The sequence below is a fragment of the Thermobia domestica genome, chromosome 6, assembly GCF_964235325.1.
Source record: "Thermobia domestica chromosome 6, izTheDome1.hap1.1, whole genome shotgun sequence".
NCBI classification, from domain to species: Eukaryota; Metazoa; Arthropoda; class Insecta; order Zygentoma; family Lepismatidae; genus Thermobia; species Thermobia domestica.
The window spans coordinates 36,148,679-36,698,096 of NC_137459.1; the positions used below are offsets into that span (position 1 = coordinate 36,148,679).

Consider the following 549,418-nt stretch of genomic DNA (forward strand, 5'->3'; position numbering starts at 1 on the left):
ATCTGCATGATGGCCCAAAAATAGGTGCACCATCCCGTACTGATCTGCTCACTGCATTTCATATCATTTCTTATTGTTATCAAACAGGTAGACTTAGTTTCTTTATTACTTGTTCTTAATGTCTTTTTACTTATACCTTAAGCCCGGAATAGCCGAAGCAAATAAACCCATAAGCTAGAATGTTATACTTGATCAATGCAGGAGTGTATACCTACTTTTGGACCACCCTGTATTTTTCTCATCATGTTTGTCAATGCATGAACTTACACGATGACTTGGGAATGGTAGGTGACTTCACTGCTTGGAAACGATTCGAAGACGGAATTACGTTGTTTTATATATATATATATAAAGAATTCATTAATTAATCACAATTGAGTTTTGAAATATCCAATATTTCCTTTCATTGTTCTCTGAAAGTCATCTGAAGAGTAATAAACTAAAAATACAATCACGTACAAAAGTTTATAATTAAGTTTAATAGCGTCCGTTTTCGTCCTTCATTTAATTTCTCTAAAAATAAACAAATAAAATTACGAGGATCATACGCAGAACCGGATTTAGGTTTGAAGAGACCTTAAGTTATTCAAGGTAATGGGACCCGTTATATCTCCCAACTGTCCTTTGTCAACGATAAATTGTCTGCACTGCAGTCCGCAGCTGCATGCTGCATCTTACCATGCAACCAGTTCATACAGGAAATGAGCAAACTAATGATGTTTTAGAAAGCAGGCAACAAGGAGGTGGCCAATCACATCGTAGGAGCCTACGCAACACAAAACACTGTTGTTCTATGTAGATTTTATTCTGTATTTGTGTTTTAACGTATATTTTGGAAATGTATATCGAGTTCCTTTCTTTAAATTTTTCGGGGCCCCCAAGAGAGTGAGCCCCTAAGCTATAGCTTGTTTAACTTATATGCAAATCCAGCATTGATCATACGCCAGAGCTGTAGAAACAGTTGATCGTGGTCGACTAGTCGGTTGCCGCTGAATATTGCATAGGTCGCGAAACTTTTTAGAGGAAAGTGGTGTTATCTAAAAAAGAAATCCTACACGCCAATTGTTAATTTTTGACGAGTTTCAATTGAGTTTTTTCTTTTTCAAATTTCGAATAAAAAGACAACAACGTCCCATTTCCACGAAGACTGCGAACACTATTACTTCTATATTATGTCAACAGATAAATACGTGTGTTTTTTGTGCAACACTTGTTGGTTGGACTGGACTGCACTTTAGCGTCTCTTTCAGCACCGAAGGTGGACATAGAGTTGAACATGAGATCCGAACCACATAAGCTCTCACCGGGGATCGAACGTGGGTCTCTCACACCCGAAGGCTCATACGCTAACTATATAGCCACGAGGGAGCTCGGCAACTCTTGTGTTGATCTGATAAAGAAAAGCATTAGTCAACTTTGTAAAAGAAATATAACTCGAACTTACTTCCCGAAAAGGAATTAACGAAAATGAAGGCACAGTGCCAATGGCAGCTTCACATTGGTATATCGTCAAAGATGTTCGTAGTGGGAGGTTTTGTTCTTGTTCACCTCAACCATAGGTTGGTGGGCAATATGGAAATTTTAAAACTTTTCTCTTCCTTGGAAGAGCTGTTTTATACTTGGGTAAGGTCTCTTCTTCGTAACTGCAATTAGATGTTCTATCCTTGGTCTTTCTCTTTCTGGTTTTCCTTCTGCCTCTCCCTCTATCAACACGGTGATCCAATCGGAATGCCGAATAAGACGGCCAAGCATGCTGTTTCTTCTTTTTCCTATTATCTTCATGATCTGTCGTCCTTCATTAGCTTTCTTTAGTACATCTTCATTCCTTTTCCTTTCGGTTCACGATATCCGCAGCATTCTGCACCAACACATTTCAAATGCTTTCAGTTTTTCTCAATGTTGACGCCTCTGATCTGTAAAGCGCCACGATCCATACCAGTGTCTTAATATTTTAAATCATCTACGAACGTCCAACGACACATTTCTTGATGTTAGCAGTTCTCTTTTTCTATTGAATGCTTGTTTAGCCTGCGTTATTCTTGAACTTAGGTCTTTTTCACTTTCTTCCGTCTGAGGATATTAGACGTCCTAAATAGGGGAACATCTTAACGTCTTCGATTTTCTCTTCCTCTAGCGATACGTTTGCTCCTTCCTGTCCTGCTTTTGTGCAGTTTATCACTTTGGTTTTCTTCTTATTTATCTTCATTTTGCATGTTTTCCTCAGTTGGTCTCCAGTTTGAAAGTGTTTCCTGCAAGTCCTTTTCATTCTCCGCTATCAGTGTTATGCCATCAGCAAGACTTATTGTACTGAAAACCTGACCATTTCCTTTTACGCCTGTCTCGTTTTTCTCAAAGAATTCTTTCATAGCCTCTTCTATATAGACTTTGAACAGGAGAGGTGAAGTCCATATCCTTGCCTCACTCCTTTACTTATTCTTGCTTCCTTTTGATCTCTTCCTATAACAGCCTTCTGGTTCCTATAAAGTTGGTACATTATTCTTCTGTCTCTGTAATCCACCTTAAGATTCTTCAGCGCTCTGAACATGATATTCCAATCTACGTTGTCAAAAGCTATTTCTATATCTACAAATGCTATCAACAATTGGTTTATTTATTCTGATGTGCTGTTCCTTGATCAACCGTAGACTCAGTATTGCTTCCCTTGTTCCCATCTTCCTCCTGAATCCAAACTGCACGGATGGCTTTCAATAGATGTGATTATCATAATGTTGTTTACAGCAATGAGATATCTCAAACCGTACTGCAGATATGGTAAATAGTGATAAAGTTTGCAACATCGCTTAGAATTACGTAACTTCGAGAACTAGTTATAATTGCACCCACTTAACTCTACTACTGTAAAGGGGGCCATACACGTACACACTTGCATGACCAACATGCATGAAAGATTTGTTTCATCATACATGTTGGAAGAATTTTTTGCCCACACACGTACCAACATGCTGTCCGACTTACTAGTAGTTAGAGAAATGTGGAGGACCAGGAAGAGTCGAATGGCAAGACAATATGATTCTATCAACAAGTGGTAACCATCGAAGTCTGTTAATTCTACATGTCAGTACACAGGAATAAGTGTGAAAACGTAGTTGGAATAATGATTTTTTTTTCTCTCTCTCTCTCTCTCGCTTATAGGTTGCTTCTGTGTTTCTTCCTGATCCGACAAAAATGAAAGTTCATCGCAGTACCACAGGGGTGTAGCCACGGGCAACCCATCAGGGCTAGTCCCCAAAAAAATGATTCAGTAAATGACCAGCTTTTAAAACATCGCAAGACTACCTCGCTTCAGACATTTAAAACTAACTAAGTTTACAATAATTAATAATTTACGGTAAATTTTTTACCTATCGAATGTGCTCTCTTACCTCTTCCGTGTAAGGAATAACCAAATGTACAACCTTGCTACCACGTATGCTACAACCGATTGATCTAGTGCTCCTGTGCGGATCATGTCCAAATTGAATTGAAAAGGTTTCGATAATGGAACTATATTATTATACACCATTATAATGGAAACCACCATTATAATGGAGATATTTTGTGTGTGTGATTCTTCTTTAGATTTGTGTCAATATAAACTACATAAACAAATGGACTTCGATTTTTTTTAACAGCAAATTACACAATCTACTGTGATTTATATTTGTCAGTTTGAAGACAAACATTTTAACAAGGTACTATAAATACTGCTACAAAACAATGGCACTAAACTAATTTGTAAGTACATTATATTTTTATATGCTGTCAAGTGTTTAAAAAAAAAACATTTTTTATCAGGTGGAAAATATGGTGAAAAATTTTTTTATTCAGTTTTTCAGTTTGGATTTCATTTGCTTTTTTTCCACTTGGTGTGAAACAGGAAGTGAGATATAGCTGTTAATAAAATAATTATGGTGTTTTTAGTCACGAATAATAAATAAATATTTTTTGTCAGGAAATCTTAAAGAAATTGAGTGATTTTTTTGTTTTTTAATTTTTTTATTAATAATCACCAGATACAGCTCAGAGATAGTCTTTTTTGATTTTACTTTCCACAAACATGGTAGTTTTTGTATACCTGAATAAATTCACGCACAAAATCCCTTGTTATATAACGCAGATCATCCATCTTCAACGACCTTGTCAACGCAGACCATTCATCTTCAACGACCTTGGCATGCGACGGAGGCGAGAGTCACGTGATTTCTTCAGCTGTCGTGATTGGCGGACCAAAATATAAAACCACCACCTTGCATGAACGAGCCCGTACACGATAAACATGCATGCAGAACGGCAAAAACATCAAGCATGTTTTCAGAAGATTTTGAAAACTTTCAACATGAATGAGCGAGGCCATTACACGATCAACTTGCCTGTGGTTTTATCATTTTTCATGCAAGTCGGGCTGTTTCTTCAGGCATGTGTTTACGTGTATGGGCCGCATAATGTTATAGAAGCAAAGTAAACAAAAAATTTATTAAAAAAAAGTTCTCACAAATACGCCATCTTAAGCAATATAGCAATTTATACCATTTGTTCATATGTCCAGAATGGTTTGAGATATCAAGTTGTTGTAAATTGTATTGTGATCTTTATGTGTATTGAAAATCATCTACATAATTGTATATGATGTTTATATAAGCACTTTTTTTTGTAAGTCTTTTGAAGAAGGTCGAATGGTCAAGTCCTTGTATCTTTATTTCCAGTTGTTCGAAATACGTCATATGATGACCATAGTATTCGATATTAAGGTATTTTGAATGTGCTTTGCCCTGTCTGTCTTACTTGCATTATTACTGTTGTAAAACCTTTTTTTTTTTTTTAAGTCGATTTTTGATGTTTGTGATACTATAGCTTCTTTAGTTCAGAACACTGTATGACAAGTGTGCTATTGTAAGTTTTCGTTTGATATGTAGATTTGAAATATATATTAACCTGACGTAGTGATATTTAAAAAATATAACTTTATGATCGGTTTCCACAAGGCCCGTATGTATATATTGTGCGCCCCTGTGCTCTAAATAGTTTGCCGCCCCCACACAAACTTATGTCTCAAACAAGGAAACAAGGCGTGATTTTGCAAACATACAAGCTTTTGCTGAATAGCAGTTTAGGTATGGCAAGTTACAAAAGTTACAACGTGATTTTAAATGGATTGTTTACATTATTCACCAAGACTGGTTTAATAGCATCTACATTAATAATACAATAAGCTTCTGTCTGTCTGTCTGTCTGTAGCGCTTTTCAACTCGAGAACTATAATAGATAGAAACATGTAATTTTAATATCTTTTAAAGCTCTCAGAGAAATGATTCAAATAACCCGAGTTAAGATGATTCAAATAACCGGAGGTGCAAAGTCCCCATAAGAATAACATGGAGACTTTTTAAAAATAAGCAAAAACGACCAATATTAGAGTTGAATTCATAATTTTTGGGATCGTTGAGATGAATAGTGACATTTTTAATCCAATTCAACTTCAAGGTCTTACTCCACTCCCCAGGGAGGGGGCGAGATTTTAAAAGTAATCGAAAACGAGAGATATTGGTGTTGAATTCATAGTTTTTGAGGTCTCTGAGTTTAACGGTATCAGGTTTCATGATGATCATCATCACCCCTTGGGGTCGGAGAGGGTGAGGATGACTTTTTAAGAATAATCAGATAAGCTAGCTAATTAGTAGCTACTGTAATTAGAGCGAACTAAACACATTAACATATTTTCTCGCGTTTGCGCGGGACTCTGCGGGTTGCTAGTTTTAAATATTACTTTAATGTAAATTAAAAAAAAATCAAAAATTTGCCGCCGTATGCTCGAGCACAGAATAACACTTACCTAAATACGGGCCTGCTTACAACATTCACAACATATTTCAAACTTCTTTAGAAACACAAAATACAGACTCATAATCTAGTCTCTGGACGCTTGCTATAACACGAAATAATAAGATGTATCAATATATTACGCAAACTACTAGTAATTATACAGGGCAAGTCAAAATGATGGACCCAATTTCAGACATTCATTCTGCGAAATCTAATAAACATATGTTATTGTGAGACATGCACTTTGAAAGGTTAACTTATAAAATGTTTAGTTTCCAAGCAGTGTTTCCAATTTCTACCCTAACAGAAAACAGGTTCCTCAGTAGAAGCGGGATTGAGAAACAGGAGCCTATTACAAGCGGGGTTCTGAAACAGGGGCTCCATTAAAGCGAGGCTAGAAAACGACTGCTCCATTACATGCAGGGCTGGGAAACAAGACCCCATTATAAGCGGAGCTGGAAAACAGACCCTCCATTACAAGTGGGGTTCTGAAACAGGGGCTCCTTTACAAGTGGAGATAGGAAACAGGGACCCCATTTCAAGCAGGCTAGGAAACGGGGCTCCCATTAAAGTGAGTCTGGGTAACAGGGGCCCTATTACAAGAGGGATTGGGAAACAGGGCCCTATTACAAGCGAGATCCCATTACTTGCTTCATAAGAGCCTAGTACATAACGATACAAAATACCGTTGTTGTATGTGCGTTTTATCTTATTTGCTTTCTCTTCTTATTTGTAAATTATATCACAGCCAGTTTTTGTCTTTTATTTTTTTTTTTGGGGGGGGGGGTCAAGAGAGTGGAGCTCTAAACTATAGCTTGTTTAGCTTATACGTAAATCCGGCACTGATTCTGTACATTATTAGAACAGCAGTTTATTTGTTCCTTTTTAAGAATGATGAATGAATTCAAACAAGATAAGATTATATTTTCAGCTGTGTTCTATACTAATCTATAACAATAACAAAATCTACATGCTAGTACTAAATTAATAAAAAAATAATAGACTATAATAATATCAATAATACCTAGTTTAGATTGTGGATCCATGTATGCTTGGAGCAGATCATTGTCGACAAATCTTTCTCACAGTACCTAAGAACAGTAACTAAGATGCAAATGCAAATATAAGGATCATTTATAGAAAGGTGAAAGAACAGTTACTAAGATACGTCGTAGACAAACCTGAAATATGTAAACAAATTCTTGTTTGTGATTGGCCAAAACTGGAAAATGTAAAGAAGTCTTTATCTCTAATTAGTTGAACGCCTGTCCACAACATTTAAAGGGAACTTCTAGAAATATATATATATATATATATATATATATATATATATATTATTTGTTTATTTTATATAAGTTCATTTTCCTTACAATTTTCCAATAACTATTTTCTTACAATTTTAATCCTATAGTTAGATATGATACAGAAAATCATTGACTGGGACATGTTTCCGTCCCCCTCTCTAACGACGCCCCTGCATATATATAATAGCGATAACTGAAAATGCTACTGTATTTCATCGATTACTTTGTATTTTTTCCCTAAAACAACTTGCATTTTGGTGACTGTTTTATTAGTCGAAACGCTTATGGTAATAATGGCAACGTTGCACAACATTTGTTGTACAGTCCGCAGCAAAAAACCTGCAACATGAGCATGTAAGTTTATTGAGAAACGACAAAGTCTTTTGCTCCAAAATAAGTGTGCAGGGGAGGACGCCGATGTTTCTTCTGGCGCGATTCGTGCCACTTAGACGTTATGTTGATTCCCTGCGCTATTAGGCGTAGTTTCAAAATAAACTTACATGCTCATGTTGCAGGTTTTTTGCTGCGGACTGTACAATTTCCAATTTTGTTGCCTGCTCATTAAGGCTTTATTGGTGTCAACAGATAAGGGAGTGAAAGTTTGCGCAATTTCAGAGTACCCCTGACCGAGCCGTACTTTCTCTTTAATGATAGAACGTACAAGCGTCCATCCTGCTAGTCGTACTATGATTTTTTTTTTTTTTTCACTACAACTAAAGTTCATGCTATTTCCACCAGGAGAACTTTCTGTCCTGCTGAAGTACACGAAATACTCTAATTTATAGATAAATATGGTAAGACTTTTAGGACGTTACGTCCTGCCGGAAGGACGTTGTACGTTCTATCATTAAAACATTTCTTTTTCGAGAACAAAGAAACTCCCTAAAATGTAAAACGGTACCTTGCTAAATAAACGTTCGGTCTGTTGTTCCACAGAAAAAAAAGTCAACTATGGAGCAAGACAGTAAAAATAACCCTATAGTTACCAATGACGCCTATTACTACATAACTTAGAGCAATCGAACAAGCGTGGTTTTCAGTTCAAAGTATCATAAAACTGCAACGAAATTAACCAGATGCACTTGCAAATTTGAAACCTTACACAGCACAAAGACATGAAATGCATCAACACTATTGGCTGAGAGGCCATCGCAAGGTCTTAGACCTCTAAAAATATCAAATAGGATAAGTAAGTCGTAGCGATGATCCCACGGGACAAAATAGGGAAGAACAATAGTTCCTTCATTTGAGGTAGCACACAACTGGGGAATTAATGAAGTAGTCCTTGACTTGTAAAGTAAAATTGTACTGTTAAAGCGAATGCTTAACTTGGTAAACAAAATTATATTGGGAAAATAAAATCCCAATTATTATAATTACTTGCCAAAATTCTGGACATTAAATATTGATTCCAGCAATTTGTGTTGAAAAATAAACAAGTTAGTATCATTTCACAATGTGAAACTAAGATTTCCAAACTATGCGAATTCAATACTCAAACCTGAAGTAGTGCATCTATAAGCACTGGTTGCAATAGGGTAATAATATCGAAGATAAAACCTATTCCTCGGACGCTGAATCCATATCGAAAAGCTAGTACCCGCTATTCCTTACTGTTTTGTTCTATGGCGATAAACGTTGAAACCGACAGTACAAGGTAATAGGTTCATTCCATCGTCACGGGCAGGACATTTGCACTACATTGTTGATGCTTCAAATTTGTATGTTTCTAAATGCACAAGGTAAATTCTGCTAATGTATGATATATATGAGCAGTACAGACTTAGGAGTATATGTTTTCAGTATTCTGTTTAGAGTTGAAAATATTAAATCCGAAACGACTGTCACGGACGGGGACAAAAAAAGAGAAGTGACTTTCGACACACCAAGTGAATGCTACAAAACTCTGTGAATTCTTAACTCAAAATGTTTCTATTTAAACGAAAAAAATGCATAAATGATAAAATTTTCTAACAAACTTCTCATAATAGAAATTTGCCAAATATTTGTATTAATTAAAAAAAAAAAACTAAACTTTACTGTGTCACGGGCAGGACACATGATTGTCACGGGCAGGACACCGTGTAAATCAACACACAAAATCTCAAAAAGAATGATTTTTATTTACTTTACTTGAGGCTCGCTTTTATCACGCAAAAGTAATAATATGTAGTACACTTATTTCTCACCACCTACTCTTTAGGAAATGCTTTTGCTTGCCCATTTACACCCATCTGGTAGGGAAATTCGTACAATACACTGTGTCTAGCAGTATATAAAATAGGTGCTGGTATCCAGTGCCTTGCCGTGGAAAATCAGCGCCCGGGGCGAAAGTATACGACGGAGGTCCCGTAAATATGTGTGAGGTCGACAGACCAGCCGAAAACGTCACCATGGTTGGCGCGAAGCGTGAGAAAATTCTCAAAAAACACCCTAGTTTTCCTTGAAGTTGAGCACTTTTTAATATTTTTTCTTCCATTTTATATATATACTAGCCTTTGGTTAGCTGGGGCTCCGCTCCCACACCCCCGAGTCTGCTCGGCCTACGGCCTCGCATATCTTGTCTATCGGCCTTTGCCTCAACACGCATATCTTATCTATCGGCCTTTCGTGAATTTGCTCTTCATATGTCCTGAATCTGCCCATCATGCCTACACACTGTCTTTGCTCGGCCTATGGCATCGCACCTCTTGAACCCACAATTCTATCGTTTCTTTTCCTAGTTCAACTATCTAAAAGATAAGATTTTGTATAACAAGAAAACACCCATTTAAATAGCATGAAAATTTCTTCATCCTCCTTTATACCCCTAAAAAATTAAAAATATTCACTTTTGGCAATTTTTCTGTCGGTTAATCCCGGAAGGCTACAATCATGTCAAATTTCATCTTTCTAATCATGCTGGAAGTGCGTAAACATTTTTGAGTATAGAAGACGTCCCATATAAATAACATTGGAAAGATTTTTCAGTTCCCCATAAAACCAATGTACGGTTGGAATTTTTTTATTTCCGATGATTCACTTAGGTAATGCTAACGAAAACGTACAAGCATTCAAAATTTCAAATTTTTATTCCAATTCTAAGTACCTAAAACATGAGATTATTGGTCCAAGAAAAGACCCATTTAAATAACATGAGGAAATTCTTCATCCCCTCTTTAGAACCGCTAAAAATTAAAAATATTCACTTTTGGCAATTTTCCTGTGGGTTTGTCCCGAAAAGCTACAATCATGCAAAATTTAATCATTGTAGCCCTACAGGAAGTGCTCAATAATTTGGGGTTGTAAAAGGTGTTCCATATAAATAACATGGGAAAGATTTTTCAGTTCCCCATAAAACAACGCTACGTTTGGAAATTTTTATTTCTGATGATTCATTTACGTAACGCTAACGAAAACGTACAAGAATACCGAATTTCAAATTTTTATTCCAATTCTAAGTACCTAAAACATGAGATTAATGGTCCAAAGAAAGGCCCATTTAAATAACTTGGGAAAATTCTTCATCCTCTTTTTAGACACCATAGACGTTAAAAATATTCACTTTTGGCAATTTTCCTGTGGGTTAGATCCGGGAAGCTACAATTATGCCAAATTTAATCATTGTAGCCCTAGAGGAAGTGCTCAATAATTTATGTCAGCTCATGTAGTTTTATATATAGTTACGATATATATTTTCTTTTTTCCTCCCGAATTTTGTACCCCCTTACTTTGATGCCTGGGGCCGTCGTCCCGCTCACACCCTTCTCACCACGACACGGCACTGCTGGTATCACAGGGATTATTTGATCGAAATGCACGTAAGACACATCTTTTTCAACAGTCCTGAAAATTTTACCGCAATCTCTGACGGTCTTCATACAAATTACCATGATTTCTTTGTCCCCTTCCACTGAGTTTTGTGCGATAGTTACATGCTTATAAGTTCTCTTTTTTATCCACTTGAGAAAAATTCCACCAACAAAAATGTTCCTCGTGTTATATCTTCAACAGCAGGCCTAACACTAGCCTTGTTATTATCCAAACCTAAGTCGTCGCTCAGGATAGCTTCATAGATCTCGGAATAATTATTTTCAGAATCTAAATAAACGTCTGTTAGGAATTTAAAGATTTTACACGGATGAAGCTCCAATTTAAAAGTTCGACGAAGGTAAATTTTCGCTGTCAAATCGCAAAAAAATTTCGATTGGAGACATTCAATTGACAGATCATTTCAGTAGTTTGGGACATGGATCTATCCTGTTATCAGTGATTACTTCCGGTGAATTATCAGTGTATTTCCGGTGTTGGTATACACTATGTTATAGGGAATACATCCCCCATGTTTTTGATAACAGTGTTTTCCGGATGTTGATAAGTAATAAGAATGATACTTTTTGTAAAAAGAAAGCAAAGTTAGAAGACCATCCAGATTATCCGGACTTATCATTTAATGAAACGCTGTTAGAAAGATATGAAAATAATGTAAAAGTTTAACCTTGCTTATTATCAGATAGTGAAGAAACTGATAATTTACCCGATGACGAAGTGTACGAGTTTTCGGAGGATCAGTTGGATTCTGAGGCGGAATCACACGAAACCCTAGTATCAAATGTGGATACGCCGGCACCATCACCTACTCCAACGGAATTAGCTTGGAACTGTGAATGTTGTGATAACTATGTGAATGTAAACTGTATTAGGGATTGTATTGCGAAATGGATTCTCAATGGTTATGTGATATGTTATACATGTTATTGGAATGATACATTTCAGTGGGCTCATGAATGTTTTTAATGTGACGATAATATCTTAGGTATACGCGCATGGTATATGTTGGTTAGGGTGGAGCGAAAAATTTTTTTTTCGAAATGCGAATTTGGATAGGGGGCAAAAGTTGCATCATATCATAATACTTTACCATAGAAAATTTCAGCTCTCTGAAATAATTTTTAGCCGGGGCGCAAGGGGCCTTAAGTTTGCGATTTTGTAAATCAATTTCCATTTACTATGTAACTATTTGGCAGATCTTCGCTGGAAGCAGACTGTAAGTTTTAGTGTAGATAGGGTGCAAAAGATGCATCCTGTATGAGTAGATAACAACAATAACTTTTAATTCACTAAAATTATTTTTAGCCGGGGCGCAATGGCCCTGAAATTTGGGAATAATTAGACGAAAAGTGATCAACTATAAGCAATTTGCTAGTTTGCCATAAAGAAGTTTTTTGCTATTTAGTAACAGTCTTTTTCTGGTATAATGAACTTGTTGGCAGTACTAAGTCACTAGTATAATAGTTTGATAGTTTGATGAGTGAAGATAAGAGGGTACAGAACGAAATCAGGGCGCGCGCTCGTGCAGGTGCTAAAGTCTTGTGCAAGTGTTTGGCAGCTTGACGATTGTTATTAGTGTGTTGTAACTGTGCTCGGGGCACGTGTCTGGTTAGCGGCCGTGTTGCTACGTTAGTGATTTGATTAGTTTTGCGTTTTTGTAGTTACTGATGGCCTTATTATCTACCACTGTATTACAGCCTAACATCTGGTGTTTTTGTTTTGTGCTATAAAGAAAAAAGATGGCAAAATCAACCAGGTAGAATATATCAAGAGCACAAGAGATGTTTCGTAGTGCCAAAGGCAAAGGTCGCGACTGGAGAACGCTTCCAACTTACGAAGACGTTATGGCATGTTATTTATTTCTGAAGAAGGCGGAAGTAAAGGACCAGCAGAGAATTTGGTTTCCACGAAGGTAGCAGAGAAGGTGGAAGACATTTGGTAACGTGTTTCAATTCCTGTTGTCTCGCTACGCTGTGTATCAATAGTGATCAACAGTTACCACAAAAAACTGAAAATATTTTTAAAATTGCCAGTAAGAGGGAGCATGAAAGAAGAAATAAATTACAAGAATTGAAGAAGCAGGGCAATAAACCATTTGATATAGCAGCTTGCAAGAGTTTAGATTTCACGGCGTGTCGTTGCACAGGACACTCAAAATGCCTGAGTCGGAGAGAGTATTTTTATCAAACCAAAGGATAAGTAGAAAAACGGTAATCGGTGGCATTGATGTTTCTTGGACAAAGAAAAGAGAAGAAAGGAAAGCCAAAAAGCAACTAGCGGTCAAACTTTCAACCAAAACAGTACCAGTTACATTATTGAATCTTTAGACTCCTCGTCATCTTTGGAAACAAAAAACGAAGGCAATAAAGAACACGCTAAAGCTGGAGGAGATCCTGATTTTAGTTGGAAGTATCCTTTAAAGACAAGAAAGCAATCACAGATTAGATGCATAGAAATGAGAAAATTCCTCCCAACATTACCAAAAGTGAAGGAGAAAATCGGTTTGACTGGAAGAAAAATTGCAGCTATTGCTACTGAAGTTTTCGAAGATTTTAATATTGTAAGGCCAGAGCAGCTGCAAAACATAATTGATAGAAGTAAAACACAAAGAGAGATTGCGAAAAATCGTAGAAGTGTAAGAACTGAAGTAACTGTTAACAAAGAGAAACCTTGTACCATCTATTTTGATGGAAAGAAAGACCAAACACTTGCAATGTCCGGCTCCGGAAGTCATAGAGATATGAAGAGGAAAGATCATTATTGTGTCCTTGAAGAACCGGGTAATAAATTTCTCAGCCATGCTTCTTTGACCGTTTTAGCATTAGCAAAGAATACTGCTAGTTCCATCTGCCGGGAATTACAAAAAATAATGTGGACCTATGAGATATGGTAACTATCGGCTGCGATGGTAGTAATACTAATGTTGGGTCAAAAGGATGATGATTAGAGTGCTCGAAAACCATTTAGAGAGACCCTTGCAGTGATGTATACGTTTATTGCACATCATTGAACTATTACTTCATCATTTAGCCTACTGAAAGAAATCGATGATGTGACTACAGGTACTTTGTCTGGTCCTATTGGTAGATCATTGGTGAATTGTGAGGCGAATCCAGTGTGCAGCTTCGGAAAGATTTCTTCAGAACTCCCTACATACCTAAACGTGCGCCATCTCAGTTATGATCAAATATATTTGTATGAAATATGTCAATCTGTCATAAGAGGAGGCTGTGATAAAAACCAAGCAGATAAGAAACCTAGGAAACTTACGTATACTCGCTGGTTAACAATGGCTTGCAGATTTTCGCGTCTATATATATCAACGCCAAATTCTTCAGAGGAGCTCTAAACTTTCGTAAAGTTCGTAGTAAAAGTATATGCACCAGTGTGGTTCAGCAGAAAACAAACCTCTTGCCAAATACGGAGCTAAACATTTGTTATTGATCATAAGACTTTCGAGATGTTTGCAAGAACCATACAAGACTTTTGTCAATAAAGTAATTTCCAGAAATGCATTCTATGCGAATTCTGAAAATATTCTTATTGCCATGGTTGGTGACTAGCCTCAGATCAGCTACGCGAATCCTTGCAACCGATAAAATCCTCCAATCCAGAAAACAATGTAAACGTGCCAGTGTTAAACTTCGAGGCTATCTTCCTTCCAAGTGCCAGTGTTAAACTTCGAGGCTAGTAATTACACAGAAATGATAAACTAAAATGGGTGGAACAATAGAACCGCCAATACTGACTTATATCACAGATGACAAATTGCGAAAATTGGTTCTTGAGAAAGTACAAATATTGATATCCCTGAGTTTCCATGTTATACGCAAGCAGTGAAAAGATTAGTGAAAATACTTAGTGAAGGTTCTTCGTCAGTATGTGAGCCAGGAGAGATTTCTTTATTCGTTCCAAATTTGACAAGAAAATACATGACTATTTTCAGATAAAGTCGCAGTATTTTGCTTGAATGGATTTTATAAAACATTCAATCTAATACTGGTGGGTAAGTGGGATGGAACTCGACGGTAGCCACCTCCATGTGGTAAGTTCTGGGTTGATAACATAGAATATGAACTTCGATAGCTTTAGAAATCTACCTGGACACGACAAGAAATCATAATTACCTTCAAATTACAGTCTCCTTCAAGCGAAGAGCTGCCTAATAATTATACAATGAACAATAAACGTGCATTTATTTACAAAACCTATCAAACTTAAGGCCCATTGCACTCATGCTAAAGAATATTTTAGAGAATTGAAATTTCCGGTGGTAAAGTACTACAATATGATGCAACTTTTGCCCTATATCCGAATTCGAATTTAAAAAACTAAAAATTTAGGCTCTTTTCACTCATTTATAAAACTTATCAAACTTAAGGCCCATTGCGCCCCGGCTAAAAATTATTTTAAAGAATTGAAATTTTACATGGTAAAGTACTACGATATGATGCAACTTTTGCCCCCTATCCAAAATCGAATTTCTAAAAAAAATTTTTTTGGCCTCTTTTCACTCCACCCTAATGTTGGTGAGTCCTCGTGTACAGTACGAATTGTTTTATATTTACGGATTAACTCATGCTATTAATGTAATGTGGGTTGCATAACCTCTTTTGTGTAACATCGGGTTGCATAACTTCCACCTTTGGTTTGTATTGTAGACATATATTGAAACTCTATGCATGTAAGTGCTTTACCTTGTCTCCAACGTAATGCTGGGTTTCATAAGTTCTTGTTATGGTTGTAATATTGGCTGCGTAACTTCCACCTTAGGATTTGTATTGTAGTCTTTCATATAGTGACTCTTTACGTATGTAAGTGTTTTAACCGTGTCTTTAACGTAATCTTGGCTTGCATAACGTCTTCTTTTGGTAGAATGTTGGTTGCATAGCTTCTACCTTATGAGTTGTACTGTAGATATATATTGTAATTCTTTTTGTAAGGGTTGTAACCTTCCATTGACTGGATAGTTAGGGTTGCATAACCTTAACTTTGTTTGTAATGTATTGTTATATATTATGATTATTTACCTATGTAACTGATTTAAGCATGCTTTGTTTGTATTGTTGAGATATATATTGCGACTTTACAAATTTAAGTGTTTGTTAGACATATTCTAGTTGTATTTTAAGCACATACGATATCAATTTTTTAATTGAAGTTTTAACTTAATTCTAATTCCTAAATAATTTATTTGTACGTCCGTGTACAACATATTATGACGTCATTGATTTCAACAGGGTTTGCAGCACATGTTGATTTATCGTAGGGTGTCACATAAATAACCTTATAGGAACCACATGTATTCCTTTTTATCTTATATAGAATACCATACTTATTTATAAGATACTAATATTTTGTATAAAGGCTTGAGCGTCACATAAAGTATTATTAAAACATGTAAAAGTGTATGTATGATCGATAAATACTTGATGTGACGTAGTATATGTATTCTTCCTTTATCTTATACAGAATACACATACTTATTGATATGATACTAATAATTGTTTGTATATAGGTAGAGGAATAAAACATGTAATTGAAATTTGTGGTAATTGTTTATTGACATTAATTCTTGTTCTTCAGTGATATACATGGCACGGTATGTTATTGATTAGAGATATTATTTACATATATTTAGGTGATTGACATATTTATAAGTAATCAATATAATTAATTATATATTTACAGTATTGTTTAAATAAGACATTCATAATATTTACATACTTACATTATTTATAACATTTAAAATAACAATATACAATATACAATAATAATATTTACAATATACTATTTATATATTTACATTATATATACATAGGAGAAGTGACAATTGACAGGCGTCGTGAAAATATTTATGAAATTTTCCACTGTAACGTATCCGAGAATATCATGACTATGTCAGTATGTTAGGACACATTTAACATAAGATATATACAAATATTTACAACGCACACTCATACCAGTAATGCCAATTATTCGACATGGATAATACTTTGATAGCCGTACGGTAATGTCCTAAAGTCAGCCGAACTGTGAGGATCAAGTCGTCGTCTTTTATTTTCTACCTTTTGGTGTGTCTTAGTTTCAGGCCTGGACATAATGACAAACCCCTGCTTTCGAACAATCCTCCTTGGATTTTTTAACTGTTTCTTGTCAAGTGATCAAAGTAAGAAATGATCAAAATTAATTTTTTGGCGCGTACGATGAATTAAAGTTATTCCTCTAATTTTAAATACATAATTTACTTTCCCCGTCCCAACCTCTTTTAAACAGTACGCGTAATTCTTCGGCCCTAATCCTATAAATGCATGAATTTCCCATCCTTCGGGAACTTCATTAGTTAGTTCACCCAGGTAGGAACCAAAGGAAAGCGAAGGTTTCTCATTACGCGGCTGTACAAACATAATACTATCAGTGCCACAGTACAGCACACGGTCAGTCCCTACTGTTGTCAATAATTCATAAAGTTTAGACGTGAGCACGAGGTGATGAACGCGGCAAAGACAACATTTGGGAACATCCATGGTTTGTTTCTGTTCTCAATGTTTTTATACGTTACAACGAGATGCCGCTCTCCAATAGGTAGTAGAGTTTGCACCTCGTATTGCGGTGCACATAGATAAGTCAAAAAATTTTCAGGAGTATCAACAATCACCGATTGCGATAAATCCGTTCGCTGCCCCCATTTTCCATACAATGAATTGAGGAATATTTTAGAAATGTACCTCAGTACCGCGTTCAATTCATTGTTTTCTTTCGTTAACTGTATGCCTTCATGCTCATAATAATCTGCAATATATTTCTTTTTGTCTTCTTTTCTTTTGCAACAAGCAGGAATTCCCGAAGATTCCTGCTTCATTTGAAGAAAGGAATTCACATAGTCTTTAAACAGAGCATCTGAATTTCCATCTTCAGGGTTCATGAGTTTGAATTCCCAGATCTCAATTATTTGCAGAATTTTGTATCCGAGCTGTAAAGCTACATGGAGTTCAGGGGTACAGTACGTAACCGTTAAGGACGCTCGGAATCGCTATGTACGCAATTGTCAATACTTTGTTCCATACACGTACGGCCTAATCCAAACAAAAGCCGACCATTGTATGTATATGGTAACACCGGAAAATATAAGTCTTTTGGGTGCAAGACGGTGCATTTTACTAACCCATTAATACATTCCACTTCTGGAAATTCCGGCCCCTTGTATATTTTTGGCTTACCTACAGGCATTGGTTTCCGTGCCATTACCCAAGGGTATAACAATGTTACGTCATAATATGCCACGGCCTCCTCGCTAATACATTCGTGCAAAGCATTAAAACATTCGGTACGACCGCCATGAAAACTATCCTTGGGTATTAGGTGGTCAACAAGATCCTTACATTGAGTTTGAATAAACTCCTGCAAGATCTTATCAGTCTCCACCCAATGATCCCATTCGCATTCCCACATTTGAACGACGTTAAGATTTATTTTTTTCAGGAATGCTGTTTCGTGCGGCTTCTTTCATATCGGTCTTGTAAGGATGTACCTTGCTTAGAGGTGAAATCCAAGGATACATGTTGCAGTGTAGGATAACAAATCAAACAGCCATGGAAAAAACACCCATGAAATTCGGAAAACTGTATTCGTTTGAGGTTCAAACCCATCGATCTTATACCTCCCAAATCGTTTCTCCAAGCCATTCCCGGAATGCTGGATTCCATTACCCCTGGTACGTTCTAAGTATCGTAACCAGTACATTGCCTTCAGGCTTTGCCGGTCACGTTGGTCGAACCCATAGGGTAAAATAATGGGAATAATTTCTTTAGGCAAATATAATGTACGATAGGTCAGTATGGCCAAACTAGCAATAGTAGGCGCGATGATAAAACATTGTATGCCATTCGTTTTTTCCTCAATTAAGCTTGAAAATTTAATTACAGCCTCTGCTAAAATGTTGATACCATTTCAACAATACGCCACCATCTCCTTTGTACTGCTCACAATTTGCAGCACTTTCTTGGTGCCAGGCGATTAGTTGTTGTCTTTCTTCCGTGCTTCGCCAGTCAGGGTCAAAATATTCAAGAGCGGGAACCGGACCTACATAATTTTGATTTTCCAAAGTGTTAAATAAATACGGAAAATCTCCCTTCTTCAAATTTCCTGATAGGCTTAATGTTTTAGTGAGTTTGGTCATTTAACGCCCATATAGAAATACGTGTCACGGAAGTAAATCTTCTGTCCCAAGCGTATTTCAACAATTTTTTGCCCTTGCATTGTTACTTCTGGTGTATGATGATGGGTCATTATCAAAGTTTTAGCAGAGAACTGCATATCATAATTACTCCCATTATGGGAAAGTACAATGATTTTTATAAATATTGGTCGACTTGACATGATTAACAAATCCATCAATAACGTGGAAATCAAACAAACGGAACCCATATTTATTTCCGCATACAAAGCAGGGATCATCCAGCTTTGTGTCTTACACCTGTAGCAGGCATAAATACAATTTACGAAATTCAGGTAATGTTCTTGTTCTCCCTGTTCAGTTTAGGAAGTGATATCGTTTCTACATCAAAGATGATGTACAAAACAGTCTCTACATGCTGCAAAGTAGAAGCCTGAACAAAACGAATGTGGTCATCGTTCACATACGTGTAACACGTTTTACAATAATATTAACTACATTCGTGTTCAGACTTACGGCCTCGCATGTCAACCATATCACCACACTGGACAGAGATTCTCTTTCTTTCGCGTTAAGTCTTCTCACGAGCAATCACCGTTTTATGATTGGCAAAACAATCTTATGAAGAAAACAGTCTGCGACAATCATCACACTCAAGTTTTATATCATCATCAGAAACATCGTGATACTTTCCGCACATCACGCATCTGAAATTACGCTTATAGTTTTCCGTATGATAATATCCTTCCAAACAATACTGACACTCACCATGTTTGTTCAACAGAGTTGTAATGTTAGTAATGTCCTTCAGTGTACAAAATCAAAATCTTCTTTGATGCATGTATTGCCGGATAAATTACAGTATAGTTACGAGTGAAACATTTTTTCTTGTAGATGACAATTTGGTAATAGGGCGTTATCTTATTTTGGAACTTTTTCGTATCATCAATAATACATACATCAGGGATTTCTACGTCAACTTTAGCACTGATACACAAATCCTTTGCTTGTTTCAACAATCGTTTTGAATTATTTTTCAATTCGTACATTTGAGTCCGCCGGCCATCAGCTTTAGCCTTCCCAAGCACAATGCTCTGGGGAAGACAATACACATCCTCTTCCATTGGGATAGTACACTGTTCCAGGTGTGTTACAAAACTGCTATATTTTGCTGAACCCATGGTTCGCCCCTACCTTTATGTGAATCAAAAATATAAATTTTGAAAGTTACTTTGTCCCCAAATAGATAATTTTCGTTACTTTTTAAAACATTTTCAATATTTTGAAACAGAACGTCAGGGCTCAATTGCGACCTTTGACGCCACGATGTGTATATTGGCTTCTTGATCGTGGAAGCAGAACTTTCTACTGTCATGCAAACATACATGTGACTGTCGACGTCGTTTAACGTATGCTCATTTACAAATTCAAATAATAAATGAATGTATTTTTCAGGTCATGAATTCCGTTGGTGCGCATACGTTCAATGGTAACTTCTTTTCCTGTTAGTCCAAAATGAGTATAATGTTTGGTTGTACTATTGACAATGCAAAAATATTCATTTGTTCCAGCACCATACATTGCAAGTTCTGGTGATGAACTATTGCTACACTCCGAAAGAATACCGAGGAACTCATTGGACTCATCTGTAGTTAAACCGATAATTTTCCCTGCAGATACAAGTTCCATAAACATTTCACGGGCTAAATTCCTCATATTATCTTGACAAAAGAAGCCTACATGTTATCAATCAATAATATCTTTTGCAGACTTACATTTCGTCAAAACTACATGAGGATCACAGCCAAAATTCATGAACAACGCTAGTAATAGCTTGGAATAAGCTTCATTGCTTACCTTCGCACCAGTAGCATGACATTGAGTAAGCACTTCCCACGTAAATAAAACATCGTTTGGATTTTCATATCCGCGCGCTCCTTGTGCTGCCAGCATGGTACAGTCCGCGACGTGTGTATTTCACTTAGTGATACAATGGAGGGCCATAATGTGATTTGTACAGTCCGCGGCATAAAATTTGTTACAAAGTCCAAATGAATAACAAACTCTTGCCCAGTTTTCTTATGCATTCCCGCAATACATGTATCAATCGATTAGTTGCTTCTAGTATTTATTCCAACTCCTCCCCGTCCTCCACCTCTCCTTGTCTAAAGCTGTGTGTGTGACGTAGTACACTCTTTCCATTCAGCTGAAAAAGAAACAGGAATCAAGTTTACAACGTTATAGCTTTAAAAACGTTATAGCTCTTTTCCATTCGTTTTTTCTGAAATATCTTTAAGAGCCTAAATTAAAGGAAAGTCACACAATCTTCCCAGAGCTTCATAAATATCTTTAGTTTTATTCTTTTCTTTCTTTAAAGAGTGCAAGCTAGTAAGATGCTCCCAAAGAAATCTATGGAAATTGCCAAGAGCTCTAAAATATCTACGGACAGAAACGAGTTTTATTCAATGATTCATTTAATTTCTTTTCAGTAAGTGCAAGCAAATGTTTCAGGGGCGTCATTTGGGCAGGACAGAAGGGTTTAATTCCCCCTCTCTTGAGCTTCATAAATACGTATTTTTTGATCAAATGTATAGTAATACACTAATAAAAAGTGATAATCTTATGTCGCAGGAGAATCTCTTCCCCCCCCTCCGAATAAAGTCTAAAAGACAATGGTTTTAACAACAAACCTATAGAGTTACGATAGCACATTGCTAAAGAGCTTACATTTGGTTTCAAGAGTCGAAGGTTTGATCTCAAGCCATATGACTTCCTGGGTGACATTGAGAGAGAGAGAGAGAGAGAGAGAGAGAGAGAGAGGGATTCAAGTATGGAGACAGAGAGGGATGATTTGTATACAAAGATTTAGAATTGGGGAAAAATGATCGGACAGCATTCGTATTATGACGAAAATTGTGATTTTGTGAAAGATAAGAAGGGAAGTTTTCGAACTGCGAGGATCACATTAGGCAGTTGTCGAATTAATGTGGAGAACTCTTTTTAGAGCATCAGATGATTACGAAAGGAGAGAAAGATCTTCAGAACTGAGGAATTAAGATTTTTAAAAATCTGGTTACGGCGACGGGTTTCGAACCACGAACCTTGTAGTCATCGAACCATGACTTTATCCATTCTGCCACTGAGGACTCTATTACTGGTTCACATACGTTTCCCTTAGCTGCGTTGAAAGCTACCTGAAGGGGATATTGCAAAAGTTGACTCGGTAGGTGCGCCGTTCAGATAGGACGTAAACCTCTTGTAACTTAGTTACAATGTGCAAAATGAACTTCCTCTTCTTCAGGACACTTTTTAAAGCTTTAAAATTGGTTACTATTGTTTTAATTAAGTTACATTTGATAGAACCATCTGATAAAGTAGTGCCAAGCCCTGTGCGTCATTGTCTGTTAGGTGAATGGTTAATGTAAGTTACTTTTATGTGGATGGTCCGAGCTTCCAATCAAGACCATTCTTATTGATTATTTTCTTTGAGCTACGCTCATACTGTATATTCCACAAGTTCAAGTTTGAAGTAATGTAGTCACAGCTAGTTTAATTCGAAATAATTTTCCAATATTATATTTGTTACTAAATTTACATGGTACTCCTCACTTGTTTGTAGCCCTGCATAAATGCAAAATTGTTTTAAAAGTATATTTTACTTTCAAGTATTATTGATTTTTTTAAATTGTCCTTCAAATTTATTTTATAATTATTTTCTATTTCTTAATTATAACATATTTTCTATTTATATTGTATTCCATGTTACAGGTTTATTATTTACATTTTATGTCTTACCTTTGAAGAGGGGCTTTTGACAATTCAGAGCAGCAGGGACATACACAGGATGCAGGCCTTGGCAATCATGAGCTTTTGGCCCCACAATATCACTACTTTTTTGTATATATATCTAATTGTATAGATGGTGATAGCAGAAGCGGATCCAGGGGAGGGTGTTTGGGGTGATCGCGTCCCCCAGACTAGGGAACTTTTTATAATTTTTCTTTTAAAAATAAAACATATCCTAAGTATTTTTCATCTTTGTATTATAAACGTAAATTAAAACCTAAAGTAGATAGGCCTTACTTTCTTAAGAAAGTTAATTCTGCAGAAGAGCTACTTCTCCTTTTCTAAATTTGTTTTTTTCTTTTCTTTTCTTTCTTTCTTTTTAATTTTTTTTGCAATCCGCTCTTACTTTGATTTGACTTCGAACGACTGCCCCTCCCAAACAATCATCCTGGATCCGCCCCTGGATGATAGACATTTTAGTAAAATATGCCCTCAATCGCTGAAATAAATTCCTGTCAAGCTTTCGATCGCTGAAATAAATTTCTGTCTACGGCCCTGCAAAACAGTGACGATTTTAGGGAGTGATCAGTTAGTAATGCCTCCCTGGAGCAACGACACTTCCCCAGAAGTCATATCTCCGATAATTCAGAATGTGATTTGTGCATTATCACTTTTCACTCTCAGTGTCTTGAAACGCACCAAAAAGGGACTGTTCTGAAGTATTTACTGGTTTTCCCTATGACCCCATTTCAATATGGCCAACCTTGGACATATACAAATCTGAAATATCACCTTTTATGTCAGTGATCCCGAAAACTATCCATTCGACACAAATATAGGATATTTTCGATTCTTTATTCCTGTCACCCTCCCATTGTCAACTCGAAGCCAACCAAGGCTTACTTTGGACTTACGCAGCATCCACAGTGTCACTTTTCATCTTTGCATATGAATTCGACACTAATTTCATTCGTATTTGACTACTTTTACATGTCACCTTCACCTCTTGGTAGGGATTTTTTCAGTATCTCGCCCCCACAACTATGGAGAAATTTCAACCAACTAAGTATAATTATAAATTATCATCTGAATCACTACAGTACGGGTGATCTTTTTCGCAGAGGAATTCGTTAACTACTGTTTCAATATCAATGTATTGGCGTTTTTTGCTCTGCATGCTGAAGATTGCCAAAGGGCAAAACTTCATCTGCACTATTGTGCAATGAATATAGGTTTTATTGGTTTAATTTACTGAATACTCGCTTAGTTGTTGCTCTCGTCACAGGAAAAGTGGTATATAGTTATAAAAGAAAAACGGAATGAAATATTTAAGTTTTACGTCCCACGATTATGCCGACTATGCTAATGGAGAGAATAATGGTGAGAAATAAATGAAATTGTTTAATAAAAAAGTGGGAGGAAACGGGAGAAACCCGAGGACACTCATGCATACGGTGTTTGTCCATAATAAAGTTCATTCGGCGTGAGCTGGGATCGAACCAAGGACCCCATGCACCATAGGTAAAGTTATAAAAGAATAGGCGTCTAAACAAATACGGAACACTACTATCAATGAGAGTTATATAAGATTAGATTTTTAGTTATTTCATTCTAAGTTAAAATTTCAATCAATCTTGTTCTTCATTACTGTTCGAAAACTTAAGGTTGTTGGTGCAAGGACGTGATAAATCTTTTCAGTGGACTTCGCAGTCCCCTCCACAGCTTCTTTTTCATGTAAGGCTAAAGTAGTCTCATTTTAGACATCGAGGAAAAATAGTGGAATTACGAATTTTCAATGGGCCCCGTTTTACTCTAGGCTCCCTTAACGCACTGCCGTTAGTTACGTCACTGTTCAGGATGAATGATGCAGCTTCTGCTTTTAGGAATACTTTCTAAGGCAGTACGAGTTTTTTTTTAACTGCTGTGTGAATTAAGTTGTATTTGCTAGAGGTGTCGGTTAAAGGAAACTAAAGATCCTACACTCAAACACAATAATCTCTTTCGAAACTCTAATGGAAAACGAAACAAATCGTCCTAAACATGTTACGCTTTTGGAGAAAAAGAGCAAAGCAGTAGTTGCACATACGCTTAATGGTGTTTCTTGGATACAAATTTACAACTTACAAAAGTCATGTTCACGTCATGGTTAATAGATGAAGGGTTAGTAAAAGGAATTCTTACGCTGGTGGTCGTGGGTTCGAATCTCTGCTCTTCTTGTTACTTTTTTCTCTTAGCTACACTTATATTCTGCATTCCAAACCTCGAAGTTTGGTTTGGATTATTTATGAAAGCAGGTAGAGAATTAATTGTAGTCGAAATTAGTTTGAAATATGAGTTTATGATTACATATTTTGTCTTTAACTTATTACGTATCAATTTTTATATCAAATTTTCCAGTCTTTATTTAATTCATCTTCCGGTGTAATACAATGAACATTTGCAGAGCGACGTCAGTCGGACGAAAGTACTATATTCCATTGTTACTCTAATATACCTAGGTATTTGTTCATATATTTATAAATTGTTTACTAAGTAAAAACTTATGGCGGTCCACATTATTTGTCATATAATAGACCGTACGAAGGCGGACATAGCACAAGGCGTATTGCAAATATCCCTGGTGATAAAAAGTAGGGGTCTTCTTCACTAGATTCGAACCACTGTTACAGGTGGTTTTGGTTTACATAGCAAGCATAATACCACTCGGCCACCAAGTCTCGCACGTTAGCCTCTTTATTAATCCAGAACATACTGAGACACTTACATTCACTGGTGTCGCGTAATGTATTTCATAACATTTTGTTAATAAGTGGGTCGAATTAGGTAGTCCTCGAGAGGGCTGATGGTGTTGTGGGCGAGCATTTATTAATAGTGTGTATAGTCCCCTTGGGACTCGATTACAGCTGCCATACGCCGTGGCATTAAATCCACCAGGCGAAAGATATAGCGTTGGGTGCAACAAATTGACCACGCATCTTCAACATGCTCCCACAGATCATTAGATGTTCCTGGAGGATTGTTCGACCAGGTTTCCCGCAATATTCTTGCAACAGAGGCCCACATATTTTCAATTGGGTTCAGATCTGCTCTATGAGGAACCCAGACAACTATTTCGACATCAGGTTGCCTCTGTAACCATGTCTGAACCACATTTGAATTATGTATCGAGCTATTGTCCTGTTGCAAATATAATATGCCGTCACCTACATGAGCTTTTATTTCCGGAAGCGTTTCATCCAGATGTTCCACATACTTGTGGGCGTTTAGGCGACCAGGAATCCTGTAGATTCCTCCGAAATTTGCAGCCTTGCATATCCATGCCCAACAGTGGACAGTTACATGTCCCATTCGACCAGAACGAGAAACGTATTCAGAGGCATACCTTTTTCCCGGGGGGCGGTAAACACGCTTCAGCCCAAAGTGTGCACTGGAAAATATTTTTTCGTCTGTGAAAACGACCTCGTCCTACACACGTGCAATATTTAACTGTGCAAACGCCAGACGGTCAACCATGTGGTCTTCTGTCAGTCGCTCCTTAACAGCTGCCCTGTATGATCTCAAACCAAAGGATTTGAGTCTACGACGGACAGTCGTAACATCGCCTGGGAAATTGGTTTCCTCTCGTAACTGTCGGGCGGACATGAAAGGGTGCTCACGGCATTGGGCAATTAAACTCTGGTCTTCTTCGGCAGAGGAAACTCTTTGTCGCCACTTCCTCTTTTACGTCTTACATATCCTGTTTCCTCATATCTCCTCCACCACCTCCGTGCTGTAGCACGGTTAACGCCATATCTCACGCCTGCCTCGCTATAGTTCATGCCCGCATGCTCAATTAAAGCAATCACGCTGCTTTTAACAGAAGCTTCGTAGTGAGCCATTTTCACACCAGAAGCAAAATGATAGCTTTGCTTAGGTGTTTGAACGGAACGTGCTTCATGTGACATCACGTAACAAGGCGGAATTTCCTCTCGTTGCAGTAGACGATATCGTACGCCTTCTGCTGGGTGTTTCGTGACGGAGAATTGCTTTTAAGCAGTTCATGGCGACCGCTTTGAAATCAAATGTAAAGTATGAGAATTAAATTTGTCATATCTGTAGTTTGGTGTGGAGACAAAATTGGAAACCAAAGGTTTAAGAACAAATCAGATTATTAATATAAAACAAATCAAAGATTATTAACTTGTATTATCATACAAGAAATTCGAGAATTTTGAAACAAAGAAAAATAACTTAGAAATTTGCAACTGAAGACAAAGAAAAACTAACATAAACACACTAAAGGGTATGAGTAGGGGGATTAATGGGGACGTCAGCAATGAGGCTATATGTCCCCGTCTCGATTAACGCGAGGGATGGATTTTACCATTTCACTTTGACGGAATAACGTAGAGGATGGAGACTAGGGGGAGATACATAACAGCTATAAATATAAAAATAAAAGTGACAATGTTCGGTGGTGAATAACTCTTGAACTACCCGATCGTTCTCAATCACATTTTGAACATAGATGAAATTCGAACCTGAGAAGCTTTTTGTTATTTCATTTTGATATTAGAACTTGCGGAAGAGGGGAGGGTAAATATATGAAAATGAATAAAACTTAATAACTCTTGAACAATCCGACTGATCCCAATCAATCAAACATTCAATATAGATAAGGTTCGGACCTGGGATGTTTTCATTTTTTGCCTTGACGGCACAATGTAGGGGAGGGGAAGGGGGGACTGTGTAAAAAAATAAAAATAAAAATGCTGTCTTGGTGACTTCATCACGCTTAAACCATCGATCTGATCTTAATCAAATTATCAATATAGATGAGGTTCGGGCCTGGGGTGGTTTTTATCATATCCCTTTGATGGTAGAACGTAGGCTAAGGAGAAGGGGAGGGGAAATATCTATTAAAATGAATAAAACTTAACTACTCTTGAACCACCTGACCGATCTCGATCTAATTTTCAACATAGACGACGTTCGGGCCTAGAAACTTGTGTTTTAATATTTTCACTTTGACGGTAGAACATAGGAGAGGATAAGAGAAGGGGAGATTAATATATAAAAATAAATAGAACAACTCTTGAACCATCCAACAGATTTCGATCGAATTTTCAACGTACATGACATTCGGGCCTGGGATAATTTTTGTCATACCGTGCCCCCAACATGGAGAGGGGAGAGGGGAGAGGGATACATAAAATCATCGAAAATGACCAATATCAAAGAGTGCTTTAGTAATAGTAAAACCATAACATATTACTATTTTTCTTTAATTTAGCTCAGCGAAATCGGGGTGCGACTTAGATTCGAGGACGTCTTAAGTTCGAGTAGTTATCGAGAAATAATTAAAGATATTAACGTGTTATTGAATTACTTTGCTAATAATAATAATAATAATAATAATAATAATAATAATTATTATTATTATTATTATTATTATTATTATTATTATTATTATTATTGAAGATTTGATCATTCAAATATTGAAAGATCAAAATGTTCAAATACCTTAAGACAATTAAACGTGTGTCATCGCCGACTAATGATCACCAAAACTTCTAAATTTAAACAAAATATTCACACATGGTTCCAACTTGAGAACCTCCAGATTATTAGCTAGCGCCTTGACCACAGATCCACGCTCTATATGCGCTAAATGGTATGTTTTAGTATGTTTAAATTAGATTTCCTTGCCTCCAGTTACAAAATTCTAAGTTAATATTTTTCGTTCTTTCAAAATTTCTTTCGATTTTTTTTAATCATATAAGTCAATAATCTTTTGCATTGTTTATATTAATAACGTGGTTGTTCTTAAACCTTTAGTTCGCTATTTGGTTTCTTCTCCACACCAAACTACAGATATGATACGTTTAATTCTCATACTTGTCATTTGGTTTCAAAGCAGTCACCATTATCTGGTAAAGCAATTTTGTTCGCCACGATTCATGAGTTTTGTAACAAAACACGTCAAGAAATGAGTTAAATGAAGGCTGCAAGAGTTTATATCAAAGTTGAGTATTGTGAGCTAGTGACAAGCATGTAATAACGTCTCGTATTTGAAAATAATGTTAGCTACTTTTAATTCACTAACTGGTATTAGATTTAATTCAAGCTTAAAGAATTGGAATGAACAAACTCAGTGTAGCTTAAAGAAACAAAACGTAAGAAGAACGGACGAGATTCGAACCCTGGACCACCAGTACAAAAATCCTTTTCACTAACCCCTCATCTATCAAGCCATCAACTTCTATAAGTTTTAAATTTGCAAGCAAATGATACCATTATACGTTTGTGCAATCAATGTTTTGCTGTTTTCCTCTTCAAGAACGTAATATGTTTACGACGATTCGTTTCGTTTTCCATTAAGCTTCTAGAAAGATGATTTGTATTTGAGTATAGGATCTTTTGTTTCCTTTAACCGACAGTTCTAGCAACTACAACTCAATTGAAACAGCTGAAAAAAACTAGTACTGTCTTAGGAAGTATTCCTAAAAGGGAGAAACTCCATCGTGCACCCTGAACAGTGACGGGAGTGCGTTGAGCGAGGCCAACAGCAAAATGGGGTCCATTGAAGATTCGTAACTCCACTTTGAAGGGTTTTAATTAATTTCACACTTTTTCCTCAATGTCTAAATTGTAACTACTTAGCCTTAGATGAAAAGGAAGTTGTGAAGGAGCTATAGACTGTGAAGTCTACCGAAAAGATTTATCACGTCCTTGCAGCAACTATTTGCAGCAACTATTTCCAGCAAAAGCGAATAAGTACATCAGACCTAAGTTTTTAGAAACGCTAAAAAAACTTCCCGAGGCGTATTTGTATTTGTTTCAACAAGTGTATAACTGATTAATTGTAGCAAAAGAACTGACAAACTCTAAGACAAGAAGAAGAATCTTGTATTGTAGCACTGCAATTGGTGAGAAAAGCTTAAATGTGGAAAAAATATTTTTATGTACTTATTCCCCTTTTCTACTCAGTGGTTCAATTATGAGCCTATATTTTTGAGGTGTTAAAAATAATAATAAGAAGAAGAAAACTTATTAACTGGTAGGTTACGCTGGACTCTTAATTGTGTATATGGAATAATGGAACGTGGGGTTATACAGAGGATTTTGGATTTCTGTTGGCGATCAATTAATCTTTACCCTAGTAGGGAATACTGGTTGGCCCGGATTTCGAACAGTAATGAATATCAAGATTGATGGAAATTTCAACTTACAATGAAATAAATAAAAATCTAATCTTATACAACTCTCATTGATAGTAGTGTTCCGTATTTGTTTAGACGCCTATTCTTTTATAACTTTACCTATGGTGCATGGAGTTGTTGGTTAGATCCCAGCTCGCGCTGAATGAACTTTATTATGGACAAACACCGTGTGCATGAGTTTTCTCGGGTTTCTCCAGCTTCCTCCCACTTTCTTCATTAAACGATTTCATTCGTTTCTCACCATCACTGTCTCCATTAGCGTAGTCGACATAACGTGGGACGTAAAACTTAAATATTTCGTTTCGTTTTTCTTTTATAACTGTATCTCACTTTTCCTGTGACAAGAGCATCATCTAAGCGAGTATTCAGTGAATCAAACCACTATATTCATAGCACAATAGTACAGAATGAAGTTTAGCTCTTTGGCAATCTCCAGCATGCAGAGCAAAAAAAAAAAAAGCCAATACATTGATATTGAAACAGTAGTTAACGAATTTCTCTGCGAAAAAGATCACCCGTACTGTTGTATTTCAGATGATAATTTTTAATTATACTTAGTTGGTTGAAATTTCTCCATAGTTGTGGGAGCGAAATACTGAAAAAATCCCTACCAAGAGGTGAAGGTGACATGCAAAAGTAGTCAAATACGAACGAAATTAGTGTCGAATTCATGTGCAAAGATGAAAAGTGACACTGTGGATGCTGCGTAAGTCCAAAGTAAGCCTTGGTTGGCTTCGAGTTGACAATGGGAGGGTGACAGGAATAAAGAATCGAAAATATCCTATATTTGTGTCGAATGGATAGTTTTCGGGATCACTGACATAAAAGGTGATATTTCAGATTTGTATATGTCCAAGGTTGGCCATATTGAAATGGGGTCATAGGGAGAACCAGTAAATACTTCAGAACAATCCCTTTTTGGTGCGTTTCAAGACACTGAGAGTGAAAAGTGATAATGCACAAATCACATTCTGAATTATCGGAGATATGACTTCTGGGGAAGTGTCGTTGCTCCAGGGAGGCATTACTAACTGATCACTCCCTAAAATCGTCACTGTTTTGCAGGGCCGTAGACAGAAATTTATTTCAGCGATCGAAAGCTTGACAGGAATTTATTTCAGCGATTGAGGGCATATTTTACTAAAATGTCTATCATCCAGGGGCGGATCCAGGATGATTGTTTGGGAGGGGCAGTCGTTCGAAGTCAAATCAAAGTAAGAGCGGATTGCAAAAAAAATTAAAAAGAAAGAAAGAAAAGAAAAGAAAAAAACAAATTTAGAAAAGGAGAAGTAGCTCTTCTGCAGAATTAACTTTCTTAAGAAAGTAAGGCCTATCTACTTTAGGTTTTAATTTACGTTTATAATACAAAAATGAAAAATACTTAGGATATGTTTTATTTTTAAAATAAAAAGTATAAAAAGTTCCCTATTCTGGGGAATGTGATCGCCCGAACGCACTCCCCTGAATCCGCCCCTGCTATCATCATCTCTAAAATTAGATATAATTTACAAAAAAATTAGTGATTTCGTGGGGGCAAAAGCTCTTGATTGCAAAGGCCTGCATACTGTGTATGTCCCTGCTGCTCTGAATTGTCAAAAGCTCCTCTTCAAAGCTAAGACATAAAATATAAATAATAAACGTGTAACATAGAATACAATATAAGTAGAAAATATGTTATATTTAAGATATAGAAAATAATTATAAAATAAAGTTGAAGGACAATTAAAAATACAATAGAACTTGAAAGTAAAATATACTTTTAAAACAATTTTGCATTTATGCAGGGCTACAAAGAGTGAGGAGTGCCATGTAAATTTAGTAACAAAGATAATATTGGAAAATTATTTCGAATTAAACTAGCTGTGACTACATTACTTCAAACTTGAACTTGTGGAATATACAGTATGAGCGTAGCTCAGATAAAATAAACAATAAGAATGGTCTTGATTGGAAGCTCGGACCATCCACGTAGGAGTAACTTACATTAACCATTCACCTAACAGACAATGACGCACAGGGCTTGGCACTACTTTATCAGATGGTTCTATCAAATGTAACTTAATTAAAACAATAGTAACAAATTTTAAAGCTTTAAAAAGTGCCCTGAAGAAGAGGAAGTTCATTTTGCACATTGTAACTACGTTACAAGAGGTTTACGTCCTATCTGAACGGCGCATCCACCGAGTCAACTTTTGCAATATCCCCTTAAGGTAGCTTTCAACGCAGCTAAGGGAAACGTATGTGAACCAGTAATAGAATTCCCCGTAGCAGAATGGATAAAGTCATGGTTCGATAACCACAAGGTCCGTGGTTCGAAACCCGTCGCCGAAATCAGATTTTTAAAAATCTTAATTCCTCAGTTCTGAAGATCTTTCTCTCCTTTCGTAATCATCTGATGCTCTAAAAAGAGTTCTCCACATTAATTCGACAACTGCCTAATGTGATCCTCGCAGTTCGAAAACTTCCCTTCTTATCTTTCACAAAATCAGAATTTTCGTCATAATATGAATGCTGTCCGATCATTTTTCCCCAATTCTAAATCTGTGTATACAAATCATCCCTCTCTGTCTCCATACTTGAATCTCTCTCTCTCTCTCTCTCAATGTCACCCAGGAAGTCATATGGCTTGAGATCAAACCTTCGACTCTTGAAACCAAATGTAGGCTCTTTAGCAATGTGCTATCGTAGCTCTATAGGTTTGTTGTTAAAACCATTGTCTTTTAGACTTTATTCGGGGGGGGGGAGGAAGAGATTCTCCGGCGACATAAGATTTTCACTTTTTATTAGTGTATTACTATACATTTGATCAAAAAATACGTATTTGTGAAGCTCAAGAGAGGGGGAATTAAACCCTCCTGTCCTGCCCAAATGACGCCCCTGAAACATTTGCTTGCACTTACTGAAAAGAAATTAAATGAATCATTGAATAAAACTCGTTTCTGTCCGTAGATATTTTAGAGCTCTTGGCAATTTCCATAGATTTCTTTGGGAGCATCTTACTAGCTTGCACTCTTTAAAGAAAGAAAAGAATGAAACTAAAGATATTTATGAAGCTCTGGGAAGATTGTGTGACTTTCCTTTTATTTAGGCTCTTAAAAATATTTCAGAACAAACGAATGGAAAAAACTGTTTTAAAGCTATAACGTTGTAAACTTGATTCCTGTTTCTTTTTCAGCTGAATGGAAAGAGTGTACTACGTCACACACACTGCTTTAGACAAGGAGAGGTGGAGGACGGGGAGGAGTTGGAATAAATACTAGAAGCAACTAATCGATTGATACATGTATTGTGGGAATGCATAAGAAAACTGGGCAAGAGTTTGTTATTCATTTGGACTTAGAATTTTTGTAACAAATTTTATGCCGAGGATTGTACAAATCACATTACGGCCCTACATTGTATCACTAAGTAAAATACACACATTTAGTTTTTAATTACTGTTTGTTAGAACACTATAATTACTTCTTATTTATCAAAGATACACTTAAAAGTTTCTGAAATTACAATGTCACCAAAGTTTTAGCTAAAACAGTTCTTGAAAATGATAATGTCTCGTAACTTTTACAATCTACTGACGATGCTTTTGAAAGTTTACTGGCAACTCCAATAATACTTTCCGATAACTATAATGATAAAATTCCCGTAACGTTTGCAGTTTACCGTAGATATTCTTCCAAGTTTTTCGGTAAATCCTTTACTACTTTCCGATAATTGTAATTTACAATCTGGCGTAATAAAATTCTCTTCAAGCTAATTGCTCCACGCTACGTACAACCAGGAAACGTCTTCACTTTTCACTGATTCTTCAATACTGACTAGCCGCCTAACTTTACCTCTCTTATATACATGCAGAATACCCCAAATTCCAAGAATTCTACCCAATTGCAAGAATTCCACACGAAGATTAACAAAGTTTGCCGAAGATAAACTTATTGAAAATGGTAAAAGTCAGGCAAGCAAACTATTTCATATATTCCACTACGTGTTTCCCGAAAGTTGCAAAACCTCGTAACTTTTTCAGTACCGACGATCCACTTGAAAGTTTACCGGCAAATCCTGCAGTACTTTCCGATAACTGTAAATGTCAATGTCCCGTAATTTTTATCTAGCTCTTGTACTTTTCAATTACAACACGTAGTGTACAATCAGGAACGTCTTCACTGCTGTAGCTCTTCTAAAATGAGGCCACGTCGATTTCCCTTTCCTTATATAGACGCAAAATGTAATCTCGTACCCAGACGCATTGAGTTTGTAATCTCGCATCTAGACGCACTTCCTTTGTAATCTCGCACCCAGATACATTTAGTTTGTAATCTTGTACCCAGATACATTTAATTTGTAACCTCGTACAGAGATACATTTAGTTTTTTAAGCTCGTATGCACATACATTGAAATGTATGTGATTTTTTTTTAAAATTAGTATTAATAATATTACGGAATGTGTTAATTATATTACATTATAAAAACACAAACTAATTTCATGATCATTACGTAACTTATACAATATCTTGCATCACTGAAAGAATCATAACTTCTATTTTGATGAATCGCTTGTATAGTATACTCATTAGAACAGCTACGCTGTGATCTTGTAAATAATGAACTTCTTTCAGAAGTGCTGTTTATTTATTGCATCGTTTCTTTTATTCTATCGTAATTATTTACTCGTTGAACAATCTAAGATTGTGATCCTACTAAAAAGGTTGGTTGTTAAAAATAGTTTAGATCTGCTAAATTATTTCTTTACATGGAACTTAATATTTCAAATGAAAATCTATAAAATTAAAAAAATGCAAAAAGTACAATTTAAATTACAAGCTAAGAAACAATAATGTAAAACTGAAAATGAAATTGCAGAAAGAAAAATTTTAAACCTACTTTTGCAAACTAAAATACAAAAAAATGTAAAAGTACAAGATAAAACAAAAAAATGTAAAACTGTAAATGAAAATGCAGAAAGAAAAATTTAAAACATAGTGTTGCAGCCCAAAGACAGCAAGTAAAATTTAAAAGTTCGGCTATCAAAGTATTATCCATGTCGAATAATTGGCATTACTGGTATGAGTGTGCGTTGTAAATATTTGTATGTATCTTATGGTTAATGCGTCCTAACATACTGACATAGTCATGATATTCTCGGATACGTTACAGTGGAAAATTTCATAAATATTTTCACGATGCCTGTCAATTGTCACTTCTTTGCATATATAATGTAAATATGTAAATAGTATATTGTAAATATTGTAAATAATGAAAGTATGTAAATAGTATATTATTTTAAATATTGTAAATAATGTAAGTATGTAAATATTATGAATGTCTTATTTAAACAATACTGTAAATATACAATTAATTATATTGATTACTTATAAATATGTCAATCACCTAAATATATGTAAATAATATCTCTAATCAATAACATACCGTGCAATGTATATCACTGAAGAACAACAATTAATGTCAATAAACAATTACCACAAATTTCAATTACATGTTTTATTCCTCTACCTATATACAAACAATTATTGGTATCATATCAATAAGTATGTGTATTCTGTATAAGATAAAGGAAGAATACATATACTACGTCACATCAAGTATTTATTGATCATACATACACTTTTACATGTTTTAATAATACTTTATGTAACGCTCAAGCCTTTATACAAAATATTAGTATCTTATAAATAAGTATGGTATTCTATATAAGATAAAAAGGAATACATGTGGTTCCTATAAGGTTATTTATGTGACACCCTACGATAAATCAACATGTGCTGCAAACCCTGTTGAAATCAATGACGTCATAATATGTTGTACACGGACGTACAAATAAATTATTTAGGAATTAGAATTAAGTTAAAACTTCAATTAAAAAATTGATATCGTATGTGCTTAAAATACAACTAGAATATGTCTAACAAACACTTAAATTTGTAAAGTCGCAATATATATCTCAACAATACAAACAAAGCATGCTTAAATCAGTTACATAGGTAAATAATCATAATATATAACAATACATTACAAACAAAGTTAAGGTTATGCAACCCTAACTATCCAGTCAATGGAAGGTTACAACCCTTACAAAAAGAATTACAATATATATCTACAGTACAACTCATAAGGTAGAAGCTATGCAACCAACATTCTACCAAAAGAAGACGTTATGCAAGCCAAGATTACGTTAAAGACACGGTTAAAACACTTACATACGTAAAGAGTCACTATATGAAAGACTACAATATAAATCCTAAGGTGGAAGTTACGCAGCCAATATTACAACCATAACAAGAACTTATGAAACCCAGCATTACGTTGGAGACAAGGTAAAGCACTTACATGCATAGAGTTTCAATATATGTCTACAATACAAACCAAAGGTGGAAGTTATGCAACCCGATGTTACACAAAAGAGGTTATGCAACCCACATTACATTCAAGGTAAGGTTAAAAACAATTACATGCATACAGAACATAATCTGTATACAGCATGGTACATATATTCCTGTCCACATGGAAAAAGAACATGCATACATACGTCCATTGAGAAACAGTACTCATATACATACGTAATTTGTGATTCAACTGCGTTTCGTAACGATTATACCCAAACTTCGATGAAAAGATTATATTCTATGTTAAAATCTCATATTATCCAGTGAAAAGACCATATAAATGCATAAAATAATTTTCTTAGAGTTGTGTCCGTTTCCTCCCACAATATCCAATATATGTGTGTACAATATACTAGTCTATACTGTACATATCATAATTTACCTCTAAAATAAACGTTAAACACGAAAAAATCATTCTTTGTAACCCTTTCATTACCAATTAATCAATATTCATGAATAATTAATTCATTAATATAATTAAACTAATGTATGCAAAAATATGTTAAAGAAATCTTGTTGGAAGCCTACCTGCAAAAGAAAGAAAGAAGACTCCGCTCAGGTAAAGAGTTTATTGCACCCCTAATAAACCTAAGGGCAGGTAAAGAGTTTATTGCACCCTGCAATAAAAATAAACTCAGGTAAAGAAGGGTTGATCTTTCCTAATCTCAGGTGGCAGGGTAATAAAACAAGCTGGTTGACAGGGGACAGGCCAATTGAAAAGGGTTCTTTAAGCCGTAAAGGACCTCCTTCAAGCAATGGGAATTAAATTATCATTCGTTTCTCCTTCTTGCCTACTCCCTCCTCTATCCTTTTATTATTCGTTCCTACAAGTTTCTGGGCAGAATAAAAAGTTGTAAATCTATTCTTCTACTCTGTTTTTTTTTCTGCTGGAGTCTTTCTATACAAGTTAACAAGCTCCGCCTCCTGCCTCGAAGTTCAAACAAGTTAGGATAGAAATAATTACCTCTTACCATGGTATATTTCCCTATCTCCTAAGAACCAGAAAGTGCTTATAATTCATGCAAATTTAAACACACATTAATACAAATTAACATAATTGATTAGATTTTCTTCCTCTATTCTATCAATATGTTCTCTAGACATAATATGAATATTTTATCTACCTTTCAATAAAAATATCAATAACCAATACTACCACACAACAAGTACGCTTTGTTCTTCCAACTAGCTGTTAAGAGCCAATCCCCCACTCACTCCATGTAATTGCATTGCCTACAATTATTTAAATATTTTATCTTTCCGCCGTATTATCAGAAATTCCACCTACTTTGTTGAATATAATCAAAACGTTCAACCCTTGCGTACGTGCACCCAGTCACGTAATCATTCCAACCTTTTTCCTGCCATGAATAGAAAAATTAACATGCAGCCGCGCTCCCTAAACAAATTTCTCCTCTGTACATGCATCCAGTCACGTAGTCATTCCAACCATTTTTCAGTCAACAAAGGATGAAGCAAACCAACATGTCAATGACCAGAATTTGTTGCATATACAAATATCTGCGTTAATATTCCAACCGTTGTTCGTACACCTGCACATGTGTACTCAAGGACAAACAATATTCCTCTTAACAATTGACCTATTGTCAAATATACCCTAATTTGCATACGCGATCCTCGAATTACCACTGCTCCGTGAACAAAGGAATTCCTTGCATTCTTTCATGCATTGTGTCTCTTTCCCCCCCATTTTCAGTTTCTTCAAGTTTATTCACCTATTCTTTTCTGCTTTGGAAAAGGACAAAGAAAGGGAAGGAACAAGTTTCTTTAGAGGCTTAGGAAGGATGATAAGTTAACTTTGTATTCTCAACCAATTGTATGTTTCCATCAAGTGTTACCAACTTAGATATCAAAGTATATTATTAAAAATGATTTACAATAGTTTTTATTGGATGGTAACACTGCAAATTAGTATAAAATGGCAAAATGTGAGAAAAATATCTAAAACAGTATAAAACCATCATAAAATCATCACAAATTGTATAAAATCACCATAAATTGTACTATTAAATAGGATAAAATTTGTGAAAATTTAATAAAACAGATCATTTTTATCATAGGGGGTTAGCAACACTTTTCTGAACGTTTACGTTCTATGCTACTCTCTGGATGGCTCTTTTCAGTTTGTTTAAAGTTAACAGTAAACTTCAAAATTGATTGTTGTACCACATTCCATGAATTTGACAAGATTCCCTTATCACACCATCCTTTCTCGCTGACAAAGCTTTACGAGGTTTCCTAGGTTTACTTGAAAAACCGATTTCAAGCTATTGACTGTTATTTGGTCAAATGATCTCATGTTCTACGTATCTCTTGTCGCCGTTCACTATTCCGATCAAAAGTTCGTATTTCACCATACGGATGCATTCGAGTCGAGTCGAGTCGAGATTTAAGCCTGTCTCGACTCGTCTCGAGAAAATGTTGTCTCGACTCGTGTCTCGACTCGAAAATATGTTGCTGTCTCGACTCGTGTCTCGACTCGACAGTCTCTGTCTCGACTCGACTTGAATTCGAGTCGAGACGTCTCGAAATTCGAGTCGAGACAAAATATACGAGTTAAAATATACACACATATCAGCCAGACCATTATGACTACCTACCTAATTGTTAGTATGTCCACCTTTTGGCAGGAATAACAACGGCAACGCGTCTTGGCATGGTCGCAATGTTCCTCTGTGGGTCGCTGGAGAGAGTTGGCACCACATATGCACACACAGGTCATCTAATTCCCGTAAATTCCGGGGAGGGGGTGATGCGCCCTCACGTCACGTTCAATTACATCCCAAATGTGATTGATTGGGTTCAGATCCGGAGTGTTTGGGGGCCAGCACATCACTTCGAACTCGCTCCTGTGTTCCTCGAACCACTCCATCACAATCCTGGCCTTGTGACATGGTGCATTATCTTGTCGAAAAATGCCACTACCGATGGGAAACATGGCCGTCATGAAGGGGTGTACGTAGTCTGCAAGCAGCGTGCGACGCCTCGGCCGTCATGGTGCCTTGCTCGAGCTCTACTAGATACATGGATGCTCACCTGAATGTTCCCCAGATAATAATTAAGCCCCAGCCAGTTTGTCTCCGTCCCGCAGTACAGATGTCAAGGAGCTGTTCCCTTTGAACACTATGGATTCGCACCCTCACATCGTCATGATGAAGATGATATCAGGATTCATCAGACAATGCAACGCTCTGGCATTGTGCCTAGGTCTAGTGGCGATGGTCACGTGTTCATTTCAGTTATAGTTGCCGATTTCGTGGTGTTAGCATTCGCCATCGTTAGGAGTGTTCGATGCACTGTGTGTGCAGACTAGTGTTGTGAAGGCCTGTGAAAAAAAACGGATTTTTTTTAAAAGTTTTTCTTACGGTTTTCCCGAGCTGGGGAAAAAACGGAAAATTTGGGTATTATCAGAATCATCATTTTTGTTAATCACAGAATCATTTTAGTTAATATGTTAAATCAAACATATATTTCATAGAGATATCTTCATTGTTCTATGTAAAATTCCGGAAATTTTGAAACCATTAGAAAAAATCATTGGTTCGGAAATATTGGCAAAAACAGGAAAATATAGTTTAAAAACTATTTGTTGGCCTGATGCTAGTAATCTTACTTGCTGTAACATGTCTGAAGCATATACAGTGGGAAGTCGAAAATCCGAATTAATTGGGACCACAGGTATTCGGATTTTCAAATTGTTCGGATTTTCGAAAATGACCAAGAAAATGCCATTTAGGCTTACATGTACTGTACAGTATGTTCTATCGATACAGTGGTTATTCAGTACATACAGTAATTACAATACCGTACGTAAGGCTACTTACGTTTAATGTTTCTGAAGAACTTGCTTGTACTTTAAATAACACTGTTCTTCTAAGTCACACTTAAAACTTATAGACCTAAGAAAAAATAAAAATAAAAATACCTGACAAACAATTACATATAAAGCAACTTTTGTAAAAACACTGACTTCACATAACGTCGATGGACATGCTATTGTTTGTTTAACGCTAGCGTTAAGAGAAAATGTCAAAAGCTTCTAGGGACCGCGTTCGGATTTTTGCCGTTAGGATTATCGACGTCCTACTGTATATGCAATGTATTTCGTTAACGGAAAAATACATAAAGCAACAGGTTTTAATTCTACTTTACACACATATACCGCACAAGTGAGTAAATTTGAGCAGCGAGAAATATATTAAGTGAAACTTCCGTTAGTATTATTACAGACTAGCAGAATATCCGTTCTTCGCAAGAGGAGAATACGTTTCATTTTGAACACAAAGGGCACCAGAACTGTCACCAATGAACTTGTGGAGCCCCAAAACTATGAATTTGACATTAATATCGATAATTTTCAATTACGTTTACATGTCACCATCCTCCTTAGAGTACTAATGCTCAAAAAAATTAGGGGTTCAGCTGAAATATCACACAAGAACTTAAGATAGTGTATGAATAAGCTTGTGTTTGACTCATATATATCATACAAGAAGGAATGCTTTAAGATACACTAGAAAAATGGGGCACATACTGGTGTTGGGGCACGGAAAACCTTGTTCACATTGTTCATGACACAAGACGGTTATGTGTGCACCTCTCGAACTGCTCACAAACAGGCAAGGCAACAACACTGATTGTTCCTTAATATGTCATATGATCACTTCGAATAGCTAACAGAGCCTCGCACCTGCGTGGCATGGATTCAATCAGATTATCGATGAGTTCTTGGGGGATATTGTGCCACTCATCCAGAAGAGCGACTTCCAGCTCTGGAATGGTTGTTGGATTTACTGGCCTAGCGGCAATTCGTCTGCCAAGCATATCCCAGACATGCTCAAATGGAATGAGATCCGGAGAGCATGCTGGCCACTTCATCCGAACGATACCCTCAGCTTCCAGCATCTCATCCCCTAACCGAGCTCTGTGAGGACGTGTATTTTCATCCATGAAAAGGAACGAATCACCAATGGCACCAGCATAAGGAATAACAAGAGTTTTCATGATCTCATCCCTATATCTGAGAGCCGTCAAAGAGCCATTTCGGATGATGTGGAGCTCAGTACGCCCACCAATGCTGATTCCTGCCCACACCATCAGTCCACCACCATGATACTGAAATCTTTCTCGCACAAAAATGGGATTGTGTCGTGTTCCACACTCTCTCCAGATGAAAACACGTCGATTATCAGGCTCTACACTGAATCGAGACTCGTCAGAGAACAAAACATTGCCCCATTCATTGCGTCCCCGCCCACGATGTTCCTCCGCCTACGCTCTTCGATCAACACGGTGTCGTGCAGTTAATGGGATACACACCATAGGCCTACGTGCGTAGAGACCACCTTCTTGAAGGCGATTGCAGACCGTTTGAGTGGATGTTGTGCGTCCTGTTATTGTTCGGAAGGCTTGCGGGAGCAGAGTTGTATTCTGACGCCGGTTTCGACGGGTTGTTAACAAGAGACAACGATCGTCTCTGGCTTTGGTTGCTAGTGGAAGGCCCTGTCCTTGTCTTCTTCGAACACTTCCAGTTGTTTGAAATCGATTCCACAATCGGGAAATCACACTTTGTGCCACTCCTATGGCATGTGCCACCTCCCGCCGTGACTGACCAGCTTCCAAGCTGCCGACAGCTCGCCATGCCAGCGATTCTGGCAAATCACGTTGTTGCGCAATTTCACTACGTAGATTTGTGACGCACTAAACACAATGAAAACAAAGGTTTCCTGGAGCTGGAATGTGTTGGCAGCGCCACACTACAAAATGATATCTGGTAGCGCCACGTCACTGATCACGTGCACAGATGTTCCAAACGGTTCGTTTGCACGTTGGGCCTTCATGATTTTAATCTGAACTGGACAAGATACAGTGTTCTCACATTATTCGTAAGAAGTTTTACATGTGTTTTCATCTGATTCCCTAATTTTTTGATCAGTATATATATAAATACTAAATAGCTAAATATACCCATTTTTCGTATAGAAGTCAAGGCCTGTGGAAGCATTACCCTCATTTCCGCGACTGCGAAAACTATGGATCTGAAACTAAATCGATCATTTTGGATTACTTTTAGATGTCTCGGTATCCTCCGCTCCCCCCTCCCGCTGACTCCCGGCTCCCATACTGCATTTGCTGAATTTGCAAGTAATCACTAATGAAATTGTCACCATTGTTCTCAGCAACCGCGAAAACTATAGATTTGACACTAATATCGGTCATTTTGGATTACTTTTACTTATCTCGGTATCTGCCCCCACCCCCGCTGACTCCCGACCCACATACATTGTAGCTAAATTTGCAAATCATCGCTAATGGAAGTGTCACTATTGATCTCAACGACCGCGAAAACTATGGATTTGACACTAATATCGGTCATTGTGGATTACTTTTATATGTCTCGATATCTGAATTCCCCTCCCCCCGGTGACCCCCGGCCCGGTGCAGCATAGCATGAATTTGGAAGTTAATGCTATCGGAGTTTCACCATTGATTTCAGCGACCGCGAAAACTATGAATTCAACACTAATATCGGTTATTTTCTACTACTTTTACATGTCCCGGTAAACGACCCCTGAGACTCCCCTGGTTCGAATTTTGACAAAATCGTTTAACTCTGGTCTGGAGCCTGGACCAAGGTATTCGTGACTAAAATTTGGTAACTCTCTGTCAATTTGTCTGGTTCCCAAGCCGGTTCCGGTAAACGCCCCTCTGAGAGTCCCCTGGTTCGAAATTTGAAAACAACTTTTCGTCTTGATCTGGGTCCCCAGGCCGCGCACAGACAGTTAAACGCAGAAACAAACTCTTTTGTTTTATTTATATTAGACAGCTAAATATACCCATTCTTCGCATGGGGGCAGTATTTGGAAGACAAAGCCTGTTGAAGTATTACCATTCATTTCTGCGACCGCAAAAACTATGAATCTGACACCAATATCGATCATTTTGGATTACTTTTACATGTCTCGGAATCCAACCAGGGGTCTCAGGGGGGCGTTTATAGGGACATGTAAAACTGGTAGGAACTGGCCGATATTACTGTAGAATTCATAGTTTTCGCGGTCGCTGAAATAAATGGTGAAACTCTGATCGCATTTCAAATCCGACTGTACGCTCACGTCTTGTAGAGCTTTGCTCCTGAAAACGACACTAAACTATAATCTAATTTAATATTACTAAATATTAAGAAATAATGACTTACCAAGGTAACGTCAAATTGGCAGTTATCAAATCCATTTTATACTTTCACTTAATACAGTGGATATTAATGTAACAATTACAAGATACACGCGCATATAGATACTCAGCACATAAACACGTACATATACACAAATATGAACACTTCAAATTTATTTACATGTGGCGGATTGCGCTGCATCAAGCACTGTTATCTTCGTCATCATCTTCTCATGTATCTGCATTATTTGATTCATCCACAGATTTGTTATTTGTACGCATCATTCATTTTTGTATTTTCGGGTGGGTTCAGGGTTCTTTCTTCATTTAAAGAGTCTGTTCTCTGTATTGGAAAGAGAATCAGGGGAGAAAGGGGGAATTTATACTTTATGAATGGATAACATTTTAAGAAATATATACAAAACATGCCGCTTCCGACGCAGCACTGAAGCAATTCTTTTAGTGGTGTACTCTGACAATCATACCCCCTCCCCTCTCAAGTTGTAAAGTGAGAAGGGACAGAAACATCCCAGACACTCAGGGATCAGTTGACAATAATAAAACTATGGCTAAGTAAACATCTTTTGCAGAGTCACGTTTTGCTTATTTTTGAACATTTCTGTGAATTCAACAATACAACAGCGGAAATACTAACTGGTTTTATTACTCCAACCATCGCTTCAACTAACGGATAATTCCCAACGGTCAGTGAGCCATCTAAATTTTCGTTCTTTTTCTGTTCTCCAGAGGAAAGAATGAGAGTTTGCTAAGATGCTAAAGTCAAGATGCTAGATGCTAAATGGGAGTGAATTATGCTAGATCTAGCACCAAGATGCTAGATATGGCCTCACTGGTGGGCTTCGATATCTACAGAAGTTTCTGCCAAAGCATACAAAAAAAAAATACAATAGCACAATAGTTTCGATAACATCTGTGTGGTCCTTCGGTAGACTACACATCCGGTAAGAAGCTCAATCCAAAGAGTAGTTTGGACTGCACTCCTAGCCGGCTAACAAAAGACTCGTAGCCGGCTTGTATAGATAATTGAATTCAAATGTTCAAGTATCCATTTACTGAATGCTCATATCGTGTATGCATGCATTTGCATGCATTATTTAATAAGTAAATAAAGTACACACACAATTAATTATGTCAGTGATAAACGGTGTTTATTTTTTAAAAAAAAAAACCTCTCCAAACAATGAAGATTAATCTTAGACTGGTGAAATGGTTATCCTTGGTTTTCATTATCATTTGGCCATATAACAAACGCCTGACAGATATACAACCCCTATATACAACTATGTGATGTTGGAATATATAACTCGTAGAGTATGATGCTTTACTTTTTTCAAAAATGTCAGTACTTCTAGTGAAATGAAATCTTGAATTTTACGTCCCACGGTTATGCCGGTTAGGCTAAAGGTGACGGTGATGATGAGAAATGAATGAAATGGTGGAATGAAGAAAGTGGGAGAAAACGGGAGAAACCCGAGAAAACCCACGCACACGGTGTTTGTCCACCACAAAGTTCACTTGGCGGGAGCAGGGTTTGAACGGCCGCGGTGGCTTAGTGGTAGAGCGTTCACCTCTGGTGCTTGGGGTCCCGGGTTCAATCCCAGCCCCCGCCAAGTGAACCTTGTGGTGGACAAACACCGTGTGCGTGGGTTTCCTCGGGGTTCTCCCGTTTCCTCCCACTTTCTTCATTCCACCGTTTCACTCATCTCTTTATCACCGTCTCCTTTAGCCTAAGCGGCATAACCGTGGGACGTAAAACTCAAAGATTTCATTTTTTCTGCGAAACTCCTGCGCATAGAACTTTGAAATTCTGTGGAAATGTTCTCCTTGTACCATTTTCATTTTTTTTCTGATCAAAATTTCAACTGTGTATGGGGTCCCGGGTTCAAACCCTGCTCCCGCCAAGTGAACTTTGTGGTGGACAAACACCGTGTGCGTGGGTTTTCTCGGGGTTCTCCCGTTTCCTCCCACTTTCTTCATTCCACCATTTCATTCATTTCTCATAATCACCGTCTCCTTTAGCCTAACCGGCATAACCGTGGGACGTAAAACTCACAGATTTCATTTTCATTTTCATTTCAAAATTTCAACTGGCTATCTAGAAAGAATCATAAAGATACAATCATCATCATGATATTAAATATGAGCAAAAATATGAAACATATTCTCTTCACTTTCCTACTGTACTTTCACCCAGTGGCGTAACTACGTCCCCCCCGCGAGAGAATAACCAGGGCCACCGCCTTAATAACATTTTTGTGGGATGATAGATAACTATTAAATAACCATAGTTCCATGCTTCAGTGAATAATGAGTTAAATGTATGCAACTACTAGGCTTAAATATTCAAATAGAAAACACTTTGCCATAAGCTTCACAATGAAAGATGGACTTTTCTTTTTGCAGTCAGTCGTCATGAAGAGTAGCGGAAATTAATTGAATGGTTTCCTTCTTGCTTTACTGTCAGCAAAATTCCTTTCTAATTCCCGTACATCCATTTTTTCAGCTTCGTGTGCATTTATTGAGAGCAGTGCTAGATTACTTAAGCTATTTTGACCCATTGTTCTTCTCACATAATTTTATATTAATTTCAATTTTGAAAACAACCTCTCTGCAGAAATAACAGAGACAGGGAGCGTCAAAACCAACAAATACGCGGCAATAAGTTCTGAAAAGCTAGATGCCAATGACTTATATTTCACAATTAAAAGCCTTGTAGGTCAAATAGAATTCAAAACACTTATTTCAGGTTTCAGCAGTTTCACGAAGCAAATTACTTCCATCGAAAACGAAGAATCAATATCACAACTGTAAGTTGTTTGAAATATTCGTGCCCTTCTTAGAATTTCATCATCAGTGAGATGAATTATATTGGCAGAAAACAAAACGGAAAATTTGAATACTGTACCACGCAAAGATGTAAAACGACAATGGAACTGTGAATTTACTATACCAGATAGTTTAATATAGATGTTAATTCTAAAGTTTGATTCAATATTTCCCGCCGAAGAAAAATGTAAAAGCCTATAAAATTGACTGAACCGAATTTCACCTACCGGTACTTCACTTACAAGTCAAGCCTCCCAAAGATAGCTGGAAAAAGGGGAGGGTGGAGGAACATTGCCGACTAATACAAAACTGAAAAGCATGTTGATTTAACCTATTAGTTGGCTAGGGTGAAGGGCTCCCTCGGATGTTCCGCCTCCTTCCCCCCGGGGGGTTTGGCGCCATAACAGTTACGCTACTGCTTTCACAGAAAAGTATTAGGCGAAGTCAGCAGGGGCCATATATATTTTCTATTCCCGGGCCTCCAGATGAGTTAATCCGGTCCTGCTTCTATGCATATTATAGCAAATATAAACGCAGATTTTGGGTTGAGTCGAAACAAACCGTTACGGAATGAGCGATTTGGCTTCTTTTCCGTCTTATGCAGAATTGTTTTCTTCAAAACAATGCCAAGGGGTGGGTCCGGGGGGTCCGGACCCCCCTTCGAGACCACAAATAAAAAAAAATAAGGAAGGACGAAACAAAAAGAAACAAGAAATAGGAAGAATCAGCGTTAAAAATAAAGATAAAAAATAAAGCTAAAATAAAAATAAATTTTTATCATCGCTTCTCTGCACTTACTGCTCCTTTAACTTGTCATTTGAAACAGACAGTAATTGACGGAATAATAAAAACAAAAAAGTTGTGTGGAAAGCAAGTCCTGTTAACATTTGATTCAACAGAGAAAGGAACGCAGATATAAAATATTTTACAAAACATTATTGGATACGTACTTTTTTTTAATAGTTGAGGTCATAATGAAAGGAAAATTGTCATATTTGGATGAACAGAAGAAGGAACGTAGATATTGTAATTTTTTAAAAACATATTTTTATAAATATTCTTTTATTCGAGATTTCTTCATAGTTTGTTACTAAAATACTTACTAACATGCATGGGCGCCGATCCTGGGGGTGGGCCCCCTTGTTGTATTTATAAATATACAATATATTGGCATATTTGAATGCAGTTTGTCTTAAAATCCTCATATATGCCTTCTGCATCTGAATGGACCCCCGAAATTTACATAGAAATCGGCGCCCTTGCTAATATGTCCTAATTTTAAAGTCTTAACAAACCAATATGTGTTGCTAGTAAAATAGTTTAAATTGATCAAGCCCCTGGTGTGATAACCACAATATTTCATATCAAACTCCCCTTCCCCCCATCACGAAATCCTGACTAAACGAACCAATATATGTTACCAGTAAAATAGTTTAGAATAATCGAACTCTGGTGTGATAACCACAGTATTTCATGTCTCGGACCCCCCCCCCCTATTACGAAATCCTGGCTACGTGCCTGTTTGAAGTATTATTAGAGTCGTACTAAAGTCCTGACTACTGCAGGTAACTTGTTTTAGTAGAACTCTTTAGTATGATACTAATTATGCTTTTGAACGGCTCTGCATATTGCCTTCGTTTTTTTAAGGATCGACTATTTCTAAACTTTTTTTTTATTTTTACACAGACGTAAGTGTAATATGGGACCTTCTTCTGTATTAGTCTAGAAGAGATTTGTGAACTGCAACGCAGCGAAAAAATCCAACGGGTTGTGCAATTATCGCAAACTAAAACAAGAATTTGACTCCTACCGCTATGGAATTAGTCCATGGGTCTACAGATTGATTAATCAAATCAAATAAAATCGAGTCTATTTTAGGTCGTTTGGTTTGCGGTCTGTATATCGTTTGACTGTGGCGAAACGTGTTGCTGTGAGTAAACTGTGTATTCAGTGTTGTCAGATGGTGGGAAATTTCCCGCAAAACGGGAAATTCTTAGCGTTGGCGGGAATGCGGGGAATTCTGGTTGAAAATGGGAAATTCTGCCAACTTATATTCCTTTCCATGTCGTCTCTTTTTGACTCCTTGTCTTCATCTCTTTGTACATGGAATAATACAAGGGTTAGAAGCGTTTTTGAAGGTCAAAAGAACCAGAACAGCAAAGGAGGTTTACAAACCGAACCATCTGGAACTGTTTGTTAATCGCGCCAGTATGCATTTTCTGCGAGAGAAAAGAAGGGAGGGAAGGTTTATGGCCTTGGCTTACTATACTTTTGATGGTCAATCATTCACGAAATTTTAGGGTGAAGTGAGGAGCAGAATGCAATATTTGGAAGTAGCATACAAACAAAAGCACACAAATATGCGTATTTATCTCTATACCAAATAAATATGTAGATAGAAAATAGGATTGTCCTATAATATATTTCTCCTCCCCAGGAAAAGATCCTAATGCTGATTGATTGTTCATAGTTATTTGATTTTAATTTAAAGTAATTAATACAATGATTAATTAATCATTAATGATTAATTAATTAATGAATGAGCGATATTCCCTCTTGACGGGAAATTTTGCAACCGATCGGGGAAATTCTGGGCTTTAAACGGGAAGTCTGTTATTCTGAATCTGACAACACTGTGTGTATTCTGTGCTGCTGAAACCCGCTTGGTATGAATTATGTATATCTTGCCTTAAAGGAAGCAGAACTACATACAATTAATCTTGTAATTACTGGATGATAAACTCAATTTAAATGTTCGTAAGGAATTTTGGATTTCAATTTGGAATTTCTATTAATTGACATGTATTTTAAAGATTGTTTACGAAGTAAATGTGAACGGGAAATTTGTTGAGAATAGCACAGAATATAGGTTATAAATATGGTCCTTAAGATTTGTAAACTTTAATGGTAAAATATATTAGTTTATAAAGATTTATATCGAGGAAGATAGTGCCTCGATCTAAAGCAATATGCGTAATCTAAACCTTTACATACCTTGCAATCTTTCAGAAGTATTTATGTGCTATACACTAAGGTTACCAATTGACCGGTATTTTTCGGCCAAGGTAGGAAACAACGTTACTATTCTGAATAAGGCTTGTGTAGTCTTGTTATCGGCTCGCAAGTACTCACAAGTACCCAGTAGGTATATAGTTGAAGGTGCCAGTCTTTCGTTCGAAAAAGATTTACAATTTCTCTAATTTCTGTTAATATTAGGTTAAATTGGGCCCCCTTCATCTAAACATTAATCCTTATATGTAACATTTTGTCCGACTTAATTATAAATTTCAACATTCAAAATGCAATTATTTTTCATTTGTTTCGAAGTACTGGTAAAGTTTAGACACACCATATTTTGCAAGATTTACAGGTAAATTCGATTCTCTGCATGGAAAAGCGTCTATTTATAAAGAACGCATTTCTGCAGGCGGGAGGACTAAATAGCAAGTAATATAGCTGTATTTAATGCTTAGAAGTGTAAAAGAGTTCGCTCGAGCAGACTGTTCTACCAAATAGAAAATTTGTAGGTAAAATACGATGTGAACCATTTTTGTGAACGAATGAGAGTGTGGATATACGTAATTACTGTCAGTGTAAAGCGTATAGGAATTAATTTTTAGTAACAGTGAAAGTATTGTATGTGTAAGTATGCTCTTACACTATCCTCGTTTATCACGTATACCCCTGTCGTTGAAACGCCTGCTCCTTACAGACGCACTTCCTCGGTACCACTCGGGCCCCCCTTGCTGCTCTCCTGCTCTGACTCGGTTAGATGGCTTTCGTGGTTTTTAGTGGCCACCTAGCATATATTGGTTTGTGTTTTATGCACTGTAGATTTTATGCCATGCGCCCACACTGTATTTATGCTAAACCATCCTGAAGTCGATCTGTAAGTAATAATGGAGCTCCTTATTTGGTGCATGCTGTGCTGTGCTATCCTAACCTGGAAATGTAAGAAATGTGTCAAAATTTAGTAGAACCGTCTGCTCGAGTAATGCCGTGTAAAATCATTACAATGCTCTACGACGATTAAATTAAGTGAAGGAATATAAAAGATGACTGTGTTTGGTACCATTTTCCGCCGGTGAAGGATTTCTGCACAATACACGAATCTTGTATTTTATGTTTAAAAGTGTGGTGTTGCTAGCTTGAAGCTAGTACAAGTGTTGTAGGAACTTGTATCACTACGAAAACCACATGTTTTCACTACCCTCGCATACATGGATACCCAGCATTGGCTGCTCCCTTTGGATGCGCCACTACGCACCGCACGGGCTCGTCAGCTTCACCCTGCACTTACTCCGTTAGATATCATTTGTGCTTTTTAATAACCATCTAGCACAGTTTGGTTTGTTTTTGTATTGTAGTTTTTTATAACATATGTCTGGATGTTGTATTTATACGTGAATCGTGGAAGAATTGTAATTTTTCAACTGTTGTTACTAGTTGCCCCATTGAACTTTATCTATGCTAAGACAGATTGCTCAGCGCAAATCTTTTGGAGGGCGAGAAGATGATTAGTGGAAGAATTATTACATTTCAACAATTACTTCAAGTGGTGGGCCTAAACTTAACTAGTAAGGGTTTTCAGAATTTTTTAAGGGGTGCGAGGACCACATTCTGGTTAGTGGGAGTATAGTTTCTGATATCCTTTGCTACATACTCATGCTTATTAGGTAATTTATAATACCTTCTCTTTTGATGTTTCACACTGTGTATATAGAGGTCCGAACTGTGGATACAATTTGTGACGAAACACAGCTAATTTTACTTTTCAGCACTGGTAATGCACACACGTCGAATAACTGTATTCTTATATGTTGTAACAATTACTGAAATTAGAATCCGCTGATGATGCAGATTCTAACAGTCTGTGCTTGGAAGACAATCCAGTGCTAAGTACACTAGTAGTTGTGATACAGTCCAATATAATCTGAATGAGAACTGATCTTTAAAGTAAAAATGCGTAAGTGGCCAGTAAGTGAAGTATGTGGCGTAGCACTAGCACCCTTAAGTGATATCCCAGGTTCGTTTCCCTTACGGTCCTACAGAAAGTACGTAAGAAAAAGTAATTTCGATAATTTATAATAATAATTAGTTTTTTGTATCACGAGTGATGTAGAATATAATTTGTGTTTCTGGGTCCCCTATAAAATAAAAGTATGCAAATTTTAAATTATGTCTCATGCAATCTTTTTCTGCTGGGCCCTGAGTATTGAGCAAGTCTATGTTACGACCAAGTTTACACCAACAGAAGGGGTTGGTATCCTTACAAACATACGAAAAATGGCTCTACTTTCAACCATGAGAACAATCAGTGATATTAGAAAATGATGTAACAAATAAATCTTATTATGCGCATACCCACGACCAGTAACGCGCCTACTATGTATAAATACACTGGTCACGTTATTTTTCCAGTAGTCTGGCCCTGACGCGGAATACATGCAATACTAACTTGTAAAGCCATCTAGGACAGGTTGATGCGCGTTTTTGGCTTGTAGAAAGTTCCAGTGGATGACAAAAACCCCCGATGCTAATCTTAAACCTTATGTTGCAGGTTGCACATTTTGCATATGGCTGTTAATTTTTATGTCGTGATTATGCCAGTGTTTTACTTACTTTTTATTTACTTAGATTTTGGTTAAAATTATATTGATTACAACGTAAAATTCCAAAAGATGCGTGTTATTCATTTGAAATAAAGAATTCACCCAATAAAGTTCAAATCTTACAAGGGTATTGTTAAGAGAGAGCAACTTGAATGATTATTAGGGCTTTGCTATACCAAATAAATTTTCATGTTTTGTATCCTATACTAATTTGGACATGCTTCCTTAAGCTCTCGATTGGGCCAAATGACTGAATTAGCAAAACGTAGTCTATTAACAGTGTCCCAAGTACTCTAAATCATTGTCATGGGTTACAAAGTACCGTATTAATTATTTATAATCCAGGACTTAGATTAATTGGGTTTGTCAGTAGTTGTTATACTAGGAGTTACTTCGATATATGGTATCCATGTGGCGGGATGTTCTAAAATAATGTCAGTTAAATTTGGTTCCGGCAATTAAATTTATCGACGTAGAAAAAGGTGAGCTAAGTAATGAATCGTTGGCTGTAGCATGAGATAAACCATTTAAATCTGTTAATATAGGCCTGAGTCAGGATTATACGATGTGTGACGCATGCGCACACACACACAGCAGAAAGAAAGTACTGCAGGTACAACTTCTTATACCACATTACTGCTTGACGTGGTCGTCCTCTTCGAAGTGTCCTCCCACCGTTCACACGCTTTTATATTCTCTGTTGCCACTCTTGGTAACAATACTGGAAGTCCTTTTCTGTAAATTTGTGTAGGAGGTACTCAGCGGGGGAAGGGGGCGGAGAGAAGGGGTAAATCCAAAAAGCTCATCTCCAAAAATATACTTCAAAACTTGGATTGAAATAATAACCTTAATATGGTTATAATTACTATCTTCAATCATGGTTTTCAACACACGCCTAGTTTCGGAATTTGCTTTAAATACGTATTGATCAAGAGATCATCACCACAACCGAATACCATTGAAAAATAAAAATTTTGGGAATCATATATAACGAATTTTGCGTTCAAATTCGCTGTAACGGTGTTTAACTGTAATCTGGAACGAATAACAATTCGATTACATTCCCTTTGTTTATGTAGTACATACTCGCGTATTACTGCATACGAAATGTCTTTCTCCATGTGTTAATTTAAAATTGACTTGTATCTTCTCAACATTAATGGTAATCAGTTCGAGAAACTTCCGAACTATTCTTGCGTATCTGGTGGAGCATGTAACGCATGGTATGATAATCGTATGTTAGAAAGACCCTTTAATCATAAAATGTAAGATAGTGAATTGGCTACTGGAAACGAGATTTTTTTTTTTTTTTTTTTTTTTTTAAGTGAGGTCAAACCAGGGACCCCATGCGCCAGAGGTTGGCGCTCTTTCACTGAGCCACCGCGACTCCACAAGCGAATTCCATAGTTCCATGTGTAGAATACAGCGTGAATGCTTAAATGGTATATTATGTAGGAATACGGCTTTAAATATAGTACAGAATTTACTAAAATTCAGTCTTACCCAATAAAGCCCATTGGACATTTGTTAATAAAGTTTTTCGCAATCGTGGTAGGAGGAATGGCGTTTTCGACTTGATTGGTTACCTGAGTTTATTCGTTACTTTCTTTCTATGCGAATTTAAAGATTAGATATTAATACTATTTCCTTCTTTTCTTACTTTTTCTTAAGGCTATGGATAGAAGAGTAAAGAAGCTTCCAATCCGAAGGGAAACAAATTTCGATGTTGACGATCACTTGAAGCTTTTAAAACCTTCACCCGAGCTGTTGGACTTTTTTCGGCAGAAACTAGCTTCATTAGAAACTATATATGACGAACTGGAAGAGAAGATAAACCAGTAAGTTACGCGTAACTGTTCTTCCTAATAGTGAAATAAATAATGCCTGTACATATGCATCCCATCAGTTGTTATTTGTGTAGATTTTCCTTCAGTATGAAGTGTCATCTTGTTTCTAATGTTCTGTCTTACGAAACTCCTATACTGATATTGCACTGAATACTAAGTTTTTTATCAAAACATTTAAAATAGCATGCGAATGGCACATTGTAACATGGCTTTTCAGTATTCTTTATTCTCTCTGCTTTAGAGTCTGATGACGAGTTGCCAATGACCTAAAAGCTCTGTTCCTATTTAGTGCTTTCAGAATCTTCTATATATATAAAAGAGAACGCACAAAATCCTTTGTCCGCTCATCACGCTAATACGGCTGAACCGATTTCTTTCATTTTTGGGGGGTTGTTAGGATTTGGACCCTAGATGGTTTTTATCATATCACTTTAATTTTCAATTACCAGTGTCTTGAGATAATTGACCAATCAGGTGTCAATACGTACAAAAAATCCTTTGTCCGCTCATCACGCTAATACGGCTGAACCGATTTCTTTCATTTTTGGGGGGTTGTTAGGATGTGGACCCTAGATGTTTTTTATCATATCACTTTAATTTTCAATTACCAGTGTCTTGAGATAATTGACCATTCAGGTGTCCATACGTACAAATCCTTTGTTATTAGTTCATCATAGGTATAAAAATAAACGTATTTATATGCAACCCGCATGACCCTGTGACTCGGCGGGTTAACATAACTGACAGGCGCTATAAATCACTTGAAAGCGAAAAAGTAAAAATTATCTAAGTAACAAAGTTTATTGCGTTCCGGGATGACCGCAGCGAAGCGGGGCGGGTTGGGGTGACCGCAGCGAAGCGGGGCGGGTTAACATAAATGACAGGCGATATAATGTTAACATTAGTGCAATCTTCTATGGTTTTTATCATATCACTTGAAAGCGAAAAAGTAAAAATTATCTAAGTAACAAAGTTTATTGCGTTCCGGGGTGACCGCAGCGAAGCGGGGTGAACGCTGCTAGTTTTCTATATACGAAAAAGATGAAATCTTTAAGTTTTCCGTCCCATGGTTATGCCGGCTAGACTAAAGGAGACGGTGATGAGGAGAAATGAATGAAATGGTAACATGAAGAAAGTGGGAGGAAACGGGAGAACCCCGAGAAAACCCACGAGCACGGTGCCTGTCCACCACAAAGCTCACTTGGCGCAAGCTGGGATCAAACCCAGGACCCAGGTGAACGCTCTAACATTGAGCCACTGCGCCTCCGATTTTCTATATGTATGTTCTTTAGTATAATTTATGCTTTGATTCATATAATAGGAAGTGGGTAGCGTAGTCGCTAACGCTCTCGCCTTCGGTGCGACCGGTCCCGGGTTCGATTCCCGGTGGGGGCACTCGGTCGAAAAAGTGAAAACGCTTTTTCAGGCCAGCCACCCTGAATGAGGTTTTCCTGGGTTTTCCTCATTCACACCAAGCAAATGCCGGGGTGGTACCTAACTTATGGGTCCCAGGCCGCTTCCTTCGTTCCCCAATCCTTTCTTCCTTCCCTTTCCCTGGATTGTGTGCTGGCCGAGGCATGGCATCCCTCAAAAACGTGAAGGGCTAAACAACATGAAGGTTATGAAGAAGGGAACCTGCTAGTAATGGAGACTGAACCACAATTTCGGCTTGAGTCGGGTGTAGTTGGCGGGTACACAGACCATATGCGAGATGTACTCTCATAGCCGTTCCCCACCAATCCAAGAGAGCTGAATTTATGGACCACGCCATCTAAGATGTATTTATGGTTTTAAATGTTTCTTTTTTAAGTTTTACGTCCCACAATTATGCCCTTTAATTAAAGGACAGCGTAAGGTATGTACTATGTTCATCTTGTGTCGATACCCATTAGACTTTATTAAAACAATATGGACTTTTGTTATCGCTTTATAATCAATTTCGAGAAGACTTTTATATCATTATGATTTATTTGATTGCCTTGTTGTTCTTTATTTATTCAGCCCTTTTGCTTGCAGGTGTAGAACAATATGTGAACAGACCTACAAGTTGACCCAAGAGCTGTCTGCTAGGAATGAAGAAGTTCAGTGTTTACAACAAACTGTTAGTGATCTCCAGGTGTATCTTTTTAAAGAGAGAGAACAGGTCCTTCGATTAAAAGCTGAAAATGATAGATTGCAGGTAGGGGCAAAAGTTATTAATATTAGGCTTTAGAGATTAATTTGTATATACCTACTGAGATATTAACTTACATTTCCAGTTTGCAGAGTCAGAAATATGGCTGAGCGTTTGATTGGATGATGTGCTGTCACTATTTGGTTTATTGGAAATGGAATAATGGTATTTTAATGACAAATATTGAAAGTGAAAAAATGAAATGACATCTTTCAATGTAACGTTCCACGAAAATGGCTTTTAGGTTAAGGGAGACGATGATTAAGGCAAGTCAATGATGATGGAAGAACCGGTGGGATGATAATGTTGGAGGAAACTGGAGCATCTCTAGAAACTCTAGAGACACGATATTTTCCGCTACAAACTTACTTGCCCGGGGATCTAACCACGGACCTCACACATTGCACAGCAGAGGTAAGCGCTGTACCACTGAGGCACCGTGCACCCACTCACCCCACAAAGTATTGAAAGTAAGAACAAAAGCGTTGTAATTTAGCCGAAAGGCAATTAAAGTTAAAAGAAAAATAAGATTGCTTTTGCTTTTATTGCTTTAAAATTCGAGCAAAACACCATCAATCTGTGTTTCGAGCACATAGCTGTACTCGTGATCAGGACAAAGGCAAAAGAAATTTTTTTTTTTTTTAAATAAAAGCACATATTAGGAACTGTGATACGAACGTGTGATGGCAACAAGTTATTGGAAATTCCATTATATTATTAACCTTCTTTTTACCAAGTGGGGTGCAAACACACCCCAGTGCTTATTATTCTGTTGCTACTGACGTAAAAATATTTCTACAAAGATGAGATGCAACGACTTTAATTATTTATATGTATGAAATATTTTTATGGGTAAGGCAATTGTACTACATGAATGTCTTCTCATTCTATACAAATTATTAGAGTGGGGTGCAAGTACACCTCACTTGGTAAATGATGTTACTTTTTAAATATGCATTATTTTCCTCAACGACCACTAGATGGTAGCTCATTTTAGCTTTCTTTTCATGGTTAATTGTCTCTATTGTACAATTATCATGCACAAATATGGAAATGTAGTGAAAAGTTACCTTTCTTCTCTGTCTTATGCTCTATTTAGAAGGCAAATTAGTTGTAAGTATTACACGAACGTTACTTCTCTCGAATGTTAGTGATAACTTTTTAGTATTTTTGGATCCATTGTGGGAGCAAGAAAGAAGGATTAGAAGCAAGAACGAAACCACGAAAGAAATATTTTCCTGTTGAATTGAACCAAGGAAGATGTGCAAAGTGTCCTCGCTCCACGGACAGAAATTTCGAACAAAATGTGACGTTTGTGGCAGTTTTATTGGCAAAGATCACTCAACAAAGAAGATTGTGTGCGAAGAATGTTAGTGTTTGCAATGATAGGAATAATCTTCTGTATTTGAGTGTATAATAGCCGAGTAATTTTGTCACAATATTGGAATCTTGTTTATCTGCTTATTTGCAGAGGAATATTAACATGTATTTTGCACAAAATTCAAGCTATACTGTATTTATGAGAAAATATACGAAATATATTACATTATTTTATATGTCGAAACACTAACTATGCAATAAAAGTTCCATTTCAACATTTATATATTTTAATACTTAAATATTTAATTACAAATAGCGATTTATGTGTGGGGTGCATTTGCACCCCACTCGGTAAATAAGGTGAAACATTTAAGTTGGTAAAAAGAAGGTTAACCGACTTCAAGAAAAGAGGAACTTCTCAATTCGACTCGTTTATGTGTATTGTTAACCTGGGTTGTTACTTTCTTAAAATTTACTTTGAAATAGAGCATTTTGAGTAGATTTAGATTGGTAGCATTAGCTTAAAGTACATCTTACATTACTTTTTTGCTAATGTTAAATGAACGCACCTAAAATGTGCTATGAGGTACTTTTGGGGATTTTTACCTCTATTTTGGATGTTCACTACGGAATTTATTGTTATTAGTATTATTATTGGTAAATGAAGTACAATGTGATGGTTTTCCGAATTGGATACTGAAAAAGAGCCCTAAACTTCAAATCAACGAACTTACTAATAACTTCCCCACAGAGAGTCAAATTAGGATCATGCTCATAAAGCGTGGACTCCAAATTGCTACAGACATGCATTTTCATGTCGATTTCGTTAAGAATATTGGTCACTGGCATTAGGAATGTGTGAAACGTATCAATAAAATACCCACTGATGCACAAGATTCGGATCATTACCCTATACATTTAACAATTATATATATATATATATATATATATATATATATATATATATATATATATATATATATATATATATATATATATATATATATATATATATCCCTACTGCAGCAAAGGGAAAGGTGGTTATAGTAGTTTTCTTACAACTAATTTTGTTGAAAAATAATTAAAGCTATCCTTTTCTCCCTTCACACTTCTGCTTGATTAGCACTTTGTGTAATGTTCTCAAGCAGAAAATGTCTTTAAATATGAAAAAGAAAAAAAAAAACCTTGTGCCTTAAAACAATCTTCACTTCTTGGCCTTCTGTTTGTCGGCGCTTGAAGCTTGTGTGTGGTTCGTGTGCTGGGCAAGGGCGGGAATGGACGACTGCACAGGGAGGTGTTGTCAATAGTAGATATACTTGAGCCAGAGGGAACATTATACATTCCGCCGGTGTACCTGGTCCCTCCAGAATGTCCACATACCGATTGGCATTCAGGAATCCTCTTATGTGGAGTAATAGTTCGAACGATGCCAAATTGTGAAGACACTCCCGACATAATAGTTCCACCACCACCTTGACATGTGGAATCTATGATTTCATGGTGCTGTCGCCAGATTCGAATTTTCTTGACGGCGCGATGTAACCTATATCAGACCTCATCACTTTAGGTTATCCGTTTCTATTGTTCTATGCTCCATTTTTTGTGTCTTCAAACCTATGCAAGGCGTTCAGTCCGATGGCGGCATGTGAAGAGGTGTACTCAGGTTGGTCTTAGTCTGCGGCTCCTGAAGCCAAGACGATACAGGGAACATCGAACTGTCCGTCTACTAATATTTCGGATGAAACCTCCATTCAGCTGGAATGTGATTTACGACAGGGTCTGACCCCTATTGATTCGTACGGTACGACTCAACTAACGCAGTCCACGTTGATTGAGAGTGCACTTTGACCGGTTCCTGGATGTCTTCTCTGCATTTGCATAATCTCGACACAACTGTAGTACGCGAGAACCCCAGTTGATTCGCAATCTCTAAAATGTAGTACTCTATTTGTCCAGCGCTAACAATCTGCCATCGGTAGAATATGTCTTAGCCCCGTTCTTTTAACATTCTGCTTGTCACAGCTACCGCGTCTTGCAGCCACAGATCCTGCCTATTTGTATCCCCAATGCAAGTATTAGGGGCAACGTTTATGGGGACTTGACAATGCGAGAACTTCAGTCAGATGTGCTTAATTCAGTGGCACATCAGTGTATAATATATAATAAAATCGCTGTAAATGCGTTTGTGAAACGTGCTGAATCGTTGTAATTGTAATAAATATTTTCTTTGCAGCTGAAGGCTTTTGAAGATAGGAAGAAAATAGACTTTCTTTTGATGCTGAACGGAACAAATGAGGAGGAGTTAACGTATTACTTAAAAGTTCCTCGGAAGATTGTCACCCCGAAGTTGCCTCCTGGGGTAAAACGTAGAAGTAAAGTGACACATCCATCAACCAGTAAAGCAGGTAAGTGCTTTGTTACATTACTGTGTTTCTTTTGAACTAAAGGGCTGCCTGTCGTTTCTAAAAGGCAGGCGAATGATACTCCGCCTGCCATTGTGTCTTTTTCTTTCGTGATTTTTTTCTTTCCTATTCTGCAACACTAAATGACGAGCCGTTCATAGAGTATAAGCTAAATCTGGCATTGTTATATAAAATTGTTCAATGCGAAAGGGCCTATCCAGTTGCAATGATGTGAACAGACTTTGGAGGAGATGGCTGAAATTCAGCTCAAATGTAGAAGAGACTATGTTGATTCTATATTCGAAAAGCAAATTGTTCTAAAATGTATGAAACATAGTAAAAAATCACGAAACATGAACGTTGAAGTCAATGGAAAAGCAATAAAAAAATGAAGTCGCCCACATATCTCAAAAACTATAAGAAGAAGATAGGTAATTGAAAGCTTATTGCAAAGACATAATGAAGAGCGTATGAAAGATGTATAGCACGTAAGATAAATATGGGTAGAACATTGTCAAAAGTCAAGTTGTTTGAGTGAACTCAATAATAATGATAAAGTATATGCATCTTTTGCGAATTACCCAGGGCACCCCACGCGGATGCTACATGTTTGAAATATGTCACATCTGGATTTGGAATCTCCAGACTCGATTTAGCATGCAACGTGAGTTTTGACCTGATTACGTGACACAGTCTGGTCCTTATGGCAAACCGGATAGGCCTTTTAGTCCAATGCGGATCTTGATCCTATCTTCCACTTGGCAAGGTACTAATAATATTTATTATTAAGGAATAATATAAAAGAGAACGCACAAATCCTTTGTTAGCTCATCACGCTAATACGGCTGAACCAATTTCTTTCATTTTTGGGGGGTTATTAGGATTTGGACCCTAGATGGTTTTTATCATATCACTTTAATTTTTAATTACCAGTGTCTTGAGATAATTGACCATTCAAGTGTGCATAACGTACAAATCCTTTGTTAGTTCATCATAGGTATAAAAATAAACGTATTTATATGCAACCCGCATGACCGTGTCACTCGGCGGGTTAACATAAATGACAGGCGCTATAATGTTAACATTTACTGCAATTTGAAAGCGAAAAAGTAAAAATTATCTAAGTAACAAAGTTTATTGCGTTCCGGGGTGACCGCAGCGAAGCGGGGCGGGTTAACATAAATGATAGGCGATATAATGTTAACATTTACTGCAATCTTCTATGGTTTTTATCATATCACTTGAAAGCGAAAAAGTAAAAATTATCTAAGTAACAAAGTTTATTGCGTTCCGGGGTGACCGCAGCGAAGCGGGGTGAACGCTGCTAGTTAAGGAATAAAAATAATTGATAATTACTTTGGCAGATAAGTGAATTAGATTTAGGATGTAATAATGGATCCATGAAAACATTAAAAACACTAACAGTGACACATGGCCGGTCCTTTTCATTTTTCTATACATATAAAAATGAAATGTAAAAATGTTTGACGGCTGTCTCCTAGATCGCTGGACTTATTTTGATATATTTTTTTGAATAGTGGATCATGTTATATTTAGGATGTTTTCACATTAGTTTTCCTGAAGGGTTTATTCTAAAGGGGGTAGAGTTGGTTCAAAAATGTTTATGAAAAACACACTATGTTACGAGTCCGTTAAGTTAGAAAGGTGAAGCTCGGTATATAACCCCCTCATTAAACATAAGGAGACACGTTTCAAAAGCCCGTTTTAAAGGGAGAGAGGGGTATTTTCTATATATATATATATATATATATATATATATATATATAAAATAATGACTGTAACTGTGTTCATGACTACTACCTCCTAGGCGCTACATTGTACAACGAGATACTTTGTATCGGTTGATAATTACTTGTATCTTGGGCAGAAAGTGCTTCTACACAAGCACTATACCTGATATAATGTTAACTAAAAATAACAAAAGAAGAATGTTTTAATATATGTAAGAAATATACATTATTATTGTATAGTTGGTTGCTATGTAGTTGTTTATAGATACTCAATGGACATGTTTGTGATTGCAAGTCAGTTTGTGTGAATATACGTTAAAAGAGAATCAACGAATAAATGATCTAATACTTATCATGGACTTGTAATTTCAGTAGAAAAGGTGATAATACTAGTGAATATAATTACGGAAGATATTTTAAGGTGTAAACAATTATTGCCACTAAAGATTTACTTATATTATTAGCCGAACCAGGGTTGACGACTACCTTTGGTGAGTCGTTGTAAAATTTTTGGTTTACCTCACCCGGGATTCTTGTAAATTCATATCCCGAAGTCTAAAGTAAGGGTGAATTTACCTCTGTAAGAAGGTTCATGAATACGAACTCAACTATTCTCAGAAGTGGCAGAGTAATCACAAGAAAAATTATGATCGGTGAGATAGTAGAGAATGAAACTGTTGACAGTGTTAACAACGAGCAAAATATAGCTCCCATTACACCCGAAATGTTGACATTAGAAGACAAAATTTTAATGGCATTACAGCGACAGGAACAAAGCCGAAAAGACGATTTAGAAGCCATGAAGCAAAATTTGGCTCAGATGTCCAACGAATTAAAACAAACGGTCCAGCAAAAATCCGAAGAATTAAGTAGACGATTGGAGCACATAGATCAAAAGTCAGAAGAATTGAGTAGAAGATTAGAGCATATAGATCAAAAGTCAGAAGAATTGAGTAGAGGATTAGAGCAAATAGATCAAAAATCAGAAGAGACGAAACAATCTGTTATCCAGGCGGTGAGAGACATCACATTACAGTTTGATGAAAAGCTAAAAAGATTATCTGAAGATTGCCAGGATAATTACAACCATGTAATCCAAGAAGTCAATTGTGTAAAAAAGGATTTGGAAGTAATAGAATCTTCTGTTCGTCAGCAAAAGATTCAGGTCACAGATAATTCTAACCAAATACGTGTAAATACTCAATTGATATCTACCTTACAAGAGGAAATTAGGACGTTACAGACTAAGGACAACGCATATCACAACAACATGGTTAATGATCGTTTGGAGTTCCCTTGTTCACGAGAGATGACCTCGCATTCACCCGCAGCAGATCAACGTGGACCTTACGTTATCTCTTCTTCAAGTAATCCATCCGATGAGGACATTATTTTGGAAAGAATTCATCCAAGGAATACAGATGGGCGGAAAAGAGATGGTGGAACCACGCATAACGCAGTAGGTAGAAATTGTCACTCAACACGAACACGAAATGGTGAAAGGAATATAAAGTTAAGTGTAAAGATGAGCGAAATACGTGCTATGAGTAAGTTTAGTGGTAAATGTAATGAAAATGCTACTTCTTTCCTAGAAAAATTTCAGGATGAGTGCAGTATAATGTGTATAGATAAATCGCAATATATGAAACTAATCCCTCATTTATTACTCCCACCATGTTCTTTATGGTTTAAAGCAGTACGGGATCACGTCAATACATATGAGGAATTCAAAGCAGCACTGATTGCAAATTACGAAAACGACTTTTTACTTGCAAACAGAGATGCCACGATTAGAAACCAACCTTTTAATCCTCGCTTGCACAAATCTGTTGTTGATTTTGTTGTAAATACGTATAACGAATTAAAAGTCGTAAATCCACTGCAATCGGAATCTAGAGTGATTGCATCTATTCGAAATCTACTACCGTTTAAATTACAACAAATCCTGTTTTCTACGCAATGCATGAGTTTTAATCACCTATTAATGCTTGTCCAATGTTATGAAACTCATTACCATGCACAGAATCATCAAGCGGGATTAGGCAAAATTAAAAACAATTCAGATCACCTTGTACCTGTTCGGAATCTAAATATCCGTAATGTGAACGATACGGAACATAACCTAAGTCGAGTAAATTTAAACAATCAGAACGAGCAAAATAGACAAAGATATGATGGGAATCCACCTAACCTAACCAATCGTGACAATAATTGTCAGATCACTTAATCGAAGTAGACTCAAAAACAGTCGAAATACATGGCGAAATTCCAGAAATACAGTAAACTACATGGATAGACGTAATCGTAATTCAAGAGATGGCACTTCGTATCAAAATCAAAACAATGACGCAATTCATGTACAAAATAATGCGGAACATAATCACGATTGTGCAATACAATGTACTTTATTAGAATCATATGCAAGTACGAATTTAAACTGACTACAGTTGATGTAGTAAGGATTAAACCCATATCAGTTATAGATTCTTATGAACATTTTATCTTCAAATTTATGTGTTAATGTCAATAATGAAAACAACCCTTATGACTTTGAAGTACAACACATTAAAGGAGTAGGTAATGGACCCGTAGATACTTTATTACGTCTGTTTCAATAAATGATAATTTTTAAATGATTTTAATTCTTTCTTGTTAATGTGAAGAATTATAATTCGCTTCATAATTGATTAAAAGCAAAGGTTATTTATATTATATTGATTTGTGTTGAAACTTAATTGTCAAAGATTATGTTAAGTATAAGGTTCATTCTATTAAGCTAATTATCCGACGACTGTCTACATGCGCCACCTTATATGTTACTCGAATAAGATTCTCTGTATTCTGACGCCTCATTGATACGATGTATACATTAAAAATATCATCTAACGTAGTTGTTATATAATGCGCCCTAGAAAGATCAAACATTGTTAACATCACCGTTTTTAATAATGATTGAAACTGTTGATCATTGTAATGTGTTTTAAAATGTAATTATCTCTTACATTTTTTTGATTTCGCACCCTTCGTTGATTATATTAGTAAGCGACGACGTTTTTATAATAAAAGATAAATATTAAAGGAATAAAAGACTTATTATAAATGTATTTATATGAAGGAAACTTAATGAAGTTATATACGAGGGTCGATCAAAATGTAAAGTACATAATTAATATAATATCATTATTATAAACGGACCAGTGGTTCTTAAATATAAAAATCAAGCTACCTTGTAACTTTTATATTCAGTCCCATCATCGGGCGACATTTTATACAACGAGATACTTTGTATCGGTTGATAATTACTTGTATCTTGGGCAGAAAGTGCTTCTACACAAGCACTATACCTGATATAATGTTAACTAAAAATAACAAAAGAAGAATGTTTTAATATATGTAAGAAATATACATTATTATTGTATAGTTGGTTGCTATGTAGTTGTTTATAGATACTCAATGGACATGTTTTTGATTGCAAGTCAGTTTGTGTGAATATACGTTAAAAGAGAATCAACGAATAAATGATCTAATACTTATCATGGACTTGTAATTTCAGTAGAAAAGGTGATAATACTAGTGAATATAATTACGGAAGATATTTTAAGGTGTAAACAATTATTGCCACTAAAGATTTACTTATATTATTAGCCGAACCAGGGTTGACGACTATCTTTGGTGAGTCTTTGTAATTGATTCTTGGTACATGAGTGAGCCATGACTTAGGTTTGTACCATGTTATCGTCACGGGGGCAGGAAGGAGGCGACATGTAAAAATAATCGAAAACTACGGATATTAATGGCCAATCCATAATTTTAGAGGTTGCAAAAATGAATAGGAACACTCCTGATACCCTTTAAGCTCAATTTCCATAAACCTATTCTTGCCGTGCGAAAACCGGGCATTTCAGTTAAGATATATATATATATTTAAACTTTTGGTTTCTTCTTTTTTTCCACAGCTCAATGACAATCCGTTCGTGATTTGAAATTCAGTGGTATCAATTTTTATTTTAATTTTCCTATGCCCACGCAAGGATTCCATTGTTCTAGCTGTGCATAAGTATATACATGATTCTTTTTATAATTTGGAATATGTATGACTTGCAAGCTGCTTCTATAATGTTAAACAATCTTGGGCTATATTTAATTATTTAGTAGCTTTTTTGAGGTAATACTTGTTATCTTATAAATAATGAAACTTAAAGATAAGTGCGTTAACATGTTAATAATTATACCAAATTCTATTTTAAACTCTGAATCAAAAGAAGAACCTTCGGAGAACTTCGAGTCTACAGTGCTGCAGCTGCAGATTGAAGCGTTAAGTGCACAGTTAGAAGAGCAGTCTCGATTATATTGTGAACAGTCGTTAGCGTTATTACGAGACAGAGAACTAATATTGAAAGAAAAAGATGTTGAACAAAGAAAGCTGACGGAACAGATAAAAGATTTTTCAGAAAGGTAAGTGTTAGATGCCGAGAACGATGTTGCAGCACAGTAGTGGCTTGGTTTGACACATAACTTTTTAAACTTTTACATTTATTCGTAATATCGAAAAATCTATTTAATTTTGTAATATAAATATTTTTGGGTCTTCAAAGCAGGAACCAGAAATAATTATATACGAGGGACGTTCAAGTTATACCGGGACTTCCAATTTTATGGATTATAAAGAAGGATGCTAGCATGGCGTTACTATACGCAGTAGTAAGTGGAAAGTGTATCATAGAACACATAGGCGACACACGTGTCACAGGTCAGTCTAGAGACCCGGTAATTAAGGTGACAGAAGGTGGAATATCGTGTTGGTGCGTGGATGGAACAGGATGTAGTGATTAAGTTAACTTGTGAACTAAGGCATAAAATCCGCAAATATTTATTGAAATCTTCAAGCACAGTATAGTGGTGGTACACTCACTCGCAGTACGATATTTGAATTAAGTAAATGTTTCATAGATGACCGTACCAGTGACGACCCCAGCCATGCTGTTTCCACCCCACACCTGTCAGTCCTGTGAGCATTCGACGCGTGGAACAAGTGAGCCTGGATAATCGATGCATAACCTGTCGTCAGATTGTACGAGAGACTAATTTTTCTGTGGAAACTGTGAACACAATTGTTCACGCACGTTTATATTTTCATAAAAGTTAGCACACTCTGGGTACGAACACAGCTTTCCGCTTTTTGATCAAGACAGAAAAGTTGAAGGAGCGTTTGGATAGGGAAGGCACTGCTTTTCGGGGTCGCATCATTACATAGCCGATCAAGTGAAGTGGATTTTCCTGGGACTCTTTAGAGATTACTGACAGATCTTATCTTACCAAAGCTTTCTAGGCATTAGTTAAACAATGGGATAGCTTGGGGCTCCGCGTTTACTCGGTTTACGGCCTCACACCTCTTACACCAAGAATTCTACCAAATTTCAAGTATCTAAAAGAGATTGTATCCCAAGAAAACGCCCATTAAAATAACATGGGGATTTCTTCATCTCCCTTTAGACCCCTTAAAAACTAAAAGTATTCACTTTTGGCAGTTTTCCTCTGGGTTAGTCCCAGGAGGCTGCAATCATGTCAAATTTAATCATTGTAGCCCTACAGGAAGTGCTTAAACATTTTGGGGTATAGAGGTCCCACATAAATAACATGAGAAAGATTTTTAAGTTCCGATAAACCACTCTAAAATTTGAAATTTTTATTTTTAGTAATTTATTTAGGTAACGCTAACAAAAACTTACAAGCATACCGAATTCCAAGTATTTATCCCAATTCCAACTATTTAAAACATGAGATTACAAGTCCAAAAAGGCCCATTTAAGTAACATAAGGAATTTCTTAATTCATCCCCCTTTTACGTCCCCTAAAAATTAAAGATGTTCACTTTTGGCAATTTTCCTGTCGGTTAGTCCTGAAAAGTTAGTCATGCCAAATTTCAAATTTCCACGTTAACCGGAAGTACCTGTTATTTTATGTCAGTTAGATCTCGGTTTGACTTGAACGCCCATCGTATTTTGATATATTGACTTAAAGGTCTATGTGAACAGAATTGTTATCCGAATAAAGTTAACCCTTCAGAGTTTCCAAACTTGTAGTCTAGGCACTATTTGTAGACTCCTTATTATTTTTGTGTGCACATGGTCCTTGCTTTGATTGTCAGTAGCTTTCTAAATAACATTTGAGAAAGAATCATACGAATAATAAAATGAAATCTTCTGTGATGAGCGGAATATATTGCTGAAATGGAAAGTACACGAGAGATTCAAAATTATAGTCGGGAAGAGACTTGAACAAAGCAAGAAATGAGAGGATAATGTAAAAACAGGTTGCACGTAATTTTCACAGAAATATACACTACCCCCGAAAAGTTTCCGGACAAACACGAAATAAAGAAATTTTCAAAATGTAACAAAAGAAAACCTTACAATTTGGTTACAAATGAAAGGTGAAACATTTTAGAATCCGTCGGGAGAAAAGGTTTTGGCCTATTGTGGCCAAAAATAAACTTAAATATCGCGCCGTTGTGATCGTGCATTACGTACGCGTGCGATACAAAACGGCCATTACATTGCAAATTGAAGGTCGAACACACAATAAATGCCTCATAGGTGTCTCTTAAGCTGCTCTGTCTACTTCTCTCCCAGACCTCACTGTTGGGAGTTGTCTATTGCACGCTAGTTGTTTGTGTGTTGAAGTGAGGTGTAAAGTGTTCCCTATTAGTCAGCATAATGCGCCGTACGAAAAGGGAATTCGGCATTGAAACGAGAGCAAAAATTGTTACTTTACGTGAAGAAGGCTATACAATACAGGAAATAGCCGCAAAAGTGAAAATACCCCATACTACAGTACATGATACCTTAAAACGATTTGCTGAAACAGGATAAAATCGCTCACGAGCAAGATCTGGACGACCTAGAGCTACTACTGCAAGGGAGGACAAGTACATTATAGTGACAAGCAAACGCAACAGGTTAAAACAGTGCCCCAAATACAATCTGAAGTGAACGAAACTCGCGAAAAGCCGATCAGCTATGAAACTGTCCGGACGCGGTTAGTTACTACGCGACTAAACGGTCGTGTAGCAACTAGGAAACCGCTCTTGCGCCCTAAAAACAAAAATAAGAGATTGTTGTAGGCAAGAAAATTTGCAAGCTGGGGGCCAGAGCAATGAAACAAGTGCTTATTTACTGACGAATCAAAGTTTGAGCTCTTCAGTCATAGACGCAGGGTTTTCGTGCGTCGCTCCAAGGGCGAAAGACTGCTTCCGTCGGGTATTTTGCCAACGGTAAATCACGGGGGTGGTTCTGTGATGGTGTGGGGTTGCTTTGGTAAGAATCAAGTGGGGGATTTAGTGCAAATACAGGGTGCAATGCAGAAAGAACAGTACCATCAGATTTTGATCAGACACGCAGTGCCATCTGGGAAGAGGTTCGTTGGTCATGGTTTCATCATGCAGCAAGACAATGACCCAAAACACACATCCCGACTTTGTAGAGGGTATTTGTCAGCAAAAGAGCAACAGGGAGATCTCAAGAATATGATGTGGCCCCCACAATCATCGGATTGTAATCCAATTGAGTTACTGTGGGATGAGCTTGATAGGGCAGTTCGAAAGATGCGCCCCTCTAGCGAGAAACATTTATTTGAGTGTCTTCGCAAAGCGTGGATAGGAATCAAGCCCGAAACTCTACAGAAACTAATACGGCGAATGCCCAAAGTCTGTAAAGCTGTTATCACAGCACGTGGAGGCTACTTTGATGAATCAAAGATTTAAATTTTTGACAAAACAATGGTCCATTTCTGTTAAATTTCTCTCAAATATATATTGTAGGTTCCAGATAAAAATAAATTCCAGTGATATGTCTTTGTTTTTTCTCGAATACACATAAAGTATACGTAAACCTACTTTGTACGGAAACTTTTCGGGGGTAGTGTATATATTTAAATAAGTTAAACTTTTGATGTTGTTTTTATTTTTATTTGAACTTAGTTTCATTCTCATCAGTTATAATAAATTAAGGCATTGTATAATCATTCTGGTGTAATTTTAATTATTGCATTGCTATAATTTTATTTTTCCATATATGTTTCAAAGTTAAGTTTAATTCAAATGTATAAACTAAACCATTTTCTTATTTTTTTTTTTTTTTCTTCACGTGTTTATTGTAATAATGTTTTGCAAATTTCACTGAATTTAAGATCATCTTCATTCAAGGTGTTGTCACGTAGTTTTATGTTTGTTGCTTTTCTACAAGTAGTAAAGTATCTGAGTCCCTGTTGAGTACCATCCTGTTGAAACCTCATATGTTCATTTTCAACAAAATAGTTTGTTCCAAGGAAGGGGTACACGAAGCTTCTGCTTAACGCTTGCTATTTCTATAATACGTTTTCACATTCAAAACGCGTTGTTCTTTCGTGTAGTGCTCCATATCTACTAATGGCATTACTCGAGCAGATGATTCTACCAAAAAATTGGAAAGATTTCTTACATTTTCACGTTAGATTAGACCTTTCAGGTTGGTTCTACCATTCAAAATGCATTTCCATATGCTGTGCACTGACAGAAATTACTTCTATTTACACTCTCATTCCTTCACTAGAAATGTTTCACATCGTATTTTACCTATATATATATATATTAATATATATATTATTTAGTAGAACCGTCTGCTCGAGTGAACCCCTACTAACCTGCAATACTTATCGTATCGTGGAATCAACAGTGTTGCTAGCCCAACAAGAAGGAGTGCTGCGCAAATTAAAACCTACTTTTCCATTTGATTTGAGTATGACTTCCAGATACGGTCATTATCAATATTTATAATTACTATGTTTATAATTACTATCAATATTTATAATATTTATAAAAACTATGTTATATATGTTTAAAAACTATATTGTATATGTATATACGTATATCAGCTGACGAAAATAAGTTTGTGTTCTTTTCATCATGTGAATTTGTATACCCAATGACTCCGCGTAGGAGACAGCACAGAGCGTGGAGGAACGTGATGTGAAAGGGCACACTGTATTGAATTTGTTGACTGTATTAGCAGCACGGATAATGGGTCTGCACTACTCTAATCTAATAATGTGAATGCCTAATAATCTACTATTCGGGTGCAATGGCGGCTATATCAGCTGGAAACATATGCAAGACATTTGGGCAGAATGCAGAAAGTGTAGAAGTATCTCAAAAGTTATTTAGAAAGTTTTCATCGAATTAAGAATCTTCGAAAGATGAACCTCGTGTAGGACGACCACTAATCACAACGATAGTGAATTGCAAGCAGCGATTATAAATGTATCGAAGCAAAACTTACCAGAAACGTGCAAGGTTTCAGGTAAACAATGAAACTGTCCACTTGCATTCACATTGAAACGGTAGTGTGGAAGCTGTACAAATGCTCCATGAACTGACCAGACAACAAACTTTAATGCCTCAGCATATGTGCCTTGCTACTATTCCATCACAACACCCTTTTTTGCGTAATTTTAATGTGCGGAGAACTGAATGTTGTGCTTAAATTCCAAGCGGTCGTATCAATGGTTCATGCAGGGGAATCAACACCACGCATATCCAAGTCTTAATACACTCGAAAAAGTTATCTTTTTGGCAGACAGGCATTGCAGTTCTCCACTATGAGCTGCTACCCAGTGGTCAAATGGTCAACGCGAATAAACTGTGTCCAGCTCTAGCGGTTTCCGGATATACTTCTGCAAAAGCAGCCTGCACTGGTTAACAGAAGAGACATACACTGTCTTCAGGAGAATGCTTACCCTTATGCAGATGACCCTGAATAATCTTGGCTGGGAACTTTTCCCCTCCGTATTCTCTAGGCATCTGAACGATTGACTATCGCCTTTTCTGTTCCTGAATAACCATATGAGAAACAAACAATTGTATGGAAAAGGCATTAAGCTCTTGGCTCTCGTTGGTAGAAGGTTGTAGACTACGCAAGCAGTTACTTCCTATGAATAATTCCATTATAGTCAACGAGGTGAGCGTGTTTTATTTCTCTCGTTCAAATACATATGAATTTCCTTATTTAACGTATAAGTTCCGTTCGCATCATTTAACCTAATGATTTTAGATTGATTTACTTTACAATGCTTAATACGATTTCCCTCTTTTCCCTCTTCCATTGTTGCATAGGGTGAAAGATCTGCAGCAGTTGTCGTGTGATGCGTTATCTGATTTAGTCAAAGTAAAGGGAAACTTTAACAAAAAGGAGGAAGAATGGGCACTTGAGAAGCAAAAGCTACAACAAGAAGTAAATTCCTACAAGAAGAAAATGGACCGCTTTCGTTCTCAAGGAATTACAGATGGTGACGTTTCTGGAAGGCCTTTAAGCAAAGTAGTTCTTCAACATTCGAAAGATCTTGTAAATTCATTGAAAGTAAGTACAGTTTCGTAATGTGTTTCCTAAGTCGTTGGTATGTGGCGTCTGAAAAAGACTATAGGACGAGTTTGTTCGGATAGAGTGAGGTTTTCGGAAACTAGATTAAATATGCAGAACTAGATGGAAACTTAGCCGTAAAATTGAAATTTGAACGTAAGAATGTATTTGTAGAAATGTTAAGATATTTTCTTTCTACTTGAGAGTTGCCGGGTCATTAATGTAATCCAACCAAGTGAGAGATCTAAAAGTTTGTGTGCTTACGTGATTTTTAAGAACACATATGTGTATTTCAAATGGAGACACTCTTAAGCTAAGGAAATGAAAATGAAATAAAATCTTTGAGTTTTACGCCCCACGATTATGCCGGCCAGACTAAAGGAGACTGTGATTATGAGAAATAAATGAAGAAAGGGAGAAGAAACGGGAGAACCCCGAGAAAACTCACGCACACGGTGTTTGTGTATTAAGAAATGTAAGGTTAGTTCAGCCTATGATCGTACTTGCATTAATTGTTTGGCGAGTATGCCGTTATAACTGAATTTTTATATATTATTTTCCGCTAGATGGCGCCTTCGACAACTGGCCTATCTTACAAGTGGTGCTAGATTGAGAAATTCTACATGATCCATAAAACTGAAAATTTGAAGGGAAAAGAAAACAATCTGATCCCCAAAATTGACTGCCTTGCACTAAATTCAATATAATCTCTTTTATATTGAAATCCGTAATGTAGATATATTTGATATATCGGAGAGTACATGGAAATTTTGTGCAAATGAAAATATAATTAAGGGCAGTTAAATTTTATTATTTTCTTCCTATATGTTAAAGAGAACTTCCATTGCTGGCTTTTAAAAAACAAGTACAGAAATTACTTATTAATAATTGTATATATAGTGTTGAAGAATTTTTTTTGAACTCAACATCGATAATTAAAATATTTTTGTCTGTTATACTGTGATCTTCGTTTATATTATAGTATGTTCTATATGTAATCCTGAAATTTTCAACTTCTAACTATTTATTTATGATGATTGCAATACTTCTGATGTTCTTAGATGTTTCTGGAATAAAATGTTTTATTATTATTCTTTTTTTATGCTTTCGCCTGTCGAACTTTATTAACAAACGAATAAACACTAATCAAATTGCATTATAATATAGATAATCCAATAATTAGTAACAACTGTATCCTTAGTTTATACTATTTAAAATATATAACATGTATATTATGTAATATTCCAAACAGGTGTAACATTACATGTCTGTAGCCACATATACATAATAAGCATATGGCACATCCCGATATTATTAATATATCCATTTCAGAGTCTCTTGTTTGGAAAACTAGTTGTATTAATGTAATACCTCAGATTGCATCCCCCAAATTATCATCATGTAATGCATAATAACTTAGTCTGGTCCTCTGGTCTCACACATTTTGCATCATACATGCAGTACACTAGTTAGTATCTGTACACACACACTTTAACAAAAATATAATTATCAAATAATATACATTATTGTGATAAGCTTTGCAACAGCACTTTCAAACTTTCGCCGAGATTACAGAAAAAAGACCTCCTCCGGTTTCTTACCAGAGGGTAGCGTTCCCAAAACTGAAGCAACGTTCCCTCTTTGTACTGCCATACTGATGCGTTTTAGTAGAAAAGAGGTTGCTCTAGCGTCTCCTGACGATAAATAAATGCGATGACCGACTTCTTTTATAAAGTTAAGGCCTTCGGGACCCCATGAACCACCTGATTCGATAGCTGTAGCGACAAAACAATATTTGTCGAGTAAATTGCTGTACTTCTTGCGTTTTTCTGTCTCCCGGCGAGCAGCCACTTTGCCAGCTTGTGCTGAGGAAGAATGTAGATTTGAAGGGGCGAAGGTGTCGGAACAAGTAAAATCCCATAGAAGTGCTTTTCCTTTCTTCCACGGTATTAGGGTCATACCATCTGGCCTCTTGCCGTCTGCACGACTGCATCCCAACGGTTCGCATATAGAAGGAACGCCTGCTGAAATTAGTGTCCTCATGATAATGTCGTTGACGCTGGAGTGGCCCGCGTGAATTTCTGCCCGCACTATTGTCTCAGCATTAAGGGCATATAATGGATCTTGTTAAGATACTAAAATTTAAAGTTGTAACGTACGCATATTGTATAAACAACTGTATAACTAACCTCTAACTCGTTTTTAGTTTAACGTTCCACGTTATGCTTGGAGGCTAAGGGAGATGCGATGGTGATAATGAATGAAATAGTGGAATAAAGAAACTAGAAAGGAACGGAGAACAGGGTGTCTAGCAGTCGGGAAAATCGGGAAAGTCGGGAATTTGTCTTAAATTAAAAAAATGGTCGGGAATTCGGGGATTTGTCTGGAATTTGCGAAAAAAGTCGGGAAAAATGGAATTAAATTCCACATGTTGGAAATGATGCTGACGCTTGTCGGAGCAACTCCGATAAACCTCGCGTTCCTAAATGCATCGCGATGTAATACTTTTACATTTTATTTTTTTTTTATGTGTTCCTAAATACACCGCGATCCATCTCAACCGTTTTTCTATTTTCTACGTAGAAGCGGTCATGTGGTACGCGTTGCATCTCGTACACCGTGAATTTTCTGCGATTTATGTGAGGCGCGCGGTTTGTCTCCTGCTGTGGTGCTGGGGGAAGAAGAGTGGTGAGTGAGTGGTTGACAACAGTGTTTGCTGACAGCAGAAAGGTTTTTGCACAGACAAAGGATATACAGACCGCAAACTTCCAATATGTGCAATGGAAATCAGTTTTTATCGTCTGCACAGCGAAAGAGCCAATCAGCGCTCGGGTGGGTGGAACGATGTGTCGTCCCGGGTGAGATGGCGCTGCCATCGGTCTGTGAACGTGACGTCATGGGTTGTCATAGTAACCAGGGGACTGTTTTCGTCTGCTTTGAATCACAAGTGTTAGACGCAGTGCAGAATGATTAGCTAGCTTGTGTTCAGCTTTTCTTGTACTGCCTCTGGATTTGACATTCCTTTCCAGCTTTATATATATATATATATATATATATATATATATATATATATATATATATATATATATATATATATATATATATATATATATATATATATGTGTGTGTGTGTGTGTGTATATAAATCAGATTTTTCTTTTTTCCCTTTTTTTCGAGTTCACTGAAAATGCCCAAGTTCTGCAAAATACGTCAACATAAAAAGCTGTTCCCCAAATGCAAGTAAAGGAGCCAAAGAGTAATAGTTTTAAATAAAAATATAGAAATTCCTCCTGTGGCTGCGAGTGTGTGCACAGACAAAGGATATCCTTTGTCTGTGCTCGCAGCCACTCTTCCACCACGTGCTAGTATCCTAACCCGCGCCCAGTGAGACAAAGCCTCGAAGGTGGCGTGAGATCGACTGATTAGTTCCGTCGTCGTTGGTGCAGCGGCGCTACTGTTCCCGAAATTTCCAGTTTGCCGCGGAGTTTGCGGTCTGTATATCCTTTGTCTGTGGGTTTTTGCGTTTCAAGAGTAAAGGTTTTTGCGTGTTGGATTGTTTTTCACGTATAGGTAAGTTTACCTGGGCAATGATTTTGTAAATAATTCAACACTTTAAAGGCTAGTTGTTTTAATGTCACGGCAAACCACTTGCCATTTCTTTCTTTGCCATGAATTACAGGCATGTCAATTTTGAGTATTCAACATTCCTGCCGTCATAAATAAGTTTATTTTACCAACTATTACAATAACAACAACAACAAAAGACCTAAGCAAAGTTTTACCTAAAGACAGTAATATGTTTGAAATATTCTGCTCAAAATAAATCATTGGTTATAGTATACGACAGTGCCTCATCATTTAGCGAGGACTCACGAAGTGCAGTCTTTTAAGGATTATTCATTGAGGATATAGGAACTTGAAAATGAGGTAACAAGGCGACTTCCATTTAATTACTGAGTAATATAAAATAAAATGTACGTCGGTTTGCGTTGCGTTTCGTTGTGTTTTATGGTATGCGAAGAATAATAATGTGCCCTTGTACGTAGTGTATGAGTATATGTGGGGGATTTGAAACATATATCGCATGTCACGTGCACGTGGATGCTTCTTACTACTTCTAAATGTAATAAAATCATTTTTATACGTAGTGCAACAGTAGGAAGTATCCACGCGCACAGATCATGAGGTACTGTTGTATACTATTACCAATCATTTTTTAAAATTTAAAAACAAGTTATTAGAATGTAGTAACTTGAACTAATACACAAGGTGGGCAAGATTTTACTTTGTGCAGAACAGTAAGTGTAACGTTAAGAATTCTAGTATATTTTAAACCTGACTTAATTAACGTTAACCCTGGAATACACAGGGGGGTGCTGGAGCACCCCAGACGTTATACTCATCGCCATTGTGGCTTTGTTCTCAGGCACATTGGTTGGTGCTTCCGTGTATTCTCATTTTGAAGCATGACATTCACGGTGGTGGGTCTGAAGCAAATTGTCTCGTTTCAGAAGAGAATATATTCAAGAGGTGGGGTTCTCCAGCACCCCACCTGTGTATTTACGTATGTGAAATTCAAATTTTGACGAAATTTGTTTCAGATACTTTGCGTGCATATTTGTTTAATTGCATGATGTCGAAAGTGTGTGCAGGTTCAAGCAAGTTTATAGACTTTGTACTCAACACATTAGAAGAAGATTATGATTCTGTAGGTAATTTCAGAGAGTCCGATGACAATATTGAAGTGTAATCGGAAGTCGATGATGAAATTAGTGGAAGTGACGCGAGTGACACTAAGGGTAACATCGAAAATGATCCAGCTATAAGGGGAGCCTCTATATTAGTAAGAACCGGTCATATTTCTAAGCCCTGAACCAAGCACAATTCTGTGCCCGTAATATCTCAAAAATATTATAATTCTTGTTAGGTACTTTATTTAATGTCTGTCTGAAGAAAAAGTCACTCATCTTTCCTGTGCTTGTACATGTAGAAACACTCAAAGCCATCTTACCTTTTTTCTTTTTTTTATGTTGGAGAGTGTAGGCCAACCACGTGGAAATTTGGACAAAAAAAAAAAAAAAAACTAGCAAGATTTGGTTGAAACGTTTGGTAAACAGTTTGAAGTAAGTTTAATTTACGTTACGTTAGGTTAGGTTAGCATTTATTTACGTAATCGTCAATTAGGCCACGAACTAGCTCAGCACCGAACATACTCGTGTAGTTTTGCCATGATTTATTTTTTGTGTTTTCAGAGTCTGACGCACATCATGCCGTCAACGAATTTTCAAGAAAGGTGGAAATATGAATTTCCCTGGGTAAAAGAAGGGAAGACGAAGTTAACTGCAGAATGTGTGTGGTGTCATACCACATTTTCGTTTGGCACCATGGGACGTACAGCTCTTACCAGTCATTCAAAGAGCAAGAAGCATCAAAACCTTGCAGCGACTCGACAGAAGACTTACGCAATGACATATCATTTCCCAACAAAACCTAAAGAAATTTCAGATGTTCCTGCGTCTTCATTAAATGTAGATCAACCTGGCACCAGCACTGGTCCTGTTCCATGCTCATCCAGCGAAACATGCTCTCCCACTCGTAGGTCTACTTCGACCCTGGACAAATATAAACTAAAAGATAGAGTCACACAGGCGGAGATTTTGTGGTGTATAAACGAGGTGATGAATCACAACTCTTTACGCAGTGCTGAAAGTAGTGTTCTTCTTTTCACTAGGATGTTTCCAGACAGTGCAATTGCTAGCGAGATGAAATTGCACAAGGATAAAGTGTCATATAGCATCGTGTACGGATTGTGTCCATACTTTCAACGTGAACTTAAATCCATATTACAAGAGTGCGAATATTATGTCATTGGATTTGATGAAAGTTTAAATAGTGTTGCGCAAAGAACCCAAATGGATGTAAGTGTACGCTTCTGGGACGATAACACGAACAGAGTCAGAACACGGTATTTGAATTCTGTGTTTATGGATCATAGTACAGCTACAGACCTACTACAAGGTTTGCAGAATGTATTGCAATCGCTTGATCCATTTAAGCTTTTGCAAGTTTCAATGGATGGGCCAAATGTAAATTGGGCGCTTTTACGACTAATGAAAGAGGAACGTTGTGCCTCCCTTGGTACAGACGCTCCACAGCTCCTTGAACTTGGCTCGTGTGGTCTTCACGTTGTTCACGGTGGTTTTAAGACTGGTATACAAAAAACTGGATGGGATTTGATTTCTTTTCTTAGAGCCTTGTATAACTTGTACGAAATGGTACCAGCAAGGCGTGCCCAGCATTCTGAAATAACAGGTTCGTCATTGTTTCCACTTCCATTTTGCCATATTCGTTGGGTAGAAAATGCGAAGGTAGCCAAGCGAAGCCAAGAAATATTACCGCATGTGAGAAAGTATGTTGAAACGGTTAAGGGAACAGACAAAGAACCCAACTGTAACAGTTTCAGAATAGTAGCTAGAAATTTGAACGACAAGTTGCTCTATGCAAAATTAGCGTTTTTTCAATCTCTTGCTGAGGACTGTGAGCCTTTCCTGACTGAATATCAGTCAGACACTCCTATGACTCCATTTTTACATGGTAGCCTTACTCAGTTATTGAAAGTATTGATGTCTCGCTTCGTTAAAAAAGAAATAATGGACAAGAAGAGTATCAATGCTATTGATGTTATGGAGAAAAGTGAAAACTTATATATTAATTTAATTCGTATCAAAGAAATTGACCTTGGGTATGCAACTAGGTCAGCACTGAGGAGATGTACAGAAGTTAGTGAAAAGGAAATGTTGAGTTTCCGAAAGCAAGTACGTGAATGTTATCAACATTTAGTGTCCAAGCTGCAGGAGAGGTCCCCGCTAAAATATTCCCTTACAAAAGCGCTGACGTTTCTTAATCCCTTAACCGTTGGTCATTCACAGGAAGAAGCTGTTAAACAAATGAGAGCAACGTTCGAAATTTTAGTGCAGAGTAATATTGTCTCAGCATCTGATGCAGAAAAGGCAGACAGAGAATACAATGCTCTAGTAGATCAGACACATGTGCGGAAGAAAATGGAGTCGTACAAAAGAAATGAACACAGACTTGATGACTTCTGGGTGAGTGTGTTACCACCAAATGATGTATATCTGTGCAAAATAGTAAAGATATGCCTAATTCTTTCCCACGGTAATGCAGCATTAGAAAGGGGTTTTTCGGTAAACAGGGAAATATTAGTTGAAAATTTGTCAGAGGATTCTTTAGTGGCGCAGCGTGTAGTGTATGATGCTGTCAATGAGGCTGGTGGCATACAAGCCCTTCCTATCCCAAAGCAGATGATTCTATCAATGAGAAACGCATACGCGAGATTCAAGGAAGCCGAAGAACACCGCAGAAAAGTGATGTCGGAAAAAGATCGCAGGGCCGCTGAAAAAAGAAGAACAGAACAGAGACGAAAGGAACTTGAAGCAAAGAAACAGAAAATCGTAAATCAGTTGTCGGAACAGGTTGCTACCATAGAGGAGGAGATCAAAAAATTGCATGATTAGATTGTTTCATTGTATATATGAAGAAGGAGACATTCTATGATCAGGTAAGAACTTGTACACTTTTTCATTACATTCAACCTTTCCTAATTTTACGAAAACATTTTTTTTTTTTTTTTTTTTTAGAATGAGTCGGGAAAAATTTGGAAATGGTCGGGAAAAGTCTGGAAAAAGTCGGGAAATTGCTCAGAGAAATTTGCTAGACACCATGGGAGAACCTCGCAAAAACCCATTCATGTGGTCCTTATTTATCACACAGTTCAACTTGGCGCGATCTGGGATCGAACAGGGACTCCACACATCAAACAGATGTAAGTGCTCTTCCACTAGGTCACCACGAGTTCCTGTAGCTCTTTATGTCAGTGGCAAGTTTTGTAATAGATCCAAAATCATTATTTGTTTTCAGTTGATGTTTTCCTTTATGACCTTCATAGCTTCCTTGTGGCTATATAGTTAGCGTACTCGTCTTCGGTGCAGGAGACCTGGGTTCGATTCCTGATGAAAGTTTATATGATTCGGATGCCATGTTCAGTTGTAAGTCGATGTCTCGTGTAGACTCAATGCTGAATGGGACACTAAAATCCAGTCCCACCACCACCTTTATGACTTCTCCAGGGTTTCTACTGGTCAGGGAAGTCAGGGAAAATGGTGTAGGTCAGGAAAGTTTAGGGAAAAGACTGAAAATCAGGGAAAGTCAGGGAAATTTTATAAAATATATGTTTTCTAATATTAGTTGTATACCAATTTCATCTTAGCCAACTATTATAGTGGACGTTGCTCAGACTTTTATGGGTGGTAAGTGGAATGTACGTATGAGTAATTGATTACTATTTGTCTATAGAATAAATGTTCTCATACATAAACATTCACCGTTATTTATCCTTATTTATATATCAACGTCATCCGACACCTGTCATGAAATTCAGAGAATTTTCTGTCAAAAGTCAGAGAAATAGATTTCTCCAAACCAGTAGGAACCCTATTCTCATGCCAAGTTATCTATAAAACCAGTGAAATTTGTTGTTGTCTCATTTGACCATACAATAACTTGTATATGAAGCTCGAACAACTTGGCAGTTTGCGGATGTAAAAGTTTTACCCTCAACTTACTCGATATTATTTACTAGCATATATTATCCGCTTTGCTAGGTTGAAATGAAAATTAAAGTGCACAACTCCGTATCTCATGTGTAGTACCCGTGAAATATACTGTTTTTCGTTTTTAATGGCATTGATTTAAACAGCATCGGAAAGACCCCGAAAACCATAAATTCGACACTAATATAGGTCATTTTCGATCATTTTATCATCTTCCACTTTCACAAGTGGTGGGGCTGAATTTGGTTTTAAACAGGATCGGAAGTGTCACCGGACATCTCAGCGACCCTGAAAACTATGGATTCGACACTAATATGGGTTATTTTTGATCAGTTTTATGTATTTCCCTTTCCCCCTCCCCCAATATGCGGGGTTGAATTTGGATTTAAACAGCATCAGAAATGTCACTGTTTATCTCTGCGACCCCAAGAACTATAGATTCAACAGTAATATCGGTCATTTTCGACCATATATATATATTTCCCCTTCCCCCATGTTGCGGGCCATGGCATCAGAAGTGGCACCGTTCATCTCAGCGACACCAAAATATGTGAATTCAGCACTAATATCAGTCATTTTTAAATTTCTCTCCCCTCCCCCTCCGTGCTGCGGCACACGACATCAGAAATGTCACTGTTAATCTCAGCTACTCCTAAAACTATGGATTCGACACTAATATTAGTCATTTTCGATTATTTTTAAATGTTTATCCCCCCTCCCCAACTCTCAGGCTGAACTTGGATTGAAACAGCATCAGAGGTGTTACTGTTTCTCTCATCGACCCCGAAAACTATAGATTCAACACTAATATCGGTCATTTTTGATCATTTTTAAATTTCTCCCCCCTCCCCCTCTTCTACCTTGCATCGTCGAACTGAAAGCCTAAAGTAATCCCTGCTACTAAACTCATGTATGTTGAAAATTTGATTGAGATCGGTCGGGTGGTTCGAGTGATAAGTCACAAAAGCAGTCATTTTTATTTTATTTTATTTATTTTTTTTTTACATATATCTCTCCCCTCCCCTTCCCCTAGGTTGGCTCGTCAAAGTGAACGATTAAAAACACCCAAGGCCCGACCCTCATATATGTTGAAAATTTGATCGAGATTGGTTGGGTGATTCAAAAGTTATTAGATTCTGTTAGTATTTATTTACACGTCTCCCTCTCCCCTAGGATCTACCGTTAAAGTGAAATTACAAAAATGTTTCCGATCCGAACTTCATGTATCTTGAAAATTTGATTGAGATCGGTCGGATAGTTCAAGAGTTATTAAGTTACAAAAATAGTCACTTTCAGTCTTATATAAATTGATTTTTATATATCTCCCCCTCCTTCTCCTACCCTACGTTGCTCCGTCAAATTTAAATCATAAAAACGATCCCAGGCCTCAAACTCGTCTATGTTGAAAATTTGATCAAGATCGGTCGAGTTGTTCAGGAGTTACTAAATTTTATTTATTTTTTATATCCCCTCTCCTTAGTTCTATCATCAAAGTGAATAGCCTAAAACCAGCCCAGCCTCGAACCTCATCCATGTTACAAATTTGTTCGAGATCGGTCTGGCGGTTCAGGAGATTGAGTCACAAACATAGTGATTTTCAGTTTTATATATATAGATTGGTTGTTTCTCAAAATTTTTTAAAATTCAACTTTAAAAAATGTAATTGATTTTTTACACCATTTATCAAATACTTGAAATAATAGTTTGAGCTCTCGCAAAGTTTCTTGTTGAGTTATGAGTAGTGAGATTTTATGTTTTGCTCAGCAATTAATGAATGTCGTAGTTCAACGATATTTTGTATCTGAGAACCATATTGAAGAAATTCAATTTTGTAATATTTCAACATTAGTGTGGTATTTTGCGCAATGCTCTGAAAAAATTTAATAGTATAACTTTTCCAATTTTTAAAATATTGTTTATTTGGATGAGTTGATCAACTAGGTACCATATTCAGTGCAATGTTAGAAATTGACAAATAAGGATCTGAGTTCTTGAATTTCTGTGTTCACTCAAGAATGACGAAAAGAGGAGAAGCTCTTGAAGTAGTATCACATCGTTAAATACTTAGGCATAGCAAGGTTACTCATAACATTACATTAAGCATAGTGTGGTAGACGCTTTATTACATTTTGAGGATTCATTTTGTTCAAATTCCACGTTAAGCTGTAGGCTCAACTCTCATATATAAACCTTTGGGTTGAAAGGGGACAATAATCTCCAAAACGACCAAGAAATCTTAAGTATAGTACCTGTTGCACGGCATATAGTGACATCTACTGAAGAAATAGTGTGTCAGTTTCAATTGTGTAGCGGCATCAATTCATCGGAGGTGATCATTTGAATCAGTCGCCATGCTTTAAGCTTCCACACTGCATATTCCACAAATCTGTTTTTGCCAAGGCTATAGTGAAAGACTGTGACTTCGAGGAGATTCAGCATCGACCCTAAGCCCAATGAAAGATTGTGGCTTGGAGAAGATTCAGCACCTATCCTAAGCCCAGTGAAAACTGTGGCTTGGAGGAGATTCAGCACCTACCCTAAACCCAGTGAAAGATTGTGACTTGGAGGAGATTCAGCGCCTACTCTACACGTCAGCTTTAGCACTGCAGTTTTGGCAATAACATCCTTGTGGACTGTAGCATTGTCGTGCAGTATACGAGCTCAACGCACAGCCACTGATTCAATTCATTGTCTCCAACGAATTGACGCAGCTAGACAGTTGACACTGATACATTATTTCTTTCATAGATGACGTTATATGACATGAACCGCTTATTATCAGTGCCATGATATTTCAGTGTGAGGCCGAAAACTTTAGGAAATGCCCCCGTATGTAACAAACTTTCAGATACAGCCAAGGAGGCCAATTTACACAAGAATAGTTAACAATCAACATAATTATCTTCAACAAAGATGGGAAAGGAAGTCAGCCAAGGGCTTAACGTGCTATCCTGGTGGTCGTCTATGGGACTTAAAAGTCCTGGAAAACCTCCAGTCAGCATGGCCGAACACTGAACTCGAATCCGGAACCCTCTTGATTTTGAAGCAAGAACGCTAACGAATAGCCCATGTCTGCTTAGTAAGAGCTTGCGTAACATTTCTTAAACATGTGTTTTCTGTCTTCCCTGTTCTCGTATTGTTAGATGTGTATTAAACCTGTGAACTTGAGAACAACCTTTATTTTGTGCTGTAGTAATTAAAATACGATATATTAAATCAAACCTGAATATTTTATTTTTCCGCAAAACATATCGTATATCCAAATCATTTATTGCATTAAATCTACTTCTAGTCCAGTGAAAACCTTCAGACATGTTCATTGTTGAGACGTAAACTTTGTAAATAGAACTCTCACTTTTTTTAAAAAAAAATTATTTTTATGTCCGGCTAGTGTTAGGCAATTTCTAACTCTAACTCTAAGGAATAAGCGAAGGTAATGATGTAACATAGTTGAAAACAATTGCAAAGATGCCTGGTTTTAGTTGATTCTATTGTAGTGTAAGTGCTAAACACCAGAAACTCCCTTCTCTAATATTCTAATCTTAAAGTATATTTTTCAATTTTTCTCTCTATTTGTCTTCCAGAAGGAGCTCCAAGAGAGAGAGGACTTATTAACAGCTTATCAAGAACAGAGTCATATTTTAGAGAAAGAGCTTCTAAGAGTAACGGAACAGAGTGAATCGCAGAAGAAATCATTTAAGGTAATAAAGTTTTTTTTAATCCTGCTGAGATTTGTCATCCAGAAATACTTCTTCCTGATTTTCTTATTCACACTGGGCTGTTAGCTTCATATCTTATTATTATTATTGTTTACTTGATAACTTCAAGCTAGTACTTAACCCTTTTAGGATTTATGTTAACTTTTACCGTGGCGTAATGGTGTCTTTGACTGCTTATTTTGGTCCAATAACAGGTATTTAAGCCGGGATTTTTTATTGATCAAGTCAAGCATGGACCAAAGAATACCCCAGATGCGTATTAGAACCAGATAGTCAACTTGGCGTCGCCAAGTGTTGCAGAGGGGCGTGACATAGTTTTTTTTCTTCGGCAAATTTCAAAAATTTTTCACGCCCTTCGTTTTCAAAATATCAGATTAAAATTTTGCATACGGATTGTGTGCACCTTTCAGTATTTCTCTTGTATTCCTAGTGAACCCGGACCCGGGTCCGAGGGGCGCAACTATTCCGAGGGGGTGATTTTTTCAGAAAAAAGTATATATATATATATTCGAATTTCACAGTTCAGGTGTATGATACGGACATGTGCGTGGTACCATTGGAAAGGGTGCGCTATGCTGAAGAAAATGGCGTTTGAACCATGACTCTAGGCCAAATAGTAATGTCGCAATAATTTTTTTAGAATATTGATATATATAAATGGGTCACCTTCAAACATTCAAAAGTTCTTTCCGCCCTTTGTTTTCAAGATACAAGATTGAAACTTTGCACACGCGTTGTGTACATAACTACATATTCAAAAAAAATTCAGATCCCTACGTGAACCTAGTCCTGGGTCAGAAGGGCGAAATTTTTTTTTTTTTTTTTTTTTTTTTTTTCAAAATAACTCCTGGTTTTCCCCGATTTTCCCGTTTCTGGTGTGTAATATGGACGAACAAGTAGTACCGTTGGAGTTTTGATCTTGTCGTCTTTACCTGACGACAGTACTAACCATTCACAATTTCTACATGCCTAAAAAGTCAGGGAAATTTAGCACAGTGAGGCCAGTGAGCATTGGTAAATTCTCGCCAGACTCGTCAAGCACTTATTCACAAAGAGAGGATGGCTGGACTAATTTCTTTCTAAGTTTGGCAAAAATGTACCTCCTTTTTCTGTCCTTTTTTCGTTCCTATATAAACAATGTACAATTGAACAAGCAATGAGTGTTTTGCATTTTTTGGGTATCATCAGTTTTCATTCATGATGTTTGGTTTAGTTTACTTAATGTTACACTTTCTTCCAGGGTCGCGGTTGCTCAGTGGCAGAGGGCTCACGTCTGGTGCGTGAATCCCTGGTTCGAACCCAGCTCGCACCAAATGGGCTTTGTGGTAGACAAACACCGCACGTGTGGATTTTCTGAGGGTTCTCCTTCTTTCTTCATTATTCCATTATTTTGTTTATCATTGTCAGCGTCTTCCTTAGATTCCAAACTTAAAAATGTTGGACGTTAAACTAAAAAAAGAAAAAGAAAATGGAAAAAAAAAAAACTTGTTTTTTTCAACTATTACCTCACTCGTACAAATTAAACTTAATTTATTTGACCAACGATTTTAACGAGTAAGTAAAATTTTGAAGTATAAGTGTCCGTCTATGAAAAAAAGGAACTGTAGTACGGTTACACAAAGAATAAAATACTAGGTTCTTTCAAAGTTCCGCTGAAAATCACATCTGAAAATACGAGGGTGGATTGGAAAGTTCGTGCCCTGACTTACAATATTAGAAAATATTTGGATGAATTGTGTTTTATGTTTTCACGTAATCTCCCTCGAACGAAATTCATTTACACCACCTCTCCGGGAATGCTTCTATACCACTTTTAAAACATGACTCCTCGAGCTCTGCAAAATATTCAAGTACAGCACTTTTCACCTCTGCATCCGAAGAAAATCGCTCACCCTCGAAAAAACTTTTTCAGATTTCCAAAGAAGTGAAAGTCTGAAGGGCGGGGGGAAGGGGAAGATCAGGCGAATAGGCCGGATGCGATAACAGTTCGAACCTACAGGAATTAATTTCTGCTGTGGATGCAAGGGACGTGTGAATGCGCGCATTTTCCTGGTAAAACAACACATTTCCTCGTAATATTCCTGGCCTTTTAATTCTGATTTCCTCACGCAAACGTCACAGAAAAATGCAGTAGTATTCGGAATTGACAGTCTTTCCCTTTTCCAAGAAATCAATCAGTATAATGCCCCTAGCATCCAAAAAAGTTGATGCCATAACATCGTTTGTTGACAAAACTTGTTTGACTTTCTTTGGGACAGGAGATCCAAGTTGCTTCCATTGCTTCTATTGTTGTTTTGATTCCGGTGTATGATGGTGTACCAATGTCTCGTCCATATTCACAAATTTTCCAATCAACTCCTCCGGATCACTTTCAAATAGTTCAAAATAATCACGGGAAAGCATGAACCGATTGCATTTGTGATAATTCGTTTACGATAATGTTTTGTACTCTCTCATATGAAATACCCAGTGTCAGCTATCTCTTGGATTTTGATTCTGCGGTCATTCAAAATCAGGTCACAAATTTTATTGACATTTTCTGTAGTGATCGATGTTGAAGGCCTGCCAGTGCGGGAGTCATCTTCAATGTTGTTTCTATCACGCTTAAATTCAGCTACCCACTTTTTTTACCATGGAATACGAGGGCGCGGAGTCTCCCAATGTCTCTACCATGTCCATATGAATTTCCTGTGGTGTTAAGTCCTTTCTTATGCAAGTACTCAAAGACAACTCAATGATCTATTTTTCCCATGTCACAAATTTCAGTCACTTCCGCCGACTTAGCGCCTTACGAACTCGCTCACTTGAAACAGTAGAGAAATGAAATTTTACACGGTGATTACCAACGGATATAGCTATGCAGCTAATGTATACAAATATAAAATAATTTCTTCCTTCCTACTCAGAACACGAAGTTTCCAATCCACCCTCGTATTAAGAAAATATGTTTTTAGTACACGTAGATCATGCTGGAACCTTTTTTTTAAAAAAGAGAAACTATTATTTAATATCATGCTAAGAGACAGCATGACGATTTTTCTTTCGTGTAATATGGTGTATTGTTTTAAATCGTACAATAAGTCCAGTGTGTGTAGTTCCTTCTGTTTTTATGTATAATATATGTTAATGTATAAAATAAGTCATTGAATCCATCAAAGCTTCTCAAAATTCATTCGGAAGAATGCTTTTATAAATCGGGAACAGTTTATGACACTAACTTGTGCACTTAAATAAAGTTTTAACTATTACAGGACAAAACACAGAAGTTGACCAACCAGATCCATTATCTACGAGGGAAGTACAATGAGTTAGATACCCGAAGGAAACGTGAAGCCGAAGGTTTCCGAAATGATATCAAAATGCTGCGAGAGCAGCTGCGCGATGTGGAGTTGCGATATTTAAAAGTGACTTGCAGTTTACAACAGAGTCGCGCACAGAACAAAGAAAAGGCATACGCCACTGCTCGTACAACCTTAAACAAAGCTCGGATGTTGGAAAAGGAGCTGAAAGAGATCAAAAGTCAAGCTGAAGAGTTAGACAAAGAGTTACAACAGGCACAAAAACAGTCAGGTACTTCTTTATTCTAAGAGACAGTTACTTTGTGTTTGTTGCTGCTGTTCTTTTTACTTTTCACGTCCGTAAGTTCAGTGGAGTTGCTCGCTTCCAAAAAGTCTCTTGTGGGCTATAGAAAGCCTTCAGGAAATCATTTTTTTTTTCTTATGTTAAGTTCTACGCCTGACAATAAGCAAAATAAGTTTTCTAAACTTTAAATACCTGAACTAATTAAACAGGATAACTTAGCTGTAATTAGGTATTAACAAATCATAAGCAATGAATAAAACACATTCCAAGAAAGTTGACAAGAGACGTTTCGGAATTGAGTGACTCAGTTGTGAATATAATGTTTTATTTTGAACGAAACTGCAGGACTGTATTGTCCAGTAAGACTGATTTCTAAAAACTTTTTTTTTTTTTTTTTTTGTTTGTTTGTTTATTTAGTACAAGTACTTGTGTTCATTCCATATAAACGAAGGTTACTGTTGTCATTTAGTTATTCGTTGCAGTACAAGTTCATACAGAATATTTGTGATAATCCTGATTAAAGGAAAAAAAAAAGCCTGAAGTTGTGAGACTCCTAAATTATGCTATGTTCGCTGTATATATTAAACAATGTTAATAAAAATAATGTGATTCTCTGTTAATTTATGTGTATTCATTCAGCGATAAAGAATCCCACACTTCCTACATACACCCTTTCAACTTAATTACATTAGCTGTCAGGGCACGCGTCTGATAGAACTTCAGCGGGCCGTGGTGGCTCAGTTGTAGAGCGTTTACTTGTGGAATATGGGATTCCTGGTTCGATTCGAACTTGCGTCAAGTTGACTTTGTGCTGGACGAACACCGTGTGCGTGGGGTTTTCTCGGGGTTTTCCCGTTTCATCCCACTTTATTCATTCCAAAAGTTCATTCATTTCTCATCACCACCATCTCCTTTAGCTCAGCCGGCACAATCGTGGGACGTAAAACTGAAAGATTTCATTTCATTTCTGATAGAAACTTCATGATGTAGGCTTCTCCCGTAGCTCATGGCTAGGTTTAATTGATTTTTGTGTTCCTGTATTTTCAGGTCCAAATTGTCTGAGAGTAAAATGCCTTGTATAAAAATGCAAGAAAAGATTCCAATCCAAATTTAATGGTAGCTTCTGTCTTCTTAATGACACCTCTGTGTTGCCTATGGTAATAAAGCAAAATCAATCGATTAGCTTGTGTAGATGGCGTATATACATTTCAGAAAGATGTACTAAATGCTTTCGATTTTCATAGATCTTTTCATAATTACAATATTACTATTAATAATTAACCGGTACTAGTGTTACGTGTACACCACGTGAAGGAGTTTGGTTTGTAATGCGTGATAATTTCTTAATATTAAAACCGGAAATGATAGTAAATGTCTATCATTTTCGGCTTCAGTAGAGAGATTAGAGTGGAGATGGAATATACCCTTGAGACTCTTAGTTGATTACAGAAATCCTCATCTCTTTGTCTATTACCATTTTTACTCAATGGCGACCTAAATAGACTTAAAACCGGAAATGGCTGTTTTTCTGGTACTTCCGGTTTTGATACAAAGTTTAGAGTGGAGATTGAATATATTCTTAGAATGCTTAAGTGATTGCAGAAAACTGCTTCTTTCTATCTGTCACCGTTTTTACTGTGACAATCAACGTTAAAACCGGAAGTGGTTGACTTTTGCTACTTCCGGTTTTAGTAGAATTAAGGATAGAGATGAAAAGTATTCTTGTGACGCTTAGTCAATTACAGCAAACCGATTCTCGCTATCTAATTGCTGTTTTGGTTCATAGTGATCAATATAGAAACCGAAAATGATTCATTTCTGCCATTTCCGGTATATCACCTCCATCAACAAACTCATTTTCTAACTTTTTCACTGGTAGAGCGTTCATTTCTGGTGCGTGGGGTCCCTGGTTCGATCCCAGTTCGCGCCAAGTGAGCTTTGTGGTGGGCAAACAGTGTGTGCGTGGGTTTCCTCGGGATTCTCCCACTTCCTTCATTCCACCATTTCATCCATTACTCATCATCTCCTCGATCTCAGCCCCCACCAAGTGAACTTTGTGGTGGACAAACACCGTGTGCGTGGGTTTTCTCGGGGTTCTCCCGTTTCCTCCCACTTTCTTCATTCCACTCATTTCTCATTATCACCGCCTCCTTTAGCCTAACCGGCATAACCGTGGGACGTTAAACTTAAAGATTTCATTTCATTTTCTCATCATCTCCGTCTCCTTTAGCCTAATCGGCATAACCGTGGGACGTAAAACTCAAAGATTTCATTTTTTCCCTTTCCTAATTTTTTACCCTCTACGTCATTACTAAATTTGATGGGGGTCCATCAAGTAGTTATTGAGATCTTTTTTTCTCCTGGACGAATGAACACAGACAGGGTAAATATACAAAGGAGTCTTGGTGAACCAAACTCCTTTCTAAAAATACACTTTTTCCCCAGTGTTCCTGATGTTTGCTGGTTTATGATTGACGCCTATGATTTTTAAACTTTAAACAAAAGTTAATTTGGTTACATTTTTGTATGCAAAACATTCGGACACCTCAGTGAATTTTTCGGTAGCAAACTTATCGAAAAATCGAGAATTTACAGAAAGTAATGATCTAATTTTGTATTAGAAAGAATCGCAATATGGTCAGTGGTACACAAAGGAAATTCTGGTTCCACCGAAAAAAAAAAAAATCTGACGATTTCCTTGTGTCATCGTGAAAGAACATGAAGGACCAACCAGAATATGACGTGACTTATATTACATACATTACACAGTGGTAGAGCGCTCACCTCTGATGCGTTGGGTCCCTGGTTCGATCCCATGTACGTTTGTGATGGACATAATCATGTCCGTGGGTTTCCTCGGAGTTCTGCCGTTTTCTCCCACATTCTCCATTCCGCCATTTCATTCATTATTATTATCACGTTTTAGCCTATAGGGCATTACGCGGGATTGAACTGTTCTTAAGTACAAACTGCGCATTCTTTTGTATGAGAGTTTGATGGGATCACAAAGCTTTGTCTTTGGCGTAGGAGACCCGGGTTCGATTCCCGGCCGGAGCTCGGTTTCCACGTTAATCAATAAGTCCCGTCTCCAGTGTTACCAGATTGGGCTACAAGTAGCGGATTGGGCAACTTCTTAAGTGTCCTCGCTACCAAAATTTCAAATTGGGCGACACGCTACTTTTTGGGCTACTTTTAATTATCTGCAGGCTACAACTCTTCAGAATACGCTACTTTTTTATATATGAAATCGCGAATTAAAAGTTTTATGTAATACAATAAAAGTTTCGTTTATTGGATATTCTATTCGCAATGAACAACAGTTTACTAAAACTAACATATTCCATACTAGTTCAATTCTTGTTTTAGTACTTGTTAATCACCAGATCTGACAACTAGACTTTTGTTAATTTTGCGCTGTTGCAATATCACTGTGTTGCTGTCTCAGTTAATGTCTGGGCCTAGTAGTTATGAGTTGTGTATAGAAAACGCGCCCAGATGATAGCCAGTCGGGAGACTTTGAATTTTGCACAAAGAAGCCGTCATAAAGTTTGTGGTTTCTTTGGAAGAAGAAAAAACTAAACGTTGCCATACGTAATGCCTTCCTTTCCCTCTCTCCCTCTCTTTCCCTTCCATCCATGTGTCTTGGGGTGAGGTTGTGTCAAAGAAAAAAGATCATTGACAAAGAATTGGCAACAGTTTGGGTTCAGATTATTGTCTGTCAGTTAGTTTTCAAGGGAGAGGAAAACCAAACAGGACAGTATGAAAAGAAACTTCACACGGGGGCGGCATCCCTTTGTGAGCAAGTGGCTGTCTATAGACTGAGGATACTATAAATATGAACATGGCAAATATAATTGGTTTTTTGTATTATCCATATTAGCATAATGCGGAAGTGCAGTTAAAATAAAACTTCAAAAACGCATGTCTCCCAAATAAAAAGAATTCAGCAATTGAACTAAAGAAGTGAGGAGTAATAGTAAATAAACATACTGTAAACGTTGTAAAGCGTATTTTTAGAGCTCACAAAGTTGACTTTAGGGTCAATCCATACGAAGTGGTCCAGAGCAGGTTGCTCGACCATCTCCGAAAATTATAAAAATTGGAGTGTGATGAACCTTGTATATGAGATGGTCAAGAACATTATTCACGTTGTCGTATGTACAGGTGTTCCCGAATGGCGGCCATCTTTGTTGTTGTAGAGTATCATTTTTTGCATTTGGAAGCGTGTACGAAAACTACTGTTGCTCAGGACATACGAATCAAACAAACGCCAAACAAAAACGAATGTTTACAGGATAGACTGAGGTACACTGAAAATATAAGTATATATATATATATATATATATATATATATATATATATATATATATATATATATATATATATATATATATATATATATATATATATATATATATATATATATATATATATATATATATATATATTCTTGCTTCTAAATAAATATGCAGCGTTGCAAACCTATAAATGAAATCACCAGAAAAAGTACAGAAAATTACACTTTTAAAGGGGTTGTATGTTGGAGTGGCATAAAGTGGGGGTTCATAAGTTTTGTGCTGAATACTATTGCATGTAAAGAGTCTGACAAATATCCACAGCTATGATACTACTGGCACCGTAGATTTATGGGGGTTCGAAAGTTGAAGTTTGTGATTTTGATGCCGTTTTGGGGGCGTAATATCTCAGGAGGGCAAAGTGCTAAAAATTACTGCTTAGGCCATAAAGTAATTGTATATGAATAAACTATTGCAAAAAAAGAAAAAAAAGTCAGGACTGATATTACATAGAGAATAAAGTAAGGACATGATAAAAACCCGAAGAAAGCACGTGCGTCATGATGGTCGTAGCCCGGAAAAATTTAAATGGTTGGATATGTTTTATGCTAGTTCTTAAAAACTACGCACGGTTCAGCAGTTAGGCCCGCTTTCGTTGGCGTTCAGTTCTGCAAAAGCTTGCGAGTGGCGTTTGTTGCGTCTTTCTGGCTCCATGATCATTGCCACGTCTATATGGAAGAGGGATTTGCCTCCCCCTTAGTGTTGCCATGCCACCATCAACAATCCGAAACTGAGGTCGCCGCCTGACCATTGCCAACCCAGACGTCTGACATCTGACTTTTTTTATGTTTGGGCTACAAATGATTCAAATCCGCAACTTTTTAATCTTCAGATCTGGCAACACTGCGCGTCTCATCATAGCCTCGCTGCTGAAGGGAACGTTAAACTCAAAATCAACTCAACTCTCAAAGCCTTGGTATAAAACCAACTAAAGTTTCAGTCTTCACTTTAAGTCGCGTCTCATATACGTGAAAAGGAACATTACGTACCACTCATTCACAATCTTTATAACTTAAATTGATTTAATTCGCACATAGAGTGGTAGAAAAAGTTTCACAGATAAAACAGGTAATTCGATTAAACAAGGAAGATACTGGAGAACTAATTCTGGAAGCTCTTAATTCACTCAAAGAAAACACTGAAGAAATAGCATTGGTACTATACAAAAAATAATTTATTCCTTCCAATAGATTATAGTAACTACAGCATACAGTTTCTTGTACTTTAAAACTGTATTCAATGATCTTATTTCCACATGCACTCTCACAAATATTTGATGAATTGCTGCAACTCATTGTATAGGTAACATTATTTATTTATTTATTTATTTTAATACACGACTACTTCACTCATTTAAAGATTTCACAGAAGTATATGGATCAACTATTGGTTTCATACCAATACAGAACAGTTTCTGTAACAATATCTGTATAAAAAAAAATTGCTTATAAATAACAAACATTCATTAAAAATACATACAAAGTTATACAGTGTGACAGATAACATCATGATGTGCAAGTTGAGCAAGATTCAAGTTTTTTTTTATCAAAGTGTATATAAGTAGTCAAAGTATCAAAAATATCACATACCAAACACGGAAGTACGGATGATTTTTACTCGTATACAACAGTTAATTAGCGCTTAGACGATTATATATATTTACATATGTTTAATACGTGGTACACAGGTAGGATTCGGTTAGCTAAAAAAGGAGATCGTATGAAATATAAAAAGAATAGATAGCTTTCGTTTTGGTTTGGTTGAAAATTAAACCGTGGTTATTTTCTCGACTTTATTTTAATATTAGTACAATTATATGCCTGTTAACGGCCTTGTGTTAATACTTTTCGTTAGAAGGCGGGTGCAGTATCTTTGGACAGTTCTTTGATATGCTGTATTTTTAACCTTAGAGAAAACTGGTAACACTTTTTCAGCATGTGACAGGCCACAAATGTGCCATGCTGATTTCTTAAAGTACAGAACAAAATATTTAAAAAGGCATTCGAACTTTTTCACTTAGTATTACAATAAAAAACGAATATCATGAGGACATAAGTTCTTGTATCTAAGAGCGACACGAAATGAACAAATTATCATTATACACTTGTTTCAATTATGTCTCACAATCTAACATTTCATATTTGTTGTTTGACACACACACACAATTATTGTCATGGTGCTATAAACGATATTCCATTTTGTTTCTTCGTCGATATACCTAGAACTATTCTATTTCAACTGTGCCCCTTCTGGCGCTGCTGCCGATGTGTGTTTTCCCGTACCTCACTCGAAAGGGGAAGGACAAGTTGCTGCGGCCGAGATCTTTCAATTGTTGGATGCGGACAAGGTTGCCACATTGAATTACTTTCGGGCTTCGCTGTGCACTGTCTTATTAGCCATTCTAAGTAGCCTACAATCTTCCGATCTTCACTCGTCAAGACCAAACGACTGAATGACAAATTGGCAACATAGCCGAGGTCATTCACTCCTTCCCCAAAGCAAAAGGAAGGTTTCTTTCGTAAGAGGATTGCGGGGGTGGGTCCGCAGTATGTTTTACATATTTTCCGAGGGCACACTTGAAACAGAAATGCTCTAGTAGACATTAAATATACACTTCTCTTTCATTACTTAAATAATCACAATTTTCAGTACCTTTATTCGATAATTCGTGATGTATTTCAAATAAGTAAAGGAAATATGAAACATCATAAAAGATAAGACAATATAATCTTTAGGGAACAAAAGAGATTAATGAATTTCACACAAGCTTTCAATCTGTTATATCACATTTCTTCGTGGGAAGCCATGAACAAGAGCAAACACATTTTAAATTTTAAAAAAGCGAATTCTCATAACCATCAGTAAAAACCAGCAAAAAATAATAATATAGTTCATTCACGCGGATTTACATACTGATCTTCCCCTGAAACTATTTAATTTTTGTATTAAGTACATGTGTTTTCACACTATATGTATTGGTATGTAAAAATCACTGAAAAAAAGTTTACAATGGAGAATAAATATCCCTAAAACTGTACATAATAATTTATCTTATACTATGACTATATGCTTCTTTACATTATTAAAGAATATTATCTTTTATATATATTTTTAAAATTTTAGGAAGAATACTCTATTTGAACTTTACACACGTTTTATTATCTTTAGAAGTAACACAGAGCATATATATATATATTTTTTTTCGCGTAACGTAAGTCTTAGCTTGGAGGAACTATGAGTGTATGAAATGCTCTAAAAGCACAAGTATAGCATAAAAAAATGATACAAGTGCCACACAGTGTTTCATATCTACATTGCACTGTGAAAATTGTGAATGCTTAATTGGATAAGAAACAATTGTTTGTTTATATATGCATATAAGGGATATGAACATATGAAGGCTTTTGGTCATTACATGAGTATGCACTGAATTATCACCAACTTGTTGTTTTCACAAGAATCTTAAGTTCTGGAAACTATCAGCACTTCCTGGTTTATAACCAGAACAATTACATATAAGCCTTAGTTACGTGGACACAGTAATTCTTCAAGACTGTCTTTATTTATTTATTTTTTGTATAACATCACAGCTGAATATCAGTACAGGTAGTGCCCCGCACAAAATACTGTTTGGTTCAAAACTGAGGCCAACCGCCTCCAACCAGCTCAATGACTAGATAATAACAGAAAGATGATGGCCATTCCAGTTATCGTAGCGGCAGGAACTTTGCCTACACTACCGTTATTAATGGCATTTCCACGAGGAGGACCTGCAAAAAAGAATAAGAGAAATATCATTACTCTTGTCCCACACTGTACCACTATACGCTAAATGAATAACAGATTTAAAAAAAATACATATACACACACACATTATATATATATACATATACGAGGTGCAGTGAAAAAGTTCCCGGAATGCTGTAGTTTTTGTATTTGTGATGCAACCATAATAAATCTTGTGCAATACAGTCCTTAGGTTGCCTAATTCTGAATTTAACAAGTTTGAACACGTCTTACAGACAGTGCATGAGTAGTGTAGCTGATCGGAGGAGTGTGTAGTGACCAGTTGGTGCAATTTCACAGATCGAACAACACGCAAACATCAAATTCATGTGCAAATTGGGGAGTTTGATAACCTTAAAAACAGTTTGGACTATCGAATCTTTGGCTCTTCCCAAAGTTAAAAACGGGACATTTTCCGTTTCGCCAACATAGAAGAGATCAAAATTAATGCGACGACTGAACTTCGGAAGATACCAAAAGAGGGCTTTCTTCTATGTTTTCAACAATGGCAGGAGCGGTGGAGGAAATGTGTATGTTCCGAAAAGGCCTCCTTTAAAGGTGATTACGTAAATGTGTACTTATATTGTGGTAATAAAGAGCTACAACAGAATTCCACGAATGTTTTGACTATCCCTCGTGTTTGTAACAATACAGTAAACTTACGATTGTCCACGGAATTGGGTGGAACGGCAACCGCGAATAAGAAAATTCCACGGATAATCCGTAACACAGCCGAAAAAGAACACAAATCAACAGGAAAATGCTTCTGAACCATTTTTATTTACTGTATAGGGCGATCGTACATTTGGAATTATGACTGAATAAATAGTAGTTTCCTGTACTTACAAGAATGTTACTTTATTTTTTCACAAGAAAATCGGTTAACGTTTTTGATTTTTTGTTTTAAATTATATCTTTGTGATCGAAGCCATTTTAGCAAGATTTTGTCAAGAAAATAATAAATAAAAGGAAGTAAGACCACGAATAATGAGAGTTTACTGTATTTTATTAAAAAGGCCAAATGGAACAACCTTTTTTTTTATGAATTTTCTATTTAACAACCAACTTTCCTTTCTTGCCGTAGGTTCTCGAAAGGATTCCTAAATGGCTTCTTTCGTGAAACATTACAAGTTCTACAAATCATGAAAAATACAGACTGTTCTTAGGACTGGTGAACTCTTCGCTACCATGATATGCCCTTTTTCCTATGGAGTATTATAGATTGTTTTTATTTATTTATTTTATTTTAAAAAATGAGAGCAAAGAGAAGGGACAAATTATTCTTTCCTTATTTAAATTTAATTAAAAAAAAAAAATCGCAAGAAAGCCGTAAAGAAAGAACTTGGTGTTTGATTTTTTTATTTTTTAAGTTCTTGAAACACTTCCATCTTTGGTAACGATACATTATATTTGGCAAAAATCTAGTTGAATATCTTCGATATCGACATATGCAACCTTTAGTTATACAACCTTTCGTCAAACAAAATGTTAAAAAAACAACCAGGAAAACTAACATTGATATACAAATATTCAGATTATGTCTTGCCCCCACCACTTTTTACGTTCAATTGCCGCCATGTAAACCTGCCTACCCATTCCAAGAAATGTGACCTCTGTAAGTTAGCGAAAGGAAATTTTTAAAAATCATATGTGCAATGAACTAATATAATTTTTGTCTATGAGAAAACCCTCATTCACCCTGGTGAATAACTATACTAGTTAATTTTGCGTAGTCGCTATCAAAAGTGCGTACACCTTCCCTCACTCGTTTTCTTGCTAATGCTTCCGTAAGGATTTAACCGATGTGGGTGCTGTTTTCGGTAAGTTACAGAGAAATATCTTCTCTACGACAAAGTAAACTGTTCCCAATTTGCTAATTCTTTGCGATGTTATTAACAAGAACATGTAGAGAGAGCAGAGGGTGTGTATACAATTCTGCTGTCTACTGCACAGCACATCGTCAGTGGAAGATGCTATATGAAGTTTACCTGTAATTGGTTTCCAAGGTTTGGTAGGTTCGGGAGGCCTTTTGCTAGAGTACCAGGAGCTCGTGGGTCGAGAATGTGGTGGCGGAATGCTTGTGGAACGACTGCTGCTCGTCGATTGAAGGCCAAAGCATGAACCTGGAAATTACAATTAATTGATTAATTATACGAAATTAGTTAATTTATTTCAAAACATAACGCACTTAGTTTCAGGAAAGACTCGAAACATTTGATATGTTGCACTCCATTACTACTACACTCAAATACCATTCTAACAATCCATCATTGACGGATTTTCAATCATCTACAGATACAATTGTTTTGAGTCACATTTGTATCTCTCTGAATTGTCTCTATATCTGCATGCACAAGGAAGGAAATTATTATTGCAGGTGAGAAAGTCTTCATTTGAAACCTTTGATGGAAAATTTATCTGTTTTCAATGAATGTTTTTGGTACCCAACTTACACAGCGCGTAACCTCAGGGATACTTATTTGGGGTGAGACCAAGTTCTAGCCACGTTCAAAACACTTGCAGTCTTCATCTTCTATTATAGTACGTGGATTGGGTTTGAAGAAGAAGAAAGCTTTCCAGTTCTCTAACAGGATTACATATTTTAAATTATTTTGTCTTCAAACAATAACAAAGCATATCAAATAGTATAACGTGGCAGCAAAATAACATCCCAGTAAGCAAGCACGTCTACAGTAGGTCTAAATTTGCCCTGGATAGACTTAACAATAGAAATACTCTCTGTGAATGGATTTGCGAAAGTGTAAATTTCAAGTCATGCTTAGCAGGTGTGTGAATTTAAAGGAATTTTAAGCCTAGCTTTATATTCTGCATTATTTTCGTCGGAAACAAATTAGCAATCGAGCAACTAGTTAAGTCTACAGCCATGTAAAGGCAAACTTGCGCAAGCCTACAGACTTGGCCTTGAAGGTTTGAGTAAGGATATTAAAAGTCTAGAATGCTATTAGGGATTTTGTGAGTCTATTTTAAGACTATGACAATTTTTTTTTTTTAAAAGTGATTCTACGATATCCACATTGATAATGATATTCTGTATCCACATATCAATGAAACAGAAATGAAATGAATAGGATACCAATCATATTCAAAATTCAGTTTTCCGAATAAATGTTCTAAGTGGGAGGAAAGGGAAATCTAATCGTCCTGCATGTTTCCTCCAAACACTTCGAAAGTTATTCTAGTATTTAACTGGTGTAGTGACTGGTTCTATTTGTTTAAAGCTGAAAATATATTTACTCAAAACACTCACTTATTAAATAGTGGACTGATTTTACCAAATAATTACCAGAAGCTACCAGATTAAGGTTTGAAGGATAAATAAGGTTGACAATATCAAAACTCAACAAAATAGAGACCAAGTTTTGATTTCTCAAGTGCCAAAAATAAAATTCCGGGAAGAAATAAAAAGTAGTAAATAAAGAAGTGGACTATACTGCAAGAGAAAAATGGTTTTGCATTAATGTGTGATCGTCTGTAGAAAACTCATAGAAAATAGAAAGCAGCCTATTGTAAACCTTACCTATTTTCGTAAGCTTCATGCCAAGATCAAGAGGTTCTACACCTCGCTGGCAATGTTCTCCAGCTTCTTTGATATAGATTTCACTATTTGTTACAATGGACCCAACAAAGCATTCATAACCACCAACGTCACGTCTTTGGGTGTAAGTGTACATAACTCCATCTTCTTCCCACTGGCCAAGGCATCTGTACTGACGTTCTGAAATAATTCATATTAATATTAGTACGTAGAATTTTCAGCTGTGTTGCAAAAATTTTAGTGGAGAGAACATAAAGATAAATATTAGAAATAAACGTATATCACAAACTAGATTCCAATACTGGTACACTTAAATGATCTGAAAACTAGACACAACTTATTAGAGTTTCTCATTTTTATTGCTAAAATCTTCGGTGAAATATTCCTCAGTACTTAGAATTCATTACTCTTTTTTTTACACGATGCAAGTAAATATTAGGAAGACGAAAGCAATAATTACTGGTAAAAAGAGAATTGTGTCAGCTGTAGAAGTTGTGGGAAAGATAGAACAGGAAGCTAGTTTTAGTCACGTAAGGAGTAGCTAATAGTAACATCTGAAATGTGAACGCAAAATAAAAACTAAGATAAGGGTTTTTTTAAAGAAGGAAAGCTTGTTTTTGAATAGTTACAAAAACGCTCATTAAATCTTTGGTGTGGAACGTTGTACTGTACGAAAGAGCTATTTTTGAAAAAGAAATGAAAAATAAAATGCATAGAATGGGCAAGAATAGAGAAAATTGACTGGATGGAACGGATAACCAATGAGAAAGTATTGAGAATAATGGAAGAGGGCACTACAAGCGGTTATTGCTGCCACAAAAAATACGTAACAATCGAAAACAATCGGGATAAATAATACAGATAAAATTGGTGATTATTGGTGATGAATTTTCAAATCTATTCATTGCGTTTTCTTATGAGGTAAAACAAGAAATATACTAAACACAGATGCTAAGTAAAAAATGCAGGTTTCTGTAGAAACACGAGAATATTCTGTAGTCTTTATATATAAGAAGTACGACTTGTCCTTCTTGCTGGCCTGGCGCACGCCTTTGGTGTACGCAGTCCTGTGTTCGATCTCTGTTGAGAGTACATTGAACGCATTACGGTCATTCGGATTCTATCTTTAACCATAGATTCACGTCTCATATAATCTCGCTGCTAAACTTCAACAAACAAGCATACATTCTTACTTGAATAAAAATTCACGTGACTCCTCAGTTTGCTTCACGACACTGGGTGGACGCCGAAAATTGGGAAGTATCGGCCGGGAATCGAACCCGGGACCACGTAGACGTGAGTCCAACGCTCTAACCACTAGATTACTGTGTCCCTTTTTAATACAGGGTGGCTCAAAAGTAGGTATACAGTCCCGTACTGATCAACTCATTGCTTTTTTTATATTGTTATTCATCAGGTAGACTTAGTTTCTTTATTATTTGTTCTTAATATCCTCTTACTTATATCTTAAGCTCGGAACAGCCGAAGCAAATAAACCTATAAGCTAGAATGTTATACTTGATCAATGCAGGGGTGTATACCTACTTTTGGGCCACCCTGTATATAGTAGGAACTGGAATAGAAACGTCCATCTTCAGCCACTGCAACGACGCTACTGAGAGCACGAGCGAAGTTCCGCTGGCGCATACGCCATGCTAGGATGTTACTCTCTCATATGCGCGCAGTCGCTTCGCGCAACATGCGGTTTCCTAGCTATAGGATGTGTAGGAAAGTTACTTTCTGCATGCACCTCGTATATATACTTAAATTTTCATAGATATTCATATATATATATATATATATATATATATATATATATATATATATATATATATATATATATATATATATGTGTGTGTGTGTGTGTGTGTGTGTGTGTGTGTCAGCTCAAGCTCCATTTAATTTATTTAAGGATGGATGGTTGATTGGTTTCATGATTAACGCCTCTTTCCAGCACCGAGGCTGTATGAGATATGTAACTAAAGTTTAACGTGAAACTCGAACCACGTGGTAGTTCTCCCCACTGGTCTAGTGACCAGCACACGCACCTTCGGTGCACGGGGTCCCGGGTTCTTTTCCCGGTGAGAAAGCTCTGAATAATTTAAATGCATTGCACTGGTTCTGATTTCACCTTAAAACTAGGTCCACGTTTCATAAAACCTTGACGTTGAAAGGGGCGCTAAATTCCAATCAAACCACATAATCTCCCACCGGGAATCGAACTTGGATCTTCCGCGTCGAAGAAACTCATGATAACTACATAGTGATGAGTAATTTCATTCAGTGGTCGAAGTGAGACGGTATGCTGTGGTATGCCATACCGCCTCTGGTTTTTCAGTAATGAGGACATACCGTCTCTGGTTTTTCAGTGATCAAGACACTCATTTAAATCAGTGGTGCCCCCCCCCCCTCAACTCCATGACGCACCCCCCTCAATTGTCTATCCGTAGGTGTTCTTCCACGAAAAAAAATCTTTTCGATTAATTTTTACACCCCCTCAAACATATTTATATAGATTTTTAACCCTCCCAAATATTTCAATGACGCAGTTTGCGTCATAGCCCCCCCTTGTCGGCACCCCTGTTTAAATAGCCGGTATGTTGAGTCAAAATCATAATAAAACATACCACCTCTGCTCTTTTTCCAGTTCGAACACTGATTTCATTGATTTATGGAATCTTTGAATGAAATCTTACGTGAATTTTACAACATGCGGAGGATACAATATTATATAAGTAATTGTTATCAATAATAATACATTGTTTAACTCCACGATAAAGTTTATGTTTATAGGTCAGCAGCAAATATCTAGGATCAATATTAACAGACCAAAATCGTATCTACGAAGAGGTTAAGTGTCGACTGAAAGCAGGGAATTCGTGTTATTAGTCAGTTCAAAGTCTTTTGTCGTCGCAAATTCTGTCGAGGAATTGAAGCTTAAAATATATAAAACGATATTTATGCCTGTTGTTCTGTATAGTTGCGAAACATGGTCGCTTACTTTGAAGGAAGAACGTAGACTGAAAGTATTTGAGAACAATATCCTGAGACGAATATTCGGATCCAAGAGGAATGAGGGTGGGGAATGGCAGAAACTTCATAAAGAGGAACTGCATAATTTATACGGTTTACCAACCATTGTTAGGGTCAAGTCTAGGAGGCTCAGATGTCAATAACACTAATTTTTTGCTTTTAGTCAACATTTAGTTTCTTCGCGAATATGGTTTTCGTTTGTTAATATTGCTTCTAGATATTTGAAAGTACCCACTTTATCAAAAGTATTTGTTTGATATTTTAACGCATCCCTAATTTGCCGTATTACGATCCCGATGAACTTCCATGTATTTAGTTTTCTCTGCATTTACTTTTAAACCCATGTCCCTGCAAACCTTTAAAAGGATCTCTGTATTTCTTTCTATTGTTCTCCTATCATCCCTTATTAAATTTACATCATCAGTATACGCTATAACCTGGTGAATACCATTCAACTCTAGGCCCTGGTTGCTATCTTTGATTTTCCTTATAGCGTACTCCAGAACAAAGTTGAATAATAATGGCGACAACACATCTCCTTGTTTCAGGCCATTCTCAACGCGAAAGCTCGTTGACAAAAATTTTCCTACCCGAGCTTTACTCTGGGATTCATTTTAAACATCTTGATTAATCTAATTAGCTTTTTTCGGTAAGCAAGCATAAATAGGAGTTACTATGAACTATATTTGATATACTTTATTGCAATCAACTAGAAACGTTCACATTTACATTACATGAGTAAAGTGTTTTGTTGATGTTTAAAGCGGAAAAAATCGCTTCGATCTGCAACAGTGATTTAGCAAGACTTAAGAAGATTCCAGAAAACAACTCGTGTGGAACTTGAACTCTGAAATTCAGAACAAAAGTCCTTTTTTAAAATCATTTATTGTCACCACGTGTTAAGTAAAACAGATAAAAATGTTGTTCTTAGAAAGCTATTGAGAGACGACGCCATTGTGCAAAATTATACAGGTACAACTTCTGTTTTAAATAATCTGTTGTAACATTTTGAAGACTTCTGTAGAGAATATGGATGCGAAGAAGTACTTCAAGGCTGTTTATTTATTTGTATTGTCTTTTGGTGACGCATTGAATTAAATTGAGCTTCTACGAAAATCTAAACTTAAAATGAAAATGAAAATATTCCACGAAACGAGAAATCGTTCTGGTTTAACGACCCTACAAACAATGGGCAGACTTCAAGGGACTTGGTAGATTGGTGCATTTTTCCAACCCTCTTATAAGTAAAAATGGAAAAAGCACAACTAATGTTGCTGGTTGAAATAGCAACAGTTGAGCAGCAGCGCGTTGCAAATCGTAGCATCTTTCTTCCATTATTTTTTTAACCTTTTTAATGAAAAAAGCTGACTGCCAATTTCGTGGTTTTTCTGTCTTCTTTGTGAGGTTTGAAAGCATGTGGACAACCTAGCCGCAAGAGGATCTGCCTCGAAGGTTTGTTTTCATAACAAAAAAAAAAAAAAAAAAAAAAAGTAACCGAAAATTTCTATTTAAAAATGGGTGCAAATCATCGATAAGACAAAGTGAATACTGAATACTGCAATACTCTCCTTTGTATTCCAAGATTATAAGCAGCTAAATACCTTATGGCTTTAGTACTACAATATTACATTATCATTTGCATGATGACTAATGGTAAAAAATATAGTATTGCTACGAGCAAATTTACCTATTGAATCGATTAGAATGCCTAAGGTACTCACAACATATGTTCTACGTAGAATATGTTTTCATTCGCATAGAACTCACTTTAGATTCAATTTTGATCTAGCAAATCTGAAACCCAGATATTAAGACAAGTCGAGTTTCGAAGGAAACAGGAAGGCTGACTCGAGTCCAGAATTTTTCTACTTGTGTTACGTCAAACTTGGTTCACAGTACTTGAAGTTCTGACGTCTGTGAAGTTGTCCCGCTCACTTAACGAATTTTTGTTTTTCTTATCTACATCGTTATTTTATCGTTAGTTTACGTTAGTTTTGCTCAAATTATCGTTAGTTTTGAAAAAATAAAAGTTTTATTCAAAAAATAAATGGGCAGGCCAACTTCACGGTTCCCAACCCACAAACGAATTTCAAAATTTTTTCACATCACGTCGTTAGTTTATCGTTATTTTACGTTAGTTTTTCTAAAAGTATCGTTAGTTTCGCAAAAATAATGATTTTTTTCTAGAAATAAAGTTTCTCGCCAACTGTGATTGAATTCTCATAAAATTCCAACTCATTTCGTTAGTTTATCGTTAGTTTACGTTAGTTTTGCTAAAACTATCGTTAGTTTCTCAAAAATAATGATTTTTTTCTAGAAATAAAGTTTCTCGCCAACTGTGATTGAATTCTCATAAAATTCCAACTTATTTCGTTAGTTTATCGTTAGTTTACGTTAGTTTTGCTAAAACTATCGTTAGTTTCGCAAAAATAACGATTTTATTTGAGAAATAAAGGTTCCCGCCAAATGTAAAGTTAGCCCACTCCTAAAGAATCTTCATAAACTTCCACCTAATATTGTTAATATATTTTTAGTTTACGTTAGTTTCGCAATATGTTTACTTTAGTTTCGCCAACCTATCGTTAGTTTGGAAGTTTATGATAATTCTTTATGGGTGGGCTAACTTAACATTTGGCGGGAACCTTTATTTCTCGAATAAAATCGTTATTTTTGCAAAACAAACGTTAATATTAGCAAAACTAACGTAAACTAACGATAAACTAACGATGTAGATAAGAAAAAGAAAAATTCGTTAGGTGGGCGGGACAACTTCACAGACGTGAAGTTCTGAAGTAAAAGTTCTTTTTCCTAAAGTTATTATTGAATACGAGCCTGTATGAAGAACAGAGCAAAAATTCAAGGAATGGTAGAATCATCGTCATCATCATCACCATAGGTATTTTGTCATTATTGACAAGTTATTTGCCGCAACTGAGAAGCTTCCATGGTCCTCCGCTTCCGCTAGAAAATGAACTTTAAAGGTTCATATTATAGGACTGATCGTAGTCAGGTCATGATATCACTGAGGAACTGGTATGTGAACTATACGAATATCCATGTTTACGAACGCTCCAGTACTTGCTCACCAATTTTTAGAAAGGTGTGTGGAGAGTGATCAAGTACTCCCAAACAGTCTCTCTAAAAATGATTGTGCAAGTACCGGAGGTTCTGAAAGATGGATATTTGGATAGCTTACATACTAGTTCCTCAGTGATGTCTTGACTGGACTACGATAGGTCCTATAATGTGGAACTATGGACCTTTTAAAGTTCAGTTTTTCACGTTTACGGTACTCTGTAACTACGAAACTATGCACTTCTGACCACAGGTTCATATAAACGTTTTTTTTTTCTTATTTTGATGAGAGGAATCTATTCCCAAACTATTGAGACAAATTTTTGTAACACCCTGTATATTTTTTAATATTTTTCACTGAGTTTAACACTTTAAGCGCCATTTGTTCATATATATTTTATGCACAGCTGGTCCATTATTGGGAGACATGTGCATACATGTTATACACATAGAAAATAATTGTACCATATTGTTCAGAAGATGAGCGCACTATTCTGCTGGCCTCAGAATAAAACATCTGAGTTTGGGGCTTTCCGTCTTTTACCAGTCACGCAAGGTCGACGTTGTTGATGGGTTCCATAAAGTTCTGCCCCGGAATTCTTCCCCTTTTAGACATTTCTCCCTGACGCTTAGGGATGTGCACGACACGAGATGAGATAGAATTTTCCTGACAAAATTCCAGTCAAGACACAGCTCTTCCAATAGAGAAATATACATTTTTGAGTCGAGACATCACTTTTACAGCACATTTTCGAGACGAGACAGCCTCAAATCTTGACTCGTGCGCAGCGGTCGAAGTGAGACGGTATGCGGTAGTATACCATACCACCTCTGGGTTTTCAGTGGTGAAGGCATACCACCTCTGGTTTTTCAGTGATCAAGACCTACCGTCACTGGAAAGTAGATACCTTTAATAAATCCATTTTTATACATAGTAATTGACGAATAGCTTCGCATGTAAAAACACTATTTCTTATATAGAAATAATATCTAAGTTGACAACACAGACATTTTTGTTATCTTTTTACCAATCTTTTGTTTTTAAAATGATGTGCCTTCAAAGAAGTTCATCTAGTTCGCATTTTGATTGCCATATTGAATTGCTTCTTTCTTATGTATGTTTGTGTCTTCTTGCTTTAATGCATATAAATGCTGTGTTTTGAGCATGGGCGGATTGAAGGACTGTCTGCTGTAGGGAACGGACCTTCCGGGGGTTTGGAATACCCCAGAGTCGAGAGGGGGTTTTGGAGTTTTCTCACAGGAAATAGTTAATATCTTCTTTCTGGTTTTCAGCATTTTCATGTATAATTCTCTGTAATACAACATACGGAGTTTTTTATTTATTTTTTTGGAAAGTTGTTGGCGGGGGATCAAAGTCTCTTCATGTTCCTCCCCCCCTGTTCACTACAGAGAAGCTCTCCAATGGCTTTTAGTCATTATGTGAATAGAAATGCAATCTTTTAGGCAGCATACCCTCACTATATTTCAACATTTAGATAGCCGGTATGTCGAGTCAAAATCGTAATAAAACATACCGCCTCTGCTCTTTTTTTTTTTCCACTTTGGACACTGCTCGTGTGGATCGCTAAACATGTCAACCAGGGACGAGTCTTAAGAGTCTTCATCCCGGAGAAATTAAAATACCGCTAATTTTACATTAATTATGTGATATCTTCAAATAGATAAAAGATAATCGAAATGTGGAACAAGAGCGCCCTAGACAATATCATTTTACATGATAAACCGTTATCACGACTCACTTATCTGCTTTCGATTTCGAGCCATTTTGAAAATCGTCATTTATTTTCGCGTTTCTAGACAGCTGAAAACATAAAGCCACTAGGTGACTTGTGATAACGGTACCTCACGCAAAATAACATTGTCTAGAGCGCTCTTGTTTCGCATTTCAATTATCTTTTATCTATTTGAAGATATCACATAAATACTGTAAAATTAGCGGTATTTTAATTTCGCCGGGATGAAGACTCTTAACGTCAAAACGAAGAGATTAGCGTATGGAAGCTTCTGATGGCAAAGTATTTATGAAGATGAGTATATTACTCTACATAAAACTGTGGACACCATTCAGGGACAGAGATGATATGAAGTGTGATATTAAAAGTATTCATGAACACATCACTTGTGCATGACCTTGATTCAGTTACAGAAAAAAGCAAAGGAAAGAATGTTCGCGTCATGATGAGCCGCATCATAATTGTGACATTTTTAATGGTATGTAAAGGCAAGTTTTTTTTTTGCTTGTTTTTTTATAATAAAAAGAGAGACCCGAGGTCAAAGTAAACATTGCTGTAATGAATTCCTCTCCCTCCCGTTAATTTCCTCGACCAATAATCATTCGACAGGAAACTGTAACTGCAAATTGCGGAAACGGAAAGGGAGGATCAAACAAGAGTCCATGCAAAAACAGCAACACTATTCACACATGTTAAATAATGTCAAGGATTCTATCTGGTGTATATTGTTATACCGTACGCAACCGAACAGAAACTTCACATTTTAGGCACAACGCAATATTGAATGGCTGAATAATCGCTAAAGTGAAGGTAGCGTATCATCAAATGAAATTAGATATTCAAAAAGAAAAAAAATAAAGAAAAAAGAAAAGAAAAGCTTCAATCAACTAACCGAACTCATGATAAATTGTAATAATAAGTTACACTAAACGTTTGGTGCTCTATCTGCCTTTTTGTGAATCTACAAGGCCTGACTATGAAACTACACACAATTTTATTTACTCGCCGTCTTAATTCTACGAGAACTTTAGATAAGAATAGCTTTCGGCTATCTGGGGGCTCTCCCTATGGTCTCGTATCTCTTAAACCCACAATTCTACGGAATTTCAACGGCTTTTCCTACTTCACCTATCTAAAAGATAAAGATTTTTATCCCAATAAAAGGTCCATTTAAATAACATGGGAATTTCTTAATCTCCCCTTTAGACCCCTTAAAACCTAAAAATATTCATTTTTGGCAATTTTCCTGTGAGTTGCTTCCGGAAGGATACAATCATGTTGAATTTCATTATTGTAGCCCTACAGAAAGTTAGTAAACCTTTTGGGGTGTAGAAGATGTCCCTATAAATAACATGGGAAAGATTTTTCAGTTCCCCATAAAACCACTTTAAAGTTGTAAATTTCTTATTTTTGGTGATTTACTTAGGTAACGCTAACGAAAACGTACAAACATACCGAATTTCAAGTTTTTATTCCCATTCCAAGTACCTAAAATGTGAGATAATAAGTAAAAATAAAAAAAGGTCAATTTAAATAACATGGTGAATTTCTTCATCCTCCCTTTAGACTCTTTAAAAATTAAACATATTCACTTTTGGCAATTGTTCTGTCGGTTAGACCCGAAAAGCTACGATCATGCCAAATTTCAACTTTCCACGTCAACCGGAATTATCCCATTATTTTATGTCAATTCATGTAGTTTTATATATGGCTGGACTGAGAAAGATTTGGGCACATTCGATCTCCACATGCCAGTAAGCAACAACATCCCAGACCACTTTTATGTTCTCGTCGCTCATGATTAAGATTCTTTCTCTTATTTATTTCTTTTAACTGTATCTTTGTTGTCGAAAATATGTTTAATGACGAAATAATTTGACCTAGCATACTTAATGGGCTATGAGCAAATTCAACCCATACTCCCAGAAAAAAGAAGTTGTTTGGTAGGTTGTAACACAGATTTTTCAACATTAAAAGCCCTTGTAGTATGGCGAAGTATTTCTAGAGCTTGTAACAAATTGTATTTTGATCCAAGCAACAAAATATCATCGTAGTAAACCAAGAAACGGACCAAATGTCCAATGTGAAAATTAAATTCTTGAAACACCAAGCGTTGCATAATTAGTGGGCTTAATGCTCAGCCCATAGGCAACGTTGCGAAGCGAAAAAGTTTGTTGGCACATTTAACACCAAAGAATTGACGAGTATATAAATAAAGGCTAACGTGTTAAAATCCTTGACTTCAGTCAACTTTAAGCGTCCAATCGTCTGCTTAAACTCCAATCGGAAAACGGCCATTAGGAAGACCTATACGTAGATGGTAGGAGAATATTAGGATGGATCTCGCAGAAATAAGAATACAAAGTAGAAATTAAATCCAGTTGGCTAAGGATAGAAGTCAATGGAGAGCTTTTGTATACTCGGCATTGAACCTCCGGGTCCCATTAGGCCATTTAGTTAGTAGGTTAGAATGATTAATCACCAAACTAGGCTCAAATTAGCTCCTACGGTGGAGCCTAGGGCAGCGTGAAGCTTAGTGATGACATATTTAGCTCCCTAAAATAAATCAATATATTTTACTATAAATTTCCCTCGTGTGCATTTCCGTATTACAGATCATAACCGACAAAGTAACTCTATTGACTATGGAACCCGGAGGTTCAATACTCATTCATAAAAGCTTTGCATCAACTTCTATCTCCAGCCAATTGGATCCAGTATCTACTTTGTATTCCTATTTCTGCGAGATCCACCTTAATATTGTCCTCCCATCTGCGTCTAGGTCTTCCTAATGGTCGTTTTCCCATTGGTCTTCTGGTTAAAATTGTGAAAGCGTTCCTATTTTATTTCATTCTGGCTACAAGACCTGCCCACCTGAGCCTCCTAAATTTGATGACCCTAACAATGTTCGGTAAACGGTATAAATTATGTAGTTCCTCGTAATGAAGTTTCCGCCATTCCCCATTCCCGTTCCTCTTGGGTCCAAATATTTCTCTCAGAATCTTATTCTCAAATATTTTCAGTCTACATTCTTTCCTCAGTGTAAGCGACCACGTTTCGTAACCATACAGAATAAACAGATCATAATATGCTCTTTCATTTTGGAGTGATCTTGTTGTACAAACGCATGTGCAAGGATGCTTTATGTAGCCGTGACTAACTGCTGGATAAATGCTCGACAAAATTTGGTATTTGTAACTTAAAACACAAGAACTATATTTGAAGGGGCGGTGGATGGAGTGGCGTATCCAGAAATATAGCCTAAGGCGCCAGAGCGTGTTCGTTCGGCCCTGTACGAAAGCTCGGAATTTTGAACATCTATATCGGATTTGGAAACAGGACCATAAATTAAACTAAGCTTATAACTTAAACTATACAACTGTACTGGATGGTTATTGTTTAAAAAGAAACAAAGAAAGAAGCACAAAGATGGAAAGAACCTACGACTTCTCATTTGTATTATGTATTTTCTGGTGGAATCATGCTTGCTAATTAAGATTCTTTAGAAGCAAAATGTAGCTACTAATATCGAGGCAAAGAAGCACTGAAAATGTTATTTGACGGTTCAAGTTCGTTTCTGTGAATACAACAAATTGTTTTCACTTCTTGATGAAAAAAAACAAAAAAAAACGCGCTTTGATGCTGTTGAAGAAAATTACATTTAATAATCATTAACCATTAGGAAGGTGTCAGGTGTCACACATATTGCAAGAGACCAAACTACAGGAACTAAGCTCCATCGCGCTACACACTGTAATATAACGCTTCAGTTCCAACTCCCATGTGTGAGGGTGGGCAAAAATTTCCTGCAGCGGCCATCTGTCTCCTCTCAAAGTACTACGGAAGGGTTATCCTGGGGGGAGGGATTATTACAATGACAACAATAAACCTCAATAATCACATGTGCAAATCATTCTACGTCAGATGAATATATTCTGTCCTGCTCACTGGAAGATTTGTTGAAGTTACTAAGGCTGCAATATATATACGCAAATTTGTCTCGGAAGACGTCTAACCTGATTCATTATCACGTATCAGTATCAGTACCATAAAGATAAAGTCCTTTTTGTTGCATTGTTATACATGGCATTTACTTAAGAGTCTTCATCGCGGCGAAATTAAAATACCGCTAATTTTACAGTAATTATATGATATCTTCAAATAGATAAAAGATAATTGAAATATGTAACAAGAGCGCCCTAGACAATATTATTTTGCGTGAGGTACCGTTATCGCAAGTCACCTAGCGGCTTTCCGTTTTCAGCTGTTTAGAAACGCGAAAATAAATGCCGATTTTCAAAATGGCTCGAAATCGAAAGCAGATAAGTGCGTCATGATAACGGTTTCTCATGTAAAATAATATTGTCTAGAGCGCTCTTGTTCCACATTCCGATTATCTTTTATCTATTTGAAGATATCACATAATTACTGTAAAATTAGCGGTATTTTAATTTCGACGGGATGAAGACTCTTAAGAGATAATTATCGAAATAAAGTTACACGGATAAAATGGTACTTTATTTTCAAGTCTCTGTAATAAAGGTTCTTTTCTTTTAAGGCTTTTTTTTAAGGCATTGCATAGGAAGCACGGCTTGTAAATCAGATTCATACTATATTGAGTTCTGCAGCTGTTTAGCTTAGATGTGAATCAATTGTAACGGGAAATTCTTGGAGGATTATCATCTTTGTTGTTTAAGACCAGTAATTTAGGGACGAAGCTCAGTTTTACTTCACGTTAATAGCTTACGTTATGAAAACAAAAAAGAAAAGAAAAAAGAAAGAAAGTGAAAATACGGAAATGATATACAAGCTGAAATTTCAATTATAATGCTTTAAAATTTTACTTTTTACAATAGTGTTTATTAGGAAGTACAGACCTTCCGAAACTGAATGGAGAAAATCTTTTGTCTTATATTATTAGTATAGCCAATTTACGCGTGGGACAAATAAATTCTAATATTGCTGTTATGTAATAAGATGCGGAGAACAAGCTGGAGTAGTATGCTTATAATTTGGGCCACATCTTGATTCTCTACGTTTTCTCGTTCTTTTGTTGATGCAGTAAATATAAGTAAAGTAAAAGGTACAAGATTTGCGAACTCATTCGATTCCCACTAAACAAAGTATTAGATAGCCAAAAAATATTATCTTTGTTCTTTGGACAAAGAACTATTTCTGTTATTCAAATTCTATAGGAAACATCATGACTGCATGAAAAAAGTTTTCTAAGTTTGCAGAAACTCTGACGTGTTCGAGTACAGACCCGAATTTAATTAACAGAAGCGGTAATCATTGTTGTTTTATTTTTTAAAAAAACAAGAATTTTAGGAATGATCCAAGAAAATGGATCAAAAGATTACAATCGTTGCCAATAATTAGTTTTTGGATCAGAGGCTACACAATTTTTGACAATAGTGTAATACTATTTAGTATTATGTCGTTATACTAGTGCCATCTGTTATCATAATGGTTAAACTATTTAATAGAGAACTTAATTGTTTACTTCAATGTGCAATAAGCGTATTGTAATCTTGGTTTTCTGTGCTGCTTGAGAATCGAACAAGTTTTTGTATAGATTCATATTTTCACTGAAAACTTCATTCGCCTCTGTTCTGAGGACTCAGTCAATTTTAAAAGCATGTTCATCTTAAACAAAAAGAAAAAAATAATTCATTATATCTCACATATCGCTTCTTATGCCATGAAGGGATGTAAACGCCAGTCATCATAAATATTTGTTCTATTAATACTCATTTTTTTTTCCGCGCACACCTAGATTCCTTCCCATTCAAGCAGGTACTCTCAGATTTATGTATTCTTAATTATAGATAACTAGATCAAAAATAAATTATAAAATGTATTATTTTTTTAATTACATACACCAGTTTTAGTACGTATAAACAAGAAAGTTATGCTGTAAATAAATCGCAATATATGCATGGTTTTCAATATTATTCATGAATATACATACATATTATGCTTTTATTTTAAATTTTACGTGCTCACAAGGAAGTCATCGCGTATTCCAGGTTTATTAACGCTGTTTGAATCCACAAAAAACAATGCTTTTCGTTTCTGAAATATGTTCAATCTGAAAAACAAAAACTATAAAGAGGTGCCTCTTCGTCAGGCAATAGACCCGCAAATAGTCTTTCAGTTGAATTTTTCAAATATTGGCGCTTACGCCCCTTTATCAATTAAGGAACGATCACATTTCTAATTAATATAAATTAATACGTACAAATCATGCACAAACACACACACACATTTACATATACATATGTGTACTATATATGTAAGTGTAATCTACATATGCTTACAAGTGCTATGGACGTTACAATGTGATGATGTTTGTGAAAATAAAATAAAATAATAAAATTAGTGCCTCGTTTCAAAGTTGATAGTTGGAAGTTAAAGGATAAATTCATGTTCTCTTAAAATAAAATGGTTTCCCATTCTTTAGTGACAACTGATGGTGAAGACTGTTTGATTATGAGTATTTCTTTATATTTTACAATCATTACATTCACATTTATGTAACTTACGTTTTAATTGAGAATACGTTAAGAATAATGAAAGGAAATGAGTAGTCTGAAAGTTCAACATTAAACTCGACTTAACATTTTAAGCTCGACATAACAAAAACAGAATGAGCCCATCTACTATAGAGTAGTTCTCAACCGGTGTGTCAGGCAGCCCCATATGGTCCGTCGGGATATTTCAGAATTAAAAAGTCATAAACAACTTAATAATTAGTTAAAATAAATTCTGAAACAGACTGTACCAGTCAACGCATCCAGCGTCAGCCACAATACTTATTACTACATAAAGTCACTCATGGTCGCCCGATCCCCCCCCCCCCAATGCTCACGAAAATATATTAAATTTCAAAAGGTTTACTTAATAACAAATAAAAAAATATCAAACGTAATATAACAACCAGTGATTTGAGCCCCCCTAGAAAATTTTCTTCGGGCGTCCATGGAGTAGCTACTTTATAGAAACTTATAGTCTTGCGCTATTATAATTTATATTATTAATAAAAATCATACACACGTGTCGCAAAGTTGTGAGCGTTCAAATGATGTCTGCCGTCAGTCAAGAAAGGTTGGGAACCACTGCAGTTTTTGTCTCGAGGATGGTATTTGCATTGTGGCGTCCACTTAGTGTCGTGAGCACAATTAAGTGGTTACTTGAAAGAAAGAGGGGTTTTCTAGACTCCTTGTCTCAAAAACCAGCATTAGCGGCAAGGGAAGTTGAGGTGCTGGCCACACATCACGGGAAAAGCGGCTATCAAGTCCCGGCCCTCTAAAGGTTGTTACGTCACGAGTTTAGTTTTTTAGTTAATGAAATACTAAATTGAAATTCACTTGTAATTGTTAAGCTGAGGGCTCCCTTGCAAATAAAATAATTAGCGTTCTCGCCTTTAGTGGAAGGTTTGGGTTTGATTTTACGTACAAATACAAATACAAGCAGTTTAGGTTCCATGTTAAACTGTAGGTCATTTCTCATACAGCTTTGGTGCTGAAAAAGGATGTTTAAAAATTTCAAGGAACAAACTTACTTGTAGAATGTTATAAATGTGTATAAGTTTTCTCATGTTAAATAATTCCACATTAACTAATCCAGAATGGTTTTCAATTAGAGATAAGTAATATTGGGTCTCAAAGAAAGTAGGGCATAGCTTCTGCTGAGTATGATCAGTCGTTTAAGATGTTACGCGAAGAAAATTAACATATTGAATAAAAATTTCTCAGATAGTAATAAATTAATAAATCACTGCTTGGAAAAACAATACAAGACAGTGAAACTTTCGTGATATTATTACTTAATTCTCGAGCACACACCAGCATCAATTTTACGAATTCATAAACGGAATATCGAATTTCGTATTTTCAGGTGTCTAATTATTATTTTTTTTTCTTGTTTGCTTTTTTGTTCGTCTCAATTTATTGACGCGTTTCTTGTAATTCAAATTTAAACATTTTTGACACGGGTTGTGTACTCTCCCAGGAAACGCTCGGCTAATTATTCGGTTTGCTAATTAGAAAGTTACAATTTTGAAATGGGATAGAATGAAAATTACACGTCATAATTGAAATAATTTGTTTTTTTATTGTGAAATGCGTTCTCTTTTGCTTCGGTGGGTGGAACGGGTTCCTCTGAACTTATTGGAAACATATCCCCGGATGGGTTCAAGTCAAGAAATGGCTATATGAACTTAAACCCCCAGGAATGGTTGTGTGATTTCTCATCCTGGATTACTTTTTGTCGAGTCTATGAGAATAAGACAGGAATATGTTAACTGAAAGGTTACATTGAACAGACCAGTGAGAATTCACTGTGGAATACGTGGGCAAAAGTTGGATATTGAAAATCCATTCTACCCACTGGGACAAAGGAGAACATTTATCTTCAAAACATAACACCACTGACTGCTTTTAACAATTAAAAAAAGAGCATTATCTCTTGTAGTTTCATTGTATCTTATTTTACACTAGCTAAAATACCCATTCCTCGCAGGGTCAGAAAAATATCTATGTAAACAAACTGAACAACGAAAGGAATAAATATTGGTCATTTTCTACTATTTTTACATATCCTGGTAAACACCCCCTGAGCCCCCTGGTTCGATTTAAAAAAAAAACGTCTGGGTCCCAGTCGATGGGGGCTGTATTTGGAAGTCAACGTCTGTGGCAGTATCACCATTGATCTCAGCCACAGCGAAAACTATGGATTTGACACTAATATCTGTCATTTTGGACTATTTTTACATGTCTCGGTATCCCCCCGGTGACCCCGGCCCGCAGCGGAATGGGATGAATTCGGAAGTTAATACAATCGGAGTTTCACCATTGATCTCAGTGACCGCAAAATCTATGAATTTGACACTAACATTGGTCATTTTCTACTACTTTTTGCATGTCCCGGTAAACGCCCCCCTGAGTATCAATGTTAGTGTCATACGGTTGGTTCGAATTTAAGAAAACGCTTCATCTTGGTCTGGGGCCTGGACCAAGGTACCTATGACCGAAATTTGGTAACTCTCGGTCCACTCGTCTAGTCCCCAGGCTGCACACAGACACACAAACAAACTCTTTATTTTATTTAGATTAGATTTCTGACGGTACAATTTATTCTATGAGATGAGCAATGAACGAATTGAACTGAAAAAGATAATTTAGCGAATAGTTTTCAGAAATTCTATAGAACTTCAAAGGCGACTCAATATGGCGAATTGACTTATCTGTAAGATAAACGGGATAACTTGAAGTATTAACTTATAAAGAGGTCTAAACTTTACTAAATATATGCTGACAGTCACTGTCTTCAGTTACTTTTGCTCAGCAATACGGAAATGAATGTTCAAGGATGCTGTACGTAAGACAATCAAATAATGTGTTTAAAATACCTACGAAAGTTCACTTTCTGTTCTAATGCTACTTTAAAAGATTCAATACATATTTTAAATTTCGAAAGATGCAAATTGAGAAAATTCCACTCCGACGAATTTAAATTGCACATTATCATACAACCATAAACGAATCAAAATGAGAGAACACAGTGTTTAACCAGAACCATATCAACTTTGAACGAGGCACTTGACATAATGCATGCGTTTCTATAACACACATACATGCAATGCTGCTGACACAACACATTTTGATCATTGAAGCTGGATCTGCATTGAAATATGTATATATAATTTAATACTGCTGTGCCACAACTATGTGAAATGCTGAAAAGTGTATGACATAAATAAAGTGAAACATAGGTTTCATAAGTCGTGTTTTCGTAATTTGTGCTCTATAACTACAAATGTCACTTGCAATCATAAGCAGTGCTAGCTTCACACTTGCTGGGATATCCTGGAATAAATCAAGTAAACATAAATAACATAAATTTGAGGAAAGTACATTAAGTGATGGGGAAACTCGGCAAGCAATGTGCTGACGGTGATGACATGCGATGGCGAGGAGACTACCTTGTGTTTTCCAATAATAAGAGTTCCTCGAAGCTGCTGTCGGAAGTTGGGTATCCTGGCGGTTGTGTAAACGTTGATCATCGCCAAGACCAGGCCTTCTGGAATGTGTCTTTGTCTGTGTAGAAATGGTAGCTGGAGGTGGAACAGGTGGAGGTTGATGACCATAATATGGGCGACGATGGTTGTCCGGTCGTCGCTGCTCTGTCCATGATGGTTGATGTTGTGGAGAGTAGTATTGTGGAAGTGATGTGTTAGTTGATGGAGCTCTAGATATTGATGATCCGGATGCAGTAGGAGCGGAAATCTGTGAACCTGTTTGACCATGCGTTTTAGGGAATGCCCATGGGTCGTATGCCTCCTCTGAATATTCCCAAGGTTTAGTTGTTAAAACTACATTGGGACTATCAGTTGTGTTGCCTAATTCTTCGTCGGCAGAACTTGAGCGATCCACATGACGAGAATCTGCATCTGTATTATAATACTGTGGCCTAGTGTGTCGATTTGAAGAGTAATAAGGGCCATTGGCATAGCTCGGATGTCTGGGTTCTGAATTGTAACCAGAGCCTAAGTTTGAAGAACTGTTGGTGGAATACACAGGCACTGAATCCCGAGTTGAGTAATTTGAAGTTCCCCTGCCAGGATAATAACTACGTTGTCCAGGCGAAAAATGGGTATCTGTATTTGATGCAGGTCTATAACCTCTTACCTCCGGATTAGAGGCTTGGTCAAATTGACCACGATACCGAGGATTTGTCGCACTAGAATAAGTAGTATCAGTAGGCCCCGAACCTGAGTATCTTGGGGGCGGATATCTAGGATCTGATGAATGAGTATCCGGAAATCTAGCACTACCGGGTCTAGAATTCGGATAACGGCTTCTCTGGTTAGAAACGTAACGTGACTCAGTGTTCGAATAAGGATCATCAGGGTTAGAATATTGAGGACGTTGATATGAGCCTCTACTAATTTCTGGGCTGGATGGACTTCTAGGTTTAGAGTCAAAACGTGTGGCTGTAGAAGCAATACTATATGATGTGCCTGCATTTGTAGATCGAGGTGGATAAGCAGCAGGTCTAACATTTGGGGAAGTATCAGAACTAACAGCTTCTGCATCTAAAGTTTTATGTTCGGCAGATTCTACCAGTGAATCGATTGTTGTAACTGTACTCGCAGTTGTTGAGGTAGTGCTACTTGTTGTAGTCAAAGGTCTTAGATTTTTAATAGCATATATTCTAGAGTTGGCCTGGCGACGATTTCTGTCTCGTATGTGGACTCCCAGTTGCGTCCGTTGTTGTCTGTCAGTTCCTGAAATTTTAAATAGTGTTAATTTTGTTTTCTGTGATCCTGGTTTTGCTTCATCTCTCACATCACAATGTCGAACCTATAACAAGGCTATTTGATTAAATATCAATATTTAACTTATATATTAGAGTACAAGAAAAAATAACTAAAAATATGTAACAACGTAAAAATAAATCATGAAAAACTTGCTTATATAATACTAGCAGCGTTCACCCCGCTTCGCTGCGGTCACCCCGGAACGCAATAAACCTTGTTAATTAGATAACTTTTACTTTTTCGCTTTCAAGTGATATGATAAAAACCATAGTAGATTCCAGTAAATGTTAACATTATATCGCCTGTCATTTATGTTAACCCGCCGAGTCACATGGTCATGCGGGTTGCATATAAATACGTTTATTTTTACCTATGATGAACTAATAACAAAGGATTTGTACGTATGGACACTTGAATGGTCAATTATCTCAAGACACTGGTAATTAAAAATTAAAGTGATATGATAAAAACCATCTAGGGTCCAAATCCTAATAACCCCCCAAAAATGAAAGAAATTGGTTCAGCCGTATTAGCGTGATGAGTTCACAAAGGATTTGTGCGTTCTCTTTTATATATATAGATAATACAGTAAATAGCTTAACAACAAACATACAAATATTAACATCTTGAAAAGCTAATGCTTTATTTTAAAATAGTTAAAAAGTAAATCAAAGCATCCAGAGTGTGTTAATGAGCTAGAAAGAAATTATGCAATTAATATATAAAATGAAATGAAAACAACCATATACATGAGAAATTATTTGCACAGGACGTACAAAATACTAAAACATTGATTGATGCTGTTATAATAATAACAAACTATGTTAAAATGGAATCGCAAGTTCAGTTAATTATTTTTTTTTATGTCTAGCAGAGAACTAAGTGATCAGCAATTCTTTAATACCACCAACTTATTTGTGACCTAACTTATGTTAGAAGGCCTTGAAAACCTCCAGAACAGTAGTCACCAAACTTCTGAAGCTTCTGAGCTACCATACCATTTTTAAATCCTACTCTGAGCTAACAACCAAAACAATTACCATTTTTTTTAAATCTTACATTTGTTTATTGTCTATAAACTAATCAAACTATCCAAGTTAGCAAATGTCTAATATACACACGAGAAACCTAACATGCACAACCCTATGAGTATACAGTCAACTGTGAGATGAAGCTGACAAGCACGGGACACGGGAGAAACAAGCAGTTGCCATGAGCGTCTCCTGTCGTTAGCGTCACCTCAGTGGAGGAATCAAAGTTAGCTAACCGAAGTGTTAACGCGATCTACCGAAAATGTCTTCGTGAGCTACTACCCCATCAGGAAGTCGCGGTCGGAAAGAGGGATTGCCGCCGTCGACGGTGGCAGGCGGCCGGAGGCTTGCGGCACCCGTCCGCGGCGGTATGACGATCTACTTGTTCAAAGTTGCCGATCTTTTGCCGAGGCGGCAAGCGGTCGAAAATCGTAAAATAAAATGCCCTTTGCTGACTCTTTGCCGACCGTTTCCGACCATCAAAGTCAGCAAAACAGTCGGAAAAGCCTCTCTCCGACTCGTTGCGGACTCCTTATGCCGGCCTCTTTTCGACAGCGGCGCCGATGCATTTAATGCTCATTTCCGGCTGTTTGCCGACTGCTCGGCAAGGCAATTATTCGCCGCGGTCGAAAATCGCGCGGAAAGACGCCGGTGTCCGGCGCCGGCAATCCGACCGTGGCATCTGGTCGGCATGGACAAATTTTCCGACTGTAGGCGGCAGAATCTTGATGGGGTAGTAGCTTGCGATCGACGGTTTGGCGATCACCGCTATATTCCTGTTTACCAATATATATATTATTTTATTTTTTGAGCCACAGCTCTTGCCGAAAAATAAATGAACAAAGAAGCTGAAAATCAGTGTTGTTATATTGTAAGCATTTTAACATATTTCAATGATGCCGAGGACAATACACATGGTTCATTTGTCGTATAATCACATTTCGGTTTCCCTAAAATATGAACTGTCAGCACAATCAACTTCCATTCTCGATAGGAATCCTGACTCTATAAGGCAACAAAGTATAATCACAAAATATTAAGCCTGATAATATATTTTTTTTAAAAAAACTAAGGAAGTAACATTAATTGACATTTGTCTGGTTGATTTTCCTTAAAAATTAAAAAAAAAATGTTATATAAATGTGAGAGAAATGTTGAGGCAACAAAGCTGTTCATTTTCCTTACGAGTTAGTTTGAAACCATAAACTGAACTTAATGTTTTCAAGTTTGACGTTGCACACTTGTGCCCTCTGGTGAAAAGATACGGACGATAAATACAAGAGAATGCTGAAATACTGGAAAGAAACCGAAGAGCACGAAACAATCCACAGATTCTATGTTTTCCACCACAAACTTACATAACCTAGGATCGAACTAATGGCTTTTTCCGCCAAAGATAAGCGCTAAACGACTGAGCTCTCCTATTAACTACGTACTGTACAAACTGTGCAAATAAGTGTAATAAAGTAATTGACATTATAAAGTTTGAACTTGACGAGAGCTTATGCTTCAGACTGTAGGGAACAAGTTATATCTGATCTTGTGCAATGCGAATATTATGTCTAATATTATTTCAGTATTTTGTTGTTAGAAAGAAGTATTATACAGAAAACGTTTTTAGCATGATAGGTCCATTGAATATACGTCATAATAGTTTACTTAATTGAATATTACAAAGATTTTTTCAGTGAAAGTAACTTTAAAACATTTTTTTTCAAGTTAAAAAATGTAATTCCTTGTTGCGATTACTTATTCTGTTGTCATCTCACTTCTTATTTAGTGTGATTTCACGAGTTTATCTAACTTTCCGCGATTCAGCATATATATACATTTTAAATGTATAATATGGAGTGTGTTTCTAAAATGTTCATAATTACGATAATACTTTCCCATCCATCTCTGCAGCTCGCTGTTTCCTCTTCAGGTGATTTGAAAGCAGGATCTCCGCTTTAGCAATTTGGTCAGCGACGCATGTTATCCACACAGCTTCTCTATTCAGAGAAGTCAACTGTTCACCTAGCGTCAAGGGGGTAGGGGACTATTGATATTTAAGGACGCATCAAATTCGCCCTTTGATGCATTCGTGAGGAACTTTAAACGCTCACAACTTCTTTCCTTAAGAGAATTAATGCGTAATAATCACTGCACAAATGAACATACTATATAGAACTCAAAATTCAAGTTACGTTTTCATACACAAGAAACGTATCACGAATGCGTTACAGACATATTCAATCTTCATAATATTGCCAATTAAGTTTGCATCCCCGCCTTGCCAGTTGTGTGTCCAAAAGACTGTCTTTAAAAGAATAATTCCTATTCTTAAAATTGATAGGCTGTAGATGCTGATGCGTCTCAAGATGTCCATATTATATGATTATAGGTTTACGCTCTTGCAATATTACACTATTTTAATAATGAAAGAAATTAAACAACATCGAAAAATCTAATTAAGATTCTTACAAGCCTCTGCGACTGTTACTTGGAGGTTTAGTAACGTTATCATATTGAACACTCAGTTACTTTTCTTTTACGAATTATTATAATTTCCTTAATTAGCGCAAAATAGCAGCAATGTCAATATAACCTCAAACTATCTTCCTCTATAAATCATAAAAATTATCTTCCAACACTTCTATCTATCTTCTCCGCAGTCTTTCTGTCAGATGCAAAGACAATAGAAGCTTAATTATTTCATAATGATATCCGAACCTTTGTTGAGGTTCAATGCTAAGAGTCAATCGGACCTCATATTAAGAATTACGCACGCACCGTTGTCAATAAGTTTGCTGTTAATCACATCCTAAGTAGTATTACAGTAATATACTGGATCTACATATCAAGAAATGAATTTTGTTGCCACTATATATACACTGTAACTGCACATTTCTGCACTGCTCACGTGAATTCCGTACATTTTTACAAAATGTTCACTACTGAATATTCGATCAGTCTTACAATCCAATTCTTCTGTTCTTATCTATTATCACACGGAACTCTCAACCAAGCGGTTTGTTAAGCATACAGGTAATTGTTATGAAGATATTACTGTATTTACTGTTTCTGCAATTAAAGTTTAATTCTATCTCTAATTACCGTAGTATTGTAACTCTAAAAGCTGAACGGTGGTCGACATTACGACTACTTCATGAAATTACTACATTAGTTTGATGTTTAAGCAAATGAAAGTTAAAATATACTTTCTTTGACCTACGTATGCACCTACCTTCATATACTTCTGATGGAGCGTTGCAATTGAAAACGGTGTAGAACATGATTTCAGGGTGATTACAATCCGAATACAATTTGGCACATAAGTCAACGGCGTCTGGTATGTGGCCAGTGTATTCACCCGCGATGGGGCAAGGCGATTCTTGCACTATCTCTGTTCCTGGAAAAAGAGAAGAAAATAAATTTGATTCGATTGGATTGGATTTGACTGGATTTGATTTGATTTGATTTGATTTGATTTGATTTGATTGGATTAGATTGGATTGGATTGGAATTGATATAGCTTAACGTGCAAATTGACCCACATGAGCTCCCGCCAGAAATTAAACCCGGGTCTCCCACGCCAAAGGCACGTACATTAATCGCTTAGCCACAAGGGAGCTCGAGGAGAAAATAAAAATTTAGAAATAAAAAAATGAATAGAAAAAAATAACGGAAACTCATTCCAAGATCTAAAAAGCCTGCGGTCTAAGAGAGAAAGAAAAGTTTCTATGGATTAAAGAACCCGAAGAATCGCGGAGATAAGAGTAAGTTTTTTCTTGTTCCGAATGAATCCTAAGCTCCTCTGCATTTATTTCGTTAGTGTACACGCTTCCGGTGTGGGAAAATCCCTGTCAGTTTCTCGGTCGGAGCTACAGTAGTTCAAATTCCAACTTAAACTGTAGATCCATTTCTCATATAGCCTCGATGCTTAAAAGGGACGGTAAATTCTAATCCAACCAAAAGCAGCCATAACCATGAGTGTCCTAAATAATGTATTGATGAAAGGTTAACAGCATTTTCGTTATCTGTAAGGTCAAAAGAATGTATTACTTTGAGTATAGTTTTCTGTACTGTAAATACAACGTCATTCTAGATTCTTTCTGAAGTTTGAAACAGAACAGAAGCATGTCCATTAACTTTTACCATCGGAAGTATGCTAAAAAAAGTATCTTATTGTGAGAAATTGTTTTAAAATAGCCTGGGTTAAAGAAAACATTAGTAATAAAAACTGACATTTTTGGAATATTTCAAATAAAGGACCGACTTTCGTGTAAACCAGGTGTGAAGTCAACTTAGGTCAAGCCAGAGGTTATGTGAAGACATTACATAAATTTTCAGAAAAGACTTATGATTTTAAAAATTCGATAAAAGTGTGCCGAAATTTGGAAAAATTCACATTTCTACGATATTTTTTTGATCTTACTAACAATCTAAAATACTTTGTTTATAAACATTTAAACTTGTATTTAATAAAGAAAAAAATGTTGGTTGTTAGTGATTTTTCCTTGAACTGTGATCTATGTTTATTTGTAAATTATTTTCCAGAATTTCATTAACTTTAAAGGCAGTGCTCGGTCGGAAGATGTTAATGTATTTAAATAATATTCAAACATTATTTTCTGTGCTTCTAATACATAAGAATTTAAGCTATTACATGTGGAAAGAGGCTAATTTAAAAATGCTAAAAATTATCGTAAAAATGTGGATTTTTCCAAATTGCGTCAAAATTAGATGATACGTGTGACCGCAACATATAAACGGATTTTTTGTTGTCCTTTTTTAGTCTCCCTAATTCGCAACTTTTCTGCCATATCACTACAAGAAATTTAAAAAAAAAAAAAAAAAATCGGCTCATCCTACTACCCGGGCTTGCATTCAAAGCAACTATTCCCACCAGGAGTTGAACGCGAGACAGTGTGCACAGGCGTTATACAAATTAAACATTTGACCTCAAAGAGACATAACTAGTTCTTTTCGAAGTTTGGTGAAAACACAGAGATTTGCTAGCGATGGAAGTTGAATGTATTTGCTATTTCCGATAAACTCTTACTTTAATCTCGCTTTTCTCTTTATCATTATTAGGATCCCACAAGTGGGCCTTATAGGATTGTAAAAAAAAAAAAAAAAAAAAAAAAAAAAAAATGAAATGAAATGAAATGAAATCTTTGAGTTTTACGTCCCACGGTTATGCCGGTTAGGCTAAAGGAGACGGTGATGATGAGAGATGAGTGAAATGGTGGAATGAAGAAAGTGGGAGGAAACGGGAAAACCCCGAGAAAACCCACGAGCACGGTGTTTGTCCACCACAAAGTTCACTTGGCGGGGGCTGGGATCGAACCCGGAACCCCAAGCACCAGAGGTGAACGCTCTACCACTGAGCCTTATAGGATTGTAATGTTAGTATATCTGTCCGCTCGTTACTCCACGCAATAACTTGCAGAAAAGTGATTTTTTAAATTCTGTTTCTTGCAATAGATAGAGCAATTATCTCGACTTAGTTCGTTCTTTCGTTAAGTCAGTCTATTAACATATCCGTGGATGACAGTGGCGTTAACGGTGGCTATCCATATCATGTTTAAAATCTGTGACATTTCCTAGCTTCTATGCAACCTGCACAACAGCAAAGAAATTTTGGTTACCTATAATAAAGTATATGCAGCTTTTCTTACACCATATATTTCGACGAGTTCTTTAATGGAGTTAATCCGTTAACGTTTTACGGATAGCGATGAATGTATCGATGGCTATCCATATAGTTTTAAAAATATACAACATTCCTTAGCTTCTATGCAACCTGCACAACAGCAAAGAAATGCTGGTTGCCTATAATAAAGAATATACAGCTTTTCTTCAATTATCTCGGCTGAGTTCGTTAATGGAGGTAATCCATTAACGTCTTCACGAATAACGATGACTGTAACGGAGGCTCTCCATACCGTGTTTAAATCTACAACATTCCCTAGCTTGTAAGCAACCTGCACAGTAGTAAATATATGTTGGTTGCATATAATAAAAGGATATAGGGAATTGTGTGATTCTCTTTACTGTTTTCAGCAGAGATTATTTTTAATTGTTAAAAAAGGAAAACGATAATACTTCACTAAGAGCTGCGTTATAGCAAGGCATTCTTTTATTGTATTTCGTTGTTGTGTTGTTTGAACTTCAGCGTTCTGGCTCAGTGAAGACAGCTACTTGTTAAAACAATCTCACTTCACAAAGATACTGGATGTTGCATAATTTTAGCCTTTCATTGAGATAAAAAAAAAGTTAATAATAAAATTGCAGGAAATGGTTGTTGGTATTTTTGCTCATTATATGTTACTTTTTCACATGTTACGAGACGACGTCTGTTTCTTTTAGATGATCTGAAAGTCGAAAGTCATCTTCGCAGTGAAAGCAAACTCTATGTTCTCTACATAAGGAGCAAAAAGAAATATCCAGACTTATTTAACAGACGAAAAAACATAAGTTTTTTTTTCAGTTCGACTGCTGCCCAATTCAGTCCGTAATTTTAATAATGAGTTGTTTTAATACAACCATAGAAAATATATACCTAGGTATAAACAGAAAAAACATTTTCTTATTGTTGCAATGCTGCCAAAGTGAAGCAAGAATATCTGATGCGTAGAGATTATATTGATGCTCGCTCCGCCATCTAACTTTCCATAAGGCAAACCAGCTTGGCTTCCCATGAGATCCAAATGTGCATCACTTTCATCACCTGACGGTCACCATTCGTTTATAGCGTTCCTTTAAGGATAGTGTAAAGCCACAAAAACTTTGTTTCTGTGATAAGAGATGGCGTTGCTTTCGCCCTATGCTTCAATGTAGATTAATAGTACAAGAAGTGAGAAATATCTTCTTTGAATATTGAATTATGTTCTTCACTCTGTCTATTTGAAGGTAACGACTGTTTGCAACAATTGTTCCGTGCAGATTTTCAAAGTTTTGACTGTTGTTGAGTTCAACTAATTATTGCAGAGGAATTCAATGTCCCTTTATCATTTATTTCAGGACGAAATTCTGGCATTTACTACAGTGTGAAGTAGTTTAGGGATCCCAAAGTAAAAATTTCTCGCCATTTTGACCTTTCCATTGTTGTAAGCTTTTAACTGTTATGGAGGAATTCGATGGCTCTCCTATTATCGTTTGTTCTAGGTCTGAAATTCTGTCATTTAGTACATAATGAGGTAATCTATGAATCGCAAGGTGAAAATTTCACTACATTTTGCCTTTTTCATTGTTGTAGAGGAATTCAATACCTCTCCCTTTATCGTTTGTTCCCTGAGTCTGATATTTTGCCATATAGTACAAAACGTAACAGTATATAAATCCTTAAAATGTAACATATAGCTTCATTTAAGGTAGTTCGTTTTGGTGAGTTTGTTAAAATTTTAAAATAAATTACATGAAATGTTAAGACCTAGTAAAAACAACTCGACAATTTTTCATTTTCCAAAATAACGAATGAATGTATTAACTTTTAAAAATCATCTGAATAGGTGCTTGAATACTACAAAATAGTTCATCTAGGCCTATATACTAAACTGCTAGGTTTATATGTTTGTGATCATGAAAAGTTTGTGGACGTTTATATGTTTGTGTCATTTTTTTGACAATGTTATCTCGGAAACCACAAGCTCTAAACAGACGCCGTTTTCACTCATCGATTCCAAATTTTGTGTAGATTTTTCAGTTCTAATTGAATATTTTAAAAAGAATGGCCGTTATGTCTTTATTAGATTTTTAGAGGTACACTGGAAGTATTGATTTTTTTTAAAAAAACATAATATCCTACGAGTTATACATTACAACACCACAAATTTGTATACGGGGTTAGTATATCTCTCCGGCGTTTGTTTCATGGCCAAATGATAATGAAAAACGAAGGATAGCCATTTCCAATCTAAGGTGAATCTGTATTGTTTGGAGTGTTTTGCCCAGTGTACGCAATATATTACTGACATTATAATTAATTGTGTATGTAATGTATTTGCTTATTATATACTGCATGCAAGAAGAAAGAAAACACTGATCATACACGAATTAGAAATTCCAACCAACCTGAAATAGGCTGAAATCTTACAAACGGTGAGAAATATTGAAAAAAAATCGAAAAAATCTCCCTTTATGATACCCCTTGTAGAATTTTACCAAGATGTCCTTCACTTGCATCTATAAAGAGACATGTACAGATGTGAGGAATGACAAGGAGATTCATGCTCATATGTGACTGTGTAGAGGGCGCAAGTTCAGCTAGTACATAGAAAAACATTTTCGAGTAGCTAATCGATATGGTGTTCCGAAGTTTTCAAATGACTGATTCTTGATTAAAATTTATTTTCGAACTTTTTAAACCTCGTTGATAATTCTTTTATATAAATCTATATATATGTATATATGTATGTATATATACCGTATACATCAATGCGAATTCACTTGGTAACTAAAGAGTACGCTTTTGGAGCCAAGTTTGAAAATAAAATCATTTTTAGAAGCTGGATTCACCAAGGCATAACAATACCAATTCTCACCAGGACACTCAGCAATGCAAAGTGGAAATAATAATAACAAAAAAGAAATATTTACAAATTTGCCTTTTATCACTATTTGTATGTGACAGAACATGCATGATAATTGCATGCATCACACGAAGAAAACAATGATGACATATTTAAACGACAGTTACCTCTCTCCTATGCTACTCCATTATCACACAATACATTTAACACCTGTTGTTTGCTACTATGCGCATATTTTATGTTTCAAGGAATGAAGTATTCTTGGATTATTACCAACCTTTCACATGCAATTTCACATCCTAGCTGAGAAAAGACTGTGTTTTGTGAACTTTTCTTCTACACGCAGTAGGGCATTCTGGTAATCATCTAAGGCTTTTGAGTATGGACGAAGAGCGTGACACTCTTTCATGAATATGCAAACTTAAATCAACAAGAAGGAAAGAGTTGCTTCCAATTCCCATAGCATATTAATTTTTTTACTTTTTTAAGAAAAAAAAACTGTTTCCGTTTCCTTGTTTTGAAAACATTGCATGCACTTTGCAACAGAGAAAGTAGCACGCAAAATATATTTTTAACTTTAGTATATCATCTTCATCAATAGATTGTGCTGACCATAAAATGCAATTGAGAAAACTTCTTTAATTAAAAGAACTTCTCGGGTCGGCATCTTGTATCGTTTGCTTTTTGCAGCTGTATGCTATTTCTAATTGTACTCCATTGTCGTCATGCTTTACTCAATAACTAATTCTTGCACCGACATTTGCAGTAGTTGTTTTGTCATATTTCGACGCCTCCGGGCTTTCACTCTGAACACTACTTTGAATATTACAAACCATTGTTACTTAAGGCCGAGAGTTACCTAGTCACTTCCTCCCCAACATCCTGCATGTTAATCCAGCCATATTGGCCATAATGATGCCTCTATTGCATGCATTGTTGAGCGTGAGAAAGCACCTCTCCATGCAGGTGAAAGTACTACACATCACATTACATCTATTAAATGGAATACTTCTACGTTTTATACAAATGTAACAGATTTTAAAACTCTTGTCTATACTGGCTGTGAAATTATGTGTGTAATAATTATAGAATTTTTAACTTTCAAAAAAAAATTAGAAACATTGTCTGGTTGGTTGGAGTTTACACAGAGAAAGGAAAACTATGTGGCGTACGTAAAAACGTACGTTACATGTGTAAATCTTGTAGATTTTGGGCTTAATGTACAGCAAACATATAACTGAAAAAACATATTTTATACGTACTTTCCGTATAAGTGTTCCGAATAAAGGTACTTTCCGTAAGAACGAAAGTACTGTATGTAGGCGGTCAGGATCTCACATACAGATGAATGTATGTAACATATAGTTGACCTTTGTAACATACGTATATGTATTAATATATGGAAGACTGTTAGATGTCATACATCTGCAGCGGCATTATATAACATCTTAGCGGGAAAAGTATGTAGCATATGGATAACGTATGCTCCGAACTGATTTCCGTAATAAACATAAGGATTCTGCATATTTGTACAATATACCGCTGCCCGGATAATGAATTTTTCTCAGTGTAGTGTCTCTTTTTAGCACTGAGGCTATATGAGGCGTGGATTTAATATAAGGTAATTTGGGGTAGTTTCGAATGCTAAGCATATTTTCGTCTTCGGACAGCTTCAATTTATCTGTATCGAAATGATGGCACACGCTGCAGTACTATATACATTGATCCTCATAAACACTACTTTCGTATCTCAAACGTAATTGTAATCTGTTCAATTTTCCACAAAAGCTATAGGTACACAATGTCGGGTTTCCCCAACTTTTGGGGGAAATTCCGATACTTGCTAAGGGGAGTTCCCACACTTCTTTTAAATAGAAATAAAAAAAAGGTAAAAATGCAGCAATACAGGTATAGTCATAAGTGACATATGTAAGTAGGACAGTCATACATTAAAATGTGTCCTGGTTTATCCCACAAATTATTCTTTTTATGACACTCTTCCGAAGTCTTAGAAAATTACTCTACTGTCTTTTGTTGGGCCTCTGATCACTGTTAGTTAAATATATCCTTATAAAGAAACAATGAAACAGCAACAACCACCCGCCACACTCTACCTTATGGTGCATTATTTCTTCCTTTCTCTTTTACCAAATAAGTGAACGCTTAGCTACGTGCAGCCGTATTTTACGTAACACTACTTTATAGGCAGGTATTTAGACAATTCATCTGACTTAAACACGTCTATCCGATACGATAATAATCATAGAAACGATTGTCTGCTTTTATAACTTACAACACATTCGGACCCCTGTGAATCTACTAACTTCATTTGTCTGCCTCGAAAGTCAAGCGAGCTACTGGGCTGCAGGCTTAGAACTGTCGGAATTCCTGAAATGTCAGGACCACCTCAAACGACCTTACAGTTTAGGGTAGAATCAGAACCAAGTTCAAACTTCAAGGATGTCCTACCAGAAAGCGTACCAGGGAATCGTGCGCGCGCTCTTGCCACTAGGCAATCAGGAAGGGCAAATGGAAAACGTCTCTGGAGCAACCCTGAAATATGTCTGGCGAACGGAATTTCCAGCGTAGCTTTTCTCAGTGCGCTTCAACTAACGCAACAACTTCCGAAACTGAAAGAAGTGTGTCACATAGAATAAACAACCAAAATCTTGTTGACAATGAACATGAAAATATCCTAGTCTCATATATTGGGTCGATGCATAAGATCCTGCGGTTTTCTTTTGGGTTGGCAACAATGTGGCGTGAAGTTATTTTTTTTTATCCTTATTCCATTGTTTTACCGTAGTTTGCAGTTTGTTTGTTATGAAAAACAAGTTTTCTTGTTTGTGAACGTATTATTTATATATTTCAGACAAACTAACAAGTTGAGAAAAGTGATCATTTCCGTCAGCAGAAGCTGCGCGAACAATTTGTGCAGTGTACGGGAATAAAGCAATTGCTGAAAGAACAGCACAGAAAAGCTTCTCTCAACCAATGGCTAACAGATTTCTTCCAGCCAAAACCAAAATAGTTCTACAGGCGAGGCATTGGACTGCTACCTGAACGTTGGCAGAAGGTCATAGATAGTGGAGTTGAATACATCACTGAGTGATTGTGAGTGACAGTATAGTGTATGCAATGTATTGTTACACCCGTAGAATATGCTAATGTTATATCTATGTTGTATTTGTGTTTGAATTAACAGAACAGCAGAATAAAATAAAATATAAAATATAAGAACCGCACGAACTTATGCATCGACCCAATATCATGGCTAAGAAGGAATGTATCATGAGGGACGTGTTAAAGTGTATGGTGAAAGGAAAGAAATGGAGGGGGCGAAGAAGGCTACAACTGATAGACGGTATCAAAACAGAAAAATCGTGCGTGTCGACGAAAAGAGAAAGGGAATTGAACTGAAAAATCAAATTTCATATAAACCCCGCAAAGCTGCGCACCAGAGCTGAGAATAATTACATGCGTAAATAATAGATAATTGTACGAGTTAATGATTTACTATTGGAAGATTGGTTTTGAGAGAACAACATAGAGTATAGGAAATCAAAAGAGTTTATTTTCCTTAACATTGAATACTAGAAAAAAATAGTTATACATTAAAATTTACTACCCTTAATATTTATTGTGTTTTTGTGATTTGTTTTATAATAATAATAATAATAATAATAATAATAATAATAATAATAATAATAATAATAATAATAATAATAATAATAATAATAATAATAATAATAAACAAATTTACTTACTGCCTTGGGTCACCCATGTCTTATCCTGGAAGTTGCTGTCAGCACATAAATTACTGTTGAAAGTGGGGCTAGATTTTAAACCTGAAACAATAATAAAATTAGAAAATTATTAATAATCGCAAGTAAAAAATGAAGATTAAATTAGAATAAAATTGTATATCTTAAATTTAATACAATTGTAAAGATTCTGTCTTTTTTTAGTGTAGAGCTAAAAGACGGTACACGGGAGTTTGGATTTTCAGAATCACCTTTTGTTGTAAAAGTTTCCTCTTGTATACAATAGTAATAAATATTACACATAAAATATAAATTCATCTAAATAACTTGGTGATTTACTGGTGAATTAGTAGAAGTCCAATGATCATGCGTCTTAGTGAACGGCTCTTTGATGCGTTCACAATGCGTTTTTATGGCTGATGTGTACTCTTGGAATACGCTGACCATGTATTTAAATGTGGATGGCTAATCACAAACGCGAAAGCAATAAAAACGCGTAGAAAACGTTAGCTCGAGCGCATTTGGTGCGTTTCGGAACAATAGACCGCCTGCTGTTTAAAAGATTTCAAAAGGAAGGAAAAAAGGAAAGACGTGTTGCCAGGCAAGGGGAATGTAGCAAGAAATAGCTGCTTGGAAGATGGTTTGTGCAGAGTATTGGAACTCTGCTATTACACACCTGAACCTGGCAAAAAGACCCGGAAACCTTAACTGGTTCACAGTATGATTTACAACTCTGGTGAAAGTAAAATTACTGAATAGCCACCTTGGCCGCGTTCGCTACAAGGGGTAACGCAACAAAAACGCTTTCTCAAATAGCCTAACCCTTACGGCGGTAGGAACCAAGGCTTTTACGGCCAGAGTGCAGGTAGGTGTCTCTCAATGACCATGCGTCTTAGACTATGGCTATTCGACGATGTGTTTCCGATGCGTTACCCCCGCAGCGAAAGCGACCTGGGCGGCTACTTGGTAATTTTACTTTCACCAGAGTCATAAATCATACTGTGAGCTAGTTAGGGTTTCCAGGCCTTACAGCCACACCTTTATTCTCATTGGAATCACAAGAAATAACCCTATTGTGTTACATAGATTTCTCTGTGATTAGCTAATTTTTCGGGATTTGCTTGTATTTTTGTGAATTTCCTTTATTTATACACGCATATACTTTATAATAGCAGAGTTCTAATACTCTGCACAAAACATCTTCCAAGCAGCTGTTTCTTGCTAAAATTCCCTTGCCTGGCAACTTCTTTCCTTTTTTCCCCCTTCCTTTGGACATCTTTTACTAATTCCGAAACAGCAGGCAATCCCCGGCCAAGTAATTTTGTGCTGGACAACATCATGTCCGTGAGTTTTCTCGGGGTACATCCGCTTCTTCACACAATCTTATTCCAACAATTCTTCCATCATCATTCATTTGATTTAATCATCGTCTTTCTTAGCCTAAAGGGCATAATTTTGGGACGTTAAACTCAAAGATTTCATTTCATTTTACTATCATCTGTGGACATTTTCATATACAGTGACTTTTCCTATTATAGAATTGTAAATTAAGCATTTACTAATGGGATAAGAATGAAAAATAAACTGAACAGTTTTTGAGCAAATTGTCCGAAAAAAGACTCGTCCCCAAGAGTGATTTATTAATGAGAAATGCTTTAGAACATACTGTACTTTTCTTGATAAAAGATTTACTTACGACATACGAAAAAAATATACTTGAGTCGTTTTTGAGACAATCGTCCTGAAGAGAGACACCTCACGAATAAACTATCCCTTGTGATTTTTTTAATGAAAAATTATTTATAGTACGCTAGCGACATTTACCTATGCATTTAGGAAATATGGAGAAAATTGCCTGAGTCGTTTTTGAGAAAATCGTCCTGGTAAAACACCCCTTGTGAATTTTCAATGGAAATGGATGCAACATTCATTAATGAAATATGAATAAAGTTGCCTGAGATTTTTTTTTTTTTTTTTTTTTGCGAAAATCACCAATAAAGAAACTCATTTTAGAGTAAAATACTCATTCTATATTTTCAGAAAGAAACGAATTATATAATAATATAGAGTTATTAGTAAAATATTGGTTTGTTTAAAATTAACAAAACCGTTAGAGCCAGTTTTGAAAAAAAAACTTTTTTTTTAAATTTTATTTTCACTCATCAGTAAACTACCCTTATTTTCGAGGTTAGGAAAAAAATTCGAGAAACTCCATAGAGAATTGTATAAAATTCTTGGGTTTAAAATGTAGTCCCGATACGTTAAATAATATGGCATCTGGGCGAGTGTGTACATGATGAACGAACACCGTAAAATCACTTTATCGGTATGTTGGAGCTGTGAAGCGCGTAAGTCCGTTGAAATCTCGAATTAGATTTTTATATACTTTCTTCTCTCTTATCGCCATTCGCAGGGCCGGCTCTATCATATGTGAAAGCGTGCATTTACACGGGGCGCCAAAATCTGTCATAACTATATTATTTAAAATAAATATTTCTTGGAAACAGATTTCATGATAATGGTAGTTAAATTTACTAAGCTGATCTCCTATTTGAACAGAACATTCACAAATCTCTTTAGGTCGCATTAGTTTAAGGTCATATGGACAGAGCTACAGCAAATGGTCAAATAAATCCCAGCATGAATTGTTTGATTGTTTTCAAATACAAGAATTCAGTTCTCGAACAGTAGCAAACACCTGTTTCATTTAGTTTGTTATCACAGTTTTGATATGAAAACTAGTCTTGTCTTTGTCGTAAACAAGTTCCTTATCATTGAAGGTGGAATAACTTTTTTTATTCTTTAATAGATGCAGAAGGAAAATCAAGGAATAAAGATAAAAGTGCTCGTTGCATTTGAATTGCAAACTGCTATATTGAGATTGAATCTCGATATTGAATTCTATAAAAAGGATTACCATTTTTCCTCTGCAGGTGTGTTTGCTTTATCTTTTCCTAACATAATAGATTATTATTTAAAGAGACGAGATTATATTCGTAGTGTTTAGGCCTTTCTGAGTGCAAGTGCTGTCTCTCCCTCCCCTTCGTTGTTCATGATGGGGTAGCACACTTAAACTCATGGCTTTTAAGATTTGTTCTTTCTGGAGAAAGGGGGCTACAAATAATACCAATGCATGGGCTGGCGATTTGCCTAGGGCCGGCCCTGGTCAATCGAAAGTATAAAAGAAAAAAATGAAAATCAAATTTGAATTTTGATTTTCTACAACTATGCTTATTTTACTTCTATGAAAAGTCGATGTTGGCGGGATATAATGGCGTTCAAAAAATAGTATTGATAGAGAGAAGCGCTAAATAACATTTTTTTTTACACTGTAAGATATTTAACTTGAAGAGAGGGCACAGCTGTCGGCCCTTGCCCTAATCAATTATTTCTTCATAATTAAATTGCCGCTGTTAATCGAGACGGTTGTTACTTATGATTCCTCTACAATCTTCTGACAGAACATGTGGATGAACACAGTCTTGGAAACTTGAATTTAATATAAGAACCTTCTTCCCTCAAGACTTTGAGCTTTAAGTAGTTTTACTTTAAGCCAATAAAAAAAAGAAAGAGAGAGAGAGAGAGAAATGAACAAGTAATATCAACCTGGGGCTATCAGAAGCACCTGGTTGTTTCTACGAGCTAGAATATTGTTTTTTATGCCTCAAAGGGACGACGAAGTTAGCCGGCGGACGTAATGTCAGGATGGCGCCTATTCTTTTCTGTCCTGAGCACGAAGGTTTATGATGGGGTGTGGTCACACAGCATGAAGAGTCTACAATTTTTTAACTTTTTAACTGCGACTCTTTTATTATACATTTTTTTTAAAAAAAAAGGAACAAAATAAATTCATTGGCATGCGTGTCCTAACAAGTACACTTGATGTTAGAACTAGTGCAAAAACTATATTGTGAAGGCAGAACATCATTATGAAAGAATTAGAAACTGTTGCAAAGTAAGAAATAAGTTGGTGCTTCTGTTATTAAGGTGGAAAAATTCTTAAAGAGACTGGGTTTAACAGTTGGCGGACTTCCACTTCGATGGAGAATAATCACAATTGACGCTAATTGGTATTGACCAAGAATAACATCTAAGATGTTATTTGCTCTTTGTCGTTTCGTCAAGACTTCAAGTTCTATTATTATTATTATTATTATTATTATTATTATTATTATTATTATTATTATTATTATTATTATTATTATTATTATTATTATATTATTATTATTATTTTTAGCTTAGAAAGGGACTAGAAAGTAGTATTGTTATATCTAAGCTACTACGTATGGTAAATATTAAATAGCCAATTCTCTACCAGATATTAGATGTAAGCTAATCGTAATAGAGCTTTTTGGGTAAACCAGGGGCGGATCCAGAACAGACTTCCGGGGGGGGCGGTGGGTTGTAATACTGCTACTTAGAGCTTCAAACTCTGGAATGGGTTTTATTTATATTTTTTTTTAAAAAAAACTTCCCTCTTTTGGGGGGGACGATCGCCCCGATCGCCCCCCTGGATCCGCCACTGGGGTAAACATATAATTTAAAATATTCAGAATATCTCTAAGATATTATTACGTTAAGCATGTGAGAGAAGAACATAAATGCTTCCCGTGACATGTGTGTGTGTTGATTATTGGACATTAGTGAAAGCATTACAGCAATTGTTCTTACTAACAATATGTTCTCCATAGAATAGTTCATTGTTGACATTTTTTCACATTGTTTTGTTGTTTTGCAGAGATGACGTTGAGTAATAAGTTGCTATTCAACTACATAAAAGGCATGCAAATTACTTATTTTAAATAATTATATTCAACAAGAGTTCATTACTAAGGTACCGTTATTATCACAGTTTTCGTTCCTTCTTCAAGTAAGAAGGAGGACAAAAGAATGTGCAAAAGAACAATTGCTATGTTCATGAGACCATATTAATCTTTCTCATGCCATGCCATGACTAATAACTCAGTATTATATATTGACCTCAAGAGGTTTGTGAGTTATCTTCATACAAAATAACAAATATTTTCAAGAAAATAGGAAAGAATAAATAACTCTACAGTGCAATACTGTTAGAGCGTTGGACTCATGTCCGCGTGGTCCTGGGTTCGATCCCCGGCTGGTGCTTCCCAATTTTCGGCATCCACCCAGTGTCATGAGGCAAACTGGGGAGTCACCTGAAAACAAGACGTGACGGCCACTAGGTCTACAAAGCTCCTGACCACGTGCACACCGGTAGGCTTTACGTAGTTCAGCCGGTCATTAGCAGATGGCACTGGAGCAGGCTTAAGCTCACAAATGGGCCGTTGCGCTATTTTTTTAAGTATAATACCGTAAAGCTCAGAAGGGATCAAAGTGAATCTCGCGATTTTGGTAAGCAGAGTTATTACACACGTGATTCAAATTCAATACTTCAACATGCTGTAGATTCCATTGGTTGTTTAAGGTTTAACGCTCCTTTCAGCACCAAGGCTATATAAAGATGTGAAGTCAACGTATAATCCGAACCACATGAGCTTCCATCTTTGAATCGAGCCCAGGTCTTCCAATATCCTAGCCCTATAGACACGAACGAGCTTCAGATTGTATGTTTTATGCAAAGCCACTGTAAGTGAACATACAGTAAAATTAGGCATTCTAAGTCAATTAAACCCTCTACAATAAATATACCTATTCTTGTCAAGACAAGACCTAAGGTTGTTTCATCACCATACATTTTGGGGAGGATACAGAACTGAGTTCGTTGATGTAGGTGAGATTCAAACCGGAGTTTGTAGAAATCAACCATTTCCGGTTTTAAAATTGATCACTACAGAGCAAAAACGATGATAGATAGCAAGAAGTGTTTTTTTTTTTAATTAAGTAAGTGTTCCAAGAATATATTTACGTCTCCACTTTTATCTCTTTGCTAAAACCGAAAGCGGTAGAAACCTAATAACACTTACGATTTCAATATTAATTGAGAAACTAGCAGGCCACACAAACCAAACTCCTGTGTGTGGTATACACATGTCACTGCCACTCGTTTTATAACAGATGATGTGAATGGAAAGTGCTTGAAAGTAATACAACCCTCTTAATGTTGGGTCAACAAAACTCGTTGACGCGATATAGAATTCAGTGAAGTACTCGTGTTATCCCGTTGTGGCCGAGCAGCTAAAATAGGAGAAAGGCGTAGAGAAGTGATGGCAGTGTACGAGTATTGTATCTGCGAAACCATCCAAGTATGACTAGGACACACTTCTCCATCTGCTCCTTATGTCTGTTCGTCTGGTTCGCTAGGAATGAGAAAAGCACATTATATATTAAAGATCACGAGTAGTCTTTCTCACGAGACGAGCAATTTCTCGCCTCGACTCAATTATTTTCTAGGAAATGAGACGAGTAGTACCTTTCTACAGTCGAGACGAGACGAAGAATTAGACCAGATGAGAAATTGGTCGAATTGCGTAGACAACAACAGTAGTGACTGCGATGACTCGTGAAGTCTGGGCTCTACACAAATCAAATCATAGAACTGCTTTCCTTCACGTGTGATGCATCGGAAGAATTCGGAACGATTCGTGGATCTGCCTTCCGAACGTATATTTGAGGAAAAGTGGAACAACGTTGCTAAACTTAGAGCATATGGCAAACGAACTACGAAGGAAGCTCTTGAAGAACTATAATGCGTTTTATAACAACTATTTGAATTAAATGATACCAATAATAATAGCAAAAAGACAAAACAACGACGACAACAAAGAAAACAAAACGAAACTTATCCGCAATCTGACAACACTCTAACTTCAGAACATGTTCTGCGTATAGCGCGAGAGACGCTTCTGGCAAAACTCCATGGGAAGGGGTTGACAACCGGGACAGAACCTCGCGGTCTATTGGGTGGTAAAATTGGTAAATCTAGGTCAAGCTTCACGAATCGTTGCGATCACTTTAGTTCATAAGTTATAAATATCATAAAAATCTCTGTTTTAGTGTTATATAACGCGTAATATAAAACTATAAATTAATACAGTAATTGTTTGAACACAATGAAGTACATTTATCAAGGTTTAAAAATATTCAATTCATTACGGAAAAAAGTACTTCAATAGTAACTGTGGTTTGAATGTTGTTATCTTACTCCCTTCCGGGACCTCTCGTAACGCTGAAAGATTCTGACAACTTCTCGAAGAAATGGTGAAAAAACAGGGCATATATTTTGTACATACATTTACAAAACTAGGCGGAGCACCGTAGTTTAATGATTAGAGCGTTGAACTCATGCACACGTGGTCCTGGGTTCGATCCCCGGCCGGTGCTTCCCAATTTTCGGCGTCCACCCAGCGTCGGGAAGCAAACTGGGGAGCCACGCAAAAACAATACGTGACGTCCACTAGTCTAGAAAACACCTGACCACGTGCTCGCCGCTATGTGGACGTAGTTCAGCCGGTCGCTAATGAATGGCGCTAGAGCAGGCGTACAGGGGCGTAAATAAGAGCTCTGCAGACCTCGCATTGCAGGGGCCTTCAAGCCATCAGGAGACCTTCAAATCGTGAAGTGGGACGTAGACATGGGGCCACGCTCCACGCTGTCTGCGGGAGGGCCTTCAAGCCTTAAGTTACGCCACTGAAGGCTTAGGCTCACAAGTGGGCAGTTACGCCAAATGTTCATTTTTTTTTTAATTTACAAAACTAGACAATAAAAATTTTGAGACGACGAAAAAAAGCCTTTCGATAACCGAATCGAGAAAACCTTATTTCTCGACTCTTTTCGTGGTCAACACTAATCACGAGCGGTAAATAACTGATCTAAAGAAACGAAATAAAACCATTTTCGTTCCATCTTGTTTAAATTCCTAACAGTTTCACTGAGACGTAATATTAATACTTGGGCTAACATCCAACAATCACACACACACACACATATATATATATATATATATATATATATATATATATATATATATATATATATATATATATATATATATATATGTGTGTGTGTGTGTGTGTGTGTGTGTGTGTGTGTGTGTGAACCGGTTAATAAGGAAGAAATACTAATGTTATCTTTGACCAGTCAAATATAATTCTTTTGACTTTTGAGGGAAAAAATGAGTGACCGAGGTATCGATCAGCGAACTGCTACTTTGCATTTCCTTTCAACAGATTTCGATCATTGGGATTCTCTGCTCTGTTTGCAGTGATATATAATAAACAGCTTAATGTATGTAAAATAGTACTTTAAAAGTTCTGTACAAATTACAAACTGCTCACGTAATACTGCTGAAGGAGCCAGATGTTTGCATCACAAACGGAAACTCAGAGTACAAATGAATCGTAATATGTAATTAGATATACATGTCTTTCTGTAAGATTTGCTATTAGAAAATTATACGGTATTTTCATGCTTTATTATGCAAGACTCAGTCCAAAACCGAATACTGGAATGACAGGTATATACAATGGGCATATGAATTTCACACAAGTAGGTATCAAAATCTGAACTTTCATTTTCGAGTGATGTTCTAGTTAAAAGCAGGCCCAAATTGTTCGCACGTGTGTTGATCCGGGTTTGATTCCCGATGCTGTCATAACTTGTTCACCGATGACTCAGAATCGTGACCTATGGTCTTGGAATCTGATATGCTGACCACATATTGCCCAGTCAAACGTGTGCCATCATGTTTCTTTGGTTGGTTAAAGCATTAGGTTGTTTAGTTAATGAGGTTAATGACGATACTCAATTAAGGTGGAAATTGAATATTTAATTATTTAATTCATCCAGCAGACAAGGTTAAGCAGTTTTGCAAATACTGGCATAATTTTTGGATCAAAAGATCCAATATATTTCACTGAAAAATTTTGTTGTACGCCTTGTATCTGGAGAACTACATATAATGTAGCCAAACCCAAAGTATCAATTAACTCAGTATGATGTGCTTATTCCGTTAAAAAAAAAAAAAAAAAAAACGAAAACTCGATTTAGGGACCGTTCAAAAAGTTTGTGGCCCTTGATCCCAAAATTAATTATTGGCCAAAATCGCAATCTTTTGATGCATTTTTGATCATTCCTAAAATTATTGACCACGATCGCAATCTTGATCAATTTTTTGGACCATTCCCAAAATTCTTGCCATATATTCTCAGCGACTTAAGGCAGGGGTTCTCAACCTATTGTACGCGTACCACTTGTGGTACGCAAGACACTGTTGGTCGTATGCACGACTTATAGTAATATTAATTAATAATATGCTTTGGTGGTACGCCGGTGGAAAAGGTTGAGAAACCCTCGCTTAAGTTATCAAATTCTGGCGAACGGTATTACCTTCCGTATGTCTACGGGACAATTCCTACATAACCAGATGTTATATTTACGTAACACATATGGGCTCATGCCAGTGGGAACTCATATGGTTTCAATCCCATGTTAAGCTTAGTTCCATGTCCCAGAAAGCCTTAGTGTTGAAATACACGTTAATCTTTTAATGAAATCTTTGAGTTTTACCTCCTATGCTTATGCCGTGTGATCTAAAGGAAACGGTGATGATGATAAATTACTGAAATGGTAGAATGAAGAAAGTGGGAGGGAACGGGAGAACCCTGAGAAAATCCATGCACGAAGTATTTGTCTTTAAATCAATCAATATTTCCACATCCATAGCGGTCCCACCTGGATTCGATTCGTGGCGGGAGTTTGTGCAACTCGGAAGTCACATTAATACCGTAGCTTTACGCCTAAAATGGCGCCGAGCTGTAAAACAGGCAGATCAGGTTCGTCTCTTAAATACAAGAGATTTAAAGCACTTCTTGATTTTTATGCTATCAATATTTTTAAAGAAATTTTTCTGTTCGTGTTCTTCGCTTTCATGGTGGTAAGAACGTTGCGTTATTAACACAGTAACAGAGGAAAAAAGAACAAAAGATGGTTATTCCCCGAAACTACAAATATAATCTTTTAATTGAGATATTGAAAATTCTAGATAATACCTAGGTATCATATTTAGAGATAAGAAAGACATCATATTTTCTGGTAGACTCAATAGGCCTTCTATATACCTTAAGAACTGTAAAACGATTACCTTTTATAGCCTAAAGAATTATTATATCTCCCTATTGAGGTCATTATTTGCTGGATGATTAGCCTACCGGAGATTTTGTAGTTGGTCTTTGTGTTTCATTCCGAGGGAAGAAAAAGTGACCTTTCCCTGTACGTCTCGATTAGTTTGGGAGCCCTCCAGGAATGACCAGGTGTTTTTCATCTCATGACCACACATGCAATGTGACGGGGCACCGAAGGCAAGAATGCTGGAGGCAAATAGTCCCGTTTCACTGCCTAGAAACTGTAGCTGAAGAACATAATTGTTCCGTGTACAGAAGAAAAGAAAGGGGGGAGGAGAGAAAGGCTGCCAAACAGTGTGGTTTTTAAATACCTCAATTAACGCCTTTTTGATATGAAAGTGGACACGAATCACCAATCTCCATATAAGGAGACGAGGGTCGAGAGGAGAGGTGAATTCGAGACGAGACGAGATGAGAAACATGACAATGCTCGTCTTATTTTCGATACCAAAATCGAGACGAGACGAGAGATATCTCGGTTTCCGTGGAGGACATTAGCTCACCCAAGTTGTAGATCTCAAATAATATATTCTTATACTTGATTCATAATATAATAACTAGAAATTGATAAATCCATTGTATATAAAAACTCAATAAAGAACATTTATCAATGTTTAAAACTATGCAAGTCTTTCCACAATACACTCCAGTGATAAATATGATTTAAGTGCTGCTATATCACATTCTTCAAGAACCTCTCGTGGCACGGAAGGTTTATGGTCACTTCTACGTGAAAATTAGTAAAGGTGAAACTATTAATAGATGTACTTCTAAATTAACACATAGCTCTTCGACAGATCATGCCAGTATGGTAAATTAACTACATTTGTCAGCGTTATTTTTATATGATTTATATTATTTTATTTAATTTATATATAATATAATTTTTATATTTTATATATAATTTTTATATATAATATTTTATAATGTATAGGGGGGGAGACATCATTAGTGCCCCCCTATAAGTACTACAGTATCAATATCTGAGAATGATTTCTGGTCCACATATGAATTATTTAGTTTTGAACCACGCTTTACAATACCCACTACGTTAATATCATCACACTATTGTATTAATCTGGAAGCAATACTACGACCGTGGTTGTCTGCTACAATGTGTACCTTCCTTCCTTTTTTTTTTTTTTTTTTTTTTTTTTTTTGCGCGACTTACTGAAATTGAGTTATCATTTTGAACACCAAAACATGACTTGCTGCTTGAATCATCCGGGTTTAAACGATCTAGATGTTGCACTTCCATGGGCTTATTTCTTGAGCTTACTTCCTTTATATTACCACACTCATCTCTTAACTCACTGAATTTGCTGTTTGTTTCAATATTACATTCGTATTGTAGACCTGATATCTTATTATCCAGTAACTTGTACTTGTAACTTGATTTAGTATATAAGTTGCAGTCACTGTTGTGTCTTTCCGCGACTTGGACACTGGGATTGGTGATTTGCACTTGTACTTGCAGTGTGTATGGAGCCACAAGTGTTTTTCGGAAAAACTAGTATTTCTACTATACTGTGACTTCCAACTGGAAAAAGATATGCCTATCTTTGCACTATTATTAGGTTCACTAGTAGCATTTGGGACCTTCGCCGTATCCCTTATGATATCGCTGCAGGTTCTGTTTTGCTTTGTACTAGAAGATTCTTGACCAGATTGTTGAAATTGATCTTGGCGTTGTGGTTGCTGGGTATCTTCCTAAGAGTTCGACAACTTCACGTAATGAATGTAATTCTTCCCTCAGATGAAATCGATAGCTCACAAAGTTGATTGTCATTTTTTTTTACACCTATTACACGACGTACAAGATCAGTTTAAAATATTGGAATATTTGTCAACTGCACTGCACTTGCCGAAATGCAAGTATTTCATGCATCTTTCACACTTAATGCCGTTTTTCAATACTCTTTTACATTTACCACAGTTCGCATTAACTGCAAAATTATCTGAGATATGGAAACCGTACACACTGTCCAGCACACTACACACTATCTGCCATAAACGGAAACGAGATTATAAAGATATTTAGCATCCTTATTAGCTTGGTATTTATCAATTATATAATGGAGGATATACGGATGTGTACGGCGTAATTCCACTTAATACTTTTATAGTTCAGCATAAATTCACTTTAGATTAGGTACGTAATGGAGGGTATAAGAGTGAGTATACGCTAATTTTTTTCAAAATAGTAGAGCGTATAACTACTAAAAATTCTAGCAACCTAGTGGTATCTGTAAAAGCACCCAGGGTTTATTCATATAGAAGTGAAAAATATTTGTATTTTCTGAAAGAGAAAAACCGCGCATATCAATTTTCGTCCTGTTACATGAAGCTTAAAAGTTATGTCCTGCGGTTTACACAGTATCGAATTTTTAAAAAATCAGCGAAGACCTAGGAGATAAAAAAATACAAGCCTACTAAATTTCATTTCATTGCAAAGACACAGCGACCAGTCAGTCACTAGTATATTGAAAGGTTGTTCATAAATTTCATTTTTTTTCTTTTTGGGATGTTTTTGTGTTTTTCAAAACAATTGGTTCTGATTTGGAGTCTTCTGTTGATAATTTCTGGCTACCGGGAACACCTGTTTGGCAACCATCACCATCCGAAAGCGAAAGCAAAGGCAAAAGTGAAGAACAAAACTGGTTTTTTAAGTCAAAGAAGCTACCACCTGTTTCTTCTGAAAACCTAATGAATGCTGTTGAGGAAAATTGCTTCAATAGGCTACGGAATTGCTCAAATCAAACTACTGGATCAAGTTTATTTGTTACACCTCTTCAAAGTGGATTGGTAGAACGCACACGCCATCGTTCAAGGCTGATAGGTGTTAGTAATTTATCGGTGTGCCGAAGAAGCACATAGTGAAACTATAGTGGATTAATCTAACTAACTCATACACAAAAACACATCAATACATTCATAAAACAGCTTAGGGCCTTACAACTATCAACTGCTTAACAATCAAAAGAATCTAAATTCACATACAGTTGTTGATATTATTTCACCACAGAAATGACAATTAAATATAACGAGTGAGAATTCTTGACCATAGTTTTGGAAATTCATCCATCTCCTTTTAACTTCTGTGTGAACTTTCATACGGTCAATCAAGGTCATAAATATTCTGTCATTGGTGACAGTTTACGTCGAGAAACTGCTATGAATGACAGTACTTTGATAACCTCGACTTGACGCTTTAATACCGTTCATCAATTGTAGTTTCTCGATGTTCTGCTAACATACAATTTCTTTTCAATCAATGTTCTAACCAGTTTCTTTTCTTCTTTATTTACTATTTCCAATATTACTCTTTTTTCTCTTTTATTATACTTTCTACCTTGTCCCTCAGAATACAATTTCTTCTCAATCAATGTTTTAACAGTTTATTTTCCTATCTTCTATATGAACTCCAATATTGCGCCTTTCTTTCTTTTACAATACCTTCTACCTTGTCTCTCAGAAAACTATTCTTTTCAATGTCCTAACCAGTTTTGTTTCTTCTTTTTTATTATCTCTAGTACTGCTATTTTCTTTCTCCATCACTTTCCCTTTACCATATCTTTTACCTTGCCCTCAGAATACAATATCTTCTAAACCAATATTCTATCCAGTTTCCTTTCCTCATATCGTTCTTTTCTCCTTCCATCGCTTTTCTCCTACCATACGGCTCTTGAACTCTGTCTCTCAGTAAGACAGTCAGCAAGACAATTGATTGGTTTCACTTAGCACAATCAAGGCGTGAGCCTTAGTAAGTCATTTCATTGCATACTTTTTTTCGCGAACGTTTGTATCTATAAGTAACTTTCAGCCAGGGGTGTAATGCGGCGTATACCCACCTAATATTTTCGTAGTCAGGCGTGTACTCAGCTTAACTTACGAAAGAACTAGCGTATGCAGGGTTACTATTCCCCTTGTTTTCCTTCATTTTTAATTTTCACGCGCAAACAGCACCTTGTTTGTATCTCTTCTATCTTGTCATCTTCATACCTTCATTCTCACCGTCGTGATTAATCCGATTGAGTAGAAAAGCGGGAAACTAACCAAACTCATCCCCATCAAAACGCCGAACACGTATTTTGGACTTTTGACCGTTTCTGATTTTGAAAATGCTCAGTTTCTCCAGCACCCACACAAATAATCTTGTGAGTGCGCCACACCCACAAAATATTTAGTTTGATAGAAACAAAATAAAATAAATATTTCTCATTTGTCATCACCAAAAAATAATGTGCAATTAAAACATTGAGATGGAAGTTAAAATTTTTAAGCTCTAAAATGTAATTGTTTGTTTCAAATGTGTTTGTGCAAAGATAACCAAGCAACACATTCCCCCTTCCTTGCCTATCTCTGGCCTAGTCAAAGACAGTCCCCACAATAATAAAAGATGGAACTATATTCTATATAGAATCGTGCATAGCCCTTTATGACAATGTTCAAAAGTCTTTAACTAAAAGGAAAGCCAAGAATCAATCAAAAAAATACCGAAACTCCACTGAAAACATATACCACTCCCGCCATTGATATGCACCCACATAAATTTTGTGAAGTCGGCGCCGTTGGTTGTAACTCTTATTGAAACGTTTGAGTTGCCAGCGCAGCGAGCAAGTAAGTTTTCACCAAATGTAATTCTTTGGGTGCCAATACTTTTACGGGGCGCCGAGTCGTTTACTGTTTTCCAACACTTTTTTTTGTTTCTGCTTGCTTGTTTAGCGCCCCTTTGCTATCAGCACCCGAGGCAAGGGCCCCGCTCAGCCTTCCATAGTTAGGGCTCTGAAAACCATACACCTTTCAAGCAACATAATGTTCATTGGACAAATGATGAAACTGTATGGGATCATTCTTTATTTGTTGATATTTCTTGGAATTGGTTCTCGAATCATGTAGATACGCATAGAAAGATGAGTAAATTAGTTGAAACCTTTGCTGCCCTTGAAATATAAGAAGCGATTTAGACTATAATCTTTAATTCAGATTAATCGAAATTGCCTATAATTGTTATGACTAAACATTAAAGCAATAACTTACCAAGAGGCTCAGACTTCGGACCACGCCCTCTTCTTCTCAAAATAATGGTTCAAGAAATTTTTGTTATGGCATTCTCATGGACGTAAACTTTATAAATAAATTAAAATCATCTTGGCATGATCTTTTTTTTTTTTTTTTTTTTTTTTGTGTGTGTGTGTGTGTGTGTTACCACGACGAAATTACCACATCGCTTTCTTTTGTAACTTCAACTGGTTTCCTTGTGCCTCTTTAGCTCTCAAATTAAGCAGGTGTTTTTTGTCAGAAGTCAAGCTTGCAAAGACGTTGCTCGGCTTGTCATTTAGATGTTTAGCATCCTGCGTCCCCCTCCCCACCATTTCTTCAGATCGCAATTTTTAAGAAAGCTGAACAATGAAGAAGATTGCATTACGCAATTGTAGTCCATCTTTGCAAGTATAAAGCGAAAAAGATCTGGACTAGAAAAAGAAACGAACACATGCCAAAAAAAATATTAGTAAATGCCAAATTAAAAAAAAAAAAAAAATGAAAAATTGTACAAAGCTAGAACAAAGGGGTTTCAGACTTTTTTTTCTTACCTGTAATACGAAGCACTATTTGCTAGTGTTACACAGCAAAATAGTTTTATTCTTATGTATAATATGAAAGAAGAAAAACAAGACAATATGTATACATGATTAACCAAACCAGTTTTTCATCGCTCCCTCCCTCCCCAAAGCGCTCCAATAAAAGAACAAGTAATAGACGCGCGGATGAGTTAAAAATCTTCTGGTTAAAATTTGAGCCACTAAATGGATTGAATCGTATTAGGTTTTATTATATCTGTGGGTTCGGCTTCACAAAGGAATCTCATAAATTATCTATTATAGGACTTGTCTTATAACAAATCTAATAAAATTTAGCATTTAATGTGGATGTGGTAGAAACAATGCAAGTCTGGTCTCCCGTAAGACCAATAACGTTAAATTCCAAAATATACAACTGGCAGTACATTACATTTACGTACAGTATGTGCACTCTAAAATTCAAATACAATACGAATCTTTCCTTAAAATTAGATTGTAGTAGATTCATTTCATACAAAAATAAAAGTAATTTTGATATAAATTTTGCTATTCTTCGCCTAAAACTGTACTTTGGAGTATCTCCGCCTAAAAATGCACTTTGGAGTATCTCCGCCTAAAAATGCACTTTGGAGTATCTCCGCCAAGCATATTGTCTTTGCTAAATACTATCGAAGTTACAGTATATATTACGATTGCAAGTCAAAAATTATCCGCAATGTAGCCATAACTTTCCTTACATTGTTCATGCTGACTTCTGTCCTCGTTTATTTTATTGTTATGCTGTTGTGGTCATGATATGAAAGTTTAATCTTAATTCCTCCACTTGTCTTTCTTTTGTTGCAGGTAGACCATGGCCGCTCCATTAGAAATTTGCACCAAAGAGGAACAACCAGCGGTGATATGGTGTTTGTTGTCAGAAGGTGTATCAGGGGCCACAATCCGTCAAAGACTTTTCGGCAAAGGGGCCGGACGAACAACTTCGGCAACAAATGACGAGGGTAATCCAAGACAAGACCATTTTTGAATTTTTCAATTCATTAAAATTGAATAGATAACAACCCGAATCAACTTATCTAATCTAATATAAATAAAATAAAGGGTTTGTTTGTGTGTTTGTCTGTCTGTCTGTGTGCGGCCTGGGGACCAGACGAGTGGACCGAGAGTTACCAAATTTTGGTCAGGGGTACCTTGGCTCAAGCCCCAGATCAAGACGAAGCCCTTTTTTTAAAATTTCGAACCAGAGGGTTCTCAGGGGGGAGGGCGTTTACCAGAACTGGCTTGGGAACCAGACAAATTGACCGAGATTTACCAAATTTTAGTCACGAATATGTTGGTCCAGGTTCCAGACCAGAGTTAAATGTTTTTTGTCAAAATTCGAACCAAGGGGGTTTCAGGGGAGCGTTTACCGGGACATGTAAAAGTAGTAGAAAATGACCGATGTTAGTGTCGAATTCATAGTTTTCGTGGACGCTTAAATGAACGGTGAAACTCCGATCGCATTAACTTGCAAATTCACGCTATTCGGCTCCGGGCCAGGGGTCGCCGGGGGCAGGGTGGTGAGATACCGAGACATATAAAAGTAATCCCAAATGACCGATATTAGTGTCAAATCCATAGTATTCGCGGTCGCTGAAATCAATGGTGACACTTCCATTAGCGATGACTTGCAAATTTAGTTACAATTCTATGCGGGCTGGGAGTCGGGGGGGATGCGAGACATGTAAAAAATAGCCCAAAATGACCGATATTAGTATCAAATCCATAGTTTTCGCGATCTCTGAGATCAATACTCCCACAGGCGTTGAATTTCAAATACAACCCCCGTGCGATGCATGGGTATATTCAACTAGTTATCTATATATACTTTTTTATAGTTCTTAAGTATATAAAACCTGGCTTTTTAGCAGCACAGCATAACGGAAAATATAATATTATATAACAAGAGGTAATATTAAGAATGAATTAAAAGAGAAACTGCAATTATGTCAATTTATGAAGTTATCGTGAAATTAGTGATGTTTTTTTGTGTTAGTTTGTTTGGAGCTTAATGTTCTTTTTTCTGCTGTGAAGCTACGTGAGATCTATTTTACCCCGAGCGCGAGGACGAGAACACTTAGCACTTATTCACAGGAAATCAAAAAGGGAGGGTGCCTGACAATCATTACTTGTTACGTGAGATATGTGTCAATTTTAACGATAGTGAGATCTGATAAGTCTACACAGAGATCGCGGCAAAGAACACCAAAATCGAATTGTGCCGAACAACACCGTGGTAAACTGGACGCCATCGTTGAACGTGCACTTCAAAGGTATCAGGAGTGTCATTATTGATTTTAGCGACCCGGAAAATTCTGGATTAGACTATGTATATACTGTAAATTGTTTTCGATTATTTTTCCATGTGATCCCTTCACATCCATGCCGAAAATTTCCAATGTAATATCATAAGATCCTTAGGAGCCTTATGTTGATCATCCTTCCAAATGCCATTTGGCCGCGCGTAGCGCAGTCGTTACCTCTCCTCCTTGATGCCAGCGGTCCCGCGCTCGATTCTCGATGGGGACACTTGGTCGATAAAGTGGAAAAGCTTTTTCAAATCAGCCATACTGAGCGAAGTTTTCCTAGGTTTTCCTCTTTGCACCAGGCAAATGCCGGGATAGTGCCTTACATACAGGTCTCAGGCCTCTTCCTTCAATCCCTCCAATTCTTTGTTCCTTTCCTTTTCTCGGATTGTGTGATCACCGAGGGACGTCATCCCCTCATACGTGACGGGCTAACATATCCGTAAATGCCGCAAGCCCAGCAATCTAATTCCTAATCCTAATCTTAACCATTTTTATTGGTTCGGTAGTTATTACGTGATCGAGTAACACACAAACTCACATTCGCTTTAAAAAAAAATTAAAAACAAGAAACATTGTTTCAATAAATGTATAAATTATTAACGCAAGAATGCACGTGGAAGCATCAACACAAAAACCTGCTAAATACAAATACATTTCCTCACACAACGTAGCTAGCATACAGATGAATGATATCGTTAAAATGTATGCACTACTTGATATACACAGCGCGTATGCAATTTTTTGTTTCATATTCTGAGTTCGTAGAACCGACGGAACTCGGACATTCTCTGAAGCACGTGGGAAGTTTCGTTTACGTTTCATCATCAAGTATTGAAGTCGCTGAGGCTCGCAGAATACCAACAGCATGAGTCCCTGACACTGATCTTTCCATCAGCTATTGGTACAGAAAATGCGAACTTCATAGTTAATAAAGTTTGCATTTTCTTTTTCTTTTCTTTTTTTATTTTTCAACACACTAAAAGATAGCCTTGACAAATAGAAAAGATATTTTCTGTTACAATCTGAGTCATCTTATTTCAACACTAAGTGCAATCGGAAATTACTTCCGCGAAATAAGAACGATGACTTGGATTCGTGCTGCGAAAACATTCGCCGTGCCGTGACTCAAACTGTCCTTGTCTGGAAATAAGTTCTAAATATGAAAATGAAATGAAATCTTTCAATTTAACGTCCCACGTTTTTGTCCTTAAGAATCCCTATCACTTCGAAATTAAAATACCGCTAATTCTACAGTAATTATGCGATATCTTCAAGTAGATAAAAGATAATCAAAAAGTGGATCAAGACCTCCCTAGACGATGTTATTTTGCATGAGGTACCGTTATCACGAGTCACCCAGTAGCTTTCCGTTTGCAGTTATTTAGAAACGCGAAAATAAATGCCGATTTTCTAAATGTCTGGAAGTCGAAAGCAGATAAATGAGTCATGATAACGGTATCTCACGCAGAATAATATTGTCTAGTGAGATCTTGTTCCACTTTTCGATTATCTTTTATCTATTTGAAGATATCACATAATTACTGTAAAATTAGCGGTATTTTAAATTCGCAGTGATGAGGCCTCTTAAGGCTAAGAGAGATGGATTATTAAGGCAAGTGAATGATAATGGAAGAATTGGTGGAATGAAATTGTAGGAGGAAACCACAGACACGGTGTTATCCACGACAAACTTATTTAACCGGGAGTCGAACTAGGGACCCCACGCACCAGAGGTAAGCGCTGTGCCACTGAAACACAATGTCCCTCTTACTCAGAAATATGGTGGCTTAGTAGCAAGGTACTCATCCATGGTTAATCTTACTTGTGGTGGGAAATTTCTCCTCTCGTCTTCTCTCAAAAATACTAGTCATGGGACAAGAATCGAGACGAAAAGTACCTTTTTAAATTCGAAACGAGGCGCCAAAATTTTCGAGTGTTTCGTGAGAAACATTAGTTCATCCAAGCCTGAGATTTCAAACTGTGTTTTGGTGTTACGTGATTTATAAAATAACAATCTTTATTGTTTGCAGTGTTTTGCCCAATGAACACCATATATAACTGACATTATAATTAATCGTGTATGTAATGTATTTGCTTATTATATACTGCGTGAAAGAAAAAAAGAAAACACTGGTCATGCATGAATTAGAAACTCCAACCGGAAGTAACTCAATCTTGCAAACGGTGCGAGATATTGAAAAATATTCGGAAAAAATGTCCCCTTTATGGTGCCTCTTACCGATTTTTATCAAGAAGTCTTTCACTTGTGTCTGTAAAGGTACATGTACACATGTGAGAAATGACAAGGAGATTCATGTTCATATGTGAGTAACGCGCTGTGTACAGAGACTTCATAATGATGGTAGTTAAATTTGGTCTTCTGTTTGAATATTAGTTTAAGGTCGCATGGACAATGGTAAAGCAAATGGTCAAACAAATCCCAACATTAATTGCTTGTTTTCAAATACAAGAAGTCAGTTCTCGAACGTAGCAAACACGTGTTCCATTTATTTAGTTATCACAGTTTTGATATAAAAACTAATTTTGTCTCTGTTACAAACAAGTTCCTTATCATTGAAGGCAGAAACAAATATTTTTAAAAAATAATTTAAAAATCTCCCCTTTATGGTATCTCTTGCCAATTTTTATCAAGACGTCTTTCACTTGTGTCTGTAAAGGAACATGTACAGATGTGAGGAATGACAATGAGATTGATGCTCATATGTGAATGACGCACTGTGTAGAAAGCGCAGGTTCAGCTAGTAGATATGTCAAAAACTAAACATTTTTCAAACTCCGTAAAGTTGATGTACGGAGGGGAAATTGACCATTCGGTTCCTCAGTTTACCTACTTGAGATTTTACCCTACTGGATAATGACTTTTGATTTGTCAAAGAACTGATACAGTACGGTTCACCGCAAATGAATTTTCTCATTATGTAGTATTCCAATAAAACAGACACAAGTATATAACAGCCATTTTTCTTTTAAACATCTTTCATAATTACGGCAGTGTGTTTCTGTCCATTCTGTCAAGAGGAAAATAATACCTTTTCGTGTATAACTCTCAAAGCAAAGAATAACAATTGGTCAAGAGTCATGCAACTGAAAACACATGCATGCAAACAAAATTTAATATCATTAGCATTTACTCTGTGTTTTTCTTGCATAAATGCACTTCAAATTTATTATACTTTAAAAAAATACATATTATTTCATGTGGGAAAGGAAGAACATGTAAGATATATTTACATACAATTCAACAAAATTGAAGGCCTATTTCCAATCATTAGAGGCGAGGTCAAGAAGACAATATAACATGCTATTATTGCTGTAGTTCCATAACATCTTATTGTCTGCTATGGTTCTCCATGTTTCAATTGAACAAAACATATGTACCATTTTTGGTATTACATATTAGAGTCAACCATTATGATACACTGTGAATATAAATTTTAATTCAAGTGCGACATTATCGCAGATAATTCCATGATAGGTTGCACTCAAGTGTACCTAAGGGAGATATATATAAACGAGTTAATGTTTTCATTACGGGACATTATTATTATTATAAGTATTCAACCATTGCAGATAGGTCATTGGAATAAAAGTGAAACACTTCTTTTACTACGTTTTCGCCTCACCCTTCTTCTTCCTTCGTTTCCTTTCAAATATACCTATCCCATCCAAGTTATTTTCCCCCTTTCAGTTATCTCCAAGTTTTCTTCCTTACTATTCTTAATATAAAGATAATCAAGAAAGTTCTTGTCGTTTTTTGTGGAGGTCTAAGTTCCATTGGCTCTCACACCGCAAATTGAATGCGAATGGAGATAGGGCGAAGAACAGTTGTTGGTGTGGATATATCCAACACAATATCTGATTGTGGTAGTTCAGTTACACCGTGAACTTGCGTAAGGGCAGAGTGAGTATGGGACCTTCACAGAGCGTCATAAGGGCGTGTATGCTGTATGAGTTCAAACTGAAGTGAAACACCACTGCAGCAGGGCGGAAGATAATCCAGGCCTTAGCTGAGGGTGTCGTGACTACGCGGACAATGCAGCAGTGGTTTAACAAGTCTAGGGACGGTGACGAAACAATTGACGCACCACGTGCAGGAAGATACAACCCATGTACAAAATGAAGATCTTCAGGTAGCAATTGGGACAAACAGTGACCAGACATGTGAGGAACTGCGACTACAATTCAGTGTTGCTTTTAAGAATTTTCACTAATATCTGTTATTGTTCTGTACAGTACAATATGTTACAGAAAACATCTTTTCAAAACCAGTCTTTATCAAAAACAGTATTTATCAAAACCTATTGTTCAGTGTCTCACAAAAAAAGTTTCTTCTTTCCCTAAAAAATTCTTTCCATATTCCTATCCTTACTTTTATTTCTTTAACACATTTCATGTACAGTCAAACCAAGTTAAGTGGGACCCAGTAAACTGAGAAATCTTTGTTACTGAAAATGTTATCCTTCAACGGGGCATTGACTATTTTAACCTTCTAAATAAATAAATAATAAAAAAAAACTCGATAAGTGAAATAACTCTCTCTATAAGTGGGGTAAGTTGACAGTTCCTTGCAATCCCATTTATCCAGGTTTTACTGTATTTTCCCTACCTTCACCAACCCAACTTCAAGAGTTGTCACAACTTCCTCCATTTTGTTACAGTAGGCCTAAATGAATGATGAAAAGGGAAATGAATGAAATCTGTGGGTTTTACGTCCCACGATTATGCCGGTTAGACTAAAGGAGACGGTGATGATGCGAAATAAATGAAATGGTGGAATGAAGAAAGTGGGAGGAAACGGGAGAATCCCGAGGAAACCCACGCACACGGTGTTTGTCCACCACAAAGTTCACTTGGCGCGAGGTGGGATCGAACCAGGGACCCCGTGCACCAGAGCTGAACACTCTACGAGCCACCGTGGCCCCCGGGAGATGAATGATTATAGCAAATGAATGATGATGCAAAAATTGGTGGAATGAGAATGTGAAGGGAAATCGAAAGTATCCCAATAAAACCCACAGACACGATGTTGTCCACCACAAACTTAGTTGGGCGAGGATCGAACCAGGGATTCCACGCACCAAAGGTAAGAGCTCTACCACTGGGCCACCTTGCCTCCACTTACAATTGTAGATGTTACATTTAAATTGCCTAATAAACTTGAGTAAACAAAATTTTACAAACAATTAACATGAAACAATAATATTGTTTTATAATTTTTGAATGCTACACATCAAGCGTAAAGAAAAGAAAGGTGTAAACTCCACAGAATGTTTCTTTCCTGGTATGATGTCATTAAATGAAATTCTCAAATAACGAGTAGGGTGGGGCTGTGACTCACTAACGAGACACGTGAAGGCCTAAGATGGTAATTTAGCTTCTAACGAAAGTCAGCTCTGCTGATTGCAAGGTTCCACGTCTTTTTAGAAAAGAGAGAGATATCTTACAGGTAGTTACATTGATGTCCATCAGTTTGGGTCAATTTCTGTTGGCCACGGCTCTGCTCAAATTTGGGTTCAACTGTAAACTACATAATCCGAGCGACTCTTCGATTGTACTTTGCTTTAGATTTAGTTATGTCAGAACTTTTTGATTTTTTATATTATTATTATTACAGTCTACATACAAATTGTTGAAGTAACATACAAGTTTGTTTCGTTCTCTGTAAATACACTGGCGAAATAGGTGGCTGTTCCTATAAATAAGCTCTTTTAAATAGAGATGCGCACGAGACGAGTCGAGACAGGATTTTCCTGACAAAATTCGAGTCGAGACACGGCTCTTCCAATAGAGAAATATACATTTTTCGAGTCGAGACATCACTTTTACAGCACATTTTCGAGACGAGACAGCAACAAATCTTGTCTTGTGCGCATCCCTACTTTTAAAGGCGATGTGGCTTGGTGGGTAACGGCATATATTATTATTACAGTCTACATACAAATTTGTTTCGTTCTCTGCAAATACACTGCCGGAACAGGTGGTGTGTTCCTGTAATTCAACTCACTTGGAGGCGAAATAGTGCGATGGGGAACGGCCTATATTATTATTATTATTATTAGTAGTATTATTATTATTATTATTATTATTATTATTATTATTATTATTATTATTATTATTATTATTACAGTTCCGTTCTCTGTAAATACGTTGCCATAATACCCTATTTCCACTAAAAAGTTGATATCAACTGATACATTGCTTTGTATAACAGCTACTTCACATAAATTTCCGAAAGTTTCCAAGAATATCGTTGGAATATGACAGATATCCTGTAGATACTTACAATAGACCAGGGAGCATTTTGATCAGCGACAGAGTGACCATTTTCATTCCGAGTGGTCTGCGGTACAATCACATGCCATGTGAGTTTTATGGTGAATAACATCATGTTTGTAGTTTTATTCAGGGTTCTCCTCTTTCCTTCCACATTGTCATTCTACCAATTCTTCCGTAAACATTTACTTTCATTAATCATCAGTCACCCTTAGCTCCTAAGGTGTAATCATGGAACGTGAATCTCACTTCATTTTCATCAAGTATACAATATCTAGAGCTTGTCTTACTAGATGATCAGCAAAATAACAAATTCAGGTATAAGCGTGAAACCTTTCATCTTATACTGAATTTATATATGGTGAAGAAATGAGTTACGTATTACGTGTAATCCATGCATTGTGAATTCTTTGATCTTTCTCAACGGGAATGGTTTTGATGGACAGAGGAAGTCGTAAACTTGATCGCCTAATGACCAAGTTGATTTAACGACTTTTAACAGTCGGTGTGAGGTCTATGACGACTACTATCCATAAATTGAGAGTCCTCTGACACTCCACAAATAAAGAAAAAAAAGGTGTAATTTTTGTCAGTTACTTGAATTATAGAGCAAGTTTGTCAAAAGTCATCCGCATGCCCAGCTAGTTCACAGTTTAGTCTGTAAAATTGGTTTTAATATATAACCCTACGTACAGACATTTAGCAGTTGCTAATTTATTCTTATCCAAGTGTCTAGTGAAGGTACCTAAATAGTACTATTTGGGAACATCTGATATGTAAACAGGAAATAAAATAAAGAACAGGAATAATACAGGAAGTCTTTAGCAGGATGTATTTTGTTGATCGTTAAGCAAAGAGCTAGGGGGAAAAACTCATCCAAGTATAGTCGTTTCTGTACGAAACTAAAACGTGATTACTACGAAAGGTAATGAACAGGGTTTAGAAAAAGACTAAATGTAAATATGAAGAAGAGTAGAGGAAATTAGCTGGAAGGAACGAAAATCCGATAAAAAATACAGGGTGTCTGAAAAAATAAATTTTTGTTCACTGAAAGTACACAATTTTGAAATGCTTTATGTAAAATATTAGCATAAATTACCCTCTTCGCTGGGTTAAATTAAGAAAAAATAGTAACATGTTCCGTTAGTCAGTCACTTTTTACTATTACTAAAGCGCTCTCTGGTATCGGTCATTTTGGATGATTTTTATATATCCTCCTCCCCACCCCATGTTGTGGGGCATGACATCGGAAGTGTCGTTGTTCATCTCAGCGACCCCGAAAACTGAATTCCACACTGATGTTGGTCATTTTGATTATATATATTGTAAATTATTATTTGTAAATGTCTTTCCCTTCCTTTAAGTTACATCGTCAAAGTGACATGACAAAAATAATCTCAGGTTTAAACTTCATCTATGTTGAAAATTTGATCGAGATCGGTCTGGTGGTTCAAAAGATATTGTTTTATTTATTTTCATGTATTTTTCCTCCTCCCCTCCCCCTAAGATCTACTGTCAAAATGAAATAATAAAAATCTTCTCAGATTTGAACTTCATATATGTTGAAAATTTGATTGAGATCGATCGGGTGGTTCAAAAGATATTAATTCACGAACATAGTCACTTTAATTTTTATATTTATTGATTTTTGTATATCTCCCCCTCCACCCCCTCCCCTACGTTGCTCCGTCAAAGCGAAATGATAAAAACCATGCCAGTCCCGAACCCCTCATCTACATTGAAAACTTGATCAAGATCGATCGGGTGGTTCAAGAATTATAAAGTTTTATTTATATTTTCTATGTCCCCCTCCTGCCCCTTCCCTAAGCTCTATCGTCAAAATAAGTAGCTAGAAACACTCCCAGGCCAGACCCGCATCTACGCTGAAAATTTGATCAAGATCGGTCTGGTGGTTCAAGAGGTTAAGAGTCATAAAGATAGTCACTTTCAATTTTATAATATACATTTTTGAAATGAACCTTTTCGGGCGTAGAAACATGTCTGCATACACCTCTAAATGTTAGTGTAGTGGAAATCTTTCTCAGGATATATACAGGATGAGACAATAGTCCAGCACTACACTTTTATTTTTAAAACGACTTGAGGAAAGATGAGGAAACTTTGGATGTGGATAATTGGGATGGGGTGCACCAGATGGTGCTATTTGCCATCATAACGGCCATCTTGAAATCCGTTATTTTGAATTCAAGTCTAATAGTTCAAATGAAAAGGGGATAATATGACTCATGATTTTAGCCTAGAATTTCACCAGAAATACGAATCTGAAGTTATTTTTCACCTTACTTTAATTACATATATGTGCAGATGGATAGATGCAATTGAGTTTACGGTCCATAAATTATTCACATAGAAGCATGAACTCATAGTGCATAGAAACCTCATGGACACCTTGTATGTTAGCGAAAGTTAGGGAAAGAAGATAAACACAGGGTGGCCCAAAAGTAGGTATACAGTCCCGTACTATATGTTATATAATTTCTTATTGTTATCAGACAGGTAGACCTAGTTTCTTTATTATTTATTCTTAACGTATTTTTACTTATAACTTAAGCACTGAACAGTCGAGGCAAATAAATCCATAAAATAGAATGTTACACTTGATCAATTCAGGGGTGTATATCTACTTTTGGGCCACCCTGTGTTGAAAATGGTTAAAAAAGAGGGAATAAAACAGGTTAGGATGTTATTTGGAAACGAACTGCCTATTAGGGATATTACGTAAGCAGTGGCGGCGATTGGATGTTAAAAGTGTGGGGGAGGGGCAAGGCATGATCTGAATATTTGTATATCAATGTTACTTTTCCTGATTGTTTTATACACTTTGTTTGACGACAGGTTGTATAACTAATAGGATACTATCTTTTTTAGTTAAAATATCATATATCGTATTTCACATTTTATATAAATTGGCAAGAGCAACGCAATTAGCTACTCATAAATAACCAAAATGTAAGAAGAGATTTGATTCCTTGCTCATGAACATCTTAAAATTCTGTCTGGAAAATTGTATGATCAGATTATTTAATAACAAATTTGCAAAACAAATAAATAGAAACGATAATATTAATCATAGTAATGAATAATGAGGCTTGTTTTCTAGAAGTTATATTGAAACTGGGGATTAATGAACAACTTATATTTTTAATTCCACACATGCCACTAAATGTATGTTATTACTCTTACGGTTTAGATAATGCAAGACAGTAAATACTACAGGCATATCCTACGACATTTAAAAAAAATACACAATTGCAATATTAATTGCTTTTAATTGCAATTAAAATGTAATACCTGTAGTTTTCTTAATTCCACGGGAAGACAAATAACCAATACGTACTCACGCAACGACAAATATTATATGGCACCATTTTTTCTATGAACCAGTAATATATACAAAAACTTTATATTTCCAAATGAAACTATATACATTACGGGGTCACTTCACAAAATTGGGGGAGGGCAACTGCCCCCCCCCCGAATCGCCGCCCCTGTACGTAAGGTAAAAGAGGGAGAGAAGTAGTATGACATCAAGTGATGATCTATAAGACTCTTACATCAAAATAAAGAGATTAGCAGAATAATTATATAGAACTTTTACAGAATTTAACCTGTAGATTAAAAATATATATATATCTTTGGTTAAGAAAAAGCTGTTAAATCTTGAGGTGGTCTAAAATACAAATTATTTTGAAAGTGATTGTACAACGATAACAAACTGGAACATATACTGTTATTCGAAGTAAAGCAGGCACGAAATTTATAGGAAAATACATAATAAAGTACGCTATCCAACCGATGTTTAGCTCCATCCTTCTATGCTGCTAATTTTACAGGACAGAGCATAGAAGCGCACCACATTCCTTATCTATTTGTACTTCGATGTTCTTATCTATAGGAATGCGCACGAGACAAGATTTGAGGCTGTCTCGTCTCGAAAATGAGGTCTAAAAGTGATGTCTCGACTCGAAAAATGTATTTTTCTCTATTGAAAGAGCTTTGTCTCGACTCGAATTTTGTCAGGAAAATTCTGTCTCGACTCGCCTCGTGCGCATCCCTACAGGCTACATTATATTCATCATCCTCGTGGCTATGGGGTTAGCACACGTGCCTTTGACGCGGGAGACCTGCTTCAATTCCCGGTAGAAGCTCATCTAGTTCTGAGTCCATGTTAAGCTGCAACTGTAGCTCCATGTCTCACGTAGACTTGGTGCTGAAATTGACGCTAAACTCCGACTAATCAAACCAAACAGCACTCTCAGCGATTGGTTTTTGAGTGGTCAACTGTGATAATATTATTCGTCAGGAATTTTGTCTTTAACGCATTTGGATGAGTAACCCGTTAAACCACAGTTGAATTTAAGTATTAACCATGCATAACATTAGAGAAATATAGCAATAATCCAACGAAATAGGACCTATATAAATAGTTGTATCGAGAACCAGCTTTCATACTATATAACTTACGTTAAACAACAGTATGCTTTGCGGCTCCGATTAACAGATGTAAAGGTGGCAACGCTTGTCCTGATATCTTAAAACTGCCATAGCACCTCGTTTTCTAGTTATTTAGCTTTAATTTCGTTAGTTTCGTCTTTTTAGTTTGAAAGGTGGAATCCCCTCCAATCTTTCGAATTTTGATCCTCCACTAAGAAACATTTATAAGTGCACGCCTGCATAATCTGTATTTCCGTTGCTAAAATATTTTATAGAAGCTATAAGTGAATGTCAACATCACTCATCGCTGAGAAATAAACCCAGTTGGAAGCCAAATCATTCCCAAGAATTCTAGGATTTTCCGTTCCGTTAAAAAAAAAAGAAAGAAAAAAAAAAACTATACATATGTCTGAATTTTTCCTTTCTTCGTGATCCGGTGAATACCTGTTGCAGGGACGGAGATCTGAATCATTATATTGTTATGAACAATTAGTGGGACGAGAAAAGCACTTTCTCTTTCACCAACACTCTGAATTGCATCCGCTTAGCCTTGTTAGCTTTACGGTGCTACAGTTCCGCTTCTACTATTCTTCAGCATGTTTCATTTGGGCCGGTGGGCATTTCTTTGAGCATTGGTTTGTGGGCGTGTGTTCAAAAGCAGGATATCGTAATTTTTTTTTTTTTAATTTCTCAATATGAAATTAGTATTTGTATCCATTAGTTCATGTATTTTCTCACAGCACTATGGGAAAAGTGCTTTATCGTATATATATAATCATTATATATATATATAATCGTTAAGACAATATGGTTTACAAAATTACTAACTCTATGGCTTATGGAACCGGGAGATTTAATGCTGCATTACAAAAGCTCTCCATTAACTTCTGTCCTTAACCAACTGGATTCAGTTTCGACTTTGTGTTCCTATTTCTGCGAGATCCATCTTAATACTGTCTTACTATCTGCGCTTAGGTCTTCCTAATGGTCGTTTTCCAGTTGGGTTTCCAATTAAAAATTTGAAAGCATTTCTACATCTTTCGTTTCTGGCTACATGACCTGCCCACCTGAGCCTCATACACTTGATGACCCTAGCAGTGTTAGGTAAATGATATAAACTATGTAGTTCCTCGTTATGAGGTTTTCGCCATTCCTCATTCTCGTTCCTCTTGGGTCCGAATATTGCTTTGAGGATTTTATTCTCAAATACTTTCAGTGTGCGTTCTTCCTTCAAACGAAGCAACCATGTCTCGCAAACATACAGCATAACAGACATAATTTTCATTTTATATAGACTATTTTAAGTTTCAAATTCCTCGATAGAATTCGCAAAGACAAAAGTGTTTGGACTGAATTATAACACGAATTGCCTGCTTTCAATCAGCACTTAATTTCTTCTTGGATATATATATTTAAATGTTGATCCCAGATATTTGAAAGTGTCCACTTTGTCGAAAAGATTATTTGATAATTTAACGTATCCATAATTTGCAGTATTACGGTCATGGCGAATTTTCATGTATTTAGTTTTCCCCGGGACTATATGTTGGTAATCACACAACTATGTGAGAACATGAAAATAACCTCCGAAAGTGAAACTACATTCACTTCATTATCTCGTACCTTTATTTGTTCGAGTGTAATACAAAGTTCAATGTTTGTCAAAGCCCCATTCATTTTTTCTAAAGCAACGAAGAAAAAGAACTAACAACTGAATACAAATTTGTTAGTTATTATAAGGTTATTGTGGGTGCTTCAGCGGCATTTTTCAACCAACTTCTGTGATCAGGCAATCACACGAATAATGTACTATGTCAGCAGAAATAGTACTTTTCCTGTCTATGCCATGAAGAAACCACACGGATAAGCCAGGCAGACGACCTTTGAAGAGGACCTTAACCAGTGATCGTCATGGGCCGTGGAACAGACGTGATTTCATTTTGTGGAACAAGAAACCACGCGCATGTCGTATCTCTGGTAAAGGAACGCCTATTATGTAGGAAATGATCAGGTAAGGTATGCGGGAGTCTACATCTCAACTGAGCAGAGACAAATGAGCTTTCTTGTCGACAAACATGTTCTTTGTACCTAAAGTACAAGGTAAACTATCTTTAAAATGAGCCCGCGCTGTCGTAAAATGCATGAAAACTCATGTTGGTATATCATTCACACAAGACACTGTCATCTTCAAAAAATAGATGTCATGGAGAAACGAAAAAGGCACACCTTCGTGACGACTGTGATTAGTATAGTAACAAAAGGGTAATTCTTTTACAAAATAAACTCTATATGTTTATGTACCTATCGTTAATTCCAGAATATGAACAGCCGGGAGTAATTGGTTCCACTAGGGTCAGGACCCAGAACTTATCCCGCACCTGTTCATTGTTGGAACCGATCAAAGCCCAACTCAAGCGGAATTCCACTGATGAGCTAGCAGTAGTATTATTACTACTAATACTAATACAAATATTAGTGATAGTGGTGGTCGGGTAAGGGGATAGATTTAGATGAATATCTTGACATTCTGGACTCAATCTTTTTTTCTCTTCCAACTGAACCATCTGATTACAAGGACTTGCCCACACACGAGGCTGAGAAGATGAAGGGTTTCCATTGAGAGAGCAGACCTACACGATGTTCGGGGCGTAAGTTGGTTTAGGGAAAAAGAAAAGGAAAAGAGAATGGCATGCCGTATCTTATTTCGGGGACAAACCTCACTGAATGTAAGTGGGGAGGACTGCACGAGCTGTAGTGGATGCTACGATCATCTTCTCTTATTGTCATCTCTTCCCAGAGGCAGAGAAAGGAGAGAAAATAACGTTGGCAGCCGCCTTCGAAGGTTTGTTTCTCTGACCTTCGTTTCTGTCTCTACTCATCATCACATTTTCAACCCAACAACTCAATTATCAGAGTACAACTGCAAAAACAAAAGATGGCCTCCACTTCTCCTTTTTTGGCCCGAAGTTACGTTAGCGTCTTAATCAAGCGTGTGTCTTCTTGAATGCGAGCATCAAATATTTGGAGCTGCCGAAACACCTTTGCTCGCATTCTCTCCACACAAACTCAACCATTCTCTCTCAGAAGGTAACGAATACATATTTAAACGTTCACAAAGAAATACTAGACCTCGTTTCGTTTATTCATATCTTTTCCACACATTATTTTACAAAATAAATGTCAAGAAAACCTGTAAGGTAGTTATTTAGTGTCTCAAGATGAAGGAGATATTCATGTTTTTGATCTGCAGTGGAGGCAAGACAAGATATCAGAATCGTCAGAAGAGAATGCTTGCTACACAATGATTATCAATTACACACTATAGGTCTTTCGGTTTTAGTTGAAGCTCAGAATCTCCGCCAATTGCAAAAAAAACAACAACACGCTGTATTTTGAAGTTGCAATATAACAAAACTGTAACCCTAGTTTCGCAATTAAATAAAATATTAAGACATTAAAAAAAAGAAGAAGAAGTTCGATCCTTTCTCAAATGCATTTAAAAATATCTGAGTGTAGATTCTTTTAAAATTGATGTGGCGTCGGAAGTCAAGAGATTCCTTCTTTTGTTCTTCCCATCTTTCCCTTTTCGTTTATATAGAACAGCAAAAAAATGATGACAAGTTTGTTGCAAGGCACAAAAACAAATACTCTTTTTTTCTTTCTTTTTGGTCGTATCTGTGAAAAGAAAGAACGCAAAGGAAGATTGTGGTTTCGGTCTCGCAGGTTTGCAAGCAAGAAATCCAGTGGTTTGGATCAAATGTTAAATAGTAAGGTTCTTCCTTTCAAAGAAAAAAAAATTCTGGACTATTATCAGCTGGGAACAAAGAAAAGTCGAGACAAATGTCCGTGATTGAAACACATGCAACTAACTGATGAAGGTAAAATAATCCATATAGAGAGTAAAACCTATGAGATTGTCCACACGGTTCACTCGACACAATGACTAGTTGCAAAGCTTAGACTCTTTTGCGGTATCAAGCATGAACAACAGGTTTCATTGTAATGTAATTGTATAGTTCAGCACATAAGAAGGAACTGTAGTTTGTATTTAACTCACGTTCAAATTTCATCAATACTGTACGATACAGAAATGAAATTAAATCTTAAAGTTTGACGTTCCATGATTATGCCTCTTACACGGAAAAAATCTGTTGTCCGGACAGCGGTAGATTGTACAAATATACGGAATCCTTTTGCTTACTACAGAAATCAGTACGGAGCGTACGGAATCCTTTTGCTTACTACAGAAATCAGTACGGAGCATACGTTATCCGTATGCTACATAGGCACTGCCCTTAGATGTTACATCATGCCATTGCAGGATGTCTGACATCTTCCAGTCTTCCTTATATTACATACATATATATATATATATGTTACCTTCGTCAGCTGTATGTTATATACGTCCATTTGTATGTGAGATTCTGATCGCCTATATTGTTTCATACGGAAAGTACGTATAGATGGAACACTTATACGCAAAGTATTATAAAACATGCATTTGCAGTTATACGTTTGCTGTGCGTTAAGTTAAAAAAAACTACATGATTTTTAAGTACGCCATATATGTTTTTTTTTCAGTGTAGGCTAAGGGAGACGGATGACTTAGACAAGTGAATGATGATGGAAGAATTGGTGAAATAAGAATGTGGAAGGAAATGGGAGAAAATCCACTGACAGGATGTTGTCCACCACAAGCTTAATTGGCCGGGGCTGAACCAGGGACCCCACAAATCAGAGATAAGCTCTTTATCGCGTACCGTATAAACTACTCTAGTGATGGATTATTTCTTAAATAAATATTAGTGAATATTATTATTATTATTATTATTATTATTATTATTATTTAGATGATTTGTTAACAGGAGACACACAGAAAATGAAAACAATGACATTGTATTGGATTGTTATGAAAGAGGAAGTGTAGTGAAAGTGTAAATGTTGTAGGAAACAATATTGACAATTGGTAAAGAAGGTCAGTGACAGGGAAAGTGACGAAAGTCTATTCCTTTATTGCTGTGACATATCAGTTTCGTCTAAAAAAAAAAAAAAAAACGTTAAAAACTATATGTTTCCATATATATATATAGGTAGATCATGTATCTATAATGCATGTATAAGTAATAAACATTGAAAAGTTCAGAATACTGTTCATGATCACGTCAACATATTTGTTGCCATAGTTGAATTACTTTGCTTTTGTTATTTTATATCCATTTAAAGCAGGAAAACAAATAATAATAATTACACTCAATTATACTATTATTAGCAGAATGCCCGTTCTTTGCACGGGAAGGAAGATTTTAAATATATATACATTTCTCTTGTTTCAAATATTTCTTAATACATGTTGGATGTCGCTGAAATCATGCTCACAAGGTCTCCTAAATTTCTCCTAAATAACTTTTCACTACGCTAGGACCGAAAAAAATGAAATCTTTAAGTTTTACGTCCCACGGTTATGCCGGTTAGGCTAAAGGAGACGGTGATGATGAGAGATGAATGAAATGGTGGAATGAAGAAAGTGGGAGGAAACGGGAGAACCCCGAGAAAACCCACAAGCACGGTGTTACACTAGGACCGAGTGAAGTTGTTTTCTTGAATTCGGAAAACAGCGGAATCCATAGAGATCTCAAATCCATAGAGATCGTTAGGTAAATTTTTAAAGGTAATTTCCGTTATTCCGATATATATATATATATATATATATATATATATATATATATATATATATATATATATATATATATACAGTGGCGGATCCAGGATATGATCCAGGGAGGGGTTAAACCATAGTTTGCCGCTTTATCCAGTGTAAAACAGAATTGAATCCCATTTTATCCAGTGTATACCTGAGCAACAAGGGAGGCTATAGCCCCGTCTAGGATCCGCCCCTGTATATATATATATATACAGGCGAGGGGCGGCTATAGCCCACCTTCACGCTCAGGTATACACTGGATAAAATGAGCTTCAATCCTGCTTTACACTGGATAAAGCGGCAAACTATGGTTTAACCCCTCCCTGGATCATATCCTGGATCCACCACTGTACATATATAAATATATATATATATAAGTGCCTATTTTGCCAAAGTTATGTTGTAAAATCACTTTCTTACAACTGAGATAGGAAGAATTTTCCGGTTTTCTCACAATTATTATTCAAAATTTATGTCCCTCAAACTGAATATTCCAAAAATCAACATTAAGTGTTTTCCCAGTGTCGATAATTAGCCAGATTGTCTTCCTCTATGAGATATTCATATTGTGTATGTCAAAATATACATACACTAGTATACAAATAGGTGATGTGTTCCCGTAATTCAACTCTCTTGGAGGCGAAATAGTGCGATCGGGAACGGCCTATATTATTATTATTATTATTATTATTATTATTATTATTATTATTATTATTATTATTATTATTATTATTATTATTATTATTATTATTATTATTATATAGAGGAAGAGAAACTCCTTGGGCCATTGACTAAGAAGGAACTATATCATGAGAGACGTGCTCTAGAGGGTCTGGTGGCAGGAAAGAGAGGGAGAGAGCGAAGGAGACTACAATTAATGGACGATATCAAAACAGAAAAATCGTACTTGAAGAGAAAGAAGTTAGCGGAAGACCGTGGAGCATGGAAGCTTCTCAGTTCCAGCAAGTGACCTGCCAATAATGGCAGAATACCTATAACGATGATTATATATATTTGTCAGGGTTCTCAGTTCATAATAAATTGCAGTTCATTATAGACCTTTTCTAGAATTTGATGATGTTAATCTGTTATGCGATTCTTGTCAGTTTTTACTCTTATTTCAGTTTCATATTCTACATTTTATTCACATTATGAATATTTTCGTGTTGTAATTAGTGGTGGGCACAAAAACCGGTTATACGGTTTTTAAAAAACCGAAACCGGTTTTTGAAAATTTTCAAAAAACCGGTTCGGTTTTTCACCGAAACCGGTTATCGGTTTTCTCCGGAACCGGTTCGGTTTTTTACCTGGTCCGGTTTTGGTTTTCTTCAAAACCGATTCCGTTTTTTTCCAAAATTTGTTCTATTTCTGACCAGAATGGTGTTTTGTTGCTCTCCGGAAACCGAATCCATTTCCATAGAAATAGTTTTATGTGTTTTCGAAAAGTTTTCACCGAAACCAGTCGAAGTGTCGGTTTTTCGGGTTTCGGATTTTATAGAAACCGGTTTTCGGTTTTTATAAAAACCGGTTTTGCCCATCCCTAGTTGTAATACGGAAGAAACATTTCTATGATGTCAGAAACAAACTAAAATTTGTACAAGCTCCTTCGTGGTTAAGCGGTTAGCGTACGTGCTTTTGGTGTGTGAGATCCGGCTTCGATTCCCGGCTGGAGCTCATGTGGTTTGGATTCCATGTTAATCAGTAGGTTCACGTCTTATATAGCCTTGCTGCTGAAAGGAACGTTAAAATCAATTCAATTCAACTAAAGTTCGTATTAAGTGACGTCAACTTAAGATTTTCCTAAACAAGCACCATCATATGTCGCAGTTATGAATAATTCATATGTTCACAGCAGTATGACAATGGCGCATAACAACATATCAATATCATCTTTTAGTGACTGTTTTTACAACTTTGAATATCATATTTGTTACTACAGTACATACAAGCTACAAGCATGCAAGTACATAGGGTCTACTACTAGGACGTGAGTTTCAAGATACACGAAGGGGACGTTTCTTTTACTTCATAATTCAGATTGCTGCTGCTACTACGTCGGGAAGAAGGTGTTGTATTCAAATTAAGAAGAGACGCAAATTGAATTCTCATTAGGTGAGGCACATATCGGCCTCTGGAAATCTCTCTACTGCCTCCTTTATTTATTTCCAAGTGATGACAATAGGAGTGAACAATGTCTGTAATCTATATATATATATATATATATATATATATATATATATATATATATATATATATATATATATATATATATAATTTGATGTATTAAAACGTCTGATAATCCTTAAATGTAAAAAAGAGGGTTTTCTGGGTGTTCGATTATACTGTGTTTGTAGAAAGAACTAGATGCGACACGAAAACCTATTTTTAAACTTGAAGTTTTAGTGGTAATTTTTTGCCCTGTGATAGCCCCGCAATTGTAATCTGTAGAGAAAGTTAAAAAACATTGAGAATAACTACAAATAATATTGTATTTAAAAGAAATATTAGATAGACAAATTAAAGTGACTGGAGTAAAGAAAACTGGGTGAACTACAGAACTTGGAAGCAAGAAGGTACGCAGAAGGAGCGACAAATTATAGGTACCGAAAAACTAAAATCCTGGCATAACATCCCTTAGGAACCTGGGCCTACCAGACGGCTTTTGTGGGGATGTGTAGTCAAATTATCGGCTCCCCTCACCGTTAATGCGGACTTTCTAAACCAGAGTTCACCAACTTTCTTTCAAATAGATCCCCAATTACCCTCACGATGCTGAATGAATGCCGCAATGTAGGAACGGTTTCTCAATCTCGCTTATGACCAAAATCATGAGTTCATGATTTCGCTGATCTCACGAGAAATAGTATTCCAGTGAGGCTCGGAATTTGTTGGCAACATTGTGTCTGTGGGCCTTTTCGGGTTACTCCCGTTTCCTCCCGCATACTCATTCCACCAATTATTCCATCATCATTCACTTGTCTTAATCATTCGTCCTTCTTAATCATCGTTTTTGGTCTATGTAGACCAATATGAAAATCGAATGTTGTGGTGGATTTATGTTACTTTCTGTTGTAGTAGAAAGTTAATGATGAAGATAAAATGTATGCTTGGGACGATCAATCGATTGCAGAAAGTTGCTTCTCGTTATCTATCACCGTTTTTGCCCTACAGTGATCAACAGCGGTAGAAACTGCCTGTTCGAGGTTATTTATATCACTTCCAGTGGATGAATCTTCTCCGTCAACGAGCTAAATTCTTACAGTGAGAAAAAAAATTGTAGGTGGCGTACTTAAAAAGGTAGGTTACATGCGTAATTCCTGTAGTTTTTGCACTTAACGTAGCAGACGTATAAATGAAAGCGCATGTTTTATAATAATTTCCGTATAAGTGTTCCATCTATATGTGCTTACCATATGAAACAATATAGGCCAGGGTTTCTCAATCTTTCCACTGGCGTATCAACAAAGAATATTATTATTCAGTAGTACCATAAATCGTAAATACAACTATCAGCGGCTCGCCTACCACCAGTGGTACGCGTACCACAGGTTGAGAACCCCCGATATAAGCGGTCAGGATCTCACATACAAATGGACGTATGTAACATATAGCTGCGGAATGTAACATAAGTATATGCATGTAATATACGGAAAACTGTTAGATGTCAGACATCCTGCAACGGCGTGATGTAATACCTAAGGGCAGTGCCTATGTAGCATACGGACAACGTATGCTCCATACTGATTTCTGCAGTAAGCAAGAGGATTCCGTATGTTTGTACAATATGCCGCTGTCCGGAGAACGGATTTTTCTCAGTAGAACTTTTGTCCGTTTACATCCGGACTAAATTTCGTGATGATCCATCAGATAGTTCTTGAAACTCTCTCCCGGGCGAACAGACACATGGAATGACAGACACTTGCAGGCGACTCTAAAATCTTCAGGGAAGTGAACAGTTCAGGAGACTCCCAACTACTTCAATGATAGGTATTGTACACATCTCATACAACACAAATGGTTCGCCCATCACGAGAGTCAATAGTCACAAGCATCTCGGAGTTACTTTTGATACGAAACTAACCTTTACAGAACATATATACATGTCACTAAGCAACCGATGCGTCTTCTAGGATTAATGTAGATTAATAGAAATATGGAAACAATCTTTCTAAGCAACATTCAACAAGGCAACAATTTCTCCTAAAATGGGCCTATCGGGACAATGGCACCCTCTACAAACCTATGAGGGATAATCTCAGTTCTAAAATTCTTCCTGGAAATAGTACGTTTCAGAACAGGGAGCACCTCGAACAGGTGCGATGACAAAACAGAATTGTTCCGAACAATATTCAACTGCCTGACACTCGTCATAAAATCAGCGATCTCAAATATCTGTAACAAACTCGCATCTGGCCAACTCAGGTCCGAAACACCTCTCAGAATTGTATTTCCAAATTTCAATCAAACACGTAACACTCATCTTTTTCATATAGTACATCCTAGTCTGTCAATAGTTTAACGCTGTCTGTTCTACAGGCCTCCTAAGTCAAACAACGAAATGTCACATACACGCGAACATTTCTTTAATTCTGAAGCTGTATACAATTCTACACTACGACGTCATTATAAAGGATATGTCCTAGTCAGCTATTGTCAACCTTCCTTGTTATTACTTATATTATTATTATTATTATTATTATTATTATTATTATTATTATTATTATTATTATTATTATTATTATTATTATTATTATTATTATTATTATTATTATTATTACTTAATATCATCTTATGTGATCATTTCTTAGATTTGTTAGATACTCCAGTGTAAATTGACGTTCAACAGTATCTGGAATATTGTTCGTAAATAAATAAAATAAATTTTTAAAAAAAATATGTAGTTTGATAAACAGACGTTCTTAAAGAAAAGTAAAATTACTTGAATAAATTAGACATGTTTTGTGAAAATAACAATGACCAGCTAAGACAATTTTCACCATAGATTCAGGAATAAAGGGAAATCCTTTGTAGTAATGCTTCCTCGCCTGGTAATACGGAAGGAAACGTTGGAGGATATCACCTTGAGTTTAACACGAAAGTTGTGTTAAATGATACTTTAAGAAAATTTCCAAAACCTAATTCTTTTATCTTTTGAACGTAATAAACACAGTTGTTAGAAGGTACCAGGAGAGTTATTTTGTACAAAAGCATCTACTTTCTCGTGGTGCCGCGGTGGCTCAGTGGTAGACCTCCTCAAATTTACCATTCTCCGAAAAAAAAAAGGACCAGAGTTGATTTTGAGTAAATTTTATTCGATTTCAGAATTGTTTGTCATTCTTTTAAAACGTCAGTGTGGCATTATTCAAGTTCTATTCTGTAATTCAATGAAAAGTTATGTCCCCTGCTCCCCCGAAACGTAAACAAAAGGAAAATCACGGATGTATCTCGTGTCCTAAAACTCGTCTGTGGGATTCCTTGTAAATTAACAAGAAAATGTAAAAAATTGAAAGTGCAAACAAATTAATACTTACCCATTTGGAACTCCAGTACATTTAAACTTCGCTTCTTCATCCAGATACAAGTGTACATTTCATCTCCACTGAAAAGAGAGATGCATGTTAATAAGCATAATTAACGTTGATAAATGAAATTTATAAGAACCTCTTAATTCTACAATATTATTAGTTTACTAGTAGAACCTGCGCTGTCTACTCAGTGCATCGTTCTGTTATGACCATGAATCTCCTTCCCACTGTATATGTCTCCTTACTCACACAAGCAAAGAATAGGAGACTCAAAAAGGAAGTAAAATGCTATGTATAGATTTTGCAGTGAGTTTGTAGCAAATTTGTAGAAGTAACACGATATCAAGTGGAAATATTTTTTAAAAAATAAATCCATATCCGTCCGAGTACGCCTCACAGCGTCTCTTGAGGCCTTTGAAGTTGCCAGCATGCAATAGATTTTGCCATTCAGATTTTAGCAATGCGCCTGCAATGTTCGTCAACAAGCCATACGTAACTGTTCTACTGGTTGCCTAACACCGTAGTTTCGGCCTGCAACAATGTTAATCTTATGGGCTTAAAACGACCCCTAAAATGTTGAATAACGACACGGTTTTTGAAAACTTGAATTAAAACTGGACGATCTACACAAAATTTGGAATTGACCAGTGAAAACCGTCACTTGTGGTTTTCGAGATCTCATTGTCGAAAGGATTGGAGACAAACATATAAACTTTTCTTTGGAGACAAACATATAAACCTAATATTTTAATAGATAGATAATTTAGAAAAAAATGAAATGAAATCTTTCAGTTTAACGTCCCACGATTTTGCCCTTTAGGCCAAAAAAGACGGATGATTAAGGCCAGTGATAACGGAATATTTGGTGGAATGAGAATGAGGGAGGAAAGGGGGCTACCGCGAGAAAACGGTAAGGGAGATCGAACCAGGGACCCCATGCACCGCACGTAAGCGCTCTACCACTGAGCCACCATTCTCCCTGTATATATTTAAAAAATATCCGAAGATGAATCATATATCAATCGAAAGATCCCATCGGCTGAGCAAAATTATGTGCTTGGGAGGAAATTATCATGCGAATTTTTTCTACAAAATCGAAAAATTAATGCTATACAGAAACCAGGCCGCCGATTAAGGTGCAACTGGTACTAAAGAAATATATCCAATCAAACTTTTCATTTAGTACATTAAATCCCAAGCTTTATAATTACGCAATAGGAACTGTGTTAAAATCTTCACCTTAGTAAAATTAAAATAAATTTTAAAACATACTTTTTTGTAGAATTTTTAAAAGTGTTATGTCTGTCTTTCTTCTTGTAATAGAAGGAGCTATAGTGGCTCAGCCATACAGCACTTACCTCTGGTTCGCGGTATCTCTGGGACGACCTCTGCCCAAGTAAGTTCGTAGTGGACAAGACCGTGTTTGTTGTGGGTTTTCCCGGTTTCTCCGCATTCTCACTCCATCAATTTTTCCATCAACATTCACTGCCTTAACCCTCGCCTCTCTTCGTGTAAAGGGCGTAACCGTAGGACGTTAAACTGAAAGGTTTCATTTCATTTTTCATTTTCATTTTGGAGTGATGATAAGGAATTTTAAGATGTCAGCCATATTGTACTAGATTCTTTGTGACGTGCGTGAAGGTTTGCTTCTTCTATTCCCGGTAAACCAGATGAACAGATACAAGGAGCAAACCGCGCAACCCAACGTTAGCAAAGGCAGTGGTGACAAGCAAAAACAAAATTTGCAGGTACGATCTTGTTCACAGATTCTTGGCCACCCATCTTATTTGAGAAGGCCATGCTCTGGCAACTGTACGTAGCAAATTCCGAGGAGTGATCAGAAAGTAAAATTACAAAGCCAGCAGTGGAACGTGTAAAATTATATTGTTTCGTACAACCAATACAGCCAACAGATAGTCCATACATTAGATTTCGACTATCTTCATACCGGTTGAGACACTTGTCGCATTGTGGGATAAGTTTGAAGACTGCCTCCTGATAAAAATCCTGTCCTTGCGTGTTCAGTCACGTTGTCACGAAGTATTTCACCTCGTATGAAGCGAAGCAACGGTCTCCTAGGTGCTTCCTCTAGTGCGGGAACAGGTGATCGTTTGGAGCGAGGTCCGACTTGTAGGAAGGATGGTCGGTGATGTTCCAGCGAAACTGCTTCAATAGCGTGCTGGTCTTCTGGGTTGAATGCGGGCGCGCGTAGTCGTGAAGGAAGATTATGCCCTCGGCGAGATGTCCTAGCCGTAAACTTCCACCAACGGTGAATTTCGCTTACAGAAATCGAATAACTGAGCGGACTTCTTTGCGATACAAGTTTTCGAAACGAGTTGCCATTTGTGTTTACCTACAACTAGCGCCGTACGTGACGGGTGACTGAAACACTGTACAGTTGCCAGCTCCATGTAGTAAAATTACCGCACATTCCTCATTCCTCTATAACAGACAAAACTACAGAAATATTGGCCTTGTAACCTTAGTTTCTAATTCCTCCCTGTATAATGCTTTGATTTCAATGAAGACCTCAATTAAACTAAGAAAATCCACATTTGTTTGACTTAATTCCAACCGTAGATAAGAACACAGAGGTTTATTAATGGGCGGACAGAATTTTCTGAACAAGATTGTAGGTGTAAATCTATAATTACACGTACACTGGCAACATTTCTCCCACCTCATGCCTCTCTTCACTCCTACACTCTTCCTGTTTCTCTGAGTCGTTGCTCCGAGTGTAAAGGCCGTAGATATACTCTGATAAACAGTGTGGCTAGTTGAAAACTAGGAATGTATGAGTCAAGTGACTTTGCCACTTCTGCTTTCAATCTAAGTGCAATGATCTAAAATTCACATTTTTGGTTCTAAACAATACGTCTGCTTGGAAAAGAAAGCACAGGTCGGTGCGTGTTTCACTTTAATTTCCCTCCTTTATTTAGGATTAGGATTAGGAATTAGATTTCTGAACTTTCGGTGTCTATGCCCATGTTAGCAATTACGTATGAGGAATGACATCCCTCGGAGATTACACTATCCGAGGAAAGGGAAGGAAGAAAGGATTGGGGAAGGAAGGAAGCGGCCTGGGACCTATAACTTAGGTACCACTCCGGCATTTTCCTGGTGGGAATGAGAAATACCCAGGAAAACCTCATTCAGGATGACCGGCCTGAAAAAGCTTTTCCACTCTTTTTTAATCATTTACTTATCCCTTTGTTCTTTAGAGTCCCCTCTTTCAGTTCCCGTGGTGGCTCAGTGATAAAGCGTTCATACTCTGTTGCGTGGGGTCCCTGGTTTGATCCCAACTCGCGCCGAGTGGACTTTGTGGTGGAAGAACGCCATGTGTGTGGTTTTCTCTGTGTTCTCTTGTTTCCTCCCATTTTATTCATCCCACAATTACATTCATTTATCATCATCACTGTCTCCTTTAGCCTAGCCGGCATATACGTGGGACGTAAAACTGAAAGATTTAATTTCATTTTCTTTCAGAAACAAACAAAAATTGCAGTTCTCTCTTTCATTACGATATTTATACGTCAACGCTAGACATAAACATTGTAAGTTCCATATGCAGTTCATGACATTGGAATGAAGGGAAAACAAATGAAGAACAAATTCTGGCGGAAATATGGCATGCTTAACCTGTTCATTAGGAACTATATATGTTGCCTTTTGGCTTCTGCGACCATTTTAACCCGTTACGTATGAGGAATAAAGTCCCTCAGCAACCAAACTACCGAGGGGGTGGGGAAAGAACGGGGAGGGAAGGAAGTAGCCTGGGACCTTTATTTTAGGTACCATCCTGGTATTTGCCTTGTATAACTAAAGAAAAAGTGTGGGGGGGAATTCAGTCAGAATTGCTGACCTCAAAAGGCTTTTTCACCTATCCGATCGAGTGTCCTTACTAGGAATTGAACTTTTACGCTACGCGACGTTACGCAAGTTGGAGAAACGATAGGCAGAATTGAAACCAGGAACTGATCCTTCTTGTGTTCAACAGCCTATCTATCACTCCAGGCCCTAGAGTATTGCAGTAAGTAAACAAGTCATTTTCTAGACTCTAGTGTAACCTTCGTTTTCATTGGTTCACCGATCCATATCTTTGTAACTGTCATATCACTATTACTTTTATCTTTAATTAACACACATCTTCAATTAACTATCTAGTCCTTACATATGTTCTCACTACTAAAAAGCGAATCTAGTTGCATTGAGTAAAATAGAAAAAAACGTTATACCATGTTCGACTCCTATTCTGGACGTTTAAATGTAAGATTTTCGCTGATGATAATTGCTCTTTCAATAGTCAATCTCGCGAATTTTTAAATTAACTCTATCGTATCACAGTTTAGTATTTCTAAATTAACACACAAACAAAGGCGTTGGTGTTGCAGCGGTCAGAAACCTTGGCTATTTTCGCTCTTTAAAACACGGTTGTAAATACTTGTAAATATAAATAATCACAAAAAAATAATAATCACACGTAGTCAATGCAATTAGATGCTTTTAATTGTGTGTATATTAAGAATTGTGTTATACCTGATTTCAAGCCCTTGAGATGTGTTTTTTTCATTCAAACGGAAGCTAACTGCAAGGAATTTGGATGAAAAAATTATATGTTGAGATTTTTAGTGGCTTGTTTGAACACGCGATGTTCTTGACGAATGACAAGCAATTATATCGAATGGAGTAGCTGTTGTTTTTCAGAAGAAACTCAGCGGAAGTGAACAATTGATTTGGAAGACAACAACCGACATATTTTCTTCGCTTAACTAAGTAAAAGGCTTCCACTCTTCCGTAAAGAAGACCTATAATTACAAGACGATCTTCACAAAAATGTGAATTTTTAAGCATTTTTGCATTTTTGCAATCAATGTTGTACACTTAAATTCTTAGCTTTCGTCTATATTTTCTTTAATTTTGTTTAAAAGAAGTTACGGATACACAACTACAAGGCCACTGAAAATATTAACAATGAGAAATATGAAGGTAATTTCGACACGAACTCAACTACGGTTTATACTTATAGACACCATTCCAGCATTCATGTGGTAACATTGAAGGAAAGCTAGTTTGAAGGAAGCCTAGAAAATCTGCAATTAGTTCGGCAAGCACGGGACTCTTGCTGGTAAAAATTTATTAATGTTGAAGCCAGTAACAATCCTTGAGTAGGGAAGGGGTCGGTCATCCCCTGGTGGCTTCGTCCGTCCTCGGGCTGTCCTCCTCCTCCACACGATATGTTATATTGCAGGTCAAGTAATATAGCCTAGCACTACTATTCTCAATACCTAGAGCGTTCAACCTCTGATGCATGGGGTTCTTGATTCGACCCCCAGCTTGCGCCAAGTAAACTTTGTGGTGGACAAACACCGTGTGTATGGATTTTCTCGGGGTTCTTCCGTTTCCCCCCACTTTATTCATTTCATATTATATTCATTTCTCATCATCACCGTGTCCCTTAGAATAGCCGGCATAAACGTGGGACGTGAAACTCAAAGATTTCATTTCATTTCCTTAACGAATTTCTCAAAATCGACTTCAGCAATTTTGCTTATACTTTAAAAATAAATATTTCGTTTACTAACCTAAGAACATAATAAATAATTTATTCGAAAAAGTCCACAAGGGATACTTTGCTCCTGGCGTGAGTTTCTTCTCGACGATTTTCTCAAAGACGAAGACTGGAGCAATTTTGTTCGTGTTCCATAAATTAATATTTCGTTAGTAACCTCAGGATATGGCATAGCGCATTTGTCACGAAAAAAATCCACAAGGGATAGTTTACTCCTCGGCATCTTTTCCGGGGATTTTCTCAAAAAGCCTGTCAAGTCTCTTCACATTTCTTAAATGTTTCATTATTAACCTCACAATGCACGAGAAGTCATTTCTAGGGATGCGCACGAGACGAGTCGAGACAGGATTTTCCTGACAAAATTCGAGTCGAGACACGACTCTTCCAATGGAGAAATATACATTTTTCGAGTCGATACATCACTTTTACAGCACATTTTCGAGACGAAACAGCCACAAATCTTGTCTCGTGCGCATTCCTAGTCATTTCTCAGGAAACATTCAACAAGTACTTGGGAGCTCTTGGGAGCTAGTTCCTTTTCGAGCGCTCTTTCAAAAACGACTCAGACGATTTTCTTCCTATTTCATAAATAAATATTTCATTAATAGCCTATAATGTTTGCGAAAATTATTTCTTATCAAAATATCCGCAAGGGGTATTCACTTTTCGCAGTGAGTTTTTTCCGGACGAAGTTTCCCGAAAATGTGTAATAATTTTGTTCATATTTCACTAATAAATATTTCAGTTAGAACTGCAGCATAACGTGATTTCCTTTAAGAAATTGGAGAGGAAAGATTACTGCGGTAGCCCGTACTTTTTTGTTACATAGGCCTATACTTTAGGTAAATAAATATACAGTATCTTTCGTTAGAATGAAAACTATCAATTATTAGTGGCAATAAATGACATACGTTTTAAATTCGAAAAACTTTGTTTCTCTCGATTTTCTCAAAAACTGCGCATGAGAATTGATCCTTAGGTATGCCGTTTTATTCAGCGAATTATATATATATATATATATATATATATATATATATATATATATATAGGGTGTAAGAAAAAGGTGCAGCAAAATTTCAGTGACGGATTTCTCATGGGAAGACAAGTAAAAAAGTTCATATGACCATATGTCGGGAAATGCATCGTTACAGAGTTACGGCCATTGAGCTGCCTGGTGATTTGAAATAGTCACATTCCGGACGCCCCTCAATGTGTTTCAGTTTAAACTTCAATAGATCATCTGTATATACTCTTTTGATTATTTTTCCCGCTATTTGCTTACTGAATTTGAATAGAATATCCTACAGTTTCCGGTTCCGCTGTGTACTTCTCAGCCCCTCCACCCCCGCCCCCGCTGGTTGAGTGACTAGTGTGTGAGCCATGGGTGCACATGATTCCGGGTTGGATTCCCGGTGGTAAAGCACAAGAAAAATCATTTCACAATCATTCATCTTCATTAATTATGCGTATCCTTTAGGCATATTTGTGGGATGTTAAGCTAAAATTTAATTTCATTTCATTTATGTGCTTCCTCATTTATCAGTTGTCACAGATAGAACATCAGCAAACGCATAACAAAAACATAGAAGATGTGATCAAAAAGTACGGATAATGTAATTGTTCAGTGCCATCTATCGACGTTGGAGCCATTTCAACTTGTAAACCCGGTAGCCTAAACTTTTGGTACAGTCAGTGTCGAGTTCGAACGAGTTGTGACATGTTAGTTGGCTTCCAGAGGAAGATGAGTGAGGACGTGTTAAGAGTATCTGGCGCGCGCCAACATTAAGTTTTGTTCCCAGCTGCAAACAAATGCCAAGGAAGCTCACGAAATGTCAAAATCAGTGTATGGCGATAAAGCGATGGCATTGAAGAGTGTTTACAAGTGGTGTGAGCAAATCGAAAGCGGCAAGGAGTGGGTTGAAAACGAGCAACGATCGAGACGTTTTTTGACGTCAAAAACAGATGAAAACGTGCAAAAAATGGCATAAATGTTTTATTCAAACAGACGTATTACTAATCGAGAGATTTTCGAAGAAGTAAACACCGTATGTGGCCATGGAAAACATTTTAACGGCCGATTAAAGGGACAAAAGGCTTCCTTTTTCACTATGAAAACGCGCCATGCCATACCTTGCTTTGATCCGCGACTTTTTCGCTGAAAAAAATATTCCTTTCTGTCCATACTCGCTGTGCTCTCTAGATACAGCACCATGCGACTTCTGGATCTTCCCAGAAATTAAAACCGTGCTTAACCCTTAAGTACTATGGACGAAAATAATCACGTAACTACTATGGAACGGTCTGTCAGACCGCATTGTTGTTTCGCATTTTCTGAATAGTAGTTTTATTGCATATTTTTTAAAATGCTATCCTACATATCTTAGTTGCTTATAGAAAAATAAAACATAGTAATTTCACGATGTAAAAAATGCTTTGTATTTTTAAAACAATGTGAAAGAGAACATAGTAAAAATTTGCAACAATGCTTTCGTTGTTATTCTAAAATTGTAATTGTTGATATATTGAATTTTTTCTCCGTTTCTATGTTGTCAAAATAACACTGATTTAAAATACAGTGTTCTTGCAGATGCACTGAGAATAAAATATATAGGAAAATCGGAGAAAAAAATAGAATTTTAGGTTTTTTAAACTTACAAGAAGGTACTGTTATAGTCGCACTGTTACATTTTTTTTTTTTGTAGTGAAAAGATAATGAATAAAACTTATTTTAGTTCTTATATGATGGCGAAAGTAAAGTAAATACGTTTTGCCGGTAGAGAAAGTACCGCACTAACTTTTCTGACAGCGTGTACTTTCTTCAGGTAGGCACTTATATATTTTTTTCTGCACTGCAAGGAAATCGGTACCCCACACCGCTGACACGAATATATTTGCTTTCCGCTTAGATATTCGTGAAGAGAAGACTGTGTTTTCCTCTTCAACATTTGTGTGCGATGGTGGGAAACTTACTTTCAAGCTGTAGTATGCTCTTGATTCAAAAACTATGCTCTCGTGGCAGATGTCTGATGAACAATCTAAGTTCTATGTGAGACCTAAGAATTTCTTTTCCCAACGGTTTCATGAAATCAAGTCTTGTCAACACTGCGGACTTAGCGTAGACTTGATGCAAGACATACGCATTGACACCACACGCAACATCCACCAGCATAAAGAAAATTGTCAATGGTTATCGTCTTGTTCGACGACTTGATGTGAAATCTGTACATTTTTTGTTTAGAGTATCCACTCCGCCTTTACTCGTTATACAATATGATTATTTCAGGTTTTCCAGTCTCTGGGTCATTATTTGATGTGTGGTGCAATACGTGCCACAAGGTGAGACACAAAACTGCTAATAATCAGTAGATAACGAAAGACAACTGAACAGCAAAATACTCACGTAACTACTATAGTACGTCTGTGAGACCGCTCGACCCCTCTAGCGCCGCGTATAGGGGATCAATTATAACAGGAACTTCACAATACGCAACCATTTTCTAGACAGAAAGGTAGACGATATGATCCACTTGTAGTAGTGAGACTGTGGAAAATATAATGGTACGAAAAGTAGCAGCGGTCTGAGAGACGGTCCATAGTACTTACGGGTTAAAGGGAATAAAAACGTTTTGACACCATTTCTGACATTGAGAGGAGCAGCCGAAAGTCCTTCAAAAGGAAGCCTTCCAGAAGTGTTTCCAGTCATGAATTTAACGTTGTGATCAAGGGCGCCGATTTCTTTGTAAATTTGGAGGGGGGGGGGTTATTCAGATGGAGAAGGCATATATATGAGGATTTTAAGACAAATTGCATTCAAATTATACCAAATATTGTGTATTCATAAATACAATGCGGGGGCCCATATGAGATTTGGGGGGCCCGTGCCCCCTCAGCCCCCCAGGATCGGCGCCCTTGGTTGGGATAAGTGAATTTCTAGCGAAGGACAATACTTTGAAGGAGATAAAACAAATTCCATATGGACTTATTGCTTTGTTTCTAATAAAATTATTCACCGTATTTTTAGATCACACCTCGTAATACCAGATATTTTGCGCTGATTTTCTTCTTCCAAGAAAGCCTTCCGTACCCCGAAACTATTAATTACACATGCAACTACAAAAATTGAGTTAGATTTTATAATTGCCTCTCCAAGGTTTGTGTCTTTACGCAAATAATTTAAATTTGAGTCACGAAAATTCTCTACACACAAAAAAATATTCCACGTATTGAAGACGATTTATACCTAAAACTGTGTTTTCCTTTTCTGGATTGGGATACACAATTCTATGTAATAACGCCTGGAGGATATAGAAACAGATGCTACTAGAACTTCAAAGTTAAATTCTGTTCCGTTATTCCCTATAATTATATTTTCAGTATTGCCTTACTAATTATGGCATCAGCATTGCTGATGCATTGCGCTTTACTGCAACCGATATAATTTAAACTTTGTAAAATTCTTTTACTTCTTTGAAAGGGATTTTTCTAGAGAACCGTGAGGTGCTCCGCCCATTACTAGCAAGGCTGTTGTAAAATTGGCAGTTGCATCGATAATTTGACAGATTAAAGTACTCAACATACAGTTATATTTTAATTATAATGCATGTTTACTGTATATAGCTCGGATATATACAAGGGGACCCAAATTATGTGTATAAAGTTTCAAAGACTGCGGTAAAGAAAAAAATGAAATGAAATCTTTGAGTTTTACGTCCCACAATTATGCCGGTTAGGCTAAAGGAGACGGTGATGATGAGTAATGAATGGAATGAAGAAAGTGGGAGGAAACGAGAGAACCCTGAGAAAACCCACGCACACGGTGTTTGTCCACCACAAAGTTCACTTGGCGGGGGCTGGGATCGAACCCGAGACCCCAAGCACCAGAGGTGAACGCTTTACCACAGAGCCACCGCGGCTCTGCGGTAAAGAAACTAGCAACATAACTTTAACATAAAATTCAACATAAACACATTACTCCCATACCTTCCCCTACACGAATTTTAATCTCTGTTCTCCATAGCGTGGTTCAACAATGCACCATTCAAATCGATACATGCCTGGAAACGAAGAGCAACGTTGACGCAAGCAACTTACAGACCCGTACTGGTATCCTGTGGCACTCTTTTGTGATAGCTTCCCGTAATTCGGCCAAATTGCGTATGCAATGTTGATACATTTTGTTCTTTAAAACACTCCATAAGAAAAAGTCAGGAGGTTCAAATTGGGAGATCGAGTTGGCCACTCCACAGACCTACATTGACCGATCTAGCAGTTTGGGAATGTTCCATTCGGCCACTCTCGCGCTGGTATGGTACACTAACAGTTCTGAGGCTAGTAACCATTATCCTCACTCTCAGACTACACAGTGTTGCCATACCAGAATCACGAATACTGCAGACAGTCAAACATCACATACATAATTATGGACCACTCTGTAGATATGCATTAAAAATCCTGAAAACATGCAAGCAAATATACACTATAAATAGTATTATATGCACTTAAAAAACAGCATATTCATTTCAGACTCAATTGTTTTCTGTGTGCAGAGTGAGGTTGTACAGTTCACAATTAAGAGTTTTTCCAAGCGTCCTCCTTTCAAACTTCATTTGTTGCCTGTCAGAATGTGTTAACAGACCGAAAGTGACCTTTAAACATCTACTGACATGATCGGGCAACATTTGAGCGACTTGGAGGAAAACACGGTACCACTATCTCTGATAAAATTGAGTTAATAGGTGGAATGGGTTGAGATCCGACCTCAGAAGAATATGTAGGAAATTTGAACTGTATGTAGGTAGTGTTTCGGAAATATACCTGTAGATAGCAGGGAAAGCTTGGTTGGTAGGTGTCATTACATTGCATTGCATGGAAATGTTGAACTTGTTTTTTTTTTTTTTAATTTACTCGGAAGTTAGAAAGAAGTTCTATGTAGCGTAGTGGCTAACGCTCTCGAGCGGTCCCGGGTTCAATTCCAGTGGGGACATTCGTCAAAAAATGTAAAAAAAAACTTTCCCAGGCCACTCAATCTGAGTGAGGTTTTCCTGGGTTTTCCTCATTCACACCAGGCAAATACAGGGAAAGTACCTAACATAAAAGACCCAGACCGTTTTGTTCATTCTCCATTCCTCTCTTTCTTCCAACTACTTGAGTAGTGTCATTGCCGTGAGACGTCACCCATCATACTTGATGAGCTAACAAGGATATTAGATGCCGAAAACACAGAAATCTAATTCCTATTTCTAATGTTAATCGAAAGTTAGAAAATGTGATATGCCATTGTCTCTCCCCAAGCCGCCCATTTGCACAACACTCAGAAAGTTCCGGACACATATTTGCCACAGATTTATTGATTCTACACATGCACTGGTTGATTGAATTGATGTTTGATTTGTGGTAAACAATTTATCCTGAATTTGAAATAACCATCTTATCCATTTTTTCTTTAACCGTATTTTCAGTTTCAATTGGGGCAGAATTTTAAAAAGTTGGTTTTTCTAACGAGTTTGAGTGACTCAAAGACGGATGCTTGACTTTCCAAACACTGAATTGTTCGAAGAATTGTCGGAAAATGTACATAAATGGAATTAACATCTTGATGGTAGAAAACAGTATTGTCATTACTCAAGTGGTAAGCAAAATATTTTCTTAATGCACACAAAACTAGTGATTCATAACGTCGAGAATATTAAAATGATTCGTAACTTCAAATACCCGTGTATGAGAGATACGCAAAAAGAACATGCACTAACCTTGGCAAAATATGTTTGCATATGCGGATATTTATTTTCTTAACGTCCGGACCTTAGTTATAACAATTTGAAAATGAAAGTGATACCACAGGTAAACCAGATGAACAAGGACTGTTTAGACAGCGAGGCACATTCGTCAAATACTTTCCTGAATTCTAATATAGGTGGCGTTAGTGTAAAAGTAAAGTCAAAGCTGCTACTGATTGGATATAAGGAAAGAAAAAAATGTTTTAATTCTGGATGAGGCGTTGGCCGGAGCCCTCTCATTTGCTAACATTATATAATGGAAACTCGGAGGGCCGCCTTCACACGCCATAAACGTTATACCTTAGTATAGTTGGTAACACAGTTAACGACTTTCAACTGAAGGAGCAACCATTTACAATTTATACATTTTTAAATACACTTTTTCTACTTTGAACAAAACTCAAATGCAAGAGAATGTCAGAATATAAAACAACCGTAGAAAATAACACTTGACATTGACGCCTTCATAGAGTTTCTAAAGTTAATTTGTAAAACACAAAAGATAGGTAATTAATTTTAATAAGTTAAAATATAAAATACTTACCATTGGGTTTTGCCGTAGATAAGAAACCTCTCACTTGATTCACGACTGGGATCTATGCAGCGCACAGTATATGTTTTAAAAGTTCGATGGTCTTTGTATGTAAGAGTATTACCGTCCACGAATAAATTCTGCCAATGTCCATAAGCCCAACTCGGGAACCTACAAAATGGATATAAATAAATAAATTAATATAATAATAACAAAGAGAAGGATATTTATTTTGAGAATATTTGTCACAATTGATTAGTTTTGATTGCTGTTCCTTAGTCTAAGTTCTACAAACTCCAGAGAAACAAAATACTTATAATATTATTGATTTGGTAACAGTCTTAACTGTTAAATATCCAATGTATTACGTCAGTGTGAAATACGGGTACTCTTAAATCAAAATACTACACAAGTAAATTTATTTTAAAGAAAATGAAGTACTAGCGTATCAAAATCTGGTGATTATCGTGCTACTAATAATAACTCTTGCAGTCATATTCAGAGTCGTTTTGACGCGTGATTAGCGTCATACTAAAGAGTTCGACTATCATATGTTTCTGCAGTAGTCAGGCTCTTAGTACGACGCTAATCACATCGAAATGACTCTGAATACGGTCCTTGCTGTTTAGCATGCTGAAAGTTATAAATGTAAAGTATACAGAAGAAAATAAATTAAGAACCCTCACCTGCAGGAGCTTGCTTCTACTTGTGCTGGCCAACCTGAGGCACGAACTGTTGTTAATACTAAGGTCTCGTAGCCGTCAGTTGCACTTCTAAGATCTGAACTGCACGTGGAATCACTTGAGAACGCTAAGTAGATCCGACCTGTTCCCACCTCTTCTCGGTACATCTAAAATAAATAAATAAATAATCAATATCTTGTCGAAATAATTCGATTTTTTTTAAATCATGGGCCTTATGCAGAGTCGTTTTGTCGTATGATTAGTGTCATACTAAATACTTGAGTACTGCAGGAAACATACGTTAGTCGATCTCTTTAGTATGACACTAATGACGCGTCAGAACGACTCTGCATAAAGCCCCATAAGTTTATTGGTATTATGGAACTTACTATTGAAATGTGTAAATCAATTTACAGAGATCTTTGAATATATAAAATTCTACACATTGTGACAAAATCAGCCAAACGCTTCTTTTTGGCCTCTTTCGTCAAAATAAGGCAAAGTAGTGCAGGGGTAGATGCTACAGCCAGCGACAAAAGTTCTTTCCGTTTGTTGAAATTAGTTTCGTAAATAACTTCAGAATGGAAGGACAATTTGAGTACATTTTCAGTAGATTAAAAAGAATGTAATTTTCTGAATGTGCCAGCCATACCATCGTTGTACCCAAGTAGCAAGAAAGCTTTCGGAAAGTTGACGCGAGCTTGGCTTTTGGATTGCTATAAGCTTACACTTGACACGCATGATTTCATACAATTTGCCTTTTGTTGTACTTGCAAGCGATACTTTAGATCCTTCGCAGAGCGTCATGACATCACTAGCCGTTCACTGGCTGTTGACTTGCTCTTAGCGTAAAACGACAAGCTTGAATGGAACACTGAACGCAAGGTTGCCCCCATGTAACTACTTTACTGGAATCCAGTTTGCGGCATGGTTGCACGCTTTCCATTCAAGCAGGATGCAAGCTTGCCGACTTCCAATGCAACGTTACAGCAAGCGGTTTGAAAATTATCTCTGCTACTAGGACTTGCTTCAAGGCTTATTGTTATTTCCAAAATAAATTTTACCAAACGGAAAGAACATTTGTCGCTCATTGTACACACTCAGAGACTGTTAAGATGCTAATAGGGTTATGTGAGTTTTCTCAACTCTGTCTACGTGTATTTTCTTGGTGTAGTGTATGCATCTAGATGTTAAATTTTCACAGCAAGAACACGTAGACAAACTAAGCAAAAATTACCCCAGGTTACGTATATAATACGAATTCTAGTCCCAATATTGAATCTACAATTAATTATGCCCCTGTATACTATACCATATTCTATTCTCATATTAAATATGGAACTGCCTTCTGGGGCATAATTCGTCATAACTTCAACATATATTCAAACAAGAATTTTAGGAATGATCCAAAAATAGACTAAAAGATTGCGATCTTAGCCAAGAATTTGGGAATGATGCAAAATAATAATAAATAATAATAATAATAATAATAATAATAATAATAATAATAATAATAATAATAATAATAATAATAATGCATCAAAATATTGCGTGCGATCTTGGCCACCAATTAGTTTCTGGATCAGGGGCCACAATATTTTTGAACGCTCCCTAAATCGAGTTTTCGTATTTTTAGGGTATATATATATATCCAGATATAAGGCGCAGAAGAACATTTTTGATTGAAATATATTGGATTTTTTGATCCAAAAACAGAAACGTGTCGTAAAAATCATTACAAATTCACCACCAAAACGCACCAGTTGTAAGAAACTATTTGAATCATTGAACTACGATGACAGTTCCTTCTTTATACATATTTGAACTTTTCAAAATTACTTGGGATCATGTGGATGGTATTAAAATAGATGATGATACAACTATCCTACGCGTGGAAAAGAAAACTTATCTACTGTGTATTATAGAAGATCTGCATACGGAAAATCAGATATCTCTATGGCTGTAAACTGTATAATAAGCTACCTGAGTATATAAAAATACTCATAGAAAGAGTTGCTTTGTCAACTTAGTGCCCAAACTGCTATTAAATAACATATTTTGTACATAGATTAATACTTAAGCAGTTCATTGTTCAATTTCGAAAATTGTAATTAAATTTTTATTGTATATATCAGATGGTAAATACAAATACAAACATACATATATATCCAGTAATTGAAGTAGTAATTAAGTCCATATATATAATTATTATATAGATTGTAGAAATGGTTTAGCTTATATCTTTTTTGCAAGTTGTTAAAACAAGAGCACTATATTTGTATTAAGTATTTTAGGGCTATCTGTTTTAAGTACTCACAAGTCCTATACCATTTTGTACAATATGTTTTGCAGAATCATTAATAAATCTATTTTAATCTACTTTACACCAACTACTAAGAATTATGTCATGCCCTTCTCGCTGGCCTTGTGGCTAGCGCGCTCACCTTTGGTGCGCGGAGCCTTGGTTTCGATTTCCGGTGGAAAAGTATTGAAATTTGTGTCTTTCGATTTCCGATGGAGGGATCTCATATAGCCTCATAGCTGAAAGGAGCGCCAAAATTCTACGAACAAGTAACAAAGTCCGGTATAGTTTACTTGTGTTGAAAGCCACTTTTCTATATCAAGGACAGCACCACATGAATAGAAAGCATGTGTGTTAGAGGCCTGCTCTGGAATATGTGAGTCTGGTATGGAAAGAAAGACTTGTTATCTTTACTGAGTATTTCCTCGGACACATCTGAGAAATTTTGGAATAGTACATTATGCCTTTCCCTGCAGACACCTCATAACTAGGGTAGCCTAAACAATTAACTTAATTTGACCCAAACTGAATTTAAACATTATAGGATATAGCTCATAAAAGAACATGATCCGCTAGATGGTGCATGACCAGCGCATCACATAACGTCATTACTCTGGATTAATAGACCAGAGTTCGTTACCTCTTCATTCAAATAGATTCTCAATTACCTCACGATGCTATATCTACATTAAACATTTTGTGTTCGTACCGGGTATGAAACCTGTACCACACATTTCAAAGGCACGAAAACTCAACATACATGTGTACAATTTCTCAATAAAATTATACGTATTTAACAGGGAAATAATTGATGTAGCAGAAAAATTGATTTTACATTTCATCTGTACTCTTTCTCTTAAAAAAAAAAAAAGTTCTATCATTTTTTTCTGAAAATATAGGTGGAAATATTTTACAATTACTTATCGTCTTTTCGGGTGCAGAATAGTACCCGTTCAATACCACATTTATGTAAAGTTTTGTTGTATTGGACCCCCCCCCCCAAGAAAAAAATCTGGGTATGCGCATAGCTTTCACATCTTAAATAATATGTTAGAAATAATAGGATGTAATGCAAACTATATTTCAATAAAAGGACCGTCGTTTAGCAATGGCAGTTGCGAACAAATTCAGGCGTGTAAATCTTGTATCTTTGTAATACAAATTCACCACAGCAAAGATTTAAAAATAAAAAAGTAATGTAAATAAATAATGTTGTGTAGATACACGAGGTTGTTATCGTTCTTCCAAGGCACGTGCAAGCAGTCGTATTCAAAAACCTGAGTCAAATTCCCCTTTTCCCCTCCCTCGCGTCTCCACAACAATTTCCTTCGTTCCAGCCGCGTTGTTTGGTTGCATACGTAATTCGTTGGAAAGTTCGGCTCACCTCATGATCATAGGGAAGAACCGGCCGGAAGATTATCTGCCAACATAATACGAAACGAACATTTATTCAACGAGAAAAAGGGAGTAGTAATCGTCCCATTTTAATGACTCGAAAGGGAATTGATATTTCACAACAGGTTATAGACCATTGTTCAAATTCTTGAATAGAAAATACTATTGAGTTGAAAACAACATTGATGACACCTTCAGAGTCATATCTGTGATGCTTTGAACATCAAACATTTACAAAATTAGCCAGATAGTATATGTAAAACTTTCTTAAATAACCTAACAAGTACCAAATTTATAAGTACACCACGTGGAGGAGTTTGGTTTGTATGCCTTGATATCTACTCCGTTCACACTGAAACCGGAAGTGGTTATATATGTTTGCTACTTCTAGTTTTAGTATAGAGACTAAACTAGACATGGGATATATTCTTGGGACACTTAATTGGTAGCAGAAAACCGCTTCTCGCTATCTATTACCATTTTGACCCTATAACGATCAACGTTTAAACCGGAAGTAGTTATTTTTGCCACTTCCAGCCTAAGAAAAGCGTTTCTCGCTATGTCTTATTATTTTAGCTCTATAGGCCTATAAGTAGATCAACATTAAAACTGGAAGTTGCAGTGGATTTCAACTACATTCTTGCAGGGGAGTCCACAGAAATCTAATTGGTAATCTGCCTGTTCCTCGTCCATGTCATCAACAGAACAAATTGTCATCAGAGCGTCTTTCACGTTAGAAGTTAATGCTTAAAGCGGATGGACTGTAAGAGGATTCACCTCCATCCGCGAACGATAATAGTGTCTATATTGACATATCGAACAAATATACAAGTCTGGTATCGGTAAAATAACACGTATTATATACTCAGAGTATTACAAAATATGGTATTCTCTTTTGTAACGGTAAAATAATATGTATATTTTCTATCTATATATTTAAATGCTAGGTTTATATGTTTGTCTCCAATCCTTTCGACAATGAGGTCTCGAAAACCCGAGTCGTAGAAACGTGTCATTTTCACTGGTCGATTTCAAATTTTGTATCGATTGGACAGTTCTAATTGAATATTTAAAAAACATGGCCGTTGTTTCTTTATTCCTTGTTTTAGGCATACACTGCAAGTGTTGAAATTTTCAAAAAAAAGTACAGCAGCATATCCTATGAGTTAAACAATCCAACACAACATAGTTGTATACAGGGCTTGAATGTCTCTGAGGCGTTTGTTTCACTGGCAAATGATAACGAAAAACAAAGGATAACCATTTCTCCAGTCTAAGATGAATCTTTATTGTTTGGAGTATTTTGCCCAAAGAACACCATATATCACTGGCATTATAATTAATTGTGTGTGTAATGTATTTACTTATTACATGCTGCATGTTAGAAGAAAGAAAATACTGATTATGCATGAATTAGAAACTCCAACGGAAGTAGGCTCAAATCTTGCAAACGGTACGAGATATTGGAAAAATAATTGAAAAAATCTCGCCTTTATGGTACCCCTTCCCAATTTTTTTTTTTTTTTTTTTTTTAATCAAGAAGTCTTTCACGTGTGTCTGAAAAGGGACATGTACAGATGATGTGAGGAATGACAAGGAGATTCATGCTCGTATGTGAATGATGCGCTGTGTAGAGAGCGCAGGTTCAGCTAGTAGACATGTTATAAACTAAAAATTTTTCAAATACCGTAAAGTTGATGTACGGAAGGGAAATTGACCTTTCGGTTTCTCAGTTTATGGGCTTTGTCTCCTAATTTCTTATGACGGTGAACTACAGTTGCACGTGGATGTATTCCTATAGGAGAATCGAACCTAAGTCTACCACACCAAACATAAGAGCACTAATAATTTACATTTATTCGGCTGCTGGAAGATGCATTTTAGTTTGCCTTAATTGATGAGTCAATTATGTCATGTAGGCTAAAAAATAATGGCAAATGACGAATCAATTAGTGAATTAATAAAGTGAGATAGAAAAAAAAACAAACAAACACGACACACTATATAATGTTAGTCTACCATAAAATTCGCAAGGTCATAAAATAACCTCTTGGAATCGAACACTTCGTTTTCTGATTACAAGGTTGGCCATGCACCTGATTCACTTTAATATACAACATACATTTCTTTTTTCCTTTACATATGGTTGTTTTCAGACGAAAGTGTAACTTCCTACATATACATACGTTCATGGAATATATATCGTGGAAGGTAATTTGAAGGTGGCACGAAATAACGTAAAAAACAAGAAATCCTGGAACAAAATTTCGTTTACGAGTATTTCCAAAGGCTATATCATTGTTTTTCTTTCTGATTCATGCTTTGTACTACCTTCGTCCATTCATGTTTATGATCGTGACCATTTCTCTAATGTAATACTTGTGGCCTTCTGATTTTAAATTGTCGATACAACTTTAGGGCAAATGGGACAATGCCCTCTATTTGTTAAAAAGGTAAATAACTTTATTTTTAAGGATTTATTATATTTCTTCCGTTCCAAGTGCTGGAATAAGGCTTGAGTGTCATAGCAATTGCGCGAGATATGGAACACAATTCACACGATTTGACAGTGTGAGTTCAGGTATTATTTTTAAATCCAGTCTGCGTTTATTTGCTTGAGACCTTGGTGTATCCAGGTTACTAATAACGTGGTAATATGGTTGGCATTTAGTGCTGGATTAGAAACTCATAAGAGGCCTCATCACTGCGAATTTAAAATACCGCTAATTTCACAGTAATTATGTGATATCTTCAAATAGATAAAAGATAATCGAAAATTGGAACAAGACCTCCCTAGATAATATTATTCTGCGTGAGATACCGTTATCATGACTCATTTATCTACTTTCGATTTCAAGACATTTAGAAAATCGGCATTTATTTTCGCGTTTCTAAATAACTGCAAACGGAAAGCTACTAGGTGACTCGTGATAATGGTACCGCATGCAAAATAACATCATTTAGGGAGGTCTTGATCCACTTTTCGATTATCTTTTATCTATTTGAAGATATCACATAATTACTGTAAAATTAGCGGTATTTTAATTTCGCAGTGATAGGGACTCTTAACACTTACGACAGTAATTCGAAGCTCTCATGAGTTTGTGGAGGACAATGTCGTGTCTGTGTCCGGGTTCTCTTTCCTTCTACATTATCATTCCAATAATTATTTCACACTCATCTGCTTTCATTATTCATCCATTTTTAAAAAAAAAATCCGGGGGCACGGTGGTTCAGTGGTAAGTGGGGTCCCTGATTCGATCATCAGCCATCTAAGGTTATGGTGGAAACATCATTTTTCGTGGGTTTTCTCTGGGTACTCCTGTTTCTCCCACATTTTCATTCCACAAAATATTCCACCACTATTCACTTGCCTTGCCTCATGCGTCTCCTTTAGCCTAAAGGGCAGAATGTGGGACATTAAACTGAAAGATTTCATTTCATTTCATTAATAATAAGAAAACCAAAAAAAAAAAAAACATGAACATGGTATAGATATTATTGAAAATTAAGAACTTTGTAATGTAAAAAAAAAGAAAAAAGAAAAGAATCTAGCAGAGCAATCAAAACTTATCCTTGGCAGATACAATATTTACTTTCAAACCTAACCTCAGATGTCACGCTGCGTTCAATGTTTTCATCCATAATTATAGGGTTATGTTTAGAACGCACTTAACAAGAATACAATACGAAAAGGCGCGCCCTTTGAGCTCACTCCGTTGGAATGCTTCCATCCGAGACTTTGTGTAGTTGGGGTCGTTGATGAGTGAATGCAAATAAAATATTAAGCTGTAGATGCTGGACGTAATAAATACTGTCGGCGGAGATCTAACAGAAGGTGAAGAATGATTGCAGGAGTCAAAGACCTGTTCAAGGACTGTGATTTGCGAGGAGGTCGGGTCGACTTGGTGTGGTGCTACCTCAGGAAGCTACGAGGGATGCTGTAGGTGGTGAGGTGCATTCCACGACAGCCAGGAATGCGACTAAGCTTTAGGGGCACACACCTTGTTTGTTTTGCCGCAGTCGACCGCATCAAAAGAAGCAGAGCCGGTAGTGGCTCACTAGCACGTGGATCCAACAAGCGTGCGTTTACACTGAATTAAACTTGGGAAGCCCTAACTCACAGTAATAATACCATCCCGGATGGCAAGTGATCATAGTAAGCCACGTTCTGGGATTATTTTGACTCAAGTTGACATTCAAGTCTTCTTCAGATATCAGTAAGACTTGAAGTCACTTTAAACTATGCCATTAAGATTATAATTGTTAATTACATCATATTTTAATGATTTTAAATACGTATTTTGATGTTGTGGCCCGGTAATTAATTACTGTTATTTGAAGATCTTGGATTAAATTTCCAATGTTGCTCACATAATGTTGCCAGAATATATATATATTTTTTCACGGTTTCCTTCAGCTATTCCAATAGTATCCTCGAGTTATACCTGAGAAGTTCTTCGAAAAAAAAAAAGTGTTCTTTTGTAGACATATGGTTTACCCTCACGGTACATGTATGCATGGTCGGGGCCGCGACAGTTCAGTCGTAGAGCGTTCACCTCTGGTGCATGGGGTCCCTGGTTCGATCCCAGCTCGCGCCACGTGGGATTTGTGGTGGACAAGTACCGTGTGCGTGTGTTTCCTCGGAGTTCTCCCACGTTCTTCATTCCACCATTTCATTCATTTCCCATCATCACCGTCTCCTTTAGCCTATACGGCATAACCCTAGGTAGCGAAGCTGAAATACTTAATTTCATTTTCATTTGTACGCGTGATCCTGGATTCGACTTTCCGGTAAAGCTGTTTTGTTTCTGCTACAGGAAAATCCCCTACTGTGATTGAAATTACACTTTAAATAATAAGCTTCGTTGCTGAAAAACGAGGGCCCACGGTGGCTCAGTGGTAGAAAGTTCACTTTTGTGCGTGGAGTCCTTGGTTCGATCTCAGCTCGCGCCAAGGGAGCTTAATGTTATGCAAACACCGTGTGCGTGGGTTTTCTTGGGGTTCTCCCGTTTCCTCTCACCTTCTTTATTTTACCATTTCCTTCATTACTTCATCATCACCATCTCCTTTAGCCTACTCGACATAATCGTAGGACGTAAAACTTCAAGATTTCATTACTTTTTTTACTGAAAAAGGATGATAAACTTCAATCAATCAATCAAATTTCTCCGAAGTGAGTGATCAATTGAAAATGAGATCTTTCAGTCACTTCATAAAACCAATTACACGCACAAATGCAAATTAAGGTAACTTTAAAGGGTAAATTATTGGCAACAGGTGGCAGCACTTATATCTCTTATCTTTCCAATGTATTTTGTAGGGAGTGACAATATTCACAATAATTGAATGGGATTCAAGGGATGAGTGTTCATCCTTTGTCCATCGGCAAGTTGAATCAATAATTAGATCCATAATATAACTAACTAACCAGTGTTATGACAGCTCTTATGGGCTTCAGCCGCTCCAACGCCATCTGTTAGCGACCTACTGAACTACGTCCTGGTTACTGACGAGCATATGGTCAGCGCGCTGCGTCGCCCTGTCACTAAGTCCTAGACTAGTCGAGAAAGCGTTACCCCCTGTAGCGAACGCGGCCAAAGTGGCTATTCAGTAATTTTACTTTCACCAGATGTGTAAATCATACTGTGAGCCAGTCAGGGTTTCCAGGTTTTTTTTCCAGGTCCAGGTGTGTAATAGCAGAGTTCCAATACTCTGCACAAACCATCTTTCAAGCAGCTGTTTCTTGCTACAATCCCTTTGCCTGGCAACACGTCTTTCCTTTTTTTCCTTCCTTTTGAAGTCTTTTAAACAGCAGGCGGTCTATTGTTCCGACCCGCACCAAATACGCTCGAGCTGACGTTTTCTCAGCGATTTTATTGCTTTCGCGTTTATGATTAGCCATCTACATTTAAATACATGGTCAGCGTATTTCAAGAGTATGCATGAGCAATAAATACGCTTTGCGATCGCCTCAAATAGCCGGGTACTAACTGGCGTATCAGGAATTTTCTATACCTAGTGGCAGTCACGTTTTTCATTCACGTGATTCTTCAGTTTGACTTACGATGCCGGACGTCGAAAATTGGGAAGCACAGGCCGAGAATAGAATCTGGGACCATGCGGATGTGAGTCCAACGCTCTAACCACTAGACTACGGTGTTCCCCTACCATAAAAATATTAGAAAGATAAAAAGCACGTGGTTACATCTAGTGGTGGTTAGTGCTATTTTAAACTAATTTTAAAATAAGTATTTCCAATTACCTCTTCACATTTTATTTTATTTCCAGTGGTTCCAGATACATAACGAAAACTATTTACAGCCAAACATAGAACATGGAAGTGGAGGTTCACAATTAGAGATAGCAAGAAATTTCAGGAAGTATCACTCAGGCAACTGCCTGGTGGGATTACGGAAAACCCCTTGGAAAATCTTAAGTCAGGAAGACAATTTTGATATGAAGAATTGAGACGCAATTTACGTTCCGAAAGCGAGAAGCTCTACCAGTGAACTACGTCAACTGATTAAAATTAGTTCTCGTTCGCCGATTTCTCTGTATTGTAAGTTGATATTTGAGATTGCAGATCAGATGTATGTATTTTCAACAGAACCAATACGTATATATATATATATCACATGTTGTTAATTGGTAAGTTACTGGAATTCATGTGTTACATAGTCAGTTAAAAAAACGCTCCTCACGTTATTATAAGAAACTCATTAATTAAAATTATACATAATAGTAGTTCTAGTGTAGTTACGATTTTTTCCTCGTTTAAAAAGAATATCATTTCAAAGCTTACATTCCAACACTCTACGACACAATAAAAAGACTTGCACGCGCTGTGGAGTGAGAGAATGAGAGATTTAAATATGATTTTCTTTTAAATGAAAAACCAGAATCATTAGAGGCGATCTTCTTCATGTAACTGTTCGTTATCTGAACAAAAGTCATGGAATTATTAGCAGAAAGAACAAGATACAGTGCAGATAACCAGGGTACCACGGGAAAAACCAACTCTTCGGCCTTGACTCTTTAGAACCATGACTACGTCAATTTTCAACAATCGCTTGTTTCATGCACGTTTACTGAGCTTTCATAGCCCCGTAATAAAAGAATGGGAGACCATAAGCTTTTATTAGCACAACCAAATTGTACATTTTCTGTGACGGTTTCGGAGGCAATTACCTGAACGGATCTCCAGATCTTTACCTTTCAATTATATTGTCATTTTGTTTCACGCTACGTCCCACACTTTTTTATTTTTATTTTAAAAAAATGATTTTCTCATGGTTAAATGGTTAGTGTTTCCGTCTTCAGTGGTAGAGTCCTGGGTTCAGTGCCTTCTGTAACGTTCGGGCTTCACGTTAAGTCTCTTTGGTGAACTCATTTCTATCAAAAATTCAGAAAATAAGATAAAATGCTATAAACGCCCTCCCTGCTGTACAGTGGAGCAAAAACTAAAAAAATGAGATAAAATTATTATTATTATTATTTTAGGTTCCTTGGAATAATTATGTGTCAATATGTGTTGGTTACCATCTGAGGCCATAAGAATTCGAGTTTCAGAAGGCTGTGTTGATTGCAAGATCGTGAGGAATCGTTGCAGAACTAAGAAGTACAGGAAAATTCCAAAATATTTAGTCAATTTTAATGTTAAAAAAGTTATTTTATAGTATTTTTTGAGTTGAGTATGCGTCGGAATGTTTTGGTCTAGTGAACGTATACTATTAGAAGTGAGAAAAAATGTTTAAAAACACATACACATACATACAGTCAAAAATAGAAAAGTCAGAACTGAAAAATTTCCGAGTTTACGAATTGCTGGATTCCGATTCATTCTACATTTTTTGTGCGTTCTTGTGTCTCGTCCATTCCGAGATTAAATGTCACCTTGGAGGGGCCGGTGATACCGTGAAGAGTCTTTACCGTGATTAGGTGACAAAAACTTGCACACGTTGAGTCCGTTCGCGTTGAATCTATGTAAATAATCGAGCGGAGATGAGGATGCATTCCTAGGTATCATTCTTCCTGAGGATGCGAATAACAGTAGGTCAGTTGAAAACTGAAGTTAAATCTCTCAGTTTAACGTCCCACTATTATCCCGTTGAGGCTAAGGGACACGAATGATTAAGGCAGGTGAATGATGATAGATTAATCGGTGAAATGAGAGTGTGGGAGGAAACGGCTAGGAGATTCATATCTTCGTGTTATGTATGCAGTTAAAAAGTACGAATCCTGCATTTGTAGGTTTTCGCGGGACCGGATGAAACATACTCGCGGGCCGTTATTTGGCCATCACTGGTCTAAAACATCAAGGAAGTAACAGCATGTCATGTGTTTCATTACGCTAAAAGGTCTGATCCTGGCCTAAATCCTAATCCTGTTTCGTGTGTTTGCATAGAGGCATAATTATAATCTCAACATTTTGGCTTGTAATTTGCACAAGGCGAATATTCGAATAGGTAGTCATGGATAATATACCTTTTCTTTTTCCTTTCTTTTTTTCTCTCTTTTTTTTTTTTACTTTAAGACTATTGACTAACGTGGAACGGTTTAACTTCACTGAGTATAATCAGAAACTCTTTTTAGATACATCATTAGCTACTTACCGCACATCGATACAGCGGCCTCCTCTCTCCACCCACGCTTGTTGTAAGAAGTGCCAGATAGCGCTGATTGCCTGGACCAGCCCAATCTCCCAGACATTGAAAGCTGATCTCTGTAAAGTAACACAAAGTCTACATGAAGAGTCTACTTAACAAAATTGTTTTATTATGTAAAATTACTTAACCTATTGAACAAAAAAAAAAAAAAAAAAAAAGAGAGAGAGAGAGAGAGAGAGAACAAAATCAGTTTCCATAGATAATTCTTGTGTGCGTGTGTCAAGTTTATTAAGAGGTAATCCACGCACGCGAGGGTTATATCTCAAGACACTTTTGCTGCTTCACCAACGTACACGAATATAATAATAATAATAATAAAATAATGGTTGATGTATGAATATGCGATTAATTAATGATTGGCGTCAATGGCTCAAAAATTTATTGAACTGACTGGAAAGTCTTCATTGCAATCCCAAAATGGCTATAAGCCATGTATTTGCAAATTCTCACTTCGTGTATTCTCACCTATATCGTAAAGGGTAAAACAACGTATAAGGAAAAAAAAATCATGCGAAATCCTAACACCACTGCATGCCACGTTTCAATACAAAACATAATTGTTTCGTTTTTAGTAAGTCTGCGCTCGAGACAAGATTTGAGGCTGTCTCGTCTCAAAACTATGTTGTAAAAGTGACGTCTCGACTCGAAAAATGTATATTTCTCTATTGGAAGAAGTGTCTCAACTCGGAATTTTGTCAGGAAATTCTGTCTCGTCTCGTCTCGTTTCGTGCGCATCCCTACAGCTGATAGCCCGAGAAAACACGTCGCCAGAAAAAAATTCAATTCTTTCTTCATAATGGTTTCGTATATAGAAGATTTTTGATACTCAGAATATGAATAATTCATCATATTTCAGAAAAAAAAAATATTGGGAATGCAAGGGTGAGACGAGGTTTTTCGAACCACTGGATACATGGGTACAATCTTGCTCAAAACATGTATCCTCAAAAGGTCATATTTTGGTAACCGTACATAGTAAATTCTAATAATTTAGCTCTAAATCAAAATTTTCATTGTTCAAAGAGTATCCATATTTGTTTCCTTTGAATCTGACTGTACGTAAGAGTACAGGGCTTTCAGAAAGAAATAGGTACCCAGGGTTTTCTATAACAAGACTGTAACATAGTTTGGCAAGCACGTGTTGAACGAACATCACACACTCATTTACTGTATACACGAAATTTTAGCAAGGAGGGGGTACGAAACGGGTTAAATTAATATGACGGATGCAGAATGACAGAGAGACACGTTTACAGGTTGTAAAAGTTCAAAATTTGATATTTGATTGGTATTTTATAGCCTTAGACTATAATTTTTCGTTAGGAAAAAAGTACAGCGGTTTCAAACTAAAAGTAAGTACTCAGTATGTTTTTCAAATTTTTCCATAAAAATTCCATGTCGTAGGAAATGTCAAATTGCGTAGAAATGATTTCACATGAGTGACATCACATACGTTAGGTACTGAATTCAAATGGAGGGGTGACCTTCATTTCATCTTCTTCCCCCATTGTCAGAGACATGTCGGCACGGAATGTTTGCTTTCAATCTATACAACAGAGAAAGAAATCGCGTACATTCTTTGGATCTAAAGAATTAAAACAAAATGTTGGATGAATAATTTTAATCACTTATATGTCTTGAAATATTATTTCAGAATTGCTCTCTGAGTTTCCTTCCACTTTAAAATTTCATTCCCTATATAAGTATAGGCTTATAGTATGTGCATTAAAATACTGAAGATCTTGCAGTTGCATATGAATAGAGTTTCCAACTGGCCGGTATTCACCAGCTTGGCCGGAAATATTGCTGTTATTTTGATAAAGGCCGGTAAACGATACAAACTTCTAACCAGTCCCTTTGTGACCGGTATTTTCGAACATGTAATCCAGAATAAAACATCGAATTTCGAAATTCTTCAACAATGCCTTTACAAATAACATTTCCTTTGTATTATACATTAAGCCAGTGGTTCTCAAACTTGTTGTTACTGAGACCCATATTAAATAATAAAATGTATTTTGTGGCCCACTTGCTTTTATTCAAATACACATTGACATTCTACGTAATGGTGGTGTATTTCAAAGCAATTAAATTTTGTAAATCATTAAACTTCTTGTGACCCACCAAAATAGCAGCCCGCGACCATCCAATGGGTCCCGACCCACACTTTAAGAAACACTTCATTAAGCGATACATTTTTTAATATATGACAGCTTTTTATCATTTATTTAACATAAGAAGTTTGATAACAATCAGATTTTATTGTAAAACATTTTTTTCAGCAATAGAGACAAAAGTGTATAATTTGTCATAATTGTGCAGCATAAATATAGCGATAAATTTAAATTGTCCATCGATTGCTGGTAAATAAGTCTTAGTCGTTTTGTTAGTACAATGCTTTGTTACATTGTTTAGTTTCAAGTCCCTAGCTTTTGTATATGATAACCTTCCTTAAACTTCCAACTTCTTCTCTAGGACTTCTTAAAGTAATTTCCTGCAGTTGAAATATAAGTTTAAACAGAAAATTTCATTTTTTAAATCCAAAGTTGTCACGTAACGATTAACATACTTTCATTCATCTGTTTCGATAATTTTAAAGAAGTGGCAGTTACAGGTAAACACAATAAAATGAACAATACTGATTTCAGTTTCTCATTTTTAGTACAATGTATCTATTAAGCCTATTAGTGAATGTACTAAGGATATGCAGAATACAGGTGCTAATGCACTTTTGTCGACGATAGTACGTTTATTTCCCATGAATGGTTCAGATCAGAGATACATCACACTTATACCTATATCATAGCGAATTTTGTGAAGGTGCCAGTAATTTTATTTTCCCTAGTTGGCAACCCTACATATAAAAATAAAAAATTGACATATTTGTGATTCATTTTTTAATTAATGTTATATCAAGTTTTACATTCAAAAATAAAAGAAGGATTCAAATATTACCGCGTAACCTTATGTACTACCTACTTTCCAGTTTAACAAACGAGAAGGTTTGTTGGCGCAGAAACAAAATGTCTTCAATGAATTTTATCTGTACCAAATCAATTCAGTCAGGATTGGATTATCATTATTTTATTTTGTATTTTTCTAAAATTTAATGTCACGATTATGCTTCGCCGAGGTCAAGGAAAACTGTGATGATAAGAGGGATAATAATAGTGGAATGACGAAAGTAGGAGGAAATGGGGAAAATCCCGAGAGAACCCACACACAAAGGTGTTTGTCTACCACAAAGCTCACTTGGCGAGAGTTGCAATCGAACCAGAGGCCTTGCGCATCAGAGGTGAGCGCTATATCACTCATCCACAGATTATTATTATTATTATTATTATTATTATTATTATTATTATTATTATTATTATTATTATTATTATTATTATTATTTCACTTTTCTTAATATTCAATTTCATATTATTTTTAGGCTTACCAAAGGCTTTACATACCACACTGAGAAAAATCCGTTCTCCGGACAGCGGTATATTGTACAAATACACGGAATCCTCTTGCTTACTGGGGACCGCGGTGGCTCAGTGGTAGAGTGTTCACCTCTGATGCTTGGGGTCCCGGATTCGATCCCAGCCCCCGCCAAGTGAACTTTGTGGTGGAAAAACACCGTGTGCGTGGGTTTTCCCGGGGTTCTCCCGTTTCCTCCCACTTTCTTCATTCCACCATTTCATTCAACCAGCTTAAGCGTGGGACGTAAAACTCAAAGATTTCATTTCATTTCATTTTCTTCTTGCTTACTACAGGAATCAGTACGGAGCATACGTTATCCGTATACTACATAGGCACTGCCCTTAGATGTTACATCATGCTGTTGCAGGTTGTCTGATATCTAACAGTCTTCCTTATATTACATACATATATGTTTGTTACCTTCGTCAGATATATGTTATATACTTCCATTTGTATGTGAGATCTTGACCGCCTATATTGTTCATACGGAAAGTACGTACAGATGGAACACTTATACAGAAAGTATTATAAAACATGCGTTTTCAGTTATACGTTTGTTGTACATTAAGTCCAAAAACTATAGGATTGATAAATGTAACATACGATTTTACGTACGCCACATACATTTTCTCTCACTGTAGAAAAGCGCCCCTCCCATTTCAGACATCTCAATTTGAATATCTGCTTCTCAATTATGAATTTCAATTTAAGTACACTCTTTGACAAATAGCTTTGTTTTTGGGTACGCTTCAGATACAAATATTGTATTTTTGGTTTGTTTGTTCTAACGTGAACATCTGTTTTCTTTAGCACTGAGGCTATATAATATCGGACCAAACTCCTTTGCCTGAGATACAAATTACAGTACCCTCACCGGGAGTTGATCCTAGATAATGCACAAGAACTGATATACAAGACAGATGATTTTAAACACGAATTCTAGGAATGGTCCCAAACGATAGATCAAAAGATTGCGATCTTGGCCAAGAATTTTAGGAATGATAGAAGAAATGCATCAAAAGATTCCGATCTTGGCCAATAATTAGTTTTTTGGATAAGGGGTCACAAAATTTTTGAGCGGCCCCTAAATCGAGTTTTCATATTTCCTACGGAATAAGCACATCATGCTGAGTTAAGTGATAGTTTGGGTTTGGCTACACTATATGTAGTTCTCTAGATATAAGGCGTACAACAAAATTTTTGTTTGAAATATACTGTGTCTTTTGATCCAAAAAAGAATAAATAAAGAAAGAAAAAAATGGTATATTTGGGGAAGTTCGCTTCGAACAGTGGAAAACATATGAAACATATTCTGCACTAAAGCAATGCTCTCACTATCAAGACTTTATATACACCCTATACATTTACATAAACAATGCGCAAAATGCATTACTATTCGAATACTAATTACACCTTAGTTCTAAGCAGCTGTACTTAACTTGTAAAAAAAAGAAATTTAATTCTTTTCAAATGCTGATTTTGATTTGTAACATAGATTCCTATCACTTTTCTGCCCTTTTGAGAAGAGCGTTCACCTCACAACATCCATCCATTGTAAGCTGACGTGCTTAACGCTTTAGGGTATCTGTCACACAACCAGTATTACAAAGGAGGCTCCAAATAGAGTTCCAGCATACTTGCGATTATCAGCACACACCATACTTATTACGAACTAGTTAGTACTCATTACTTAGTAGCAGACTGCGAGTAACTAGTAAGACGGCGCGAACAGCCATGCAATCTCTTCCATCATTCATCTTCTTGCAATGAGGTCGTAACTTGCAGCGTTGGTCCTGCCTGCACATTGCTCTCTTGCTGTTGTATTAAAAACTCTCGGAGGTGATATGCTAATTGCAAATCATCTAGAATAATGTTAGGGTTGTAGAAAAATAAATTAAAAGATATTTGTTCCATGGACATACGCAACACAGCAATTGAAGAACTGCACTTGTTTAACATTCCGAATATTACACGAATCAAGTAATAGTTAAAGATAAAATAGTCTGGGTAGTGGGTTGAACTACGTAATAAAAATATTCACTATAAAATGCGATTAATTAAAAGAAAGACATTCTTGGTACACACACACTCACACATTATATATATATATACATAGTCTGTCCCAGTGGCGTATTTACGATTTTGTTTCGGGGGGCCTTGCTAACTTTCGGGGGGGGGGGTTGCCTGAAAATGTGAAAATTCTGCAAGATATTTCATATATTTTACTATAGTAAGATTTCGGAGGGGGGCTTAAGCCCGTAAGCCCCCCCTAATTACGCCACTGGTCTGTCCGTTATAAGAGTTATTCTTTAGCGTCACAAACAAGATAAAACAGTCTTCTTTGCCAATAATGTGCGGGAAATACGCGACCAATTAGATTACCCGCTGGGCAATTGATTATCTATGACATACGTCTAGCAATGCTCTGTGAACCTAGTACTCTGCGTGTTGGTGTCCTAAGCTTGGTGACAATGCTATCGCAATACCTGTTAGGCTAAGGGAGACAAATGACTAAGGGAAGTGATTGATAATGGAATAATTGGTGGAATGAGAGCAAAGGGGAGTACCCCGAATAAACCCACGGATACGATGTGGTCCACCACAAACTTACTTTGTCGGGGATCGAACCAGAAACCCCATGGACCCAGTGGTGGCGCTAGGCTTGTAACAGTAGGGGGCTAGAGGAGAGGCAAGAAAAAATTTGTGGAAAGGAAAGGAAACCACACTTGTTTTACTTTGAATATTATTATTATCGGTTGTACATATTATTATTATTATTATTATTATTATTATTATTATTATTATTATTATTATTATTATTATTATTATTATTATTATTATTATTCACCGGTCGTACATAGAAAAATGGGGGCGAAGAAGGGGCGAGAAAAAATACTGCCGTGGCGGTTGCCCCTCCTCACCGATCTGTAGCGCCGCCTCTGCATAGACCAAAGGTAAGCGCTCTACCAGTGAAGCACCGTTCCCTCTTACACACAATTGCAGATGTCTTCTGCAATCTTAATAAGGTATATGCTTTTTCTTTGCATAATATATTGCTCAAGAAGAGGTCAATACCAAGAAACCCACCTAGCGTACGCTGCTGTCTTACCAATAAATAATATTGCCAAAACTTGTAGCTATTCTATTTTATATTAGATTCTTGGATTATGTTTTCGAATTTCAAGTTTGTTTCTTATTTTGAATAAATAAAAAAATAAATAAAAATAAAGTAGTTGGAGCTAAACTTGGAATGTAACTTATGATGGCCAGTTTATCTAATATGGAGCACAGTCGGGAACGGAAAATGACTGTGTAGAGTCATCAACGCGTCAGCCTATACTGCGTAACGGTCAAATCCTTGTCGAGTCGCAGGACGTTCAGTGTTGATCCAGCATCGTGAGGCAATTGCGGAGTAACTTGAAATTATGAGGTAATAAACTCCAGTCTAAAATGCCAGAAAAGTGATGGGAGCCTATGTGCTGACTGCTGATCAGCTAAGAAAAAAAAATCCGACTTATCTGCCATATTTATTCGTGAAATATAAAGCCACTAAGTGTTAGAGGATATTTTGTTAGATACACATACACCACCTCACGTAAGGGATCTAACATGTAAGAATACGCAGTGTAAAGCAAGACATTCGTTCTCAGCTATGCAAAACGTAGGCTTGAATATTTTAAAGCAGTAAGTAGTAACTAAGAGCATTCCTATGTTTATTAATTATACCTTATGAGCCTTTCAATATTTGTTCCTTAATCTTCAACACGCAAAAAGAAGAATTTCACATACCGTGATCCACAAATGAACATCGTTGAAATCGAAGATTTAATCCAAATCCACGCGGACAATTGCTGAGTTCAGAGACTGGTTCTGAACATTCCATCTTGCTTTCGGTCCCATCGTTTACATTGTAGATGAAAGTAAATCGTCCGTTGATTGGACAGTATTCCTGACGAATCTCTTCGCCTCCTAATCCTTTCTTTTCTGAAAGAAAAAAAGAAAAAAAAGTGTGTAGATTCTTCACTATCATCTTGCATGAATGTATACAACCTATATATTAAAATGTTAGGTTTATATGTTTGTCTCCAAAGAAAAGTTTATATGCTTGTCCCCATCCTTTCGACAATGAGATCTCAAAAACCACAAGTTCTAGAAGCCTGCCGTTTTTACTGGTCGATTCACAATTTTGTGTAGATTGTCCGGTTCTAATTGAATATTAGAAAAAAAAAAAAACAGCCGTTATTTCATTATTTCACTTTTAAGTGGTACATTGAATGTGTTGACTTTTTTTTTTTTAAAAAAAAAAAAGTAAAGCATAATATTCTGTGAGTTATACATTTTAACACATCATAATTGTATACAGGGGTTGTATATCTCTCAGGCGTTTGTTTCATGACCAAATAATAATGAAAAACGAAGGATAGCCACTTCTCCAAGTTAAGATGGATCTTTATTATTTGGAGTGTTTTGCCCAATGAACACCATATATCACTGACATTATAACTGATTGTGTATGTAATGTATTTGCTTATTACATACTGCATGCAAGAAGAAAGAAAACACAGGTCATATATGAATTAGAAACTCCAACAAGAAGTAGGCTCAAATCTTGCAAACGGAACGAGATATTGAAAAAAATAATCTAAAAAATCTCCCCTTTATGGCACCCCTTCCCGATTTTTATCAAGATGTCTTTCACTTGTGTCTGTAAAGGAACATGTACATATGTTGTGGGGAATGAGAAGGAGATTCATGCTCATATGTGAATAGCGCGCTGTGTAAAAAGCGCAGATTAATCTAGTATTTAGTTACTTAAAATGGACCAAACTTTAAAGTTTGTCTACTCCTTCTCTTTCGGAGAATATTTTGATACATAGGTGTTTAAGAATATACGAATTTGTTATTAGCGTGCATAGAGGAGAAACCATTCGTCATTCCAGACGACGACATCTGCAGAATAACTTGTAAATTAGTATCTAAATCCGAGCTAATAGAGCTGAGGCTCGCACCGGCACATAGTAAAGAGCACACCTGCACGTTAGGATAAAATATTGTATGAAACTTCTAATTATCATAATGGTGAAGTATTCTGGTATCACTAGCGAAGACCAATGATACAGGGTGTATCATTTATAATGCCCAACCGTGTAATGGAGAAACCAAATGAGGGACAAAAACGAAATTTTGCAGGAAGCAACTATAAGGAAGGGGACCCATATGCATTGGTTTTCTCAGAATTTTCTAATTTTGTTTTTCACTTTGTCATTTTTTTCAGCGCCTTTCTCTTTTATCTTGCACTCGGGGTGGTGTTGTGATCTCGTAATTAGTATTCATGAGACGAGATGAGACGAGAATTTTTTTTTCTAATCTCCTTTTTTCAAAAACAAAAATTTCGTCTCCTCTCGGTTCCCGAATAATTATTTCTTGTCTCGTCCCGATACTCGGAAAGGTTTTTCTAATCTCCTATCGTGTTGTAAATTTTTGTACAAAATGATTCTGTACCTGATTTTTAAATCTTTAATTTCATCTAGAAGTTATCAGAATTCTTCCGCGTCACGAGAGGTCCACAAAGGGTGTGATATAACATTTAAACCACATTTATTATTGGAATATTTTGTATATTTTTAAACGTTGATAAATTCTCTTCATTATGTTCATAGAATCACGTTATCAGCTTATAGTTTTTATACTATGAATCGTAGAACATTAAAACAGTGTTTGAGATCTAATACTTGGGCGAACTAATGTTGTCTACGACATAAGACAAATTTCTCGTCTTATCTCGAATTTGTAAAAGTGTTTCTCGTCTCATTTTTCAGACGAGAGGAGAAATTTTCTCGTCTTATCTCGAAATTGAGAAAGTGTTTCTCATCTCATTTTTAAGGGGAGAGGAGAAAGTTATCGTTTTGTGAGAAACACTACTTACAATCAAGCTTTCTTGAAGGCGAGATAATGTGGTGGGGAGCAGTTTATACTATGAGATTATTGATCTCATGTAATAGTCTCCGCATCCCCCACCTTCACCGGATTTTTTTAAAACAATGAAATGAAATCTTTCAGTTTTATGTCCCACGATTATGCCGGTTAGGCTAAAGGAGACGGTGATGATGAGGAATAAATGAAATGGTGGAATGAAGAAAGTGGGAGGAAACGGAGAACACTGAGAAAATACATGAACACGGTGTTTGTCCACCACAAACCCACTTCGTGCGAGCCGGGATCGAACCTGAGACCCCACTGCACGAGTTTTAAGTCCCGTTCGTCATGCGCAGTCCACGTTAATGGTAAATTTTTCGCCTCATAACCTCGGTGTTGTATAAGGATAAGAAACACAAGTCAACTCCTGTACTCTCTAACTGTCCTTCAAGTTTCAGGGCATAACGACAGGAAGTTAAGCTAAAGATATCGTTTTGTCATTTCACTTTCAAAAAAGAACTGTTTAACTAAGTGAATAGTTTTGTTTGTACACATTACCATAAAAAAGAACAAAACTTAGGCCTACACAGTTTGTTAAGAACAAAAAGAAGAAAAATAAAAATTATTGTTTGAAAAGAAGTTAATTAGAAGGCAGTTTATTAATTCCTACAGTAATAGATGGCATAGTAAGTTCGAGAACTGTTGATTACATGAAAAGACGTCTGACGTAAGAAATTTTCCTTTGTATGTATTTGTTGTTTGGTCTCCCTGTAGAAACTTCCTAAACAGTTTATTTACTGACTATATTAACAGTTCTCACACTTTGGACGTCTAACAAACATAACGTTAGCAACCGTTAACTGAGTTGTGTCAACGGAACGGGAAGAGCTTGGTGGATATTTTGCGTCAAGGGAAACACCGTCCAAAGCTATCAACTACAAATAATAATAATAATAGTAAAATGCAAACAAGTTAAGAACAAAAGAAAGACAGTTGTCGACAAACTCCTATAAAGTTAGAAAGGAGCAGAAAAATCTTTACCTTGACCTTGGGTATTAGCTACACTTTGTTATCTACGCTAATAAAGAAAGAAGAATTTGGTAAACTGCAACTCCTCAAGAAGTGTCCTTCATAGTTTGACGAATACTGTGTCGTCAGTATGTTAAAATGCCTATTTATTTGCATATGTTCATAGACAATCTGACAGTTGCAGAAAAAAGGCATTGCTACCGGCGGTTGAATGGTAGACTGCTGATCTCTAGTCCCTAGTTCGATCCTAGAGCTTTGTGGTGAACAAACACCATGTGCTTCAGTTCTTCCGTTTTCTCCTAATTTCGTCATTTTCCTATGATAATCCATCTTCTCATGACAGTCTCCCTTAGCCCAGGGCCTTATCGTAGGACGTTAAACCTTAATAGTCTTCATCCCGGCGAAATTAAAATACCGCTAATTTTACAGTAATTATGCGATATCTTCAAACAGATAAAAGATAATCGAAATGTGAAACAAGAGCGCCCTAGACAATATTTTACATGAGAATATTTTACACGACTCACTTATCTGCTTTCGATTTCGAGCCATTTTGAAAATCGGCATTTATTTTCGCGTTTCTAAACAGCTGAAAACGGAAAGCCGCTAGGTGACTTGTGATAACGGTACCTCACGCAAAAAAAAAAAAAAAAAAAAAAAATATTGTCTAGGGCGCTCTTGTTCCATATTTCAATTATCTTTTATCTATTTCAGCGTTTCCCAACCTTTTTCAACTTGCGGCACACTACGGCTGTTACTTGGATTCTCGCGGCACACTTATAGATGATATTATTTGTAAATATAAAACACAGTGGTATTTTTTCTGTGATTATTGATCATCTTCTCACAAAGAAGAAAGCTCTATCACTGGGTTTTTCCCCGTGGTAAATCATTTTGTATATTTTTCATTCTAATTTTAAAATAGAAAACAATTGCAATGACATTTTGGACTCAGGTTTTTTTAAAATACGCTTACTTTATAAAAACTGTGTCCAACCTTTTACAAAGAAGGAAGATCACTAAATAACGAACGAACAAACAAATCTCTTTTACTTTTAAAACACAAATGTAGGTAATTTGTTGGAAGGATTGAAGGATATTTTAAATTTTCAAATTACGAAATAGTCTGTAACAATAAAGCAATAATGGTCATAACAATGATAACACATATTTTTTTTCGACATTAGAAATGTACAGAACAGTAACCGATATGAAACTTAAATTTGTAGGTTCATAGTAGAATTTCATAGTAATGTGAAATACAAATATACATTTTCCCTACGTTTTGCAATTTGATTGCTATAAAATTAATAATTTTGTTTCAATTCCTCGCGGCACACCAGCGGCTCATTCACGGCACACCAGTGTGCCGCGGCACACCGGTTGGAAAACGCTGATCTATTTGAAGACATCACATTATTACTGCAATATTAGCTGTATTTTAATTTCGACGGGATGAAGACTCATATCTTCTACTCCCTTCTATCAAGACGTAACACCAAAAATTTGTACAGTGAATGAGTTGTTCATATTCTGTTATAATATAAATAATAAAAATGATAATAATAATTGTTCAATGATAATAATAAAAAAGTCATGTATCAAGTTTGATGACTTTATGTCTACTGTAAAGAAACATGTAATATGATTAAAATTATTTCCTTTCCTACCCCTTTGATATGTAATTTTCAAAATTCATACAATAAATTATATATTCGTACCCTGTGGATCAAAAAGCCTCTATTAACCAATTTTAGGATATACATGCAACGGTAACAAAAAATACTATCTTCTGAAACGCTGTATAGAATTCGTTAAATTTTTATCATTGGAGCAAAGTTCCTCTTTACTTGACTTATCGTTTATCCAGATACTTCTCCAAGATGCCTGAGCGGCTCTTAAGGTTGGTTTAAAGGGACAAGTTTTGCCGATAGATGGCACTGCAGTCTTCGTATCTCTCTCATGTATTTTTTTTACCTTTCACGAAAATTCACGATTTCTTTTACAAATTTCAACCTACAGACTTCAAATTTTTAGAAAAGAAACTTCATAATCTATTGAAGGCAATAATCTGTGTCGATTTTTTATTTAGAATTTTCTTGATTGTTGAAATGGGTATTCAAACCTTTAACAATGGAACTGTTTCAACAATGAAAAAATTCTAAATAAAAAATCCGCAAGGATTGTTTCCTTTAATAGGTTATGAAGTTCCTTCTCTAAAAATTTGAAGTCTCTAGGTTGAAATTTGTAAGAGAAATTGTAAATTTTCGTGAAAGGAAAAAAAAAATACATGGGAAAGATACAAAGACTGTAGTGACATATATTGACAAAACTTGTCCCTTACACTAACCTTAACCAGAATTTGACATGGTGATTTGAGAGCGCGCGCTGAGTGTCTAAGGTGTCACATGTCCCGATCGGACAGACTATTGAAGAATAATCACCTTGGATAAGCATTTGGTTGCATGAATTCTCATTGTAAGCAATGGAAAATAGAATTTTCAGCATTACAAATAGGAGGAATCCTTTTCGTTTCGTTCTGCAAACACAATTTTTCAAAGCCATTTGGCTGTAACGCCAAATTCAACTATTTGCATGACGTGTTCGTTCACGAAAACAATCGATGCACTAAAAGAATATATGAATAATTGATAAAGGTTGATTGCTTAACTCCAAAGTTGCAATTATTGCATACCTAGTATTAGTTTAGGTTAGATTTTTTTTTGTTATTTGCATCCATGTCTAACACAGAGGTTATGAAGGACATAACCTACTATTAAGGTTGGCTCAGAACCACAACAGAGGCGTGTAGTGATGATTTCCGGGGGGAATTACCCCCGGTGACATTTCTCCGATTAACCTCAACTAAACCTGGGTTATATGTATATTCATGGTACCACTTTCAGCCTGCGTTTATTGAAATGCCTCCCTCCCCGAGAAAAATCTGGAAGCATTATCACTGGAGGAAAATTATCACTGGAGGAAAATTATCACTGGAGGAAAATTATCACTGGAAGTTTGAATCGGTACAGTTGGCAGGTGCACAAACAATTGTAGACTGACTATAAAATCCGTGCTAAGTGCCAAAATGAAAATGTTGAGTAAAAAGTCCAGATTTTACTTCAGAACTGATGGCACATAGGTCCACGCACATTCTTCTGGCGATTATTTGAACTACTTCCACAGTGAATACTAGATAGTCCGATTTTAACTGAGCAGTGTTGGGCACATAGCCCACATTTTGATATTAAACCAAACTTTTTCGATTTTTGGCACTTACATTTTGTTTTCAGTCTACAATTATGGAAAATAAAACTCTCACATAGGCCACAACATTATTTCGCCTTCTTCAAAAGACTTGTAATAATTTACATATAGGTTATAAGTACCACTACATTTAAAAAAGTCTTTGTAACAAAAAGGAGAAGAAGAAAAGGAAGGAAGTGCCTGTGTATGAGGGAGAACTACTTTAATAAAAAAAAAAAAATACAGTAAAAAGTACAATTTGCACAGTATATTGAAATATTCAAATGAAAGATAGGCACAATTTTGTCCGGTCTCATTGTAGAAACTAGCATCCTTATTCTTATTGTTATTTTCAATGTCATTCTAAATATCTGTCGCCAATACTTAAGTAAAAAAACATATAATAGAACACTTTTTTTTACATTTTTATTTTTGCAATCGAGCAAAAAAAAAAAATAATAATTGTTAAAGAACTGTCGGACACAAAAGTAAGATTTCAGATCACTTGATAGTATAGTCATGCTTGATGAGCAAAGCATATACCACAGGCAGATGAAGACGTAAGGCAAAGATGAACTCAGACAAAAGGAATGACCATTGTTTCTTTCTATTTTCCAACACTTCATATAAAGTGGGCAGGAAACGATTTTTTTGTTTTCAAAATTCGATCCATGGTGATGTGGTTGGAATTGAAACCTTACCGCTAACACAAACATCTCTTCCAAAGAAAGAACAAAAACAATTTTGTGGTTGTGGTGTCTTACAAATAGTCATCTTCACGCTCTTTCTATTCTTAATGTCAAATTCTCTCTTTCTGTCTCTGTTGTGGTCTTGTGGACCGCACCCCATTTTTCTTTGGTACGCCCAAACTGTGAATCTGCTCGAAATACCACTAACAATAGCAAGATTGTTCGTTGGTGGGTTATTTTGAATGCCATAATTCTTTTCCTGGATTCCTTTTGTAGACAGACTTAGTTTTGTTTGATCATTTATCCACTATTTTTAGTTATTAACATAACGAAACACAAAACTAAAAGAAGCATCCCCGGGTTTTGCTTTGCTAATGGAACCCATAGAAACACCAGAAATTTAACAATCCTGTACTGTGTGTACAAAGCAGAATAATGAAAAGACATAACGATTTAAAAAAAAAGAAAGAAAGAAAAAGAAAGCAGTTCTTCAACAATCTGCGCCTTATGACTCAACATGAACAAAAAGCATTTCAGCTTGGTAGGTGAGACGTGAATTTGAGAGAACTCGGTAGTCCGGTAGTAAATAATAGTTTTCTGAAACCACTTTTTAAACATGTTCATAAAATTCACTAGGGTGCCAGAAACTGAGAACACTAAAGCAATACAACAAAAGTCATTGACAATGGAAAGAAACTAGATTGACCGGGATAAAAAAGGGAACTTCCAGAAACAGCATCTAACGAAAAAGAAAAAAAAAAGTATTGTGGAATTTTCTTTTCTGTAATTGGTTACCAACAAAAACACACATAATGTATATTGCTAGGGTCTTTCCCAAATTGAGAGCTGCGTCTTACATTAATAACAGAATAATGGCTAGCAACAAAGTGGGTGGTCGGATCCTGATACCATAGTGCGGTATTAAACACTGTATTGATAGGTAATCAGGCCTTTTATGATTACAGAGTATTAGGTTCAATTTCTATGCGGGACGGCTAAGTTCTTTTAAAGGATACAGGTAAACCAGGATCCTTATTAATCAACGAGGCCTAACACAAATAAGTATCGTAGCATGTAATTACGAAGGTAAAGGTCACAACAAACTCAATCGTCTCGTGCTTTGCTCAGAAGAATTATATTCTTCATAAAAATGATTTACTGTGATCTTCTGTGTTCTTAGTTGTTGTTGTGTCCATATTGGTATTCAAGTTATTCTACTGTTACTGACTCTCAACATGTACAGAGATGGGTTTAGTTATAGTTACTCTTTTGAACCTCACTTTTAGGTCTCTCTGTTCTACTGTCTATAATGATCGTTATAATTACTATCAAAGTTTATTTATTTTATTTATTTATTCCGCATATTTGTACAATATACCGCTGTCCGGATAATGTTTTTTTCTCAGTTTACAATTTACTATTCTATAACGCACATCTACTAATTAGTTACAAATTTCTTTTTAAACCAAAACAAAATAATTTTAAATACATGACATAGTTCAAATTATGATAAATATTCAAGGTGATAAAATTCCAAGGAAAAGGTACCCATTGAGCATTTCCGAATTTAAAATTCGGCAAATACTTTGACAAAATAATATATATTTGCTTCTTTAAAGTGGTTTTAAAAATTTGTTTTTCAGGTTACGACCTTCAAAAACTTGGTGATTTGAGTTAACCGAAATAACAATTTCATTTCTGTATAACGTGTAAGTATTAGATATAAGCACCAACAAATCTACCGTAGTCAAAAAATATTTTTTAAAAAATGCATTGAAACTTTGCGATTGTTAGTGTACTAGACCATAAAGGCACTAACACTGCATTTTCGAAGTAACTGCATGATCCCCCTGTTTAGCGAAATGTGGCGTGTCACCACTCTCTCAGCTGTAACCAATTAGTAGTGACTCCACACACACAACACTGTGAGTGTCAGTATAACTTTAATGATGTCACGAATGAGTATCAATTACTGAATCATCAAATAATCAATCTAAACTAAGCAATCCTTAGTTCTATATTTTATCTAGAATACAAGCCTAACAATTTTTATGGAATGGGGTGAATCCACCGGTTGTAGTGCGAAAAAGCTATGTATCGTTTGTGAGAAAATACACTTTGAAGAACGTGTTCTCACCTACACAAGTGTTTTTCTTTTAAAAAAAATATATCTAATAATACTAAACCTTCAAAAATAAATAACCAAAATACCTTCAGTTTGTCAACAATGTATCTGCTCTCCTCTCATCAATCGTAAACGAAGCTATCTGTGAATCATTCAGAAATAGACTTAGCAAATATACTGTTACGATTCTGACGGTATACCCGTTGATACGTTTTTTTTAACCAACTTTATTCATATTGTGTTAATCAATGTATGAATAACAACCGTTATAAAGTACTTTCCAAGAGGAAGTCATTTCCATATGGAAGTTCTATGTGTACTAGAAAGGATACGATGTTATCTGAACACATCACTCACTCCCATGAGCCGTGGTGGTATTACGGTGGAGGAAACTGTAATTATATTTAATATTTTCATAAATATAATGCTAAATCCTCTCCGTAATAATATTGTAACAACAAAGCATAACGAGATATGATTGAAATATTTCTTCTGTTTGTAAAATAAGATCCAAGGGAAAAGCTGTATGGGTGACATAGAGATGACCTCGCACTCTGGTCTTGTATTCTTATATAGGTCTCATGAACTAAATGAACAGTTTTCTTGTCAACAATTAATAAACAGCATATATGTAGGGTGTAAGAAAAAAGTACGACAAAATTTCAGGGGTGGATTCCTTATGGGTAGACAAGCAAAATAGTTTGTATGATCGTATGTCAGGAAATGCATCGTTACAGAGTTACGGCTATTGAGCCGTCTAATGCTGTGAAATAGTCACACTCTGGTTGCCCCTATATAAGTCAATTTAAACCTCAATAGATCACCCCCATATATGCACGTGTTCTAAAGGAGACTGTTTAGTTTACCAATAAAGTGTATTGATAGGCCAAACTAAATCTTATGAACTTTTGTGACATCTATTATTGAACATGCCTTAGCACGCTATCCTTAATGTATATGCATATGTGTAGGATTGTGGTGTAAACTGGGTTCACAGCGTAGGGGAGGAGGATATATATATATATATATTAAAATAACTCTTGAACCACGACACCCATCTCGATCAAATTTGTCACATAGATGAAGTTCGAACCTGGAATGGTCTTTATCGTTTCACTTTGTCGGTGTAACTTAGGGGAAGAGGATATATATATATATATATATATTAAAATAACTCTTGAACCACGACACCCATCTCGATCAAATTTGTCACATAGATGAAGTTCGAACCTGGAATGGTCTTTATCGTTTCACTTTGTCGGTGTAACTTAGGGGAGGGGAAGATATTTAAAATGATCAAAAATGACTGATATTAATGTCGAATTATAGTTTTCGAGGTCGCTGAAATGAACAGTGACTCTTTCGATGGCATTTAAATCCAAATTCAGCCCCGCAACATGAGGAGCGAAAAATATATAAAAACGGTTTTAAAAAATAACGATATTAGTGTCGAATTCATAGTTTTCGGTGTAGCTGAGACGAACAGTGACACTTCAGATGTCATTTAAATCCAAATACACCCTTCTATGTCCAAAATGAAACGTATTCTCGCCGTGCGAAGAACGAATATTCTGCTAGTATATTCTAGCGTGATGAAATTGTAAAGAAAACTAAATAAACACACAAGTCTTGTTTGAATCTATCACTACAAGCTATAAATATATATATATATATATATATATATATATATATATATATATATATATATACCCACTGCATTTATATGCACCCAATATTAACAATATCACTTCTAAACTAAACTAATAAATTTAGTAACTCGATAACATTGAAAATAAATCCACTTTAATGTCTATAATATGAACTGTTGCTATTTTAATGCTTTAATTTCTCACGTTACGTTATATTTGCTTTTACATTCTATTGTTGTGATGTTTTTTTATAAAACCTTTCTTAGCATCATGTTGTGGTTACGTCTTGGGTGTGGCATTTTTTAAGGTAAGTTATTTGAATTTGTGGGTTCCCATTGCTATTACTTTTGATTTACAGGCATACGTTGTCATGAAGTCACAATAGGTAAGATCCGGTTACACTGTGAAAGATACTCATAAGATTAGACTTGCGTTCATGTCCATCCACACCTTTTTATCATAGGCAAATGTACGGACATTGTAACATTTAATAGTAGGAATTGACAACGAATTAAATTTTCTGTAAAACAGTTGAAGACAATGATGACAGTAAAGTTTTCCAAACTTTTTTTTTTTTTTTTTTTTTTTAAAGTAGCTCTCACAAATTTACTTTCACGGCTGAAGTCAGATTTATCTATATAGTTTCACTCTCGGGAGCGTTCCCCATGAGGCGAGACAAGACAGCAGTTTTGTGACGACATACAGAGATCTTTAAATAGATACGGATACTATTTCAACAGGGACGCTGTCTCTCGTCAACACTACTTTTAATATCTCTCTAGAAGAGATAGGGAACAAAAGCCTACAAAATGAAGACCATTTCAGTAGGAGGTAGAAAAATTAGATGTATACAGTTTGCAGATGATATGGCGCTTGTTTCGGAATCTGAAGAGAAAATGAATAAGATGTTAGAAAACTTGAGGAAGAGCTGTGAAGAATATGGGATGAAAATAACTCTTAGAAAGAAAAAAGCCATGGTGATTGGAACGAAGTGGTCGATGTCAAATACGGAAGTAGGAGGTGAGAAAGTAGAACAGGCGTCTAGTTTTCGATATCTCGGTGGTATTATTAGTGATGATATAAAGTGTGAAGGTGAAATAAAAGCAAGAATAGGAATGGCGAAAGAAGCCTTTAGGAGGAAAAAAATATATTATTTTGTGGGACCTTGAATAAAAAGTTGAGAAAAAGAGTCATAAAATGTTATGTATGGAGTAGTGTATGGGTTAGAAACATGAACATTACGCAAAAACGATATAAAACGAGTGCAAGCCTTTGAAATGTGGATGTGGAGAAGAATGGAAAGAATTAGTTGGGTCGAGCGGAAAACGAAGGAGAGGGTGTTAGAAATGGTGGGGAAGAAAAGAACAATTTTAGATATTATTAGGAAGAGGAAGAGAAACTGGTTGGGACATTGGCTAACAAAGAACTGTATCATAAGGGAAGCGCTAGAGGATATGCTGGCAAGAAAGAGAGAGAGAGAGCGAATGAGACTACAATTAATGAACGATATCAAAACAGAAAAATTGTACATGAAGATGAAGAGGTTAGTGGAAGACGGTGGAGCTTGGAAGCTTCTCAGCTGCAGCAAGTGACCTGCCAATATGGCAGTATACCTATGATGATGATGATGATTTCGAGAAGAAATCAGCCTCAACTCTAGTTTTATAGAAAACTCTACTACTAGACATCGTCTGGTCCTTGCAATGACGCTAAACAAACCGTTAAAACGTGACACCAGATTAAGGAAGCATGAGACAGTTCATATTAGTGATAATTAAGTTTTAATAACAAACTAATAACTTCCTTATTCCTCAATTAATATAATGGTAGGAAACAAACTTAGCCAGCAAATATTATGTATAGGCTATACTGTCCTGAATTAGTTCTGAATGGCCAGCGAGTAATCCATGGTGTCTATGGTCTTATATTTAGTTCGTATAAGATCCTGGTCTCCTTAAGGCGTAAGACGTAATTGTCGAATATACTACTACTACTACTACTACTACTACTACTACTACTACTACTACTACTACTAATAATAATAATAATAATAATAATAATAATAATAATAATAATAATAATAAATGATTAAATAAACATTGGACAATTTGACTATCAATTTCAATTTTTTTTATACTACTTTGTTCAGCTAGAATCAGATCAACTGCTTTCTGGTAATATTTTCTATGTTAGTAGTCTGTATCAGACCAACCAGAGATGCTTTTGGCCGGTACAGTTCTTAATCCGTTCTTTTCTAAATTTCGACGAAGTTTAGCATCAGTTATAGTAATCCTATACAGTGAAATCCAGTTTTGTATAATTATTTTTGTAACAGTTTTGCCAACTAATTAAACCATTGGCTTTATTAGACATATTATGAGGTCTTAATTAGTTACACATCAATATTTTAATAAAAACATTGTGATTTGTTCGAGGCTTTGTGCTATTTTGAATTTGAATTACTAAAGCAAATATGAACCAGATAGTTAGTGAAGCCCAGTATTTTGGTGAAGGTATTGTGCACCTGTTTAAAATGTAGCTGAATTTAAGCCGCCTGCCTTTAGTCTGCATTCTCTCGAGTTCGATTTATTATTTATTAACTAATTCCAGGTGTAGCTGGAAAGCTGTTTTAAACTAAAAACAATATTAATTACAAAACTTGGGAAGGGATTTCAACAAGTCAGCACAGATCTGTGTTTTAAAGATTTTGTCTCAGCATTTTTCTAGTGGGGCTGTGTAAAGCTCTCAAAACTTCTGTCAAGGCAGCCAAATGCAGGATTCGAACCCAAAATCTACATCTACATCTGATAGATGAATACAGAATTTCTCATGTTGAACCAGTAGTGTGAGATAATTTAAAAGGGGACTCTAATTTAAAGGTAGAAAATTCCAAGCTATAAAACCAGCAGTTTACATACGCATGAATCTTGTAAGAGACCCCATCACGGGGAAATTAAATTACCGCTAATTTTACAGTAATTATGTAATATCTTCAAATAGATAAAAGATAATCAAAAAATGGAACAACAGCTCGCTAGACAATATTATTTTACATGAGATACCGTTATCGCAACTCACTTATCTGCTTTCGATTTCCAGACATTTAGAAAATTGGCATTTATTTTCGCTTTTCTAAATGGCTGCAAAGGAAAGGTACTCAGTGACTCGTGATAAACGTACCTCATGCAAAATACTATTGTCTAGCGCTCTTTTGTTCCACATTTCGATTATCTATTATCTATTTGAAGATATCACATAATTACTGTAAAATTAGCGGTATTTTAATTTCGCAGTGATTAGGCCTCTTATCTAGGGAGGCACCTTCCCAGCACCCTTCGTGTGACATAGCGCCATGTACAGTTATTCTATATTGGTTATTATTAATCACCTCAGGAAACAAAGTTTGAACTACGTCCGTGCGTTGCATAATGCAGATCAATATCATTAATTATGCATAAAGAAACGAACTTTAACTACAGCTGTTTAACATATTTACCTCGTTTCAAATATAGCACGTGAAAATAAAAAGCAAAGAAAAAAAAGAATGGTCTACCCTTAAGTAATTTGTTGAATCAGAAAATGATCAATGAATGTCTAATACTGACAACTTTACAATAAAATAACGTGCATTTACTAAACTTGTTTTGCCAAGGTCATGTAAAGGTTCAAGTGCATCTTCAGGGAGGTGGAAAGGAGAGGAGCATTATTTTTGGTTTCTTTTTCTTTTTTTAGCTCTTTTTGTACAAAAAAATACACTCTTCGCAGTTTTTAGTGACTTAGGAGCACGATTTATTTTAACATGATTCAGATGGTTCTTTGCCTTAGGGTATAATTTAAAGCTACTTTACAGCCCCTTTATTTCGTCAACTTCCGGTGGTGAGTGTTTGATGAAAGAAAAAAAAAGAACAGAACTTCACTTCACGTGATTGTTGCTTTTATAATGGTACCAGGACAACTTGTCTTGCAAGTTGAAAATCTTTCGAGTGACTTGAACGCATTAAGAAAACATAACTAATTTTCTGTGGCCCCTAGGAAAAGGTTGAGAACACGCACATCTGGTGATTCCAATGCTGCTAAAGGAGCAAGTAGAGCACGAAAACCAACCGAATCACATTGTGCAAGCAACAATTACTCACGACGTGACAGCTACTGTGAAAACTAGTAGTTTTTGTCAAATACAAACTATCCACGTGCACACTTCGATTAGGAAGACAACTATTATCCGTAACCGATTCTAACAATGATAGCGTAGCGTGTTAACAGGACCTGCAGGTAGCAGTCTCTCGTAAAATTGTATGAAGTTTCTCAGTGAGTTAAGTTTAAGGTTGATATTAATAATATCAAAATCAGAAGCAGAATTTAGCTCAATTCTTATAGTTTTCTCCTGTAAGAAGGAAAGCCAAAATTTATGTTCCACTAGCGTAATTCCATTTAAAACAACTGGCAATTTTTTTGGACATCCTATTGACAAGGATAGGGAACACCGTAGTGTAGTGGTTAAAGCGTTGGACTCACGTCTGCGTGGCCCCGGGTTCGATTCCCGGTCAGTGCTTCCCAGATTTCGATGTCGACCCAGCGTCGCGGCAAACTGGGAAGTCACATGAATAAAAGATATGACGGCCATTATGACGGCCATAAGACGGCCATAAAGATATGATATATCTATTACAGACAGGGAGACGCGGCGCGCTGACCATGTATATGCCGTTTGCGGACGTAGTTCAGGCTGTCACTAACAAATGGCGTTGGAGCGGCTCAGGCTCACAAAGGGCTGTCACCCCAAGTGATTTGATGTTGACAGTGATACTTAAGTATCATTTAAATAGGATAAAATACTTGAATATAATACCCGAACAGAGATATACGCGATGTAGCGTGCGTGAAGAGTTTTGTGCCTCCCTTAGACTAAAGAGGGGCATAATGGTGGGGCGTTAAACTGAATAATTTCATTTCTATTTGTATCAGGCTTTTTCATCAGCCTTCTCGTCAGGTTCTAGCAATGTAAATTGTATTGTGCCCAGAATTAAATACAAGCACATTTAACAAGTAATTTGTTTCCACTTTAGTTAAGAAACGAATGAAAGACACGCATTTAAATGAATAATCAGAAAACCAATGGGTTTCGCAGAATCTCCTACAGCTTATACAACCCAACAAAGTCAACTATGTAATTGGTTGTATATGTCGCAGGCGTATATTCATTATTACCTGGTTGGAATTCTTTAGGAAACGTTAGTTCTTGCTTTAGATATGGAGACATGGGTACAATCCTTAGGTTAAAGTTGAAGTGAAGACCCTATGTTAAACCCCTGTAGGTACAAGTCTCGTGTAGACTATGTAATGGGAATATATATTAACTCCTAGAAAATATATTAACAGGTTTTGTTAGCATCAACAAAATTTCAATCTGGAAGTGGGTATACAAAGAAAGTGTTACAACTAACCTTCTGTGGATTATTCTGAAGAATTCTGTGAAAACTTCATCAAAATTTATCCAGTTGTATCACATTTTAACATATATACATGTCAACAACAGAACATTCGTTTAAAAAAAAAATGTTAAAAATAACAATAGTTTCATGCGTTTCTCAAGGTGCAGGAAACCTTTTTACATGTGATAGACGGATCTGGAAAGGAAAGTTAATCTACAACCAGAAGAATTTTTGAGCCTAGACTTACAGTGAATAGCGGTAGGAACTATAAGCTAAAACATCTGGTTGAGATAGAAAATTTCTAGTCATTTCATGGTAAGTTTCAGAAATGTTTCTCCACAGTAACATTGGTAATGTTTAAAAAAAATTTTAAAAAAAAAACTTTCAATTTTGTACGATTTTCGGTGGCTCATAAAAGCAGTGTTTTCATATATGACACTATTCTCCTTGGGTGGCAATCATGTGACATCAAATACCTTCATAATATAGAGTTCAAGTTCACTTGCCATATCCTCTTCGTTTTGTGTGGGAGAACCACCTTTAGGGTTTGTCGTGCCAAAGGAACAGAAACGAGACTCCCCTTTTTACAAGGACATCCAGACGGGTCGGCAGCAAATTCACACCCACCATACATGTACACCAACTATCTACGTAGCATGGAGTTATAAAGATCTCTCATGTGTGAACGCGGTAATTGAAATTGGTTATGTTACAGCCACGAAACTTTAAGCTCAAGTTGACTCACTGAGTTCACAAGTAATCGTTGGCAACATAAGTACATAAGTATGTACATTCACACACACACACAAAATAATAATAATAATAATAATAATAATAATAATAATAATAATAATAATAATAATAATAATAATAATAAACTAAGTAACTCTATGACTTATGGAACCCGGAGGTTCAATGCTCTCCATTGACTTCTGTCCTTAGCCAACTGGATCTAGTTTCTACTTTCTATTTATATTTTTGACAGATCCATCTCAACATTGTCCTCCCATCTGCGTCTATAACTTCCTTTTTTTCATATTGGGTTTCCGGTTAGAATTTTGAATGTGTTTCTACTTCTTTTCATTCTGGCTACATGACCTGCCCATCTGAGCCTCCTAGATTTAATGGCCCTAACAACGTTTGGTAAACGGTATAAACTATGCAGATCCTCGTTATACAGTTTGCGCCATTCTCCATTCGCGTCCTCTTGGGTCCGAATTCGCCTTAGGATTTCATTTTCAAATACTTTCAGTTTGTGTTCTTCCCTTAAAGTAAGCGATCATATTTGGCAACCGTACACTACAAAAGTCATAATTATCATTTTATGTATTTTCAAACTCTTGGACAGAATTCACGAGTTAGTTATATAATCTTTTCCGCTTAGTTTGAACCAACAAAACTAATTTTTGCCGGTATGACTTTTCTCACGACCCGCCTCTGCGAAGGTTAATAAAAGACAATGATTATATGAAGGAATTGGTGGAATGACATTTTAGGAAGAGACAAGAACCCCGAGAAAACCCAGGGACAATGTTGCCTACCACGAACTTACATGGCCTATGGTGAAATCATGGGCTGTTCCCACCAGATATGAGTGTTCAACTATTGAGACACAATAAAGAAATTCGAAATATTATATTATTTGTTTGTGATGTTAAATCAAAGTGTACATGACTACAGGGTTATTTGTGGAACCTAACATTTGTGTTCAGAGGTTTAAAAAAAGTATATGGAATGCATGAACTTGAGAAATGACACATATTTGTTAAATTAAGGATAAAGAATACATAAACAAAGGCGCCGTTTCCGGCATACAACGCATTTATAGCTGGTGGTACCGAAGATAACCACAAGAAAACCGCAGGAATCCACGGTCAATGCGACAACAACAAATTACAACCACCTCTGTCGACTGGTACGAACATAATAGCTATGGCTTTTATTGCTATCAGGAGCCGTTGTTTCTGTACGGCAATCGTTCGAGAAAAAGTTTCCGAAACAATCGTTTTTTTTTAAATAATGTTGTTACAGCTTTAGATATGTTACACTTCCACTAAATTATACATAGTTTATTTATTTGAGATTCGATCAAACAAAACTATGGTATTTTGCATTAGATAATTATGTATTAATTACTGTATTAAATAGGTGTTTCAGCGTTTCTCTCTTATGTTTGGTCTAACAACTGGTTATATATATATATACAAGGGCGGATCTAAGGGGGGGCTACGGGGCTATAGCCCCCCCTTGACGCTCAGGTTTACACTGGATAAAATGGGCTTCAATTCAGCTTTACACTGGATAAAACGGCAAATTATGGTTTAGCCCCTCCCTTGATCATGTCCTGGATCCGCCACTGTATATATATATATATATATATATATATATATATATACTGGGTGTTAATGAACTAAACCGACAAACTGTAAGAGGTGATTCCTCACGTCAAAATAAGATAAAAAGATCATATAGACCTGTGGGGAAAAGCGCATATTTTCAGAGCTAGAGCCGTCCAAAACCGCGAAAAAGCTAAATTTAAAGAGGCCCTATTTCGAATTCGAGAAACTGTGGATGGTGGTCCTTATCAGCGTGAAGGAAGTCATGCATGCGCAGTATGCGCAGTCTAAAAATGAATATTTCATTAAAGTTCAATAAGTGTACAGAGTACCCCCTGCAGGGTCCAATTCCCAGACATTCCATCAACCGAATTTTGAAATATGCTCAGACATTATAATTGGTACAAAGTAGGCAAAAGACAAACCTTGATAGCAGTGAACGAGGAATCCCTTAGCGCGATGTCGGAAGTGTTAAGGATCGTCAGCAGCACGGTTTTGGACGGTTTTAGATATGGAACTATGTACTTTTCCCCACAGATCCATATGAACTTTTTCTCTTATTTTGATGTGAGGAATCACCTCTTAGAGTTTGTCGGTTTAGTTCATTAACACCATATATATATATTGGGTGAGTCAAAATAAGTGTTACAAGCCAATATCTCGCGAACCATACATCAAAAAAGAAAAATATTAAGAGTCAATGTACAATACAGAGGGGCCTAAAAATGAGTCAAACACGAGGTTCCGCGCGCTCCCCAGAGGGGGTGTACGTGAAATTTTCAAATGGAAACATAGGTCGAGTGAAACTTTACTCGAAAGAGCTTGGAAAATTGAACAATTTTTGTAGGAAACAATTTTTGATATGGGGCACCATTTTCAAGATGGCCCCCCAAAATGGTCCTGTATGAGATATAATTTCCATTACTTATAAACCAGAAACGGTGAGTAGAAAACGATGAAACAAAAAATGAAAAAGGAAAAAGCCATAGGCAACGTGAAGTGATATTGTTGCGGTGTCCCTGGGGCCCACATCATGGGGCCCCGGGAGCAACTTGAAAATTTTTAATGGGAATATAGGTTGAGTGATGCCTTGTTTGATAGATCGTGGAAAGCCAAACAGCTTAGTACTAAATTTGTTTTGATTTAGAGCAAGCCTGTATCAAAATGGCCGCAGAAAATAGTTCCACATTCCGATAGAAAGAGCAGTGTGCAAATTAAGTGTTACACGCCAATATCTCGCGAACTATGCATCAAATAAGAAAAGTGTTAAGAGTCAATGTACAATACAGACGGCCTAAAATATGGGTTAAACACGAGGTTCCCCCCATTCTGGAGGGAGGGGTGTACGTGGAATTTTCAAATGGCAACATAGGGCGAGTGATACCTTCTTTGATAGATAGTGAAATACCAAACAGCTTAGTACAAAATTAGGACCTCGTGTTTGACCTATTTTTTAGGCCTGCCTTTTTGTACATTGATTCTTTAAAATATTTCTTTTTGATGCATAGTTCGCTTGATATTGCCTTGTAACACTCAGTTTGAACACTGCGTTTTGTATCTGAATGGGGAACCATTTTCATCCGCCATTTTGAAACAGGCTTACCCGAAATCAAAACAAATTTTGTACCAAGCTGTTTGGTTTTCCACGATCTATCAAACAAGGTACCACTCGACCTCTATTCCCATTTGAAACTTTCAAGTTGGTCCCGGGGCCCCATGATGGGGGCCCTGGGGACACCGTGGAAACACCATTCCACATTGCCTATGGCTTTTTCTTTTTCATTTTTTGTTTCATCATTTTCTACTCAGCCGTTTCTGATTTATAAGTAATGGAAATTTTATCTGATACAGAACCATTTTGGGGGGCCATCTTGAAAATGGTGCCCCATATCAAAAATCGTTTCCTGCAAAAATTGTTCAATTTTCCAAGCTCTTTCGAATGAGGTTTCACTCGACCTATGTTTCCATTTGAAAATTTCACGTACACTCCCCTTCCCCCAAAATGGGGGTCGGGGGAAGCATCGTGTTTGACTCATTTTTTAGGCCCCTCTGTATTGTACATTGACTCTCAACATTTTTCTTGTTTGATGTATAGTTCGCGAGATATTAGCTTGTAACACTTATTTTGACTCACCCTATATGTAACCGGTTGTTAGACCAAACATAAAAGAGAAACGCTAAAACATCTATTTAATACAGTATATATACAGAGAGAGAGAGAGAGAGACAGAGAGACAGAGAAAATGAAATTTTTGAGTTTTACGTCCCACGTTTATGCCAGTTAGGCTAAAGGAGACGGTGATGATTAGAAATGAATGAAATGGTGGAATGAAGAAACTGGAAAGAAACGGGAGAACCCCGAGAAAACCCATGCACACGGTGTTTGTCCACCACAAAGCTCACTTCTCGCGATCTGAGCATTTAAGATTAAGAAATAAACGCTTATAGCTTGTTCTGAGAGATCATATGTTTAACCCTGAAGCTGTAAGAATTTTTAAAAACAAAAATAGTTAAATTAAAATTTGCTGTTCCTGGGTATATCTGGGTAAAATGTACTGTTTCTGGGTACCTATAGCTGGGTAAAATTTTCTGTTATATCTGGGTATAACAAATGTTTTAACAACCGGTTCTAGCACCATTGCATATAATGTATTCAAATTTTTGTATAAGATCTCAAGTTGAGACGAACTCTGTATGAAAGAGGCAGAGCAGAGAATGCAAAATATTACCCACAGTAAACACCTGGACCCTTTGCTAGTACATATATACTTACTTAACTTCAAGGAAAGCTGTAATAAATATCTTTGAAATATTTTTAATGAGTGTATGAAAACATGACTTTTGAAATACATTTGTTATCTACAGCTACGCTCTCAGTACTGTGGTGAGATGCTAAACACAAGGAATGTGTTCACATTTGAGTGTACCCTAATGTAATTAATGTCCTTGGCCATAAATTTATTAGATTATTACGTTTATTGTTCTTCCTTCGTGAGGTCTTGTCTTCACTATCAACGAAGACTTTAACCAAATAATCCAGCGGTTATCTCGTAATGGTGGGATTGTCTTCACAGATTGTAAATAACGAAGCTGTGTACAGAAGTCAAACCACAGTTTACAGCTTGCTCTCTAAGCTTACAGACTGTTTGTGGTATTTGAGGTGTTCTTCAATAGGCAAAGAAATAATATACATAAATTCTTCTTTCAGCATGCGTATAAAGCTTTCATCGAGATGGCAGAACATATAGAGGTGTTACTTGAATTTCAATGTTGAATTTATTCCTAAATTGTTAACAGTTAAAATATGTTCACTATTCCAGCTATGGTTGCATTGAAAAAAGAAAAAAAAACTTTCTATGTCAGTCTGGTGTTTACCATTGAAAATAAAATAATTTATTTCATGAAAGCAACTTATCGTTGCAAGAATGCTTGTAGCAAATATTAGCCATTTTATTGACAGTGTTTACTAAAAAAAAACTTTTTTTTTCTTTTTCACTTACATTTGTGGTTTTACTAAAGTAACTGACTTCGTAGCCACGAAGAGTTAAGTTTCGTCGGTTAGCGTATTTTCAACTGTGTAATGAATAATTAGTGTACTGACTTCCAACACCATTATCCGGAGTTCGGCATGCTCGGTAGCAGGGTAATTTGATTGACACCCCAGTTGTTTTACAGTGTTGGATCTACATCTTGGATATAGCATTTATAACTGCACTTAATTAAATTACGCAATTCCACAATTCGCAAAATGATTGATCTAACTACAGAATTTTCAATTCGGTGAATTGATAATCCTTTTACAAGAAAATTCGTGGTATCTCAAAAAATTGAAAGCAAGACAGCGTAAAATTAAACGTTCTACTAGCTCAGTTAGCATAACTCTAGATTTATATAATTTAACTACGTTTGTCATGGTCTATAAGTAAAAAACGTTGTCCTACGTTAAACATGTCAATTTCACACTTGTCTGACGTGGCTAAGAAAGATCAGAGAAAAGTATTTGATCTGAATTGACAAGATTTTGAACTTTGAACCTGTGATATCTAAAGTGTCTCTATAAGCGATGGAGCGAAAGCTGTACATCATTTAATATTCGTTCAGATAAGTAGATAAATATTTTTTTTTTAATTAAACAACAGAAGAGAAACTGTGATTATAATGATTTGTAATCCATAGGCCAGTTTGAGTGGCATTATAGTTGATTAATTTTGTTATAATCAAAGTAAACAGAATATAAGAATGTTGTGTACAGTTTATTTATTTGTTTTTCATCACTGTTCTTTCTGATTCTAACTCTGTCCATGATTTCCTTGATGAAGCGCACAGCTCCAGCGAACGAAACAAAAACTTAAGTTAAACACTCCAGAATTACATGGTAAAATAAAATCAATGATCATATAATAATTGGTGGCATTTATTTATTAATTTAATAACTTTCGAATTTTTTAGGTTCATTTATGCCGAATCCATTAACAGCAAACGGTACTAAAGGGAGTGAAAAAAAGCGGACAAGGTTATACACAGTGTGGTCTGTATGATTCCGGACTGATTTTTTTCGCTTTCCTACGAACGTTATTTCTGGAACAGTGATTGAATTGCATAGTACTAGGACTACTTAATACGAGTCGAAATTGACGTCAGTATAGTTGCAGAAGTCTAGAAGACAAGATGTGTGATTCACTCCACTGTTGTCAGTGAGTGTAAAATGGATGAGAAGGACGAACAACGTGTAGTGATTAAATTCTGCTGTAAAGCTGAAATGTTTGCAACAGACAAGCTAAAAATGATTCAGGAAACTTATGATGATGTAACATTAAGCCGAACAACTGTTTTTGAGTAGCACAAACGGTTTCGAGAGAATAGGGGAGGAGTCAGTCTTCCTGTGCAGGCTTTTGGTTCTCGAACTATGGGTGACAAAAGTTCGGATTTGAACTTATTGAAGTTTTCACACACAAAAAATCTCTAATTGGTATTTGGAACACAAATTGTGGGAAAATACAGGGAGAAAACTTGTTAAATCTTAATTTTGATGTTAAACGTTAAGCAAATGTAATGTGTACTTACGATTTGCTCAAATCAATCAACGACAATTTTTCTTTCGCAATTGGCAAACTTACCCCTGTTAACATTTCACTCCTATATCGTACAGTGATTTTGTACAGGCAAGATGAATAGCTACAATGTAAATAAAAGCATGGCCTGCATTTGTTTTTAGGGATGTTTATTTTTTTTAATTTATTTTTTATGTTGCAGTATACACGTGCGTTATAACTGAACAGAATAATCTGTTCACGTGTTTTGTTCCTATTGTCCATGCAAGTGTTAATGGAATTTGTTTTAACCATGATTTTCCCTCCCAACACCTTGTTCGTCTGACCAGTTCACGTGTGCCGTATTTACTCTCACCCACGTTGTCTTCCCTTTTGTTTTAGTCCTTTCTTCTCCTCTATTTTTATGTTTATTGTTCATTGTTTTGTCCAACACTTATTTTCATACTCATGTCGTGACGTAGTGCATGTATGGTCGTAAAATGAAATTACGTTGAACCGAACGTTATACAAAGTTTCAATCACAGCCGTCTGGTCTAGGTGGTTAGAATGTATGTCTTTAGTCCACGTGCTCTCGGTTTTGATGTCTGGTGGGAGAGGATTAAAATTTAAAATCATTACAATTAGTGTGTTTGCACACGATACTGGCAATGCCGATGATGGCCTCGGTTTCAATGTAATCAAATCCTAGCTTCCACGTAAGAGCTTTACCGGCTCAACTGCTGGCGACGGCAATGCTGCCGGAGAAGCCGTCGACAATGCCAGCGTTAAGGGTCTTCACTACAGCGAAATTAAACTACCGCTAATTTTAGAGTTTTTCTGTAATATCTTCAAAACAAATAAAAATATTCGAAAAGCAGAAACGTAGTGAACTACACAATACGATTTTGCATGTGATACCTTTACCACAATTCACTTCTCTACTTTCGGTATGGCGCTATTTGCAGAAGCCGCAAAAATGGTAAATCTATATACAGTTGCAAAACAAAAGCAGATAGATGAGTTGTGATAACGGTATCACATGCAAAATCGTATTGTCTAGTTCACTACGTTTCTGCTTTTCGAATATTTTTATTTGTTTTGAAGATATTACAGAAAAAAACTCTAAAATTAGCGGTAGTTTAATTTCGTTGTAGTGAAGACCCTTAACGCCGACACCGGCTTTGGCAGGGGCAACGATTTTGCGGCCGGCACATGCGGCCGGCAACCTCATACATATCTGTGGTTTAGCTAAAGTGAGTGAGTGACAACGCGGTCTGTATTATTGTTTCGTTTCTTGTCTTTGGATTTTTGTTTTTATAATTTTTTTTCTACTATAGTTTATTTTTAAATTATTATTAATGTCTCGTCCTACAAAAAACTTCAGAATAGTTTTTTTTTTCTTTTTTTACAGTCTGTTTCGGAGTAGCTAATTCTGTTTATTAAATACAATATTAAATGTGGTAAATCCAATCTTTAATAAAGTTTTTTATTCTTTATAAAAAAAACTTACTTTAAAATAAATGTTTCTTACATATAGTACTATATCCACGAACTGTATTATTAGCCCGCTAGTGTCCAGTGCCACATAGATGTACAGTAGATATTGTGCATTTCTGGGAATCAGTGAATAGTTTATTATTATTATTATTATTATTATTATTATTATTATTATTATTATTATTATTATTATTATTATTATTATTATTATTTGAAATTTCTTGAATAAAGATGGATAGTCTTTAGGCACCTATCAGACGGAGATAAAGGAAGGTATTAGTCAGGCCCTATATATTTGAGTAATATACCAGTATTTGCCGAGTATGTTTGAGGGGAAAACATGAAAAGCCCGCCAAGAAGGCTGGCCGCTGGGGTTGATACTAGGACTATCCAAAGTGTTTCAGCAGAGGACTTGTCCTCCAGACTTCTGGCAAAAAATAAATTTTAAAAAATGTGAGTTAGAGTATCAGGAATGTTTCATGGCTGAATGAGGAGTAGAAAGTGATCGAATGCAAAAAATAAATAAATAAATAAAAAGAAAAAGAAAGAAAGAAAAAAGCATCAAAATGTATTCACTGGGATTCTTGAGTAACTCTTCATTCAAGTCTTTTTCGATTGGAGGGTTAGCTTTTTCCGCAGGAGCGATTGAAAATGGGCGCAAACGACGATCGCGAAACAAATACGTCTCTAACTTGAAAATAGGAATTTTGAAAAGGAAAAAAAAAAAAGGTCGACGATAACAAACAGTGTTCCCCGCGGCTTTTATTTAAAAAATAATAATAAAAATAAAAAATAAAATAAAATTCGAAGTTTGTAGGAAATTTTATGCGTCTCTTTCATTGGTTTTAGAATTCCATTATTTGAACTTTTGTTCATTTTATGTCATTAAAACCGACCACAAGGAAGCGAATAATAATAATAATAATAATAATAATAATAATAATAATAATAATAATAATAATAATAATAATAATAATAATAATAATAATAATAATAATAAAAATAAAATTACCTTACTGCAACTGCCAACATATCTATTGGTAGAAAATTGTCTAATTTCCCTACTTTATTTATTTATTCAACAATCATCAGATACAGCTCGGAAGCCATTTTTTACTGGATATCCAACAACAATAATAACAATGGAAAGGATTTGGATAGGTATCGGCCAAGGCCTGTTTAGTAGGTACCATCCCGGCATTTTCCTGGTACAAGTGAGGGAAACCCTGTAAAACCTCAGTCAGGATGGTCGGCAGCGGGATTCGAATCCACGACCTCCCGAATGCGAAACCAACGCTCTACAACTTGAGCTATTTCGCTCGGTAAATGACGCTAATTTGACGCTGAATATGATTACCAACCATCTCTGTTAGAAAATCAGAAGTTGGTGTGGACATGCGATAGTAATTTAAAAATTTCGCATCGTCTTCACGTAGTTTCTCATATAGTGTGTACGGGAGACCCGGGTTCGATTCCCGGCGGGAGCTCATGTGGTTCGGATTCCACGTTAATCAGTAGGTCCACGTCTCGCATAGCCTCGCTGCTGAAAGGGACGCTAAATTGAAATTCAACTCAAATTCATATAGTGTGTAAAAACCACTTTCTACATGATACACAATCAACCTTGCCCCAAAGCTTTCTTGTACTACGTTTCCTGTTAATGAGTCATAAGTACAACAAGGCAAGGAGAGATATCTTTAGTTGATAGCTGGACTCATGTTCTCTCTTTTACATCCTAAACTACCTCTCAAGCGCCGGCCACATATGCAAAACAGCGCCGGTAACGACTTTGTCGGGGCTTCCATCGGCATTGCCGCCCTCGTATATAAAAGAATGCCGGCTCCAAGACTGGCTCTGGCGCTATCGTGTGTAAACACACTTACGGTGACTATCCGTCCGTATTTTGAAAACATGTCTTGCCTTTTATCATTTGTCATCATGTCCGGCACTCTTTTAACACGATCGCTCTTATACTTGCAAGTCTCTATACAAATTCCAGCTTCCTGGCATTTAGTGCATTTTTAAACTATGTGTATTAGGTAGTACGCAAAAGGTAGGCATGCGAAATACAGAGAAAATAAATCTTTGTACATTCTACTTTAAGATGAACACAATATTTAGTAATTTTGGTGGGTGGAATTGCTGCGATATTTATTTATTTATTTATTTATTGAACAAATTCCCAGATACAGCATAACTTTGCCATTTTACACAGGGACATGCTAACAAAAGAAAGAAAAAAAACAAAACAACAATAACAACATAGAAAAAAGAGTGTAAGAGTAAAACTATTCCGTCAAAGCTCGTTTAATAGCTCTTTCAAACACTGGGTAGTTCGAAAAAATGTCTACATCAGTTGATATGACTTCAAACAAAAGCTATTTCATTTACATGAAAAAAAAATCACAATGGAAACAGAATGTGGAACAATTGCAAAACTAATTTATTGAGATTAGGTGAAACTGCTAAAATGTTCACTGTCTGCTCTTCATATACTTTTATGTATTACCAAAGAAGAAAAAGTAAAAGGGTCTTAGCGCAAAACATTCATCTTTGTTTGTCAGTGATGTACCACAAAACAACAAAACTGACAACAGCTTTCAACAGAAAAGAACTTCAGAATTTCATCGCGGGACGTTAAACTGAAATATTGCTTTTTTCATTTTTTTTTTTAAATCATGCATCAGAAACAAGAGGCTCAAAAATTTTCCCAAACTAAAGACATTTCATTTCTAAAAGGTCTAAATTAGGGATAAATTTACTAAATCAAATCGGAAACCTTTCCCGAACCAAAAAAAAAAAAAAAAATGTTAATTAAGGCACATGTTGAGGTTTCTAGGGTTATTACGTAAAACGAAAAATCATTAACAATGTAAACTATATTATAACAACTTTCTACATTATTGAAGTAATCTTGGCACATGTAAGGAGTGTTCATTTGTGTATTTGAACAACATTTTTACTTAAAGCTAATAATTATCGGAGAGCAGCACTCCAAATACATTTTACACTCCAAATTTCGAATCTTCCGTCTCAGCAACATGCTACTTGCAAATTTCTATTTTAGTTTCAGTTTTTTAATGCTCAAAGAATTTGAACAGTACATGGAAACTTAAAAGCTCGTTTTTATTTTGATTCTCATTGTAAAAACAAAAAAATAAATAAATGAAGAAATGTAAAAACCCATGACTTGCTTCCCCAGACCATCATAATAAAAAAAAAATCAAACAAAGACATCCATAACGATTTCAACACACAGGAAACAGGGATTTTTATGAAATATCGCTGACCTACTACGAACAGTGACCTATTTCATGAGCTAAGCTAATATTTTATTACAAGTATTATTCAAGTAATATGAAAGTGATAATATCAGTGAAGGATATACTGAAAAATCACATGATGTACATCATTGTGTATGCCGGAAAATAGATGTTGGTGATGTCTGATTACATTCTACGCAGAATGTAGCTCTGCACATGCAATTAAAGGTAACCGGAAATTCGGATCATTCCTCAACAGGGATGAATGTGTTTCCAACACTATTTTTAATTTATTTTACAACTGCGCAATTAAATATTATCCATTTTACTACTTCTAACAAGGACATTTTGCTCTTTCTTATGATTAAGGTGAAGATTTTACTTCAAACTAATTCGATTAGAGTTATAATGAAGTTAGTTACCAAGAAAAGAAAAGAAAAGAAAAATATAAAGCTCGCCACTACTCATGTCTGATTTCTCATGAAAATGAAGGTGCTATTTCTTTCTCAGACTTTATCCACTTAAAAAGAAACTACGTCATCTTTTGATAAAATTTGTAGGTTCTTGCGTACTTTTCATCCCATCGATTTATATGAAATATTTTTTCTTTTTCTCTTAGAAATGAATGCAGATTTTAGTGATTTTGTTCTAATGATTTCTTTTTGCAATCAATTTCAATGTCTATTGTTCTGTAAACATGTTTTTATAATGTATGAACTAGTTACTCCCTCAAACCCTCGACTCATCTGCAAATACTTGCACACAAGCGACATCTCTTGGTTGCTAGATAGAGCACAGCAAAGATAGCGACATCTATTAGCCTGACTATGCGCTAATAGAAATTAGCATGGGTAACACAGGTGTCTTGCGTGTATAATAGTGATTAAGTCGTATATATATATATATATATATATATATATATATATATATATATATATATATATATATATATATATATATATATATATATATATATAATGCTTATGCAACCCGTACCTCTGAAATGCTTTGAAGTTTGCAGAATAGTGTTACTCACAGACTGAGATGTTCTTGCTTTATTGTAAGGATTTAATATCACCTAAATTAATTTATAAATCACTGAATTTAATTTTCACTGACAACTGCTACGAGTTTCACATATCAGCACGGAATTTGATATACCTATTTCTGTTTGAGAGAACACGAGTCTGTCACTTCCTTGCACGAAAGCGGAGAGAGATATTGGTCAACGCAGTGTACATGCCCCTAGTGCAGCTGAAAGTAAATTAATAAAATGAAATAACTAGAAGTGCAGAGTCTATAGTGATCGTGGCGACTCGTGAAGCCTGGGCTCTACACCAATCAGAGAATGCTTTGCCTCATGTGTGATACATCGGAAGAATTCGGTATGATTCGTGGAGCTGCCTTCCGAATGCTCACCTGAGAAAACGTGAAACACCAGAAGTGCACCATAATGTTGTCAAACTTAGAAGATATGGCGAACAACAAAAAACAGCACATAAAGCGCTATAACACGAACACTAACAATTATAATTATTTAAATTAAACGGTAACAAAAAATAGCAAAAATATAAAACGACAACAATAATAATAACAAAACGAAACTTAGCGGCAATCCGACATCACCGCCTTCAGGAGATGTTCTCCGTATAGCGCGAGAAACGACACTATCAAAATTTCATGTATAGGGGTTGACAAGTGGGACATCCAAACGTTATATTGGGTGCTCAAATTGGTAGATCTAGGTAAAGCTTCACGACTTCTTGCGATCGCTATAGTCAACACTTGAAGGGGGTGATGGTTGTTGGAGAAGACCAAATTGTGTCAGCAGCGAGGCGTTCAGTTAGCATCGTGATGACAATTCAGTGCCTACATGAATCAAATAAATAGTGGATTCTACTCAAACAAAATAGCAACAAAGGTAACGGTAATCGACTATACATCCCCTAACTTAAAATCATCGGCTGATGTGCTTAAGTATTTCGGAGCTGCATGCCAGAGAATGTTCAAATATACATGCGTAAATGTTACGATGGATTAAAATATCATACACTATATGACTTGTCAGTCAAATTAAAAGGTGAGACATGTAATATTGATATTGTTAATAATTAATTATTATTATTTTATTTATTTATTTATTTGATATGGAGTCATTCTACTTGAATATTACTCGCGACTCTTGTGTTACGTCCCGGTGAGAGGTCATGCGGTTGCGATTCCACGTTAAGGTGTAGATTCACGTTTCATATACGCTCGCTGTTGAAAGAGACGCTGAACTCCAAAGGCGGATCTAAGCTATTTTATAGAAGGTAAAATGTTGGGGGAACAACCAAAACCCAGACTATGATAGTTATATCATGAGTCTACTATAAACTTTCAAATATATATACATATATATATATATATATATATATATATATATATATATATATATATATATATATATATATATATATAATACTAAACTCAAAATCAACTCAACTGTTGTGTTGGGGGCCGCGGTGGCTCAGTGGTAGAGCGTTCACCTCTGGTGCTTGGGGTCCCGGGTTCGATCCCAGCCCCCACCAAGTGAACTTTGAGGTGGACAAACGCCGTGTGCGTGGGTTTTCTCGGGGTTCTCCCGTTTCCTCCCACTTTCTTCATTCCACCATTTCATTCATTACTCACCATCACCGTCTCCTTTAGCCTAACCGTGGGACGTAAATCTCAAAGATTTCATTTTCGACTGTTGTGTTACGCTCGCTTGTAAATTAGATCAATATTGTCGCAGAAGATTGCAAGGAATTGGACACAAGGACTTTATAGTGAGCATGCATTAATTGATTCAGAGTTAATAACTGAATTATATATATTTCTTCAGACAGACCATTCACGTTCTAAAAGTATTGATTGACAACTTTACAGTGTACTTAAGAAGTGCAAGTTAAAAAAAAAAAAAACTCTTCACACCAGTATTTACCGATAAGCTACTCCTTGGATCATAAATATGTAGCAGACTCCGAAAACATTCCGGATCTACCATCGGAACGTAACAACCACCGTGTCCTTGTAGTCCAAAGCTCAGGGGCAGAACTTAAAGAGCTCCTTGGTTCTCCTACAGTGAGCATTGACGTCTTGTAGCATAGTTTCCCAAGGCGTGTCTGTCTACGCGTCCTCTTGGAACATTAATAACAGTAAAAATCACCAGAACCAAAATGTACTTTCTATACAACTCAACGTATAAAGTTGCTTCTATTGTCTGTGTGTCAGTGCGCTTCTGAAACAAATACTGTTAATTATGAGTTTCAGTTGTACCGCATTCAACGTCGCCATCGAAATGCAATACAGTGTACACTTTATTACAGACAAATTCAAATGAAGCGATTTTTTTTTCTTCAAAGGATAAAATAACCATGGAGGTTTCTCTTTCAACAGAGCTAAGTGTAAAATATGTGGCGGCGTTTCTCCTGTCACATGTGAATCACGGCTCGAGCAAAGTCTGGTCGGAGAGAGACTCCACCTGACTTCCATGTAGGGTCACTCTGGGGCGGACAGCATCCGGCTCCCCGGAGCACCCCGCCTCTCCTCTACATACAAATCAAGAGCTCTAAAAAATACTTTTTTTCTTTACGTTCACATACCACATCGACCCCTGGCTGGCTAAGCGGCAGGCTCTAATTATTACACCTTTGAAGGAAAAAAATTTACACACTGCGCACAATAACCAAAAGCCATGTTCACTGATTTTCACGATAGTAAAAGTGAACACTTGAACGACACTAACAATTCAAGTTGCTTCAAACATGGAAGTGGTACTTGAAACATTGCCCGACATAGAAACAAACTCTTCTTTCCTTTTTTTTCAGATATTTTGCATTTAATTTGAACGGTCACAAACATAATTTAAACAAGAAACCATTTCAACTTGTTCATCTAATGTTTCAAATATGTGTAACCTCTAAGTACAACCACCATAATATGATATCAAGAGTATTGCTCATATAAAAAATATATGTGGAGTGTAAAGAATTTTATTTTGTTGCAGTTTTGATGTCCCTTTAATCAAACCAGAGTCCTCTGCACTCAAAACAAGAACGTTAAGCTCTGAGGATAGTCGGATATCTACTTGAAAAACCTATTGGGTAAGGTACTTTTAGGTATATCAAGTTAAAATTCTCTCCTACTTCAACAATAATTCAGGAAGGTTTTATACAATTAACGAGAAAGCGCCAATGTACAATACATAGTCAGCAATTTCTCTATGTTTTTACTGGTTTAGAATTTTCAAAGAAAAAAGAAAAAAAGAAACAAATAAAGAAAGAAAAAGAAAAAAGAAAGAAAAGAAAGAAAACATGGATTTCCAGCATAAAATTAGACTCAGTGGCTTCACAAGTCACTAAGAGCTGGCTATAACTCATGTAGCCAGATGCGTTCCGTTAGGTGATGTGCTTTAATACTACACGTCGGGAGCCGTGATGGCTCAGTGGTACAGCGTTCACCTCCGGTGCGTGGGGTCCATGATTCAATCCCAGCTCGTGACAAGTGGACTTTGTGGTGAACAAACACTACGTGCGTGGATTTCCTCGGAGTTCTCGCGTTTCCTCTCCTTTCTTCGTTCCACCATTTCATTCATTTCTCATCATCACCGTCTCTTTAGCCCACACGGCATAAACACGAGACGTAAAACTCAAAGATTTCATTTCATTTTCATTTCTTTTAATACTATATCTCTCAGTGTTGCTAATACCAGCTTCATAACCCATTTTTCGTAGGTAAATAAACAGCCTCACAATTGTTTCAATATGCACGTGAAAACCAAAATTGTTTACTAAATCGGAAACCACACCTATGACTACGTGTACTAAATTCGCACAAATCTATCCTGAACACGGAAACACCATTTAAAAAATCTGGCAAGGGTTCGTTGTTTTTATTATTATTATTATTATTAGGGTTTAAGAGACCCCATCACGGCGAAATTAAAATACTGCTAATTTTACAGTAATTATTTGATGACTTCAAATAGATAAAAGACAGGAAATGTGGAACAAGAGCTCGCTAGGAAATATTATTTTGCATGAGATACCGTTATCACGATTCGCGTATCTGCTTTCGATTTCCAGCCATTTAGAAAAGCGGCATTTATTTTCTCGTTTCTAAATGGCTGCAAACGGAAAACTACTAGGTAACTTGTGATAACAGTACTTCATGCAAAATAATATTGTCTAGGGCGCTCTTGTTCCGCTTTTCGATGTTTTTTTTTTTTTTATCTATTTGAAGACATCAAATAATTACTGTAAAATTAGCGGTATTTTGATTTCGCCATGATGGGGTCTCTTACTGTCTCTTTCAACAGCAAGACTATATAAAACATGGATCTAGAGCTTATCGTGGTATCTGATCTATTTGAGCGACCACTGAAAACCGGGCACAAGTCTCTCCCCTGGAAGGCAAGGATATTAACCACATAGCCACGAAAGAACTCTCAACTGCATTCTCGCACAAGGTGCGGGAAGTGATAAGATGAAACATGATTTTAGAGACGTGGACAACAATTTCAACACTGGATGATTATTATTATTTGAAGCCAGAGAGCATCGAAAAGTTGACTTTTATTTCTGCGGCGATGAGCTTCTTAAGCGACAGAACTACATCATGACTGAACTCGCCGATTTGATCTGGAATTCTAACTGGACCAAAGAATGTCGTGACTGAAAATAATACCACTATTAGGTAATTCGTCATCTATCTCTTGTGTGTATGTATAGTTACACTCTTCCTGTTTTCTCACGAAGAACACCCACATTACGTGGTGTCCAAAACTGTGATTTGGCTTAGCAATTGCATGAATTTGAGAATCAATATAATAGTCCCCTATATGATGCGGTCCACCACAGCTGAGCAACGTGTTGTTTTGTTTTGTCACCACCCTTTGAGGTATTCATCAGAATCGATCAATGCTGCAGATAAGACCACAAAAATCACATATTGAACAACAGTTCCTGCTTCCGTATCACAGTTTTGTTATTTTCTTTCTTTCTTTTTTTATGGAGCCTACACAGGGACAAGAAATGGCGGAACATTGGTCCACTCATCGTGGCAGAAACAATATCATTATCTTTAGCTGGAGGGATATAGGAAACAGTTACAAAATTGTTTTTGTTGATTGGCATTTCTGGTCAGGTCAATCTTTTATATCCTTACGTTGCGGAAATGAACGCACAAGTAGGAAAACGATATGAACAGAATGAGCCAAATAGTCACGCGGTTGTGGTAAAAGTCATTTCAGGTCTAACAATACAATCTAGAGTGGGTGAGCGATGTTGTAATCGTGTAAAAGGGTTTCTAGTTTCCGTTCTCGCTACCCCAACTCTGCAGAAATACATTTAACAACATTATGAACGGCATTTAAAAAAAAAATCTCATTCTATTTAATTTCTGAAGGTTTTGACTTTTGGTCTGAAGCCTGAAATATTGAAAGAAACAAAACAAAAACAGAAAGAAAGAACGATAGAGAGAGAGAATAATTCAGATGTTCTCGTTCCTTTACCACAAAAATTTGACTCTAATGAAGTTTGAAACTGGGTTTTCAGATCTATGAATACGAATTTAGCAAATAAAACACACTTCATCAGACGATCAACAATAGTTATATATCAAAACATGGACCTAATTTTTTGGAGGGTGCACAGTGGCTCAGCGGTAGAGCTCTTACCCTTGTTGCGTGGAGTCCCTGGCTCGATCTGCGGCCAAGTAAGTTTGTGGTGGACAAGATCGTGTTCGTGGGTTTCCTCCCCTTTCTTCCCAGTTTCTCATTAAGAGTCTTCATCCCGACGAAATTAAAATACCGCTAATTTTACAGTAATTATGTGATATCTTCAAATAGATAAAAGATAATTGAAATATGGAACAAGAGCGCTCTAGACAATATTATTTTGCGTGAGGTACCGTTATCACAAGTGGCTTTCCGTTTTCAGCTGTTAGAAACGCGAAAATAAATGCCGATTTTCAAAATGGCTGGAAATCAAAAGCAGATAAGTGAGTCGTGATAACGGTTTCTCATGTAAAATAATATTGTCTAGGGTGCTCTTGTTCCACATTTCGATTATCTTTTATCTATTTGAAGATATCACATAATTACTGTAAAATTAGCGGTATTTTAATTTCGCCGGGATGAAGACTCTTAATCCAAATCTTCCATTATCATTCACTTGCCTTAATCATCGTCTTCCTTAGCCTAAGGGGCATAATCGTCAGACGTTAAACTGAAAGATTTCATTTCCATTTCGCGGATCACATTTCAATATTATGGATATAGGTTTCTTCGCATGGGTAGAATAGGTTTATGGAAATTATTTAAGCCTCATCCCTCTTAAGACACGCAATCCAATGGAAAAGTAATGGTAAAAATCCGTAATGTAAGCCCTTTCCATCCCCCATGCCGATGGGGGCTGAACTTGTCCTTAACGGTATCAGGAGTGTCGCTGTTCATGCCAGTGCCTTCTAAAACTACGGATTGGACAATAATATCGGTAGTTTTCGATTATTTATACACTTCTTAGCCCCACATCTCACTCCCCTGCCGACAAGGAATGGAGGTGAACTAAGATGGTATCGAGAGTGTCACTATTCATCTCAGTAACCCAAAAAACTATTGATTTGATAGTAATACCGAACACTTTCAATTATTTTTAAATGCCCTCTTTTCACCTCCTTACCTGCCTTCCGATGGGGGATCAGTTTGGACATAAATGGCAACGGAGTAGTCACTATTCATTCTTGGGACATGTTTCCTTTTACTTTTTAATAAGGAGTTTATATATCCTTTCATATCTGCAATCGATTCAGCTTGCCAAGAACAGATTATATCTTCTCCCTTAACCATTTATTCAATTCGGAAGTGGTTCAAATTAACGGTTTCCAGTTTCAACCTTTTATCATCATAGAACGAAAACAGCAAACGAAGGCAAAGCCAGTAATCTAATTGCTCTTTGATATGGATTCAGCGTCCGAGAAACCGGTTGTATTTTTGATTTTATTATAGTGCGGAAGGTATAACGTTCTTGGCTTTCAGCGAAAAGTTGTAGTGACGTTTATAGGGAGTTGCCAGCTTGGTTACTCGTGGCTCGCTGAGCGCGGTGATTGGAGGGTGGTGATTGGCTACCCTCTTACCAGACCCCCAATAACGAGCAGGTCCAAGCGCGGGAAGCCAACGACGTTATACCTTCTGGACTTTACTCTATTGCAACCCGTAGTTATAGGCGTACCACTTGAAGTTTGAGTATTGCTATTGCTATAATTTGGAGGTCTACCTTAATTTCACCCTGTGAGACGAAACTAAAGCCTGTGACAAATATCTTGGCATTTCAGCTAAACGAATAAAACGCAAGCTCTGGCACGACGTTGCCAAGTGGTAAAGGGATGTGGCTATGGCTAAGCAAACAAACTACAGCTTAATCAGGTGACAGGGGATAGACGTGGATGCGTACAAAATAAACGTGGCAATACCGCTGACCTCTCATTTGCTAGCAGCATTTAAAGGGAACCTGGAGCGCCGCCTTCAAATGCCAAGATGTTTGCCACGCCGTTTAGCTTTCTGTATATGTTAGATTCATTACATATGTGAAAATCGTAGTTGGACTCAGGGAGGTTAGAGTAGGAGTGAATGGTGAATTTTCTTTATATAGAAAAGTTTATAGGTTGAACTTTATGACACCAACCATCTTATCACATTAGTGTGCAGTATGCAGATGTGTATTTTGTATGTATATTTGCCTCTATTCAAATTCTAACTAAAACATACAAAAAATTGCATAATATCGTTGAATATAAAATTATGGATTCCATAAAATAGCTAATTAAATCAAATACACCCGATTTACAAATTACAGGGCGATTCTCAGCGTTACGCACGGGACATTTGTACACAAAAACTGCTTTTTTAAACAAAAATGTATTTTCAAATAAAATAAAAAGTATGTCAAAATTAGGGGGGAAATTATTAGTGCATAGTTAAATAAAATGAAACACTCATAACAATTGCAAATTTGAGTTATAAGCCAAAATTAAGCGTTACGGACGGGACTCAGACAAAAAGCTCTTTTAACAATCTCAATTTCATTGGATATTCTCTGCGATATATGGCAGTATTTCCATTTTATATGCCATCACTTGTGTTCTACATTCATTCTCCTTACTGTCCATTATATTTTTAAATTGGAAAATAGAATTTAATTAGCTTCACATTATGTTTTCTTTTTCGACTCACCGTTACGCACGGGACAGAAAAGTAACCATGCATTTGTTTGGTTGTTCTAAGACTGTTACTATGCAATATCTTTACTAGAGAGATTCATATTTTAAGATTAACATTTGGACATTAACAAGCATTAAAAATTTACATCCATAATTTAATTTAAATAAATTAAATTACATTCTAAAGTATCAAAGTCGAACTTTGCTAGGCAACTCGCTTTGTGCTATTACCATGTCTTTGGAGTATTTGTCTGAGTGCTGATTGATGGCGTTCAAACCACATAATGTTGTTCAACTGTTGTACTGCTCGATCCTCTGTGGTACCTACCAAACATTGAGTCATTTGAACGCTGCCATTGTCAGATGAAATGCAGTAAAATGAATTGAACGGAGACAGTTGGTTTTTGGTTATTTGGTGTATTGATTGTTACTTCACAGTGAAGATTTGCTTTAGTGTGAGTTTTCTAAGTAACTAATATGGATTCACAGCCAAGTAACTCTGTTCCAAGTAATATTGTCAGAAATGAACTGAATCGATCAACAAAAGCAATGAGTGACGCTGAAAGGACTAGAAAATATAGAGTTAAACATAGGAACAAAGTGAGACTGAAAAATAAAGTGAGGATGCAGCGTTATAGGCAAGTTAAAGGATCAACTCTATTCCTCTCACGTTCCTTTTCCGAAACTCATTCCGCATTGTTTCGTTGTTGACCATTTAGAGGAGGAAGCACACTAAAATGTGATGAACAAAGTTATTCACGTTAGATTGGTTCAAGAAAAACGAAAAGAGTGCATGTACTGAATGATATATTCTTAAGTGATGAGAGCGACATTAATTCAGAATACAACTTTGAAGACGATGTTCATAATGATATTCGAACCCTCCAACTGTCGAGCTCAGAATGGGCAATATTAGAGCAGGTGTATTTCTCCTAGTGAAATTTGATTGGGGTTCTTCCAAAAATAGGATTAAACATCGGTATGTATGTGTGTTTGAAAGTGATGTAGAAGACAATGCGGACATATAGAGTAACAAATCTGAAATTCATAGACAACAGTTGTACAAGGTTTTGTTTTGATGAAAAGAACAGATCTTATGTCTCATTCGATCAAGTTTTAAAGTTACTTTAAGCACCTAATTTGCTGATAAAGGATGAAAGAATATACTATAAAATTCCAGAACCAATAGCCGTTTTTGTAAAGAAGTAAAGAGTTTTGAAGCGAACCCATTTGCCCCTACCCTACAAAACTGTCAAACCAATTCAGATACCTACCTTTCTAATGAAAAGAAAAAAGTGTGATTTATCATGATAATATGATTTTAAACCTCGTGGTAAATGTTTCTATGTAACTTAACGTACTAAGTGTTTGGTAGTTATGTTTAGTTTAGTTTCTGTCAGCAAATTCATATTTCTTTGAGTTAATATAAGAGTTTATTGTTCATTGTTTAACCTCAATAACAATAAACAAGTATTGGAATCTTAATAGCTTAATTTTGTTCACTTCCTTGCATAAATCCGTAAATGTCCCGTGCGTAACGTTACGCACGGGACAACATTTCTATATCTCATTAAATAAATACGGAGGATAATAAACAAATTTAATAAGTACCACTAACAAACTAATAATAATTCTACTTTGGAGCAAAAGTTTCAATACTTTATCTTCTATAATTACAAAGAAAACACGAAAAATACATGTTTTCCGTGACGCACGGGACAGCAAAACATGACATGAGAAAACTACGATTTTTGCCTACCAGAATCAAATATTAATTAAAACAAAATTATCAAATTTTTGCCAAAGGTCCACTTCATATTTTTTGCTATTGTTCATATAATTACAGATTTAGAATTTAGTTTGAAAATTATTTGAAAATTGGGATATGTGAACAGCATTGAGCATGGTGTAGAACAGATAAAGTTTATATGATCAAAACCTAATAAATATATTTTACAAAAAGATTTTAAATATCTCAGTATATAGTTACACTATTTCTTAATAGAAAAACATAAATATCATGGTTTCAAGTTAATTTTGAAAATTTACTGACAATGGACCACTTGCCAGAGAATCGCCCTACAGAGACGACACGAATATTTTATGTTCACTGCTATTTATAGGTCACGACAACTACTTCTTTATGCACTTTCAGATACAGTTTATGGGATCAATTTAGTCTCACCCGTTAATAAATAAAGCAACAACAATGAAAAGTAATGGAGGGAATTCGCTCAGGCCCTGTATTTAAAGGTACCGTTCCGATTATTCGCCTGGGAAACTGAGGAAAAACCTGGAAGAAACACTACTGAGGATGACCAGCCATCGGTATTGAACCCAAGGTCTTGATTGCGAAGTGAAAACAGTAACCACTAAGCAATTCCCTTTATATTTTAGAGTGCTTTTAAATAAAATCACATCAGTTATTTTTTTTTTTAAATAATAGAGTGTATTTTTGGAACAGTGTTCAGTGTACGCCTCCAGAAGAACGGAAAGAATCCAATGAACGTATTTTAAACAGGAAATGGAAAGGCAGTCTCACGGTGGTAACAGTAATGTTCCGCTGTGGGGACAAAAGCGAGTTGACAGACAGCATGAACAAAGAGACAGAGGTTGGAGCGAGTGACTTTACTCAATCCCATCTACATGCACTGCACTGCCTGTCAGTTGTTCTGTATTTCCTTCATGCTCGAATCAAATGAAGGGAACTCCTAGTCGGGGTAATTCTATGGGGGAATCCGAACTCTCTCTCTTCCTAGTTTATTCTCACTAAATGATCAAAATTCCTTTCGTGCCCCAGTTATCACCTTTGGTACACAGGACCCGGCTTATGTTCTCTATGGGACGGATGCCCATCAGTCCTGATTTCAATATTTCACAGTTTTCTTTTAACCTTACGGAACTTAAATAAGAATTCTAATTATTCTTGGCGTAATTAGCATTTGGAAAATGTTATTTATTGAAATACATTTTTTTCAATATGTTTCCCATTATTAAATAGTTCATCTTTCAATAAGTCATGACGTACTAGTTATAAACGATGAACCGGGCAAGAACAAAGATCATATCAACTATGCTAAGCGACAGCGTTTATGGTATTGAAGGCGGCGCTCCGAGTTTCCTTAGCAAATGAGAGGAGTGCGGTGTTGCCGCGCCTTTGTCCGCATTCACGTCAGTTTAAACACAAAAGAAATAGAGAACGAGACGTATCTGTTATCTGCTCAATTGTTTGCACTGTACTGTGTCTGCTTAGCTACATCCCCTTTAACATATGGCAACGTTGCGTCACAGATTTTGTTTCATTCGCCTAGCCCACATGTCACAATTATGACCCATGCTTTAGTATGCATCTGTATTCCAGAGAAAGAACCGTCTTCCATTGCTTTCTTTTAAAAGTAATTATTTATTGTTAAGTATACACATTTTCAACATAGCTAATCAACCGTTTCATCATTTTTATGCCTCAAATTAACGTCTAAAAACAACTTTATTCTATGTTTTTGTTTTAAGTAGCAACTTGAGATTTTTTTCTTGTAAGTATAAGATTTGACATTACATTTTATGCATTAATGGCATATCAAACACTAGGAAAATTCCCTCAGTACATTTCTACCACGTCCAATGTAAACTACAATTAACAGACATTCATAACGAATCAGTTACTATTTTAAATTGGGCTATTGAGCCAATAAAGAATCGAAACAAAATTTAATAATTATAAAACAACACATGAGAGAGCTTAAAATCCACATGATACAATACATGCTTCCCTCCTTACTTCTTGTATTTCTAAAATACCAGTTGACGGAACTACAAAATTATTGAAAAAAAGTGTGAAAAATGATATTTCTCATGAAGATTTTCGCATCTGATGACTTTGAAACCAGCCATGTATCCTTAACCTCGAAAGCTAAAGTACGAGAAACTTGAATGAGTTATTATCCCTACAGAAGTAAGAAAACACGCACGTTCTTTTAAAAGCTAATTCTAACATAACTTTATAACCAATACGAACGGTGAGAAAATTACTCAATTGCTGTAATGTAATTGATAATTACTGCGTGCTACGTCATTACCAGTTTCCCAATGAGATATGAGCCATTCTTTCTGTGAAGAGTTTTCATGAAAACGGAAGTAATTTAATCGAGCAGGTCACCTACACAGAGGTAATGTTACTCTCTTCTGTTTAGCTGCTGTTATTTTTTTTTTTTAAATCAATTCCATTGCCCTTCGCATAGTTTGTTCACGAGAGTTGATTTAGGCTTTTCCTTTGGTCGTGGGGAAGCGGTGAAGCATAGTGACAACCGATAGGCGTGGCCATGCATAAACTCATTCACTGGTTAAAAAATAAAAAATAAAAAAGCAGGTGTGCAATAGTTTAGTTACCCAATCGAAACAATGTCAACCAACCCAAGCAGCAGGGGAAAAAAATCTAACAATTGTTTCTCGTTCTCCCTCGTAAAAAGAAAAAAAATCGACAAAACTAAACGACAATTGCACGTACACTTTTCGATCAACTTCTCTTACATAGAAACTACCAGCTACCTTCACGTGTAACTCCCAGTGGTGTTTCGCGTTTCCTCTCATGTGTCTTTCATATAGGATTACTCTGAACTTTGAAGTCTCGCAAGAAATTCAAGCATTACCAAAACAAACAAAAAGAATGGAGAGATGGAGCGGGAAGGATAACTGGGACTGTTTCTACATGTAAAAGCAAATCTGTTTATCTGCACCTTCTGTTTCTCTCAAAAATTCTCAAAATATCATCTCTCTATGACTTACGGTTCTCGAGATATGGCTCCTTAAATCTTCCGAAATTCTAACCTTTTTGGCCAATATCTGTGGAACGCCCGCTAAGTTGGCCAGTGACCACCAGTTACTATTTAGTACCAAAATGTTCATCATCCTCTTAGGTATTGACCAACACCAATATCATCTCTCTATGAATTACGATTCCCGAGATATGACTCATTAAATCTCCCGAAATTGGAACTATTTTTGGCCAATATCTCGGGAACGGTAAGTCATAGAGAGATTATATTGGTCTTGATCAATAACTACGAGAATAGTTAACACTTTGGTACCAATATGAACTAGTGGCCACTGGCCAAACCAGTAGCAATCGGGTACTATTTGGTATCAAAATGTTCACCATTCTTTTAAATATTGATCAACGTCAATATCATCTCTCTATACGTTACAATTCCCGAGATATGGCTCCTTAAATCTCCGCAAATCGGCCATTGTTTGGCCAATATCTCGGGAATAATAAGAGTGACACGAAAACTTTAATCACTTTCTCAGATAGTTTTTAATGCTCTATCGAATGGAGGGCTCAAAATTGAAAAAAAAATCGCAAATAACAGACAAGACAAACACACAGATATAGAGAATTCAGTAACGTACTTTTTAAGTTCGTTGAACATCTTGTGTGGACATCTTAGTGAAGCACCTCCATCCATTTTTCTTCCTTCTTGGATCAAACTAATACGTGTTTAATTACTTTAAATGAAAAGTCTAAATACCAAAGGGATTCCGAGATTTAGACATTTTCACCATAATTGCATCCCCATCTTATTTTTTTTATTTTTATTTATTTATTTATTTATTTTTTGAAATTGATATTGCATGATAATCTGTTGACTTGTTAACTGCACGGGGTTATAGCCCCAATCCTGGTTCGGAGTCCATGGTAAGGAAGTAGACCTACCTTCATAACCTTGGTGTTGCGCAAGAACAAAAAATTCAAAAAAAAAAGTGTAGGCGTTTTTTTTATAAAAATAAATAGCTGACAGTATTTTACTTATAAAAAGTATATATAAGTACAACCACAGATAACTCATACGCACAATGTCATTTGGACAGTGATCTGTAGTTTTCAAATATTTCATAGCAATGCCGTATAGATGCCGGTAGTGTCAAAAGGATTATTCGGAGAAACTGTTTAATTTTTGTAAACAAGTTTATATGTAAGAAGTATGTTTTCCACAATAAAATTGTCAGTTCATATTGTCCATTGGCAGCAGTTGTTGGTTTACTTTTACACTAACGCCATCTGTGTGACAATTCTATAACTTATAGAATCTGTGCCTCGCTGTACAAACAGGCGTTGTTCGTCTGAATTAACTGTGGTATTACTACCATGAGATGAATTAATTATGGCGTCTTAAGTTGTACAGTACACATAGTATGTTGGCGGCCCTGTTACCAAAGGGTCATCAACAATACACGCGGCAGCTCTGGTGATAAACTTGGGATGTTCGACATGTCATACTTCTATAATCGTGATAATAAGACAGAATTATTTACAATGTATAATTTCCAAATAACAAAAGTAACAGTATTTTAAAAATTTGACAGATCTTACGTTCAACTACCAGCGATAGCACAGTGCCTAGAAAAAGCGCGAAATACTGCTGTAGTGATTGACAAACAACCCTTTTCCTCGTTTTCTTTCCAGCACGTGCGGTTACCAGGGATTTGCGCCAGTGCGCTTATCCGAAAGTCAAACTCAAATTTTACGTTGCGTTGACGCGAACGGCTACGGCATAAGGCCCCACCTAAAGTAGGCACAGGCATTATTCAAAGTAATTCATAAGGTTCTAAAAAACTGAATAAAATGTTTGAAAATACGGCCTTGATCTCGTGTACTAATTATTAAGAAATGCATTGGCTTTTAATGTTACGTAACTCATGTTTGATTGAAGTTCATTAATGTTACGGTTGAAAGAAGAGGTATACTTACTGTAGAGGAGAATTTCCTTTGAGTGGTCGCTCATCACGGTTGTTTCGTTTGGACAAATGGCAACAGCAGCCTCCTCATTTGTATAGCATTTATCGAGACCTTCCGTATGTACCTGGAGTACATTCCGCGAACGAAGATTCAGATGAACACATCGAAAGCAATTCGTTCCCCCAAAACTGGAAAAAAAGAAAGAAAAAAGAACAGGGTCAAATTAATAAGTACATTCTTGAGACATACTTACAGAAGTTAATAAGGTAAATTCTCATTTTGCTACCAATTTTGTAATGATTATCATGCGTCATTATTACTGCATGTATGAACATAATGGGCGGTATTCGGAGAGAATTTGTTAATCGAGCGTTAGTCACATCCTAGTTAGTAGCATACTAACCCTTTACTAAGGAAGGTGCACTTTTTGGTATTCAGAGTCTACTTTGAGTACAACTAAAAAGATGATTTGGGTATGATTAACTTATATAACCCTAATGCATCGGGTGAGAAAAATAAATGTGGCAACTACGGAAAAGTAGATCAGCGCATGCGTAGGCTGTAAAAATGAAAACACATGAAATACGAAATACGAAATACGAAATGTTGTGTCGCACGCTAAACCGTGAGTAAAAGATTAGCCTCTGCTCTAGATTAATTAGTCACATTTGATTAACTTTGTCAAATACTACGTCCTATTCACAGTCTCTGAATACAACTTTGATAACCATCCGTTAGTGATCCCCTTAGTATGGCGTTAATCAGACTTCAAAACGACTCTGCATAAGGTCCAATACGTTTCTTGAAGATTTCGTACAAATTTAGGAACCTTGTCAGCAATAATTAGTTAACAAAATGGCGACTTCATCTAGTTGACAGGACGACTAAATTTGATTTCGGGGCCTCGCATTTCTATCGTCTACATTTGGGGTGTATAATACATAAGGAAAAAGTTTTCATAATTCGTCAACATCAAAAAAGAATAAGTTGAATATATTAATTTACATTTGGTATAGAAGCAACAAATTAAAAATAGTATGTAGTGGAAGAACCTTCTGAGGATTTGCTAAATTGTTTCAGAAATCACGATAGAGACGCGGTCTGTTTCACGCTTCTCCATTAGGTAATTTAATTCTTCATACAGCCAATGAGTTTCCTTGTTTCTTATAGATCAATTTATTTTTTTTATCATAATTTTGTGACATTCCTTCATTTTCTACTGTAAACTTTATTTAACACTAAATTTCAATGCCTTTACCTGGTATTTTTAGGGTGATTAAGTCTGGTAGGCTCAGGTAGGTAGGTCATGTAACCAAAATGTAAGGGAGTAGAAACACATTCAGTTTTAACTGGAAACCCATCGGAAAGAGAACATTAGGGAGACCTAGGCGTAGATAGGAGGACAGTATTAAGATGAATTTCGAAGAAATAGGAGTACAAAGTACAACTGGACCCGGTTTGGCTAAGGACAGAAGTCAATAGAGAACTTTTGTGAACGAGCATTGAACCTCTGGGTTTCATAGGCCATAGAGTTAGCTTGTAACGTCTAACCGCAAAGTAGTATCTCATATGTTTCAGTCAGACTACTACGTATTAGATATAAAAATTAGACAGGCTTATTTTCATTATGTTCATCATTCAAAATTACAATGGAGAGAAGGACACATACGATCATCGTGACATCTATAAAGTGCGTAGTGTATGGAACACCATTGGCATGATTACCGCCGCGGATCCACTGCTCATTACGGTCATGAGCTATGTCTGGAGTAAAAGTAACCAAAAGATGCAGAGAAATCCAAAACTAAAACAGTAGCGTCATTTCAGATTTTGCTAGGAGGGGGCAAGAATATTCATCTACATAATAGATTCATGTTCTTTGTTAATGTATTAGTATACAAGTTATTAAGTTTCTCAAACTTAGGGGGGGGGCAATGCCTTCTCCTGCCCTCCCCAAATGACGCTCCTGTTGTGAAAGTATGTTTACCCGATCTTATTTGTCTCAAACTTTGAAATATTCCTTAACAAATCCGGCAGTTAGCAGCAGATATCCGTCGTTGACTGCGAATTCCGCCAAACTAATGTTTGTGTTGGGCTAGTGCTGCAAAATGTTTATGCTCTTTTTCTGGCCACCCGTTGCTATGGCTCCCTTTGTACATTCTAAAGGCTGACTCACACACAGGGTGTCGTGCCGTGCCGTCCTGCTACTGCTTTCTACACCATTTCCCAAGATGGATTGCAAGGCAGGTCAACTTCGTGTCGCTTCAAGTTCTCCGAGGAAAGCCGAAGGAGCAGAGCCATCGGGCAGCGAACGCGGTGGTTTTTCTGCAAGGCGGTATGTGGCGGCATGGCACGAACACAGGCACGGCGCGTCATGTGAGAATTCAAAATGACAAACCCGATGAATTTTCAATGTCAAAGTCTGAAAAGAAACTTCGTGGTCTATGGCACGGCATAAGAACGGAACACTATGTGCCAATTAACCTTAATGGTCTAATCCTTGATGGCATCAAGAACGTTGAGCATGGGAGGCAAAATAGCACGACATCCTCTTACCACGAATTCCACGACTGTCTGCGGAAATTATAATGATCACACCGATGTCCATGATATTTCGGCGATGGCTGGACGCGTCATGTATTCTGTGTTACGACCCTAGTTCAGCCTTGACTTTGTAGTCTGGGGTATAAGTAGAATGCTTATTCACCTTATACATTAACAAGATATTTAACAAGCTATTGTTACATTGCAGAGGTATTAAACCTTGTTGTATGGTCCTACTTTCAGCAGGATAGTGTGCTACCGCGTGTACCACGGAAGTCCGATAATCCTTAATATAACAATTTTCCACTGCGTATTTATCTGACTTCTGCACCTTTGGTCCAAAACTGCAGAAAAACTCGCCCAGCAGAGACCTCTCGCGGCTTCAACGGATGAACTTTGGTAGTATGTCGAAACCGCATAACTTCTTAAAATCAGTGACGGACATCCGATGTCTTCCCGTCCATTCCTGATTATTAAAATTCATGGTGACTCTACACGATGCAGATCTCTGCATGCTTCGCTACGTTCCGGAAACGCTGCCGCACATCACACTAAACAGTAAGTGTAGCAGTTATACTCATGAATCATAATCTATTCATCCATCAACTTCGATGTTACTAGTTTTTATATTTCCAGTTGTTGCTATTTTAGTGTCCAGTAATATGTAGTATACACTATATACACGAGGGGCTCGGAGGAACATACGATGCAAAGCGCTACTTCCGGTGAAATCGAGTTATTAGGTAGAATGGATTAGGATCGAATAACAGAACAATATGTAGGTAGTTTAATTTTAGAAATGTACCTGCAGACGGCACAAAAAACTTGTTTAGTGTGTCATTGCATTGAATAGCATATGAATGTTGATCCTTCTTTTCCACTTTAGTTGAAAGTTAGATAATATGACATACCATTGTGCTCCTCAAGGTACACACACACACACACACTCATATTTATACCCGTATCAGGGTTTGAATCTTAACTCACACGCACTGAAAGCAAACCTGCAAGACATGAGGGAACGAAGTGGCCCTAAACACAGTTTGGTGTATTACTTTTGTTTCCTATAAAGAATGTTTAAGGTATCAGATCGCAAGCTGTGTTGTTGCATACACGACATCTTTCTCTCTTTCAGTGAATTAAAAAAATCAGAAAACATTTGACCATAGCAAGTTGTCTTTTAAAAGTGATCGGTTCTCGACTTCTGAACTTCACATAAACGAATTCAAGAGGGAAAAAAAAACAAGGAGAAAGAAGTACCCTCGAAGGCCGAATTTATTTCTTTGTGCAACCCACTGTTTGAAGAGATCCCGAGAAAGAAGAAAAAGACTATTGTGTGGATTGAAAGCTACTTCAACTTTTTTTTTGTGGTCCTGCTTAAATATACTAGGACTTAGCCTATCATTGGATATCCGTTTCTCCTTGACGTTGTTGAATTTGAATTTCTCTTAGTTTCTCATGCAAGGTGGATGCAATGACGCGTTATGTAATCAGGCCTTCACTCGAAAACAGCTCAAGAATTCAAGTGGGGGGAACAAGAGCAGGATCTCGATCGGGGCTTTTTTCTTCATATGATGTTAAACCATTCAAGGTCTCTAACAGTAAACTATTAGCAAACACAAATTTTAATTTTCAAAATGTAACCAATAATTTGATTAAAATATTGGTTTCAGAATTATATATTTAGTTGATTAAAATTTGTCAGTATTAATAAAATAATTGACTAACCAATCAAATCTATGTGTAATAGATTTGGCAATTTAACATTACCTTCATCAGACACGTTATGCAAGTCGAAATACTTCCGATCCTGAAAAGGAAGATGAATAAATGGAAGGACAGAAGAAGGAAAGAAATGGCTGATAATAATTTTAAGAAAATATTTAGGAGGAGTATACTACCCCTAAAGGATTGCAGATAGTTCGAAAGTGTACGACTGGGGAGATAAGTTCAAACGGGGTGTTAGGGGTGGACGGTTCCTGAAAACGTAAACCGCGGTTTCGGTTTGCCACTTAAACCGGTTTGAAATGGTTAACTGAAACCGAACCGATCACAAACCAAACCGAACCGAACCATACCGTGCTGAGAGTGTAACAAGTGTTGAAGATTAGCAACGCTCAGGACGCTCTGTCTGTGCAGTCACGGCGAATAACATTGCGAGAGTTGATACAGGAAAACAGGCGTATTACACTTGTATTCGAATCAAACAACTTTCACCATATTGCACTGCCATGGGTATCCAACGGTGAATTTCTATTGGTTTCAACCCTTCAGCTAACAGAAATCCAATGGCAGTTCGCTGCTCCACGTTGATGCAAACCTGCAAAGATGCCTCCATTTTGTTTCACTCATTCCCAGCATTCCATTCGCGAGGCAGGCGTGTCAGACCCATCTCATAATAGTTCTAGGACGCCACCAAAAACTAACAAACAAGCACAAACTTTGTCGAAGTTTTGAATTTTTATTATATAACTTTTCCGGTTATTTGTTGAATAAATCTTGTATTTAGTGCTTTGATCAGTTTATTAATACTGTGGAATATTTCCAGAGCTATAAAGAACAAGATACATGTTAAAATTTATGCTTGAAAAGAAGAGAAAAATGGCTCATCATTACTATTAGCATCATACATTATTTTTACATAATAATTACCATCTGTAACTTTGTTCTTCTATTATAATATTCTTTCTCTCCCTCTTTTCCATTCTATTGCAATTCTAACAAAATTACCCTTAAATAAAGTAGTGACCAACTTCCTCCTCTTCCTTTAATGACACACAATTGTTCTTTTACTCTTCTCAACTTTTGTGAATACTTTCACATTTCAGTTACATTTTATCTAATATTCTCCATTTCTCTCCATGTCCACATTTTCCACGTCTCTAATCGTTTTTGATCACTCTTTCGCAATGAATATGGGCAGAGTATACCGCCTACTAGCGTCATTATTGTTTTTTCTTTCTGTAGACCATAGTACGACCGATAGTTATTTCGATACTGGAGCAACATCGGCAATTTTGAACTATATCAAGAGTCGCCCAACTCACAAGTAAACCTTACGTTTGGGTGAATCGAGTTGCTGACTGAGACACATATGAGAAAGTAGTACTAAATGTGGTCAGTATTTCAGTGAAGCTGTAGGTGCGAAGCTCCAGGGGTTTAGGAGATACAGCTACCAGAACATCACATGGAAGTACAGAATAGTCTTCATACAGTTGGAGGTAAAAGCCCTGTAAGACCTCTTGTAACGACAAAAGGTGAATAACAAATATATGGGTACATATTAGAACTAGGGGGAAGTCATATAGTAAGGATATACCTGACGGCAGCCATCTTGAAATCCGCCATTTTAAATTATGTTTAAGTTTTTAAAATAGGAATAGGGTCATGTGATACATGATTTAAGGCGCAAATTTAATCAGAAGAACAATGGTGACGTTAATTTTGATTTACGCGCAATTGGTAAAAAGTTACAGGGAAATTAAATATTGTTGCAGCATATGTATTAGTCCTTTGCCCCATCTTGTAAATTTTGTGTTAATGATAATAATTAAATAAAAAGCAGGTGGATAAATATTAGGTCTATGGTAAGAGTTGCCTTGATAGCGGCCATGTTCAACTCCGCCATTTTGAATCAGACAAAAGTTTTAAACAAAACGCATAACATTGACACCTTATTAATAGCAAATTTTACCATAAATCCAACGGTATAACCATTTTTGCTTTATCATTAACCAGCATTTGTTATCGCATAAACAAGTTGCTAATTTAAAGAATAATGACCAAAGTGGAATTGAGTCATAATTGAAATTGAGTCTTTCTTCCAGAAAAGTCCTCAATAAGTACAATCAATATGTAGTTCAGGAAAGAGTGCATGACTTGCACAAATGCTCTGCTCACAGTGAGCACACCTGACAAAGGCATCAAGCAACTAACATTGTAACGCCACCATTGCATTTCTGATGAACTTCTAGCCCGATGTCATCTATTGCATTACTCTTTTCCCATTTAATTTTGTGTTAATGATAAAGCAAAAATGGTTATACCATTGGATTTATGGTAAAATTTCCTATTAATAAGGTGTCAATGTTATGCGTTTTGTTTAAAACTTTTGTCTGATTCAAAATGGCGGAGTTCAACATGGCCGCCATCAAGGCAACTCTTACCATAGACCTAATATTTATCCACCTGCTGTTTATTTAATTATTATCATTAACACAAAATTTACAAGGTGGGGTAAAGGACTAATACATATGCTGCAACAATATTTAATTTCCCTGTAACTTTTTACCAATTGCGCGTAAATCAAAATTAACGTCACCATTGTTCTTCTGATTAAATTTGCGCCTTAAATCATGTATCACATGACCCTATTCCTATTTTAAAAACTTAAACATAATTTAAAATGGCGGATTTCAAGATGGCTCCCGTCAGGTGTACCCTTACTATATGACTTCCCCCTAGTCCTAATATGTACCCATATATTTGTTATTCACCTTTTGTCGTTACAAGAGGTCCTACAGGGCTTTTACCTCCAACTGTATGAAGACTATTCTGTACTTCCATGTGATGTTCTGGTAGCTGTATCTCCTAAACCCCTGGAGCTTCGCACCTACAACTTCACTGAAATACTGACCACATTTAGTACTACTTTCTCATATGTGTCTCAGTCAGCAACTCGATTCACCCAAACGTAAGGTTTACTTGTCAGAACCTTTCACACGACAGATGCTCAAGATAATCATTTTAATAATAATAATAATAATAATAATAATAATAATAATAATAATAATAATAATAATAATAATAATAATAATAATAATAATTATTATTATTATTATTATTATTATTATTATTATTATTATTATTATTATTATTATTATTATTATTATTATTATTATTATTATTATTATTATTATATTTCAGAGATTGCGGAGATTCTCGCTAGGTTTGATTTGCTCTCTCTTGATGTTAGGAGAAACCTGAGGCAAATCAGGCTTCTTCACGATGTAATACATGCTAGGGTGAACCTAACTGAACATCTATATATTGGAGTTCCTTCGCTTAACCCCAGGGACTATCGATCTATTTTATGTAATAAGAAATTAATTGATACTCCACTATTTATTAGTGTAGAAAATATAAACAAAAAAATCTCTGAAAATAGATCTATTCAATGTAAACTTTGCTCTACTTAAAAACAATATTTAGAATGTGTTATCAAGTAAATATATAAATTTGCCGTCGTTCCGTCTGGTATGTTGTCTATGGAATTCCTATTGTTTTTCGTTTGATGTATGTTTATTTTTTGCCTAGTCATGTTCTTTGTTATATATATTCTCTAGAAATTTTTGTTTAATTTTATTAATGTTTATTATATTTTACTTTCTTATACATTACATCACAGTTTTCAATTTAATAGATCCTTGAATGGAGGTAATGATGAAACTTTATTTTGTAATCTAAGCCTGAATTAAGTTCGTATATATCATATAATTTTGTATCTGATAGAAATATTTTGATGTACCATTCCTTTTTAATTTGTTTATTTTGTCTTGTTTTGTATTTACTTTGGTGTAATCCTCCATTGTATATTATTTGTATATTTGTGACTATTTATAACTAATGCTGTGGTCACTACTATCAATAAATTATTATTATTATTATTATTATTATTATTATTATTATTATTATTATTATTATTATTATTAATATAAAATGCGGAAGTGTACACGTTTCAACTCCCACATCTTGGAAGTCAAAGGACTTTGAACTTGTATCTATCTGCAACTCAAGTACTACAAAGGATTACTAGTATTTGCCTTCCTTCAATTCTCCAATAGAAGAAAGTGATTGTTCGTTGTACCATAACACCAGAGGGTAAACAAGAGCACTGCACTGCAATATATATATATTGTAGTTCGATAGTCGCTCACAATGCTCAAGTTCTGTTCTCAGGTCGGTGATCAACGATAAGGGATCAATCGCAAAGAACATGAAAAGATTTACCGTCTCAGCTTTCACTCCCAAGTACAACCATCATTGAGTCTTTTGAAAGGAAAAAAAATAAAGAAAAAAATCTAAGGGTCAAATGGAGAACAATGCTAACGAGGGAACCATTTCTCGATTGACTCCACAGAGCCAACTATTTACACAAGTAGGAGCTCGTTAGATCTTCATGTTAATATAAAGACTCTATTGTGTAGACCGAGACGGGTGCTTCGCAAGCTGATTGTCAGTGAGACAATGAAGCTATCTGCAATACGTTATTAACACATGCATAAAGGCACTTCAATGCTGTGGATAACTGAGGACATTTTTGTTTGGTACCTGGTACTCCAGGAGAAAAAAACTTAAGATTTGCATTCCAATTAATTCACTATGGTCTTATTACCTCAATTCAGTGATCATCAAAACGCTGGTTTTTCTATAAATCCTCTGTGGGGCGTAAAATTTCAAAAGTAAAATCTGCAAGACCGAGGTTTGGTTATTAATACACGCTTCAGCTTCTGTCTAAAGTAAAGAAGTTATCAAATCTCGCAGCTCAGACAAAACGTAAATCAATTAATTAAATGAACAAAATTTGTTTGTCCACAACAGAAATAATTCTCAATATTTTAAAATTTAAAGAATTTTTTCGGTTTTTTTTTTTTTTTTTTTTTCATGTTTCCAAGGGTTGAAATTTTAATTCAAAAGCTGTCATACACATATTTAGGTTTAGCCTCTAGTGATTATGCCTAATATCTAACAAGTTCAGGACATTACAGCACACAACCGTCCAAACACTTTTAGTTAATTCATACGTGTACAATACATTAGCTCCCATGTCAGTAATTTTCGTTTTGCACACTGGCATTTTTATTTTCTTTAATTTTGCTGACTCAGCGCCTAAAATTTTATTTCACATAGGAAATCGAACCCAGGACACACCGTACTAAAGATCTGATTGCTGCTTTACTACATGGGAACACTAATGATACATTTAGTTTTATTTAAAATTTCTATTAAGTTTGCTTTGTCTGTATGGCATTCTTGTATAGTCTGCCCGTTCTAAGTATTAACCTCCAACATGACAGAAAAGCCAATTAGAGCTCGCTCTGGCGATAACACGCGAGAGTCCAGGAAACAGGTAGGTTATCAATCAGTTGAGTGCGCTGTGCGATAAGACAAAGAGCAATGGTTAACCCTACGAACGGACAGCCCATAACCGTTTTTGGGTTTCGAACGTGATACCTCCATAATCCGTACATGCAACTGTTGAAATGAAATCTTTGAGTTTTACGTCCCACGGTTATGCCGGTTAGGCTAAAGGAGACGGTGATTATGAGAGATGAGTGAAAATGGTGGAATGAAGAAAGTGGGAGGAAACGGGAGAACCCCGAGAAAACCCACGAGCACGGTGTTTGTCCACCACAAAGTTCACTTGGCAGGGGCTGGGATCGAACCCGGGACCCCAAGCACCAGAGGTGAACGCTCTACCATTGAGCCACCGCGCCCCCCATGCAACTGTTGAGTCACCATGTTCTATTGTACAGACAGATAATTGATGTGTTCACTTTTATGCGATTTGAGACATTGAGACTAGTTTTTTTTTTTTTTTTTTTCCTTTTAATAAAGAAAGTAACTTTTACAAAGTTAAAAAGGCAGAGGAAACACATTACGAACGCACACACACACACACACAAACACACTTTTTTTTTTTTTTGTATGACATGATATTAGAGCAAAACAGCGCAAAGTTCTCAGTACGCACCTCTTAATGGTGTAATTACTCATGTATTTGTCGAGAAAAGATGAGCGTGGAAGGGGAGTGGAAAAGACAGTTCCAACTATACGAAAAGATGAAGCTCCTACAGATGTTAACAAAAACATTGCAAGATTCTGAGATGATGTCAAAAAAAAGTAGTGCATGCGTGCTGGAATTTATAGGATGTAGTGCAGCAGCATCACTTCAGACAAAAGTTTAGTTAATAATAAAACAACAAAAGCAAACTTTGTTGTTTAAAAAAAATAGAAAAAAAGAAAAATGAAGAAAACGAAATGAAGAAAGAAAAATGTAAAAGAAAATATGCAAGATCAAATTACCTGAAAGACCTTGAGATTTCACAGCCAGTGCGATTGGGTGTAGATAAAAAAAATTAAAAAGTCATAAAAAAAGACTCGAAGCTGCGTTCCTACACGGATTATGAAAACTATGATCTTTTTCACAGTTTAAATTCGACCCATCTTCTTAGTCTGAATAACAAACTCCAGTCTGTCATTATCCTAGTTTGTTTCTTCAATAGTATCTACAATCTCTAAATATTAGGATTAAGTTGCATGAATGTGATATCGGCATTAATGTTTAAAAACCCAGCAAGAGGCTCTCTATCTCGAACATCTTCTATCTTTGTGAAATAAAACAGCAATTAATGGTAGGTTAGCTGTTCCCGGCAATAAGGTAATTAAATTTTACGAGATAGTACCTGCAGACTAATATATAGTTCTTGTGTTGCGTAACCCTTCCCATCCCGTTATCAAGGAAAGCGGACTTCCAACAAGGATAAAGCAAGTATCATATTAATCAGAAACAATGTACAAAGATGCAAAGAAAAATTTCTTTTTTTTTAAAAAAAAGTATTTTAGCTGCTATAACTTCATTTCTTCAATCAGTACAGATTTCAAAATTTTCTAACGATCTGATTTTTTTTTAAAAAAGGTAGAGCTCTAAAAAGAAAGAAACTCCTTACAAAAGGCGGGGAAGAGAAACACCTGCCCTGCAACAGATAATTCCACAACTCCACCCTATAAACCAAAGCACAATAGATTGAACAAGAAATATTTTCAAATATTATTACCTGAAGAAGGATGCTCTAATGAGCTAGAGAATAGAGAAGAACTTATTTCATAGCTTCTTTTTTTTCAAATTTCTTTTTTATATCTGTTTCACACATATTTTCATTGCAAGAACAAAGGATGAAAGAAAAATGGAAACATGTTCGTTGCCTATATATTTTGTTTTATAGCCTATTCTTGACTACGGGATAATACTGATTGGAATGTAGAAAAAAAATAATATTAATGAAGGTGAGATGATTTTATTCCTATTGCCCTGCCGTCTGTGCTTCCGAATATACAAGATACAGATGTATTCCTAAAATTATATATTACGAAAATAAAATCAACAAAGACACAAGTATGAACTATCTTGTTCAAAACATTTTAGCCATCAACTTTTCTTAAAAAGGCGTACATACTTGCACTGTTGGTAGGATTAAAAAAAAAAAAGAAACTTCTGCTTGAAATTCCAACCGTTTAACGAGAGAAAACGATGTCCACAGATGAGATACATATATTCTAACTTTAATATATATATATATGTATATATATATATATATACATATATATATATGTATATATATACATACATATATATATATATATATATATATATATATATATATATACATATATATATATATATATATATATATATATATATATATATATATATATATATATATATATATATATATATATATATATTGAGGTGCACAATTTGGTATGAGTTAGTGAATGTAAAAATCTCATGACTAGCTTTCGGTTTGACTTGATTTTAGCGTCTCTTTCGGCAGCGAGGCTATATAAGGCGTGGAACTACAATTTAACGTGGAATCCGATCCTTATGAGCTCCCGCCGGGAATCGAACCCGGTTCTCCCACGACATACCACTTCATTTCCTGCTGAAATCAATGGAAGATGTTACCAGGCAACTGCAAGAACTAGTGGATAATGCTGGTATCTTTGTGGAATTTAACACTTGTTTCTATGTAAATTTTGAACACTGTAGTGATGTTATTGTAGTTACTATCCTACTGTACAATGCATATAACTTCTTCCATTGAAGTCGATCAATTTATATTAAAGTTATTTACTACGGGCTTGTTTTTAATCTACTTTGCATATATAAATATTTGCTTGAAAGTCTATAGGGAAAATGCAATTTGGTAGGCCAAGGGAATAATATAAACCAAGTCTGCAATAAATAATATTGATTCTGATAGGAATGGATTTGTTTATGGCGTGATTCAAAGAGGGCTTTCACTTCTGCAACATTGAAACGAGCCATTAATCCATTGAGTGAGTGTATCAGATCCTCAAAACATTCATCAACTCTGCAGACCTGGATGATAAATTGAGTAGTGTTTCCTTTCCCTGTTTCTGAAAGTTCCTGTACAGTTAATTCCTTATAACTCTAGCATTTATCCATTGCAATCGTGAATTATGTACAATCAAAATTGTAACTGCAATATTATCCCTAAAATTTGATAGTAAAAACTACTGTCAATAAAACAAGCACACTTACTTGTTCATTAGGATAACATTATTTCCTATTCGTCGATGGCAATGTCCCCAAATTGGAATGGATTCAGCCGTAATGTTCACCTGTGAATATTGTACTTCTTGAGACCCGTGCGTGAAAGTTGACTGCATTAAGAATTCTCCCTGGAGTTCAGCCGGGAAATAACATACTGCAGCACCTGGAAATAAGAAAATCAGAAATATGAGATTGTGATGATAAATTACAGAACAAGTGCATAGTGTTGGTATTGAATCGATTCAATATTTTACCTATAATTATAACATGATGGCTGAATAGCAGAGTAGTTAGCTTTCGCGTAAAAAATCTTCAGTTTCATCTCACTTCAGGGGCCTTATTCCGCACCAGAATAAGGCTTCGCAAAAATTGCGGAGCGTAACGCTACGCAAAACGTGCACGAATCAATTATAACTGTTATGTCTATTATCAACAAACTAAAACGCAGATTTTGCGTTGTGTTCACGCAAACCGTTACGAAATGGTGATCTACTAGTAGTCAATATCACGTTTATTAATCATTTGTCTTTTATCTTCTTTAGCCAACAGGCCATACTGAGGGACATTAAACTTAAAGATTTAATCTGAGAACCAGTGGCGTATTTACGATTTTGTTTCGGGGGGGCTTTGCTTACTTCAGTCCTGGAAATGTGAAAATTCTGTAAGATATTTAATTTACTCTAATATATTAAATAAAATTTCGGGGGGGTGGGGGTGCTTAAGTCCGGAAGCCTCCCTGTTAAATACGCCACTGTATATACATATGAAGTGCATCTGGTATCACACAAACAGTGGAAAAAAGTTGAATTTTCATAACGTTGGCTTTATATAAATAAATTATTGGACTAATAGTTCATAGATTCCTCACTAGACGGTATGTAAAAGCATGGCCAAAATAATGATAGTTGTAAAATTTTGAGATCTCTGTCTTTATGGATCCTGTAATCTATACGATAACTTTAAGTAACTTCGTTGTTGTACCCCTCAAAATTTTGCTAACCCTTCCTTTTCAATGGTGTTATTTCATTTGCAAATAAAATAAAGCTATGCACTTCTTACGAGACAACAATGGATCGCATTACTTCTTTTTTTTTTAAAAAAAAAAAAAAAAGAAAGTGACATCAGAACTGAAACCAAAGTACAGTAAAGGGTCATTTTTCCGGGATATTTTGTAAAGTTTTTTTTTTTTTCTTTCTTCAAGTTCTGGATGATGATAAAACAAGTACAAATTTATTTTAATCTGACCTTGATAAAGAAGTCGTTCCACTAAGTAACGCTGTTGTGCAACCAGAGGAACGGACGTGCTCGCTCAGATTACGAGACGAGCTCCGGAAAGGATCACGAGAAAATACCTTCTCGACTTATATGCGTAGAGCTTCCAAGTTTGAGACTCTTTTAAGCATAGCAGGAAAATGAAAGAAAAAACCTTTAGGTGGTTATTTCTTCAGAACATGTAACGTCCTTCACGGGCAGTGGTACACTTCATATTATACATTCAAGCTAATAGCCGCCTTCCTCAATAGGAAGTTACTCATTTTAGATTCAATTCTTTTTGATACTTGAAGAGTAGCTAACATGATTTGCGATGACTTCATGAATGATGCAAGGGTGTGTTGAATGCATTGATATTTCAAAAACGTACTAGAAAATATGTACAGTCACATTCAAAAGCTAGGTCCCTCTGGTAATGTTTGTCAATAAACTCTAAAAATAAGAGAAGAGTTATTTATCTTAAATGTATGATTTGTTTGGTTTAATTTATATCAAAAGTTACTGTAAAGTGAAATTCTATCAGGGAAAGCCCATTTTTGTGTGTGATTGTAAACTGCACTTTCTAGAGTTAGAGAAATATAGTTTAGGAAATCATCGAGACGAAATTTATTGGGAGTTGTGTGCAGTGGCGGGTCCAGAAGGTAAAAACTGAGAGGACCAGCCAGAACCCAGAGCATGATAGGAATATCATGAGTTTACCTTGTTCATGAGTCTTGTAGAAGTTTCCAACTTAACTCTCTGCCGATGTATATTATAGCTAAGTTGGGCGTTGACATTGTGGACCTCGAGTATTGTTTTACACATTGCATACCAGAAAAACTGCACCTGAAAGTATATCTGAGGTTTCAAAAATTTTCCAATAAAAGAATAAAAGGCAACGCTTACTATAAATTTTCAAAAATATATAAAAAATAGCTTCAATTATTTTGTTACTCAAAAATCTGGAGGGAGGGGGCAAGGCCCCTCTAGCTTCGAGCTGGATCCGCCACTGGCGGTATGATCAGCCATCGGTTCGCATCTCGCTGTTTGCTAACTCTCAATTCAACTAGTCAATTTGCTCACGATGCTGGGTTAATTCATTTGAAGGTGACTGTACCAGAGCAGAAAAAGAAGGATAAATCCATTTAATATTCTCTGGTAGCCAAGCAAAGTGGCATTCTCTGTATTAAAAGATGTTATTTCCATTTGGCTTATTGCTACTGGACCTCGGATACATTGTTGTGTTCTCATATGGGGTGTGGAAAACTTGTGTTTCATTTCCAATCGGAGTACATATGATCCCCTTTACGATTCCGTAGAGCAAACTTTAAGTCCACGTTTCACGTACTGCACGGTTAAAGAAAGCTACGATCTGACACCTGCATGTGCTGTAAACAAAATGAAGCGTAAAGTTGTTCTCCAATCACTACAATATTCTTTCACGCTGTTTCTAGATAACCAAGTTCATTGACTCCTATGTTACTGGTAATTGAATGTTGAATCTTATGTGAAATATTCCAAATACTATTATTTTTATTATTGAAAATCGTACGTTATAAACCATCCTATCATATAATTACGGTTATGAGTTATTAATAGATGTAAGTCTGTCAGAAGAGTGGCTGCTACTGTTGTTGCAAAAACTGTTGCAACAATTCTAAAACGCACCACAAGTATTGTCCAACTGTCAGACGCCATTTTCGTTAACCGCATAGTACTAATAGGCCTAAAATGTGAAGTTAAATCACAAATAAATAAAACAAACGGAAAAACAGTTTAACCTGTTGGTAACTGATACCACTATCTTAATTACAATAACATCTATAGGCAGAACGAATATTTCAATTTTAACCATCTTTTCAGAAAGATATATTTAATGTCAAATTCTTAATTGAGAAGCGTATTTCCACAATTACTAAAATGTGTTGTTTTGAAAAAACAAACAAAAACAAATATGACAATCGTCTTGTTACTTTCTCTTTCGGATGAAAAATACCGAAGTGAATGAACGAGATAAATATGATAGGAAATACTAATAACTTTATATTCTCATTTCTACCAAATACATTTCGTTTGCATAAACTCTGTTGTGTAATCCATCAGAGATCATCGGAATGATTCAGAAACCGTTGAAAGGTAAATTTGAAAAAAAAAAGAAAAAAAGATCCCTTTTGAAAATAGACTACTCACTTTGACTGAAGAGTTAGTTTCTCCATTTCGAAGTAACAGGAAATATTAAAACATTACCCTTTCATCAAATAATAAAAAAAAAAAAAAAAAAAAAAAACTGTATAAATAAAAATGACAGTGACTATGTTTGTGAGTTCGTACCTCTTGAACCATCCGACCGATCTTGATCAAATTTTCAACATAGATGAGGTTCGAGGCTTGGATGGGTTTTATTAATTTATTTTGATGGTGCAACTTGGGGGTGGGGAGGTTTGGATTTAAAGCCAGTGACAAACATCTTGGCATTTCAGCTAAACGAATAAAACGCAAGCTCTGACGCGATGTTGCCGAGTGCTAAGGGGTGTGGTTATGGCTAAGCAGACGAACTACTGCGTGATCAGGTGGCAGAGGATAGACGTGGATGTGTACAAAATAAATGTGGCAATACCGCGCTGGCCTCTCATTTGCTAACAGCATTTAAAGGGAACTTGGAGCGCCGCCTTCAAATGTCACGCCAAGATGTTTGTCACGCCGTTTAGTTCAACTTTCGTAAAATAAATAAATGAATGCTATTTAGAATAAGAATTAAGGGAAATATATGGAATGAGTCTTTTAAATATTAATTTTGGGTTAAACGTTAAGCAAATGGAATGTAGACTCATAATAAAGATATGCTAAAATCAATTAAGAAAGATTTTTTTTCTATAACTGGAAACTCATAGTTTTTCACTTTATTTTTCTTTGTTTGAATAGAACATGGCCAATATACAGGGTGGCCCAAAAGTAGTTATGCAGTCCCGTACTGATCAACTCACTGTATTTTATATAATTTCTTATTGTTATTCATCAAGTTACTTAATTTCTTATTATTTGTTCTCTAAGCCTTTTTATTTATACCTTAAGCCCGGAACAGTCGAAACAAATAAACCTATAAGCTATAATGTTATACTTGATCAATGCAGGAGTGTATACCTACTTTTGGGCCACCTTGTACAGTGAATTAATTTGAACACAACCGCGTTATGCTCTACAAATTCTTATGGTTACCCACAAGGCTTTGAGTGATGCGTGTTTTTACATTGGCTCAATTGCTTTTCAGACTAGAGTTCACAATCTCTTAATTTAAGTGGCTCTCCGATTTGCTGGGTCAACATTGAATCCATGGCGAATCAAACCTTGCACCAAGCGCGTAAAAGTCAAGCACGTAAACCATTTAATTTACACGAGAGCACATCAAATTACAATCATATGTAATAGAATATCAATAAGATAAATACAAAAAAAAAAAATAAATAAATAAACACCCATCTTTTTCACTTGTACTGGGAGAGACGAAGGGCGGGGGAGTCAATTCAACAGTTGGAAAAATAGATTGAGTTTCTCAACCCATTCCAGTACTTAATAAAATGTCCTGAAGTGAAGTATCAAATTCCAATCTGTCCCTATATATTCCCATGAAAAGAGTCTCAACTTTTTGTTTCATAATTCAGCACAACCACACTATAAAAAATCGGCTACACACATGCATAGTTTATTGTGTCTGTTTCTTATCCCAGCTATTTGCACATGTGTTAGCATGAACAATAAATTAGCACTGCCAATGTAAAGTTCAAATATTGAATTGCAATGTCAATTAATTAGTACTAATTTGAAGAGATGCCTTTGAGAACCAATTAGATGACACTTGAAAAGAGCGCAATAAATGGTTGAAAAGAAAAGCCACCCTGAAGTAAGAAGCAATCAAGAACAGCATTGGTGTTATTATCCAGTTAGCGTATTGGTAACGGTATTTGAAATCCTCTAGGCAAAGAATTCCGCAATGAAAAATTGCATCTGATAAAAGTAGCGGCTTTAAATAATACATTTACTTTCAACTGCATGACGTGGTCAACCTCAATAATTATTGAAGTCAATCACGTGAATTTGAGGCACATAAATGACACTCAGTAAAACTATGAAGATTCATGTTCCTGGTTTACTGCAAATTTATTGCATGTTATTTCGTTTCAAAGCATAAAAGTGGTTGAGCAAAATTACAATACCTTGTAAGGTAAAGCAATTTTGTTCGTTATTTTAGTTTTTAGCAAGAAGTTACGTGCTTAAAGTGATACAGTAAAGCCCCAATTATCCTCGGAATCCGGTGGCAACGGCACCACGGATAGCGAAAATCGCGGACAACCCGAAAAAGACTAAAAAATGAGGTGCAAACACAAAACAAATCAGCATAAAAACTATGTTTTATTGTACAAAAACCATAATAAAACTTTTAAATATGTATAATACAGCAGAAAGTTTTACTCTACGTCTAGATCACTAAAATAAAGAACAGTAAACAAAAAAAAAAAAAAAAAAAAAAAAAAACTACTGTTTTTGCTTTTGCTTGTCAGAGTAGAGTTCCACTTCGAAACGTGCACTATTGTTGAAAACATTGTTTTTCAGAATGCAATTTATTTTTATGTTTTAGAATATACAGTACTCATTTGCATGCATACGGAATGTCAGTTTGCAGTGACTACTTATGCAAAATAATTGAGTGCGACTACAGCAGGGTTAAAAAGAAATTTTCACTGCACTTACGGATAATCGTAGCTTTACTGTATTTAATTTCTTGATAATAAAAGTTAATAACTACCAACAATTTAATTTATTTACAACTCCAGCGTACTATTGTAACAATTGGGGAGGAAATCTTGCTTAATGTTGTGATGCTATAAAGATATTTAAACTAAAATGTGTTTTACTGCTATCGAATCAAACAACTTTTGGATTACTAAAGTGTCATTCTGTATGTAGCTGTGTTGATATTTGAATATTCTGAAAGAAAAAAAATAGCACTTTTAAAGTAGCAAATCAAATTATACGTTTGTCAATAATAAAAGTAAAAAGTAGTTGTAACACTATTTACACTTAATAATGAGTGCTAATGGTAATATGGCTCATGTGGGTTGGCGGTAAAGCTCGATAAATATTGCACTGTGCTAAAGGTTGATGGTAATATATTTCTTGTGGGTTGGCGGTAAAGCTTGACAAATATTGCACTGTGCTAAAAGTTGATGGTAATATGCTTCTTGTAGATTGGCAGTAAAGCTTGAAAAATATTGCACTGTGCTAAAAGTTGATGGTAATATGCTTCTTGTAGATTGGCAGTAAAGCTTGAAAAATATTGCACTGTGCTAAAAGTTGATGGTAATATGCTTCTTGTAGATTGGCAGTAAAGCTTGACAAATATTGCACTGTGCTAAAAGTTCATGGTAATATGCTTCTTGTAGATTGGCAGTAAAGCTTGACAAATATTGCACTGTGCTAAAAGTTGATGGTAATATGCTTCTTGTAGATTGGCGGTAAAGCTTGACAAATATTGCACTGTGCTAAAAGTTGATGGTAATACGCTTCTTGTAGATTGGCGATAAAGCTTGACAAATATTGCACTGTGCTAAAAGTTGATGGTAATATGCTTCTTGTAGATTGGCGGTAAAGTTTAAAAAATATTGCACTGTGCTAAAAGTTGATGGTAATATGCTTCTTGTAGATTGGCGGTAAAGCTTAAAAAATATTGCACTGTGCTAAATGTATGCGGCAGGAACTGCTGGTATTTTATACACTATGCTCATGTTGCTTTGTTACTAAATTATATTGTATTTGACATGGAATAAATACTTGTGCACTTTATGTAAGTAATTACGACTTTATTTACATTTAATACGGCCTTTGTCAGAATAATAAATAGCAAAACATGTTCATGCTTAGCATAATCAGTATCCATTTTCAAATAAAGGGAGGTAGGCAGAGAACGTTGCGGAGCGACGATTGTTAACAATTAAGAATTAGCGTTAATCACAGACTGAAACATTTCCGCTTATATGAAATAATAATGAAAAAAGTTGATTTATTACAGATTTAAAAAGAGCTAGGAATTTATTTATAACTTTTTCACATTTTGCTAAAAAGAAAAAAAACGTTAAAATAGGATGAAGTACGGCGAAAACACAAAATGTACTACTACTACTACAACCAAGAGAAGTAAGAAATTGACAAAAGGCTACAAAGGCTCTGTGATAACGTCTTTGTTGGATTATGTGAGTGCTTTGAGGGAAAGTTCTATGTACAAATCAGGTCTGGGGGAGCACGGTAGCTCAGTGATATTTCGCTCATCTCTGGTGCATGGGGTCCTTGGTTTGATCCCAGCCTGCGCCAAGTGAGCTTTGTGATAGACAAACACCATGTGCGAGGGTTTTCTCGGGGTTCTCCCGTTTCCTCCCACTTTCTAACATTCCACCATTTCATCCATTTCTCATCACTACCGTCTCCTCTAGCCTAGCTGGCATAACCATGGCACGTAAGACTTAAAGATTTCATTTCATTTTCAAATCAGATCTGGATCCACAGGGAAAGGGGGGAATCCACCGATAGGTACCCTTCGAGAACTTCCTTACTTTTTATAAATAATATGTTTTGTCTGCACTAGTACCACTGCACTTACGGGAGCGTCTACCCGATCCAGACCCCCTTTCAATCTTTAGACTAAAGAACCCCCCAACAAAAATTTTAAGTATGCACATCTGATTACGCAAGATTCCTTTAGAAAGTTAGAAACATCTTACGTAGTATGTTCTTTGGTTTTTCCATTTTTCTGACAAAAAGAAAAAAAAACTAACAATTAACAGATTTATTCAACAATATTGATTAATATGTCCCAATTAGATTAACGCCATGTAAGAATAGTAACGTACATATCGTAATTCAGCATAAGTTTTCAAGGGCAGATTTTCTTTCGTATATTCCTTATTAAGAAAACAATGCTAAATGAAGCTAAATATTTCTTCTCTCGTATATCAAAACATACCCACCGAGAAATTATCCTCCCACCCCGTTAAAGAATGTCATCTGTGGAAAACTGTGTCGCGTCTTCCGAGGACAGCCGTAGGAATTTTAACCGCGTGACTTTTCAGTTAAAGCAGAAGGTAAATGCAACAGTGATAAGACCAGAGGGCTACGAATGGCGACAACAGGCACCTAAAAACACGTCATATGTTTTACTTTCCCCTCCGAAATTCTTAAAGACAAGTTTTCTAAAAACACGAAAGCCTTCGTCGAAAACACTGACAAACACCCATTCGTCGCACCTAAATAGTAGATTGATGTACGGCGGAACGATTTTGGAGGTCAGGTAGATTTCTACGTGTGATTTGGTTTGAGTCAGGGATTCCGCTGCTAACAATCTGACATCTCAATACTATAACACTAAATGGCTGGTGAAGGAGGGACGATTCTACAAATAATTTTCTACTTACTGAATACACACGAGATTACAAAAAGAATACACATAAAAAATAAAAAAAATACTATGAAACAAGCATCATGCCTTGGCTGTTTGCATAAATTATACGCAATGGAAAGTAATTTACACCTATTTTATATTTCACAGTAAAAAGAGAACTACGTTTAAGTAGAACGCTGGCTTATTAGATCTTCAAATTACTATAAATCCAACAAGTTTATTTTTTTAAGTGTGGTAGCATAAAAAATATGTGTATTAGAGAAAATACCCTAAAATACTCTAAAATTTTCTTTATTCGTATTTCGTTATAGCGTTTTAGAAGACTATCTTGCACCATAAATAGGCTATCCATATGTTTTCTTTTTCTTAAAGTTTTTGTCTTTCAAATAACGTTAAATACAATTGTAACATATTTGTTTCTATATGTCAGATTATATTTGATGGTTTGTTTCCATTTTTTTTTAGTTCCAAGGATCAAAGGTTAATTGAGACATGAATATTCAGAATTGACCAATATATGTTTCCACAGGAGATCAAACTCGGGACCAACCACATGGATAGCACGACTACTCGGGTACTTTAAAGCTATGCTTGTATTGTATTACGCAAATTTACATGAAAATTTCGATTATTTCTACAGAATATCTATTGAAACCCCCGCCCTCATAATTGTACGATAATAGGAAGTACTAGTAATACATGTATTGTTTGAAAACAGATTGCATACTAATTTTAATACACAGGTTGTAGGATAATTACAGAACAATCTATATATATAAAAGAGAACGTACAAATCCTTTGTTCCCTCATCACGCTAATACGGCTGAACCAATTTCTTTTATTTTTGGGGGGTTATTAGGATTTGGACCCTAGATGGTTTTTATCATATCACTTTAATTTTTAATTACCAGTGTCTTGAGATAATTGACCATTCAAGTGTCCATAACGTACAAATCCTTTGTTAGATCATCATAGGTAAAAATAAACGTATTTATATGCAACCCGCATGACCGTGTCACTCGGCGGGTTAACATAAATGACAGGCGCTATAATGTTAACATTTACTGCAATCACTTGAAAGCGAAAAAGTAAAAATTATCTAAGTAACAAAGTTTATTGCGTTCCGGGTAGTGATGAGCGCAAGAGTCTTGGTCTTGCAGTTTTTGCAAGAGTCTTGCATGCAAGACCAAGACCAAGACCAAGACCAAGACCAGGAATCCCGATGCAAGACCAAGACCAAGACCAAGGGGTGCAAGACCAAGACCAAGACCAAGACCATACCTGCAAGACCAAGACCAAGACCAAGACTCTTGCGCAAGAGTCTTGCACAAGTATGGTACTACTTGATTTTTTATAGAATGTAAAAAGGAAGGGGAAAAATCATTATATCTTTCACGTGAATTTCTTGGCTCCAGTAAAAATACCGCCGGAGTGAATGTGTTCCCAATAGTTTATGCAATCCATGTGAGTCGATCTGCTCCTGTAACATATAGCTACAGTATATCGTTTTTTGAATCGGTTGTTCACGAGACGATCAACAGCATAATTATATAGCTATAATAACTTCAGTGTCTGATTTACTTTGGTCATCACTTGATCATTCAGACGGCCCATCATTGGATTTTGGGAAATCATACGAAGAATAGTTGTGTCCATAAGAAGTGGATAAGCAAAAATAAACTAGAACATGTTATGGACACAGTAGCTCAGTGGCTCTGGTTCGATCGCAGCTTGCGCTATGTGAGCTTCTTTGGTGAACAAACACCCTGTGCGTGGGTTTTCCCGTTTCCTCGTACTTTCTTCATTCCACCATTTCTCATCATCACTGTTTCCCTTAGCCTCAGTGTAATAATCGTGGGACGTTCCAAAACTAAAGAAATGTAGTATTGAACATCGGCAATTCCGTACACCATAGGTGCCGACTACATGGGTATGGCCTTTGCTCTGAGGTTCAAGCATCCGTTGGAAATTTTTAATGTGTACTTATAAAATTAATATTGAAATAACATTTTCATGGCATTGACAAAAACAGCGCATGTGACCGCAAGTTTGATTTCATAGGTGGATGCTTATACGTTGAATAATTGTTTATCAATATAACTTATAGCCCCCTTAGGTATACGGCATATCTAGGATTCAACGATATAACATTATACAACAATAAATAATCTATATTCACAACTGAAATTGATTTCGTACTTATGGCAAATAACTTGATGCCGTTATTATGTATTTCTAATGTAGGTCAAAAGTTTTTATATAAATTGAGTTTACACAAAAGACACAGACAGTTGAGTCGTTTTCAGTTTTCACCCAAATTATTCTAAAATATTGGGGCTCAGTGGTAGAGCGTTCAGCTCTGGTGTTTGGGGTCCCGCGTTCGATCCCAGCCCCCACCAAGTGAACTTTGTGGTGGACAAACACCGTGCTCGTGGGTTTTCTCGGGGTTCTCCCGTTTCCTCCCACTTTCTTCATTCCACCATTTCACTCATCTCTCATCATCACCGTCTCCTTTAGCCTAACCGGCATAACCGTGGGACGTAAAACAACAGATTTCATTTCATTTCAACTACAATCTCCTTCGCCCCCTCCCTCTAGCACGTCCCTCATAATACAGTTCCTCCTTAGCTAATGTCCTCCTCTTAATTACATCTAAAATTCTTCTTTTCTCCCCTACTGCTACTATTTCTAAAACCTTTGCATTCGTTTTCCGTTCAACCCAGCTGAGACTCTTCTTTTTTCTCCATGCCCACATTTCGAAAGTCTAACTGTTTCATCGTTTTTGCGTAATGACCTTGTTTCTGCCCCGTGCAGTACATATTAGAATCAGTAAAACAAAATTTTGATATTTAATTGGGAGTTTGTTCAATACAAAGATGAGCTAGTCGTGGTTGGAAAGAAAAAAAATCTGACGCCTTTAGAGTGTAAAAAATAATTTTGCAATTTATGGTATTTCAGTAATCTGTGCCGTCTTGGTTTTCTTTCATGCGTCTTACTGTCAGGGGTAGCCTCCCCAGTTTGGGAACCAGTGGAGTATTGGATCTGTTCAAACATATAAAAATATTACGAAATGTTGTGATTTATCTTATAAGTAGTGAAGCGTGATCACCCATTGAAAAAAAAGTAAAGGTCATCGCCTATGTTGTACAGTATCATCACACTTACACGAAGGTAAAATATATTACATTTAGAAACATACATTGCAATTCCCTCACTATTGACGCAATGTAGGATTTATTATCCCTTATATCCAGAGTAAAATTTACTTATGAAAATCATAGATTTCTTAAAAGCAAAACTTGCAAGACTCTTGCAAGCAAGACCAAGACTGGGTGTGCAAGACCAAGACCAAGACCAAGACTAGGTGTGCAAGACCAAGACCAAGACCAAGACCGACTGTTACAGTGCAAGACCAAGACCAAGACTGCATGTGCAAGACCAAGACCAAGACCAAGACCACCCGGGTCTTGGTCTTGGTCTTGCATTTGCTCATCACTAGTTCCGGGGTGACCGCAGCGAAGCGGGGCGGGTTAACATAAATGACAGGCGATATAATGTTAACATTTAATGCAATCTTCTATGGTTTTTATCATATCACTTGAAAGCGAAAAAGTAAAAATTATCTAAGTAACAACGTTTATTGCGTTCCGGGGTGACCGCAGCGAAGCGGGGTGAACGCTGCTAGTATATCATAAAACAAAAATTTTGATTTTATTAATGTTAAAAACTATAAGAAAGATGGTTACAAAAATGTGTTGTTTTAGTGACGCAGAAGATGATATTGCACGAGGAAAAGAATATATATAACATGAAAGTTTTTAAATTAAAATGTTTAGTTTTCATTTACTGAAATACCACATATATATTTTACTATTTATTGTTATTGTTTTATATATACTGTTTATTGTTATTGTTGTATATTTGTTATGATATATTTATTATTTTATTTCTTTTAGGTTTTTCTCTTTAGCAGCAGTATTTTGTTTCTTATATTTTGATCTGTACGTTTTTAACTTTTATTCACGGAAGTCCGTGTTCGAGCAGTCGTGTTGATCGTGACGGAGACAAATAGCATCGATATTGGCTTCTTCATTAAACTTCAATTAATTAATTTGCACTTGCGCCCTTTGTCAGCAGCGAGGTTATAAAGGACGACACCGACAATTTCAAGTAGGATATGAATCACTATTACACGGCCGATGTTCTCCCACTGGGAATCGAACCTCGTGATATTAGTAATAAAAAAACACTATATAATTAACACACTAAGAAATAGGGCTTTTTCTTTTAATAGTTTGGGCGACAAGTATAGTAGTGTGGAGTTCCGTTAAAGACAGGTTCCACTGTATTTCATACTGTATACGTTAAAGGACTCAATACATTACAGCTCAAGAATGATTATTTAAATGTCTTTTATTCATTCACTAAGTTTCATACAACATAAGATCAGTGAGCTCCTCCGTGGCTAAGCGGTTAGCGTACGCGCCTTTGGCGTGGGAGACCCGGGTTCGATTCCCGGTGGGAGCTCATGTGGTTCGGATTCCACGTTAATCAGTAGGTCCACGTCTCATATAGCCTCGCTGCTGAACGGGACGTTAAACTCAAAATCAACTCAACTCAACTCAACATAAGATCACTTGGCTGAACTTAACAACATAAAAAAAGCGAAGACAGAAATAAAAAAGAAAAAACAAATACAAAAAAGAAGGTACACCTTACAACTTAAAATATTCTCTTCAGTTAAGTTTTAAAGTTTTCTTCAGAAGTAAAAACGTTAAAACCCGCTGAAACTGTATTGTAATCATACGCTAGTTCGTAAAACAAGGAATGCATAGCGATGCACAACCTAGGTATCTCGTACGTTAGCAAATTAAGAAAGCGAGCTCACCGAAAAGGAACACGAAGGTTAATGTGCGATTGTAATAACTCGGAATCAATTTTACCATTGGTAATCTTATATAGATAAAGCAAATCAGCAGCGCGGCGTCGTTCGTTAGGGGCATATACGTTCCTGTCTCCAATGATCACGTAACTCCGGAATTCTAAATCAACGTATGGCAAGAAAGAAGTTTTAAGACCGAGTCAATGCGAGATAGGTAATGCCATATTCCACACAGGTGAACCAATCTGGGAAATAAAAACCTTATAAAACATCGTAAGAGTAGGGAAAAAATCTTAAAAGTATACCTCTTCATATCTCTACTAATGACGTCGATATTATGTGATCCGCAAAGGAGAGCTTTTCGTCAAAGAAAACACCAAGAATTTTTGAGATGAAATCCGTTTAATAAGTACATTGTTTACGTTGTATATCTGACGAAGTACATTCTTTTTTCTAAAAAGAGGTAGAGAGGGTAGAACATTTGTTGGGGTTCAATTTGTGTTATACAGATAAAACAGATTCTATTTGAATAATATAGTCAAAACGGTTTGTCGTGTTCTTACAAAGAAGAAAAAAAATTAAGGCACCATATGGACAAGATAGAAGTCAGGTATTCTTTGCAGAGGGAAAAATAGACAAAGAAGAGAAAAAAAAGTGAGAGTGAAGATGAATCTTTTCAGTAACTCTTAATGCTTTTGCGGGCAGTAGCTGCCTGGAACTGGGGCCCTTTTGATTCAAAATTGAGGCTGAGAAAAGAAGGTAAACGCGAGGGGACAAATGCCAAAGGAATTTTTGTAGCACATCAGCCAAGGCTATTCTTCATCCAACTGTCTGCTACTTCCAACCTCTCGCTACAGTTTGTGGTAAATTGGTTCCAAGTAATTTCGCCTCTCAGTTTTTTTTAATCTTTTATTTTTTTTTCACTGTATAAGGGAGAGAAAAAAGGAGTGATTTAATTATCGTTGAATTCAGGACGGAAGATCTTTCATCTTCACATCTCTTAAAATGACTGGACTTGAAAAAGGTTCAGGAAAGTCTTCAATCCTTTAATCGTTATTTACATTCCTGAGTGCTCAAGTGTATCTAAATGTAATACTGGAAAAAGTGATGGGTGTTAGTCGAGCTGAACTCCAGCTTCAGGCAAAAAGATCTGGGCATCATTTAACTGGTAGATTTTCTCTATAATTAACACAACACTTCATAAGATACACGGTTTTACTTTAGCTCTTGAGGTAAGTAATAGGTTTACTGGCGCCACCATTCTCACAGCCTTTCAACTTTATACTCCTTTCCTATCCTCCAGATCCATCTAGCATTTCCTACTGGCCTAGCGCCTACTGCGTTCGTCTTTGCTAGACGGGGTCCTGGGTTCTATTCCACTGAACACATTACATTGGTTCAGATTCCACTTTAAACTGTAGGTCTCTGTGTCATATAGCCTCACTATTATGTTTCAACAAACAAACAAACAAAAGTTTTGTTCGTGCTTTAGTTGCAAGTTATCCCGGGTTCGATTTCAAGTGGGAGGCATTAAATATTTACTTTAACATCAGTTCCTTTACCGTACGTCGCTCAATACATTAGTAGTTCCTTGTTCCCCTTTGCTGCTTTCCTTATAAACCCAGGTTGAGAACCACTGAATTAGATCGTTTTAAATATCCTAGTCGATGTTGCAATTTTCACAAAAAAAGAATCTATCGTAAGTGTTAACCCGTGAAAAATTCTGGAATACCAGATAATACAAGTTCAACTGGTTAATAAACAGTAAGCTTGACTCTCAACGCTATTATTATTATTATTATTATTATTATTATTATTATTATTATTATTATTATTATTATTATTATTATTATTATTATTATTATTATTATTATTATTCACGAGGCTAGGCTAAGACTAAAAAACTTGAGTTCCTACGGGAATTGATCACAGTTGGATGACACCTTTCTTCTGCACCAAAGTTACGGGGTGCATGAGACGGGCACGGGGAATTGAAACCAAGACAACACAATAATTATGCTAATATTATATTTACTTATTTACTTTCAATTTCTGGATGCAGAATTCATTGTGGCTGCACATTAAGCTTCTTGACCTGGATGTTGCTGGTTTAAGGCTCTTGTGGCCCAGATGCCCAAATTACTTCGTGACAGGGGCGGATCCAGGGGGTCGATCGCCCCCCCAGAAGAGGAAACTTTCTTACTTTATATATATAAATAAAATCCATCCCAGAGTTGGGAGCCCTTAAAAGTTGCATTATGACAACCCACCGCCCCCCCCCCAGAAGTCGGTCCTGGATCCGCCCCTGCTTCGTGATACTGTAAAGGAACGTTAAACCACATACAAAGAGCATATGCTGATAACAGAACAAGATTACACTATGTTTTTTGTTTCCTAATGTTGTATGTGTAGAGATAGACACTTGGATAGAAAAAGTAGACCTTTTTTATGTGCCCATTTCTAGTAAATGAAATTAAAATTTTCAGGTTAAAGTCCCACAATTATGCCCGTTAAGCTAAGGGACAAGAATGATTAAGGCAAGTGGATGATGATGGAAGAATTGGTGAATTGAGAATACGGGAGGAAACGGGAGCAACCCGTGAAAATACACGGACACGATGTTGCCAACCACAAGCTTATTTCTCCGGGGATCGAACAATGGACCCCGTGCACAATAGGTGAGCGCTCTACACTGAGCCAGCATGCCCTCTCCCCCGCCTATTTCTAGTCATAGGACGTTGAGGATGGGAAATATAACAATCAATAAGGTAGAGTTAACATGTTAACAGCTCCATACTGTTCTACGTATACTTTATGAGATTTATTTTACACAGAAGTTCTAGTGACAGACATGTTGCTGCCATTATGAAACTGTTCCAAAGATTTCACCAAATGACCCCAGTAGAGGTCATCCAATTGTTTCACTTCAAGTTCAACTTTCCTGTGTCAAATGAGGAAAGGAAATGTATACAGGGTGAAATCTTACTGTTGAAACTTGTACCTTGCTTTTTTTTTTATTTTTTTATTAAAGAGTATTTTCTAAAGTATTTTTCTACATACAGGATGTTTCTGCACACGCATATGTTAGTTCTAGAAAAAACCGCCTAAGGGAAGGTAAATACAGCTTGTATCACGCAAGTGTGAGAATTGACAAGTGTGGCCGAGGCACCTGGGATGTTGCATGTTAGTCAAACATGCAACCCCATTATTTCTCCCCTTTACAATGTTTGTCCACCACGCACCTCGTCGCTTCCAAATTACACAAGGTGCATAGCGGAAGTTAGCAGATGAATCTATTATATTTATCGTTTTCTTCCCACCGGAAAGAAATATTAACAAGGGCATCAGAATATAGTCTCTGAATGATCTTAATTTCTCATCACATACGTAACCGCACACAAGATAGATACGTATATGAATCAACCGTGTGAAACAAAATTTTTATTTCGTAATTGGTGACCTTGAAGCCAATTACTGATTATGTCACTTAGAATTTAGCAATTAGATCCTAGTGAATGGTTATGAACTTGACCTTCATATTGCTTATCCAAGTTCAAAGCCCACCGTCCTCCGTGGCAACTCGAGGAAAACATAACGACTGCCTGTAAAACTGTGCATTTGATTACCAATTAATTACGTTTGGATTTTACTTTAGTTTGGTATTGTATAGACAATATCACAGATGGTGCATTCCATAATTCAAGATGGAATTCTTCTAACAAAACACATTATGAGTTTTCACTCGAATTGATATTATTATTAATATTTTTTTAAAAAAGTCAATTGTTTCCTTCAGTTTCCCGTCATCTTGGTTGGAAGTATACTATAAACTATGGATTGTAATTGATAGAATAATTTAAATTTATCTGATGAAGTATAAAAAGTATCCTAAGAGAAAGACCGTCAAGTGTTTTTCATTAAGACAAAGGTACCGTAAAATTTAAGCAAGAAGAGTAATTTTATTTCGATGAATATTCATTATGAAAGATTATAGAATGAGAGGTTGCATTAATTTATTTATTCCATGAAAAAGGAACTATCTAGGTATCTAAAACAGAATGAAGTTCATTGAACAAGAATTATTATTTTTTTGTTCATAATAAATTTCATTTATTCCCTGCATTTTTAAAAGTATTTTACAAGAAATAAAAAAAATGGGTTTGCATATCCACAGACTCAAGTTTTCCTGATAGATCAAAGGCATTTGTCAATACTGTTTGAATGAATTGATCAGTTGGAATACAGTTTTCCGTACACTATAGAGAATTATAATCTCTCTACGACAAAGAAAACTGAATTAAAATGGTCGGATCAAATAGAATTGAATTAGTCGAATAAGTCGAATAAAATAAAATTCAGTTAAAATTAATCCTTTTTCTTCCCTTTCCTCGGATAGTGTGAACGCCGAGGGACGTCATGCCTCGTACGTGATGGGCTAACATGGTCATAGATGCCGAAAGTCCAGAAATCTAATTCCCAGATTTCTAAATCCTGAATTAAAATTGAATGAATCTACAAAATTAAATTTAAACTGGTCGTATAAAATAAAATCGAATTGAGATTGAATGAATAAAACAAAACTGAATTAAAATTGTCTGAATCAAATGAATTTGTATTTAGATTGGTCGAATCAAATAAATCTGAATTTAAATTGATGGAATGAAATACAATTGAGCTAAAATGGTCGAGTCAAATAAAATTGAACTTAAATTGGTTGAGTGAATAAAATTGAATCGAGATTGATCGAAATAAATATAACTGAACTTAAATAAGTCGAATCAAATAAAACTGCAATCAGGTTGTTCGAATCAGAACTTAATTTCAATTAGTTGAATGCAATGAAACTGCATTGAAATTGGTCGAATCACATAAATTGAATTTGAATTGGTCGATGGAATAAAATTGAATTGGAAATGGTCGAATCAAATAAAACTGAATTTAAATTGGTCGAGTCGATAAAATGATACTGAGAAGGGACGCCTTACTTCAACAAGGACGATATTCTGGCCGAGTCAAGTTGTTTTACTACCCTCTTCCCTCCGTATATGTGCACTGAATAAAGTTGCTGGCAAGAGGTAATACTTCTGTTGAACGACCCTTAAATTACACTTACCCTCTCATTTCATTTTCTGTTTTAAATATTATTCTTGGTTTGTAATGGTACCCTTAAAATGGGATTTCATTCGCAGTACTGCTTCCTGAACTAAACGGTCTGTCGACAAAAATAATGTTTCTATACGCTATATGATTCTCTGCCTATACTGCCATAACACACGATGTTCGTGCAAGGATGATGTTACTATATTATGTCCTTGTTCTCTGTAACACGACTGCAAGGGACTTTATTTTTTTTAATGGTGTTGCACATTCACAGCAAACTACATCGCTGCAAGCTGTGTCCTCTTCATGATCGTGATTCGAGAATCCCGCATGTAATGTGGATGCACCCACTATAGTTCGTTCGGCAACTTCTCTTCTTCATTGAATATGCATTATTCATAAAGAGCCTCGTCTGAAAATGACAAGAATGTCCGTGTTCCGTCCCTTAAGGTTTCAGAGAACACAAATCGTGACCTGAAATGTCATTTTAGAATTCAAAATGTTTATTTTCCAGCTATTCTTTATGGGTTCCACTCTCGGCTCCACCCAAGTACTTCGCTTAAGCTTGCGAGATTCGAGATACGGCTCATCATCATCGTCATATAGAGGGGCGTTGATATAATAGAAAAAAGGATTCTTTTACTCTATCATTTTCGGAAAACACGTTATGGAATGCTATTGTTTGTAGGAACAAAGTTTTTTTTTTTTTTTTTTTTTTTTTTACATTTTCATTTTTCTTATTTATTTAATTTGAATTTTTATACTGACCTCACCCTGCCTCATGTCTAAGGAATGACGTGTTCTGGGAGAAAATGAAGGAAATATCTAAGAATTATTTTGGCATTGAGGTTCCGTATTTTACCACTGGAACGTTGACAAGTAGCAATGTCACGTGAACACGATGTGAAGATGTATCGTTAGAATATTGAAAGCAACTGAACGATATGCAACGAACAAGACATATAGGTACAACTGGATTGTATACTACCTAGGGGCAATTACTTTATGATAACCCTCTACGGAATTGCGTGTGGGACCATATCTTTACATCATCTGGACGAATCATTTCCTTCGACGAACCTGATTCCTAAATTTTGACCCTCTTCATTCTTTCCAAATTTGATAGTAATCTCTTGAACAGTTAATAAGATTTCTTGTTTCCCGGACGGATAAACAGACAGGGTGTTTTGGTAACTAAACCAAACTCTTTAAAACTGTCCCCTGGAAGAGGATAAGCTGCCATCAGGTTCTCAGCCATATTTTTTTTCTGGCTATCTAGACCAGAGTTATCTACATCTAACTTTCAAATTCCTTCATAACAGTATTCTAAGTCAACACCGAACATTCTGTTCCCTCATCGAGATTGGAGCCCAAGACCGAAGTTCTCATTCCGTAACAGTTTTTTCAAAATTCTACGCACAGTAATGCAAAGCAGGAAAAGGAAAAAAAAATGTCATCGTAACCATTATACCGATTATCGCAGAGTAAATTGCAAATTTTGAGTTACGTTGACGGAAACCGTTAAGGAATATGTCCGCAAGTATACCATGCGCTAATCACCTGGCAACACTCGAGCCCTTGATGTGGATTTAAATTGAATACAAATCAGAAACAGTTATTTTGTATTATTCATGAATTTAATATTCTATGAATAGCTTACTACTACAATTGGCTTTTTATCAACAACGTACATCTCTTGTTATAAGGTATCTGCGCGTTTTGTTATCTCCATCATTCCTTGTTATAAACAGAACGCACGCTTCAAAAAACAATGTCTTTGACAAATAGGAAGAGCTTTGTATAAAAGACAAATAAGAAATGCATTTTACAAAGGAATGTCGAAGGACACCAAATGCAGCGCCCCCTTGTGTTAAAATCTCGTAGTATAGTAGTCTTCTGGTGTAGTTCTTTGATTCATTTATATGCAGCAGATACTGCAAGTCGGCGAAATAACAAAAGTTAACTTTTGTGTGATACCTTACATATCCAGCAAGTTCTCAACATGTTCTCGGAATTACAATATGTTTCTAGTTCGTGAGGAACGTATCAAAAATGACAAAAAGAAAAGAAGAAAAGAGAGAAAAAGGCAGAACAAAACTAAAAGCGCATATATATTTTCCCACTGTTTCCATCCTACCATCTTATTAAGGCGGTCACTGTAGATCTAATTTATATAAGTAGATTCAAGGGTAGTATGTTCGCTTTCATTTCATATGTTCATATTTTTTTCTTTTGATTAACATAAAGACCCACAAAATATATATATAAATAAAACAATACAGTAATTTATACAGGGGTGCCCACAAGGGGGGGGCTATGACGCAAACTGCGTCATTGAAATATTTCGGGGGGGGGTTAAAATCTATATAAATATGTTTGAGGGAGTGTAAAAATTAATCGAAATTTTTTTTTCATGGAAGAACACCTACGGATAGACAATTGAGGGGGGTGCGTCATGGACATGAGGGGGGTGGGCACCACTGATTTATAGAAAACAATGAGAATTTTGGGCATCCAGACGACTTAATAGTTGGATGAGTTAAAAGTCAGTACATGGGACCCTATTTTCAGCACATTGGTCTTTGTAGAAAATTCAAAAATAACTTCTTTGTTGATTCTTAATGATGCGTGAATGTGTGAACAACAAAAGTCCCGAACAATCACGGGGAATCAAACACAGAACCACACTTCCCAAGATACTACGCAATTTGTTACATACATCTTGAAAATACCCAAGTTCAAGATCTTTAATACATGCATGGTTAATATATGACATATGACATGTATCTTTAGTATATGGCATGCATAGTTACTGCTATTATTATTATTATTATTATTATTATTATTATTATTATTATTATTATTATTATTATTATTATTATTATTATTATTAGTAGTAGTAGTAGTAGTAGTAGTAGTAGTAGTAGTAGTAGTAGTAGTAGTAAAATAAAGCAAAACGTTCTTTTTTTGTAAATTGGGGAAATATACCCCTTACCCTTGACCAATTTAAATCCCAAGCAATTCGGGTAATTCTTAGGTCTCAAAAGAAATACATGCCATGTTTCATCAATATCGTGAAAATTGTATGGTAGTTACCCTGTGCAGGTCCAAGCTTTAGAAAGAGTCCAATACTAAAAGCTACTACGTCTATGTAGTATTGAATGGATATTATTCTGCACCCGAAAAGACGATAACTAATTGTAGAACACTTTCGCCGATATTTTCAGGGAAAAAAATGATAGAACTAGGTTGTTTTTATAAGAGACACAGTACAGATGTAGTGTAAGATCAAATTTTCATACCACATCAATAGTTTCCCGGTTAAACAAGTATTATTTTTATTGAAAACTTGCACAAAGGTATGTTGAGTTACAAATTTTTTGGTGGGAGGTGTTCTGACCTGGTGGCCTCTCCCAGGGTACGCCCCTTACCCTATGAAAGAATTTATAAAATGTATGGGAGATTTTATTTTATTCTTGACCGATTTTAACTGCAATAAACGGATCACTGGACAGCCTTCAAGAAAACATACGTAGAGTTACACGAAAATATGTTAATTTTACGTGTTATTGTCAATTAAAACAAAAACAAACAAACAGAAAGATGGAGTGAATTGACTCCTTTGTCCCTTATTTATTTTAAGTGTAAGCAATAAAGAAAATAAGCCAACGTTAATGAGAATCGGACAATTCTTACCAATAATATTGTTTGGTACACTCAGACAAACTCAAATAAACTTTTTCGTTATAAAATTTCATAGTAAATTTTCTAATATATTACAAGCTGTCAATAACAGTAGATAGCAACATTAATTAAATGGAAACGACACAGCACTGGCAAGATTCGAACTTGTAGTAATTAAACTACCACATTTATTAATGCATATGAAGTTTTTGGGATAGAATTTTCAGGAAAGAGATAATGACAGTTTATTTTTTTGTAAACTTTCCATCCTGAAATCTCTTGCTTACCGATCGATAGAAAAACTTGCTGCAAAAGAAAATTGCATCGGAATGTCCAGCGTCTGTAAAGCCCACAGTGCATGAAAAGCTCTTCCAACTATACCTATATAATTAGGGCTGTAGAAAACTGGCTCACGTTTGCAAACGTGAAGATATGTCTTTTTAAAAAAATATAAATAAAAGGAAATAGATCCTCTTCGGTTAGCAGAAAGTGAAAACCACGACTTCCTTTCCAAACTTTGGTTTCACCCGTTTCGAGTATTTATCTTTTTTTATTTCTTACCTTTTTTTCATTTTTTTTCTTTGAACTTATTTCATTGTAACCATAAAGCCAGTCATGCAAGAATTGGTTTGTAAAGATGTACTTTTTCCCTTTTATGTAAGAGATTAGCAAGTAAGATAATAACTCGAAACTTCTGAGATATTTCAAGAAGAATTCTGATGGGATGATAGAAAACGAACGAAATAGAGAGAGGACTGTGCGTTATGGACACCTTAAAATTTTCCCAAATCTGAAATGAAATCAGTTTGGTTTAAGAGTCTTCATACCGGCGAAATTAAAATACCGCTAATTTTACAGTAATTATGTGATATCTTTAAATAGATACAATATAATCGAAATGTGGAACAAGAGCGCCCTAGACCAGCATTTCCCAACCGGTGTGCCGCGGCACAGTGGTGTTCCACGATTGGGTCGTTGGTGTGCCGCGAGGAAATTGAAACAAAATTATTAATTCTATAGCAATCAAATTGCAAAACATAGGGAAAATGTATATTAGTATTTCGCATAGCTATGAACTTTTACTATGAATCTACATGTTTAAATTTCATACCGAGTTACTGTTCTGTACATTTTAAATGTTGAAAAAAGTATTTGTTATCATTGTTATGACCATTATTGCTTCTTTATTGTTGCATATAATTTCGTAACTTGAAATTTTAAAATATCATTCAATCCTTTCGACAAAGCAAACGTGCATACAAATTACCTACATTTGTGTTTTGAAAGTAAAAGAGATTTGTTTTTTTCGTTCATTATTTAGTGATCTTCCTTCTTTGTGAAAGGTTGGATACAGTTTTCGAAAAAAAAAATTGTATTTTTAGAAACCTGAGTCATATATTTCATTGCAATTGTTGTCAAGTTTTAAATTAGAATGGAAAATATGCCTAATGATTTATCACGGAGGAAAACCAGTGATCGAGCTTTCTTCTCTGTGAGGAGATCAGTAATCACGAAGAAAAAATACCACTGTCTTTTATATTTGCAAATACTACTACTACTACTACTACTACTACTACTACTACTACTACTACTACTACTACTACTAATAATAATAATAATAATAATAATAATAATAATAATAATAATAATAATAATAATAATAATAATATATGAGTGTGCCGCAAGTTGAAAAAGGTTGGGAAATGCTGCCCTAGACAATATCATTTTACATGAGAAACCGTTATCACGACTCACTTATCTGCTTTCGATTTCGAGCCATTTTGAAAATCGGCATTTATTTTCGCGTTTCTAAACAGCTGAAAACGGAAAGCCACTAGGTGACTTGTGATAACGGTACCTCACGCAAAATAATATTGTCTAGGGCGCTCTTGTTCCATGTTTCAATTATCTTTTATCTATTTGAAGATATCACATAATTACTCTAAAATTAGCGGTATTTTAATTTCGCCGGGATGAAGACTCTTAACTTCCCACGATTATCCCCTTTAGGTTAAGGGAGACAGAAGATTGAAGCAAGTGAATGATAATGGAAGAATTGGTGAAATGAGAATGTGAAAGGAAACCTACGGACACAAAGTTGTCCACCACAAACGTACTTGGCCGGGGATCGAATCTCGGACCCCACGCACTAGAGGTAAGCACTCTACCGCTGAGCCATCGTGACTCCTTTTTCCCAATCTGAATACAGAAGTGATAGAACTCTTTGACGGGAGAAATAGTGAAAGACATAACAACAATATATACACACAAAATAATGAAAGGCTGTTCAAGTTAATTACTTCCAAATTTTTTATGATTTTTTTTAAAAAGTTGACAACAACTCAAATATCTAACAATAATCAGAAATAGTCCACCATCAAGAGAGAGTAAAACAAGAATTAAGTCCCTGTCTTGGAAGTTGTATGTTTTTTTTTTTCCTTACCATTTATTAATTGTAGTTTTTATTTCCCTACCTATTTTTCCTTCCGCCACACCTTTTATCACTTCCGTTAGAGTGCAAATTTTTCTAGGAATAGTCCTAACCAGTTTGTTTTCTTCTAAAGATACAAAAGGTAAATAGTAAAACAAAGAGACGGGATACGGATTAGGACTTAAAGAAAAGATTTCAGCCTCCTTATGTTCTTTATATGTTCTTTCGTTTGGTTTGCTGAAAATAGGAGAAACAAATTATTACGTCACAGAGAATGAGTTGGGAATGACTAGAATAAATCACCTTGTGTGAATAATCATCTAGATGTCTTGTGAACATCACCACTAGTTTCACCTCCCCCAGTATTCAGCTCCGTGTACTAAAAACTAACTAACTAACTCTATGGCCTATGGAACTCGGAGGTTCTATGCCGCGTTCACAAAAGCTCTCCACTGACTTCTATCCTTAGCCAATTGGATCCAGTTTCTACTTTGTATTCCAATCTCTGCGAGATCCATCTTAATATTGTCCTCCCATCTGCGCCTACGTCTTCCTAATGTCAGCTCCGTGTACACTATATGTTATGTTTTTTTTATTTATACATATTTTTGTATATTACCAGCATCTGTAGCTTTAAGCCCGTCAAGTATGAGGAATGGTTGACTTCTTTTTGTGAGCACACTATCTGCGTAAACAGAAAGGAAGAAAAGAATAGGAAAGCAAGAAATGGGCCTGGGGTCTGTGTAGGCTAAAGGAGACGGCGATGATGAGAAATGACAAATGGTGGAGTAAAGAATGTGGTAAGAAAAGGGAGAAGCCCAAGAAAACCCACGCACACGGTGTTTGTATGCCACAAGGCCCATTTGACGTGAGCTGGGGTCAGACTAGGGACCCCACGCACCAGAGGTGAACGCTCTACCACTGAGCTCCCAAAGAAAGAAAGAGGGAAAGAAAAGAAAAGAAAAAGCATTAATTGTAAACAATTAGAGGTTTTAATTAGGCACGATCTTAACCCATAGTGACTTTCGCATAACAACTGGTAGTAATAATGGTAAATCGTTACTTACATTCAAATCGACCACATTCCTTATACCACGTTGGTATAATGGGTGCACAGAGACTCCCCTCATGTCTGAAGGGTCTTGGTTCAATTCCAGCCGATATGAATTTGTGGTAACAACTTTTTTGTGTTTGTGGAGTGTTTCCGGTTCTCCCATTTCCTCCTACATTCTTGTATTCCTTATTATAACAAAATGGCGTTAAACTTTTTTTTTTTTAAATGTTTCATTTACGTGACTGTAATCTAACAATGATCGTTGAAGTAGGAGCAAATTTGTCATTAAAGAGTAACATTACTGAATTATTTTAATTAATTAATTTGTTTATTTCGCAGTCAAATTGGAATAAAGTGCACAGGATAGCATTCCATGGTTATTTTTGTTTCTACGATGATCAACCCTCATTTTGCCTAACCTAGAAAATGAATAAGGTATATAGTTGGTCATAAGGATCTATGAAATTTTCATTTCGTTGTCCAAAAAAAAAAAAAATGTTGCCTCCAGGGGCGTACACAGGGGTGAGTCCTGGGGGTTCGGACCCCCCCCCCGAAATCCCAACTTTTTTGTAAATGTAGTCTACTTTTAGGGGCATTTTAGAAATGTTCATATAATTTAGCCTCAAATTGTATTTGGACCCCCCAAAGCGCTTGAGACCCCTCCCGAAATAAATTCCTGCGTACGTCCCTGGTTGCCTCTTTCTTTTCTTTGTCCAATATTTCCTGAAGTTGGTATATCATTTCCAATGAGCGTGTTTACAAGATTCCTTCACAAGTTGAAGTGATTTTCTCAAGAAAGCTACGGTGACCCCCTGAGAAATCTCACAGAGTGTTGTGTGAATAAGCTTCAACTAATGAGGAACAAGCACTGGTCCGTGGAGACATCATGATCATCGCCACACGAAGAGCAGTTGTTTCCTTTGCCGCTAGCAGTGACGTCCTTACGACAACGTCTTTGCAAGTGCAATTTTCCATACACTTCTTTTTCACTTTCAACGAAAAAAAAGAAAGAAAGAAACGAAAAAGATACCAACAACCTGTTACACAACAGAAGGAAATGAAATGTCCCTGTAATCTGACATAAAAAGGTTGAGTTGCTTCAGACAGTACTCTCCAGTCTGTTCTCCTGTTGTTGGTATTCATCCTGAGGCAAAATCCCTAGCGTAACTATGGACCACCCAGATGCCATATCTCAGTTCTGCAGTTAGGGTGTTCAAGTCCTCCTCAGGACAGCAGTGATCAATTATATTTTCCCAGCGTATTCTCATCCAGGTCAAAATAACTTATATATTCTCTAAATTGTACAAACAAATTCAGTGAGCAGAGTTTGCGACGCAAAAATTTTGTATATTAGTTTGATCAGGCTACTTCGCAATTTCTACAGCAGACAGATTATATGGTTCTCCTGTTTCCTCCCACTTTCTTTATTTATCATCATTCACTTGATTAATCATTCATTTCATTTACACTGCTCAATATAAACGTAGAGGCTTAAATTATAAATAACTACATCATGTAACAAAAAGGTCGGAACAGTGGAGTATCTCACGAAATACACTTGCAATTCAAAAATCACGAAACACCTGTCTAATATTTTAAAAGAATCTATTCAACTAACATAAAATTAAGTTGCCCTCCTCCTTCCTAAGGTGGGAGGAGGGGGAAGCTTTAGAATTTCAGATGGAAGCCCCCTATTATTTAGTTTATAATCAATTTCAGGTGACGTACGATGATAACTCATTTTTTTTTTCAATTACAGTCCCATCTAGGAGGATAACGAAAAAGTACTTCAAGTAAAAGTTGCGTATTTTCGGTCGCAGAATCCGAATCTGCAACAAAAATAGGAAGTTTGCATCGGGTATCCTGGCGGAATCCCTGTTTAACGAGAGCAGAACGGGAGAAGTTCCGGTCCCTCACAAGAGATCGAACCCGAGGCCATTTAGTCGAAGATGTCTTTACTATTTACACAATCGTGTCTCATGTAAAATTGATAACTTGCAACTTCCAGTGAACCTAACAAACTTTTGCCATAGCCTGGTATCATTTAACAGAGATAAACTAAACCGTATATATACAGTATATACAAGGGTTGGATTTTTAGTAATGGTAACACTGTTATACATATACTCGGGAACAAAGCAATCCATATAATTCATACCAACGGTAGGTTAGATACCGACATGAACTAGCACATGACACAGCACATGAACTAGCCTGCCCTCCCCTCCATGCGCGCGCAACGCCAGCAGTTAGAAGGCAGTTCTTAGTGAGTGCTCGTGGACTACATTCATGCTGCGTAAGTGCTCGTGGACTACAATCATGCTGTGTGAGTGCTCGCGGAATACAGTTATGTTTACGAAGCAAGATCAGAGCTGGTGGAAAATTGAACGCGCTAGAGGTAGGAATGCAAAACAGTGCTACGAAGTATTGCAAGATATTTGCGGTGCAAGTGCATTACCATACCGTACAGTAGTAAAAAAAATGAAATGAGATCTTTGAGTTTTACGTCCCACGGTTATGCCGGCTAGGCTAAAGGAGACGTTGATGATGAGTAATTAATGAAATGGTGGAATGAAGAAAATGGGAGGAAACCCATGCACACGGTGTTTGTCCACCACAAGGTTCACTTGGCGGGGGCTGGGATCGAACCCGCGACCCCAAGCACCAGAGCTGAACGCTCTACCACTGAGCCACCACGGTCTTTACCGTACACTAGTAAGGTGAGTCATGACGGAGAACGAAGTGTCACAGACATGCCTTGCTCCGGCCATCCTCCTGTAAGTGAAAAAATAGTGCAGAACGTGAACGCGTAAGTGCTAGCGGATTGGAACGCCACGATTCGTCAGTTGGCCAACGATACAGGACTAGCGCATTCGATTGTGCTGAAAATTCTGAAGAAGAACCTAGAATTGCGTAAAATCGCCTCAAGGTGGGCTCCACATGATCTGACTGAACGACACAAATGGCTGCGATATGATGCTGCTCGAACACACTTGGAGCGATATCAACGTGAAGGTGAGGCCTTCTTGCGGCGGATCATTACTACTGATGAGACCTGGGCCAGAGCGTACGTATGAACCACAGCTGAAAAGGCAATCAAACGAGTGGCGTCATCATGGGTCACCGAGAAAAACAACAGTTCGGAATACCCCAACCAATGTGAAAGCTATGCTCATCATTGCATACGACTGGGATGGTGTGATCATAAACCATATCATCCCCCAGGGACACACCGTAGTGCAGAGTACTATTGCAACTTTTTGCAAAACAATCTGCGAGCAGCTGTAAGATGAAAATGACGCCACTTCCTGAAGAACCCACCCATCATTCTGCATGACAATGCAAGGGCACATTCAGCAGGTGCGGTCACTGATTTGTTGTATCGTTGGGGCTGGGAAGTGCTGTATCATCCCCGTAATCTCCAGATTTAAGTTCCTGCGACTACGACCTCTTCCCGAAGATGAAGGAACCACTTCGTGAGACACGCTTCCATACAGTTGATGATCTCCTCCGGGCGACCAATCTCTCTATCCGCACTATCCAGAGATTAGGCTCTGCCAACGGCATCCAGCGGCTTCCACATCGCTGGGAACGTGTGATTCACAATGCTGGTGATTACATCGAGGGCCTTAAACTTTGAACCTTGTAAGTACTCTACTTCTAAAGATATACCGTTGTTGCCATTACTAAAAATCAAACCCTTGTATATTGTGGACTAAGACGATAAAGACGGATATCAATATTTTACAACTTTATCAAAATTTCTCTGTTTATTTCACATACGTAGATTTGTTAGTTTTGGTTCTTGTGTCCGCTTGTTAAATCGTCCAGGTAAGCCGGAAAAGAAAACCGTTATGTCTACAGATTTAAACTATGTTGTTTATCTCCATTGTATAACTTCTGTGTCATGTAAAACTGTTGACGCAAACTGAATTCTAGTCTCATTCATTCGGTTCGGTCTCTAGTATAGTCACCTGTAAGTAGCAGACCAACACCTTCTATCCTAAGAGAAGTAACGCTCTCAATTACAATCCTCATTCTAAGTTCTACTGCATAAGTAGTTAATCCAGTGAATTTTGCGTTTTGTCTCATTTATCCATATACTCAAAGTAGCAAGAAAGCTTTCGGCCAGTTGGCGCTTGCTTGGCCTTTGGCTTTCTACGCTTGCACTTGAAACACATACTTTCATACAATCTGCCTTCTGTTGTACTTGCAAGAGATGCTTTAGACCCATCGCAGAGTGTCATAGACTCACTGGTCGTTCATTGGCTATTGACTTGACATGACTTGTAAAACCTTTGCATCAAGCTTGAATGGAACACTGAATGCAAGGTTGCTCCCATATAACTTCGTTACTGGAACCCAGCTTGCGGCATGCTTGCACGTTTTCGAAGAGAGTTGGATACAAGCTTGGCCGACTTGCAATTCAAGTTTACAGCAAGCGTATTGCAAGTTGTCTCTGCTTATAAGACGAACCGTTTCGCAAATTCATAAGAGGGAAGCCATCTACATCATCAACAGCAGGTTAGTGAGAAAGAAATATGTTCCTTGCATACACAAATTCACTACATAACACTAAACACTCAATATTTTCTAAACGTTCACTGAAAGACTATTAAACTTAGATATACACGTACTTCACTGTCAAGAGATTGATTTCTGTGAAAGGATTAAGATTACCAATACGATATTGGTAAAGAATGTGTATATTTATTTTATAATATTGAATTGTAATATTTAAGCTCTCTCTTCATCCCTATAACTATGTCATTAAACCTATCAGCAATATATACAAAGTTGTAGTTGTTTTAGCTGGTAACTAAAATCTTGTCATTCAAATCATCTGCTAACTCAGCCAAACTAATTTTCCATTGTTTCTGGACATACTTGCAATCTTCACAGTAAGGCTACAATCATGTGAGTTCTTTTGTTTGGAGGTTGGGAACTGCCGTTTGTCTTTGCATATCTATATCCCTTTTCTAACAAAGTGAGAGAATTAAATGACCAAAGAACTTGGTTAGAAAAACACGTCCTGAAATATTGCCACTAGAACAAAAGCACTTTGTCCTTGTGAAAGGCATGTAATCTAACATGGAAAACGCATGTCTCTTCAATTTCTCAAACTGAGCAAACAGAATAATCCAAACGAAGCCGAAGCCAGAAACAAGATATCATCATTTTTACCCTGCTTACGCAGTTTGTAACTACCATTCATGTACTTACTGCAATTTCCTTGGTATTTCAAAGTCAATAGAATCTAAAGCAGAGGTCACCGTTTCCGCGGTCTCTTAAAAGAAGAAAAAAAAAAGTTCTTCAAACGAAATGGCCTCTAATGTCAGCCATTATTATAATCTCATTTCTATTCCTCATTGGGAAACTTCAGGCCGAACAGAAGTCAATTATGACTAATCAAACGAGTTTTTTTATGAGTTATTTTTTTATGAATGTACACTTTTTTTTTAATTTAAAGGGACAAGTAATAGTGACCTTTTCTCCTAGGAAGAGGATAGAAAAAAATTAACGGGTCACTTCTTTTGAAGTGCTCTTCCATTTTCTAATCCACTTCGTCAATGCTAATTCAGAAGACTCAACAGTTCATGATGATGACTAAGCACTGAGTTCGAAATAGCTTCTTATTTCTTGCCCTTTCTAGAATAGACGTCTGTTGCAAATCCAGTGCTTAACAAAAATACTAATAATCTGTGGCATATCTAGTCCGGGGCTGGAGGGCCTAGACCCCCCAGTATTTTGAGTTACAAAAATAATTAAAACTATTATTTATATATTTTTGAAAGTTTATAGTAAACTCATAATCTATCATAGTCTGGTATCTGGCCGCTTTCCCTCCCAGTTTTTACCTTCTCGATTCGCCTCTGCTAATAATGACAGTTTTCACTTGCATATTAAAATGGACGGAATCTTGTGTAAATTAGCTATCTTTAATTTTCAATTAATATGTGATCACAGCGAAGAGGTGAAGTTACACTACACAGTAGTGTTAAAATATGTTTAACTCTTATAGTTTCACAAATATAAGTCCAAATTAAGCAAATTATGCGTCCAAATTAGTAATTTCATTGTTGTTAGTGATCAGTGGCATCATGATGCTCATTTACGCTCAAGTTTACTTCGGGGAATTACCAGGTATGCCATGAAGGTGAAAGGCTTGTGTGTAGAGAAAATGGCAATACTCTTGGCCTCAGTACTCATGAATAATATATTCCCCAACACAGCTCCGGCTCCTCTTCTCCACCAGGCAGTCATTAAAAAAAAAAAAAAAAAAATGAAGAAACCTCAGCATCTCATCGAAACGAGATTAGAACGGGGTAAAAAAAAAGTCCTTAACAGAATCGGTGAAAAATAAGTTTAAATTTAACATGAATTTAATATGAAAATGAAATGAAATAAAAAAATATTTCGGTTTAACGTCCCACTCTTATATCCTTTTAATCTAATGGATGGTGGGATGTGAAGGTGAGGTGATTTTGAGTTTTACGTCCCGTTCAGCAGCAAGGCTATATGAGACGTGGACCTACTGATTAACGTGGAATCCGAACCACATGAACTCCCGCCGGGAATCGAACCAGGGGCTCCCACGCCAAAGGCACGTACGCTAACCGCTTAACCACGAAGAAGCTCATGGATGTGAAGGTGGTAGGAAATAGGAGTAACCCGAGAAAACCCACTGACGCACAAATCTCCACCGCGAATTTGTTTAATGTAAATTAAATGTTTAAAAAAACATTGTATGTGTGTGAGAAAAACTGGTTGTTAAATGCGATAGATAGTAGGTTGACATGTTCACAGGTAGAATACGATGCTTATTGCAGTTGAGACTAAAATTTTTAAAATTATTTAAGCTGTTATTTAGTCAAGTTCTAAGGAGTTCGGTCTACCCAAACTTCTTTATGTGTTTATTTATCTTGTCAACCCGTGTGTCTGTTCATCCGAAAGACACAAAATCCCAATAGCTACTTGATGGATCACCATCAATTTTGGCCGGGATGTAGAGGGACCATAAGTTAGGAATGGAATCCGTTCATGGAAGTGGTACTCAAACCGGAAGTAGTAGAAGCCAACAATTTCCGGTTTTAATTTTGATCACTTACAGAGCAAAAACGGTAACGATACTGAGAAGTTGTTTCCTGCATCGATTAAACGTTCCATACTTATTATTATTATTATTATTATTATTATTATTATTATTATTATTATTATTATTATTATTAGTAGTAGTAGTAGTAGTAGTAGTAGTAGTAGTAGTAGTAGTAGTAGTAGTATTTGCCATTGTTGTATTTTTTCACTTTATTTTTTTGCTTTTGAACTTAACCCCAGAGGTGTTTCTACAGAATTAAATACTGAGTTATTAACTTTTTTTTTACTAAAATTTATAAAGATATACGAGGCGTGCTAATAAAAACGAACTTTTGCTATACAATCTATATTTCTCATTTCACAACATTTTAAGCATTGTCCCTTTCAAAGTAGTTCCCTCTCCTGGCAACACACCGTTCCCAACATTTCTTCCATTTTTGGGAAGCTTCCTGGAACGCATTTTCTGGGATAGTGCACTGGCCTCTTGTCACCTTGTCCTGAAACTTCTCTATGGTTTGGAAACGATGTCATTTCAAAGTGATTTTTAAGTTTGGGAAACAACGAAAAGATCTACTGGAATTAGGTCCGGAGAATAGGGTGGGTGGGACACAACGGGGATATCCTCAGGTACCGAAAGTTTATATTACTAGATTCTTAGGTTATGAGATTATAGTTTTCGGAGACATGAAAATTTTTACATGTACAAACTTGCAATAATAATAATAATAATAATAATAATAATAATAATAATAATAATAATAATAATAATAATAATAATAATAATAATAATAATAATAATAATAACAGCAAGAGGAAAGATTACAAAGGGGACATCAGATAAAGAAGATTCGAGAAAAAGGAAGAAAATTATAGAGAGATTATATTATTATTATTATTATTATTATTATTATTATTATTAAAATTATACTCTCTGGTTCTACAATTTTATTTGCACAGGTGTTTCATAAATTGATTTTTTTTAATAAAATTAAACAATAACACATCTGACTTTATTCTACAATAAATAGTAAACTAAGAATTAGATATAATAAAATGTTAAGTTTCATGGTGTGACTGTGTTTCTTCTGTTGTCATTCTAAAGTACACGCGTTGCACTTGTGTCGATTCTTTTGTTATCCAGTAACAAGGGGTTCACTTTTCACCGAGACAATGCAACCATTGAAGGAGAATTTTTTTTTTTTTTTTTTTTTTTTTTTTTTTTTTTTTTTTTTTTTTACAGAAGTGAGATGTATCGAGAGAAAACAGGAAGACAGCAACAGCCAACCTGGGAAACAATTTGCTCGTGAAAGTATAGATAGGGGAGAGGACATGTCATTTCAGTCATTTGGTCTCTCAGAGAAAACCTCTGGAATGCCCTGCCCCTACGAATGGTCAGGTGCACTAAGTTTACTGAAGGGATTATTCCTTAAGTTTCAGCGTTGCCAACATCTTCAATAATTATGAGAGGATTGAGTTTTCTGATTGCTGAAAAAAAATTGTCCTTGATCTATTTTGACAAGTCTTTATTATAATTACACACTCCATTTACTTTACATTTAGCAGTAGTCCCGCACCTTAGCAAGGGAGGGAGAAGAAATGGATTGAAATAAAATCTTTAAGTCCCACGGTTATGCCGGTTAGGCTAAAACAAATGGTGATGATGAAAAATGAATAAAATGGGATGAAACGGAAAAACCACGAGAAAAACCACGCACGCAATGTTTGTCCATCACTAAACTTATTTGGAGTGACCTTTGATCGAACCAAGGACCCCAACACTCTACCACTGAACCATTGCAGCCCCAGGGAAAGGCTAGAAAGGGTATACCCACCCTATTTTTTTGTTGTTTTTTTTTCCTCTAAAATAAAATGTGGATAATCTTTCACTCGAAACTGGATATGAAATTCTTGCAACTTCATTTATAAAATTAAATTCAATTTACACATTTTACATACTTCTGCGTGAAATAATATACTTTTTGATAGATGCACAAAATATCTCCCATCATACATAAAGAAATTGTAATTCTATTGACCATCGTGTGTGTATGTGTATAGGGTGTTTCAAAACAACACCGACAACGTTTGGGAGGTGATTCCTGACACCAAGATAAGACAAAAAATATAGACCAATCTGGGTGCACAAATGCTTCCTTTCGGAGCTATAGGCTGCCGAAAACATGAAAAAAATAACTTTAAATGTCCATAGTTCCAAAAACTATGGAACCTATCGCAGTTGGGTCAAGACATCACTTATGAACTAATGTGTGCCTTATCAAAGTTTCACAATCCTACGGTACTTCTGCAACAATTTTTACAGAGATAGTTGGCGAGTATTTCAAATTATATACCTGTAGCCAAGCTCCCTCTATAAAAATTGTTGCGTGAGTAACTTTGGATCCTCAAACATGTATTTTTGGATAGCATACATATTAGCTCCTAAGCGAAGTAATGACCCAACTACGGTACGTTCCATAGTTTTGAAGCTATGTACCTTTAACATTCATTTTTTTTTCATGTTTTCGGCAGCTTATAACTCCGAAAGGGAGCATTTGTGCACCCAGATTGGTCTATACTTTTCGTCTTATCTTGGTGTCAGGAATCGCCTCCAAAACGTTGTCGGTGTTGCTTTGAAACCCCGTGTATACACAACTATATTACAGACTAGCCAAAATACCCATTCTTCTCATGAGTCAGATAAAAATATGTATGTAAACAAACTGAACAACGAAAGGAAAAATATCGGTCATCTTCTACTACTTTTACATATCCCGGTGAACGCCCCCTGGGACCCCCTGGTTCGAAATTTTAAAAAACGCCTCTGGCCTCCAGCCGATGGGGACTGTATTTAGAACTCAACGCCTGTCGGAGCATCACCATTCATCTCAGCGACCGCGAAAACTATGGATTTGATACTAATATCGGTCATGTTGGAATACTTTTGGAGACGTGGACATTGGGAAAAGCTGAAATATTCAAGCTAAAAGCATTTGAAATATGGTGGTGGCGCAGAATTCTGCGCCTATCATGGACCAAAAGGAAGAAGAATGAAGATGTACCAAAGAAAGCTAATGAGCGACGACAGATCATGAAGATAATAGGAAAAAGAAGAAACAGCATGCTTGGCCACCTTATTCAGCACTCCGATTGGATCACCGTGTTGATAGAGGGAAATGTAGAAGGAAAACCAGGAAGAGGAAGACCAAGGATAGAATATCTAGATGCAGTTATGAAGAAAAGACCTTATCAAAGTATAAAACAGGCCTTCCAAGAGAAAGAAAAAGTTTTAAAAAATTCCATTTTGCCCACCAACCTATGGTTGAGATGAAAATTATTATTATTATTATTATTATTATTATTATTATTATTATTATTATTATTATTATTATTATTATTATTATTATTATTATTATTATTATTACAATAACACAACAATGTTCGAAATTATCAGAGTTAATATTTTTTCTTGAGAAATTAAAATTTTAGCGTACTTTGTACGATAATATACGTTGAGTAGGTTGGCAAAGCTGGTTCGTTACCAAATTTGTTCTGACAGTTGGAAATATTTCTTCATGTCAATGAATGCTACGTTGAAAGAACTTTGTGTGTCTCCGGCAGTTTCTGCTTTCTCAAACCCCTATTAATAGGCTAATTTTGGAAGGTAAACAATTTCCTCTTGTTCAGATCTGTCAATCATGCAGTTAGAAGAGGGAGCAACACTGTACTACACTCAATTTGAGTACCCTTTTGTTAAAAACTTTTTCTTTTATTCATTTTGAATGATATAATAACCAGAATAAATTTCATTCAAATACTTGTTTTTGAACAAATTAATTGCTGAAAAATAATTATTGTTTATTTCTCCAATATTTTTTTCAGGAAACCATTATTATTAACCACTCTTTAAAAAAAGATTTGAAAAATCAAAGAATAACAATTTTACAATTTATTTGCGGAATTTATCTTAATATATAAATGCAACATACCATTGACTGAGGCCGAGATGGCGTGAGTCAATGAAATATTGACCCATGACGCACTGACTCATCATCCACCGTAATCCGCGACCCACTGGAGCCACTCTGACCCACGACCCATCGTAACCTACCAATTACCAAAACTCAACGTCGTCAACTCTAACCCATGGTCTATGCTTTCCACAGGCTAAAGAGTTTACACTTGTAATAAAAGAACGCTGTGAAATTGTCACTAATCGGAGTTTGAATTTCTACGGTCAATCGCTCAAGCACCACTCTGTTACAATACTGGCGGATTGGACTTTTGGCAAGTAATGGTAAAGTGTTTGTCTTGGGCCATATTACAGTAAATTCCAATTTAATTATCATACACAATTATATCCTTGTTGAATTACAAATACTTTTCTGTGGAAAAGAGGATGAAACTTGAAAGTCTCAAATCCAGGTAAAGCAGGCCAACGTAAAAAAAAAAAAAAAAAAAAAAAAAAAAAAAAAAGTAAAATTTAATTTTCTCTTGAAAGCCAAGTAGTAACTCCTATTGCTATTATTGCAATTACAAATATCAATATCCAAAATTCCATGAAGTTTTTTTTTTTCACACGTTAGATATACTTATCTCAGGTAAGTAAATAGAAACAAATGAAAAAAAAAGAAGAAAAATTGAGGTCTTGGAAGTAAAACGTAGACAAATTCACCACTGTTCAAAAGATGCTGTCTACAATGCACTGAGCAATGAGTCGATGGGTTGTAGTAGGTTGGTGGATCATAGTGGGAAGTGGGCCGCAATGGATCCCGTCCTGTTGACCAATGATCCACTGACCCACTCACAAATCTTGACCCACGACCCACTGACCCACTCCATCTCTGTGACTGACTGTATTCTTCGTAACCCATTGACTAAATAAGGTGAAATTTCCAGTGGTGGCCATTCTTTTTACTCCTAAGTGCTTACTAAGACAAGATTTTAAGAAATCTGAGCCATAATTAGGGTTAAAACGGAGGGTTGTTTCCTGTATTTAATTTACGAACTATTGAACACACACACACAAAAAGAAGCGAAAATTACTGTACATGCGGACTTTTCTCCACATAGAAGGCACATATCTTATTCACCTGGATGAATTCTGGAAATTCCACCAAAGGGAGAAGATGAAGATTTTATTAACATCACATGCACCTATTTGTTTTCAATCATTGGCATGAAGACATGAAATCAGATATATTGGAGCACTTGCTTTAGTGCATATGAATGTAACGTTCACTTTCACAAACTCAGTATAAACGAACAGAGGGAAAGGAAGTGTAAGTTTATTATTACTAGAAACATTCTTTTTCGAACATCTAAAAGTTACTTTTGAACTGCTCGTCGTTATGGTACAAAAGTGCTGACTGAGTTGCTTTTGTTTCAGAAAATGTGTCATTTACTTCCATGAATTCAATATGACTGGTGCAGAGGGCGTTAAAGTATTGATTGCAGTGAATCGCGGGAAAAAATGTCTAATTTTGTCTAACGATTTGCAAGAAATACCGTGTTTGGACACGTGAAGACAATTTCGATACATCTCAACTTTGAAGAAAATAATTTACAGGTGACTCTCGAAAAATACATTTCACGGGGTTAGAGATTTTCATGAAATTTGTGCACATAGGCAGTTTCTTATTATGGCAAAAAGATATAGATATATCTCTAAACTTCCTAACACAAAGTTTTGAAAGCGTTTAGGAGACCTTCTGTAAGTCAAAGAAAACCGTAATCAAATTCATTAATGAGCTTCCTTATAGCTAAGCGGTCACCGTACGCGCCTTTGTATGGGAGACTCGGGTTCGATTCCCGGCGGGAACTACTGTGGTTCGGAACTTACGTTTAACTGTAGGTCCACATTTCATATAGCTTCGCAGCTGGAAGGGACGCTAAACTGTAAATAAAATTAAATCACTCAAATTCATTGGTGCGTTCCGAAATTATTGACAATAGAATATATATATATAATTTAGCTACCATATGAAATGAAATATTTCAGTTTAACGTCCCACGTTTATGTCCTTTAGGCTAAGGGCGATGAATGATGTAGGCAAGTGAATGTTGATGGAAGAATTGGTGGAATGCGAATGTTGGAGGAAACGGGAGTACCCGGGAAAACCTTCGGACACGATGTTGGCCACTACAAGCTTATTTTCGGTCGGGGATTGAACCAGGGACCTCACGCACCAGAAGTATGCGCTCTACCACTGAGCCACTGTGCCCTCTCTAATTTAGCTACCAATTAATTTATTTACTTAATTTTGCATGCCACAGTTAATGAGACGAGACATTAAAGAAGGTGAATAATTACGACATAACTGGTGAAATGATAATACAAGCGGAAACAGGGGAACATCGAAAAAACTTATGAAACACCAACTGAATTAGCCTGGGATCGAACCAGGTACCCTTTACATTAAAGGTGAGTGCTCTACTCCCATTTAGTTTATTGTTGTTTATATCGGTTTGGAATTTAGCTCCCTTTCAGCACCGAGGCTATATAAGACATGGAACTGTAGCTTAACGTGCGATATCGAACCACATGAGCTAACAACAGAAGTTGAACCCGATTCTCTGATACCGAAGACACTTACAGTAACCATATAGTCATAAGGGAACTCATATAGTGTATTGAAAACTCAATACTATATATATATATATATATATATATATATATATATATATGTGTGTGTGTGTGTGTGTGTGTGTGTGTGTACTTGCTGCAAGAAACATTGTAATTGGTGGAATTTAAGAAGCTTACTGCAGGAATTACGCATCTGGAAATCTGCACATCTTAGTTCCTTGAGAAGATTGAATTAAGTTATTCCACCATAGTTATGATTTCTCAGTTTTCATTTATTAACATGAGTTTCTTCCGTTGACACAAGGTTTATGGGAGTAGTCAGGTAACACAACAGGAAGAGAAAGGCCAACAAATTGACGTATTTCGTGAGATACAGATCACTCACACATGCATGGAGGCTATAACAGATATTTATTACTGAGATCGTTGTTACAGTATAAGGGAGAAAGTAGAGCAGATGGACCAGAGATCATTTTTGAATATACCATAATCAGTATATTTCTTTCGTTATATACTGTATAATTATTTTACTTTCCCTTTATACATATTCAGCTGTCTATCATCCGCATATGACAAAGGGAAAGAGGACACCTGGTTTGATTTTTGCATGATATGTATCCGTACTCTATTGTTGCACAATGAATTTTGAAAAGGGTTGATATTTTATTTGTTGTATGACCAGTAAATCTTGCGTAACTGAAGCGGAAAGAAAATAAGATATTAAAATGATGCAGACCATATAAGGTTACTTTCAAAATAAATGCTTTTCTATTTTAAATTTGTCATTGAAGAAATCGGTTCGAGTAGCTCATTAGTAAATCTCTATTACGGATACACATAACAATAGGGAGCGCGGTAGCTCAGTGATAGAGTGCTCAACTCTGGTGCATGGAGTCACTGGTTCGATCTCAGATAAGGTGAGCTTGTGGTGGACAGTATAGTTTCAATTTCATTTCAGTAGGACATGAAGTAGAAGGATAGGACTAGGATTTATATTTCAAGGTACAGTCCCAATATTAGCCTGGCAAAACCACACTTAAATCAGGTGAACAACTGCTGTTTTGACTGTGATACACAACTTTCAAGTAGTTTACATAATTGTCCTACAGATGGCATTACAGTAAAAGGAAAGGAAAAACGGCTAATTATTTTAAAAGTTTCTATTTATTTTAGAATAAACCTATTCAGTACTTGTATGCAGTAGTGACATCTACATAACAATTCTATGAAACGCCCGAAAACAGAACATCACTCTACGAATAGTAGCTTGTGCATTTGTGTAATCTGTGGTAGACATCATGACATGACATCTTTGAGTTTTACGACCCACGGTTATGCCGGTTAGGCTAAGGGAGACGGCGATGATGAGAAATGAATGAAATGGTGGAATGAAGGAAGTGGGAGGAAACGGGAGCACGATGATTGTCCACCACAAAGTCCACACGGCGCGAGCTGGGATCGAACAAGGAACCCCAAGCACCAGAAGTGAACGCTCTACCACTGAGCCACCGCGCCCCCTGATCTGTGGTAGAGTGCTGAAGAAACATCATGGATTACCCTTAATCAGACTTAGGGTAGTCAAGCAACAAACTCGAATCCAAGTCATACCAATTAGAAAGCAAAAACGCTAACCACTATCTTACGTCTGCTTGGTATTTTATGCCAATAATATTCGGACGTTATGTGATGTGATGAGTGTGTTAGTAAGAGAGTGCATCCGGTGGACAGCAATTTCATTGTACACTTGATAAACTGCCATTCATAAAAGCATTGGGCTTCAAGCTGCTTCCGTAATTTGAATCAACTTTCTTTTGGTTTCTTTCTGCCAAAGAAGGGCAGTAGAGAAATGAAAAAAAAATAATAAGAATGACTTGTTTTGAAAAGAAGTTTTAAAGCAGATGAATAAAAGATGAACGGTTGAATACGTAACAAGAACTATTATAATGCATATATATGTAGTAAGCTGCTGCTTTTTGAACAGGTAACATATTTCTTTTGATGTGAAGCGTGCTGGTTATGAATACCTGTGATCAAATTTCGCTTCAAAGTTATGTTTCCACTGTACAAAGTGATGCGAAATGGACAAATACTCGTAACATCTGCTTTTACTGCTCTCAATGTTATTATTATTATTATTATTATTATTATTATTATTATTATTATATTTATTTTAGCAGCGGTGTTAATGTATTACAGAATCTGTTCTTAATTATAAATTGGTTATCAGAGACAGAGGGAGAGAGAAAGAGAGAGAGAGAGAGAGAGAGAGAGAGAGAGAGAGAGAGAGAGGTCAATCAGGTGCAAAACAAGTGAACTGTATCATTGCAGTAATCTCATCATTGATCGTGCTCGTGGGTTTTCTCGGGGTACTCCCGTTTCCTCCCACTTTCTCATTCCACCAATGCTTCCATCATTATTCACTTGTTTTAATCCTCGTGTCCCTTAGCTTAAAAAGCATAATCATGGGACGTTGAACTTGAAGGTTTCGTTTCATTTTTTAATCTCGTCATTGCGACTGGCGTCATAACAACACGGTTTCGGTGCCTCAGTGGTAGAGCGTTTACTCCAGGTTCGATCCTAGCTTGTAGCAAATAGGTTTTGTGGTGTATAGAGATCATGTGTGTTGGTTTCCTTGCAGTTCTCTCGTTTCCTTCCACTTTTTTATTCCACTGTTTCCTTCGTTATCATTAGCATTGTCCTTTAGCCTCGGAACATAAGTGTGGGACATTAAACTTTAAAAAAAAATCATAATAAAATGACGTAACGTCTCGTACCCGTTCGTCCATCTGTGAACTTACAATTTCGAAAGCGGTTAAAGATAAACACGCTATTCAGATTTTAGAATCCTTCAGCTCAAGGTTTGGAAAAATTAAGCTTTTTTTTTTTATGAGTTTCAAACCTAGGAGGAACACTACAACTCCCCCAAAATTTTACATTTGGTTTGAAACTAAAACAAAATGAATTGAAAATTTGTGAATGAAGCCAAATTTTCATTTCATCATCTAGTAGTCGGTGACCTAAAATAGTAGGTACTCTACTTGAGCTCGATCCCATTCTATGTTATTTGTAAGAAATATAACTACAATAAAATGAAGTCATTTTCAAAAGATTTTATTTATTTATTTATTTATTTATTTATTGAACAAATTCCCAGATAAAGCATAACTTTGCCATTTTACACAGGGACATGCTAACAAAAGAAAAAAAAACAACAACAACAACATAGGAAAAAAGAGTGTAAGAGTAAAACTATTCCGTCAAAGCTCGTTTAATTGCTCTTTCAAACACTGGGTAGCTCGAAAATATGTCCACATCAGTTGTTACTTGATTATAACAGTTTGGTATTCTATAAAAAAGAGACCTCTGTATAACAGCCAACCTAGGACGGGCAAGATGGAATAGGTGGGTATTCCGGGTGATGCGGGAAGGGACACGTAAGGATAGTTCCTGAAGTAATATTTGCGATCTTAAGCTTCCATTAACTATTTTATGTAGATATTTCAGGTCAGAGATAATTCTGCGTATTTCAGGAGTCTGAATATTAAGATGTCGCAAGAGCTCCTTCTTAGATAATATTCGAAGTGCAGGAACACGAAAACGGACTATAGCGATGAACTTATTCTACAATATAGAAGGCACGAAGATTTCTGTAAGTACCAATGGTAAGTTTCTCAAAGCAACTGCCAGATATTAACTTTTGATCAAAAAGTAATGCTAAAATACATATTTATCAGTCTCAAGCTCAAGCTTCGATATTGTTTATTAATACTAGCGTCAATTACCAGTTTCTCTCGGTTAAAATAAGAAAAATTAGTAATACGTTCAGTTAGTCAGTCACTCTTTACTATTACTAAAGCGCTTTCTGATATCCGGTCATGTTCGATCTTTATATATATATCTCCTCCTCCAAGTTGCGGGGCTGAATTTGGATGCAAACGGCATCGAAAGTGTCACTGTTTATCTCAGCGACCCCGAAAACCATGGATTCGGCACTAATATAGGCCATTTTCAATCATTTATATATATATATATATATATACATCCTCCCCCTCCCCGTCAAAATGAAATTATAACATCACTTTCAGTACTAGACCAATTTTGATCAGGATCGGTCGGGTGATTCAAGAGTTATTAAGTCAAAAACATAGTCGCTTTCATTTTCATTAATATACAGTAGATTCAAAGGTAAGAGTAATGTAGTTTTGTTATATCGTTTTATACTTAGTTTTCCTTACAATTCACTTATTTCTGTCATATAATCATTTTATATTTTCAAAAAACTTACTGTTTTTTTTATGTTTCCCAATTGACATTATTTTTCATATATTTTGAGTTAATAATAATAATAATAATAATAATAATAATAATAATAATAATAATAATAATAATAATAATAATAGATCAAATACTAATAGCACAATGTTATGAATAAACACGAAAGTTAGTTTCTAAGGAAGCAATTAATCTTTGCCCATGCTCCGTCTTTCTTTCAGAAGCTCAAAAATTAACAGAAGAGAAAGAGAGAAGAATTCAATCAAACAAAAGAAAAATTAGAAACAGAAGGCGAAATAAAAAAATAAATAAATAACAATCAAAAAACAGGTTCTTCCACTGTGTTCCTTCACATTCTACAAAACAACGATTATAACCCAAACACTTATCGCACTGGAAGACGAAGGAACAAGGCATTGCAGTTGGTTGGTATCAGAAGCAATTTTTCTTTTCAAATATCGATGGTGATCTTTTTTACTCACAGGGGTTAGAAAGTAAAACCAGAGTAAAGTTTTATATATATATATATATATATATATATATATATATATATATATATATATATATATATATATATATAATGATTCCAGCAGGAAATGAAATTCTAAGAAAGATGAAGATTGGTCCAAAACTTGGCAACTTTAACTTGGTCGTTCGGTTTGTAGTCAAAAACCTAATGTAAGTAATGATCTCATCCGCTCTTTGTTACTGCCGAACCAGATCTTTAATTAATCTTCCAACAAAACTATCGTCAGCTGTGAAAGCGAGCAAACCATTTTTTTTTTTTTTTGTTTCTTTTTTCCTTTTCGAAATAGACTAAGAAAGAATAACACGTGCTAAAACTAGGAATGAACTTCACATCAATTAGAACTCATGTTACCCGCAGGATATCTTCAGGACTGAGAGAAAGAACCTTATCAAATCAGTGGTTCATCATAACATATTTAAAACAATACGGATTGAACTACTAAAAGTAATAGTCTAAGTACTTCAGGATTTTAGTGTAGGATTGAAGAATCTCATGTGGTATGATGGTAGGCTATTTTATGTACGAAAAAACAAAACTGGTTGTCCTTGTTGAAGAAAAGCTTCCAAGTAGCCCACTATACTATCTATCTGTAGCCATGCATTCATGACAACAGGTGAGATGGAAGGGTTACAGTACATTTGAAATGCATTGTTTTCGTCCTACAGACCATAGCAACATTTTGTTACACGTATAGCATTTTCTCCTAGCAGCCAACATTGCAAAAAACAAAGTAATTCAATTTCTTCCAGAACTAGAAAGGATAAGAAAAAGATCAGACTTGGTGTAATATGTAACAATGCTGCTGCAATATAATACATCAGGATTTGTATACAAGAGATGCCCTTTCACATTTCTATAATCATCAAGATTTCAAGCAGGAACACAAAACGCACTGGACTGGTTGATGGTGTCTTCTATAATTTTTACCTTGTTACCTTGTCTGGGTGTTCCGACGCCTGAAGGCCTATTCTACCCCACTTACCACAATGAGAGCTAAATGAATCCACTAAGTCAGTAAAGCAAGGGTAGGGTAGCCAGTTCTCTTCACCCAGGAGTTCAATCAGTGTATGCAAAATTGGAAGGAGAAGAAGTTGAGTAGCGGGACAAATTGAGAATCAGACGATGGACAGCACACATACAAAGACCGAGGAAGTATGTCCACGTTATCCAGACATTTGGCTTCCGCACGTCATGTTCTTCTGATACAAAAGTCTTCTGATTTCAGGTAGTATATTTCTATCACAAAGCCAGATCTTTGATGAATCCCGATGCAGGGTTGAGATTTTTAGCATCAAAGAGATGAACTAGAGTTATACAGAGAAAAACAACGTATGTGGCGTACATAAACGACGTAGGCTACATGCGCAAATACTGTAGTTTTTGGACTTAAGAGTCTTCATCCCGGCGAAATTAAAATACCGCTAATTTTACAGTAATTATGTGATATCTTCAAATAGATAAAAGATAATTGAAATATGGAACAAGAGAGCCCTAGACAATATTATATTGCGTGAGGTACCGTTATCACAAGTCACCTAGTGGCTTTCCGTTTTCAGCTGTTTAGAAACGCGAAAATAAATGCCGATTTTCAAAATTACTCGAAATCGAAAGCAGATAAGTGAGTCATGATAACGGTTTCTCATGTAAAATATTATTGTCTAGGGCGCTCTTGTTTCACATTTCGATTATCTTTTATCTATTTGAAGATATCACATAATTACTGTAAAATTAGCGGTATTTTAATTTCGCCGGGATGAAGACTCTTAACGTACAACCCTATGTAACATCCTGCGGCAAAAATGTGTTTTATAATACTTTCCGTATAAGTAATCCATCCACACGTACTTTCCGTATGAAAGAAAGAACTGTATATAGGCGGTTAGGATCTCATATACAGATGTACGTATATAACATATAGCTGACGTATGTAACATACGTATACGTAGGTCTATGTAAAATAAGGAAGACTGTTAGATGTCAGACATCCTCAGTGGTATTATGTAACATCTGTGTGGAGAAAGACGTAGCATATTGATAACATATGATCCATACAAATTTCCGTAGTAAGCATATGGATTCCGTACATTTGTACAATATACACCGCTGTCCGGATATGCGATTTTCTCAGTGTAGCGCCCCTTTCAGCAGCGAAGCTACTCTGATATCAGACGTGAACCTAAAACCTAACGCAGAATCCCAATCAAATAAGCTCCTACCGGGAATCGAACCTGAGCCTCTCGCACTGAATATGCGTACGCTAATAGATATCATTAGCATCAAAGAGTGTCATACATAGCTAATCAAGACATTATATGCGATAGATGCCAGAAAATTTGATGAAATAATGCACCAATTTCAATGCAAGAGTATGGTTTCTTTATTAATGTAAAGATACCTTTTATAGATACCTTTAGAAGGAATTTAAAAAAAAATGACATGAAATCTTTAACTAAAAGTCTAACCTTCAGACTTTCAGGCTAAAGGAGATAATTAATGGAACAATTTGGAAAATTATAATGCGGAAGGAAACAGGAAAACCCCGAGAAAACTCACGGATACGATATTGTCCACCACAAGCTCACATAGTTTGAAATTGAAGTAGGAATCTGCAGTAACAATAGGTCATTAATGTCCACACTGAATGATTTGTTGTGTATAACTAGGATTCAATTCTCTTTGGGGCATTGCGGGCATTAGGAATTTTTACTGTGATTTCTAGTCCTAAGTTCTATAAATAAAACTACATTTTAGCTGCACGTTGTGTAAATTTATCTCCATTGTGTAATCCCAAGAAAACACAGTTCAAATTTTGTGATAATTAAAAAATATCAGAGTGCTACCAACTACCTCCTCAGCATGAAAGATTCGTACTATGAAGGCGTCTGTAAATAACGAATCTAAAGTAAGAACTATTGTTTCCAATTCAAATACCCCATTACATACCCTATGTTTTAAGTATGGAACTTCTTTTTTTATTTAAAAAATATCCTGAATGAGTACTTCTATACAGTATTAGTAGGTACTAGTGAGCCAGTCTTGTTTGTGCGTAACACTTCGTCAATGTATATGGACCTGAGCAGATCTCGAATTATCCAATTATAGCAAGTGACATTAATCATGAGCTTAAGAGCCAAGCAAAGAGAAAATAACGGAAAATGCCTCGCGAAATGTTAAGGTAAAAATTAGTCAAATTTTGTAGGCAACCCTTCATAACACTTATACGCTGATAATAATTGAAAACAGTTATTTTGGGATGTTGTTCGGACCCAACAGGAGCGGGAATGGGGAATGGCGGAAACTTCATAACGAGGAACTACTCGATTTATACGGTTTACCAAACATTATTAGGGTTATCAAATCTAGGAGGCTCAGGTGGGTAGTTCATGTAGCCAGGATGAAAGAAAGTAGAAACGCTTTCAAAGTTAGCTGGAAGACCAATCGGAAAATGACCATTAGGAAGACCGAGGCGCAGATGGGAGGACAATATTAAGATGGATCTCGCAGAAATAGGAATACAAAGTAAAAACTGGATCCAGTTGGCTAAGGATAGAAGTCAGTAGAGATCTTTTGCAAACGCGGCATTGAACCTCCGGGTTCCATAGGCCACATATATATATAGTGGCGGATCCAGGATATGATCAAGGGGGGGCTAAACCATAGTTTGCCGTTTTATCCAGTGTAAAGCAGAATTCAAGCCCATTTTATCCAGTGTATACCTGAGCGTCAAGGGGGGCTATAGCCCCTATAGCCCCCTTGGATCCACCACTGTATATATATATATATATATATATATATATATATATATATATATATATATAAATAAATTTAGAAAGCATTTATTAAATTTGAAAATTACTTATTATTTGCTGTAATATTGACATCGTATTTTCCAACGTTTACATTTTTGTAGTGTTCTATTTATATGAACAGGTTAAAACTTATTTATTATTACAATACATGGTTTAGTTATACACATACATATAAAAGCCTTTTTATCTATGCAGAACTTAAAACTAATAAGGGTAAAAATGTTATGATTGACAGTCAAGAACAAAAAAAGTGGTCCATCATCCCGCTTTCTCCACTAATACTTTATATGAATAGAGAACAATCATGAATCTAATTAGCCTAATATAATTAACTTTCAGCTTACGATTAAATGGTCAATTAATCCAATTTAGCTCAACGCTGTGAAATTAAAGTCTGTTGTGTTTCTTATACCACAAACCTACTTCCCTAAATGAATGGACTTGATTGACAATTTAAACACATAAACACGTCATTCAAACGCTACACACACACTACTGAACCTACTCATTGCTTTAAGTGTTTGTTTAAAATGTAATTTATTAAAGAACTAAACCGCGTAAGAATACGACATACATACGTTTATGTGCATATATGTTGACTAACATATTTATTAGATTAAATTAGATAAACGTTCCATTCCAATTGTCCTGCAATTTAACAATAACAACAAGAAATGGAGTAAAGAAAACATTACACGTCCAGATAGTCCATAAACATGGAAGTAAGAATGTCATGATTACATAAGGCGTATAAATGTGTGAAGAGATGTGGTTAATTATTTGCCACGGTTAATCTAGAATACCCTCCAAGAATAAGCTATTCAAGTTCTGCACCACTTACGCTTATTAATTGTTTGTTTCCGAACTCAGCTGAGAATCGAAGTCTACACTTCGACGTATTTCTAACAGCTCACGAGGTCACAGAAGGGGGAAGTCTTCATTGCCATAAGCGTGGAAGGACTCAGTAGGCCTACTCACCGAGTAACGCACCAATTAATCTTATGGGCAAACCCAGTAAACACGAAAAGAAATGAAAGAAAGAAAGAAAAAAAAAACAGTAACAAGACACAGGATGGATGTAATTGGATTCTTAAAACAATTTCGACCCTCACGTAGATAATTAAGTGTGTTAGCACACTTCTTAATAACACGTGATTAAGGGAAGAGGTGGAAGTTACATCTTTAAATTAAACAGGTAGGTAACAGAATTAACCAAAGTGCGTCACGAAATTTGAGTTTTCTTAGGAGTATGTTTTATGGATCACTGAAGAATAAAGAGTTATGGAAAAGATGTCAAATATTTCGTGCACAATAAGGATTAAATGGGATACGTATATATTTTCAACGAACTTAGTTATTTGCTATCGATTTTGAGGCCTCCATTCAATACAGCATCAAAACTATCTGAAATAAGTAATGGAATTTTTCGCATCACTCTTACCGTTCCCGAGAAATTGGCCAAAAAAGTCCGATTTCGAGAGATTTAAGGAGTCATATTTCTTGGAACCGTAAGTCATAGAGAGGAGATATTGGTATTGATCAATACCTAAGAGAATGGTGAACATTTTGGTATCAAATGGTAACCGGTGACCACTTTCCCAGATAATTGGCCAAGAAAGTTCGGATTTCGGGTAAGTCATAAAAGATGATATTTTGGAAATTTTTCAATTTTGAGCCTCCCATTTTCAGCATATGTCTTCGTAAAACAACATATCGTAGAACGTTTTAAATAGAACTCTTATTAAACAAAACGTATGGAAAAAATCGAGTACTCAAGGAAAATATAAATGAATAGATATATTACAAGAATTGTTTAATGAGTATAATAATAAAGTACATAGAACAATTGGTATAAAGCCTGTAGAAGTTAATAAGAAAAACTAGTGCTTTTTAAGTTCGTTCGTTTTTTTCGACTACAACTGGATTCATGAGATTTCTACTAGACTGCGGTTGAAAACACGGTAGAATTATATAAAATTTGTACTTTCTTCGGTCTGTTTTCTAGTGTTTTGTAAACAATTTTCGTTACTTCCTACCATATTAAACTTGCAACTTTAGAAATCATATTTGACAACCTGATTACTACTCGCTCTGTGTTGCTGTATTCCGTGGCTGTTCCTCTGAACTACGTCGCACGATGAACCGCAATTGAAGACCTGAATTGCAGAACATCCCAAGTCCACTGGAGTACTTTTGTGATTTTAGAACAAAAGACAAGAAGATTATACTTCGTATGCTATTCTGTTTAGCTGAAGTTTTCTTGTATTACTTTTCTTTTTTTTTTTAAAAAAAAAGTTTTGATATGGATTTACGTATTATGCAAGTGAATAGCCTTTAAAACATAGATGCTGATATATATTTAAAAAAATCAAAATACGAAGGAACAGAGTGCACTTGGGATGTTATGCAATTCAGGTCTTCAATTCTAAATCTGATGCACTTGTAAATAAAAATATTGCTTTTAAAATTGCTAATGATGTAATGTTTTCCCATTTAATATTGAAAGCAGAAGTAGTAGTATATTTCTACTACTTCCGGTTTTATAGAAAAATTAAAAGTGGAAATGGGATATAATCTTGGGACGCTTAATTTTCGCTATCTATTACCGTTTTTACTCTATGGGGATAAACGTTAAAACGGAAGTGATTGATTGGAGCCACTGCCGGTTTGAATAGTGGGTTAAGAGGGAAGATGCTGCCTATTCTTAGAACGCTAACATAAATAACTATGGATCATGAAGCAGGGCATGTGTTTTATGAATAGTGCACTCTCGATATATCTTTTCTGATAGTAAAACAAAGTTTCTATCTTAATTTTTAATACATCATTAGTTTTTTTTTTTTTTTTTTTTTGCAAAAAAAGTTGTTGCAATTTTTTTGAATTGATAAGAAGTGTCTAGTGAACGAACAAAATGTTAACTCCTTGTTTTTCTATTCCTTACATTTTTTCTAATGGGCATGTGGGTGGCCAATATTTTTTGAACAAGACCGTACATGTCTGAATGGGAGTCGATCCGGTGTCAGCAGCTATCGTGAAGTTAGAACTAAATTTTACCCATTTCCATTGGTTCGCTTAATTAATTGGACCATCAGTAGAAAGAGATCGTGCGCACTCTTCGTGATTCCTTTGCTTTTATTCCATCCATGATCTTGTGTGGGTTTGTGCGTAGTTTGTCAAATAACAAATAGAAATTCTTTCTTCATTCATTGCTTTGTAGCATTTTGGAAACACTATCCAAATTTATGAAAAGCTACAAATGCATAATAGAGGGGAAGGAAAGAAAGAAAGAAAAAAAAAAGAACGTAAAGAATGTGTAAAACGGGACTCTTTGTGAACAAAACTTTATACACAACTTGAACGGTTTTCCCGAAAGCACTAATGTGTATCTAACTACTCTACACCTGACCGTACCTCATGGTATGTATGTCTGCCACGGACAGTAGGGTCTTTGTTTGCTTTTTTTCTGAGGTATTTTCAAAAGTCTGTGAGCCTGTACCTATTGATGGCAGCACTTTCTAAGAAGCTTATTCAATAGTTTCTTCTAAAAACCAATGAAAGAATGAAATTCTCTGTGCTGAAGAAGAAAAAGGTAGACATTTTCGGGGAATATACTGTAAGTCATAAGTAATCTTCGTCTCCAATTCTGCCCCACGGCAGGGTCTTCAGCGATAATATCGAACAACATTCCTTCCAGCGTGATATGTTCCCACAGCGAACACCACCCAACAGCATTTTTTTTACAGCTCCCCACTTTTACACTTTACATGTGTCGGCTGCAGCAAGAAATTAGTGAAGAGCGCTTGTGTGAGAGGCAAGAATGTTTCTGTAGAATTACTTGAAAGGTCATGGAGATTTGTTTTCAGGAACTGGGAAAAGGAAACAAGGACTTACCGAGGGGAAGAGTGACAGACTCATTCATTCTTTTGCGATGTCAGCAAACACTTGTTGGTAAAGATGAGGTAAAAACGAGTGGCTCTTGAGCACATGGACAAGCTACCTACTTCGTTTTTATTTAATTTTAAACTAGCAGCCACTATTGGTGATAGTATTTGAAACAGTCAAGAAATATTATACAAAAACAGAAAGGATTTCAGAAGAAAATAACTCTTTTTCACTTTTCAGTTGCAATTTTTACAGACAATCAACATACTAGTCAAGAGTATTGTGCTCCTGCCTTTAACTTTCGTGCTTCAGGCTCTGTGTTCAACTTTTTAAATATTTTTAGTTGACTTGGCATCGTGAGATAATTGGAGAGCTCTTAAAATTAATAGGTAAAAAAAAAAAAAACGAATTTAGAAAGCCAGAAATATCAGTGATAAGTACAAACCATGAATTACTGAACTGTCTTCTGGATGGACATCGAACCCTTATACCAACACAATTCAAGACTCGCTGCAGAAAAGAATGTGAGTGCCAAACACAAAAGTTACTGTAACAGTAGAGACAAAATATAGTAAATTGTGCCCAAGCGTAACAAAAAAAAAAAAAAAAAAAACCTATTGCTTGGAACTACAACCTAGCATATAACCAAGTATGAAAATCAAACGTGGGTATAAACGTATTCAAAAAAGAAAATAAGTGAAACAATTTCAACGTGTCACTTACATTGTTTTCTACGGCGAGTCTTCAATTTACATTTAGTTAATTGTGACGTAAATACTGATTGATTGAAGTGTTAGATCTCTATTCAGTACGGATACTATATACTGCTTAAGAGATCTAATCACTGTGAAATTAAAATACCGCTAATTTTTCAGTAGTTATGTGATATCTTCAAATAGATAAAAGATAATCCAAAGTTGGAACAAGAGCACGCTAGACAATATTATTTTACATGAGGTACCGTTATCACGAGTTACCTAGTAGCTATCCGTTTGCAGCCATTTAGAAACGCGAAAATAAATGCCGATTTTCTAAACGGCAGGAAATCGAAAGCAGATAAGTGAGTCGTGATAACGATATCTCATGTAAACTAATATTGTCTAGCGAGCTCTTGTTCAACTTTTCTGTATTTTTTTTATCTATTTGAAGATATCACTTACTTAGTGTAAAATTAGCGATATTTTAATTTAGCCGTGATGGGGCCTCTTACTAAGGGTACTTACTAAGACTTTCAAAACTTTTTCTTGCATTTTGTAAATAACAGTAAACAAAACAGTACGTTTGGAAAGTGAAACATTTAAATACTCATGATATTCAATGAACATGTAGCCAAGGCTTCTGAAATTGTGCAAGAACTTGGAGCGTCAAATAATTTTAACTTCATAAATTCCGTATTTTTACGCCTAATCAGTCTAGCTTCTACAGAAATACATTTCGTATGTAGACCCTTCTTCATTATGCCTTCTTCATATGCGTTACATAATACTAGCGAGAGACGACATTTTTGCGAACCTCGGCTTTCAATTGCACTTGCTTTTGTCATTTCTCTTCACATTCTCACACTTGTTGTTGCTTTAGCTAATGTTTGTTGAACATTTGAATCAGAAAGAGTAGAAAGTGTTTCTTTGTTTGTAGGGGCAAGGAAAAACAACCAGAAGCAGGGGCGCGTCTACGCAGAGTCCACCGCGTCCAGAATCCCCGATGGAGCATCAAAAACTATTTGAAATACGTGATGGAACTTTTCGCGTCACTCTTACCCTTCCCGAGATATTGGCCAAAAAAGTTCCGATTTCGGGAGACTTAAGGAGTCATATCTCGGGAACTTTAAGTCATAGAGAGATGATATTGGTGTTGATCAATACCAATGTTGAGTCAATACCAATACCAGCTATTAAGTCAATACTTATTGTGTCATTAGCTAATTTAATTAAATAAATTTAATATACAATTTCATATAAATTTCGAAAAAAAAAAAGAAATAATTTCAGAGTTCGTTCTGGCAATGTTCTTCGAGCATTCTCAACTGTTTTTTTTTTCCCTGGAAATATAGATGAAATTATTTTACAATTACTTGTCTTTTTGGGTGCAGAGTAATACCCGTTCAACACTACATAGACGTAGTGGTTTCTAGTATTGGATCCCTCACAACAAAAAGATCTGGGTGCGTACCTGACAAGAAAAAGTCATACTCCTTAGTTCATGATTGCAATTGCCAAATTAAAACGTGTACATGCATAAAACATGCTCGGTACGATTAAAGTAGTATGATTAAAGTAGTATCATTAATGTAGTATGATTAAAGTAGTATGATTAAAGTAGTATCATTAATGTAGTATGATTAAACTAGTATGATTAAAGTAGTATCATTAATGTAGTATGATTAAAGTAGTATCATTAATGTAGTATGATTAAACTAGTATGATTAAAGTAGTATCATTAATGTAGTATGATTAAACTAGTATGATTAAAGTAGTATCATTAATGTAGTATGATTAAACTAGTATGATTAAAGTAGTATCATTAATGTAGTATGATTAAACTAGTATTATTAAAGTAGTATCATTAATGTATTATGATTAAAGTAGTATGATTAAAGTAGTATCATTAATGTAGTTTGATTAAAGTAGTATCATTGATTAACAAATAAATAATTACAGTACATAAGTCAACCTGAATTCTTTAGGTTTTATACAAGACCTATTTCAAACATACTAACATACTTTGATTTTGTTTACATTTCGTACTGATATTCTGGCGTCGTAAATACATGGTTTACACTGATATCGCAACACTAAAACAACACAAAACAACGGAGATTTGATTTGTTTGACTTCAATGTAAGAAGACCAATAAAAGCATCCTTGTTCACCGGATATTCTCATTCAATATAGAACAAGGAGGATATGCGTGGGTGACTTTTTCCCGTCGCTCTCCATTTTACTCTGCTTTCGGATTCTGCAGGTCACTGACGTCCGTATGCCGCACGGAATGTGTGTATTTGAACCGTCTTCTTTAGAGATATATACGTAGTAACATTTTGTAAAAGGAGTTTGGTTTACAAACCATAACTTCTTTATACAAGGTGTAGTCAAAAATACGGTGAATACTTTCATTCGGAACAAAGTAATAAGCTTACATGGAATTTGATTTAATCTCCTTCAAAGTACTGTCCTTGGCTAGCAACGCACTTATTCTGTCCCAACGTTGAATCCATGACTGCAAGCATTTCTGGAAAGGGCGCTCAACTGCTCTGTCGTGGCCCTCTCAATGTCAGGAATGGTGTCAAAATGCACGACCTTACGTGTAGGAAGAGCCACAACTCGCATGGTGCTATATCTGGAGAGCACAGCGAATGTGGACAGACAGGAATATTTTTTCGGTCAAAAACTCGCGAATCAAAGCAAGGTATGTCACGACGCGTTTTCGTGGTGAAGAAGGAAGGATTTTCCCATTTAATCGGTGGTTAAAATGCTTTTCACGGACCCATACGAGATATTTAGTTCTTTGGAAATATCTCGAATAGTCATTCGCCAGTTTGAACAAATCACTTGTGCCAATTTTTTCATCTGTTTTTGACGCTGAAAGACGTATTAATCGTTGCTCGTTTTCCACCGATTTCCTGCCGTTTTTAAATCGCTCATACCACTTGGAAGCAGTCTTCAATGCCATCGTTTCATCGCCGTACACTGATTTTGATACTTTGTGAGCTTCTTTGGTACTCTTTTTGCAGCTTAGAACAAAATTTATTGTTGGCCCGCGACATACATTCTTAACACGTCCTTACTCTTCTGCCTCTGGAAGCTAACTAACGTGTCACAACTCGTTCAACTACGATCACCATGGCAACGAGACGGATGTGACGTCACACTATTTCAGTCTATATCTAGACACTGAAACTAGCAACCTTTCTTATTATTTTCTTGTTCAGCCATCCATCGAAATGTCACTTTCGATTCTAACGTTGATAGCTAATTGTAGAGTTTGAATCGATTTGTGGTATCAAAACGGTGATAGATAGCAAGAACAGGTTTTCTGCAATCAATTTCGAATCCAAATAATACATTTTATCTCTATCCTTAAGCCTCTACTAAAATCGGAAGCCACAGAATCCACATCCACTTCCTGTTTTTCAAGATGTATCTACATTGAGCAAAAACTATAAGAGATAACCAATTCTTTTTTTTTCTCAATCGATTTAGTGTTCTAAGAAAATGTACCACCTTTTCTCTTAACCGTCTATCCAAACCGGAAGTGGGGGCCGCGGTGGCTCAGTGGTACAACGTTCACCTCTAGTGCATGGAATCCTTGGTTTCATTCCATCTCGCGCCGAGTTAACTTTGTGGTGGACAAACACCGTGTGCGTGTGTTTTCTGGGAGGTCTCCCATTTCCTGCCACTTTTTTATTCTACCATTTCATTCATTTCTAATCATCATCGTCTCCTTTAGTCTAGTCGGCATAATCGTGCGACGTAAAGGTTTCATTTTCAAACCGGAAGTGGCAAAAATCAATCACCATAGAATAAAAAGTATAATAGATTGCAAGAAATGATTCTCTGTAATCAATTACGCATTCCAAGAATGTGTTTCCTCTCCCCATTGATACTGGAAGTGGTAGAAATTTACCTTTACTTCCGCTCTCAACATCCATTGAGAAAACATCACGCCACAGAAACCAAACTCCTTTACGCAGTGTACACATGTTTTTTTTTTATTATTTGACAGAAATAATAACATATGCCTTAAAATGTTTTATCCAACCACAAACAACGTTTGTATGATCGCTTCGTAAACAACACTTTAGTTAATTTCCCGGCTACACTATATTTCTTTTTGTTCATGGTGGAGAAATAAAGTGGCATTGGGTGACGAAACACTACGTCACAGATTACTTTCTTCTAGTGCCAGTCTTCCCTGGATATATTCTCACGAAGTCATTCATTCTTTTGACATGAGATGAACTAGGGTAGAGCTTCTTCAACTTCACTCTGCGACACCATAAGAGTGAAAATAAGGTTAAATATCTTTGCTATTCGGGAGATAAGAAAGAATTAAGATTTTGAACTATTGAAGGTACCAAACCACAAACCGATTCAGCATGATTTGTATAGCATAATTTATTAGGAAGACATACCGACGTATTTGCCTTGACGTAGAGCTTAATTGTAATAAAGACTCAAAGAATGAACAATTATCTTCTGAACTTACTGTTTTATGTTACTGTGATTTTATCTTGATTTGTCAAAAATGGTTTGGCTTCTTCTCTCGTTCAATGCCCTAATTTTCAAAACATAAAATATTTGCAAATATATGTAAATGAAGTACCTCAATATTTAGGTTTTGAATATGTTCGTTAAGAGTCTTCATCCCGGCGAAATTAAAATACCGCTAATTTTACAGTAATTATGTGATATCTTCCAATAGATAAAAGATAATTGAAATATGGAACAAGAGCACCCTAGACAATATTATTTTGCGTGAGGTACCGTTATCACAAGTCACCTAGTGGCTTTCCGTTTTCAGCTGTTTAGAAACGCGAAAATAAATGCCGATTTTCAAAATGGCTCGAAATCGAAAGCAGATAAGTGAGTCGTGATAACGGTTTCTTATGTAAAATAATATTGTCTAGGGCGCTCTTGTTCCACATTTCGATTATCTTTTATCTATTTGAAGATATCACATAATTACTGTAAAATTAGGAATGAGAAAGTGGGAGGAAAGGGAGTTCTCCGAGAAACCCATGGACACGATATTGTCCACCACAAACTTACTTGGCCGCGGATCGAAACAGGGACCCCACGCACCAGAGGTAAGCGCTCTACCACTGAACCACTGTGTCCCCTTGTTAAAAGAAAAAAAAAACGTTTTGCCACACACACATGTTTGTTTAGAAACGGAATGTGGTCGTCGCCGTGGTAACCGACCGGAAGTGATGTGTTTCCCTCCCATTGCAAAACTGGAAAACTTATATGGATATCGTGATATGACAGCGACACAAAAATAGCTAAAGCCTCCTAGACGGTGCAGTACGCCTATTTTCCGACACTGCTATTGGCTGTCACCAGTGGCGTATTTATGATTTTGTTTCGGGGGTGGGGTTTTGCCTGGAAATGTGAAAATTCTGCAAGATATTTCATATAATTTACTATAGTAAGTAAGATTTCGGGGGCAATTAAGCCCGGAAGTCCCCCTTAAATACGCCACTGGCTGTCACTATTTTGGTATCACTTATTTTGCGGCATAATTTTGATGTGCGAATGTAAGTAACAAAACATTTTCTTGCTTTCAAAATTTCCCTAAACAAAGTAACCTATCGAACAAACAATTGGATTCACGTAGAAATTTGCCCATTGTTTGTTCCTAAGATGGGTGCGTTGGTTTCATTCTTCAAACATCGAAACTATTGAAACGTCATGCGGTTCTTGTACCGTTTGAATGACTTTCAACTATCATAGTTTTTACCCTCTTCTTTGCTTTATATAGCCTCCACAATATATTCCGTGTTAGCCTATAGCCTATTGATATACGTAATGATAGTAAGATCTTACAGTTAATAATACTAATAATACTAAATACAATCTACAGGAAAAATAATGTAAAGGAAATAAAGTTGCAGGGTTTATTGCCGGAAAACACACAAAATAATGTTGGCCCAGCATCGCGAGGAAATTTTACTTTAATTAAGAAGTAGAGAACTTCAGGCTAGAAAACCTGAAGTAGCAACAATGCCTGTTATAGATTACATATAAGACTTTCTCCATTTATTGGAAATATGCCTTCTTCAGCTGCATAGTTGGATATATTTTAGCGCATATTTTCGCAGCAGCATTCTGGCAGCACCCCCCTCCCCTGCTACACACACACACACACACCTAGCCGTCACTCTCTGTGGGTTCAGTTCGCCTTCTATTGTCATGCTAATGTGTAATTTGAAAAGCACGCATGCCTTTCCGTTGTAATCGGCTGCCCCATGTGTTGACTTAGGGGGAGAGGCGATGCGGTGCTTTCGCAGGAAACAACACAGGGTGGGAGAGCCCTCCACAGATTTGGTGTTTGGACCCACCCACTTCCTCCAACGTTCCCCTGGCCGCTCTTCGTTCACCTGCTTTGTATGTTCCTAACAAGGATTGTAGTCCATTACAGTTGAAGGTTGCGAGCTTTGGGTTTGATTTATTTCTATGCATGGTCAACATCGTGTTCTGTGACATATAATGTTTTAATGTATGTAAAATCACGGCGGCCTGGTTGTGTCTCCATCACAAATCGTTGAAACAAAGATGAAGAATATAGAAAACATATAAATCGAACGGTAATTGAGAAAAACAAAGTCAAGGACATGAATAGGTTGAGTGTTTTTTGTTCTTTCTAATCTTTCCTTTTGTCAATCGCATCTCTACATGTTTCGAGTTGCTAGCGTCTTGGATAATGTATGCCAGAACTCTGATGGAACATTAAGCTATGCTAGAGTAATCAATCAAAATAAAGGAAAAATATGACCGTGAAAATGATAGACAAAAAAAAGTTGAGGAATGTTCGAAATGATTAACGTGAGAAAAATCGAAGTTGTTACAAAGTTTTGCAACAAAGGAAGGTTAGGAAAATTTTGGTTTCTCACGACAGAACTTGATTCATCATTCAGCTAACCTACAGGAATGTCAAACCTTTCCTGCAAATCATGCCTTCTTCAAATGATGCTCCTTGAAGTGCATCCACTGTGTCTGAGGACGTGTCTCTATGTGGACATCATGATCCATTGCACATTCATCTGCCTCCTACCTCATGGTTTTGGTGTTCAGAACTTGGTTTTTTTAGCGCCCGCGTTGACCAATATTACCAACAAAGTGAACAAACTTTCAACATGGCAGTGAGTTCTGGATTTCGACGTAGAGAAAACATATTTGCAGTTGTCAGCTCGAAGGGAATATATAATATGAATAAACTTTTTTTTTATGCGGAGTGGGAATAAATCAGGAATTATTAACAGAGCTTGCTTTACAAACTCTGCTACCGGTTGGCATGGTTCTGGGATCTTAAAGACATTAGGCTGGCAAATTGTAAGATTTGTTCGTTGCAAGTCCGAATCCCGCTCAAAACAATGGTGTTACATATTGTTTTTTCCCCATTTATTATTATTATTGATTTCTCATCATCTCCTTTATGGAGTTAGAATCGTGAGACGTAAACATTAAAAAAAAAATCCAGTCTAGACCTTAAGAGCCTGCCTTACTAAAAATATTACAAAATTTACCACTTTTCGTTTGCTTGTTTATTGATAAGTAAAAGAAGATAGTGAAATGCAACTTACCACGATCATAGAATATATTATTCTACAACAGAAAATATGAACCTGAAGAATTTTCAGTGTTACCATCCATAAAAATTACAGTGTTGCTACAATAACAATTCCCTCAAAATCTAAGTTAAGGCAGCGACTAGAGGAACGAACTCAGCTGCATTTAATTACGTATCATGTTATCTTGGTATCCTGTGGACTACATTTTAAATAACTGTTGTATTTAGTTTGTAATAAACAAAATTGTTTTAAAATATAATTATTAAAAGTAAATAATAATGTTATTTTAAAAGTAGTTAATGCGGCTAATGCAAATTAAATACTATGGATGAATTGGTGAAATGAGATAGCGTGAAAGAACGCAAGAACTCCCAAGAAAATCCATGAACATGAAATTTTCTACCATAAACTCATATGGATTGATATCGAGCACTCCGCGTCTTAGGAGGTCTTTCTACCACAAAGCCAATACGAACACTTGCTTTTGGTGCGAAGGCTGCCTGATTGGATCCCAGGCCATGTAAATTTATGGTAAACAATATCGTGTCCGTGTTTCTTTTTCTCAAGATTCTCCCATTTCCTTCACATTCCCATTCCACTATCTTTTTTATAAGCACTAGAGCCCGTATTTCTAAACACAAACAATAAAATAAGCATATAAATATACACGATAAATTTTAAATATTTATATATAACCATTAACCTTTATTTTGCGGCTTGTCAGTACACTGCCAGAATAGTAAATCCGTTCTTTCCCGCGTGTCACTGTACTGACACAGGCGAAAGGTCTACTTTGACCCGCGAGCACACCGGTTGAGAACCAACGTTTTTGGTTCCTTTCACTATGGACTATCTCTTCATACAATAAGGCACATCATTTAAAAAAAAAATATGTGTGCTCGCGGGTCAAAGTAAACATTTCGCCTGTGTCAGTACAGTGCCACGCGGGAAAGAACGGATTTACTATTCTGGCAGTGTACTGACAAGCCGTAAAATAAAGGTTAAAATAAACCAAAGCCAATACACGAAAATCAAATGAAACATTTGTTTTGGTGAAATACCACCTTATTTGAGGGTGTTACAGTATATAAGGTAGGCTATCCTGATTTATTTCTTGTTTGAAACTACTGTGTTTAGCACTGAAAAGTGATTTGTACAGTGAAAATGTTCTTTCTACACTTCATGACGTCAGAGAAACATGCGAAAAGCAACACAGATTTTCTTCGGTGAATCCTTCTTCAATAGCTGTTTCTTCAGCGAAAAGCTTTCTAGGAAATTTATACAATGTTCTGTAACCACGATTTTTTTTTAAGTAATACCTTACTAAGCTTGTCGAATACAATATTAGCAACATCATGAGTGCATCAAGACAATTTTAAGGAATTCCTTCTATCAGAGAAAGTTGATTTCGATTTGAGTTTAGCAGCCCTTTCGGCAGCGAGGCTATTTGACACGTAGACCTACAACTTAACGTGGAATTCCAACGGGAATCGAACTCGGATCTCCTATGCCACAAGATTAGAGAAATAAATGTTGTAAGGAATTATGTCGAGCTTTTAACTTTCTTGTAAAATCAGGTAGTTTGGAGAAGTGGTTACAGATGTACTATTTTAAATATCAAATCAGTAATAATAACGACAGTACACAGGAATACAATATGCACTTTCAATGTGATATTTTAGGTAAATTATGTAATTTTAATAGAGAATGGTAAAATAGGTAAGTAAGTTTTTTTTAAAAAAAGCAGAATAAGCATTTTAAACACAATCAACCATCGTTAAAATTGCTTGTCGGGTTGCGTACTACGAAATGTAACATTTCTGTTTAGGGAAATAAATGTTAGAAAGACAAAAACCATGATAATTGAAACGAAGCAGTCGGTACATAAGCAGAAGGGGAGAAAATAGAACAGGTGACTATTTTTCGATACCTGAATAGTATTATTAGTGGTGATATTAGGTGTGAACGTGAAATAAAAGCAAGGATAGGAATGGCAAAGGAAGCTTTAGGAGGAAGAAAATACTATTTTGTAGGACCTTGAATAAAGAGTTAAGAAAAGGACTCACAGTATGCTTCGTGTCGAGTATAGTACCGTATGGAGCAGAAACATCGACATTACGCAAAAAAAAAAAAAAAAAAAAAAAAAAAGATGAACAACGACTGGAAGCTTTTGAAATGGAGGTGTGGAGAACAATTGAGAGAATTAGCTGAGTTGAGTGGAAAGCGAATGAAAGGGTTTTAGAAATTGTGGGGGAGAAAAGAACAATTTTAGATATTATTAAGATAAGGAAGAGAAACTGGTTGGGTCATTGGCTAAGAACGAACTGTATCATGAGGGACATGCTAGAGGGTATGGTCGCAGGGAAGAGAGGGGGCGAAGAAGACTACAATTAATGGACGATATCAGAACAGAAAAATCATATGCGAAGATGAAGAGGTTAGCGGAAGGCCGTGGAGCATGGAAGCTTCTCAGTCATGGTAAGTGACCTGCCAATAATGGCAGGATACCTATGATGATGATGATGATTAGACGTGTGGAAAGAAGCAAGCAATTTGCTTAGAATTCTGGCCTCTAATAATCATTCATTTTCATTAATCATCCATATCGTTTACTCAGCATAATTGTATAGTGTAAATTAGAGATTTAATTTGATTCTATTTCTACAAGAAAACCACCGTACCCTCCGTAAGAATTTAAGTATGTTTTTTTTTCTTTATTCTGATAGAAAGTATGAAAGAACGTTATATTATATAACATTTTGCAAACCTAATATTATCTTTGTTGACAGGCTCTACGATGTGTACACGTTTCTGCATTTACTATGTAAGGTCCCTGCACTGCAGGGGAAATGATCTCGCCTCAAACATCGTCTCGTCGGAGTGTCATTATTCGCAAGTTGAAGCAGAACGTGGAAGACATGTTTTATTTCCACTTGAAGAAGAACATGCGATCATCTCATTCTCACCTCTAATTAGTGAGTGCTACATGAACTTCATGCACGTGCGGAGGAAGAGGAAGAATTGATACGCACATCATTATTGTTGATACCCGTTTACACTTGTCGCCTCTCGGACGAAAATCTCAAATTGCTTTCACCTTCGTTGACAGCTAAAAGAAGACAACCATCATTACTACAGGATACAACAGTACGTAAGTTCGGCGATTCTAACAGTGTCAGATTTGGGGTTAACATTCGACTTACAGTACAATGCCCCACCATTTAAGGTGGAACAAGCATTGTTTTACACTATTCATTTTCTTATACATGAAGTGATAACTGCTATGCTAAGTGTTTCGGGAGGGTAAATGCTTTAGTACATTGTCGTGGCCCCGCGTAGCGAAGTCGCTAACGCTCTCGCCTTTGGTGCGAGCGGTCCCGGGTTCGATTCCCGGTAAAGGCACTCGGTCGAAAAAGTGTAAAAAGCTTTTTCAACCCAGTATCCTGGGTTTTCTTTATTCAAACCAAGCAAATACCGGGGTGGTACCTAACTTATATGTCCCAGGCCGCCTCCTTCCTTCCTTTTTTTCCTTGCTATATATAGATATTACACGCATTCCCATAACTCCCATTCCGTTGCAACATCAACTGTGAAGGCCCAGAAAATGTACCTACTTCCCTGACTAATTAAAATGCAATCTCGAACACGAGGTAAGGATTTCAACCAATCCTAGGCTGTTCTGATTCTCTTTGCCTTTTTAAAAGTCTTCATCCCGGCGAAATTAAAATATCGCTAATTTTACAGTAATTATGTGATATCTTCACATAGATAAAAGATAATCGAAATGTGGAACAAGAGCGCCCTAGACAATATTATTTTACATGAGAAACCGTTATCACGACTCACTTATCTGCTTTCGATTTCGAGTCATTTCGAAAATCAGCATTTATTTTCGCGTTTCTAAACAGCTGAAAACGGAAAGCCACTAGGTGACTTGTGATAACGGTACCTCACGCAAAATAATATTGTCTAGGGCGCTCTTGTTCCATATTTCAATTATCTTTTATCTATTTGAGGATATCACATAATTACTGTAAAATTAGCGGTATTTTAATTTCGCCGGGATGAAGACTCTTAAGCAGATAGTGAACAATATGGCATGAACGGGCTCTCTCGTTTTATCTCACTTTCTTCATTCTACAAGTATTTCAAAATCATTCATCATCCACCTTCTTCAACCTAAGGAGAATAACCACGCGATGTTATACTCAAAGTTTCCGTTTTAAGAAAGTTATTCATCATGTACGATATGACACCGGCATTATTATGAAGTTCCGGGGGGTTTTCTTTTAAAATTTTGCATAGTTCAATTATATCTCAATTTGGTATTTTAATCAATAATTTGTATTTCTTTTCCATTAGAAAATAGCTAGTATCTACATATAAACGGCAATTACGTTTTTACTTAATACAATGAATATCTCGTCTATCGAAATATACTGTATTATTCTTCCTGAAATACACATTATGTATAATTAATGGTCTTCAGAAACTTCATTCCCCATGCTCATCTTGAAATTGTATAATTTGGAAGCAATTATCGGCTAACTTTACCGGTAATCAGGGACAGCAGGGATCGAACCAGGGACAGCAAGCACCAGAGGTAAGCAACTACCTGCTGTAGAGGTATTTGGACAAGTACATATGTATGTATGATGAGGCTAGTAGCAGGAAGATTACCTCTGATATCTTATTGATATCCTTTTTCCGTTTAAAAAAATCCATACTGCCACCAATAATATAGGACAAGATTGTAGAGGTTGTTTAGGTTTCTTTGTTAGTTGGTCGGCAGGAAATGACAAACCGCAGACCATCTGCTTCACTTCATGAACGACTGACTGTTCCAAGTATCAAATATCACAGCGCATCTTTCAACTGGAAGGACTCTTGTTTGACCATCCGAAGAAAGTTTCCAAAAGGACATTTCTCACATAGTTCAAGGACACCTATAGGATGTTACATGATTTTATCTTCTTCTGTTTTAGAATTCTTTTCAAGTCACATGTTCAGAAACATAGTTCTCACACGATATCACACCATTGAAGATGTCATCATATGGCAATGACAGGGAAAACATGGAAACCAAAATACGTTGACGCACAATTCTCGTTAAGTTTATGACATCAATTATTACAATTGCTCTGTGAACGAAACATTTAATCATTTTGGTAAGAATGATTGAAAATATTCATTTTAACACTTGTTTTTACTTTCTATAAGCGTTTTGAATATAATACAGTAAAGGCGTTGAAAACTAACCTTTCTAACTTTTCTACGCCTTGACAAATTTAGCTGAATCTACATAATTAAAATTAGAATCTACGTTTATTTTCCACCACATAACGCCTTTTCTTTGATTTGTACAGCACATTTTCAGATATTTCAAAGTGCTGTACCTCAATAGATTTAAGACTACGCAATGTTGAAATTTCAGACCATAGTTTTTTTATTGTTCACAAAATGCTACTTTAAAATAGTAAATTTTCAAATATCTATCATTGTTAAGCTGTGTTTTTGTAAGTTAAGCAGATAAACGAGAGACTTCTTGAAAACACGGTCATTTTTTGCTATTAGAATGTTGTAAGCATCATAATGTCATACTGTACTTTGTATTGTTTTTTTCTGTATGGAACAAAAATATCAAATTATACAATAAAGTTCAACCGTAATGTTTAATGTATTACATATTGTAACATTTACTTAACTGTATTATTATTATTATTATTTTTATTTTTATTATTATTATTATTATTATTATTAAAGAAACTAATCTTACTAATCTTATACGATATTCTTCAATCATCAGGGATATAGCAAAATATTATCAAATTACTCTCGCCACTGACATGATAACTGTAAATACTTATTTACTTTTAAGCTGAAATAGGTATTGCGGTTCGTTGGCTAGAAAGTTAAAAAAAAAAAAAAAACACTTTCACATCCCTGTATGTTGTCAAAATGTATAGAGAACATGGTCGGAGAAAACTCACTTTTTCATTTATTCTTAACGGTTCCTCAAATACTCAATCGACATCTTAAAGACGGCAACCCAAATGACAGTAAAGTAACGTGGGTTGCAGACGAGAAGGAAATGTTAAAATCGTTTCGTGATATTATTTGAATTAACGACTATATATTTTAAAACTTAATATAAAAAGAATGTGCGACATATATTCTGTAAGTAAAATAAAATAAAACGGAGAGGGGCCAATTTGTTAAGATTTACCTTGAAATAAAGTACGTATTTGATAATGCACGCCAACTTTTAAGCGTGACCATAATCGCAAGCTACTTCATAAGACCTGCTTCAAAATATTTTCTATACGCAAACAATACTATCTTTTAACGAAAAATAAAACGTACCGAAAAATGTGTCGAAAAATAAACTTTTGACATACTTATAAAATATATAAAAGATCACCTTACAAGTAAAACGTAACCTTGCTAAAAAAAATAAATAATTAACTTCACACCTTTATGTGATAGAAAACAATTTATGGAACTTGTTTTCCTCTATATAAGACAGTGAATGGAATTATAGATAATCAATTGTAAGAATTTTTTACGAATGAGACCACAATTTAACTGTAAAAAAAATCACATTCAGTAGCTCATTGAAATTCTCCTGTAACTAGATTATGTGAAAGATATAATAATCTTATAGAAACAATTGCTGATGTAGATTTTGCGCTCCCTTATTCGATGTATCTGAACACAGTAAGGCAAGCTATGAAATTTGGTTAAGTTTAACGAAACAGGCAGAATACTAAATTTGTGATGTTTAAATACATAACGATATGCCGTACTAGAGAATCTCTAGTTATTGCAAGAAAAATGAACAATATGATTTAATAACTGTATTGTATTTGGGTTTTAGATTTTTTACATGCACTATTCATGACTCGTCAGTTTGTTGTTGTGATTTTATTTAGTTTTAGTATAGCTTAACAAGCTTTCTCTTCTTCTTAGGAATATTCTATATATATGTTTTAATTTGTACTGTTTTGGGTTATGCAATCCTTTTCTATTACAGGTAATTTCAAAAGAAAAGTGAGTAATTTTGTCATATTTTCTTATTTGTTATTCTTTGGTGACTTCCTTTTTTTCTTTTCTTTTTCCCTCTTGTAATTTTTATTACGTTTGTACCGGTATCTATGAATTTTTGCTTTCTCTTTACGAAATCATTTTATACACTATACTGTAGGCAAGCCTACTCTAATTGGGGCTTAAGCCGTGTAATAGGTGCAAATAAATAAATAAATAAGAAATATAACGATGAATAGATCGAATTGAGCTTAATAAGATAACATGGTGGGTGTATATTTTCGTGCGTAGTTTTTAGAAAAATCGAGAAATCTGTATTATAAAATTGAAAATGGCTATGTTCATGACCCTTAATCTCTTGAACCACCCAACCGATCTCTATCAAATTTTCAACATTGATGAATTCGGGCCTGGCGTGATTTTTATTATTTCACTTTGACGGAACAACGTAGGCGAAGGGGAGGAAGATGGATGGAAAAATTATCGAAAATGACCGATATTAATGTCGAATCCATAGTTTGCGGGGTTACTGAGATGAACAGTGACACTTCCGGTGCCCTTTAAATTCATATTCAACCCCGCAACTTGGGGAAGGGAGAGGGGGATATGTATATAAAAATGATCGAAAAATGACCGATATTAGTGTTGAATTCAATATTAGTATCGAAAATGATCAATATTGGTGTCAAATCCATAGTTTTAAGGGTCGCTGAGATCAACAGTGACACTTCTGATGTCGTTTAAATCCAAATTCAGCTCCACAACTTGGGGAGGGTATATATATATATATATATGAACGATCAAAAATGGCCGATATCAGTGTCGAATTCATAATTCTGGGATGTCACTGAGACGAACAGCGCCAATTCCAATGCATTTAAATCCAAATTTGCCCGTTTATGTCCAAAATTAAACGTATTCTTCCCGTGCGAAGAGCGGGTATTCTGCTAGTAGTAATAATAATAATCAAAGCATATATACTCCTGCTACTCATTTGAACCCTTAATACATCCTCGCACAATCGTTTCCTCTTATATCCTCACGAAATCAATGTGTTGCGATTAAAACGAGCTATGAAGCGTTAACGTATTTTTTTTTTTTTAAGTGATGCTATTTAAAATATGCGGAAATTTCTGCTACATCCGCTGGAAGAATTTGACCACGAATAACCCATATGAAAATGGTAATTTTCACTTCCTTAATCATTCACAAGGGCAACAACGTACTTAATATGAGAATCTGTAAATGGCCAAGTGGTGTAGTAAGAAAGGAACTTGAATTTACATGTAAACTTAACTTACATTGAAAAATCTAAAATGAATAACTGTTATTCACTAATTCTTATGCAGATGTGCTATCTGCATTGTACTTATTTTTTTAGCATTTTAATCCATTATTAAGTACTTTTAGGCCTAACTATTATACTCTTTATTACTATTGTCTTCTACATATCCTTAGTGGTGGGAGTGAAGTGTTTCTGAGGCCTCCGTTCCTTCTAAACGGAGCAATGCCCTTGCAGTCTACCGTGTGTAACGAAAAGAGAACCACTGACAGGCAGGTGTTTATATATATATATATAAATTGAGGTTTAAAAACCTAGAAATTCTCACATTCACATTGGTGCCAATGAGGTTGTGGAACAGTCATTGCTCTAAGCATAAAAACGCTCTTACATTCATCTATTTCATTCAACCATTTCATTCTCAGGAAAACTGTATATTCAAAATTATTTCTGTCCCTTTCTAAAAGATATGTATGTGACGATCATCTATTGCAATTCTAACCTAACCTGTTATTAATGAAAATAATTTACTTATAAAATTTATCAATTAAAAGTAGTTTTTTTCAGTTATGAATGAAGAAATAACATTTTATTTCTAAGTTTAAGATATCAGAAGCGTAACTAATAACATTACAACCATTTGGAAATAGCCAGACGAGTAAGATAAATTAAAAATAAATAAAGCTTGTCAAACTATCATTACACTGGTAAGAATAACAAATATATAAATATATCAAACGAATATTTGACACACAGACATGCGTCAATTGATACACTTTGTTGTGCAAAACAAACTAGTGAATTAAGTCTACATAAAATAAACAAGTAGCACGCGGAAATAAAACATAATAATTCCATTCTTTTACACAAAGTATCTCGAGAGTCCGGCACACTTCCAACTGTCCTGGTTATTTTAATGCATTTTTGTGTCATTGTATATATAACTGCCATAATGACGTGCGTTATCTCAGTTTTCTTTTCTTCTTCTTCTTTTTTTTATGGAAATTGCGTTTCCAGTAAGTAAAAGTATTACATGATATATCTTATTATTGCATGAATGACGAACTAACCGAAAACATAAATTACAGAAATCATCGTCATCATAGGTATTCTGCCAGTATTGGCAGGTCACTTGCTGTCACTGACAAGGGAAGACAGGGAGATTATATATCGAAGTGGAAGATGGTTTATACACCAATCAAAAGCACGAACGACACCTATTACGAAACTGTAATAAAAATTTTCCGAATGCATATAGTGTGCGAGTTATATGGATATATGGGGTGTCCAGAAAATCCGTTGCCACTCCTAAAAATCGCAAACGGTGAGTTAGATGCCAAAACAGGAAAACACGTGTTTGATCATTTTAAAAGTGCTACGTACCAAAGCAAAAAGTGTTGTCCCAGGTCCAACCGCAGGGTTCCAGGCGAGGTCCAACTCAAAAATTGGAAATGGTAAGGGGATCAAGTAACATATTGGACATAACAGAGAATTGTAAAGCTGCTGGGGAATGAAAGAAGACGGAACAAGTCTCGACTCTCTAAAAATTATTCTGTACAAAAAGGCGGCCGGTCAAAATTTCTGCAAAAACGCCATTGTAAAGTCTATGACCACCCCCAAAAAACACTGAAACGTTGAGACAGATGTCAAAACTGGAAAACGCCTGTGTCGTCATTTTAACAGTGCAATGATTGTAAGTAAAAAGATTTGTCCCAGGGTCCTCGCAAAGTCCCAGACGGGGTCCTACTCAAAATTTTCAAATGACAAGGGGAATCAAGTAGCATATCACTTAAAAGCTGTTATTACATGAAAGCAGATGAAATAAGTCTGGACGCTCTACGATAACACTTCGTAGACATGTTGCTTTTTAGTTCTTCTGTCTGTAGTCAGATTTTAGTTTGTTTTCACTTTAATTATTGTACTTAACTGAAAGAAAGGAAATGTCCCTAGTGTGATATTCTGCTCTTTGGACCCAGTAATGTCTAAATAAATAAAAAAATATAATATAATAAAATAAATTAAGAAATAAGGAAAATAAAATAAATAACTTTGGCCTCTTTAAGTATGGAACTGACTAGTTAACATATAATGTACTATAGTGGTACTTATGCTCGTTGTCTGGATTATCAAGTATAAAATTATTCAAACAAAAATTTTCTTGCACCAGGAACAGCGAATACGTGCAAGTGTCTCACAGTGACAAGTGCCGATTGCAAAATGGAAAGCGGATACACTCGGAGAACCGAAATGAGGATATACATTTTGACCGGTCGCCATTTTGCACAGGGTAATTTTAGAGAGTCGAGACTTGTTCTGTCTTCTTTCACTTCCCAACAGCTTTCCAACGATATGCTATTTGACTCCCCCCTTCGCATTTGAAAATTTTGAAGAGGATCCCGTCTGGAACCTTGGGACAAATATTTTTACTTAAAATCATTGTACTTTTAAAATTATGACAAACGTGTTTTCCTGTTAGGCATCTGCCTTACCGTTTATGATTTCTAGGGGTGGCAACGGACTTTATGGACATCCTGTATATTCATATAGTTCGTACTGTATATGCGTTCGGAAAATTTTTATTACAGTTTCGTAATAGCTGTCATTAGTGCTTTCGATTGGTGTATGGGCCACGGTGGCTCAGTGGTAGAGCGTTCTCCACTGGTACTTGGGGTCCCGGGTTCGATCCCAGCCCCCGCCAAGTGAACTTTGTGGTGGACAAAAACCGTGTGCGTGTGTTTTCTCGGGATTCTCCCGTTTCCTCCCACTTTCTTCATTCCACCATTTCATTCATTACTCATCATCACCGTCTCCTTTAGTCTAACCGGCATAACCGTGGGACGTAAAACTCAAAGATTTCATTTCATTTTTTCGATTGATGTATGAACCATCTTCCACTTCGATATATAATCTCCCTCGCTTAATTTGTGAGAATCTTCCGTACTCCACTGTCTTCCACTAATCTCTTCGTCTTCATTTACGATTTTTCTGTTTTGATATCGTCCATTAATTGTATCTTCTTTTCCCCCTCCCTCTCTTTCCTAACACAATACCCTCCTACCAGTCCCTCATGATACAGTTCCTTCTTAGTCAATGTCCCAACCATATTCTCTCCGTCTTCTTAATAATATCTAAAATTGTTCTTTCTCCTCTTCCATTTCTAACACCTTCATTTTCCCTTCGACCCAGCTAATTCTCTCCATATACAGAAATATAAGACTATTAATTTTGTCGTTTCTTAATCATGTGGAAACTTAGTATTTTCTCTTGTATAAAATTAATCAGATGGAGTCAGTAATTCTGTCAGCCAACCAAAGATGTGTCTTAGGTAAAATATTTCAATGCGTATATGCTTGATTTACAACAGATTGAAGTATCACTGATATAAAAAATGATACGTGTGCAGGTTCTCAACTTTCATTAGATGGTTCATTAGTTTTTCATTTTCACCGCAAAGGCTTATGAGACGCGAATCTAAAGCTTGAAATTTGGGTCGAACTTTAATAGTCCCCACCTCGAATCCAACCTGTGTGAGATACTTAAACATATATGCATACAGGCACGTAGTCAGGAAGGGGTCCGGGGAGTCCGGACCCCCCCTTCCTTCGAGACCAGAAATTAAAAAATAAGGAAGGATGAAACAAAATGAAACGAGAAAAAGAAGAATCAGCGTTAAAAATAAAAAAAAAAAAAAACTACAGCAAGCTTTTGGTTACTCTTTCTTATGAGAAGATTTGTATTACAGTAGAACGTCGACAATCCGTGTGAAATCAGTGTTTTTACAAAAACTCATTAATATATAATTGTTTGTCATGCATATTTTTATTTTCCCTTAGGCCTAAACAGGTTAAGTTTTGACTGTGAGTTACAAGAACTGTGTAATTTAGTGTACGAGCGGGTTCTTCAGAAACATTAAAAGTAAGTAGCCTTACGTACGGTATTGTAATTACTGTATGTACTGTATAACCACTGTATCGATAAAAGAGCATACCGTACAGTATATTTAAGCCTAAATAGTATTTATCTTGGTTATTTTAGAAAATCCGAACAATTTGAAAATCCCAACAACCTGTGGTTCCAATTAGCTTGGATTTTCGACTTCTTGCAATACTTCGGATTTTCGACGTACTTGCAATACATGGTGGCGAGGTGAGCGAGATATCCTGGAAGAGTCAGGGAATTTGAAATTTCTAGAAAAGTTACGGAATTCTCAGAATTTCTGCTACTAGTCACGGAGATTTCAAGCTTCCGAAAGCATAGTGCCGTTGTGTAACAGCGTGGACATTTTTTAATGTAAATTTTCTTCATCGCATCCTTGCAGTATCAAACATGTTATTTCAAAAACAATCTTCTACTCATCCTTTAACCTGTCATTTGGAACCGACAGTAGTTGACGGAATAATAAAAACAAAAAATTATCTAAAGTTCTGTTAGTATTTGATTCAACAGAGAAAGGAACGCAGATATTGTAAAAATATTTTGCAAGACAATATTGAGTATGCACGTTTTATAATAGTGAATATGTACTTTTTATAATAGTTGAGGTCATAATGAAAGGAAAATTGTTATATTTGAATAAACAGAGGAAGGACGTAAATATTATAAAATCTTTTTCAATACATTTTTTATTATTTTACTCGAGATTTCTTCATAGTTTATTATTAAAATACTTACCAACATATCCTCATTTTATTGTCGTAACAAACCAATATATGTTGATGGTAAAGTAGTTTAGTTTGACCAAGCTCCTGGGCCTTCAGAATTTCATGTCACCCCACCCCACCCCCGTTAAGAATTCCTGGCTAAACGAACCAATATATGTTCCAGTAAAATAGTCTAGAATGATCGAGCCCCTGGTGTGATGACTACAGTATTTCATGTCATGGACCCCCTTCCCCTTCACGAAATTCTGGCTACGTGTCTGATGCATAAGAAAGCTCGATCGTCAGATTTACCCTGCCTCTAAGATAAAGTAGTTTTTTTTTGCATTTTAATTCTTGTTGTTCGCAGATTAATCTTTTAAAAATGCTAGCAACCAACCGATATTCGCATTCGAAACGCAAATTTAATCTGAATAAGTTTATCAAAAACGTTTAAATTTATACAAACCCCCCAAATACAGATAACTCAGATGTACAACGGCCTGTTGGACAGCGAGGCACAGGCTTCAACTGCTTTATAGAATTGTCACACAGATAGCGTTAGTGTAAAAGGAAAGCAATAACTGCTTCTAGCTGATTTTCTTTCTGCTTCAAAATTTAATCGCGTCAAAATTTTAAAAATCACGTTTAGAAAATTAAAACTACGTGGATTGTTCAGTATAAAAGTTTATCTAAACTGTAAAACAATCATTCTTTAAGATACATTTATGAACTATACACACATGTATAGGTGGGTCTTTCCTCACGTCTCCACATAATCCCCATTGAGATTCCAGCATTTGTCTCACCGTTGTACCAATTTGTTCAAACCCTGCCCAAAAATCAAAGCTCTGGCTATTTACCACTCTCCTCACATTTAGCTTTACTTCTCCATTTGTTCCGAAACGTTCACTTTGCAACTCAGACTATCACCGGAAAAAGCTGGAAGTAACTAGGCGCTAAATTGAAGCTGTATGGGGAGTGGGGCATCCGTTCCTACCCTAATTCTTCAATTTTGTGTCTTGTTTGCTTGCTGAGTGGGGATGGGCGTTATCGTCAAGGAAAAGAAACCAGGTCGCTTATGTCGAATTGCATTTCCCTGAAGACGAGTTCAGGTTCCACACGTACACATGTATGTATAGTTTATAAATGTATTATATATATATATATAGTATATATACATATACAGCTTAGGAAAACCTATATATATGACCTAGAATTGAAGAAAATGGGTTAATAAAGGTGGTTCATTAAGACACCCATACAAGGTCTTTGAATTTCGTACTAATAGAGTTCAGACGAATTCGATATGAAAGTTGCACAAGAAAGCATAAAAAATTCTGCCCACAATAACACGTAAAAGTATTTGCTGGTCTGTTATAAGAAATGAGTGAGTGAAATGATGACTATGGTTGAATAATTTAGTTTGCTAAAGTTGTATTATTAAGTTGCATACATATTTACACAATGCAAGAAAAAAAAACAATAAAGGCAAGAATACAATACTTTAATAACAACTAAATAATGACTCTTATGAAGTGATGTATACTATTGTTAGCAATTTTAAAGCAATGGCTTGCAGTATGCACTTAGGAGATTGCATAACTTTAATAACAACACGTGATCAACTCACAATAACAAGGAAAAATGTTAGCAATTTCTCGGGCTTATAGTTTGCAAATGCAAACTGCTTTAGTCTCTTGTAAGTGATATTCAAACATTGTTATTAAATCATGTTTTAACCTGTGCACGTTAAAAAAAAATCATAACTCTGAATGAAACATAAGATAATCATAGACATTTTACTTATATATTTTCGTGTTTAAGGTTAATTTAAAGAGACAAGTTTTGCAGATAGATGTCACCACAGTCTTAGTATCTCTCTCTCTCTCTCTCATGCATTTTGTTTACCTTTCAAGAAAATCTGCGGTTTTTCTTACAAATTTTAACCTACTGACTTCAAATTTTTAGAGAAGGAACTTCATAACCTATCGAAGGCAAGGATCCATGCCGATTTTTTTATTTAGAATTTTCTTCATTATTGAAATGGCTTCATTGTTGAAATGGATATTAAGTTCTTTAACAATGGAACTGTTTCAACACTGAAGAAAAATCTAGATAAAAAAATCGTCACGGATTATTGCCTTCGATAGATTATGAAGTTCTTTCTCTAAAAATTTGAAGTCTGTAGGTTGAAATTTGTAAGAGAAATTGTAAATTTTCGTGAAAGGAAAAAAAATCACATGAGAGAGATACGAAGATTGTTGTACTGACATCTATCGGAAAACTTTTCCGTTTACACCAACCTTAAGCGATCAGCGGAGATTTTGCTCGAAAACATTTTCCATAGAAAGAATGGGGATTGTTGATTAATTATTAAGATTTGTTTTTTTTTTTTTTTTTTTAAGGAAGGAAAAAGAAAGTAAAGGAACTTGACTCCACTTTAATGTATCTTTCTTTTTTTAAAAAAAATAAACAAGAACTTACAAACAAAAGAAATTCTTATTGCTAAAAGCGTTCCACTGCATGACTTCTTTCCGTAAACCATATTTTCACGTTGCATTGGTGATTTATGGATATCGATATATATATATATATATATATATATATATATATATATATATATATATATATATATATAAATCCGAAAATATTTCCTCACTTTTACTCTTAAATTCCAGGTGTTTACCTAACTATCAAATCAAACAAATACTGAACTTAATGAAATGGGAAGTAAAAGGATTACCTCTTATTTGCGTCGTGCCTAATCCAACCTCCGCCGGATCTAATCTCCAATAGGTGAACATACGGTTCGGATTGGGAACCGGTCAAAACCCCCACAGCCAAAACCCCCACACTCAAGAAATGTCAAAACGCCCACACAAACGGTCATAACCCCCACACAAATGGACAAATCTCCCAAACACACGAACGGTCATAACCCCCACAGCCAAAACCCCCACACTCAAGAAATGTCAAAACGCCCACACGATCGGTCATAACCCCCACACAAATGGACAAATCCCCCAAACGCACGAACGGTCAAAACCCCCACAGCCAAAACCCCCACACTCAAGAAATGTCAAACCGCCCACACGATCGGTCATAACCCCCACACAAATGGACAAAACAGCCACACATAGCAACGGTCACAATCCCCACATAAATGGACAAAACCCCCACACAAATGGACAAAACTCCCACACAATCGGTCAAATCTCCCACACTCTGAAATGATCCTGGTTGTATGTCTTGCCCTTGTACTTTTTAATAACATTTTTTATTCCACTTAAACCGATGTTGCAACTATTCTTCTTGCACTGTTTTGTAATAACAGAAACACTAAAGTGGGCGTCGTAAAGAGCCGAAACAAAGACGTGCAATCACGGTATTTTCAGAGTGTGGGGGATTTGTCCGATTGTGTGGGGTTTTTGTCCATTTGTGTGGGGGTTTTGTCCATTTATGTGGAGATTGTGACCGTTGCTATGTGTGGGAGTTTTGTCCATTTGTGTGGGAGTTTTGACCGATCGTGTGGGCGTTTTGACATTTCTTGAGTGTGGGGGTTTTGGTTGTGGGGGTTTTGACCGTTCGTGCGTTTGGGGGATTTGTCCATTTGTGTGGGGGTTATGACCGATCGTGTGGGCGTTTTGACATTTCTTGAGTGTGGGGGTTTTGGCTGTGGGGGTTTTGACCGTTCGTGCGTTTGGGGGATTTGTCCATTTGTGTGGGAGTTATGACCGATCGTGTGGGCGTTTTGACATTTCTTGAGTGTGGGGGTTTTGGCTGTGGGGGTTTTGACCTAGACCCTTCGGATTAGGCGTTTAACTCAAGACATGCAAAGAATCTCATGTTTGCAAAACGAAAAACAAGTTTTAATTCAGACGTGACAGGTGGTAGAATAAATGAAATTGATAAAAAATAAGAATAACGGATGCACAATTGAAGTCGATTACTATTCTGACCATAACCGAAACAATTACACATAACTCAACACCCAAATAAAATGCTAAAAGAAGAGACACGCAAATACTATAAGAAAATATGTGAATGCCAATTCCCCATACTTGTACCATACAGTGCTGTGATACTTAGATATATATATCTTCCTAATCTTGTAATTAATGTCCTGATGACTGCTTCTCAGAGACTTCTCCATTGAATGTCGACGCTTTAGACGGAATAAAACGAATGGTTTGAACACTGGCGTCGTTAGCTACTGAAATCTAGGGGGAGGGGGGTCGGATAATCAAAATCCTCTTTGCGACAAAAGTTATATATACAAAGTAGTATAGTTTCTGCGTTCGACAACTACGTTCTTCATACTAAAAGAAACGCCTGAAAGACATAAGTGAATGATTATGGAAGAATTTGTAAAATGAGAATGTGTGACGAAATGGGATTATTTCCTGAAAACCCATGGACACGACACAATCTATCATAAGCTTACACAGCCTGGAATCGAACGAAGAACGCAAAGAGTAAGTACATTACCACAGCGTCATCTTGATTCCACTCTTGGATTCGTGTGATTCCACTCTTGGATTCGTGTGATTCCACTCTTGGATTCGTGTGATTCCACTCTTGGATTCGTGTGATTCCACTCTTGGATTCGTGTGATTCCACTCTTGGATTCGTGTGATTCCAAGTTTGATATCCGAAGCCCTGAACTGCCATTTTTTTCAGACATTTTGAAGTATGATACAATACGTGGATTATCATAAGATACGTGCATAAAAAAGAAGAGTGGGAATAGTGAACATATTTCAATATTGACAGAAAGGCGGCTGTGAATAATCAAAACAGCCAAAAGTAACAAAAACAACGAGTATCTCAACAGCCAAAATAGGCAAACATTTTTTTCATGTTAACTTCGTAGTAAACGATCTTGTTATCATTTAGATTGTAAAATCTTCTTATTTTGTCATCAACGTAACAACAATATTTATCAGGAAATATTATTTGAACTTTCTAGACTCAAAAACACGGTGTCAAAAACTTCCCGAAAAGCAAAACTAGTTGGACAAACAAGAATACTCACGTATATAAAACGAGCTCAATTTTCAACCAATTCTGTCTTCTAACCATGGACGTCGTTGGGACGCGTTAAAATATATTTAAAAGAAACTATACTACTTTGTATATATAACTTTTGTCGGAAAGAGGATTTTGATTATCCGACCCCCCTCCCCCTAGATTTCAGAAGCTAACGACGCCAGTGTTCAAACCATTCGTTTTGTTCCGTCTAAAGCGTCGATATTCAATGGAGAAGTCTCTGAGAAGCAGTCATCATGACATTAATTACAAGATTAGGAAAAAAATATATATCTAAGTATCACAGCACTGTATGGTATAAGTATGGGGAATTGGCATTCACATATTTTCTTGCAGTATTTGTATGTCTCTTCTTTTAGCATTTTATTTGGGTATTGAGTTATATGTAATTGTTTTGTTTATGGTCAGAATAGTAATCAACTTCAATTATGCATACGTTACTCTTATTTTTTTATCAATTTCATTTATTCTACCACCTGTCACGTCTGAATTAAAACTGTCATAATCATTTGGGTATAGTTCTCCAGATGACAGGCATCAAACACACACTATGCTACCATTAATTGAGTTTATATTCAGAATTTTTTAGTTAATTCCAATGTTAGTTAGTTAATTAATTTACTTTTTTTAAATTAATATTCTACTTCTTTTAAAATATGATAGAAGACAACTTTATCTGCTATCAACAAACGATTTCAAGAAAAAAAAGTAAAAAGTAAAAAAAAAAAAAAAAACAAAATTGTAAGAAATGCTTCAAAAATTAGAAGAAAATTTTATTTGATAAAATCTGAAAGATCTTGAAGATCCTTAAAAGGGTGTATTTCTTCTCAAATTCTTCACGAAGTATTGTATTACGCAATTATTGATCTATCTCAATTGGGAACGAGTTCCAAAACACATTCAGACGCATCTCTATTAAAAATATTCGCTAACCAACAACATAACAGATTTTTATTGGTTAATTCAGCTTTAGGAGTCAATCTGAGAAACCATACTTCCTTCAAGCGCAGCGGAAAAATCAAATGAAATCTTTAAGTGTTACGTCCCACGTTTATGCCGGATAGGCTAAAATGGACGGTGATGATGAGAAATGAATGAAATAGTAGAATTAGGAAAGTGGAAGGAAACGGGAGAATCCCGAGGAAACCCCCACACACGGTGTTTGTCCACCACAAAGTTCACTTGGTGCGAGCTGGGATCGAACCAAGGATCCCACGCAGCAGAGGTGAACGCTCTACCACTGAGCTACTGCGATACCCGACAAGCCCAATGGAAACAAAATCTAGAATTCTTTCAATTCAAGGTATTTACATTGATACAAGTGAGAAAAGAAAATAAGTCAGTAATTGCATCAATTTAATAATTGTTTTTTTAATTACATTTATAAAGTCAATACTTACATCAGTAAACATACAACCAAAAACATAGATAATATCTCGTCAAACAGAACACAAATAATTTAAAAGATTTGAAAACAAAATTCTACTAAGAAAAAAAATAAGACATACTGGAATATTAGAATTGGAGAATCAACAAAAATACAGAACTAAAACAGTTATACCAAGGTCTGAACATTACAGCAATAATCAGAAGCAGCAAATTCCAAAGGTGCGGTCACATCCAAAGAAGATTAAAAAAATGTTTACAAAAATATGTGTACCGAGGAAAATTAAAAAGGAAGGAAACCAAAAAAAAAGAGAAAGACAGATTACAGCAGCAGGAAGAAGTGAAAAAGAACATTGTCAAGCTGAAGATAAATGAAGAAGCAGAGACGTAGGAGAATATTATAAAAATACCACTAACCCTCTTAGGTTTTAGGAACCATAACAGTAATTTTAGGATCACGAGATGTAAACGAAATTGCAGGAAGTAGAATAACAAACAAGAGTAGGTGCAAACAGGGTGCCTCACAAATCCTACAAATACTACGTTTGCCTTGAAAGGATATCAAATTGAGCGCTTGAACCCCATTGACGAAATTTTCCGACGCCACTGGCGTGCACTGAGAAAAAAAAAAAGGACTAGGATTTCCGTGTGGATACATCGTATATTTACGAGAGTGCGCTCCTTAAGTAATGTAATTTCATGTATAAAAGTACAGCAGGTGGGAACACCATGGCAAGTCTGGAGTTCGGCGGCCTGGATTTCATGTTAAAAACATATTTCCTCTCTTTCCTTCTCACAGAATGATATGACGTCTTATTACTCTTGTAAGGTAGGGAGTCACAGATTTAGAAAGAACCAAGAGGGGGCAGTCGTAGAAAGGTGGTAACATCATTATATACGTAAGTTACCACCGTCGGAATGGGTATGGCGTTAATTCTAGATTTGAAATGGTGGTCCCACAATACAAAATTTTCGCTGGACGGTGATGTAGATCGTACTACGGATGAAACAACATTACTTAATGTGGTGACGCGCGTAACCTGGTAAAAACAGAATTTACATGCCGACTGGATTATGCATTTTTCTCCATGTGTACTATGTACCATTTTGGCATTTAAAAAAATTAGCAGTATAGCGTTCATGCAAAACAAAAGCGACTTTAATATTTCGTTATAGCATTTCGAGTATTTCTCAGAACATGTAGAAGATCTGACATACATCATCGAAGTTTTAAAACAACATATTACGATATCTTCCAGTTTTCTTTCGTAACTCGGAAAACCCACTTCAGTGGACTCTTCAAAGAGCCCAAAACAAAGCATATATATATAAAAATCTCTTTGTAGACTTAGATTGAATCTAAATGAGAAATGCAACGTGCTCTGCATGATATTTGTCCGCTCATCTTGTCACTCAACATTGTCTCAAATGAATGATCACAAGTTCAAACCTTAAACAAACTCTTTAATCTTAATAGTTAAGAAGGTAATACATCAAGAAATCAGCATTGCGTAACACATTGGCAACAGCCTCCTTAGTTCTCGATGAGACACGAAATAAAAGTTTAAAAGAAAAAAAAATCTGTATAAGTTCACTTACGTCATACCCGTTTCTTTAGTTCATGTATGGAGTAAAATAATATCCCCCCCCACCTTTTGCGGCAGTCCATCTTTCTAAGTGCAAATGATGATGAAAAAGGCCCAACTACATACTTCCAAATATCCACTTGAGATATAGTGTTTCTTCATGTGACGAGCAAACACTAAATTCTTTCACGGTGTTTGTTCAAAGCGTTGACGGTTCTCAGCTAACGTTTTTGTCATTTAGCGTTCAGACAAAGATTTCTCTGACGAAGTGGGCCATTGTCCAAAAAAACATTTCTCAGAGCCCAAAAAGCATTCTGTTTGGGACGGACTTCATAAAAAATATTTCCGTCCACAAAACAATTAATACCAGTCAAAATGTAAACTAAAAACACTACAGGCTTAATGAATTCGACTGCCTAAAATGTTTACCTGACATTATTTACTTAAGACTAAAACAACTCTCACACTCTAATCGTGTGTGCTTTAACATAATACCGTCAGTCAATGCATGCACTGTGTGTTGGGAAGTAATTAATGCAGAAATGCGTACCTGGCTGGTTAATAATTACTTGAATATGTATGAACAGACACCATTACGTTAAAACAACATAAACCATATTTAATATCATAGTTGGTTTAGCTTAGAGCTTAGTAAATACTACTATTTTGTCAAGTTATGTGTTTCAGGAAAAAAATATATTTAAAAAAAAACATTCTCTATAAACATCTTTATAATTATAGTATTGAAGAAGAAAATGTATGGTAGACACAGCTCTTAAGTGCGCTGATGTATCATTATGATAACTCACAGCACTGCTCGTTCACAATTTCATTTGTAGCTTTGCTTGTAAAGACCTCACAAATAAGGCTGTTTGTAATTTATGGTAAATGACAACAATGCAAGCTTGAAGTATAAATTTACATAAGAATCCAGCTACAGTTGCAATAAGCATGTCTCTCTGATCTTCCGACTTCAGCAACTTCTATAACAATAAACTTTGAACATTAGTTTCTATTACTTGTGACGCTTGATGTGACTAAAAGTAGTTTTGGATTCGTTCTCTGATTCACGGAAAAAAAAAATATAAATAGTGATCAATTCCTTACTGATAGATCCCAGCCCCCGCCAAGTGGACCTTGTGGTGGACAAACACCGTGTGCGTGGGTTTTCTCGGAGTTCCCCTGTTTCCTCCCACATTCTTAAATCCACAATTTCATTCATCACTCATCATCACCGTCTCCTTTAGCCTAACCGCCATAAGCGTGGGACGTAAAACTCAAAGATTTTCCTTACTGATAGATAGCATTGTTTACACTTGTTAATTGTTCACGACTCTCGTATTTTCAAAAAAAAAAAAAAAAAAAAAACGTTTGAATCCCATGAATAGAAACAGGTGCGCAACCAGAAATGTTTACTGGGGAGAGGTCCAAGCTTTGGAAGCGGGGTGCCTAATACTACAAGCCACTACGTCTTTATAGCATTGAACGGATAACATTCTGCATCCGAAAAGACGATAAGTAATTGCAATATGCTTCGACCTATATTTTCAATAATAATAATAATAATAATAATAATAATAATAATAATAATAATAATAATAATAATAATAATAATAATAATAATAATAATAATAATAATAATAATAATAATAATAATAATAGAACTAGATTCTTTTTATAAGAAAAAGAGAACAGATGAAGTGTAAGAACAAATCTTCATGCTACATCAATTATTTTCCAGATAAGCAAGTATAGGTTTATTTTTTTTAAAAAAGTGACCAAGTGTATGTTGAGTTACATAGTGTTGGGAGGGGCGTATGGAGCTGGTGGACTCTCTCTGGGTGTACCCCTGAATAGAAAGTAATTTTTAATTATAAGCCGATGAATTTTATGTAAAAGATTTCAATTCATCATTTCGTTCAATTTAGTTAATATTTACCGGATTATCTCAAAAAAAGGCTCAAGTTTCAATCATCAATGCCCCGCTACAGAATTTAAGTTACATTATTTTGTTTACTTAAAAATAAATTTTAAAAAAAGCAAACTGCAAAACAATTTTATAATTTGCTAAACTATTTACTTCTGTTTCTTCTACTAAAATTTCAAAAGTAACTTGGCTATTGTTTTAACTTATAAATGTAGAATTTTCCTGATTTATCAGATAACAAACAAAAACAAATTTACTAAAAAACATTCTAAAATGTTAAGTATGAATGTCATGATTTTCTCAGAATCGCAAAAGATTTTGAACTTCACTTATATGATTCAATCTGTTATTTTTGTAAAGGTATCATTTGAAAAAGATGTTTAATCTGTTTTGCCGAATATGAGCTATAACTAATAACTTCCATAGTGTTCGTAGGCAGGGGCGGATCCAGGGGGGGGCAATTGCTCCCCAAGAAGAGGAAACTTTTTCAAATTTTATATATAAATAAAACCCATCCCAGAGTTTGGAGCTCTTAAAATTAGCTCTAAGTGTAAAGGCCAACATACACTAGCGTATTTTCAGCGCGCATTTTCGGTCCGTAAAATGATGTCGTAAATTTCGGTCCGTAAGTTGGCCCATACACCTAGCGTAAAAATAGGCGCGTAAAAGAAGAAGAAAAAGAAGTGGTCAGTTTTTGCTCTTCCTTTGGCCTGTTGTTTCAGCACGCGGTCGTTTTCCAGTTTGCTCAAGTTGTTTGAACAGGACAGATCTATGTTTTTAAATGCAGGTCCTATAAACATTATGCTATTAAGGAAACGAATAAAATGAAAGAACAAAACAATAGAAACATTTGGACTAGCAAGTGATATTCAATGTAGGAGTACTTTATTTCTTTTCATAGTATCGGAATGTGAAAATTCCCTTAGAATGTTTTAACAAAGTTAAATCAGACAGATTAAAAAAAGAAAGAAAGAAAGAACGAAAGAAAAACAAGCTAAATCCATGATTTTGCGAAAGCAGTAATTCAATTTAATAAATTTTCTCACTAACTTTGTTAGATTTCTCGAATAAATAAATAAATAAACCTACTCTCTGTGGCGTAACATATCTCATGGAACCAGGGCCTACCATCCAGCTTGTGCCATTCATGCCTTTAGGGCAGGGTGCGAATCCCGGGGCGGAATTTCCTTCTATTTTGTTTTAATCCCTTCCAAAAGCAACAAATTGAAACATTGGTCCCTCACAAAGCAATCAACTATCTCCTGTTAGGAACTATTTTATCCCCCTTCAAATATACACAACCTAATTCGCGCACTGCTATTGGGTAATATATGCTCAGCACATCTGCTGCTCTTGTAGAATCTAGTCCTTAATGAAAGGGTCAACAAAAAGAAGGAAAGTCAACCGTCTCCAAGTACAAACAAACGAAGTTTTAATTTCCAAGTGCGACTTGACAAGCTATTTAAAAGTTACAAAGAATATCTAGAATAATTAAAATTTTATATTTAGAAAACGAATTAACACTTGAACCACTGATTGGAAAAAGGGAATAAGTACAATTTTTTGCGATTTTAACCTGAGATAGCAGATGTGTTCCTTTGAGATAGTTACATCGTTGAGTAGAAAATAGGAATGTTTGGGCAACTCTATATGACCAATGTAGAAGACAAAATATCTCGCTGATTAGAAAAAGGGAATAACTACGTTTCTTATTTCATTCTTCCAATCACTATAGGATACCACCACAACTGTGAGACTGTGTGTATGTAGACAACCATTAGAGCCCTCTGCTGACGTTACGATACTTCGCATTGTCTTCGCATTGCACAATCTATAGAGAAATATTTGGCCCAATCAGTTACAGATTTACGTGTTTTCAGTGATACAACTGGTGATCATACAATACCAAAACTGGAATCATACAATGACATTAATGCTTTTCAGTCTGATCGTGTCATAACGCTTTACCACTGTACAGCAATATTTGTCAGTCAGAGGTCACAGTTTTTACCATGTGACCGAAATTTTGTTATAATCAAACGAGAACTCAAACGACACAATCGCATTTATTTACCAGCACAGTATAACCACATGATTACGAATGCAAGAAATACTGATACTCCATTTCAGGTTTACGAAGTTGTCAATGAAGAAATCTTAGATTTTAAACATTGGTGGTAACCGTTTTACAAGAAATCTTCAGGTAGCATTGTGGACAAAACAGTGAAATTCCAAGTAAGTAAATAGAGACACTGTTTATAAAGCAGAATCTCCAGGTTATGTGCAAGCTCATAAGTTTATCAATGGACTAAGAACTGATATTTTTCGATTACTCAAAAGTAATGTCACAAACGTTCCACTGCCAACGTCAAAGCCATACGATTGGCAAGTCCCGATCAATCAGAAAAAGATAAACGATTCTTCACAAATCATCAAATGCATATCTGACCAATACAAAGTTTTATAGGATGATTTGTTCATGGAAAACCACTGACCAAGAAACTGCAGAAGACGAAGATGCAGACGGATAGGACCCTATGTAAAGTCATTCTATTTTGACAACGTATTTTGCTACGTATTTTTCCAGCTGTCTATTGTATTACTTTTCTTGCTGTACGAATAACATGTGCTTTACAAAAAAAAAAAAAAAAAAAAAAAAAAAAAAAACGAACGGTGACAATAACAGTGTTAGAAGCCTAACATACGTGATAGTTCGGATACATATATCCAAGATTAACATACAACATTGTATTCAGCATGTATATTTTCATAGCTTTCTATCATAAACTGTACTTTACATGCCCTACACACAATTACAATTGCGTCCAACTCTAATTGATTGGAAAAAGGGAATATTTTTTCCATTTTTAAGCTTATTTAACCAATTGCAGTGCTACAATACAAGATTCTCCTTCTTGTCTTAGTGTTTGTTAGTTCTTTTGCTACAAGTAACCAATTATACACTTTTTGCAACAAGTACAAACAACGCCTCGGGAAGGTTTTTTAGCGTTTTTGAAAACTTAGGTCTGATGCACTTATTCCCTTTTTCCAATCAGTGATTCACTTAATCTGGGATATAACATAACCAAATGAAAACAATATCAATTGTATTGTTGTACTTTACTAATATGAAATGCGGCAACTAATTCACTCTCCTGTTTTCTTTCACAATCTTTGAAGCATAGCATTTGTTCTAATACTGACGATATTAATGCACCATGCTACATTACATTGGATAGTACATTTGCTCATAATAAGAATTTTTTGGAAGTTAAAATATCTTTTTAAGATAAAAAATACTTTTCCTTAAATACAACTAATTTTTAAATATATAAGTGCTTGTGTTATCCCTTATCCATTTAGCAACTGTAGAATAGATTGCTTTATATTTAGAATAGTTCTCATCAGAGTCGTAGCTAAGTTGGGGGGGCAGCGGGGCGGTTGCCCTGGGCGCTGATAGCAAGAGGGTGCCGAAGAAGCAAGAAGAAAGGAAAGTATTGGAAATGAAAATAAATTTGTTAAAAATTTTCTTGCTCGCTACGCCCGCAATCCAAATGTTTCAATAAGAGTTAGAACAAGTTTTTACTTATTACTTTAAAAAAAGCTATTATATATGATTTCTTAATGACGATGTGACATACATGCTGCCAAGTAATGACTTACAGTGTAAACAAGAGCGTTTTCAAAATCAGAAACGGTCACAGTCTTAAATACGTACGTATTCGGCATTTTGATGATGATGAGTTTGGTTAGTTAATCACGTTTTTCTAACCAATCGTTTTAATCACGACGGTGAGAATAAAGGTATGAAAAATGCAAGGAGGGAAGAGACACAAGTTGTTGTTTGCGCGGGAATATTAAAAATGAAGGTAAACAAGGAGAATAATAACGTTCTTGAATTTGAAACAGTTGTAGAAGAGGGGCTTAATGGGTCAGAACTTTACTCCACGAATTTAGTCTTTTTCAAAGACTGATCGCTACCAGTGTTTTTTTTTTTTTTATTTCATTGACATATGAAATGCTTCCAATTTAAAGAAATTTATTGGGATCATTTCTCCATTAACTACTTGTATCGCCAGGATTCTTTTTTGTGCTTACGTATCTAGTTGTGTGATATTTTTTTTATTTATCTACATACATACAAAATACACACACACATTATATATATATATATATATATATATATATATATATATATATATATATATATATATATATATGTGTGTGTGTGTGTGTGTGTATTTTAATATTTTTATTAATAAAAGTAACCTTAAATCCAGAATTTTCAGTCATTAAGAAATTAAGTAAGTACTTTAATTTTAAACATACACTATGTGATCAAAAGTATCCGGACACCCGGCTGAAAATGACTTAGAAGTTCGTGGCGTCCTCCATCGGTACTGCTGGAATTCAATATGGTGTTGGCCCACCCTTAGCCTTGATAACAGCTTCCACCCTTGCAGGCATACTTTCAATCAGTGCTGGAAGGTTTCTTGGGGAATGGCAGCCCATTCTTCACGGAGTGCTGAACTGAGGAGAGGTATCGATGTAGGTTGGTGAGGTCTGGCACAGTCGACGTTCCAAAACATCCCAAAGGTGTTCTATATGATTCAAGTCAGGACTGTGTGCAGGCCAGTCCATCACAGGGATGTTGTGGTTGTGTAACCACTCCGCCACAGGCCATGCAGTATGAACAGGTGCTCGATCGTGTTGAAAGATGCAAGCGCCATCCCCGAATTGCTCTTCAACAGTGGAAAGCAAGAAGGTGCTTAAAACATCAATGTAGGTCTGCGCTGTGAGAGTGCCACACAAAACAACAAGGGGTGCAAGCCCCCTCCAAGAAAAACACAACCACACAATAACATCATCACCTCCGAATTTTACTGTTGGCACTACACGTGCTGACAGATGACGTTTACCGGGCATTCGCCATACCCACACCCTGCCATCGGATCGCCACGTTGTGTATCGTGATTCGTCACTCCACACAACGTTTTTCCACTGTTCAATCGTCCAATGTTTATTCTCCTTACACCAAGCGAGGTATTTACCTGCATGATGTGTGGCTTATGAGCAGCCACTCGACCATGAAATCCAAGTTTTTTCTCACCTCACGCCTAACTGTCATAGTACTTGGAGTGGATCCTGATGCAGATTGGAATTCCTGTGTGGTGGTCTAGATAGATGTCTGTCCATTCTCTCTTCAACTCTCTTCAACTGTCGATGGTCTCTGTCAGTCAACAGACGAGGTCGACCTGTACGCTTTTGTGCTGTGCGTGTCCCTTCACGTTTGTACTCCACTATCACATCAGATACAGTGGACCTAGGGATGTTTAGGAGTGTGGAAATCTCGTGTACAGACTTCTGACACAAGTGATACCCAATCACTTGACCACGTTCGAAGTCCGTGAGTCCCGCGGAGCGCTCCATTTTGCTTTCTCACGATGTCTAATGACTACTGAGGTCGCTGATAATGAGTACCTGGCAGTAGGTGGCAGCACAATGTACCTAATATGAAAAACGTATGTTTTGGGGGGTGTCCAGATACTTTTGATCACGTAGTGTATGTAGTACCAAACTACATTTTGGATTTCAAGTACAAACATTAAACATATTATTTACCTCCATCGATCAATATTAAGAAATTCCCAAAGAAGGTCCCTTCATAGCTTCCGTTACATTTCACAAAATATATTTTACCGTAAAACAATCAAAATTAAAATCTTCTTTATGTGCTTACATACAGAATATCATAAAATTACTAAAGTTTACAATTATTACTGGAAATTGATGCTGTTACCTACTTTGAACATTTTTTAAATCACATAATTTCTAACGTATTAAAATTTCATTTCTTATATGTAGTATGAAACGTAAATAGTTGTAAATTTTCATAATTGTTCTCAAAGTGGATTTATGTACAGCAAAGGCAGTTTTGTAAGTTTAACAAAAAGTCCAAAATAAGCCTCTTGAAAACAGCTTTTATTTGTAAAAGAATAGAGAATGATCACTTTTGGCTGTTGCAGTAGTCTGTGCAAGCAGCATAATAAAAGTTCAACGTAGCTAACGACAACAGCTGTTTCTTTTATTTGTTAAAAAAAAAGCTTGATAAGGTGAGTGTAGGGGCGCCGAATTCTTCTTCGCCCCTGGCGCCGAAATCTCTACCAACGGCACTGTTTTTCATCCACCTTCTAAACATTTGTATTATTTACTAACACTTATCGATTCGACTGGGATATTTCTCATTGTTGTAAATATATAAATTATATATATATAGAAAATTTTCCGAACTTTTAATATTCCAATTCACCAGACGCAAATTCTTATTAATTAATACACTGAGAAAAGTCCGTTATTCGGACAGCGGTATATTGTACAAATATACAGAATCATTATGTTTACTACAGAAATCTGCACGGAATATACGTTATTCGTATGCTACAGGCTTTCCCCGCTTAGATGTTACATCATTCCGTTGCAGGATGTATGACATCTAACAGTCTTCCATATATCACATACGTATACGTATCTTACATACGCAGTTGTATGCTACATGCGTATATCTGTATGTGAGATCCTGACCACCTATATACAGTTCTTTCGTTCGTACAGAAAGTACGTTTATTCGAAACATGTATGCGAAAAGTATGTATAAAATGTACTTTTTTCAGTTATACATTTGCTGTACGTTAAGTCCTAAAACTACATGATTTACACATGTAACCTACGTTTTTATGTACGCCACATACATTTTCTCAGTGTATAATTTCACAATACGCCCTCTGTCCGCCTCTAATGTTAATGTATAAGATATAAGAAATTTACAGCATTCAATGTAGGGTCTACTGAAAACCTTGTGATACAGTAAGCAGACACTTTTAATCGATGAAACCAACTTTTAAATTTAAAAAAAAAACTAATTGATTCTAATGACTGGACCAAATTACATGTTCAAATTAAATATAACAAATTTTGTGTTTTTTTTTAAAAAAAAGGTCATTTATTTAATTGTAAACAAATTAATTTTAGTTACTATCAATGTAATGACCAATGTAATGACTATTAGTGAATATTCGATGTTTGAACGCATCGTTTGATGATTAACAGTTAATGAAAACATAATGAAACTAATTGTAGATCTGAAGTGAAGTAATTCAAATAAAACCGTATAGATCTAATTAAATACTACTAAAATTATTCCTCAACAATTTCTTAAAATTCACTTAAATTGGGAATATTATTAACAAGTTTGCTGTCCATCGGCGATTAGGGGCGTGGAGGTAATTGCTGACCCCACTTTTTTGGCTTTACACTATAGCCTAATTACATGCCCCCTTACTATTAGTAGTGCTTTGTCCCCCTTTCTAGTGTTCATACCCAATTGCCGTCACTGGTACTTTCCATTACAAGCGAATAGATCTGTGTTTTTTGCGCAACTACAATTAATTACGGAAAGTAAGATAAATTTAACGCTTTATTAAAATTATTATAGTTATTTAGTATACTAAATATTAAATTTGCCTAAAAGAAAGATGTTTACACGTGTATGTTATATGGGAACATAAAAAACTGCAAATAATAAAATGTGGGGTTGTTACAAATGATTGTAGCTGTTTCATGAATTTGACGTAGCTATGATATTTGGCATATTATCACGAAGCTTTACCATAATATAGACCTTAATTTATTTAATTTCGAACTTATAGTAGTCAAATTCCGTTCAAACATTAGCTATTCACAACTCTCTATTCTCCAATTCAACTCAGATTATGTTATTTTCAAACAAAGTTAAACTATTCTGAACGACTGGTTTGTTTAAATTTTACTACATGTTGGTACAAACACCCAACTGCTTATTAAAATTAACTGAGAGCTGCCCAATCTTAGTTTAGATTTTTTTCAAAATAAGTTTAAACTGTTAACTCATTAAAGACACTTTGAACCAAATCCATTCGTTCGTTTAAATTTATTATTATTATTATTATTATTATTATTATTATTATTATTATTATTATTATTATTATTATTATTATTATTATTATTATTATTATTATTATTATTACATTTGTTTCACAACTTATGAACCAATGATTTGAAGCAATCTAAGTCGGAAGAGTTTCCATTTACTGGTTCAGAAAATAAACATATTTGTTTTATTTTAAATTTTCATTTCTCTCAATGTAAAGAGCCCGTCGTATTGTATGTTTTTAATACTCATAGTTCTTATATTCATTACATAAAGCATATTTCACTGTAAGAAAGCGTAGTTATAAGGAATTAAGCAGAAAGTAAAAAGGAAAATGTAAACAAACTTGTATGTTATACGAAACTGAAAACAATTAAATATCAATTAATTTCGAAGCTCTAGCAAACCCGGCTCTCCCACGCCAAAGACACGTATGCTAACCGTTTAGTCACAGAGGAGCTCAGTAAAATGATTGAGTTGTTCGTGAAAGAAACTATTTAAGTGTCAGATATTCATTGTTATTTAATATTTTGTGATAATAGACCTTAAGTTATCGTTTATGTGGGGAGAATTGATAGTAACCACACCACAAAGATTGAGAAATGCTTTAATGGCATACTACGAGTTAACATGAACTATTATGAGTGTAATCCTATTTCCTGCAAATGGGTGTCATTTCAATTTTGGCGTTAGGTATGTTCTGTTTTGAGTCTACATAAGCTTTTCAAATAAGTGTTGGCACAGTCCCCATCATGACGAGATATAATAAAATGTTGAAAAATATTGAACATAGCTGGTACCCTGGATTGAACTTGAACTTTTAAGGCTGAAAAGCAAGCTCACTAAAACGAGCGGTACAATGATTGTGCTATTTAGACTTAGTATGTATGCACTAATGGCGAAATAGGATTATTAGGTCTATTAAATTTAAATATATGTGCAATCTGAGATTTGAAATAATTCACAAAGAAAGAAACACTATTCTATGTATTGTGGTTTATCACATTTTCTTTTTCACGAGTAATGTTAAGATCACGTGAAAAAAAAATAATGACTTTCTGAACCTATTTTGTTACAAGTTCTTGTAAAATTGAGAAGGTACTTAAAATAACAATCAGCAGGTGGTCGAAATAGCAAAAAAAATTCAGGGAATTTCGATAGTCAAACGCAATTTTTTGCTGTTTTATCAGGCAGATATCGAGATAGTATCTTGGAACTAATTGTCAAATATTAAATTTAATGGTAAATTCGTAGTCGAAAGACATCATGTTCGATTGGATTGGATTTGACTTGAGCGACCTCTTAGACAGCGAGGCTATATGAGAAGTGAGATTCAAACTGCGTGAGCTTCTGCTGAGAATCGAACAGGATGTCCTGCGCCAGAGAAGCTAACGCTGACCATATGACCACGGAGGAGCTCTCATCATTTGCGAATTCTGATTCTGAAGTATTGAATTTAAATACCTTTTTCTCTATGCACTGAAAATTAATTATGAATTTTAATTAGGAAATAAGGTCTCGTTTTGTGCAATAGAAAATATTAATTTAGCCGAAATCATGTGTTGTATAGAAAGACTGAAACTAGATTGGAATGATGATTTCTGGTGAGTCTACCAGCAAACCTCAGCAACGATTCGCGAGGACAACACAAGAACAAGTTTTCTCTTCTGAAAACAATAAGACCAGACGAGGGAGAAGGCCGTGGAAAGGGCAAGAGACCACCTGCTGCTCGAAAACCCTTTCATCTGAGCCGTTTTTACGCGCCGTATTTACGCTCGAAGTTAAAAGCAGCCAGACTTTTCCAGCGTATAAAAATTCGGTACGTAAACGTACGCCAGGTCCCATACACTAACGTATTGACAGCTGTTAACAAGACTAGCGCATGAAATTTTATGGCTACGGCGGAAAAATACGTCAGTGTATGGCTGGTGTAAGTATTACAACCAACCCCCCCCCCAAAAAAAAGTCCGTCCTGGATCCGCCCCTGCTCGTAGGTACACCATTATTCTCGCCAGTGAATACAATAAGTTATTGTTCAATTTATAAATAGTATGACGTTAAGAAATGATTAAATCACATGGGAATGTGCCATCAAATAAATTAGTGTAAACTCGTAAAAAAAATTGGATATTCTACGCCATATGTTATGTATGGATTAAGAAAATAAATTTCGGTCTCAGAACTGTAAGTTTTGTTCTTACTTTACGTTGACAACCCACTACATTGTTTCTTTTTCTTTTACTTAAAAAAAAAAGTTTTCAGTAAAATTCTAATACCAGACATTCCATCTATTCCCGTAAGATCCAGTTATTGTTGATGAATGTATTTATGAATTATTATTTGTGAAAAGTCGATTTCAAGCATGTTTCTCACCGCAATGTTGCATTTGTTCTAATTACCATAGTGTTAAACAAACAACTTCTTTTGTGTCATAACTATCCCTCTCCATATGTCTTCTTAATGGAAACATCATAATAACAGCAGCAGATTTAGCCTGGAGCCGGCGGGGAAGGGGGGGGGGCTAGGACTCCCAGTGTTTTGAGTGACAAAAAATAATTTAAGCTATTATTTATATATTTTTGAAAGTTTATAGTGAACTCATGATATTCTGAGTTCTGTCTGCCCCCTCCCCATTTTTTACATTCTAGATCTACCACTGCATAATAATATGTCGTCTTTTAACAATTTCGTGTTTCGAACAGACTACACAAGTGTTCAATGTTTTACAGTTTGTATATAGAGAGTAGAGATGAAACGTTACATATCATAACATTACATAATCTCTTCTATTGTAAAAATTGCAATTGTAGCTAGAATTTGCAAACGACAAACCTAATTAATAATTAATGCCAGGGCCGTAACCATGGAGGGGCTAAAGCGGAAGATGCCTGCCCTAAAATATTTTCTTCCTCCTCCAAAACTGAACGTTGCAGAGAATGTTTTTAATTTAAGCAAAGCTACATATGAAATTGTTGCAATTTTATTTACTAAAATCAACTCAGTTTAGCTCAGTTTAGTCATCTGTGTGTAAAATGATGTTTCTTATTACATGAACCAAACAATGGTATTTTCATAATCGAGAAGGATTTCAAATTTAATTTTCTTATAGATTACACCATGGCAAGCGTGAAATACACTTCCAAAGAGTGCAACAAGATACAACACTTTAACTGTAAATATAAATAGATTGTAAACAGGCCTGTAGCTCGGGGGTGACTAGAGAGGCTAAGCACACCTGTGGATTTCTCCAACCCCAACTGTAACTCTCAGTTGTTGTCTACATAAATAAAAGTTCAAAAACTAAGTAGTCAAGAATGTCGGGTGAAAAGAATCTACAGCTCTGTTACAGATTGCATAAATAATAATTAAATGAACAGTGTTGGAGTGTTCCTTGATGTTTGTCATTGACCTTTCAGTATTAATTTTTGCCCCCTGTTAAGAAATCGGGTTGACTATGGGCCTGATTAATACAGTAGCGTTGGAAACGCATCTTTTCCCAAGAACGTTGTCTTAAATGTGCTGCAAATGTGACAAATGAAGTTTTATATACGTTAGAAATCAAATCTCACTCATTTCGTAACAACAACAACAACAACAATAACAACAAAAAAAACTATTAGTTTTATTTGAAGATCAAAAGAGTATTAAATATGTATGAGCTCTAATGACAAAAGCAAACTTAATTCACGTTCACCTGTTTACTTATTCCAATATTTCCATTCCGGTTACACGGCGTCAAAAAATTAGCGTGTGTGTATATTATAGTACTCGCTTCCGTGTCATAGTATAACAACTTCATACCTTTAATTTGTTAAGTTTATTTTTAATTGAGTCGCTTGCACAATTCTTGATCTGTTATTATGAGGACTGTCATAAGTTTCCAAGAAAACATAACATTATACTTGGAAATTTCTCAATGCGCAACGAATGCACTGTCCACGCCTCAAAATGATTGAAGAAGTGTCATAAAATAGAGTACACAAATTTTGTTTTTGTTTGCTTTGTTCTGTTTTGTTCAACAAAATTCGGGAATGATATTTCTCTCAGGTATAAGTATGATAAAACATTTGAACAGTTGAACAGTGAATGCAGAAAAGTAATTATTGAAAATACTTACACGAGTGTAACACCGTAAAGAGAAATGTTAAAATTCGGATGTCAGCAAACGAAGCAAGTTGTTTGAAGTCCATCTTCGCTGTGTCACCCGTCGCACCTGTGTTTCACAAAAATATTACTTGTCAAACTCTCTTCTGAATGAAGTTTCTTACAAGCATAATCACGAAACAAGTTAACTGACAGTATGAATACACAAAGCACTCTTGTGTTTGTTGTCACAATGTTCGTAGATACACTAACTCAAGTTGTAGCAATGCTCGTTTGAAATAACACGTTGTTGGGCCCGACGGCAAAAGTATGCGATCCTCACACAATTGGCGCTCGGCAACGAAGCACGAAGCACATTCGAAAATCTCGCCGGCTAGGCGATGAATGAACTCGGGCGGCCTGACGATGAATGGGTAACTGGGAGATGGCCTGTGTGCCGAGCAGAGGAGGAAGTGGATCTACTCGTTTTTTAACTTTCGTTCCAGCAATTACCCCACGGCACCTGTCTGCGGCATGCGAAAGGTGAGGGACGAAAGCCAATTCCTCCCTTTTTCCAGTCTCCACACGGTTCACGTTCGGACATGCTTGTGTACAAAGCCGCCAATATTTTGTTTCTGCACTCGTGGTCCCCACCCCCTAAAATACGTATGATTTATCTTACATTAATAGTTTGCAAAGAACATATAAAACGTATGATTAAAATCTCTGAACTGAATTCTTCACAGAATTATACCCTAAAAACTTTTAACCTTGAAATAAAGTACACATCGGTATTTCGGTGTTAAATTACATACAGAGAACTTATCCGTTTGTAGAGTCAGTTTTAAAATATGTGTTCTTGCAACAGTTGATGATATGATACGTTATTTGACAGAAACAAAGGAAAATACTTTGAAGATGATTCACTTTTAAAACATAATACTCTTAAAACACTTTGTAATGTTTAAAATTAAGCTATTTTTTAAAACATGACAAACGCATTATCTTTTTCTTCAAAACAATTTTCTGGGAAAAATAACACTAAAACAAAACATTAGAAGTTAGAAGTGGTTCCTGTCTAGGTTCTAAACTTAGATTTGTGGATTTAGCTTTGTTTTTATACTAGTAGGCTCAATGGCGTACGCAAAGGGTGGTTCCTGGGCTTTAAAACCTCCTTAAACAAGTTACTATATCTATCTATCTATCTATCTATCTATCTATCTATCTATCTATCTATCTATATATATATATATATATATATATATATATATATATATATATATATATATATATATATATATATAAAATCTAACGTACTATAACATATGTATACAAAAATGGCTCGATGTAAGTTTGGATGTTTGAGCCCTCTTTGGATCAAATTCTGTGTACACTATACAGTAGAACAGCGTTTCCCAACCTTTTTGAACTTGCGGCACACTACGTTGTTACTTGGATTCTCGCCGCACACTTATAGATATTATTATTTGTAAATATAAAACACAGTGGTATTTTTTTCTGTGATTATTAATCTCCTTCTCACAGAGAAGAAAGCTCTATCACTGGGTTTTTCCCGTGGTAAAACATTATGCTTATTTTTCATTCTAATTTAAAAATAGAAAACAATTGCAATAAAATATTGGATTCAGGTTGTTTTTTTTTTAAAAAAAATACGCTTTCTTTTTGAAAACTGTGTCCAACCTTTTACAAAGAAGGAAGATCACTAAATAACGAACGAACAAACATAACTCTTTTACTTTTAAAACACAAATGTAGGTAATTTGTCGGAAGGATTGAATGATATTTTAAATTTTCAAGTTACGAAATAGTCTGCAACAATAAAGAAGCAATAATGGTCATAACAATGATAACAAATACTTTTTTCAGCATTAGAAATGTACAGTACAGTAACCGGTATGAAACTTAACATTGTAGATTCATAGTAGAGGTTCATAGTAATGTGAAGTACAGATATACATTTTTTCCTACGTTTTGCAATTTGATTGCTATAAAATTAATAATTTTGTTTCGATTCCTCGCGGCACACCAGCGGCCCGGCACACCGGTTGGGAAACGCTGCAGTAGAATGTTTGAAAATCTTAGAAAAAATGTTTAAGAAGGGTTCTAGAAGGTAAAAACTGGGGCAACCAGAACCAAGACTATGATAGGTATATCATGAGTTTATTATAAACTTTCAAAAATATATAAATAATAGCTTAAATTATTTTTGTCACCCAAAAAACTGGAAGACTAATCCCCCCGTCCTCGGGCTAGATACGCCACTGATAAAAACAATGATGATTCTAACCAAGGGAAATGTGTGAACTGTAAAAGTACTGTATGATCAAAATAAGTTAAACCCTGAAATATACCTAGATATGTGTACTAAAGAGCTGAGATCATATTTTTCTCTTCGTGGCTATACAAAAAAAAAAAAAAAAAAACTACTTCCGTCTGAAATATCCTATTTAGATTCTTAATAACTAGGTGATACTTGATAAACTGCTAGTAATCCAAAGAAGGTTTATAATTAAAAGCAAGGGAATAACGCCCTACTGTTTGAGAAAGAGATATATTTAAGTTTGTCACACACTATGAAAGAAGATAGAAGACTACCCATAACGAACCAAGATGCACAACACTGCTTGAACAGAGATCTGCACTTTTCAAGGAAATATCGCAGACATGGCGCTAGCGTGAAACAAGCTTTTCTCTTCAAATAGTATTATTCTGGAAAACTTACATTTCGTATTTTGTAAATATGGTATTATAAATTATTGAAATAATTAAATTTGAAGAAAGAACAGATAAAAAAATTCTGTTCATTCAACCTCAATTGGAAACCGTTATCACTTGACTTTATACACTATTGCAACTTTTGTGGTGGATGATCAGCGGTGTCGAGAACTTTGGCCTGGAAAATTTGCGCCCTACCCTAAAAAAGGGGAAAATGCGCCAGCGATATACCTGAATCGGGAAGTTTGCGCCCCACAAGATAAAAGAACCTGTTCGAGCTCACGAATGCCCGGAGGGGCGGACATTACAGAGTAAAGAATCCTTCCACATAGCCATGCCACCTGTGATTTATTTTTATTGGCTGATTGTGATAACTTGGGATTATATAAGAGGAGAATAAACCTCAATTATAAGCCCAATAATACAACGGATTAATGCAACGGTGTCTTTCAAGTGAATAACTCCAGCAAGTAAACACATTGTATACAGGTCGATTTTCTTGATAATATTACTGAGATAATTTTATTCTCTCATTTTGCATTTACTTTTCTATATTTTGTGTCCTAAAAAGCCAAACAACTCGCAAGGATTGTGGACAGATATCTGGGAAGTGCCAAACAGTTGTGTAGATTAAATTACTCTCATATGGTTAATTATATTCATATACGTATATTAATTTATATCAGTGGCATATTTAAGGGGGGCTTCCGGGCTCAAACCCCCCAAAATGTTATTTACTATATTCAAGTGAATGAAATATCTTGCAGAATTTTCACATTTCCAGGACTAAAGTTAGCAAAGTCCCCCCCCCCCAAAAAAAAAATCGTAAATACGCCACTGATATATATAATTGGATTCTTCATTATGAGAGAATTTTTCTCGGTTTTGAAGGGGGGAAGAGGAAAAAGTTATATGTACAACTAGACAACAGAGTTGAAAAAAAAAACTACACAGATATAAAACAAGTTCGCACAAAGATATTGTTCAATGTCTGAGAAGTCTATCCTACATCTAAAGAATAGGAGTGAAAACAAGGAAGCAATATTATTCTGGATTAAAAGGGAAATAATTGAATAAAGAATAACAAACGATGATAAAGGACAGAGTTTCCTACATAATTTTATCAAGGCACAATAAAAATAAATGACAAATGGAAGGGTACCCTGCATAATGTTATCAAGACATTATTATTATTATTATTATTATTATTATTATTATTAATAATAATAATAATAATAATAATAATAATAATAATAATAATAATAATAATAATAATAATAATAATAATAATAATAATAATAATAATAATAATAATAATAATAGAGAAATGACAAGGGAAAGAGTTTCCTGCTTGAGCTTGTAAACAGGGTTGGTTCACTTTTCTGATAGACCAAAGTCTGGTTCAAGTCTGAGATGAAACTACTTTACACGATAGGCCGATAAAAAACGAATTGTAGGCGCAAATATCCCGATGCAAATATATAGCGGCGCATCTTTCCCGCTGTTTAGGATAGGGCGCAAGTTTCCCGGGCGTAAAGTTCCCCCAACCTGAACACCAGGGTTTTCTCGGAATTCTCTCACTTCTTCCCACTTTCTTCACTCCCACCATTTCATTTATTTCTCATCATCGCCGTCTCCTTTAGCGCACTCGGCATAATCGTGAGACGTAAAACTCAAAGATTTCACTTCATTTTCATTTTATACACTATTGCCACCTGTAGGACTGTTTTACCATCCTCCGTTATCGGTGAAAGGAACTGTAAAAAAGGAAGTTGAAGTATAGGAATACTCCTTTAAGTACTAGTGGTGCGTTCGTTTCGCTGGTACCGGTGAATTCTGAAACATCGATATTTAGATAGAGCGTATACCAGTTCCTGTGTAATTCCTTAAACCGCTTGGGATAGGTCCCTATAGTTTCTAAGTTAGGGAGTTTTGATAATTGATTTTTCGAATTTTCAATAGATCATAATTCTGAAACAAGGAGGCATTTTTCGGCCCATGTTTATTAGAACGTTTTTTTCTTTCATTTCGTATAAGGAATCGCCTCCCAAAGTTTGTCGGTGGAGTTACCTAACACCCTGTATATATATATTAAACGATTTTGTTTGCCTCTAGTCGGCACAAGAAAAAAATTACAGGCGTAATATGCCAGCAAATATGCTAAGTTTGATGCAGATCGAATGAGTTTATCTAAGGACTACGTTAGACATTGTTCTTGATTCTTATTTTTTTTTTTAAATAAAAAAAATATCAAGCGAAAGTCGAAAAAATTCAATTGTATAATTGTCTGTTTTACAAACAACGACTAAAGTAAAGTTTCAATTAAATCTCAGTCAATTTAATTATCCTGTACTTCAGCTGTTAAACAGAGAGGTTTTTATCACTGTAGCATGTGAAACATTTTGTATAAATCTTATTGTTGTACAGTTAAAACGATGTCATTACGGCATAATTACAGCACAGGAACATTGATGAATTGTTGTCTGGGTTCACAGACGAAGCTGAGAATGTATTGCTTGCAAACAATGAACACTTCACGTATTTTATGGAGTCGACTCCTTGAAAGCAAATAGATCACTTGCTTGTAATGAGTGGGATTTCTCATGTACACTTCTAGATCGTGACTCCCGTTGTGTTCTGGACTCCATAATGACGTGTTCGATTAAATCAAAAATATATTCTTGTCTATTGTTTTAATTCATTAGTATTTAGGACATTCACCACCACCTCGAGACGAGAAACAAGGTATTCTCGTCCCGTCTCGATTATCGTAGAGTAGTTTCTCGTCCTCCTCCTGTCTTGTAAATTTACTGTATATATTTTTATATATCACAATCCTTCCACGTCATCAGAGGTCCAGAGAGGGAACAATTTTCAAACCATATTTGTTATTGGAGTATATTGTGTAATGACTTACGTGTCTTGAAAATCAAACCCTTTAGTTCAACGTCCCACAATTATGCCCTTTAGGCTAAGGGAGACGATAATGATTAAGGCAAGTGAACGATGAGGGAAAATTGGTGGAATGAGAAAGTGGGAGGAAACGAGAGTATCCAGAGAAAACCCATGAACACGATGTTGTGCATCACAAACTTACTTAGCCGGGATCGAACCAGAGACCCAACGCACCAGAAGTAAACGCTCTACCACTGAGTCATCGTTTCCCCTTACGTGTCTTTAAAACGAGACGAGGATTGTCATGTTTCCCGTACCTTGAATTTAAGAACGTATCTCTCGTCTCATCTTTTTGGGCAACACTATTGTGACGTATTACTTCTGATCTTATGCTGTGCAGTGATGTTAGGTCATTAAGTTAAAATTTCCCTCAGAAATGTTCAAAATTCCCTTTTTAAGATAAAATTTCCCTAATAATTGTTTAAAGAGAATATTATTGCGTATCCATGGATTATTATACTGTGCTCATATCTCCACAACATACATTTCTTACATTTCTGCTTTTGATCTTCTGTTATTACTTCAATGTTATCTTGTATAATGGCATCCGCAAGCCAGGCCGAGGAAGGCTTTTAGGGAAATAAAGTTTCTCACTTTGTGTGTGGGATTCTAGAATAAATGCCACCGTCTTTCGTCATACTGCCCCAGTGGTTAGTAACATAATATTTGTTAAAAAACTACATTTCCCTACATTTTATCTTATATTCGTAAAATCTCCCTTTTTCCCTTCTTAAAAAATTATTTGCTAAATCTCCCTACGCCGTGGGAAATTTCCCTCAAACTAGCATCACTGATGCTGTGGCCTAAACTGAAACCTCTAAAAAAAAATACCCTGGTACTAAGCTCCGCAAACATAACAGTGAAATCTGACATCCAAGTTGTATATGATTACATTACTACTACTACTACTACTATTATTATTATTATTATTATTATTATTATTATTATTATTATTATTATTATTATTATTATTATTATTATTATTATTAAATTTCATTAACAGTTTTCTTGGCTTGTGGATATATGTAACTTACATATGTTTTCGTGATAATCAAAACTTTCAACATACGGGTATCAGTCACCTAGATTTTCGTAAATAACTACAAAGATGATCCTAAAGCTTCCAAATAAGTACAGATAACGATCACTAAAGTTCATAATTGACTATTTGAGAACATGTTGGCTCTAATTGATATATCACATGATTACCTTTTTATTTTAAAAGAATATCACGGATTTCAAAATGACGGATTTCAAGATGGCGGCTGAGGTTCGTGATCTACTCTGCCCATTCTTCTTTTGCCAATATGTGAAACTATCACCATTTGCATTGCCTATCTTTCACTATTTTTACGATTCAACAGTTTATTTGATGTATTTCAATAACATAGCATAGCCCTTCTCCCACAAACTTTGACCTCCTCCCCCTCCGTCTCTTAGGGCGCTCAGCCGCTAAAATTTTGCACATCTACTTATTTTCAAATCCTCTATCAGGTGCACTATGTCTAATCCCGCAACTCGTTTCATCCATTTGGACTCTTTACTTGTAAGTAGACGACCACGCTACTCTGCTGGTAGCACTTTTTCGCTTTTATAATGTACACCTTTGTCCCCTTTTTTTCTCACCTTCTACCATGTTTGTTTGTTTTTTTTTTCTTTGGTATAATTTCCTCCAATACGACACATGCGATTTTGTTCATACAAATATTTCGCTGATATCTCTAATATATATATATATATATATATATATATATATATATGCAGCGTCTATCCAAAAGAACTTTACAACTTTGAACACTCATGTAGATTTATTCATTTATCTATTTATCTTACAGACATGGTTTTGGTGTTATTTTGTAGCAAAATACATCAAATTTCGTTCCTTGTACCTAAAGAGATTCAATTTGGCTTCCATTGGTGATGAGAGACACATGCCATCTGAAGTCAATTTCCTGTCAAGAATTCCTTACGAGCAATTCTATCACTGTGTTTTAATTCTTGCAACCGGTTTCTCAACACACGCCAAACTATCATTTGTGGGACGCCCAGCTGTCGAGAAGCACGCTGGGATGATTTTCTAGGACTGTTCACAAAGCTTTGTTTCACTTGCTCTACAACGTCTTCAGACGTACGGGGATGACCTGAAGATTTGTTGTGTCTTACCGAACACCCAGTTTCAATAAAACACTTATGCCACTGATAGGGCTACTGGGAGGATCTTTATCATATTTTGTAGGAAAATTACGTTGCACAGTTGTCACAGACTTGGATTCTTCAAACCAAAGCACACTTGGGAGCAGTAAAGGTAGCCATGTTTGGTGTAACTGCCGCTAGTGTTTGCGGTGGCAGGTTTCTGAACTAACGTACTACGTGAGTCAAAACTTGATTATTTTGCTACAAAATGACACCAAAACTATATCTGTAAGATAAGTGAGTAAATCAATATGAGTTTTCAAAGTTATACAGTCCTTTCTGATATATATATATATATATATATATATATATATATATATATATATATATATATATATATATATATATATAATATTTCCTCGTCTTGTCTCGTTTCGTAAATTTTGTAGATGTCTCGTCTTCTTTCGATTCTCGAAGAATTCTTTCTCGTCTCGATGCACGAAAAAATTCTCATCTCGTTCTGTAAATATATGTATAAATTTTATGCTTTAATTTTGCTCTTAATTTCGTCTACAAGTTATCAGGATGGTTCCGTGTCACGAGAGGTCCACGAAAATTGTGATATAAGAACATTTAAACTATATTTATTACTGAAGTGTATTGTCTCGTCTCATCTGGATTGTCGTATACAAAACGAGACGTGAATTCTCGTGCTTTTTGCCTTTTCATGTCATGAGTAAAACATCTCATGAAAAAAATCCACAATGAATAGTTTATAGTTTGTTTCTTCAACCGAAGTGCAGTTCGTATATGAAGAATGCCACCTTCTACGTATAGTGTCGTTTGTCATAAATAAGTCATCGTTGGCGGAACTTGTGGAACACACCCCAATAACTAAATAGCCAACCAGAACCCTCATTTCAAATGATTGACAGTCGCTTGTCAACTTCACGTGGTGTCTTAGTTGCCACAGTTCAAAATGCTGTCCTTTCAGTTAGTGGTTAGAAAATTAGTGTTTAACATAGCGGGTATTAAGACATTGCAATCGCGCAAATGCAGTCAAAAGAGGGATGGGGGGAGGAAGGGATACTGTTGTAAGATTCAGCATAGGAGTTTCAAAGACATTTGCTGAACTGCACTCCTATTGAGTGAACACACTATACTTTTGGGGATGGACTTTCTTCGGATAAAGTTATCATGAAACACCTTATAAACTTTGTTCGTACAATATTTCACAAATAAATGTTTTGATAATAACTAACCTACTGCACAATATGATTTAGTTTTAAAAAAATTGGAGCGAGGAAATTTAATGCGGTGACCCGTACCTTTTATTTATTTACTTTCTTTTCCGAGATCTTTCAGAAAATCCTCAACCTCACGTATTTATTGATACATGATTAATTTGAAAAATGAAAATGAAATCTTTGAGTTTTACGTCCCACGTTTATGTCGGTTAGGCTAAAGGAGACGGTGACGATGAGTAATTAATGAAATGGTGGAATGAAGAAAGTGGGAGGAAACGGGAGAACCCCGAGGAAACCCACGCACACAGTGTTTGTCCACCACAAAGTTCACTTGCCTGGGGCTGGGATCGAACCCCAAGCACCAGAGGTGAACGCTCTACCACTGAGCCACCGCGGCCCGAGGATTAATTTGATGTAACAGAGCAGGGAATAATAATAATAAAAAAAAGACTACCAAAGGCGATAGTATTTACTTAAAGTCACACCCATTACAATGAAATGGCTCTTAACCTGGAATCTTTCTCTTGGTGAACATATTTGGAAATCAAGTGCATAAGATCGGAAACTTAATTCCACAGCAAACAGAATGTTTAAGCACTATCCTTTTAGAACTTGGTAAAGAAGAAACTGGTACAAGCTTATGTCAACTAACGAAAGTCATAATACTGGTTTAGTGAATAGGAAAAAGGGTTTTAGTGTTTTCAATTTCCTCTAGAAGTTGTTACCGAGAAGAGCCTCGTGCGGTAACTACAAGTTTTTTTTTTTTTTTTTTTTTTTTTTTTTTTTTTTTTTTTTTTTTGAAGGAGATAAAATCACAAACATTTACGAAGATTATTGACAGCTTTATATTTAATGACAGAAGTTTACAACCTGCTGAATGTACGAAGCAGGCGTTGTCGAACAATAAATAATCCTCAACTTGGGCGGTGTTTGTTTTTGTGTAACAATATGATGACCACATTAAAATCAGGAGGAAAATAACCACGGTTTTGGCAACACTTTCGATCAGCGTTCTTCAAACTATAACCTTCTGAATCTACAGGATATCCGCGAAAATTCAGCAAAGATTCTCAATTCTTCAAGTATGAAAAATAGTTACAGTATTTCTCTTAGGTTTCGATTATGGAGTTCAAATAGTCAATTTTTAAGGATTTTAATTGACCAGTAAAGATGCCTTTATATTTATACCCTACCTTTCTCTTCGGGAGGCAAAGTATCTCGAAAACTACTCGACGGATCACCATTAATTTTGTCCAGAATGTGGAGGGTCAAAATTACGAATCAACTTCCTTGATGGAGATGAAAAGAAATTAATTAAAATATTTCAGTTTAACGTCCCACAATTACTCTCTTGAGGCTAAAGGAAACGACGAGTAAGGCAAGTGAATGATGATGGAATAATTGGTTTAATGTAAGTGTGGGAGGAAACGGGAGCACACCGAGAAAACCCACGAACGTTGTCCAGGGACCGAACCAGGGACCTCACTCACCAGAGGTATGCGTTCTACCACTGACTGAGCCACCGTGCCCCCTTGATGGAGGTAATCCATCTAGTTTATCCCGAGATATGAACAATCAAAAATTGCATCCTCATCCCCTTTGTAGTATGTAACCCTACGATACTTTTATATCAGATTGATTGCATACCATTGAAAACCAAACTGCTTTGCGTTCTGTACACGTAACACTCTTACTTGTATAAAATTCTATCAACTGATCACTACAGATTTAGGGCATAAACACAAATAGGTGTCTCCTTGTCTTTGCCTTTGGGTAAAAAGGGGTAACCTGCCTTAATCAAAAGTTTAAAAAGAGTTTTTTTTTTTTTTTTTTTTTTTTAGATTTTACGAGTATGTACGTCTTTGGGAAGAGTATATACGTCACTGTTGGAAGAAGACAACAGCAATAGACACAATCTGACATCGAACAGTAATTTTATTTACGTATGCAGTAAATAAATCATTTATTCCAGAAGAATGAAAAAAAATATACTTTTGATAATAAACATGCTTTTAAGGGCAACAAATTTTTTCTCGACTTCAAAAATTGCACATGAGGATTTATACTCACCTTTATCGATTTCTTTACCTCGATGAGGTTCACTGGTATGTGGCATTTTTTGTACAGTTTTTTCGGCTTTAAACACTAATAAACTTGTAAAATTCATAGTCAACAGGTCACATACTTCTTAGGTATGCAATCCGAAAACAAAATGAATTTCTTTGCAGTGTCTTTCCATCTAGATATTTATGAGGCTACCAAGATATAGTTTTACCTGAAGAAAACTGCTTTCGAGAGGACGAAAAAAAGCCAATATTGGTAAGAGTGTGGTTGTAAGATACATATTCAAATTTATAACACAATGGTTCTCAAATTGTGCTCTGTGGAAGCCTAGGATTCTACAGTCCTAATCCTGGGATTTCCCGAAATATTTTTTGAAATGGGGAGCGTATTTAAAATGGATATCGCGTCAACTACTCGTAGCTCTTACACAGAAACCCCATGAGGTGCCAATGAGGTACCGGGAGACCAATTAACTCTTTAGATAACACTCAATTATACTAACTATCAGATTCAGAAAAAGTTAAAACTTTCTGACAGCGACTTTTCATGAATATCTACGTTAAACCTTCTGACAAATAAGGGCAAAGTGTACCATTCTGAACATAAAACATAATTTAGCAATCAATGTGTTTAGTCGACTACTAAAGTTTAGTTAATTACCACTTCCGACAAAAAATCACCTTCAAACTCTACCATCTGCAACATTCACATAAAAACTATGAGCTATACAAGGTGGTTCAAAAGTCAGATGACAGTTCTAACAGAGGAAAAGCAATTCGGCTGGAGTTCACTATTCCTTATAGATGATATTTGGGGAATCGTGTGTGTGTTTTAGATATTATTAAGAAGAGGAAGAGGAAGAGGAAATGCTTGGGACATTGGGCAAGAAGGAACTGTGTACTAGAGGGTATAGTGGCAAGAAAGGAGGGAGAGGGCGAAGGAGACTACAATTAATGGACGATATCAAAACAGAGAAATAGTACGTGAAGACGAAGAGGTTAGTGGAAGACCGTGGAGTATGGAAACTTCTCAGTTGACGCAAGTGATCTGCCAATGATGGTGGAATATCTATGAAGATGATGATAATGATGATGTGTGTGTGCTACGTTGAGATTTTTTGCTGAAGAATGCGAGAACAGCGACAGTGATTGACTCATTTGTAGAGAATATTGCACCACCATTGGGAGGATTATTTATTTCTTGATTTGACACCTGTAACAGGGCCATTGTCCCTATTACAATAGGCTTACACAATGTTTATATAAAAGTGCATATTCCAATAATAAAGGAAAACTAAAAGAAACAAACAAAACAAAACAAAACAAAACGAAACGAAAATAAAATAGAAAAAATAGAAATACATAATATTGGCATTATTACATAATAGAATGTTATATATGTATGTATGTACATTATTTATAATTAATAGTATTATATACAAATTGTAAAGTAGAACAATAAAACCATCTGACGCGTTTCTTGCTCAATATTTGCCTTAGAAGTTTTACATATATTGGACATAATAAAGTCAATTTCTGTATTGTTCTTAGCCAGATTATTATAGCTTCGAATTAGAGGAGAATTTGCATGCACATGATCTAAAAGGTTCAAAGTTAGTCAAATTTATAACATGACAGTTATATCTAACTTCGGTCCCTGTTTGATGGATATCAATGTTATATATAAAAAAGAAAAGTGGTATTTGTAGATTGGGTCAAATTTAAATATTTACATTTAAAATTAAGTTCGGGTTCACCGAAGATCCATTAGCATTGACTATGCAAATAAAAATCTGCGTAAGTGATCTAGGTCAGGGAAAATAAAGATTGTCACATGATACATTGCCTGTAGTACTTAAGCTAGGCCCAACGAGGCTCGAACTTCAGGTTTCCAAGCCTAAAGGTTAACTTGATGAGAATGATAAACGATTACTAACAAAAAGAAAAAGAAAATTAAATGAAATCTTTAAGTTTTACATCCCACGATTATGCCGGCCAGGCTAAAAGAGACGGTGATGATGAGAAATGAATGAAATGGTGGGATGAAGAAAGTGGGAGGAAACGGGAGAACCCCGTGAAAACCCGCAAACTGTATTTGTCTGCCACAAAACTCACTTGGCGCAAGCTGGGATCGAACCAGACACCGCATGCACCAGAGGCTAACGACCGCGGTCCTTGGTGCTAACAAAAACAATTGATCCGTGAAGTCATATCTCCTCGCGACACTACAGAGCTTAGGAAAATAGGATTTGAACTAATTAGAACTCATCTTGGTTGCTAATTTATATTTTATGTTCAAAATGACTCTAGTCTCATTTGTCAGAAAGTTTAACGTCAGTTTTTCGAAAATGTAGCAAAGAGAAATGTTTAGCTTTCTGTATCTGATAGTATGATGAGGTCTATTTAATGAGTTAATTTATTCCTCGGTATCTAATTGGCATCTCGTGAGGTTCACGTGTTAGTTTATAATATGCTAGTGATATAAATGGATGTCAGGAGAATTGAATCCTTAGCCGAAAAGAGAAACCATGTCAAGAAAATGCACCTTTTTTTGGGGGGAAGCGTAAATTGATCAGTGCCCTCTCAGGTTGGTTCTATCAACAATAGTTTTAGAGGGACAGCTGATAACTCAGTTCCTCTATAATATTACTTAAAAATCGTGCTAAATATTTATTATGTAAATGTTCCTTTCAACTCCGCATAGATGAATGCACTGGAATACATAGCAATGAAATGTTTTATTCCTTAATTATCAGTTTGAAATTCTTCAATATTGGAAAATGTGAAAAGAAAAGGGGAAATTTTTTCGAGACAATTTTGGGAATTTCCCTTCACATGGGAAAAGGAAATGAAATCTTTGAGTTTAACGTCCCATGATTGTGCTTATTAGTAGAGCAACCCAAAAGTATAAAAAGCATAAAAAGCATAATAGCAATTTAGACATATGGTTGATACCTTCAACATGGTTGTGGTTGTCTGGTAAGGGTCTAAAAGAAACTAATTTTAAAAGCATAATAAAGCATATTTTAGAAAATAAAGCATAAAGCATAATTTAAAATATATTGCATAATTCTTGGAAAACTTGATTTAACTGCAAGTTTAACATATACTATATATTTTTTTAAAACCAATATTTACAATGCAAAACCATTGACAACATAATGCAACAATGAAAAGCTTATTTTTATTTCTGTAATTTTTTTGTGTAAACCTTTGATGTGAAGAAAAGAAAAAATGAAGAGTACACAAGAACTCCCCACTGTATTATTATGTGTACCTCTTGAACTTGAACATTTTCTGTACTTTTTGGTGACATCTTTTACTTTCCCTTTCTGTATGTATGCATCTCTAAGAAGCACACAAGTGATAGAAAAAACTGACTCGAGTAAAGCATATCTCTTTACAGTGCATTAAGTAGAAAGTTGATTAAATATGAAAGAAATTACTTGCTGAAAATATTAATAAATAGATCAAGATATTTAGATTATTTAATGTATAGTAAATATTATACACGATTAATGTAAAATAATGATTGAAATTAACGATAAAGCATAATAAAGCATAATTTGGAAAAAATAAAGCATAATTAAACAAAAAATAAAGCATAATGTGGGTTGCTCTATTTGTTAGGATATGGGAGACAATGATTAAAGCAAGTGAATGATGATGGAAGAATTTGGTAGAATGAGAAAGTGGGAGGAAACGGGAGTATCACGAGCACGATATCCACCACAAACTTATTTGGCCAGGATCGAACCAAGTTCCCCACGCACCAGAGATAAGGGCTCTACACGAGCCACTGTGTTCTCTAAACTTTTCCTTCATAATTTTCCTATAAGGAGCATTAGAGTATCATACTATACAGCATTCGATAGGTCAATCCTTTACACTTCTAACGCGCTACAGCACTTTCTAGAACGACAGTTACGTGTCGAATAATAAAAAAAGTACTTTTGTGTAGGGAAGTATTCAAACTGGTTAACAACCTGTGGCTCCCAACCTTTGAGAATCGGACCTACATTCATCGAATTAGTCCCAGAAGCGACAGTCCTATTAGCGACAGGAACTGTTATCTGTCCTATGAGCGACCGATTCATTTACACTGAGATCATGGAAGATGATATGATTCCACCTTGTAATGTATGTTTGCCTCTGGCGTTATTAGCGCCCGAACAACCTTGGTATGAAATATGTACGTGCCAGTGATACTGTTCGTCAAATATATTTTTTCCTCTACTGTGAGTGCAAATAAAACTTATTTTAATTCTAAGTTAGATTTGACATAAAACATATGAAATAACTTAACGAGACAACAGGTATATTTCCATGAAAAGTATATTCCTATGTAATTATTGAAAATCCAGTTGTAATATCCCTTTTCTTCAAAAGCTCTGTTTTCTGTACTTAATTTGATTCAAATCTAATTACTCACTAAGCCCAGTAATATATTTTATTTTGAAAAACTTAAACGTGTAACAGTTTTGGCAACTATCTACTTTTTAGACTTTCTAAGACACTGTGAATAAAATGAAAAAAAAAATGTCAATGATAAAAGGCAGCTTTTGAGATCCCTTACATCTGATTGGCTATTCTCAACCAATCCCACCAATTACAATGCAGTTCACTTTAAACAATCCAAAAGGTAAACAAATTCTTTAAACTATCTCCCCCCCTATTGTAAGCTACTAAAACGTAAACTAATAGCTTAATTTGCCTTCCTCCCTTGTTTTGACTTACACATAAAAGCTAGTCGTATAGCAATCTGAAATAATCTCTTATAACTAGACGAAAGTCCTGCGAGAGATTTGTAACTTGTGTAATAATTTCTTCGAATACACCGTGTTTTCAGATTTCCTCAAGTGGTGAACACCCTCTTTTTATGGGCGCCCGATAGGAAGGCAAGGATCGCCCCCCTGGCTCACGAAAATGTATACGTAATACATATAGCAAACCAAGTATATTAAATACCAGATATACAAGACGTGATACAGCAACCATGAAGATGCTCCTCCCTAGAAAATTTTCTTCGGGCGCCCCTACCTCTTTCTGATTCCTTTCTTATGCCATAAACATATTCAATCTAAACTTATGTTCCGCATCATTTTAACATCAAATTTTTAATTATATTAGAATCATAGACAAAGGCGGAGCTACTCTAAATATTTAGTTAGTTTTCCACTTAATATAGTCAGTGTATTCATAGAAATTAATTCAAAAATATAATGTTAGGAAAAACGTATAAAATATTGTTAATGTAATGAGAGCAGTCTCACGTATTAAATTCAGGTACAGCGAATTTTTTCATAGAACATTATGTTAGGTTCTAAATCACATTAACATGAAACAAGTTAAAGAAGAGAGAACCTTATCTTCTTTCATTATCTTAGTATGAACGAATCGGTGACTCATAGCGCAGTTAACAGATCGAATCGGTCGCTCATAGGACAGTTAACAGTTCCTGTCGCTAATAGGACTGTCGCAAGTGGGACGACACCACATTCATCGGATCGTTATTGCTTAGAAACACCCATACTATCAGCATGCAAAGTCTTTCCACTTCCTCGTGAATCACCCTGTATACTCAACAATACATTTAATTAAGTTGCACAAAGTGATTTAGTGAGTGAAAACTTTGATGCGTAGTTTTCGAGAAAATCGAGAAAATCAAACTTTTTTTTTTTTTGTAAATATAAAAATTGATCTGTACCGCAGTGATCGAAGTGAGACGGTATGCTGTTGTACGCCATACCGCCTCTGGTTTTTCAGTGATGAAGGCATACCGCCTCTGGTTTTTCAGTGATCAAGACATACCGTCACTGGAGTTTAGATACTAAATATCTTTAATAAATCCATTTTTATACACTGTAATTGTCGAATAGCTTTGCACGTAAAAAGATTTTGTTTCTTATGTAGAAATAATTTCTAAGTTGACAACAACGACATTTTTGTTATCTTTTCCTTATCTTCAAAGAAGTTAATCTAGATTATATTTTGATGTCCTATATTGAATTGTTTCTTTCTTATGTATGTGTGTGTCTTCTTGTCTTAATGCATATAAATATCTGTTTTGAACATGGGCGGATTTAGGGGTTGTCTGCTGTGGGAGGCGGATCTTCCAGGAATTTGGAATATTCCTCAGTCGAATGGGGGTCCGGCAGTTTTCCCGCAGAAAATTGTTAAGATAAAAACTCGGTTTTTGAGCATTTTCGTGCATAATTCTCTCTAATACAACATAAGTTTTTTTTTTCAGAAAGTTGTTGGCTTGGGAACAAAGTCTCTTCATGTCTGCCTCCCCCTCCTCATAACTACAGAGAAGCTCTCCATGATTTTCAGCGATTTTAGACAACGTATCCTCACTATATTTCAACATTTTGATAGCCGGTATGTCGAGTCAAAATCGTAATAAAACATACTGCCTCTGCTTTTTTTTTTCCACTTCGAACACTGTCTGTATGATAACAACACTACCAATTAATAGAAACTAACATTAAAGTATATCCTTCTGAAGAATATTCTTATAACACTAACAACTGCAGCTTCATTTGAGCTCCACGCCGATCGAAACAGGCTCATTTCATTACTTCACATCATACGAACGAACACGAATATATAACAAAGTATGAAATAGGTTCACCACATCCCTCCCCCCGAAATGAAACGAGAATATAATCTTGGTCCGTGACAGAAAAATGACTATTCGAGCCCCCAGAAATAATATGTGATTTTTTAAAGCTTTGAGTTGTGTACATATTGTCCCATCATTTAACTAGTAAAGCATGGAATGAGTCTAGGGATGCGCACGAGACGAGTCGAGACAGAATTTTCCTGACAAAATTTGAGTCAAGACACAGCTCTTCCAATAGAGAAATATACATTTTTCGACTCGAGACATCGCTTTTACAGCATATTGTCGAGACGAGACAGCCTCAAATCTTGTGTCGTGCGCATCCCTAAATGAGTCTAACCATCAATATTTACAAAAGAACTGCAAATAATTTAATATGCTGCTGCTGCTCATCATCTGAACAAAATAAATTTTCCTAAAAAAAAAAAAAGCATAAGTGCAATCTGTTCCTTGGTTCAGAGGGCACGGTGGCTCAGTGGTAGAGTGCTTACCTTTGGTGCGTTGGATCCGTGGGTAGATTCCCGGCCAAGTAAATTTGTGGTGGACAACATCAAGGTTTTCTCGAGGTACTCCCGTTTCCTCCCACTTTATCATTCTACCAATTCTTCGAATTCTAAATTCACTTGATTTAATCATCGTCTCCCTTAGCCTAACGGGCACGGTGATGGGACGTTAAAATGAAAGATTTCATCTTGTTCCACTTCCTTACTTCAACGAAACACCAACTGGAATATAACAAATATTATATAATAATTAATAATATTTTATTAAGGTTTTAAATTCAAGGGGGCCAAATTTCATATTTTTTCTAGGGACCTAATTTCATATTCTTCTACTGAGGCCCAAATATTAATGCTTCTCCCCCGAGGAAAAGTTCAAATTTACGGTGCTTCATACCTATAGTATTATAGGATTGTTAGTGAAACAATTTATGAAGTAGATTCATTTAGCATTAATCGTAAGACCCGTTTCCTCTTAATATTTTATTTTCACCTTCCAGTAAAACTATTCTTATCCCTCCAGCGTATGATGTTGGCATTTCGCTACGTTTTATACATCTTGCTATAGCCGCAATAGTACAACTCCAAGCGGCTGTATCATACAATAACTATGCTCTGCTATGGTTCTAATTGTAATTTTTCCCACTAGATCTCATGTACTTGAATTTTGGCAGCGCGTAGACACTAAATAGTAACAGCGTCTAATGGAAGGTTCTTTTGTTCTCCCTCGCAAATTTTAGTGGCTGAGAAGCAGAAGTAAAATGTTGTGATATTATTTCTAACAATAAGGTGATATCTATCATCTCATAAAATCATTAATTAAATTACGATAGTTGAAGAAGAGAATTTTAAAATTATTGTTCTGTGTTACGATCTTTCATAATAAAGTCATATAATTTTTTTTTAATTAATGCACTGTAGGGTTAAGTTTGGAGTTAGAAAATTCGAAAAAACGAAAAAAAAAAGATTCTTTTTTAAAAAACTGAAGTTTTAAAATTTGGTTCACTTATGTTGATCGGCATGTCCTCTAGGCAGGTGCGTATCCACATGGAGGTCCACCGACTCCGAATTCCTCCAAATTCATAATTTGACATACATTTCTACATTTTCTTACTTGTCCACTAAAATATACTTGTTTAGCAGAGAACTGACTGATGTGGCATGAAGATTTGATCTTATAGTTTATTTATACTCATTTTCAACGAACTTAAAAAGTTCGTTACTGAATTATCTGTGTGTGTCAGTTGTTTTCGAATTTTTCAATTTTGAGCCCTCCATTCGATAGAGCATGAAAATCTATCTGAGAAAGTGATGGAAGTTTTTGCGTCACTCTTACCGTTCCCGAGATATTGGCCAAAAATGTCCAATTTCGGGAGATCTAAGAAGCCATATCTCGGGAACCATAAGCCATAGAGAGATGATATTAGAGTTGATCAATACATAAGAGGAAGGTGAATATTTTTGTACCAAATAGTAACCGGTGACCACTGGCTAACTGGCCAGCAGCTAATATTGGTAACAATATGTTTACCATCCTCTTAGGTATTAATTAACAACAATACCATCTCACTCTGACTTACCATTCCCGAGATACTGGCCAAAAATGGTCGATTTCCGGAGATTTAAGGAGCCATATTTAGGGAACCGTAAATCATAGAGAGATGATATTTTACGAATTTTTGTGAGAAACAGAATAAGGTGTGGATGAAATTATTTTTACATGTAGGAACAAGCACCGTTATCCTTCCGGCTCCATCATTCCATTCTTTTTGAGCTCGTTCTGGCAATGCTCTTGGAGCATTCTCGACTGGTTTTCTCGTAAAAAAAAATCAAATTATATATTTTTTTACTCACAACATAGGTGGCTGTACTTGACAATTACTTATCGTATTTTTAGGTGTAGAATAACAACGTTTCAATACTGCATAGACGTACTGTCTTGCAGTATTTGCAGTATTACCCGCTTCCAAACTGTGGACTCCTCCCAACGAAAATTTTCCCCACCTGCCTCTAAGCAAGCATAGATAAAAGTACGGGACGTACAAACCGACAAACGGGTATCTGAATATGACGTTTTCGGCAGGTAGTGAACTTGAAAGCTGTAAATCGGTTGAAATCTCAAATTCGACTCCTTTCCACGATTGTCATACTCTCGTCTCTCTTATCGTCATTTTCGAAAGTTAAAAAAGAAGAAGAAGACGACTGAATGAATGAAAGAAAAAGAGGGTCCAGATACAATAAAAAATCTACTTTTCTCGTAGCTTAAGAATAAAAGCGAAAAGAGATTAAAAAAAAAGAAGCTTGCTGTGTATAAAAAGTTACCGCTGTGTACTAAGCCAACTACTTCAGTGGTAGATTTTTAAAAAATAATATTAAAAAAACGTTTTATAGCACCCCTGAATGTTCGAAATATTGCTTCACAAACTTTGTGAGAAACTATAACATCTTTTCTTTTTTAACAAAAAGGAAATGAAGATATAGCATATGAAAGGGAAGAGGAAAATAATCAGAGCTGCTTTTGTACGCCCTCACAAAAAGCCTGAAGATGACACCCATTCACCTGCGGTGCAAAGTAAATATTGACTAAGAGCCTAGAATGTTCCTTTCTCTGATCAAAGACAAGACAAAGACCTTTTGCTCACATACACTCACACTTGGAAAGAACTTTTCCCATGGTTTTTGTTTCATTTTTTTAAACATAGATGAGTTCAATTGTGGGAAAGCTACCAACTGTTTGGGCATCGCGGTTTCTAAACGAGGATGGCCGGTACATTTTAAAACTCGCTTCTAACGAATGAATGAACTCGTTTAAGGAATTTGATCTCCTTAATTTTTGTTAGTTCTTATTGAAGCATGTACGTAGTAAATCTGGAAAGTCATGCTACTCACCGGGAGACTCCCGTTCGATTCTCTGAAGGAGCAAATGTGGTTTGGGTCTCACGGTAGACTATAAGTCGCCGTCTCATATAGACTCGGTGCTGAAAGGGACACAAAACTCTAATCCAGCCAACGAATCATGCTACTCAGTTAAGGGTCTCACACCTGACACGATCTTTGGTTCAATAATTGGCTGGGGGGGGGGGGGCACGGTGGTTTAGTGGTAGAGTGCTTACCTCTAGTGCGTGGGGTCCCTGGTTCGATCCCAGACCAAGTAAGTTTGTGGTGGAAAACATCGTGCCCCCGGGTTTTCTCGCGTTACTCCCGTTTCCTCCCAAAATTCTTCCATTATCATTCACTTGTTTTAATCATCAAAGTGCATAACCGTGGGGCGTTCAACTCAAAGATTTCATTTCATTTTTTTTGAATAACTGACTGTATAAGTTTGGGATGTGCAACATTGTGTTTTTGTGGGTTCATCCGTTTCCTTCCACTACAGGATTTATGTTAATTCTACCATTTTCACCACTGAACTTCTAAACTAAACTGCTGGTGCAAGACCCCTTAGGGAAACAAGTCCTACCAGTCGGCTTGTACACTCATGCCTTGGGATGATGTATGGACAGCACATCGACTCCCTTCGCAGTTAAACCTGGCTTTCTAAACCAGAACTTGCTACTTTCTTTCAAGTCGCTCTCCAATTGTCCTCACGACGTTCGGTGGACGTCGCAATGTCAACATCACCTGGTGACTACGAACGATAACCAACTCCTCTGACCAGATTCAACACTGCTTGACTTCGCTGAATGCACGTGAACTGATATTCCAGTGCAGCTATGGCATTGACACTCTCATTATTATTCGCTTGTATTTCTTCCTCCTCTGCTTTAGCTAACAAGCTAATTACTACAGTAAACATTTCATTTCACTATGACTACAGAGGGTGTCTGAGATTAAACTATATTTCGAATTCAGACCTATGCTCTAGAAATACAATGCGAGACGGGCTGGAGAAACCAACATTAGGAACATCATTAAACCAAAAGAATTGATTCTTGGTAACTATACACGGCATTATAAGAAACAGTTTTGTCGCCAAGCACAAGATGTTTTTTCACTCTAGGGAAGTTTTATACTATTTGTGTTTTACGCATTTTTGCAATACCTAGATTATAAAGAACAGGTCAGACCATAAAAGAGACTTCAATTCTGTTTAGTTCAATCCATCATATAAGATCAATCCTCGCAGTTTAGGTCGTTCCCCACCATGCTATTTACCCTTCAAGAAAGCTGACTCACAGGACGATACTACCGATTCCAGCTGAAGAGGTTAAGGATACAGATCCTTATCAATGTTATGGAAACACCTAAAAGAAGATGTAACTTATCAGATTAATATGGCGTTGCACCAATTTTCACCCTCAGAATAGCTCTGATGGAACACGGAATGGAGTAATAGATGTAAATGGTGGCAAGCAAAATATTACCCTATTCCACACGCAGTGTATCACTCACTTTTGTGAGGGAGGGCGTATCAGAAACCTGCGTCCGACTCGTGCCTCTAAAAGGTGTCGAAATTTATCTCGATTTCCTAAAACCACGTCGCAACAGTAAAGTTGTGTGAACGGACGCATTATCATGCTGGAATATGGCGTTGCCCGGAAACAACATCTGAACTATATGATGCACATGGTTCCACAAAATGGCGACAAAGTCACAGACAGTTACGCGGACGCTAAACGTCAGGACAGGACCTACCGTGCGGCTCATAGCATCATAGACTCGCAGCCGTGTTTCGCGGTTGAGCGGAGGCACTTCATCAGCTCTTCATGTTGCTTGCACATTCGCGTCACCAGTTGTGCTTAAGCGTTATGGTAGCTTATCAGTGATTTAGTCCGTGAAACCTGGCCCCGAATACACACATCATGTAACTCGCGGCTGACTGTGATTGTCGACAAATGCTGCTTGATTTCCTCTGTCACTTGGAACGCAGTTTCACGTTGGTTCTGAGTGACAATCCGCTTTAATGCTTCGTGGAACCTATTACTGTGAGTTTTCTTCGACCACTGGTCTTCCTCGCCGATGGTTTAGCCTTAAGTTTTGTATGTAAGCCGTCATCTGCTTGAAGACTGTCCCTCGCGACGCACTTGCCACTTTCGTCACGCTCACATTACATAATCCAACGTCAACAATTTGGCCTCTTTGGAAATCAGAGACGTCGCCCACTTTAGACTATCACTGTCTGCTCATTTCACTGCACACTGCAGTTCTACTGTTCTTCACATATATAGTTTGCCCTAACAGACCACAACCAACAGCTCGGCGCTGCGGTTGCCCCCTGACCGTTGCCAACCCAGATACCTGGCGTGTTCCCAACTCCAGTTGTTTAAATTAAATTGATAAGAAACTGTAGATGAAGTAACAGCAGAGTCAGACAAAGGATGATTTTGGCAGTGCGTGTTTGCCCAGCATCGTATTAGTGAGTTTGATTGGGCAGAAAAGAAATAGCGACACTTTAGTCAAGAAATAAGTAACAACTGTGATGTGAATCACGATCTTCTGACCACACATTCCCTAATTTAACACACTGCTGCTCGAATTAATTCTTTTCTAATGCTAGGGTGTTCAATAGATGTTACAAGAGAATATTCCTATTTCATATAAGGTAAGTTCAATAAGTAGAAACCCTTTTCAGGACAAGGGTTGGCCTTACTAAATGTTAATATTAATGTTAATAGATCCTGTTTATAACTCAAGTACAAAAGTATTAGAGTCACATAAAATGATGTTCTATCCAAATGTAATTCTCAATGCATTTTAAGTTCTGCAGCAAAGAGCTGTGCTCAAAACATATTATTCCACTTCCTTTATAATAACTTGGTTCTAGCGGTTCATGAAGTTATGAACCTTCCGTTTGCTAGCAAATGAGTGGTTCCGTAGGCTTTGAAGAAGTTAGGCGGAAGTCAATGTTCTGAATCATCCAAGCAATCGTAAAAATATATATATATATATATATATATATATACTACCTTTCATATTCCCAAAGATGATGGATAGTTTTTTTTTTTTTTTTTTGTAAGATCAGACGTAATTATTATGCAAACAGATGATGTCGGTATTCCTTGTGAACGAGGAAGTTTTTGTAGACCCAAAAGAACATTATCTTAATGGTTGAGGGAACAAATAACGGATTATAAAAAAAGAAAACTTCTGTCCCGAGGGTAAATGTCTGCTATAAGAGTTAACGTGGTTAGAAAATATATTTAGTTGGCTAATATGATATACACTGTTAAGTTATGGGTGTCGTTTACAAGACACCTGGTACTCGTCGTGAATATAAACAATCACACTCTCTAATTATGTTGCATAAGTAACATTGTAATGTGCAAATCTGAAGGCGTATACCGTTTTTTTCTTACCGTACAATGTATACTTGTTGTTGTTTTTGTTGTGTGTTTAAATTACCTTAAACAGCTTGACATTTTAGGTCAACTGTGAGTTAATGAGGATTTTAATATGCGTGTGGGGTGAAAATAAATAAAATGTACTCAGTGAATTGACAAATAGCTACATACATCTTTCTCATAATAACTAGAACAAAAGAAGCTAATACAATTGTTAATTATTTTTTTTTAATTTAACTTAAGCATTTATACAATTCCATTACCTTCTTGCTTGCGTTAGTGATTTTTTTTTAGTCTGGAACCAGTGGCGTAACTAAGGGCGCAAGGGCGAAAACAAAGGATACGGAAAATTGTTCCTTATGCAAAGAACGTTTGAAAATATTTCAAAAGGTACGCTGTGACTATTAGGAGTTAATTGGCAACAGCCGATACCCGGGGCGGATCCAGGAATTTTTGAGGGACACGAGTCTGAAAAATAAACTTGAGACGTCTTTCGATATTTGGTTCGCTAACTAAAAATGTGGACTGCATTGCATCATAATATGTATTTATTTTCGCCCTTCTGGAGGTGACAATGAGGAAAATCATGTTGTTCAACACGAGACAATCCAGGATTCCCATGAACTGGAAGCTCATACATTATCTGAAATGAGTGGAGAACGCACTCAGAATCTTCCTTTTGAGAGAAATTTTAAAACATTTCTTTTTCTCTACAGCTTTTGAACAAGCACTTCATTAGGGAGTAATTTATATATTTTTACTCCTCATGGAGGGGGCTCGAGCCCTGCGCCCCTTTTCTGGATCCTCTCTGAGCGATACCCGGACAATCGTCACTGCAATGTTTGTCAAGCTAGCTGCCTAGTTAAAGTTTTGCATAATGAGTCATTGCAATCAGCGCGCTGTGCTTCCTCCTGGTTCCATCCCCAACCGAGAATAAAACGAAAGTTGGACTTGTTTGAAACCTAAAGCCTGTGACAAACATCTTGGCATTTCAGCTAAACGAATAAAACGCAAGCTCTGACGCGACGTTGCCGAGTAGTAAAGGGAGGGGACTTGCAGCGCCGCCTTCAAATGGCAAGATGTTTGTCACGCCGTTTAGTTGACACTTATATAACTATCCTGTACTCCCTACTTATATTAAGAATTATAAGCTATGACATCATTCTTCTTTTAAAGTTTAAAAGTAGCAGTTCTTATTAAGTACAGTAAACCATTTTTAATTTAATTTCCTATGAACATAATTAATTAATTTACTATGATAACTTAGAAAAAACAACCTTGTATAAAACAATAATATATATATATATTGGGTCGATGCATAAGTTCGTGCGGTTTTCTTTTGGGATGTGGATTGTTTATCGTTATTCCGTTGTTTTACCGTAGTTTGGAGTTTGTATGTTGTGAAACAGAGGTTTTCTTGATTGTGAATGTATTATTGTATATATTTCAGACAAACTAATATGGAATGTCAAGTTGAGAAAAGTGATCTTTTTCGTCACGTTTTTACTCTTCGAGTTTAACCGAGAATCCAGTGTAGCAGAATCTGTGAGAATAATTTGTGCAGTGTACGGGAATGAAGCAATTGCTGAAAGAACAGCATAGAAAAGTTTCACATGACCAATGGCCAACAGATTTTTTTCCGGTCAAAACCAAAACAGTTCTACAGGCGAGGCATTGAGCTGCTACCTGAACATTTGCAGAACGTCGGTGATAGATAGTGGAGGTGAATACATCACTGAGTGATTGTGAGTTAAAGTATTATTACACTCGTAGAATATGTTAATGTTATGTCTATGTTGTATTTGTATTTGAATTAACAGAACATCAGAATAAAAATAAAATATAAAACATAACGAAGCAGCTGAAATGCGTAGGGCAGGGGGCGGGCATGAGTAAATCGATGATCGATCGATCCAGGGCGTAGTAAAACTAGTTACGCCACTGTCTGGAACTACAGTAGTTTTGATGTGTGACAACTCATTCTTTCAATTAGTTCATAAGTTCTAACTAGACAGTTACTTGCACATACATTTTCTTGGATCGTTGAGGATAATTCTCTACTATGAAAAGAAAAAAAAAAGTGATCTGAGAACCCAATGAAATGTTCTGGACACGCAACGGTGGAAAGAAATTGTGTAACATGCTTCGTATAACTGACAGTACGTAACTTTACAAGTCCAGCATTTCCTTGATGTTTTGTTCTATACACATGGTTGTCAACATGTCTTCAACTGCATTTGAACAACGTGTGTCTAGAGAAATTTACCAGGATTCTTAAAAACGGAAAACTTCCTGTTTACAAACATAACATGTTACAATTTCTCCACTTTTTTCTTTCACACTCTGCATTTATAGTACAGCATTTCATGACATTTGTAAAGATGATTAGCACTTGTCAATATGATAACTAATATAAATAAAATAAAGAGTTTGTTTGTGCGTGTCTGTTTGTGTGTATGTGTGCGGTCTGGGGATCAGACGAGTGGACCGAGAGTTACCACATTTTGTTCACGGGTACCTTGGTCCAGATCCCAGACCAAGACGAAGCGTTTTTTCTTCTTAAATTTGAACCAGCGGGTCTCAGGAGGTTGTTTATCGGGACATGTAAAAGTAGTAAAAAATGACCGATATTAGTGTCAAATCCATAGTTTTCGCGGTCGTTGAGATCAATAGTGACACTTCTATTAGCCATGACTTTCAAATTCAGCCTCCATCGGCTATGGCCCAGAGGCGGTTTCTTTCCAAAACTCGAACCAGGGGGTCTCAGGGAGCCTTTACCGGCATATGTAAAAGCAGTAGAAAACGAGCGATATTTTTTCCTTTCGTTGTTTAGTTTGTTTCCATAGATATTTTATCTGACCCATGCTAAGAATGGTTATTTTAGCTAGTAATCTACAAAAGAGTAAATTTACGAACACACTCACTGATTTACTAATTACTAAATATTAGAAACTCGTATTAGACGTAAAACCAGTGGTCCTATTCAGTTGGTTCGAATCGGTTCGCTAGAACACGGTTGTTAAAATATTTCCAGTTCATAGAATCGTTTGTTATACCCAGACACGACAGTAAATTTTACCCAGTTATACCCAGAGCAGTAAATTTTAGTTTAATTATCTTTGTTTTTAGAAATTCTTAGAGCTACAGAGTTAAACATATGATTTCTCAGAACAAGGTATAAGAGTTTATTTCTTAATCTCAAATGCTCATATCGCGCCAAGTGAGCTTTGTGGTGGACAAACACCGTGTGCATGAGTTTTTCCGGCACTCCTCCGTTTCCTCTCTCTTATATTATTCCATAATTTCATTCATTTCTCATCATCCTCTCCTTGCCGTTAGTCTAGCTGGCATAATCGTGGGACGTAAAACTTAAAGATTTAATTTCATTTTCAAATGCACAGATATCAAGAATGAGAACTGGGATCACATGAGTGTAGTGGTGAAGGTTATTTATATTTGAAACGCATAATATATCTTCATCAACAATTGTCGATCCATTGCTGGATTAAAGTTTTTCCAATACTTTTTGACAACCATCTATCTTGGATAATTTATTTCCAAGATATTCTCAGTGCTACGAAATTTCGTCATACTACCTTCTATTGGGATGCTGTGCAGGCCCTCTATTTGTCTCTTGTGTTATCTAGTAAAAAATTTGAATTTGTTTTTGTCTACCCTGGTTTGCTTTGTTAAAGAGTTATATCTATTTATCTATCTCTCTGTCTCTCGATATATATATATATATATATATATATATATATATATATATATATATATATATATATATATATATGTGTGTGTGTGTGTGTGTGTGTGTGTGTGTGTTGTTTTAATTCCTAGAAGGCCACACACACATACACATTCACACTATATATAAAGCGTATATATATACAGGGTGTTTCGAGACAACACCGACAACGTTTGGGAGATGATTTCTGACACCAAGATAAGACAAAAAGTATAATCAACCTGGGTGCAGAGATCCATCATTTCGGAGTTATAGGCTGCCAAAAACATGAAAAAAAAGAAGAACTTTAAAAGTCCGTAACCCCAATACTATGGGACTTACTGTAGTCGGGTCAAGACTTCACTTAGGAACTAGCACGTGCCCTATCGAAATATCCATGTTTTAGAATCCTGCAGTACTCACGCAACAATTTTTGTAGAGGGTGTTCGGCTAGGGACATATAATTTGAAGTGCTCACCAACTATTTCTATCAAAATTGTTGCGGAAGTACTGCAGGATTTTGAAACATGGATATTTAGATAGGGCACATAGTAGTTCCTAAGTGAAGTATTGACTAAACTACGGTAGGTCTCTTAGTATTAAAGCTGTGGACCTTTAAAATTCATGTTTTCCATGTCTTCGGCAACCTGTAACTCCGAAATGACACATTTCTACACACAGGTTGGTCTATACTTTTTGTCTTATCTTGGTGTCAGGAATGACCTCCCAAATGTTGTCGTTGTTGTTTTGAAACACCCTGTATATAGAGCGAAAATATTATATAATAGTATACCCTCCCTGTCCTCCTTCAGCCCTTTTGCGAAATCCAAAGAGGCTTCACTATGTGGCAACGTTTCATATTAAGTTGGAATCATTAGCATTGATCTATGAATCCACCAGTTACATCGATGGTTACGCTAATAGATGTTGCTAGTGTCAAGATCTATTTATTTTAGCTGTCATCTGGAAAGAATCGATGTAACTATTTGATAGACTGGTAGTTGCACCCTCTGGTTCTTAATCTGCGACGTTGCAATAAAGTGCAATTCTAGTCTATAGATGAGCTCCTCCGTGGCTAAGCGGTTAGCGTACGCGCCTTTGGCGTGGAAGGCCCGGGCTCGATTCCCGGCGGGAGCTCATGTGGTTCGGATTCCACGTTAATCAGTAGGTCCACGTCTCATATAGCCTCGCTGCTGAACGGGACGTTAACCTCAAAATCAACTCAACTCAACTCTTGTCTATAGATGAGGACCCGAGAGGTATAAAATTATATATCGCATCTTTTCGAGTTAAGGTTGATTTTGAGTTTAACGTCCCTTTCAGCAGCGAGGTTATATGAGAAAAGACCTGCTGATTAACGTAGAATCCGAACCACACGAGCTCCCGCCGGCGCACCTTTTCGACAAAAGTGACACAAGTCAAAAGACCTTAAGGTCTAGGCTCGTATCCCTGGCGAGAAAAATGACATAGCTCGTAGCTTGTTTTAAAGTTATTTTATAATCACAATGATTTGTTCTTTTATGTGCAAAAGTGTTGTAAATATGGCTTTGAAATTATCACAAAATCAGTATGTATTAAAAAAAAAAAAAAAAGATGACAAATTTCGCATTGTCACTTTTCTCGTGAGGGATACGAGCTTGGACCTTAAGGTTTTTTGACTTGTGTCACTTTTTCGAAAAGGTCCCATATATATAAAACTCTATGACCTATGGAACCCGGAGGTTCAATGCCGCGTTCACAAAAGCTCTCCACTGACTTCTATCCTTAGCCAACTGGATCTAGTTTCCTCTTTGTATAAATATTTCTGCGCCTATGATATATATTGCTTTATTTTGACTTATAGAATTGTGCCCTGTAGTGTGTGGGCGCCATTTTTAGAACATCCGATGTATATGTTTGTATATTTAATATACTTCAAAAACACTTTATGTGTGAAATCATTTATAATATTTTATTATTATCATTACGTATTGCTATAAATTCATGTATAATTATAAACAGTGAAACTTTCATGTTTACTGTCGTGTTAGAACTCTGGTGATAAAAATAATGATAATAATAAGACATATATATATATATATATATATATATATATATATATATATATATATATATATATATACCGTGTATTCCAAACTATAACCTAAGCAATTCATTTTTATTTCCTCACATAAACGTAGTGACTAGAATTTTAGAAGCTTATATTGCACTAATTTGCTCTCATGCTCAAACAGATATGGTAGTTCGTAAATTATAGTGTTATCAAAAGGTCTTATACTTGACATCACACAATTAGGTCGTTCCATTGTGTTTATGGACACAAGTAACCACACGAGAAATGCTCATCAGCCTGTGAAATGCTTCACTTCCATTCCATTTCACATGTAGGCTTCGATGGTGCTATCTGTAACTATTAGGAAATTTGTTAAACATGCCAAACTCTATATCAACTGACTTCTCTACATACCGTCGTCCCAAGGTCTTTTTCCTAATATACACGGGTCACTTCATAAATTTAAGAAGACTCAAAGGAACTACTTAACTTATAGCCATGAAGATAAGCAGAATCAAAACGCGGAAACAAAATAATGGAAAAGCATGCACTATCTGACTTGTACTCTTCTGTATACTTTGATTTTTTTTAAATGAGTTACTAGGTCACGCAAACATAAAATTGTATTCTTATTGAGTAAACAACGGAAGTATTAAATTTAGAATGAGACTTAATTCAACCATTCAGATAATTATTGTTAGAAAGGGAAACACGTGTTTGTTCTCTGTGCTAATATTCAGCTCTTAATGTTTAATAACGTTAAATTATTGTTTGATACAGAATTCATAAGAAAAGAAACTCATCATGTGGAAACAAACGTAAGAGGTATTTATGTAAATAAGAATCATTATAAATGAAACAAACAAACAACTTTCTTTCAAGAGTTTTTAGTTTTTCATGTTGTAAAGTTCGATACTTAATTTTTATGTAACATACATGCACATTTATAGCAAATCGATTATTTTGGCTCTCATGGAATCGCTAAAAGATATTCAAATAAAGTGTGGCGGGCCGGCGGTAGGCGTTTGCGTAGACCGGCACCCACACAAGAGAGTTTTGTAATTTACCAAAATACTTCTAATTAGTCAACCAAAGTTTCTGCAAAACACTAACTATAACTCGAGCGGCAAAGTTATACTGGAAACAGGAACTCAGCTAACAAAACAGTCTGAAGAATCTTAGTATTACACGGTAGCGTTGGCCTGGGCCAAGACTTAATTTCTAGTGGAAACAATGGAATCGTTATCCTGATTAAGGTTTGATAACCAAAGAATCCTTTGGGATATCTCTTGAAACAAAACTCGACAAATATGTTCCTTGCAGTAAGCCTGCAGTTTATTGGCTCTAAGCAAATTACAAGAACCAGAGCCGGGGCGATAGTGTAAGTACTGTGTGTATTTATAAAAGAGTTTAACTTACGTGGCGGTGTTCCAAAAGATAGTTCTCAAAAAATAAACTCACTAAATAACTTCACTGTTTAAAAGAGCACTGTTCACAAATAAAACAAAACTGCACTATACTGGGAGGGCACGAATCAGTCCTAGTGGGTAGGTAGGTAAGAGGTATACTATTTGATCTACCGGTCTGCGAACAGACATCAAATAGGGTAGGTTACCAGAGGTTAGGAACAGGTTACCGTTTGATCTACCGGTCTACGAACAGACATCAAACAGGGTAGGTGTAAAGGTTACCGTTTGATCTACCGGTCTGCTAAGCAGACATCAAACAAAGTTGGTTACCAGAAGGAATTAAGGTTACCGTTTGATCTACCGGTCTGCGAACAGACATCAAACAAGGAAGGTGTAAGGGTTTACCGTTTGATCTACCGGTCTGCGAACAGACATCAAACAGGGTGTAACTATTTGATTACCCGTGTGTTTAGGCCAGCTAAGCAATAAACTTAGAGTCTGTCAAAACACACATCAAATAGGGGTGCGACAGAACTTTAGCCGTCAATTTCCTAAGCTTGCCAGCAGTTTCTGGAGCGAGTCCGGGCTGAAGCGAAACTTGCGGAAGTAGATTGCCAAGTTCGGAAGGAGGTAACTTTAGCCGTCAGTTTCCTAAGCAGACCAGCAATTATGGGAGAACCCTGGCTGAACCGTCTTGCTTTCAGAAACAGATTGCCAAGTTACCGTGAGGATTAGGTAGGGTACTACTTTGACCGTCAGTTTCCTAAGCCGACCAGCAATTATGGGAGACCCCTGGCTGAGCCATCGAGCTTTCAGAAACAGATTGCCAAGTACTGGGTAAACCAAGAGAGTGAGGTAGGTAACCAAGAGAGTGAGTAGGCAGGCCTCCGTGGAGGCAGAGAGGTTGGAAGGCAGAGGGATGGACAACTAGAGACTTCTTCGTGATAAGTTCCTGAACTGAGACGTACCTAACGAATTGCGTACTCCTCGTAGGCCGCACGTCTCTGAGGGGTTCAGGAGAGGGACGTTGTCCGATGAGAGAGCCCAAAACATGCGTTTTTAAGGGCCTCGATCGGAGGTGCAACCGGCACCAATTTACGGTCTGTGTGCAAAATAGTAACGTGAGCAAACGTTGCACCAAGACCGTAAGGTCAGAGGTTGAGCATGCGTGTAGATCTAAAAAGTACCTAGGGCGGAGCCCGAGGGGGACCAGTATCCTGAAAAGGAAGATTATTGGTTTTGCACACGGTTTCGGGTGCATAAGAGCTCGGAAGCGTTCCACTCTGAGGGGTGGAGATACTAGCTATTGGAACAAGCCATGCCATTAACATCTAGATTGGCTAGAACAAGGTGCCTTGGGCGGAGCCAGGCAAAAGATAAGATTTTGTGTGTGCGCATGCGTGTGCGTGTGATGTGTAGTCCTTGAGTTTAGGTGTGTGAGCCCCTTTCTCTGGAAGAATGATGTTACATCTAGATTTTACAGAGAATTATACAAACAGTATCTTAAACTATAAAACATATACTAAACGTAAAAGATTTCAAGTAATAAACTTGAAAGGTTTTATACATAATGAACTCAAGACCCTTCGACAGTTTATCTGCTTGTTTTCGACCAGAGACATACATATATATTTAATGTTCCGAAGAACGAAAAAGAATCTTCTTTTTAGAAGCAGAAAATGACATTTAAAAGATACTCAAAACTATATGGGTTTTCTTAACAGTATTCTACCACTAATAATAATAATAATCTAACTTGTTAAAAGATTACATAAATATAGAAAAAGAACCAGGCTTCTGTATAGAACCAATATGGGAGAATGTTTATCTTAACTGCTCTTGACCTACAGGTCAGAAAGGGGGAACTCGATGGCGAGACGTGAAGGCAGACAGAATGTCTGGCTTCATAACAGCAAAACTTCCCAACAGAATTCGGAGTTTAAAAGAAGTGAATGAGAAGCGAATTCAGTTACAATAAAATGCAAAGAAAAGAAAAAATTGGGGGGGAGGGCGATATTGAATGATATTTGCGGACGCTACAAAAGTCTCTCCATTCAACTTTGTACTGCACATTCTATCCACAGAAGTTTCCTTTTCTTTCAGTACAATCTCTTCATCTTCACATTGTGGACCTTTCAGTTACTATCTCTCTCCTCTTCTTTTACCGCAACCTCATCACTTTGTCTAAGCAGACACTTTCTGCTTAGGTTCTCCCCTTTTCTTTTACCGTAACCTGATCACCATGCCTCTGTAGATGTTTTCCGGTTCTATCTTCTCCTTTCAACGTATCCTCATCACCTTATCTGTAGAAACTTTCCGGCTCTATATATTTCATCTACTATAACTTCACCTTCACATTATAGTTTTTTTCTCTCTCTGACTCACTTCTCTTTAGCTATAACCTCAACACCTTTTTGTAGACTCTTTCTGTTTTTCTCCCTTTCTTTCAACGCAATCTCGTCAGCTTGTTCTTGCAGACACTTTCTGGCTCTATCCTTTATTTTCATCTTGTTTATTTAGAAGTTTCTGGTTCTATCTCTCTCTCGTTTAGTTTCACCATAACTTCATCACCTTCTCTTTGTAGACATTTTCTGTATCTGTACTTTTCCTTTTCTTTCACATAACTTCCTCTAGTATTCACCTAGTATTTGTACATGTTTTCTGTCTCTATACTTTTCTTTTTCATCATAACCGCATCACCTTGTTTTGTAGACACTTCTGTCTCTGACTGTCTCCGTTTCTTTCACCGTAACTTACTCAGTTTGTCTTTCTAGACGCTATCTGTTTCTATTTCTCTACTTTCTTTCAACGTAACCTCATTATCTTGTCTTTGTAGACACTTTCTAGCTCCGGCTTTCTTTTATTCTTTCATCATATCTTCATTATCTTCTATTTGTAGGCACGTTCTGGCTCCAACCTTTATTTCTACTCTAACCCCATCTTGTCAAAGCAGACGCTTTCAACCTTTGGCTACTTTCTTGTATTTGGCTGCAGTCTCATCACTTTTTGTAGACCCTTTTGGCTCTTTCCTTTTCTTTCATCGTAACCTCATCACCTTTTCCTTGTAGACAATTTTGCCACTGTCTCTCTCCTTTTCTTTCACCGTAACATCACCAACTTGTTTTGTAGACACTTCCTGGCTCTATCTTTCTCATCTTCTTTAACAGTATCTTTATTAACATATCTGTTTAGGCTTTCGTAGCTTAGGATCCATTCTTTCTTTCATTGTAATATCATCAACTTACCTTCATAAGCACTTTCTGGCACTTACTGTTTTTCACTGTAACATCATTATCTTCTCTTTGTAAACGCTTCCTGTCTCTGTCTCTCTCTCCTTTACTTTTACCTTAATCTCATCACTTTGTATCTATAGGCACTTTTCGGCTCTATCCTTTATTTTCACCTTAACTTTATCTTGTTTAAGTGAAAGTTTTCTGGTTCCAATTCCTCACGTTTCGTTCACTGTAACCTGATCATCTTTACTTTGTAGACGCCTTCTAACTTTAACTCTTGTGAGCTCCTTCGTGGCTAAGCGGTTAACGTACGCGCCTTTGGCGTGGGAGACCCGCGTTTGATTCCCGGTGGGAGCTCATGTGATTCGGATTCCACGTTAATCAGTAGGTCCCTTCTCATATAGCCTCGCTGCTGAAAGGGAAATTAAACTGAAAATCAACTCAACTCAAATTATCTAACTTGAACTCTCCGGTTGTATTTCTCTGCAACTTTATCATTTTGTCTTTGTAGACACTTTCTCTCTTTTCTTTCATTGTAACCTCATTACCTCGTCTTTGTAGACGCTTTCTGCCTCTGTCTTTTACTTTTAGGTAACTTTTTTTTGCAGCACGAGGGCAATTGTCAAAGTTTCAGTTCCCGTAAACCACTTGATCACAACAAGATGAGAAATATCATAATATTTTCCTTTTATGGCGTAGAATAAAAATGGTGATGGTACACTTGTATACAAACCACGTATGCATTTCACACGTTTATGTCCTATTTTTTGTTGCCTGAAACTAGAACTACTTGAAGTGAGCCTCAATCCTTCGAGCTTTCTTGCCAAAATCTCTAATGACCTGATGACAGCAGTTTGCATCTTTCCATAGTTTTGAAATTAGATCTCTTTCAGTAGAGATTAGTGCTCAGCTTTTAAGTCTGTCCCGGCCTTGTGAATTGGTGTTTATGAGACATCTTAATAGCAAGATCATCATTTAATCTTAATCTCTTTCTCTCTGGCTTGCATACGTATTTTGCTTCATGTGCTGTCTTCTCCCAATAGTCTTCAAATTGTTCACGTCTTTCTTCAAGCTCAGCATTCAGTCCTTTTATTTACTAATACAAAACCTATGCCATAGGATTTCTTTTACAAGATGGAAAACATCACATCAGTCAGAGGGAAAATGCTTGAAAATATCTTCAATATAAGATTGAATTCAAAGTCTTTTAGTGAGACTAAAATCATTAATGCTTATTAATCTCATTTTTTACTTCAACCTGTCATTTTTTTCAAAAATAAATAATGAAACAAGGTCCATGTGATATTCTGATAAGGTACTAACTAAACTAGAATTAGTTCTAGCGCGTAACAGACACTTTGAGCAGCCGCCTCCTAATTTCAGTATCCAATGCATGACTCCTCTTTGTGGACTCAGAACAAATGCTGCTAATCCATTTAATGTCAGGAAGATCAATTTGCAATCTATGATGTTAGAGGTCTGCTGAGCCAATAAGAAGTTTAATTTGTGAGCAAAACAATAGACAAAAATGGCAGTAGGTCATGATGTTCTAACTTAGCCTGAGGTGCATTCAAATGACTCGAAAAATTTACCGCACCATCATACCTTTGTGCTACTAACTTTTGAGCACCGTTGTATCCATCAATGTTTGGTGGGTAATGTTGTAAAGAGTTTCAGCTGACGATTTTCAGAAACGTTAACGAATCCCATAGATCTTTCCTCAGCTGTGCCATCTTACCTGCGCAAATGAAATACACAAGAGAGCTGAGAAAAATTACATCGGTAGCTTCATCTAGAATTATCGAAACAAAGCTAGTGTTACAAATTTATTGCTTTATATATGAAAGCAGCACATTAGAAACATATTCTAGTAAATCATTCTGAATTATATTACGTAATCCACTGAACGCATTAGAATTTTCTACTTGGCTGCGTCATAATAGATCGTATTTGCTAACTAGAGTTAGCAGTTATACGTATTGTAATTTCCTCTATTTGAAGAATTTGTACTCTCATTTTGACCTCTGAAAGCCTGTTCGTGTTTTTCCAAGAAAGGAACATCAGTGAAACGTTTCATAATGTCTCTGGTTTTACGAACGTGCTCCTTGTGTTGCTGAACACTTGTTTTCCATTGATCATCAAAATATGATCGTTTGGATTTTCCGAAAGCTTTTTTCCATAATTACTGCTTGCAGTTGACGTTGAGAAAGAGTGCATTTTTAAAAGCTTTGTGTATATTATTAATATGGTTATATTCTCCATTGCTCTAAATATTCTTATCGTTCAAAAAAATTGCAACTTTTTTTTTTTTTTTTTTTTTTTTTGTAGAAGAACCATCACATAACCATGAACAATTGAAGGGCTTTGTGGAAGAAGGGCCAATCTCACTCCTCCATCAAACATGAGTTTTGTGCCTGAAGTGTAAACTGGCGTCATCTATTGTTACTCATTGGACTAAATGCGTTGTGCGATATGCAATAGTGTTGAATATCTACTCCTACAAACTAAACTACCTACGTAACATACATTTTTCTACATTAAAACTATACATTTCTCTCCAAATCACAAAATTGTGGGATAGGCCCTTCTTCCGTTGACCTTCCCAATTGTAATATTAATTGTCGAATACACGTTTTCAGTTTAGTGGAAATATTAAGCTGAGGAGTTGGACGAGCATTCCGCACAATCAACTTTTTATTTTCGTATGTTTGAGAAGCAAAATTAGAGTCCTGAAGATCAGAAATTATGCAGTCAAATTACCTCTAACTCTGACTCCATTTCACAAACTTCTTGATGCCACTGCAATAATCAGGAACTACAATTTCATACCTTCCTCCCATACATTGAAAGTATATTCTATACATTTAAAGAAAATTTATAAATGATTGTAGTTTTTGTAAAAAAAAATAAATAAATAAATAAATAAATAAAAAATAAAATAAAATAAAAAAAAATAAATGATGACAAGATCTGATATTTTTTTGCAGTATTTCTGTTTTAACTTTCGGTAGGGTAAGCAATATCACAGATCACATACTTTATCGGTGGCAATGTGAAGAATTGCTTCCAGACCCGAAAGCAGTACCAAAGAATGACGCTAGAGAACAGGGCTAAGCTATTATTCTGCATTCTAGTGACAGTATGAGGACTCGCAACAACTAATCAGATCTAATGTCAAGAAAGGAAAGCAAAAGAGCGATTTTAAAAATCGTTCAGAATAAAAAGAGAAAAGAAATAATAATGTAATGTGTGGGTTTTATCTTTGGGTATACACTGTTTACCTTAATTAAAGTTACCCACCATTGATCAATCCACTTCCAGAAACTAATTACGAGAATTCAAAAGCGCACAAACACTTTTCTTTTTTAAAACTGTTTTCAAGTTTGCTATGCTAATATTTAAAGGACGCAGAGAAAAAGTTAACAGATTCGTATTGAAGATAGACATTGATTATAACCAGGCTGGTATTGATGTATTCAAATTGAAGCTTTTACATGTTTTTACGTAATTAATAATAACATTCTTGTTTATAAGTTAGTGATTAAATATCTTTATATATATATATATATATATATATATATATATATATATATATATATATATATATATATATATATATATATATATATATATATATATATATATATATATATATATTCAAATATTTGTTGGGTAGTAATTAAATACAAAAATAATAAATTTATACTGTAACAATTAACCCATTAAAATAACTCTTTCACTTTTTCCCATATTACATTCGAAGACCACATAAGAATTTAATGTAGAGTAATTTTGTGATGTTGCTAGAATAATTAAGCAACAAGAATTTTAGGAATGATAAAACAATGGATCAAAATATTGCGATCTTGACCAATAATTAGTTTTTGGAACAGGAGCCACAAAATTTTGAAACGGACTCTAAATCAATTTTTCGTATTTTGTTAAAGAATAAGCACATCATACTGAGTTAACTGTAGTTTGGGTTTGGCTGCACTATACGTAGTTCTCCAGATATAAGGCTTACAAGATTTTCTTATTCAAATATATAGAATCTTTTGATCCAAAAAGTACGTCTAGTGTGTTCCAAAATTTTCGAAGCTACATATTATGACAACACTATCATAAAAATAAATTACATCATACATCATCTTCCATAACGTACGCACATTTATTAAAACTGTGATTCATTTACTCTGTAACATTTTCATACAGTTTGTACAATATAATGATTGCAACACCACTCTATAGAGATGTATAATTCGAATTTCATGTCGTTTATATCCTCCATAGATCTGATATATTCACTTATGTAATTTGTTCTTTCAAATACAATGATGCAATTGTGAGAAAAAAAAGTATCTAGTTTCTTCTTTTGTCGATTTTGATTCGAAGAAAACTTCCAGGTGTTAGAACACGTGTAGAAGCAATGTGATAAGGTTCTAACAAGAAAGAAACATACAGAGATGAAAGACAAAATGTATGAGCTGATCATTATGATTCATAGTCACTGACTTTTTTATGTATATAGAATTAGAGCTGACGTAATCCAAAGATCTAGATAACGCCCACTCAACTTACATTTGAAATTCTTCACAAAGTGCTCGCAAAATTCTTTAGTGTGTCTTATCGTTTGAGTTTAGTAAGAAAAACCCTTTCTTCGTACCATTAGGGTAGGAAAGAAAAACAGCCCTTTTAAGTTTGTATCTGCACATGCTACTTTTTTTTTTATATCACCCCTTTCATCCCTAACAAAAGCTCAAAGGAGACATTGAAACTGTCTCAGGGACGGAAAACCGGCTGTTACCGTTTTGACATAAGAAAAAAAAAGAAAAAAAGAAACTAGATTGAATGCTTGAACCAAAGGCAGCTGTTGAACGGCAAGGTGAGACTCGAAGGAAAACAAATAGTGGCCAATAGTCAAACAACTTTTGGCAAAATAACTGGTGACACGTGTACGCTGTAGTCCTTACAATACACAACATTGCTATTCATATTCAAATAACACACTTTTTTGTTATTTTTTTCTGTCGCTAATAGCTTCAATAACTTCTGGCACCACAACTGTCGTATATCGTATCTGCCCAGGTGGATGGAGGTAGGAAAATTCAATAGCATTTTAGAAACGTTAATTTCTTACTATAAATTCCGTTTTCTAGCTTTAATTACAGGATTTTCTTAAAGTACACTTTGGTTTTGTATTTTTTTTTTCTAAACTCAGGCTGAAAGTACCCATACATAATATTCTCAATTGTCAAACAACAACGTTCAAACTGAAATCATAGGTTACCTTAAACTTTACCTGCACAGAAAAGAATATTATTTTTAATATTGGTTCTGAACCTTTATGGATTCCAGGCTCTTTAATTTGATTTAATTTGACGTCAGTTTAGCGTTCCTTTCAGCAGAAAGGCTATATGAGACCTGAACCTACAGTTTTAACGTGAAATCCGAACCACACGAGCTCCCACCGGGAATCGAACCCGGGTTTCCCACACCAAAGGTACGTACGCTAATCGCTTAGCCACGAGGGAGATCTCCAGGATCGTCAATATTAGTGCTATACTCATACGACTTTTGAGAAAGAGGAATTGTGTATATACATTTAGTTTTACAAAATAAATAAATAAAAAAAAAATGAACAAAACATAAAATGTGGATAGACAACAACTGTACAACGTCAGTATAAACTAAAACGTTAATTATTAACAATCCAAAAATGAAGTCTCATTTTATGTGGAAGCATAGTTGAAGTAAGTATTTATAAAGATCATTAAAATTTATTTTAAGCATATTTTAAACATATTGACAAGACATAATAATGAAGAAAGAAATGGTACGAACACAATACATTTACTCCTATGTTAACCTTACAAGATACCCAAAATGTTTTAATTATTCGAACAGAACTCACATTTACACCCTTCAAATAGAAACGTATGGCAAGATAGCCCCCCCCCCCAGTTTAGAAAATTGAAACAATGTTTAGGTCATTCGTTTGTACTACGTTTGTACCGTTTGTACCGAAAATATTTTCGTTTGTACCATTTTCCTTATAAGGTTACTTGAGAGGTCGACTGGGGGGGCTATCTTGGCGCCAAATAGCCCCCCCGTATCACAGCACAAAAAATTGGAATACACCATTCGAAAGCAAATCGTTTGTACCGTTTGTACCGAAAAAAAGTTTTGTTTGTACCCTGATAGTTTTCGAGAAACATGGGATGATATGTTGGGGCGGGAGGCTATCTTGGCGCCAAGATAGCCCCCCAGGTATCACAGCACAAAAAATTGAAATGCACCATTCGAAAGCAAATCGTTTGTACCGTTTGTACCGAAAAAAGTTTTCTTTGTACTCTGATAGTTTTCGAGAAGCAGATGATGAAATTTGAGGGCTATCTTGTACGCAAGATAGGCCCCCTAATGTGTATTTTTTCCATGTCGATTAATAAGTATTATATCTTTATCCATGTGAATTGATGTGTTTAGAATTCTGGTTGTGCATATCAAAATAAAAAATGAGTTTTTCCGTAATAACTCAACGTTAGAATTGAATCCGCGAGTGGGAAAACAGTGTGAGTCCAAGGTAAACCATTTTGAAGTAAAGGCAAAAATAACACTAAAGATGTAGAACTACAAGTTGTAATGAAGAGCAGTGCAATTTGCAAGACCTTGCACGTTATAACAGAATGCTATAATGTCGACTGTGCATTTGTGGCATTAACAAAAGAAAGTTATTTTTTCAAATATCTCAAAATGCGTTTTGTTGACTAGTAGTGGTTTCCCACTCACCGATGCAATTCAATTTTGTCTATTTCTGCCCTTTTCCTTAAGTAAATACGTATTATTCAGCAATGGCCTATTTGGTTTCGTCTATTGTCTATGAAAGCGGCAAACTTCTCGAGCCGTTAATGTGACTGATGTAAACAGTTAATTTCTTCAGTTGGTGTAAAGCTGAAACGTGGAAGGACGCAGTTTAGGTGAGCAAACATTTCATCTTTTAGTTTTCTTTGTTTAAGATTATTTCTGTAAATCCAGTTTCTTTCTAAATTTGTACACACTTTGTTATCCTTTTTACGGTATTTATTTACGGAAAAGGGCACAAATAGAGAAAATTTAATTGAATCGTTGAGCGGGAAAAAAGTACTAGTCCACAAAACGCATTTTGAGATATTTGAAGAAAGAACTTTCGTTTGTTAATGCCACAAATGTACAGTCGACATTACAGCAATCTTCTATAACGTGTGAGGTCTTCCAAATTGTACTGCTCTTCATTACAACTTGTAGTTCTACATCTTTAGTGTTATTTTCGAATTTAACTCAAAATGGCTTATTTAGAACTCACACTGCTTTCCCACTCGCCGATTCAATTTTAACGTTGCGTTATTCCCAACAAGTCTTTTTTTATTTGGATATGTACAACAAGAGTTCTAAATACACATAAATTCACATGAATAGGCACATACTACTTATTAATGGGCATGGAAAAAGTACATATTAGGGTTCCTATCTTGTACAAGATAGCCTCCCAAATGCTATCCACTCCTTCTTGAAAACTATCAGGGTACAAACAAAACTTTTTTCGGTACAAACGGTACAAACGATTTGCTTTCGAATGGTGTATTCCAATCTTTTGTGCTGTGATACAGGGGGGGCTATCTTGGCGCCAAGATAGCCCCCCGCCCAAAATATCATCCCCTGTTTCTCAAAAACTATCAGGGTACAAACAAAACTTTTTTCGGTACAAACGGTACAAACGATTTGCTTTCGAATGGTGTATTCCAATCTTTTGTGCGGTGATACGGGGGGGCTATCTTGGCGCCAAGATAGCCCCCCGCCCAAAATATCATCCCCTGTTTCTCGAAAACTATCATGGTACAAACAAAACTTTTTCGGTACAAACGGTACAAACGATTTGCTTTCGAATGGTGTATTCCAATTTTTTGCGCTGTGATACGGGGGGGCTATCTTGGCGCCAAGATATCCCCCCGCCCAAAATATCATTCCCTGTTTCTCGAAAACTATCAGGGTACAAACAAAACTTTTTTCGGTACAAACGATTTGCTTTTGAATGGTGTATTCCAAATTTTTGTGCTGTGATACGGGGGGGCTATCTTGGCGCCAAGATAGCCCCCCACCCAAAATATCATCCCCTGTTTCTCGAAAACTATCAGGGTACAAACAAAACTTTTTTTGGTACAAACGGTACAAACGATTTGCTTTCGAATGGTGTATTCCAATTTTTTGTGCTGTGATACGGGGGGGGGGCTATCTTGGCGCCAAGATAGCCCCCCGCCCAAAATATCATCCCCTGTTTCTCGAAAACTATCAGGGTACAAACAAAACTTTTTTTGGTACAAACGGTACAAACGATTTGCTTTCGAATGGTGTATTTCAAATTTTTGTGCTGTGATACAGGGGGGCTATCTTGGCGCCAAGATAGCCCCCCCAAATGTCATCCCCTGTTTCTCGAAAACTATCAGGGTACAAATAGAACTTTTTTCGGTACAAACGGTACAAACGATTTGCTTCCGAATGGTGTATTCCAAATTTTTGTTCTGTGATACGGGGGGCTATCTTGGCGCCAAGATAGCCCTCCCAAATGTCATCCCCTGTTTCTCGAAAACTATCAGGGTACAAACAAAACTTTTTTGGTACAAACGATCTGCTTTCGAATGGTGTATTTCAAATTTTTGTGCTGTGATACGGGGGGGGGCTATCTTGGCGCCAAGATAGCCCCCCCAAATGTCATCCCCTGTTTCTCAAAAACTATCAGGGTACAAATAGAACTTTTTTCGGTACAAACGGTACAAACGATTTGCCTCCGAATGGTGTATTCCAAATTTTTGTGCTGTGATAGGGGGGCTATCTTGGCGCCAAGATAGCCCTCCCAAATGTCATCCTATGTTTTTCGAAAACTATCAGGGTACAAACAAAACTTTTTTCGGTACAAACGGTACAAACGATTTGCTTTCGAATGGTGTATTTCAAATTTTTGTGCTGTGATACGGGGGGGCTATTTGGCGCCAAGATAGCCCCCCCAGTCGACCTTTCAAGTAACCCTATAAGGAAAATGGTACAAACGAAAATATTTTCGGTACAAACGGTACAAACGTAGTACAAACGAATGACCTAGTCGTTGTTTCAATTTTCTAAAGTGGGGGGGCTATCTTGCCATACGTCAAATAGAATATACGGGGTTGCTCAAAAGTAGGTATACACCGCTGCATTGATCAAGGTTAACATTTTAGTTTATGGGTTTATTTGCTTCGGCTCTTTCGAGATTAAGATGTAAGTAAAAACACATTAAGAACAAATAATAAAGAAACTAAGTCTACCTGGTGGATAACAATAAGAAATGATATAAAATGCAACGAGCTGGTCAGTACGGTACTGTATACCTAATTTTGGGCCACCCTGTACTGTACAAATGCTTCTTTATTGAACAAAATGATTCAAATTTGATGCCAAAATTAGACCCAAACGAGGAAAGCAAATTTAATAAAGTCGTGTAACAAAAATACATTGGGAGATAAAATTTGATATATTTACACTGTGAAAGTTATACAAATGGTTTCATGTTAAATTGTTTTGGTGCATGGGGGCGCGGTGGCTCAGTGGTAGAGCGTTCACCTCTGGTGCTTGGGGTCCCGGGTTCGATCCCAGCCCCCGCCAAGTGAATTTTGTGGTGGACAAACACCGTGTGCGTGGGTTTTCTCGGGGTTCTCCCGTTTCCTCCCACTTTCTTCATTCCACCATTTCATTCATTATTCATAATCACCGTCTCCTTTAGCCTAACCGGCATAACGTGGGACGTAAAACTCAAACGTTTGTTTTGGTGCAAGCTTTTTTTTTTTCAATTTTATGCATATTTTTGTATCATTTTGAGTTAGGAACGTAAACAAGAAATCACTGTTTTCTATCTGAATGCCTAATTCCTTTTTAAATCTCCATATTGAAGCAAAAAGATATCAAGATTCCATGGGCCTTATTCAGAGTCGTTCTGACACGTGACTACTGCCATACTAAAGAGTTCGACTAACATATGTCTCCTGTAGTAGCTAGGCCTTTAATATGATGCTAATCATACGTCAAAACGACTCTGCATAAAGCGGCATATGATTAGATTTGATATGCCGGGCTCTATTGTTTCGAATATCAAAATTACGTTGCCTGTAGAAGTACGCAACCAGTACTAAGAATACAAGAAAACACGATTATCTGGAATGAAGGATCTTCATTGGGAAAAAATAACATACTTTTTTGTTTCATGAAATTTATTTCCGTGTAGTGGATTTTCTAGATAAAAATGAAAATGAAATATTTTAGTTTTACGTCCCACGTTTATGCGGGCTAGGCTAAAGGAGACGGTGATGATGAGAAATGAATGAAATGGTGGAATGAAGGAAGTGGAAGGAAACGGGAAAACCCAGAGAAAACCCACATACTCGGTGTTTGTCCACCAGAAAGCCCACTTGGCGCGAGCTGAGGTTGAACCAAGAACTGCATGCATCAGAGGTGAACGCTCTACCACTAAGCCACCGCGGCCCTGCTTACCTATTTCATCATTGCCTGAAATTATACTGCTTTTCTAAGGGGGGGGTAGGCTTTAATTCAAATTTGCAGACAAGAAAATAATACTTTCTTCAATAAAGAAGCATGAACGTGTTTTTTTCTTTAGTTTTGGGATAAAAGTGAATTGGTACCAGGTTTTTAGTTCAGGAAACGCCTTTCTGCTAGTTAAAAAGCACTTTCTGTTGCCAGGCTATAAAGTGAGTTGTGTTCGTAAAATTACAAAATTTTGAGTACATTATAAGCTTAATATAGCAGTAAAAGTACTTACTTCACACACACTATCTTTATCCTTAATTGTTACGCCTTGTCAATATGTTTGAAAAAGACACCAAGGGGAAAATATATAAAAATTAATGGTCTCTATAAGTGGGGTGTAACTATATAAATTTATACGGCCAATGCTCCCACATAAAATGAATCTTTAGCTTTCAACACATGTGAATAACTTAAGTTTTAGAGTTTTTTTTTCTTTTTTAATATTTAAATGATAATTCCCTGGAACAAAATCTAACCATTTCATTTTTAGTACACACATTACTGACACAGTTACACTATTTTACTAAAATATTTGTCTCTTAATGCTACTCCGTGAGTTCAATAAATCATTCAATTATTTCTGAGATAAAAGGATGGATTCATACTTATGCTTCATATACAGGGTGGTCCAAAAGTGTGGAAACACCCGAATAAAAGACAGGATTTTAAACGAATTGCAGAAGTATTACTGTAGGTTAGTAGTACAGCTAGGAGAAAAGTGATGTTGCTGGCCGCCATTTTGAAATCCGACATTTTGAATTCACTTTCATTGTTTTTAAAAACATAAACCATATCTGGGATACTTTCTTGTTGTTTCTGATTTTTTTTCAGAAATTCAATTCTGTGTTTGTTTTTGCTTTTTCACTGATTTCTTCTCGCTATCTAGTACCGTTTTTTCTTCTATGGTGATCAACGTTAAGACCGGAAATGGTTGATTTCTGCCAGTTCGGTTTAAATATAGGGTTAAGAGAGAAAGTGGTACCTATTCTTAGAATGTTAAATAGATTAAAACAAATGCTTTTCGTTATCGCTTATTGCTTTTTTCTCTATATAGATCAATATTGAAACTGGAAGTTGTAATAGATTTCTACCATTTCTGTTTCAGTAGAGGGTTAAAGATGGAGATTATTTTGCATTTTTGGAACACTTAATCGGTCGCAGGAAATCGTTTCTCACTATAAATTTTAGTTTTTGCTCTATATTGATTAATGTTAAAAGCGGAAATGGTTGATTTGTATCACTTCCCGTTTGAAGACCTTAACCTACCACATCCTGGCCAAATAAATGGTGATCTTTGAAGTATTTCTTGATACTTTTTGTTCCTGGATAGACGGACGCTGATAGACAGGATAAGTATATACATGGAGTCGTTGGTTCGGTCCTCAACCAAGTACAGTAAGTTTGTGTTGAATAACATCATGTAGTGTTCATGAATTTTCTCTCACATTTCCTCCGTTTCCTCCCACGTACTTCCGTTTCCTCCCATGTTCTTATTTCGCCACTTTTTCCATCATCATTCATTTGCCTTAATCACCTATCTCCCTTAGTATAACAGGGCATAACCGTGAAACGTTAAACTGACAGGTTTTTATTTCATTTCATTTTATTTTTGTTTTCTCTTAATGTCAATGGCTCCGCGTAGCGTAGTCGCTAACGCTCTCACCTTCGATACGAGCAGTCCCAGGTTCGATTCCCGGTGGGGGCACTCTGTGAAAAAAGTGTAAAACACTTTTTCAGGTCAGCCACTCTGAATGAGGTTTTCCCGGATTTTCCTCATTCACGCCAGGCAAATGCCGGGATGGTACATAACTAATAGGTCCCAGGCCACTACCTTCCTTCCCCAATTATCTCTTTCTTTCCTTTTCCCGGATAGTGTGCTCGTCGAGGGACATCATCCCTCAAAGGTGACAGCTAAATGGCCATAGATGACGAAAGTTCAGAAATCTAAATCCTAAATCCTAAAATCCTTCTTCTAGAGTCTGGAGGGCCACGGTGGCTCAGTGATAGTGTGTTCACCTCTGTTGCATGGGAGTCCCTGGTTGGATCCCAGCTCGCGCCAAGTGGACTTTGTGATGGACAAACACACTTTTCGTGGATCTTCTCGGGATTCTCCCGTTTCCTCCCACTTCCTTCATTCCACCCATTTCATTCGTTTCTCATCATCACAGTCTCTTAAGCCTAGCCTACGTAATCGTGAGACGTATAACTGAAATATTTCCTGTGGAAAAGTCGTAACTTTTGATATAACTCGAAGATACAGCATATATATAAGCCTTTTCGATGTAAATTGTAGGTAACATAGAAAACGTGTTAAAATCACCATTAGTCGATAATTTAGTAGAACATTAATCACACTTGAAGAGTCTCTGAATAAGATTGTATATGTTGATAAGGGTCATTTTCGAGTTGTGTCACTCTTCTGTTAAAGAGGGCGAGTGATCTTTTAATCTTGATTTGATGCAGTTTGCTCTTTCTGTATATATCTTCTGCATCTTGATCGTACGAATTACAACATACATGTTACAAATAAACCAATCATATACTCCTTTTTTTTTTTATTCCCAAATCATGTTTATACGTTTTCGTAAGTGAATTGTAACGATGAATAAACAATGCATAATAATGAAGATTCATGTACATTATGGCAAACCCGAAAGGTAAATAAAAACATCGTGAGAAAATTTATGTGTTGCAACTTGAATCAGCACCACAATTTCCATACGCCACCGATTACCACAGTAAGTTGTGTCGGCCGCAAAGTGTATTCTTTTGAACGAAAGTAAAACATAGTGTAATCAATCTGTCACACGCGAGTGGCCTACAGCAGTTATGAGTGACTTCAAACTGAAGATTCAATGGTAGTAGTAGTAGTAGTGTTACTTCTTCATCTTTTTCAACTCTTGCATTGAATTTCCTCCATTTTACTTTCAAGAAAACAAGTCTTCCACTCTCATTATACTTTCTAATTTCATGTCTGCGGGCGAAACAAGGCTTGCCGCGGGCGAAACTGGTAGTCTGTTTCTAAAGTTCTCTTCTGTACGTTCGCCACAGAAGAGTAATAGCATACGTATAGCCTTACAAGGAACGAGAGTTTTACTTCAGTCGTGTCTCTGTCACGGATGGCGCGTGTGAGTGTGCATGCAGAGAGAGAGAGAGAGAGAGAGAGAGAGAGAGAGAAAGAGTAGAGAGAGAGAGAGAGAAGGACCCTGAAGATACTGAGGCCAAGTGGTCGGCACGCTTCAAGCGGCCAGTCTACCTAATACCTACCTCCATCCATTCGTTTCTTCTTCGAGAGAATGGATGGTGTTCATCTCGTGATCTCTCCCGTATCTTTTTTGGAGAGATCACGCAGAATTGTGGTCATTGAAGAAATAAATAAAAGTATCGGGTAGGTAGCCTGGCTTGGAAATTTAATTTGAATAGTGCTGGGTCGGGGGTCACCCTTGTGCATACTACAAAAGAAGTACTTACTCGCCTGAATAGGGTGGTTCATAGGAAATGGTTATCACGATTTGTCGTTGAGAAATAATGGTTCAAAGAACACGCCATTTGTCTGTGAGCAACGTAACTAGTGCATTGCTTTATTTGAATGTAAACATTCTCTTCTTATTGTATGCTTGAGATTTGATAACACATGTCTCTGCCAATATCTCACTAGTAATTATATTGTGCTAAAATTGCTGTCAAAAAATAAATATGAAGAATATGCTTGATATTTAAATAGCAATAATAGTTATTTTAATTTTATTATTGTACTGGCCAGAATACACAGCATCAGAAGACAAACCGCAATTTAAAATGCTAGGCGAAAGAAGTAAATAACAAAGCGGAATATAGACCGCTCACTTAAAGTTCATTTTTTAGTGCTGTAAGTGACCCTTTAGATACACTTAAATCACTTTTTCCCTATAGCAATCTATATATTAAAATGTTAGTTTTATATGTTTGTCTCCGAACAAAAGTTTACATGTTTATTTCGAATCCTTTCAACAATGAGGTCTCGGAAACCACAAGTGCTAGAAACGTGCCGTTTTCACTGGCCGATTTCAAATTTTGTGTAGATTGTCCACTTCTAATTGAATATTTAAAATAAAGTGTGGCCGTTAGTTCTTTATTACATTTCTAGAAGTACCTGGAAGTGCTGAAATTTAAAAAAAAGCATCATATCCTACGAGTTATACATAGTTAATTAGTTAATTTAAAGCAAAATATTTTTCATAAAGTTTTTGTTTTAAAATTATTGTTCAAAGCCTTTGTATTTTAATAAGCCTTCTCCAAAATCAATGTAAATGAACTGTGCTGCCTACCATTGGAGTTCTTTTAGACTATATGTTTCTGGACGTTTATATGTTTGTGGCCAATCCTTTCGACACTGAGATTTCGGAAACTACAGGCTCTAGAAAGATGACGTTTTCACTGATCGATTACAAAGTTTGCGTAGATTGTCCAGTTCTAATTGAATATTTAAAAAAACATGGCCATTATTTCTTTATTACATTTTTACGGGTACACTGGATGTGTTTAAATAATAAAAAAACTAAAGCATCATATCCTACGCATTATGCATCACAACACATGGTTGCATATTGGGCTGTATATATATCAGGCGTTTGTTTCGTGGTCAAATAATAATGAAAAAGGAAGGATAACAATTTTTCCAGTCTAAGATGAATCTTCAATTTTGGAGTGTTTTGCCCAATGAACACCATATATGATTGACATTATAATTAATTGTGTGTGTAGTGTATTTGCTTATTACATACTGCATGCAAGAAGAAAGAGTACACTTATCATACATGAATTAGAAATTTCAACCGGACGTAGGCTCAAGTCTTGCAAACGGTCCGAGATATTAATAAGATAATCGAGAGAATCTCCCTTTTATAGTATCCTTTACGATTTTTACCACGGCGTCTTTAACTTTTGTCTGTAAAGGGACATGTACAGATGTTGTGAGGAATAACAAGGAGATTCATGCTCATATGCGAATGATGCGTTGTGTAGAGAGCGCAGGTTCAGCTAGTATATATTAAATCTTAAGAATCTTTAGAAATATGAACGGCATTGGTTCTGTACTTCTGATTTTAAATGTGATATATTGGATTTTAGCGTCTGTTTGAGCATTGAGGCTATATAAGACATAGACCCATTGCTTAACGTGGGATCCGAGCCACATGACCTCCCACTAGGAACAGAAACCTAGTTTTCCGCACGGAAGGCACAAAATATGTTGTTTTACGCGTGAACAAAGGTTTAATGTAATAACATTCCAGTTTTCGAACAAATCTTTCTATTCTTGCCAATAAAATATTAATTTTGGTAACGAAAATTGATGCAATGAGTGCAATTGAAGCAATTTTGCCAATGAAAATTGCTTCTCTTGTTTTAAAAAAATTTGCGGTTTTCTTGAACGTTAAGAAGAATTGTCTATTGCTTTCCAAATGCAACAAATTTTTAATTAATTAATTGGGGTCCAGAGCAGTGTTGTCAGAATCAGAAAACAGACTTCCCGCTCAAAGCACTGAAATTTCTCAATCGGATCCAAAATTTTCCGCCAAGAAAGAATATAATTAATTAATAATTATTAATTAATTAATCATTATATTAATAACTTCAAATTATATCAAATGACTATGAACAATCGATCAGAAGTACATCTTTACATTCGGGAGGAGAAATCAATTATAGGGTCATCCTTCAATTTTCTATCTGTTGTTTATTTGGTATAGAGAGAAATTATCTATTGTGTGTGTGTGCTACTTCCAAGCATTAAATCCTTCCCCTCACTTCACCCTAACATTACGTGAATGACTGACAATCATAAATATGGTAAGCAAAGGGTCATAAACCCTCCTTACCTTCTTTCTTCTCGCAGAAAATGGATATTGGCGCGATTAACAATCAGTTCCATTTGGTTCGATTCGTAAATCTCTCTTGTGGTTCTGGTTCTTTTGACATCTAAAGACACTTCCAATTCAGTATTATTCCATGTGCAAAGAGATGAAGACAAGAAGTGAGAAGTCGACATGAAAAGGAAGGAAAGTTGGCAGAATTTCCCAGTTTCAACCAGAAGTTCCCGCCATCTGACGACACTGGTCCAGAGGACGTCAGAATGATGTATTTAAGTTTTGTGTTAAGTTCTTGCTATGATCAAAGTTTTACGCTGTATATTAGACATTTATACTAAGTAACGAACAAGTTACTATATTTTCTGTAATCGCCGACCCTAAAGTAGTTTTGAGCGCGTACGAATTTTGTGATAACATTTATGGGAGCAGAAATGCTACCATCTGTTTATCATATGTGCACTATATTCCTGTTCGTTATCGACGGTGTTTATCATAGCCATTTAAAAATAATTTAAGGCATACTTTATTATCCCTCATAACAATCATGTTCTTTTAATAAGAGAAATGTTTTTGTGAAAGTAGTATTTGAAAGCTGTATTTCTAGCTGCCCACTTGTGTGTTATTAAAAAGGATTCATCATGTCAGGCAGTGGATTTAACGACTACCATTGTAACACTTCACTCCTAGGTGCGAAGGAGTTGAACTAACATGTTTGTGTCAAACGTTAACATAATTCGGGTAACGCAGAGCCATTGTGTTAAATTGACACAGTTGCATTTTATTGTGTACTATCCTGGTGCACATTAGTGCACAATTTATTCAAGCAGATACAGCTTACGAAGGAATAGTACATTGCCCAAGTGTTCAAATTTGAAAAGAACTAAAATTCTTAGATGCTTTTTCTATACACTTTGAACAAGTTTATGTCTTTCAATAACCCAATCTAGGTCTATTTTGATACTCTTACTTAAATTCTGTTTCGAAGTAAAATCGAATCAAACCATTCCGAAACACTTGACGTAACGGCTGCTCCAGCGCCATCCATTAGCTACCGGCTGAACTACTGGCGAGCACGTGGTCAGGAGCTTTCTAGACCTAGTGGCCGTCACGTCTTATTTTCACATGACTCCCCAGTTTGCCTGACGACGCTGGGTGCATGCCGAAAGTAGGGAGGCACCGGCCGGGAATCGAACCCGGGACCACGCTGACATGAGTCCAACGCTCTAACCACTAAACAACCCTCAAGTAAAATTGGCATTTATTAATTCGAAAGTGTTGTAGACTTGACTTACTGCATAACACCATCAAATTATTGTCCAAAATAAAATAAATTGCTGCTCTTAGAAAACTAAACTAAGCCTTATAACATTCAAAATAATATTATTGTAGTAGTAGTCCCCCCGTTATGCCCGATTTGACCTTGAACTCATTTTTGTGACGTCATAGGTCAAAGGTCAATGACCTTGGCCCGGGGTCAATGACCGAGGGGTACCTAGGACCACCCCCTCTAAATTTTGGCAGGGGTACCTTGGCCCACCCCCTAAATTTTGGCAGGGGTACATAGGACCACCCCCCCTTAAATTTTGGAAATTGCCAAATCTAAAAATTTGGTATGGTAGCCTAGGACCACAGTATGTACCTCTATCAGTATTGGGTGTCTATGTCGTTCCCTTTCATGGGTAAAAAATTGCCAAAAAGTCAAATTTCGGGGTTTTTTGACCTAATTTATCCCCTTGGATGAGGTGTTATTACCCTATATGGTTATATGGGCGTATACAGGGGTCCATTCCCTTTCATAAGACATGGGTATATTAATGCACCCCTTGAAAAATTTGGGAGGGGTACGTTGGCCCACCCCTTAAATTTTGGAAATTGCCAAATCTAAAAATTTGGTGTGGTAGCCTAGGACCATAGTATGTATCTCTATCCGTATTGGGTGTCTATGTCGTTCCCTTTCATGGGTAAAAAATTGCCAAAAATTCAAATTTCGGGGGTTTTTGACCTAATTTATCCCCTTTGATGAGGTATTATTACCCTATATGGTTATATGGCCGTATACAGGAGTCCATTACCTATCATAAGACATGGGTATATTAATGCACCCCTTGAAAAATTTGGGAGGGGTACCTTGGCCCACCCCTTCAATTTTGGAAATTGCCCAATTTCAACATTGGGTATTATAGTATAGGACCCTAATATGTATTAGGTTAAATTTGGGCGGTCCACCTCATTCCCTTTTAGGGGTACAAAATTGCCAAAATATAAACGTAAGCAATACGTTATACCACGTGTTTGGTTTTTGGTCGATTTTATCCCCTTTGATGAGGTGTTATTATCCTATATAGTTATATGGTCATGCATAGGGGTCCATTACCTTTCATAAGATATGGGTATATTTGTGCACTCCTTTAAAAATTTGGGAGGGGTACTTTGGCCAACCCCCTTAAATTTTGGAAATTGCCCAATTTAAACATTTGGTATTATAGTACCGGATCCTAACATGTATTATGATAAATTTGGGTGGTCCACCTCGTTCCCTTCTAGGGGTACAAAATTGTCAAAATATAAACGTAAGCAATACGTTATACCACGTGTTTGGTTTTTGGTCGATTTTATCCCCCTTTGATGAGGTGTTATTATCCTATATAGTTATATGGTCATGTATAGGGGTCCATTACCTTTCATAAGATATGGGTATATTTGTGCACTCCTTTAAAAATTTGGGAGGGGTACTTTGGCCCACCCCTTAAATTTTGGAAATTGCCCAATTTAAACATTTGGTATTATAGTACCGGATCCTAACATGTATTATGATAAATTTGGGTGGTCCACCTCGTTCCCTTCTAGGGGTACAAAATTGTCAAAATATAAACGTAAGCAATACGTTGTACCACGTGTTTGGTCTTTTGGCCCAATTTATCCTCTTGGATGAGGTCCTATTACCTTATATGGTTATATGGTTATGTATAGGGGTCTATTCCCTATCATAAGACATAGGTACATTTGTGCACTCCTTTAAAAATTTGGGAGGGATACTTTGGCCCACCCCTTAAATTTTAGAAATTGCTCATTTTATATATTTGGTATTATAGTACTGGACCCTAATATGTATTATGATAAATTTGGGTGGTCCACCTCGTTCCCTTCTAGGGGTACAAAATTGCCAAAATATAAACGTAAGCAATACGTAGTACCACGTGTTTGGTTTTTTTGTCGATTTTATTTCCTTTGATGAGGTGTTATTATCCTATATAGTTATATGGTCATATATAGGAGTCCATTCCCTATCATAAGATATGGGTATATTTGTGCACTCCTTTAAAAATTTGGGAGGGGTACTTTGGCCCACCCCTTAAAATTTTGGAAATTGCCCAATTTAAACATTTGGTATTATAGTACAAGACCCTAACATGTATTATGATAAATTTGGGTGGTCCACCTTATTCTCTTTTAGGGGTACAAAATTGCCAAATTTTAGTACAACCACGTGTTTGGTTTTTGACCTAATTTATTCCTTTGGATGAGGTCCTATTACCTTATATGGTAATGTATAGGTGTTCATTCTCTATCATAAGACATAGGTACATTAATGCACCCCAGGAGGGGATTCGGTATCATAGTACATGACTCAACATGTATCGTGATAAATTTGGGTGGTCCACATCGTTCTCTTTTAGGGGTACAAAATTGCTAAAATATAAACATAAGCAATATGTTGTACCATGTGTTTGGTTTTTGGCCCAATTTCTCCCCTTTGATGAGGTTTTATTACCTTATATGGTTATATGGTCATGTATATAGGTTCATTTTCTATCATAAGATATGGGTACATTGATGCATCCTTTAAAAATTTGGGAGGGGTATCTTGGCTCATCCACTCGGTTTTAGAAATTGTTTAATATAAGCATTTGGTATCATAGTACAGGTCTCCAATATGTACCACTATAAATTTGGATGGTCCACATCGTTCCCTTTTCATAGGTAAAGAACTACCAAAAAATCAAATTTCGGAGGTTATTGACCCCTATTTAGCACGTTATATGGTTTATTACCTTTTAAATTTGAGAATTATCAAATAACAAAATTCGGTAAACGTTTTCTAGGACCCATTGATGTTCCTCTTATGGCCAAATATTCAAAATTTAAATGTTATTGACCGGCTTTATTATTAAATGAGTACAGGATTTATTACTTTTTCATAAGACACAGGTGTATTTGTGTACCAATCTTAAATTCGGGAGGGGTACATTTCTTATTGTCATATCAATAATTGGTAATTGGATAGTATCTCATTCATTGGGTAAATCAGTATGATCACGTGATCAGTTATTGACATATGATGGGATTAGGAGTCCAGAACATTGGTACATTGAAACTTTGTAGGATAATTTGAGAATGCGTCATTGGTATTGATTATTCCCGCCAAATATAAACGTAAGCAATACGATGTACCACGTGATTGTCCTTGATGAGGTAGTGTACAGTGATACATAGCTAACCTTATTGAATCTTATGACTCATAGTCTTAAGGGAATACATGCTACAACACTGGCAAAGTTATGGTTGATGCAATTTGATTGGTTGATCACTATCTTTCGTGCAATCTGATTGGCTGATCACTATCTTTCGTGCAATCTGATTGGTTGCTGATTTTCAAATCTTTGCTGCATTCAGTTTTAAGTTTTGTTTAACATTTAAAAATCTTGGTTTCGTTCAACATTTTGGACTCACTGATAAATATGATCAAAACCGTTTATTTGTTAATCGAATAGTTAAAAACCGGATCAAGTTTGACGGTTAACCGTGAAACGTAAAATTTTTTTTTTTAGTTTGAAAATTTTTTGTTTGAAAGTTTTTGTTTGAAAACTCTTGTTTCAAATTTGTGTTTGAATTTTTTTGTTTCAGAATTTTGTTTGAAATTTGTTTCAAAATTTTTTGTTTGAAATTTTTTTTGTTTGAAATTTTTTGTTGCAAAATTTTGTTTGAAATTTTTTTGTTTAAAATTTTTTGTTTGAAATTTTTGTTTTGAAATTTTTCGTTTCCAAATTTTTTTGTTTAAAATTTTTTGTTTCGAATTTTTTTCGTTTCAAAATTTTGTTTGAATTTTTCGTTTCCAAACTTTTTGTTTAAAATTTTTTGTTTCAAGATTTTTGTTTGAAAAAATTTTTCGTTTCAAAATTTTGTTTCAAAGTTTTTTGTTCGAAATTTTTGTTTGAAATTTTTGTTTCAAAGTTTGGTTTGACATTTTTAAAAGTTTGTGCACTCATTAGTAAAGAACCGGAACTGTTTAGAACAAAAACCTCTGGCAACATTGTGGTGCAATAGTACACGTCAGAACCTGGGGTTGTACTTGAAATGAAAAAACACAATTCATTGAAATGGATCATTTTATTACACTCGACATACATCCATACCAGATAGTGGTTCTGGATATTGTCGATACAATGTATTTTGAACTTCTTGCACTAGTTTGTCTTTAGCATATAATTTTAATTCCAGTTGAAGTCTTTTAAGGTCTATTGCAATATCAATTGGTGGAAACTCAATGTCCATTTGATCACAAATAAACTGTTTATCAATACAGGTATGCACCCACGAACGATGTTGACAACCATCACAATATCTAGATACATGTTGTACAATATGCATAACACATTTTTCAAAATAGTACTTTTTCAGGAATATACTAGTTTTGTTGCACACCTCCACTGCATGTTTAACACACTGAAATACGCTGATGAATTTGTTCCATTCCGTTTGCGTTAGATACACCATGTTGCGAGGGACATGAAATGTACTCTTTTTACGTAACAGCACCATCTTCTCTTCGAGGACTGTACGCATCAACACTTCATGATTTGAGCCTAATGATTTGACTACGGTCACATTTAGCTCATCATGAAAATAATCGTTCATTTGGTCGATTCGTGAACATAATATTTGCCATTCTTCACAGGTCAGTTGTACACCAAATTGTTCTGCTTTACCCAATCGAATCACTGGTTCAAATGTTCTAGCACTGATACCAATCATCACATGTTTTGTTTGAAATATATTTATTGGATAATAGCTTGCGAAGATGAACTCTTTATCGTTAGAAGTACACATCTTTCCTCCTGAAAAGCACTTGCTCAAATGATTTCATGAGCTGACACTGTATTTGCTGGTTTATAGAACTACGGCTGACGTCATAGGAAGGAATGTGCTGACGTTTGAATTCATGGTTTCATCACAGTTGCTGACGTCATGCTGACCAACCAAATTCATACAACTATGTCTAATGTGCTGACGTTTGAATCACAATGGCTGACGAATCCGGCTGTGTACTAAATTCAAATTGATGACTTCGACCCAAGAATCCTTTGTAACATAAATATACAGATCCAGTATTTAAGAAACGCAGCAGTTCTTCTTGTTTTGATGTTTCCATGGGTAAATATCTTGCTGGTAAAATTATATTCTTATCATTTTCAAGCTTCACTACGATTCTTAATCCAAACTTTGTAGGGATCATTTGGCTAGCTAAAATTCTATAAGGTACATTCTGTTGTAAATCAGTAATCTTGGTAAATGATTTCATCACATCACGTGTGTTTAGAAACTGCAGACAAGTAGCCATGATGATGTTATTATGAATACTAACTCCAACGATACTTATATATGATGCAAAACTGATGACGTTGCATTATCATGTTCTGACGTGTACTATTGCACCACAATGTTGCCAGAGGTTTTTGTTCTAAACAGTTCCGGTTCTTTACTAATGAGTGCACAAACTTAAAAATTTGGAAACGAAAAATCCAAACAAAAATTTTGAAACGAAACAAATTTAAACAAAAAAAATTGGAAACGAAAAATTTCAAAACAAAAATTTCGAACAAAAAATTTTAAACAAAAAATTTTCAAACAAAATTTTGCAACAAAAAATTTCAAAACAAAAATTTCAAACAAAAAATTTTAAACAAAAAAATTTCAAACAAAATTTTGCAACAAAAAATTTCAAACAAAAAAAATTTCAAACAAAAAATTTTGAAACAAATTTCAAACAAAATTCTGAAACAAAAAAATTCAAACACAAATTTGAAACAAGAGTTTTCAAACAAAAACTTTCAAACAAAAAATTTTCAAACTAAAAAAAAAATTTTACGTTTCACGGTTAACCGTCAAACTTTATCCGGTTTTTAACTATTCGATTAACAAATAAACGGTTTTGATCATATTTATCAGTGAGTCCAAAATGTTGAACGAAACCAAGATTTTTAAATGTTAAACAAAACTTAAAACTGAATGCAGCAAAGATTTGAAAATCAGCAACCAATCAGATTGCACGAAAGATAGTGATCAGCCAATCAGATTGCACGAAAGATAGTGATCAACCAATCAAATTGCATCAACCATAACTTTGCCAGTGTTGTAGCATGTATTCCCTTAAGACTATGAGTCATAAGATTCAATAAGGTTAGCTATGTATCACTGTACACTACCTCATCAAGGACAATCACGTGGTACATCGTATTGCTTACGTTTATATTTGGCGGGAATAATCAATACCAATGACGCATTCTCAAATTATCCTACAAAGTTTCAATGTACCAATGTTCTGGACTCCTAATCCCATCATATGTCAATAACTGATCACGTGATCATACTGATTTACCCAATGAATGAGATACTATCCAATTACCAATTATTGATATGACAATAAGAAATGTACCCCTCCCGAATTTAAGATTGGTACACAAATACACCTGTGTCTTATGAAAAAGTAATAAATCCTGTACTCATTTAATAATAAAGCCGGTCAATAACATTTAAATTTTGAATATTTGGCCATAAGAGGAACATCAATGGGTCCTAGAAAACGTTTACCGAATTTTGTTATTTGATAATTCTCAAATTTAAAAGGTAATAAACCATATAACGTGCTAAATAGGGGTCAATAACCTCCGAAATTTGATTTTTTGGTAGTTCTTTACCTATGAAAAGGGAACGATGTGGACCATCCAAATTTATAGTGGTACATATTGGAGACCTGTACTATGATACCAAATGCTTATATTAAACAATTTCTAAAACCGAGTGGATGAGCCAAGATACCCCTCCCAAATTTTTAAAGGATGCATCAATGTACCCATATCTTATGATAGAAAATGAACCTATATACATGACCATATAACCATATAAGGTAATAAAACCTCATCAAAGGGGAGAAATTGGGCCAAAAACCAAACACATGGTACAACATATTGCTTATGTTTATATTTTAGCAATTTTGTACCCCTAAAAGAGAACGATGTGGACCACCCAAATTTATCATGATACATGTTGAGTCATGTACTATGATACCGAATCCCCTCCTGGGGTGCATTAATGTACCTATGTCTTATGATAGAGAATGAACACCTATACATTACCATATAAGGTAATAGGACCTCATCCAAAGGAATAAATTAGGTCAAAAACCAAACACGTGGTTGTACTAAAATTTGGCAATTTTGTACCCCTAAAAGAGAATAAGGTGGACCACCCAAATTTATCATAATACATGTTAGGGTCTTGTACTATAATACCAAATGTTTAAATTGGGCAATTTCCAAAATTTTAAGGGGTGGGCCAAAGTACCCCTCCCAAATTTTTAAAGGAGTGCACAAATATACCCATATCTTATGATAGGGAATGGACTCCTATATATGACCATATAACTATATAGGATAATAACACCTCATCAAAGGAAATAAAATCGACAAAAAAACCAAACACGTGGTACTACGTATTGCTTACGTTTATATTTTGGCAATTTTGTACCCCTAGAAGGGAACGAGGTGGACCACCCAAATTTATCATAATACATATTAGGGTCCAGTACTATAATACCAAATATATAAAATGAGCAATTTCTAAAATTTAAGGGGTGGGCCAAAGTATCCCTCCCAAATTTTTAAAGGAGTGCACAAATGTACCTATGTCTTATGATAGGGAATAGACCCCTATACATAACCATATAACCATATAAGGTAATAGGACCTCATCCAAGAGGATAAATTGGGCCAAAAGACCAAACACGTGGTACAACGTATTGCTTACGTTTATATTTTGACAATTTTGTACCCCTAGAAGGGAACGAGGTGGACCACCCAAATTTATCATAATACATGTTAGGATCCGGTACTATAATACCAAATGTTTAAATTGGGCAATTTCCAAAATTTAAGGGGTGGGCCAAAGTACCCCTCCCAAATTTTTAAAGGAGTGCACAAATATACCCATATCTTATGAAAGGTAATGGACCCCTATACATGACCATATAACTATATAGGATAATAACACCTCATCAAAGGGGGATAAAATCGACCAAAAACCAAACACGTGGTATAACGTATTGCTTACGTTTATATTTTGACAATTTTGTACCCCTAGAAGGGAACGAGGTGGACCACCCAAATTTATCATAATACATGTTAGGATCCGGTACTATAATACCAAATGTTTAAATTGGGCAATTTCCAAAATTTAAGGGGGTTGGCCAAAGTACCCCTCCCAAATTTTTAAAGGAGTGCACAAATATACCCATATCTTATGAAAGGTAATGGACCCCTATGCATGACCATATAACTATATAGGATAATAACACCTCATCAAAGGGGATAAAATCGACCAAAAACCAAACACGTGGTATAACGTATTGCTTACGTTTATATTTTGGCAATTTTGTACCCCTAAAAGGGAATGAGGTGGACCGCCCAAATTTAACCTAATACATATTAGGGTCCTATACTATAATACCCAATGTTGAAATTGGGCAATTTCCAAAATTGAAGGGGTGGGCCAAGGTACCCCTCCCAAATTTTTCAAGGGGTGCATTAATATACCTATGTCTTATGATAGGTAATGGACTCCTGTATACGCCCATATAACCATATAGGGTAATAATACCTCATCAAAGGGGATAAATTAGGTCAAAAACCCCCGAAATTTGAATTTTTGACAATTTTTTACCCATGAAAGGGAACGACATAGACACCCAATACGGATAGAGATACATACTATGGTCCTAGGCTACCACACCAAATTTTTAGATTTGGCAATTTCCAAAATTTAAGGGGGGTGGTCCTATGTACCCCTAAAAGGAAATGAGGTGGACCACCCAAATTTATCATAATACATATTAGGGTCCTATACTATAACAACCAATGTTTAAATTGGGCAATTTCCAAAATTTAAGGGGTGGGCCAAGGTACCCCTCCCAAAAATTTAAAGGGGTGCATTAATATACCCATGTCTTATGAAAGGGAATGGACCCCTGTATACGCCCATATAACTATATAGGGTAATAACACCTCATCAAAGGGGATAAATTAGGTCAAAAACCTCCGAAATTTGAATTTTTGGCAATTTTTTACCCATGAAAGGGAACGACATAGACACCCAATACTAATAGAGGTACATACTATGGTCCTAGGCTACCATACCAAATTTTTAGATTTGGCAATTTCCAAAATTTAAGGGGGGTGGTCCTATGTACCCCTGCCAAAATTTAGGGGGTGGGCCAAGGTACCCCTGCCAAAATTTAGAGGGGGTGGTCCTATGTACCCCTAGGTCATTGACCCCGGGCCAAGGTCATTGACCTTTGACCTATGACGTCACAAAAATTTTTGCTGACTCGACTAGATATACGTCGGGGACTACTACTATTGTGAACGCAGGTATATCAATACAGTTCTTCTTTTTGCGTATTTTGAAACTTGTTTTGCAGTTTTTTTTTAATTTAAACTCCATCAATTCTGGCTTTAGTGATAAATTAATGATTTGTGTTGTTGAAGTTACATGCTAAGGTTGGTAGACTGTATTTTATTTTCTTTCTTTTAATGTCTTATTTCTCTCCCTTTTATACTGTGCATTACACTATCTTATATTTTAAAATAAAGGTTGTATGTTCTATTTCTCCTTTATCCTGAGCGGGGGAGGGAAAGAGATTTAGTATAAAAATATTTTTAAAAAGCCTCAGAAGTCTAAAAATTTGAACATTACTGATAATGGTAGTAGCAGCATTTAGATAAAATAGCAACGGAACGGATCTAAATCTAAGGTATCCTTATGTTTGGAAAAAGAAATTCTAAGAAAGAAAAAAAGATATCTTTCTAGTGTTAGTAGTGGATAAAACTCATTCCTGGGCGACCCTTTTGATTACCTATGACAAGGACAAAAGGATAGACGTGCGTTCATAATCGTTCGTCCAAGTTCTTCAAATCTACGTGACCAGGTTGCCTTTAGCCAAGCCATTAGAGTTGAATTGTCTGCTTCAGACCAAGGAAAGAATCTCTCTCTCTCTCTCTTTTTTTTTTGGTTAGAAATGGTTGCAGTAGAGCTACTTTATTTGACATGGGTGCAAAATCACAAAAGAGTATGCATAAATGTTTGTAACATTTTAGATACGGTTTTGCGTTTGCAGGTTATTATCTTGTTCTTTGGTTGGTTAGTTTGGATTTTAACATTTTTTCAGCGCTGAAACCAGATGAGACGTGGACCTACGGTTTAATGCGAAATCCGAAGCGCCTGACCTTCCACCAGGAATTGCATTCAAATATCTTGTATTAAAACGTTCATATCAAATGTTGAACTTAATGTGTAAGAACGTCTATGTACGAATCATTTTTTATAAGAACAACTTAAGTTATAGATGACCAGCATTTACACCATGACAATATTCTTTATTGACACTGTTATAGAGACTAATATAAAGCTTAAATATTATAATATTTAGTGCTATATGAAACACACATACATACAGTGGTTCTAGATGCACCTGAAGCTGTAGATAGACATTTCATATACTCATGGTACTGAAAGGGACACAAAACCATAATACAACAATTGAATACCCATATTTCTTTTAAAGTTTGCAATACTGCTTTGTCTTGATCATCTTAATTTGACATTCCGCCACTTGAAAATATCTACCGATTTGGAAACACTGCACTACTTGTGATGTTGACGATAATGCTTGTGAACAGATTCTGTACTGTAAATGATATCTAAAATATTTACGGATTGCTTACCTCCGTTCAAGATAAATTGTTTCAATATTTTACCGTTTTTCACCGATTCTCGATTTTCAAATCACAACTGTGTCGCATCTGTTTCTAACCGTTAGCATCTCTTACCAACTTTGGGAAAAGCACCGTCTTCAAAGAATCTTCTAAATCTGATAAATTTGTTTTTCGACGGGAAATCATTCCTTGTAAGTTCCAAGTATTAATTAAATTAATCGTATTATTTTTATTACATCCTTAGCTACTGTTCTAAGAAAACTGTGCTAAGGAAACTAATATTCAAAGTAAAAAAAAAAAGTTGCATTTATATGTAATCACTTTATAATAAAAGGTCTCTGTAAATTTCAATTAAAAGTACTACCTATCTATCTATTTCATTGTGTGTAATGTTGGTTATTCTCCGGATTTTTTGTGTACTAAAATGTATAATAATGGAAAGATAAACAAACATTTTGGTGAAGTACTTTTCAGTAACAAGAATGTTAGCTCCTAATTATTACGAAAATTAATGTAACATAATGAAGCAAACAGCGCGGCATTTTACGTCCTCACAGATGGACTTGGTAATTTTCTACCTCTTCATCTTTTTTATTCATTTATTTTATTACGCGTTTATTAACGCCTTCTTTTGTTTTTATCTTCTCTGTCCTTGTTCTAAAACTTCTCTTGTTGTTTTTGTTTACGTTAATTTTCTTATTTGCCTTATTTTTTTCATCATCTACCTTTTTGTCTTATTATTTTCATTTCAACGGCCACTTCAAGCGAGTATGTTTTTCACTAGTTTCGTATTTAACACTTGTTATCCTAGAGTGCATTTCTCAAACTTTGGCGTGGGAGACCCGGGTTCGATTCCCGGCGGGAGCTCATGTGGTTAGGATTCCACGTTAATCAGTAGGTCCACGTCTCATATAGCCTCGCTGCTGAACGGGACGCTAAACTAAAATCAACTCAACTCAACTCAAACTTCATTATACACTAATAAACAACAGAAAAATGTTACAATGTTTTTCTTTATCATTGTTAACAATATTTTAAAATTTAACAGAAATAAATGCAGAGGCATCATTAAACGTCTACAGGGACATGGGTTTTGAATAAGGTTGCCACCTTTCTCGATTTTTTTCGGGTCAGGCCCGATTTTGGAGCAATGTTCTACATTCTGACGTGGCACTGTCGGAACTTAAAAATGTCCCGACTTTCGTGTTTACTGATGAACTTGGTAACTATTATTATTATTATTATTATTATTATTATTATTATTATTATTATTATTATTATTATTATTATTATTATTATTATTATTATTATTATTAAAAGACTTTATTTCAGAATTTTTAACATAACTTAGTAGTTTTTATTTTTTTTACTTTTAATTTTTGACACCTCTTTGTTTTAATAATTGACGTACACTACACTGTCAGTGTTTTTATTATTAATAATTTATGTTATAGATGTAATCATAATTTTATCACTTGTTCTATATATTTATTGCTAAAATAATGTAGAATAAAACAAAATGCTGTATTTTTGCTGTATTTTAGCTGTTCTCAGCACGTAAAAATAAAGATTATTATTATTATTATTATTATTATTATTATTATTATTATTATTATTATTATTATTATTATTATTATTATTATTATTATTATTATTATTATTATTATTGGAATTCAGATTCCACATTATTATACAGAGCCTTGAAAATAAGAAGAAATCTCACAATATTGGTAGGTAGGTTGTAATGTGCGTGGCAACAGAAAGTCCAAGCTCAGTTTGTAATTAGAGAAGACCGATTTCTCAAGACAGCAACAAGTAACCAGAAATATACATTGAAATGCGAGCACCAATAGAAGTAGTAGTAGGTTCGTGAGTGACAGCAGATGAAGCATCAACACAACAAATGGTATAGTTGATACAATATTGGGGTACTTAAGTATTTCTATTTTTTCTTTGCATGTATTTTGGTACGTAACATGTAGCCCTATACATACGATACATACTGGGCATATTGGGTATATTCTTTATGTTATGTTTTATAGTCAATGTAACACCACCTTTACGATAAACACCACCTTTACGAAGACACTTCTGTGTCGGGTGGGGAGGATTGCGTGCAACAGTGAAATTTAGAGCTATGTCGGTGGTAGCTCACTACCAGAAGGGCCACCCTACCGAATTGGTCTAAGTGGAGTAGCCAGACGAAGAGTGTTCTGGGAGAAGGCAGCAGTTCTCCAGTAGTCAAGTTGGCAGAAATCATAGTGATTGCTACGACAACTTGGACATTTAGTCCTAGGCGTGGTCAGAGTGATTTTAACGGCTGGGATACTGCGGGATGGAAGGCAACGGGAAACCACCACTCTATGTCCCCTAGTTTGCTGGCAGCAAAAAGAGAACATATGTACAATGGTCTTTTGCAAATCAAAATATGGTTCCGGAGGTAAAATATCCCCCCATTCGGATCTCCGGGAGGGGGATGGCTTGGGAAGGACTATTGGACGAAAAAGTAATAATGGAAGGAAGAGAGACAGAGAAAGGAAGACAGCGAAGAGCAAAAGGTTTAGGATAGGGACATGGAATGTACCTACTATGTTACAGGGAGGAAAATTAGAAAATCTTAAAGAAGAAATGAAACAAAATAACCTAGATTTGGTAGGAGTTTGTGAAGTTAGATGGGAAGGTAATGGGATGTTGAACAGCGAAGGGTATAGAACGTTTTACTCAGGTAATGAAAAGGGCGGTCATAATGGCGTAGGAATAATTCTTGGAAAGCGTTTAAAGGAGAAGGTAGTGAAAGTACAATTTATTGATGATAGAGTTATGGTGTTAAGACTTAAAGAGAGAACGAAGGATCTAGTGGTGATACAGATATATGCACCGACGACTTCGCATGCAACTGAAGAAGTAGACGGAAATTATGAGAAAATACAAGAAATTATAGATCGGGAGAAGAGGGGTGCATGCGTAATTGTAATGGGAGATTTCAATGCAGTTGTGGGAGAAAAACAGGAAGCATATCGTAAGCAAATATGGTTTAGGTGAAAGAAATGAAAGGGAGAATTTCTACCCTTTCAGGGACTAGTGAATTTCTGTAGACAGAATTCACTAGTAATTGGGAACACTTGGTTCAATCAGCACAAGAGAAGAAGATATACATGGAAATCACCAATAGACGGTGGAAGATATCGAAGAGACTATTTTATGATTCAGGACAGGTACCAAAATCGCTTAAAGAACGCGAAGACCCTTCCCGGGGCTGATATTTTCTCCGATCATAATCTTGTGCTGGCCGAAGTAGATATTCAACTGAAAAATGTAAACAGAAGAAAAGTAGGTAACAAAACGTTGAATACTGAAAAGTTGAAAAACGAGGAAATAAGAAAACTTTTCGTTGAAAAATTGGAAGAAAAATATTCAAACCAGAAAAGAATAGGCGCAGATAGTAACGCACAGTGGGAATACATTAAACTTTGCTTACAGCAGGCTGCAAAAGAGGCAGTGGGTTATCGCGAACACAAAACGGCTAAGAAACCATGGGCTACAGAGCAGATGTTGCAGAAAATGAGGGAAAGGAAGAAGTGGGAACAGGTTGATACAGAAGATGGCAGAAAGATGTACAGAAAGTTGAATAATGAGTTACGGAGAGAAACAGACAGAGCAAGGGAAGAGTTTTACAAAAGAAAATGCGAGGGCATAGAAGAATTAGAAAGAGTTGGGAAATATGAGGAAATGTATAAGAAGGTGAAATCTGTGGAATTTCGGAGGAAACAAAGGTGTATTACGATGGCAGTAGAAAATAAAAATGTTAAGGTAGTTAGCGACAGAAATGAGGTCATAGAAAGATGGAAAGAATACGTGGAAGACTTATATGAGAGTAGGGAGAGACTGTGTAGCCTAAATATTGAAGTAGAAAATGAAGTAGACGAGGAAGATAAAGGATTTAGTATTCTTCGAGATGAGTTTGAAAAGGCTATATCTGGGATTAGGAACGGAAAGGCAACCGGGATAGATAATATACCAATCGAATTCATTAAAAACATCGGAGACAAGGGAAAGAATGAATTGTTCCGACTATGCAATGAAGTACATGAGACAGGGGAGTGGCCAAAAGACTTCCTGAAGACGATCATGATACCGATGCCTAAGAAATCGAACCCAAAGAGATGTGAGGATTATATAACTATTAGTCTCCTATCTCATGCAGCTAAAATTTTACTCCGAATACTGAACAGAAGATTATATGGAAGAACAAATGAAGAAGTAGAGGAGGAGCAGTTCGGGTTCAGAAGAGGTAAGGGCACAAGAGATGCTATTGGATTATTGAGGGCGATCGGTAAAAGATTTATAGAAAAAGGGAAAGAGGTGTATGTTGTATTTATCGATCTAGAAAAGGCTTTTGACCGCGTGAACTGGGAATTGTTGTTGGGAGTTCTAAAAAAGATAGGGTTGGAATGGAAAGATCGAAGACTCATAAGAAACTTATACATGAACCAACAAGTAAATGTTAGGATAGGGGAAGAACTGACGGAAGAGAGCGCAACTGGAAGGGGAGTTCGACAAGGATGCTGCCTCTCGCCAACACTATTTAATGTCTATCTAGAAGAGATAGTGAGAAAGAGTTTATATGATGATGACGGCATTTCGGTAGGAGGTAGAATGATTAGATGCATAAGATTTGCATACGATATGGCGCTTGTTGCAGAATCTGAAAAGGAAATCAATAAAATGTTAGAAAACCTGAAGATGGGCTTTGAAGAATATGGGATGAAAATAAATGTTAGAAAGACAAAAACCATGGTGATTGGAACGAAGAGGTCTGTGTCAAATATAAAGTGGGAGGGGAGCAAATAGAACAAGTGAATAGTTTTAGATATCTGGTTAGTATTCTTAGTAATGACATGAAGTGCGAACGTGAAATAAAATCAAGGATAGGAATGACGAAAGAAGCCTTTAGGAGGAAGAAAAGTCTGTTTTGTGGGACCTTGAATAGAGAGTTAAGAAAGATTCTCATAAAATGCTTCGTGTGGAGTGTTGTACTGTATGGGGTGGAAACGTGGACACTACATAAAAGTGATGAAAAACGACTGGAAGAATTCGAAATGTGGGTGTGGAGAAGAATGGAAAGAATTAGTTGGGTCGAGCGGAAAACGAATGAGTGGGTGTTAGAAATGGTGGAGGAGAAAAGAACACTTTTAGATATTGTTAAGAAGAGGAAGAGAAACTGGTTGGGACATTGCCTAAGAAGCAATTGTATCATCAGGGACGTCATAGAGGGTATGGTGGCGGGAAAGAGAGGCAGAGGGCAAAGGAGACTACAATTAATGGATGATATAAAAACAGAAAGATCATACGTGAAGACGAAGAGGTTAGCGGGGGACCGTAGAGCATGGAAGCTTCTCAGCTGCTGCAAGTGACCTGCCAGTAAGGGCAGAATACCTATGATGATGATGATTATAGTCAATTTTCCTTTTATCAATTATCTGGTCCGGTATATATACCGGGCGAGATTTAGGGGGTGCCCCGGATCACATGCACCCCCTTTCACTGTAAATGCGCACTATCTAAAGTGAGAACCTAGCAGTTGAAAAGCAACATTTTCCGAAAGTTTCTGCTGTCATGTGTCCGTTTGAGGCTTAAAATAAAGCTTAGTTTTGCAAAAGCAATAGCTTAAGTCAATTTTCTGAAGGTTGAAGGAAAAGGATTCACTGAACAAAGTAAGATTCCTCATTCACACCACAGATGCCTAAAGGCATTTAAAAAATTAAAAAAAAATAAATCAAATGTATTGGTAGTTATTGGTACAGCCCCCTTCGAGAAGTCCTGGATCCGGCTCTGAATATGTATATGTACGATTCGCTCTTCACTATAGAAAGACTTAGAGTACATTATTGTGGGAAAATATACGCATGCACATCCGCCTCACTTCCTTCTCAGAATGTTGCATGAAGTGTCCCGACATTTTGTTTTCGATAGGTATCAAACCTAGTTTAGAATTAAAAATAAACTAGGAATGCAATGGATATACTCGATTGCAATGAAATGAGCTGAGCGAGCTTAAGCAACGTAATCAGTTTATTGTGACTTTTTAAAACAATCAGTATTTTTCATAACAATCGCACAATTCTTCGTCTTGACCTTTTGTTCCGGCTAAAAAAAGTTTAAAAAATCGTTAATTTGTTTTTAAATTGTGATTAAAATTGTAAATTTTTAAGCTAAAAAATAAAAGGGCTTCGCCGGAATTTTTGAAAATCACGCGCAGATTTTAATTGTTGACAAAAAAATCACGTGAAAACTTTTCCCCCATGTTAAGTCTATGGAAGCGTTTTTCGGTGATTATTCTTCGATGGTACATCGGATTTTTGATTTCGACCTATGTTCTCACTCAGCACGACATACTCTATCAGCGTGCTAAGTTTGGTTGAGATCGGCCAAACGGTCTAGGAGGAAGCGTTTTTCGGTGATTATTCCTCGATGGTACATCGGATTTTTGATTTCGACCTATGTTCTCACTCAGCACGACATACTCTATCAGCGTGCTAAGCTTGGTTGAGATCGGCCAAACGGTCTAGGAGGAAGCGTTTTTCGGTGATTATTCCTCGATGGTACATCAGATTTTTGATTTCGACCTATGTTCTCACTCAGCACAACATACTCTATCAGCGTGCTAAGCTTGGTTGAGATCGGCCAAACGGTCTAGGAGGAAGCGTTTTTCGGTGATTATTCCTCGATGGTACATCGGATTTTTGATTTCGACCTATGTTCTCACTCAGCACGACATACTCTATCAGCGTGCTAAGTTTGGTTGAGATCGGCCAAACGGTCTAGGAGGAAGCGTTTTTCGGTGATTATTCCTCGATGGTACATCGGATTTTTGATTTCGACCTATGTTGTCACTCAACACGACATACTCTATCAGCGTGCTAAGTTTGGTTGAGATCGGCCAAACGGTCTAGGAGGAAGCGTTTTTCGGTGATTATTCCTCGATGGTACATCGGATTTTTTATTTCCATCTATGTTGTCACTCAACACGACATACTCTATCAGCGTGCTAAGTTTGGTTGAGATCGGCTAAACGGTCTAGGAGGAGTTCGCGGACAACCAAACGGCTAACCCGAGTATAATAGCTTCGCTCGCTTCGCTCGCTCAGCTCAATAAAACTAAATACAAGCAAACTCACTGTAACCAAAATACTGCAATCTGTGGATACGTTAAAATATCAAGTAATACCTTCGACAAAGTAGATATTTTCTAATATCCAGGATCAACATTAACAGAGCGGAACCTTGTTCAAGAAGAAATTAATTGTCGATTGAAAGCAGGGAGTTTAGCAGTTGTAATAGAGTTCAAATTCTAAATAAAACAATGAAATTTTTACATCCCACGATTATGCCGGCTAGCTTAAAGGAGACGGTGATGATGAGAAATGAATAAAATGGTGGAATGAAGAAGATGGGAGGAAACGGGAGAACCCCGAGAAAACCCACACACATGGTATTTGTCCACCACAGAATTCACTTGGCGCGAGCTGGGATCGAGTCCCATACACCAGAGGTGAACTCTCTACCACTGAGCCACAGCGGTCCCAATTCAAATTCTTTTGTCTTTGCGAGTTTCTGTCGAAGAATTTGAGGCTTAAAATATATAAAATGACAATTATGCCTGTTGTGCTGTATGGTTCGATACATGGTCACTCACTTTGAGGAAAGAATGAAGAGTGAATGTATTCGAGAATAGAAATCTTCAGACGAATATTCGAACAGAACAGAACAGAGACTGGAATGAGGAATAGGGGTAAACTACAAACGAAGAACGGCATAATTTATACTGCTTATCAAACATTATTAGAGCTAATGAGTTTAGAAGTCTCAGGTGGTCATGTAGCCAGAATGAAAGAAAATAGAAACATGTTCAACATTCAAACTAGAAAGGCAATTGGAGAAAGAGCATTAAAGACTATTACGGAGACCTAGGTGCGGATGGAAGAATTGGAGGACAATGTTAAGATGGATCTCGCAGAAATAGGGATACAAAGTAGAAACTTGATTCAGTTAGCTAAGGACAGAAGTCAATAGGAAGCTTGTGTGAATGAGGCATTGAACCTCCGAGCTGCGCAGGTCATACCTTTAATTACTTTTCAAAATTCAAACGAAATGAGATTTCTACACCCAATCTAAAATTAAGCCTATTCCTAAATTAGCTTTAAAGTACGAAACTTAAACAATGGAACCAGTTGTACACAGGGGTGTCATTTAGGGGGGCAGGGAGGGGCATTTGCCCACCCCCGCCTGCGTTTGAGATTTATATAGATTTTATCAATAGAATAGTAGTAAGTCAGTGAAAAACTCGAAATTTTACTTATATCAAGGGGTCTTGCCCCCCAAGTCAAATCTGAAATGATGCTACTGGTTGTGCAGTACAGATTTTTTCACAGAAAATTGTTAAACGTGGTGGCTCAACGAGAGAACTTTTACTTGTGGTGCAAAATGTCTATGGTTTTGTTCGAAACCATATGAGTTTATGATGAGCAGAACCATTTTCATTGGCAATTCTGATGCTCTTCTTTTTCCTTGCACAGTTTTTTTCCCCACACTGATTCTTCTATCAACTGACATCATTCATTCCTTTAGCCTCAGATTTTAAACTGAAGGTATAATGCCATATTTATATTTATTATAGTGACTTTAACCAACCAATCTATCAATCTTATAAAAACTCTCATTGTCAAAAGGATTGGCCACAAACATATAAACGTCCTTAAACGTATAGTTTAAAGGAAATCCAAAGATGGCAGCACAATTCATTTGATTTTGGAAAAGGCTTATCAAATTACAAAGGCTTTGAACAATAATTTATAAAAGATAAGCTTTATGAAAAAAGATCTATTATAATTCTTTTTAGTGTTCACTTTCACTTCCGTATTTGCATCCTGCCAGCAAAAGACTTTTAACAACTTTTCACTACCTGCGCCATCTTTGCATTATATTCACTTACGTTCGATTTACAGGGTAGGCCAAGAGAGAGGGCGAAACCCTCTAGTGGCAGTTTTTCATATTTCCATATATTATGCGACAATAAAGATTTCAACCAATCCTGTCTCTCTTAAAAAAATACATGGAAAAGTATTATTTTTGTGTTTTCTTTAATGGTTTCATTGTACCGATTTGTTCTTCAAGTCTAGCCTTCCCTGGTGGTTCAGTGGCTAGCGCTCACTCGCGTTTGATTGAAAGTAGGGATGGGCACGAGTCGAGCTAAAACTCGACTCGACTCGAAACTCAAAGGTAATTTTCGGGTCAAAGTCGAGACAAAGGTAATTTTCTTGAATCGAGTTCGGAGCCGAGTCACTGTTTTTGAGATCGAGTTTCAAGTCGAGTCGACTTTGATAAATGGCTCGCTCGTTGAGTTCGTTTTAACTCGTTTGGAAATCATGGCCTGGTTAGACTGCAAAACGAGAACCATGAGAAATGTAGGCAGTAATGTGGAATAATTTTAGTGTCGCTCACGAGAGGTGCATCTCGTCTCGAGATTTTAGTGCATCCCGTCTCGTCTCGATAACGAGACCACAATACATTTTTATAACGAGACAGACCCAAATGTCATGATCCCCAATATAAATATATACTGTAGTTATTACCATCAAGGCTGAGACTTGCACGGTTGAATTATTGAGCCAAATCAGAAGCCCAACCCGAGTACTGATGTCAACCAGCTCGGCTCTATTCAACTGAGCGAACAGCTCGAGACGGCTCGGTTGGGATGAGCCATCGGCTCGGTTCAATTTAGCCAATGGTTTGAGCCTGCTCGATACGGAGGAGTCATCGGCTCAATTGATCTGATAGCTCGAACCGGCTCGGTTTTTGATAAGCTACGGGCTCACCTCATGTGAGCCATCGCTCGAGACAGCTCCGTTGAAACGAGGCCATCAGCTCGGTTCGACTCAGCTCAACTGAGCCGATGGCTCCTTGAACCGGCTCGTTTCGTCTCAATGGAGGGTGAGCAATCAGCTCGGTTCAGCCATCTGCTCGAGCTGGTTCGATTGGGTGAGCTGTGGGCTCGGCTCGATAGTGAATGAGCTAATGTGCTGTGATCCGAGCCACTCGAGCCGTTGACAACCTTATACCCAGGCCGAGCAGTTTTGAACATGTGTGGCTGGCGTTCTATAACTTATAACAATTTTTGGCTTGAGCGCGAATACTTACTCCTCCGGAACTCAAACCCAAAACCTCGTGACCGATGTCCTTGACTCCTGAAGATTTCCCAACAACCGAAATAGATAGTCAACTAAATTTTAGTGTCCAGATACAAATTGCCTATCTTTCATGATTATACACGGTATAATAATAATAATAATAATAATAATAATAATAATAATAATAATAATAATAATAATAATAATAATAATAATAATAATAATAATAATAATAATAATTTGTTATAGAACTTGGAACTATAAAAAGGATTTAGCTCGAATTTGCTCGTTTTAGCTCGACTCGAATCGAAACTCGACCCGAGTTTTGAGTCGAGTTGGAGGATTTTTTCGAGCCGAATTCTCGAGTCGAGCTCAAAGATGTTTGTTTCGAGTTGAATCGAGTTTCAAAGAAAACTTGCTCGAACTCGCTCTTGCCCATCCGTAATTGAAGCGGTTCTAGGTTCGATCGATGTACAGTACTGTATATTTTTACAGAGCTTTGAAATGTGGCGCTGAAGGAAGATAGAAAAGAGAATGGACGGAGAAAGTAACAAATAAAATGTTTTGAAACAAGTAGGAGAGAACGCTTTTAACCAGTATCCTTCGTGAACAGGAGAATTGGATAGGACAGATCTTGCGAAGAAATTGCCTTAACGCAATAAGGGGAAAGGTAAAAAAAAAAAGTATAAAAAGAATACAACTGTCTGATAACTTGAAAATTAGAGGAAAATATTAAAGGAAAAAGCTGAAGATCGCGAAAAGTGGAAGAAACATTTCCAGACAACCCAAGGAGAAAAGAAAAAAGAAAATCATATTACGGGGGTAAATCAGAAACTAAGGTTACAAGACCGATATTTCTGAAGTTTCGTCTGTTATAGAGGAATGAAGAGTTTGTGGTAATTTTAATACATGGAGTTGGCAACGATGCAGAGTTTCAGCCACCCCACCCCACCCCCACCTACTGCGCTAGATGTAGAAAAACACAAATGGCAACTCGTTTGGACAACTGGTCTCGCAAAGAAGTCCGCTCATTTATATTATTTCTTTGGACGAAACATGTAAGCGCGGCTAAAAATTCAACGGTAGCTTGTAGACGAAACGGCCAGGACTTCTCACCAAGGACGTCATCTTCCTTCACGGCAACGTGGGTCCGAATATAGCCCAGAAGACTACCACGCTGTTGAAGCAGTTTCTTTGGAACATCATAGACCATCCTCTCTACAGCCCAGACCTCCCTCCAAGCGAATTTCATCTGTTCCCGGAGCACCTAGGAGGCCGTCGCTTCGCTTCAGTCGAGAAGATGAAACACTTCGTGACAACGTGGTTGAACGCGCAAGGACACGATTTTTTTTTTTTTTTTTTTACCAGGAGGAATCTTCAAATTCATCCCACGAAGTGACATGTGCTTCAACCGATATGGAGACTATAACCTAATGATCGAAAAATAATCTAATGTATGCACTACCTGTTGGCTGTATTGGAAGTATTAAATAACATAAGCACGCCGGACAAAAAATTAGTCACCCCGCGCGAGATCAAGGTTGCGTCGGCAAACAGGTACAGATGGCGTATTGGTCGGATCACATGTCCAAACGTGCCTACACTGCCTCGAGGCGATCAGAGGGTATTACTATGGAGTGACACAGAACCGATCGAAGTGGTGTGCGTTGCGGAAAGATGGGGAAGAGCACGGACGTGACGGAGTGACAAAAAGGGACAATCGTGTTTGGCCGTGCCCATGACCACACAATGATGGAAGTTGCCCGATTTGTTGGTGTTTCGCGGCGAACTGTTCAACGTGTCTACAAGCAGTGGTGTAACACACGTGGCCATGAAACACGACGCCAGAACTGTGGTCGGAAAAAGATCCTCACAGATCGGGCCGGAAGACGGGTTGCCAGGCATGTGAATCGAAATCGCTTCCAAACCCGCCAGGAATTACTGCAGTCCGTGAATGCAGGCCCAGTCCAACCTGTCAGCGAGAGAACATTGCGACGGGAACTGCATGCAATGAACATATGGAGTCGGGTACCTCGCAAAAGGCCACTGCTCACACATGCACATAAAGTTGCTCGTCTGCATTGGGCCAATAATCATCATACATGGATAGTAGCAGACTGGCGCCGTGTCATATGGTCTGACGAATAAGGATTTTGCCTCTGTACGAATGACGCCCGGAGTCGTGTCCACCGACGGCCACATGAAGCATTTCACCCGCAGTGTGTGGAAGTTCCGGTGCAGGTCAGGGGTGGGTCTGTCATGTTCTGGGGGTGATTTTCGTACCATGGGGTGGGCCCACTCATTGCGGTGTCCACGAGCATGAACCAGCACGTTTATTTGAACAGCCTGGACGAGCAGGTGTTGCCCTTCAGTCACTTTCTTCGCGATGACTTTGCTATAGACACTCCCATTTTTCAAGACGACAACAGCAGGGTTCACAGAGCTGCACCCACATGTGACTGGTTTGAGGAACACTCAGGTACCCTACCACACCTCAAATTGCCCGCAAAATCGCCGGACTTCAACCCAATTGAGCATTTGTGGGACCAGTTGAAACAGCGAGTGAAACGTCGACATCAGCATCCCCGACGTTTGGCGGAATTACGTGATCTTATCCTCCGTGAGTGGGTTCAACTGGATATGACGGCCTTGCAGACCCTTGTGGACTCCCTTCCCGACCGCATCCAGGTGGTTATCCAGGCCAGGGATGGCGCTACACGGTATTAACGTAAGTACTAAGGGGGATGACTAATTTTTTGTCCGGGGTGCTTATACAAGTTTTACCGCAGGGTTTGTAACCTTACTTACTGAATACTCCTCTTACTTCAAGGACTAGCTGAGGCAGAATGATTAATAATAATAATAATAATAATAATAATAATAATAATAATAATAATAATAATAATAATAATAATAATAATAATAATAATAATAATATGTAGAAAATATATTGTTAACCAATAAATTGTTGTTTGGTTTTCCTGTGTCAACACACATACTATTTGTAATAATTTGCAGTTAAAAAGCAAACAATATATCAGTTACGTTTAGAAAGCAAACATATATATACAAAATAAACACATACATGCACATATATAAAGTGATTTTTCTTCGAGTAGTACAAATCTCAAGTTTTGCTGAGGAACTACTGACCCCACATATCAGCTAAGGTTAATATCTGACATACACACAACAGATGTACACCTTTGGTTTGTCAATGACCTTACATCCTGAAGAATGTTTCTCTCAAAGATTAAACAAGACTTGTAAAAATTCAAAACAATATCTTCTTTGCATTTGAAAACAGAGAAGACTTGGTACATTGTATTAGCCGTGTGAAAGAAACGCTTCTGTTTCCCATCGTTTGCTCGCACAGAAACATATAAAAGTTTGCATCAAATTTCAGTGGTAGTTAATATCGCGGAAGTGAGGGGATATGTTCATTTGTGAAAGTATTCCATTTTAATGGTCAGTAAATTTGAAGGTAATCTTACAACTACCTGTCATGTAGATGAATTTGAATTGCCTACTTGTGTAAAAGTTGGTAATTATGCTGAACTATTCTGATCATTAAAGAAGTGTATTGTTATATCTTGTCATGATTTCTTTCAATGTTATAAGTGGTAATGATAGTTTCAATGCAAATAATCCTAACTCCTACTTAGTTATGGATAGGGCAAAGGGATGTTCAAACTCACCCAGGTCTTGCTGTCTATTGATATCGAACGGGAATATGTATGAGAGCCAAACCTTGTAAGTTGATTTAAGAAATCAGAGCTAAGCTCAAGGAAGTGCCAATTCAATTATGTTAGTAAGTGTAAGCACAATGGAGTGTAGTGTTGCTAAAAAGACGAGAGGAGACGATAAATAAGACTTATTTATCGTATTGTCTCGTAATTTAAGTGTCTCGTCTCGATATTCTAAAATTTTCTCGTCTCGTCTCGATTCTCGAACTTTTTTTCTCGTCCCTTCTTGCATGTTTTCTGGTCTCGTTTTCTAAATTTATCAACAAAATATATGCCCATTTTTTTATCTTAATTTTAACTCAAAGTTATCAAAATACTTCAACCTCAGCACCACGAGAGATCCAAGAAGGGTATTAGATAACAATATTTAAAATATATATATATATGTTATTGGAGTATGTATAATGACTTGTACTTCTTAAAAACGTTGATAAATGCTATTTATTGTATTTGTAAAATAACTTTATTAATCTGTAGTTTTTAAATTATGAATCATGTAACACTAATACAGATTTGCGTGAACTAGTGTTCCCCACGAGACTCGTGAAATTTCTTGTCTCCTCTCTTACCCAAAATGGTCATGAAAAATAGCTGTAACGCGTTCATGGGCCATAGATCATCTGCTTTCTTGTCTCCTCTCTTACCCAAGATGGTCATGAAAAATGGCTGTAACGCGTTCATGGGTCATAGATCATCTGATTTCTTGTCTCCTCTCTTACCCAAGATGGTCATGAAAAATGGCTGTAACGCGTTCAGGGGCCATAGATCATCTGCTTTCTTGTCTCCTCTGTTACCCAAGATGGTCATGAAAAATGGCTGTAACGCGTTCATGGGCCATAGATCATCTGCTTTCTTGTCTCCTCTCTTACCCAAGATGGTCATGAAAAATGGCTGTAACGCGTTCATGGGCCATAGATCATCTGGTTTCTTGTCTCCTCTCTTACCCAAGATGGTCATGAAAAATGGCTGTAACGCGTTCATGGGCCATAGATCATCTCCTTTCTTGTCTCCTCTCTTACCCAAGATGGTCATGAAAAATGACCGTAACGCGTTCATGGGCCATAGATCATCTGCTATCATTTTAGCATAGATGCGTCAATCTGACAGAACAATTTTATGCATCTTTTCTCTTGTTTCGGCGCAAATACTACTGAGGGTCTACCAGAGCAGGGTTCATCCTCAATGTCAAAATGTCCTTCCTAATGACATAGCACGGCACGTGGACCCCATTGTTTGTAGTATCTCATCATATATGATCTTTGCACGCTCCTCCTGGAGGAAGAGGAACGTAATGACTGCTGTAGTTGGGGAACAACATTGAAATCAACTTGCTGATCCGCCATCTTTACTTCTCGCCTGCAACAAAAATAGGTCTATTAGTCTCAAGTCTCTGATTTTGCGTCATAAATATATTGAAACAAGACAAAAGTTATTTAAATCAGACAATGATAAGTGGGCAAGGCTGGAAACTTATCAGCACTCTCTCTTATTTCTGGATCATTTTTCAGTAACTACTGAAATAAAGTCGTTTTCATATCTTCTGATGACAGAGTCCAGAATATCTATCTATCTATCTATCTATCTATCTATCTATCTATCTATCTATCTATCTATCTATCTATCTATCTATATCTATCTATCTATCTATCTATCTATCTATCTATCTATCTATATATATATATATATATATATATATATATATATATATATATATATAATTCTTGTAATGCTACTTACTAGTAATAACAACTTTCTTTCCAATTATAGTTCAAGAACCGGGAACGATGATTTTTTTGCTTTGCTTTTCGCTCTCTGTCTTCTGTGATATTTTCGAATAAAAAGAAAACCCAGTGACATGCGAAATGACAAGATTCCAGAAACGCAAATTTCTTACTTCCTGCAGTTAAAGAACAAGCTGAAGGAATCCGGATAACGTAGATTTCTTTGTCTTATTGGCTAAAGAAAACGAAACGAAAAAGAAAGAAAGAAAATTCAGTGTATTGTGTTGAATACAAAAAAGAATACCTTGTGAAGGAAAAAATATTTGTATACAAGTTTTGACAATTGCAGGGAGAAATGAAATATATAGGTTTCAACAAAAATGGGCTCTTTAACCTTCTTAGCAGTCAATCTGTTAGTTTCTTTAACAAAAGGGAATATAATTGCTGTGAAATAAAGACATCTATCATTGTTTTTCACCTCATCTTTCTAATTGTTTGTATTTTAATATTTGTGAAACGAAATTAGAGAGTAATTGTTTTGTTGGTTTTCGAAGATAAACATTTTAAATAAGGCTATAATTGCACATCTTTTTTTCTTATTTTTATTAAATCTGTATGTGACAGTGACCTTTCTTTTTCCAACACCATCTGTACTGTATTTTCGCATGTTGCACTGGCGACAGGTTGTATAATTTGACCTCTGTCCTGTCTCCACGTTATGTAAACCCTAAGACTTGGTTAGTTCTCTTGCCTTTCGTACGGAGTCTAGGGTGTAAGTCTTAGTATCAATAGAATGGTTTAGATCAGGGCTCATATGGTTCGGATCCAACGATAATCTGTAGGTCTTGGATCCAATGTCTCATACAGCTTCGGTGTTAAACGGGACACTAAACCCGAATTCAACCAACAAGCACTCATTTCCAATTGGATGTTCCGTGACGTCACAGTTTGCAGTTCGTGTTGTTTCCAAAAGATTTTCAATTTGGTTAAAATCGGGTGAGTTTTGGGGCCATTACAACAATTGAAATTCACAACTGTATTACTCGTACCACTGCAGAACAACGTCGATATTATGACAAAGAGTTGTGTCCTGCTGAAAGACCATATTCCTAGCTGGAAATATCCCCAACATGAATAGGTGTATGTGATCAACAATGACCTCCCGATAGCTAGAAGCTGTCACGGTGCCCTCCGCACACACTACTGTGCCCATGAATGATCATGTGAAGGTTTCCCAAATCATCATGGCAAGCGGTTATGCTGTGCCCATGCTTCAGACGTCAGTCCAATAACTTCGTTCAAGAAGTAGCGGCTGGTCGTAATGTTTTGGCTGATCAGTGTATGATTTGTTGACTTTTAGCTTCCTGAATGATCGCTCAGATGTTGCCGTCGTCACAGGCAAAACATGAGATATAGTTACAACACCATATTTTTTTTAACATCACATAATTTTATCATCCTGACATCATAATCTCTGTAACTTAAATGCCCATCCCCCCGGCTTTGAGGGCCTGTTAGCAATATCACTGTGGCTAAGTCCCTGAAGTAGACCGATACCCCCAGAGCTAAGATAAATTAATAGCAATTACATGTCACTCTTGTGCAAGGCACGTTTAGTAGCAAATAATGTTTCCGTGCAGCCCCCCTGACAAATATTGGTATAATTTTGTCCCCTTTCCCCGGGGAAAGCCTGTTCCCAACACCAGTACGTATATGTCGATTTTTATACAGTGACGTTTCATAAAAGCAATTGTGAAAGTAAGTTCTGTTCTATTTTTAACCGTTAAAGATACTACGTTTGTTTGTTTATTAACACAGTAAAAACAATAACAAATAGCTTTTTTGAAAGAAAAAGTAATAATAATAATAATAATAAAATATACATACATTGTAGTAAACCTAAGTGACTGAATCTTCAAAAGCCTCAGTAAAATTGCAAAAAAATTGTATAAGCCATTTGACATTTTACGCATTATGAGGAAGAAAGGAAATCCAGTAATTCTGCAGAAATACCTGTTTTCCGAAAAGCGTCAACATTATATATATATATATATATATACACACTTTGAAGAAAAAGTAAAAGAGCTACAGATGGCAAGCGTCTTGTTTTTTTCTTTTTATTATTATTCGCTCTTTTTCCTATTTTTTGCCCGTCAGGTATTTTAGACTTAGCCAGGTGTTAGGAGAGGCCGAAAGGTTTTTACACAGAGGCAGAAAAACTGTCGAACCAAGTGTGGTGTTCGTCTTTCAACTAGTAATTCTAGAATCCCCCAAGTTTCCTTCACGCCTGTGGGCAAAAGCACTAACTAATGAATCGAAACCTGGAAGGCCAAATGCGGTTTACCCTCCCTTCTGCAAGAAAGAAAAAAAAAATCCCGTTTCTAGTATACTAATTTCGACTTGGTATAACTGCGTTGGGCGATGCCGTAAGACAATTCGAGATAGCACAATTGTTGCTTACTTCAATCTTAAGACTCTTAAGGTCGAGTGCGTGGTACATAATGTACGCATGTTTGTATTTCTCGTGCCAGTGGCAAAAACGAATCTCCTTTTTGAAACACCTGTTAGAAAACCAGAAACCAAAATGTATGAATGGAGACAAACACAGCAGCACTAAACAGTACATAATGACACAATCGCTACATATAACGTATCATTTTGGTTTACAGTAACATACGCTTCGTTTCGTGACACACAACAATAAATAACAAACCTCAAAGAGACAAATAAACGTTGTTATGTAACCTGTGATGTGCTACTGAAAATAATACTAATTGTCTCTCAACTGGGATCTTTCAAATTACTTATCTTCAAAGTGTATGTCTCTTGCTTCATCCCCTTGGTTTTATTTAATCACTTTCAATCTTTGCAATATCCAAGTACCTGCAGCAAAGCCAAATTCTACGTATTTCCGAAACAAAAATGTAGATTTCAGTACTCCAATGGACAATACCACGTAAGTATGTATTTCCAAAAAATTAACATTAAGTTAGGTGAAATTAGGTTACAAACGTTTTCCATATTTCCATTCGAATTTGTAAAATACATTTCGGGAGGGGCCATGGTTGCTCAGTGGTAGAGCGTTTCTCTCTGTTGCGTTTGGTCCTTGATTCGTTCCCCAACCAAGTAAGTTTGTGGTGAACAACATCGCGTCCGTGGGTTTTCTCGGCGTGCTCCCGTTTCCTCTCACCCCGCTAATTCTTCCATCATCATTCATTTGCCGTAATCATGTGTGGGACGTTAACCTGAAAGATTTCATTTCATTTTCTTCTATAATGACCTAATGACATTTAAAGTAATACGTTACTTAAGACTATACGACAGAAAATTATTCTGCTCAATCTTAAAATAACATTCTATGAAATTTAAATCTTGATAGACATTGATGTTTCCTTATATTGTAGGCTCAGACATGTCTTCCTGATTGCACAGAAGTATGACCAAATTAAAGAAGTAGCCAATTTGACAGTTTTGCTGTGTTAACGACTATAATAAAGGTACCAAATGCAGAGGATATGTGTTTCAGAATCAGTGTAATAATTAAGAGACCGGATGTTTAGGCACTAAAAACCTGGAAAATATTCAGGCAAATAGGCACTAAAAATTTAAAAAATAGGCAGTAAAGTAGGCACTAAAATGTAATTCGAAATAACGAAGATAAATACTCAACACCATTAAAAAATAATTCAAGTCATACATAATGTTCAAAGAATATAGAAACATACTTGTTTGTTAATATCTTCTTTTATTGTATATATAAAAACGAAGCTTGTTTTGCATTCCATATATACTGGGTGAATCTGAAAGATGTGCACATACTTCGGGAGCTGATTCATGACATCAAAAAAGACATGTTGTCAAATTCCGCTTCGTGTACGAGTGACAGGGGGCCAACTTGGAATCCAAAATCGAATCCTGACAATTGGAACGAGACATAAAGGTGTTCACATACTTCGGGAGATGATTCGTGACATTCAAAAAATTCAAGAGGACTTTATGTCTTCTTTTCATGTCACGAATCACCTCTCAAAGTATGTGCACATCTTTCGGTTCCGTTCCAATTGTCAGGATTCAATTTTCGATTCCAAATGTGCACATCTTTGAAGTTCACCATGTATATATATCGTAACGTACCACGTGCTTGTGTTTACAAATACTTAATATGTGTGTATTATTTATGTTATATTAATTATATATTTTCCCAATGAAGGCTTATTTTGAAGAAAATGCAGAGAATAGGCAATATTAGGTACTAAACCAATTATTTAGTCAGTAAAGGTCGAAATAGGCAAAATAAGCAAAATAAAATTGGCTTAAATCGAAACTATAAACCCCCATATAAACTTTAAAATGTTATTTTTGATCATATCTTTAATAATAAAGAATAGGCATTTTGCTTAACATCCGGTCTCTAGTAATAATCTTTTTTTTTTTTAATCAAAGATAGATGAGTGTCCTAAATTTATCAAGAATGATTAAGCACGAATTTGTTTTCTGTTTCACTACATAAATATTTGGTAGTCCTATACACTTTAAGTCCAAAATTGTATTGAATCTCATGTGCACTTGTTCTGGACGGCAGAAGTCCTTTAAAAAATCAATTAGTTGCACGAGTCGTAAACGGCAGAATTCCTAAAGATTCCTTGTGGCGCTACCATCGCGTCCATGTCAAGAATACTATAGAAACAGTAGGAATAGATAGCAAATATCGCCATGTTTTGTCGACTATTTAAGTTTGTAGTTTGTGCTAGGGCTATTTACAGGGGCGAATAGGTTATAACTCACAGTACATTATTGAAACTTCAGGAGATCTTTTCAAAACCGACGTAACTAACATTTATGAAAAACATTAATATATATATATATATATATATATATATATATATATATATATATATATATATATATACAAGTGAAATACACATTGCCGTAAAAATCTTCCTTTATTGGATTTTTATTTTTCTGTCAAAGACTGATATTTGTGATTGCTATGCAAACTCTATGTATTTTGTTTTTGCTATACCAATGATTTACAGACCTGATTGTACATAAATTAGGAATCCAAACACTGCACAAAATAATATTTTACACGCCATAAACAGATCGACGTTTACCACAATACCAAGTCTGATCTCGATCGGATGAATTTGATGTATGAGTTTTTGCTTTCGAAAATATGACGCAAAATTTGACCGCCCATAATTTGGGAACCATAAGCCCGCACCGAACAATATATACTATCACACACTTTTAAAGTGGATGAATTTCTTTCAACTTGCCAAGTTCGATTCTGATCGGGTAAATTTGGTATTTAATTTTTGCTTTCAAACATATGACCCAAAATTTGACTGCTTATAACTCGCGAACAGAAAGAAATGTAAATTTTGCTTTAATCTACGTCGTGTTATCTACCATTTAATAATCCAACTAAGGAAAACCGCTGCCATTTCATAAAGAGTACCCTAGACAAGTATTAATATTCCATAAAAGTCCTTTGTTTTGCAGGATCCTCTCATTGATGTATCAAATTGCGTACCTCACCAAAATTTTTGGATAGCCCCCAGAGGTTCTATGATAAGGGGATCCTGTGGGGCAGAAAGAGCGCTCCGTTAGATACACCCTCTGATATTTTTCTGTTTTTTATTGATTTTTTTTATTTTCCGACAGTTCTAATTTATAACCATTAGACGTTTCATCTGGTGGCCATTTTGTAAACAGTGTCCCACAGAAGAAAAAACTTTTTCTCGTGTCCTGTCGTTTCGTCCCAATCCCACTACGTGTATCGTTTCGTCCCAAGCAGCATTTCATCACGAAGCTTAGGATCTTTCTTAATCGAGTAGCGTTCAACAGGGCCGACTTTCCAAAATTTATGTGGGTGCATATAAATCGCGATCGCGGGACTTGTTAGGCTATATGTTTTCAGGGAAGTCTCGGAAGTAATGAAAGAAACTAAGTAGATAAACACAAAGGATGCGTTTAAAAAAGCTACATAGATGCTGTTACAAGACCTTAACAATGATAGTTGTAGGCGTACTCGAAATATTACATATTTGTACTATTATTTAATTAGTTTCTTGAATGATATTTACAACAGAGATCCAACTAGTGCCCATTGATTTAAGAGACTGATTAACAAATCAGTTACTACAAACTCAAATATAAAACATTTTGTTTTCTTCAGTAATCCAACTTCGAAAATTGGACTTTTGTTTTAATATTTCGTAATATGTAGTTAGTAACCTAAATCTAGTGTTGTCAACAGCTCGAGCGGCTCGGCCCACTGCTCAGTCACCACCAAGTCGAGAAGTGAGCCGAGCCAATAGCTCACTCAACTGAGCCGAGGGCTCAAGCTGGCTCAGTTGGGCCGAACCGAGCTGAGCTGATGGTTCAACCCAACCAAGCCGGCTCAAGCCGATGGCTTACCTGACCTGAGCCGATGGCTCATCTGAGCAGAACCGAACCGAGCCGATTGCTCACCGAGCCGAGCCGAATCGAACCTATGGCTCATCGTAACCGAGCCTGCTTGAGCCGATGGCTCACCTGAGCCGAGCCGGCTTGAGCCGGTGGTGCGCCTTATCCGAGCCGATGACTCACCTGAGCCGATCCGATGGCTTTTCGCAACCGAGCCGGGTCGAGCCGATGGCTCAGTTGAACCGAGCTGAGCCGAGACGGAGCTCGAGTTGAGCCAATGGCTCAGGGCTCGAGCCGAGCCGGTTGACATCACTAGTTGATCGACGTATAAGTCATCATTTGTGTGTCGCTGGAAGGAAGCTCTACTCATTAACCTGTTCTCTAATCAATAAAAATAGCTCGAGAGGAAATGCTACGGATTTTCCCTTGGGACGAACGCTACTGGGACAAAACACTACGAAAACACAGCATTCCAACATTAGTTTTTCCAACATTAGTTGTTTTTTTCGTGATCTTTCCAATGATGTAAACAATAAGATACCTTACCATTCAAATTTTTCAGGTGGTCCTCGAGTGACCCATGATAGAGTGTTATGTGAGGTAAGCAGAGCGCTCTATTTGACGTGCCCTCCTATATTCCATTATTTCAGTATTTGTTTCATTATTTTATCTCTAACCGTACGTGATTTATGACCACTGGATTATTTTTTTCTGAAACACCTGGCATGAATATTTAACAATTCGAATATACAGTAGTTTAGAGTAATCTAGAATATCTCTTCATTCAACAAGAATTTTAGGAATGATCTTAAAAAAATGGATCAAAAGATTGCGATCTTAGCCAATAATTAGTTTTGGGATCAGGAGCCACAAAATTTTTAAATGGCCTCTAAATCGAGTTTTCGTATTTTCTATAGAGTAAGCACATAGTACTGAGTTAAGTTATAATGAGGGTTTGGCTACACTATATGTAGTTCTCCAGTTATAAAGAATACAAGAACATGTTTGATTGAAATATATTGGATTTTTTGATAAGAAAAAAAAATAAAATTTAATTTTAAAATGTTGCTCGAAGTACGTGATAGTTTATCATAGTAGTCTTCTATCCACTTTACTTAAGTTTTAAAGTTCTAATCACTCTATAAGTAATGAATTAACTTTCTCTTATATTCTTGCAACTACGATTATTTCTATACTAAAAGCGTTATCAATCAAAGTGGAGTTACCAGTTCAAACACTGTCGCCAGAAGCTCTTCACCTTGAGATATCTACTTAGGTATATACGTACGTATAAGAAAAAAAGACCATCTACATACAAAAAGTGGATCGACGCTAAGACCAGATGTCGTTATGCTTACTTTGAAGTTTCCTGTGCAACAGTCTTCTTTTGTTTTACAAAATAGCTAACTTGATTTGTTCTTTTTGTGATTGATTGGTTGATATATCCACACGTGCGTACAGAGAGAGGAAGCAGGTGCAGCCGAGATTTGAGCCAGGAGTTTCTAAGTCTGTACAAGAAACAAACTTGATTGGCTCACAAATCAGTGAGTACCACAAAACAGAAGCATAACTATCACTTTCCTTATTCCTTTTAACGCATTTGCACGTCCCAAGGAGTCCCAATCAGGCTTGCCAACCACACGATAATTTATTGATCTAATATAAATAAAACAAAGAGTTTGTATGTCTGTCTGTCTGTGTGCAGCCTGGGGACCACACGAGTAGACTGAGGGTTACCAAATTTTGGTCACGGCTACCTTGGTTCAGGCTCCAGACAAGACAAAGCGTTTTGTTTTTCAAAATTCGAACCAGGGGGTTCTCAGAGGGGGCATTTACCGGGACATGTAAAAGTAGTAGAAAATGATCGATGTTAGTGTCAAATCCATAGGTTTCGCGGTCGCTGAGATGCTTGGTAATACTCCCACAGGCGTTGACTTCCAAATTCAGCCCCCATGCGAAGAATGGGCATTTCAGCTAGTATACGATAATTTAAGCCTTTTTGCTGTATACGATAATGCCCTTGCGATAATTAGGTGAGTATACGTTAATTTTAGCAGTCATACTTTTTCGCAAACGGCAACCCTACATACATTCTTTAAATTCAATTACATTTACGAAGGGGTGGAAATGTTGTTGTACAGAGCAGTGTTCATATGGATAAAAAATGGTGTGGACAATGACACCGATTTCGATTTCGAAATTGAAGATTGCTATAGTGCGTCCAGTAAGATAACGTCTCTGACAGCTCGCAGTGACATTGCCACTATCGCGTGTCAAGGATTTTTTCGGTGCAACTGTAGTGGCAATTTAATTAATGGTATAAGACAGTGTGATCGTGGTTCAGCATGGGCGGCGATTAGGGGGGGCAAAGGGGGGCAGTTGCCCCCTCACTTTTTTGAAGTGACCCATTATTGTATATCATTTGGAAATGTAAAGTTATTGTATGTATTACTGGTCCATAGAAAAAATGATGCCATATAATATTTGCCGTTACGTGAGTATGCATTGGTTGTCTTCCCGTGGAGTTATGAAAGCTGCGCGAATTACGTTTTAATTGCCACGGAAAATGGCCCAAAATTAACCTATTTTAGCTCCACAATTCCAGTGTACTTTCATTTCTTCTTACAAGGGCTCAATATGTTAGTCAGCCGCTTTGAAACTAATTGAGATATCATTTCGAAAAAAGAAAGAAAGAAAAAAAGGAAACGTTTTTCACAAGTCATTCTTTAATTGCACAAAAATTGACAGTTCCTGAAATGTCTTTTCTTCTTTCTAATAGTAAGGAATATTGATTAAAAAGAGAATAAGAAGAAACAAGTTCTATCTTTTGAATTGTTTTGCAGTGTAATATACTAGTGAAGTGATGTGTTTAAGAGTGTACGAGTGTATAAACAACTAAATTTAGTGAATTCAACAGAATTCTAGATTTTAGGATTATTTTGTATAATTGGAGTGTGGAGTAATTCTAAGATTGTTGAGTTTAGATGTATTCCAAGAAAGTGAAAACTGCACCTAATGGCAACGAACATGTTTCGGGAAGCTGCAAATGAATTTATTTAAATGTCGTAGCATATGCTTGTAGTATTTACTGTCTTTCTAAGAGTAATAACATACATTTAACAGCACGTGTAGAATTAAAAATGTAAGATGTTCATTAATCCCCAGTTTCAATATAACTTTTGCAAAACAAGGCTCATTATTCATTATTGTGATTAATATTATCCTTTATATTTACTTGTTTTGCAAATTTGTTAATAAATAATTAGATCATACAATTTTCCAGACAGAATTTTAAGATGTTCATGAGCAATGAATCAAATTTCTTCTTACACCTTCGTTGTATAAGAGTACAAAGGGCTAGTACCTACTTGCGTTTCTCTTGTGAATTTACTTAATAAAATATGAAATACGATATACAGTATTTTAACTGAAGAAGATAGTATCCTATTAGTTATACAACCTTTCGTCAAACGAAGTGTTAGCATCAACCAGGAAAACCAACATTGATATACAAATATTCAGATCATGTCTTGCCCCCCCACTTTTAATGTCCAATCGCCGCCACTGCGTGGTTGGTAACACTGGTATCAAAGTATTGGCTGCAATGTCCCACCGCATGTGGTAAGAAACGTCAGAGACTATCTCTTGTTGGCCGTGCTATAGATAAGATTATTAAATACATTATTGCTATTATTAATAGTATTATACTTGTTTCTACAATTACCACGTGTATAACGAATATACGATCATTGTAAAAACGAAAATCGATCATTTTGTTCTCTGAGGTTGGCAACCCTGGATCTCATATTGATTTATTAAATTATTATTGGTGTGGAATGGAGTATCCTTCTTTGATTTTGTCACACAAACTGTGTAGAACATTAGTAAAGGAATAAGTTCGCAGAAATAGTCGTAAAAGAAAAAAAAAGCCAGAGCCGGATTTATGTGTTGAGGGGCCCAATTGGGAACAAATTTGCGAGGCTCTAGATTCCGAGAATTGACTTTATCTGTGTAGTAGAATGGGGAACAACAAAATGCTTTTGAAAAGTTCTACGAGTTAATAGATCAAAGGGACTTAGGATACCCATCGCAATAAATAAAAGAACTGCTGGCTGACTCATAAATGCCTAGACCATACTACTCAACCTACAGACTTGACATCTGGATAGTACTTAAGATTTTTAGAGATTGGATGTGTCGACGTGGAAAGAAGTAAACGGAATTGCAATTGTTACAATATGTCCATATCTCGGAATTTCTGAACTCTACAGACGTAAAACTTGGCATTTAGATTTTTTCATTTAAAATAATTAAACACGTGTTTTAGTGTTTTTTTTAATATAGAGGGCATCTCAAAAATCCCCTGCATTCACTTATGTTGTAGATTCATGTAAATGACAACGTCGCATTTTCATTAAACATTGGGCGCCTAAAGAGTGTACAGTCCAAACGGCTCGTCCGATTTAAAAAATCCCACTTTAGACTGAAAACGTCATATTTGGAGACGGTTTCCCCTCTTGTTGTTTTAACTCTGATAATAACAGAGTTACCCTATGTCAGGGGACTTTTGAGACACCTTGTATATTTTTGGTATTTTTGGGACCCCCTGTATATTTTTGGGACCCCCTGCCCCCTTTGACGTACTTCTGCGTGCGCTACTGTTCTATAATATCTTATAGAAGAGATTGAAATGCTGTAATACTCCGCTGACTACTATACTTTTTAGTGTTGGTATGCCACAAAGCAAGAACGGTTGGAATTTACCTATCGTATGTCATACAGCTTCAGCCATATTGTTTCCAACCAATAACAAACCACACATCAATTTGACTTATGGGAGCGCGGTGGCTCAGTGGTAGAGTGTTCACCTACGGTGCTTGGGGTCCCTGGTTCGATCCCAGCTCGCGTCGTGTGGACTTTGTGGTGGACAAACACCGTGCTCGTGGGATTTCTCGGGGTTCTTCCGTTTCCTCCCACTTCTTCATTTCATTCATTTCTCATAATCACCATCTCGTTTAGCCTAACCGGCATAATCATGGGACGTAAAACTCCAATATTCCATTTCATTTTTTTCAATTTGACTTACTCTCAGTGGCGGCGATTGGACGTTAAAATTGGAGGTGCAAGACACGACCTGAATATTTGTATATCAATGATAGTTTTCCTGGTTGTTTCTAACACTTTGTTTGCCGAAAGGTTGTATAACTAATGGGATACTATCTTGTTCAGTTAAAATATAGAATCCAAAATAGGTCTAAACTGTGCCGATAATAATGTTTACTTTTTTTTCTTGTTTTCTGTTCAAAGAAAGGAAAGTGAACGAAAAGGGGTAGCATTGTTGTGTCTCCTAATATAAAAAAGAAACATTTTTTTTCTTTCACTACGAATTTATAACTGCGGAATATCGTAAATGTTGTGGGCGAAACAATGGAAAAGGTAGAAGTTGTTTCTTATTACTCTCTTTTTAATCAATATTCCTTAATATTAGAAAAAAGAAAAGGCATTTTAGGAACTGTTGATTTTTGAGCAATTAAAGAATAACTTGCAAAAGACTTCTCTTTTTTTGCTAAATGTTCTCTCAATTAGTTTCAAAGCCTCTGATTAAGATATCGAGCCCTTGAAAGAAGAAATGAAAGTACGCTGGAATTGTGCGTTCCAATAGGTTATTTTTTGGGCCATTTTCCTTGGCAATGAAAACGGAATTCCTGTAGTTTCCTTGACTCCACGGGGAGGCAAATAGCCAATACGTACTCACACAACGGCAAATATTATTTTATGTAGCACCATTTCTTTTCTATACACCAGTAATACATACAAAAACTTTACATTTTAAAAAAATATCCCTTTACATTAAAGGGGTCACTTCAAAAAAGTGAGGAGTAACTGCCTCTCCTACTCCCCTAACCGCCGCCCCTGATTACTCTAGTACTTTTTGGATCATAAAAACGCTTGAAAATCATGTTTCAGATTTCGAATATACCCGCTCACAGAGATGACACATAAAAAACTTCTTTAATTAACCTTTTGTTGAAAGTAATTTGTATAGAATGTAGAACGTTACATTAAAGGTGGTTAAATAGAAAAAAAAAACCGTTGTATTGGTACTGCAGATATAGTGTTGATATTGGTAACAATTAAGCAAGCTTTTCTTACTCCAATCTGCATTAAATGAGATGATCTGAAGGAAGAGGGGCAGCTTGCTCTGTCTGTTTCCGCCTCTCATTACTTTTCGACACACTATTTCTTTCTCAATTTACTTTTGAAAGTGAATCGCCGTGAAAAAGGATCGAAAACTCGGAAAGCGTAACAGAAGCACATTTTGGAAGGAATGTCTATTTTGCAAAAGACCTTTTAAGAGAAATGTTAACGCCAGCAAATGCTATCAAAGAATGTAAAAAAAAAAAAAAAAAAAAAAAAAAAAGTATGATAGGAATTTCCAATCTCATTTCCTCCATTTCTTGTTTTTAATCCTGGAAAGAAAAGAGAAAAAAAATATAATCGAAAGTAGATAAGCAAAAAAGAAGCTATTTATCCACTCCAGAAAGTAGATATTGATACCTCTTCGTTAGAAGAAAATTGACCGTGAAATGATTCAAGCTATTCTATGCTCTATTAGCGAGTTTAATATAAGAGGAACAACTTTTTAACTTGTTAAAACCACACACGAAAAGCCCCATAGAGTGTAGTTCTGATTGCAAGGTTTCTTAATTACATTTTTTTCTGTCTTCTTCTCCCTCTGTCTCACTAAAGTAACTGAGAAAATTCATCTGCCTTTGAAACTCCAAATTATGGAAGGGATTACATTTAGAGTTTACCTGAAACAATTCACAGTCACAAACGTGTATCGTCTCTAGCTCAATATTTGGTGCATAATTGAAACGCCTTTTGATGCTTTTCTGCTTAACACCTACAGTAAAAATATATTGAACCAAGCCAAGATTAATGCATATCTGATTATAGTACTCGGTTAATATCCACTTGTTCAGTTTCCACAAACGAAAAGGTCAACTTACCTTTGAGACAAGGTAAAAATCAATGTTGAAAAGAGGAAAGTTGAGTTGGCTTTGAGTTTAACGTCCATTTCAGCAGTGAGGCTATAAGAGACGGGACCTACTGATGAATGTGGAATCAGAACCACATGAGTTCCCGCCGGGAATCAAACACGGATCTCTTAGGAAAGGGGAAAGGAAAAAAATGTCTTTCCCTTTAGTAAAGTTCATACGAGAACAGTGCAATTCAAACCAATGCTTAGTTTTGCTTTGAAAGGGTGAGAGAAAAACTACATATTTCAGTTCTTCTACTGCTATGGACTGGTGTCTCTACTATAAAGAGAAGCTTCATTAATTAGATCTTAGCAATTCAACTTATCTGCTCTCAACAAGTCAAATTTCTCATTGTGTTTGATGGCTCGCGTTAAACCCATAATTATATATCTCCTGAGGTACATCATTTGACGCCATTACAATTGCTGTTTTAATGTCTTTTGGAGCTCAAAGACTCGTTGTATCCTATTTTATAAATTCATTGGTGTGTATGTGTGTATGTTAAAGTACCTCTCCTTTGAATTATGTACACTCTATTCAAAAAAGAATGACTGCATTGATTATGGCTGTTTTGACGTTAAAATGTTCTAAGTCTAGTTTCGAGTATCTTCGAAAACGGTAAACCAAAGATGCCAAGTTCGAGCCCCCAAGCTAAAATTCACACTCGAAAAAATATATACAGATGTGATTTTTTTTTTAAGTTAATAAGACATGTTGAAATGTTATTATGTGTAGAAAAAAGTAACATACATTGATATACTTAATGATACAGTATGTATACATGTGAGAACATACTGGGTTTGCCATTTACGTTTCCATACGTAAAAGAACATTTCAAATGAAAGAAAAAAAAACAGTGAAGAAAGTTCTCCCATCCATAGTTTAATAAAAAGACAAAGGAGAAAAACAGCAGCATTTCAACGGATATCAATGTCATTGTCTTGTAAATTCAGTTATATTTCGTTAGAAGAAGCTCGGCAGGAGTGTTCATGTTAGGTCATTGGTAAACCGCGGAAGTTCTAATCCTGAGTTCGATTCCCGTTTGGGTCGAACTTTTTGGTATACAATGCTACATTTCTCAATGCATAAAATAAATCAGTTAAATATAATCATACAATCATTTCAGCACAAGTGATAAGTGATTCATATGTTTAAAATAGAACATCTGAGATGTGGTGGGTGTTGACAGAACGTCGGTATGTAATATGTGAATGTTCAGCCCCCATCGACATGGAAAGTGAGAAGGGGTAAAAATAAAATATCTCAAATGACTAAAATTAGTGCTGAATCCATTGTTTCGGTTTGTCAAGCTATTAGATTACAATCGCTATTAAATTCAATTTCAAGTTTAGACCTGAACGAGCATGTCAGTTGGATTGGAATTTACAGGCGCAGCGTCGAAAATTTTGCTCGCGTAGCTATAAATGGTTTGGAGGTAGTATGTGTTCCGGCGTAACTTCGGAACGTCCGGAGCAACTTTAAGCAAACTTGAAAGACATATAACTTTTAATCTTTTTTTTTTTAAAAAAAAAAACTATAGTAGTAAGATACCTCAGGGAATGAGAGTCGGGAGTAGTGATACTTAAAAATAATGCAAAACGACTGATATTAGTGTGCAAGCCATAGTTTCCTGGGTCACTAAAATGGATAGTAACGTCCCCCAATGGCACTCAAGTTCAAGTTCATCCCCATTTGCGGAAGATGAAAGGGAAGAGTTGAAAAATAAACTTTCAAAAGTTACTGAATTTTTTGTCGAATTCATAGTTTCCGGGGTCGGGGAAAGATCTGTTTTCAATGACTTTTGGGAGGTAGTCAGGGCCGGCGCGAGGGAAGTCGAGCCGTGCCACCGCCCAGGGCGGCAAAATTTGAAAAAGAAATGAATACTATTAAAATATAAGGCTTCGTAATAGTCCTACATGGAAAAATAAAATTGTGTTCCTGAGAATGTAATGAAACTTACTTCACTCACATTCAGGAAAATACTCACTCAGAAAGTTCAGAGCATTCTCCCTCATTTCCAATTATCAAACTACTAGCCACAGGTATATTGTTCAAGATTTCCCTTGCAGCGGCATAGATAAGATTTTCAGCTAGGGTGGATAAGATTGTCAAGTGTCTTTTATATTTTTTCTATTCAGCAATATTCTAATGCTCTACTCCAAGTACGAAAAAGGTACACTCCCACTTGAGACAGGCCGTTCTAGCCTGCAGCACCTACAGACATTTAGGTTCTAGCAGCAATTTTTAAACCAATTTACAAATTGTTCATTTTCATATCTTATCAACAATATATATCAATAAGCAAAGCAATACAAGTTTGACAGCGTCATGGCCGAACACATTAAAAGAGCCATGGGAGGACAAAATAAATACCACCATTAGTAAGGAAAAGATGTCCAAAAAATTTTTATTCCAATTCTTAGTAAGTAAATTGAAAGTAAAATACTGTTTTTGTTGAGAGCTGCAACATATACTATAATGCTAGACTGTACACCAGATATTTCTGACACAGAGCAAAGGATCGTTCGTTTTGTACAAATTGCACACAGTAATGGAGAATGGCTTGTAAAAATTTGCGAACACTTTCGTGGTTTCGTGCCAGTAAAAGGCACCACTGGTCTAGAACTGACAGAAGTAATAATTAAACAGCTAAAAAAAATGAACTTCTATCGAAGACATGAAGGGCCAAAGATGTGACAATAGTTCCAATATGAAAAGCAAAAATAAATTCCCAAGACTTCTATGTTCCTTTACTAAACTTTGTCGTTAACGATGCGGTCACAACATCTCAGTCCACCGTTTCATTTTTTGTATAGTTAAAAAAAAAGTTTATTACTTTTTTTCTGCGTCAGTTCAACGTTGGGCCATACTAAATGAACATATTAGCAGCCTCACTTTAAAACCATTCAGGACTACAAGATGGGAGAGCCGAATTGATGCTCTGACTCCACTTAGATATCAAATAGAGGTTTATGATACCTTACTTTAAATAAGTAACGACAATTGAATAGATAGAATGATCGCCCATGATGCTCTGTTATAGCAAACTAGCTGCGTGACTTTATTTACTTTTGCTCACTCGTTATCTAGCATGACTTTCACTCCACATAAACATAGTAAACAAAAGTATCCATGTATTGGATGCAGTCGGGTTTCTTCAAAATATATCTAAGTACTTTGAGAGGAGCAGAAATTATGCAAAGTTCAACATTACTTAGTTGATGCGATGGAGTTGGCAACAGCATTAGATATGGATGATCCACAGATAGGTAATACAGTGCATGCTCGAAGTCGAAAGAAGAAGAGACGATTTCAGTACGAACCAGAGGATGAAGTTATTGAAGATCCACATAACAAAATACAAGATCGATTTTTATTACAAATTTCTAGACGTGATTGTGTTAGCTTTAAGAGAAAGGTTTGAGCAACTTAAACATCACTGCGAGTATTAAGATTTTCTTTACGATATAAGTAATCTGAACGATATGCCACCCGAACTTTTGTCTAAAAAGTGCCTGCATTTTAATACGCGAAGAATCGAAAAATATTAACCCCAATGATTTGAAAGACGAACTGAAACTATTAACCGCTATAATTAAGCCTAAAAGTTCACCAAAATAGACTAAAATTAATTAAGGAATATGACTTTGCTCCCTATGTCAGTGTTGCAGTTATGATTTTGTTTATCTTACCAGTAACCGTGGCAACTTGAGAAAGAAATTTTTCGAAACTTACTCTAAGCTTATTAAAATCTATCTACTTTCTTCCATATCTCAAACACGTTTAAGTGGTCTAGTGATAATATCAATGAAACATTAATTGGCTGAAACATTGGACTACGGGGCGAATGTGATAAAGGAATTTGCTCATACCAAAGCAAGAAAAGTTTTTTTTTTTCAATTAAAGTATGTGTTTGTCAGTGAGGAAACTGAAACAGTCCGAGGAAATTAGTGTGTGCCTAAAATATACTTGTACTAAGAGAGTTCTTGCAAGTGTTAATTTCTCAACGCATTCCAAAAGAAACTTCTATTCGCAGGAAAATACCCCTGTACAATACGGGTTTCTCAGTTCACAGTATTTTTCTCACAAAAGACTTGAAAAATCAGTTTTTCATAGTGTATAAAGGTGCTCGAGTACCCTATGTGAGAGCATCTCCATAAAGTATGCTCATAATTGTAATTTGTGTAATCACTAAAACACCACGTTAAATTTAAGTTACAAATATGCATAATTGTAATTATTATGAATATTTATTCAAAGTAGTTTGCCTAAAGCAAAGAAGAGACTTACTAAAAGTTAGGTACAAAGTTGAATAACACAAATAAGCCATTAGTAATACAAGTAAACATTTTCCATAACTCGTAATTTTCCACCTTAAAACAAATCTGAAATCGGGTTTATTTCCTGTAACTTTTTCCTGGTAAATCATCCGCAGCGGAATGATGTCCATCCTTCAGCCAAAAAATATCAATATCCAAAAGTGCCTGAAGTTCTTTTTTCACTTAGATATACTAACCTCAAATAAGTAGACAGAAACAAATGGAAAAGGAAGGGAAATGAAGGTCTTGAAAGTAAAACGAAGACAAATTTACCAGTCTTCAGAAGATACTATCTACAATGCAGTGAGCAGAGTGGGTCGGTAGATCATACTGAGTCGGTGGGTCGCAGTGGGTCATGGTGGGTGGTGGGTCACAGTGGGTCATGGTGGGTGGTGGGTCGCAGTGGGTCACGGTGGGTGGTGGGTCACATGCTGTTGACCCAGGACCCACTGACACACTCAGAAAACTTGATCCACTTGACCCACTCCATCTCTGTTCACGGCTTATTAAAGACACGTCGCACATATTGTGAACATTCATTAGACACAAACATATATGATTCATCACTGAAAGACACTATTCTCCAATCGTCTGCAGTCCAATATAAGTTAAATTCAAAACCAAGTAAACTCAATCAACACTAAGCCTCGTGCCCATTCGAGGCGCTTCTTTGCCATGATTGGATTAGACTCTAATTTTTGTTTTCTTTCTTGACCGCGTGCTTTTATTCCCTCGGCACAAAGAATCATCTGAACACTTTAAGGCCAAATGTCTGCGCCATTCTCAGCCATTTGTATGCTTAAGTCTATTAAAAGTTGCACTTCTGTTGCCCAGCGCCAATCTTTTTAGTTTTCTGATACCTCTTAACGATAGCTTTGGTTTTCGCCCTCACTTTCAAACCCTATGGGTCACTAACGAGGGCGGTGGACAAGTCTACCAAAAGGGCGCCCATACAAACGTGAATATATATATATATATATATATATATATATATATATATATATATATATATATATATATATATATATATTCACTTCAAATCATTTAATGAAAATAATACAGAGCAATATCATAGACTCATACAATAACTATTGAAACAACATGAAATATTAAATTAAAATTGAGTTAATCAACTCTTGTATGAAGTTAGTATCAGTACAGCATAAATAATTCATTGTGCGTTTCGCATATAACAGTAGTTTCTAGAGGTGAAACATTTTCGTCCTCAAAATACAGAACATAAATAATTATTTTATGTACAGTGCAATTTCGTTTTTCAAACTGTCAATAATATAGATTTTAGCTTATAATATGTTTTTTCATTTTACCGATATTTTTCATGATTTACAATTTTACTAACATCAAGAACGCTTAAACTCTTCCCTCTTTACTTTCTTATTGGCCTGTTCTACGTGCTTCTTTTTTTGCTTTGCTGGCCTCAGAAAGCTTCCTAACATACATGACTCCTCGAATTGCTACCCGTTCAGCATGATCGGACATATTTTCCAAGAAACCACAGCTCGCATACACACCTTTCTTCCCATACTGTTTGGCAGGTAATACTAAATCTTCTGCTTTCAATGGCTCCAACAGGTCATGTTATGTCACTGTCTCTGACGTACGGTACAGCAATCTGCCGTAATTTTTCATATAAACTTATGGGCTGTGCTCCTTGCTCGGTTGTTACATAAATTGTTGCACCAATGATTTGTTTTTACTCAAAACCTCTCTGCTCTGCAATCACAGAAGAAATACCTCTTCTAGATCTTTACCGGTGGGTAACGTTCCCATAATAGCCGACACGTTCCCACGTTGAATGGCTATGCTAATGCGTTGAATCAGGAAAGATTTTGCTCAAGTATCTCCTGATTTAATTGATAAACGATGGCCGATTTCATTTATAAATTTGAGACCGCCTTCTTCCCAAGAACCGCTAGAGAGACTCAATTGCTATTGCAACAAAGCAATAGTTATTGAGTAGATTACTATATTTATTCCTTTTTTCTTTTGCTCTTCGAGCAGCTAAGAGTCCAGCTCGTAGTACTGAGAAATATTGAAGGTTGGAGGGGGCATAAGTATCTGAACATGCGAAATCCCAAATCAATGCCTTTCTTTTCTTCCATGGTACTAGAGTTGGCGTGGGTCAATGAAAACTTGACCCACGACCCACTGACCCACCACCCACCGTGACCCACGACCCACCATGACCCACTGTGACCCACCATGACCCACTGTGACCCACCATGACCCACAACCCACCGTGACCCACTCTGACCCACCACCTACCGGGACCCATTCTGACCCACCGTGACCAACCATCCACCATGAACAACTCTCATCCACTGTGACCTATTCTGACTCACCAAAATCCATCGTCATCAACTCTGAACACCGTCCAGGGCCCCTTCTGGACTGACTAAAGAGTTTACACTTGTAATAAAACAAGACTGTGAAATTGTCACTAATCGGAGTTTGAATTTCTAGACAATCGCTCAAGCATCACTTTGTTACAATAAGGTGGATCTGACGTTTACAATATCAAATGGTAAAATGTTTGTCAGTGAGGAAAGTGAAGCACTTCGAGGAGGGGTAAAATTGGTGTATGCCTAAAATATACTTGTACTAAGAGAGAGTATTCTTGTAAGTGTTAATTTCTGAACGCATTCCAAAAGAAACTTCTATTCACAAGAAAATTCCTCTGTACAATATGGAAAGGTTATGGTTTCTCAGTTCACAGTATTTTTCTCACAAAAGACTTGAAAAATCAGTTTTTCATAGTGTATAAAGGTGCTCGGATACCCTCTGTAAGAGCATCTACATAAAGTATGCTTATAATTGTAATTTGTGTAATCACTAAAACACCACGTTAAATTTAAGTTACAAATATGCATAATTGCAATTATTATGAATATTTATTCAAAGTAGTTTACCTAAACTAAAGAAGAGACTTACTAAAAATTAGGTACACCTTGTCTCAAAAAGGTTGAGCGCATTCTTTATTGCTGTTTCGAGGCAAAAATTTTCTAAGTCCAACTTCGGGTATCTTCGGGAAAAAGTAAACCAGGTTCAAACCTCGAAGCCAACCTTTGCAATCGGGAAAAATCTTGCAGATGTGTTTTTCTTCTTTTAAATATAATAAGACTTGTTCCCAATTATATATAAAAAAGCAACATTGATTGAAATACTTAATGATACAATATTTCGAAACTGTATTAATGCCAGCACATGCTTGTTTGTCATTTTGCTCTCCATACTTAATGGAATATTTAGATACGTAAACGAATCTTTCCATATGTAAAAGAATGGTGAAAGTTAAGACATAGAACATTATTCTCTCCTGAGTACTAAAATAAAAGTCAAAGTAGAACAAAAACAGCGTTTGCAGTGGATATGAATGTAATTATTATCTTAAATACCGCTATATATCGCTAGAAGTATTATTAGTGGAGCGCTTGTGTTAGCTCAGTGGTACGCTGTTGGATTTCAAATCGTAAGGTCGAGGGTTCGATTCCCATCTGAATCAATGTTTTTTATGAAATTCTATTTTCCGTAATGCATGAAAAATTATATAAAATAATTACATTAAAATTCGTCAGTTGTATATATATATATAACATATAATCATTGCAGAACATAGTGATTATTATGTTTAAAGTATAACAGGTGTTCACAGTACGTTGGTATTCTATGATATATGTGAATGTTAAATACAAATTAAGAAAATAATATCATCGCAATGAATAAATTATGTAGTGTATTTATTTGCAACTATTTGTCATATAGGGGTTACTTCTGAACATTCGTATTACAGCATGTCATTGATATTCTTGAAAAATTATCCGAGGCATAAAAAGAGGGTATAAACAGAGAATCCAAAGTCGGAACGCTCGCAAGAAATTCATGAACCCCAAAGGTCACGTGAGCAGACTGGAATTGTCCTTATGAAGCATGCCACAGCAGAAGGTCTTTACATAGATTTTCAATTCAATACCTGATATACAGTATGCTTTTGCAATGTGGAAGTGGTGATGCCTTTGGTCGCTCTCTCTCACTTTCTCGCTCGTTCACTCTGTATTTATATATATGAAAGTGGATATATGTGTGTGTTTCGACATAATTCTGATATGTCTAGAGCAATTTTAACCATATTTCTTACAATCTGGAAAAGAGTACTGTCGGGATATATATCAAAAATGCTAGAAAAGGATCGATATTAGTATCGAATCCATAGCTTCGTGGTCGCTTAGGTAAACAGTTCTACTTTCAATTCAAGTCTAATTAAGCTCCCATTAGCACCCAGGGTGGTTACATAGCGACAAAACAATATCGAAATCAACCAATATTAGAGTCGAAGCGTAAGTTTTCAGTGCCGCATTTCCCATTAGTCCAACTAGGCCCGTGCCTAGAGGGTAACATATTTGAAGAGCGCAAAGTTTAAAATTTTAATTTTTTTCGTATGAAAAAGTTTTAAAAATCGAGAGCAAATATACTATTTCATGAGCAGTCCTCTTTTACTATTCTAATATATTTAATGATAGCGTAAGAAATCTGAAAATAATTCAGAACGTGTTTCCCATTTATTTTTTGTTACGTAATTGTAGCTGTAGCATCTAGTGAGTGGTATTTAACTGCAATAAATTCACTAATTAAGCATATTCGAATTAAGTTTTATTTGTAAGTTAGGGATCAAGGGACGGAGAAATGTGTAGTTATTGGGGGCGCCGAGGGCAAAAGTGCGTAGGGACGCCGAGCTTCTAAATGCAGCACTGTTCGCTAAATTAATTGGTAGAAATTTTAATGCCATTTAAGACCAAATTTAGTCCTAGCAGTGGCAGTATCCGTTTGCTGTCCTAGGAGGAATGAAAGGGACTGACATCAAAATTATAAAAAAAAGACCTACATTAGTGTCGAATCTATAATTTTGGGGGTCTCTTAGGTAAAGATTGGAACTTAAGATGCCATGTAAGTTAAGCCCTCATTAACACAATGAAGGAGTTTGTGAAATTTGTGACATGTAGAAATAATTAAAAATAACCAATGTTAGTATACAACCCATATCTTTCGTGGTCGCCAAGTTCATTGGGAGCAGTTCTGATGACCTTTAAGTTTAAGTTCCACTTCCAGTAAGAGTAAGATCCCCCAGCACATCTAATAAGGAGAGCGTAGTTCTGGAATGTCTGGGACAACCTTTACCAAACTTGGGGGACATATTACTTTCAATCTAAGAAGAAAATATTGTAGTAGTATGAAGTTATGGAAGTTGGGAGGTGTGACATGTAAAAATAATGTAAAACGACTGATCTTAGTGTTTTATCCATAATTTTCTCGGTCGTTGAGATGGATAGTGATGCTCCCAATGGAGGTTACATCCAAATTCATCCCCATCTTCACAGGATGATGGCCTGGGAGAGCTAAAAATAAAATCTCAAAAATTACTTAAATATTTGTCGAATTCATAGTTTTCGGGGTGAGAAAGCGTTTCTAATAACTTTGGAAGGTAATTTGTACCCACGTCAAGATGGGCTTTTTAATCATATCAATTTCTCACCTTAAGGAGAAATTACCATTACAATTATGATATTAAGCCAACCTTCGCAATCGATGAAAAATTATGTGGATGTATGTTTCGTCTTTTAAATGAAACAAGACATGTTAAAATCAAAGATGGAGTGGGTCAGTGGGTCGGTTGGTAAGCGGGTGAAATGGGTGTGGATTAGTGGATCGTTGGTCAAAAGGACTTGACCTACTGCGAAACACCACTCACCGTGACTCACACTGGCCCACCCGGTGGCCACCCTTTTAGTCCAAAGATATTTCGTCCAAAGAACATTTCGTCCAGAAACATTTAATCCAAAGATATTTGGTCCAAAGGACAATTCGTCCAAATGCCATTTCGTCCAAAATACAATTGGTCCAAAGGACATTTCGTCCAAAGGAGAATTGGTCCAAAGGACATTTCGTCCAGGAATGTTTAGTTCAAACCACATTTCGTCCAAAGAACATTTGGTCCAGTAACGCTTGGGAGTCAAGGGTTTGTTTCTATTAGAAGAGTAAAAGTGATTCATATAACATTATGACTCAGTAGCTTCTTATTTCTAAAGGAAATTCGAAATAGAGATTTATTCCGCAATTTTAATTTGACAGAACAAATAATGCTGAGATATTCAGGAAAACGTAAACGCCTGAAAACAAGATGGCCGAATAACAGGAGTGAGGGAAAGGTTGCAGTGTGAAGTATGTTGCTGTAATAACTGCTGACATGACATCTAAAATTTTCATGTTGTGAATGAAATAGTTCTAAAATAAGTACCGGTAACTAAAATTAATGGAGTTTAAATTTGAGTAAGTTAAATATTAGGTATTCAAACCCTTGTGTTAGAAAAGTGAAAAATTATGTGTCAAGTATCTTTGAAGAAATACTGAGAATAGAAAAATACACATGTGTGAAATATATTCTTAGTGTCCAAAGATAATACTCTTAAACAGTCACATTCTTGGCTGCAACATTGTGAAAAGTGATTGACAAATATAAGATGAAAGTTGGAACATTTCGTGTCGAATATACGTATCTTTTCAGGTTAACCACAAGTCTGGTTTCTATTTGTAGACTATTGATAGTGTGTAACTTCGGCAGACGTTTCTACATAATTAGTGAGTTGTATGACAAACCAGAATTGTTAACTTGTCTTGTATTTTTATTTCAGTGTTACTCCTTATGCAAATATAGTATATACTTTTGCTTTCATATTAATTTTCTCGGTACAGCACAGTACATTTAAGATACAAAGTCTCAAAGTCTCAAACCAAATACAAGATTTACATGACCATGCGGAGGCAATGTTGTCCGCAAAGGAAGAAAGAGTATGCTCTTCAAAGGGTTGTTTATCATTTTGGGAGGTGAATTCCTTAACCAACGAAGCTACAACTGTATTTCTGCGAAGCTAAAACTGTATTTTTGTAAAATTATTAATGAAAGCAAAGAAAGGTGGCCATTTAGTTTTCAGGCGTTTACGTTTTTTCTGAATATCTCAACATATATTTGTTTTATCGAAAAGAAAATTGCGGAATAAATCTCTATTTCAAAATTTCCTTTAGAAATAAGAAGCTACACAAGTAACACTTCCCAAGTGTAACACTCCAATTTTGATAAAAATTTGGCAGGCAGATACTACACATAAAATAAGTAAATACGTGTTTTTTTATTTTCTGCGGAAAAAAGTTTTAGGGGCAAAAGCCCCCACCCAAAATTTTGAAAGTTGTCGCCCGAAAGGCAAGAAGAAGTGGATCGAAATGAATAAAATCGTGCACAAATATTGTAGACGAAAAATGAGGGAATTCGGGTTTCGTGTTTTTCTAGAAAGAATGGTTGGGTGGGGCGCGGACCCCTCCAAACCTTTGCTCATGAAACATCAAAAGTGCTAGTAATAGTATGTCAAAAGTGCCTAAATTTACATGAAGAATTGCAACGAAACTTTGTGTATGGACAATATGCAAAAAATAAATGAACACGGGTTTTTTATTTTCTGCGAAAAAAGGGTTATAGGGTGCAAAAAGTCCCACCCAAAGTTTTGAAAGTTGAAGCCCGAAAGCCAAGAAGAAGTGGACCGAAGTGAATGAAATTGTATGTAGATATTGGATACGTAAAATAAGGCCTTTCGTGTTTCACAAGTGTCTCCATCTGATTTCTTCAAATTTGGCAGATCAACAACAAGCAGAAACAGTATAGTGTATTTTATAGCATTTCAGGAGGCACCTTTAACCCTTACAATGTTTTTCCGCATAAACAAAAATACGTGTCGATTAATTTCCTGTTTGCTGTTGATGTGCCAAATTTGAAGCAAAACGGATAGGGATACTTCAGATACACGAAAGACCTTATTTTACATAGGGTCTCTAAAATGTCTACCCACAATTTCATTTGCTTTGGTCCACTACTTCCTGCGCTATTACGGTAATATTTACTTTTTTTCGGAGAAGGCCTAGGCCCCAACACTGTTTTCCGCACAAATTAAAACACGTTTCGTTTATTGTTTTGCGAATTGTCCCTATACGAGGTTTCGTTGCAATTCTCCATACTCTTTAAGAACCTCTGACGTATAATTATTTGCACTTTTGACATTTCGTAATCAACAGTTTAAAAGGTCCGTGATATACGCAACCGTTTTTTTTTTTTTTTTTTTTTAATAAAGGAAAATACGAAACCCAATTACCTCAATTTACGTCTACAATATCTGTGCACAGTTTCATTCAATTCTGTACACTTCTTCTTGCCTTTTAGGCCTCAAATTTTAAAATTTTTTGTGGGGGATTTTGTCCCTTAAAACCGTTTTTCCTCAGAAAATAAACTCGTATTCGTTTATTTTTTGCGTATTGTCTCTACACAATATGTCGTTCCAATTCTTCATGTCCTTTAAGCACTTCTGACATACTGTTATTCGCACTTTTGATGTTTCACGATCAAAGTTTTGTAGGGGTCTGCGTCCCACCCTAACCTTTTTCTTTTTTTCAGGAAATTACGAAACCAGTATTCCCTCATTTTATGTCTACAATATCTCTGCACAATTTCATTCACTTTGGTTCATTTCTTGTGGCCTTTCGGGCCTCAAGTTTCAAACTTTTGGATGGGGGCTTTTGCCCCCTAAAACCGTTCTTTCGCAGAAAATAAAAAAAAACGTATTTATTTATTTTTTGCGTTTTGTCCCTACTCAGTTTCGTTGCAATTCTTCATGTTCTTTACATACATCTGACATACTGTTATTAGTACTTTTGATATTTCGTGATCAAAGGTTTGGAGGGGTCTGTGCCCCACGTAACCATTTTTTCCAGGAAAATACGAAACACGTATTCCCTCATTTTACGTCTGCAATATCTGTGCACAATTTCGTTCACTTCGGTCCACCTCTTCTTGCCTTTCGGGCGTCAACTTTCAAAATTTTGAGTAGGGGCTTTTGCCCCCCCTAAAACCACTTTTCCGCAGAAAAACACGTATTCGTTTATTTTGTGTGTAGTATCTACCTGCCTATTTTTTTTCAAAATCGGAGTGTTACACTTGGGAGGTATTACTTGTGAGTCATAATGTTATATGCATCACTTTTACTCTTCTAATAGAAGCAAACCCTTGACCCCCAAGCGTTACCGGACCAAATGTTCTTTGGACGAAATGTGCTTTGAACTAAACATCCCTGTACGAAATGTCCCTTGGACCAATTGTCTTTTAGACGAAATGCCCTTTGGACCAAATATCTTTTGGACCAATTGTGTTTTGGACGAAATGTCCTTTGGATCAATTGTCTTTTGCACCAATTGTGTTTTGGACGAAATGTCCTTTGGACGAAATGTCCCTGGACCAAATGTGTTTGGACTAAATGTCTCTGGACGAAAATCCTTTGGACGAAATGTTCTTTGGACCAATTGGCTTTTGGACGAAATGTCCTTTGGACCAATTGGCTTTTGGACGAAATGTCCTTTGGACGAAATGTTCTTTAAACCAATTGTGTTTTGGACGAAATGTCCTTTGGACCAAATGTCTTGTAGTGTTACCTTCCAACCTTTAAATTTTAACTTCTATCGCTGGTCTCTTTCAAACGTCTCTTCAGGCTCCTCTAGGAGAAATTAACAATTAGGAACACTAACATAAATAATAATAAAATAAATTCCAACCCACTCAGGTGATATCTCTCAATAAAACTTGTAACCAGATTCAGGGTAAAGAACAATCTTTATTCAGTAATTAAATCAGAATAATTAAAAAAAATTCTCAAATTAGCGAAAAAAATCTTTTCAGGGCTTTTAGCATTGAAGCCCTGTCTCTTAAGTTTGAAGCTCAAGCAAATCAAAATCCCATTAGTCTCTATTCAGACTTCACTGATCAGTCATCTCCTCACAGCTCAGTCCTACCCTAATTCTATCAGGAAGGCCTGACTCCAACCTTCCGTCAATAAAAAAATATCAAGAATAACCAGAAGTGTCAAAGGACATCACTCAGTCCAAAGACGGTTATTCGTATCAAAGACAAAACCATCATTTAGGTTTCTCTGGCCTAGCAAAAAAAAAAAAAAAAAAAAAAAATCTAAAAGTACCTTAATGAAGCTTGCCTCAGAGGTTTTTTAATTTCCCAAAATCCTACTCTCTCCTAGCTAGAAGATTACGGGAATCATTCATCCCGATAAGCTATCACTCAAGCTTATTTCTATCTGAAACTAAATTTTCATACTAGCTACGGTCACCACTTTGACCCAAGGAATTTCTCCCTTACTCTAACCATCATTTAGGCTAGTCCCTCAAAAATGCCTATTTAAAAAAAATAAGAAAAATCTACAGCCATCACTCAGGCCCCAGAGAACTTAATTCTCCGTCATTCGGTTATCACTCAAACCGATCCCTACAGATAGGAAAGTTAAAAAAAAATCCAGGCGAGGCAATATCCAAGACAACGACGGGAGGCTTCTAACAGCCAAGTCTCATTCTCAACTCAAGTCCCATTCTTTTGGACGAAATGTCCTTTGGACCAATTGTCTTTTGGACAAAATGTTCTTTGGAGAAATTGCCCTTTAGACCAAATGTCCCTGGACCAAATGTGTTTGGGCTAAATGTCTCTGGACGAAAATCGTTTGGACGAAATATCTTTGGACGAAACGACCCCCAACTACCCACCGTCCCATTCTGTTCTGAGCATTGTAGACAGCATCTTCTGAACACTGGTGAGCTTGTCTACCTTTTACTTTCAATATCTCCATTTTTCTTCTGAATCTCCATTTCTAATGAAAAAAACTCAGGCATTTTTGGATTTTGATATTTGCAATTGTAAGAGTGGCAATAGCAATAGGAGTTCAATTTTGAGATACAGCTTGTGAGCTTTTAGAGGAGCTAACTGCTGGAAAAAAATTTTGAATCACCTGTAATATATGAATTATTATACCTACTATAAAAAACTGAAAGTAACTATGTCTGCGTGATTATCACGGTCAAATTGCAAAGTCAAATGAAATGACATTTGGTATATAATCAGGCCCCAATCCCAACTGGGAAGTTATCATACGCATATCACTTTCATTATAACACATATCCTTAGTGGGGAGTAGGTGTCCGAATTTTTGCGAAAAACTGAGTATCTTACAAGCCGTTCAACTTAGAGAGCTTAAATTCAGTATATAACTCTTTACTAAAAATAAACAGAACGTGTCCTGGCATTTTTAAAAATGTGTTTTATGAGCGGGGGGATTTTCTATATATTGGAAATTGGTAGTGGGTTGATTTGTAAAAATTATCGAAAACGATTGATATTAGTTGAGAAAATAATTGAGGAATGAAAACTACAGTCCTTTGCATTTTATACCCACTGCTTTCTAATATAATAATTGCTGAAGCTGGTGTTTAATATATGGATCGTTCAGAGCATAAGGCAATCAAACCATAAAGTTGTGAGAAAAATAGACATAACATTTGTATTCCAAGCTTAATTTCATGAGCATTTTAAATTAGTACGGCATGCTTAATTATATGGAAAACTAGTTTTTCTTTCTTCTCTTCTTACGTTGGTCTACTTTATCTTGATTTGATACTTTCAAATTTTATCCTGTTTTCTACTGAAATCTATATGTAAGCCAAGAAAGAAATAATTATATATGATAAATTTAAATTCATCTTAATTTGGAAGATGATAAACACTTTACCATTGTATATTGTAAAGGTCAGATCCACCGGTATTAAACAGAGCGGTGCTTGAGCGATTGACGGTAGGAATTCAAACTCCGATAAGTGAAAATTTCACAGTCTTGTTTTATTTCAAGTGTAACCTCTTTAGTCAATGGAGAGAAGGGCGTGGATCATGGGTCAGAGTTGATTACGTTGGTGGGTCGGAGTTGGTCACAATGGTTCAGAGTGGTTCATAGTTGGTTGTAGGTCAATTTTGTATTCTACCATTAATTTCATAATTCGCAATCACCCTGTCCTTTAGCTTAAAGACACAATCGTGGAACGTAGAATTTAATATTAGTGATGTAATAAACCCATAATGGGTCGCTTCTTGTTTTACCTTGGTGCATTGTACTTTTGCAATGTTAAGACAAGTGTTTACCTCTTCTGGGTAGTTTCACAGTTTCACATTTGTAGAGGTGGTCAAGGAGTTTTCAATGAAGGATTTATTACCATCTTGAACGCTCGCTATTTTGCACAAGTTAGCATAAAGACTCGGGACTCTTACCATTTTTTTAAATTTTAGTAATACTTTTAAATGACATACTACTTGATTCCCCTTACCATTTTCAAATTTTGAGTTGCACCCCTCCTGAGACCAACCGGGGAACCTTGGGGCAAATCTTTTTCCTCGACACGGGGTACCTTTGAAATTATAAAATACATGTTTTCCGGTGTTGACATCTGTTTCATCGTTTCAGACTTTTATTAGTGTCAACGGGCTTCATGGATACCATGCTTCTTTATTCTCTTAGTTTTCAGATATAAGCCCCCATGTCTTAAGCGTCAGGGGACCACCGATGCGCAACTGGCGATATTTCGCCAAAAGTTGGTGATCCCGCAGCTGCGATCCGTGGTGGCCCCACTTCGGTTTTGAAAATTATACCACCAGTGGCAGAGACTCAACGAAACGCCAACGAACCACAAAATTTCTCCCCCAAAATATGTTAAATCGCCCATATGCTTGATTTGTTTATATTCAGGTGAGTGTAAAAAACACTAGGGGAAAAAAGCAAGTATCCCAAGGTGGGCGCAAACCTTCAACCTTAAGTTTACTTGCAGCATATTCTTCTGACTTCGCCACGGAAACGATGAAGAAAATTTCGCTTGTAGAAGGATAAATTATTGAGGTCTTAATTTAGCCAATCAAACAAATCCCTCTATCTCGAGTTCTGTGAGATGGTACTGTGAACCGTTTCGAGATTTATTGCTTTCTGGTGGGGTACTATCTATGTGCAAAATTTGAGAAAATCGCCGACGCGCACCTTCGGAAACTCTCCTCTTTAGTGCAATGTTGACAAGAGATGGTGTGGGTCAATGAAAGCTTGATCCACAAAATACTGACCCTAGAGAAAGGGACCACATCCATATACAAAAGCCTTGCAGATTATTGAACAAAAATCCTTTGGAAAGAAATCCTATTCTGCCTTCTTTCTCGAGTATAAATAAGTCTCTTAGACATGACTTCGTGTTCGTAAATTTCCTGTTTACATAGTTTTGGGGATCGTGAGTTTTGTGTCTGTAAAGAAAATTGGAGTTTGTATAATAATTTCTGTTTATACCCGAATAGTCTCTTTACCTTTCAGAAAGCGTAAATCACTTGCTGTAATGAGAAAATTCAGAAGTAACTTCCGATGACAAATAGCTCCAAATAAATACACTACATAATTTATTCATTGCGATGATATTATTTTCTTAATTTGTATTTAACATTCACATATATCATAGAATACCAACGTACTGTGAACACCTGTTATACTTTAAACATAATAATCACTATGTTCTGCAATGATTATATGTTATATATATATATACAACTGACGAATTTTAATGTAATTATTTTATATAATTTTTCATGCATTACGGAAAATAGAATTTCATAAAAAACATTGATTCAGATGGGAATCGAACCCTCGACCTTACGATTTGAAATCCAACAGCGTACCACTGAGCTAACACAAGCGCTCCACGAATAATACTTCTAGCGATATATAGCGGTATTTAAGATAATAATTACATTCATATCCACTGCAAACGCTGTTTTTGTTCTACTTTGACTTTTATTTTAGTACTCAGGAGAGAATAATGTTCTATGTCTTAACTTTCACCATTCTTTTACATATGGAAAGATTCGTTTACGTATCTAAATATTCCATTAAGTATGGAGAGCAAAATGACAAACAAGCATGTGCTGGCATTAATACAGTTTCGAAATATTGTATCATTAAGTATTTCAATCAATGTTGCTTTTTTATATATAATTGGTAACAAGTCTTATTATATTTAAAAGAAGAAAAACACATCTGCAAGATTTTTCCCGATTGCAAAGGTTGGCTTCGAGGTTTGAACCTGGTTTACTTTTTCCCGAAGATACCCGAAGTTGGACTTAGAAAATTTTTGCCTCGAAACAGCAACAAAGAATGCACTCAACCTTTCCGAGACAAGGTGTACAAAGTTGAATAACACAAATAAGCCATTAGTAATACAAGTATACATTTTCCATAACTCGTAATTTTCCACCTTAAAACAAATCTGAAATCGGGTTTATTTCCTGTTGGTAACTTTTTCATGGTAAATCATCCGCAATGTCGACTCATGGAGAACAGAAACTTCATCTACCACGCCTTCGATAGGGAATCTTGTGCATAAATTATCAATTAAAGCCTGATAAACTGATAATTTCTCACTTGTTTAAAAATTTAATTTTTGTAATTACACATAAAGGTTTGATGCCATTACCAAGTTCTCTCCCCCGTCTAGAAAGCGAAAGAGAACGAGGTTCCTGGAAAGTGTTCAGAGGTGAATGAGAATTTCCCTCCTTCTTCCCCTTCAATTACCACATTGTTGTTTGCCATGTGCAAAATTACGATGAATTTCAATTAAATTATCATAGTATAATTATTTCCTTGTTGAATTATCGATACTTTTCAGTGGAAAAAAGGATGAAATTTGAAACTTCCAAATCAAGGTAAGTAGACCAACGTAAAAGGAAAAAAAAAGTGTAAAAATTTCCATATAATTATGCGTACAATCCAAACTTAAACTTTCCGTGTAATTAAGCTTACAGTACAAATTTTATGCCTATTTTTCTCACAACTTTATGGGTTGATTGCCCTGTGCTGTAAGCGCTCCATATACTAAACATAAGCTTCAGCAAGTATTATAGTAGAAAGCAATGGATATATGAAGCCAAGCACTGTATTTTTTTGTTTCTGATTTTTTTTTCTTAAATAACATCGAACGTTTTCGATCATTTTTACAAACCAACTCACTACCAATTTTCCATATATTGAAAGTGCCCCCCCCCCCTCATCAAGAAGAATTTTAAAAAAATGCTAGGACATATTCTGTTTATTTTCAATAAAGAGTTAATACACTGAATTTCAGCTCCGTAAGTTTAACGCCTTGCGAGATACTATTTTTTTTTTTTCGCAAAAATTCGGATTCTCACTACCTCCTTAGGATATTATGCATTATAGTGAACGCAATACAACATCCCAGTTTGGATTAAGGGCTAACTATATACCAAAATTATTTTAATTTGACTGCAATTTGACCGTGATGATCAGGCACACATAGTTACATTCAATTTTTTAAAAATAATTTATATATTACAGTGATTCAAAAATGTATTTTTTTCCAGTAGTTTCCACTTGGTTAGATTTACTAACCTCAGGTAAGTAGACAGAAACAAATGGAAAAGGAAGGGAAATGAAGGTCTTGAAAGTAAAACGAAGACAAATTTACCAGTGTTCAGAAGATACTGACTACAATGCAGTGAGCAGAGTGGGTCGGTAGATCATACTGAGTCGGGGGTCGCAGTGGGTCATGGTGGGTGGTGGGTCACAGTGGGTCACGGTGGGTGGTGGGTCGCAGTGGGTCACGGTGGGTCACAGTGGGTCACATGCTGTTGACACACGACCCACTGACCCACTCAGAAAACTTGACCTACTTGACCCACTGACCCACTCCATCTCTGTCCCACTAACCAGAGGTGAACGCACTACCACTGAGCCACTGCCACCCATCATACAATGAAATTTGAAATCAGGTTCTTCATTAGCTGTGATCTCCTTTGGCTTTGAAGTTCAGGATTTGATTCCACCTGGATATGTATTAAAATGAAATGAAATATGTTGGTTTAACATCTCACGTTTATGCATCGAAGCTGAAGCAGATAGTGAAACCTCACTTTTTAAAAATAAAAAAGCTCTAGAAAAAATTTTAAACATTATTTGAAGAAACTGTGAGAAAAGGGGAAAACTCCAAGAAAACCAGCAGACACGATACTGTCCACCACAATTTTATTTGGTCAAGGATTGAACCCGGGATCCCAACCATCTAAGGTGAAGTCTGGTTAAACAACTAGTTTGAAATATGTATTCGTGAAAACGGAGGACAGAAAAGCAGGTTGTAAGTTGTATGTTAAGTCCCATTCTAACATTTAATTGATGAAAACGTAGCTTGGTTTTTTGAACTTGTGACCACTTGCAGAAAAGGTGAAAAAGATTTTATTTTATTTGACATACCAACTAGACCGCATACTAGATATCTATTTGACATAACATTTGAGTTGTAGGATTAAGGGAATCTTCATTTAAGATAGTCTATGGTAGTGGTAGTGGTGCTGTTTGAAGTTTAGCATCCTGTTCACCGTTAAGACTATTTTTTGTGGTCCTTACACAGTAAACTGTTAGACTTTGAAGTTTTTTTAAAGCTTTCACCGGGATATGAGCTTCCACCGAGAATCGTACCTTCTTATTTGACTTGTATTATTAAAGATTCGCTTGCCGTGGGAAGATATGAACAAATTTATTTGTGATCGTATGAAGAAGTCGTTGTTAACTTATTTGTTTTCTCGCGTATCTTTTATTCTCGTAATTTTACTCGAGGAGCACTTTTAGTGTGAACGTTTTAAGAGCTCCTTGTTAAAAAATGGAAAGTGACATTAGAAAATGTTTCGTATGAATAAAAATTAGATGCCAAAGGTGTATGCATTAACCGCTTAACCATGACGGAAATCTTGTTTATCTCGTCTCATAGGCAGGCCTGACATTAAAGAGGGAAGAAAGAAATTATTATTATTATTAATTTTAGTAGTGAGGTTATATGAGACGTGGACCTTCAGATTAACCACCGTTGGAGTTGTGATTCCATACTAAGGACCCGAGCGCTAATAGCTTAATTTTGTTTTTAAAAAAATTGACTTGATTTGCATACTTTTAGAAGTTAGGCTACATGAGACGTTGACCTAAAGTGGAATCTAAGCTTTTGCCGGGAACTAGGCTAGGTTTCTTATGCCAAAAGCACGTACGCTAACCGCTTAGCTACGGACGAACTCTGATGGTGTTTTAGAATTATTCTGAATGCTCTACCAGTTAACTTAAATTGCTCATTGAGTTTAACGTCTCAGTGTTTTTGTTCTTTAAGCTAAGACAGATGGATAATGCTGTCAAATGAATGCCAATGAAAACAAGATGCACAAGAGATGGATACTTTATTATTGAGCCATTGCAGTCTGCACAAAGTTTGAATTCAATAAACTCCTATCTTTCTCTGCAACAATTTGATAGTTCTCACTGTAATTTTTAGTATTGAAAACAATTTTAACAAGGAGTACACTATGCATACGAACCCTAAAAAAAGGAAAATAAAAAATAGCAATTGAATTCCTCAAAGCAATATTGGTCTATAGCTAATGTGCTAATAGATTTCTGAACAATTCTTTGTAAAACTATTAGGATCAATTCCAAATGTTGTCTACCTTTTCTGTTTTGAACACTAAATAAGTGATAAGTAAGCACTCCAAAAGTTACAAGTGATATACATTGTACGTCATATAGCTAAAGCTATTGAATACCAACAAGATGAATGGTCTAAAGAACGTAAACTCAGAAAGTATACTTGAACTGAAATCTTTGTTTCTAACAGGAATGAAGAACTCCTCTTAAGACAAGTGGATAAATGAATAAACGAAATGAAGGAAGACACGAGTGTTCGGGATTGAATCAGATACCATCACATCAGAGATGTGTAACCTATTACATATACATATAAAGGTATTTGAATAAGTACTTGTTCTTTGAATGTACAACATATATGTTCGAGAAAACAGATAAATAGGAGATATACCATACTTTATCCGTAAAAAATAAATTCCAATTTCATGAAGCAATTATTTGTATGTGACAAGTAGGGAGAGGGCGATGTTGGAAAATTTATAATTTGCACAGTTTAAAAAAATATTGTTAGGAATTAGATTTTTCTTTCTTTGAGTTTTAACATCTAAGGATATGTTAGCTATGTAGGTCTCAGTATCTATCTATCGATAAAAAGTGTACTGAGCTGCGATCAATATTAAAATTCGGAGATTTATCAAGTGTACATGAGAATTTGCATGTGTTTGTAGCAAGGGAAAATAGTTGGTTTGGGCCCCAACTACAACATATATTTTGAACCTACAGTATGCAATGCCAACAAACATTGTCGTGGTCCTTAACCCTTAAACAAGTTATTGTTATCATTTGATTATGCCTATTGCGTTTGAACAGTATTATTTTCAGGTATTGTTCGTTGTGGTTATCTGTGTGCATACTTTTCTGCGATAGTAAAACAGCTATTGCCTCCTGGTGAGAACTCTGTTGAATTTTGCGCGGGAAATAGTGTGTGGATATTGTTTTGTAAGCAATGCCAAAAGCAGACAGAAAAGGCAGTAAACCGCTCAGGCTTAAATGTAAGATGCTCAAAGTAGAAAAATGACTATTAGGATGACATGAGCGTGCTCAAAGTAGAAAACTCAGCGTTAGGGAGACCTAAGTATGGTCAAAAGTAAGAAAATGATGAATAGGTGCAGCTTAGGATAATCAAAGCGTGGAAATGACCAATGCAAAGCCCTCAGTATAAAAGAATCTAGTAGACAAGAATTAGAAAAGGCCTCTCCTTTAACTTTTAAATGTTTTATACTACACTATATGTGGGATATTCTTTATTAAAACAAAAACAAATTAAAATATAATATTACTGGTTCAGCATGTAATGTGAATTCAACCTGTGAGCAGATATACATTGAAAAAATAATTAAGTGAATATAGTGAACAGTTTTGAAACCTGTGAAAGCAAAAATCTGAGTATTGTGTCGCAAAAAAGTTTCATTGACTTAGAAAAGTAGTCTTAATCTACACATAAGAATACAAGTATACTCCATAATCATGAGAGAATGTAGCCTATTAGTAATACAAAATAAAAACTGGGAGTTTCAGGGTCAAATGTTTTTTTCATTTACCATACCATGCTTGTTCAGACCTGTTTTAAGTAGGGGTCCCAAATAAAACAATAAAAGGTCCGCTGAAAGTTCTACAATTAGGTCACTAAAACTATATAAATACCACAGTTAAGAAAGGATAAATCTATGTGTGACTTTGTATTTCATCTCTCTGTTGGTACTGTTTTACACATATACATAAAAAGAAAATATTTTCAAATAGTGTTTGAATAGAGGAATCTTCTACTTCTTTTTGTCGGTGCTGAAGATTAGAAGTCAAAATGTCTAATGAAAATAGTAGTGAAGATGTGTGCGTTTGTTACTGCAATAACATTCACATAAGCATTCAATGTCTAATAAACACGTTTCAAATGTGGAAATCTAAAGGAAGAAGCTTGATTCTTTGCAGTGGATGTACAAGTGGACAGAGTAAACCGTGACTGCATTCTGTTAGATAAAAATATATTGAAGACAAATGTGATAAGTATTATTACGAATATGGACATACAAGGTGAAATTCTGCATCAGTTTCAGAAGATGTGTGATCGTACCTTATGAAGCAGTTCATAATGATACATTTGTTAAGCAATTGATAAAAACATTCTTGCAGAAAGATTTTAAGTTGAGAACATTGTTTGTGAATAGAAACCAGTGTGATTAAAACTATGAATTGTCTTCATGATTGATTGAACTGTGTTTTATTGAATGATCTTGTCGGTGTTCTGTAGGTGTATTACACATACAAAGTGTAAAAAGAATCGGTATGACTTGATTTTTTTCTGTGAGCGTAAAAACTGATAATAAATGAATCTTACTGTTGTAATTGTCTAAGAAAGTTGAAATTAGGTACTGTGTAATGCAGTGCAGTGCAATAATACTAAACATTTCTTCTGATAATGTGACGAAGGAAGTGGTAAATGTTGCAGAAGAACTGCTTAACGATATTACAAAGTTAAAACTGTGTACAAATAAATTTAAAATATTGAAAGATACTCCTTTCGTACAATTATTATAATTATAACAAATAAGTGTTTATAAATCTTGAGGGGGATATTGGTGACTCTTAAAAGTTCCATAATGTAAGAATGAATGAACAATTTTACTAAATAAGTGATAGTAATATGTTCACTAAAAATAATAAATCGAAAATTTATTGTTCTCCTGCAAACATTGATCACAAAAGCCATCGATCCCCAAAAGTTTACGCATGTTAGTTACTAATTGGTTCTGGTAGTTCTCATACAAGATGTAAATTTGTTTGCCAGCTTTAATTCCCGGATTATATTATATTCCCGAGTCATTTTGCTGTTCTCATAGATAACGATCTGCTATTCAGGGGTTAGTTTGTTTTGGATTTTTTTTTTTTGCATCAGCCTTAGCACAACCATTTTGGTGCTCTATGGTAACATCAGCATCACCACACAAATTCTTAGCCTGCTTCAATAATCGCTCAGGGTAATTTTCTAATGCATATACTTGTCTATAATTTTAATCGGTCGTAGCCTTCCGGAGGATGATAGCCTTGGGAAGACAATTTGTATTTTTTTTTCATTGCGATGGTACACTTTTCCAAAAGAGTGGTATAATCTTCATACTTGCACGATCCATGGGTTCGATTCTTACCTTTTCCCTTTCAGAGATGCAGACTTTGCACCTTAAAAGTTACACTACCTCCAAACAAATAATGCTCATTGGAATTGAAGGTGGTCTCTATCACGGTGAAGATGAGCTCCGAGTTCAATTACGATTCGCCTCTCCATGAGATATATAGAGGGTTGTTCAGCTATGAAGCCGAGCTCTCAATTGTTATTCCTACAACGGTGTTCTTATCAATATCTTTGAACGTGTTATCTATTACAAAATCAAATAGTGCTTAGATATTGGATTCAGGGTTTTTTAAAATTTCATTTCCACTTGAGCACTTAATATTTATTTCTTTTCCCTTTAGCAAGAAGTACGTATAATTACAAAATGTAATCGTTACTATTTCAAATTATGGTACCGTACATTGTATTTGATATGTTCTGATGTTGTTAAGTTCATAGGTTTTACCTAGCAATATCAATTGATTGAACTTCTTTACAAGTCTACTTCTTTATCTTACCAAATTTACCAATTTCATGATAACGATCAGTGATATCAAATACTAATTTACATTGTGCTAAAATAATAATAATATATCCTGTCCACCTTTAAAATGTGTCTATAGTTCGATCAACAAAAATTTGGTATTTTTCGTTGACTACACGTATCCCCTTGGAACGGTAATTTTCAACTATTCTTGTCCGTGTATAGTACAGTAGGTTAGGGAAAATATAACCAAATCAATGAGCTCATCAGGTTGTTTGACCAATTCCATAAGTGATAATCGTAATAACGAAATGATATTCCTGTAATGAAAAGATAACATTTCACCCTACTTGAACTTCACTAGTTAGTAAGTTAGTTTTTCTAAGCAGAAACCGAATTGTAAGTTTGAATTTTGCACAATTATAATGTTGTCCGTGGAATATTGCATTAAGTCCAACTGTTGTCAATACGTTATAAACCTTTAGCATTACCAATGTCTTTACCATTTCCTTTCAAACTGTAACGAATTAGTTTCCTTTTCGATATCCTTGTATGTGACAATCAATTGTTCGTTACCAAAGGTGGACTACTGTTTGCATGTCGTATTGCGTTAACAGTAAGTAAGTAAGTAAGTGAAAATTTTTGTCTGCAGTAAGTCTGATCGTTGTGTCCATTTTCTGTACATTTAATTGTGGAATATTTTTCGCGATATACCTCATGGCCGGTTTCGTTCCGATATTGTCTAGATTTAGTTGTATGTCTTCATATCCATGATACTCTTTAATGTTTTTTTTGTCTTCTTTAGTTTTGCACTTTGCAGAAAATCCGGAAGATTCCTGTATCACTTGAAGAAAAGAATTCATGTAGTCATGGAATAGACTAAATGATTAACCTCAGAACCATGTACTTCGAATTCCAATCTGATATTTTCGTTTTCTCTGATCACGTGGTTTATTTATTATTATCACGTTTGTTGTAAAAGTGCGGTAAAGGTTCAGCATACAGTAAGTGTTAGTGATGGTATAACAATATTCGGAATTGTTAACAGTACTTTTGTCCACAACATAACACGTACATGTATACTTCCTTTGATATTTCTTTACTTTGTGTATATGTACTGTATTATGAAACATTACTCATGGACGTGATGCTGTAACATCGAAATACTAAATAGTCACCCAATTACATTTGTTTGAATAAAAATTTGTTTTCTCACAGTATATCTTCATATGATCATGTATATAATTAATGTGATTCTCAAATTATTATATTCAATCAGAATAAAAAATAAAGGGATGTTATTCTAACGGATCGAATTAAATGTTTTTGTTATTTAAAATATATGGAACGTAATTCAATACATAAACAAGTATTGCAATAGAAAAACTTTTAATATATTCATACTTATTTCTGCGCATTTGTTTTCGTGCAACCCCTACCCTTGCACTATGAATTCCGCGCATACGTGTACTTGTACTAGCACAAATAAAGTGAGTGATACGGTGTTAAGATGTACAGACAAAAGCTAGCTGTTTCAGCGGTTGCAAAGCAAAAAATAAATAAAAACTTGCATAATGATAAACATGTAAGAACATATTCTTCTTCTCATAATAAGAAAAGGAAAGGTGAAATTGAAACCAATCTTTCTTAACGCAAAGTAAACACGTAAGGTCTAAGTATATACCACAACGTGAAAAACGTTTTGAACTTGAAAAAGAAATGAAAATTATTCTTGTACATGCAAATGACCCTGACAATCCTGAAGAAGCTGAAACATATAAGATTATTTATCCCACACAAGATATAATACATGATGCTGTGTATAGACGAGATTTCAGATACCCAAATGAAATGCCCTTTGAAGAGGAGGTAGTAGATCAAAATAAAATTCGTAATGACATTCTAATATTCATTGATGTGAAGTGTGGTTGTACTCCTAATGAAGTAAGTGAAATTTGTGTAAAACAGTTACTATAAAAATATAAACTTTCTGAACCTTTACTTTGTGAAAGTTGTGCAATTCGTAGTGAGAAAGAAACTGTTCATAAATGTATAAGTGAAAGTGATGAAGAATTAAATACAATTGTGTGGAATTTCCTAATTAAGAAATCAACACGTGAAGAAATATTAAAACAATATCTAAGAATCACATTAATTATATACATGTGTTTTAATGTTTCACGTGAAATATATAGATGCAAACATTATTCCATATTTTATAAACAAATTTAACTATACATAACAGAAGATTACATTTAATGATTATCATATTTCTGATTTAAGAGAAGCATATCATGAAGAGGATAAGTATATGTTTCATCAATCGTCAGTGTGAGTATCAATGTGTTTCCTAAATGTGTACGACCATTGACAATATCAGTGTTCTTTTTCTGTAGATGAACAATGTGTTTTACTGTGAATTACACAATGGAAACCACAGTTATTACCACAGTTACCAATTAAACTTTTGTGTAACAGTTATTTTGAAAATCGCAGTATTTTAGATTAACATCAATGTATTACTTTAGACTATGATATGATATGCTAAAACGCCTGGCGTGCTATGGTTAATGTGCAAACCTTTGATGACTCATACGAAGAATTTGCATCAGTGCATAGTGATATTGAAATTGATGATTGGACATTTACATATGCATTATATAACATATTCTTAAACAAAGACAACTTCAGTTAATTACTGAGTTTCTCTTACAAAAATATTTACAATATAAAACGCATTTTTAAACTTGTAAAATAATAATAATAATGGAAAATAAAAACTCTTGTGTTAATCAATTACAAAATAATAAAAACAAAGTGTGTAAATTAACGAAAACAAGTTATAAAAGACTTTCAGCATTAAATTGAACAAAATGTAATTGTACATATAATATTATAAATATTCTATGTATTAAACAATATTTCAAGGAATGTTAACATTTTAAAATCACAGTTGTTTTGTAAGTAAAATATTGAATGTATTAAACAATATTTCAAGGCAAGTTAACATTTTAAAATTACAATTGTTTTTGTAAGTAAAATATATCATACTGAAAGTTGTAATAAAATTTTTATCACTTTATATTATTTGTATTTATTATTATTTCCTTACATGTGTTCTTAAATTTTCTTATGTGTAAATACGTTTTACATTATCGTACTTGAAAAAAAATATTTCCTGCAATTAAAATCTTTAACATGTTTATATGAAAAATCACTTTCTGCATTTTATAATGCGTGCATGTGAAAAAATACGTTTCTGCATTTTATGATTCGCATATGTAAAAACACTGCATTTTATTTTGCATGCATGTGAAAAAGACTTCCTGCATTTTATTACGGCGTAAGTGAAAAATAAGTTTCTGCATTTTATGATACGCATATGTAAAGACATTGCATTTTATATTCCATGCATGTGAAAAAAACTTTCTGCACGTTATAATGCGTGTATGTAAAAACAATTTCTCATTTCACAATATGAAAAATAACTTTCTGCATTTTATAACGCATGTATGTGAAAAACTGCATTTTATATTGCGTGTCTGTAAAAATAAGTTTCTGCATTTTATAAGATAAGTATATAAAATAAAAATCATACTATAACATTACAGAGTTTTTAAATTAATTATTAGATCAGTTTCTGTCTTTTATTATCTCCTTTCCCAATGGAAAGTCGGTGTTAAGTTTTTGATTGTGAATATTATATTCTCTCGTATCATTTAATATCTCGTAATTATTTACTCGAACACTTTGTGTGAACGTATTAAGAATTTGATGAACAATCTTCGATTCTGACATTTTATCCGTTCCTTTGCTGTGCAAAGTCATAGCAACATAGTTGCGAAAATATTAAAATTCTTGTAGAAACTCAATTTTTTCTTTCGTTTAGGAAATCATTCTTATGTATATTCTCCTAATTTTTAATGGATCTCTTCCATAGGAAGCTCAGAGGAATTCTATTCCGATAATACTAAAAATTTTGAACTTGTAAATAATTCAATTCCTGTTGAAACCTCATCAAAACACTTACAGTGTGAACTTGCAAAAATTCGATTTCAATTATGAAACTTTTAAGGGCAAATTTCATTTACGAACATGTAAATATTTCAGTGTAAAATTTTCAAAAAAGTAAAAAATACCCATCAAACTTTACTTTAAATACTTCAAAGTAATAGTAAAAAATTCAAGAAGATTAGAAAACATTCACCAAATATCAATTTTTAAAAGAGTTTCCAAAAGGAAACGATAGAATACATAAATACGTTTCAGCTTGTAAAATACCAATGATATATTTTATTTAGGAAAAGTTTTTATTAAATAAAAATCAATGAATTAATTTTCTATATATATTTATTTGAATATAAAGACATAATACATATAAGCAAAGATGCAAAAACAATAATATATATACAAAGAAAACAATACACACAGACACACACATACAATTATAAAAATATTAAAGAAGCATGATAATACACATATAACTATAGAAAAATATATACAGACAATGTTATATACAAAAAGAAATCACAATCCATAGTTTCTGTCCTTTTGTAGTAAAATGTCAATTAATATTTCAATATGTTCTGTGTTTTTTAGTAAGTTGATATACGTTTTCACAAACAATTGTTCATTTATTCCACTATTAAGACACGATCTCACATAATCAGCATACACATCATTTCTCACATTTTTACTTGCCATAATCCATCAGGCTTCTGTCTCAAGTGTTAATTTATCTGTAAAGAGACATCGATACGCGAAATGATTGTAATAATTCATGTAACAGCCCTAGCAAAGTAAAACACTCTTTGTCTTCCAATTTATAACACTGTTTTCTATGCAGTTTTCATGTATAAAGTCACACTTGCACTCACACTTTTCTTCTTCTTCTTCTTTCCGCCGCACTGATAAATCTACTGGATATTTTCGCAGTGAACATACAAAATCCACTAGTGAAACATTTGCTGACGGTGTATATTGTTTGCAATCGTCCAATTCTTGAAATAAGCGAAGAATTTCATCTTCCTCTTCTTCGCTAAATAGGTCCAGAGATGCTGGTCTTTCTTCTTATTATTCCTCTTCTTTTTCCACTAAGGTCCATCTCATTGAAGGAATTTTTAATATTGATGATACTGTTGATGGCGATGGCGGACCAAGTGAAGCCTGTGGTAACCCATCTGAAAATGCTGGACCATGTGAAGCCTGTGGCGACCGATCTAAAGATGGTGGACCGAGTGAAGCCTGTGACGACCCATCTGAAGACGATGGACCAAGTGAAGCCTATGGTGAGCCATCTGAAAATGCTACTGGTAATGTTGGATCTACTGCCAATAATGATTGAGATCCCACTGGAGATGTATGAATTAAAACTGGTTCATTTCTTAAATCTATAATTCCCCTTTCTATAATAATATCTGGAGAAGCCGGGGAAAAATAGCAGGTTTCCTCCTCGATAAATAAGTCCGGGGATTCTTTTATGGGTTTAAACTTTTTCTTGAGGGATTCAACAAACTCAAACGAAGAATCACAGTCTACTTCCTTGCAGAGCTCGATTTCTCGCTGTACCTGACTGTCAAACGTCTCCATGTTGATACTATGAGAGTCTTCTATTCATAACCCACATATAAGGAAAACTTTACCTACGACGTCATATCACGTGGTACTTTAAAACAATTTTTCAAACACTCCCCCTACAACAATTAAAATATTTTCACATGTACTTTCCCAATTCTCTATACAATTTTCATAGGTATAGGGGTGGAGACAACATATACTTACATTTCATTTATGTTCTCATATATCATTCACCAGATCAAAACATTCTTTTGAAACATCATATATGTTATTTCCATTGTGCTACGATCATTCACATCTTACAGAGGTATTCCTTCAATAATGTTCTTGATATCGCGTACTAATCAATCACTTGTCATCTACGTACAAAGAGAAAAGATTTACATGGTCCATGTGCAAATAAATAGTTTACATCTTTCTAAAAGAAAATCTATCTTATTCATGTGGTCATTTACATCTTCTATTATTGTTGTTATTTGCGTAAACACAACATCTATCAACCATTCACATATCATCTACGTAAAATAAAAGGTTCAATACCCTTCATACTACCAAACTTCCTTTGTATTCGCATTCGGTATAACACCAATGTGACAATCTTAAATTGTATTCGCATTCAGTACCGCATCATATTTCAACAGTTCTTTTGTATTCGCGTTCAGTGTTGTGACATGTTCCACCATTCGTGGGGCCAAACTTCTTTTGTATTCTCCGCTGACATTGTCTTTTTCTCACCTACCATGCCAATAAACTTGTTATTATTACTCTGTCTGTATTCTTTGATGTTTATCTACTGTAACCTTAATCTTCTTTGTATTCTCCGCTGAAAGAGTCTTATGTTCACCTACCGCGGCACCTAACTTGTTTTTGTTACCCTGTCGGCATTCTGTGATGTCTACCCGGTGCGGCGTCGGTTTTCTTTTGCATTTGTCTTCATGCTTTAACATGTACCTGTAATGTCTTTACCCGACAACCACATCTTTCAATCCCGCTCAACCAGTTTCCAAAAAGCGCGCGAAAAGTTCAGTTCGTTTCCTGACAAAGTGAGTTCGAGAGCGAAAGAAGAACAAGAACCACACTCTGTATACGTACTCCGTAAAATGACCTTTTTAGTATGCTCACACATTGTTCGAGTAATCATCACAAAGAATTAAAAGATACGATCCCTCAAATTAAAAAAAAATGTCCCGCATAAATAAAGTTTATTCCCTCCCATCTCTTAGTACTTCGGAACAAAATTTCTCTTGAGTATGTATAACATACAATCCCTAAAACAATATGATCATAGCATAGCTGTTCTATGGAGTAAATATAACATACGATTTGGGAAAAATAATATGATCACAGCATAGCTGGTCTATGGAGTATGCTTTAGCATAGGGTCTAACACACATGTTGAGTTTTCTTTAATGATTAATTAAGATTCAATTAAAAATAATTAATATAATCACCGTAGAGCTATTCTGCAGAGTATGCTTTAGCATAGGAGCAAATAAAAAATTAATATGATCACAGTATAGCTGTTCTATGGAGTATGCTTTAGCATACGAAAGAATGAAATAAAATAAAATAATATTATTGAATTAAATAAAATAAAATGACGTCAATCTGATGCATATATTAATAACCTTTTCTAGAAACTACACTATCCATCCTAACTGTCAACCTTTCCAGGAACCAGTCTGACCACCTAACGATCGGGCAATAAATCTTTACCCTTGTAATGACCTGTCCGACCACTCCTCGTCTACCGACAAAAACTTCGTGAGAGCAATAAAGTAATTAACTGATAATAGCCCCCCATTGTTGATGAGAATCTCATTCAAGACTACTCCTGTCTCACTGTTCCCTGTTTTTCATCCCCCTTAGACCCCTAAAAAAACTAAAACAATATTCACTTTTGGTAATTTTTTTGGGTTAGTCCCGTAATGCTACAATCATGCCATATTTCATCGGAAGTGCCTAATCATTTTGGGATGTAGAAGATGTCTCATATGAAAAAAATGGGCAAGATTTTTCAGTTCCTCCTAAAAAAACACTCTAAGATTGGAACTTTTTATTTTTAGTAATGTTAAATAGTCCTATAAAAAACGTAAAGCATACAGAATTTTAAACTTTTATTCTAATTCTAAGTACCTAAAACATGAGATGATAGGTCGAAAAAAGTCACATTTGAATAACATGATGAATTTCTTCATCCTTCTTTTAGACCCCCTAAAAGGTAATAGTATTCACCTTTGGTTATTCCTGTGGGTTAGTCCCAAAAAGCTACAATCATGCCAAATTTCACCTCTCCACTTCAACGGGAAGTACCTGTCATTTTATGTCAGTAAGTGAGTGAGTTCTTGTAGTTTTATATGAAGTTAGGAACGACTAGGATATTTCATTAAGAATTCTAACATATAGGATAAGTCATTTTCTTATTGAGAAATCTACAAGGTGTGGCCTACTTCTATTGATGAGTTTCCTTTCGGTGAAATTTTCCAAAAACGTCTTATAATTTCGTTCCTGTTTCACAAGAAAATGTTTCATTAATAACTGCAGCACAACCAGGCGCGCACCAAGAATTTTTTGTTAGGAGGGATCCAAGTTTTGGGGGGATACAATAGTACAAGCCAGTGCATCTATTATTGAACGGATATTATTCTGCATCCCAAGAGACCATAAGTAATTGTAAAATATTTTCACTTATAATTTCAGAAAAAATGATAGAACTAGATTGTTTTTTTTTTATAAGAGAAAGAGTACAGATAAAGTGTAAGATCCAATTTTCATGCTACATCAATCATTTCCCGGTTAAACAAGTATAACTAACTGATTCATACTAGCTTTGCAATATTCAATAACTTACATTAAAATACAAATGCTGAGCAAAGTAACGTTTATTATAAAATAATAAATGTGACAGTTTCGGATATCAAACATATCCTTCTTCAGACACTATCGAAAATCAATTAAATTGCATATATATATATATATATATATATATATATATAAAGGGTTAGTCAAAAGTACTTGGACATCTGCATAAGTGAAATTCGACGAGAAAAGTAAAAAGTGATGATGGGCAGAAAGGTTTGATGAGGGACCGCAACTTTTGTATGTCATTCATGGTCGCCATCTTGAAATCCTCCGTTTTGGATTCAAGACACTTTTTTAAATGGGAAAGGGGGTGTATGATACATCAAAAAACACTAGCTTGAGCTCAGGAATTTAGTGGAGTAATTTGTTTTTTTCTATCTTGTTCAGTTTAGAAGTTATTAATGTTCAAAGGTGGGAAATTACCTTGATACTGAATGCTACAACACATGTTCTACGGTTGTCCATCCCGTGCAATGCACAACTGTAGCCGCCGCAACCACTCTGACTGCACACGGAGGAGAATGTCTCCTGAAATTTGATCACAGGCTTGTTGGATGCGTTCCTCCAGGTGTCTAAAATCACGGATTGTCTCAGCATACACTATCTGCTTAACATGTCCCCATAGATAAAATCGATGGACGTTAAGTCAGGGGATCTGAGCGGCCACTCCACGGGACCACGGCGAGCAATCCACTTCCCTGGCAGTTGTTCATCCAACCATTCACGGACTCCAAGTACATAGTGTGGAGAGGCTCCATCGTGCTGAAAATAAGATGGGAAAATGCCGTCAGCATTCAGTGTGGCGGGGAACACAAGGTCCTGCAGCAGCATCAGATACTGTGGTGCAGTTGAGGTGTTGTAAATGAAAAAATGCCCAACGATGCGGATATCCCATATGCCACACCACACCATCACCTTCGCTGGATTATGTTCTCGACTCGGGTCAACCCAGTTCGGATTTGCGTCACACCAGTATCGACAATTATGTCGATTAACCTCCCCGTTCAAAGTGAAATACGCCTCGTCGCTGAACAGTATGCCCTTGGCAAACGCAGGTTCCAGTTCGTGTTGTTCAGTAGCCCACATGCAGTACTCCAACCGGCCATCAGGGTCATCCTCGTTCAGTTTATGTTGCATGTGCAGCTTGTAAGGATGCCATTGATTGGCGTGGAATATCCGGACAACGGAGGATTGTCTTATTGCACATGCTATGGACACACGACGAGTACTTCGTTTAGAACTTTTCACAAACGACGCAATTTGGTGATCACGTGAGCCACCGTGCTGTGCGATACCGGTTTTCTGTCTGGGTGCCGTCTGTTGTAGTCAGCTGCTATTGTTTGGTAGCTGCGTTCCCTTGATATAAGGATGATTTCGATCTTCTGTTCACGTGTCAGATCCATTTTGGATCACCTGGAACAAAGAGAGAACTGGGTCAGTATCAAGGTAATTTCCCATCTTTGAACATTAATAACTTCTAAACTGTACAAGATTGAAAAAAAAAAACAAGTTACAATACTAAATTCGTGAGCTCAATCTAGTGTTATTTGATGTGCCATACACCCCCTTTCTTATTTAAAAAAAGACTTGAATCCAAAATGGCGGATTTCAAGATGGCAGCCATGAATGACATACATTCCAAAAGTTGCGGCCCGTCATCGAATCTCTGTTCATATAATCACTTTTTACTTTTCCCGTCGATCCGTCGATCTTCAAACTTATGCAGGTGTCCAAGGACTTTTGACTCACCCTGTATATATATATATATATATATATATATATATAAAGAAAATAGGGAACGTTTCAACATACAGAAAAGGGAGTAGAAGACTATTGGATGTGTTAAGAATGAAGAAAAAGAAGAAAGAAGAGAAAGAGGAAAGCCGAGAGCAGCTGATGGAAAGAAGAGGAGGGTTTATAGCATAAGGTGTGGTGATTGTAATAGCTGTTATATAGGCGAAACAGGGAAAAAACTAAAAGAACGATTAAAGTAACACCAAGATGACGTGAGATTGGAAAGAGAAAGAAACATCATTTTTAAACATGAAAGGGACACGGGGCACAATGTTAATTGGTGCGAGGTTTAAGTGTTAGCAAGGGAACAAACGACGTTAATAAAAAAGTGGAAGGAAGCCCCGTTCATTGAAAAAGAGGAAAGCTGTGTTATGAATTGGAATACAGGTCTTAAAATTGAGGAGTAATGGGGGAAGTTATTGCAGTCTTAATTTGTAGCTTAGTTTTCCACTGGACCAGGGAGGATCTTGGTGTTTAGTTTCAATTTTCATCAACTTCTATTATTTATTCTATTATGATTTTTTATTGATCAGCCAATCTGCGTTCAGAATTTCCCCTGTTTCTGTCTATATATGTCTGTTAAAAGAATCTAAATTTTTTTCTTAACAATGACTATATAAAGTATATATGTTAAGAGAAATAAAATATTTTTTCTTAACGATAAATATATGTCTGTTGAAGAGTTTTAAAATTTGTCATAACAATGACTATATATATATGCATTTTCATTTATTTTCGATAGTGTCTGAAGAAGGATATGTTAGATATCCGAAACTGTCACATTTATTATTTTATAATAAACGTTGTTTTGCTCAGCATTTGTGTCTTAGTGTAAGTTAAACAAGTATATTTTTTTTTTATTGTCAAAAGTGTACAAATGTATGTTGAACTAGAAAATTTTGGTGGTTTTACACCGGTGGACCTCCTGAGTACGCCTCTGAGCACAAAATGATTTTGTTTAAAGAATTGGATTGAGAATGTTTAGTGCGGTGGCCCGCATATTTTATTTAGTTTTATATAATAGTAGTCTGTAAAAATTTTAAATTTTCTTCGGTGGGAATGGGTAAATAATTTATTTGTTTCTTTGCTAATGTGGTCATTACTGACTTAGTACACAATTAATTACACAGGTGTCGCTACCAGTAGAGACGTGGAAACTGATACTTTGCAATGTTGATCTCTGCTCCATCTATCGGTTGTATGTATGACTACTTAAAAGTACGCGTTCTAAAATTTCGTACTGATTATCTGTTTCAATTGCATCCCACATTCACCTCTAGATCCAGTACTCACGAAGAAATGTGTAGCACTATCTTTTTAAAATCACCATCTTTTTAAAATCCTAACTATATATAAAACTGCGTGAACTGACATAAAATAAAAGGGTACTTCCAGTTGAAGTGGAAAGTTGAAATTTGGCATGATTGTAGCTTTAGGGGACTAGCATACAGAAAAATTACGAAAAATGAATATTTTTAATTTTTAGGGGGTCTAAAGGGCAGATTAAGAAATTCTCCATGTTATTTAAATGGGCCTTTTACCTATAATATCATATTTTTCGTACTTGGAATTGAAGTAAAAAATTGAAATTCCGTATGCTTGTATGTTTTCGTTAACGTTACCCAACTAAATCAACAAAAGTAAAATTTTCCAACTTTAGAGTAGTCTTATGTGTAACTGAAAAATCTTTCCCATGTTATTATGGAATATATGGGACATCTTCTACATCCCAAAATGTTTAGGCATTTTCGGCAGGATTAGAATGACGAAATGTGTGATGATTGTAGCCTTGTAGACGTAACGCACAGGAAAATTGTCAAAAAGCGGATATTTTTAGTTTTAAGGGGTCTAAAGGGGGATGAAGATATCCCCATGTTATTTACGTGGGCGTTTTCTTGGGATACAAAATTTTATTATCGTTTAGATAGTTGAAATAGGAAAATAAATTTGAAATTCCGTAGAATTGTGGGATAAGAGGTACGTGGCCGTAGGCCGAAAACGTGGCGGACTGGGGGCGGATTCCCCAACTAGCCCAAGGCTAATCGATATGTAAAATGTCAATACAGAGATGTTATATGACTTAATCCTAGCGACTATTACTGGTATTATTGAAGTAAATACTACTAGAAATTTGTAATAATATTAAAAATAAGTCAACTTACTTATACTGATCAGAGAACCTGTTGATAAATGGTTTGAATGACACCACTGATATGTTAATATGAAAACAAAAGATAAGTTGTTAAAGTTTTCAAAAGTTTAGAAGGAAGATTTTCATACTAACGGATACAGTGCATAATTAGCATTATAATCTTTAATTGTAAATACACAAAACACTGAAATTGGTAATGTTAGTTATTTATGTAATGAATTAACACTTAAAAAAACGAGTTTTTCATATAAAAAGAAGCTCAGAGGCTAACCCAATTGTTAAGCATTTTAACCAAGTAAAACATACTCTAAATTCAAATTTGGAACAAGAATGAATAATAAAAATACTTCGGGTAGTAGTTTGTTTCGAAAGCGCAACATTTGCGATTTCGATATTTGCGGTACTGCGACATTTGCGGTACTTCGAGTATGGACATTTGTGGTACTGGGACATTTGCGGTACTATTCGAAATAGTTTCTTATTCTCCAAGTTAAGAGAGGATATTTTCGGGTATTCAGTTAGAGGATAAGCACACCCTATCAACTGGTATACAAAGACCAAATTTTATAACTTTGGTATAGCCATCAAGTTATTCTAGTGGAAAATAACATGACTTTTTCAGGAGAATCGCTTTTTTCATACTTAAAGCAGGCTAAAAATCTTTTTTCAGAATATAAAACCTTTATTAATTCACCGTACATACATAAATACAAACTTTTCTCAGAACACTAAGAACATGTAAATCCAAATATAAGGATCACTTATACAGAAAAGTGATAAAAACAGCATTTACTAGAATACATGGTATTACCTGACCAGGATATTAGTGCGGTTTTTCGTGGAGGGCGCTAGTGTAGTGTTTACATCAGTTTCTAGGTAAGCGCGGTGGGACAGGGGAACGGAGAGCGTCACTCTGCAGTGTATCCAACGATTTTCAAAAGTTGCAGTTTACATGTTATAAGTAGCCTAATCTGTTTCGCTTAATAAAGAACTCCATAAATTATATAGTTGTTATTGAATACAGTAATGGTTATTCCTGCAGTAATGCAGATGTATTGTGGATAATGGCATATGCATGGAAATTAACAATTTAAGAACAAGGTAGCATACAAGTGAGTTTCTACCGTGTATTAAGCAGATTATATATAAAAAAATGATTACGTTTTATTTGATTGCATTATAAAACAGTAGAAACCTGTAAAACTCAGTAATAAGATGTAATGACTAAAATATTAATTATGGGTTGGTAGCTTAGATACTTGCGCAATATCTTGTAACTGTAAGTTTAAATCAAGTTAAGGCTCGCGATGCTTGTATTTGTTTTAATGTAGGTCTATCGATTGACAACTAAATTATTTTCTTGAGTTGTAGCCAAGAAAGAATTCCGATACGTTTCCACTCGAGAACTGTGGAAGTTCTCTCCGTTGGTCTATTGGCTAGCGCATGTGTCTTTGTTGTACGTGGTTCTGTTAGAACCCAACAATTAATTTTATAATGTTTCACTTTCATTAATCATCTGTCTCCTCTAGCATAAAGAGCATAATCATGGGACGTTAAACTAAAGAAATTTCATTTCATTGTTTCGATTAATGTGAACCCTTTGTGGGAAAAGGAAGTGAAGAATAAATTTTCCTTAATTTTTTAAAGGGCTACGGGATTGGATAGCTTGTCTTTCGGGATTGCCTTGTAAAACCTGATTACAATGTGTCTTTCTTTTAGGATTATAATCGTAATCCCGCTTTTTGGTAAATGTGAAATAAAAGTATCGATAAAACATCAGCGTATGGGTAATGTAAGCATAAATATCATTGGTTCAATACACAATAAATTCACAACTTTTATTTATGAGTATAGAAATTTCCTCTGAATTTCTTTCACACCCTAGGTCTCTTGTAACAAAGAATTAATTCTACTATTTGTTTTCATACACAATATAATTTTGAAACTTGGGAGTCTAGTGTTGTCTTTGTGTCTGTAATACGTAATCATTTGTCGATTGACTTTAGAAGACTGAGTTTAGCCCGTGAGCAAAAGTTGCATATAGTTCAAACATATCAGATGTACGGTCTTGTTTAACAAATCCTGTGTGCACATATGAAATTCAAAGACAAAGGTAATCAATCGTCTTTAAACAGCTGTATTTTAATTTCAAATGTAAGTACTAAAATGTGCTACGTAGATTTCCGGCCAATTGTTTCATCGCCGGTATCTTTGAGCAATGAGATAGCAGTGGAAGACAAACTTCGTTCTTCTAACTTGATATTTTGAAAAACTTACGCAAGTGGTTTTGTTACTTAAATACATATCTATTCACTCTAATCAATTTCAAAAGTACCATTAACTTTATAACAACATAATGAATGTAAGAGTTACCCTGAAAATGTATTTTGTATTTCTTTTTTAATATGAAATTCATTTTTTCTGAATTTCACGAGCTATAAGAAATCAATTGTCAGGCTCCCCACTTTAAATTTTAATCGCTCCCCTACCGCCTCAATGTAACATTGGGTTTATTTCTTTTAAATATTTTTTTTTTAAAATATGGTAGAAATACTGGATTTTTAAATTACCAAACCATGCTAAATAATGACAGGTTAGATATCAGAGAAAGTTATCTTTATCTACCTTCTTAATTAGGGGCGGATCCAAATCTCCTTCGGAGGCGGTTAGATCATGGGCGGCGATTAGGGGGGCCAAAGGGGGGCAGATGCCCCCCCCCCCCACTTTTCTGAAATAGCCTATTAATGTATATAGTTTCAACCAGGGAAATTTGTATATTAACATTGATATACAAATATTCAGATCATGTCTTGGCCCCCCACTTTTAACGTCCAATCGCCGCCACTGGGTTAGATTATCAGTTTCTCTCTCACCAGTCTTTTGCAGCACATCCGAAAATGATCTCAATGCAAATTTGTTACTGAAGGTACTGTCAATCGATCGATCACATGGCCCAAATTGGTAGCAATTTCGAAGACGCCTTATCTCAAAACTACACAATAGAACTTGCTTTAAACAATGAAAGCGCAGTTGCCAAAGTATAACTTTGATTCACAAAGATGAACTTCGAGGTTTCGTTAACAGATGAATTGGGAATTCCTTATACTCTAATGCTACGAAGTTCCTTAGTGTTCCTTTGTACAACACTGAGGTTAGTTTATTCGCAAGTTATTGTCATGTTAATATGGAGAGTGTATGTACTTTTTTTTTTTTTTTTTTTTGCAGTCCCTTAAAATGTTCTGAAAATAACTTCCATAACTTTTGAAATTGTGTTTGTCTTAACTTGAACATATGCGTGAAGTGGTTTATTATGAACAGGGCAAAATCAACTGTGATAGATTAATTACAAGTGATCCGGTTAGAAACACTGTTGTTTGTATTTTAGTTCCAAAATCGGCTGCCCGCACTCGTTCGCTGGTGGACTAATAGCAGATCAACAGTATAGAGATCCAGTTGTTGATTTTCCAGCACTTCCAGAATTCCTCCAGAGAAAGATATTCATCGTTCCAGATGACCAGGACGACGCCAGTCTCGTTGGAATATCAGGCTAGTGCTCATTCCTTTATTTCTTCGTTAAAACTTTTCTCTTTCTTTTACCTTTCAAACAACTAGTCATTTTCAAAATAGAAACATTTGAATTTTATTTAAATTCAACCTTAATTTTGCAGTTAAGTACCGTGTTTCATCCCCAATTGTTGTATTCATTTGATGAATATTTTAGAGGTTATTCTGAGCTACAACTGATGGTATATCACCGGCACACTTTGATAAGGCCTCTTCTTCGTAACTGCATCTAGATATTCTATCCTTGGTCTTCCTCTCCCTGTTTTCCTTCTATTTTTCCCTCTATTAACACAGTGATCCAATCGGAGTGCCGATTAAGATGGTCAAACATGCTATATCTTCTTTTTCCTATTATCTTCATGATGTTGTCCTTCATTAGCTTCCTTTTGTACGTCTTCATCTCTTTTCCTTACGGTCCATGATATGCGCAGCATTCTGCACCAACACAACATTTCAAATGCTTTCAGCTTGGTTATTTCAGCTTTTTCAATGTCCACGTGTCTGATCCATAAAGCGCCACGCTCCACACCAGTGTCTTAATAAATCGTTTGCGAACGTCCAACAACACATTACTTGATGGTAGCAGTTCTCATTTTTTATTGAATGCTTGTTTAGCCTGAGCTATTCTGGAACTTACGTCTTTTTCGCTTCTTCCGACCGAGGATATTAGACTTCCAAATAAGGAAACGTCTTTGATTTTCCCTCCATCTAGCCATACGTTTGCCTCTTCCTGTCCTGCTCTTGTGCACTTTATCACTTTGGTTTTCATCTTATTTATTTTCATTTTGCATGTGGAAATAATACTAGTGTGGAAATAATAACAAATCATTACTTCAAAAATGGACAATTACTATCAAAACACTTGGGATAGGGACCCGCGCACGACATTACTGTCTCCCACAAACATTTCTTCCGACGGTCGTTTCCCCTAGGCGATACGCTAAATCCCAGGATGTTATAAATTTGAGGATCTGCTCATATGTATCTTCATCCTATTAACTCAATGAAGTCAAAAAAAACAACAGAGCATCGCCACGTCTGACTGGCTACTCTCGTTTCCGGAATCGTCTGGTTGGCTACTTTTGTTTCCGCCATGATTGTTGGCTCAAAACATTGCCGTGTTATTGGGCGGAGTGGGCAAAGTGTGGGTGGCGAAACTGTGAAGTATGGTTTCAAGACTTTGTTGTAAGGGCAGATCCTCTATTTCATAACATCCTTGGCTAAATCGATGAAACTGACCCCGCAAAATAAGATCTGTATCAATTCGCTGGCTGAAGGAAGAACATAGACTGAAAGTATTTGAGTGGAAACTTCATAATAGTCTGGCGGCGTTTTCTCAAAAAGGGCCTATAAATTGAGTTAGGGGGTACAACATGTTACCGAGTGCCAACTGATATATTTTGATTTATGGCCCCCTTGGGAACATGAAACGGCTTGTTGGCATTCTTGAATTTCTAAAATTACGTCAGGAGCCATCATTTTGTAAAGTGATGGCAGTTGTCAGAAATACACTACTTTATCTGTAAATATACATGAAAGGCACTCAATATATGCATATTTAGTATATGTTTGTATGATATGAGGTCGTATAAGTTAGGACAAATTGTTTAAAATATGATTCTAGGACACATAATATATATTTTCAATATGGGGGCCAATAATTTTCATAGTGGCCGTCGTATTTTTACTTATTAACCTATCCAAGTTTGATATCAAACAATATGTTTAAAGGGATGCAAAATTCAATGAAGATGTTAAAAATGAAGCAAAAAGCATGTGCAACAAAATTATGAATATTTGTCCATCAATTTAAAATTATACTCTCAGTTGAAACCCCTCACATGTTGCACTACTGACTCAATTTCAAACAAAAACTTTTTCTCCGAACTCGATACTATAGCACTGTGTGATTGTCGTTTTCTGGTGTAACCGTAATCAAAATTCTGGCGACAATATGTGAATATGAAGGAAATTTTCTACAATTTATTAGAGCAGAAAGAGAAGGAGACTGGGAACTTCACATCTCATCCTTTACGAAGATGCTTCTTTGGTTTGCTGCCTACGACCATCACAGTTATGTCCGTTGGGGAGCTATCTACTTAGTCGAAATGAAACTATTACCTGAGACTTATCCATATGTGTTTAAGCAATTTCATGCTGATAACTTTACAGTTAAAAAAGCAGAATGCCTTCAACAGGATATGAAGTAACCATACATTAGAAACGTGTAAGTGAAGTTGCAGGTGGGTTGATTGGAATAACCCGGAACGATTTCGCAGCAGAAGGATGGTGTATAACAGTAAACGAACGCAGTCGTGTCATTCTGGAGACCTATGATATGTTTAGTCTTGGAGTGAATGATGATGAATAGTGTTATACACAATCCAAGGACTTTTCTATATCTAGATGTGAAAGAGATGAACGGGATGTTAGAAAACTTGTACATGAATTTGAGAAATTCGGTGTTTTCTCTGTAAATCAAGAAAATGTTATGTCTATATCAACACGTGTCTAGCCCCACCTCATATTACAGAGTCTTTATCGTCGAAACACAAAAGAGGAACTGATGTTACTAACAATTTTGTTCAGCATCGATTGATGACTAACCACAGAAGTTTCATGAGTATTTGAAATATGTCAAGACGTTGACATTGGAGAATACTAGTGACAAAGTTCAACACACTAAAGAAGAAAAAGTCAAATTAGTAAAAAAAAAAAAATAGACATTTTTCATAGATTGATGGTTGCTACAGAATCAGGTCGAGAAATAAATCTGCAATCTATTCTCGACTACGAGCTCACTTCTGTCCCACTGTCTATTGCTGATTCCAAGGGTGAATCTTAGTACGACATGCAGCAAGTCCGAACTCATTTACACCTTGGCAGTTAGGGTAGTGACGTCATTTCCAACATCTAACGATGAGTTAAAATGCACTATCATAGATGGACAACAACTTATGCAGGCTTTGCGAAGAATTCCAGGATGCTGTTTATGCTGGCAGATACTCAGAGAAGGTTTTCCAGAACATAAGTACCAATTCTTCTAGAGTAGATGTTGTATATGATCGATATTATAATTTCTCCTTCAAGTCGGCCACTCAAAAGAAAAGAAGAGGGACAGAAGGTTCTTCAGTTGACGTACCAATGGAAAGAATTAGAACCAGTTCATAAGTATGCCAGAGAACAAAGCTAATTTGGCAAAGGTATTGTCTGAACACTTGATTTAAAAAGGCAAACAAGTGGAAGGGTACCAAATAATAGTATCGGGTGGGTTTACTGAAGCGAAAAATGTTCAGTGTTCAACACAGAGGGATGTATTGATGCTGAACGACGAAGATGACACCACAGTAATTTTTCATGGGATAGATGGGTGCCAAAGAGGTTTCAAACATCTACTTGTTGTTGCCAATGACACAGATATTCTTATGTTCTTGCTGCAGTTTGCTGATCAAGTCCTAAAGGAAATATGGTTTAAAGCTGGAACTACAAGTCAACCTAGGTTTATTGCTACCCATAATATTGTATTGCCTACTGAATTGAGACATATTATCACAGCCTTTCATAGCATTGCAGGCTTGATACTGTTAGTCATTTCTATCGCATTGAGAAAAAGAACTGGCCGTTTCTACTTGACGGTTTCAGAGAAGGTGAACTGACCAAAGACACACTGCGAAAACCGAAGGAGTTTGTCTGTCACCTATACCTTCCATCGTCACCGCTCGTGAACATAAATGAAGTCACAATCCATGTTTTAAAAAAGGAAGTAAAGATCTCGAGGCTCTTCCACCAACTGCTGATGCTCTAAATTACCACATCCAGCGAGCTTGCTACGAAACATTTGTTTGGCTGAATCTGATGTTGCCCAGAAACAACTTCCATTGGTAGCCACCATTGGATAGAAACTGTAAGACAGTAAATTAAACCGGTCCTTACACCGAAAGTTCTCGTGCCATCAAATTGCGATGAACTCGTGATATGTAAATGTAACAAATGTGCTACCATCAAATGCAAATGCTTTGCTAAAAATTTACCTTGTATTAATGGAGCATGTAGCTGTACCAGGGACTGTAAAAATCCGTACTCAAATAACATACTTCATTATGATGATGTTGATACAGATTTTGATATAACATTTCCCTTGGTCATTAAACAAATGAAACTAATCTTGTTTTGCATTTCAGTTCTTTATGTTATTGTCTCATTAAAATCGGTTTGTTTCATATCATACATAATTAATACTTATTTCTTTGCATCCTTTAATTTTTTTACAAAGAATTATAGACGCTGTCCGAGTAGCAGAGACAACTTGCAAACCGCTTGCTGTAAGCTTAAATTGCAAGTCAGCCAAGCTTGCGTCCAGCTTGATTGGAAAATGTGCAAGCATGCCGCAAGCTGGGTTCCAGTAACGAAGTTATATGGGGGCGACCTTGCATTCAGTGTTCCATTCAAGTTCGACGCAAGCGTTTTATAAGTCAAGTCAAGTCAGTAGCCAATGGAAGATCAGTGATGCAATATAGCTCTGCGAAGGGTCTAAAATATCGCTTACAAGTACAACAAAAGGCAAATTGTGTGAAAGCATGCTTTTCAAGTGCAAGCGCAGAAAGTCAAAAGCCAAGGACGCGCAAAGTGGCTGAAAGCTTTCTAGCTACTAGAATGGTGATGCATTTATTTTGCATTTATTCACTTCCGTTTCGAAGAAAGAATCAATGGCCAACAGTTTGGTTTTTGTCACCCACAGTATCTTCTTTCACATGCTTGTTGCTTCATTTTAAACATCTTCATTCAATTTTGCTTCCCTTTAAACATCTTGTTTGATATTAAACTTGGCTAGGTTAATAAGTAAAAATACGACGGCCATTTTAGAATTCTTGGTTGTCATATTGAAAATATTTTTATGCGTCCTAAAATCATATTTTAAATAATTTTTCCTAACTTATACGACCTCATATCATACAACCATATACTAAATATGCATATATTGAGTGCCTTTCATGTACATTTACAGATAAAGTAGTGTATTTCTGACAACTGCCATCACTTTACAAAATGGCGGCTTCTGACGTAATATTAGAAATTCAAGAATGCCAACTAGCCATTCCATGTTCCCTAGGGACCCATAAATCAAAATATATCTGTTGGCACTCGGTAACATGTTGTACCCCATAAGCCCCCCATTACTCGATTTCGCCGCTAGACTATAACGAAGAACAGAGTAAGTTGCACAGTTTACCAAACATTGTTAGTGTCATAAAGTCTAGGAGGTTGAGGTTGGCAGGTCATGCAGCCAAAGGACACGGATAAAATCTCCTTATTCCATACTAGTATACCCAGAATTATGCGAACTGATTTTCGCAAAAAAGTACAAATTTTGCGTCACGTTAACGCAAACCCGTACAAAATGAGACCTGTGTGTTAACTGCTCAAGGAAGTTCTGAATCCACCCCTGAGTAAACAGGTATAGCCGGAGAAGGCGGCGAAAAGTGTCCTTACACGGATAGCTACGATATTTATACCAAAGACACCTCATGTCCAAATATAACTCTGACCAGAAAATCAAATTCCTCCGAATTTCGAAGTTATTGTTTAGAATTCAAAAATCAAAAAAATGTTCATATCTCGAAAACGACTTAAGTGACGATGATGAAAAAAATATGTATATTTTGCTCAAAGGACCTTATCCAAACAAGAAACAGTGTATTCCGCCCATTAAATTTCTAGCGAAAAGCGCGTCGAAAATATTCGAATTCAAATATTTTTGCTTTATGTTTGAGTGACCACCTTCTGTTTTCCACCATAGAAAAAAAGGAAATGAAATCTTTGAGTTTTACGTCCCACGGTTATGCCGGTTAGGCTAAAGGAGACGGTGATAATGAGTGATGAATGAAATGAAGAAAGTGGGAGGAAACGGGAGAACCCCGAGAATACCCACGCACACGGTGTTTGTCCACCACAAAGTTCACTTGGCGGGGGCTGGGATCGAACCCGGGACCCCAAGCACCAGAGGTGAACGCTCTACCACTGAGCCACCACGGCCCCTCCACCATAGAAGCATCACCATTTTACCCATAATATATATTTTGACCATGGCTTGTTACTCGCTGCGTAACTTGGTGTAAAATGAGGAAAACGAAAACCAGACAAGGCTGGGGGATATGCAACCGCGTTACGTCATGTCACCGTCGCATTTGCGGTGGAGCAAGTGTGAGAGTGCATGCTTTATATTGGTTGCGCAGATAACGCGTGGAGTGATTAGGTTGTTTCAATTTTTGGAAATGATAATCAAGATTTTTAAATGTTTCATATATATTTTACAAAATTATATACTGATGACATATACAGACTATACAAGTACAAAAAGGAAAGTTGAGTACTTAACGTGAGCTCCAGCCGCCAGTCGCACTTCACACATAGAGTTCTCATCAAATACTGAATCTAGCAGCGGCGGCCCGTGGGGGAAGTCTGCAGGACTGCAACCCCCAACGTGATTCCATACTTCCGATTCGAGACTTAATAATCAATCTTTATGTTTATGCCCTTTTTGCGAGCGTTTTGTTGTTCAATTTTTCACACCCTTGAAGCAAATTTGTTGTTCCGCTTCACCCCCTGAGACTGTCAGTACAATCTCGCTTGGCCTTTCTTACGATGCTGTGATTCCACTTCCTCCCCTTTTTAGCATGTCTTTACTGGTAACATGTGGACTGCTTTATGCAATCCTTTCGGATGCTTGACAATTTACACAAGCGCGCTCTTTTCATTTTGTGTTCGTCTGCTTTGATCAGCGATGAGTACGTATATTCAGGCTTGCCAACTCCAGGGAAATATCCTCTGGCCAATCCTATCCAAAACTTTAGTTTCTGATTATAGCTTCGAGTGGCATTATCCCCCTTTCTTTGATTAGCAACGTTGAGTATCCTTGTGTTGTTTGTTGTTTGTTGTTTGTTTGTCTGCTGGTGGAGTGTTTCTAGTAGCCAGCTGATTTATTCTGTGCAATATTCGATTATATTTAATTCTTTCAAAATGCGATTATATGTAATTCTTTAATTCTTTCAGAATTTTTGTGGTGTCGTGCGAGTAATCTGGTGTTACGTGTGATTTTTATCTTCTGTATCAGTATTCCCAAAAGACAAGTGAAAAATCTATGAAATATAAAACTATACAATGATATTTTTTTGCAGTTCTTTTAAAGTGGTTATGTTTCGTTTTCAGGAATGGCCCTCTTATTGGCCAAAGCTATGATGGCGCACCTGTGGTGAGTGGGGCTATAAATGGAGTCGATTTCAAAGTGACAGAGGTGTATCATAATGCTTATTTTGTGCACTGTTTTGCTCATCAATTAAATTTTGTAATGGAGAGAGCTACCAGACAAAACACTAAAGCCAGAATATTCTTTTCTAATCTTTTACCTATCCCGGATTTCTTATCGCACTCATAACAGAACATCAGTTTTACATTCCTGTTTTGTAAAGCGGATAACCAGTGGTGGACCAACAGTGACGACGCCAGCTTTAAGTTCTTAGGGAGGCAAAGGAGGGGCAAATACATTTTCAGGGGGGCGGCTATTTGCCATACCAAATATGACATATTTATTACGTTTGACTTATTTTACATTACATTGTGTAATTTCGTTGCTGTTTTTATATTAGACCTATATGATTATAAATTAAACTTATTTCAAGTAAAATTTGTAACTAACAAATAAGTAACGTCTGCATGTGAAATATTTTTCAATGAAACTTTTGAAGCCTAAACGTAAATTGAATTATTGTTTCTCAGGCCTCTGAAGTGATTACGTGTGCCCAAGCAGCGAATTTCACGAACAACCAGACACTAACTGTTATAACATTTTTGTTCCACCAAGGTAAGTCACCGAAGTAAATTAATTAGGAAATCAGTGAAACACCACGGGACTCTCCTCCGTTATATTCAGTGGTGAAGAAATAAGTGGCTTAGTATAAACGCTGCGATTTCTAAACAAATTATGCTTTACATCCTAACTAACTAACTAACTAACTCTATGGCCTATGGAACCCGAAGGTTCAGTGCCGCGTTCACAAAAGCTCTCCACTGACTTCTATCCTTAGCTAATTGCATCCAGTTTCTACTTTGTATTCCTATCTCTGCGAGATCCATCTTAATATTGTCCTCCCATCTGCGCCTAGGTCTTCCTAATGGTCGTTTTCCTATGGGTCTACCAGTCAAGACTTTGAAAGCGTTTCTACTTTCTTCCATTCTAGCTACATGACCTGCCCACCTAAGCCTCCTAGACTTGACGACCCTAACAATGTTGGGTAAACCGTATAAACTATGTAGTTCCTCGTTATGAAGCTTCCGCCATTCCCCACTCTCGTTCCTATTGGGTCCGAATATTCTTCTCAGGATCCTGTTCTCAAATATTTTCAGTCTATGTTCTTCCCTCAAAGAAAGCGACCATGTTTCACAACCATTCAGAACAACAGGCATGATTATCGTTTTATATATTTTAAGCTTCAAATTCCTCGACAGAATTCGCGACGACAAGAGATTTTGAACCGAATAGTAACACGAATTCCCTGCTTTTAGTCGACATTTAATTTCTTCGTGAATATGATTTTCGTCTGTTAATATTGATCCTAAATATTTGAAAGTATCCACTTTATCAAAAGCATTATTTAATATTTTCACGAATCCACAATTTGCCGTATTACGGTCCCGACGCACTTCCATGTATTTAGTTTTCTCTGCATTTACTTCTAAACCCATGTCCCTGCAAGCGTTTAATAATATCTCTGCATTTATTTCTACTGTTCTCCTATCATCCCCTATTAAATTTACATCATCAGCATATGCCATAACCTGGTGAATGCCGTTCAACTCTAGGCCCTGGTTGCTATCTTTGATTTTCCTTATGGCGTATTCCAGCACAAAGTTAAATAATGGCGACAACGCATCTCCTTGTTTCAGGCTATTTTCGACGTGGAAGCTCGTGGACAAAAATTTTCCTACCCGGACTTTACTTTGGGATTCACTTAAACATATCTTAATTAATCTAATTAGCTTTCTCGGTATTCCAAGTTCTGTAAGAACGTTGTATAATGTTTCTCTCCTAACCGAGTCGTAAGCCTTTCTAAAATCAATAAATAGTTGATGTACCGGGGTATTGTATTCCCACTTCTTTTCGAGTATTTGGCGAATGGTAAATATTTGGTCGATAGTTGATCGATTTCGTCTAAATCCGCACTGATAATCTCCAATAATTTCATCTGCGTATGGGGTCAATCTTGCTAACAGAATATTTGAAAGGATTTTATAGGATGTTGACAGAAGAGAAATGCCTCGATAATTATTACAGTCAGTTTTGTCGCCTTTCTTGTGAATTGGAACAATGATTGATTCTTTCCACTCTTGTGGCAATTCTTCCTTGTTCCAGATAAGGAGAATGAGTTTGTGTATCTTGTTCCACAATTTTTCGCCTCCAGCTAAAATTAACTCAGCCGGAATTTCATCTACACCCGGAGATTTGTGTTTCTTCAATTTCTTTATAGCGGCTTCCACTTCTATTCGATTGGGTTCTGGAATATACGGTTCTGCGGTGTGTATCTCCTTTTCTCCACGCACATTAGTTTTTGGCTGCGTGTTCAGCAAATCGTCAAAGAAATCTTTCCATCTTTTTAAGAGGCTATCCGTATCGGTGAGAACTGTTCCGTCAGATTTCTTTAATATATAAGCACGAGGTTGATAGCCTTTCTTAAGTTCGCTGATCCCCTTATACATGTCCCGAATATTTTTATTTTTACTATTATCTTCAAGTTCCTTAATTTTAGCTTTCAAAAAATCCCGTTTCTTTGTTCTAAAAGTTTTGGAAGTTTCCCGCCTGATATCTGCGAAATTTTGTGTAGTTGTTTCATTCGGATTTTGTAGCCACCGTAATTTTGCCTGTTTTCTCTTCTCTGCTAGTTTAATGCATTCTTGGTCGAACCATGGTTTGTTCCTATGTATTTCCGCGTGTCCCAATTTTTCTATTGCTGAACTTTTAATGCTATCTCTAATTTCAATCCAAGTATCCTCAACACTAGTGCACTCCGAGTCTTCTAAAACCGCGAATCTATTCGAAACTTCAATCTGGTATTCCTCTCTTACCTGGCTCTCTTCTAATTTCTTTAAATTAAATCTCTCCGTTTTCGGACATTGAATATTACCTTTATTCAACGATAATCTCTCCCGTATTATAGCTACTACCAGGTAGTGATCAGTGTCACAATCAGCCCCTCTAAACAACCGGACGTCAATTATGCTAGATTGTCTTCTTCTATCTACTAAAACGTGATCAATTTGATTATGTGTTTTTCCGTCTGGTGATGTCCAAGTGTATTTATGAACGTCGCGATGTGGGAATTTTGTACTCTTCACGATTAGGTTTTTGGATGTTGCAAAGTTCACGAGTCTAACACCGTTGTCATTACTTTCCTTATGCAAACTTTCATTCCCTATAATCGGTTTGAAAATATCCTCTCGTCCTACCTTCGCATTGAAATCCCCTAATAGAATCTTCATATGGTATCGCGGGAGTTGGTCAAATATCCGTTCCACTTCTTCGTAAAAACTATCTTTTATATCGTCACCCTTATCTTCAGTTGGAGCATGTACATTTAAAACAATAATATCACACCACCCTCCCTTAAGAGTAATAAAAGAAAGTCTGTCAGTAACAAATTCAACCCGTTTAATTGCTGGTAATATTCGTTTGTGAACGAAAAACCCTGTTCCTAACTGGTGATTTTTATTTCCTTCCCCGTAAAAGAACGTAAAATTTCCGGAATTCTCAGATCCATTTCCTTCCCACCTAACTTCCTGAACTCCTACTAAGTCCATCCTGTATTTCTCTAACTCACTCGTTACAGATTTTAACGCGCCTGCCCTATAAAGACTTCTAATATTCCATGTTCCAAATTTCATGTCCATTTTCTTTTGCTTATGTCGTGCCAAGTTATCAGTCCTTGTCCGAGGCTTTTGTGAATGTTTCTGAACAAGTACCTTTTTTTACAGGATGAGGGTGTTAGCCTTACCCAAGCTGGAGGACCACTCCTAGTCGTCTGTCCGCGACTGCTTATTCAGTATATTCGCAGCTAACCTCTATATCTAGAGGCCTTCTCCTCGATCCGCAACCTGAGGACGCGCCATGCCGTGGTTACATCCAGGATGATTAAAAGCAATGCCTCTTCCCGAAATCATGGATGCAATTTGCGACACTATTTGTGACATTATTCTTGAAAATTGCAGCATTTCAGCCAGTGTTGGATATAGTCCGGTGCCGGAGGGCCTAAACTACCCCAGTTTTGAGTGACAAAAATAACTTAAGCTATTATTTATATAGTTTTTTAAAGTGTATAGTAAACTCACGATATACATATTATAGTCTGAGGTCTGGCTGCACCCCGCTTTCTCAGTTTTTACCTTCTCAGCAAACCTTGTGTCAGAGATTCTGGGCCTTTCTTTGGAACTCGTCGGTGGCATAATTCAGAATGGCTTGGGTATGCTCAAGTTCTCAACATAATGGGTTCCCAAAATATCTGTCAGGAGAATAAAAGAGTGACGGCATTAGGAGAAGTCTTCTTCCAATTTGACAGTAATTCTGATCAATTTTGCTCACGAATAGTAACCATAGATGAAATATGGTTGTACCACTATGATCCTGAATCGAAACAACAGTCAATGGAGTAGTAGCACTCATTTCTTCATCGCCCCAAGAAGTTCAAGACACAGAAGTAGGTTGAGGAACTGTTTGCAACATTCTTCTGGGATAAGTATGAAGTCGTACTCATAGACTACCTCCGCAACGGTCAAATATTTAATCCAGAATCTCTACATTACTTACAAAACTGAAAGAAAAATGCAAACTTCAACGCCGCGGAAAATGAAAAGAAAGGAATTCTGTTTTTTCAGGAGAATACATCTGTCCATCAAACCCCTGCGAACACAACTGACATCGCATAATCTAGGATTTCAATGTCTAGATCAATATTATAATTCCGCAGATTTAGCTCCGTCTAACTATTACGTGTACTTATTTCCCAAACTTAAATAACACTTGAAAGAACGCCATTTTAGATCTGATAGGGGTGGTGCGAGGAAATCTTCAGATTTTTTAACTTTTCTGCAAAAACTGGAGCACTGCACAAGGTAGTATATTGACTCTCGGGGAAAGTGTAGAAGAAGTAAAACTTCACCATTCCACGTGCACTTCTTCTGGGTTGGGCTACGAATTTTTCAGCAGTTCCTAGTCAATATTGTAGACGTCACGTCAGTACTTTGAAACAAAATAAGTAAGGGAGCACTAGTATATACCAATTACTATCGAAAGATCAGCACTCTGACAATACGTTTTATTGGGAATCAATTTAATTCCATAAATTTATTATTATCATTTGCAGGAAGGAAAAACACAACTCTTTTTACCCCTTCAAAAAACTAAGCCCTGGTAGTTGCAAACTAAGCTGTTATAAGCACACCCTCTGAATATTAAAAGCCGAGAATAATGTTTCAGAAAAAAGAAGTATAGAACCTTTAAATAAAACAAAATATGATACTGAAAAATTCAAACCTGGATAAATACAAACAAGTTACGTAACTGGTTTTACCTTTTTTTTTTGTTTCCAATTGAAGTTGATCCAATGAGAAGAAAACAAGTCGACCAAATCTACTATTGTTCGCTAGGCACAATAATTAAAAATCATAAGAAGTATAACTAAAATTTACCTCAAAAGGCGCTAAATTAGAAAACAGAAATACTCAGACGCTCAAAGAAGAAAGCTTGAGGACTTATCTGCCACAAAGTAAATGCATGGAAAGTAGACTAGAATTTGACAATGAGCTTATGATACTGATATAAAATACTACATGTAGAATGTTTAAAGATTGTAGGAGTCTGGGTGGGGGCAGTCTAGGTGGCAGTCAGGGGGGCAGAAGTAGCTACTAGAGGGGCGCTCACCCCCTTGCCCCCCCTCTGGCGTCGTCACTGTGGACCAACCAGATTAAATTTTACATCTAGTACTGTTAATGTGGTATACGAAAAGCAGGGAGAACTAAAAGAATGTTTCCAAATTTTGTCAGAATCCGAGATCTCAAGCACTACAACAATAAATGAAGCGTCTGCCTTGTAGTGAGAGAGATATACCCTAATGCTTATTGAATGGCTATTTTTTTCACTTAGTTACGCAACATCTAGATATTCTATATAACCAACTACATAATCATCATATAGGTGCAGCAAAAGTTCAGTCATATTTTTCTGCCTTCACTACTGAAATTAATAAAATCAGGGAATCAATAGTTCTAGTTGATACCGAAACGTAAAATCAAAACCAAAAGATAATGTGTTTCTAATACGCAGTCAAGAGCAGACGCAGCCAAAGAAGTGTGACGTTATTTTAAACCAAGTAAACCTGCGCTTCCACTGTACAGACCACTTATCTATATCTTCACTTCTGAGGAAATTTAATTTCGATCAATTTAGTGTTTCCTTTTCCGAAAAACTCTTCAATAAATGTACAGAGCTTTTTCCTGTTTTTGATAAAGATGAACTTTATACTGAAATGTAGTTTGTGCAAGAGAAGAGATCAGGAAACTTGGTGGTGTTGTGAATTCCCTCCAGTATATTATAAGCAGTGTTTCTTTCAGAAACTATGTTCCGTGGGGGCACCCTTCGTATTCCGGAGGGCACTGCTGGTACTATTCTATTTATTATTATCTTATAGACGTATTATTTTAGTCTCCTCCGGGGGACACTCTCAGAGTTCCGGAGGTCAGTGCCCCCCTAAAAGCATGTATGGAAGAAACACTAATTATAAGAAATAGTCTTACTTCCACATTTTCTGAAGCCTTAGAACTTTTGAAAATATTCATAACGCTGCCTCTAACTAGAAGTGAACCTGAATGATGCTCTTCTACCATTAAAAGAGTGAAAAGTTTTCTAAGAAATGCAACGGGGGAAGGATGATTAACGGTACTTGCCATGTTATCAATAGAAGAGGAAATGTTTGAAAAGATCCGTAACTTCAATGATAGAGTTATCGAAAAGTTTACTACAAGGCAGGACCATCGTATGGAATTCATTTCTAAATAAGGTGTTTTATTTTATGCAGCTCTCCTAAGTACAAGTAACACGAGCCGACGCTGGAATCTAGTGTTCTTGGTGCAATCGTTTTACTCTCTTCCATGCGATGCTTCTGCTTCTTATATCCTGGCTTCCAGTACGGGTTCTGCCTCTGCTGCTGCTACCGCTGTTGCTGCTGTCCTGATCCTAATGTGAAGAAGAAAGAAGTTCTACCCTTGTCTTGAAAATATCCTTTGTCTGTGGTATATACTCTTGGCCGATCCCTGTGCTGCGACCTGCCACGAAAGCTGAGGAACTATCCAAAGATATTGCAGAAAGCATGAGCCGATGTGATGGCGCTGCCTACCACATGTGGTGCTCCGGTGAGACTACTTGGAGGCGAACTTACTAAGGCTGAAGATTCCGGGAATTTAAGCTAAAACACGCATGAAAAGAAATAAGAATTAGAAATCTGATGCCTAATGATGCTAGAACACATGGCAAGATCATGTTATGCATTTGATTAATTTTGTTGCATGTCAATTTTTAAGTCAAGAGCTGAGAAGCACTTGCGCATTCACAAATGGTTTCAGTTCACATACAACTAATGAACAATAAAGTACAGGATACCACAATATATACACTTAATGGCAGTTTCAGTTCGAAGACATAGTTCAATGAAGCATTTTGGGACTGGTTAATACACAGTATTTCTATTCACACAATATATATATATATATATATATATATATATATATATATATACTTATCGATAACTTCAGTTTGAATAGGCAGTTCAATGAAGCATTTTGAGGCTGGTTAATACACAGTACTTCTATTCATACAATATATACATTTAATAGTAATTCCAGTTAAAAAAATAATGAAGTGAAGGCTTCGAAACTTATTAATATACTGTACCTTGATTCACTCAGTGTATACACTGTAAAAGATAATTCCTGTTCAAATACGCAATTCAGGAGAGTGTTTCTGAACTGATTAGTATACATCACTTTTATTTACACAGAATAGGCACTTAGAAAAGGCACTTCCACTCCAAAGAGGCATTTATGTGTTTTAATAAAAACAATCATGAGTAGCTTTTTTTTTTTTTTTTTTTTTTTTTGCAAATCACTTCCGTGCGCTGGAGACCGGGGTGTTTGGGAAAATCTAGGAGTAGAATACAGGCTGGATAGATGGCCGAGTCAGCGAAATTTGATCTTGTTTTCCTAGAATTCGTTATCATTTCCTGGAATTGGGAGGCAAGTTTCGACAAGCCTTTAGTTGTTATGTTCATAGCCTTTTACGGCTACCACAGAAGTTCGTGGGAAAATGTTGGTCTGTTGCTATGCTCATAGTCTTGGATGCTCATAATCTTGGACGGCTATTGGATTTTGATGAGAGTCCTATCAGTTATCACGATCGAAGCTTCCCAATTGATTGATTAATACGATCGAAGCTTCCCAATTGATTGATTGATTGATTTTCGTCTTTTCGTTATGTATTGAATAGCTATTTTGCATAGCATAGGTTAGACCTTTACCCCAATCCTTTGATATTTATTGATCGAAGCACTCCAATTTGATTGGTCTTCGTCTTTCCCCGACTCGTTTCTCCTGGGAAATCGAAGAGCATACTTAATGTCTTAAAATATTCAATGTTTTCTCATCGAGAATCGAACCTGAACCCTAAATATGCTTTCATTTTGAAAGCTCTCTCATTGAAATCGAACGCAAGACCAGTACTTCACGATTTAGAGTTGAATTAATCCTTGCATGAAAAAAATAAAATTTCACGTATTGATTTTAGCGTAGCATATGATATACATTGTTCGAAGCTCTTCATTTCGAAGCACTATAATGCTTTCAAGTGTTCAATGCTCCCTTTCTCTCTCTCTCTCTCTATCATCGAGAATCGAACCCGGATCAAAGTGGTATTAAAACATAAATAACAAAAATAAAAATAAAATTAAAAAATACAGCATCACAACACAAAAGTCCACTTTGGTAGGGAATTGGGATCGAATTTTGTACTTCATGATTTTAGAGTAGAAGTAGTCCTTGCATGAAAAAAAAAGATTTTCACATTTATAGCACTTCGTTTCACGACAGAATGGAACGAATTAACTTAATGTCTTAAAGTATTCAATGCTCAAAAATCTACTTTGGTAGGGAGCTGGGATCGAATTTGGTACTTCATGATTTTAGAGTTGAACTAGTCCTTGTATGAAAAAAAGAATTTCACTTCGTTTCACGATAGAAAGGAACGAATTAACTTAATGCCTAAAAATATTCAATGCTTTCTCACCGAGAGTCGAACCTGAACCCTAAATAGGCTTTTCTTTTGAAAGTTCTCTCAACGGAATCGAACGCAAGACCACTACTTCACGATTTAGAGTTCAATTAATCCTTGCATGAAAAAAAAGAATTTCACGTATATAGCACTTCGTTTTCACGACAGAAAGGATCGAATTAACTTAATGCCTGAAAATATTTAATGCTTTCTCACCAAGAATCGAACCCGAACCCCCAAGGGTCGCGGTTCTTCGAAGCAAAATATAACCTTGTGGAATTCACCATGTCTGACAATTTTAGCATTCTCGGTTGACATTTTTATCGACAGCGACGAATAATATTTTAGAGTAAAAAATACATTCGGGAGATAGAAAGATGCAGGAACGACGGAGGAACGCCTATATAGGTTCATTTTTGTCTTTATAGGATCTTTTTAATTGGTGTCCAACAATTCCCCAATATCCGGAATAGTATAAATAATAATTGAATTATATTTTGCTTCAAATTATGTGAAATTCTTTGTTTATCGTTAATAATTGTCAAAACTTCTTCGTCAGTTTGTTGTCCACGTCCTCGTCCCACTTGCCATTTGTCCGTTGAAAGGTCTCTCTCACAGGAATCGAACACAATACCTGTACTTTAAGTTTTAGAGTTGAATTAATCCTTGTATGAAAAAAAGAATGCTTTCTCATCGAGAATCGAACCCGGATCCCAAACGAACGTGGTCTTTCGTAAGTGTATGATACATGTATAAACAAGATGAAACATTATTTCCTCTCCGTCATCTCTTCCTGCATCATGCATGTGTGCACAGATATTTGTATGCATAGTGTCATTAGTCTCTGTTGATCATCTGCTGAAATAACATGGCTGTGTAAATCATAAGTTACTTTATAATATTGACTTCCATAGATTTCGAACATAATTGAACATAGAAACGTAAGCAAGATTTCATTTAAGTAGACGATTAGAAAAATACGAATAGTGGAAGATTAAGAATGGAACTGCGACCAAATTCTGTATCTGAAAGGATACCATTCCAACAAAAGCCAGAATTACCTTATAGTGGTGCATATAAATGTTTTGCCCCTCAATATAATCAGTATTGTAAAAGGAATTACGTTTAAGAACATTCGAACACTGGCGTATTTCATCAAAACAATGCCCGGATCAATTAAGTGATGCTGGATTTTTTTACACGAAGAAAAGAGACCAAACTATTTATATATGCTTCTATTGTGCTGGTGGATTAAAAGATTGGACTGATAACGATGTTCCATGGATAGAATATTCGAAATGGTTTCCTAATTGTCCATTTATTTACCTTAAGAAGGGATATGCTTTTATTAAACAAATACAGGAAACGTGCTCTGATATGCAAGTATTTCGTAGTGCTCCGAATGATGATATACATAAAAATGCCAGTAAAAGTTGCAATAAGGAACTTAATTTTCAATATGGTACAATTTGAAGTGAAACTTGAATAAAGTTCCATTACATACTTTTTCTTTGTATATAACTGTTGTTCTCAAATACTTTCAGTCTATGTTCCTCCCTCAGAGTAAGTGACCATGTTTCGCAGCCATACAGAACAACAGGCATAATTATCGTTTTGTATATTTTAAGCTTCAAATTCCTCGACAGAATTCGCGACAACAAGATATTTTGAACCGAATAGTAACACGAATTCCCTGCTTTTAGTCGACATTTAATTCCTTCGTGAATATGATTTTTCTCTGTTAATATTGATCCTAGATATTTGAAACTATCCACTTTATCAAAAGTATTATTTAATATTTTAACGCATCCATAATTTGGTGTATTCCGGTCCCGACGCACTTCCATGTATTTAGTTTTCTCTGCATTTACTTCTAAACCCATGTCCCTGCAAGCGTTTAAAAGATCTCTGCATTTCTTTCTATTGTTTTCCTATCATCCCCTATTAAATTTACATCATCAGCGTACTACAACCTGGTGAATACCGTTCAACACTAGGCCCTGGTTGTTATCTTTGATTTTCCTTATAGCGTATTCCAGACAAATTTGAATAATAATGGCGACAATGCATCTTCTTGTTTCAGGCCATTCTCGACGTGAAAGCTCGTGGACAAAAATTTTCCTACCCGGACTTTACTTTGGGATTAATTTAAACATGCCTTAATTAATCTAATTAGCTTTTTCGGTATTCCAAATTCTGTAAGAACGTTGTACAATGTTTCTCTCCTAACTGAGTCGTAATCCTTTCTAAGATCAATAAACAGTTGATGTACCGGGGTATTGTATTCGCACTTCTTTTCGAGTATTTGGCGAATGGTAAACATTTGATCGATTTCGTCTAAATCCGTACTAATAATCCCTAATAATTTCATCTTCTTATGGGGTCAATCTTGCTAATAGAATGTTTAAAGGATTTTTTGGTATGTTGATAGAAGAGAGATGCCTCGATAGTTATTACAGTCAGTTTTGTCGCCTTTCTTGTGGATTGGAGCAATGATTGATTCTTTCCACTCTTGTGGCAATTCTTCCTTGTCCCAGATAAGGAGGATGAGTTTGTGTATCTTATTCCACAATTTTTCACCTCCAGCTAAAATTACCTCAGCCAGAATTTCGTCTACACCCGGAGATTTGTGTTCTTTAATTATTACTACTTCTATTTGGTTGGGTTCTGAAATATACGGTTCTGCGATGTGTATCTCCTTTTGTCCACGCACATTAGTTTTTGGCTGCGTGTTAAGCAAATCGTCAAAGAAGTCTTTCCATCTCTTTAAAATGCTATTTGTATCAGTGAGAACTGTTCCGTCAGCTTTCTTTAATATAAGCACGAGGTAGATAGCCTTTCTTAAATTCGTTGATTGCTTTATACATGTCCCGAATGTTTTTATTTTTACTATTATCTTCAAGTTCCTTAATTTTAGCTATCAAAATATCGCGTGTCTTTGTCTTAAAAGTTTTGGAAATTTCTCGCATAATGTCTACGAAATTTTTTGTAGTTATTTTATTCGGATTTTGTAGCCAACGTAATTTTGCCTGTTTTATCTTCTCTGTTAGTTTAGCGCGTTCCTGGTCGAATCATGATTTGTTCCTACGAATTTCCGCGTGTCCCAATTTCTCTTTTGAGAGAGGATGTATCGTAAACAAAGAAAATAATTTAATTGCTGGAATATTTTTCACTATAATCTTAAGGTGTCATCTGTTAACTAAAGAGTATATGACATGCATCAGATTTCTATAACGATTCCTGTAATGCTATTGAGATTATCATCATTTTGTTCAAATAAGAGTATCGTTGTGTCATACATAATTGATATTCTTTCTTCATAGTTTTGGGGAAGTCATTATTTATATTATTATATTATTATAAAAGAATTTTAACGTGGATCTTTGTGGATGCCTAATTAGAAACATACCAATTATAAATATGCCTGTATTCAGATTTCAGAGTGTGTTCACGGAAGTGATTTGTAACACTGATATGTACTACTACTTCATCTACATCGCCTAATATATACTATACTCTACAACAGGTTCACCGCAGAAATCAGATTTATCTACCATAATATGAGTTTCATCACCCTTCCCTACAATAAGCCTCAAATCTGCCCAGCTCCCAATGTTGAAGACAACCAATGGTGTTTTTAGGATTTTGCTTTTAGGGGCTTTGCCCAACACAGGAAAGGAAGTGGGCAATTGGCCATCTGAGTTTGAGAATTAAATATATTTTAATTTATGCATAAATTGAAGTTATAATATTAAGAATTGCAGACCGATAAATCCCATATGATATGATACAAAAAATTATTCATACATATTACTTTATTCTATTCATACAAGAAAAAAGAAGCGTCCTCTTGGCCTACATAATTTCCCGGGCTAATTATTCGCCCGTTTTGATTTTCTTTAATTCAAACATTTCCTTCTTTTAAAAATAACTAAACGATATAATTTTTCCTTTGTTATAATAACTAAAGTCCCGTCATGTTGATATCCGCGCAAGTTGGTGTGGAACATCAGTTTCGCTTATCAACTCCTCTTAGTTTTGGTGTTACTGATGACAGCCGACTTGAATCACAACTGACAACGGTCGATAAAGTATGATAGGCGAAACGAAAGATAGTAACATCAAGAAAAAGAAACAGAAAAGTAGAAAGAAGGAAAGGAAAAACAAAAGGACGTAGTTCTTACATGGAATGAAATTTGACAAATAAACTAACTAACTCTATGACCTATGGAACCCGGAGGTTCAATGCCGCGTTCACAAAAGCTTTCCACTGACTTCTATTCTTAGCTAATTGCATCCAGTTTCTACTTTGTATTCCTATCTCTGCGAGATCCATCTTAATATTGTCCTCCCACCTGTACCTACGTCTAATTGTCTGAAACCAAGAGAGATGTGTTTATGCCCTTATTATTGTTATACTGAACACCGAACATTATCAAGTAGAAGTAAACAGGATTACTAATGCTCACAGTTTTTTTTTTCGTTTACCACAATTACCTATTAACATGCACTCGGATTGAGGCACAACCACAAGCACCAGAAGTAATCACTCTACCCATGCCCTTATCCATAGGGATGACGAGTGCCCCTAAAATTTTCACGGTAGGCTTGCAAATGAACTAAAATATGATTGAATTGGGTCTCTCCTAAATTCTACTCCCCCTCTCCCTACATGTTGGGACTGGTTGTTGCCAATCTACCATTGGAACTCAACCATTGATCCATCATGACCGTTAAAAAAACTAAATTGTGATTACTCATCACTCTTTTACAAAATGTTACGAATACTGTCACCGTACTTTCCATTGTGATAATACCAAGGAGACAGTAGACAGTATGGCTAATGAGGTAATGCTTAAAATTACTAATATTTGGCGAACATTGGCCCATGATTAGCAACCAAAATTGGCATGTCCATGCTCCCTTTTATAAAATTTTGTCCCAACTGGACCTGATTCAAAATGTTAGTGGGTTACATTAGATAGTATTTGCAAAGATGTGATGTGCACAAAAGTAACATGTAATCGTTTCTTAGAAAATTATTTACTTTCAAAACGAAAGTCTAACATTAAAAATGAATCGAATGACTTCATTAAAAGATTGAAATCTATTGTACATGTTCATCATCAACATCTTTAAACATCGCAAGTTTACTTTTTTTAAATGAATGAACTACATACGTGTGAAGATAAATATTAAACCAAAACATTCATCAACAAAAGTGAGAAGTGTTAACTTGATGTTCTGACGTAATGCTGAACAACAAAAGATAGCATATATCTAAAGAAAGAAACACTGACCTATCCTATATACAGAAGGAGTAGCAATGTAATATTCTGCGATATAATACATGATGCATTTTTATATAACTCTGCTCATGTCGACATCAGGTCCGCAATTTGAATTACACTAGTGAAAAAAGGTTGCATCACGTAATGGCCAATAAGTTTTGATCTATATTTGTTGGAGATACAGTAGCATCATTATTACGTATAGCCATATAATCTTCCTGTACACACGAAAAAAGAAAGTATTCTACAGTTGACAAATTACCCTTTTCGCATTAATTCGTGAACAAATTAATTAATCTGTTTTTCACGTTATCTTTGGAATAGTTATAATTTGATAACTTGTCAAGTCGGTACTGTAATAGGAAAAGAACTTTTCTTAACTGAAGAATATTTTTCCTGGCTGTATGTGCGCTAAATGATTATCCACGAAGATGTATTGCTTATTAAGACAAACAAGAAAAGGTAATTCAGATGACGAATTACAATAGTCTTGTGTTACGTTTTTGAACAAATCTGAGAAAGCGGATAGATCTAGCAATGTAGTATTCTGTGATATAATACATGATGCACATGTTGACATCAGGTCCACAATTTGAATTACACTATTAAAGATGTACATAGACTTATATCCGGTTAATCAAATCTGTAACTGTAACTGACCACTCACACTTCGAAAAATTGCACAAATCTGAAATTTTCAGATGAACCTTTAATGCAAAAAAAAAAGTTGCATCACGTAATGGTCAACAAGTTTTGATAAGTAATGACACTACGGATAAAAAAATATCTATATCCTCCTAACTCTAGCAATTCCCCAAAGTCACTGCTAACAGGGGTAATATAAATCAATAACGGGCTTGCGTGTACAAATTTCTAATTTCGATATCGTTTTTTCTGAATATAATGTTGCTCTTGAAACTAAACACTTTTTAAGACGGAATTCAATGTGCTATAAATTCCTACATATAATAATAACAGTCAGTGGCAGAGCGTTCAAAATCCTGTTCCCACCAAGTGAACTTTGTGGTGTACAAACACCGTGTACGTGAGGGTCCTAGGTTAAAATTCCTGTTCCCTGGAGACAGATAGAAAGAAGAGAAGAAATTGATTGGAATATTATTTGAAAAGTAGTGCCTTAACACAAATTGGTAAATGTATCAAACCTTCGTTTTGTAATAGTTTCTCTCAGAGATGCAACTTGTGTTCTAACGTTTTTATTTACGTAACGTCTGCAGTAATTATGTTTTTTTCAATCTGGATCTGGCTATACTTTATGTAGTTGTCCAGATATAAGACGTACAAGAAACTTTTTGATTCAAAATATATTGGATCTTGGATCAAGTTATCACAAACTTTTTTGAACGTACCTATGTTTTTGTATCATCTCGAATTTGAAAATGTACTTATCGAATTTGAGACTTGCCTCTCTTTGTATCGAGAAGTTTCTCTCGTTTTGTTGGCAATACTAGTTACCCTAGTAATAGTATTTTGAGGTTTCAGCTTTAGATCTTCATAATAAATCTTTCAATCCCCCATCATTTGTACATTTTGTTTCTACTTTTATATCTCTGTAGTTATTAGATAAAACATAAAATGTGAACGTCATTTAAGAACAAAGATAGAGTAGGAATGTTGAAGGAAGCATTTAAATAAGAAATAATCTATCTTGTGAATCTTTGAATAAGAAGTTAAGAAAAAAAATTCTATGGAATAGAAACATAAACGCTACTCACGCACACACGATGTTTGTACACTACAAAGTTCACTTCATGGGAACTGTGATTGAACCTGTACCCGTACACAACATTTGAGGTACAATTCATGTTCATTCCTGTTCTTTGTTTACTGTAATGAAAAGGTGTGTTCTAGGTCAGATCACCACCATTCCTTAATATTCCGACTTTTCTGTAAATTTTGTCTAATGTGGACATCTTGCTCATCAAAAACTTGGGCGAACTAGTATTGCTCATAAGTCTCGGATGTGTGTGAATTAGTATTGCTCATAAATCTCTGATGTTTCTGTATTGTCTTGAGTTTGAAAATACATCTTGTTCGTGCAATTACTATATCAATTTAAAGCTTTTATATATGCCACATACAACATTAAAACAGTGTCTGAGGACTAAAACTTCAGTGAACTAGTATTGTCTATGAGTCTCGGATGTTTCTGTTTCATTTCGAATTTGAAAAAATGTACTTGTCGATTTGCGACTTATCTCTTTTTCGTACCGAAAAGTTTCTCGATTCGTGTCATATTTTGTAAGACAGTGAAGATAGGAACAAAGGAACCACTGGATGGATTATTTTACAGAGAGGAATTACAACCTGTGACGTTTTCAAAGATCTAGATATTCTATGCCAAATAATAATGAAAAAGGAAGGAAGGATAACCATTTCTCAAGTCTAAGATAAATCTTCGTAAATGATAATCTAGATATTCTGTGCTTGGTCGCCCTCTTCCTGGTTTTCCTTCTGCCTTTCGCTCTATCAACACGGATTTAATAAAAAAAAGTCGTGAGAAACACTAAAAGTATTTCACATTATTGCTTATATTTCTCATGGCTTTCCTTTTCCAGTCCAAAAAGGCCATGATTCCAAAACGAGTTAAAATGAGCTGAACGAGCGAGCCATTTATCAAACTCGACTCTACTCGAAACTCGATCCGTAAACAGTGACTCGACTCGAAACTCAACTCGAGAAAATTACATTTGACTCGACTCGCGCCTATCCCTAAGATTTACGCATAATACCTACGATTTTACGTACGCTAAATAGTTTTTTTCTTTGTGGCATCAAGTCTGTATATAATTGGTTCATATTGAGCCTCAAAGTCTTCAAAATCTTCAACTTCAATCAATATAATGGAAATTTAAACCATTTTGAGAAATGTTGGATAATGTTGCGTGATGTGTGTCATCTTTTTTGTCCATTGACTTATAGAGGATTTATTTTTCTTTCTCCTTTGAAATGAACTGGAATGTTAATAATTTATTCTACTAATATCTTCTTAAAATATTCCTTACTTAATAAAAACTAAATTTTGGTAGATCTACATCAGTTGTCTGAAAAGCATTGGTCCTTTGAAGTTCAAAATTGAGGATACACTTGTGATTTGAAAATAACGCAATGAAACTTCTTTTCCTGTAACAGAATTAGTCCGTAACTGTAGAACAAGTATTTCAAACTTGTGAGTTGCATGTGGCCCTTGAATCATTTGTTTGTGACCCTCGGTTCACCTCCAGAAAACAACAAAGAAGTACTCGTATATATAGTGGTCCAAAAAGTAGGTATACAGCCCCGTACTGACCAGCTCATGGGATTTTCATTTACTTATTGCAATCCATACATACAAATATTGACTTAGTTTCTTCATTATTTGCTCTTAATTTCTTTTCACTTATGCCTAAACTCGGAATAGACCGAAGTATATAAATTCATTATCTTAATAAATTAAAATGTCAATGCAGGTCTGTATACCTACTTTGGGTCACTCTGTGATATGTTCAAAGATAGCTCACATAGACAATGTTCTTAAATCAACTTCATATGGCTTAAACCAGCGACAATTTGCTGTTTTCTTGGAAGATTTTGCATAAATACTCTAGGTTTCCCTATCACAGAGAAGTGTGCTGGGTATCCTGTGCTCCACAGGTCTGAAAAGTTCCTGGAACTTGAGAGATGAAATTAGCAATTTTCTTCAAATCAAAGAACAAAGCACAAACTTACTGACAGATTCTTTGTGGTTACAATATGTTTCTTTCATAGCAGTCGATATTACGAAATATTTGTCACATTTTAATTTGAAACTTTAAGAAAAAACACAATTATTGCAAAAGTTACGTAAATAAAAACGTTAGAACACAAGTTGCAGCTCTGGGAGAAACTGTTACAAAACGAAGGCTTGATACATTTACCAATTTGTGTTAAGTATGGAACAAGTACAAGGCACTTGCTTTGTACAGAATGCATACCAAGAAGCTTCAGTATTTGAAAAAAGAATTAAAGATTCCGCGATATCAGACCTATCAAAGATTAGTTCTCCCTGTATTCTGCTTCTTTCTGAACTGACATTAAGGAATGAGCAACTCGTTTCCACATGAAACTAACATAAATTCAGCCCGATATAACTCGAAACAAAAATTCCACGAAGACGATTTACCAGAATTTTACAAAATAAAAAATAGGAGTAACTAAAAAACAATAGGAGTAACTAAAAACTAAAAAATAAATCGTTCATTATTTCCATGTTCGGTAGTTCGTACCATTGTGAAAAAAATTTCTCACTTATGAAAAGAACAAGTCCGTAGCGAGATTCACGTTAAAAACCTTATCTGACCAATGTTCTAAAATTATTTATATGAGCATCATGCCTTTATTATTATTATTATTATTATTATTATTATTATTATTATTATTATTATTATTATTATTATTATTATTATTATTAAGTTTTCTGCCTTTCGGTAGGTCCTGGGACTAATGAGGATTTTTTTTAAATTTTAGATTTGGGACTGGAAATGTTTCTTCCACTTTTGTCGACCTTCAGGTTCCTCTTTTAACTCCCAATATTTTCTCCTATCTTTCAAATCGACGATCAGCTGTGTTCTTCTTCTTCCTATTCCTCGCTTCATTTCCTTCTTTCCTTCTATGGCTGTGTGAAGAAGACATTTTTTTTGCAAGATGTTTCCAAATCAATTGGCCTTTCTACGAAGGATGGCTACTAGAAGTGTTTTTTGATAGTTTTAAATTGTGTAAATGGACAAAAATTTTCCTACCCGGATTTTACTTTGGGATTCACAAAAGTTACAGGCATTTCAAATTGCTAATTTTACCTGTCACGCATCGGAAGAGAGAGGTGTTTCTGCACCTTAAAGAAAATAAAGCGTAAAATATTTGCAGTAGCGATGCTTTCTATTCAGAAAAACTTGACGAGTAGCATTTCAGATTTTAATGAAGTCATAGATGAACTTAAAGCTCGAAAAGAACGAAGAAAGACCATAAACAAACTTTTTATTTTATTAGCGTCGTATCAAATGAGAAACCTTTATGTTCCATTTTCAAGTGTATGTTGGATCCTTTATCAAGTTGATTATGGTATTGGAAGATATCAAACATTTTAAATTGCAACGTGGGCCAACAGTAGATTGTGTACAGTGGTCCAATCAACCAAAAGACAACAGTTGCTACGTTGAACCACTGTTTTGTTTTCGCTTGTTGGCATCGATGGTTGCTGGATTATCGAATTTACCGTTGGCATTTTGATAGTGGCTTTGCCATCGATGTCTACAAATAGACAACGGTTGGCACACCGTTTGACAAAGAAAATGTTACTTGAGCATCCCTAGGGGCCTTCACTTCAACCCCTTAGATGATATTTATTGATTTCGGACACTTTATATTATTTTTTGTCTTTTCGGTTCACTTCTCTGATTCCGCAAGACCACATACATACAGACATACAGATAGACAGACAGAAAGATATACACTTAGATATATTTCATTTATATTTCACAAGTATAGGGACAAATGTTTATGGGGCGTCAAACAATCATTGCATGAGTAATATAGTTTAATCTTTCATTCCAGTGGGTAAAACTCAAAGATTTCCCATTAACCTTGTTGACTTTATTGTGGGACGTAAAACTCAAAGATTTCATTTCAATGTTCAAAGATTTCATTTACAGACAGACAGGTATGCATGATATTATCAAAATTAAAACAGCAAGTCTTGCGTCAGCTAATATCTAATTGCAATGCGAGTCAGAAAACATTCAAGAATTCCATCTTATCATTTTCTCAGAAATCAACGCGGAAGGAACAGGAGGATCATACATCATACAAACTTGCTTATATGTATGTGTTTTTAACGTTAGAATTTCATCGGTATCAAACACGGAAACGCAGAGTAAATACACTGTCAGGAGTGCATCTTAGCTCGGTGGACGTGTTTCTTACCATATTTTTATACTTTTTTCATCAGGGTCCTCGGTGGCTCACTGATAAAGCGTTCACTTCTGGTGCATGGGGGGTCCCAGGTTCAATATCCTGTTCCCAATAGATGAACTTTAAAATGGACAAACACCGTGTACGTGGATTTCTTCTGGGTTCTCCCGGAGCGATCACCTGTGATGCATGAGGCACCGTGTTCAAAATCTGCTCCAGACAAATGAACTTATAGTGGACAAACAACGTATGAATGGATTTCCTTGGGAGTTTTTCTGTTTCCTCCCCACTGGGTCCCAGGTTCAATATCCTGTTCCCACCAGATGAACTTTATAATGGACAAACACCATGTACGTGGATTTCCTCTGGGTTCTCCCGGAGCGTTCACCTGTGATGCATGAGGCACCGTGTTCAAAATCTGCTCCAGACAAATGAACTTTATGGTGGACAAACACCGTATGAATGGATTTCCTTGGAAGTTCTCCCGTTTCCTCCCACTTTCTTCACTTCATCATTTCTCATCATCACTTTCCCCCTCCACTAGTCTAGTAGTCATAACTATAGGACTAAAACTCGTAGATTTCATTTCATTTCTTTTTTTCTCTCGTTCCACATTTTTTATTCTATTATCATTACTTAAAGGTGAAGTGGTTCGATGTACCAGGGGGCTCCCCCCAAGCACATACTACAGACACATATAACATTTTAAGACATATTATTTAACATACAATTAAATGTACTGTACCTTTTATCATTCGTTTAGCAGGGCTGTAGATCAGTCTGTTAACTAGTTGCAATACGAATCATCAAAACATTTGACAATGATATCTTATCTGTTGCTCTTGAAACTAAACCACTTTAAGATGGAGTTCAATGTGCTAGCAAACAGAGAAAGAAAGAGACTAGCAAAACAGACATTCACATATATGTATGTATGTGTCTGTTTTTTTTAATGTTAGAACCTGAACGGAGCTATGAATAAATACACTTGTTCGTTCAACTGCCTTTCTAACTAAATGAAGAAAGAACATATATACATTTTTACTTACCTATTTTAATAAGAACGACCGGTATCACAAAAAAACACACTACAGTTTTAGGCTGAAAACACAATCAATTGGTAGGCTTCAATCGTGATAACTTAAATGACTCTGATGAAGATTCGGTAGCCGTCCAAGAGTCTTTGCGGAAGGGGGCGGGGCTTGGGAATCCAAATTAGCTAACCAATACAAGACGATTAGAAAAGGCATGTTTTTTCCAAAATAAAAGCATATTTAGGGTTCTGGTTCGATTCTTAGTGAAAGAGCATTAAATATTTCAAGACATTAAATTAATTCGTTTCTTTCTGTCGTGAAACGAAGTGCTATATACGTGAAATTCTTTTTTTTCATGCAAGGGTTAATTCAACTCAACGGTCGTGAAGTACAGGTCTTGCGTTTGATTCTCGTGTCCTGGTTTGATCCTCGATGAGAAAGCATTACATATTTTAAGGCATTAAGTTAATTCGTTCCTTTCTATCGTGAAACGAAGTGAAATTCTTTTTTTTTTCATACAAGGACTAGTTCAACTCTAAAATCATGAAGTACCAAATTCGATCCCAGCTCCCTACCAAAGTGGATTTTTGAGCATTGAATATTTTAAGACATTAAGTTAATTCGTTCCATTCTGTCGTGAAACGAAGTGCTATAAATGTGAAAATCTTTTTTTTTCATGCAAGGACTAGTTTTACTCTAAAATCATGAAGTACAAAATTTGATCCCAGTTCCCTACCAAAGTGGACTTTTGTGTTGTGATGCTGTATTTTTTTAATTTTATTTTTATGTTTGTTATTTATGTTTTAATACCACTTTGATCCGGGTTCGATTCTCGATGATAGAGAGAGAGAGAGAGAGAGAGAAAGGGAGCATTGAACACTTGAAAGCATTATAGTGCTTCGAAATGAAGAGCTTCGAACAATGTATATCATATGCTACGCTAAAATCAATACGTGAAATTTTATTTTTTTCATGCAAGGATTAATTCAACTCTAAATCGTGAAGTACTGGTCTTGCGTTCGATTTCAATGAGAGAGCTTTCAAAATGAAAGCATATTTAGGGTTCAGGTTCGATTCTCGATGAGAAAACATTGAATATTTTAAGACATTAAGTATGCTCTTCGATTTCCCAGGAGAAACGAGTCGGGGAAAGACGAAGACCAATCAAATTGGAGTGCTTCGATCAATAAATATCAAAGGATTGGGGTAAAGGTCTAACCTATGCTATGCAAAATAGCTATTCCATACATAAAGAAAAGACGAAAATCAATCAATCAATCAATTGGGAACCTTCGATCGTGATAATCAATCAATTGGGAAGCTTCGGTCGTGATAACTGATAGGACTCTCATCAAAATCCGATAGCCGTCCAAGATTATGAGCATCCAAGACTATGAGCATAGCAACAGACCAACATTTTCCCACGAACTTCTGTGGTAGCCGTAAAAGGTTATGAACATAACAACTAAAGGCTTGCCGAAACTTGCCTCCCAATTCCAGGAAATGATAACGAATTCTAGGAAAACAAGATCAAATTTCGCTGACTCGGCCATCTATCCAGCCTGTATTCTACTCTAGGGTGTAGGAGAACAGGAAGGTGCGTCTTTTCCAGTGTCATCCGCTATCGTGAATTTTTCCTTTAATTTACGAGCATCATCGTCATTGGGGCGACGGAGCGCAATTTTCCACCAAGTTTCTTTAGTTTGCGGAGTTGGCAGCCACGATTTTAGATTTTCAATAGAATGAACCCAAAGATTTACTGGATAAAGGATTCCTAAGTTCAAATACTTTCCGCCCTACTGGCCTAGTGCAAATGTATGGTCTCTGGTACAAATCGACACGCTTTGAGATCCGTTTATAAACCAAGCTACTAATAGGGTGTTGTCTCAAGAACGCTAAATCATGAGTCTGTATCGAACGCTTTTTACTTTCGCCTTCGTTAATTCTATCATTTCTGCATTTCAGTAAATCCTTTCTACGCAAGTCTGCCATTACAAGTTTCTTTTTTTAACCCTGGAACTCGTCTTCAGACGTTTTCTCGGGCAAATGAACACCAAATTGCTTTTCTATACTAATGTTGGGATCAATGTTAATATGCAGTTCAATCGGTGATAGACCTAATGAAGCAGAAATGCATTGATTGAGTAATCTGACAATTTGAGATACAAACATCAGCCAATCTGCCTGCTTTTCTGAACAGAAAAGACGGAACAATAGCGAAATGTTGGAATGCTTGCGTTCAACAGAACTTGATTTCGGATGGAAGGGGTGCAGTGCTTTATTTTAACGCCATACTTGGCCATAGCTTCCTTGAATCTTTTAGATGTAAATTGTGCACGATTGTTGGTGATTACTGAAGAAGGCACTCTCAAATCTTCGAAATAATTTTCAAGGCATGAAGCGCACGTGGCGACCTTGAAGCAGTATGCTTGATGATATCTTGTATACGTATCAAGGCCAGTTCACAGAAACTTTTCATGTTTAGGTCCCCGGTTCAGAGGTTCATATAAATTACATGACAATAGTTCTCCTTTCCGTGTCGCAGTGACAGATTGCATAGGTGAAGCAATAGGAGTTTTATGTGATTTGGTCCTCATGCAGACTTGGTAGTCTCTTATATGGTTACACGTGTCTCTATTCATGTAAGGCCAGTGGAACGCTCTAGAAATTAATGCCAGGCATTTGTCAATACCAAAGTAACCCATTTCATTGTGATACTTGTTAAGTATGTTCGGAATGTATTTTGAGGGCACACAAATACGCCAACGATTCGGAAAATGAAAATCACGAACCTGTAATATTCCGTTCTCAACATTATATAAATCTTTCCACCTTCTACCACTAGGAGGATAACTAACGTCAGCATTGTTACCTCGACTATCATCGTTACAGTCCTTTTATAGATAAGAAAGAACTGAAGTTAATTCATCTAACAATTGTTGTTTCACCAAATTCTCTACTGAAATATCTGCCACGTCGGTGCACAAAGTCTGCAGTGCGTGGGTACGCACAAGTTTGTGCTCAGATGACAGTAAAACGCGAGTTAATGCATCTGGGTTCTTATTCTCAGGTCCAGGTATGTATTCAACATTGTAATCAAAGCGTTGTAGTTGCAAAGACCAACACAACAATCTAATATTCCTATGACGTACCTTTAGCAGATAAACGAGACTCTTATGATCACACCTAATAACGAATGGTTCACCCTCCAGATAAGGTTTCCATTTCTTCACAGCGTATAGTATACTAAGGCACTCAAGCTCCGTTATAGTGTAACAAGTTTCACAATCATGTAGTGTACGGATCAAATATTCAATCACGTGCTTTTCTTCCTCCTCATATTGGTAAAGTACGGCTCCGATTGCCCGTGTATTTGCATTGCTCTGTGAACAGAAGACTTTCGAAAAGCCAGGGAAAGATTATTTCTTTCCTCAGAGTGGAAAGCGCACTATCGTGTTCCTGTGTCCACTGCACTTGCGTCCGGCTTTCAATAAATCTAGCGGTGCGGCAATAGTGGAAAAGTTATTGATAAACCTCCGATGCCATGATAAGACAACTAAAATATGTCTGAAGTCTTTTATGATTATGGGAGAAGGTAAATTGACAATGGCCTGCACACTCTCTGGATCTTTACGAAAACTCTTTGTTGAAATTATAAATACTAATCTAGATTTTGACAAGTTAAGTGTTATGCCTGACAGGTATATTCTTTCTAGCAACATATCCAATTTACGTAAATGCTCTTCAGCGTCTTTGCTCAGAAGGCATAAATCGTCAACATATCTCACTATATGAGGTAGTAAATAAGACTAATACTTTTTGCAAGAAACTGTTGAGGACACTGGTCCCGTTACGCTGACCGGAAGCTATAGAAGTATATTGGAGAAGCTCTCCATCGAACAAAAATTCTGTGAATAGGTGTGAGTATTCTACTAAGGGAATTTTTAAATATGAATTGAAAATATCTAAAAAAAACTAAAGCAATGGCTACCATGGAAATGCGCTAGTAATTCTTCAGTCTTATCGGAACGTATATGTTGTAGTGATGTAAGAGCATTAATAGATCTGAGATCAACCCCGACCCTCACACAGGGCCTAAAATTCAACGAAATCACAGCTCCACACTGTTAAAAATTTTATATAGTATAGAAAAAACAAGTTTAGTCAGCATTTGTTTAGACATATAATCAGTGTTCTGTCCAGTACATCATATTTACCTGCGACCAAAAAATATTATTATTATTATTATTATTATTATTATTATTGTTATTTAGGAAAATTTTGGCATCCAGACCAAACAAAATTAAAGGCACATTAGGATACATATTTAATTGTATTGTATTAAACCATAAAATACAGGAAACAAACCGGTAAGAAAAATAGTCACACTGGAAGAAAAAAGTCACTTTTTCTTACATAAGAATTTCACTCTCATTTTTCCGAGATCATTACGCTGTCTCAGTCTGTTTTCTGCCGAGGCAAATACACCGTTATACCAGGGCTGTTCCTTTGACTTCCTACCAACTTCAAAACGCCTTTCCTTTCTGTCCAGAAATTTCATAACAGCAGGGGTTGGGCTAAAATCTTCCAACGGACCCATATTTATATTAACGTGAAGGTAATTTTTCACAGTAGTGGGAGCTAAAGACAATCTGTTATCTGTTTTCAATATGTTGTAGTCACTTATAATATAAGTCTTTCAACATCGGAAGAAGATGGTTTCGAAGCAACAACTCGGGCTAGACTTGATGACAGAGCATGAAATGACTGATTTCCACAGATTTTCATGAGAAGGCTTTTAGCGTCCAGACCTTTCAACATACTGCACGATGATGCCTCTCTATATTGCATTGCGAACTGCAAAAGATCTGTATCAAGACAAATAACTTTGTGGCATGTTCTTAGAGCATCATCAGTTACATCCTCTTGCAAAATACGCAAAGGCTCCAAAGCAACAATACTGTCCTCATAGAGCAAACGCTGACTAACAAAGTTAATTATGGAATCCAGAACTTCGTAGCGTACTACAGTAAAATATCTTTTCTCACAGACATATTTGTAATGGGATTTATTGCGACGTGTGTTACGATGAAGTTGAATACCATGTAATGAGTACTGTATTTCTCCGTTGACGTTCCCTTGAACACATTCGTTTAAAAACGTTTTTTCCCACCCGCCTAACAAAGGTTTCTTTTTCATACTCTCGAATTGTGCTATAGTTCTATTTTTATTTGTTATTATGTCCAAAAGAAACATTTCATCACTCTCAAACTTCTGCTGGCAGTTCTTGAAAACATATAGAGCGTCTGTCACAAGACACAGAAGATGAAGGCAATCTACTTCTATCCATTTACGCAGATGACCATTGACTTCATTACATACATGGCTTTCCGTTTACAAGTAAAGGCAGCTTGGATACCATTTTTTTAAGGAGAGTAGTGAGCATACTGAATGAAAATTTTGTGCACCTGACGTCAAAATATTCTGGGTAGTGCAAAACTTCTAAGTTATTTTCTGAAGCTACCATCGTTAAACTTTCGTTCGCTGCCGTGAAGAGTGATAGAAAGCACACAGTCCAGATGCCGCTTATATGAGAGATGAACATTCTTCGACACTCTTGGTGACATCTTTCCATGCTAAATTAATGCGATGGGCAGCACACCAAATTTTCAACAGAGGCAACGTTTCACCTGAAGCAACTCTTTCATCAGTTAACAATTTCCACATTCCTTTGTGTTCTCCTGTATTCATGTTTTCACTATCAGTAACTATTGAAGTCACTCTGGGAAACATTACTCTTTCTACTGATTTTCGTAACGCTGTGCTTCGGCTAAATTTTTGGCGGTTATTGATGTATGTTATCTCTGGTAGTACATATTTCTATAACGGGTTCAAAGGATCGTGTAATTTTTATCTACAAAACAACACATTTCATTATATCGGAAAAGTGTAATGTCCTATTGAAACAACAGATAAACGTGCAGTTAGTTGCATATTTTAAAACTATATGAATGCAACCGAAAACGTTTGAAAACTAAATATAGTTAAAAAGTTCCTTCACCTCAAAATTGGCAATGGTTTTCCCTGCCATCTAGGAGACACCTATACGTATTAACTCTGGCTTAATGTCATATACTGGCAGTTATATGGAATTGAGTAACTCCCCATTGCATAATGGATGTATTGAATCAGTAAGACTTAGTTTGACACACTAAACGGTTTTAAATGCATAATCCGAGAAAAGTAAAATACTCACATTAATACCACTCCACACTTTGAGAATTATAGTTCCACACTCCTTTCCTACAGTTCCACAAAGTGTGGAGTACTCCACTCAATTTTAGGCACTGCCCTCACAGAAACTTCATTTGATTCTTTACTAACTTTCTTAGGGACTACAAGAAGCGGATTAAGGTGGCAAGAAGTACCTGACTCATTAAAACCCAAAGACTTAAGTTTACTTATTTCCTTCCTCACGGCTTCTCGGTATTTGATAGGAACAGGATACGGTGACCTAATCACAGGGGAATCTGCAGTCACTTGCAACTCAAAATCTTTGCATGAACCAGGAAAGTTGGCAAATACTTCACGATGTGACATCAAAATTGTCAAAAGATGCTTTCTCTGTTCGTCACTAAGAGCTGTAACTTTGGCTGCGGCGTTAAAAATTTCTTCATCTGTCGCGAAGTGCAGAGGAAACTTGCAAAAATCAATCCTCCTACCATTATGAACATGTTCATTTCTAGCACTAACTGTCATACCATAATTGTTTCCATTACATATATTTATGTCTCTACATAAGAGTTCATTCCAATCACTCAAAACTTCTTCGAAACATTCAAAATCGTCAATAATGGTTTCTCTTGGCACTATTTCCGACATTAGGTGAAGCAGGATCACCATTATCGGGTGAAGCGGGAGGGACACTCTTATCTTGTTTGGTGTCGATTACGGTAACAAACGACAAATTTCCTTCAAGTCATTTACAGAAAATTGCACGGTTTCTTTCGCAAAATTAAGGACAGACTTTAACTGCGTCATAAAATCCAAACCCATAATGACTTTCTCAGACAAGTTAGCTACAAGAAGAAAATATGCGTGGATTCCTAATTCAACTTGGCCTAATTTTAGTGGCAACAAAGCTTTCTCTTTTACCAATGTTCGCCGCCTTCTGGTAAAATCTATGAAAGTGACTTTATTAGTAGGTTCCAAATGCGGTGACGACACTAATGAACTTATTTTCTTCCACACGGTTTTATCGATAATGCTAACGTCAGAACCACTATCTAATACAGTCACGTATTCATTATCAAACAACTAAATTCTAATGCGAGCAGAGCAGTTACGCTTCAAAAAGTCTAAGACGTGTCCGTCACTGTCACTGATAATTGAATCTTGTGCACTGTCTAGCCCGACAAAATATTTATCTACTGAACAATTGTTAGATGGCAGTTGGACAGATCAAACGTTATACTCTATGTCTTGTACAGAAAGATGTTCAGTTTTTGAGGGATTGACACTATTATTGTGAACTTCCCGGTGCGAGCTTTCCCGGGTTCGATTCCCGGTCGGGTCACTCGGTCGAAAAAGTGTAAAACGCTTATTCAGGGCAGCCACCCTAAATGAGGTTTTCCTCATTCACACCAGCTAAATGCCCGGGTGGTACCTACCTATAGGTCCCAGGCCGCTTCCTTCCTTCCCTTTCCCCGGATAGTGTGCTCGCCGAGGGACTAAATGGCCTTAGATGCCGAGAGCCCAGAAATCTAAATCCTGAGTCCTAAAATCCCTATTGTGAACATCAACTCTAGTACCCCTCTTGCTAGAGTGTGAAATCAGTTTAATGAATCATTAGAGTCAGCTTCGATTCGATTCACTTGTGTAGTTTGCGCGTTCGAAAAACTATACCCAGAATTATTGTCCCGACGTACATTAAATTATCGTGAATAGCGAGGCCTTCCCAGAGAGTTATCTGAACGGTTGTATTCATGATCGCGGGAATTATTGTTTATATCGAAGCGGTTACTGGAACGGTTGTTCAAGCTATCAAACTCTTGGCGCCTATCGTTGTCGCAAAGTTGAGCACGGTTAGAATACCTAATATTAGCAGATCTACGTTCCTGAGGCCCAGTCCTGTATGACTGATTGGTATTTCCACGTGAAAAGTTGTTAGTTTGATTTGCTTGATTTCCGTCACTGAACGAATTCGGAACCGATTGCAGTTGCTAAACACAAGCAAGAAAGTCAGAGAATTTTGAATGGTGGGTGACCGCAAGGTAATTCTGGAAACGCGAAGGTAACAGTGGAATTAAAGATGTAATTATTTCTACTTCAGATAGGTTAAGTGAAAGGACTTTCATGTGCTGGAAATTATTAGAAATAAATGACTCCACTGAACCGTGATTAGGTGGTGAGAATTTCTCTGTGCGTATCATTGTAAGTTTGTTAGCTACTACACACGAGTTCTAATAGTGATTCAGGAGCGTGTCACTAAAATCAGAAAAAATATGGAATTTGTTCCTATTAAGAATGAACGCGTTAGAACGTCTTCTTCGAGTACAAATTCTACATCAAGATAGTCCGAAGGGTGAACACCTAACAATTTCATTTGCTGCTCAAAACGCTGTAAAAACAAGGATAGAAGAACGTCTGAAGGTGATCCGTTAAATTTAGACAAATTAATATCAACTAACTTCAAACGTGGTATGCGTGCTAGCCTACTGTAATCACCTTCATTATCTGATGAATTATTATAAACTTCGTTAGCAGGTTCCTTAGCTTCACAACTCGGCACATTTCCAAAATTTGAGATTGTGGGCGTGAAGCGGTGAACAACAGCATCACCAACTGAAGAATGTAAAGTACGTTCAAATACTCGGACCTGTGGTAACTGCTGGCGCATGCGGGAAATCATTGTAAGCAGCTATGTTCTCTCTAACAACTTGATCTGTTTTAGCTAATAATTGTCAAAGTTCGTTCTCTAATGCCGAAACAAGTTCGCTCGTTCTGGATTCAATTTCTAACATGGATTCATCAACTTTAGTCACAAAATCCCTTCGCACGTCTCGAACCTCTAACAAAAGGTTATCCAACTGTGACTCAACATCCTGAACACTAGCACTAACGTATTGTATAACTACATTTTTCTGATTCTCTAATTTTTTTGGAAACTATCTACATCCTTTCTCATCGCGGTACGATATTGGCCGTACACAGTACAAAGGTTGTCTATCCTACTAACTATATCTATCATTTCACTGCTAGAACTTTTGCTCAAATCTTTTATTTTACTTTGCAGTTCTGCATTAATGCGTGTCTGTTTACTTCCCGTAACTTGAATACTAGATACTTCACGATAAATTCGTTCCTGTTTTAAACCTAAATCTTCGACCCTAGTACTTAATTGTGCTACAGGGGGGCGCGGTGGCTCAGTGGTAGAGCGTTCACCTTTGGTGCTTGGGGTCCCGGGTTCGATCCCAGCCCCCGCCAAGTGAACTTTGTGGTGGACAAACACCGTGCTCGTGGGTTTTCTCGGGGTTCTCCCGTTTCCTCCCACTTTCTTCATTCCACCATTTCACTCATCTCTCATAATCACCGTCTCCTTTAGCCTAACCGGCATAACCGTGGGACGTAAAACTCAGAGATTTCATTTCAGTTTTAATTGTGCTACCTCTTGCTTTAATTCATCTTGCACTTCCGACACGGTTTCATTGATTTCACTCACACGCTCAGATAATTCCGTCCTGATATTACTTAATTCCTTACTAAGAGTGTCATTGAAATCTTTACGACAACTATTAATTTCTTCCCTGGTACTCCTTAAAATAGCTTCAATGTCTACCGGTTCCATTTTGCTTTTTATATGTCCACTACGCAAGTACATGAAATAAAACACTAGAAGACGCTAATGATTAGACAATGCAAGTACATCTAAATATTGCATGCAGGAAACATAGATACGCATAATATAACACAAAATAAAATATTTGAAATTACAAACATACCTGTACAATGCTGATTTGCAATAAAATAAAGATATCATTAGGGCGCGGAAATCATTAGCCTCTCTCCTAGTATGCTAATTTTTTTTTAACAAAGTAAGACAACTTATGTTAACTACGAATCTCAACCTACGTGGATCATACATATACAACTGAGAAATTGAAGTGGGTCTATCGGTATTGAAATGAACAAATTGTCTTTCATTTCAACAACAAAAAATAAAGAACTGGCCGGCAAACAAAAGGACTGTAAGTTCCGCACGAAACCAGGCATAACTACAGACCTGCCTTAAAGAAAGCACCATTCCTAATGAAACTGGAAACACTCCATGAGTCTCATAATCTGTATGTTACCGGCGCATTTGCACTGGAGCAAATGTAAGGGTGCATGTTTTATATCGGTTGCTCAGATGGCACGTGGATGATTAGGTGGTTTCGATTTTATGAAATGATAATCAAGATTTTTAAAAGTTTCATATATATTTTACAAAATTATATACAGATGACGTATACAGACTATTGTGAATGACTTTTTGGCAGTAAAGGGCCAAACTGTACGTGAAGAGCCCCTAAAGAGGATTCACCTGAGTATAGCCTTACACCTAGGCCACTACTTTGTTGTGTTAGTGGGATGTACCTCAGAGCCGCCATTCCACAACTCAATTAATACACTGTTTACTTTTTCTTTAGTGTCTACAGGGCTGAGTACTGACGTTTGAGTATCAAAAAATGAATGCAGGAGCTATGAAGCTGATATAGCTGCATCAGAAGCAAAACAGTAGTGTTAATGGTCACATAAAATAAAAAAAATAAAAAATACTGTACTGCCAATGATACTAACGTGGTGCAAAATCTCTGTTTTTTTTGTTTTGTTTTTTTTTTTTTTTTTTGAAAATATCTCCCTTCCTATATAGCTCCTGTGTCAATACTTGAGTTCTAATTTTACTTCCTGTGCCCCATTAGGAAGTGGCAATACATACGGGAAACACTGGAAAATTCCTTCATACCATATCAGCTGGAGAAGAAAAACATGACATGGTACATTTAAAAATCAGTGTAATCACTAGTCCCAGAACCTTGGGGAAATTCAGGTATGAACCAGCCATTTTCGTTTAGATATTATTTAATAGCATTATCAGATGCAAAACAAATAAAAAAGAATAGATTGCTATAATTCTTCATGGATCGATTGAACATATTTCATTTCCCACTTTTTCCCACTGTACACAGGAATAATTACCACCCTTGTATGTCTATATATGTACTGTATATATAGCTCGAGAAGTTCTTTTTAAATAAAAATGTTTCATATAGATAATAGGATTTTATATGCTATCGTTTTAGTGTATAGTTAGCTGATCTGGATTTACTCCCTATAGTAACAGTTTTGTCACTGCACCACAAAATGGCCAGTCACTATTCACTAAAATAAAACATTTCCTATTAGTGACATTTCACTTCTTAGTCCCCTCGTTCTTCGCGTGACGTCAAATGTTCTCCCGATGCATTTTGGAACTTTTCCTTGTATAAACTGGAACTAACTGCTTAGTCCTCCCTGATGTTAACTTCCATTTTTTTTCTACGAAGAGGTGTGATGTGAAGCACACAATATTCTTCTCTCCCTAAATCCAAGAGAGCTGCATTGCTGTGACAAAAAGGGTCGGTTAGCTTAGTCTCCGAACTTCAAGCAATGGTGTGCATTGTTTTTTTTTTTTTTTTTTTTTTTTTTTTTTTTAAAGAAAAATTCTCCAATTAACTTCGATAAAATAACGTACACTAAACTTGTAAAGAAAATAACACAGGTTCACAGTTTCGTTTTCGTATATGTTCTTAACTCGCAGAAGCGGCGAAGTAATATTACAGAACACATTGTTTCTTTCACACGAATTATCTCACTTCCCGTGTTAACTCTTCTCTGGCTCAAACACATCTTCCCATCCGACGACTCCGCTTCTCTCCTCTTTCAAATATGTTTTCCAGAGCCACTCCACAGGCAGATTCCAACCTCGCTTTCGATGGTCACTGTCGTTGAGGCTCTGTTAACGAATTTGGTTTCTGATGTGACATTTTTTTAAAAAAATAGAGCAATCACTTTCAAGTACGTATCGATGTATAACACACTTCAATTAAAGTTTCTATTCTGTTTCTTTTCCTTGACAATAATAACATTCTGTTAACTTTTACTATATAAATTAAAACAATATTAAAAATACTAACTACAGAAAAGAAGAAAACGGCTGGTTCGTCCAATTCCCTTCTCCTGTCCTGCTACCTAGATCAACAAAAATATTCGCTCTTAATGTATATATATATATATATATATATATATATATATATATATATATATATATATATATATATATATATATATGTGTGTGTGTGTGTGTGTGTGTGTGTGTGTGCTCTGTTAGCAGCCTGTTAAAACAGAACCAAGAAAGTTTTCAAATATTATCTGAACACATATGAAATTGCATAAAAAATGAAAAATTGAATGATAAAGTATTATGTCCACGTAAGGTAATTTACGTTATATCAATATTTATTGTACAAGAATATCAAAATTTCCCAATGTGCGGTAAGGACATGATTTTCTTCTGCACCAAAACCCTGCTCCACCTTCTTCCCAATTTGCATGAAAGGATCTATACAGAGATTTTTTAAAAACGGAAAGAGTTAACCTCTCTTGTCGTTGGGAGTTGCGTTCAAGTTCCAATTTAATTTTATTCGGAATAATTCCCAAGAATAAGATTTTTATTTAACTCATAGAAAATTAACATATTGCATTAAACTTGTTCTGTGATTACATAACAAACAAAAATAAAAATTTAAATGCTGATATGCAAATAGGATAATTTTCATATTAAAATATACAAAAAACTACTGAGTGCAGACTGTACTTCACATTATACAGGTACAAAAAGGAGAGTTGAATACTTACCGTGAGGTCCAGTCGCCAGTCGCACTTCACACATAGACTTCTCATCAAATACTGAATCTAGTTTTCTTGGTGCAATCGTTGTTTCACTCTCTTCCATCCAATGCTTCTGCTTCTTATATCCCGGCTTCCGGTACGGGTTTTCCCTCTGCTGCTGCTGCCGCTGTTGCTGCTGTCCTGATCCTAACGTGGGGAAGAAGGAAGTTCTCTTCCTTGTCTTGAAAGTATATACCCTTGACCGATCCCTGTGCTGCGACCTGCTGGGAAAGCTGAGGAACTATCCAAAGATATTGCAGAAAGCATGAAGCGATGTGGCCGGTACGAATACTATCAGAAGTAAATGACGTTCGAGTTTGAAGCTCGGCGGTTGGGTTGGTTGCGAATTCGAAAGGCGTTGGACCAAATGTCAATTTTGTTACAAGTATAACAGTGTGGCAAACTGCAAATAAGAGAATAAAATAAATTGTTAAGACTTAAAATGTTATTATCTTGAGGGCAGTGAATGACATAAAAGTTACAAAATCATCTGACTTAAGCAGTTCAAACAAGGTGAATGGTAAGAAACAGACATAAGAGGAAAGCAGTTTCTTTCCTTTTTCCAAAACGAAATCTCGTAAAAAAATATAAAAAGGTTACATAATGTAAAGTTTTAATATAAATGTCTAACAGCACAAAAACAAACATCCACACGACACGGAAAGAGAGACAAACACAGAATAAGGAACACCAGTGGCTTAGCTGACTAGCGGGCCTCTCATGCAAGATAAAGAGATGGGACCCTAGTTGTAAACCTAATTGTAAACCTAATTGTTATAAGAATAATATAATAATAATAATAATAACAATTATTATTATTATTATTATTATTATTATTATTATTATTATTATTATTAAAAATCGTTTACTTTCCAAATCTCTGACCCTACCTAGGAACATGTCTACATATAGCGGTCATGTATGCACCTTTTGGTAATGAGTGGCCCTAAGGGCCAAAAAGGGATGCAAATCTCTGAGAGATAGGAACAAAATACTTTCTTATGATAAATTCTAGGAGAATGTTCGAAGAATTCCTTTTGACAGGTGCTTTCTTGTTTTTCGGGGACAGAAAATTGTGCCGTCTAAGAAATAACAGTATATAATATCGCAAATTTGCAAGAGTATTTATTTACAATGCAATTTGAGGTAATAAAGAAATTGAAGACTTTGGGGCAAACAAGTGCGTGAATATCTGAATGAAACTCTACCGAACCTTTGGATTGGTCGTCAAGGAGATGACGACTTAGCAAGTCTCAGCTGGCCTCCACGGTCACCGGATTTGACAAACTGTGACTTCTTCCTATGGGGTTTCGTTATAGACAACGTTTATGTACCACCACTCCCACAGAACCTGGAAGAGTTGAAGAACCGGATCCATACTGCCATAACATCAGTGACGCAGGACATGCTTGCCCGAGTATGGGAGGAATTTGAGTATTGATGTGATATTGATCGTGTCGCTGAAGGAGGACATATTGAACATCTGTAATTTGAACTTTGAATTGTAATTTGAACTAGAAAGATTCGTAAATATGTGTGTAAAATTTCATATTCATATGTATTAAAGTTTAATAAGTATATGCATTCTAAATACGTGTATTCTTTTTGAAACAGGATGTTCTTTTTTCAGTCAAAGTGAATTAATGAAATATCCGTCGACCTAAGTGCTAATTACGTTCACAAATTCATTTTACACGGTTCATAAGTTTCCTAGTTCAGCCATTTTATGAATACAAAACGAGAAATTAATATAATTTAGAAATTTCCCCTAACCCCCCTTTACAAGCAGAATTTAAGATAACGCTGTGCATGTGACCTCTTACTTTAATAAGGAATTAACATACCGAGATTCATCTCCATGATATGACATATTCGTAAGATATCTACTCATTTTTGTGATATACACCTTTAAATCCCCTACCCCCTTTAGAACACGCATGTTAATGATAACCAATAATAGAAATCCGACTCGAGCGAAGTGCTAACTATGGCCAAATTTCATTTTAAATTATACAAACCTTTTTCCGTGATGGTGATCAGAATACTTTGATGCCATTTTTATATATTGAGAAAAAGATAAAGATATTAAAGAAAAAGATTACCCCTTCCCTCTTCGAAACCGAATTTCCGAAAACCCTACAGCATACATCTATCTGATTTTGATGAAGAGTTTATATATCAAGCTTAATCGTAGAGGCTTGTGGGACACTGTGGCATATACAGGGTGCGGAAAAGTCCCGGAACGGTTCAATATCTCGCGAAATATACAAATCAGCAAAACAAAAATAACACGTGTTAAATAGCTTTGAGAAAGCTATCCAGTGTTACCAAACACAACCCACTATCCCACCCCTTCGGGGGTACGAGGGGTAACTTTAAAATTTTAAATGGAAACCCCCATTTTTATTGCACATTTGGATTATCCAGAAAAAGTGACAGTGATTTGTCCCAAAATTGTGAACAGTGCCTTCACAGATGGCACTTCAATCAATGCACAAAAAAGTGAGCTGCAAAACGTTATGAAAATGTGGCCTATCAGTATAGTTAGCGTACTCTGTGGTCATATGGTTAGCGTACTGAACTGCGGAATCAGAGGTCGTGAGTTCCATTCCCGCGCAGAGTAACTATTTTTATGTGAATTTTTTATACCCAAATAATGAATCCATACATTATAACTCCGATACAAATAAGGTATCTGTCCATATTTATTAATTTGCAAGAAAATGCAAATGGGCATAAAAATGGTTTATTTTTGTTGTAAATAACCCAATGAACTCTAACCCTAATAACCATATTACTAAGAACTACTTCATAAAGAAAGTTTGCAAAACAAATATCGAAATTTGTTTTGTATGTAACTTGAATAAAGTACTAATTGAAGTTAAAACGTATAGAATTTATTTGGAGAAATAAAAAGAAAAAAGATTGCCTTGAACGGGGATCGAACTCAGAACTTCTGATTCGGCAATCCAAAATACTAACCGTACGGCCATAGAGCACGGGACTGGCACTTAGCATTTTCGTAAGGTTTTAGTGCACCTGCCTTTTTTGTGTGTCGATTCAAGCGCTATCTTCGGAGACACTGTTTTCAATTGTGGGCCAAATCACTGTTATTTTTTGTTGAGAATCCAAATGTGCAATAAAAAATGGGGGTTTCCATTTAAAATTTTAAAGTTACCCCCCGTACCTCCGAAGGGGTACGTATAACGGTTTGCGTTTGCTATTACTGGATAGCTTTTTCAAAACTATTTTACACGTGTTATTTTTGTTTTGCTGATCTTTATACTTCGGGTGATATTGGACCATTCCGAGACTTATTCCGCACTCCCTGTACTTTAAACCCGCTACCTCTCTCTTAGAATACGCATTTTAATGAAAGTGACCTGACTAAAACTCGGGTAAAGAATAATGCCAACTAAGTTTAGCAACATATTTTGAACAGTTCATCCATTTTCCCGTGACGATTAAACAAACGAATTTGATTTAATGTCGAGAAAAATAGACAATTACCTACAACACCCCTTATAAGAGGAGTTTCGGAAACTGAAATATGTATTTCATTACTTTTAGTTAGGAGTTTACATACCGAATTTCAAGGGAATATTCACGTTTGATATTTTGTGTGTAGGTCTAAACAAAAATTTTAATATTATTGAAATTGCTCATTTCCCTACTTAAGAACAGGATTTTCGAAAATCCTGAAATACGGGTTCCACTATTTTCAGTTAACTCTTTGGAGCACATGTTTTACTTAGATCGAATTTACACTTACTCCGCACATTTCCTTTTGCACTGACGCTATAGAAAATTAAAAGTGCAAAGACATATTTTCTTGCCTATTTTTTTTAGCTGTGGGTTGGTATATACTTAATACCACCATGCAATAAAGTGAATTTTTAATTTAACCTAACTTAACCTTCTAAAAACAAATGTCTCTTTGGAAATAAGATATGAAAGACACACACACACACAAAACACATACACTAACTTTTACAATTTAACTTTACTCGTATATTTGTGCAGTGTTGCAATTAAAATCAAAAATATAAAACATTATTCACCTTGGAAACTTGGGAAAAAGTACAGTTTTATTTTAAAAATAAGCGGTCGAGTTTCCTTCTTACTCATGGAACTGTTGGTAACATGTTTTAGACTTACTCATAGATACTGGCACCTCACACACTAAGCACATCCACTTCGTACGAACCTGCTTCCTTTTGGTGTTACACTGAGCTGTCATTAGGAAAGCAATAAAATGATCATGAACTTCCGGCGCAATGAATCAATAATCTCTGTAAAACGGCTCATTCTTTATTCCCATCAACAAATTTATGCCTAGAAATACTCGAATTTCTTCGTCAGTAGTGGGAGTAAATTGTTTACGGCCTATGTAGCATACAGATTAGTTTGGAAAGCGATCAAATGAAGTAGTTCGTCTCGAAACACTTGCTTCAATAGATCAATTGGAGTAGGATTGTTTTGTCTGTAATGGAGGAACTTGGTCCTGATTTGTCTGTGAAAGGGATCATCAAGGTAGGTTGTACTGATTACTCCACTAAGATATTCGGATATTATCTGTAGTTGACGTCCTAGGTACGTGTTGTACCGTGTAGACGATACATATTTAGCCTTTAAATTGTCCCCACTATTCACAGCCCTGCGGGAACGGACCTCCCCTCCTCAGCATTTAGAATATAAAATTATAAAAGGAGAGGGAAGGAAAATTCCACTCTCCCACGACTGAGAACAGTGACGACGCAGTGGGATGATTCAAGACTGGAAAAGTCCTGTCACTAAATATTCAAAAGAGAAATATTCTACCTCTAGCATACAAGTAGGAAAACTTCTACGACTACTTGTGCAGTCAAAAGAATTTCTAACAAGCAAAAATTTTATTGTATTGAAAATCAATTTTGAATATAGAACATAAATAACCATTTAACAAGTAACTAATAGGAGTAAATTGAAAGTCTCTGATAATAACAACTTTTAAGTTTAAAGTCTTGAACAAAAATGAATAACTCTTTTGAGAAAGACGTTTTCCAATTGAAAAGGAGAGCTGAATCTAATACTTATTCCAACAATAATTGCTCGTTAAGAAAATCGTATGCTTTTACAATAATTTTCAATTGTGTAAAACTCTTTCTTACTATTAAGCGATTTCTGTAGCATGAAAATGTGGGAGGAAAAGAACTAACTATTAATGGGTCTAGCAACAGGCTAACGAGACAAGTTCCAATTTTTACGTTTCCTTTTGGTTTTCAACTGAAAGTTACAAAAATAAGCATTAATTTAATAGTCTTCTCTTGCCTGAAAATTAGTATTACAGCAGTATGAAATACTATAATAACTCTTCTTGTTATGACAGAATAATTGATATCCTTATGCAAGGAAGCAAGTTTCAACATGTTATTGAAATATACAAAAACTTGCTTGCATGTTCCTTCAAACTCTACTATGTAAGTTAATGTTACCCTTTTTTCTAATTTAGAAAATATACTTCCGTTAATTTCAAGCAATCCCATATAACCTTTGTAATCTTAATAGTCAAAACCAAAAGATTATATTTATCAAAGCCAATAGTAAAGAATATTTAACGTTAACGACATATAGTTATGGCCCATTATTTTCCTTTCTACTATTCTAAGTTAGCCATTCCCAATCACCTCCAAAGTAGCACTGTAAGCAGCTCCTGACTTGGATCAGACAAATAGACAGCAATGTGACGTCATCTCGAACGCCACGAAGCTTGCGCCTTCAAACCACTCGTCAAGGTTACTTGTGAGCGGTGCTATCAACTCTAATAAGGTCTAACCAGCTTTGCAATAAGCCGGAGTTTCATCTCACAATCTTTCGTTTACAATATTTTATTTTTTATGAAACTTGGGTGGGTTACATATTATCCGAATGTCGGACAAAAAAATCCCATCCAGAACAATCCCAAGTTGAATAATAAAAATCTTTGAATACATTACCAAGAATTTTCCATATACAGATGGTGATCAGAAAAATGGAAACACCTGTAGTTGGCAACACGTCAGATGTATGGGTTGGCAGTGGTGTCGTGGCGCCCGCAGCACCGGACCGCTGGTGGTGGTGTGTTAGGTCGGTCTCCATACTACGACAGGCGTAGTGGAACAGCAGTATCCAGTGGCTGCAGCAGACGGAGGTAGTGTAAAATAGGAGACCTCTCAGATTTTCAAAGAGGGCAAATTGTTGGTGCGCGGTTATGTGGAGTGAGTGTGACGGCAGTGGCTACTGTGTTGGGTGTGTCGCGTGGGACAGTGTCGAAGGTGATGACGGCCTACACAACACACGGGAAAACCGCATCGGGGAAGCGGAACATTGGGTGGAAGAAAATCATGAGTGACAGGTCACGCCGGGTATTAAACCGCATTGTCACGCAGAACCGTCGTGCCACTGCGGAGCAAGTGACGGAGGAACTCAATCAGCACCTCCCCCACCCTGTTACGACAATCACAGTCCGCCGCGAAGTTCAACACCTCCCCTGGCCCCCCAATCCCCAGATCTCAACATAATTGAACATCTGTGGTCCGCCTTGGAAACACGACTCCGGCGACGATTTCCACCTCCATCCTCTCTCACAGAACTGACCGATGCCCTGCACGAGGTATGGTGTAAAATTATACTTGCTACAATTCACGACCTCTATGCCTCCATCCCACGTCGCATCAAGGCTGTTCTGAAGGTGAAAGGTGGCCCGACACCATATTAATCTGGTAAGTTGCAATTACGTTCAGGTGTTTCCATTTTTCTAATCACCATCTGTTAACGCTTCCTGTTATGTTAACGCCTCCTAGTTAAGGAGAGCTGAATCGGTACCTATGGGACTAGTGTTAACACCTTTTGTTTTGAGTAATTTGATGAAAAAGTTCTTCGAAAGGTTAATTAGGAAGAATTTAGAGATATATATTTTGATGATATAATCCTTTTTAGTAAAGATATTGAGAGTCATAAAACTCTATTAGAAGAGGTATTGTCCCGATTAAGAAACTGGGGTCTAACGATTTCTAAGAAGAAATCTTGTCTATTTCAGACTAGTATAAATTATTTAGGGTTTCGTTTTGAAAACGGTAATATGTCGATTGATTCTGAGAGAATTAAAACTATAAAGGAAATTCTAAAACGTAAGAATAGAAAAGGTATTAACAGAATTTGTTCATTTCTCTCTTTCTATTCAAAATTTATCTAGGGTACTCAGAATTAATCGCTCCTATACAAGAATTAAGATCAATAAAAAGAGTATTTAAATGGATTAAGGTTCATGATGAAGCCCTACAAAAGTTAAAAGATGCCTTTTGCAATCAGGTCATTCTAAAAGTCCCCGATGTGAATTCCAACTTCATTATACATTGTGATAGTTCTTTGCGTCATTTTTCTGGGGTTCTCAGCCAATATGACTCCGAATTGAATTTTAGGCTAGTGTCAATGTTTAGTCGGTCGATTCCACAATTTGATTGGAGCGAAAATATTTATGAATTCACAGTGCAGGTTCTTTCTTTATCTCTTGAAAAATTTGAATATTATTTAGCAAATCCCTTTGTGCTTTACACACATAGTAAAACTTTAACTTGGCTACTTAATTACCACAAAAGACAAAGGAGGTATGGAACTATGTTAGAAAAAATCTCAAGGTTTAAATTTCGAATAGTTCATATAAGAACTAAAGTAAATTGTATTGTCGATTTCCTTTCAACGGTTGGTAACCATTTAGAATTTTATACCAAAGACGATAGCACAGTAGAAGTCGTAAAGATACTGGAAAAACAGTAAATTTGTCCTTCTTATATTTTTGGCAAAATCCTGTGTATAATGTGCCTCTTACAGATCACCAGAGGAAGGATCCTAGGTTACGAGAGATTATCTCAAGGTTGGAGAGAAAGGAAGAAGTTCCTCAGTATGTATTAAGAAATAAGATTTTACTTAAACAAACTAAAGGAAAGGGGAATAACGGATTTAGAATTGTAATCCATTCTTCTCAAGTCCAATCGATTATTGAATATTCTCATTGTCCTATAATAAATGGCAGGCATATGGGATATCGGAAAAAAATGCTAAAATTGCTGAGTACACGTGGCCTACTTTATATTCGGATATAAAAGATTTTATACGATCTTGTCATTTGTGTCAAACCTGTAAAGATTGCAACCGAAAGTTTTGGGTCATTATTTTACGAAAGAGGTAATGCACCCTTTTTACACCTGGTTTGTAGAAATTGCGGGAAGATTGCCTAGTAGATCTAGAATTCAGTATATTTTAATTGTTACCGATACCTATAGTCGTTTTGTCTTTTTAGAACCTTTAAGACGTTTAACTTTACAAATCATCTGTAATAAATTACAGGAATTATTTCTTAAAAATATATTTCCTTGGAAGGTTCTCCACGACGGAGCTTCATATTTTGTCAGGGATTACTTTATGAAATTCTTATACAGTTATGGTATAGAAATTGTCAAATTCTCCTCATATAATCCCCAATCTAACAGAGCCGAACGTACGGTGAGATCCGTTAAAATTTCATTCGTATTTATGTTAATAAGTTTCAACAAAATTGCGCCCATTTACTATCTAAAATCGCATTTACTATTAACATAAGTATTAATGAAACTACGGGGAATAGTCCGTGTGAACTTTATGTGGGAAGACAATTCTAACATCCGTTAAATGTAAAGTGTTAGATGAATTTAGATCTTTTCCCATCAGGATCCTGCCACCTATACTCGGACAATTTGTCCATGCCGACCAGAGGCAGCGGTCGGATTGCCGGCGCCGGACACCGGCGTCTTTCCGCGCCAATTTCGACCGCGACGAATAGTTGCCTTGCCAAGCAGTCGGCAAACAGCCGAAAATGAGCATTAATGCGCCGGCACCGCCGTCGGAAAGTTGTCTTGCCGAGCGCTCGGCAAACAGCCGTAAAGGCAAAGTAAATACGTCGGCGCCGCCGTCGAAAAGAGGCCGCCATAAGAAGTCGGCAGAGGATCGGAAAAAGACCTTTCCGACTGTTTTGCTGACTCTAACGGTCGGGAACAGTCGGCAAAGATTCGGCAAAAGGCATTATATTTTTCGATTTTCGACCGATTGCCGATTCGGCAAAAAGTGGGCAATTTGCATAAGTAGATCGGGGCCACCACCGTCGACGGCGGCAAACCCTCTTTCCGACCGCGACTTCCTGATGGGGTTTGGATGATGACCAGGATAAAGACCAAAAATTAGTTAACATAAATAACATTGAACGCTCTTGGAAACAGTGCTAAGGTTTACTTAGAAAGACATAGTCCTGCTAATTTAAATGTAGATGATTTGGTATTGGATAAATGGTTCATGAAAATTTCGGCTGAAAAACACGTCAATCCAAAGATCGCCCCTCAGTGGGAAGGCCCGTACAACATAATTTCTAAATTTACACCGAATACTGTTTGACTGGAAAATAACAAAAAGCCAAATGTGCACATAAAGCGTCATGTTCGTTTCTGTAATAAAATATTTTCCACCGAGGGAAGTTAATCAATCTAATATATAAAAACGTATCATGTATATATGAATTAATGAGAATTAGAGATTAAGATTTAGTGAATATTGTATTTCTCATTTTAATGGAATTATTCGAACAAATTTTGTGTTGTATATATTTTTATTCCCGCAGGAATGCCTCGCCAGAGAATGTGAGAGGATACCCTTTTCATATGGTATATATTTCCTAATCATCCTTTGTGTATGTTTGTTGTAAGCAATTGGATCTTTGATGGTAGAAGTATTGTAAAGAGGCGTTAACATAACTAGGAGGCGAGCTGAATCTAATGGAGAGCTGATTCTAATGCTTATTCCAATAATAATTACTCGTTATGAAAACTAGTATGCTTTTACAATAATTTTTAATTGTATGAAACTCTTTCTTACTGCTAAGCGATTTCTGTAGCATGAAAATGTGGGAGAAAAAGAACTAAGTATTAGTGGGTCTAGTAACAGGTTATAGCTAACGAAACATGTTCCAATTTTTACGTTTCCTTTTGGTTTTTAAGTGAAAGGTACAACAATACTCATTCATTTAATAGTCTTCTCTTGCCTGAAAATTAGTATTACAGCAGTATGAAATACTATAATAACTCTCCTTGTTATGACAGAATAATTGATATCCTTATGCAAGGAAAAAAGTTTCAACATGTTATTTAAATATACAGAAACTTGCTTGCATGTTCCTTCAAACTCTACTATGTAAGTTAATGTTACCCTTTTTTCTAATTTAGAAAATATACTTCCGTTAATTTCAAGCAATCTCATATAATCTTTGTAATCTTAATAGTCAAAACCAAAAGATTATATTTATCAAAGCAAATAGTAAAGAATATTTAACGTTAACGACATATAGTTATGGCCCATTATTTTCCTTTCTACTATTCTAAGTTAGCCATTCCCAATCACCTCCAAAGTAGCACTGTAAGCAGCTCCTGACTTGGATCAGACAAATAGACAGCAATGTGACGTCATCTCGAACGCCACGAAGCTTGCGCTTTCAAATCACTCGTCAAGGTTACTTGTGAGCAGTGCTACCAACTCTAACAAAGTCTAACCAGCTTTGCAATAAGCCGAAGTTTCATCTCACAATCTTTCGTTTACAATAATTTATTTTTATTATGAAACTTGGATGGGTTACCGTGTTCTCCATCTGATTCGTCACAAGTTTCTTCTGATGATTCACATGATGATGATGATGATTGGGGTTGAATTTTATAATCTGGATCATCACTTGTGTAAACCTCTGTTTCTGATGCGGAATCAGATGGATGTTCACACAAAATTATCTCTATGTCGCTATCTTTCGGTCTTGACATCTTTACAGAATGGTCAGAGAACTTGCACAGTGGTAATGAAAATATAACACCACAGACTTCAAAGTAACAGCATAGTGGTACAAATATATACCGGATACAAAAAACGTAGCAGGAATACTAAATATCAAAAGAAGTTGCAAAATGAAGAAAATGTCTTCTAACTAAGCTTCAGATAGGGAAGTGAAGCACCGAGAACGTCTTCTATACTAAAAAAAAACAACGGAATAGTTCCTGCAGATAATAGTGCAGATGATTTCACTAACAACAATACTATAAGAATTGTGCCATCCAGGGGTAAAAGTTTATCTGAAAAGGTAGGGGGACGCACGACGTCACACTGTCCCCCTGCCTATCATTTTAGAAATTGGGGAACGACCCAAATATTTTCGGGAAGTAAGGGGACGGCGTCCTTTGGCGTTCCTCTGCACTTTTACCCCTGGTGCCAATCAAAAACAATGTTGAAAAAGTGATATTGAACGACATCTGTTTAGCTACGAAAAGAGCTACTTAGGCAGAGGAAATATTGGTAATATGAGTATACTGCCGTGCAACATCTACATAAATTTTCTAAAAGGTGGTAGGGGGCGCGGTGGCTCAGTGGTGGAGCGTTCACCTCTGGTGCTTGGGGTCCCGGGTTCGATCCCAGCCCCCGCCAAGTGAACTTTGTGGTGGACAAACACCGTGCTCGTGGGTTTTCTCGGGGTTCTCCCGTTTCCTCCCACTTTCTTCATTCCACCATTTCACTCATCTCTCATAATCACCGTCTCCTTTAGCCTAACCGGCATAACCGTGGGACGTAAAACTCAGAGATTTCATTTCATTTCATTTTCTAAAAGGTGGTATAATATTAGTACCACATGCTCCAAAGAGTTCAGAGGTCGAATATTGAATTTCACACCTCCAACTTTAGTGAGTTCTTATATTTGACATATTCTCAATGAACAGTAAAAAAATCTAACATTGTAGAAACTTCCCACCTCTTTTCACCTAAGAGTGGAATTTTCAAAAACGCTCAATTACATGTTACATTTTTCTTTTAAATAAATAGTTCAGATGGTGAATTTTACACCTATAACTTAAGCAATTTCTTTACATTTGGTATTTTTTTGGAATAAACAATAAAAAATTGTATTATAATAGCAAAAAGGACCTTTTCCCGCGTTCAAAGCAGCATTATCTAAAACTGTTAAACATGTATTCAGTTACTTCCAGTTAAGATTTAAAATACCAAGTCTCAACTCTCCAACTTAAACAAATCTTTTAAGTTTGACATTTTCTGAAGACGTACTGGAAGATTTTAACAATGTAGAAATTGTATCCAGGCCCATATTTATCTAATTGCTATTCTGTGCTCGAGCACAGGGTGGCAGAATTTAGGGGGCGGAAGAATTTTGGACTTTTTTTTAAAGATTAACAATAAAGTAATATTTAAAATTAGCAACACGCAGAGTCCCTCGCAAGAGCGAGAAAATATGTTAATGTGTTTATTTCGCTCTAATTACAATAGTTACTAACTAGCTAGCATGTCTGATTATTTTTAAATGTCATCCTCTCCCATCCTCACCCCAAGGAGTGGGGATGAACTGCAACGTCATGAAAATCCGGCAGTTATCTTCCTTATTTTCGACGTCGAAATCGCTCTTCTCTTACCAATAACAATCACTATTATTAAGTTAATAACACTAATATACCGTTAAACTCAGCGACCTCGAAAACTAAGAATTCAACACTTGTATATATATATGTTATATCGTTTTCGATTATTTTTTAAAATCTCACCCCCTTTACTGGGGAGTAGAATACGACCTTGAAGTTGAATTGGATTAAAATTTTCGTTATTCATATAAGCGATCCCAAAAACTATGAATTCAACTCTAATATTGGTCGTTTTCGGGGGGGGGGGGGGGCAAATCATTTAGAGCACAGGGGCGCACAATATATAAATACGGGCCTGATTGTATCTCTTCCTCCACACTTGGTCAATTATTTATAGTTAAGACCTCAAATGTCGAATTTCATTCCTCGAGCATAACCAAATTGTTTACATTTAGCATTTTTTAATATATAGTAGAACATTTTAATGTAGATATTGTCCTGTCTTTCCCTTTCGATGTTAAATTTACCAAAAATATTAAACAGGCTTTCGCTTAATTTTTGTTAAGAATTAAAATTTCAACGTTCATGTCTCCAAGTTGAATAAATCATTATATTTAACATTTTCTGGATAATCAGTGGGACATTTTAATATTGTAGAAACTGCCCTCTCTCTCTACTTATAATTTTCGAAAACGCTGAAACAGGTATTCAATTAGTTTTAATTTAAGATTTCAAATGTCAAATTTCACATCTTTAACTTAACCAAATCTTTACATTTGACAATTTTAGAATATAGACTGCGAAATTTTCATATGATAGACGCTACTCACTTTCCCTTTTTAGGTGTAGATTTTTAAAAAAGCTGAATATCTTGTTCAATTATTTTTAATGAGATATTTGTATGTCGAGTTCCATCTTCGTAACTTTAGGAGTTGGTAAGATCCGCTATTCTTGGAAAATATTTAAACTCTCCTACAGACGCAATCATACTTTCAAAAATTCTTCCTTATCCCTGGCTTTCATGAGCAAACTAATATTTAGATAAGCTTCACGTTTCTATCTGTAATAGTAATTCCTGGGTGATGATGTGCCACTCGATTTCTTTAATATAATAGTATACATATTATATATAACTATATAACATTATTTTGTAATTATATTATCTATATATATAAAAGAGAACGTACAAAATCCTTTGTCCGCTCATCACGCTAATACGGCTGAACCAATTTCTTTCATTTTTGGGGGGTTATTAGGATTTGGACCCTAGATGGTTTTTATCATATCACTTTAATTTTTAATTACCAGTGTCTTGAGATAATTGACCATTCAAGTGTCCATAACGTACAAATCCTTTGTTATTAGTTCATCATAGGTAAAAATAAACGTATTTATATGCAACCCGCATGACCGTGTCACTCGGCGGGTTAACATAAATGACAGGCGATATACAGCGGAAAATAGCTTGAATCTTCTGTTTAAAATTTTTTAATTGATTTGCTTATTTTTACAGACACTTTTACAATATGCCAGCACCGGGATGACCGCAGCGAAGCGGGGCGGGTTAACATAAATGACAGGCGATATAATGTTAAGATTTACTGCAATCTTCTATGGTTTTTATCATATCACTTGAAAGCGAAAAAGTAAAAATTATCTAAGTAACAAAGTTTATTGCGTTCCGGGGTGACCGCAGCGAAGCGGGGTGAACGCTGCTAGTATGTTATATTTTATATTATATATTTTATTGTTATTTTATTTATTATAGTATACTAATTATATATATATATATATATATATATATATATATATATATATATATATATATATATATATATATAAATTATATTATATCATCATTTTTATTTTCCTACTATTCAGGCATATTGTAGTGTGAAATTGAATATATGAACTGAGCAATGGCTTTATAATGCCTTTCTGGAAGCGGTAAACAGAATATAAATTTCTGAAACGATACCAAAATTACATTTATTCAGGCATAGTATAGGATTATAAGAGGTGAAAACAAATTGATTCTCTCTCGAAAGTGTTAATATCTAGTTATCGCACTCTCAATAGTTTAGGAAAATCTGAGGCATAAGAAAAACATGTTTATTTAATTCATATTCGCAAAATTTCCGCGTTCAGTGGCGAACATTAGTTTTCAGTTTGCATCGCATTCATAATCGATTTCTCTTGTAGTGGAGGTCCGATCTTGCTGTCTTATCACCAGTGATGTAAATTTTCCGGAAAATTTTGAAACGAAAAATTTTCTAGAAAATTTTCTGGAAAATTTTCCTATTCATAAAAACATACGCCACTTATACCTATATCGTTCTTTAGCCGTAAAATGTATTTCTAATAAATATTGTTTGAATAAAATGTCATGAAGTGAAAATCTAATGATACTTCATTTCTGCAAAAACGTTTCAAAAACTTCAATGTATTCTTCCCTCGGAATTCATCTTTGCTCTCACAAAATAATTTTTCGTTGATTTAGTACGCGTAAGACTATGTTTTCTCATAGCTTCAAACAATAAAATCAAAACATTTCTTTTTATTGTCTGTTACAAAAATAATTGTCGTCAGGAACTGGAACTTTTATGTTTTATGTAGTCATTTCATTACATATTCAGGCGTATATGTGAAGAACTAGTAGAATTTTCTGTTTTTGAAATAATTGATTAATTCACAAAAGTTTCTTTTTGCTTTCTTGTTACATTTTAAGCAATGGGATGGTATGTTTGTGTTCTACGAACTTGATTTATATTCCCTGCACTTTACACACACAAAGAGAGAGAGAGAGAGAGAAAAGACACTATATAAGTTTTTCCTTGCCAACTCAAAACATTAGAAAATTTTCAGGTTCCCGAAAGCTAATTGGAAAATTATAATTTGTTGCTGTCTAACTTTCCTCTACAGGAATTCAATTTTATAGCTCAATGTGCACTTAAATATAGTGGAAAATTTTCCAGCTAACATTACACGTAATATTCAATATTGTCCGGGTTATGAAAAGATTTTCCACTTGTTTCTACAGATGGTAATCAGAAAAGTGGAAACACCTATAGTTGGCAACACGTCAGATGTATGGGTTGGCAGTGGTGTCGTGGCGTCCGCAGCGCCGGACCGCTGGTGGTGGTGTGTTAGGTCGGTCTCCATACTACTTATGCGCAGTCGAACAGCAGTGTCCAGTGGCTGCAGCAGACGGAGGTAGTGTAAAATGGGAGACCTCTCAGATTTTCAAAGATGGCAAATTGTTGGTGTGCGATTATGTGGAGTGAGTGTGACGGCAGTGGCTACTGTGTTAGGTGTGTCGCGTGGGACAGTGTCGAAGGTGATGACGGCCTACACAACACATCGGAAAACCACATCGGGGAAGCGGAACAGTGGGCGGAAGAAAATCATGAGTGACAGGTCACGCCGGGTATTAAAGCGCATTGTCACGCAGAACCGTCGTGCCACTGCGGAGCAAGTGACGGAGGAACTCAATCAGCACCTCCCCCACCCTGTTTCGACAATCACAGTCCGCCGCGAATTACATGACATGAACTTACGGGGTCGTGTTGCACGGGACAAACCGCTCATGAGGGACCATAACGCTTT

The 549,418-nt window shown here is 36.1% G+C and overlaps 2 protein-coding genes across 5 annotated transcripts; one reads left to right on the top strand and one right to left on the bottom strand.

Annotated features, from left to right (window-relative positions):
• Positions 1-49,165: 49,165 nt before the first annotated feature.
• On the top strand, positions 49,166-88,585 carry LOC145687937 (coiled-coil domain-containing protein 77-like). 4 transcript variants are annotated; one of them, XM_081761508.1, is made up of 8 exons: positions 49,166-49,291; positions 53,822-53,988; positions 56,014-56,176; positions 59,724-59,895; positions 65,891-66,098; positions 71,791-72,034; positions 77,287-79,613; positions 84,249-84,366. In XM_081761508.1, exons 2-7 carry the CDS (start codon positions 53,825-53,827, stop codon positions 79,567-79,569), a joined length of 3,234 nt encoding a protein of 1,077 aa, XP_081617634.1. In that variant the 5' UTR covers positions 49,166-49,291; positions 53,822-53,824; the 3' UTR covers positions 79,570-79,613; positions 84,249-84,366. The 4 variants fall into 4 exon arrangements, with proteins under 4 accessions (XP_081617634.1, XP_081617636.1, XP_081617633.1 ...); XM_081761510.1 differs by lacking the exon at positions 77,287-79,613 and adding an exon at positions 87,635-88,585 and having other exon boundaries at positions 49,173-49,295; positions 84,249-84,365; XM_081761507.1 differs by having other exon boundaries at positions 49,173-49,295.
• Positions 88,586-93,476: 4,891 nt separating this feature from the next.
• Positions 93,477-358,337, bottom strand: LOC145687938 (uncharacterized). Its single transcript, XM_081761511.1, has 14 exons — positions 357,941-358,337; positions 262,623-262,797; positions 249,746-249,921; positions 205,341-205,535; positions 198,030-198,139; positions 185,721-185,884; positions 185,047-185,205; positions 172,164-172,231; positions 132,162-132,242; positions 123,105-123,269; positions 117,510-118,814; positions 99,645-99,842; positions 98,095-98,229; positions 93,477-96,090 (listed from the first exon to the last, which is right to left on the bottom strand). The coding sequence occupies exons 1-14, from the start codon at positions 358,011-358,013 to the stop codon at positions 95,987-95,989; spliced, it is 3,108 nt and encodes a 1,035-aa protein (XP_081617637.1). The 5' UTR covers positions 358,014-358,337; the 3' UTR covers positions 93,477-95,986.
• Positions 358,338-549,418: the final 191,081 nt, after the last annotated feature.

What these genes read in the sequence shown, in the direction of transcription:
- LOC145687937 (XM_081761507.1), top strand. An exon ending in CTGAAAATGATAGATTGCAG is followed by an intron (nt 56,177 to 59,723) that starts GTAGGGGCAAAA and finishes TTTTCTTTGCAG; the next exon opens with CTGAAGGCTTTTGAAGATAG. An exon ending in ATCTTGTAAATTCATTGAAA is followed by an intron (nt 72,035 to 77,286) that starts GTAAGTACAGTT and finishes TTGTGTTTTCAG; the next exon opens with AGTCTGACGCACATCATGCC.
- LOC145687938 (XM_081761511.1), bottom strand. Translation starts at nt 358,013, where the DNA reads ATGGACTTCAAACAACTTGCTTCGTTTGCTGACATCCGAATTTTAACA. An exon ending in TGTACTGGAGTTCCAAATGG is followed by an intron (nt 132,243 to 172,163) that starts GTAAGTATTAAT and finishes TTATTGTTTCAG; the next exon opens with GTTTAAAATCTAGCCCCACT. An exon ending in CATGAAGCTTACGAAAATAG is followed by an intron (nt 98,230 to 99,644) that starts GTAAGGTTTACA and finishes TGTAATTTCCAG; the next exon opens with GTTCATGCTTTGGCCTTCAA.